At 39.4% G+C, this 576,716-nt stretch overlaps 9 protein-coding genes and 2 long non-coding RNA genes across 13 annotated transcripts in view; 6 read left to right on the top strand and 5 right to left on the bottom strand.

Moving 5' to 3' along the window:
• The window catches only part of mettl14 (methyltransferase 14, N6-adenosine-methyltransferase non-catalytic subunit), a 19,762-nt gene extending 18,174 nt beyond the window's left edge, over positions 1-1,588 (top strand). Inside the window, exons 9-11 of the mRNA XM_085409846.1 lie at positions 440-556; positions 699-909; positions 1,063-1,588. Coding sequence (XP_085265972.1) covers positions 440-556; positions 699-909; positions 1,063-1,370 — 636 coding nt within the window. The 3' untranslated portion in view covers positions 1,371-1,588. The remainder of the gene's footprint in view (positions 1-439; positions 557-698; positions 910-1,062) is intronic.
• Positions 1,589-10,940: 9,352 nt separating this feature from the next.
• Positions 10,941-22,888, top strand: LOC146668056 (uncharacterized). 2 transcript variants are annotated; one of them, XM_085409845.1, is made up of 20 exons: positions 10,942-11,070; positions 12,613-12,664; positions 12,890-12,928; positions 13,484-13,627; positions 13,896-14,219; positions 14,465-14,751; positions 15,046-15,110; positions 15,530-15,678; positions 15,824-15,892; positions 18,088-18,392; positions 18,671-18,735; positions 18,827-18,966; positions 19,075-19,175; positions 19,206-19,409; positions 19,688-19,752; positions 19,844-19,983; positions 20,092-20,426; positions 20,593-20,654; positions 20,750-20,883; positions 21,054-22,888. In XM_085409845.1, the coding sequence occupies exons 2-20, from the start codon at positions 12,631-12,633 to the stop codon at positions 21,140-21,142; spliced, it is 2,751 nt and encodes a 916-aa protein (XP_085265971.1). In that variant the 5' UTR covers positions 10,942-11,070; positions 12,613-12,630; the 3' UTR covers positions 21,143-22,888. The 2 variants fall into 2 exon arrangements, with proteins under 2 accessions (XP_085265970.1, XP_085265971.1); XM_085409844.1 differs by having other exon boundaries at positions 10,941-11,070; positions 19,075-19,409.
• A 12,688-nt stretch (positions 22,889-35,576) lies between these two features.
• Positions 35,577-36,660, top strand: LOC146668055 (5-hydroxytryptamine receptor 4). The gene has a single exon (XM_085408585.1). The coding sequence runs from the start codon at positions 35,584-35,586 to the stop codon at positions 36,658-36,660; it is 1,077 nt and encodes a 358-aa protein (XP_085264711.1). The 5' UTR covers positions 35,577-35,583.
• A 10,231-nt stretch (positions 36,661-46,891) lies between these two features.
• On the bottom strand, positions 46,892-56,275 carry LOC146668054 (uncharacterized). The gene is made up of 11 exons (XM_085409843.1): positions 55,698-56,275; positions 54,821-55,063; positions 52,830-53,072; positions 49,811-50,053; positions 49,542-49,676; positions 49,330-49,424; positions 49,141-49,188; positions 48,819-49,037; positions 48,535-48,715; positions 48,278-48,448; positions 46,892-48,188 (listed from the first exon to the last, which is right to left on the bottom strand). The coding sequence occupies exons 1-11, from the start codon at positions 55,756-55,758 to the stop codon at positions 48,097-48,099; spliced, it is 1,731 nt and encodes a 576-aa protein (XP_085265969.1). The 5' UTR covers positions 55,759-56,275; the 3' UTR covers positions 46,892-48,096.
• A 2,081-nt stretch (positions 56,276-58,356) lies between these two features.
• On the top strand, positions 58,357-67,495 carry LOC146668053 (uncharacterized). The gene is made up of 3 exons (XR_014912121.1): positions 58,357-58,972; positions 61,220-61,454; positions 62,647-67,495. It is a non-coding gene; the product is annotated as an uncharacterized LOC146668053 (long non-coding RNA).
• Positions 59,969-69,567, bottom strand: adra1d (adrenoceptor alpha 1D). The gene is made up of 2 exons (XM_085409842.1): positions 68,078-69,567; positions 59,969-61,423 (listed from the first exon to the last, which is right to left on the bottom strand). The coding sequence occupies exons 1-2, from the start codon at positions 69,030-69,032 to the stop codon at positions 60,873-60,875; spliced, it is 1,506 nt and encodes a 501-aa protein (XP_085265968.1). The 5' UTR covers positions 69,033-69,567; the 3' UTR covers positions 59,969-60,872.
• Positions 69,568-183,380: 113,813 nt separating this feature from the next.
• ctnna2 (catenin (cadherin-associated protein), alpha 2) lies at positions 183,381-523,864 on the top strand. Its single transcript, XM_085409840.1, has 18 exons — positions 183,381-183,706; positions 217,893-217,999; positions 248,145-248,340; positions 252,454-252,620; positions 253,443-253,562; positions 254,597-254,863; positions 284,296-284,499; positions 427,907-427,987; positions 450,737-450,889; positions 486,219-486,311; positions 488,113-488,269; positions 488,677-488,877; positions 498,573-498,724; positions 502,485-502,598; positions 509,229-509,410; positions 510,363-510,468; positions 518,351-518,485; positions 522,672-523,864. Exons 2-18 carry the CDS (start codon positions 217,898-217,900, stop codon positions 522,957-522,959), a joined length of 2,718 nt encoding a protein of 905 aa, XP_085265966.1. The 5' UTR covers positions 183,381-183,706; positions 217,893-217,897; the 3' UTR covers positions 522,960-523,864.
• On the bottom strand, positions 305,775-309,627 carry LOC146668051 (uncharacterized). Of its 2 annotated transcripts, none has more exons than XR_014912119.1 (5): positions 309,538-309,627; positions 308,772-308,837; positions 308,266-308,421; positions 307,584-307,676; positions 305,775-307,285 (listed from the first exon to the last, which is right to left on the bottom strand). It is a non-coding gene; the product is annotated as an uncharacterized LOC146668051 (long non-coding RNA). The 2 variants fall into 2 exon arrangements; XR_014912120.1 differs by lacking the exon at positions 309,538-309,627 and adding an exon at positions 309,382-309,524.
• On the bottom strand, positions 389,020-391,134 carry lrrtm1 (leucine rich repeat transmembrane neuronal 1). The gene has a single exon (XM_085409839.1). It carries the CDS (start codon positions 390,797-390,799, stop codon positions 389,246-389,248), a length of 1,554 nt encoding a protein of 517 aa, XP_085265965.1. The 5' UTR covers positions 390,800-391,134; the 3' UTR covers positions 389,020-389,245.
• Positions 523,865-560,036: 36,172 nt separating the features above from the next.
• LOC146668048 (uncharacterized) lies at positions 560,037-561,784 on the top strand. The gene is made up of 8 exons (XM_085408583.1): positions 560,037-560,397; positions 560,470-560,505; positions 560,583-560,762; positions 560,892-561,008; positions 561,169-561,231; positions 561,315-561,377; positions 561,466-561,573; positions 561,681-561,784. Exons 1-8 carry the CDS (start codon positions 560,319-560,321, stop codon positions 561,782-561,784), a joined length of 750 nt encoding a protein of 249 aa, XP_085264709.1. The 5' UTR covers positions 560,037-560,318.
• Positions 561,785-568,179: 6,395 nt separating this feature from the next.
• LOC146668047 (uncharacterized protein F54H12.2-like) lies at positions 568,180-569,487 on the bottom strand. The gene has a single exon (XM_085408818.1). The coding sequence runs from the start codon at positions 569,485-569,487 to the stop codon at positions 568,180-568,182; it is 1,308 nt and encodes a 435-aa protein (XP_085264944.1).
• Positions 569,488-576,716: the final 7,229 nt, after the last annotated feature.

Raw genomic sequence — 576,716 nt, 5'->3', positions numbered from 1 at the left:
ACAGTCTTGGTCGTTGTGTCCTTGGGCAAGACACTTCACCTACCGCCTACTGGTGTTGGCCAGAGGGGCCGATGGCGCGATATGGCAGCCTCGCTTCTGTCAGTCTGCCCCAGGGCAGCTGTGGCTACAACTGTGGTTTGCCTCCACCAGTCTGTGAATGAATAGTGGCATTGTAAAGTGCTTTGAGGGTCTTGAAAAGCGCTATATAAATGCAATCCATTATTATTAACTGAGCCTAACTTTAGGAAGTCCAGAAATATGCTTTCTTATATAGATAACGATTTGCAGTTGAAGTTACATTATATACGAGTTACCCATTGACCTAGCCTACAGTAAAGGTTATTTATTTTCAGTTAAACAGCTTTAAATGCAATGCTTGTTCAGTCTGTACAATACATTGGGATGTCATAATACCTACCGTTTATTTCTTCTTTTTCAGTGTTTGAGGAAGTGGGGCTTTAGGAGGTGTGAGGATATCTGCTGGATTAAGACCAACAAGAATAACCCAGGAAAAACCAAGGCACTGGATCCAAAAGCAGTATTCCAAAGGACCAAGGTATTTTGTACACACACACACACACACACACACACACACACACACACACACACACACACACACATTTGGTATATTATTGATGTAAATTGTGGGATTAATTGTATAGTATGATGCATGATGACAAACAACACAATCCTTCCAGGAACATTGCCTAATGGGAATCAAAGGAACAGTGCGTAGGAGTTCTGATGGAGACTTCATCCATGCCAATGTAGACATTGACTTGATCATCACTGAAGAGCCTGAGATGGGAAATGTAGAGAAGCCTGTGGAGATCTTCCACATCATTGAGCACTTCTGTTTGGGCCGCAGAAGGTTGCACCTGTTTGGAAGAGACTCTACCATCAGACCAGGTACGATGGATATGTGCTTTTCTTTGGAAAATATGTTGACTTAAAATTAGTTGACAACAACATTTTATTTACTTATTTTCAATTCAATTTCTCTGTCTTTCGTTCTTGTTTGTCATTACACATATTGTTTCGTTTTTTCCACTCTCATTCTAGGCTGGCTGACAGTGGGTCCTACTTTGACAAACACCAACTTTAACCCAGAAACCTACGCTGCACATTTTGGTTTACCTAACTGCCATCTGTCTGGCTGCACTGAAGAAATAGAGAGGCTCCGGCCCAAGTCTCCCCCTGTTAAACTTAAGTCGGACCGTGGTGGCGGACCACCCAGAGGGGGGCGTGGTGGGCCAAATGCTGGAAGAGGGGGAGACAGAGGTCGAGAAAGAAACCGACCAAATTTCCGTGGAGACAGGGGAGGGTTCAGGGGTAGGGGAGGGCCACATAGAGGCTTTCCACCTCGGTAGAGTAAAGAACTAATGCCATCCACACTATAGTGGGAACTTCCATTTGTTTTGTCTGAAGATTTATCCGTAACTCATTTTTGTATGTAAATGATTTAGATGGAAAAAGTTGAGAAGTTTGCCAGTGTGGTTACTTTTTTAATCATTTTAATTTCTTTATATTTTTCATGGATATACGTTAGATTGAATAGGAGTTTCCTGAATAAAATAGATTTTCACCACTTCTGTTTGCATATTGATTTTTGTATTTGGAGATGAATGTATATGTACTCATACAGATGATCAGGGTTTCATATTTAGACAGGTTATTGAAAGTAAGTGGGAATTAAAACAAACAGTTATTGTTGATGAAAGATAGGATAACAGTAAACTTCCTTATTATTATTATTATTATTATCATCATTATTATTATTATATGGGCCACGATAATCCAATTGTACACTTCTCAAAAAAATGTAAGACTCGGTCACAGTATATGAACTTCAAAGTCAAACTTCACAGATATCTATCTGTCACTTCCATTTTCATCAAAGCAGGTGAGAGTGAATAACAGCAGCTTATGCTTTGTAACTGGACTGATTCAGCTGATATCAGTTTAAATGACCCTGTTATATTGAGACGGTCGAGTTTTCCCTCAATTCTTTCAGCAGTATACTAAAAAAAAAAGCTGCTGCCTCACTGCAGCACTACAGCATACATTTTGTATGCTAATTTTAAATAATGGCTGCTACCAAACGGCTCTTTCATACAGTGAAAATTAGATCCGTGTCTCTATCAGGCTTCACAAGTACTTTATTTTTGGTTTAGCACAGCATGCATGTCCTGAGCACTTTAACTGATTTGCTTATCTGTTGCATTCACACTTCTACTGCTGTCGAGTATGTGGAAAGAATGTCAGCAAAGGAGTTCTAAGGAATTTGTTGCAACATGAGGAACATAATACACATTGTGAAACTTCACACTCAGTTGACCAATCCGGTTTGTGAGCACCGTTATAGGCAAGGCAAGGCAAGGCAAGTTTATTTGTATAGCACAATTCAACAACAAGGTGATTCAAAGTGCTTTACAGAGACATTAGAAACAACATTTATAGGGTAAATGTGTTTTGTAATTAGTTTTTAATCTGAGATATTTTAGTGCACTTTAACTACAGCTAGTTTCAACCATGAGTTTGTCCATTTCAGTTTAGTTTTCATTAGTTTCAGTGTCAGTTACAATCTTTTTAATTGTTATTATATGTGGGTTATTTACCAGGGTCAAGATTTATGAAGCAAAGACTGCATTACAGAACAATCACAACACTGTATTTAGGCGGCGTACTCACAGTCATGTAGACAACTCACCAAGCAGGCTGTGTTCACAAATGTAACCAAACTGACAAAGACTAAAATTATAGACTTTTATTTTTTTGCATTTTTGTTTCCAGTTTTTCTTTACTTAACTTTAGCAACTTTACTCTGGAGTTGATCAACAAATAGTTTAAAGTGATGTAATACTTTACTAATGACCACATCAGACAGGTGTCCCCCTGCCCCAAGCCCTAAAATTGTCGTAGCTCAATCCACCATTTGTGAAATGACAATAAATTATGTTACATTCAAATCCTTTTCAGAATGAATGAATTAGCTAATGTACGCACATAAAGCTAAAGTAAGACGGAAAACGAAACAAAAACCATCACAGAGTATCTGCTAAACCAGGGGTGGGCAACTCCAGGCCTCGAGGTCCGGTGTCCTGCAGGTTTTAGATGTCACCCTGGGTCAACGCGCCTGAATCAAATGACTAGTTCATTACCAGACCTCTGGAGAACTACAAAACATGTTGAGGAGGTAATTTAGCAATTTGAATCAGCTTTGTTGGATCAAGGACACATCTAAAACCCGCAGGACACTGGCCCTCGAGGCCTGGAGTTGCCATGAGCCAAACACTGGTCTGTTTGTGTGCACATTAGCAGGATTTATTTAACATCAACTTTCAAGCATGACTGTGATTGGGTAATCAGACAGAGCCAGCTGCTGAAGTGTCCAATCTTTATGGCTGTGAAAGGGGCAAGATTTCTTGTGTTTTCATTATATTTTCCTGTAAGAAGTATTGTGTTCCAAGTTGTTAAGAATGAACCACATGATTTATTTATTTATTTATTTAGGACAGTGCATGTTAATGAACATAAATGTAAAAAAATTACATGAATGTAAACATACCAGATTATAGCCAAGGGCTAATTTCACTCCATTATGAGAGTGATCTACCAAACTCTGCAGTTTATTTTAGCCACCGATCTTGGTCTTTACCAGTTTTGCTTCCTTCTTGCAAACAGAGACATTAGCAATAGCCTCACACACCAATGTGAAATGCTTAAGTTACTTTGTGCAACTGGAAAAGCAAATAAATATTTATGAATAATTTGAAATACTTTTGAAAACCTCAAGGTCAGATGTCATGTTTTCTGGAAATTTTGTGAATGTGATAACTCAAGAAGGAAGTCATCGAGGATTTTCAAATTACTAGGAGGCTGAGGGATTGCAGTGGCGGTCACCAGTGTTTTTTTGTTTTTGTGTTCACATGCAGACTACGTAAGGGTTAAACCACTCACCAGAGACAGACTTTTTTCTTATCAGACAAGCAAGTGTGTTATATTCTTTCCTAAATGGTTATCTATTGGGTGTGTGTTGTGACCTTCACTTGAGCTTGCCAGTAGAACTGAGTCATGATCTTGTCCTTTGTGTCAGAGTCTAATTATTGCTTCATAGCCTTTTTTTTATTTTAAATTCATTATATATAAAATTAAACATGCTAAGGCTCTTTTTGAAATTATTATTTTGATGGTTATGGCGTATAACTGATGAAAGCCAGAAATCCAGTTTGTCAGAGTATATCTTTAAATCAATCAAAAAAAGGTTTACTATATAGAAATAATTATGAAGGTGTGGTCAGTTATATTCTCAGTGATTGGTTGTCACAATTTACTGCATCAGTAGAAAGTAGCATGGATGTGATCAGCTTGTGGCACTGCTCAAATGTTACCAAAGCCTTGGTTGCTTTTATAGCAGCCTTGAATTTACCTGTATTGTTGGGTCCGACATTTCTCCTCTTCCTCTTGACAGCAGCTCAAAGATTTCCTGTGGGGCTCAGCCAAGGACTGGTTGGTTGGTCAATCAAGCTCATAAACATCATAGACAACAAACTATTTGATATTAATGTCGGTGTGTTGGGCTAGTTCTAATTCCTGCTGGAAAAGGGAATTGCCATCCCAATAAGTTTTATTATATCCTGACAGGCAAGTGTCTTCTTAAATGGTAATAGCAATTTATTACCAATTAATTACCAAAGTAAGAGCCAAGCAATCATCTTGTATCAACAGTGGTTATAACTGAGTTATATGGTAGTCAAATTCATAAACTGGGTAACAATGTGGGTGAGGATATTTAATACTATTATTGTCAACAAAGTGTTTTGTTTAAGCAAATTGTCAGAGACTCATAGTGAAGATCATTTTTAGCATGTTGACTCTTTCTGTTTGTGGTTGCAAATGCAAGTGCACTATTTGGCCCTAATACCAGCACTGTCACCTTGCTGTTTTGTTTTCAATACCACTATCTTAATATTTGGGGCCTGCTACATTTCATTTTATGTGGAATGCTGAAGCTACAAATAGATTAATGAAAAGAAAAAAAAAACACATTTTCAGGAAACAAGTTTTGCTTCAGCCAAGTCACAGATGAACTTGATGAGTGTATTTGATGGAAACATAGCTGTTGTCCTGTTGACTTGCTAGTATTTTTAACTTGCCCAAGGCCATTTGGCCAGAGGTTATGATAAACCCTGCAAAAGATGTCTAATGGGCATCTAATGAGTTTTGCTGATGTAAACAATATAAATGCAGAACATTAGCTTTCATGTGAAAATAACTCCCTAATATATAGGAACTTAGAAAAAACAATTTATAAGGAAGCTTATGCATAAGTTCAATAAGGGTGATCTGTACACACATCTGTCTGCTTCCCAGGTGTTCGGAAGTTTTACATTTTGTGTGTATAATTTTTTACAGTTTTTAGCAGTTAACAAACATCGAAACCTGCAGGTGTAATGTTGGAAAGTCCCTGAGGATTTAAACTTGTCTTGCTAGAATGTTGGAAAACCTGATTTAGTGGGATTACCCGTAAGTCGTAGTATACAGTATAATATTGTACGGTATGCATAGAAACAGGAAGTCTATATTGCATTTAAGATGTAATCAATCGTTAGCTGTGTTGTTTCCCTGAAATGATGCAGACAGAAATGTTACAAAAATCCTTGTTTAGTCTTTATTTGAATGAGTTTAATATTTACTTAACATTAACTCCTTCCTAAATCTCCCAAACATTTTCTTGCTTGATCTATCTCACTTTCAAAAAGGACATTCCTCTGCACAACATCTGATGTCTTGTTACCCCTTCGTCTTCACTCTTTTGCAGGAGAAAGCAAAGACTCAATCATAAAAGGTCAATATTATGAAAAGTAATGTCATTCAAAACAATAGCTTTGCTGTCTATTGACCGTACGTGGAGACTTTTTAAATGAGAATAAGAAAGAAAAGTATTTCTTTGTGCCCCCCTTTCCCTGTTAATGCCCTACCTGGTCCCCTGGCAAAGCTTTGCTAGAGCCGCCCCTGCATAGTTACCAGCTTTCAGCTAAATAGAAAAGGATCCTGGTGTTATTTGTCTCTCAGAAACAGTTCATAACTTCCCTTCAACTCATTCATGTCACCTCAAAGGTAAACCTGTTTTTCCATCACCTGTTCAGCTCTGATCATTCAGTAAGGACATCTCCTGGTTTCATCTTCATGTTTCCCTCTCATCACATATCCAAATCAATATCATGACCAGCAGCTTTTACAGCTGTGGCTCCAGAAAACATCAGCTGATACTAGAAAGTAATATTAAATAAGTTCTAACAACAGCTGACCAAGCTTAAACGTGCTGCTGTTGTTTAGCAAGGCATCTGCTGGTTTCCTGTTTCTTGCGCAAAGTGGGAGATAAACAAAACAAGAGAGACAGGACTTGTGACAGAAAAGCCGATCAGCTGATCATTGATCAGTTTCATGATTGAAGTAGCAACAGAAGAGGGAGGGGGAGAGAATGAGAGAAGAAGAGGCAGCTGTGCAGCGTAAAGACACAGAATAACTCCAGCTTTGTGTCTTTTTCCATTCTAGCTGAAGCACGGGACAAACTGTTCCTTTTCACCTCAATACAAAATGCGTAATAACTTCTCTGAATACGGGACGATTCCGTTTTTTACGGACAGTTGGCAACTCTACTAACTAACTTTATGAATAAAGTTCAACATCAGTAACATCATAGCACCCACCCAGCTGTAGAAACTCCATCATGCTAGCTAGTACGCAGTACGAGTTATTGTAACTGACTGTAAAAAGTCAGCATAACGAAAATAAACTACACCTAAACTTGGTTCATATCTGACCCAGATAGACTGCAGGTCATAACTTCTTACCTGAAGTTCAGTTCACCTGACACTTGGACAGGTGGCCGCCTCGGGTCTCTCCTCCTCCTGCCTCCCCTTTCTTTCATCCATTTGCTGGCCTCTGTGGAAGCTCCGCCACAACCACCACCAAACAACTGAGTTATTTTTACACATTGGCCAGCATCTGGCCAATCCACCACCTTTCATTGTTTATACCGTTACCAAAAAAATAAAACATCGGCCCATAAAAACGAAAAATCACCATCAGCCCATATACGGTCGGTACGAGGTAAATTTCTTTCCTCTGAAAGATGGACTTGCACTTTGGGATCTTTTAAACATCATTAGGCGCGTTGCTGCGCGCTGCCTGTCCTGTCTGTGAGTGCAGAACAAGCGCTCACAAAGCAGCAGTTTGGGGATGACGTCACACACATGGGTCCTCTGTCAGAATATAGGTCTTTGGAGCGTGATGTCACGGGGGTGGGCGTGGAAAGGATTTTGGCCTGATGCGCCATTTTCTGGGTCCAACCAAAGTGCAAGCGAAAAAGGAGCGAAGGCACACACAACAGCCATGGTTCGTTCTTGCTGTACGGTCCGCTGCAATGTTCGATCGCACGACCGGCAAGAGAATAAGCTTAAAAAGGGTTTGTCTTTTCATTCTTTCCCCACCTGGAAGCAACATGAGGGAGCTCATGTATCGGATGTTACCAAACGAAGGCGTCTAGCCTGGATAGCAGCTGTGAGACGAGCTGATATCCAGTTCTCTTCCATCTCCAAATATCTTTTGGTGTGCTCCAGACATTTTTAGTACAGTAAATGCAAATTATTTACATGGCAGTGCACTTCAGGCATAAATCTAGATAAAACATTATGGGTCATTCCCACAACCCACAGCTTTACTGTGTTCCAGCAAAGTATCCAATAGTGGTGCCAACTCCTCCACAGTAGTAGGTGGGATTTTTCTTTTTTGAGGACGGCTCCTTTTACCTTTCAGTACGGATGGTCTGTTTATGTTTTGATTGAGAGCCTTTTTTGGGGGGCAGCTGAAGAGGAGAAGTCTATCTTATGGCCAACCTCTGGCTGTATCTTGGTCATATTGCCAGGCAAAACCCAGTATGCAGGTTCATCTGTAACAGTCCTTGTGCCACGATCAACACTGTTGCTTCTACATTAAACAGAAGAGCAGTGACATGGCTGCAGGTCTCTGCGACTCCGGCCTTACAGGTGCAGTGGGCGGCTTCAACCTTTCCTGTGATGCTCACAGTGACCCATGGCTGCAATGCTGGGCTGGTTCATTCAGTCTTTGAGAGTGCAGTACCTGAAACACACACAGACAAGCATAAAGGGACAATTATGAATCACTTAATATGATAAGGAGATTCTGCAATGTATAAAATTAAAATAAAATGTATTTTTAGTGACACAGGATACAAACGTGGAAGCAAGATGTATAATTAGAATTATTTATAATAAATATGAATAAATTTCTTTAACCATAGAGAATGACTAAATCCTTCAGGACAATGTCACATCAATGCACTGAACTCACTATGTTATCCCTCTTACAGAGCCTCCACATGTTCTCACTGTAATTTCCCCCTCATGAATGAATTTATGCTGCACTAATTTGAATGTTCGGAGGGAAATCAAACGCATTTTACTCGCAGTACTTGAGCTGACTTACCTTTGTTTGATTGACGACTTGTACGCGCTGACTCCACAGACAAGGTACGAAAATACAGGGTGGGCCATTTATATGGATACACTGTAATAACATGGGAATGGTTGGTGATATTAAAGTCCTGTTTGTGGCACATTAGTATATGTGAGGGGGCAAACTCCTCAAGATGGGTGGTGACCGTGGTGGCCATTTAGAAGTCGGCCATCTTGGATACAACTTTTGTTTTTTCAATAGGAAGAGGGCCATGTGACACATCAAACTTATTGGTAATGTCACAAGAAAAACAATGGTGTGCTTGGTTTCAACATAACTTTATTCTTACGGTGTATCCATATAAATGGCCCACCCTGTATATCAGGCTACGTCAATAGCAGTTGGTCTTCAGGGTTTCTACTCCACGGCCGTATTTCATACAGGTCCACATTTCCAATGCACGCAATTTTCTGCAAGTGCCGCCGCTTCGCCTCTGGACGCAATCGGTCTCTATACCGTCCGTTTTCTTTTCAGCTGCTTTTAAGCATGTTTCTTGTTGTCGTCGTTCCAACACAGTGTGTTTGTTTTGATTTGTGGACCCGGAAAATGGCGCCGCGCTCCCACAACACATTGCGGCGTGACGTCAACTCCAAAGCCCTATAGGAAAACCTGGACATTTTTATCAATCTCGAAAATCCCCCCAGACGCCCCAGACAGACCGTGAAAAGAGGACATGTCTGGGGAAAGGAAGACGGTTGGTCGCCCTAGTTATTATCCTTTTCTGCATTGCATTTTGTTTTCTCTGCCTAGTCTGTGCAGTTTTTATAATTACTCTGCCGGAACAGTCAGAAATGTTCTTTTGTTTTTCTTTTTGCCTTTGCCAGTAACTGGGATTACAGTGTAATGTAGTCAAACTTGCTCTTAGTGTTAACACACACACCCAAAGTACCGACAACACATTCTAGAAAAATACCAAGACTAAATATTCCAGTAGAAATACTGTCAACATCCTGCTTCTAAGGTGTAAACTTGGCAATCAAAACTAGGACTGCAGTAAAAATCTTATCCAGCAGTTCTTATGCCTTTAAAAACCACATACTGTATTGTACATCTCAAGGAAAGACACTCAATTAACTAAAGAATACAAAATAGGGTTAACTGAGTATACATAATACACATGAAAGAGACAAACACTAAGATATAGACAAAAGTTACCAGATAATTGTTAGTGTATAGAGAACTAAAAGCAGTTCAGCCAGCTAAGTACAAATGTGCAGTGAAAGCCAGGCATCAGAACAACTGATATGACTCCGCACCAGACCAGCATAAAATGTATGCAAATAGGAAGGTTCCAAATGAGAACCTTATGAGAGACTTACTCAAATAAAAGGCAGTGATGAGTACTAAAATAATGGCCAATAATAAAGGGCAGAGGGCAGAATGGTAGACAAGATCCAAATGTTTACATATGGAGGCTTTACACTTTTATTTTAATTTATTTCACACACCTGAAATACACAGACCTAGGTGCGAGGCTTATGATGGATTCATAATTTATTTAGTTTTAAGATTTCAGATGAATCCGTGTGATCACACTTTCTGCATTTCAACTTTTTGTGTATGACTGATAAAACAAGGTCCAAGTGTGTATTAAGCTTCATTGTAAATGTAATCAAAATATCTCAAAATATAGACTTAAAATGTTCACTGTTACACATCTCTGAATTCAGACACCACAAAATATAACGGCAGTGCATTATTCCTAAGCTGTAACAAAAACAATAAACAGATGAAAAAAAGAAATTCACACTGTTAAGCAACCAGTTATATTTGCAAATACTTGTGTTTGTACCAATGATTGCAGAAAAGTTCTTTTCTACAATCATTGGTTTATACAGTGAATAATAATTTGGTTTATTGTAGATATCGGAAATTGCATATTGTTTGTAAGCTCAAAGAATGAAAGAAAGTAGTCTTTTTGACAGGTTTTTTTTTATTTTAACACAAATTTTATAAGTAAGATAGAAAAATAAAAGATAAAAGCTACTAAGTGTCATTGCTCAGAGAGAATACTAAAAGCACTAGTTTCACTGATCAGACTTTTTCTGAAAGTGACTTTAGGTTTTGCTGATATTTTATGTAAATGACACAGATTGAACTTTTAAAAAAAAATTTGACAGGTTGTTTAACCATAGTTTGTTTAAAGACAACTCAAACCCAGAGCAGTGTTTATTGCAAGTACTAATGATACAATTTAATCAGTAGTCCTTGCAGCACTACTCATGACAAGATTTTGAAATGTATGAAAGTGTGAAACTGAAAGAATGGGCTTGGCATTGTGATTGCACCTTAAGACTTTCAACATTCTCTTTGCTTAGAAAATGATGAACAAAACAAGTCCAGCTAGTTATGTCACACTTTGAAAAAGCAAGAATTTCTTGCTTCACTTACAAATAACCAAAGGCACAAGTCTTCAGTTACTTATTTGGACTCCAGCTGGTAAGGAGTCTGTTGCCTAGTTAGCCTACCATTCAGGGTGCGGTTAATACTGACTAAAAGAATACTGCTGCACAGTTAGACTCCCAAGAGGTAAGAGAAATTTTTATTTTTTTTTATTTTTTAAATTCCGATATTAACACAAGTAAATATTTAAAATTATAATTAATAAGGAATTAATTTACACCACCAACATCTAATTTCTTGTCAAGGTGTCATCATTCTGCACTGACAGCTCTGTATAACAAATACGAGAAAATGTTTTTGTACTTTTGCGTGTGTTTAATCCTTGTTTAAACAAAAACATATTTAACAAACACACATTTATATTTATTAAAGACTTAAATGATCATAATATGATCAAACCAATAATATACAAAACATTTAGACATTGCATGATATTATTATTAATAAATCAGATTAAGTCATTTTTTATGTTCTAGAGTAGCAGACAGCGTCTTAAATAATAAAGTACGTGGTCAAAGGAGCTTGCAAAGAAAAGCGTCTGGACTTCTTTAAGTTGCTTGAAGACGTTTCACCTCTCATCCGAGAAGCTTCTTCAGTTCTAAGGTCAAATGGTGGAGAGTCCCAGAAGGATGCCAATGTTCACATAAGCTTTGAGAAGTCTATTAATAAGCTGTAGATTCATACATTCTTAATTAAATTGGGAGTTTTCATCATCACATTTCTAAATTTGGATTACTGTTTTCTGAAAGTTTCTCACAATGTTAGTTTTTCCTGTTCACATTCAGGTATTTTTCTCAAATTAATCAAATGCATTTTTGAATGCCATTGTTCATTTCACATTAGACTGTTAAATAACAAGAAAATGCCGGCCAACAATGAATTGGTTCACTTTTAAAGCCAAAAAAGTTGTATGCTGAATGTGTAATTGAGTGGTTCTTTGTATTTTGAATAATAGATTGCCCTGCTTAGCTTGTCAAGGTGTGGCCACTCTGCACTGACAGCTGAATGTACAGTGAATATGAAAAAAAAGTTCTTGTACCTTTGCTCTTTGGAATTTCAAAGAATTCCAAGTAAAGAAAAAAGCTCAACTTAACAAATACATACTGATATTTATTAAATACTTAAATGGCTTCTAATTGCAAACAGTCTGATAGACTAGAAAGATGGAATTACATGATTATAAATTCATGATATATATAGTTTTAATGTCAGAAAATGACAAATAGTAAGAATTTTGATCACAGAACACACGAGAGAAGATTCATATTTTGTTATTATTTATTCAATTTCATTATACATGCTGTCACACCATATGCCTGAGACCACAGTTCTTAATTTGATTATTTCTTAGTAATATATAAGTATAAATATTTCAGATGAAAAGAAAAAGTATTTCTCAAACATGTCCTCTGTAATTTTAGTTTATTCATATTGTAGCAGTTTTGTAACTCTTTTCCACACCTGTTATGAGTGAATGAAAACTACTGCCAAACGGAGACATAGAATAGAAAACTGAACCAGAGTCAACAAGTAAAAAGTCATTTTGTTTTGTTCATACATTTTTGTAAGTGCAAATTTTACTTCTTTGGGAAAATTTAAACAACACAAAACAAACAAACAAACAAACAAAAAACTACAAATATATTTATGGAGGGTTGTGTTTTACAGGAACCAGGCAGAGGGAGGATGGAACCTCTTACATTCCTCCTCCTATTAGCAGGTATTTCTTGGGTTGTATCTTTCTGTCATTTCACTCTCTTGATACTTGTGGTTTCATGTGTTTGCACGTATGTGTGTGTGTGAGAGATTTTGAGACAGTGCAAATAGAGCGATGATGCTAATAGCAATTTATATTTAAAATATATGAAAGTATAGACTGAATTTGTATAATTTTGCTTTTTGCCTAAATTCAGATAAGAATAATAATCCAATTAATATTCTACAGGACTAGTGGGAGCAGCATCTACTGACAATTCAACAACAGGTAACAAAAACAGAAGCTGAAGGAGCCTAGAGCTGAATGGGCTAAAAGATTTCCCCACCCCTCACTCCCATTCCTCTGTTCGACATCCCTCCACCCCCCACCACAATTTGACGTAACTAAAGAAACTTTAGTGTAATGAAACTAATGTACATGCTTTTAAGACAGTGTTCTTTTTAATGCACAACTATGTCAGCATTTTACTGTATTCAATGAGTAAAATACTGAACAGCTGAGGTGGAGGAACATGTGGGCATGGGGGACTCCCATTCTATTAACCCAAACCCACTAACACTTCTATTTTCAGTTAGCACAAGCCCATCAGACATCAACATAACATCAGTACCAAGCAATGCAACCTCAAACGAAATCCTACCACCACTAAACTCATCTTTATAATCATCAAACACCACAAGCTCATCTACAGTTAATCATGCTTTTACTGCCTTATAACTTCTTTTTCATTTAACCTCACCACCAATCAACCCAGTCTCAATGGGAAATGCAACCTCACCAATGCCTTTTCTTTTTACAATAATTACCTTTTATTTAACACAGTCGCATCTCTGGTAAACATTACATCAGTACCAAGCAGTGCAACCTCACCACCAGAAGGTACAACTCCACCAACAGTTTTTGGAACCTCAGCACCAATAAACTCAAACATAACCTCATTACAACCCACCACAACATCATCTTCAGGTAATCTAATACAAATCGTGCGCATTCAATATATGAATGACAGTTAATTTATTATGTTCCATAATCCACTAAAAAGATTTTAAGTAGTGGACTTTAGAACAAAATCAAAATGAAAATGAACTGCAGTATATATTCCTTTGTCTAAAATGCTTTTATTCGTGTCTAAATTATGCCTCTGTATTCAGTGTCATTATTTTATTTTAAGCAAAGATCATGATGAGCAGATATTGTAAACACCGGAGTAATAAAAGTTGCTGTCCCTCAACAGAAAACATCACATCAGCACCACCCTCACCAACAGCAACAGTCAACACGAACATGGCCTCATTACCAGTTAACCCAACTTCATCGGGTAACGTGACGTCAGCAACACCCTCACAGACAACACCAGGCATCATGACCTCTCCGCCACTCAATGCAACTTCACCAAAAAACGTGACATCAGCACCACCCTTACCACCGTCTCTCAATGCAACCTCACCTCAAGTCAACATGACCACAATTCCACATACTTCACCGGGTATAGTGACATCAGCACCACCCACAAAACTAGTCAGCATGACCTCAGTGCATCTAAATGCAACCCTACCAGGTAACATCACCTCAGCACCACTCTCACCAACAACACCAGTCAGCATTACTTTATCACCACTCAACACAATTTAACAACAGATCAACTGTCCTCAATACCACTTAACCCAGTCTCGTCAAGATGACCTCTATGCGACTTAGCACTACCTCAATAACAATAAACACAACCTTGCCTGTGAACATGTTGTCAACATTAAACCATAGAACAAGTTGATATGACCTTAACATTACTTTACCCATCCACAGAACCAGTCAACATGACCGCAGCGTCACTCAGTACACCCAGCATGACCTCACCAACAGTCAAGCCATTATCTCCAGACCTAACTTCGCAAGGAACATCCATACTTTCAAATGTCACCTTTTTTAGCACTACAACTAAAGCTGCAGCTCCAACCACAACTACAACTGCCGCGCCAGCACAAGCACCTAAAATCAATTTAGGATTTAAGCTGCAGCAAAACTTTTCACCAGAACTTGCAAACAAAAGCTCACCAGCCTTTAAACAGTTAGAATCAAAAGTGACTGAACAGGTGAGTTCTTGGAACTTTTTTTAACCTTCCCAAAAAGTCTACTTATCTAAACGTTTTTGTTCTTTTGATCTGAATGTACTTAAACAATAGATATATAAAAATATGAATAAATACAATTCTAGCTGGTTACTCCAAATAACTAAGAATTTTATGATGAGCAAGGGAACGTATACATGAAACATAAAATGTATGAAATCTTTGTGATATGACTTATATGAACTTGATTTTAAAATATTTGAAATTTCATTTTTTATGATATGTATTTATATATCTTTCAAAACAATTTATTCCTAGCTCAACAACGTCTATAGTATAAAATTTGGATCTAGCTTTAATCGAACTGTCATCAATAGTTTCAGGTAAGAAACACAGCTTAAGATTACTTTCTAAAACTAAACATTTATTAGCTACTAACCATTTAATGATCAAGGAACTGACCTCACAGACCATTGTGAGGTAAGTTGACTAGTTTCAGTTGTTGTGCAAAGGTACTGTTTATATGGCTGCAGAAACCTGCAATCAACTGAGACTGAAGAATTCACTTGGAACAGTGACAAAACATTTCTCCCAATGAAAACTTATGTCCAGATGAAAAGATTCAACTTTTTTACTATACTGGATGATTGAGCATGCATCCAGACAACTAACCATTTACTTTTTATTTTTAACAATAGATTTAATAAGTTCATTATTGCCTTCTTGATGTAAGGCTAATCAGTGATAAAGAATTGACAAATAAAATGAAAGCATAGAAAATCACTACATTTTTCCTTTACAGTCAAGGATCCATTGTGGTTGATGCTGAGCTGATATTCAATAATGTCAGCACATTACCAAATATCAGCTCTGCAGTTGCAACTTTGACAGAAGCTGTTGCAAGCCCAACTTTTAACCTCTCAGTTAACACGTCATCTATTTCAGCAAAAGGTCGGTCCTCATGTAATTTGTTGTTTCATCCTTCCTGATCATTTATTGTCATAAATTGTGATTTTGGATGTCGATATCAAATATATGATAACTAGGAAATAGTCACAAGACTGTGCAATAACTTATTTAATATTGTGATTTCCAGCTGTGACAATAGCACCAACAGAACAAATCACAACATCATCTTCAACAATGAATCCAAGTACCACACCAGGTATTACCATGAAATAACTATGAATTTTTACATGTGATTATCACAAGCATGTAACACCATCATACAGCCTCACTCTTATAACCATTTTATCCAGCCTCACCACCACTCAACATCACCTCTGTGCTAACAACATTTAATGTGATATTGATTCCACTGAACTCAACTAGAGATGGCACGATACCACTTTTTTATGTCCAATACCGATACCGATATCATAAATTTGGATACCTGCTGATACCGATAGGAATCCAATATAGTTTATTTTTTAATCAATAAAACAGTTTTTTTAATATCTTGCTGCATTTTGTATAGGTTCATACTCATGTTTTAAAAACAAAACACTAAAGCTATTCTGTTATACCTGTATGTAAAAAACACACTGCACACAAAATATTTCATGGTTCAGCAATACTGAGCTAATAAACTTAAACCTACACCATCCTCCCTATTCTGGTATTTTAAAGAGTACTTAGCAGAAATATTAAACAACCTAACTGATAGGGTTGCAAACTCCCAGTAAAAAAAAAATAAAAATAGGGAACTACCCCCCATCCTCTGGCTCGTGATGCATAATCGACGTAATCAACCTTAATTTAATGCACATGTAAAAAAAAAATGCACAGAAATCAATTATTTTTCTACAATAATTAAATAGATTCAGCATCTTTTTTCAACAGAATTGCAGACTGCACAGATGGAAAAGGTACTATAGCTTACTAGGGTATGTATTAGACTTAATAGTTACTATATACAGTAATGACTTCTATACATTTTACCTCTGATTAAAACTTTGGTTGTAAGATTCAGATAATTGTTTATTAAAAGCTAGACATTTTAAATGAGAATAAAAAAGAAACATATTCTTTGGGCCCCCCTTTTCCCTGTTAATGCCCTATCGGCCCCCTTGGCTAAACTTTGCTAGATCCGCCCCTGCACAGTTACCAGCCGTCAACTACGTAGAAAAGGATCCTGGTGTAGAAAGTAATCTTAAATAAATTCTAAGAACAGCTTATCAAGCTTAAATGTGCTGCTGTTGTTCAGCCGCTGGTTTCCTCTTTCTGGTGCAAAGTTGGCGATAAATAAACAAGAGAAACGGGACTCGCAACAGAAAAGCCGATCAGCTGATCATTGATCAGTTTCATGATTGAAGTAGTAACAGGAGAGGGAGGGAGAGAGAAGAGGCAGTCGCTCCATATATCGGTTGTTAAGCTTAACGTGGGAATGCTTTACAAACATCCAGAGATGAACTTACACACTTGCTTTACTTCTCTCTGGGATCACTTTCTCGGAGATGAAATGCCGGTTTGGTAGCGAGGATCCAAATGCTGACCGCCAGCAAGTCTTGCACGCCACAGCCGCTCTATCACGTGACGCATACTGCTCCGACACGCTAAGGTTATGAGCTGAGTTACGCCATGTTGCAAGTTTTGTGAAGTGCTTTTGTGATATTTAATGGATCGGATTACATTTTTTATTTCTCTCCGATATCCGATCCAGTAATTTAGGTCAGTATCGGACCGATACCGTAATATCGGATCGGTCCATCTCTAAACTCAACCTCAGCCACACCAGATAACATGCCCTCAGCACCATCCAAATCAATAGCACCAGTCAGCACAAGCCCATTGGCACTCAGTACAACCTCACTACAAGTCAACATGACTTGAACAGCAGTTAACCCAGTTACACCAATTAAGGTGACCATAGTACCATTAGCACCAATGGCACCATTCAGCATGACCTTACCAGTAGCCTCTACAACCTCACCACAAGTCAACACACCTTTAACACCACTTAACCTGACCACACCAAATCACCTCACTATAATGCTCACCAACAGCACCAGTCAGCATGCTCTCACCCCACTCAGCACAACTTCACTACAGGTAAACATGACTTCAACACCACTTATCCCAAACTCATTTGCAGTCAGCATAAACTCATCAACACTCAGTCTAACCACACAAGTGAAGAGGAGCCTCACCTTTAACCTCTATCACCAGGAAAATCAGTGTCTGTTAAATCAATCCATGACTATGAGGAAACGTGTTTTCTTTAATAAAATACAGTATGTACCAGTTTATACTAAAAGTGAATGTCCTATCTGTGGCATGTTCATGAAATTCTTTAATTCTCCATTTGTAAAAATAATATATTGTAACTGACATTTGTTCCAACTATATCTATTGCCTCAGCTACTGCCAATGGCACAAATGCTTCCTCAAATGCAGCGACAACTTTGGGCTCTAATACAACTGCAGCCACAACAGTGGGTTCCAATACAACTGCAGCTACAACTGTGTCTCCAAATACAACAACCACTTCCACTACAGTGACAACATTACCCACAACAACTACCAGCACTGCATCAACAGATCCTCCTACTGCAAGTCAAGGAGCCCTTGGTCTGATATTCAGTCTCAGCCAAACTTTTACAGCAGACCTCGCAAACCCAAGTTCATCAGCTTTTCAGGCTTTAGCTCAAAAAGTGACCAATGAGGTAAGACGGCAACAGTGCTGATATTCTGTTGGCCTACATAAAACTCACTGTAAATTGGCAATGGTTAAAATACTGAAATGCCTCTTTCCCTGGTCTTCTTCTTCTTCTTCTTTACATTCATTTATTCATATTTAGTTTGGTTATTAAATCTTCTAAGTCCTGTTTAGTTTTGTAAATCCATTTGATTTGCAAGATGATATTTATGAAAGCCTCAGATTCATACAGGCAATGGCATGTGCATCTGCTGTAAAAGTATAAAACTACATTTTATCTTTCAGGTAAATGCTGCATGTAAACGTGTCTATGGATCATCCTTCCTTCGTTCCTTTGTTAAATCATTCCGGTAAGGCCAAAATTTGATAATGTAGTTTTTCCAGATATTTACTAGTCACTTCCTGCCATAAAAGTATTTCTTTCTCTCTTTACCAATAAAGGTCAGGATCAGTGGTTACCGATATGACTCTTGTATTCCAAGACAAAGCCTCAGTTCCTACAGTAAACAATTTAACCTCAGAACTCGCTGCAAATATTAACTCTTCTTCCCTGAACATTATACCAGGCAGTCTTAATGCAAGTAAGTATTTAACCAAACGTATTTAATTCTTTATCTAAAATAAATTAGTAATTCTTTATTGATAAATCACTGGTACAGTTACAGTTTCCACTTTCTTTGCTTCCGCAGCTGTGCTCAATATTACAACAACTCCAACCACTGCTTCTAACATTACTACAGCTGCAACAACTGCAGCTACAGCAGTGGTTTCCAATACAACTGCAGCTACAGCAGTGGTTTCCAATACAACTGCAGCTACAACTGTGTCTCCAAATACAACAACCACTTCCACTACAGTGACAACATTACCCACAACAACTACCAGCACTGCATCAACAGATCCTCCTACTGCAAGTCAAGGAGCCCTTGGTCTGATATTCAGTCTCAGCCAAACTTTTACAGCAGACCTCGCAAACCCAAGTTCATCAGCTTTTCAGGCTTTAGCTCAAAAAGTGACCAATGAGGTAAGACGGCAACAGTGCTGATATTCTGTTGGCCTACATAAAACTCACTGAAAATTGGCAATGGTTAAAATACTGAAATGCCTCTTTCCCTGGTCTTCTTCTTCTTCTTCTTTACATTCATTTATTCATATTTAGTTTGGTTATTAAATCTTCTAAGTCCTGTTTAGTTTTGTAAATCCATTTGATTTGCAAGATGATATTTATGAAAGCCTCAGATTCATACAGGCAATGGCATGTGCATCTGCTGTAAAAGTATAAAACTACATTTTATCTTTCAGGTAAATGCTGCATGTAAACGTGTCTATAGATCATCCTTCCTTCGTTCCTTTGTTAAATCATTCCGGTAAGGCCAAAATTTGATAATGTAGTTTTTCCAGATATTTACTAGTCACTTCCTGCCATAAAAGTATTTCTTTCTCTCTTTACCAATAAAGGTCAGGATCAGTGGTTACCGATATGACTCTTGTATTCCAAGACAAAGCCTCAGTTCCTACAGTAAACAATTTAACCACAGAACTCGCTGCAAATATTAACTCTTCTTCCCTGAACATTATACCAGGCAGTCTTAATGCAAGTAAGTATTTAACCAAACTTATTTAATTCTTTATCTAAAATAAATTAGTAATTCTTTATTGATAAATCACCGGTACAGTTACAGTTTCCACTTTCTTTGCTTCCACAGCTGAGCTCAATATTACAACAACCCCAACCACTGCTTCTAACATTACTACAGCTGCAACAACTGCAGCTACAGCAGTGGTTTCCAATACAACTGCAGCTACAGCAGTGGTTTCCAATACAACTGCAGCTACAACTGTGTCTCCAAATACAACAACCACTTCCACTACAGTGACAACATTACCCACAACAACTACCAGCACTGCATCAACAGATCCTCCTACTGCAAGTCAAGGAGCCCTTGGTCTGATATTCAGTCTCAGCCAAACTTTTACAGCAGACCTCGCAAACTCAAGTTCATCAGCTTTTCAGGCTTTAGCTCAAAAAGTGACCAATGAGGTAAGACACCAATACTATGTGCTAACAAACAAACCTAAATGTCGGCTAGCATAATAATGTAAAATGTATATATTCTTGGAACTATATATGATTTAAGAGACTTTCATTTCTTCCTTTAACCTTCATTAAACACTTGTAAACACTTCACAATAATGTTCTCTTTCAGATAAACAGACTGGTTAAAAATGTCTTTGGATCATTCCTACGCTCCAGGGTTAACAGCTTTAAGTAAGGCTAAATTTCTGTCCATGACTTATGTTTTTCTTAGATATCTGTCCTTCAACTGCTTTTAAGAAGTATTGCTTCTGTCTTTGTCATTCTAGGAATGGATCAGTAGTTGTCAACATGACTCTTGTGTTCCAAAATCAAAGCTTGGTTCCATCACTAACTAATGCAACTACAGCGCTGACACAAGCACTCCAAAATACCACACTGGGCATCATAGAAGGCAGTATAAGTAAGTTTCTGGCCACATATTCTGCAGTTTGAATTTATTAATGTAAACTACCCTATATAATGTTGTATAATTGTGCTGTCAGTGTTACACATAAAAGCAAGATGAGAACTCAAGTTTATAAGTCCAGAGAATTTTATGGAGGTACCTTTTTTTTTTTTTCAATATTCCAGGAGTGTCATCATCAACCAGTCTTCAGTCTACAATTGGCATATGGGCGCTAACACTGTTGACTGTGGCACAAATCATGATCAACATGTAGGCACCACTCAAGTTCACTCCAGTGACTTCACCAAATGTTTTTACTGTGCTATAAAACTGGGTGTGCCGACCAAAGGAAAAACAAAAGATATAAGAAGCTAGCATTATGAAATTTACCAAGATGAAGTAATTTGGTGCTCAGATGTGTGCTGAGTGTAAAAGATTAATATATATATCTTATAGTATTTTCCAGACACAAATTTATGGTGCAAAATATCTAATACTTTTTGGCAACGTATTGGCAGTTACTTGTGAGTAACACATTAGCTTGTTAGTGCACTTGTTTTCGTTGCTATTGTGGCATTAAAAAAAACTATAAAAAACATACATATTAATTTACAATATGCATTGCAAGATGCGAATTAATATCCAAACATATTATTGAGTTAAATGGTGAAAGAGAAGATGTGCATATTTAATGATGTGAGTTGAACTGAAATGATCTTGATGCAGCAGACAAGTGATTGATTCTGTCATAATCATACAGTATCAGGTGAATAGTTTGGAAGGTGGACTTTAAATGAGAAACAGCATACTAGTCTAGCAAAATATTTACATACTACTGTCTTAATAAAAATAAGTTGTTTTTCTTCTTTTCATTGATTAATTAGTGCATTGATTAAAAGATCTGTATGCCTCTATAATGAAATTAATAAAACCATTATTTATTCAACCAAGTACTAGAATCTTAGGCTTAATATGCTTCTTGTGATTTGTAAATGCCATCTCTTTTACTCTGCATTTTTTCCTTTTAATATCAGAAGAAGGAAAAACTACTGCAAATAATAATTATTAGTGGTGTGGTGAATGTGATTTGTAGATTTGTGAACTTTATATTTATCAAAATAAAGATTATGACAATTACCAGGTTTGTGTACTACAAAACAATTAATGCGTTAAGGAGCTATTTTGAGATTAAAGTCAGAGTGTTCTGTGTCAAGCAAGAGCCTAAATCACCATGTGAACTTTAAACACGTGAACATTGATATAGCACAAGGTTCAGTTGGCTCTGCATAAAAATAGGTGGTCGAAATTGTCTTCAAGAAGCTACTTTTATGTAGTAATGTTGTCACTGTAGTGGAAGTAGTGTGAAGTATATTTCACAACCTGTACTTTTTTACTTTTACTTGAGTAAAGGAGTTGAATCAGTACTTCAACTTTTATTGCAGCATTCTTTAACACTGGTATCTGTACTTCTACTAAAGTACAAACTGTCTCTACTTTTGACACCTCAATGAACAGGTATGAAATCTTTAACTGGGGCTTAGGTTTTGTCAAGCCAACTAACACAAACAAAGGGTTGCTGTATTGAACTTCTTTATCAAAGATGTGTCATCTTATTACTAGACCTATTATTTTCAGAGCCGATATCCAAGGATAGTAGATTATAGATCAAACTGGGATTGTTAAGACTGGCTGTTAGCCATAGTCATGAATGTATCCCTAGCTACTACCAGAATCCAGGAAAAAACAACAGGAGCTACCAAGAAACAAGTACAAATGTGTTTCCCTTGCAAACTACTGTTTACAAACTACTCTACTACAGGTAGAGGACCACAGGCTTTGATGTACTTTCAAATGAAGGAGCAAAGTAGCAGACAACAATCCATTTACACAATATTGTTTTTTAATTCTCTGTGTATCACACCTGCAGCTCAACCTCAATGGATATACCTGCTCTCACTCTACTGTAATGTAGCATTTATTTTATTGTTCTAAATGTCCAAATAAATTCAATAGTTGTAAATGGGCTCTTCTTGTGGAAGTGTAACTCTCAGACTCTGCTTGTGTTTAGGATGGAGACTTCATGTTGATCACACTAATGGTCACTCATTAGCTGTATCCATGATTTCCAAAGCAAACTTGAACTCTTATAGGTCTGATGGTGAGAGAGGTAGAAGTACATGAAAAGCTGTGAAATCTCTGGTTTATTAGGGAATATATATCTTTTCTAGTGCTTATTTTCTGTGTATTTTGTTTTATGTATTTTATAATAAAGGCCTGTATAAAGGAAGGCCAGCTTTGACTCACAAACCAATTGCTCAGCCAGACTGGAACTGTGCAGGACAGGAAGTCTTGTGCAGAGCTGCAGAGGCAGTATATTAAGAACAGAAAACACATGTACAGACAGAAAAGCGGAACTAAGCAACACACACACACACACACACACACACACACACACACACACACACACACACACACACACACACACACACACACACACACACACACACACACACACACACACACATCAAGTAAGGGCAGAGGTAAAGAAGAAGTAAAGAATCATAAAATGATTATAAATACTTTGAGTCTGCGTCTTCTCTGTCCAGTAGAAGAATAAAAAGAACTGGGTTCAATAGGTTGTGTACAAAATTGTTTTTATTTACAAGTCACACTACACACCAAGCTCCACAACTTACAGTCTTATCTGTTCTGGAAAATGGGTCATATCCATACACTCCTTTTCTTAAACTCCAACAGTCAACACAAAACTAAAAAGATGTTGTAAAAAAGTATTTTTACAGGACATTATCCTGAGCTTTTACTTTATGTATGTCATATAAAATACTGGTGACTGCAAGTGCTTCCCCTTAGCCTTCTAGTAGATGCACTTGGTTAGAGATGGAGAATTGATAGGATTTTAGCAATTCTGACATTACAAAAGTCAAAAGACATTAAATTTGTGCAAATTAATTGCATGCTGTTTTGTGAAATGTTTGTGCATGTTGGAGATCGGTGTTCCTCAAAGAACAAAAGAAAATATTATTATTATTTTTGTACAAAACACTTCTCATAAAAGTAATGCAATACGTTACTTTTTAACTACTTCAAAGAGAAAGTTATTTATTATAGTACTTGTTACATTACTTTCGTATTGCTCTGTAAAACAGCTGAAACACACACACACACACACACACACACACAAAACATATTAAGGATTGTACATTAACATGAAACTGTTGTACACACACACACGTGAAGAGAGAGAGAGTATGCATAGTATGCAAACGGCTACCAAACAGCCATCATAATTCGTCATACAATGAGAACAGGACAAATCAACAGTCTGTTACTGTTGCTATTTTTACCATGTCTTCTTGGAGCAACTGTAATGCACATAATTTCCTTAGGGATTAATAAAGTATTCTGATTCTGATTGTTTCAGGATGACCTGCCATTATCCAATGACACATCTGCTTACCTGTATCTGTTGCTCGTTTCTCCTCCTCTTCTTTTCTCTTTTTTCTAAACTGAGCACCTGATGGCTTTGAACTTTTCTTGTCCATCTTCCATTGGTTTTAATTTTGCACTCCAGTATGACCACCCATCCATCAACTCAAGGATCACCACAACATGACCTAATAGACCTACACCTTAGTTCACAGATTCACTTTGTCTAGGGTTTATTTCTGGGATTTCACACAACCCAGGATTCAAATCATGAATACATAATGGGCTTGGATTTACAACATTATAAATGAAATGTGCTCTATTTGGAAGCAGCGGGTCTCCCTCCCCTTTCGACGGGTTGTGTGTGAGACTTTAAATCATCAAACTGAAAATTATAAATTTTAAATTGTTATTGATCCCTTTACCCCTGGTCCTAAAGTGTATATTTATTTTCTTACTCTTCTTATATATATTGTTTGTTTACTTGCACTGCTGTAACTGGAGCCTCGTTGTCTCGTCTCTCTATATGCTGGACTGTATGTAGTGGAGATGACAATAAAGTTTACTTTGACTTCAGCAGCAAGCAGGCGCACCGAAGGCTCTCGCGCTCATTTTTTGTGTACAGAATTACGAAAAAACATCGGTGCAAATTATAAGTCTGTATCATAATGTCTGGTGTTTTCGTGTTTGTTGGTTTGTTTTTATTTTGTTTTATTTTGCGAGTTGATTATTATTAGATGCTGCTCCAGCCAGCCAGAGAATTTTTTTTTTTTTTGCCGATGCCCGTGATGCTGCCCCCCACCACGATGCCGCCCCGGGCAACCGCCTGTGTATCTAAAACCGCTACTGCTAACGAGCAAAAATGCATTTTGAATGCTGAAAATTTGAAGATTTTGCCAAAAATGCTTAAAAATATTTCAAATGTCAAAAGCTTATTATCTTTCTTTTAGTATTTAGGTATGACCACAAAGCTGACAGCACCAAGCAAAGATGAAGACCAGCAGAAAGAGACTTCAAAGCAATCATCACATTGATCCTACTGTAGAAACATAAACAGAAATAGAAATGGTTGCTGATCATTAGCTTGTTACTTGTTGAAATTCAGGGTCTGGCTGCTGGGCAGGGGCTTAGCTTAGTGTTAGCATGCTGTCTGTGCCAAACTTGTGTTGGTAGCATAATGTAACTGTTTCTCTCCTGCATGCAGTTTGCCTTTCATCATTGTGCTCTCCTCCTTTTTTGCCAAAAAATAAAAGTAATATTCATATTCACGCTCTACACCACTACTTTCCTCCTCTGCCACAGCAACTGAAATCAGCAGATCAAAGCTCAAGTGCAAATGGAAAGCATAAGCAGTGATCAGACTAAATATTCCAAAGGATTGGTTCTCTATAAAAATCAGTTCTCGATTCCCATCCCTACCCATGGTGTAAATCTGAAAACCATAGGTGATTTTCAGAAAAGTACATTTCTGATCTTGAGTTTGGGATTTTTAGTAGATACACCTTTGGAATCAGTTTCAAAATCCTATATCATTTACTTCGTGAGATGTTGCATTCAAAAGATTATCAGAAAACTTGACCTTTGACCTTGTTGTTAAGGTCAACAAAATTCTTACTTATCCAAGATTTTTAGTAGATGCACCTATGGTATGAATTTAACAAATGAAATTGACAAGCTTGGCTGTCCATGTCACTGCCCACCCTTTTCAATAATAAGTTCAGTAAAGGACATCTGTATTCACTGATCAGCCCATTTTCCCAGGTTTTTGGCTGCTAGTCTTTTCTTTCACATCACTTTCCCCCACTGTAAAACAAATGCCAACATCATCACTGTAGTCCAATCATCTTGCTGCCTGCTTTCTTCAATTCAGTCAGCCTCCACTCTGCGTACTTTAATCGCCCTGCTCATCTTTCATTCGCTCTTGCAGTCTCCTTCATGCAAACCACTTCCTTCCCATCACTGTCTCACACAAGACACTCCACCCAAGCCTCCATCTTGTCTTTACCACCACCACCACCATCTAAACTCTGGGGGGTCACCCCTGGGATTTCATTCTTCTGTGATGGGCCATCAGAGTCTAATTGCCAAATAGCATAATTGAATTTTGTATATTTATAAATCATGTTCAGTTCCTTCTAATGAACTCTCTCCTTATTGAACGCTCACTTTTTAGTCATTGAGTATCAATATGAAAAAATGTTATAAAGCATCAAAACAAGCAGGCTTCTAACACTAGCAGTCTTTTCTTAGATTTAACAGGTAAGCTTCTGGGATACACATGTTTTTAGTAGTGCAATTAGCAAATTGTTACATGTGAATTTGTCTTGCCTTACCATTTGTGCAATATAAGAAATTAGGCTATTTCTCCACAGAAAATGGCCTTAATCTTAGAGGAGATTTGAGAGAACAGTTGATGAAAACATTAAACTGTTTCTAAGGACATTTTAAAACAAGAAACTTTTATAATGTTGCCATTTAAAGTTTGATTAGGATTGAGAGAAACTAGTAATACTACTACTACTAATAATAATAACGATTAATAATTTAGGATTGTAAATCCTTTTATCACTAATGAAAATAAATATGCTTACATTTATCTGAAGGAACTGCTTTAAAAAAACCAGACAAATAAGCTACATGCATAAATGTGTTGTATGTTCCTCAGCAACTGTTGATTGCAGACCGTGGGAGGAATCCACTCACCAATTTACTGTTTGGGAAAAATATATAGTTTATTTAAACAGTAATGACTTTGTTGTTTGTGCATACATAATGCGTATAACAATAATAATGTATAATTTAATGATTGTTGCATTTGATTTATGTTCTCATTGTCTATATGTAATGAGAATGGCATGCCAGAAGAGGGCTGCATTAACCCAAGAATTAGTCCCTGAAATTCAAGAGTTTTGGGGCTCTGTAAGACAAGGTTAAACTGCCCTTATATCAACAGGCAGTGACCACAAGTTGAAAAGATTTTATAGAAAACAAAAATCAAATTATGTATACAGAGGAGTGCAGCATTTCTCACAATTCTGAAATGTAATTTAATTACTTAAGAGTACCACTTTTTCAAAACCAGCAGTGGTCTGTGTGACCCATAACTATTTGGTAAATAACTTTTCATTTGGGGAAGATGGTGGAGCATGTCATCTACCAATCTAATCGTTGGCTCTTCCTGCCCATGAGTCAAAGTATTTGTGAGCAAAATACTGACCCTCCAGTTGTCCCCAAACCATCCATCGTGTGTGTATGAATGTTACTCAAAGTTCCAAGGTATAGATAAAAGCACTGTATGAATGTGTGTGTGAATGCCTTAAGTTGAAAGCACCTTGGGAAGGTGCTATGTAAGTGCAAGTCCATTCCACATCCACATTTAAACGATATCAACCAACTCAAGTCAAATTCTGGCCAGTATTTCACCCACACTCTTCCGCTGTCATGTTTCTCACGATAAGAACACACAAAAGGACTAACAGTGATGCTGGAACCCATTGTCGGATGAGAACGTGTTGCATTGTCAGCTGTGGAGCACTGAGGCTGGTGAAATACAGGATGACAACAGGGGGTTTAAGGAAATGTTAACTTGACTTTCCCTGCCAAATGTAAATATGCTGACATCTTTTCTCTTCGCATTCAAAAATACATTTTGAGATTGTTTTAGTTTTGAACCCAGCCACTGATGAAGAAGTTCTTGCCTCTGTGCAGTTCTCTTCATGGCATAGCCTGGGACGGTGAAATATGGTAAGGGTGAAGAAAAGCAAACATTTCTGTTAATCCTCCTCCACATTCTTTAGATGAAATGGAAGGATGGATTAGGACAATATGCAAGGTGAGCATATTCACCTTAAATGTACCAAGCAGTGGGGCGAAAACAGTGGATTCTCTCATAACACTTTGCCAACAGGAAAAAAGGAGAGGGAGAGACAGTCACACCAAGACACTCTCAAGAACTATTCCCTTAATAGACACACTACCTCGACCACCAATACCGCCGCACACATGGATGCAGCTGCAGCAAAACTTAGTCAGCTATTCTTTTAGATTTTAAAAGTTTTCCATTTACCACAAAATTGCTCAGAAAGAAAAATACCAAAACTATGAACACCAAACCTGCTTACTAATCTCCGTCATCTTTTGGGCAGTCCACTAGCAATAATCCTACAATGTATGCTCTTAAATCACCAGCTGTCATCATTGTCAGCATTGTCATGCTGAAAAGCAGATGAAAATGAAAATCAGAAAATTGCCAATCAGATGCTTTTCTGAAGGTTTTGCATGGTGAATCTTAATTCTAACAAGAACATCTCCAATGTAATGTAACCCTAATGCATGACAGAACCTCCACTATGTTTTACAGATGGCTATAGACACTGAGTGTCCCGCTTTCCTGATCCCCTGTGTTTCATACTGATGATGATTTGAATGAGAAATTTCAGATTTGACTTCATGTCTCCCTAGGATCTGTTGCATCTGATTATCAGTCCAGTTGTTGCATAATTTGGCATAGTTCGACCCCTTCTCCCTGTTTTCCTTCCTTAACAATGTTTCCTTGACAACCAATCTGATGAAGACCATTTGTGATAAAGGTTTCTGATAAAGTAGCTGTATCATTCACAAAAAAGAAAAGAGAGCTGACTCAAGAAAAAAAATCTCTTTAAATATATTCACTATGGAAGAAGATAAACACACTTTTCAATTACTTGAAGACATTTCACCTCTCATCCGAGAAGCTTCTTCAGTTCTAAGGTCAAATGGTGGAGAGTCCCAGATATAAACCTAGTGGGAGTATCCCCCCACAGAGGGACAAAAGGACCCCCTGATGATCCTCTAATCGCCTGGGCCAAGGTGTGAAACTGGGTGTGGGTCCCAATCAGCCAGAGTTTCGGGTGAGCTCATTGTGAAACCTGGCCCCACCTTATCATGCGAATTCCTGAGATCAGATGGCCCAGGATGTGAGTGGGCGTTAAGGCGTCTGGGAAGGGATCTCAAAGCTGGATTATAGATGGCAGAGAGTTGGTGTCATAAACCCCCGCCTCTGTTCAAAGATGGTCGCTCACAGTGGACATAGATGGCTTCTTTCACTCTTCTCTGTCCTCTCTGTCCAAAATGTGAACATTGGCATCCTTGAAGGAGTGTCCTTTATCCTTAAGATGCAGATGGACTGCTGAGTCTTGTCCTGTGGAGGTTGCTCTTCTATGTTGTGCCATGCGCTTGTGAAGTGGCTGTTTGGTCTCTCCAATGTAGAGATCTATGCATTCCTCGCTGCACTGTACAGCATACACCACATTGTTAAGTCTGTGTTTTGGAGTTTTGTCTTTCGGGTGAACCAGTTTTTGTCTGAGCGTGTTGCTGGGTCTGAAATGCACTGGGATGTCATGCTTGGAGACTCCTGAGTTTTTCTGATACACCGGCTACATAGGGGATGACAATGTTGTTGCGTCTGTCTTTCTTATCCTCCCTCGCTGGTGTCTGGTCTTCTTTTCTGTGCCTCTTTGCTGACTTTAAGAACGCCCATTTAGGATAACCGCATGTTTTGAGTGCTTCCTTTACATGTGTGTGTTCCTTCTTTTTTCCTTCAGGCTTAGAGGGAACATGTTCTGCCCGGTGCTCTAGGGTCCTAATTACTCCAAGTTTGTGTTCCAGAGGGTGATGGGAGTCAAAGCGGAGGTACTGGTCCGTGTGTGTGGGCTTCCGGTAAACCTCGATGTTGAGGTTGCCGTTCTCCTCAATGTGCACAGCGCAGTCCAGGAAAGGCAAACAGTCATCCTTTGTGTCTTCCCTGGTGAACTTGATGTTTTTATCCACAGCGTTGATGTGCGCAGTGAAGGATTCCACTTCTTGTGTCTTGATTTTGACCCAGGTGTCGTCTACATATCTGTACCAGTGGCTGGGTACTCTTCCTTTGAAAGAGCCAAGAGCCTTCCTTTCCACTTCCTCCATGTAAAGGTTGGCTACAATAGGTGACACGGGGGAGCCCATGGCACAGCCATGTTTTTGTCTGTAAAAGCCTTCGTTGTATTTGAAATATGTAGTGGTGAGGCAGAGGTCTAACAGTGTGCAAATCTGATCGGGTGTGAAGTTGGTCCTGTCCTCCAAGGAGCTGTCTTCTTGTAGTCGTTTTCTGACAGTCTCCACGGCCTCCGTGGTGGGTATGCAAGTGAAGAGAGAGACTACATCAAAGGACACCATGGTTTCATCTGGATCCACGGTAAGTTTCTGGACCTTGTCGGTGAAGTCGGTGGAGTTCTTGATGTGGTGTGGGGTGTTCCCCACGTGAGGAGCAAGGATGGTAGCAAGGTGTTTAGCAATGTTATAAGTGGCTGAGTTTATGCTACTGACTATGGGTCTGAGTGGGACAGCTTCCTTGTGGATTTTAGGAAGTCCGTAAATGCAGGGTATGGCATCCCCTGGGTAAAGGCGGTGATATGTAAGGCGGTCAATAATTTTGTCCTTTTCAAAGTCTTGAAGGCAAGCTATAACTTTCTTTTTGTAGCTGCTTGTGGGGTCTTGCTTTAAGGCTTCGTAGGTATTGTTGTCACTGAGGAGAGTAGTGATCTTTGTATGGTAATCTGTAGTGTTTAGGACCACGGTGCATCTTCCCTTATCAGCTGGTAAAACAGTGATGTTGTGGTCTTTGCTCAGGGAAGCGACGGCCTTCTTTTCCTGTATTGTGAAGTTGGATGGAGGGACTTTGGCACTGGAGAGCGTGGCTGAGACTTTCATCCTGATTTGCTCTGCTTCTGTCTGTGATAATTTATTAATCCGTATGGCAGATTCTGTGGCTGTGATGAGGTCCACTATGGGCAACTGTTGTGGAGAAATGGCAAATCTGAGTCCTTTGGCTAATACTCTCTTTTCAGGTTCAGTGAGAATTCTGTCTGAAAAGTTCTTAACCCATTTCTCCTGACTGTCTTCAGGTGTGTTTTCTTCTCTGGGTTGTGTAGGTTCAGGATGAGGAGTGTGTGTTTTTGAAAGCAATGTGTGAAATTTCCTGCATTGTCTTTCTTTTCCTTTATAGTGTTGGGCCCGCTGAGCCTTGTCCACAAACTTGTAAACCTCTTCTAAGATTGGAGAGGGTAGAAGGATTTCCAGTTCCTGCAGGGTCTGGCTGATCTTGATCTGGAGGGCATCTATGGTGAAATGGACCTGTCTTATCCTTTCACTTAAAAGGTGATTTTGTGCTCTCTGCAGAATCAAGAAGACCAGACACCAGCGAGGGAGGATAAGAAGGACAGACGCAACAACATTGTCATCCCCTATGTAGCCGGTGTATCAGAAAAACTCAGGAGGGTTTTCTCCAAGCATGACATCCCGGTGCATTTCAGACCCAGCAACACGCTCAGACAAAAACTGGTTCACCCGAAAGACAAAACTCCAAAACACAGACTTAACAATGTGGTGTATGCTGTACAGTGCAGCGAGGAATGCTCAGACCTCTACGTTGGAGAGACCAAACAGCCACTTCACAAGCGCATGGCACAACACAGAAGAGCAACCTCCACAGGACAAGACTCAGCAATCCATCTGCATCTTAAGGATAAAGGACACTCCTTCGAGGATGCCAATGTTCACATTTTGGACAGAGAGGACAGATGGTTTGAAAGAGGAGTGGAAGAAGCCATCTATGTCCACTGTGAGCGACCATCTTTGAACAGAGGCGGGGGTTTACGACACAACTCTCTGCCATCTATAATCCAGTTTTGAGATCCCTTCCCAGACGCCTTAACGCCCACTCACATCCTGGGCCATCTGATCTCAGGAATTCGCATGATAAGGTGGGGCCAGGTTTCACAATGAGCTCACCCGAAACTCTGGCTGATTGGGACCCACACCCAGTTTCACACCTTGGCTCAGGCGATTAGAGGATCATCAGGGGGTCCTTTTGTCCCTCTGTGGGGGGATACTCCCACTAGGTTTATATCTGGGACTCTCCACCATTTGACCTTAGAACTGAAGAAGCTTCTCGGATGAGACGTGAAACGTCTTCAAGTAACTTAAAGAAGTCCAGACGCTTTTCTTTGCAAGCTCCTTTGACTACGATGACCTGGATGACTGAGAACCTTCACAGACACACTTTTCAATTCTTCGAATTTAAATTTGTACAATTTGAAATGGTGATTATATAAATTAGGACAAATTTAAATGATCAAATAATAAAAATATTGTCTCATTATTAAATATTACAGTATTGATAATGAAATGCGTAACCAAATAAGAAGGGTCATTTTATTTGCAGTCGAGTACAAGAAACAAAGCACTGGAATCACTGTCTCCTCACTTTACTCTCACAAACAAAAGAACAGATGTGTGGTAGTCTACCCCGCCTACAAAGAACACTTGCATTACACATATGAATGACTGGTAAAAAAAAACAAAACACTAATTATTGAGGCAATCTGCCTTTTATTGCACCCTTCATTAAAAATTCCCCCATGTTTAATTAGAACACGTCCGCCACACATGAAATACGCCTGTCATTGGCTGAGGCCCAAGGTATTCAAGCTCGGCAGGATTGGCTGTGGTCGACTGCGCGCTTAAACGCATGAAAGGGATGATGAGAGATGTTTGAAGGGTTTGTAGCAAATGGAGTTTCACAAATATGAAACTGATTTAAAGTATGAAATCAGATAATTGAATAAATCATTTGCTAATTATTTCATCAAATTGAATTTGTTTTGTTTTTTAATTATTATTTCACTGTTTCTAATAGCAAATTTGATTCTTAAAATTACTTTTATATTGTTTTGAATGATCCTAACTTGCTTTGAAAACTTGCTGACCTCGGTTTTTTCAGTTGCAGACTAGTCACCCCTGATAAAGTTACAGCAGTCTTTCCTGAAGCGAAAATAAATAAGTCCATTTAATAGTTTGGGTATTTTACAAAAATATCATTCACATATTTACCTCCTGTACTAGGAGCCAATGACTTCTAGATCTTTAAAATATGCTTTGACCTATCCATATGGAATTGCTTACTTTAAAAAAAGAGGTTTTTTTTATGTTTTACTGTATTACTTGGGTGTCAGATATGTTCTATTTTTTTTTTAATTGTTCTAAACCACATAATGTCTTTTGTGCCGCTGTGCACACATCAGAAAATCTTTTAAAAAAAATCTAAAACAAAAAAAAATGGTTTCCTTTTTTACATTCATTTGAATTGTGTTAGCAGGGGAGTTGGCAAGGCAAGGCATTTAATTAGTGTGGTTATTGTTGCATGTATTCATTACAGCCCGCTTCCTCTACTATCTCTCTCGTCGGTGTAAATCTAAGGCTGACAGAGCTGCAGTATGACACACACAAGAGCAGACGATCATTTTTCTTCATCACAGGTGAGTGTCATTTTTTTAACCTGTTTTTCTATGAGCGCCAGTGAAGGGAAATTGTTATAATAAACAAAACGGTTTATTTAGTGAGCGCTAACCCTGACTGAAATGTTTACAGCTTTAAATAAGCTTAGTTAAACTGTAACCAAGTTGTTCTTTGTTCTGATAGAATCCCTGTGATGTTGTGAGTTGAAGCATTTATATTCGAGATGAAAAATGGGGCTTCACCCCTATATAATTTGTAATTAAGATTGTGCAAAATAATGCAAGTGCTTTGTTTGATCATTATGACAGAAAGATGTGAAGATAAAAAATAAAAATACATAATCCTTCACCAGGAATAATATAAATCAACTGACAGATCATTTTTTGCTAGATAGGACTATTATCAGACCCAGATGCAAATATATAGCTGTTGCACAAATGATTATAGGCTGGAAGTACAATAAATAGAAAAATGAGAGAATGAAAAGATCAAATGATGCGTGCAGGGCCGTGAACATGACTCTTCCTACACATTTTAGCTGAATGCTGAACTGCCTTCTATTTCTTTGATGAGGTAGGTGCTACAGTAAAACTGCTTTTCCAGAATAAATGGTCAACAGTGCAAATAAACAGACTTTCTGATACAGCAAAAACCAGTATGGACATAAAGGTATATAAAATTGTACTATAAAAAGTTGAGAAGTGTTTTTTTTTAACCCACTAATTGCAGCAAGCAAAAGAAGACTTTAAAAAAAATCATTATCAAAATGGTCTAAGTAGTAGTAACTTACTACTGAAAGTTAAAGCAGCTGAGTTATGTGTGGTATCACTTGTTGTGTTAATCTGTACAGTAATGTGCATAAAGACCAGGAACTCCTCATTAAGATAAGCTCTGTGACCTCAGCACTTATTCAAGAACTGCGTCCCAACTGTCTGAAGAACAGCGCTTTCTAATTTTGTTTTGCACCTCTTAACTTTTTTGGTTCTGTCATAATTTAATAATAATTTAAATAATATATTTTCTAGTTGTGATTATATTCTTTTTTTAGTTATCATATTCTTTATCACAAATGCTAAAATACACAGTAAGTAACTTTTTCAGCAACTCAGGTTCAGATTTTCTCAATTTGTGACTAATTAGAGACTAATGTTCAAAGTTATCATCATTTCAACTGAAACGGGACACTAACTTTTTTTTTTCCTTAAGTGCTGATGATTTGTAATTTTATAATGCACAGTGGCCTTGTTCTATATAACAAGTAATTCAAGTTGCAGTATTTACAGTGTTGATGGGTGTAAAATGGTTTCAAAAAAGGTGTTTTGTTTAATTTTTAAAATGGGTTGGTCAAGAACCAGATAGAGGGGAGCATTGGAAATAAATATCAGTCCAAACAATGTCTTAATACCTCCTACCTCGACATGGATTACAAGACATGGTTGCACTGTAATACTGTAATTTTGCTTTTTTGTTTTCATAAAAGTGACTCTAAATCCACCTACTTTTGGAGAATTTGGAGAATTCACTTCCCTCTGAAGGTATTCAAACTATTGTCTGATGCATTAAGCCTTTTTTTTTTAAATGTCCAGTCGTGATTTTGTAAATAAAATGTAATATAACCTTTCAATCATTATAACAACATCTGTGTTGATTAGAAGACCACCCGGTATTGTTAGCCACAGCAAGCAAAGAGATTGTGTGTTAGATACGCCCCCTGCTCTGAGAACAAGCTTTTCAGGCCCATGGTCTCTTGTGATTTATATGGCAAACCAAAGTTCACTGTTCAAAGATTTACTGATAAAAAGTAGCCCCGGAGCTGCATTTCAGCCTGAAACAAACAGGATTCTGGGTGGTTTGTCCACTTTTTCATTGTTAATGTGCCATAGAGTGGTGCTATGAAATGCCTTGAAGTAATTATTTCCAATTCTCTCTGTATGTTTTGACAGGTTTGATTAGGCCATGGATAACAGCACCTTGGGATGGCTCGGAGATGATAACACATCTCTTCAACTTGAACTTCAATCGTGTACTTTATTGAGGCATCGGGTCTCTCGCATTTTCCTGTATGCTTTCCTGTCGGTTGGCATCATCTGCACAGTTGTGGGCAACTTCCTGGTGGTCTTGTCCATTGCTTACTTCAAGCAGCTGCAGTCCCCCACAAACTGCTTCGTCATGTCCCTGGCAGTGGCTGACTGCCTAGTTGGCCTTGTAGTGATGCCTTATAGTATGATTCGAACTGTGGAGGGGTGCTGGTACTTTGGTTCTCTTTTTTGTCGGATACACTCTAGCCTAGATGTTATGCTCTGCACTGCCTCCATATTTCATCTCAGCTGCATCGCCTTCGACCGTTACTATGCTGTCTGTAACCCTCTAGTTTACTCGTTAAAGATGAGCCACAGGCGGGTAGCTCTCCTCATTGCTGTATGTTGGCTTGTCCCCATACTCATTTCCTTTGGCCCCATTATGCTAGACCTTCATGTTGCTGGTGTAGACATGGTGATTCCTAAAGATTTATGTGTGTTCTTGGTCAGTCGCATTTATGCTGTCATGGCTTCTTTAGTAGCCTTTTACCTGCCCATGGCAATCATGCTAGTAGCCTACTGGAAGATCTTCAAAGCTGCCAAGCGGCAGGCCAGGCAGATCAGTGCCATGGAAAGCCAGATGGCTGCTGGAGTGGGTAAAGACTCAAGCAAGAAAAAAAGACACAGGAATGCCATGAAGAGGGAGAGAAAGGCAGCAAAAACTTTAGGTATCATCATGGGAGTTTTTCTCATCTTCTGGATGCCCTTCTTTACTGTCAACATCGTGGACCCGTTCATTGAATACAGCACAGAGGTGGTCCTCTGGGATCTCTTTCTGTGGTTAGGGTATATCAACTCATCCCTAAACCCTTTCCTGTATGGTTTGTTCAATCGCTCCTTTCGGAGGGCGTTCCTCATGTTTATGGGCTGCAGGGTATGCCTGCCCGGATCATCCCCAGGGATGGAATTATCACATACTCGAAAAGAGGCAAATGAATGTGCAGAGCAATCCTAAAATAGTATCTATAAATGTAGGTGTAGATATTTCAACAAACAGTGAGGGCTACTTTTTTTTAAATCAACAACATTACTCTCGGACTACTTCAGCCACAGTTTCTGTTAACAGCAAGGCAAAATATGCTTAAAACTGAAAGAATATCATTAACTGTGACCTGTCCACTAATGAGGGTGGGTTTAAAACTATGCCTTCAACCATTATGTAAGAATTTGTTCCCAGCCTATGGGTTCATTTTCATAAAAAATTACATTATTCATTTTTCTTGTTATTATTATTACATTTGTTTCAAAAGGATTTACAAGAGGAAAAATGAGCAGATCATAAAGTTAAGTAAGAGTGGGAACTGTGGGAAATAAGCAGTTAGACGTTTTGGCTAACTTATGTGAATTGCTCTGTCCTTAGAAGATCCTCTGTTGAGTGTAAGGAATGTGTAAATGCAGTAATGATGATGGTACAATTCCCAATGAGTAGGCAATGTGAAAGGTTAAAGTGTCAAAAGCTGCCTCTCCAGGGTTTGTGTTGAACTAAAACAAACTACATCCTAGGTGCTGACCATTCCCATATTTATTCTTAAAGTAATTTTTAAAGGTCTAAACAATAGGCCAAAGCTTTTAAATTTGTGGTAGTACTGTTTTTCATCTAATAAGAAAGAGAACCAAAAGATACCTAAATTAGAGGTTTTATGTAAGAGTAAACAATTCCCAAGATCTAAATGGGGGAAAGTTTGGAAGATTTGTGAAGCAAGACTTGGAGAAGCAAGTTGAAAGGAACAGATGAAACTTCACTTCAGCAACATGCAGATTTAAATCTCAGGTAAAGGTAAAGCTTTTTGATGTTTATAAATTTGCTCTTCTTTGCTCAAGAATTTGAAACTATAGTGATAAAATTCACTGACATTATAATAAACTCAAGATAAGACTGGGTAGCAAGAACTGACTGAACTGACTGGCAGAGAAGCAGGAATTCACACCAGTTTGAATGTAAGCGGAAGCAAAAATAATATGAAAAACAAAGAGCACAGCACAAATTTGGATGTGTCTTTTGTTCCACTTTTGCTGGTATTTGCAGTTTGTATAATTCTGCAGCACAATATTTACAATAGCTACTTACACTTACACCCTGAGAGTTTTGATATAAATACACATTACATGATTTTATAAATTTGATGTTTATTAGATGTTGTGCTTGACTTTTTCTCACTGTGTGGTCCCTGTAGGACAGCTACAATATTAAACCTTACCTGCTGATACAGCTCCAAGTGACACTTCAAGACATTTAGTCAGAAATATTGCTTCATAAAAAATGACTTTTTTATGATTAAAATAAATACTTTTACTTGCCTTGTTTACTTACCTCCATCACTGATACAGATGCAGTGAAATCTCAGTTTAAGATGGGACAGGAAGAGAAACAGATTTAAGGTAATTAAATACACTATGTGAAAAAAAACCCTACTGGGCCACACCTCCTAATTATTATCATTAATGACATGTTTTCCTATGTGATACAAATGCTTTTAAGGAACTAAGTCTGCGTGCCCTGTCCCAAATACTTTGATCTTCTGTTATTTACTGGATGTGTTCAGTAACCTCTGGTTAGCACATTTTGTGAGAGCTAGAAAATGACAATATGACTTATGACAAAGGAACATTTGTAGTAAACCTTTAGTGTCAATATGTTAATTTCTAATCCTGTCAGTGTTTTTATTTGTGTTGCTCAGAAAGTGAATTGAAAGCACTCTATCATATGGTTTCATCACTGTATAATATTGGATGTGATGATGTGCTATGGCTTATCATTACAGCTGTTAATATGTTGATGCAAATATTGGGGTGGCCTTTACAGTGTAACCCAGACCGATACATCAACCATGCAGTAAATCCTGCACATAAAAAGTGACTACAGTGTACAGAGTTCATTCTGTGTGTGCTGTGTTAGGTCAGCCTGTGGAAATATATTGGTCGGGTAAACTTGAGACTTCATGTTGCTCGAAGGTCAGTGTGATTGATTATCTGTGCCTTACGAGGGTATTATGAAGTGTATGCTCCCTCTCACCCACTGTATTTGGATAGGTTTTGGGACACTCCGTCCACAAAGACCTAAGCGGGGAGAGAAGATGAAAATGTAATAGTAACGACAGTGACAGTGAAAAATATGTAGAATGTAAAATAAGATTTGAACTGTAATGCACATTTTTCCCCAAGTTGTACACTTTTGCTTTTTCCAAAGTGAAGAAACAACTTCTCTTCTAAGCCATATTAAGATTAAGATTTATTATATTTATTATATTGAGAAACACTGGATTGTATAAATCAAACCAAGTTATCACATAATATACACATTTGTGAACACTTACTGTGACTGTGCTGCGGACCTGGCGGACGTCTTCACCTCTATATATAACACCTCGTTGTCCTGTTCACTGGTACCATCCTGTTTCAAAGCAGCAACCATCGTTCCCATCCCAAAACAGTCAAATGTCACATGTCTGAACGATTTCAGACCTGTGGCACTCACCCCCATTCCCGCCAAATGCCTGGAGAGACTGGTCATTAAACACATCAGAGCTGCTTTTCCACCATCCCTGGACTTGCACCAGTTTGCATACAGGGAGAACCGGTCAACCGAGGATGCGATCGCCACAGTGCTGCACACATTACTGAAGCACTTGGAACACAGGAACACCTATGCACGGCTCCTCTTTGTAGACTACAGCTCGGCTTTTAATACCATCCGGCCATACAAACTCCGTCCCAAACTCCACCAACTGGGACTTAACTCCTCTCTGTGCAACTGGATTGTGGACTTCCTCACTAACCGTAGACAGAGTGTCAGAGTGGGTAAGAACACCTCTTCCACCCTTGTGGTCAACACCGGTGCCCCTCAGGGGTGTGTTCTGAGCCCTCTGCTATACACTCTCTTCACCCATGACTGTATTTCCTCCTGCGCGTCCAATCTCATTGTTAAGTTTGCAGATGACACTACAGTGCTCGGACTTATATCCAACAATGATGAGACAAACTATAGGACAGAGGTGCAACAACTAGAGTCATGGTGCCACGACAATAACTTGGTCTTAAACACCAAAAAGACCAAGGAGATCATTGTAGATTTCCGGAAGAGGGGTCATAACAACCATCTGCCTCTCTTCATTGGCAGTGAGGCGGTGGAGAGGGTGAGCAGTTTTAAATTCTTGGGGGTAACTGTGACCGAGGACCTGTCCTGGGGCAACCATATCACCTCAGTTGTACGGAAGGCCCAACAGCGCCTCTACTACCTGAGGAGACTGCGGAGCGCACACATTCCCAGATCTCTGATGTTGAACTTCTACAACTGTGCCATCAGCAGCGTTCTGACGTATGGATTTCTAGTGTGGTTCCCCAGCTGCACCAAGGCCGATCAGCAAGCACTCCAGCGGGTGGTGAAAGAAGCTGGCAGAATTATTGGAACAAGTCTGCCAGAGATCAGTAATATCTTCCCCACTCGCTGTCTGAGGAGGGTGCACAGTATCCTGCGGGACCAACATCACCCTGCGCGCCACCTTTTCCATCTGCTGCCCTCAGGGAGAAGGTACGGGTCTATACAGGCCAGAACATCCAGACTGGCCAACAGCCTGTATCCACAGGCTGTGAGGCTCCTGAACTCTCTGCCCCCCTCTCACGGACAATAACCATATCCAACTTCTTAATAGCAATGAACTGGTCTGCATTGGTGCATCATATCTTTATTCTCTTCCCCCTCCTGCCCCCCCTCTTTCTTAAATAGATAACTATCATATCTGATATCATATCTCACAGTACAATAATATTGAATGGGTTGCATTGTTGTATTTTGTCATGTTTCTCAGGTCTTTGTCTGAATTTCTACGAACATTATTGCTAAGGATTGTCTTATTGCATTGGAGTCACACTGGGTTAAATATGTACACTTGGGTTTTAAGGGGTATTTATTATTTTCTTCTTTTTTTGGGGTTGTATGGAAGCCCCAAACGCAATTTCATTGTTCTTGACAATGACAATAAATAAATAAATACTAAATACTTACATGAAATTTATTTAGATGCATCATAAATTACAAGATTTTTTTTTACTTTCTAACGTTAACATTATGTGAACAAATGGCAGATAAATACATAAGTAAACCCATCCTTTAAAGTAATGATACACAACCTGTAGTAGCCTGTGAACTACAATATACACAGCAGACTTTTCACAGTGTGTATAATAACCTCTTCTTCTTCACCCACCTCCACAGGCTGATGCAGACACAGATGGTCTTGAAACACACAGAAGAGACCTCATTGGACCACGGACTCGATGCTCCACAATGCATCAGCAGTGCAAAGCAAAAAAGCTGTGTCCACTTGATCTCAGCTAAGGCAGCCGTTTTAAATGCTGGTTGTTTCTTTAGTTGTTATTCATTAGGAAACACAGTTTACTGCACCCATGTTTGATATTTGAAAATCCAAAGTTTAGCACATGAATTCCTATCTGATCGTAACATTATATTGTAGATAACAGGTGTTTAAACAGAGTCACCAAGTTTCCTGCAGTAAGTAAATGTACAAATTTCCATTAATAAAGAGTTAGCAGATTGTACCACATTCAGTATGTGTTTTGTGGTGGTAGATTTCTGAGGATTTGAATGGTGGTTTGTAATGAGCTCACAATGGAAACTAGAATTTTAATCTTAAGTGTGTATGCAATATTTTAATATACCCTAACTTTCCATTTATTATTACTTCCATGGATACAAGTGTAATGGAACCTAAACACGTTGTTTCCATTACCAAAAACTGCTTGCTGGGGTCTGGAGTCAATGTACATCTTAATTACTGTGTATGTTCTTGCAGACAGTTTACTCATTAAATATGTTAAACCTGTCATGTAAAAGGAAGCCTTCTTCATTTCTTTGCTACAACCAAGTTCCTATCATGTTTAATCTAACTTGCATCTGCACTGTTCGAATACATCCTCACAGCAAGCTGTTCTACAACTTACCAGCACCAGAAAGGTTTTGATAGATGACAGCAAATTCAAAAAACTTAATGAAGCACTTTTTTTTGGCCAATAATGTTATTTAATTCACTGCTAATGTTACAGTAGCACAATCATAGTGGGAACTCCTTTAAAACTCCTTTTATAATTTCGGATACCTCAGCCTTTTCTCCTTGTTTCCCTTCTGGAAGAATGGTTTATTGAGAGCCACGCTTACACTGACGTTGACATGGACCAAATGAAGGTCCAGATGTATCTCTCAGGTCCTGTGTCAGCAGTGGCGTGTGTGCCACCCCAAAGGCAAAACAATAAAATTCAATCAAATATCAAATGTCCGATTATGTTTTCACGGTGAAGCTGAGATATCCGAGTGTAAGTGAATGCAGCATCGGCTTCAGCGCTATGCGCATCACGTTAGCAAAGGTAGGAGAGCCAAGCACGAAAGACGGCACTGCAGGAAACAATTTTTCGGTGAAAGAAAATGAGGACAGAATAAATGTCCCGGTAAGTAATATTAAGTTTGCTGAGTTTAGTAAACTTCGGTGAAATTAGAATACCAAAGAAAAAATAACACTTAAAGAATTATTGCAGCCGTTGAATATTTCAGACAGTAGGCTACTGAGGGGAGCTAACATAAGAGTTATGCGTTATAAGATATAATCTAAGTCGTAACATTACTGTATTGAGCTGCAGATTTGGTTGCAGGTTAACATAGCTGGACTGGCCATCGGGCATACCGGGCATATGCCCGGTGACTTATTTTTTATTTTTTTTTGTAAGGGCATGAACAATGAGAGGTGGTGGATTGGCCAGATGCAGGTCGATGTGTAAAAATAACTCAGTTGTTTGGTGGTGGCTATGGCGGGGCTTCCACAGAGGCCAGCACGTGGATGAGGGAAGGGGAGGCAGGAGGAGAGCCCCAAGGCAGCCGCCAGTCTGAGTGTCAGGTGAACTGAACTTCAGGTAAGAAGTTATGACCGGGGCCCTATTTCAGGAAGCCGGTTTAGAGCAAAATCTGAGTAAGTATACCCTGAGTTAACGAAAACTCTGGGTTTTCGGTTTCACAAAGCGAGTTTAGATTAATTCTGAGCGAGTTACTATGACAACACACTCCGTGAAGCTAACCTGCCCCCTAGCAGGTTTACTTCAACTAACCCTGACTGTCCCCGCCTCTTTGTCGGAAACCTGACTGTAGGAAGTGTCAGACATGGCGTGCCCCTTCCTTGAAGAGCCAGTAGATGTTGAAGCCCAAATTCTCCGCAGAGCTCTCCGCCGGGAGAGAGTGATTAGAGCGCGTTTGGACATTTTATCATTTCCTGATGATTTCCTGTGTGAACGTTACCGTTTTTCAGCACAATCTATAATTTATTTGAATAACATCCTCAGGCCTAATATTGCTCATGTGACACATCACGGACATTCTCTCAGTTCTGTACATATTATTTGTATCGCACTTCGGTTTTTTGCAAACGGGAGCTTTCTGTATAATATTGGTTACGCTGAGCACGTTCCCAAGGCTACCGTCTGTCGGGCAGTCAGGAATGTTACAGTTGCACTGAAACGTCTCCTGTACTCGTTTGTGGTGTTCCCCGGTCATAGACCCACAAGATTTATCAAAGAGGGATTCCACAAAATTGCAGGTAGCAGGATGAACAAAACTTAATTCATGATGTGGTGATACTTGAACTACTACTTAAATTTTACATTTATTCTCACGGTTCCCAGGCGTGATTGGCTGTATAGATGGCACTCACATTCCAATCATTGCTCCTTCAGTAAATGAAGGAGACTATGTGAACAGGAAGTCTTTCCACAGCATTAATGTACAGGTACATGGTTCCCTGTAGCATTTCAAACTAACAAATTATTTCATTATAGTAATGGATGCTAATTTGTGTTCTCTGCACTGTGAAGATCATATGTGATGCTGCCAACATTATCACAAATGTGGAAGCCAAGTGGCCAGGCTCTGTGAGTGGTGGTGGTGGAGGACCCCCACCTGTTTTTCAGGCCTCCGTTTTTTTTCTAGTGGCCATAACGGGTCACATTTGAGCATACAGAGTAAGCAAATATGTACTTGTAATGTGCTCAGATAATTTCAATAAGTGCTTACAGAGGGGAAATTAATGTAGCCTCTAACTGCAATTGATTTACATCGGACAAACAGACCAAGCACTATGGCTCATAATACAATTACACCTTACCTGTTTGGACTATATTTTTATATTTCATTTTTACTTGCTGCCAGGAACGTTGGGGGCCTGTTGGGTTGCACCTGCGCTCAAATCACATCACAAAATAAACTGTATAAAACACAAAATAAAATATAATAAAATAACGTGTTAAATGGGTGGAAATCCCTAGATCAATGTTTAAATTAACACTCACGCATTGACTCTATGTTTTGCCATGCATGCTCCCTTTCTTTTGCAGCTGAGGCTGTGTTACTTTTTTTCTGCAAAATTTGCATGTTATCAGCATATGCTGCCATCAGAATTTCGGCCTCAAGCGCTGTAAAATACATTGACCGCGCCTTCTTTCCCTCCGTCTCCATGGTGACTCGCTTAATCTGTGCTCCACTGATCAGGGCTTTATGTATCCTCGTGCGCGCGCTTAACTTGGGGTTAAAGCAACTCCGCGTTGATTGAACTAATTGTTATCAGCCTTTCTGAAACCGAATATTCCGAGTTGGACAGTTCGGGGTTACTCAACCCTGAGTATCGTTTTTCACTCTGAGTTTTCTAAACCGGCTTCCTGAAATAGGGCCCTGCAGTCTATCTGGGTCAGATATAAACCAAGTTTAGGTGGAGTTTATTTTCGTTGTGCTGACTTTTTACCCTCAGTTGCAAAAACTCGTACTGCGTTCTAGCCAGCTTGACGGAGTTTATATACAGCTGGGTGGGTGCTATGATGTTACTGACAGTGAACTTTATTTTATTCATAAGGTTAGTAGAGTTGCCAACGGCTCCTTAAAAAAATGGAATGGTCCCTCATTCAGAGAAAATATTACACGTTTCGTATTGAGCTGAAAAGAGACGCAGTTTGTCCCGGACTTTCGCTATAATGAAAAAAAGACACAAAGCTGGAGTTATTCTGTCGTTACGCTGCACAGCTGCCTCTTCTTCTCTCATTCTCTCACCCTGCCTCTCCTGTTGCTACTTCAATCATGAAACTGATCAATGATCAGCTGATCAGCTTTTCTCTCTTGTTTGTTTATCGCCCACTTTGTGCCAGAAACAGGAAACCAGCGGATGTCGCGCTAAACAACAGCAGCACGTTTAAGCTTGATCAGCTGTTGTTAGAATTTATTTAATATTAATTTCTAGTATCAGCTGATGTTTGCTGGAGCCACAGCTGTAAAGCTGCTGGTCATGATGTCGGTTTGGATATGTGGTGAGAGGGAAACATGAGGATGAAACCAGGAGATGTCCTTACTGGATCATCAGAGCTGTGATGGAGAAACAGGTTTACCTTTTGGGTGACGTGAATGAGTTGAAGTTATGAGCTGTTTCTGAGAGACAAATAACACCAGGATCCTTTTCTAAGTAGCTGACAACTGGTAACTGTGCAGGGGCGGGTCTAGCAAAGTGTTTCCAGGGGGCCAGGTAGGGCATTAACAGGGAAAGGGGGGCACAAGGAAATACTTTTCTTTTTTATTCTCATTTAAAATATCTAGCTTTTATTAAATAATTATCTAAATCTTGCGAACAAAGTTTTTATCTGACGTAAAATGTATAGAAATCATACATATACCAAAAAGACTGTGTACATCACTGTCACAACAGCATTTGTTTTCATTCAAAGGCTTTATGGCTTTAATACCTGGTGGGCCGGTCTGTAGTGAAAATGCCTAATTTTTTGTCCCAGTCCAGCCCTGCAGGTTAATACTGGCAGTGTCACCATGCCAGCTGACTGTATTTCATCATCAGCCAGTGTTGTTCTTTATCAATATTACCAAAGTTTATCATAAGGCAGCATATAAAGTATTTACTTGCTTTCAGGTTTTATTCAAATGTTAGTCTTTTCATTTGTTTCCCCACTTTTTTCCTGTTTCAAAATCAAACACCAGTTTGTGAGAAGATTATCTTCTTTTTTTTTAACAGGCATTGGCTAATTTGCCAATTGTATGTTAAAAATGTTCGTATTTTAATATTCAAAAATGTTTTTGCCCAAAACATATGTGCACTACATGTCAGTAAAAATACTATGCAAATATTGATGTCCTTGAATGCTGAGTAAGCACTGACAAAGCACTGATTGTATCTCTTGTACTTTATCAACGCAGTATCTAAAAACTTTGCACCGTAGTGGTTAAAATCTCATTCTAATAAGAGTTAAAAGTGCATTCGGTTATTAGGTTTATAGGATTATTGAATTATGGTTAACGGTTGGTAGAATTGTTTTTAACATTATCTGCCAATTACATCTGCCACCCTTCTCCAAATCTGTGCCCCTACCTGGCCCCCCCAACAAAAATTTTCTCGACACGCCACTGGATGTGCTCCGCTGGCACGGCCATTAATTTTTTAATACACCTTCTCAGATTAATTCACTGGGTGTCGTGCCATCAGTTAACCCTTCGCGTGCCAGCTGTGTGGCAGGAGTGCCCAGGATTGCCGACTCCTGGTCTAACCCATGCGAAATACAGGGCTGCAAATTCCCCTCTTGTCATCTAAAACGATTGCCTATTATTGTCACAAGGGGGCGCTTTGATGCAGTCTTGCTGCGTTACGACCTTGTGTCTCGTGCGCAGGAAGCATTGGCTGTCTCTTCCTATGAGAGCTTCGCAATAATGGCGGTCAAGTGTTTTTTCAACAAAGTATGCAGTGCTGCAAACTAGATAATGAGACCAAATTGTTTTTTGTTTTTTTTTACATATCAATGCTAATAAGCTACTCTTTTATTAGGCCCCGAACTCTGACCACAAAGGGAATAACGTGTGTCGAGTTATTTGTGTTGGAGTTATTTGTCCCGGTGAGTCACTCGCTTTCGTTAGCTACCTGTTAAGTTTACACAATGTATTTTTCCCGCCGATTAAGCTCAGAAACATTTGAAAAAAACTAAACAAAACACCAATACAGTCGGGAACTGTGAGAATGTATTGTGTTGTTTTACTTATCTTGTTGTTCCTTACAGTAAGTACAATAAGTGTTTAATGTTCTAAGCTACAGATGGTACTTATCAGTACATATCTATATTTTTCTATCTATAAAAAGAAAGCTGACGCTTGCGAGACTTGGTCTGGGTTTTTATAGCAGATGACATTAAAAATATTGTGCAGTCAAAAACGAAGTGAAGCAGAGCAAAGTTACAGAGGTTTGATTAGAGACACAGCTAAGCGTACGTGCCGGCGGGTGAGAAAGCCACATCTCAGTGATTCTGATCCGTCGGGTCCGCGTTTTGTGTTTACATCTTTGTGCAGAATCCGTGTACCTGCTCTCATTTACTGTTTTAGCGGTTTGGTGGTTGTAGAAATTTTGTGAGGTTTAACCTGAGATTCTGGCGTTTCGGGCAAAATAAATTTCTATTTAAAAATCGATTCAGGTTTTAATGAATCGATATCACGTTATCCAAGCCAGAATCGATTTTAATCGATAAATCGATCATCAAAACCCACCCCTATTAAGAAATATAAAATTTTCACTACTGAATGGACATTAATGATTCAATTCAACCTTAACTATAGCAACAAGTCACATCTGTTGTCTAGAGGCACTTTACATTGGAAGGCAGAGACCCTATACTATTAGAAAATGAATCCCACCAATCAGAGAGCCCACTATGAGCAAACAATCAGCAACAGTGGGAAGGAAAAACTGTTGCAACCTCTGTTAGATCCAGGAAATCTGTTGAGACGCATTAGAGGTTAGGGCAACAGATGCAAGTCTTCAGAGCAGTGACAGTGTGACTTTCGTTGTGCATACTTTAACCTGATTGAGTTTTCAGTTTTCTTACTTGTCAAAATGCATCATGAGTAAAAAACAATCCTTGACATGGTAATGAAAGAGTATTCTCAGCAAAGTTGAGTTAAACAAGTTTTAATGGAAGTTTAAGTTAAATCTTTTGATTTTTACTAATTTTGATTACATCAACGTATTTTATTACATTAACCTAATCAAATAAGGCCAATTTTGATGAAGCTCCTGACCCAGCCCAAGCTCTCTATGAAGACGAGGAAAAACTCCCCGGGGGGCCAGAATGATGGGAAGAAACCTCGGGAAAGCCAATTCAAAGAGAGATCCCCTTTCCTGGGATGGCTGGGGGGGTTACAGGAATTTCAGGATAGCAAAATTTAGAATTGGCCAAAAAAAACCAAAAAACAACCTTTTCCTGTTAAAAAAAACCAAAAAAATGAAAGAAAGACAAAAATAGAAAGTTAGGTCACGTATCACACTTATATGATAATATATGAAATGTGTGTGTGTGAGAGATGGGTTTATCTGAGCCAGGGGTGACGCTGGAGGTCCCCCAGCGTTGGGCGCTTCTCCGGGACATCGGTTAAACACGCATCCAGGAAATTCCGGCAGTCTGGAAAGAAAGAAAGGAGAGAAAAGATGAAGATGATAGTTCCAGTGATCCAAGCCATCAGTGAATCTTGAAGTGTGATGTTTTCTTACGTGGGGACAGATGCTCGTTGAATTTCAGTTCGTTTTCAATGAACGTCATGATATTAAAGTCCCCCACATGAAGCGCTTCGTACAGCACCACTCCCATTTGCCACACCGTGGTGGGTCCAGGCCTGTATTTTTTGCCCCAGTAACATTCGGGAGGGCTGTGGATAGGTGTACCTAATAAACAGACACAATTACAATTTCTTCTAAAACAAAAGGCACAAATTGCTACATCTGTGAAGAGCAGGAGCTGAATATGTTACCATAGAAGAAGCAGAACTGCGATTGCTCCGTAGCAAAGCAGCTCAGGCCAAAGTCAATGATACGAACTCGAGGCACATCTGAGCCGGTCTCAATCAGAATGTTGTCACTCTTGATGTCCCGGTGAAAGATGTGTTTCTCTTCCAGGTCCTTTGCTGCATCAACCAGTTGCTTCAGAATGACCTGGAAAAGATGAAAAAGACAGTAATGAGTCAACAGGTTGATGCTTCTTTGATACTCTGTGCTTTCAGTGCTGTACAGTCTAAGGCTCTTCCAGTCAACTTACCTTGGCCTTTCCTTCTGGTAAACATCCTCCATTTTCTCTTATGTAGTCAAACAGGTCCACCGCGGGGACAGGTCTCTCCTGCACCAGGATCAGCTCTGTGCCAAAGTCAAACCAGTCCAACAGAGACACAGGAGCCGACGTTCCCACTGATCCATCTGCTTCAGCTGCAAGCTTCAGCAAAATGGCCACTTCCACTGAGACTTCCTTCCCGTTTTCATCCTGATATATTACAACAAAGTGGATGATGAGGAACAGATGTTTCACAGGTGAACGCTGCACTCAGTCCAGGAATGTAAAAACAGTTCAAGTGTTGCACACTTACCGTCACTTTGATGGGGATTCTGTTCTTGGGAACGTGTTTGATGGCTACCTAAAAGACACAGAGCATTGGTGAGCATTTCCTCAGTATGACATCATTAAAGGTGTAAAACGGCACCTTTAATGCTCAGCTGACGATATTATCCGTTATCTGCATTACTGCCTGTCTTACTCCCACCATCTGAACACTTACTGGGAAATGATCTGTTATCCTGTAGCCAGCAAACACTGCTCCACAGCCGCCATTTCCTAGATGGTGCTCCTGCACATATCTGGCTTGGTATTCCCCTGAAAAGACCCAAATGTTGTTTTACTACAGCTGTGACACAAATTACTCTCTGCTGTACCCTAAATGTTCATTTTGCTCTTCACCTGAGTATAAAAGCCAAGCTGCTTGCTACTTACGTTGCTGGTCGGCTGCTGGATTTTGGACGACGTTTTTGGTTTTGTCCTTTTTCTTTTTCTTGGGTGACTCTTTGCTGTCTCCCGCAGACTTGTTTCTGCCATTTTTTGTGCACCCCTTTGTGTTTTGACTGCAGTCTGCAGATGTGGAAAACAGCAAAAGCACATCAGCGTATTAGATCATACACACAAATATCTCCCAAACACTAATATCTTAAACCGAGCAACCAGCTGTGCACTTAATCTACCCCTCACTCAACTAATTAGCCTACCTTTACCAGTGTCCACGGAGGAAGACGCTTGCTCCCTGTCTCCACTCGTAGGCTCAGCAAGTTTAATCTTCTTCGGTGCACTGGTTGTGCCCGCTCCATCTTGCTGGGCCTTACGCTTCACTGCTTTGACCTGGTGTGTATCTGAGCTGGTGGAAGGAGCAGCCTGCTCAGTGACCCTCCCTCTTTTTACGGGGGTCTTCTTTTCAGGACTGGCCTTTCTTTTAGCCATCCTGCTCTTAGAGTCTATAAACAACAACAACAACAACAACAACACAGTAGTGAAAAAGAGTGCTCGACATCAGGACTGGAAGGATTTTGATGCCATTTTAGGAAGTATTGGTTAAATTATAATAACAAGTTTATCCTTTTGATAAAAAACAGAGCAACACGAGTCCATACTAGGTCTACTAAGACTTAGATCTTCATGACACTTGTTGATCTGTTTTTACTGCTGAGTCCAAGAATAAACTTGTCACATTATTTTACCAAAAGACAAAGTGCCCCATTAACCTTTCTTTGATTAGACGTGTTGTAATTATGTTGTTTTCAGTCAAACATACCCATATGGAAAAGAAATAGTACAAATTTATAAAAGACTTGCATAAGATGTGGCCTACTTCATGCAGTGAATCATATCAGGCTTATATGATTTACTCGTGAAAGTGGCCACTTTCTCATTACTTTCATATATTGTTTTAGTAAGTATCCAAAACATACAAGTTTCACACAAGACAGATACAAACTTTATAAGATTTATATATATCTTTTCCATATGGGTAGGATTCAAATGTTTCATTTTATACACAGACTGTCAACATTTTTAGAAAAGTAGATTCTGTTATTTGAGGGATTTTACCCAGATTTGATGTATTTGTTTACTTACTTTGATCTCCTGGATCTTTCTTATCTCCTGAATTTGTATTTTTTCTCGTTTCCTTTTTCATGTTAATTTTTGAGACCTTGTAAAATGGAAAATGTCACCGTGATGAGGGAATACTTCTTCAAATGTGTGCGCTTGTCTTTCCTAAGCTGTTTAAGCGAGTTCCGTAAGTGAGCTTTCAAAATAAACTCAGGAGTAGGGATGGGTATCGTTTCGGTTTTATCCGATACCGGTGCCAAACCGGTACTTTTGAAACGGTGCCGGTGCTCAAACCGGTGCTTAAAGAATGGAGAGCACAAAATTGGTCCAAAAACCTCTCATGTTCAGCTGTTTTTTGTAAAAAGATAACAATGTTAGCCTTTTCTGCAGCTATGGGGCATATATGGCATCACTCTTGGCTGGAAGCAGTGCTTAATCAATGGAAAAAACACAAACTTTGTCCTAAACCTCTCATGTTTAACTGTTTTCCACTTTTTCTTTGGTCTTTTTAGCCTTTTTGGCCAGGGTGAAGCGAGTATCTGCCATCAAACAAGAGGACAGCTGCATGTAGCTATGATGATGTTTGCTAGTTCACCTTACCTGCATTAATGTAATAACGTGGTTAGCCTACTCAACGTAAATTACACACGAACAACATTAAGCTACTCACGCAGAGAAGAACGGCTGCTGCTGCATCATCATCCGTCATCATTTCTGCTACACTGGCAGGGCTAGGGGCCAGGACTCTCCTCTTCGTGTTTTTGGGGGATGTTGCATAACAGGCAACCCACCCGCAGTAGATGTGCTCGGTGTGAGGTCTCGCAGCAAGCTATCAAATACGGCGCATTTCTCAGCTTTAAAAAAACGCTATGCGTCACTAGGTGTTTCGTCGGATTCGAGGTGTTACCTCCTTTGACAGTATCACAGTATCAGCTTAAAGCACTTGTTGCAGGCTGCTGAGTTTGCATATTTTGCTGTGAAGTACAGCCAGACTTTTGACCGCTTTGCCTTGGACATTTTTAATCTGTAGCTCTGCTCTAAAAGAACGCACGTACCTGGACCCGCCTACTATCCTCGGAAACGTAAAATGATTGGCTAGACGTGTATCACAGCTCAGGAAAAAAAAGCACCGAAATAAAGCACCGAAATGTGCGCTGCTTTTCGGTCTGGTTACTACCGTTTATGTCAGAACCGGTGCCATCATGGCACCGGACACCGGTACCCATCCCTACTCAGGAGACTATGGCATCAGAACCTTGCCTTTCAGTGACATCACCGACTGCCAGTAAAAGTGCTCCTAAGTAGTTTAAAGAAAAACACTATGGCAGACAAAGCCATAATAATTCATATAATTTAATGAGAAGTCGATATACCTACCTATAAATGTTGTTTTTTAAATTGTGCATTTATTTTTTTATATAGTGTAACTACTGGACCTTATTTCTCTTTTTAAATCTAGAGGCAACCACGTTTTTGAGGTTGTATCACCTTTCCCATAGCTATTCATTTGTGTGAATAGCTATGGGTTAACTAGCTATTGGTGTTAATTTACTGATTAACTTATAAAACACATGCTCAACTTACTGAAAAAGTCCCACAGTGGCTTCCATCCTTATGTTGGTTTGTCCAGTTTACGGCAGAACACATCAAACCTGGGGCCCATGTCAGCCCTACTTGCGGCCGTATATTTAAGTGAAGAAATATAAAGCAATTTGGCACTTGAAGAGCCTTTTTTGTTAGCGGGGGATTTATTTATTTTTGAGTCCAATGTTAAAATGCGTTCTTAAAAAAGTTTAAAAAAAAAATTAATATGAAGGTCTAACCCAGGAGTCAGCAACCTTTCTGATGATAAGTGCCATCTAAAATTTCCTTAGAAGTCAACGTGCCATATGATTGCATTAGCAATAAATTTAATAACGCTCTATATCAACAGTTACACACTATATAGACCAACTTTATAGAATTATATTTGTTCGCAGATGTTGGCATAGAGCAGATCAGCTATTTTGAAACAAAAAATACACTTTTTTTCATCAGTAACAAGAACTCCATAACAGCAAATGAACTGTACAACAGAAAAATATCTCCCAAACACTAATATCTTAAACCGAGCAACCAGCTGTGCACTTAATCTACCCCTCACTCAACTAATTAGCCTACCTTTACCAGTGTCCACGGAGGAAGACGCTTGCTCCCTGTCTTCACTCGTAGGCTCAGCAAGTTTAATTTTCTTCGGTGCACTGGTTGTGCCCGCTCCATCTTGCTGGGCCTTACGCTTCACTGCTTTGACCTGGTGTGTATCTGAGCTGGTGGAAGGAGCAGCCTGCTCAGTGACCCTCCCTCTTTTTACGGGGGTCTTCTTTTCAGGACTGGCCTTTCTTTTAGCCATCCTGCTCTTAGAGTCTATAAACAACAACAACAACAACACAGTAGTGAAAAAGAGTGCTCGACATCAGGACTGGAAGGATTTTGATGCCATTTTAGGAAGTATTGGTTAAATTATAATAACAAGTTTATCCTTTTGATAAAAAACAGAGCAACACGAGTCCATACTAGGTCTACTAAGACTTAGATCTTCATGACACTTGTTGATCTGTTTTTACTGCTGAGTCCAAGAATAAACTTGTCACATTATTTTACCAAAAGACAAAGTGCCCCATTAACCTTTCTTTGATTAGACGTGTTGTAATTATGTTATTTTCAGTCAAACATACCCATATGGAAAAGAAATAGTACAAATTTATAAAAGACTTGCATAAGATGTGGCCTACTTCATGCAGTGAATCATATCAGGCTTATATGATTTACTCGTGAAAGTGGCCACTTTCTCATTACTTTCATATATTGTTTTAGTAAGTATCCAAAACATACAAGTTTCACACAAGACAGATACAAACTTTATAAGATTTATATATATCTTTTCCATATGGGTAGGATTCAAATGTTTCAGTTTATACACAGACTGTCAACATTTTTAGAAAAGTAGATTCTGTTATTTGAGGGATTTTACCCAGATTTGATGTATTTGTTTACTTACTTTGATTTCCTGGATCTTTCTTTTCTCCTGAATTTGTATTTTTTCTCCTTTCCTTTTTCATGTTAATTTTTGAGACCGTTTAAAAGTGAAAATGTCACCGTGATGAGGGAATACTTCTTCAAATGTGTGCGCTTGTCTTTCCTAAGCTGTTTAAGCGAGTTCCGTAAGTGAGCTTTCAAAATAAACTCAGGAGACTATGGCAACAGAACCTTGCCTTTCAGTGACATCACCGACTGCCAGTAAAAGTGTTCCTAAGTAGTTTAAAGAAAAACACTATGGCAGACAAAGCCATAATAATTCATATAATTTAATGAGAAGTCGATATACCTACCTATAAATGTTGTTTTTTAAATTGTGCATTTATTTTTTTATATAGTGTAACTACTGGACCTTATTTCTCTTTTTAAATCTAGAGACAACCACGTTTTTGAGGTTGTATCACCTTTCCCATAGCTATTCATTTGTGTGAATAGCTATGGGTTAACTAGCTATTGGTGTTAATTTACTGATTAACTTATAAAACACATGCTCAACTTACTGAAAAAGTCCCACAGTGGCTTCCATCCTTATGTTGGTTTGTCCAGTTTACGGCAGAACACATCAAACCTGGGGCCCATGTCAGCCCTACTTGCGGCCGTATATTTAAGTGAAGAAATATAAAGCAATTTGGCACTTGAAGAGCCTTTTTTGTTAGCGGGGGATTTATTTATTTTTGAGTCCAATGTTAAAATGCGTTCTTAAAAAAGTTTTTTAAAAAAATTAATATGAAGGTCTAACCCAGGAGTCAGCAACCTTTCTGATGATAAGTGCCATCTAAAATTTCCTTAGAAGTCAACGTGCCATATGATTGCATTAGCAATAAATTTAATAACGCTCTATATCAACAGTTACACACTATATAGACCAACTTTATAGAATTATATTTGTTCGCAGATGTTGGCATAGAGCAGATCAGCTATTTTGAAACAAAAAATACACTTTTTTTCATCAGTAACAAGAACTCCATAACAGCAAATGAACTGTACAACAGAAAAATATCTCCCAAACACTAATATCTTAAACCGAGCAACCAGCTGTGCACTTAATCTACCCCTCACTCAACTAATTAGCCTACCTTTACCAGTGTCCACGGAGGAAGACGCTTGCTCCCTGTCTTCACTCGTAGGCTCAGCAAGTTTAATTTTCTTCGGTGCACTGGTTGTGCCCGCTCCATCTTGCTGGGCCTTACGCTTCACTGCTTTGACCTGGTGTGTATCTGAGCTGGTGGAAGGAGCAGCCTGCTCAGTGACCCTCCCTCTTTTTACGGGGGTCTTCTTTTCAGGACTGGCCTTTCTTTTAGCCATCCTGCTCTTAGAGTCTATAAACAACAACAACAACAACACAGTAGTGAAAAAGAGTGCTCGACATCAGGACTGGAAGGATTTTGATGCCATTTTAGGAAGTATTGGTTAAATTATAATAACAAGTTTATCCTTTTGATAAAAAACAGAGCAACACGAGTCCATACTAGGTCTACTAAGACTTAGATCTTCATGACACTTGTTGATCTGTTTTTACTGCTGAGTCCAAGAATAAACTTGTCACATTATTTTACCAAAAGACAAAGTGCCCCATTAACCTTTCTTTGATTAGACGTGTTGTAATTATGCTATTTTCAGTCAAACATACCCATATGGAAAAGAAATAGTACAAATTTATAAAAGACTTGCATAAGATGTGGCCTACTTCATGCAGTGAATCATATCAGGCTTATATGATTTACTCATGAAAGTGGCCACTTTCTCATTACTTTCATATATTGTTTTAGTAAGTATCCAAAACATACAAGTTTCACACAAGACAGATACAAACTTTATAAGATTTATATATATCTTTTCCATATGGGTAGGATTCAAATGTTTCAGTTTATACACAGACTGTCAACATTTTTAGAAAAGTAGATTCTGTTATTTGAGGGATTTTACCCAGATTTGATGTATTTGTTTACTTACTTTGATTTCCTGGACCTTTCTTTTCTCCTGAATTTGTATTTTTTCTCCTTTCCTTTTTCATGTTAATTTTTGAGACCGTTTAAAAGTGAAAATGTCACCGTGATGAGGGAATACTTCTTCAAATGTGTGCGCTTGTCTTTCCTAAGCTGTTTAAGCGAGTTCCGTAAGTGAGCTTTCAAAATAAACTCAGGAGACTATGGCAACAGAACCTTGCCTTTCAGTGACATCACCGACTGCCAGTAAAAGTGTTCCTAAGTAGTTTAAAGAAAAACACTATGGCAGACAAAGCCATAATAATTCATATAATTTAATGAGAAGTCGATATACCTACCTATAAATGTTGTTTTTTAAATTGTGCATTTATTTTTTTATATAGTGTAACTACTGGACCTTATTTCTCTTTTTAAATCTAGAGGCAACCACGTTTTTGAGGTTGTATCACCTTTCCATTTTCTATTAAAGTACATTAATTCATGTGTACTTTGTTTTCTAAAATAAAAACATCATAGTTACCCAATACCCCGTTGTTGTGTGAATAGCTATGGGTTAACTAGCTATTGGTGTTAACTAGCTGTAAAGCTGCTGGTCATGATATCGGTTTGGATGTGTGATGAGAGGGAAACATGAAGATGAAACCAGGAGATGTCCTTACAGAATCATCAGAGCTGAACAGGTGATGGAGAAACAGGTTTACCTTTTAGGTGACATGAATGAGTTGAAGGGAAGTTATGAACTGTTTCTGAGAAATAAATAACACCAGGATCCTTTTTCTACGTAGCTGACAGCTGGTAACTGTGCAGGGGCGGGTCTAGCAAAGTGTTGCCAGGGGGCCAGGTAGGGCATTAACAGGGAGAGGTGGGGCACAAAGAAATACTTTTCTTTCTTATTCTCATTTAAAATGTCTCGCTTTTATTAAATAATTATCTAAATCTTACAACCAAAGTTTTTATCTGACGTAAAATGTATAGAAATCATACATATACCAACAAGACTGTACATCACTGTCACAACAGCATTTGTTTTCATTCAAAGGCTTTATGGCTTTAATACCTGGTGGGCCGGTCTGTAGTCAAAATGCCCGATTTTCTGTCCCAGTCCAGCCCTGCATGTTAATACTGGCAGTGTCACCATGCCAGCTGACTGGATTTCATCATCAGCCAGTGTTGTTCTTTATCAATATTACCAAAGTTTACCATAAGGCAGCATATAAAGTATTTACTTGCTTTCAGGTTTTATTCAAATGTTAGTCTTTTCAGTTGTTTCCCCACTTTTTTCCTGTTTCAAAATCAAACACCAGTTTGTGAGAAGATTATCTTCTTTTTTTAATAGGCAGATAAAGTTTGACATTGGAACTGGCTAATTTGTCAATTGTTTGTTACAAATGTTCATATTTTAATATTCAAAAATGTTTTTGCCCAAAACATATGTGCACTACATGTCAGTAAAAATACTATGCAAATATTGATGTTCTTGAATGCTGAGTAAACATTGACAAAGCACTGATTGTATCTCTTGTACTTTAACAACGCAGTATCTAAAAACTTTGCACCGTAGTGGTTAAAATCTCATTCTAATAAGAGTTAAAAGTGCATTCAGTTATTAGGTTTATAGGGTTATTGAATTATGGTTAATGGTTGGTAGAATTTTTTTTTAAACATTATCTGCCAATTACATCTGCCACCCTTCTCCAAATCTGTGCCCCTACCTGGCCCCCCCAACAAAAATTTTCTCGACACGCCACTGTGTGTCAGGTCTTTGTTGGGTGGCTTTTTTTTTATCAAGGTCTTTTTTTATTGAACAAAAATTATATTTAACAAATATTGCAGCAGTATTAATAAACAGTTTTTCTTCTTTTCCCCCCATACCTATCCAAAACAATGCAACCAAGGCGCAGCCAGTTATGCTGGATGGGTTTTTTTTTTGTCTGCTTCTTAAGGACATGACTTTCAGATAAATTTCTTTTTTTATACACCATTTGTCCAGTTTCCTCACATTTCTTTTAAAAACACACTACACACCATGCTGACATGTGCGACGTTTTAGGCAAATAGCCCCACTGACTCACTTCATTGATGTAAAATATTATTTTATATCTGCCAAACTCTGTCATCGTTACTATTTTTTGTAAACTCACCTACAAAATTGGAAACAAAAGATATGTGTACCGCTGGTAATAAAGCACCTAAAGATATAATAAAATTATCTCTGGTTCTTTGCTAAATTGTCTTTTATGTGTAAACCCAACACTGGTTCATCCTGTGAATTAGGTGCCTTTTTGTACTTGAATGATTCATAGGTCATTGCAGAGTGATTTATAGCTGTCAGCCTGTGTTTGTTATCTTTGGCATTTTTTGTAGATTCAGCTAAAATGGGAATGGGAATACATGTTGTGTTGTTTTTGATAGGCTGCTATTAACAAAGTCAAGTCCAGTTTAAGAAATTGCAAGAAACGTTTATATGACCACATAAAACAGGGGTGTCCAAACTGCGGCCCGCGGTCCATTTTTAATTGGCCCGCAAGTAATTTTATGAATAGAATAGAATTTGGCCCGAACTTTTGGTTGAGTGTATTGCACTTCTTAGTTTTAACACCAGGGGGAGCTGTTGTTAATCAAGGCAGTTGCTCCACCAAAAAGGTCAATCACAGAAGAAATTTACCCCCAAGTTACTAAACATGGCAGAACCAAAGAAGCGAAAGGTAGAAAGTGAGTGCAGAAAATTTCAGACACGGTGGGAGAGTGAATATTTCTTCAAAGAATTCAAGGGGAAGTGTGTCTGTTTGAGCTGCACTGAAACTGCGGCAATTATGAAAGAGTATAATGTACGACGTCATTATGAAACCAAACATCAGGCCTATGCATCCTACACTGGTGCTGAGCGAGAGCAGAAATTAAAGCAAAGGGTAGCTCTCCTGCAAGGTCAGCAACAGTATTTTTTTCGTGCTCAAATTATCCAGGAAAAGGCTCCAATAGCCGGCTATGAGGTCGCCCAACTCATCGCAAGACATGTCAAGGCTTTTTCAGATGGAGACCTCATAAAACACGGCCTCGTTAAAGTCACCGAAATAATGTGCAGGACTTCACCAACGTCAGCGTGTCCAGAAATCCAGTTGTGCGACGCACTGAAGACTCGTCAGCCAACATTAAACTGCAACTGTCTGATAAAGCTGTGCTTTTGATTTTTACTCCATGGCATGAGATGAGAGCACCGATGCCACAGACACCGCACAGCTGCTAATTTTTTGCGGGGAGTGGACGAGAGCACGAGCGCTTTAGGTGAGTAAAAAATATATTCCACAGTACCCGTGGGTTAATAAGCATGCATGTGCAGGTACACATGCTTCAAATATCTATAATGCGCATCAATTCTGTCACTACCCTGCTTTTGCGCACCACTTTCTTTATATGCACAGCGCACGCACACGTAGTCAGCTGATCTCATCTGATGCAGATCTGCTCCTTGATCAAGTGACATTTGTCCGGATTTTTAGCACGAGTGGCGTCGGATCAGCACAGCAGCTGATTTACGGCCCGATTTACATACCCAGCGCAGCTGATACCAGAATAATTTACTAAAATTATATGGACTCCTGTTATTAAGTCCAGTTCAGTCTGTTAATGTTGATAATCGTTTCAAACGGACGTAGATGTTTTGCTAAGCCTAATAACTTAAATAACAAACTTGAAATGTACCCGTCCCATTTTCCCCTTTATTGTTTTTTTCTCTGTACTGCAAATCTTCTGTCTAAGAAGAAATCTGAGGCTGCTGTTCTGAGAATGAGCTACCAAAGCTTTTTCTGATTAAATCAATAAAGATTAATTTAGGGAAAGCTGTGATGAAGGCAGTTTTGTCTTTAATTATATTCAACAATATAACACATTTGACCACTTTTAAGTGATTTTTCTAACTTTAATACAGTAAAGTTAAGGTTATATACCTAATTTCTAGTAAGGCTTCTAACAGGAATCAACTGTGGTTTATTGGTCTTCATGGAGTTGTTCCCTTTCTCTCTATCAATGTGCACTGCCTCCAATTCCAGATTTATGAAAGTGTGTTTGTGCTTTCCTGAAATCTTTTTGTATTTCTTTTTCTTTTTGTAATTTGTACTTCTCAGTCAGTAGACATATTCTTACTGCTGTTCTGACCGCTTTCATTAAATGCAGGTGTTAATTTATTTCCAACAGATTCACTTCTACTAAAAACAAGTCATCCCAAAAGCATTTAGCTTTACTTAAAGATGAATAGGTGCACAAGGTAAAACAACCAAAGCAACAGTGACATCTTCTGGATGAAGGAGATATTTTTCTTTAATCATGAATCAAATAACGTAACGTAACTGGAAGGCATAAAACAATAAAGAAATTATTGTCTCCACATTTTTTCCTCTCCTACATTTTTTGCCTTTCATCTGATAAACATAAACCCCCCACCAAAAAAACACAACTTGACATTACTGTTCACTTGGCAACGTTGGCCACTCGTCTTTACAATGCCTTGTCAAAAAAAGAAACAGAGGCGCAGATTAATAATCATAATTCAATATGAAATTTTACATTTGATTAAACTGTGGCACCAACACAAAAATGCACTTGTGATTTTACTTTCGCGGAGATTGAAAACTTAGTTTCAGTACAGGTATTTGTTCTTTTGCTTCTTTGTCTTTTGTTAAATCACAAAACATGCCAACCAAACCATTTACTCTCAGTCTTTATCACACAGTGTGAGCTGGCTAACATTTAAAGACATAAAAACTGCCTGATACAAAACTGTAAGAAAAACATACAACAATACTAATTATCCAGCCTTATGTTAACTGTCTTTCCCAAAATATTACATTCTTAAAACTTGCCAGCTGTCAGCTGTAGGCTATGAAATCTTCACATCCAGTGCCTTCAAGCGAAAAAGTATTAAGTCCCAACTTACTGCTTATTTCGCACCCATGTCCCAAATGTGTCATTGAGCAGTTCGCTAGAAGTTTCATCCAAATAAACATGGTGGGACCCACGTGATTGGGATAAGGGTTTCTTTTTTTTGCCTGTTTGTGCAAGGATCAACCCATTATTCTCAGCTTTAATCGTGCCTTGATTCTTTGATATTATGCATTATCACAGTCTTTCTTACATGTCGGTCCAATATGGCCCTTTGAAAATAAATAAAAGCCTCTTTGGTGACCGTCTAAATGTCAGTCTCTTTCAGGCCATAGCATTCTGCCAGATCATAAAACTGATAGCTACTCTGCTCACAAGAGTTGTAAATCCCCATAGACACCGTGTCCACCGTTTCAATTCGACCAACAGCAGGTGTGTTGCATTTTCCCGTCCCTCCCTTAATTTTATTTGACAGATTATTTACTTTCTCTTTGAGCTGGAAGGAGGACTTTCGCAGTGGTGGAAACAGACTCCATCTCTTGAAACCTAGTGCATGTCCTTTTCTTGTGTGTAGCAAAGAGCTGCCGCAGGATTCGTGCACAGCGTAGCCAGGCTTATAATCGCCTCTCTGATCCCTTGTCATTCCCTTGACAGCAGTCCGCCATCTCTGGTCATAGAAGCGGCGAAGGACCCTACGTTTCTGGTAACACTGGCACTTGAGGAGCCTGGTGAAAGCCCGCTGGAACTCTTTACTGGAGCAGGGGTAGATAATGGGGTTGATGCAGCTGTTGAAGTATCCCAACCAAAAGATCACCTTGAACACAGTTTCAGACGGTTTTAGTGCCGGGAAGAAGGAACCTGAAAGGAGATGAAGCCATCAGGAAGATATGTGAGTTACCATAAAGTAAATGAACAATATAGAACAAATATTTTCGCAAATATCCTACAAAGAGCCGCTGAAGATAAACGTTAGTACTGTCAGAGAATTTGTACACATGCAAAATATATAAATTTAATAAATATGAATGATTTTTACAGTTTGATGCTGTATGTCATTTTGTCAGTCAGGTTGGATACTAAATAATAATAGGTAAGTAATAATAAAGCAAAATAATTATATGGAATAATCTTAATTTAACAAAGATATATATATATATACTGCAAGAAATGCACACGTCTATGCACAGCTGTGATGTACTATTATGTTATGTGTATATGTATTTGCACTCTGACGGCAGGATCTTTTTAATGATTTATTGTGCACCTGCAGGTTTTTTTTTTTTTTGCTTATGTTTGTTAATAGAAGCAAAGGAGGTTCTGACATTTTAAGGGCAGATATTTATAGAACATGCTTCACCCACAAGCCTGAGGGCACAGAACTTTTTTTCTTTTTGCTTGAATACCATGCACGATGAAGGCAGACTTTTCTGGTACTTACAGATTTCTTGAATGGATTTAACTGATGTTAACTGATTACATGAAATGTGCCAACACAATATTAGATGGGCTTTTTCCTGTGATGGAAACTCTCGCTAAAGGGGTCAGGTGAAACATACACATTGTTATCAAAAAATGTTTTTTCCATGCTCCAAGGACACACACCAGGCTTAGCACAATGATTCATAAAAGTTTTGAAATGTTCCATTTAATGCAAGCACATCATCTTTGTTTCTGCTGGTGTTTCTGTCTGTGTTTGTTATTGGTTTTGCCTGATGTGAAATACTGGAATGGATAACCTCTAAATATTCAATTTATCAACTCTATTTAGAATAATGGAAAATGAAGGGAATTTCTATTATTTCTTGTAGTGGGGATTATAGATATTTAAGAAATATGGAATATATGGAAGTTTTCTAGCTTTTGTGCATATGACATTACACACTGGTAATTTAACAAATGAGAACATTAGAGTTTTTCATAATGAAAATTGCTTTTTGCACAGATGACTAGCAGCACAAGGCATTTTGCTTTGCTCATATACTCCCAATGCTATTTTTAGTACAATAGTCCGATGACACCCTTATTTTTCAGAGGAAGCTGCTTTTCTCTCTTTCTTTACCGTTATTCTTCTTTCTCTCCAGGCCTGGGATTTAACATGGCATCGAGCCTGGACACAGAGGCAACATTTAACAATGCTATGATGTCAAGTCTGCACTGATATCCCAGAAATCCATTTTTTTTTCTGCTTAGTACTGCACAGAGGCTTGTGTGTAATGCTCAGAGTTCATGCTCTGACATTACTGACCACTAAACAGAAAGAATGCACTTATATTAAAAGAAGTGGATGATGAAACAAAGTTGAGACTTTCTTCATAGTCTCATTTTTCTTTCATCACTACCCACCCAAATTCACTCAGGATTAAAGACTAAGATTAATAAATTAATAAGAGGAAGGGATGTTCTTTTTTTGAATTATGTCCCTAAAATGACATCACCTTTAGAGGCAGGCAGCAAGTGATTCACTGCTCTGACGCACAGCCAAAACACCATGACAACAGGTATATTTTTTATGTATTTGTTTTATTGCTTCTGGGATGGCAATCTTTTTTAATTTGTGTATTTTGTATATTAGTGTGTTTTGTTTTACGCTTTTCTAAAGCTTAAACTCAACATAAGGCCACCAACAGCTAAGATATACAGACACTGAAAAACTTGAAACCTTAAAAGTGAGGGGATGGAGGCGCCCTGCTATGCTGTGTGGATGTTGGGCAAAGGCATTTTGTTGGCATAGTTGATTTTTGTCCACTTGTGCCCTCAGATTCATTGCAAAAAAACACAGCTGCTCATAATGATCAGCTTTATTTGTTCCAGTATGACCATTCCTCCATCAATAAAGTTTGTCTGAATGTTTTGACAAGAAAACAATGTGAATTGTATCTGTGCAAGCTCTCGGCCAGCCAGATCAAGATAGTCTTGGGAGCTTGAAAACGAAGGTAGCTGGATTTAATTAGGTTTGTGAAGATCTTGTCCAGTTCTAAAAACAAATGTTGGCAAGCCCCAGATATTTAACCTCCAGTGGGGGTTGTGGCCTTTGGAGATGGTGCTGAGGGTCATGAGGTCATTACTTGAGCTGAGGTGTGAAAAAAGGCGTGGGTCATTGCCATACTGGGGGTCAAGCGTGAAACTAATATGAGACCTTGCCCCACCCTGTGAGGTGATCTTCTGAGGTCAGCTGAAGCAAGGTGTGAATGGGGGTTGAAATGCCTGGGAGGGGATCTCAAGAATGCATTGGAGTTGGCTGACAGTGGGAGAGTATAGCCAAAGAAACTGAACACTTATGAGAGATTTTAAACAATTTATCACCACGGTCAAATGAAGGAATACCTGTTGTCAAAATTGTTTTTGTACTCAGGTATACTGCCAGTGGTCTGCAAAGTCTATTTCAAAGAGTGATATAGTTTTATTCTGGAAAAACATGGCCGCCCAACAACTTATTAAGACACTCAATAAGTTATATGGTTCAAGTATAACCACTGAAAAACTATTTGGCTACTTTACGCTCTGGTCAAATAAGATCTTCAGCTTCACTGACAGAAAAAACCAAAACCAAATAAAGACGACTGCATATGGACTCTAAGCCCCTGTCCACACATACTTGGATATTCTGGAAGACATAAATTTTCTTTGCATTTGTGACCTTTCCTCTACTTTTAAACAGCATTTTAGGCCACTGAAAATGGGCCTTTTGAAAACCTCTTCCAGCCTGAAGATTTTCAACAACGACGTTTCTGTATTAATATGTCAACAAGGAAAGCAAGGATGTTATCTTGGAACATCAAAGATGTGCGCCTGTATTTCAGTTTTTGATGTCAGACTGCTTGGTTTTGCTGTTTTTTCATGTGTTTTCACATTGATGGAGATTTTGAAAACAAAAGTGGAAAATCCCTGTATTAAAACGTACCTGTGTACAAATAGAGGATGCCCTCTGCACTTACTCACTTAGTTTCATCATAATATCTAAAACATTTTTCTGGACTTTGTTCTTTGGACTTCTGTCAGAATAATTGAGTGCTTCCCCTTTTTGTACACATTTCTAACTACTATGATTCATTTATGGTATGATATTAATGACCAAATGACATATTATCATAATACAAAACTGCAAATATTACAGACTGTAGCAATAGTAAATGTTTACTAGTAGTTAACATTAGTTGTAAAATTTTAGATTTTCTGATTGCTTGTCTCCCGTTACTTTCCTGCTTAATCAAATCTGCTTGTGAATCACGCCCGGAGTCCACAACTAATTTAAATATTTTAAAATGGGTCATCACTATCAAATGCCCCCCACAATAACGACTATCACAAGAGGGGCTAATAATAAGGTGTAGCTGAGTATTTACAGCAGCATGACTGTGTGTATGTGGTTAATACAATACTTTCATGATGATGAAGGGGCCAGTCACACAGCATAACAATGGGTTTTGTTAATGTGTTACTGAGGTGTTTTAACAGACTTTGGACAGTAGAGGTTTCTAGCTCAGATAATTTATTGGTCAGAATCGCAGACAATAAAAGTAGCTAATGTTGTGTCACGTTTTGAAGACCTGAGATGAGCATTTACCCCATCGCTATCTTGGTTGCAAAAAAAAATGTATGTGACTAAGATTGGTGGGTCTGACTGGTAAACCACATGCCTAATGACATGCAGTTTTTGTTGTTAGCCAATAAATATGTAGTCTCATACCACAAATTAGCTACAATTTTTAAAAATGGCATGACCAAGAATTATGAAACAATTACAAAATATTTTTTAATCCAAAATGAGTGACTGAGTCCATAAACTCAACAAGAAACTCTTTACAGACGTCAAATCAGAACAATGTCCTCACATGGTTTTCAGTAGGACCAGAAGTCCTTTTGCAACCACAACTATCGCCACCTGTTGGCCTTCAGAGAGACTGCAGATTTTTTGTGCACTTCCTCATTTACAACAACCAATTTCAGTCTATTAAACAATAGTGGGTGAACATAATTAAAATCAGTTGTGCATTTTTGAAAAACAAAAAAAAAGCATTTTCTGCTAAGCCTGAAAGAAGAACTAGTTAATTATACCACCTCAGTGGTCGTGGTTGGCTTTTACAGAGGGAAAGAAACGGCCTTAAACAGAAATCTGACAGGCCATTCCTCTTTATTTCCTCAGTTTCTGGCAATATAAAATGGGTCTGGTGTGCTAATATAGGTTGAAACGAGTCAGAGGATTCCATCTAGATTTGGATCATCACACAGAAAAGTCCTGATTGGTATAAGATGAGCTGAACGTACAGCTCTGCCTTTCGGCAAAAAGTTACCTATTAATGTCTGTCTCTGCGATGGACCAACATCACCGTGTCTGACTGACCGAGTGTAGGTTAGCAAGCGGTGCTAAGGCCCCACACTCATCTGTGAGTGGTTTGGGAAATAAAAGGCAGCCACCCATGGGGATAAATTGACAGTGTAGAACTTTATTGATCCCTGGTGGAACTTAATGTTTAAAAATACTTCCTTTGAGGAGGCCTGAGGTCATCTCTCAAAGGGTTTTTGCAAACCAGATGGCTTACAGCACGATGACTAGATTCTTAGAGTTCAGAGTTTTACTATGCTTTAAAAACCAAATTGCAGGTCATCCATTAATCTACAGCAGACGTTAGTTTAGATATTAGTGTTTTGATAGTCTGACTTCCTTTATCATGCAAATTAGAGACCTTTCTGACATTCACCAGGTATCATAAATAAAAAATAAAACAACTCAAGATAACACCAGACAAAATTAATGATCCCTTTTGGCTGAACTGCCTTTGAATGCAGATTTTTAGTGTCACCATTTTAGATTTAAGAGTCTGTATGACCTTTCCTAAAAGCAATAACGTGATCACAAAGTCAAATTATTACAATCATTACAGTAATGTTAATTAAAACTATTATTAGAGACTGCCTTGAGGTGCACAAATTGATTAATAATGTGTGTAATGAAATGTGTACTGACTTTTAACATTTTAAACCTTTAAATCTCATTCCTGTCATTTTTAATCACATGCTGAGGATGGAGTTTGTCTGATTTAGGCATACAAATAAACGTGCCCCTTTCTTTCCCATTAAGTGAATAAAATGATAAGTAGCACCAATTTCATTTCATGCACCCCGTGTGTCCCTGCGGGCTTTGCTCTAATAATTCCAGTCTGTAAAAGGAGAGGTGCAGCAAGAATCAGAGTGCTGTGTTAGTGCTTTGCCCAGTAAGATACTGGCCATTTGTTCTCAATGGCTCTCGCAATCAATTATGTGAAATATATGCAAAATGAAAATCTGTGGTGCCACCATTAACATGTGGCACCAGAGCTCTATTAGTCTAAGCGAATCTAGCCTGAATCCTGCTACGTAGGCACTCTTTATTTATTCAGTTTTGCATTTCAGTCATTCTTTTTGTTGCTAATACCCATATTGCCTCTGTTTGTGTTTTAAGGTGTGCCTTTATGTCCAGTTTTGTCTTTAAATTTAAAGCTATTTCCATTTGATTCCACTGTAAAATGTGCTCGTTCGGTTTGATTTATGTGTTGTCATAAAGACTGAATTGGTCACCCTCAGTGGAGGGCCTTTTCAACCATCTGCAGGGGAATAGAAGATCTCTTTGCCTGATTTGAATCTTACATCCCACTCTCTTAGTACCGTAGTCAACTTAATGAATATGCTCAACAATAAAACGTAAATGTTTATTCTTGAAAATCATGCCTGTCTGAGTTTTTACCAAGGTAAGTAGCCGCTGGAACTGGTCATCAGTGAAGAATGTCAGTCTGTTATGACTGCTCTTTGAAAAATGTGATATTAGCCATGTGAAGGAATAATTACAGTCATGAAAAAATTACAGGCATGAAAACAAACCACTTTAATGGTCATGTTGCAGAGCTGACCTTTCCTGACAAAAGAATTGGTTTTTGTAGCATTATAGCATCTTAATTTTGATCACTTCCTGGCATAGCTCCCAAAATAAGCTGCGCATGCAATCCAGAACACGCAATTTTCTTATTTTGTTAGGCCAAACGCCAATTTTACAGAGTTTATTAACAGTGTGAAAGGGTTTTCTTAAATTAAAATTCACGGAATTTCATACGTTTAGGTTTCCTTTGCGACCAGAATTTCGAGTCTTTTATAAGAGTCTGCGCAGCTGTCAAGAGGAGCCTCTTAGACGCAAACGTTTTCAATCACAGCGTCAATTTCTTATACTGAACACGACCCATTTATTCAGAACGCTTTATTTTGGACCGATGTGCATCTCACACATGATCAGTTCAGGAGTAAAATCATAAATCATAGCAGGCCCGAAACAGGCGTGTTTGTTGCTCTTAAAGATAGAAACTTTTTAAAAGCGCATTTAGGAGAGGAACATTTATAAGAAGTCATATTCTCCGTCTTTGGCAGGAGTCTGGTGGAAATGCAACAGACTGAATCCTATTTTACGCAGGACCCAGCTCATGACCCAGCATGAAATGCTGAGAAACGGTTATATAAAAATAAAAGAGATCGATAAATAAAACATACCCATTGGCAGAAAGAAGAAAAAGGGCAGCCAGCAGAGGATGAACATCCCCACCACTATGGCCAGGGTTTTCGCAGCCTTTTTCTCCCTGGAGAACTTCATCAGCCGCACGGAGAGCGAACTTCGAAACGGGTGGTTTTTGCTGCTTTTTGAGCTCGCCGGACGCGCGTCCTCCAGCACGCTGCGACAGTGTATCCGCAGGACCACTTCCATCGACTTATTTCTCTCGCGTTTGACTCCCGCTTCCAGGCTCCGAGTAGTCCTGCGGGCCACCACGTACACCCTAAAATACATGATGAGAATGACCATAAGCGGGAGGTAGAAAGAGAAAAGCGAGGAGAAGAGCGCGTATCCCGGCTCCTCTGTGATCCTGCAGATGCTTTCGTCCACAGGCGGCGGTTCCTTCCATCCCAGGAGCGGACCGACCGAGATCACAACAGATGATACCCACACTAGGACTAAAATAGCGACTGCCTTTCTCTCAGTCATAATACTTGGGTATTTAAGGCAGTATTTCACGCCGATATAACGGTCGATGGAGATCATACAGAGGCTGAGGATTGATGCCGTGCAGCAGAGCACATCCACCGCTGCCCAGATGTTACAGAAAACCCGGCCAAACACCCAGCATCCCAGCACCTCTAGAGATGCAGAGAAGGGCAGCACAATAATGCCCAACAGGAGGTCTGCTATGGCTAAGTTGACAATGAAGAAGTTGGTGACGGTCTGTAACTGTTTGTTGCACACCACAGACAGGATAACCAAAATATTCCCAACAATTGCCACCAAAATAAAAACGGAGAGAAAGATCCCAACTCCGACAACCTGTGAGTCCATTGTGAAGTTCCTGCATGTGGTAATGCTGTCATTTGGTAACATCTGGTCCGAAACAGATCCATTAAAAGAAGTGAAAAACAGCCCATGGTTGCTTTCGTTCCTCAAGTTAGAGTCTGTCATTTTGAAACGCCATAAAGAGAAGTAAGGGAGTAAGTTTTCTGAAGAAAGCAGTGTGACACGCGTCGTTCTCAGTCTCCTTTCATTCTGTCTTTCCAGTAAGGTTGCCAAGCAGCCGTTCACACTGTCAGTATTTATCACGGGTCAAGCGAAGGGGAAGTAAAAGGCAACAAAACTAAATAAAAATAAAAAATAAAACCGATGGGGAAAAAAGAAGCCCCTGCAAAAACTACATCCACAAAGACTGACTCGTGATTAGTGTTAAACTCACTTAAACGTGTATGTACACAATGTTTAATAAACTATAAAGTTTGGATGCCATTTTTAAAGATCATTAAAAAAAAAACAAATTAGGTAAATGTAAAAATATTTCTTCCATGCGGCGGGTTTCCACTGCTGGCATCCTTCATAACAAATCCCAGAGTCAGAGCTGGTACAGCAGGTCTGAACCTACTGCACAGCTCCACCCACACCGCAAAAAACATAACGATGGGCTCACAGTCTCCACCAGAGAGCGTATATGTGGTCACGAATTCTGCATGACCGCTGCATGTGTACAAGCCTTAAATGCTCCAGTGCTTTTTTATCACCAGGGTGATGATGATGCGCTTATGGGCAAATAAAGTTTGACCAAAGAAACAAACAAAACAAAGCAAAAGGACACGTGTTGGAGGTAGGGGGATAAAAGCTATGTTGTTTATTACTCACCGGTTATTACACACCAGAATAAGCCTCTCTTTCATGCCATAAGTGTAAAACAGTGGCACATCACTGAGATTATCCAAACTGCCACCAGGCACCGACAAACCATACTGACCCCGGTGTGAAAATCCGAGTGCCTTCAGGCAAAGCGGTAAAGCTTCCCAGTGGCACTGCAGCTGCTTTCTCCAGGCCTGGTGTGCATAGCTGAAGTAGAAAGATGGGCCTGCACAAACCACTAGGGAGCCCAGAGGAGAGGAAAGGTCAAGAGGCAGGGTCACAGAGAGGCCAAACAAACCCTGCATGGAAAACGATCAACCCCAAACTACCGGTCTGTTTAGTGTAGCAACAGAGCGTGTTGTGACACATAGTTAATACATGTCTCCAGGATGAATCTCAAACATGTCTTGGCGAAAAGTAATCAGCAACACCTAAACATACCACACCAGGATGTTGTGGTGTGTGGATTCACATGCATATTTATAGAAGACAGTATCTAGTTTTGCTGGTACTGGAATACTGCTCTCCTGCATGATGAAAGCTTCCTGCTGATAGTGGTATCTACATCATCTTAGATTGAAACAAATGATTGCCTATTTCCAAGTGCCCATCCTGCAGGTGCGTGCAAATTCAGTAGCACTTTCTTTCTTTCACATTTTGTAATAAGAAGTACTGAATCATGCATTGAATGAAAAGCAACTTAGGAGAAACTTCACTAGTTTTCATATCACACAAGGCAGCCGAGCACTCTCAGAGGCCCATAATTACAGCTGAGACCTCTTCAGATTGGTTGGTTTCCACCTCTTTCTTCTTATTAGTTTGAGTGCTCGCAATAGGGCTAAGAGTCCGTACCCATGCTGGAGAAAGGCCATGTGTGTCTGCGTAGCTCAAAAAGCATTAGAGCTTTACCCCCACACCCCCAAAAGACCCTAATGATGATTACACACCAGATAACAAAATTGCTGGATGGATGGATAAAAACTGAAGAGACAACTTTTCTATTCTTAGATCCTTTGTACTGCAAAAAAAGTGTCAAATTTACCTTAATAATAGAGCCAGTTAGTGAGTGTTGGTGAAAGTTCTCAATGCTTTTAAAATTTTTGCTTCTAAAATACATGTTCATAGAAAAAAAACACACACAAAAAAACAAGCTGTAAAATAGGTACGGCATGCTTCAGACATGACACATGCCCACCTGTCCCCTCATTTGAACCTACAACACTGAGGCACTGTACTTCCTGTTTTCATACTGAACAGTGGCTCTGGACCAAAATGTGAGGTATGCAGTGTCCAGTATGACGAGTTCAGTTCCATTCATTTCATTTTATGTATACAGCGCTAAATCACAACAACAGTCGCCTCAAGGCACTTTATATTATAAGGTAGACCCTACAATAACACAAATACAGAGGAAAACCCCAATAATTATTTGACCCTCTATGAGCGAGCACTTTGGCAACATTGGGAAGGAAAGGAAAGGACTAGTCAGAGTTTATAGCTGCTTCAAATTAGATTTCTTCTTTCTCAACGTCATCCCTGCACTCAGCTATAGTTTGAGCTAAGTAGCAGAAATGCTCACCAGAGTTAGTATCACCGTCACCATCAGAATTTATTTGAATTTGTTCACCATTTCCATGCTAAGGCATGAATGTGATCACAGAAAATATGGCGGTTGGCATTGAGCAGTGAGACTGACTGTCCATCAAACCAAGTAGCTGAGCAGTTTAGATAAAAAGCCCCAAAGCTATATTAGCAACTTGGGTCTAATATCGACTCAGGAGTCTGGCTACGGGCAGCAGCATTTCTGTTTCTAGTCACGGTGAGTCTGCTCAGCTGTCAGAGCACATCCTTTATTATTAAATTTATAAAAAAGAAAAGCTACAATCTCATCCAGCCCACCTGCTCCTCCTTATAAGAGAGCTAAATCCGCAGTCATGCAGAACCGACTTTAGACTGCACTAACGCAGGAGATATTTGGACGAGCCTGTTAGAGAATGTTTGAGGTAATGATACATGGGATGAACTGGAGGTCACTAAAAGTAATGTCCTTACCAACCCGCTCAAGATTTCCACTCAGAAAGTTGAAATAAGAGAATTTCACATCCACATTTGGACAAGTGGGTAAGATTTATAGTCCCTACTTTATGGAGTGAACCCACTATAGACAAATTTTTTATTCCTCACTAAATTCTCAAAGTTTAAATATTGATTATTGTGTTTGAAAGTCAGTATAGTGCATAAGTGCAGCTCTATTGATCTGATGTCATTGTTCGACCAACAAATTGGAGAATAAAGCCAACAGTCAAACCTCAGAGTCAGAGTTTTGTTTCATATTCAGTGTACAAACTGAAAAATTTACTTTGATTTTTTTTCACCCTTTTTTTTGTTCAGACTACAAAGGAATATATTTTACTGTCTGATACACAGTGCCAAAAGGTTTTGTTCACTTACAGTTGTAGTGGGAATTTTGCATTATGTGGCAAAAAACAAACAAATGTACTGCACGCAGAATGAGAGTTTGCTGTTTTTGTGTTTTCCTATTCAGTTTTATGTCATTTGAATTTTGTTTTTACTTATATAATGACATTTATTTTGTAAAGTGCCTCCAGACATTTAATATTGTAAGGCAGGGGTGTCAAACTCAAATACACAGTGGGCCAAAATTCAAAATTAGAACAAGGTCGCGGGCTAACATTAATATTTATTGAAAAATATCTTCCTCCAGATTTAAGAATGAATCTCTTCTTATGGACTCAAACAAGTTTTGCTGAAAAACTGAATGTGGAACAAGCAAAGCTTAATACTAAACAATGTATATATTAGCTGTATAATACCAGTAGGCCAGCTCTAATAGTAATTTGGTATGGCTTCGCGGGCCAAATGTAATTAGGCTGCGGGCCAAATTTGGCCCGCGGGCCAGAGTTTGACACCTATGTTGTAAGGCAAAGACGCTACACTATTTCAGAAAAAACTTTAACCATCACCAACCTGATTTCCTGTGAGTAAGCACTCGGCGACAGTGGGGAGGAAAAACCTCCCTTTAACAGGAACATTTAATGACACGCAGTAGTGGCTTCTAAAGACACAGCGCTTGCTGTGAGGGATAATCCTAATGTTTCCTGCTTCTCATTTTTTATGTGTATGTGATGATGCTTGATCTCTATAAATGTACTGTGAGTTATTGTGTGCGTTTCTGTGTTGTTCTCTCTACCCTGACTCAGGTACCGCCCTGCTTCCCGTGGAGCCAGTGGTTTGCGCTCATATCTCAGGAACGCAACTGATGATCAAAGTCAATTTTTCACAACCTCTGCCCTGCTCCACTCACCCTCAGAGGCTTTTGACCTCTATCAAAATTCCTGGTATTTCCTGTGATATCGTACTGTATGTTTCCAGTGAGAAAAATGCCATTGTAGCCTTTACAGCCTAAATCATTTCTTAAGCAGTCCGCCATCGACGTGTTAAAAGTAAAACATCACTTGTGTGATTTATCTATTTGTCTCTGCGTTGTACTGAATGTTTGAAATGATGTTTCAAGCTGTCAGAGACTGGAAGGACGAGTAATCTGTTGCCTGCTCATATCTTCGTTCCATTTGTTATGATGCTAACCCAGATTTTTGTACATTTAGACATTACACACACACACAGACACACAAACACATTCCTCTTTCCTCTCAATATGGCAATCTGCACTAGACTTTGAATGTGTGCCATCTTATCAGTTCTCAGCAGAGTGCTTGGACTCAGTCGGCCACAAGTCATGCTTTGATTTCAGCTCATATACAACTGTTCAAAAGCTAAAATGTTTTAATAGGTCAAACGGTCAGAGGTTTGTTATGCTGCTTCTCGAATTGCAAGTGTTTTATTAAAAAAAAAAAAACATCATCAAAGACAATGCAGACTTTACATATTTTTAAGAATTAGTTAAAGAAAATAAAGAAAAATCTGTGGACTTCCTAATACGGCTTTCAAAAGCATATTTGCTGTAAATCAAGGCTATTTTGCATCAGAGTCAAAGAGCTGCTCTTTTCACCCAGGCTTCACTGTAAATCCAGCAGCAACAACAACATATGGCTCTCTGCTTGTATTCAAAAGTGTTGATTTACACCTTGGAAATGTTCCTCAAAGAGCTCTGTGAGCAGATGGGAAAATTTGTTGCCTGTTTTCATTTAACAGGATCTAAATTGGAGCATTTTTCACACTTTTCCAATGCTTAATTAGTGCCATTACAAAAAGAACACATAGCTGCAAGTGGAAATGGGTGAACAGAGAAGCAGTGTCATTATGTTTTCACCATTTATCATGTCCATTCTGCCTTTGACGATGCAGATAGTTCTCCATTTTACCCTTAACCCTCCAGGCAAGATGTATTTATAGAAATATATTTTTTAATCTATTTAACTTATATTTTGAATGTCTAGATATATAGATTTTTATCCAATATCTAAAATTATATCATTATGCGACTCAAAATTTAGACTTTTTAAATGTATTCTTATTTCATTTTTCCCCGTATTTATGTATGTCTAATTCTGGATCCAATCAGTGACATCATAATACTTTTAATTCATAAAGACAGGGCAGGCCAGCTAAAGGATAAGCATGATTTTCTGAGACTAAGTTCTTAAATTAAGATGTTTGAAACCAGTCTCAAATATGGACTGCTATTATGGCAGCTGTGGAATGCAAATCATATTGTGATTGTCAGTTTGGATTGGCATGTTATGAGATTATTCTGTTTGTATAAAAGTTATAGGGGCCATGGCACAGGACCTGAAACAGACCAGAGTACCAGCATGCACGGAGGGGAGAATCTGAATCACTGGGAATGATATGCTCTAAGAATTAGAAATGAGCTGTTTCAGATTCTCTCACGAAGAAAGTCTCAGGACAGATGTGATCTTTTTCAGGCCTAATTTGGGGCACTGAGCATACTATGGTATGAGAAACACTGAGATTACTGGAAACAGGAAAAAAATATTTTTGGTTACATTTTCATTAGTGGTAGCTCTTTTTTTCATGTTCGAGAAACTGATTTCAGATGATCGGAGCTTTTTAGCATATTATCCTGCTTGATGAAGCCATCAGCAGATGGGTGCAGATGTGGTCATAAAGGGATGGACACGGTCAGTATTCGGGTAGGCTGCTCAGTTGTTACTAAGGGGCCCAAAGTGTGCCAAGAAAATATCCTTTACAAAGGAGAATGGATCCGTGCTTTCATGTTGACTGCACCACAGTCTGATCCTACTATCCACATGTCACAATGTTATTTACTGTTATAGCCTCAGTTACCTGCTCTTAGCTCATAGGAGTTGCACCCAGTGTGGTCTCCTGCTGCTGTAGTCCACCTGCTTTCACATGTTGTGCATTCAGAGATGCTCTTCTGCATACCTTGGTTGTGACTTGTGGTTATTTAAGTTACTGTTGCCTTCCTATCAGATCAAAGTAGCCTGGCCATTTTTCTGTAACCCCTGACCTCAGCAAGGCATTTTCTCCCAGAGAACCAACGCTCACTGGATATCTCCAGTTCCTTCTCTGTGAACCCCAGAGACAGAGATGGGTGTGTGGGGAAAATCCCAGCAGTTTTTGAGACTGTTCTCAGATCAGCACCAACAAGCACAAAGTAACTTAAATCACCTTTCTTCCCCATTCTGATGCTCTGTTTGAACTTCAGCAGCTCATCTTGACCACGTCTGCATGCTTACGGTCATTGAGTTGCTGCCATGTAACTGGCTGATTAGCTTTACTTTAACAAGTAGTTGAAAATGCGTACCTAATAAATTGACCAAACAATGCAAACTTCCGTTTGTACATCTGTTGTTTCACATAACATCCCAGGGCTGATTGCACTCTTCTTCACATGTGGCCACTGAATGTGTGCTCACAAACTGAGCATTTGTACTATAATAAAGAACAGTAAATTAATGAGACAAGTCCAAATGACAAAGCATCTGTTCTGTAGTCCCCTGCTGTTAGGCCATATTTGTAGGCCGCCCATTGTTCCACAGTCAGAGGATAGATGAAACTGCATTTAGTCAATACCTGGTAGCAGTCTACCCTTCATCAAGGCTTAATTGTGGGGTTACCAAGCTGCTTCCTCAGAACCTGAGTGGCTTAAAAGTAGGTTTTGTAGTGACAAATAGAAAAAGAAGGGCCATTCAACATCTTTCGCTCCCAACTCTTGATGTACTGATGCTTGGTCAGCACACTTTCTCATTATATTTTATCACACGTAGCACATGTATACATAAGGAGCATGTTTGGACACTGGGTAGCATAATGACAGGACCTCCAATAAGAAAGATGTTTGAGTCTCATCTAGGACTGCTGTCTTCACACGTCCAATTTACTCTTGTTGTTGACCTCTTTTTAAAGAAATGCACCAGCACTAAGTTGCTACATTTAGAAAAGGTCATTTGGGCCAAAAAATAAATAAATCTCCAACCTGCAACAACTTTTTTTCACTATTCCCACTCTGACCTGGACATAAACTGCCTGTTTATATATCCTTGAGCCATGTGTGAAAAAGTAATTGCCTTCTAAACCTGATAACTGGTTGTGCCACCAAGAATCAAGCAATCAAGTGCGTGGAATAGCTGGAAATGAGTTTTTCACTTTGCTGTGGAAGAACTTTGGCCCGCTCATCTTTGCAAAATTGCTGAAATTCAGATTTATTGGAAAGTTTTCGAGCATTAATGGCCTGTTTGAGATCATGATTCTTGATTCACTGATTTGAGTCCAGACTTTGAATATGTCACTCCATAACTTCAAAAGTCTTGGGGATAAACCAAGAGATATTTTGCCAAATGTGAGACAAGCCTTTGTATTCTTTCTGGTCAGTAGTACTTTTCTGTTTGAGACTCTTCCGTAGAGAGTCTGACCTCTCACTGACCTCAACTGGGACAAGTGAGGCCTAAAGATCTTCAGATTTTGTTCTGGGTTCTTTTGTGACCTCCTGGATGAGTTGCTAATGTATTCCCGGAGTAATTTTGGCAGGCTGCCCACTCCCGGGAAGGTTCACCACTGTTCCAGGTTCTCTCCATTTGTGGATAATGGCTCTCACTGTATACTGCAGTCCTAAAGCATTAGAAGGTTTTGTAATCCTTTCCACACTGACAGATGTCGATGAGTTTGTTTCTCAGCTGTTCTTGAGTTTCTTCAAATCGTCGGATTGTGTGTTGTTTATTGAGATCTTTCAGCCTACTTTGTCAGATAGGTTCTATTTAAGTGATTGCTTGATTCAACGGGTCTGAAGTAATCAGGCCTGGTGTGGTTAGTGGAATTAAATTCAGTTTTCCAAACAATGTGCTTAATCAGAGTTAATTAATGATTCAACAAGGAGGGGCAATTACTTTTTCACATAGAGCCACTTGCGTTTACATATATAAACACTGTTTAAAAACTGCATTTGTGTTTCCTCTGGTTAATTTAATCTAAAATTAAAGTTTGTTTGATGATCTGTTTAAGATCTATTTAATGATCTATTTAAGTGTGAGAAATGTACAAAAAAGTAAGATCAGGAAGGGAGCAAATACTTTTTCACAGCATTGCACACAAAAATACACACACACACACACACAAACACACACACACACACACACACTTCTACTACCATATACATTTTTTCTTTGGAGAGACATACATTCAGTTTCTGGGAATTGACCATTTTTAATTTCCTCTTCCAAAAATATAGAAAAAGCTAGTGGTGCTTACAAGAATAAAATACTAAAACAGCTTAACAAACTGTCTTTACTAGTTAATATGAATATTTTTGTTGTGTGGGTTTGAAGGCAGAAACAATTTCTGTAAAATTGTTGGCACACAGACATTTGAAATGTTTACTTTTTGTTCTGATTCTGGTATCTTGTTGACAGCATGACACACCTCCGGCAATATGAGATTGGTCTCTTTGCATTTTAATGTTTGTCTGAGGACTCTGATTGCTCCACAGTTTGCTAAAATAAATGCAATTTTCTTAAATTGCTGTAGTCAGTTCTTCTGCATGCCCGCGATTTTGAAGGCCGAGACATATTTGTTTGTATTTTCTCGGAGACAGAGCTGTTAATATGCACCCTGGAGTTGTGCAAATTGAGTATGAAAATTCAAAACAATTATATTTCGAGGTCAGGATTCAGCAGTGTTGTCCAAATAAACATAAATTCATGTTTCAATATCCCCAAGGTAAAGTGTCTGATGAGAAGCAGATATATACATACATATATATATACATACATGATCTACTTTGATCTTGCCCTCTAGCCTCCTTCTCCATGGAGGGTACTGCCCCTTGTGGCTGTTCAACTTGTAGCCAAGCATCTCACTGATCACTGCTGCCGTATTGTAGATCAGCTTGTTAGTGTCGGTAATCGTGGTTGTAGGTATCGTCCGTAGTGCTGCATTAACATCATCTAGCAGACCTTCTGAGGGTACTTCACGTAATCTTGGTAACCGGCTACGGGGGATCGAGGTTTCAAGCTTGGCCATGATCCTATTTTTCAGGTCAGTTCCTCTCGCACTCAACAATCCTTCTCCTATCGCACTTGGGGCTATGTACCCAATCTCGGGTGGGGGTGATGATATCGCCCCCCTGACCTGGCGTCCTGACTCCTCCTTGCCGTAGCATTTATGTTGTACCTCGTCAATCTCTAGCTGTGATAGCAGTCCCTTCTTTCGAATGTTGGAACACTGAGCTACTAGTTGTTTCGCCGTCATTGTGGATGTTGGGTATCGAAGATATACACACACATATACACACACACACACATATATATATATATATATATATATATATATATATATATATATATATATATATATATTCGTTTGAATTTGCGCTTGTTTTTTGCTTTCACTTTGCAATCGCGCGAACTGTGTATAGAGAGCGACAGCACTGATTGGTGAGTGACGATCATTTGCCCACCAATTCCTCTGACATCGTCTTATTAATCGTTAGCTTACTATGCAAACATGACAAGTGAAATCTCCGGCAGCTTAAACATGTGAGAGGTTGATCACGCAGAGAATCGCTGAGCATTATGTGAGTGCGTGTGTAAAAGCAGCAGGATATATATTTTAGTTCTGCTGAGCCAAATAAGACAGGTCAGGGTGAAGAAGTGACAGCCAAAGAAAAGCTTACCACAAAACGGAAAAGTTATGACAAATCACACTATAAGGCAAAAAGAAAGTGCAGCTTTATGGTTTCATGGACAAAAGAATTTCTGTGGCTGCAATATGACGAGCTAAATAACCAGGGCTGCACATAAGTGGTCCGCAGGTGCGCATTCGCTGTCAAAATAAAAAATGCGCACAAGATAAGAAGTTGCAACGCGTGTTTGCATACATAAGATTTTCTGGAGGTGGACAGACATTTGTTTAGAACTCTTAAAGATGTCAAAGAAGCTCCTTTAAGCAATTGCTTTGGTGTTCCTCCACCTCCAAAGAAATGTCAGAAGGAGTCCGAACCACAAAAGAAGCACGTATTCTCGGAAAAGTAGTTGCAGGAGGTGAGCTGGCTTCAAACAAATGATGAACGCACAGAGATGTGGTGCAGAATGTGCCGTGAAAATTTAATAAATGACAAATTTAAAAGGCATGAACATTTTTTTTTGTATCGAAAAAATATCGAACCGTGACACCAAAGTATCGAACCGAACCGAACCGTGAATTTTGTGTATCGTTGCACCCCTAATAAATAAATATATATATATATATATATATAATGACAATAAAGGATTCTTCTTCTTCTTCCTCCTCCTCCTCCTCCTCGAAAGGCTTCAATAAAATTATTTCACTGGACAAATACCATACAGTATATACATATATTAAACTAACAGGTCAATTGCATGCTATGTTTTAATTGTTTGAGTGCAGAAAGATGTCAAGTGAACACAAGCTGAACTTCTCTCCTTTTTTCCTGTTCTTACTTTTGTTAGTGTAAAGTAATAAAAAGGCCCATAAGGGGTTGAAGTCTCATGAGAACAAAGGACAACATCAAGTGGGATGTTGAACATGATCCCCGAGTTTAAACTAGAAACACTGGAAAAACAGAGAGACAACAGAGCAGAGGAGCAGAGGAAAGAGGCATTTGTGGTATGACAGTGGAGACAGGGCATGATTTTCTTTAGGCTCTCAACTTGAATTCTAATGTTAAACCAGACTGTTGTTTTTTTTTTTGCTCACAGAAAGATGCCACCAACAGTCATTGAAACAGTCATTGAATTTTGGATATTTGGAGACTCTGTAAATTACAGTTTGTGGAATGTGTAGGTGATTCAGTGCAGCGTGACACTAGCAAAATAGCTAGTGCCTGCTCCAAATAACTGTAACTGTGAGCTATAGAGTATATATATATATATATATATATATATATATATATATATATATATATATATATATATATATATAATGGGCCCTGCGACAGACTGGCGGCCTGTCCAGGGTGTACCCCGCCTCTCGCCCTATGACAGCTGGGATAGGCTCCAACACCCACGACCCTGAAAAGGATAAGCGGAAGCGAATGGATGGATGGATATATATAAATGACAAGGTGTTTTATTCTGACAAACATGGAATTCTTAAAAAAAAGTAACCCACACACACAATTTAAAACGCACAACATTTATACTCATTAAACAGAAAATACGCACACAAATACAAAAACTACTAACTTGTAGTGCATTGCTTTGGGCCCGCGGGTACAATACATTACAAATATGGTAAATGGTAAATGGCCTGTATTTGTATAGCGCTTTACAAATACCATAAATAAAAAGGAAAACCAATGGCCTTTATCCCTTTAGGCCTGCAGGGCCATTTGGCCATCAACTAAATCAATAAGCCTGCGGATATTGCACAAAGACTTTTAAATCATTGGTAAATACAATGCTGAATCATCCATCCATCCATTCTCTTCTGCTTCTCCATTGTAGGGTTGCAGGGGGACTGGAACCAATCCACATGAAACGTATACAATTACATCAACTTGAAGCTACACAGACGCATTTTTCATGGTATACCTAAACTGGCTTTATACTCAAAAGCCTCAGGTGTGCCCCTCGTCCTTGGCCCGATTCAGCAGAACAAAAGGACTTCCTGTTTCATGTCCATTCATTTGTGGTTTTTCCTCCCCCTTCAGTTGCTCCCTACTAAACCCACAGAAGATGCTGAGAACATGTCACCCCCCCACTAGTGGAAACAAAAATCATCTTACCCCATTTTTCCACCTGGTTTACAAAGCATCAAAACTCAAATGATGGAAAATACACTTGATAGATTTTTTTTAAATGTCTGGTGTTTTAAGACGCCACTCCTTGTGATCCTTGACAATATACACAATATGTGAACGTGTCCTCTTCTGTACCTGATTTAGGGTGGGGATGTGTTTAACTGAACAGGTAACAGCTCATTTCTCCCTAGTCTTCAGCAGCAGACACCTTGGTTAGCTTTCATTGACACTTCTAAGCAGGAGCACAGCTACACGGCTTGTGGTGGCTATGTCTTACCATTCCCTACTGTTAGTTTTCAATGATTTAATTCAATTTTCAGTAAAATAAATAAATAAAATAAAATCACATTTAAAATAGTTTGAAACATGGTTTTGTTAATATATATCTCCTATGTAAAGTCTCATATATCAGGATATAGTGTCTGAAGTAATGTAACCAAGTGGCCACACAGGAATTTACAAATAGTCTCTTGCCCATCCGGTGTAGTGATAAGACCTTCAAAAACCCAAGACAAGAAAGGCAAGCAAGTAAGGTCAAGGGGCTCGTGATAAGCAAGCAGATTCAAAGGCTGGACTGATAAAGCTATAACACATAGCCTTGGCATCTCATCTGGCATCTGTCATCTGGGAGCGTGAGTTCGTTTGGGAGCTACTATGGTATACACATATAACACCCATTTATTTCTTGACAGCTATTGATTGTATTTGGTGAGACATATTTGATGTTTTTATAAAGAATATTTATGCAAGTTAATGATAGGACTCTGAGGTAATTCTGGTCTCGACAGTCTTTGCTTCAGTAGTTTAGCAAATGTAAAAATGTAAAAAATAAAAAGTTTTTTAAAACAAACCTTATATGCAACCACTCAGACAGACTCACCAACTTCAGAATCCAAAAGTCACATATTGTGAAACGGAGACTGTCATATGGAGACTGTGAACGAAGGTTAATCGATTCAAAACTCAACAAAGAAAAATATGTTTTGAGGCAAGTCTTGCAGAACAAAGTCTGCTAATTAGACTATGGGTTCAGCACTGCTACAAACAAAAATCTTCCTTCTCCAGTTTAGACTGCCGAGACCTCGGGCTGACTGGCACTGCTCGTTAGCTGAGTCAGAGGGGGCCCAAACAAGATAATAAGATTAATACTGGGCTGTGATTATTGACACAGGATTGATTGACTTACTGAATCACAGCATTATCTTACCTGAGGACTAAAAAGATTGTGTTTCATATCGAATACTTAATATTCATACGTTTCGGTACGTGCTTTGTCCTTTCATCGTGCAGAAATACAAATTCATGAAAAGCTAAAACTAACATATCTTGAATATTGATAACAGTGCCATTGATTTCCGTGGTTGCTCCTTTCACTCCCACACACGTGAAGAAACACCGCGTGGAATGACATTTCACAGACGTACAGTACACGCACTGTAAACGCCAACACTCGCTGCTTTTTATCTACATGCTCATTCTGTCGGCCCCACTTTGACACCGTGTAAATCTCACTTAATTGTAAGCCGCTGACTGAGTTTACTGAGACAACTCTCCTGGGATCTGCTCTGTGTACTCTGAGTGTCCTCCAAAACGCGGGGACCCTGCAGTGCCTTTCTCACGCTACAAGCACTTTGTTGAGTGTGCGTGTGTGGAGATAGATGAAATCAGCGCTGATCCCAACAATAATACTGTTAACACACACTCATATTCAGCTTGTGAGCTGCTTGCTGACAGATAGAGCAGTGCAATGATTCACATTCTTTTCATAACTGTCTCTTATTTTATCTCTGCCTGACAATATAAAAACATAATTAGAATTCATGCTTGTCCTTAACGCTTCCTACCCCATTACAAACGCAGCTATATTGCTCTGGGTCTTCCCCTCCTCCCCCTTGAAATGAATGACTTTTTTTTCAATGTTTCAATCAGTTGACACTGCTTACTTAACATAAGCCTAGCACTGCCTCTCATGGCATTTAATTTTTGTATCACCCGTATGTTTCTGAGTTTTTTCCCTTCCTGTGTTTCTCCCATGTGGGTCTTCATGTTTGTCTGTGTGGGTTGTTCTTCTTGTTCCTCTCGTTTTACTTCCTCACATGGTTTTCTGTGCTTAAACGGCTGCCCTTTGCTCCTGTATTTAGTGTTGGTGTCATCAGCTCTGTCAAAGAAGTTTGCAGCAACTCTGATAATTGTCCAAAGAGTGATGTTGTCATTTTTATTAATCCCTCTGAGAGCATTGGTAAGATGTGGTTTGGGCATCTGACCTCGATGTCTCCTGGATGTTTCTTAGGTGAGGTGTTCAGGGCATGCCCAAATGGAAAGAGATCCCAGGGCAGACCCAGGATGAGCAGGAGAAGTTAACACTCTGAGCTAGTCTGACGTCCTCCCAGAGAAGCTACAGGCGGTCACTGAGGAGAGGGAGACCTGAGCTTCTCTGCTGCCCTCTGACCCCAGCCTACACAAGGGACAGAAATTGGATGGATGGCATTCTGTTCGAGCACCAGTAACTGAAAAAGTATTGCATGAAGTATAAAGTAGAAAATAAAGTGTCAAATAGTGATATTTAGGCAGCTCTTTACAACCCACGCTGGCAGGCAAATGTTTGTCTGGAAGAAAAAAAAAACCAGTTTGATAATTATTAAGTTGTATGTTTTAGTCCAAGCTGAATCTCCTGGACTGGAAAGAAAAAGACAAAACAGCTTTTTATACCCACGTCAGCTTGCACTGGATACTGTGAACTGCTTACTTTGTTGCAGTGTACTATCCCTCAGGGGGACAGCTACACAGGATTTGTTAAGATACTCCAGGGAACACAGGAGAGGATGTCAGCCGCAATGCAGAGGGTGAGAAACAAAAGAGCAAAGATATTTGTGCAAAGTTGACAGCTGCAACCATAATGCTTCAATAATTTCAGAGGATAAGAAAATATGCCGTCGCTCCCTCGAGAAAAGTGCTCCCATCACCTCTTCCCTGTGAGTCCCGTCAATTAGATTACACAATACTGGATAACACAATAAAACAACAAAGGTTGTAGGAATGTGCTGTGGTCCCTTTTCGCCCTCCACTCCTGTTCAGTTTTGAACATTACGTGTTACCTTATACAGAGTTCTTTATTTTCACACACTATCATTAGTCACTTCTTATCGACTTACATTCCAGCCAGGCTAGAAAACAACAGTGAGGACTCAGCGTCGAGCTGGACGGGAATAGTTGCACCCAGTGTCGGCCAGGTGCTAACACAGATTTCCATGTAACAGTGTTTTATAATCCCAGTTAGCTCGTCAGCAGCACAGATACAGCGGCGTGGCATTTTAGATCATTGTCTATAATTATGCTTTTTGTAGTAACATGTTGATCTTTATGATATTTTCTCTGGCCGGGACAGCCAAAGAACTGGCTGATTCCAAAATTTTCCTTTGAGGGAAACATCAGCAGATATACACTGAAACTGCATGTCTAGAGCAAAAAGCAACTGGACTGTAACAAAGACATTCATGTTGCATTATTACAGGACAAAGAGAACAAAGGTAAGAGAAAGAGAGTACAGAATCTATGTGTAGTATGTGAAAATATGAGAAAAAAAAACACATGTTCATGAAAGCAGGGAGACTGAGAAGGTAGGACAAGAAAGACAGTCACAAGAAACAGAGTACTGTGCAAAAATCTTCACCCTCTTATTTCTTTATATATTGTTATGACGAAATGGGAAATAGGTGCAGAAATTTCCTGAAGCATGTGTAAACATACACGGAAATACAGTATTAAAGGCAAACACAAAGTCTGTACAATTGTAATGAATTTGAAAGTCAGTATTTGGTATGGTCTCCAGAATCTGCTGATACTGAGTGGAATCCATGTGTCCCTCAACTCTGACAAGATTCCCAGTCCCTGCACTGGCCACACAGCCCCACAGCATGATGGAACCACCACCATATTTTACTGTAGGTAGCAGGTGTTTTTATTGGAATGCTGTGTTCTTTTTCCTCCATGCATAACGCCCCTTGTTATGCCCAAATAACTCAATTTTAGTTTCATCAGTCCACAGCACCTTATTCCAGAATGAAGCTGGCTTGTCCAAATGTGCTTTAGCATACCTCAAGCTGCATCACTCTCGCATACAGCATCTCCTTGTGTAAAGTGTGCCGAATGTTTGAACGATGCACAGTGACTCCATCTGCTGCAAGATGATGTTGTAGATCTTTGGTGCTGGTCTGTGGGTTGACTCTGACTGTTCTCACCATTCGTCGCTTCGGTCTATCCGAGATTTTTCTTGGTCTGCCACTTCGAGCCTTAATTTGAACTGAGCCTGTGTTCTTCCATTTTCTCAATATGTTCCTAACTGTGGAAACAGACAGCTTGAATCTCTGAGACAGCTTTCTGTATCCTTCCCCTAAACCATGATGGTGAACAATCTTTGTCTTCAGGTCATTTGAGAGTTGTTTTGAGACCCCCATGTTGCTACTCGTCAGAGAAAATTAAAAGAGGAGGGAAACTTACAATTGACCCCCTTAAATACTCTTTCTCATTATTGGATTCACCTGTATGTAGGTCAGGGGTCACTGAGCTTACCAAGCCAATTTGGGTTCCAATAATTAGTTTTGGAATCAATAAAATGACAACAGTGCCCAAATTTATGCACCTGCCTGATTTTGTTTAAACAATTATTGCAGACTTTCTGGAAATCCAATAAACTTCATTTCACTTCTCAAATATCACTGTGTGTCTCCTATATGATATATTTAACTGACATTTCTTATTGTAACAACCAACGATTTATACAGGGAAATAATGACTATTAACAAGGTTGTCCAAACTTTTGCATCCCACTGTATCTGCAAGTATACAGGTCATTAAGATCTTTTGCTCATTTACTAAATGCAGAATTTCTTCATCTAAGTTTGTTGTATCCACGAAAACATACTGGCAGCATTTAAGTTGATTCAGGATACACACCCTGACAAAAAGTGAAATTAAAGTTTAAAATACTTTTTACCCCTCAGTTTTGTGATGTAACCCATCACCCGTGTCAGTCATGTGTACATGTACTGTCACAGCCTAGAGATCTTTGGGAAATGCTAACGGCAAAACTCTCTGCATGTGTGCATTATACATTCAGTCTATGTTAAAATGCATAGACTCTTAAGCCAGATCACAGCCTGGAGTCACAAACAACTATATGGATGGGAAGCCTTTGTGTCAGCTTGTCAGTGAAGCTTATGGAAATTTAATCTGCAATGATTTTTTTTTTTTATAGCTCTAAACCTTTTACATCTTCCTATAGTTTAGATTATCTAACTCCTGTGAGAACAGCTGCAAAGCTAACTTACTTGTTTGGCATGTTGAATACAGTGTTTGAACAAGTCCTTGGCTGTCCTAGAGTGCACGCTAAAGCATAAACTTAAAGCCTAGAGAAGATCTGCAGCGACCGTTTTAGATGGTATTTCACAGATACTTCACAGAGCTTGAGAGGATGTGCCGATTCCAGGTGTGCAAAGATTGCAGAGACTTACCAAAGAGCTGTGATTCCTGCTAAACTACATACATATAATCCATCATTTATATAGTTAAATGCTATACTCCCCCATCAACAAATCATTAACTTCAGCAGCTAATATAAAAAATATAATATAATAATGGTCAGATGTATTTAAAGTGCCAGACACAAGAATCATGCCAACAGTGGCTGCTACTAATAACATAATGCTGTTTCCAAACTGCTGAGTGTCGAAGTGCTGCTGACAGAATAAAGGGTATTCAGTCAAAGCAAACTCACAAAGGCAAACATTTGTCCCTAACAGCAGGATGCACAGCACTGGTAGGACTAAAGACTTTGTTGAAATAATGCTTTGTTGTTTGTTTATGAAACAGGGCGGATGCTTTTTTCCCCCTTTATCTTTGCTATAAAAGAGGTGGGGGAAAAAACATACAGAACCATATAATAGGAAGGTCATGCTAAACTTAGAAATATGTCACTATAATGATATCTAATTATTTGGTAGAAAAGCAGGAGGTGTGGAACCATCCTTCAGCCCTCCTGATAGTCCCCTGATAAGTGACAGGGTTGTCTCATTATTCCTGAAGACCAGAAAGTGACTGGGGAGCTGAAATCTGAGCTCTGTAATCTGAAAACATTTATTTAACGCTGTAACTTTAATCGTAGATGTTTTCGGTACTTTTTAGAGCCTCCGGGTGGACAGGTGCATGGTCTCATGTTAATGATTAAAATCCTCCTTGACACTTGCTAACTGCCTGCTTGGTTCTGGCAATTTGCAGTAATTACTCAAATTTATTTTCACTCTCCCTCTCTCATAGTTGACTGGGGAAGAGTGACAGGTGCGAGAAGCCATGGCAGTTAAGTGATTTGAAGTGTATCCAGTAAACTATTAAACCTCTCCGTTTTGCTGTCAAGTTAGAACTCACGCATTTTCCCAAATGGCGCTCTGAAAGCAGATGTAAAAAAGCATCTGACGGGTTCAACAAGCATTACATCTTTTGTGAAATATCCAAATGAAATGCAATCGGTATTAATTGACTGATCATGCGTATCCCCCCCAAAAATACATAAATAAACGTCCGGGCTGTTTTATATGGGTATAAATTTGTTTAATTTAGACATTCACATTCAAGCACTATGCATGATGGCAAACCGGTGTGCTTTCAGGGTTTAGTTACACGGTTGATAATAGTTAAGAGGATCAGTTCATTGTTGGTTTTGGGCTTTTCACTGGATGTATTGACCATGAAAAATAAAGAATACCATCAGCCTAATCCGATAGCAAATATTATTTGTTATTTGATCTTGAACTGTTGGACCTGGACAGTTTAATATTGTTAGCGGCAGGTTTATTTGAAGAAACATGTTTGATATTGTTTCATTAACAGCACAGCTGTTGTGGATTGATCCACAGGGAGGCATTTCTTAGGAAATCACAGCTGGTTCTTCCAGGTTAGCTGTGACTCACAGATAAACGCTCCACTCACTGTATGGGAAATAATCGCTTTTCTCTTTTTTTTTGCCTTTCCCTAGTTTTTTTTTTTTTTTTTAGCTTTTATCTTCTGAGTAACATTTACAATAACAAACACACTAATTAGCCACTGTAACCTCAGCCTACAGAGGAAGACAGAAAGCCTCTGCGGTTGCTGATTCTTGGCCTCAGAGTATTCGCACAGGTCGGTTCACATAACCTCCACTTTGTACAGAGGAACTTGACAGCACTGTTTTTCTTCCTTTCATAGCCTCATGCGGCTGCTGAGCTGAGCAGTTATCTATGTTTGCATTTGTTTGGCACTTAGCAGCTTTAGAAATCTCAGCAAAGTGGATACAGCGATTCTTCACTGAGAGACGGCGCATAGATAACAAGGAGCCGTTGCCCTGTTAACATCTGCAGCAAATTTCACCTTCCCATTATAATACCCATACATCTTTTCACTGAGGAGAATTGCACAGAGGATGAAAGACGCATTTGTCTGCTTGCTTTGAGACACTAGTGTCCTCTGGCTTCAGTTAAATTCAGTTAGTAGCCCATAGTAGAGGAAGATTAAAGGGCTAATAAATACAAATCTGCAAGACAGGAGAAATGGGAGAGAAGGATTTCCTATCAGATTCTTTTATGTGCCATGTGACTAACTGACTCCAGCTACTTTACAAGTCTCGACAGATAAAAGACAATGCAGGATGATGCCTCATATCTGCAGATTAGTGGATGTGTGTGCCCGCTCGTGTGTGTGTGTGCTTTTATAATTCGTCAGTGTTATACTTAAGTGGTTAAGACAAATTGGACAAAGTGTAACTAAAAATAGCGCAGGATATTCATTGACATTCCACGCGGCACAGCTCCCCTCTTAATGGAAGCAAAATCTCTCCACCAAGACTCCATTTCATTTCTGCATCAGAAACTGTAATGAAGCAGCACTTTGTATAATCAGGTATCCCCAAAAGCCATACTGAAACAGTACACTTTCAATTTCCTCACTACTCCCGCTGAATAATGAGATGTTGTTTCTAAAAATAAATAAATCAGCATTTGGCAGCCTTGCGATTGCTGCTGAACAGCGACTGAATCTTTTATCAAAGAGCAAAAAACAGAATGTGTCAGTTTATTTGGAGTGAAGCAGACAAGAGTTTGCACAAAGTGATGGATTCTGAGGTAATAGACACATAAATGCAATTGGGTTTTTTTTGTTGTTGTTGTTGTTTTAAAGACTGCACAGAAGTCAGTTTAAATTCAAGGATTCGCTGACAAGATTAAAGAACACGACCACTCTGAGGAGGTGGAAAATAAATTTTGAGTGCGTGTCTAAAGGGAAGACAGAGATTGAAAGAAACGGAGGTGACATCAATTGGCAGTGACATATCTGTTTATTGTTCTGTTATTTCTTCCTTTCTCCCTTCATGACTTGGAAACAGGTTTAAGACTCAGTTGCTACTTCTCTGAATATATGTCTGCATTAAAAATATATAGCAGTAAAAACATTAAGAGTGGATACTTTCAGCAGAAAAGATGGTATTAATACTTGGACGCTGACACTAAAGCAAGAAAACATAGTTTTCAAACTGGACTGAGATGTGTGGGGAGACGGATGATCATCTGCAGGCAAATCACCCCATCCTTAGCTTGTCTCCGTTCCTGGTCGACATAAAGCGAGATTGAGACATGAGGATTTACTGCAGATTGACTAGACTCAAATGTATATTTCATGGAGAAGGGAATGTGCAGTTAGTTTCACTTGTTTGTTTTTTAAGTCAAACTCGATGCTGGAGATGCTGAAAACGGCACAAAACAGAAAAGAACGTCTGACTGATGAAACACCAGAATTTTTTGTTGATATACTTTTTTAATGATAAAAAAATATCCAGTTTTAGGGTTTTTCCTGGACAGACTTCTTTGGAAAAAATAAACCAAACAAAGATCTCCCTGTTGCCACCACAGTAAACCAACCCCAACCTCAAACCTAAGCCACGATAAACCCTGACAGAGGACTATTGAGATTTTACAGACTTGTGACCACTAACCACGTGATGTTATCCTGTCTGCCATTTTGGTTGTGTGACAATCATATCGACAATGCAGGATCAAGTGATAAGGCCCCAGTCACACAGGCTTAGACACTGGTCTGTGACCATCTGGCAACCACCATCATGACAGAAAATTTTTTTTTTTTAAATCCACAACTGGTTGTGAATGGTTTCTGGGGGTTGATGGCAGTCACTGGGAAAATCATTGGTAAATCCCCAGTCACGCAGGTCTGTAGACCAGAAAGTGACCCCGTGGCAACCACCTGTCACTAGGGATAAACATGTACTCCCAAACTGATCGGCAAAAACCTCCCTGTGATTGCTCTGGCTGCTGCTATACGTTGCAGAGGTCACCTGTAGTTTCCATGGAAGTGACTGACTTGTCTACAAACACAGTCTCGCCACTGTCAAAGCTGAAATGAAAAGTGCAATGTAAACTGGAAACTTTTACTTCAAATGAAAGCTGTGCCTCAGTACTGCAGGCAACATGTTTCAAAAGGCTCAGTTGTTTCAAGTTTTACTACCATTAGGCTATTACTTTTCTTGTATTTGCAGACAAACATGAGAAACTACAGGCAACTGTGGCTATCAGCTAGCAACCAAAGAAATCCCAAGGGGTTTTAGAGCAGGACCTTCTCTACAACTGATTTCACCCATTTGGAAACCTCCACTGCCAATCAGTGCCTTGAAGCAACTGTTGTTATGATTTGGCACTATATAAATAATACTGAACTGAATAAGTTGAGAAACAAAAAAATCTTTCCCCGAGCAACCGTAGTGATTCTATTAGGTCCAATACGCCAGACAACTCCTGAACTATGTGTCCATGACACCATGAGAGAAACCTTCCCAGTATCCAGATATTTTATTTCTCTGCATAGATAAGGTGGGTATTTGAGCCATCAGTGTTCAAAAGCAAATAAAACTGCTGTAAAACGAGGATGCCAAAGTCATTTTACATATACAGCCCACTTTGATCTTGAGTGGGCGAGACCAATAAAGACAACATGATAAATGGTAGTTCACTGCCCAGAATGACTTGTAATTGTAAACTTTAAAGTTTGTGTTAATTAAAAAAAAAGGTCATTTTTTTCTTTTACCTACTTAAAAAAAAAAAAAAAAAAAAAAAAAAAGATGGATGAAGACAAAAACTGACACTTAACTTTTTTAACTATTAGTGACTTACTTTGATGTAGTATGAACAGCAGTAGGTGGGGGTGGAAGTGGGGAAGAGGGTCCTTATCAATAGGAAAAGCTGCAAAACATGTGAAAAGAGTTAAAAATCTGAGAGTTCAAAACTGTCCAGTGGGCCAGATTGGGGTCTTGGGCAGGCCGATTCTGGCCCCAAAGCCTTATACTTGACACCCCTGCTTGTGCGTTTAACCGTGTTTAATTCAAGAATAACAAAACATTTATTTTATTTCACTTTTTTTATTCACCATTACGTGATTGATATTTAATATTTAATATATATTTAATATATCTGGTAGAATAACGTGTTTAGACTTCTAAAGAGGTGCATGACAGGAAAGATCCACTGTTTTAAGCACTTTGTTATGCTAAGCTGAGAACACAAACTTAACCTCGTACCATCTACGAGGTCACTGGAAAATCATTTTGGGTTACTGTTGTGGTTTAGACACACGCTAGTTTCAAAAACTAAAATCAAATCAAATCTTTTACAGGTATTTTTTCTTTTTCTTTCACGTGAGTTTGCCAGAGAGATGAAAATTCCACACAAAGGTGTAGAAGTGAACCTATGACTAACATTACAGCTGTTGCCCAGTGATTAGGTGGAAGTTAAGAGTTTAAACAGAGCATAAAAGACTGTGGGAAGCATGATCACAAATATGTATTAAAAATATTCCATCTAACTTCTTTTCCTCGCTTACCGGTATATTCTTTGAACATCGTATTGTTGATATTGTTGTTTGTGTGACCATACAGTCGTTCACTGTGCACCTGCTGCTGCTGCAGGTGAAGCTTAAATAAATGATGCGGAGGTATTGATTGATATTCTGTGAGCTGCTCTGCTCCAAGAGGAGAGAACACCTCGAGCTCTCATCCATTACAATGAAGAACACAATAAACTGGGCCTTTTAAAATTCGGTTTCTCTTCTCTGAAGCTGCTTGTTATATACCTCCGTCACATCAAAACACCCAAAGTGATGGTTTTATCCCATCTGAAGGCTTCTTCACATTATATTAGCTTCATGAGAAAATCTATTCTGTACACACAATGTTAAAAAAAAAGCTGCATAGTCCACAAAATTTCGAAGGCTTGAGAGAAATTTCACTCAAGGTCACAGAGAAAGTAACGGATTTCATTTTGCATTTTTAAACGTCAAAACGTAGAAAAGTGAAATCAGCACCGATTCACTGGGTTTCTTCTATGACCTGCTTTATTTATAATACAGATGTTTGTCACAGTTGCCTAGAAGCAACCTTGTGGCTGTTTTGGTTTCTCATTCGATATGTGTTTGTTCACATTATTATCAGTGCCTGGATTTTTAATAAGAGCCGCTACTATCTTGTAAAATGTTTATAAAGATCTATTGATTGTTTTCTCAGCTGCAGAAGTAAAAATTTAATAAAAAGTATAATTTGTGACAATAGTACCTGACTTGGCACGCTTAGTCAACAGGTTGAGGTTTGTGCGCTTTTGTACCTGAGTCTCTGCATTTTTTAAATTGAGTTCATTAACATTTGAAGGCATTTTATCATGGCCTTATCACGCTTAGCTCTATGCAGAGAAGATAAATTGTGTTATTACTGTGTCCCAGAAGCAATATCCCTATGGTGGTGAGCAAAGAACATTAAAATTCCTCTTTTTTTCATTAAAGTTTTAGTTTTTAATGTTCTGTTTTGTTATTTATACACCTCTAACCCCCCTCTTTCTCCTTCCTATTTGATTCCACTTTCTATATATGTTTCTATATAAATACTACAAATAATGACGTTTTCCAGAGGAAGTCTCTGTAACTTAGCATACTTAGTTTGGAGACACAAACCACTGCTGTACTATAAGAATATAAATGGTGTTTGGCTGACTTGTTTGGGGTTATCACTTGTATCACATTGGAATACATGCACTGTTATACTTGTATATCAGAAGAAAAAAAAAACACTGGTGTTTCACAGAGTGCACACTTACTGATATATTAGATGGGATGTAGTAATTTATTTTTTCATTTGTTTTAATGTCATACACTGACTTTCTGTAAATGTATTTTAGCGTTATAGCAAATTTAAAGAACTTGGCACAAACAACATGCTCTAAATAGTACATTAGTCATATGTGCAGACAATGTTCTCTTCATTCGAAAGGTCCACCTCAGAAAAGTGTGTGTGTGTGTGTCTGTGTGTGTGTTACTTTCATGTGAGTATTATGGTGTACAGCCAGCAGTGAGATTAGTGCTATGCAGAAGAGGATAGGGTTTGGATGGGGTCCACGGCAACGGGTGAGCAGCAGCTTGGAGCGGCTCTGCGAGAGTCGGTAGCTCTACAAAGGGAATAGCTTCATGTCGGTTTGCAGCATTAGATAAATGCTGTCGGAGAGCTCAGGCTAACCTTAGATTTGACTCTGTTAGCTCAAACTCTGGCAGTTAAAGGCTGTCAGTAAACAGAACAGTCATTTGTTTTCAAATAAATGCACTCCTCTTCAGATTCTAATGACTCTGAGGTGTTGGATGTCTCTCCAGGAAACAGGAGTCTGAGGGGAGAGTGTTTCCTGTGCTCAGTGGCTGTTCCAGGGACTGTGCCAGTGCATAATGTAAGGCTACCAGACGTGTCTGCAAGTTCTCACAGAACCATTTCATTTTAAAATGCTACAATGGTTCTAACAGAGCTGCAAATTGTTTTCACCCCAAAAATCTGTTTAAATTTCCCAGATGGTGATCAATTATTTCCTGAATAATCTACCCTTTGCAGTCTAAATGAATTGCCATCCTGCTTAGGGGCTCAGTCCCTAACATGTGACTATATGCCTCAGCCACATTGTACCAGGAGCTGCAACGAGAGCAAGAACATACACATAGCAAACCATAGAGCATATTATATATACAGTACACAGCAACAAAGAAAGCACTTAGACTGTTTTCATGTAGAGGCTGCACTCAGTTCAGCTCAACATCTGGTAGAGGGCTGAGCACACACGCTAAAGCAAGCCAAAGAGCTAATTCAGCTCATCCATCTGTAGTTTGCGTGAACATAAAAGCATGAAACAACGTCTCAGTGTGCTTTGTAAAACACTGCAGGAGCATGCTTTAAATGCATGTTTGGTTTCTGTTGCCCCTTTTTTCCTCTAAGCAAACAGGGTTAACAAGTGAAACATAAAGCCAAAAAGACTTTTTCCTCATCCTTCTACACAATCAAGGTAATCTAAGCCACAGCTCTTGCCAAGTCCTTGACAGACGGGTAGGCAGACACCAAGAAAAACATGTCTCAAAAAGATCAGCATGTCACCCTTTCCTCTAATGTGTTGTCCAGGAGCCAAATTTAAGTTTAAACATCAGACGTGTTATTATTAAGACCTCGTGTCTGGATACAGCCTGGCTTCGACCAGCTGAAAGTGAGGTAGAGACTAAGGGGAAAAGAATATTACATAAAAAGCTAATTTCTTGTTATTGATGTTAAATGGGATATAGTCAAAATGAAGTCAAAGATCATTTATTTTATGCGGTACTTAAGATACTATCTAGTCTGAACAGCATCACTGAAGCATGTCAGAATCCATAACCAAGTGTTTTTTAAACCTCTTGGAGAATTATTTTAGCTCTTTTTGTGCTTGAATAACATTTACAACAATTAACAGTGTGTGTGTGCCAGGAAGTGGAGGGTCTTTTTCCAACTCTATAAAATCTGAGACAATCCGCTTTTGTCCCCTCCTGCGGTGATCTTTTAGGTGAAGAGCTAAAAATCCTAAAAGAATGTGTTTTGCATACAACATACAACTCAGTACTTTCATGAACCAAAAAAACAAAAGGAGGGGAAATCACCAGTGACCTCTAGGACAGGGAGGTGGTAGCAGCGCTGAGACTGAGCATCATCCTGTTGCACTCCAAACATGTAAAAGCGATTAATCTCTTGGCTGCCCTCTTCTTCAGCTGTGGGAAAATTCCTGAGATGTCATTAGGGGAGGTTTCCTACTTCCGGTCATACACAGAAAGTGTAAGGAAACACAAGCATAATCCCCCAAGTTTTAGCCCCCGAGAGGCCGATTAAGGAAGTGTGGCAATTAAAACAAAACAAAACAAAACAAAACGGGGAAAAAACTGGCTGCATACATGTATGTTACAAAAAATAACCAATACCACTTAAATTTGAACATGCATTGTTTCATAGTGTACACATTTGTGATACATAATGTTTTTTCTGGCAGTTGTACTGTCTTTTCCTTTTTGCATCTTTCCGAATAAATTATTAAACATATAGTTTGAAGTATTTATTTGTAGTTCGCCATTGTCCTTCAAAAGAATCTGTGTAGCGGGCACTTTTATTTTAAGTGAGTGTCCCCATCAGCAGGACAGCATTTTTGTCAGTGCCATTATGTAAAAGAGGCCACAGTTAAATTAAAAGGACGTAATCCATATCCCTCCTTTTAGGCCGTATTTGTTGCACTCAAATCATAAAATTTAATACAAGCTTTTATAGATGTCACCTTGATGTTTGATTCTGTGACTGCAGTGTGCAAAAAATATACATAAGTCATAAACCGAGGTCGAGACGGCAGCAATTAGCTTTTCTTTTACAATACATTTACCTGACAGTTTATTAAGTACATCTTGCTAGTACCAGGTTGGACCACCCTTTGCTTTAATTCTTCATGGCATAGCTTCAACAAGGTGCCAGATGCTCTGACCTTTGTGACATGGTGGGTCACAGAAGTAGCCATCAGATGGTGGGCACACTGTGATCGTAAAGCAACTACATCGAGTGGTGTTGCAACAATGCTAAGAGGCCAAAAGGTGCCAAGAAACTATCCCCCACACCACCCAGCCTAAAACATTGAGACAAGGCAGGATGGGTCTGTGCTCTTATGGTGTTTACACCAAGTTCTGATCCTACCATCCACACCTCACAGCAAAAACAGACTCATCAGACCAGGCAATATTTTTCCAGTCATGTATTGCTCCACTTTGGTCAGTCTGTGTAAATTATAGCCTCAGTTTCGTGTTGGGATGTTGCTGGTGTGGTCTTCTGCTGCTGTATCGCATCTGCTTAAACAATAAAAAAAAAAAAAGTTTTGCAATGTTAGACATTACAGCAAAAAAACAGTATGTCAGTGAATTGTTTGTGCATATTGACACATTTCTGACTCACCATCTGGACTCAAATATATTTGCTGCTGCAAATATTCTTTTATTTATATATATATATATATATATATATATATATATATATATATATATATATATATATATATATATATATATATATATATAGTGGGGCAAAAAAGTATTTAGTCAGCCACCGATTGTGCAAGTTCCCCCACCTAAAATGATGACAGAGGTCAGTAATTTGCACCAGAGGTACACTTCAACTGTGAGAGACAGAATGTGAAAAAAAAAAATCCATGAATTCACATGGTAGGATTTGTAAAGAATTTATTCGTAAATTAGGGTGGAAAATAAGTATTTGGTCAATAACAAAAATACAACTCAATACTTTGTAACATAACCTTTGTTGCCAATAACAGAGGTCAAACGTTTACTATAGGTCTTTACCAGGTTTGCACACACAGTAGCTGGTATTTTGGCCCATTCCTCCATGCAGATCTTCTCGAGAGCAGTGATGTTTTGGGGCTGTCGCCGAGCAACACGGACTTTCAACTCCCACCACAGATTTTCTATGGGGTTGAGGTCTGGAGACTGGCTAGGCTACTCCAGGACTTTCAAATGCTTCTTACGGAGCCACTCCTTTGTGTGTGTGTTTTGGATCATTGTCATGTTGGAAGACCCAGCCTCATTTCATCTTCAAAGTTCTCACTGATGGAAGGAGGTTTTGGCTCAAAATCTCACGATACATGGCCCCATTCATTCTGTCCTTAACACGGATCAGTCGTCCTGTCCCCTTGGCAGAAAAACAGCCCCATAGCATGATGTTTCCACCCCCATGCTTCACAGTAGGTATGGTGTTCTTGGGATGCAACTCAGTATTCTTCTTCCTCCAAACACGACGAGTTGAGTTTATACCAAAAGGTTCTACTTTGGTTTCATCTGACCACATGACATTCTCCCAATCCTCTGCTGTATCATCCATGTGCTCTCTGGCAAACTTCAGACGGGCCTGGACATGCACTGGCTTCAGCAGCGGAACACGTCTGGCACTGCGGGATTTGATTCCCTGCCGTTGTAGTGTGTTACTGATGGTGACCTTTGTTACTTTGGTCCCAGCTCTCTGCAGGTCATTCACCAGGTCCCCCCGTGTGGTTCTGGGATCTTTGCTCACCGTTCTCATGATCATTTTGACCCCACGGGATGAGATCTTGCGTGGAGCCCCAGATCGAGGGAGATTATCAGTGGTCTTGTATGTCTTCCATTTTCTGATGATTGCTCCCACAGTTGATTTTTTTCACACCAAGCTGCTTGCCTATTGTAGATTCACTCTTCCCAGTCTGGTGCAGGTCTACAATACTTTTCCTGGTGTCCTTCGAAAGCTCTTTGGTCTTGGCCATGGCGGAGTTTGGAGTCTGACTGTTTGAGGCTGTGGACAGGTGTCTTTTATACAGATGATGAGTTCAAACAGGTGCCATTCATACAGGTAACGAGTGGGGGACAGAAAAGCTTCTTACAGAAGACGTTACAGGTCTGTGAGAGCCAGAGATTTTCCTTGTTTGAGGTGACCAAATACTTATTTTCCACCCTAATTTACGAATAAATTCTTTACAAATCCTACCATGTGAATTCATGGATTTTTTTTTTCACATTCTGTCTCTCACAGTTGAACTGTACCTCTGGTGCAAATTACTGACCTCTGTCATCATTTTAAGTGGGGGAACTTGCACAATCGGTGGCTGACTAAATACTTTTTTGCCCCACTGTATAATATATATATATATATTAGGGGTGCAACGATATTCGTATCGATATTGAACCGTTCGATACAGTGCTTTCGGTTCGGTACGCATATGTATCGAACAATACAACATTTGTAATTTATTTTATCAACTTTCCTTCTGACGATGCTGTCTGTGTTGAGCGCTCAGTGAATCTGCGTTCGACTACTCCGCCTAGGCTGCACTGTCGAGCGCAGATCCACTGAGCACTCAACACAGACAGCATCGTCAGAAGGAAGAGCGCAGGGCAAGCTAGCAAGACAGAAGTTAAACTCTCCTTGCAACATGGACCTCCCCCACCCTCATTCAGATCTGGCGTTTGGAATTATTTTGGTTTTCATGTGACGTATGACCCTGAAGGTAAGCGAGTCATGGACTAAAGTAAAACAGTATGTTGGATGTGCCGTGCAATGCTCAATTACATGGGTGGGAGCTAGTGTGTTAGCGCAGTTAGCTCGTTAACGTGTTGGCCGTCTAGCCCCATGCACGGGGCGATCGGCGGTAGCTCGTTAACGGAGATTTGCCGTGTTGTGGCGTTAAGGTCATTTCAACGAGATTAACCTGAAATCACTAGTGGGAACACAACGAATATGACTGCACATTTACGCCGACATCATCCTAGTGCAAAGACAAAAACAACAAGCATGCTACTAACTTTAGCCAAGTCATTTAGACAGCTGTTAGCACATGATTCTCCTTATGCTGCTGAGAATATAGCCCAGAAGAAGCGGATAGTATAGCTTTTATTTTGGAAAGAGACATTTCTCTGTAATAAATTCTCTTTTCCAAAGATGAGTGATTCCTCAATCAGATACAGGGCTTGCAATATCGCTAGCCCGACGTCCTGGGGCTAGCGATTTTTTTCAGTCGGGCTACCAAAATCTATCTCTTCCCTGCCCGTCGGGCTATTGTAGGAAGGAAAAATATATGTCAATGCTTTTGCATTCTTTCAGAAATGTAGCTGGGTAATTATGTCATTGGCATCGATGAGCCACTGTCAATATGTGACATATTGAAATCGCGTTTGAATTTGCGCTTGTTTTTTTGCTTTCACTTTGCCATCGCGCGAACTGTGTATAGAGAGCGACAGCACTGATCTGTGAGTGATGATAATTTGCGCACCAATTCCTCTGACATCGTCTTATTAATCGTTAGCTTACTATGCAAACATGACAAGTGAAATCTCCGGCAGCTTAAACATGTGAGAGGTTGATCACGCAGAGAATCGCTGAGCTTATGTGAGTGCGTGTGTAAAAGCAGAAGGATATATATTTCATTTCTTCTGAGCCAAATAAGACAGGTCAGGGTGAAGAAGTGACAGCCAAAGAAAAGCTTACCACAAAACGGAGAAGTTATGACAAATCACACTATAAGGCAAAAAGAAAGTGCAGCTTTATGGTTTCATGGACAAAAGAATTTCTGTGACTGCAATATGACGAGCTAAATAACCAGGGCTGCACATAAGTGGTCCGTAGGTGCGCATTCGCTGTCAAAATAAAAAACGCGCACAAGGGTTAGGGTTAAATTTAAAAACTGTACTTTTGAGTTAAAATATATATTTATAATTTTAATAAATGACAAATTAAAAAGTGTGTATATATATGTGTGTGTATATATACACACACACACACACACACACACACACACACACACACACACACACACACACACACACACACACATATATATATATATATATATATATATATATATATATACACACACACACACACACACACACACACACACACACACACATACATACATACATACATACACACACACACACACACACACACACACACAGGGAGTGCAGAATTATTAGGCAAATGAGTATTTTGTCCACATCATCCTCTTCATGCATGTTGTCTTACTCCAAGCTGTATAGACTCGAAAGCCTACTACCAATTAAGCATATTAGGTGATTTGCATCTCTGTAATGAGAAGGGGTGTGGTCTAATGACATCAACACCCTATATCAGGTGTGCATAATTATTAGGCAACGTCCTTTCCTTTGGCAAAATGGGCCAAAAGAAGGACTTGACAGGCACAGAAAAGTCAAAAATAGTGAGATATCTTAAAGAGGGATGCAGCAGTCTCAAAATTGCAAAGCTTCATCGAACAATCAAGCGTTTCATTCAAAATAGTCAACAGGGTCGCAAGAAGCGTGTGGAAAAACCAAGGCGCAAAATAACTGTCCATGAACTGAGAAAAGTCAAGCGTGCAGCTGCCAAGATGCCACTTGCCACCAGTTTGGCCATATTTCAGAGCTTCAACATCACTGGAGTGCCCAAAAGCACAAGGTATGCAATACTCAGAGACATGGCCAAGGCTGAAAGACGACCACCACTGAACAAGACACACAAGCTGAAACGTCAAGACTGGGCCAAGAAATATCTCAAGACTGGTTTTTCTAAGGTTTTATGGACTGATGAAATGAGAGTGAGTCTTGATGGGCCAGATGGATGGGCCCGTGGCTGGATTGGTAAAGGGCAGAGAGCTCCAGTCCGACTCAGACACCAGCAAGGTGGAGGTGGAGTACTGGTTTGGGCTGGTATCATCAAAGATGAGCTTGTGGGGCCTTTTTGGGTTGAGGATGGAGTCAAGCTCAACTCCCAGTCCTACTGCCAGTTTCTGGAAGACACCTTCTTCAAGCAGTGGTACAGGAAGAAGTCTGCATCCTTCAAGAAAAACATGATTTTCATGCAGGACAATGCTCCATCACACGCGTCCAAGTACTCCACAGCGTGGCTGGCAAGAAAGGGTATAAAAGAAGAAAAACTAATGACATGGCCACCTTGTTCACCTGATCTGAACCCCATTGAGAACCTGTGGTCCATCATCAAATGTGAGATTTACAAGGAGGGAAAACAGTACACCTCTCTGAACAGTGTCTGGGAGGCTGTGGTTGCTGCTGCACGCAATGTTGATGGTGAACAGATCAAAACACTGACAGAATCCATGGATGGCAGGCTTTTGAGTGTCCTTGCAAAGAAAGGTGGCTATATTGGTCGCTGATTTGTTTTTGTTTTGTTTTTGAATGTCAGAAATGTATATTTGTGAATGTGGAGATGTTATATTGGTTTCACTGGTAAAAATAAATAATTGAAATGGGTATATATTTGTTTTTTGTTAAGTTGCCTAATAATTATGCACAGTAATAGTCACCTGCACACACAGATATCCCCCTAAAATAGCTAAAACTAAAAACAAACTAAAAACTACTTCCAAAAACATTCAGCGTTGATATTAATGAGTTTTCTGGGTTCATTGAGAACATGGTTGTTGTTCAATAATAAAATTATTCCTCAAAAATACAACTTGCCTAATAATTCTGCACTCCCTGTGTATGTGTGTGTGTGTATATATATATATATATATATATATATATATATATATATATATATATATATATATCTATATCTTTATCTGTGTGTGTGTGTGTGTGTGTGTGTGTGTGTGTGTGTGTGTGTGTGTGTGTGTGTGTGTGTGTGTGTGTGATTTTAAAACCAGGTTTACATTCACAATGTGTGAGCAAAAGAAAATCAAGCACAGCAGCTTACCACTTAGAATGAAAAACAGAAAAGTGAAGAATTCACCAGATTAAGTTATTACATAATAGCAGAACAGTAGGGTCCAAATCAGAAGTTGATATCAAATTTTCAGCTCAAACTTTACATCAGGAGAGTGCATCTAATCAGTTCCAAGCCATTTGTTTTTGCACCAGGCGCAAAGCTGTTATAGGACCACCCAGCCAGCTTTTCCACCAAATTAGAAACAACTAACATATTTTGAGATCATGTAACGTTCAGTCCATAGACTCAAGCGCTTTTTTCCTGGGGGGGGCGGGGGTGCTTTATGCTGCTAATGTCTGTGCTTGCACTATTGAATTCCCCTTGTGGTTGTGCAACACTAGAATTCACACCCCATTCATTTTAATAATGAGGGTGACAAGATGTATTTGCTTGCCACCTGCTTTGCCATCTATGAGGAATTTACACAAATTTGCGCAGAGTTAGTAAATCTAGTGTTAATCCCTAACCACTGTCCAGCCAACGTTCTTGTTTGTTTACAGCAACCACAGGATTAGAGATGACGAACAGCACAGCCAAAAAGATGCTTGCATCCAAAAGTATTGATGTATTAGCTCAGAAAGTTGGAACGTTTCAAGTCACATCTTTTTTTTATAAACCAGAGAGTACAAGTTTCAAAAGAACATATATGCTTACTACATCATACCGTGATGCTAAAAAAAAAAAAAAAAAAAAAATTGCCTGTACAGGAAAGCAGCTATTATAATCAACCACTGTAGAGGACCATTTATGAAAAGAAAGATTTGGGATGACCAAGGTCTAATATGCCAACTCCAAGGGAAACATTGCCATTTAAAAGGGAAATTCTGAAAGTAAATAATTGTACCCAAGAACAAACAGTTTACCTTTTTGCTTTTGGGTACTGGAAAAGACATGGATATGAAATATATCATTGCTTTGCGTTCCGAAGTTTTGCCTCTGTTTATTATACCTCCAGGTACAACCGAAGCAATTTCATTCCTTCACAAAAAAGCAATGATCAAGTTTTAACTCCAAATAAGGCCATAATTTCTGCCTTGTTTTCGTGGTCTCATTTCTCAGCTGCATAACTCAAAAATGCTTCAGCATATAATTTGCTCGAGTATAAGTTTTCATGGGAGACACCTCCTTTGCTATTTTTCGTGTCATTTCATGACATTTCTTTATGATTTCCATCCTATACAAATGTTTGGATCGGGCTCTGCTTTGTAAGGAAACTTTTATCCTAAAATTAGTTAATAATGAGTTAATGACACGGTGAAGATTGTTGTTGCATGCACGTACACTGAGCTGACACAGGAGTCAACACAGAGCGGACCATTAGCCCCTATCTGATTACGGCACTTCACCTAGGCAACCAAGTGCTGTTGCGGTCTGATCCAAGACCCTCTGGGCTAAAGAGCGCAAACACACACAGCACTTGACTTGGCCAACCTTGAGAGGTTTCAGATGGCTATAATTTTCTCTAAAACAAGAGAAAAGTAGCAAAATGCGGTAAAACATGAGCCAGGATACACATGAGAAACTAAACTGCAATGTGACAGCAAACCCTCTGCTCAGGGGATTTTTTAATTGCTAGAAAATGATCTTTGAGTTTATTTCTGGAAGCAGTGCATCTGAAGAAAAACAGTGAAAAACTGAAAAAAAAAAATGCTACGGGCAAAATGAAAGAAGATCATCTTTTTTTAATTTTTTTTTTTAGGTGAGTTGTAATGAATTTTTATTTTATGTCTCCTAAATCAAGATAATTACCTTCTCTCTTCTACACTGGCTAAAAATGTGTTCTGTTAACAAATGAATTCCCATTTATTTTACTTGCAGGATCAGTATCTACACCGTCGATGCTGTGCAAGCAAATGACTTCTGTTCATTCTGACTCTGTTAAATGTTCTGCTTAGTGTTTAGTTAACATACGTCAAATGTATCCCATAAAATGTATAAATGTAGCCAACAATATATGGCACAAAATCAAATATTAGCATACATGAGCTAAGTCCAATTAAAATAATCATGCGAGCATCTAGACATGATTTAAATTAGAAATCAGGAGTTTATGGATGCTTTTTTTTTTTTTTTTTTTTTTTTTAAACCAGAGGTTGCTGTTGCACTTGTTGCAGTGCAACAGACTATAAGTGGCCATTACTGCCCCACCTAACAGGGAATCTGCAAAACAAGTTAATCCCATGTACAAATTCTATTTTGATAATTCTGTGGCAATAACCATGTTCCATCCTGTCCTCATTGTAGACCACATGCAGGACACTCATGATTTCTCCTGCAGGACTCATGGTAATGTTCTCCCCTTTCGAGCCCTCTGCATTCAGAAAATGCAATAACTGTGAAATTAAACTATTCTTTATTTGCTGTGAAGCCCCTGAGACCCTGTCTGGGGCTCGCACTTGACAGTCTGCAATATGAGAATCTTGGTGGGCAGTCAAATTCCCAGACTGCATACAGAAGGAACTCTTTGGGACAGATCCTGTTCCATGAGATATTAACCTATATTTCTTTTTTTTTTTCATTTCTCTGTACACTTCTAAAGCACATATTTGTACATACGTACATATGTGCACTGCATGTATAATTTAGTCTTGAATCTCTCTGTGACATAAGGAAACCGCATACATCTGTTTTTTTAACAACAAGACCGAAACACCCTAAAGCACCACAATACCACTCCTCACTTAGAGTTTAGCTCTTCATATCTTATGTAAATATTACACAGTCTACAGAACTTATGACAACATCATCAACTTGCCAGAAGTGATGCAGTTTGCCAAGTGCACTACTTTTTGATTGCTCCGGCTGTGCCAATTAATTTTATTTTCATAAATTAAATGTCAGCCATGGCTGGAGAAATAGCAATAAGTAGTTGTGCAGATTGTGTACATCTGTTTTAAAGTATTTCTTTAGGGCCATGGATTTCCATATTGATATGAGATGCAAACAACACCTAACTGCTCAGATACGTTTAATTAAATCATCACAGAGTGGGTCTAAATGCAGCAGCAGATGAAGGTGAAATCCAAACTTTTTCACTGTAAATGAAGTCAAAATTAGGCTGATCAAGAAAAACGTTTTTTTTAAAAAGCTAAGACTTAAAGCAGTCATTCGGATTATGCTGACTGATTATGATGCATGAGCTACAAAATGTCATTAATTATCCGAAAAGATAAAAAATGACTGAAAAAACTTTTTGGAGCAAACACCACAGTATTTGCTGAGAACATGGATTCTGACTGAGTGGTCTCTGTGGGTTGATTATTTAAGATAAAGTTTGTCTTTTTTTAACATTAACTGTACTCAGGGAGTTTAATTTATCACTTTATCATGTTTCAGTCCCCTTAGTCTCTACAGACTTTGCAGTGTAAAACAGCTGTTGATAAGATATATATTATTAAATGCTTTGCTTGCAATTTCTGGCGTTTTGCAAGGTTATAGTACACTTTATGGTTATCTCGCAATAAATACAGGACTAAAATCTGTAAGTTAACAATGTTCAGTTTCAATTATCCGTGAGGGTACGCTCATCTAGTATCTGCTAATTTTATTATTCATTTTTATTAATCAACTTATTACAATTACAATTAACAGCAATTAGCAACATTTGTTATGATTTTTTTGGGTTTTTTTTTTTTTTGGTTTTTTTTTTTTTTAAATGAACCAGTAACACAAACCGAACTTGAATTGTTTTAGGTGATGTCTGACAAATTGCTAGTAGGCTGCTGGCTTTCAAATTATGTCAAATATTTAACTCTAATCCAATTTAAACATGTGTAAATGAAAAAAACAATAAGTGAATTAAGAAATACAACACTAGCATAGTTGTAAAGAAGGTTAAAGTTCACTAAAGAGATCAGGCTGTTTTTTTGTTTTTGTTTTTTTACCATGCAGCAAACACTTTTTATTTCTTCTCTAGAGTTGGCACTTTTAACACGGATTCACTCTCCAAATTTGGATTCAACTCAAGTTGCCTTTCAAGGAACTGAAGCTTTGGCACTTGCGTGTTGGCTTGATTTCTTTTTTCCTTGGGAAATTATTCATTGTTGAGGATACGCAGGCATCATGCTGTGTGCTAAAAAGATATGCGTATAAATTAGTTTACTGACTCTGGGCAGGAAATATAGAAAGCCAAACTAAAACAGGCAAAATGAAATGGAAAACACACCCAAAAAAAGAGACCCTTTAAATCTAAAAACAAAGCAAAAAAAATAGCTGGTGCATTTTTTTACACTGTTAAGGATCCTCAACAAATTCTTATCTGGCCTCCTGTTTGACTTAAAAGCGACCAGTTGATCCTGTTGGAACTTGAGTTCAAACGGATGATACCTTAACTCGGGGCTGGTAGGGGTCAGACGAAAGCTGCTTTTCTCCATCAAACTAAACTGTTTTGCAAGACCACAGATAAATATGTTCTTGCCCATATGATGCGTAGTAATACAAATATATGGAGCTAATTTCAAGCATCTGGATGACATCAAATGGGATCATACCAAAACATTTACCGTTCAGCTTTTGATGAGTGGTTCTGTTCCCCGTGCATGAAATCAAATCAGTGATTATTGTGACACTGAAGACAAAGTGTGTGCTCTTAGCTATTGCACCTGGTTATAAATCAACAAAGATTATTTTCCAAATACCAAAGTGAAACAAAATATATTTTTCTTCTGTGATAAATGACACTTTGGTAACCCTGAAAAAAAAAAAAAAAAAAAAAAAACCCTCTATCTTACACACTGACAACTGGAATACATAAATGGAGCCTAATTAAGCTGGAGTCTATTTATTATATATTTTGTTGATTGATTGATTGATTTTCTTGCTAATGGATCAAAACGTCTTGGATTTGAGCTTTTTTTAAAACTATATTTCCACGACAATGTAACTGTAACTGTGATCGACAGTGATTTTAATAATTATGGATGTATGCTACAAATGTAACAGTGGTGCACACTGAACACTGAACACCTTTCCAGGCACTACTCCAGACAAACCAGACACTGGACAGCCATCTCAGTCATAACTGTCATTATTCCTATCACAGTCTGAAGCCCAGCTGCTGCACCGGGCAGCATTTCAATCAGGATTCCTCTGCTCTGTTCAGTAGCTACAGAAGTTATTTTGCCTTGTGAAAGATTTGTAGCCAGACAGTGGCAGATAGAGAGTGGCGTTTTCTGAGACACGAGTTATTTAAGACCGCGACCTGACTTTAAAGTGGGGCCATGCCTCATTGTGTATGTCATGGTGGAGGTCGGCATTCAAGGTGTCTACACCTTACAGATGATGGTGCCTGGGTGGCAGCTAGATGGACGTGGATGAAAGGAAGTTGGATGTGTCTTGAGAGAGAGAGGTTGTGAATAGGAGATAATAACAGCAGCTGCAGAGCTTTTCATCTTAGCTGAAACAGGGCCCTTCTTCTCAGTGTGCCATAGTGTGTTTATACCCTAAGAGAAAGCGAGTCCTGAGATTCAAAAAGGGACCTCAATGTATGACTCCAAGCAGACAGATGGGCAGAGAACTTACATTTGGAGAAAATCAGTAAAAGGGAAACACCCAAAAAGCCTACATTAGGAGAAACAAACACCTTGGGAATCAAAATGAATTAAAAAATCCCCTAAAGAACCTGGATTTGAGAAGAGACTGGCGAACAAATAGACTAACAGTGAGCAAATGGAAAGATGAGACTATGAATACACAGAAAGCTAATTCACTAACAAAACACAGGAGAGCCTGATCAATAGTAGCAAAGCAATTTTAAACATGGAGGAAACATGAAGATGACTGGAAGCCAAACAGCAGAATACCCACTAAAAAAGCAAAGGCAAAATAGAATAATAACTAAGAGACAAGCAAAGCAGACAAAGAAAGCAGAGAACACAGCGCTTTGGGGGGAGGCAGAAACACTACAAACGAATGAAAGCAATACTAGTGGTAACAGCAAACAGACCACATTCACTTTATCACTTAAATCACTGTATTCAAGTGACTTAAATAAAACATGATTGTTACGACCCGGCTCAAAAGCCGCAACATAAAAAAGGAGATGAATATCAGAGTGTTAGTGAGAAGAGGTTTTATCTTAAAATGGCATAGCAGGTTGGCTAAAATGGCCGGTACCACCAAGGCAAAGACTAGTGAGCTCTCTCGGACGCTTGGCTCAGGTATGCTTTTATCCACACCTGACCCGGTGTGGCCGATTAGCACCAGCTGAAAACACTGAGCAGATTAGAGGCTGCAGAGGGACGTAACATGATATACAAGATGATGCCTTGTTACAGTAAAATGCAATAGAAAGGGGTTCGAGTGATTCTACATTTACTTGCACAGTGAGGCTGTTTCACTTTTGAACAGGAACTCACAAGCCTCGTGTGGCCTGTCAAGCTTCAACCGTCACCTTCCACTGAAGAAAGAAGAACAGTCAAACTAAAACACATGCTATCATTGCTGAAATACTCATTCATACACAACATGGTAGGGATAATACAACATGCAAAAAATGTTTCCACAACAGACAGCACAAATTAACTTTTGTTCTACTACACTTTCACTTGGCGCCAGTACCAACCTGGACCCCTTTTTGCCTTCAGAACTGCTTTAATTCTTCATGGCACAGATTCAACAAGTTGCTAGATAAATTCTTTACACCCGAAGACGAGTACACTGTGCTCAGCACCAGTGTTGGGGCCATTACTTACTATATTACTCAAGTATGATCCAAATGCAGTATGTTACTTCATTACTTACACCTGCTCTGCCTTTACTTTGTAAAATGACCTAAAGCGCATTGCCATATAATTATCAGTTGCTAATATAATCCTGAAGCTACAGTCCTACACTCTGATACAGATCCCTGTGCTAATTTTTTTTAAAATATTCAAATATGGACCCAAAGCTAACTACACAAAGCAACAAAGTTGAAAATCATCACCATAATGATTCTGCTTTAGAAACGTAAACAGGTAGGAACGGAGGCTGTCAGCCTGACTGCTCATCACTGCCTTTGTTGCCTGTTGAAGTTCAGGGTCTGGCTGCTGGGCTGGGTTCAGCTCTCAGCTTCAACATCACTCTTGGTTCTTGGCTACCTTTGTGTTAGCATCCTGTCTATGTAGATGTCTGTGCAGAGTTAAACCTGTGTTGGCAGTATTGTGCAGTTGTTTCTGTCCTGTACACGGTGTGCACTTGTCATTTCATGCAATAAAAATGAAAGTATTGTCCATATCTCTGCTGTAGATCACCATTTTCCATCTTCTTTCAATACACAAACTGAAATCAGCTCAGTTTAGGGCAAGTGTGCAGGAACAAAAACAAACCAAAAAAAACGTGTTTGTTTGATGTTTTCAGTGTGCAGATAACACAAACCTTTGTAGCACGCTACACATTACACCCCAAACTGGTTAGCAGCAATACTGAGGAAGGCTGTGAAATATAAACAAATCTCAGCTGGTAAGAAAATATCCCCCACACCGTTACTCCAGCAGCAGCTTGAAATGTTTTTATACAGAAGGATTGAGCCATGCTTTCGTGTTGTTTATGCCAAATTCTAATTTTGGTGAGCTTCTGTGAATCAGTCTCTTGATCTTAGTTTACACAACTGGCATCTGGTAAAGTCTTCTGCTTTAATGTGTTGTGCAACAAACAAAAAAATAGAATAGAACAGAAAAAAATAGAGGTAACTTTCTCAGCCAATCATATTATTATTATATATTGCATTACATAATGGTTTATCATAGCAGAGGTCTTGGCCAACACTGAGGCTACTATTAGATTAATCCACAAAGCAGATCACTGTTAAGGACTGCGGATAAAGCTGGGTGAGTAATTAGTGAAAAAAGGAATTCACTGAGAAATCTCTTTTTCCATTACTGTGTATATAATATGTACTATCTTCTTATTACTGGTATTTTACATTAATCTAAATGTGGAGTTTTATGTTGCAATGTTTATTCTCTTGTTAAGGATTAAGATCAGTTAATGTTCAGGTTAATATATTACACGGAGTCTAAAATATGCCCAAATATGTTTCAAAGGCTACAATTGAGAAGTAGTTTCATCTACAGAGAATATTATAACACCTACTGCGGGTCCTATTTTGTGTTGTAGTGCCTATTACTCTAATGCATTACCACTTCTTTGCAAGATACAATCTTTTTTCTTTAGCTTTCTCTATGGTGTTAAGCCAATGCAGTGTCACACCAGCCAAATTTTAATTGTGTAAGAAACACAGCTCCATGATTAACCCCACACTATCTCGTGCACTATTATGGCGCCTATTACTGTATTTCAGATAATTTCTTTCCTCGTTAACAGTTTTGTGTGAGCTGCCGGGACCTCAGTGGAGGTAGAAGCTGTCCTTGCTGGTGTCTCCTGGCGCTCTTCTCAATGTAGCCACGAATTGCTTTCAGCTCCGCTTAGCATTACAGCCTAATGTGTGTAATTGTGTAATAGATCGGTAAATGTTTTGTGGAAAATGGGGGCAATTTTAGTTGTCAAATAACCTGTTCTTTCTGCAGTTGATGTGACTGGGAAAGATGGCCTGGTTAAATAGTTCATTAAAGCAGCGCTTTTTTGTTTTTTTCACATATTCCCTCCCGTAGGGTTTCTTATCTTGTCTCCAATATCTGCAAACTATTTGAAGTGCTGTAGTCTGAAAACACTTACCAACAAGAGCTCGTACAATGTATTACGCCACTGATTCTTTTATTCAACTACTTTTAGATGTTTGGCAGGTCAGACCACAATTAAGTGCAGCAAAATGGCAAAATCAAACAGCATCTCCTGACCTGTACAAACAGTCCAAACTAAATGCTTTGCAATGTACTGACGTAAAAGTTTAAAGCTTAATCAATCCCCACTCAATGACTGTCAAGTGCCAGTTGACTCCTACCATATGTTTTTCTGAACCAATGAATTGATGTAAACTGTTTGGAGTCAAAGTGAATAATACTTTGCAACTAAAGGCAACATAATAACTTTTTAATGGTGGGATACAAATTCCCTGGTCATCGGATTATGTCCTTGGAATCATCCATTTAATAGAGCTATAGATGCTCCTGACATTCCTTGAATTTAGAGTGGTAGGAGAGAGTGGCGTAGAAGAAGCGACTGTTAGCATAATTCAACTTATAGCTAAGAAATGTGAAATGGAATTAAAATTAATGCATACATCTTATTGGATTATTTGCTGATGATGTCATTGTTTCCTTACGAAATCCTGACAAGTGCTTTCCAACTTTGATGCAACTATTCCATACCTTTGAACACCTGTCGGGCTACAAAATTAATGTATCCAAAACACAAATTTTATCATTCAATTATACACCTTCTCAAAAGATTAGAGATGAATATAAACTAAATTGGCACTTGAATACCATGAAATACTTGGGCATAACCTTGACCAAATCATTATCTGATATGTTTGACACAAACTACAATCAGGTGAAGGGCAATATAAAAAAAAAGACCTAGAACGGTGGTCAACAATACCTAGAAATTTTTATTCTAGAATTCAAATAATAAAGATGAGCGTTCTCCCAAGATTGCTATACATGTTTCAATCACTCCCACTTCCTATACTTCAAAGAAAAGGTAAAATATGTCAGGGTTCTGTGTGCGGGCAGGCGGAGAGGAGGATCCAAGCGCAGGACTCGAACACAGAATTGTAAATTAAAACCTCAGCTTCATTGCTGACATGAAAACCAAACCATGTAGTCTGGAAGAAGAGTGGATGGTGGGGTGGGTGCAGTTTTCTCTGTGGTGGGGTTGGGTGGACTGTCCTGGGCTCTGTGGGGCCGGGAGGCGCTGCTGCGCTGGGCCCCGGTCTGGATGGGCCTGGGCCCCCTTTCCCTGGTGGGTCGCGGAGTATGGGGGTGCCTACTGGGGTCAGCGGGGGAGCTGGCCCCAGGGAGGGGTCACTTGCCCCTCCCTTCCTTCCCTCCCCATCTCCAGCTGCCTCCCTCTTCCCGCTCCATCACAACCACCCACACATGCAGGACCTTGGAGTAGGGGTATGTCACCAGGGTGCAGAGGAGGCCACCCCCTCCCCCCCCCTGTCCCCTTCTGGCTGCCCCTGCCTCAATTTTATCCCACAACTTAGACATTCACATTACTCACACTCTCATTACACATACATATAGGATCTTGGGGGTGGGCACGATACATGGAATCCAAAGTACCATCAGGGTGTACACCCCACCCCTGGCGTCGTTGCCCACCTCTCAAAGTTAAATACACGTAGACATTGAGGGCCAGCAGGAGGGACAATGCGCTTACCTGCTGCTCTCTGGCAGGTAGCTCCATGCCCTCCTGGGTTTTAAATGCACCTTAGAACACACATGCATCAACACTACAATGAGCGGGTGGAGGGAGGTTTGGAGTCTTCTCTCACCCCCATTCTCTGCGACCTGCTGGAGCGGGGGGGCTAGGAGGAGGAGTTGGCCGTCCGACTGCGGTCTGGAGTGTGGGGCCTCCCTGCTGCTGCGGAGTCGGGGCGGTCTGCCTCCCCCCACCGCAGGGAAAAGGGTAACACCACCTGGGTCTGGGTGCAGTTCCCCCCCCTCCAGGGGCAAGGGTACCTAGACCCGGGGCTTAGAGTACGCTTGGGGAGTGTGATCGTGTGTACAGCGTCTCTTTATGTCTGTCTCCACGTTGGTTGAGTGTGGAGTAAGTGTATATGAGAGCATGAGGGTGGGAATGGATGTTTGTATATGTGTGTGCCTGTATTTCTGTGTCTATATGTCAGGTTGGGTGTCAGGCGCCACCTCTCTGGGGACATCTTAGGCCCTCCAAGGTATGGAGGCCTATCTCCCCCTACCACCACTTCCCCTGCCAGTGGCGGACTCCCTCAGACGTCGGTGCGTTGGTGGTTCTTTGTGTCCGGGGATGGGCGTCCAGGTACACACCGGCTCACTCCTTGGCGGCCGCTTATCGGGGCCTGGAGCCTGGGGCTCGCTCGGGCCCCTTCGGAGGTGGGGTGCCCCCGGCCTCTCGGCCTGGGGCTCGGTCACTCAGGCACAGCTGGGGGCCGGCGGAGCTCATGGGCGCGTCACTGCAACTCCCCCTGGCTTCTGCTCCGCGGCTGCTGAGTGAACCCTCATCTGGGACTCTCCTCAGCTCTTACTGGAACAGTGGCACGGCTGCCCCTCTGTTGGTCTTCCATGGTCTCTTGTGTTCTGGGGGCCTCTGGATGTCTGGAGTTTTGATCTCCTCCATACCTGCTTCACACCCTGGAGGACGGGGCTGTGGCTCCCCACACTCCCTAGCAGATCGTTACATGGAGAATCCTTTGGAATACAAGCGCGCTGATCCACACAGGTATGCACACGGGTGTTCACTGCTCGTAGACCCAAATTACACCCTTCTTGGCTGCTACTTCGAAGCACATCTGTCCTGCGTGCTGCACGACAACATTGAATATTTAGTATTTACTGCTGTTTACACTTAGCTAGATTAATGCGATGGTGTTGTGTTTAGTATGTTGCTTTGTTTTTTGTTTTGTCTTTTTTGCTTGTTTTCTATTCTTCTCTCAACAGGTGATCCAGGAGATTTTTTTTTTCTCCCCCCCTTGCTCACTGTCCCTCTCCCCTTCTGTTTTTCCTTTCCTTCCTCTTTCTTTCTCCCTTTCCTATCCCTCACTCATGTCTGTCCCGTCTGTAACATCTGAAAATAAAATATAATAAATAATAAAAACAAAGATCGACCAAATGGACCAATACGGCAATGCCACGATGATCCATTTGGCAAAGTAAATCCATTGGGTATCCTTGTTGGTCTTCAGACAACAATTCTGATGGCTAAAGAACCAAATGGGACAGGCAGAAAAAAAAAAAAAAAAAGCAGAATGAACCCAATTGTGAAATTTACACTAGACATATGGCACACAGTAATAGAAAAACATCAGTTAAAAGAACAATTATTTTTGCTGAGATGGTTTAGACATGATAAAAAATTTAAGACAGGACAATTGGACCATACATTCAAAAGGTGGGAGTTAAAAGGCAGTACAACAGTTTGTACTGTAATGAAAAATGGAACACTAATGAGTTTCCAACAACTAAAAAATAAATACAAATTGGAAAATAGTGATTTTTTTCGATGTCTGCAAGTAAGGGATTATTACATAAAGCAAATAAAATCTGACTGGCTCGAAAAACCATTGGGTGTTATCGGAATAATAAAAAATTGCTAGGAACATAAACAATTCAAAGCAATTTCTACTTTCTATAGATCATTAGAAGAGGATAGACAGGACACAACCTTTTACCTCTAAAAGAAATGGGAAGCTGAACTAGCCATAACTATAACAGAGAATGAATGGGTCAGTATGTGTGAAATACAACACAGCACAACAAATTCGCCGTTGTGGAGGGAATTTTGCCGGAAAAATTTTGACACGTTTTTTCATTACACCCAAGATTAAAAGTAAACAGATCTCAAGTCCACAGGAATGTTGGAGACTGTTAGGTAAACGGACACGGATGGATTACGTGGTAGAAACACACACGGACACCAAATAGTTTGTGATGCAAGTTTATATACACGAGTAGGGAATATTTACAAGGGAAGGGGCTATATACAGTGATAGATAAAAATGTGCCAGGAGATTAACACCGAGGAGATGAGACGGAGCCGAGGTATGCAGGTAGGCAGATGACACACCGGAGCTACCTGACAACAAGGAACAAAACACATTTACGGCGTACCATTGAGTGGACGGAGAGAGTTGGAGAGCTTACTTGACACACAAACCACAGCTTCTGCAGTGACCGCAGCCTGATGGAACGTAGCACTCCGTCGCGGATCCACAATAGCCAACACAAAATCCTAGGTAGGCAGGCAGGCAATGGAACAGGCTAAGACACAAGAGAAGCAGTCAAAACGTGGATCCTTAAAACATACAGCTCCACAGCGTAGAATCAACAGATTCAGCCTGTGCTAACTCGTTACCACTTGTGACAGCGACAATACTCCGACACCAGACGTCCGTGACTCTGCTCCCTAAAAGCGCTCACTGATGACGTCCGATGCGTCGCAGGTGTGTCGGAATGCCATCAAGCCCCGCCTCGCCTACCTATAACAAAAAGGAAAACAAAACCCAAACAACAACAATACACCTACCCACCACCTCCTAACAGTATCCCCCCCTCAAGGAACGCCACCCGGCCGTCCTCCAGGCTTGTCAGGATGCCTCCTGTAAAAATCCACAATAAGCGCCGGGTCCACAATAAAGGCCCTAGAGACCCAGGAGCGCTCCTCCGGGCCATACCCCTCCCAGTCCACCAGAAACTGGAAACCACGGCCACGACGGCGCACATCCAGCAGCCGCCGGACCGAATAGACAGGACCGCCGTCCACCACCCGGGCAGGCGGAGGAGGTTCCACGGGTAGGCACAGCGGGCTGCGAGAGACTGGCTGCAGTTGAGAAACGTGGAACGTAGGATGAACCCTCATGGAGGCCGGTAGTTGCAGCCTCACGGAAACAGGATTGATGATGCGTTGGATGGTGAAAGGACCCAGGAAGCGAGGGGCAAGCTTCCTGGACACGCACTTCAAAGGAACATTTACAGAGGACAGCCAAACATGTTGGCCCACGGTGTATTGAGGCGCAAGCGTTCTCCTCCGATCAGCAGCCCGGCGAGTCTGAGACACAGTCCGGAGCAGCGCTGCCTTAGTCCGGCGCCAAATCCTCCGACTGCGACGTAAATGATCCTGCACGGCCGGAACCGCAATCTCCGCCTCCTGAGAAGGAAACAACGGCGGCTGATATCCCAGACAGACCTCAAACGGAGAAAAACCAGTAGCTGCCGAGGTGAGAGAGTTATAAGCATACTCAATCCAAGCAAGATGACCACTCCAGGAAGCGGGGTCCGAGGAGGCCACACAGCGCAAGGCGGACTCCAGCTGCTGATTGGCCCTTTCAGTCTGTCCATTAGACTGTGGGCGATAGCCCGAGGAAAGGCTCACCCCCACCCCCAACGCAGTACAAAAAGCCTTCCACACCCGAGAAACAAACTGAGGCCCCCTGTCAGACACAATGTCCAAAGGAATCCCATATAACCGAAAAACGTGATCCACGAGCAAGTGAGCAGTTTCCAGGGCAGAAGGGAGCTTAGACAAAGGGACAAAATGCGCCGCCTTGGAGAACCTGTCCACAATGGTGAGGATCACCGAGTGACCAGCGGAACGCGGCAACCCGGTAACAAAGTCAACTGCAATATGCGACCAAGGTCGACCAGGGACAGGCAGGGGATGCAGCAGCCCGGGAGGGGCCAGATGACGGCTCTTATTGCGCGCACAGGTGTCACAGGCCAGCACATACTCGCGGGCATCACTCGCCAAAGCGGGCCACCAAAAGAAGCGCCATAACAGGGAAACCGTACGACGCACGCCAGGATGACAAGCAAAACGAGACGCGTGCACCCAGTGCAAGACGCGCGCGCGCACGGCCGCCGGAACAAACAGTTTACCCGGCGGGCCCGAACCCGGGTCCGGATCCTGCCGCTGCGCCTGGCGCACCAGGCTCTCGATCTCCCATGTCACGGCCCCCACCACGCAAGACGAGGGGATGATCGGAACCACCCCCGTAGACTCAGACGCGGGGGGAAATTGACGGGACAAGGCGTCCGGCTTAACATTGCGAGAACGAAACGAGATAGTAAAACGAGATAGTAAAATGAAACCGGCTAAAAAACAGTTGCCACCTGGCCTGCCTGGAGTTAAGCCGCTTCACACTCCGAATGTAAGAGAGATTCTTATGGTCCGTCCAAACCACAAACAGCCGTTCCGCCCCCTCCAACCAGTGACGCCACTCTTCCAAAGCCAGCTTAACCGCCAGCAGCTCACGATTACCCACGTCATAGTTCCGCTCAGCCGGAGAAAACCGCCGCGAAAAAAACGTGCACGGATGGAGACGGCCATCATCGGGCGAGCGCTGCGACAACACCGCCCCCGCACCCACATCAGAAGCATCCACCTCCACAACAAACTGTCTGGCACCATCTGGGTGGGCGAGAATGGGCGCGGAACAAAACAACTCCTTCAACCGAGCAAATGCCTGCTCGGCCTCAGGAGACCAACTGAAAACTCGAGCCGGGGACGTAAGCCGGGTGAGCGGAAGGGTGATCTGACTGAAGTTCTTAATAAATCGGCGATAAAAATTAGCAAACCCCAAAAACCTCTGCAGGTGTTTGCGCGAGGAAGGAGTCGGCCAATCCGCGATCGCTCTGATTTTACCAGGATCGGGCCCCACCCGCCCCTTAGCAAGGACATAGCCCAGGAACGACACAGAACGAGCATGAAACTCACACTTCTCCGCTTTCATGAAAAGTTTGTTTTCCAGAAGCCGCTGCAAAACGCTGCGCACCTGCTGAACATGGTCCTCAAAAGACTGCGAAAAAACAAGGATGTCATCCAAATAAACAAACACACACCGATTCAAAAAGTCCCGAAGCACATCATTAATCCATGCTTGAAACACCGCCGGCGCATTCGTCAGCCCAAAAGGCATTACCAGATATTCGTAATGTCCACGGTGAGTGTTAAAGGCCGTTTTCCACTCATCTCCCTGGCGCATGCCCACCAGATGGTACGCATTGCGAAGGTCCAGCTTCGTAAAAATGACCGCGTCCTGTAAAGGTTCAAAAGCAGAAGAGATCAGGGGAAGAGGGTATTTGTTCTTCACAGTAATGTCATTAAGACCCCGAAAATCAATGCAGGGTCGGAGAGATCCATCTTTCTTATCCACAAAGAATAAACCCGCCGCCAACGGCGAAGACAACGGATGAATCAAGCCCGCCTCCAGTGACTCCGTGATATACCTCTCCATGGCCGCCTTCTCCGGACCAGAGAGGTTATACAGCCGGCTGGTGGGCAAAGGAGCTCCCGGTAACAGTTCAATGCCACAATCATAAGGACGATGGGGGGGAAGCGAGAGCGCACAGCGTTTACTGAAAACCGCCCCCAGATCATGATATTGTTCAGGTACAGACTAGAGATGGCACGATACCACTTTTTTATGTCCGATACCGATACCGATATCATAAATTTGGATATCTGCCGATACCGATATGAATCCGATATAGTGTTTTTTAATCAACAAAACTGTTTTTTAAATATCTTGCTGCATTTTGTATAAGTTCATACTCAAGTTTAAAACAACAACTACACTAAAGCTATTCTGTTATACCTGTATGCAAAAAAAAAATTTCATAGTTCAGCAATACTGATCAATCTAATAAACTTAAACCTACACCATCCTCCCTATTCTGGTATTTTAAAGAGTACTTAGCATAAATATTAAGCAACCTAACTAATAGGGTTCCAACTCCCAGCAACAACAAAAATAAATAAATAAAAAATAGGGAACCACCCCTCACGCTCCACCTCATGATGCTTAATCGACGTAATCAACCTTAATTTGATGCAGTGTGAAAAAAAAATGCACAGAAATCAATTATTTTTCAAGAAATATTAAATAGATTCAACATCTTTCTTCAACAAAATTGCAGACTGCACAGATGGTACCTTCCCAAAGGAAAAAGTACTATAGCTTACTAGGGTATATATATATATATATTAGACTTAATAGTTACTATATACAGTAATTGACTTCTATTCATTTTACATCAAATTAAAACTTTGGGTGTCAGATAATTATTTATTAAAAGCTAGACATTTTAAATGAGAATAAGAAAGAAAAGTATGTCTTTGTGCCCCCTTTTCCCTGTTAATGCCCTATCAGCCCCCCTGGGTAAACTTTGCTAGATCCGCCCCTGCACAGTTACCAGCCGTCAGCTACGTAGAAAAGATCCTCGAGTAGAAAGTAATATTATTAAATAAATTCTAACAACAGCTGATCAAGCTTAAACGTGCTGCTGTTGTTCAGCCGCTGGTTTCCTCTTTCTGGTGCAAAATGGGCCAAAAGCAAACTAGAGACACGGACTCGCGACAGAAAAGCCGATCAGCTGATCGTTAAGCAGTTTCATGATTGAAGTAGCAGCAGGAGAGGCAGTCGTTTGTTAAGCTTAACGCAGGAATGCTTTACAAACTTTCAGAGATGGACTTACACACTTGCTTTACTTCTCTCGGGATAACTTTGTCGGAGATGAAATGCCGGGTTGCTAGCGAAGCTCCAAATGCTATCCAGACCACCAACAGGTCCCGCATGCCACAGCCGCTCTATCACGTGATGCATACTGCTCCGACTGCTAACGTTCTGAGGTGAGTTACGGCGTGTTGCAAGTTTTGTGAGGTGCTTTCGTGATATTTAATGGATCGGATTACATTTTTTATTTTTCTCCGATATCCGATCCAGTAATTTAGGTCAGTATCGGACCGATACCGATACGTAATATCGGATCGGTCCATCTCTAGTACAGACGAAAGATCCACCTCCTCGGGCGCCAGCTTAGACGAGCAGACAGGCGAAGGCGGAAGAGCAGACTGTAAACAGTGAGACAAGCAGTGGCTACTCCAACTCTCAATGCGACGGGAGGACCAATTGATATGCGGATTATGACGCTCGAACCACGGGTAACCTAAAACGATGGGAGACTCCGGGGAGGAAAAAACAAAGAAACGAAGAAGCTCACGATGATTACCAGAAAGAATCAACGAAACCGGTTCAGTCTCGTGAGTGACGGAGGGCAGTAACTGACCGGTGAGAGCCACAACGGAGACGGGAACCTGCAGGGGTTTCGTCTCAATACCGAGACGCCGCGTGAGACCGCTGTCAATAAAATTCTGCTCAGCGCCAGAATCCAAAAGTGCGTTAGTGGAGAAAGTGCCAGAAGCGGCGTTCACGATAGCAGGAATCTGCATGTGGGGAACTTGGGAAAGAGAGGAAGTGCCACCCACCAGTACCCCCACAGTTACTGGTGGGCACCGCCTTTTGACCGCAATGGGCAGGTGGACACAAAATGGCCCGACTGGCCACAATACAAACACAACCGTCCCTCAAACCGCCTCCGACGCTCCTCCAGCGTCAGCCGCGTACTACCCAACTGCATAGGCTCCTCAGCGGCGGCCGCCGGAGGAGACCGTGCATGGGCCGGACCGGGAGGAGGGGGACGGGATACTGCGCGCACAGCGGTGCGCTCTCCACTCCCAGCACAGAACCGGCCACCCCTCTCGCTCTCACGCTCGCGAAGGCGATTATCGATACGAATAGCCAGATTAACTAGAGCCTCGAAACTCTCCGGTTCGTCACGAGTGGCGAGCTCATCTTTCATACGATCGTTCAACCCGATGACGAAAGCCCCGCGCAACGCGTCATCACCCCACCCCGTCTCCGCGGCCTTAACCCGGAAATCAATAGAAAACTCCGCCACCGACTGGCCCCCTTGGCGGAGCCCGAGCAGTTGCCGCGCGGCCTCATCCGAGCGCAGGGGGTGATGAAAAACAGCCTTAAAATCCCGAACAAACTGCTCATACGTGACAGTCTCCAAGGGATGCAGAGCGAGATAAGACTCGGCCCAGTCCAAAGCACGATCACGAAGGGCACCGATAACATGAGAAATCTTAGAAGCATCATCGGAAAACGCTTGGGGAAACCGCTGAAAAAGCAGGGAAACCTGAATCAAAAAACCCCCGCAACGGCCCAACTCTCCCGTAAAAGGCACCAGAGCCGGGGGAGCGGGGTCACGAACAGAGCCCGAACCCCGTGAGGCAGACGGTACGGGCGGAGGGGCAGAAACAGCAGGAACAGTAGGAGGAACTAACCGAGCCAAAGTCTCTTGAATGGCTGACAGGGTCTCATTAACCCGGCCCGCCCATTGCTCGGACGCCGCCAACTGCCGAGACAAGCTTGACAAAGACTCCTCGTGTTTCTGGAGTAAATCGCCGGAAGCGGAACCTGTGTGTTCTGCCGAATCCATCAAAGTGGTCGGAGTATTCTGTTAGGTAAACGGACACGGATGGATTACGTGGCAGAAACACACACGGACACCAAATAGTTTGTGATGCAAGTTTATATACACGAGTAGGGAATATTTACAAGGGAAGGGGCTATATACAGTGATAGATAAAAATGTGCCAGGAGATTAACACCGAGGAGATGAGACGGAGCCGAGGTATGCAGGTAGGCAGATGACACACCGGAGCTACCTGACAACAAGGAACAAAACAGAGTTTACGGCGTACCGTTGATAGCCGAACGTTAAACACAAGTGGACGGAGAGAGTTGGAGAGCTTACTTGACACACAAACCACAGCTTCTGCAGTGACCGCAGCCTGATGGAACGTAGCACTCCGTTGCGGCTCCACAATAGCCAACACAAAATCCTAGGTAGGTAGGCAGGCAGGCAATGGAACAGGCTAAGACACAAGAGAACCACTTGTGACAGCAACAATACTCCGACACCAGACGTCCGTGACTCTGCTCCCTAAAAGCGCTCACTGATGACGTCCGATGCGTCGCAGGTGTGTCGGAATGCCATCAAGCCCCGCCTCGCCTACCTATAACAAAAAGGAAAACAAAACCCAAACAACAACAATACACCTACCCACCACCTCCTAACAGAGACTGTGTGGAGAAACAGACCATTCACATGTATTCTGGAAGTGCATAAAAATTAAAAAGTATTGGGAAGACCTTAAAATGACCATGGATAATATTCTGGTATATGCACTCCCAAACACCTGCCAAGTGATGTATCTTGGAAACATAAAGGAACAGATACAAAAGGAGGACTTATATTTAGTAAAAATTATTCTAGCCACAACTAAAAAAGCAATTACAAAGAAGTGGTTACATCCAGACCCTCCCACTCAACAAGATTGGATTAGTATTGTAGAGGGTATCTCAGAGATGGAAAAAATAACATTCAATATCAGACTGATGGGATGTAAATAGGAAGTGGAAAGCATTCCGAAGTGGCACCAAGAAAACAACACAACAAAAAATGTGCATGGAATCGATGGAAAAGAAATGTAAACTCCAGCCTGTTTGTATGTTTGTTGGTTTGTAATTTTCTTTACTGTGTTTTTTTTTCTTTTAATGTTAACTAAAACTAATTTAAAAAAATTAAAGTTGAAAAAAAAATTAATGCATACAACATGAACATTTCAGAACACTTGTTATCAGTTTAAATCATATTAATTTTCCTAAATAAAACATACTTAATTGTCTTTTTTAGTTAGAGAGACCCTAAATTGTCTTGGACCATCTTGTCATATTTTAGACTACATTTTTTAGGGGTTTTGGGTTCCTTTTTGAAAAATTTTGATAAATTAGAAACTATCTCAGTATGATGCTGAAAATCAAGTTCATGCAATCATTACTTCTGTGTGGGTCTCACGTTATGCTAACACATTAGAGTTCTTCTTCTAGACCGGTGTCTTTTTGAACACCGAAACTGTAATAGCTGAGATAAAGAGCATTTGCGTTGCCAAGAAAAGCTTTGACATTCAAAACAAAAGTTTTGGTGAAAAATCTATTATCTGCTTCATCTGTGAAGTTTTTACCTCCACGGCAAATGCCAACTGAATTTAGGATCAAGCGACAAAAATGTGTATAGATACAGGTGGTCGAAAGACTTACCCAGTGACTCCTCTTAAACCACTATGGGCTAAACTACACAAGATTTGCCATCTTCAGCACGCTCACGTGACTTTTGGGTGTTCAGAAGTAATATAACAGTTGTTATAACACTAAAATGATAAAATAATGAGAATACAGACAAGGTCATGTAAAAAAAGCATACCACCCCACTTTTAGAGACATAAGCCTTAAGATGCAAAGTGTTACACTTTCCATGTCTGTGAAAATGTGAACGCTCATCCGGGTCAGAGTGATTTAAATTCTGCCGTCACGCCATGAGCTCAAGTCTCTGTGTGGATGTCTGCATATTGCAGCATAGAGATAGTAAGCTACAGTACACAAACTCTGCTTGTGTCCACCAGGCAAACTTCAAGCAAACATAAAAAAAAGGTTTACAGGGAATGACAATCCATGTCCGCAACACAAACCAAAGAAAAACAGCCATGTTATTTATAGTTATTTTCTTTTCCAGCTGACTGTCTTGCTATTTGTTTGTCACATACTGGTTTAGCACATATTTTGACTCTTTACGTGTTTTTACCCAACTCTTTGCTTCATTCTGAGTTTGTTGTTATGTCACACCTCCTGTGGTTAATGAGCATCTCATGTTAGTCACTAAACACTTTGTGGCATTGGGCCTGTGGCTTGCAGGCTTGCTCACTAAATCATCTCAGAGCATATTTTTTTTACTCAAATAATAGATATTCCAACATAAAAGTAGACATTTATCTGTGGTTTTTAAAAACGTTCTTTCATAGTGACACAAATCGGAAACCTATATTCTTAAAGCTGAGTTACTTTACATCCATTCGTGCATTTTTAATGATCACTAATTTAAATTGCTGACTTGGTTTAAAGAAGAGATTATAGCCTTTGTGGTGTCTCACTGCCATACCTAGAAGTATTCTTTCTTCATTCAGAGTGAAAAGAGAGTCAAATTCATATTAATAAAGCTATTACAAACCTGTACACGCACCAGATGCAAGGATACATTAGTATATATATAATACATGTTATCAAATTTGTTTCAATTTTGCATATGATTGAGTTGCAGACTTAAAATTTTCAGATGACTGAATCTCTCAGACAATCTTAAACTGCAACCAGTTTATATGCAAAAAACTATCCGGTTGTTCAGTCTGACGTCACTAGCCGTGTCTGGACCTAAACTCCGCTGCAGGTCCATATATCAAACGATCACTGTGGCATTACTGAGAGTTAAAACACTGTCTTTAGTCTTTCATCTTTAATAAAATGATCAACTCTCTTTTCCCTGGTTCTGCTCTACCAGGTGTAACAATTGAGTTTAACATCCAGGCATCCATGAAAACGGAATTTATGACATTTAACGGAGTTAGAAGTTAGCAGGGAGTTAGCTCGCTAGCTTCTATCTAAATACAATATAGCATGTCCTGACTGCGGGGTTTTGGAAACAAATTAAAACCTACAGCTCTGCTATCACTTCCAGCATAAATGAAGACGGAAAACTAAACAGCAGTGACGTTTGTAGGGTTACTGAAGTTTGGCTAGCTGGTATATAATGATGTGCTACGTGACCACTAGCGACACAGCTATGTTAGCATAATATAAACAAGCTAACTTTTTTCCCACTCGATAAAACTTAACGTGAGTGTTCTCGGTGGTCAGGAACAAATGTAATCGCATGGCAGGATGCTGTAAAAGGACCAAACTTCAGCCAGGAGAACAACTGAGATAATCCATCCATAATACGAGGTTAGTCATTCATATACTGCTGCATGGGCTGGGCTGTAGTTACATCCTAAGGTTTTAAAAACTGAGCTTAAATAAATGATTAGTGGTAATCAAAGCCGAGGGAGGTCAACAGTGATCACTGACTGTTTTAGGAGCTTTTTGAGATCAAATAGAAGAAAATACATAACATTAAACATGTTAACAACACAAAAGCCATATTAAACGCAGACTACTTTAGACCCGGAAGTAGGATTCGTCGCGTCATCACTGAACAACCGGATAGCTATAGATTTCCATGTATATAATTTAATTAAAAAGGTCACGGTTAAGTTTATTTATATGGCACATTTCCTTTTTTTTTTTTTTTTTTCTCCGCCTGTCCCATTTGGTTCTTTAGCCATCAGAATTGTTGTCTGAAGACCAACAAGGATACCCAATGGATTTACTTTGCCAAATGGATCATCGTGGCATTGCCGTATTGGTCCATTTGGTCGATCTTTGTTTTTATTATTTATTATATTTTATTTTCAGATGTTACAGACGGGACAGACATGAGTGAGAGATAGGAAAGGGAGAAAGAAAGAGGAAGGAAAGGAAAAACAGAAGGGGAGAGGGACAGTGAGAAAGGGGGGGGAGAAAAAAAATAAAAATCTCCTGGATCACCTGTTGAGAGAAGAATAGAAAACAAGCAAAAAAAGACAAAAAAAACAAAAAACAAAGCAACATACTAAACACAACACCATCGCATTAATCTAGCTAAGTGTAAACAGCAGTAAATACTAAATATTCAATGTTGTCGTGCAGCACGCAGGACAGATGTGCTTCGAAGTAGCAGCCAAGAAAGGTGTAATTTGGGTCTACGAGCAGTGAACACCCGTGTGCATACCTGTGTGGATCAGCGCGCTTGTATTCCAAAGGTTTCTCCATGTAACGATCTGCTAGGGAGTGTGGGGGGGCCACAGCCCCGTCCTCCAGGGTGTGAAGCAGGTATGGAGGAGATCAAAACTCCAGACATCCAGAGGCCCCCAGAACACAAGAAACCATGGAAGACCAACAGAGGGGCAGCCGCGCCACTGTTCCAGTAAGAGCTGAGGAGAGTCCCAGATGAGGGTTCACTCAGCAGCCGCGGAGCAGAAGCCAGGGGGAGTTGCAGTGACGCGCCCGTGAGCTCCGCCGGCCGCCAGCTGTGCCTGAGTGACCGAGCCCCAGGCCGAGAGGCCGGGGGCACCCCACCCCCGAAGGGGCCCGAGCGAGCCCCAGGCTCCAGGCCCCGATAAGCGGCCGCCAAGGAGTGAGCCGGTGTGTACCCGGACGCCCACCCCCAGACACAAAGAACCACCAACGCACCGACACCTGAGGGAGTCCGCCACCGGCAGGGGAAGTGGTGGTAGGTGGAGATAGGCCTCCAAACCTTGGAGGGCCTGAGGTGTCCCCAGAGAGGTGGCGTCTGATACCCAACCTGACATATAGACACAGATATACAGGCACACACAGACACAAACATCCATTCCCCCCCTCATGCTCTCATATGCACTCACTCCACACTCAACCAACGTGGAGACAGACATAAAGAGACACTGTACACACGATCACACTCCCCAAGCGTACTCTACAAACCGGGTCTAGGTACCCTTGCTCCTGGAGGGGGGAACTGCACCCAGACCCAGGTGGTGTTACCCTTTTCCCTGCGGTGGGGAGAGGCAGACCACCCCGACTCCGTAGCAGCAGGGAGGCCCCACACTCCAGACCGCAGTCGGACGGCCAACTCCACCTAGCTCTCCCGCTCCAGCAGGCCGCAGAGAATGGGGGTGGGAGAAGACTCCAAACCTCCCTCCACCCGCTCATTGTAGTGTTGATGCATGTGTGTTCTAAGGTGCAATTAAAACCCAGGAGGGCATGGAGCTACCTGCCAAGGAGCAGCAGGTAAGCGCATAGTCCCTCCTGATAGCCCTCAATGTCTAAGTGTATTTAAAATTGAGAGGTGGGCAACGACGCCAGGGGTGAGGTGTACACCCTGATGGTAATTTGGACTCCGTGTATCGTGCCCACCCCCAAGATCCTATATGTATGTGTAATGAGAGTGTGAATAATGTGAATGTCTAAGTTGTGGGATAAAATTGAGGCAGAGGCAGCCAGAAGGGGACAGAGGGGGGGGTAGCCTCCTCTGCACCCTGGTGACATACCCCTACTCCAAGGCCCTGCATGTGTGGGTGGTTGTGGTGGAGCGGGAAGAGAGAGGCAGCTGGAGATGGGGAGGGAAGGAAGGGAGGGGCAGGTAACCCCTCCCTGGGGCCAGCTCCCCCGCTGACCCCAGTAGGCACTCCCACACTCCGCGACCCGCCAGGGAAAGGGGGCCCAGGCCCATCCAGACCGGGGCCCAGTGCAGCAGCGCCTCCCGGCCCCACAGAGCCCGGGACAGTCCACCCGACCCCACCACAGAGAAAACTGCACCCACCCCACCATCCGCTCATCTTCCAGACTACATAAGACAGTAAACGCCCAGGCTGAGATCTTCCTCCACCTCTCCTGTATCTCCCCCTCCTGCAGAGAGAGTTCCTGAAGAGAGGAAAGCTCCTGCAAGATGTGACCATCTCCCCCACCAGTTGAAGAGCCCCCCAGGCGGTTCGACGCAGCGGCGGCACCCTGCTCCAGGGCCGGGCCCCCATGCACCCACCCGCCCACAACCCCGGCAACACACCAACCAGGATCCAAGCCCCCAAGGCCCGGCCAGGGCCCCAGCCCAGAGACGGAGCGCCCCCAGAACCTCACGCCCATCCCGGACCCACCCAGGGCCAGCCAGGCTACCAGGTCAGTAACCCACGTCCGTCAGCACAGACCCTCCCCTAGCCCCGCTGCACGCAGCCGCGAGGAAACAGTCACCTGAGAGCCAACAGAGCCCCCAACCGGACATGACCGCTACCCCGGGTTGAGCCCCCCAAGGAAGATGCCTCCGGGGAACCCCCCGACGCCCTAAGCCTGTCCCTACCCCCACACCAATCACAACAGTGAAGGTGGGACCAAATTATGACCCCCCACCCCCACTAGGTGATGGAGCTGATAAAAGGAGTCCAGAGCAATTGATCTGATGTGGTGGCAGAGGCTGTATCAAGACTAATGTAATCTAATAGATAATTTCTATATTGGTTAGAATTAAGATTATTTTTATTTTTCCAGTTCATGAGGACTGTTTTCTTGGCTATGCATAGGGCAGTGAAAATCATATGGGCTATATTCTTTTCTGAAGTGACATTATCTAAGCTGCCCAGTAAACACACTAAGGGGGAGGTTGGAATGTTACATTTCAGACACTTTGATAAGTCTTCACATATCTCGCGCCAAAACTTTTGCACTGGTGGACAGAACCAAAGAGCGTGGATGTAATTGTCTGGTGTATTGCCTTGACAGTGTGAGCAGTTGTTGGAAGATGTAAAGCCCATCTTGAACATCCGATGACCTGTATAGTGCACTCTATATGGCACATTTCCAACAGCTCATGCTGTTGGCTCGTGCTTTACAAAAATGCAACTAAAATAAGTAAAGTGCAAAAGAACAACGCCAGCTGATAGGTGCCAGCATGTTCCAGTACTATAAGCACGTAACGTCTAATTTTGTTCCTTTCTAATGCTTTTAAACCACAACCTGTCCTGTGTGCCCGACAGCAACAAGACACCAAAACAGGAGACCAAAAATATGCAAAAATAGCACACTCTGTGTTGATGGCTATGACATATGCAGTTGAAATTGTTGGTGCTCCACACATTTGACAGAAAAATAACAGCCATCCATTTTCTTCTGCTTATTCAATTCAGGGTCATGAGGGGACTGGAGCCTATCCCAGCTGTCATGGTGCGAGAGGCTGCCAACCCCCTGTATGTCTGTGGACTGTGGGAAGAAGCTGGAGTATGTAGAGAGAACCCACGGAGACGCTGGGAGAAGATGCACACTCCACATAGTAAGGGCCCAGCCTGGATTTAAACCCACAACCTTGCTTTGGGTGGGCGACACAGTTAACTGCCACAGCACTGTGCCGACACCAAGCAAACACAAACATTATGGTAATGAAGCGTATCCAGAATTTCAAAAAATAAGCTCTATAGTCACACAACTTTGCTTCCCAGGTGTTTGCTCCTAATCTAAGCTTTACGTCACATCCACTTGACAGCGATTCTGATGAATTATCTTTCATCGTAAAGCTGATTGGACTAGACCAAGAGGTGAGTCGCATGTCTTCATGCAACCAATTACCTCAAACTGAATTCTGTACATCAACATAGCATGTTTAATTCCTTCTAATGAACGTGTGATGTGTTTACAGTATTATTTATATGGGACGCTCTGTTCAGTATGGAGTTCTTTACTATAACTTCGGTACCCATGAGCACAATGACTGACTACAAATATAGTATTGAAGAGGACTGCTCATTTGCTATGTGCTTTCCATACAGTCCTATCTAGGTTAAAGTGGATATTTTGTCTATATATTTGCTTAAGCGCCACACAAAGCAGCAGGTGTTAGTGGACAAACTATTTTAATGAGTCTTTAGATTAGCCTAGAGCTTGCATAATACTGCTATGGAAGATCTGGTTACTTGGAAAGCAACAGAGGAAGCAGATGGCACAACCACCCTCTGTCCACTAAAGGCGGGAATAATGAATTCCTATTTCCAGTTAGGGCAGCGTGTCGGGGCAGTGGTTGGTACCGTCACCTCACAGGAAGAAGGTTTCAGGTTTGAATCTGCTGTGCCTGTGTGGGCTTCCTTCCACAGTCCAAAGACATGAATGTACAGTTGGCTGCTGGTGGGAATGTGAGCATGAATGACAGATGTCTGTTTGTTACAGTTGTGATCCACTGGTGAATTGTCCAGGTAGTACCTCACTCAAAACATTATATAGAATTTATTTGCTCATTTGTTATGATTTTAGTTCATCCTGCCACATTTAGTATGCCTACAAATATGCAAATTACTCTCTACCCTTCACCCCTGTAGACATCCCTACTCTTGCAAGACTCATTTCATTCATAAATTCTCTCACTACTTCTAACATGAAGTGTGTGTTCTGTTAAGTAGGAAAGTAAAAGTCAATACTTTTTCAGAGCCAAAAGACAAAAACAGGTCTGACAATTTTTAAATTTGTGCAGCTAACCTGATGGAAAACATAGCTTCTTATTTGTGCTGAAGCAGTGAACTTATAAAACACAGCAATATAATTCCATCCCATAATGTATAAATGTGCGTCCATCGCGATGAATGTGTTTTTATTTTCTGCCAACAGCAAAGGCTCCAGCTTTCATGTCTCTTGCCCACAAGAGCTTCCTCCATTAGCAGCTTGTCAGAGCTCAATGTCCACTTCTGTGAATGATGCTGATCAGCAATTAGAAGCAATGCAGAGGCGAGCCACTTTCTCGATCAGTGATGACCTTCTCATTTTCACAAACATACACGCAAACTACAAACAGACAGACAGCTTTGATCCAGGGAGGAAGAGAGCTAAGAGGCGAGGAGGCTTAAGAAACAAAGTGGATAGGAAATGAAATCACCGATGAAACGAGATGAGGAGGAACACATTCAAAGCAGAGGATATGAAAAGGGAAAGGCATTTGAACTGTAGACATTAATTAAAAAGACGAGTTTAAAATTCAGAATTAAGGAACTATACAATATCATCTTGAAAAGAGCTCAGTGTAGAAATACAGATGGACTTTTATTTGTGACGGTGCTGAGCGGAGACTCAAATAAATTAATTCTAAGGTGTAACACCAGTTTTGAGCAGGAAAACATTAATGTCTGTGTTTTCCTCCTTTTTGTAACTATGTTTTTCACCTTTGGTGACCATTAGTATTTCTCATTATCTTATTATTTAAGGCAAATGCTTCTGGTCGCTTGCGCTGGCTTTTGTTTAATTTCACCTCACATTACTGATGTATTCTGTGGGGATATCAGGGTAGAAGGGAAAACTCTTGGAGAAAAAAAAAACCCATTAGGCTGAAATGTGTCACTGCACAGTCAGGCAAGAGCTGTGAGTGGAGTGTGAGGGAGGGGTGTATATCTGAGGGTGATGACTCATACCTAGTGATTACATGCTGCTGCTATGTAATGATGGAGAGCATGAAGGTGCGTGTGCGCCTGTGTGAGTAAAGAGGGAGAACGAGAAAAAGAAAGAAGGAGCTAGAAGAAGGAGCTGATGCCAACAATTCACAAAAAAGAGCCACAGCTCATCGCTCTCAGCCTGTTACAAATCTGGATTTCTGATCTGTCTTTTTGCTGTGCAGTTTTGACAAATACAGTAATCAGATCTGAGATCAGTGCTGACCTGTGTCACTGTCACTCAAATCGTCATGGGACAAAAATGTGCTACCTCCATTTATTTAAGTTTTATTTAGGATATGCAAATGGATTTATTGCTTTATGTACACTTTTGCACGTTTTGCATCTTTTTTAGCATTGCAATGAAATTCAGTGGCTCCAGCTTCTTGCTTTTCAGCAGAGCTATAACAGTGGAGAGATATGGCACTCAAGCTCCAAAGATGGTGGTTGTCCAATCCCTTCCCCCAAAGAGCCAACCATCTGCTTCATAAACAGTCAACCAGGGAGTGCATAAGCCAATTGTGATGTTGCAGTGACTCGTGTACAGCTGATGTTCGCACATACAGTTTTAACTGTATATTTTACTGATGAGTCCCTACGTGTCTTTTGTTATGTCCCAGCGACCATTAAGTTTAAAATTGTTCTCTCCATCCATTTAACTAAGAACACGCTCTTGATAGTGCAAGAAGATGCTCAGAGGCATGAAATGGATTTTAAGTGTAAGATTTGCTTCTAGATTTGGCAGATAATTGTTGAAGGGAAAAGAGAGTTGCTTAGTTAGCTGAGGGGCTGACAGAAGAGACTGACCTTTTCCCACACCTTCAGAAAAGCATTTGTGGACTTATAAATGGCATTAAATTACATTTTTTTTTCTCCATCAAACACAGTGGGAAGTTGTTAATTCTCCAGAAATTCTGTGTTATTGCACCTCTCACTTTGCTTAGGAGAGGCAATAATCTGTAGCAGAAAACTTTTCCTTACTGCTTGACACACCTCAGGAAAAATCCCCGACATGGTGCTAGATCCCCTATACCTATAACTGGAGCTACCCTACTTTTACTCAGAGTCCCTTTGGCTAAAAAGTGTAATGTCACTGGCAGCCTGTGTGTTTTTCTGTGTTTGATGTGAGTGTTTCTATGTAGCAGACCAATGCCTATGTAATTTCAGTCTGAATGGAATAGCCTGCAGTGTGTCCTCATTCAAAGACTGCAGAGCAAGTGGACGTGGGAACCATGAATGGGTTTTAAGGATAGCAAAGATGTCTGCATATTTTCTCCTCTGTTCCTCGACAGCATCAGAGGATCAAGGACAACATGTTGAGATTGTGTTCCGATATGAAGACAAATTGGGACACCTTGTAGTCACATCATTAAAACCAATGACAGGAGAAGTGAAGATTGTTAATCGTGTTATCACAATTCAGCATTCTGCTGGGCATCCTTGGCTCCTGGCATTCATGTGCATGTTACCTGACATTTATCACACACTTAAACATTGTTATTGCTAATCAATGCATTTTCCTATAGTTCTGGCACTGCATCCAATTAGATATTATTTGTTGTGACTATTAAGTTGTTTCACAAAGTTTACACAGGGTGTATTAAAAAGACTCACCTGATATCAAAAGGCTATATTCTTTAAAGTAACAGGCATACATGGCTAAATATAAGGTTTTACATACAAAACTAACGATGTTTAGAAGTTGCCCTCCAGTCAAGAGCATACGTCCATATGACATTTAAAGTCGTCCTGTACTTTTATGAATATGTCTAGAGTCACTGCAGCGACCGCTGTTGTTGAGCTACCTACCGGCAACCATGCTTGAATTGTTACCGGTGAACACATGAGGAATTAAAGTACCTTGATGATTCTTTTTGATACACACTGTACTTCAACTCTGCTGTTCTTTAACCCCTTAATGCCCAGCATATCATATATGATACATACAGTTTTTGTGCGATTTTAAGACTTCTACACAACATCATTTTGTTTTGTTAACCAAAATAAACTGCACAATACATTTTTAAGCAACAGACTGCAAAAAAAGCCAAATTTAGCAAAAATGATACAAATGGAAACAAAATAAAATGTGCAAATTAATATAGATTTCTTTGGTTATAATTTGTCAGAAGTTTAAATAAACACCCTATTTTCAAAAAATTGTAATTTTCGTGCAATTATTGCATTGTTTAGATTTAAAAGGGTTACCTGTTCTGCTGAAATCTTTTATTTTTATTATTATTTCTTTCTTATTTTTTACTCGTTTATCTTCTTCCTCCTGTTTTATGCAGGTGAGGGAGTTATAAGTATAACCCATACATTCTCTCCTGCTCCATGTCTTGTGTAACTTAATTGAGTCAGAAGGATGTGATCTGATTCCCTCTTGTAACAATACTCAACCCACGTATTCAGGTTAATTAGAAAACAAGTCAGACCTTTGTGGTTGCAGTGCCTCATGAAAAGGAGAGAAGCAGGGCAACCCAGGCCAAGACTTCAAATATCAGAGAACGTGCACAGACGTAATAAATAGCTTTATTATCAGTTTCATTTTGCAGGGACAATATGAAGTCACGTTGAAGTTCCTCGTGTTGGAGCTCTCCGAGTGAAACTGATGCATAGCATTTGTAAAAGTTGAAGTCTACGCCACAGATCAAGCCCATTATGACAGAACACTTCTGTAAAGACTGATGTCACTGCACCCATTCGAAAGGTAATGTATAATTCATATTCCTATCACACAGAAGGGATAGCAGCAGTGTGTCACGTGCAGGGATGAATTGTTAAGTGTAAGTGCATGAACCTAAAAGTAGTTTCTGCTGAAGAACATACAGCTGAGGCACATGAGAGCTCTCTTCACCCTATATATTTTTATTAAAAAAAATACATTGAAAAGAAAATTTAATCCAGTTTAATGCAAACCACACTTTCTGTTAATCTGATTCTGTTTCGTGTCCAAATCTGAGGCATATGTGTCGGGTGAGTAAGATTAAGCAGCAAATGGTGTCGGAAATTTGATAAATGAAAAGGCTTTTGCGCAGTGGATTTATGGAAGTGTGATTCATGGTAATCTTTCAAAGTTGAAGACCCGCCAAAGCACCCTCATACCCTCCCCCTCCAATGACCTTCATCAGTTCATCTTCAACTGGTCATAATCTACAGCTCTCAGTAATCCAGGGAGATCATATTTCTCTTTTGGTCAAAACGTTGACATGAATGGATGAGAAACATACAGTGGTCGTGTTGTGTTTTCAGCAAAAATCATTTCTCACCAGATTATGTTCACTTGTTGCATGCCCATCAAAAAACTCACCGTGTCTGTGTATTTTCTTTTTTCGTCTGCCTGCTAATTTGCATGTCTTCCCCTCTCAGTGCCTTGTTTACCGTCTCAGCCCCAATCACACAGAAACCCCTCGGGAGCCACTAAGTTCGGAGGGTAAGTCAAAGCTTATGGGAACTAATCTTCACCAGTGCGCTCTCTTCCTCTCACATCAGCATGCACTGGGGTCATCTCGAGTATCCTGAGCTGACATGTGATGTTTATGAGGAATGCAGCCCAAAGCACTGCTGAATGATGATACCCATGTTGACAGGAAAAGTAAATAAAATGCCACTTGGCTGTGTGAAATAGTTCAGTGATAGTTGTGTAGACTAAATGGAAGTTATTCAATGAAATCTAAATATTATTGTATTAAATACATATATATTTAAACACATACCTCAAGCTTATTTTAAATGAGCCTAGAAATAAGTTTGTTGTTTTATCATTGCTATTCTCAAAGTAAATCCCCTCTGACTTCCTCTGACCCTTTTTTTCTTCCAACAATACTCAATCTGGGCATGCCACCACCATAAACTTGACCTTTGTGTAATTCATGGCCAAAGTGGAGCCATTACTCAGTGTCCACATGGGGACAGCAGACTCACAATGGCCATGGCTACACATGGCAAACAATTATGCTTTCTTAGCTCAGATTTGATTACAAAATTAAATTGACACCCTGTACTTTCCCATTAAAATGTGAGTATTTTACTTCAAGTAAAGACTTGTTTCACTGAAATCAACTGAATGATATTTTTTGGTGGCTTTTTCTTTTTTGAAGCCAGTATTTCCACATTAGTTTTTAGGCTGACTTTTAAAATGAAAAAGAGGAAGCTCATCCTTCTAGTTCATCTTTGTTAAAACTATTTTTTACTCACTAATGCTATCTTTCACCATTTTGGTGACTTCAACATTAGATGTTGTGTGTGTTTCCATTAAGTTTGCTTCTTGTAACTATTTGAAAATGTAAAAAAAAAATATATATATATATATATATATTTAAATTCCATGAGATGACAGTCATATGGAACGCCAGGACTGCCATAATGAATTAATTAAATACACCATTAAATAATTAATTAAATGTGTCAATAATTAATTAAAATTGGAATTAATTAATTAAATAAATAGTTATGACACATGTAATTAATTAATTATTGACACATTTAATTAATTATTTATGTATTTCACATTTTAATTAATTATTGACACATTTAATTAATTAATTATTGACACATTTAATTAATTATTTATGTATTTCACATTTTAATTAATTATTGACACATTTAATTAATTATTGACACATTTAATTAATTATTTAATGATATATTTATTTATTTCATTTTGGCAGTCCTGACGCCTGGCTCTCGTCATGAAATAATTTTATCTGTCAGCCTCACCCATCAAACTCAGGGGGCGGGGTTAACGCTGCCCATGCAGCTTCTCTAACATTTGATTGGTTGCCGTGCAAAGTAAGTCAAAACAGGTCGATCCTAGATAATCGATTGCTTGTGTAGACTTGGGGCAGCCAGTTATCCCAGAATGCAGATCAAATCACAAGCAGCAATGGTGGTGGTGTAGTTTTAAAATACCCCGTTTTTCTGTCACCAGCTACACTTTTAACAGTGTTTTAGCCGCGAATGTCGCGACGTATGTCTGGTCAGGTTGTCAACATAGAACATGTTTGCAAAAGTGCTCAGATGTTTTCAGAGATTTCACTAGCTCTGCTAACAGTTAGCATGCAGAGCGCACCGAGGGGGTACATTAACCGGTTTGTTTACATATTCCACTCTCCGTGTTCCACATGTTGCATTCGCAGATTCTCATTTTCACCGAACGATCGTCTCTTTCCGCCTGGTCTTGTGTCTCTGTGCTTCTGTAACATAAAGAACGAGCTGACATTTTTCTCACGAAACCAGCGATCAGCTCAGCAGACCCTCAGTTTACCTGCATGCATCCTCCTCCTCATCTGTCAGCTGTTTAACACCTGCTGCTAATTCAAGAAACACGCCTAGTTACCTGGTGATAGTCACAGTTTAACTGGGCAGCCGGTGCTCGATATAACGCAATGTCAGCGCATTTTTCTGCACAAGATAAGTAAATATAGTGTTTTCCCCGAGCGCAGAGCTGCTGGAGCTTGTTTCCTTACAGAGCACTTTATAGGCGAACAGCTTTATCAGCGGCTGATGTCCAATCACCGGCACACAGCTTTCAAACCTCAGCTGAGTTTTAGCTCTCAGTGGTTAAACGCTGGACTTCATTCACTCAGGTTCTGTCTGTCGGGTCACGTTTACTTCGCTGTTTTATTTACAACTGAGCAAATCGGTTTGGCTGAGGTTAAAGTTACGTTTCATAACTGCATAGTTTCACAGACGTTTAATGGTTCACTGGCACATGTGTTAGACTGAACTATCATCTAAATATCATCTGTTTTTTAATAGTTATTCAACTGTATTCTAAGCACCAGCTGTCTGTTAGAATGTGATTTTTTTTCTCTCTGTTGGCAGACGTATAAAAATGCGCAGGAAAATCTGACATGCATGGCGAACTTCACCGACGATATTTAGGGAGGAATAAACACACATCAAACATAAATGAACCATTTGTCTGTCTCCATAATTGAGAGAATTTTCTCTTCTTATGTCAACTCTCTCTCTTTTTTTTTTCTTTTTTTTTGCTTTTTCGGTCATGTTATGTTTACCTGTCAAAGGCTTGTTACAAACTATGAAACACATCGTGCAGACTTCTGGATGTTAGAAGAAAACTAATACTGCTCATGAATGAGACTAAAGGCAGGAAGGTGTCCTTTAAAACTAAACATGTTAATAGGACCTCCCTGTTTATATCATAGTTTATGATATAGCACGTGTATTTCAGTAATAGCCTGCTGAGGCCACTATACGTGCTGGCCTCATATCAAATGTGAAGGCAGACTGAGTCTATGTTTGACGTTTGTTTATATCTAATCTTCCTTTTCAAACATTTAAACAGCAGCGAGTCTGCAGCTGAGGGAATACAAACTCAAATTGTCGGAACAGGTTTGCTCGTTTCTTGGATTCATTTGGTGATTTATTAAATGTATAACTGTTATTCTAATCTGCTGCTGAGTCTCTTACACTTTTCTTTATGCTGTATATTTTCACGTCTCTGGAATAGTTGGCAGTTAGATAGTCAGCTGGGAAACTTTGTGTTAACTCATGGAGCTGAGGATATCGTGGATATGCTGACCTCGCTGCGTGGTGTACAGAGCGAGGTCAGCATGATTAATATTCACAATAAAAATATTAGCCGAACATCATGAAGTCTGTATGTGTTTCATAGTGTCGAACAACCTTTGTACAGTTAAAGCCAGCAGTTACTACATGACGGAAACACCAACGTTATCTCTTTTATGTGTTTATACACAGGTCACGCTGATTACTGAACAAAAACCCAAAGATCAGATGTTAAACAGATTTATTTGCTCTCTCTCCTCCTTAAACATGTTTTTAATGTTAGTTATAATTCAGAATTGGCGACTGAAACACGTAGGACACATAAGAACATCAGGAAATAAAACACCGATAAATATAACCTCAGTAAAAGAAGTCAGCGGGGGTTACTACAGCTGTGTACCGGGGCCTGCGCTTTGTCGGTGGGATTGCTTGCGAGGCGAGCGGGTCTATCCCACGCTTTGCCGTGAGACTGGGCAGACATCTCCGAAATCATCGAAACACTTTTGCAAAGAGGCTGTATCTTGACAAACCGACCAGACACATGAAGATTAAACCACTACATTCTCGGCTAAAAAAATATTAAAACGGTATTTGGTAACACACAAACAGGGTTTTTCAAAGCTCAGTTCTGTTAGCTTCCACATGCCGGTTGTTGTGTGCTAGAAACAATGGCCACCAGGCCAAAGCAATGGTTTTGACTCGATCAGCGTTAACCCCGCCCCCTGAGTTTGATGGGTGAGGCTGACAGATAAAATTATTTCATGATGAGAGCCAGGCGCCAAGACTGCCAAAATGAAATAAATAAATATATCATTAAATAATTAATTAAATGTGTCAATAATTAATTAAATGTGTCAATAATTAATTAAAACGTGAAATAAATAAATAATTAATTAAATGTGTCAATAATTAATTAATTACATATATCATAACTATTTATTTAATTAATTAATTCCAATTTTAATTAATTATTGCCACATTTAATTAATTATTTAATGGTGTATTTAATTAATTCATTATGGCAGTCCTGGCGTTCCATACAGTCAGGCTCAGATCTGACAGTTATCTTAAAGTGCACAATGGAAGGGATTATAAGAGGATTGTTTTTGTAGGCTCAGTGTAAATCCAGAGTATCACTTACATATGTTGAAGCCATTCCTCGGTTAGGTCATATGATGATCCGCTTGGATATAGTGTAAGCAGATCTGTTTGTATCAGCAGTTATTGTTTTTATTTTTTTCAGTCACTATCTTGTGCTAACGTCTTGACTCTGTGGATCCATAATAAACCCGTTTGCAGTGTTTAAATGTTTAAAGAGATCAGGCTCTTTAAGGGTTGGGTGTTCAGTCCATCGTCTCTTAAGTAGTTGAGGCAAACCATATTTACCATGTTCAGATATCGCAGAGGGCTTCTGTGTAAGTAGAAGGCGTTTTAATTTATACCCACCTCACAGGGCTAAAACGCTGTATCTGAGTCATCTTTTTGCAGGGCCATTTATCTTCTGAAAAAGCTCATCAAACATCCTTGCAATCAGAGCTCTTCATTTTTTTGTACTTATTTTGCACTTTTACCTTTGATTAATATTTGGTGATCTCATATTAATGTGCAGTTCAGTTGTGAACAGTGAATCAACTTGCGTCTGAAGTTAAGTGTTATATGGCCGCCTTACAAACTTCATGTCCAATATGTTCCAACCAAATATGGTGTTAAAACACACTGACTAGATTCATAAGAAAAGAGTTACAGCCACTAGAAAGTTGTAACAGCTAACATATTAGCATTACACTTCTAACAGTCTTAGATTGATAGAGCCAGTTAGCACATTATTCTCCCTTTAGCTCCAGTTTCAACTAAACTAATAAAACAAAACAAGACGTAATTTAACAATTTAGCAATGATTCATCTGTCTGGGGTTTTATCTTAACAATCCATTTGAGTCAATAGTATCCTCCATTGTCTGCCATATAGCATTGTTTTAATGTGACAAACACCGTGGCAACCTGTCAACGGAGTACCCCGCCTCTCGCCCTATCGTAGCTGGGATAAGCAGGGGGGAATGGATGGATGGAGTTCACTTATTGAGATTTCTCACGTGAATTCATGTGCACATTTCTTTAGAGTTGTTTGCCATATTGACATATAACCACTGGTTGCTAGGAGAAAATATTTATTAAATATGGCAGTAGGTCCTGGCTGTCACTGGGTAAAATTGGTCACAAAAAGGAGGAGCGGCGCCAATGATATCTTTGGTTGCTACAAGGCTGTAGATTGACCATTTTTCTCCAAGGTTGTTTTTAATTACGCTGCTGTTCCTGTCCTATGATCTTTTGTTAGGCTTCACCTTTGTTTAAACTATCTTCACCAATTTTAGTCAAAAAATAAGGATACAACGATTGTTAAAGTATATACAGGAACAAAAGTACCCAGTATCCAAACCCCATGTATCAAATAAATATAATTTTTGTTTCCCCTTCATCATATCTGTACTTATTCAGGGCAAGCCGTGAAAGTGAATGAGCTTTAGATCACTTTGAAATATTATCATTGTGATGCATCAGGGGGAAAATGGCATTTAAATGTCTTCTTATCTTTAGCTTGGAACAATTTGTTGTACTTATCTAAATGAGCTTTTAAAACACAACACATGCTGACTATTTGACCAACAGTCTCAACCGTGGGCAAAAGATGACAACTAGTAAATTTATAAAATACAGTTTCTTAGTCAAATCACTGAGATCACTGGGAACGATCTCAGGAAACAATCATCGCATAAAGATTAGGGACTAAAACAGTCCAGTGTCCCACTTGCAAAATGGATGAAACACAGAGTCCAAGGACAATGTCATCTATGCTGCAAATCAGCTACACTCCACATGCTGTCAGCGTTCACAGGGAACAATGGTTTTCATACCAGACTCACCACTCTGTGTGTAGTACACAAACAACCACCTGCACCTGGCCTGCACAGAAAGACAGAAAATATCTCTGATGCTCAACTGCAACTTAATTATACATTTCACAGAACAACAGAAAAATGTCCACTAGAAACATTTTTAATCTAAACATTCTTGAGTCTGGGCCGCATAACACACCCACACAGAGAGGCAGATAACATAGCAGTGTGAAATCTAAGGTGATTAGACTATGAGTGCAGTCAAATAGACTCCAATTAACCCAACCCAATCACAACCATAGACTCAGCAATTGTGATACATAGAAAACCATTCTCAAATGAGTGAGCCTTTTCCACAGCAAATATGCAGGTGAGTTAATGTGCAGGTGATATCAGTCTGCTGTGTTACACACTTGTGCTAAAAGGCCCCTTTTTTCAGTATGCAGCTTTGATCATTAGAGAGGTTTACAAAAAAAAGTCTTTATGACTAACTAGGCAATCAAACATGAGTTTTTCAGCAGTAAATGCAAGGCACGATTTTTAGATTGGAGCAGCAATTATTAATTTATGATATCACAAGTGGAAAGCACGAGCATAGCCTAAAAATGCTCAGGTACATATATTTTTTTCCCTTCAAAGTAGAGCTATGACTGTTTCTTAAAGTCTTTATTCATTCGGTGAATCACTGAACACATAGCAAAACTGTTTATAAATGTCATCAGTCTGGAATGAAGAGAATTGGTTAGACAGCTTAGTGTAGTGAGCGAAAAATCTATTTTGAGCCCAAAAACTTTCATAATATTAAACAAAGAGAAAAATCCGGTTTCAATAAAGCAATAAGCTGAAAAAAATTCTCCACTAAAATAAACGGTGATGATATGTAGTGATACTAAGCGATGTTGTGGGAGTGTATATAAATCTCATGCCACTTTAGGAGCTCCTGTCATGTATAAATAGTGCAAGCATCTCATTTAACACTAGAATGACATGTGAATAGGATATTTGAGTTGTCTTGATGCATGTCGTTCACTTTTTTCAATCTCACTTTCATCTCACTTAGAATATGTGTTGTCCTCTTGCTGTTCATGTGTCTCTGTGCTGCTTTTTCCTGCCTTTCTTCTGATCCACCAGCCTTTTGCAGCTGATGGCTGCCCCTCCCTGAGTTTTGTTGAAGTGCCCGACAAAGCCAGGAGGTTCCTGCCCCTGTTGCTAAATGTGTGCACATAGATGATCTACTGATCCTATTTGATCTTGCATAGTATCCTTTATAGGAGTCACCTTTACTGCTCGTGGTGTAAGAGACATTTTTAAGCTTTCTTACTTTCTCGACTGAGATCCAAGTAAAAAGTTTAGAAATGTGTTTAAAACAGAACAAAATTGTGTCTTCTACACAATTTCAATTAATTCTGTGTCCTGTTTTTATATAATACAGTCTTCCTAAAAACCTTTTAAAGAACCTTTGCATTTTCAGTTCTCAGTTTTGCTAAATAAGGTTTCTAGCAACACCTTGCACTTGATTAAATGTTGTTTGTGAGATTATGTCACCTGTCATGCTGGATGGATTGGCCATTAAAAAAAGTGTAGACATCAATATGATGTAACAGATGGTGGTGCAGAGCACTTTGAGGGCATACTGTTAATTTCAACATTAAGCTATAATTGCACAGGCAACCCAACTAAAATTATCATAGCAGAATGAAGAGAGTTAATTTTAGTCAATTTCCAAGACAGATTTGTAGCAATACTTTATCTGGTATCACTCCTGTGGGAAATAAAACTGCAGTTCTATCCCCTCTGAAAGACAGCCTCTCCTCCAATATTTTTGGTCATTCAGTGTATTTCACCATATCCCATAAAGGTTTTTTTTTTTTTTTCATTTCATATGTACAGAAAGTATTACATAAAAAATAGTGCCACAACTGCTACATTGCAGGTAACTATGTCGACTCCAGACTGCTAATTAACACAAAACATTCATATCAACAAATTTGCTGCAAAGACTAGTCAAGCAGTCTTGGCATCCGGGGGTCAGTCCGCCAGGGCCTCCGCTCCTGGCCGCCACCCGGCACACAATGCACCCGACTCCTATGGCGCCTCCTGCGGGTGGTGGGCCTGCAGGAGGATGGGCCCATGTCTCCTCTTCGGGCTGTGTGAAGCTCTCAATTTACCGGTCGATCTACGTCTCTACCCTCACCTATGGCCACGAGCTGTGGGTAGTGACCGAAAGAACGAGATCGCGGATACAAGCGGCAGAAATGAGCTTCCTCCGAAGGGTGGCTGGCCTCTCCCTTAGAGATAGGGTGAGAAGTTTGGCCATCCGGGAGGGGCTCAGAGTAGAGCAGCTGCTGCTCCACATCAAAAGGAGCCAGCTGAGGTGGTTCGGGCATCTGACAAGGATGCCCCCTGGGCGCCTCCTGGGTGGGGTGTTCCAGGCATGTCCCACCGGGAGGAGGCCCCGGGGCAGACCCAGGACACGCTGGAGAGATTATATCTCTCGGCTGGCCTAGGAACGCCTTGGTGTTCCCCCGGATAAGCTGGAGGAGGTGGCTGGGGAGAGGGAGGTCTGGGCCTCTTTGCTTAGGCTGCTGCCCCCGCGACCCGGCCTCGGATAAAGCGGATGAAGATGGATGGATGGATGGACTAGTCAAGCAGATTTGGATGTTTTCCACTGGCATAAATATTTTTTCAAATATTCAACTTCATTCCATGTCATTATCCCTCCAACATCTGCATTATGTAAGAAAACTGTATGTTTGTAATAGTAATTGCCCAGTAGCTGTAGCATATCTGAAAAGCCCCTGTTTATATGTGTTGTGACGGCAAGAGAAATACGAAAGCAAATATAAGATTTTTGGAGAATTATGCTTCAAAAGTAAACCAAACAAAGGATACAGTTGTGTCATAATGTTCTGAGTTTATCCCAACATGCCTCTGCCATGGTCGCCATGGTTGTTTCTTTTCTTTTCTCTCTCTCTCTTTCACTTGGCATGTTTGTGTGAGTATGTTGTCGGTTAGCACTCTTGTGGGAACTCTAGAAGTATGGTGCTCAATCTATGTTGCATAGCAATCTATGTTGGATGACACACACCTGCTGCCCATTTCCCTCATCACCTGCTGGTGTTTTTAAAGTCCAGTTCTTCGTCTCCATCTTTGCCAGATCATATAGCTTTACTCACAGTAGCATTATTCTCATCTAGCTCTATGTTTCGTACTTCCTGGTGCTTACCATTTGCTCTTCTCTCCTCTTCCCCGAAATCTTCAGTGTGTCATCCAGTTGCTCGTGGCAGTTTTGGAAACTCTGTGGCTTGGTGAAACTAATTGGATTGTGATACAGACTGGGAATACTAACCTGCCTGCCTACTCACTCACCAGCTGTCTAGCCTCTTCTTGTGCTAGGAAAGCTCAATAAAATTATTATTATTGCAGATCTCAGCTGCTGTAAATAAACCTATTGAACTGTTAGTGAGGTCTGTGCTTGGTTCCATCTGGTCAATTACAGAATATCAGGCATATATGAAACATAGACGTGGCTTCCAGATTAGAGAAATTAAGACACTGCAAAAGTGCCTGCATTCTATCTGAAGGCCACCAGATGGCAATAGCTGTAGTTGCAAATTGATATACAGGTGTTTATGGGAAAACAGCTTTGTGCCTTGACCTCTGTGAACACTTTCTTGTTGAGTTTATGTGCTCAGTCACTCATTTGTGGCCATACTGAATATAATAATTAAGTCTAGTTTGTAAATGTTGAGCATCCTAAATTTCTAAATGGACACAGGTCTGTAACAAAAAAAAACTCCATAGGATTTTTTGACTGTCTTATAAATTTTTACCCACTGAAACCAGGAAAAATATTTTAAAAATCCCGTCTCATCAGGTTTTTTTTGCAAAACTTGTGTTTTTAGTTTAATTAAGCGAACAAGTTTCCTTTTTGAACTGAAATCTGGTATCCTATACTTGAGTCAAAAAACATATCCAATAATGATTTCTTGCATTAATTTAATATTTCTAAGAGCGAGACTCAAAAGAAATACAGAAATATAGTTAATTGTAATAAAATATTGATTTTTTTCATCGCATTCCTCATGTTTTGAAAAAAAACTGCATGTGATGGAGGAAAATGGAGATCATTTTTGGATTCAGCACCCTAAAATCTTCATCAAATCTACCAAAAACATCCCATGCAGTTGAAAAAAAAAATGTTTTTGCAGACGTGTGTTATGTGTTGTATGAAAACAAATATTAGTTAATGACTTTTCATTTACTGTATAATGTTGTCCACCTTTAATACTGTCTAGTGTAACCATAATAGCAATCTTCTATAACCATAGTACTTTAGTTCTACTATGTAGAAACAATTTCAGTGTGATATCAGTTCAGTATCAGTTCAATGTCTGCCAGAAAGTATAAAACTACAGAATCCTTTCACATGAAATGACCCGAAGGTAATAATAGGATGAATTAACAGTTAATTTAACTTTTGCATTCATTGACATATAAATAGCAAACACTGACACTCATAGTCTAAAGAAATGTGCACAATAATTGACCGTTGGGATGGTGTTTTATGCTCTCATAATTTCATGAGCCACCACTTAAGCATCATTTTTCAAAAACACCTCGCTGATAAGCAACTATAAATCTGACAAAATTCCACATACCTTTCTTTTTCAGTCCCACTTTGGTTCCAACAGTGAAAATTTGGCCACAGTCTCATGGCATGTATTTAGATGTTGAGGGAATTCTTTTTTAAAGCTTTTCAGACTGTGCTGCTCATGGATAAATGATGGTTCTCCTTTTCTTAAAATGTGATGGCAAGGACTCCTGACTGATACATGACAGGTCAGGTCGCTGTATGATTGCAGCATAATACCAAAAACGGTATAAGCTGTGTCACCTTCAAACAGCAGGTCTATCAAAAGAGCGGTCCAGATGTCAATCATTCACAGTATGCACACACCCACACAGGTTTGAGAATAGGACCAATCAGACAAAATAAGCAGAAACACATGTGTGGGTGGGCCATGGATAATAAGAAGCTTTAATTCTGTTCCAGAGTACATTCACTGTGATTCAGTGCTTCACAACACACCCCTGCAATATATGACAGCCTAAATTTTGGATTACAACTATAAACTTTTGGTTCATTTTGTCAAATTATAGGTTTTCAGTATTGTGTAGTAACACAGAACGTACAACCAGAAGCAATCCATTGTGAGGCATTACTTGATTCTTTTGTTACATCATTGCTGCGCAGCGCTGCTAGTCAACTGCTGTCTGTTTGCTCTCCATTTTATTTCTTTTCCACCTACTTTGTTTGAATAGATCCATAATTTCTACTTGTCTTGTCTCTGGTTTTATGTTTTGTGGATTCCACCTTCGGTTTCTATCTACACAGTAAAAAAACGTTTCCAGTGAAAGTCCTGAACAGTCTGCCTCAGAGCCTGCAAGACTTCTGGCTCTTCTAAGACACAGACTCTAATAACTGTAATTAGAAATGTCAGTAATTAGAAATGTTAAAACAAGCTTATAGCCTGTTGTTTCCCAGAAGTCACTGTCCAAGATGTAAAAAAGCTGCTAAATTAGTTGGAAAGTGCCCAAGCTCTACAGAAGTCATTGTACTTGCAGAAGTAAAAGCATCCACAAAGAGCAATCTGAACTACTCAAAAAAGGCTCTGAACACCTGTTCTGCTCACTAAAGAGATGCGGGGCATTTTCATGTCTGGTCCCATCCCTGTCTGTGGTCATGGGGTTGGATGGTTCAGTAGGTTACTGTCACTGCACACTTGGCTTTCATCAGCCTGCGCTCCCCACAATATCTTCTTCATTGCCGATTTTAATCTCCTCTGGGAACTTAATCGGTTATTCAAATATGATGGCATGCATCATAATGGACTTGGAACAGAAGTTCTTTCTTTAGATATTTCACATGGTGCTATAGAGTCAGATCCTTCTGTTTCAGCTGGCAAAATCAATTAATCATGGTCTACTTACTCTGACCAGTCCCGCTACTACTGACATCGTCTGGGTCTAATACCAGCCCTAATCAATCCCCATTTATTCCACTGGACTAGACATGACCCTGTGTTAACTTTATAAATTTCCATACTGGGAGCTCTTCCTCATATAACACGAAGCCAAGTATCTCTGATCCTTTGAACTCCTCACAGTCTACAGTTACCAGCATTTCACTCCATGGTAACTTTCTCCAGCCAGCAAGCAGATCTCAAAGACCCACTGCTCTTGTACACATTAAACCCCACTGCTGTCTTTGATTATTATAGAATAGAATAGAATAGAATAGAATTCAACTTTATTGTCATTGCACATGCACAGGTACAGGGCAACGAAATGCAGTTTGCATCCATCCAGAAGTGCTTTAGTGATATAGATATATTACAATATATATTAGCAATAATATAGATATGTGAGTATATTACAGAAATGGGTCTATATTATTATTATATTATATTATTGTATACTTTCTGACTTTTACTGTTTATCTGTTAAACATATACCAGCCCTTTTATAACGAAGTTTTATATCCAGCCATCACGGTTGAAACATTCAATGGCGAATTTTCAGAATACATGTTAACAGTACTGTCGTTGTGAGATGAAATAATAGACAATTTCTGTGCAATTTCTTAAATTATTGATAATGTTGCTCCTGTCAGAACTGCTAATTGACATAAATCTGCCACCAAAGCACACTTGTGAAACAGCATAAAAGATTTTTTTTTTTAAAAGAGAGAAAAAAATAAACTACCAAATAATGTTCAAATTATAAAAATGTACTTTATTGCTAAAACAATGAAATAAGGACAATCCTAGTCAGTCTAATTCAGTTTTTTTTTATTATGCTTGTTTGTTTTTTACTATTAACTACTTGGTCCTTTCAAAACAGGGTTAATTGGATTTCTTTCAACAAATAGGTGTGACTAATTGGAGGTAATACAAGCACAAATGTTAACATTCTCACCTTTAAACTGCAAAGATCTGAAAAAAATGATTCATCAGCTGAAGTTTTGCATCCTCACCAAACTCAAATCTCATTTACAGATTTTTACAGATTATTTAGTAAATATTATCAGTATGCCTTTACAGGGAATTTTCCCTGTTTGTCTTAAATGTGCTTTAATCACACAGCTACTCAAGAAAAATAATTTACACCCATTGGTAATTAATAATTATAGACTCATTTCTAATCTCACATTTCTCTGCAAAATATTTGAAAAGAAAACTTACTAACAACTGAATTAGTACCTTTAAGGTGTTATTTATCATGAGTAAGTATCAATCACAACCAGTTTGGCTAAAGTCATCAATGGCCCGGAGTGTTTCAGCTTTAGTGCTGCTTGATCTCACTGCTGTTTTTGATCATGACATTAATTCAAAGGCTTCATGATTCAGTTGATTTAACAAGGTAGGTTCTTGATTGGTTCTCGTATGAAGGGCAGGTGGCTTTTATGTTTCAATTAGCAGTTTTAGATCTGCACAAATAAAAATTCAATCAGGAGTTCATCAATGGTCAGCCATGGTCCATTACTATTTAACCTTTACATGCTTGGTACTATAATAAGGAATCACGATATATACTACCATTCTTGGGCAGATAATACACTGCTGCGCTTATTGTTTTCCTCTGATGGACTAACCTCTGTTCACACAATAATGAGCTGCATTGAAAACATTAACTGCCGAATATTTTGAACATTTTTTAGAACTGAACAGAGACAAGACAGAAATATTTTTTCTACATCCATTAAGTCAGAGACAGAAAACAGTGTGCAAGCCAGGAACATTTTGAACAGATCTCATTTGCAAATCATATCAGTGAGGTTTCCAGAACTATTCAATTCAGTTTAATTTTATTTATGTAGCGCCAAATCACAACAACAGTCGCCTCAACAGAACTGTTTTCAATCACTTAAAAATATATCAAAACTCTATACTTTCATATCAAGCAGGTTAGATTATTGCAATGCTCTATCTGCTCTCCAAATCATCAATGGGACCACTTCAGCGTATTCAAACTGCAGCAGCCAGAGCCCTCACAGGTAAGCAGAAAATTTGACCATATCACCCAAGTAACTGAAATCACTCCATTGGCTCCCAGTGCATCAAAGAATTACCTTTAAAATCCTTTTATTAGTTCAAAAAGCTCTCAATGGTTCAGCTCCTGAGTACATCTCTGACTCGCTCCATCACTCTATAATCTAATCAGACCTCTCAGGTCATCAGGTAGAGATCCTTTAAATGTTCCCAGAATCAGATCCAAGTATTCTAATGGTGCTTTCATCTCTTGGTGTGTGTGTGTGTGTGTGTGTGTGTGTGTGTGTGTGTGTGTGTGTGTGTGTGTGTGTGTGTGTGTGTGTGTGTGTGTGTGTGTGTGTGTACCAGTATTTTTTTGTTTTTAACTTCTGTGTTAAGCACCAACACAACCTGAGAGGTCTTCACCAAAAAATAGCAAATTCCGAGCCAATGACTTCCAAGTAGGGAGTGTGTTTATGACTAACAGGGTTTTACTTTTTCAATTTCCAGCAACAACACCTGCAAGAAATTATTGAATCCAGACTAGGTCGTTACATAATGTATTAAAAAAAAAACCTTGAATTAATCAAGATTAATCTTCACTATGGCCCACCCAGTTTATGTTCATAAATAACTGACAAATATCCACAAAAAAGCCCTTTATTGAATAGTATCTGAACAAAAACCAAATAGCAAAGCATTTCTTTATCCATTTACATTTTATATTACTGTAGCACTGTCTGAAGCGTCACCTCAATGGGGAGAAATGAGCTAAATTTAGTCAAATAAAAGAACTTAAACAAGGTTCCTGAAAGACCGTGATCATAAAAACAGTGCTGAATGGTGCAGGAAGTGGAAAACAAACCACAAACCAAAATCTGCAACATCAATCCTTTGGAGTCAGCTGTCTCAGCATCATGCTGTCACTTCAGCATTTGAGAGTATAACAAATATCTTTCCAAAGCAAAGTGAACACATTGCAAATGTTAGGCTTGTTAAATTAAAGAAGCAAGGGGCAGCATATTTGGAAAAATAAAAAAAAATGTTTGGCACTATGCATATATAAAGAGAAATGAGCAACCGTTAAATCTGTCAAGTCTCATATGCTAAAAGATAAATAAGAGCTGAGGCCATTTATCAAAGCAATATATTGCATTTGAAGACACTTCATTTCCTTTTACGCATCAGTTTGATTCTACAGGCCACTTAAACTTACTGCAGCTTTTAGACAAAAAATAGCTTTTTCTTCACTACAGTGTTGCCAAGATCAGTTTCTGCAATTTACTGCATCAGCTGAAACACAGCACTTTTATGATGGTCCACCAGACCATCATAAAAGGCATTGCATGCACTCCAACCTTCTTTTTTTGTTTTCCAGCCACCAAAGCACCTTCTTCCTATTCTTCTCCTTTCCCTTTCTTCTCTTTGCACCCTGTCCTCTTGAAGGCCCCCCATTAGTTTTAGTTACTGTTGCTCTCTCTGTGTCTCAGATGGCGAATCAATACAAAATTGCCACTGGCATCACAGGATCCTCTTAGTCTCTGTGCTGATCATCTCCTCTTTTTATGGGCATCTGTATTAATTAGAGTAAGCTATGCTTACAGCCTCGATTGCATAATGAAGAATGGTGCAGACATGTAATGATTTATAATGGAAAAACACTGGCTGGTTTGTGCTTTCAATGAGCAAAAAAGTATTTGTACTCATTTCCAGTCAAGTATGTGATTGGTGTGTTTATTTAGTTAGACATTCATTTAATCTTTTTCACTGTGAAAGCTAGCTCTTTGCTGGAGTCAATTAACTACAAAATCTTTCTAAAATCCCAGAAGCCAGAAGAGATTAAGTCCTTGATTTTTGTTTCACTTTGAGTTATACTCAACATACAGGATTGGAGCTACACATCTGGATTACATCCACCAAAGATGAATACATCAAAAATAACTTATTTTCTTTCTATTTTGGGCATCTGCGAGTCATCCTGAAAAATGTGTTTATTTATCTATTACGATTACTAATGTACTCATTAAAATGCTATTTTAAATTTGACTAAACTGAATGGTTTGAGAACTGCCATGCTCTCATCATTTTGATCCAAAGTCAAATTTGTGTCCCTTAAATCTATAATAATTAACTTAGAGGGTTTACGGCACTAAATTCAGTAACTACAATAGTTACAATCATGTCGTTACAAAGGTAATAAGGTAATTCAATTATCTGCACACACGGCTGATGAAGTGAAAAAGAAAATTTAAAAAAGCTTTAAAAAACTGTAAAAAAAAAAAAATACTTCTCTTAAGCAACAACCCCAACACTTGGTGTTATTGAATGATGTCATAACAGAGGTAAGCTTATGTTTTACCTAGAAAGAAAAAAATAAATATAATGTTACAGTATGAAAAAAATGCATTAAACTTTTCTATGATTTTCACTGGTCTCAATTGTTTTTTCTTAAAACATTCTCAGATCATCAAAAGTCTCTATGCGGGAATCACATATGAGTGCGCTATTAGAGGCTCTGCGTATTTGGGGAATGTGAGTACTTTGGCACAAGTAATTGGAAAGAAGAGACATGCATAATTCATTGTTTCTGTGTCCACAAATGCATGTGCTTGTGTTATTATTATTCAAGACACCAGAAACGTATTAAGTTGCTGTGAAATTGTATACTTTAAAGCCAAATACAAATTCGATGTTGATGTACGTTGCTAAAAGTTCACTTCCACACCCGTTTGTCAGTCAGAATCTGATCTGACTGCAAATCAGTACAAAATAAATGGACATACAGCAGGGTGGCATAGAATTTCACATCTGCATATGCATAATCAAGTCAAGAACCTTTTTAGTAACAGCTGTGTTTTTTACGTGGGATTCAGATCACGCAGGCACTGTGGATCCTTTCTGAAGTGAAGGTTGATCTCCTCCTCCGTGTACTCCCTTGCCTAACTGGGCCATTAATGGCAGCATTAAAATGGCAAGGGTCAGGTTTTTATTTGTTGCACGATGTAGCAGCTGTAGAACAACAAAATTTGATTCATTACCAATGAGCTTCACTTGGACTATGCAATTCTGTCTGCCACTGGGTATGAAATCTCCCAGGAAAATGAAGGCTTGATTGCATGACCAAAAAAGGGCAAGGATACTGATTTTGTTTCCCTCAGCTAGCTGAAATAGCAGATGGTGGAAAAATTTGAGTAGTTTTAAAACAAAAACAAGGAAAAGAAGGACAAAGATAAAATCTTCAAGTAATACAAGATTAAAGTCTTAGATGGAAGACTAATGTGGCTTTTCTTATGTATCAGTAAGTAACAAGACCTGCATAATTATTAATCTAATAGAGCTGGGTGTTTGGTATGGTAAAAGAGAGAGGAATCTGAAGCTGTGATTGCCACTTTAACAGAAAAAAAATCTATTTAGAATTATGTCTCATTTGGTATTTTTTGTTGTGAGATTAAAAATGTATAATAAAAATGTATCAACAGTTAACTTTGTTACTTTGTAGTATTGTATTAGGTTGGAGTTACCTTGCAGGCATGAAGCAGAAAATAATTTGCGCTATAATCAACTTTTCACATTTGCTGCAACTAACTTAAAAGAAGTAGTAACCAATGTGCATTTCAAAAGAAAATGGTCTTGGTGGTTCATATCTCATATCTTAGGTGTTCCTTAATTGTACCCTGTAGCAACACTCCCACACTTAACAGTGTTTTCTTTTTTTACAGAAGACAATACCTACGTTTAGGCAGTCAAATCAGCATGCCACAGGCTATTTACATTGGCTCCGTTTTCTTTAAAACTTGTGTGCCCTTGTTTTGTTTATAAAGTTTAAAAAAATGCATCCATCTTCTTCCTCTTATCCGTTTCAATGTCAAGAGTGTCCTGGAGCTGATCCCATCTGTTATAGAGCAATCCTGTACAGGTCACCAGTGTATTGCAGGGCTAAAATAAAAAGACAACCCCTCCCTCCTACAGCCAACCTAGAATTGTTATTTAACCTAACCTCATGTGGACATGGGAGGAAGTCAGAGTTACCCAAAGAGACCTTTGCTTCACAAGGATAGCCCTCAGCCTGATGATTGGTTTGGACCGAGGACCTTTTTGCCAACAAAGAGCAAAGTTGGCTTGGTTAAACTGAAAATTTTGAGTATCAGCTGTTATACACTGAATTCAATCTCCAGACATTAGGTCCATCATTGAAGAGGCTCAGTAAGAAATGCCATGAATATTTGAATAATTAAGTTTATTACTCAATAATAAAAAAAAAAAAAAGCAAGACCAAATTATCCTGTGAATATTTTTGTCTTGTGTCAGACTTCTGACTTGGAGAGTAACGGTACACTTGGCTAAATGCCTGCCCCTGTCTGACACACTCTCTCCCTGCAGCTGTAATCTTCACCAAGACAAACGGCCTCCACAGATGCATGCTTCCAGTGACAGCAGTAGAAGCATTTCACACTTATTTCAGCGAACAGAAACTCACTCTGAAAGTCTGCGGCTTGAAATACTGTGATGACTTTTCATGTGCTGCCAAATTTAAGTGGTGTTTTGACACAAAACTTTCCCCCTAGGCCTCTCATACAAACTCAAACTGGTAGCAGGGCGCCGTGCTAGTGAGTGACTTGGACCTTTCTTGTGTTGTGTTGTTTGTTCTGCTTCCCAGTCACTGAAAAGCAGGTATCTAAAGCCAGTATACTCAACACAAGGCTTACACCAGTCAGCCGACAAGAGGAAGATACATTTTATAATACCACTTGGAAAAATAATGAAAACGTCAGAGCTTTCATTTTTCTAATTAAACAGAGGAAATTGTGAAAGACTTTACCGGCCCTTTGTTCTCTTTTGCCAAACACAGAAACACACTGTACTCATACCCACTGTTTATACAGAAAACATCCACCTGCATTTAGTTTTCAGTTTAATTGTTAATTTGTTCTTCTGCTGATCAAACTTTCATTTTAGTGTAGTCCACAAACACGACACATAAAGCTAATAGCTCAGAAAGCTATGATTGCTTCAGCTTTTAACAAGGATGCAATGTTCTGTGTACCTCAGTTCAGTCAACAGCAGCATTCTCAGTCACGATTTAGGGCGAATGCCATGCTGCAAGCCTCTGATTTGGTCTGTGATAAATATGGAGGCACAGTACATCTTTGCACGGGTAGTGAGCAGCTCAAGAATGAATCTGGAGTAGTTATCATCTGATACGTCCATACAATGTTTTCTTGATTATACTGATTATCCTTAATGTTAGTAATGATTCAGGTGAGAAAGAGAAAGGCTTTCTATAGTTATCATGCAATATCAATTCTGACAAGAACGTCTGAACTATAATGACGTAACTATGGATTAATTGTGGATTTAATCATTGCCAGACCACTTGGGATATAGTGTTTGACAAAGCTTTCAGCAGCACTGAAAGCTTTGTTAGGTACACCTGTTCAACTATTTGTTCACACAAATATCTAATCATGGCATCGGCTCAGTGCGTTCAGCCATGTAGACACAGCTAAGACAACCTCAAATTCAAATTCAAATTTTATTTGTCACGTACACAGTCATACACAGTACGATATGCAGTGAAATGCTTGGACCTGCTGAAGTGGCAGAGTGGCAGAGTGGGGAAGAGCGGTGATTTAAGTAACTCTGAACATGGTATGGTTGTTGATGCTAGTTGGGCTGGTCTGAGTATTTCATAAACTGCTGATCTGCTGGGATTTTCCTATACAAGCATCTCTAGGGTTTAAAGAGACAGACTCCAAAAGACAGAAAATATCCAGTGAGTAGTGGTTCTCTGGGACAAAATACCTAGTTGATGCCAGTCATAGGAGAATAGGCAATAGGAAGGCCACAGTAACACAAATAACCATTTGTTACAACTAAGAAAGCAGAACAGCTCGGAAAAAAAAAAAGATTACAACCAACATGAAAACAGGCTGGTGGTGCAAACTGATCTAAAAGCCTGAGTGTCACTGCAGACCTTGTCCATCCCTTTATGACTCAAGTGAGTCAAACCTCTGATGGCTGCTTCAGCAAAAAAAGTATGATGTCATAATCTCAGACTGCTTCCCTGAACATGAGTTTAATCACATGACCACCACAGCCACCAGATCTCAATCCAGTAGAGCACCTTTGGGATGTGGTGCAACTAGATATTCACATCATGGTTGTGCAGCCAACACATCTGCAACAACTGTGTGATGTTGGCATTTTAACATGGAGCAAAAACTCTTTCAGTCTGTGTTATGAAGATTTAAAGCACTTCTGTCCAACCAACTACTAGCGAGCTCTGTCTAATACAGCAGCCAGTGAGTGTTCATTTTCACCATAGAAAGGACATTATTACGTCATGCCATTTTTGTACTTTTATTATATAACAAGTAGCTTTCTGACTGTTTTAGCAATGGTTGTTTTTGTATCCTCGTTATTTTCTTGCTTTCTTCCTGTTAGTCGCTGGGGAAAAACATCCAGTTCAATTTGAAGGAAAATACAATTTTTTTCCTGATTCTTCCACCTGGTGATGACTTGATTTTCTTACTGCTTTTCAGTCACAGAATTGACAATGCAAACTGTTTTACCCTCAGATAAGAGTCTTGCTTTCTATTACCTGTGAAATCTAGTTTCCAAATTCGTAACCACACTGTCCTGGAAACACAGGTCGGTCATGACAGATGGAACAAACAGGGATTTTTTTTGTCCGATGCAGCAGCTGAATTTTGAGGATGTTACACTGATTCTGCATTCTCGCCCTCGAAGGGCAGGGCTTGACTGGATGAAGGATGATTTGAAGGACGTCAACTGTAAAGGATTTCCCTCAGGGATTTGATTACATTATTACAAAATGAAGTAACACCTGTGAATATCTAATCCTATATCGACCTCCAGCACTGTGATCAAGCACCATTCACACAGTATATAACATGATTTATGCTGACTGGGGACATTTATTGCCAGAACAGAAAGCAGAATGACTTTAATATACTTTGGTTTGGGGTGTTGGATGAATTTCCAAAGGTGCATCAATTTAATGTTTGTGTGCATCAGAGGTAATATTTCACTCAACCACAGTTTTTATAATGGTAACCAAGAGGCTTTATGTGCCAAAGGAGCCATTTTGTTTCAGTAACTATGATGCCGGAACGAAATAAAATGGAAATAGTTTGTGTAATTTTATATCTTCACAACAATAAGCTTTGATTTATTGGTTCATGGCAAGTGTGTATGACATTTGAAGGGGTGTTTTAGCTGGCTTGGTCATCATGGACACACCGGCCAATTAGCATTAGCAACTGTGATCACAAAAAAATTGCTATAATAATCATCTTGTAGTTTATTATTAACGTCACATGACTGCATGCATGAGCATGTTTGATTTGTGATTTGACTGTCTGTGCTGTCGCATTTCATGAATGTGGTTTGATTGGGTGGCTAAGCTTAACTTTTATCAGCTAACATTTTGTTTGGCAGCACATAATCCCAACTTGTTCAATGTCAGATGGTTCGATGTTAAGACCTGAACCACGTATGTCCAAGATCCTGCCTGGAGGCTGCAGCTGTGTGGCATGTGAAGGCAGAATTGAGTATAAATGTCCTTTAAATTGAGTTATAAATAAACATTTTAGTGTGGTAACATTATTTTTTGAATCTATGATTGAGTTTTAGCTGGCTGAAAACAAAGGAATTAATCAAATTTAGATTATTTTTACTCTGCATAAAAAAAAGTCAGCAGATCATCACCAGATTTGATGGGACGCTATTATCACACAATCAAAAAATATCTGCAGAACATTCCGTTTGAATCCCATCTGTAGATCTGGACGCGAAGGTAAATTTGACATGTTTGCTTTGGATAGATTTGATGTGTGTCTGCGTTTCTTTGGCCCCCAACTCATTCTTGTGCAACCAAATTTGGCTCACAGGTATGTCGCAGGCTGCTTAAGGTTATCATCTTTTACTGTGACATCATCATACTTCACAACTTTCTAGCTCCAGGCTAAATATACCCTTTTCAGCATTTATGCACTTATAACCACTTAAAAAAAAAAGCATCATACCATTTTGATTTCAGCACAGTAACATCTAATTGATATCTGCAAAACATCGGTTATAGATGATGATATTATCACGTCATCATGTTGCCTGGCAACATAGGAACGGATGAAAATGACCTGTTTTCTTGTTTTGCACTTACAGTAGAACATAAAAGCATCTTATCAGTTTCATTTAATAAAAATAAATTCTCATTTATAGCCACAAAAGCTTAATTATACATGACATATTATAACGTCATCATATTGCTAAGCAACTACCTAGAATAGGGCTGAAATTACCCATTTTTTGCATCCATGCACCTACCACGCTTCATTAAAGTTTCATGTCTAACAGCATGTACAGGAGCATCAGGGTGGATTAGTTTGTACATTAAAAAAAGTTTGAGGTTGAGGTTTAAATTTTTCATGTTCTTTCGTTATCATTTCAACATTTTCTAGATTAAAATGTTTCCATTGAAATAGTTGCATGAGCACTAAAAAGATTAATGCAGGCTCAGTCAATGTTCATGTACTGATTTCTTTTTATTTCATGTATCATACGTGACAAGTTGGATACCATACATATTAAGAGTGTGTGGGAACATTTGGCAAAAAAAAACCCCATTCTTTAATGAAAGGTAGCAGCCTACTTTAACCCCAGTCTAAAATTTTAGTGGGACACTTCATAAAAGTCATGTCTTACAATAAATATAATGAGATTGCAAATGATCAGGGAGCTGTAGAGCTGCTTCTCTCTTGAACTTACTATAAAAGGCAAAGCAATCACTTTAAATAACTGCCAGGAATTACTTAAGAAAGATTTAATCTGCATATGACCAAATGCCACAGCTAGAACTTCTTATTACAATTCTTGGTGGCAAAAAATACTGAAAGTGACTAAAACTTCAACTTTGATTAAATGCAAAATGGCAATATGAAGGCAATTATGTTCCTCTTATTTTACCTTCTCTACATTTATATTGAATCTTTCGCAGGCAGCAACGCAAGAGTAATATGGCTGTCACTGTTTTTGTCATACTTCTGTTCATGTTGTGTGACAGCAAGAAATAACGAGGTGAATGGCAGTGACTCCAGTTTATGGTAAAAAACCTTCCCCTGATTTGTCATTGAGTACTGTTCTTGGAAAAGCTTTCCTTCCTTTTGCTGTAAGACAATATAATATGATGCAATAATAGGTAAGTAGGGTTTTCTTAAATGAGCTGAACAGATTTTATCATGTAGCATCACTGACTCAATTCAGGGAAATGAAGTGGGTGGTTAAAATTACCCTCAGATGATGAACGTTGGAGTAGTTTGTTATTGCACTCTACCACCTAGTGGCAAGATTTTATACCTGCACAGCAGGTTACAGTTTTGATAGAGAAGCTTCTAATTGAGTTCTTATTGTTACACATTACCCCAAAGTGCAGAAAAACATGACCAGGCTCGTTTTAATGTATTTATATACATATATATATATATATATATATATATATATATATATATATATATATATATATATATATATATATATAAAATTTGGACATATCAATGTTGTGATAAAAGATCATTTCTTTGCACAAAGATGCTAATTTTTGAGAAGACTGAAGGACTATAGCACTATACCATTTACATACAATAAGAAAAGTAAAAGTATAGTGAAAAACTGCCAGAAAGCATGTGAGGTGCAGTTTGTATATCGAAAAGAACAATAACTCATAATTCCACTGACTGATTTGCCTCCAGCTGATGTGTAAATCTATCATAATAGTACCTCCTCTTTCTTTCATTAAATAATACAGAAAATTATGTGGTGAAAATGAGACAAGGGGGCCTATAATCTCATTTCAGAAGACAAAGAGCTTAAACCTTAAGGGGACCCCAGGGACATGACAGTTATTAGTGTGACACTAATTATCATAACAATAGTAACGCTGAGCTGGGAAGTGATCAACAGTTCACCCTCAGAGCTGTTGCATACTTGGATTTATAAAATGATTACAAAGGAAAAGAACCACATACTGCAAATGCAAAAGCTCAACACCTTAATCCATAACTTGGGCAGAAGAGGGCGTCTGAAACTGTTCTCTTGGCCACCAGTGAGCACGTGGTGCAGTGCAACTGAATTTACTGCAGGTGGACTTCAAGTTGTAGAAACAGAACTCACCTGAGCTCAATTTAGAGTGTCATGGCAAAGGCCGTGAATATTAATGAATTTCAAGCAAACTTTTTGCACTTTATCATTTTGGGGTGTGGTGTGTAGAACTTTTGGGTGAAAATGATTTTAATCCATTTTGAAATAAGGCTGCAACATGACAAAATGTGGAACAAGTAAAGAGCTGTGGATATTTTCCAGTTGCACTGTATCCCTTAAAAAGCAAAAAAATATCATATCCCACATTGTACTTAATTTAAGTCAATTAAGTCAATTTTAGGTTATTTTCTCAGCATTTCAAGTGAGTAAGTGTCAGACCACCCTTAAACCTAATCCTAACCCTAAATAAGTAACCTGAAATTTGAGCTATCTAGCTCGCAATTTTGAGATAATAACCCAAAATGTGGACTTTCAGAAAAAAAAGAAATATTTCAGTGGAGAAAATAAGCGCCTAAAAGAAACACATCCAAAATGCACTAATATATGTGTTACACCTTTTGAAATATGATTTATGAATGTTCTGATTACACACATTTCTCTATTTTTGTTTCTTTGTTTTTCTGTGATTGTTTTTGTAGATGTATGACATTCATCACAATGAAAGGGGTTTCTGATGTTGTGAGAAATAACATTTAAATAGGTCTTTCAAGCTATAGATTAGATTTGTTGTCTTCAGACAGTGAAAAAGCTGAAAAGTTGACATTGCAGAATATTGAAGAATGACCTTAGCACTACTGTGATATACTTACACCAACACCATGGTCAAGCCTTTTGGAATCTATCAGTTTTGCTCAAGTTGTACTATCACTGACAGTTGTAGTGAACATATACTGTTGACCTGTACATGTAGGTTTGAATGTTTCTCCAATCCGTATCTTTACACTGTAAGGTTAAGAAGGTAACATGAGTAAAACATCCTCTGTCGAATTTTAGGTGCAGAGGTTTAGCCTAACTAAGCATTTGTTTTACTTTATTTACTCATCGTGACAGAAGTACAACAACAAGAACCGTTGGACATGATGCATGTCAGAGGTGTTGAAGGGGCGTATACAACATGCGAGTTTCCCGCAGGACTAAACAAATAACTTGGAGTGAAATGATTGCTTACCAAACGCATTACTGAAATCAAGGTTGTGTTTTCTTTCCAAATAAACACAGTTCAGCCAGGCCTGAAGCAAATTGCAGGATCCAGATCTGAATTCCTCTACATCTGTCATCAACTACCAAAGTTCTTACATGTTAGTAATTACAAGATCTTTCTGGGATATCCAAGGAGAAAGTTACAGCCAACTAAAATATTCCGATAAAACATTGCTGAAAAATATAATGAATGTGTTTGCAATGCCTTACTTACATTCCCGTTGCTATCCTTGAAGTTGCGAGGAAATAATTATTTACACAAATGTAAGGAAAACTTTCCTGAAAGTCTTTCATTCTCAACACTGGTTTCATTTTGATAATAACTTGGTGACCTGTAATTTCCCTGAGAAAGCAATCTAAAATACTGGACAAACAAAATTACATGATGTAAGAATGAACTTGACTGAAGACAACATTTGTTATATTTTTTCTTTTCATATCTCATAAATATACAAGCTCAGATATATTTGTTTGTTGAAGGAACCGGTGACACCGACATACGTCTTCTGATGACAATTTCTGTTTGTCCAAGTGAGGGAAACCATCCGTGTTCGTGCGTGTAAAGCAGATACAATTGTCTCCCACAAGGCTGTGCCTGGTCACTGCTGTTTTTCACTGATATGCATCTGTTTCTCTGATTATATTCCACATCCCTGTCCATACGCATATCCCAGGATAACATTCCAAATTTCAAATATGTTTTTTTATTATACAGAAGTGGTTTGTTTGTGGCATGTCTTCTGAATTTGAACCACAGAGATTTAGCATTTTTTCTGTTTTATTAAACTCACTTTGAGGAGATGAACTCTAATGAGCTTTAGTGAAAAGTGAAATGAGTGAACACATGGAGGAATATAAGTCGGTGCCTCAGCAGCACTGATTTCATTGGTCTATGCTTACAGACAACAGCTCTTGGAGGGGTTAATACATCACTTAGGATGCATAAAATGATACCAGGATCACTGAACCTTATTCAAACAATTAATGAATTAAGGAGATTAGCAAATAGGTTTGTGCTAATGGTGGAGTCATTTAACTCTTAGACAGTTAAAAAACTGTGTTGGTGGATTTTCCCAGCTTGTGAACTGTATATTGTATTATATGTATACTGAACTAATGATCCAAACACTGAAATTATTTTTAATCACACACTCCACAACAACACTGTTTCCTCTGACAAATTCCCTCATGTTATTAAGAGTAATGAATTTTTATTTTACTAACAGCACAGCATACTCATACAGTATATGCCTCTGCCACATCATAAAAAAATCATGTAAAATATTCATTTATTTAAAATGTATTAAACTAAAGAAGGCAGAATACATTGAATACAGTGCTGTGAAAAATGTATTTGCTCCCTTCTTGATTTCTTAGTTTTTGCGTATTTGTCATGTTTCATCAAACGAATTTAATATTAGACAAAGATAAGATGAGTAAATAAAAAATACAGTTTTCATTCATTTATTAAGGGAAATAATTTATTCAAACCTAACTGGCCCTGTGAGTAATTGCCCCTAAACCTAATAACTGGTTATGCCACTGCTGCAGTCAAACATTTGTAATAACTTGCAATGAGTCTTTCACATGGAGAAATTTTGATCCACTCTTCTTTATAGATTTGTTTTAATTCAGTTATTTGTTTTTGACTTAGCCGCTGCAAACCCTTCATTTTGTTTCTTTAGCCATTCAGAGGTGGATTTATCCTGGTGTGTTCCAGATCCCACAGCCTTACGAATAGCTTTGTAACCCTTTCCAGACTGATACTTGTCAAGGATGGCTGGGCCTTTTTTTGTGGTGTACTTGAATGTTCTCCCCGAGTCAGTGTGGGTTCTCTCGAGGTACTTCGACTTCCTCCCACGGTCCAAAGACATGCACATTAGTGGGATTAGGTTAATTGGTGTTCCTAAATTGGCTTTCAGTGTTAATATATGTGTGAATGGCTGTCTGCCTCTCTGTGTTAGCCCTGTCACAGACACAATCCAGGGTGTACCCCACCTCTCGTCGGCACTCCTGCAACCCTGAATTGGAAGGATAGATGGATGGATGGAAAAGTAGGAGTTTGTTTCTCTGCTGTTCTTGAGTGTTGCTTTTTGAGATCTTTTAACGTACTTCACTTTGTCAGACAGGCTCTCATTAAGTGATTTCTTTTTGTAAAATTTGAAAAAAAATTGTAGCAATGCACGTCATATCACATAGGTGATTACTAAATGATGCATAATGACAATTCAGTTAATATACATGAATATAGTAAGTGTGGTAATAAAATTTTCATCGTCTCTTGCCACTATGACCAGTACATTTTTAAAAGGCGCAACAGGATTGCCCATTTAACTGAATTTTAATCTCGATCACGATTTTGGCTTCCCACAATTGAATGAGCATGATCAAGGGACATTTAAAATGAGTGGGGGCCAATTAAATGAGAAGAAAAGCAAATCAAGCACTCCCTAAATCAAAGGTCTGACTATGCCGCATCTTTTCTGGACTTGTGTGGAAGAGTAACATGTCATTCAAAGACAAATACACAGCAAAAATCAAACGTCTGGCACAGAGAAGGCGAAGAGCTTGTCCCTCGAAGCGGATCGTCATCTGTTGTTTCGAAATGGAGTTGTGTTTGCACCCCACAGTAACACAGCTAACTTATGAACCACCTGAAAACACGCCACAAACAAACTGCAGTGCAATTAAAGCACAAAGGTCAAGAAAAACAATGCGATTAGCAACAGGAATCACCCGAGATCAGCTCAGACGTCCATAAAAGGGAGCCTGTTTACACATGTGTATCCATCCTCGTCACATCCCTGAACTCATCAGCAAGTCGCATTCCATTCAACCAAAGTCAAGTAAACATGGTGAGTAACAAAGGCAACAATGTGAATGTGTATTTCTTCCAAGAGTTGCACTGAACTTTTGGTAAATGGTAAATGGCCTGTATTTGTATAGGGCTTCACTTAGTCCCTAATGACCCCAAAGCGCTTTACACTACATTCAGTCATTCACCCATTCACACACACATTCACACACGATCAAGGGACTGACAGAGGTGCGCCCCAGGTGACTAAGGGCGATCCATTGTACGATTGTATTTTGATAGAAAGATTTGTACAGATGTGAATATGTGACCACAGTGTTCTGTTTACACATCAGTGCAATAAAAACATTTTATGTCCTTAAAATCAATGAATATTGGTGCCAAATAATGGTGATGTCAACACCATAATGTCTCTTTAGTCATAGCTGTACTATAGAGTTCCTAAAAAACAGCTGTATGTCACTAAACACCATTACAATTTGCTACTTATTTCCTTTTATGTTTAAATTTGTGATCATATGTTGTTGACTTTCACTGTATTTTAGCATATTCTCTCATTTATATGGAAATGCATAAAACACTCACACTCAAACTATTCCACAAAAGCCCACCTTAGCACTGACATTTTGGTTTCCACAGTGACCTGTCTTGAAGCATTAATTAGAAAAAACCCCATCCCTGTGGCTGCGCACATCTCCTGCTAGCATACAGGGTGACAACATCACCATGACAACAGGACAAGATGGCACTCAATAAGCTCTGAAAAATGCTGTGGACACTGATTTTTTCCCCCTCAGCTGCTAACATTTTTTCTCTGCAAATTAGCAGAACAGTGTTAAAATGCTATTTAAACAGTGTTTCATTGTTACGGTAAACCTAGGGTGCGAAGAACAATCATTATTTTTTATTTGTCTTTTTTCAACTTCTCTTGATGCCCAGCAATGTAAAGGTGTTAAATATGGAGCTTCTGCTGTGTTTTGTCTGAAACAGACACAGGAAGGGAGACAAAACTCCCCGGGGGCCTGGTGATGAGCCAACAGTTACAAGATGCAAACTGCAGTAAACTAAATGATTCCAAACCACTAAAGCAATATTTTTTCAAATAACATCACTTTCACTTGTCAACATTTCTTTGAGCAAGGGTTTGTTTGTGTGTTTTTTCTTTTTTCAACCATTTTTTATGTCAGCTTTTATTTTAGTGTCTTTGGATCTCTCGTAAGTTGCTTGCTTTTCTCTTTTAAGAGGCAGCAGGGATGGTTTTTGCACGTTTTAGACGCCTTAGTTTGGACAAAATGAAGATAACATATGGCAGCGACCAAGAATATAGGTGGATTTCTAACAAACCCCACATACATATGCACCATGCAAGCTCTCTGTCACCTGCTTTTCTTTCCACTGTGTATTTATTTTATATGCTCACAGGAATATTCTGGCATGACTTAGGGAAGATGTAAATAATTGATTAGTTGAATGGATTTTCTTTCTGGGCTGTTGACAGGCATCTCAACAACGTAGAACATTCTCTGCATAACTTAGAGGAGTTTTTTTTTCTTTTTTCATTCATACGATGCATTTGCTCCATGGACTGCATTGATCACAGTTTTAGATTGTGATTGTTAATCATGGGGCAATTTAAAATAACCTTAATTAAGAATGAAGTGAATGAAATGCACAATCCTGTCTGTTTAAATATCATGATTTTACTATGAATTTAACAATCTCAAACACATTTAGTTTTTTTGTCCCAACACAAATAAAGAACATGTATTAAATAAAAAGAGTATTATAAGTATAATAAAGTATGCAACAGAATGAGCTAAATAGCTGTCTGGAGCCAAAACTGTGTTAAACTAAGGAAAGGGTCGATGCACTGTGCCCATCAGTGAATGTGAAGGACTTCTGATGCCAACAAGCATGTGTGATATTTTCATACAGGAATTTAGATCTTGAAAATTATCACAACAGGATTTTTTTTTTATCTTTTATCTTAGGAATGTGTGCTTGCATTTGTAAAGAGTCTTGACTGATGGCAGGATGAGTTTGTTGAAATGAGTCAGGAGGAGGCTGCTTTTGTTCCACACAGGCTGAATACTGGGCTTTACTTCTTAACACTATAACCACACCACCCCTGCCTCCCCTTTTTCACCATCTTATGTAGTTAGGTTGCATCTTTTGTTTTCTGCCTAGTCAGTAGTGGTATAAGAAACTGTAATGGGCACCACAGATTACACATTAAATCTACTTCACTCTTAGCCAGTGTGATGAGTAGCAGGTAAATAAAAGGGGGAAAAAAGAGAAGGAAGTTAAGAGAAATTCAATTAACTGGATGGGTGGCTACAAGGAAGACTAATGTTGAGCGGCATGACAAACTTACTGTACGGTACTTCCTGACTTATGGACACTCGCAGCTGTAGTGCTAGTTCTAATGCTTGGACATAATCTACAGAAGCAAAGTCCATGGCACATTGCAAATGTAGACCCCAGCTAATGATCAGCTCACTATTGTCTGTTCTCTTAGCAAAAGGACTTTAGTGACATTACTGTGTGTGTGTTGCTGCATTTTCCACACTGCCTTATTCTTTCAAAATACATGTCAGATGCTTCTAATTAATATTGTATTTTGTAGTACTAACATTTTTACATTAAGAGAGGTTCTTACTATTTCTTCCTCTGCTGGACTAAATAAACCCTTCCGCTTTATAAGCGTTACCCAATTTAGGTCAAATACAGTGTACCCTCTGTTTTTTTTTCCCTCTCTTTGTTCAGTGGGTCTGCTGGTGGTGCATAATTTTATAGCTCATTTGTTGCATCTTCAATAAACTAACAATTCAGGCATGTGGGTGGATGAGCTGTCAAAGCTAATTAGTTTTTACATTGTTTAATATGAAACTCAGGTCTTTCATTTTTACGGAAATGAATCGAATGAGCTGGCCTTCCACTCTTTTAGTGTTATTTATTATTGAACACAATCATCCAAACCATACCCCACCCAAACCTCCACACAACAAATGTGCTCTTTACTCAGAGGGGACCAGCAGGAGAACGAATATCTCAAGATTTCTGTCAAGTATCATCTTAGTGAAAGTTTACTTGGAAAGTTTATTTACAGCGTAGGCCAAACTTTCACTAGAACTCAATTTTAATGTGTGCACAAAAGTAATTCACAGGAACATCGGCTTTTCTGCCACATCTCACCGTTTGGTCAAAGACAGACTGCAAACAATTCTCTCCCGTGTCAAAGTCACTGCTTTTGATTCATCCTGAGAGGTTTTACAGTGCTATAAAAACTTTGTGAAACCTCTGCCTTTGTTTGCCAAGAAAATGTAAACATCAGTGTCAGAGGTCAGTAACCAGCCAGTGCAGCTGTTTTTCTGCTGAGGACAGAGTGTGCTATGTTATGCTTAGTCAGACACATTTACAGACAGATCTCAGTGCTTTAGGTTTAGGTTTATGTGGAGAAGAAATGCCAGTTTATATTCCATTCACTTTGATTTATATAGCACAAAAATCCAATGAACCCCTGCGAGCGACAATGGGGAGGAAAAACTCCCTTTCAACAGAAAGAATTCTCCATCACAACCAAGCCTATTAAGGAGCACAGAGAAAAGAAAATTGAGTGGATAGGCAGATGGGATAAAACACACACTATGAAAACGAGAGGTAAGATTTTAATGATATGCAGCAGTTGTATCTAAATACCTGAGGAATGAGTAGAGAAGAAATGCTCAGTGTAGGAAGCTCTGCAGCAGCCTGAGACTATAGCAGAATAGCTGATCCATTCCTCACTACAAGCTTTATCAAAAGAAAAGTTTTAAGTTTAATCTTAAAAGTAGAGAGGGCATCTGTCTCCCGAATCCAAACTGGAAGCTTGTTTCACAGGAAAGGTGCTACATTTCACTTGTAGAAACTTTTGGAACCACCAAGTAAACCAGCAGTCTGAGAGTCAACTGCTCTGTTAGGGTGATATGGTTCTATAAGGTCTTTAATGATGATGAGGCCCGCTCATTAAAGACCTTGTATGCGAGTAGAAGGAATTTAAATTCAATTCTGGATTTAACAGGGAGCCAATGAAGACAAACCAGGGTACGGGAAATATGGCGGCTCTTTCTTTCAATCCAGCATTCTGAATCAACTAAAGATTCAGGGAGCTTTTAGAGCAGCAATACGTTTGATTTGTGATATCTGGCTTAATGGATAACTATAACTGGATATCATCTGCTTAACAATGAAAATGTATACCATGTTTTCTAGTAATATTATTTCCAGTAACATTACTTAAGGGAAGTATGTACATTTTGTCTCAGCACAGTGTAAAGAAGACTCAGCATTTACATAAGCAAATCTACTGGACAGATATTATTCACTGAATCCCAATACTGCTGTCAGAGGCCATGAGATCTTTTTTATGTTATAGTGCTGTTTATGTATGTAATGTATGTAATATATGTATTATGTAATGAATTTGTACTCATACTATAAATAACTGGTGAGCCATGAGTTATGAATTTACTAACATATTGTTGTATGAGAAAAGGGTGAATAGAGCCACTTTATTATTCAATCTCTTACACCCTTGTCTACTTTGTTTCATATGAACAGACTAACAAATTCATCCTATAATGGGAATAAAAAATTCTTACAGGTGGCACGTTTTTAGATTTGAGATATTTGTAGGCTTTTTGATTCCTCTTGTACTGCACAAACACAAACAACCCCCTCACACACAACTAACCTGCTTTTCTGCAATCCTAGGTCAGTTCAGGTTGCTTCCATTATTCTTTGTCAGTGAGGAACAATAGTTTGCCTTTGATTTACAGGATTAGGTGTCCTGATAGCATTAAAATACAACAGATTTGTCTGTGGGAGACAATTAAGGCCAGTGTTTTACCAACAGTGAACTAACTTTGTATTAAAATGACTGAAGGAGCACAAGCTCATTTCTTTTTGCTCACCTGTGGCTGTATTGTGCTCGAAATCTCCAGAAGCCTGTGCTTGGATGTGTGACAGGTGTTGCATACGACTGTTATTTCTTTATTTTGTGACTGGGATTGTCTGTTTAATGTTGTTAATTATCATCATGAGTCATGGGTCTGTCCATTTCTGCACACTGTTCATCACTGTCTTCTTTGCAGTTTAGCCTGAGAGTTCACTAGCATGAAACGCTATGCTTGCACATAGTTATACAACAGATTATGAGGTTAAGTGACAAGCCATATTGTTTCAGCTCAGTATGCTATAGATGTACTCCTATTATTAGATGCATCTGCAATGCATTATGCCAACAGGTAGAGTGTTCATATATATATATATATATATATATATATATATATATATATATATATATATATATATATATATATATATATATATATATATATATATAGAAATGCAGATAATCAGGGTAAAGTGGAGGAAGAGCTGTTGGCTGTGTTAGTTTAAATTGTTGTCACAGATAATGTCTATGTTACTGTTTATGTTGCTTGTATTGTTTTCTCCTCTTTGTTACTCTTTATTAAAGCAGATTTCCATTTCTGCAAGCCTTTATGAGCCTTTGCCCACATGCACAGTATCATGCTATGATCTTACCATATGCAAAATATTCTGACTTTGAGCATTATGTAGGAATTCTCAGAGCTCTCTTATGTCAGTATTTATTTATTTATTTTTATTTATTTATTTTCAGGCTTAGCTTTGTTTCCAGCTATAGCTTGAAACCAGATTCCTGGAGTATCTGGGCATACTCAGGAAGAAATCTGCGCTTTCTAATTTGGTGAGTAGCTTTAAGACTGGCTCCCAAGATTTACTCACGAACGTGATTCCATTCACAAAAGATGTGATATGCTCTTCACTGGCTCTTCTCACAGGGGCTCTGTGTAATATTTGTTTGATTATTGTTCTCCATCAGTGTGTCTCCCTGCCTTCCTTCCTAGCTTATTTGCAGAAAATGGAATAACTAAACAGGTTTTCTTGGTATATTTCAGTGAACAGGAAATGCATTTGTCACTTGCTGTTTTTGCAGTAATATATCTAAGATTTTCTTCCTCACAACACAGTGATCAAGAGTTCTGCCATTCAGTGTTGCTGCAGAACAATCTGTCTGCATTTGTGTTGTTGACTAGAGAGAGAAAGAGACATTAAGGTGGGAAATTTGTCTTTCTGAATAATTTCCTTCTGGTTTTATATTGATGGCAGCAGGAAAGAACATAAAGCTTTAACTTGCTCCCACTGGTGCTATCGCAGAGAGGTACTGTTTGTCATTTTTGAGCCTTTCCATATAAGAACATCAAAAATGAGGGATCCAAGGGGTTTTTCAATTTTGCTTCCATTCTGTTCTCATTAACGGAAGCCATTTCACAATCTCATGGAAAGAAATGGATCTTCCTCTAAAGACATTTATGTTCTCGTATAGTAACGGTGCCGCAGTATTCCTTTGCAATGGCAGCCCAGTGAGCCCCTGGTTAGCAGTTAAAATGTCTACAGGTTCAATATAAACCAGCAAGGCTGCATTCTGGGACAAGCATTCGCTTTGAAACCTCCCGCGAGATCTGTTTATAAATGGATGTGAGTCATTGAACAGGACTTTGTAGCACTGTATATTTCAGATCCTTTGGCAGTACACACACCATAAAACAGCAAGTATTCAAGGATGTGTGGCCTCCAAATAACATGGCTCTCTGCTTGCAAAGTCTTTGCCCTTCTAGTTTTATTAGCCCTTGGCTTTATTTTGCAGTGTAGCAAAAACGTAAGCATAAAAATCATGAAAACGTGACATTTATTCAGTTTTAAATGGTTTTTGTGGCATGTGTAATGAATATATGGAAGACTAATTGAATGGACATCTTATTTTATCTTCTGCTCATGTCTTTGTATTTGTAATTTCATCAAACACAGACTTAGCTGAAACACTAATGGTAATGCTTCTTTGCAGACCACATTAAAGCAAATGAGATTAGTAAAAAACAAAAACAAAAATGCCATTACACACTGAAAGTTTGTAATGGATGAATGATGTTATACGAAAGTGTTTTAAAGGGTTATTTCAAAGGTTAATTGCTTCTCTGTGAACTAAACTCCATGTAAGCCAGTCAAGGTCTTTCAGGAAAAGATAACAACACAGAGAAACAAACAAATTATTCAACAACATTTTAAAGCTTTTTACAAAGTTAGTAAATGGTACTCCATCTTAGCTTATTTTAAATTAATTAATATGGCTGTGATTCATATTGTAAGCCAAGTGACTTCTATAAATCAAGAATATGAAGTCAGAACACTACACTGGCCCTATTGTTGAAGATACTATGGCAAAGACAAATGATGAACAGTAAAGCATCATTAGTTGAGGTGAGCGGTATCCGCAGGCATCCTTGTCTGGAACTATTGTGACAGCGGCAAGCTGGCAACACCTGCAGAATGCATTTGCCCCTGATTATTTCACTCATCCACTGGGAAGAGAGTAGAGGCCACTGTGATTTATGCTTACAGGGACTGTCACTTAAAGCTCTGATTACCACTTCATGTTTGGAATTATCGTCGTGGGCACTGATAGGAGGGTATGAAAATATAATGACAGGGTGGTGATGAATCTGTTTTCCACAGCTTGAAGTGCTCTGAGTACTGCACCAAGTGCTGACCCTTCTGTTGATGACCCAGATAATGAGATAATATATTTCTTGAGTGACACTCTGTGGATTGAATCAGTGCAATCACGCAATGATAAAATTTGAATAAGTAGCTATTTCTTTCAACTTTATCCCCATTAAATATGTACCTACTATATGCTATTAGATGCATTAAAAGGTTAAACAGCCTCAAGTTTGTTAATGACAACTGCTACTAGGAAATAAAATGTTAAATTAGATGGATCTTCCCTAAGAGACCCATATTTCATAATAACTTCCGAGCACAGAGGAAGCTGATGGTGTATTTCTCAAATCCTCTATTCATTTTAAAAGTAAACCAATAATTGTGATTACATAATCTTTTCCTTGGCCCTCCTGCAGTGCAGGGAATGCTACACATGCAGTGTAATTATTTAATACAATCATCCTCTCAGCAGGAGGGCTTTTCATCTTCTGATGCGTGTTATTCTTGTGCACACAGCTGTATGCTGTGAGTCCACCCTACTGCAGAAAAAAAATGCATATATAAATACAGCGGGGCAAAAAAGTATTTAGTCAGCCACCGATTGTGCAAGTTCCCCCACTTAAAATGATGACAGACGTCAGTAATTTGCACCAGAGGTACAGTTCAACTGTGAGAGACAAAATGTGAAAAAAAAATCCATGAATCCACATGGTAGGATTTGTAAAGAATTTATTCGTAAATCAGGGTGGAAAATAAGTATTTGGTCACCTCAAACAAGGAAAATCTCTGGCTCTCACAGACCTGTAACGTCTTCTGTAAGAAGCTTTTCTGTCCCCCACTCGTTACCTGTATGAATGGCACCTGTTTGAACTCATCATCTGTATGAAAGACACCTGTCCACAGCCTCAAACAGTCAGACTCCAAACTCCGCCATGGCCAAGACCAAAGAGCTTTCGAAGGACACCAGGAAAAGTATTGTAGACCTGCACCAGACTGGGAAGAGTGAATCTACAATAAGCAAGCAGCTTGGTGTGAAAAAATCAACTGTGGGAGCAATCATCAGAAAATGGAAGACATACAAGACCACTGATAATCTCCCTCGATCTGGGGCTCCACGCAAGATCTCATCCCGTGGGGTCAAAATGATCATGAGAACGGTGAGCAAAGATCCCAGAACCACACGGGGGGATCTGGTGAATGACCTGCAGAGAGCTGGGACCAAAGTAACAAAGGTCACCATCAGTAACACACTACAACGGCAGGGAATCAAATCCCGCAGTGCCAGACGTGTTCCGCTGCTGAAGCCAGTGCATGTCCAGGCCCGTCTGAAATTTGCCAGAGAGCACATGGATGATACAGCAGAGGATTGGGAGAATGTCATGTGGTCAGATGAAACCAAAGTAGAACCTTTTGGTATAAACTCAACTCGTCGTGTTTGGAGGAAGAAGAATACTGAGTTGCATCCCAAGAACACCATACCTACTGTGAAGCATGGGGGTGGAAACATCATGCTATGGGGCTGTTTTTCTGCCAAGGGGACAGGACGACTGATCCGTGTTAAGGACAGAATGAATGGGGCCATGTATCGTGAGATTTTGAGCCAAAACCTCCTTCCATCAGTGAGAACTTTGAAGATGAAACGAGGCTGGGTCTTCCAACATGACAATGATCCAAAACACACCGCCCGGGCAACAAAGGAGTGGCTCCGTAAGAAGCATTTGAAAGTCCTGGAGTGGCCTAGCCAGTCTCCAGACCTCAACCCCATAGAAAATCTGTGGCGGGAGTTGAAAGTCCGTGTTGCTCGGCGACAGCCCCAAAACATCACTGCTCTCGAGAAGATCTGCATGGAGGAATGGACCAAAATACCAGCTTCTGTGTGTGCAAACCTGGTAAAGACCTATAGTAAACGTTTGACCTCTGTTATTGCCAACAAAGGTTATGTTACAAAGTATTGAGTTGTATTTTTGTTATTGACCAAATACTTATTTTACACCCTGATTTACGAATAAATTCTTTACAAATCCTACCATGTGGATTCATGGATTTCTTTTTCACATTCTGTCTCTCACAGTTGAAGTGTACCTCTGGTGCAAATTACTGACCTCTGTCATCATTTTAAGTGGGGGAACTTGCACAATCGGTGGCTGACTAAATACTTTTTTGCCCCACTGTAAATACTTTTTTGCCCCACTGTATTTATATATATATATTTATATATATATTTATATTAGGGGTGCAACGATACACAAAATTCACGGTTCGGTTCAGTACTTTGGTGTCACGGTTCGATATTTTTTCGATACAAAAAAATGTTCATGCCTTTTTAATTCGTCATTTATTAAAATTATAAATATATATTTTAACTCAAAAGTACAGTTTTTTAATTTAACCCTAACCCTTGTGCGTGTTTTTTATTTTGACAGCGAATGCGCACCTGCGGACCACTTATGTGCAGCCCTGGTTATTTAGCTCGTCATATTGCAGCCACAGAAATTCTTTTGTCCATGAAACCATAAAGCTGCACTTTCTTTTTGCCTTATAGTCTGATTTGTCATAACTTCTCCGTTTTGTGGTAAGCTTTTCTTTGGCTGTCACTTCTTCACCCTGACCTGTCTTATTTGGCTCAGCAGAACTAAAATATATATCCTCCTGCTTTTACACACGCACTCACATAATGCTTAGCGATTCTCTGCACGATCAACCTCTCACATGTTTAAGCTGCGGGAGATTTCACTTGTCATGTTTGCATAGTAAGCTAACGATTGATAAGACGATGTCAGAGGAATTGGTGCACAAATTATCATCACTCACCAATCAGTACTGTCGCTCTCTATACACAGTTCGCACGATTGCAAAGTGAAAGCAAAAAACAAGCGCAAATTCAAACGCGACTTCAATATGTCACATATTGACAGTGGCTAACCGATGCCAATGATATAATTACCCAGCTACATTTCCGAAAGAATGCAAAAGCATTGACATATATTTTTCCTTCCTACGATAGCCCGACGGGCAGGGCAGAGATAGATTTTGGTAGCCCGACTGAAAAAAATCGCTAGCCCCAGGACGTCGGGCTAGCGATTTTGCGAGCCCTGTATCTGATTGAGGAATCACTCATCTTTGGAAAAGAGAGTTTATTACAGAGAAATGGCTCTTTCCAAAATAAAAGCTATACTATACGCTTCTTCTGGGCTATATTCTCAGCAGCATATTAAACATATCAGGTCCCCATAAGGAGAATCATGTGCTAACGGCTGTCTAAATGACTCGGGTAAAGTTAGTAGCATGCTTGTTGTTTTTGTCTGCTTCCACTTGTCTTTGCACTAGGATGATGTCGGAGTAAATGTGCAGTCATATTCGTTGTGTTCCCACTAGTGCTTTCAGGTTAATCTCGTTGAAATGACGTTAACACCACAACACGGCAAATCTCCGTTAACGAGCTACCCCTGATCGCCCCGTGCATGGGGCTAGACGGCCAACACGTTAACGAGCTAACTGCGCTAACACACTAGTTCCCACCCATGTAACTGAGCATTGCGTGGCACATCCAACATACTGTTTTACTTTAGTCCATGACGCGCTTACCTTCAGGGTCATACGTCACATGAAAACCAAAATAATTCCAAATGCCAGATCTGAATGAGGGTGGGGGAGGTTCAATTTGCCATGTTGCAAGGAGAGCTTAACTTCTGTCTCGCTAGCTTGCCCTGCGCTCTTCCTTCTGACAATGCTGTCTGTGTTGAGCGCTCAGTGGATCTGCGCTCGACAGTGCAGCCTAGGCGGAGTAGTCGAACACAGATTCACTGAGCGCTCAACACAGACAGCATCGTCAGAAGGAAAGTTGATAAAATAAATTACAAATGTTGTATTGTTCGATACATATGCGTACCGAACCGAAAGCACTGTATCGAACGGTTCAATATCGATACGAATATCGTTGCACCCCTAATATATATATATATATATATATATATATATATATATATATATATATATATATATATATATATATATATATATATATATATATATGACCAGCAGAGAAGCTGAGTGTACTGGGCACTACTTACTATAACATGTAAAAACCCAGTGTGAAACCCTTTCTATGGATGTATGCCACTTGGTAGATGGGCTCATTGCTTTCCTCAATTACATACATTCCTCAGGTTTGAGCTTCTCCTAGAAAAGTTGTACCGAACAAGATTTTTGTTAAATGGTGCACATTCCCGATGCTGAGCATCTCATATGTGTTTAAGTAATTGTAAGAGAAAAAAAGAGGAAAAAGAATTTAGCGATAAATGAACAATTATATTTGTTATTGAATAAAATTGTACCAAATTATATAAACTGCAAGAACTAATGAGAATATTTTGTAAAAGGTCACAATTCTTCTTCTGGCTATGCTGAATAATAACAATAACTATAACTCAAATATTGAATATCATTATTATTTAAGGATTAATTCATTCCTCAGATTCAACAAATGTTTGTTTTGTTTGTTTTTATTTTATTTAAAAATGTGACACTTCAGGTGGTACTGCTTGTTTCTGAGCACTCAACTAACCGATCAACCATTATCAAGAAGAGGTGTTGCCATCCAATAAAAACCCTATGTTTTATTTCGCTGCTGAAAGCTCCTCCGGGAGTTTCCAGCATAACATCCTTAAGAATGGAAGAGCAAGACTGAATAAGGCAGGGAGCAGAACTTAAGAGAATGGAAATCACACTGTGTCTCTGGAGGGAAATGAATAAATTTCATATGTAATATTAACCGATTATGTTACTTGGGCTAACTTGGAATAGGTCAAGCCCTTTAAGTGGGAAGTTACTTTGACAAGCTGGGGACAGGGGGTTAAACAGATCTGGCTATTTAGTTTGCAGAGAGGCTTTTCTGAAAGTCGCAATGGATTTCCATTATGGTTTTTGTAAGACTCATTATTTTTGCAGCTCAAATTGGGCAAACTAAATTAGGTAGTAAGGGTAACAGTATGTCTGCTGCTTTGATTTTCTAATAATTTGTTTGTTTGTTACTTAAGTACCCCTTTTGCAGAAATTTATAGACAAGTTGGGATATTTTTTTACCATCACTTACCCAGATTCAACATGAAGCCATACTTATAGTGTTACGGAAACAACAATGTTTTAAGTCAGTTTTAGGTTTTAGTTTAAATTTACTCTAAATACTAAACTATCCTAGTCCTTTGAAGAGGGAAAATATATCCAAGAAGAGGCTAGGTGATGTAATAACACTGTAATAATAACAGTGGGCACGATAAAAACAAAACAAAAAGCAAAGGAAGGCAAAACTACCAGTAAGTCAAACTTGTATTAGGTTAACTTAATGAGATGACTAAGCTGCTATCCTAGCATAAAAAAACAGAGGGAAAGACGAGAGCAAATTTTGTGCGTTAATTAAATATGGATGAATTTAAAGCTCGCCTTTGAGCAGTAGAAGGAAGAGATCAATACGCCACACCTGCACAACAAAGCATTATATCTACAGGACATTTCACACTAAATTTTATTTTTCTCACAGACTATCTGCATCGCTGAACTGTGCTATGTTCAGTTGTTAAAATGAATGGTTGAGAAAACCTGCACAGAAGGTGGTTTGTGATTGATAGTGTGCACTGGTGAGCCAAAAGATTTGCTGTTAATGAACTTGCGTAGTTTCCATGAAGGTGTGTGGCATCGCTGATGAGGTCAGCGACATGCCAATGAAAGCAATTTGACATATAACACTGCGCAAGAGGTTTAAGGTGCTTGTGAAGGTCGTAAAGGCGCTTATGTAAATTCATCTCATTGTTAGTTCATGTCATTTAAAGAGCGACCTTCCTTTTAATTGAAAACCAATCAATGTTTGGTACACTTGTACCTTTTTCAAGGTAAGGTCACAATTTGAATATGCTGCTTCTGTCTCTTAATTGATGATGTTAACATCGGGGCCATATCTGTTGCAGGGTACTTTATTCTTGCCATTAAAACATATAATTTGTCACAAAGATATAGATTTCAGTAATATGTGACTATCTAATAAAATACAGAGTTAAAAAACATATTTACAGTCATGCTGTATGAGGACTCTAGTACCATGTTTTATAGTATTATTTGGGGGTTGGTGGTATTAAAGCAAGTCATATTTGTACACCCTGATTTTCTTATATAAATGACACAAGTGTGTGCTTGTGTACTGTGGTGTATTATTAAAATAGTCAGAGACAATACTGGCTTTCCTCCTATTTTAGGGCTTCCACAAGCATAATTAGCTGCCTTTCCTGGACAAAAGCCAGAAAACTAATTACAACACACCCCCAAGGCCTTGTTGGTACATTTACTTGCAGTATTGTAGAGTGAATTTTGTGACTGAGAAGAAAAGATCTCTCTGGAATTAAACCTCTGCTTAAAAAAACAAACAAATGAACAAAAAAAACCCCTAACATTTGTTATGGCTTTTTTCTGGTTTGACTATGCTATTACTTCCTCAGAGAAGTAATAGCATAGCATAGAGAAGTATGAAAATGAAACCTATTTTTGCCCACCTTCTCTCCCTCATTCACTATGCTCTGCAGGTAGTTGTGAAGACCCAAGGTAGCATGAGGCTAACATTGTTCTTGCATCATGAAAACCCATAACTTCCAGCACAAATTGCAGCATTTCCCCTGACAGGGATGCTCAGTTTTTTGGAGAGATATTCTGCCAGTAAAAGATAACATATGAAATCAGCTTTGCAGCTTTTTAAGGAGCTGGGGAAACGGCAAAATAGGAATGAGTCATACCGTAAGAGGGGTGTGTGCGAGGGTGGATTGGCAGCGCCATAAACATTTGCATGTGTAGGTGATGTGGTGATGACGCAGGGAATACTTACACTGAAGATGATGGTGAGACTTGAGTTTACAGTAGTTTGATAGTAAATGTAAAGAGCCATTTTACAACAGCTCAAAGCTTTATTTTCTAGAGGAATTCATCCATCTACTAAGCAGGCTGGGTTGGGTGGGTAAATGGTGCTGAGAAAGTGCTTGTTGACCAGTGTAATTGTTACTTCAGTCAATAAACTAATTGTTATACACAAAAAGGGCAGAAAAGGACTACTGCTGACATCATGCTGAATCAATCTGTTCTCGCTATTATATTATTGTATTATGCCTCAAGTATTCAAAAACAATTCTTCAGTAAACTTCTTATTATGATTTAATAAAGGTTATGTTGTTATATATTCCATTGCATATTACTTTTATTTTGTATTACCAGCCCGTTCTTTCATTCAAAAGAGCTTGGAGCCTCTCCTGAGGGCTGTGTACCGGTATGGAGCTTACAAAGGAATCGTGCAAGTGCTGTGGTGCCACAAATTGACCTTTCTTCAGCACATTTGGCCCGAAGATATGAAAAGCTTTAATAGGGTGGTTGCTTTCAGATGAAAAAGTTAGACTTTGCAGGTCTCATTAAATGCTTCGGTTTGCAGTTCCTGTCTGCAAAATCATTTTCTCAAGAGCCACCTGAACGATCTGTTTAAAAAAAAAAAATCTGAATATAGTCTTGTATGAAAACCTAACAGATGGCACCACTCAGTTCTCAAAAGGATTGTGTTTGGGATGGAAGTCTGAGATTCACAAACACGCAGACAGAGAAAATGACAGGCAGATGTTGTTTCATTCTCACTCTAAATCCCATTGTAAGGCGTGCATCTCTGGGAGATGCCCCACAAGCTTATCTAGTCAGCACACTCCCAACAACTTCAGAGGCTCACAAAGCAAGCAGCTGGGTAATGTAGAAAGGGCAGCTTGATCACAAATATGCCACCTCCCCTCTGAGTGTGTAATAATCTACAGCACATTTCACAAACATAACTGCTTTTTTTTTACTGGAGTAGAAACAGTCCCTTTCCACGGCTTTATTGGATCGCTCGAGATGGTCAGTAAAGCAAGCAAGATAAAAAGCTCTGACATTATTTAATGCTTTAGTCTTGGCCCTTCTAGGGATGAATATGTGCACATTTACAAGCTATACAACCATCCTGCCTTTGATCATACTTGACCTGCAGTAAATGGATATTACAAAACTAGCATGAGTGGGGAAAATGCATTACATAGATACATTGCTTTCTGGTGCAGTCCATTTGGCATTGTCAGCAGGCAAGCGAGGATTCAGTAATGTCAGTGGCAAAAGAAAATAATGGCGTTTTGCTACAGTCAAGATTTCTCTCACGCATGATCCAAAGAGCTCAGTCATTTCCACATTTACTGTGAAATGACTTCACACACTTGCTAAAGGATGCAAGGTAGCCTTTAGATCATATCCAATAATAAATCATGTCTGACAGTAACTTAAAAGATTCATTTCATCTCATCTATTAAATCATGAACGATATTTAATTCATGGTTAAGAATGCCACATGAGCTAACAGCAAAAACAAAACAAAACAGAGCATTTAGCAATAAAAAGGTGTTAAAAAACTTAAGGGTTTTTTAAAAAAAATAAATGCACAATGAAGAATACGTTCAGATCACAGATCTGATCACAGATTAGGCCCATCCTCCATTTACCAAGCCAAAAAAAGACTTTTTCTTTTTTTCTAGTAAGATACTTAATCAAAAAGAATCAATCTATTTTTAGCATCCTCAACTGGAACCGCAGGGATAATTGTGGTCATATTTGCACTGAAATTATGCCCATTTAAATGCAATCTTTCTCACGCTCTCCCTTTGAAAGGCAATCTCAACACAACACTGCAAAGGCCCTTTTAGAAATCTGATTGCCACATTGCATAAGATTTGAATCTGTAAAATCTATTTAAATTGATGTTGAATGGCTTTAACAATACTTCCGACCAAGTGATTCGTGATACACAGTGAAAAGTAGAAGGATGGAGACAGTGGAGTCAGACATTATATGGTGATTGCTGCTGTGATCATATTTCACTGGATGTAAAGATGTAAAGTGCAGTACAGTACAATGGGCGCCCTGTCTCGAATGGTAATGATTCACTGACAATAAACTATTGTGACAGAATTCACATTGTTTTGGCAAAGTACTCGTATGCCTTTTTCCTTGTTCCTGAAATGTATTTAATGGAATTTGATCTAAAATAAAGCGCTTTCTTAAGAGATTAATGCTTTGCAACAAATGTAAGTATTTATAACAAAGCTGAAAAGTGAGAGCTGCTGATGTGCAACTGCATGTTGTTACATGTAATTAAGCTTTGTTTGCAATATCATATATCATGTAAGACTTGTGCTATACGTTTTTTCATGTCGTCTATCTTTCTATGTGCAAAAGCTACATACGTTATTTTACTGCAAGAGAGAAATACCATTCAGATCGATTATGCATTATGTTGTTCCAACATCAATAAGGTGTATTGCATTCCTCATATTCATTCTTCTTTGTGGTTCTTCCTAAACACAAAGCACTGATTACATAGCTTCAACAATACCCACAACCATCTGATACATTTGTGTTCAAGTGAGGACAATGATAACCAGAAGGGTGGAAACAATGGAGTCGATAGTGCCTATTCTTGACTCTGGCAATCAAAAATGAAACAGCTATTGTATTCTGTGATATGAATAACCCTTAAATAACAATGTAGAAAAGCCAAAAGTAAGCCAAAGCCAATGTCCTCATGGGATATTAACCTCCACTGTTGTTTTTTAGAAACTGCAGTCCCAATCACGCTTCCCTGTCCTAAATTCTTTCTCTTTGACTCACAGGATAAAGCAAGGGATTTTGTGAGCTAGGGGACTTCAAAACTTTAATATTCAGCCCCAAAGTACAACGTGTTGTGTGTAGTGATGACCTCATTATGTGGAGAGAGCAATAGAAGCCAGACATTACAGACAGTTTGACAATCCCCGGAGCTCCTGGCCTCTGGGTACAGAGGAGTGTGCAGCTGGACACTGTGGAAAATATGAATATGAGTTCTGAACAGATGGGGTTATATAAACCAAGCCAATGGTTTGCACTTGCTATTTTACATACACATGTATACACACATGCTACACGAATGATTGCAGATTGCAGCACTCACTGACTAGACAGCAATTTGCTGAAATCAGAGGAAATCTCAGCATGAAGCTGTGTAGCTTTACAAGAATAAAATAGCTTAACATCTTGAACTGCTCTAGTCTACCTGCCTTTAGCTAAATATAATAAAGTAGTTAGCAACTATTCAAACTCAGAGATTTATTCCCAGTGTAGTGTGGTACCAGGTGGTTCAAGCCAGTGAGGCAGATAGTGAAAGGCTTGGAGACAACCTGAGACAACTATACAGAAACCCTATAGTCACGCACCTCGATCTGACAAATGAGGAATAGCTTGCTAACATGTTGTGCTGGATTACTGCCATGCACTAAAAACACAAGCAGATGGGAGACAATGGACTGCTATTCCTGCTCTTTTCTTCTCCCACGACAAAGAAATAGGGAGACTGAAAAAGAATACTGGAGCTTAAAACAATGCACACAACTGGCTATAACCATTTGTCCCCCAAAATAAATGTTTTTGTTTTTCATTACCTTTACTGATTATCATTTTCACGGCAATCTTAATTCACTCTTTGTTTTTTCAAACAAACCCTAGTTTTAGAAAAATTCTCTTTCTAGCATCACTCTTGAGTTGACGATAACATGGTCATTTCCCTAAAAGACTGTTGATGCTCGGCAGCGAGATTTTGTCTTCCACAGCTGCACAGCATCAAAGGTCTATCTAATTCAGTAGTGTCTTACTCACCTAATATATTGGCTGGAGCTCTGTGTAATCCAATTTCCTTGGGAGACATAACTTCTCTGAGGCTTTCAGTGATTACCTGCTCATTTCAGACTCTGTAATTGTCCTCAAGTTCAACGGACTAAGCTTGAATGTAACTTTGTGACTCTCTCCTCTGAGACTGTCTTGTGCGCTGACATAGTGATAAATGACTAATTAATGTAGCCTATTTCTGAAGTAGTTTGGTGGTTTGTAATGGATGACTAGATAGTTGAGTGAAATAAGAACAGAGGGACCATTTGTCATGAGTTCTGGGGATATTTTTTTTAATTAATTTCTGTGTATTTTCCATCTCTGTTCTTTATGGTATATGAAAAGTCTGTATGATGCATTACTGTTACAACATAGCAGGCTTATAATACATAGTTAAACACTGTACACATGATATGTAGAGGACAGTCAACCATCTCAATCAAGCTTGAGCTGAAACCTAATCACAAAGCTTCTTTGAAACTACTTAGAGATAAATGGTTATCATTTGAATCCATCCATCCATCCTTTTTCTTTTGCTTATCCAGGGCCAGGTCGTAGGGTCAGTAGCGAAAGCAGAGAAGCCCAGACCTCCCTCTCCACATAGACCTCCTTCAGTTTATCCAAAATTACACCGATGTAATCTCACCAGCATATCTTGGGTCTACCCCGGGCCTCCTCCCAGTAGGACATATCCAGAATACCTCACCCAGGAGGCATCCTGAACCACCTCAACTGACTCATTTTAATGTGGAGGAGTGACAAATGACTGTTCTCTTCACCCTATCTCTAAGAGAGAGGCCGGCCAGCCTTCAGAGAAAGCGCATTTCTGCTGCTTGATCTGCATTCCTATGACTGGGAAGGCTGAATTCAGGTAGAGTAGCTGGGTTTATGAGTGAAGCTAAGAAGGATCTGGAGACTGTGAAGTGGACAGATAACACACCTGTGGTAATCCAGGTTCTGTTTTGGGGTATCAGTGTGGTAGGGGAGTTTAGCCCAAAAGCAAAGCTCACAATTAAACCCATTATTCTGTGTTCCAAATATCACAAATGGTCATGAGCTATGGGCAGTGGATGAAATGAGTTTCCTTTACAGTGCATTTGGGCTCACCCTAAGGGACAGTGTGCGCAGCACAGATAACCAGAAATAGCTCCTCCATTCTGTTACATGGAAAAGGACCCAGATGAGGGTGTTGCAACGTCTCGCCACTATTGTCAAGTGATACTGGATTTCTCTGTGCGATGTTGACAAATCTTTACCTTGCAATGTAAAGTGGCACAAGATGAATTGACAAATAAAGCTCAGTTGTCTTCTGCTGATTTACCATACATAGAATCTAAAAGCATCCCATGAGGTTGTTCCCGCCGTAAAGTCAAAGATCACCTACCAAAAACCTATAGCTGGTAGTGCAGGTTTATGCCTTATCAATAATTTGTTGGACAGTGACACCATTTTTGTAGTTTTATTTCTGTACACCACCATAGTGGAAAAATCAATAAAAATCAAACAATCCAAATGTGCTGGGGGTGCTGGTTAAGTTCACATGTTGTGCAGACAACCATATGCCCCAAGGCAAATGCCTCCAACCCAGGGCCCTTTGATGGATGACTGCCCTCACACCTTTTCTCCCTGCTTTATTATTTCTTCTTTATCTGCTATCTATTCAAGGAAAAGAAGATCCAAGAAATCAAAACAAAAGTGACTGAAGTGCAGACTTTCAACTTTCATTTAACATTTAACTATGATTCAGAAATTTGACAACCATTTAAGTATTACAGTCATTTTTTATAGAAAGTCTCCCATTTTCAGAGGCTCAAAAGTAATTGTACAAACTATCAAAATTTTAAATACATGTGAAGGTATGCAAATACTTTCAGGTCAAGAGTGATGGTAAATGTATTTGTATAGCGCTTTACTTTGTGCCCCAAAGCGCTTTACACTACATTCAGTCATCCACCCATTCACACACTGATGATGGCAAGCTACATTGTAGCCACAGCTGCCCTGGGGCTCACTGACAGAGGCGAGGACCACCACCAGAAGGCAATGGGTGAAGTGTCTTGCCCAAAGACACAACGACCGGGACTGTCCAAGCAGGGGCTCGAACCAGCAACCTTCCAATTACGAGACGAACTGACAACTCTTGAGCCACGATCACCACAGATAACCAGGGGACTGGGAAAAGAATGCATATAAAAAAGTTCCAGTAAGGTACATATGACAGTATGTTACAGGGTTTTGGACTGGGTGAGATAAGGTCCGTGTTCCGTATAGAAAAGATTAATAAACCTTTTATTATTAGAATATTCTTAATGTGTAATAATGTGTTAGTCCCCATAGGGAAATTGCTCCTCTGCATTTAACCCATTCACCCAGTGAAGCAGTGGGCAGCCACCAATGCAGCGCCCGGGGAGCAGTGTGTAGGGATGGTACCTTGCTCAGGGGTACCTCAGGGTAGCCATTCAGTGGAGTCGAACCCCCAACCTTCTGATCATGGGGCCACCACTCTATCTACTGAGCTATCCCTACCCCCAGTTGATTTTGTTGATTTCTTGATTTAAATTACAATTTTACTACAATAAACAAAGGACTTCAGTCAATAAATGATATAAATGTGAACAGGAGGAGTGGGAGCCCTTGTAGATTTTTTATTTTCATCTCTTCAGTATTTCTTAGAAAGCAAAGGCACAGCAGTAAAAGTAATGTAAATAATACAATTACTGTTTCAGCTTCAGGGTCCTTCTGCGCATAATGGGTCCTTGTCACACTTTTCCTAACTTCCTGGAAAACGAATTCCTGAAGATTAGCTGTGAAAAAGAAACTGTAGCTGTAGTTAATAGAGGTGAAAAGAAAAAATTAACTTGGTAGCTTGCTAAGAAAAACAAGGAAAGTCTCAACTTTGGCTTTGGTGCATATTGATTTGATGAGGATATTTACATTACTGTAAATGATAAAAGTGTTTGCTTTTTTTGTAAAAGGAAATTGCAACCTATTCCTAATAATGTTTTTTTCAACTATTAATAATAAACTAAAACAGGCAAATTCAATCCAGAAAGATCCAGAAAGAACAAAATGTGATTTTGAAACAAAAATAAAGGGAAGTAAATAATTTTTTAAAAAAAATCTAGTGAATCATGCAAAACTATTATAACTGCCAGGCACACATTAATTCTTTATGTATCACGCACAGCGCTGGCTCTCAAGCTGGTGTCACACTATCAAAATATCGAGTGTCTATCCTGTCTAAGATAATCAGTCATAACTTTCTGCAAATCACACCTAGTGTTATCCACACAGCTAATTTAGTAGGCTTGTTATTTATTATTATATTATTATATTTATTTCTTCAATTTTGATGATGTCATAAACACAAATACAGTATATTTTTGCTTAATATTACCAACAGCTCCATCCCGCTCTCAGAGTCCCAGATTTCCTACACCCCGTAGAAGCGCTCGCACACAGGAAGCACGCATGCGTCAACGACGGAGACTCTCCTGATTTGACAGCCCTGGAATCTACCACACACACAGTCCACTATGTTGCAAGGCTTTCCGTTAGTAGCGCACCATCATCTGCACCTGCCTACTCCGTTGTTGTGGTTGGAGCGCTGGGAGGGGTCATTATTTCGCAGGGAGCTGTAGGAGGAGGAGGCACTTCCGAGACACCGACAGAAGCGTGTAGCTTTTAGATTCAGCACCACAAGACTGAGGAAAGCGTCCGGATTGAGTCTATTTGCACGTTTTGCTGTGGCTTTACTGAATAGGAGGCCCCCCCACCCCCTTCGTTTTCTGTTTGGGAAATACTCAGTGAGAACAGGCGCCGTGAGTAGTTTGTGGACCTACAAGAGGTGTCATCTCCAACGGTTAAAGGTATGTAGTTAGTTGTCAGCTGAGAGATTTTTGCTGCTAGCACATTGGTAGCATTACACTTGCTGCACTGACTGACCCGCCGTGCTGCTAACATTAGCTTAGGCGAGGTCCGGCTTTTCATTCATCATTGTGCTTTAGCCAGTTTGGCGGGGCACTTGACTACAACCCCTCGTCGAAATACTTTACGCTTCATTATTACCATAGCAGAATCAAGAGACTTTTATATACTGAGCTGGAAATTTCTCGTTAGCTAAAAATCTCAGTGTCGCCCACTCTGCTAACGTTATCTAAACCGCACTCCCGAGCGCTGCTATCCAGTGAACCCAGTGCTGAAAGCCTGTCTGTGGGGCAGAGCCATGCTAGGCTGCTAGGCTAGTATAGTAGCTAAAGCTAAAAGACACCGGGGTACTTTATTGCCAGTAAAATAACGGACCCACACCTGCATTGGAAGCTGCTTAATTATTCAGGGGCTGCTTAGAACACCTCCCGTTTCTTGTTTTACGCTGAGACAGTGAAGCATGCACCCGCCGTGTTGTTAACAGCACTGTTGCATTTCTTAGATAATTTTAATCCTCTTTGTTTAGCCGAGACTGTTACTTTGTTACTTGTGAGCTCATCACTCTTTTTCTGCGGCAGCCGAAGACTTATTATTAGCTCGCAGCTGATTTTGATTCCGTTATTATAACACCGTCTTCGTCCGAGTCGAGGATGTGAAGTGAAGTGGCAAAGTGACGCTACACAGCTTTGCTTTGTCTCAACGCTGCAAGTGCAAACCCTACTTTTAACGCCAAGTCCGTTTCTTTTTAAATGAGGAATAGCTGTTTTAGTAGCCTCTTTATTTAGCCCACCCGAGTTCACTTACGCATAGACTTTTCATGCCCTTAAATCGCCCTATTGTCACATTATGGCACAGTGGAATAAACTAAAGCGCTCTATTCAGCGGAAGCACTCATACATAGGAATAACATACAGTCGAGTGAGGGTTTGGCATATTATACATTTTTGAGTTTCTGGTTATTTATTTATTTATTTTTTTTTTTGTAAAATTCTAAGTTTGTGTGTGTAGTGTTTGCGTTCATTTATTACTCTGCTTGGTGACCCAGTGTAGTTTGCCTCATTCCTTTCCTGTAACTGGAGATCTGAGATCCCAGAAGCCTCTAGAGTTCACACAGTGTCTCGATTTAGAATCTGAACTTTTGATTGGCAAGGGGGCATGCTGAGCTGACACTGATGGGCTGTGCTGGTCTCTCCCTCCTATGTTTATCTTCACATTTTGTTTGCTAGAAAGGGGAAGCCTGGAACAAATGAGACAGTCGAAGTTCAAATCAAAGAGGAATCTTGTTTAGAGTGTTAATGATTTGGATTTTAAAAGAAGTCTTGAGGAAGAAAAAAAACTATATGTGTGTCCTCCAAAGGCATCAACAGATGTTATGTTTGCCAGCTGTCACAGTGATTACACCTATAGTGATTATTTATATGTTCAGGTAATTCATTAGTTATTTTCAAATACACAAATTAATCATTTAGTTTATACAGTTCCAGAAAACTAGTAAGCAATTTTATGTAAAATGTGCCTACATTTTAATTTAGTTTAACATTTAACAGTATTACACATATTGAGGATAAATTAAATAAGGCAAAATGTGGAAGATGAGGCAGTCTTGCCTGTAAAATAACCTGAATGATAGCGCAAGTATGAAAACTGTTGACAAAACTGTCACATTAGTTTCTGAAGAATAGTTATCAAATAATCAGCTAATGATTTCAGCACTCAATTAGATTCCCGTGCTTCGATTTGATGATCAAAGAGAAGACGTGTAGCTGCACTAATTTTGCTATGTAAAACTATAAGCACTAAATATGTCTTTTACACAATACTGACAAGAGACAGCCAAAGCAAGAGCTGTGATTCCACGCTGCCAAGAATGGACAGACTCTGCTCTGCCCTTTGGGAAATGCTGCATATGTGTGTCACTGTCTAACCATCTGCCTTAGACCTTATCTTTATGCAGGGCTTATTTGTTTAACCTTTGTGATTTATATATATTTAATTGTTGTCATTTTAACCAATGCTAAGTGTGCTTTAGTCAGTAGCATGACATTGTTTATTTACAGGGTTTTTAATCACATTGATCTTTTGGAAAAACCTAAAGGGGAAGCTCAGTTTCTTTGAAGTAGTTTTGTATGAGGTACTTACCCTTAATCACTGTATTACCTATAGCTTATGCTGGCACTCCCTAGTTTGGAGAAGCAGTTTGTAGTATGGGGACAGAAACTATGCAGTGCAGTGCTGTAGATAAGGTATGTCTGCTGTGATTTTGCCAACAGGCATAAGTAAAATGATTAGCTGGAAGTGACGCAATGCTTTTGCTATTGTCTATTGCGAGCTTGGCCCTTTTCAGAAAAGGACAACAAAAAGGTCTGGTTAAAAAAGTTGCTAAATAGACAACAATGAGATCAGCTGGAGCATGGTGATAGATTCCTTGAGTGAGAGGATTGTCAGCACTCAAGCTGAGAGGGTCCATGTTTCCTTATAAACAAAGCAAACAAGAATATCCAAATTATGAAACCTAACATCAATCTAACAAGCAAATATCTGAAGAGTCTGATAATGTCTAATGATTGGCTAAGTGGTCTAGTGCAGTGGTCCCCAACCCCTGGGCCACGGACCAGTAACAGTCCGTGAGTCGTTTGGTACTGGACCACGAGAGTTGAGGCTCGGGTGTGAAATTTATGATTTTAAGGGGTTTTATCGGTTTTTAGCGTTATTTTTCTATAGTTTTTATTGTTAACTCGGTGGCCCTGGGTCTTTTCCCGTGTGTTATGAATAAATCCGATTTTTTTGGTACCGGTACTGGTTTTATTTTGTTGTATTTATCCGCGACACCTTAAAGGCCAGTCATTGAAAATATTATCAGACATAAACCGGTCCGTGGCGCAAAAAAGGTTGGGGACCGCTGGTCTAGTGGCTTTTAAGAGATTATAGAAGTATATAACGTTCTCTGTTTCCCGATGGAAAGAGCCGTCTGATGGCAGGATAAAGAGGTGAAATAATACAATTAACACTTTAAATGATATCGTTACATTTCTTTTTAGATAGACCTCTTTTTCGTTGGCTTAATTAGAGTTTGTTTGAGTCCACCAGCACGGCCTGCTGGATTTCAAACTAGAGTTGTTGCATGTGAGGAATACATTTGCTGCGGATAAGTACATCATACACCACTGCTTCGAAGAACTCAAACCTTTCAACAACAATTTGAAATCAAAGTCACACAATCACAATCAGAACATTGTCCATTGTTGAGCAAAATTAATTTGAACTAATTGTGAGACAATTAAACTCTTTTCTTATCCAAATAACAAAAATTGTAGTTTTTTCCAGCCACCTTTATGCAATCATGGAAATATTTTGGCTCATTTAGTGTATGTCATTTACAGTATAAAATCCCGTTTCTGTCACTGGGGGATAAGGAAAGGCCATAATTTATGGGTGTGACTGTGCAATCAATCGCAGCCAGGAGTGCATTGTGTTCTCTGTCTCCTGGGAGAGGAAGTGATATTGGCTGACTACCATGGAACCCCCTGTTGTTGTTATACCGAAGCAGAGCTTTGAGGTAGCCATGGTTCCCCGCTAAGTGGAACACGACTGCTTCTCCTCTTAAGCCCTCTTTCACTCCAGCTCTTGCACAAATATTTGATGGTGTTTAAGAGATGAGGGATGAGGCAATAGCAACAACAGCAAACAATCGATTCTTGTAGCACACTTGTCCACAGTGTCGATTTTAACTCTCCTAAAACTAGGGTTTATATTATCCTGCTGTGCCTTCATGTAGAATTGCACTGTCCAGACAGCAGGCATTTTCACTAAGCATTCATTGTCTTCTATTTTCAAGGCATAATACTGTGCTGCTGCGAAACAGTGTTATTGGTCTGTGTGTGTGGGGACAGATAACTCTTTTTCAGCCTACTCAATAGTATATGACATGGGCATATGTTGCATTGGTTAGATTAATCCTTAACTTTTTATAGAACATTATTCCACAATGGACTATAGAGGAAAAAATAGGACTGAGATCTTTATTTTTTCAAGGGGGACAATAAATTAGATGATCCAGCAGTACTTGAAAATATCGTGTCAGCAGCAGTTTGGCACAGCCACAAAGAACAGGGGTATTCTCTTAATTTACTTTTCATGTCTATTATTCTGCAAAAGACCACAACTGCAGCTACAATGCCGGGAAAAAGGGCCGTTTGAGTGAACATTTATAGTGTTCCAGCCAAGCTTGATTCTTTACAAGACTGTCATTACCAAAAAAGAGAAAAAAAAGAAAAAGAAAAATCAATAAACTCAATCTCAATTACTGAGGATGGTCTGTGAGTGGGTGTGGTCGAATAACATTTCCTCCCATAAAAAAATGCTCATGAAGTGTTGGAAGCCATCAGGAGACTCAAGAAGCTAATAAAATTTAAATAAATGAAAAGTGCAATGTATGTGCATCTCTTGTGTCATCACGAATTGACTTGTGTGGGAACAATTGTTAAATTTTAATGTTTTGAAACTTGGATCTTAAAACCAGGTTGCAGCTAAATTTTTAACAGCACTTTGGAATTATAGGAATCCTGCCCTTTTCAGCCACTGTAAGCTGCGAACAGATATTCACAGATTTTAAGGTGTGGGATGGCTTCAAAATCAGAGTGTGATAATATTTTAAAAAACAAAACAAAAAACATCCATATAACCATCCATCTATTTTCTTTTGTTTATTCGGTTCTGAGTTGCAGTGGGCCATGAAACTTATTCCAACTGCCAGAGGGTGAGAGGCAGGGTACACCAGGGACATATCACTAGTCCATCACAGGGCTAACACAGAGAGACAGATAACTATTCATGCTCATGTCCACATCAATGGCCAATTTGGCACTGTGCAAAGGGCTTGAGCCACCGCTCATGTCTTTATATTTTGCTTCCAAGGAGCAAAATATAAAGAAATGGTCCTGAGCAATAGTTCTTCAGATATTTTGAAGGTCTTTCATGGTTTTTCTTTGGACATTGGCTGCTTATTCACCCAATGACTATTTTCAGAGGAATGGTTTGTTTGTTTGTTTGTTAAGCCACTCAATACTGATCTATGAAACATTCAAGCGTACAAGAGACACCTAGTTCAAAGGATGAACTAATGTGCTTGAACATAACAGACAACTTTGCAAGAAGACTGTTTTAAATTGTATCTTTAGGCACCTTTTACTAGCACACTGTCACAAAATTATATAATTTATTCGCATTTCTTTAGTTCAAACTACAAAAAACAAAAGATAACAGGTTGACATTTAAGATAATGTTTTTTCGCCATTAAGGTGATTCGAAAGAGAACTTGGCATATCTCAGCAGGGTGTTTAATATCCTTAAGAAATAAAAGGTAAATGGACATGTGGAGGACAAACGAAGAATTGGCAGGCCTTGAAACAATGTACAACAGAGGAAAAAAGTATCTGGAAGAAATAGGAAAATATAGAGAAAGGATCTGACACAGGACCCGAGAAATGAGCTGACCCTTTAGTTGATCTGTTTAATGATCGCTGAAGCCATGTCAGAAATAATCACAGTGGAACGGTGGCTGTCACCACACAAGAAGTTAACATCAGTGGCATCAGGTGCATTAGTCTCTACAGCCATGCATGAAACATAGTGGTCGTGTTTGGAGCTGCATTTCAGTCAGTAGCATTAGAGATATTGTCAAGATTAATTGAATTATGAACATGAATAAGTGCGATTCTAGTTTAATCCATCAAGCAATGGAAAACGTGGAAGACTGCAGACTTTCGCACACTACTTTGCATTGTCCTACACACTGTATTTGCACAGTGGTTTAATAGAGTCTGCAGATAAACGGTGCATACAGCAGCAGTTTTAACAAAAGTGGATAACATTGAAAGCTTCAGTTTATATTATTGACAAGCTATTAGCAAGTTAGATAGACTGTTACATTCCCCCTGTTTTAAAGTCCCATTGCAATACAGTGAGGTAGAAGGTAAAATTAGATTTTGCACTTATTTTAAAATTCCATTCAGCACTCCATTAAAAATCAAAATATAACTTGAGATTTTATCCTCTTAGGCTGAAAGGTATCCAGGCAGCTGTCACTGCTTTCTGCCCGGTTTTTATAGACTCAAACAAATGATGAGGGTTTTTTTTTAATGATTGTAAGAATTTGAAGTAGTAAGACTGACTTATGGGAATTTTACTGGTAAATATTTCATCACTTTAGTGTTTAATGTCAAGTTAATGTCAGGATGTAATGTTCAGGACTTCACAGGGATGCTCCCTTTACACTGTGCTGATCTACTAAACTATGTACTTTGTTGTAGTCATACAGATACTGTGTTTACTGTGGCCAGCTGCCTGTAAGCATATAGCGCTTATAGATTCAGTAGCAGTAACAGCCCCTTGGGCTTTTTGCACAAGAGCTCTTTTTCAAACATGGTTTTAAGTTTCATGTCAAATTGGAGAAAATGAGAGAAACTTTTGGTGGCCATCTGGTAAACCAGGTTTTTCATAAGTATTCTGCTACAGCTAACCCAATTTTTTTAGCTCATTTAACTGATGTGAATTCATTCGGGAAGTCAGCATAAGGATGGGAAATCTGGAATGTTATATATAATATTTCTGCACAACTGGCCACAGAAAGTAGTGAAATCCATCATCTATATTTTTAAATGAGTCACTCTTCCAAAAGCAAACAAAGATGGCAATACTGTATTTTAAAGATGTTTTTTCATTGTATACCTTGTTGTTTAACTGATATCTGAGACATTTATATTCCTTCATTTAGGTAGTCACGCCCACACTCGTGCCAGCAGCTCTGCCACACAAGGTCATTGTAGTTGACTAAAAATAAACTAAAATTATATCTGGAAAAAACCCCAAAACAGTTATCTAGGATCTGCTGGAGCCACTCGTCCAGTTTGGGGGTCGATGCACCGAGTGCTTAGATTACCACTGGGACCACAGTTGCCTTCACCCTACACATCTTCTTGAGCTTTTCTCTCAGTCTTTGGTACTTATCGTGTTCCTTTTTCCCGATGTTGCTGTCATTGGGTATAGCTATATCTATCACTACGGTTGCCTTCGTCTGCTAATATGTCGAGATAGAGAGAGTTGGGTATGTGTGTGTGTGTGTGTGTGACTTTGGATATCTACAACACTGTGATCAACTGCTTTCAAAGGTTCTGTGTTTTTATTGTAATACTTGCACTAATTTCCATAAATCTTGTCTCAGACATATGCTCTCCATATAATAAAATGTAATAAAGACTTAAACTAACACTTAAATTAATAAAAACTCAACTGAAATGAGCAAACTCACCTTGGAAAAGCAAAAAGTGGAACAAAATAAAAATAAAAACTAATTAGACTCACAGAACTAACATAACTTTGCTGCCACACAGTATAAACTTACCGTGGATAGTGTGGCAGCAGCTGGGTCTAACACCAAATATAAGTTATGTCAAATGCAAGTTTTGTTTTTATACAATTCACTGATAAACCCAAAATTTTGTAATCGCGCGTTTTGTCAAGGGAACACTTGCATCTGGGGAAAATGCAGTCTGCTTATTTCACAGTGAGCTGCTAGTTAGATAATGGAAATCTTTTGAATCAGCAAAACATAAAGACCAAGGAGCTCCCTTTACAAAATTAAAGCTGTTCTTTGATAACAACTTTAATTAAGAAGTGGAAACAACCTCTAATGAAATTTTAGTCGTATCAGTGGAAAACAGAGTGGACAGTGGACAGAGTTCAGTTCTCCCGAGAGCTGTATATTTTTTCACAGCACAGACGGCACCTTTTCTCATAGAGGTTCTGAACTAGAGTGTTATGCCACGCTGCTGCCAAGTGTCACACTACTGTTGTAATGAGTCTCCCCCAGCCTCCCACAGATGTCACAGTCTCTTGGAAGCAGTTATTGATTCTGACAAAATTGAATTGTTAATAGCATTTTTCTTTTTGTCTGCTGGTGGCCCTATCGGTTTGAGCGTATAAAATAACAACAAAGCCTAAGTTATTTTCCAGAATTTGTCCAGGTGATTTGGATCTCTCTTTCACCTTCAGAGGAGTGCTTGAAAGAGTAAAAATGAAATGCATTCATGCAGATAATTCATGTGAGATGTTTTTATCGATTGCATCTGTTATGATATTGTTTTGGCATAATGTTGTATTTCAAAAAACAGAAAATTTTATGTCTATTCTTTGAAAAGATATTTGATAGTGACATGTGGAAATTGCCCAAAATTGTGATAACTTTTTCATCTGTTCAGAGATTAATGAACAACTAACAAGCACGTTAGTTTCAGTAGGACTCAACAGCAGGGAGGTATCGCTGTAGGAATCCGCTGTGTTTTGCAGATGTAGCATGTGCATCAATGAATGAGCACTAACAATGTTGTTTGGTGAACTGTATGTAATTTCAGAAATTCAGGGTCATCCTTACTTGCACATTTGTCATTTCTCTAGCCATGCAGTGCCATGTCAACACACTCAGGTTGCTAGAAGGTTCTTTCTCGCCTTCTGCTTTGTCCCTATCCTCTATCATGCGACCTTATTGTTTTGATCATCAATAACGACGCTGTGTGGAAAGTCTTGCTAGAGGGCTTTCAAGTCCCTCATCTTCTCAGTTGTTCTGTGCTTCTGGGGCCTCTCTTCTCTCTCTCTGATTCTTTTTACACCCCCACCTCAGGCTACATCTGGGACCAACATGGGCCCCAAGTATTTGCTAGCTCCTCCCCCACAGTGTGTGTGTGCGCTCTGTCTTGGTGAATTAACTTCTCTATTGTTAGGTGACTGCTTTTCTTCTCTTTTCTTACAGAAAATCTATATGCTGACCAGGAGCAATACATTCATAGCTTAGCCTAGAAGCTTGGAATGAGTGGCTGGGGAAATAATTCTCCCCCCCCTTCAAAAGTTGATTTCAAATGAACCTCAACCTCAGTCAAGATAAGATGGATCTTTTCTATAAATAAACCAAAAACTGGGGTGTTAAAGGCTTAGAATCTGCAGCTGCTTACCGATTTTCACAGAAATGCCCTACAGTGCAGTGGCTGAATGCAGCTTTCAGCGTCTTTCCCAATTTCTCAGAAATTATTCCCATACTTCAGTGTACTGTGCTTCCTGCTGTTCCTTTCTCTCTTGCCTACAGTCGTTCATAGTTACCCAGTATTAACTCACTGCTTTAAAACTTTACAAGAGCTAGTGATCCTGTGTGTGAGTTTTTAAACAAGAGGCTAGCTTTCTTTTACAGTAACTTCAGTGGACAGTTTCAGTTGACTTAGTTTCTATTCCTGTTGATTTAGTGCTGTCTTGGGTGTGGGTTTAGGGTGGTTGTCCTGTTAAAAGATGCATCTTTGGTCCAGTCAGTCAGGTGCTTTGAAACACTAAAAAAAATGTTTTCATGAGATTAAGAACATGTACATTCTTTGCTTTGGTCAACTTTAGTAACCTTGGCTAAACAACTTGTTTCTGGACATTGATCACGTTCGCCATTTTTCTCTGGTTTAAAATAAAACAAAAATGAAGCCAGTTTCTGTTGAGGTCTGTAAGAAAACGTTTATCCTCTTCACATGCTGTAATGAACTAAGTAGGCACTTTTTTAGTTAGTTGATCCTCCTAATTGCTTGTCTAATTGAACACAACATGATTCATTATGTAAGCTATAGTATGGTCCCTGGCCTAAGGAGCCCAGTCACAGCCATATGTCATGTTCCAGAATTTCCATCAATGTATTGCAAGACTGGTGGTCTGGATTGACCTCCAACCGGTTCTTTGGACTAAGGATTCTTTAAAAAAAATCTTTTGTAGACAAAAGTTACCCTATTTCAGTTACCTTACAGTTTCAGTTACCAATTTTTACTGGAGCCAATCCCAGCTGTTTTAGGGTGAGAGGTAGTGTACACCCAGTCTGTTACAGGGCTAACACAGAGACACTCACATTCATACCCGCATTCACACCTCACAAAATGTTTTAAAAGCATTTTAAAAAAATAAAAATTCAAAGAAGAGTACTCAACCATGAAAGATTTCAACGTATTACTGTTCAGCAAGATGGGGGCTTGAGGCTTTAAGACTAAGTTAAAGTTTAAGTTATGTAGCAGGGGACATGTACATTATGTGCATCATGAGAAGCCCACTTATATGTCTTTCAAGCTGACCTGATAATGACCATTATGTTGTTTTGCTACAACGTACAGGGCTATGGTAATAATATTAAATATTAGATGGCCATGGAAAACCTGACCCATGACCTGCACACATACATGTTCAGCATCCATGAAGAACATTTATTGCTTTCATTGTCCTGTTTGCTCTTTCCTCCCATCACTTTCTCATCTGGCCAATGAGTTTTGCTGTGCTCAAGTTCTACAGTATTTGAAATTAAACACAAATCAGGGAGCATTCCCCAAATAACATTTAAAAAATAAAATAAAAACAGTAATAAAAAACAAACAAACAGTGAAGTGGTTTTAGTTATCCACTAGATGGTTTGATTTTTTTTTTAGAAGTTGCAGATTGCATGCATCTTCATTCTTTTTAACTGTATTCCACTTCCAAAGGCAAACCTCATGTCTGATGTGGGATTATAAATCTTTATTTATATGTGACCTATTTATTCTAAACTGCTGTCATTAGTTAATCCCAGACAGTAAACCATAACTAAACTGTCATGGGCTGCCATACATCTAGTAATAATATCTATGATTTTAAGTATATAGCTCTGTATTTTAGTGTATGTGTATATGTACATATTTAACTTAACTGAAAACTCAATCGCTGGAAACAAGCTAGCCTTTGCCTGCCTTGTCTTATGTTTTATTACCTACAGGCTGGTCTGGTTGCTGCTGTGGTGGTCATTGATTTCATTCAGCTGTCTATCCAGTGAATCTGTAATCTTTCTTGTGTTCTGTACTTGCGTGCAGCATATCCAGTTCTCTTCATACTTGGAAGATCTGGTTGGCATAGCCTATAGATTGCAGCAAATCACTGGAAACAAATATTACTGTTGCCAGCTGCATTCTAGGACTGTGGATCTGAGCCTGTTTGTGCAGCAGACTCACCATAGAAAAGTGACAATGAGAGGAGTGTTAATAATGATAATCCTGACAGTTTTAAATGACGTGACTTCAGCTGACTGAATGTTTAGATATGGTGTGATGAAGGTCTGACAGATTTTAGACATTTGTTCTAATGAAAAAAATTTTTTTTGACATAATTTGGATTAAATGAAAACAGATTAAAAAAAAAAAAAGCCCATTTGGGGAATGGCAATGGTAAATGGCAAACCACTTTGGATATAAAACATGAATTGTTTTAGTTGAGTTTTCCAATGTTCAAGTTAATTTGGGTGCACTGAATAATGAGAAAAACAAATTCCTGTTTGTTAGGGAAGAGAATAACAAATTGATTAATGAGTAAAAGCCAATTAGTCTAGGATTTGTTTTTTTTGTTTCTTTTAAGTATTGATGGACTTCACCCTGTGTGATGTATTGTTTTAGTTGCAGTAGAAGGGAGAAATGCCAGTAACCCTTTAAAGGAACATTTGAATGATAATTGCACAACCAGTGCCTAGTCATCCTTTTAAGAATTAGGTATTAGTTGAAAGCTACTGAAGTATTCAGCTCTACGAAGTACATAATGCATTCTACAAGGTATACACACTCATTGGTTTTTTTTCTATGATACTCATCTTCTTTTGTGTTTTCATGATAAAAAAACAAAACTTTTACATTCACCAGCTGTCCTGCACCTTATACTAAAGCTTCTTTTCTTTTACTATATTTCTAGGGTTGCCACTCAAACAGATCCTGATGAGTGGGGTAAAATGCGATATACTCAAGATTACAATTTCCCTTTCTACTAACACCGACTATATCCAAAGGACAAAATGTGACTTTTTGGAAAAGTGTTTCATTTGATTGAGGGATCACTTCCAGTCAGTTGGGGGTAGGTTATCAGAAGACGTTGTAACTCAGCTTTTTGTTGCAGACATTATGTATTTAAAAAAGGGTTTTGAGTTCCTTAGAGAACATGACTGCTTTGAGAATTTCACAGGTTGTGCTCTACTTTGATCAGGCTTTTTTGGACACTCTGAAAACACGGCTCTGGAGAACAGCGATATGACAGTTTGAGCCTTCTGCATTTACAGATTCCCCTGCTGCTCCACGCATCTGTGTGCATGTATTTAACTCTGCTTTGAATCTGGGTCAGTGCAGTGTTGGCATATTAACTTTACATAATGGCAAATGACAGGGATTGTAGTCACAAAGTTGGTGTCAGAGGGTAAAAAAAGAGCTGATGCCCATTTTATGCATTGCAAGCAGTGTTTAAATGTTGTTTTCTACCTTTGAATAATATGCATGTTCTCAGGGAGAAAAATGTGCAATTTATGGTCCTTTATAACCATTCAGATATTTCATTTGAAATGCATTTTAAATGCCTCAGCCTTGTAAGCGCTAATACGTTTTTTGACTCGCCACTAACTTTCTTTGTTGGAGAGTTTAGCAGATGGTCTAGCAGTAAATAAGACTATAATTTTCCTTTTGAGTGTTAAAAGTATTGCAAGCTCAATTTCGAGGACCTTCCTCTTGTAGCATTATTTTTACCCGGCTTCTCGCCCATGCTTAAAATAGAAATTAGTCAGTACTGATAATATTATATATTACTGATATTAAAACTACTGTAAACATACTGAACAAGGGGCTGGGAAATAAATATGCTTTAGCATTTACCGTTTATGCATTTATATATTTTTATTGTTTTGCATTTTTGTTTGAATATAGTGTTGTAAATGTAAATATTATGAGTAATCCCCACTTGTTTTAGCACTTGAATTTGTCCTAATTTCTCTGCTCCTTAAATGCTTATCATGTATTAACCTCATTTGTTAATACATTCAGTGTAGTGACGTTAATCCATGTTTACACGCACATGAGGCAGGGTGGCATCTTGATTGTGATTCTGCCTTTAAGACCATCACAGGAGAAAATAGTCAAATCACACATAAGGACTGTAGTGAGCTTGAATATTCTTTTTCATCACTTTGAGATGCAATATGTGTAACTCATGAGACTTTAACATAAATGTCTTTTTAATTGTTTCTTTTTATGCACTGCACTTTGCCAGATTTACAGAATCTGTTAAGAGCTGAAGAGGCAATCCAAAAGAACAACTGAAAAAAGAACAGATTGGAAAAGGATCTATTCAATTTAGCAGTTTAAATGTTGCAGTTGTGGTAAGTGGGGAAGTGGTTCAAAGTTAGTTGTAGCTGGCAGTGAGGCTGGGAAATATAGGTTTGGACTGTTAACAGAGTGAGTTGAGGAGGGTGTCTGCTGGAATACAGATGGGAGAGGCAGGCTTGGTAGCTGGTGGAGTGAAGCTTGGCTGGTGTTGGCAAGAAGCAACTACACTACCTAAAGCACAGGAACAAACAAAAGTTTCTAGAAGGTCAAACAGTATTGGAAAAATGTTGCTGAACCTGAATTTAGTTTGTTGCATTTACACCATACTGGTGAACTTAATCCTCTCAGGGAGAGTGGAGTAGGGATAGCTCAGTAGGTAAAGTGGTCGCCCCGTGATCGGAAGGTCGGCGGTTCGAATCCACTTAACGGCTACCCTGAGGTACCCCTGAGCAAGGTACCGTCCCTACACACTGCTCCCCGGGCGCCTGCTTAGTGGGCTGCCCACTGCTTCACTGAGTGAATGGGTCAAATGCAGAGAAAAGCAAGTAATTTCCCCATGGGGATCAATAAAGTATCCATTATTATTATTATTATTATTATTATTATTAAATAGTTGGAGCAGATATAGGCCTACACTGCAAGAGCTTGATTTGTGGGTGAATCTTTGGTGTACAGCTGGATTCTAAATTCAAACATATTATCCAATATTAAATAATATTGTCAGGCGCAGTGGCCCGTGGACATGGGATGGACTCAAGTGCAGATTCAAAACCGGAGGCCAGGGGTGAGGTGTAACGAAAAGAGATTTTATTTTACAATGCTCAGAGGCTAACAGAAAGTGCAGACTAGAATCAATGAACATAAACTAGATGTCTGAGGCGAGAGAAAAATACTGTGATGATAACTAGATGGCAGGGATAACTGGGTGCAGGTACTGGGCAGGGGAAACTGTGGCGGGCCAGGGCACTGAAACAGAGGACAGAGCAGTCAGGGGAATCCCACAGAGGGTTGCGAGTGAATCTAAGGATAGTACACTGAGCTGTCTTACAAGCTTGCAGGTGGGGGTTGCGTGGAGGGGGGAGGCAGGAGAGGTCCAGGTGGGTGCTGCATTCAATGCAGGGAGGCAGGCAGGAGAGAATGGCAGCTCCAAAACGGAGAGGGATTACCGGCGGCAGCAAACTGGTATCCAGGAGAGCTTGGTAGGTGGGTTTCAGAGGCTGACGAGAAAAACAGAGATACGGTTAATACACACGATTAGTCACCAAGGAACGGACGTGAGGCCGAGAACTGACTAAAGTTGGCAGATAATCTGGCGAAGACCAGTTGAGTGCGCCGGTCATAAATACTGCTGGTACGATTGCCATCTGGTGAGGAACAACAAAGACTCCACCCAGTGGGGAGGAGCTGATGCTGTGGAAAACCACCCAGACCATGACAAATATATGTAATAACCTGCAGGCAGAATCTAGAGTCATCAGCATAGAGGAACATAACATTCCTTAACACCTTCAAGTTCCAGTGCACATGTTGGTGACAGCGGCCCAAACCGGCCTAATGGTGAAGAGCAGTCATGATAGGCCTACTGGCAGCTCTGAAGATTGTCTGGGTAGAGAGCCGTATGCTGTATTGTCCAGCAAACATGATTACAAATCTGTAGACTGTGTGCTGACAGACTGACGAAATGGTCTTTTTGTGGTGTTTCTCCCTGTGGGTGCCCACTTATTGGCCTGTCTTTGATGTTGCCTCTCATATGGCCTTCATTTTGGAGATGATTTCAAGGCTCATTCCAAATATTGGTGCAACTTGATTTTGCAAAAAGAACAGCTTGAAGTTGCCCTGTGGCACGGGTCCTACCCATATCAGTGAAATCTGGGATGCTTGGAGCAGACTCGAACTGTAGCAGGGTTCTTGCTCACAGGTGCTGCTAATTAAGCACCAGTCAGACACCTGATGAAATTCAAAACAAGAGTCAAAGCAGTACAAGCTGTTTAGCATTGACAGAGTTCTTTATGGGGACAACCCACATACTGAACTCTGCTGCTCAACCCATAAAGTGCATTTTCCATAAAAATCTGGCACCGTTTAAGGGGAAATAAACAGACTTTCCAAAGGTATAAGATTTACTGCCAAGGAGAATTGTAACAAAGAAATGATCAACTAAACTTCCTAACTTCCTTCATTTTTTTGTGCTAAGTTTATAAGGTTTGAGTTGATCATTAATTGCAAAAGAAAACATATATAGCACTGCCGATGGCTGTCTGTTGTCTAGGTGCTCAATTATGTGTTTCTTCCCCCCCCCTTTTTTTTTGTTTTGTTATATAGACAAAAAAATGTGATTTTTGGGCAGTTGAGACCTGTGTACAGGTGAACTGGCAGCAGTGCAGAAATAAAATGCCACAGTTGTAAACATAAACAAACCCAGAAAGGACAAACACGGAAACCAAAGAACACGAAGAAGAAAAATGCAGCAGAAACACTACGAATCAGGGAGATGCACAGCTGGGACCATGACAGAATTGGATTCTATTTGTGGCTATAGCTGACGGGTGCGTGTGGAACTGTTGCTTCTGCCCTTGCTTGCTCTCCCACAGCAGCATGTTGGCTGCTGTACTCCTCTCCTACATCACTCTCTTCATTAGCTACAGCTTTCTCTTCCTGAACCTCTCCTGCTGCTTCAGCTGCTGCTGGTTGGAGGCTGGAAATATTCAAAACAAATGAATTGGATAGATAATTGCATTGCTTAGACTTTTCATATGCTTGGCACTCTGTTTAGCTAATAACTCTGGTCCAGACTGTGTCTGTCTCTCCTTGGGGTGAGTTTTTTTTTTTATAAGTCTGTCAAAATAGCTATCAAAACATTCTGTGAGAGAAAGGATAAACTCTCATAACTCTTACCCAGTCCACTCTTTTCTCAGTCAATTTAAGCAGCTTTGTGTACAGCACTGTACTAGTCAGGACTGCTCTATTGTTAGTTAGCAAGTGTTTCTAGATAAGTTGGCATTTTATTCAGGTTGTTTTTATATCAAACTATTGGTGAAAGCCTCATTCTGCTAGCAACCAAAGGAACCACATGGATATTTTTGGTTGTACACCCTCTTTGTGACCAATTTCACACAACTTCCAGAAACCACTCACTAACCAGTTAGAGAATACACATTTTTCCCTTACAGGTTATCAGGCCATGGCCCACCAGTCTCTAGGCCTGACTGAGGCCACAGTAGCATGATATGAACATATGCTACCCTGCCAGCATCAGCTTGAATCCACTCTGTTTTGGATACATTTACAGTGGGGCAAAAAAGTATTTAGTCAGCCACCGATTGTGCAAGTTCCCCCACTTAAAATGATGACAGAGGTCAGTAATTTGCACCAGAGGTACACTTCAACTGTGAGAGACAGAATGTGAAAAAAAAAATCCATGAATTCACATGGTAGGATTTGTAAAGAATTTATACGTAAATCAGGGTGGAAAATAAGTATTTGGTCACCTCAAACAAGGAAAATCTCTGGCTCTCACAGACCTGTAACGTCTTCTGTAAGAAGCGTTTCTGTCCCCCACTCGTTACCTGTATGAATGGCACCTGTTTGAACTCATCATCTGTATAAAAGACACCTGTCCACAGCCTCAAACAGTCAGACTCCAAACTCCGCCATGGCCAAGACCAAAGAGCTTTCGAAGGACACCAGGAAAAGTATTGTAGACCTGCACCAGACTGGGAAGAGTGAATCTACAATAGGCAAGCAGCTTGGTGTGAAAAAATCAACTGTGGGAGCAATCATCAGAAAATGGAAGACATACAAGACCACTGATAATCTCCCTCGATCTGGGGCTCCACGCAAGATCTCATCCCGTGGGGTCAAAATGATCATGAGAACGGTGAGCAAAGATCCCAGAACCACACGGGGGGACCTGGTGAATGACCTGCAGAGAGCTGGGACCAAAGTAACAAAGGTCACCATCAGTAACACACTACAACGGCAGGGAATCAAATCCCGCAGTGCCAGACGTGTTCCGCTGCTGAAGCCAGTGCATGTCCAGGCCCGTCTGAAGTTTGCCAGAGAGCACATGGATGATACAGCAGAGGATTGGGAGAATGTCATGTGGTCAGATGAAACCAAAGTAGAACTTTTTGGTATAAACTCAACTCGTCGTGTTTGGAGGAAGAAGAATACTGAGTTGCATCCCAAGAACACCATACCTACTGTGAAGCATGGGGGTGGAAACATCATGCTATGGGGCTGTTTTTCTGCCAAGGGGACAGGACGACTGATCCGTGTTAAGGACAGAATGAATGGGGCCATGTATCGTGAGATTTTGAGCCAAAACCTCCTTCCATCAGTGAGAACTTTGAAGATGAAACGAGGCTGGGTCTTCCAACATGACAATGATCCAAAACACACCGCCCGGGCAACAAAGGAGTGGCTCCGTAAGAAGCATTTGAAAGTCCTGGAGTGGCCTAGCCAGTCTCCAGACCTCAACCCCATAGAAAATCTGTGGCGGGAGTTGAAAGTCCGTGTTGCTCGGCGACAGCCCCAAAACATCACTGCTCTCGAGAAGATCTGCATGGAGGAATGGGCCAAAATACCAGCTACTGTGTGTGCAAACCTGGTAAAGACCTATAGTAAACGTTTGACCTCTGTTATTGCCAACAAAGGTTATGTTACAAAGTATTGAGTTGTATTTTTGTTATTGACCAAATACTTATTTTCCACCCTGATTTACGAATAATTTCTTTACAAATCCTACCATGTGGATTCATGGATTTCTTTTTCACATTCTGTCTCTCACAGTTGAAGTGTACCTCTGGTGCAAATTACTGACCTCTGTCATCATTTTAGGTGGGGGAACTTGCACAATCGGTGGCTGACTAAATACTTTTTTGCCCCACTGTATATACAGGTTCATGACCATTTGGGATTGATTTTATTCAGGGATTCAGCCTCCTGTTTTCTTACAGGGGTAAAGCGAACAATAATCCTTTCTTCCATAAATGATCTTGTTTTGATTCAGTCTGCATAGAGACTGTTCACACAAACATACAAAAACAGAGGGTGGGGGAGAAAGAAAGAGGGAGCTGCTGACCAAAATCAATGCCCAGTGTAGAGCTCTTCACTGGGATTAAAAAGTCTTCAAAACAAAAACAAACAAAAAACTCTATATGGTGGCCTGTGATATTGGTACTGTCACCACAAAAACCATAAAATATGTAAAACACTAGCACTGGCATAGAAATATATATCATATAACTAGCAGTGGCGTTTAGCACTGTCACCTAACCGCAAGAAGGTCCTAGGTTCAAATCCCCCAGCTTTGTGTTCTCCTTGTGCCTGTGTGGGTTGTCTCTGGGTATTTCAGCTTCCTCCCACAGTGCAGAGACGTGCATGTTAGGTTAACTGGCAATTCTAAATTGGTTGTAAGTGTGAATGTGATCACCCCGTGACAGCTGGGATATTGCTCAAGCCACCATGACACTGCATTGCATAGTCAAAAGAAAAATGGATGAATGAGTAGCAGGCAAGTGTTTAACAACAAATGAAGAGGATTGTTCAGTGGCATCTAAATTCATAGCAATAATGATGGACATGTGGGACCTCCTAAACTATTAACCAGAGGGGGAGAGGCAGTGTAGAGTCCAAACAGGTCACCAGTCTGTCAGGGTTAAATCATGTGCCTTTTGTCTGTGTCAAGAAATACAACTGGATAAAAATTAAAAATGGACACTTTGATGACCTTTGACAGTGTGATTTCCTGTTTTTGTTTTTTTTAATTGTTTTATTTATTTATTTTTTACAGTTGAATCATTTGTTAGAGTGCACTTGAGTGTGTTTTGAGTATGTGGATTGTAACATTCATGCACCGTGGGGGATAGCGATATTGTTTTTAGACAAAAATGAAAATTCTAGCTTTATATGCATTTAGATAAAGATACTCTATTCAGCATTTGTGTTATCTGGTAGATGACAAAAATGTATGGGCACATTGTTCTGAAGATGTCTTGCCTCTCATCCAAAAATCCTCTTCAGTTCTAAAACAACTGATGATGAGTCCAAGGTATTAAACCCCTAGTGGGGGTTGTCCCCTTGGAGGTAGTCCACTATTAATCCTGTGAGTCATCACATGAGCCAGAAAAAAACCACATGGCCATTACCATCACAGAGGCCAAGGTGTGAATCCTCTGCAAAACACTCCTCCATCATGTGAGCTATTATCACAGCGCTAACATAGCAAGAGTGACAATCATTCAGAGTTACATCCATATGGGCAATTCAGACTCACTAATTAACCTAAACAATCATGTATTTGGACTGTGAAAAGTAAACAGCAGCACCCAGACAAAACCCATTTAGGCGAGAACACAAGATTAAAAAAAGAAAAGAAAAGAAAAAAACCCTAAAAAAACCCCCCAAATACCTATGCAAGTTCACAATGCTTGAGAAAAGAATACTTCATGCAACCTTGGTGTCTATTTTTATATATTTTATATAATAGATACATGAATCTTTCTCTATATATTTGTATAATATTTGAAATTCTGGCCTTAATACAGGAAGTAACCACAAACAGTATATCCGACAGATCCTGGGGTTTGCATGTCAGCAATACATTCGATGGTTGTATAATCTTGAGTTGAACTAAGACAACTTCTGTCATTAAGTGGGAAATTAACACAATTAACAATTAATTATCTTATTCCTTATTAGGGAAAATAAATGTTCATGACATTTAGACTTCTTGGATGCCATAATTTTTAAGGCAGGCAGACTTAAACCTAGCACCTTGATTACTAGCTCTGAAATGCTTCTTGTGGCCTTAAAAATCTCTTCACCATCTTCCCCCTGGAGATTTTGGATTTCTACTCAGTGGTAAGTTCACACAAGGGTGCAGCTCATACCAAGGGGAAAAAAAGCCTTGCTATCTCCTCGACTTTGTCTTGCTGCAGTCTAAAAGCACCACTTTTCATTTAGTGCTTGATTTCCTCCTTTGACAGAGTGCTCATTTTAGGTTAATGATAGGACCTTCCTGCTTGATCTTTTCGGCAATATGTTCTTCAGGTGTGAGAGGCATATCATTTGATTTGTCATTAATCAAAATGTCACTAATATGTAAATGAATCTTTCTCTGACAAGATTTAATTCAGGAGTCGTTGCAAGGGCTACTGGTGTTTACTGAGTCTGAAAGGACATCTTAATGAACTGTCACAGCCCTTGTCTGCATCTCTCGCTGCTACTTATTGTTAGTGCAGTTAAATTTATATTGGTCTACTTCTAAACAAGATCCTCAGGTCTAGAGATGTGCATAGTCTGTCACAACTAGGCATTCACAATGCAAGAAAGATCTGTGAAGTGTGATAACCGTATTCAATTTCGCGCTGACAGTGTGACTCGGCATGAATAAATACAGAAATGTCTGCTTTACTACAGTACTACACATATCTGTTTTGATAGGTACACTAGCCCAGTTATGTGCAGCAGAACTCAAGCCTGTGCTCACTGAATAAAGACATGGAGCAAATTATTTTGAACACACTTTATTAAAAAAGGTTTTATTTTTGAAATTTGTTTGTCTCACATTTTAAATATTGCTGTGACATTGAAAATGAAATGAACCAGACAAAACTAGATACGAGCATGAAAACGAGCTAAAAGGTCATACCTGATTAATGTTTATCAGCTTTTACCACACAACTTTAGCAATTTTGTTCATCTTCAGCAATTATTTATTGGTTACTTTGTTACATAGAATTCGTCAACAAAGGATTTGATGAATTGTCTGTTATAGTAGCTTTCTTATTACTATTATTACTATTAACTTTGTTATTATCAGCTTTTTGGGATTTCTTTACCTGGATGTTTGAGCGTGCATTGTTGAACATTGTTATTACTGGGATTTCTTCATTTTGGTTTTGCTCAAATAAAATTGAATTGGCTTTTGCACATCTCTCAGTTTTACGGGGTGCTTTTTTTTGGTAAAATATAAAATAGGATTCCTGTTGCTGGATTAACATTTAACTCAACAATTGCATTATTTTTCAATAGGCTAGCTAATTGCTTTTGGGTTGTTATTTTGCTGGTTAGTGATTGTATAGCTTAGGTCTTTGTGAGATACTGGTCGGAATCTCAGGGAATCGGCAGGGAATTCCTTGACCAGTATCAAGGGTGCTAGACCAAAACCCTTGTTGTCATCTCCTTGCTTGGCAGTAGAGCACCGCAATGGCGACTTGTCTGTAAAAACTCGCCAAGTATTGACCAAATAGTGAAACTAGTGAAAAAATGCAATGCAAACTGGAAACACAGAATGTTCTCTTTCAAAATAAAAAATGGGTCTTAATGCTGAAATCAACATGTTTCAAGAGGTACAACTTTTACTTTGAAAGTTAATGATCTCTTTTTCCAGTTTCATTTTTCACTATTTCACTAGCACTCAGTGAGCACTCGGCCAGTGTTTCCAGTGAAGTCGTCATATTCCACGCACACAGACAACTACAGCAACAGGCTAGTGACCAGCCAATGGTGTGGTTATTTTTCTTAAAGCACCAAATACTTTTTTTTGACCCATTACACTTAGTGATAGCCAGCAACTTTCAGCAACTACTCGCCGCCAGTTGGAGAATATCTATATTTTTCCCTAGCAACTGGTGGTTTCCAGAAGGTCAATTAATGGTTTTAGATGTGAGTGGTTCTGGCTTTAGCAATACTTTTTACAGACATCCAGCCACTACTCATTAGCTTGTTGAGTAAAACATTTTTACCAGCAGCCAGTGGTTGCTAGGGGGTCATCGATCAGTCTTTAGGCCTACAACACCTCTCTATCTTCTGGTATCATTAATATATATTAAGGTTAGGTATTCTGATCACACTAACTTATGAGGTGATTTGAAAAAGGCAGAAATATAAAGATTCAGGCACAACTGAGTGCACAGAAACCCACCTTTTAAACCCAGACAATACCCAGTTCACATCTGGCTGACTGAGGTAATTACTTTACATCCGTTTTCAGTTGTCTCTCTGCCATGTCATCAGCGTTATTTCAAAGAATAGCTGACACAAGCACAACCAGAGGTAATAATATTGTTTAATGGGCAATAAAAACAGACAGTATCAAGAACACCCTACATTAGGTGACAAATGAGCTGACTTGCAGAGAATGGCAGCATGTGGCGAACTTGCTACGGATGCCATTGTTGCCACTCCCGCATTGCTGCCATCTCTGCACACTAATAATAAAACATGTCATTCAAGCTGAGAGAGAGCACTAAATATCTGTCCTGGTGCTCTCTCCCTCTGTGTACATGACCCTCAGCTTCACAGTTGTTGCTCACTTTCACAATTTTCATTCTGGTCGGAAGATTTTGGCTAAAATTAGTTAAAAGGGGAGTTTTGAGGAAGCAGAAGTCAAAGTCACAAAAAAATGTTGGTGTTGTTCTGAATGCTTTTTAATAACACATTCGAAGTTGTAGGAGGTTTTACAATTTGTGGTTGACTTTGTTAATGTCTTGGTCGTCTTAGTTCTTGCTTCTGTGTTTTATTTGTGCTAAATTCATTACCATTCCTAGGTTAGATAGACAGAAGAGGCATGGAAGTTGGAAAATCAAAAAGAACAGTGTGAAGCCCCAAGATAATACACTGGAAATCATGTGTGTTTTGCCACTGCTACATAAAAAATTCTATGGTTAATTCAGTGTTTTAGACAATTTATGAGTTCCTGCATATGGCTTTCAAAGTGCATCTGAAATACTGTCAGTCTGCAGTTCATGCTTGTATTTTAATCCATCCGTTTCCGGATATTATTTTTAAGTAGTCTGGATTCGACCAGACCAACACTAAGAATCCTTTAGTTGAAATAGCTCACCATATATGCCTTTACAGGGCTCTAGAGTGCGACCAATTTGGTCGCAAATGCGACCAAATTTTTCAGTGGTGCGACTAAAAATAAATATTTGGTCGCACAGGTGCGACCAACTGTTCCGGTAACAAAAAAAAAATCTCTGTAACTCTCCGTGTGGTCAACAACAGACACACATTATGCCCCTATCGTGGACTAAACCAATCAGAGATAGTCAGGGGCGGGACCTCTCTGATTGGCCGTGGTCCAGTTGAAAGTGCAGGTGGAAGAGAGAGGTGAGTAGCTTGAATAAAGCGATATCAATTCATTAACGGATTCCACACAAAGACCTAAACACGGAGCGGACCCAACACATCAGAATCAGCTTCGTCTTTCTCGGCTTTCTCACCCGACGGCCTGAAACACGGACACGCTGTCGGAGCTTAGCGATTCTTCGGGTCCGCGCTGTGTTTACGTCTTTTTGCGCTGATTCTGAGCTGCAGGTTTTGCCTCTCTCCAACCAAAATTCACCGAGCCTGCAGCAAAAGAAGCAGCAAACTGCGCTTCACATTTGATCAATGTCGTCATGAATTCCCTCTGACTTTTGCTGTTTTGCTTCCACCACGATAAAAATCACACTTCCTGCACAGCTCTCTCTCTCTCTCTCTCTGTACTTCAGGAACAGTTTCCCGTCTCAAATCTGTTTTCTGCATTATTCATTCGCTTATTACCCACCAGTCTAGCGTTGTTTACAGCGCTTTTTCTTTTTTCACTTAAATGACCTCGGACAAGAAAGCCTAATTTCTGCTGTTCAATACTGAAGAAATTTAAATTTCTTAAAATTATGCAAAATTGCAGAATATTTTTAAGGTTATCTGCTATAAAAAGCCAGACCAGGAAAATCTCCTTCATGTTTTCCTGTGTTTTATTCTCAGTTACTTTCACACAAAGGCATCTGCTGTGATTTTCACAATTCTGATGAAGTCTCATGTGTATCAGTACTGATAAATGATCAGAATTATAATATTTCTGACTGTCTGAGGCTAAATTGAATCAAATCAGGACTTTGAGAACCGGAATTGAATGGATTATAGAAATCAGTGATGATACTCAGCCCTAGTGAGCAGCCTAGGCCTGAGAGAAGTGGATGTACTGTAGCTGTGGGTAATAAGAAAAGATGAAAAGAACTATTGATAACTTTTTTGTTAAGTTAAGGCCTGATCTGTCTGAAATTCATAGCCAGTGCTCTGACACGGTGCCATCAATATTTGAATGCTGAAAAAGCACAGTGTATCCAGGAAACACATTATATGCTGCAATAAATGCACTGCCCAAGTGTCCCCTCTCCCCACGGCCTTTCAGAAGCAGACAGCAGCAAACAGGTCGTCAGAGGAGGCCAAGATGATGATTAAGTTTTTAACATTTTCTACAATATTGACAAAGCACTTTAAGCACAAGTTTGTTAGTTAATAATTTAGAAATTAATATTGTCTGTATGGACTTCCCCCCCCCCAAAGAAAGTGCACATGTAAAACTGCGGTGTTAAGCGATGCGGTTGAAAAATTTGAGTGCGCCTAACTTTTGTGCCGGTACGCCTAAATTTTTAAAGTTAGGCGTACCGGTGCGCCCATGTCAAAAAGTTAGTCTAGAGCCCTGCTTTAGACTTAAGCGGAAACCACAGTACCTGAAGGAAATACGCTCTAATAAGGAAGAGTATGGAAATTCCACGTGAGCCTGCTGTCACCGCTAAGCATCTGTGCTGCCCATCTGTGTGAGTGTGTGTTTTAATCAGAAGGTGTTTCTAAGCAACATCACAGATGAGCAACACTTAACCTAATAAACATCTTGATTAAAGTTATGTATATATTTTAGTTGCTCCGGCCTACTGAAGGTTTTCTAATGAGTGCAATTATTGTATAGTACTTAACACTACGAAAATAAATATCTTATTTAATCCATTTTTTTATGTTTTTCAGGGCGAATCCATAATGCTGAAAAAACTGTGGTTCCACAGTAGTTTCTTCAACCGGTAAACAGAAACCTATATTAACGATCGGGCATTGAGTGGGCAGACATAATTAACGTACTAAGACAACTGAAGTATTATAAACACCAACACACAAAACAAGAAACCTAATTAACAACAAAGCTGCAATTTGGTGTGCACTCTTTGCCAAACTCGGAAGGCACAGTATCTGCAAGCTTGTGATTAATTGAGCAGTGAGGATGCTGCTTTCTGGCACTGAAATGAATTGCTGAATAGCAGCGCTTGATAAAACTAGCAGGAACTCCACTTGTGAAGTACTGAGTTAAGTTGGAGTTTGCAGTATATTATATTGGCTGTTTAACCTCTGGGTGGCTTTTTCTAAATTTAATTCAGAGGGGCTTCTTTTTACATACATAAGTTATTATTTACTGAATTACTTTGTGAACGTGTGTAACGTGTCAACTCACAATTTAAGCAGGGAGGCCTTCACCATAAAACTAACACATAAACATTTAACACATTACTTGATAAAAACTGCCCAGTAATTGAAATCAATAGGAAACACAATTATGCAGGAAGACCATGGATGACAAAAGGACTACAAAATGCCAGCAAAAAAAAGAATACCCTATATCGAGAATTCATAAAAAAGAGAACAATAGAAACTGAAATGAAGTATAAAACTTACAAAAATAAATTAACTAATATAATGAGATCCTGTAAAAGAGAGTATTACATTAAAAGGTTAGAACACAATAAAGATAACACAAGAGATATATGGAATGTATTAAACAGAATAATCAAAAATGAATCAAGGAATAATGATTACCCTGGGTACTTTATAGAAGGGACAAGAAGTATTAATAACATGGAAGAGATAGTAAATGGCTTTAATGAATTCTTCGTAAACATAGGGCCAAAACTGGCAGAAGAAATAAAGGTTGATGGAATAGAAAGGGACACTGGTGAAAATATTGAAAGGAATAGTAGCTCAATGTTTTTAAGAGCAGTGGAAGAGAAAGAGATTTATGACATAGTTAGAGGACTTAAGAACAAAACCAGTACAGACTGGAATAATATTGATATGGTAACGGTAAAGACAGTTATTGATGGTATCGTAAAACCATTAAAATATATATTCAACTTGTCGTTTCAAAAAGGAGTTTTTCCACAAAAAATGAAAGTTGCTAAAGTTATTCCCATTTACAAAACCGGTGAAAGACATCATTTTACAAACTATAGACCAGTGTCAATACTCTCCCAGTTCTCTAAGATACTGGAAAAACTCTTCATAAAAAGATTTGACAGTTTTGTGGAAAAATATGAATTAATGACAGATAGTCAGTATGGGTTCAGAAACAACAGATCAACAGCTTTGGCACTGATAGATTTAATGGAAAAGATAACGGAATGTATGGATAATAAGAGGTATGCGCTCGGAGTTTTCTTAGATCTAAAGAAGGCGTACTGTTAATACTGTTAATACTGTTAATCATGAAATTCTATTAAAAAAACTGGAAAAGTACGGGTTTAGGGGAGTGGTTTTGGAATGGTTAAAAAGCTATGTAGGGAATAGGCAACAATACAAATAAATGAATATAAATCTAATTTGATGGATATAGCTTGTGGAGTACCTCAAGGTTCAGTACTGGGTCTAAAAATGTTTATTATGTACTTAAATGATATCTGCAGAGTATCGGAGATTTTAAAGTTTGTAATATTTGCAGATGACACAAATATACTGTGTTCAGGTGTGGAGTTGCCACAGGTTTTGGAAATGATCACACAGGAATTAACGATATTAAAGAAGTGGTTTGATATAAATAAATTATCATTGAATCTAGATAAAACCAAATTTATGTTGTTTGGAAACCAAAAGAAAAACATCGAAGTAGAAATATGTGTTGACAATGTATATTTAGAAAGAGTAAATGAAATAAAATTTCTTGGGGTGATCATTGACCACAAGCTCTGTTGGAAGCCACACATTACTTATGTTCGGGGGAAATTGGCACGGGGCATTGCCGTCCTGGGGAAAGCAAAGCATATGTTGGATCAGAAAGCACTGCACATTTTATACTGTGCTTTACTACTGCCATATATGAGCTACTGTGTAGAGGTCTGGGGAAACACATACAAAAGTAACACACAAACAATAACTATAATACAGAAAAGGGCCATTAGATTAATAAATAATGTAGGGTACAGGGACCATACAAATGCACTCTTTGTCAAAATGCAAGCTATCAAATTCCAAGACTTGGTGAAGCTTAAAACAGCGCAGATAATGTATAAAGTAAGAAATAAACTGCTTCCCAAAGAAATCTGTAAATTGTTCATAGAAAGAGAAGGTGGGTATAACTTAAGAGGGAGATGGAATTTAAAAATACAAAGTGCTAGAACAACTTTAAGAACTATGTCTATCTCAATTGCAGGAGTTAAATTATGGAACAGTCTAACAGAAGAAATAAAAGACAGTCAAAACATAAAACAGTTTAAAGTAAAATATAAAAACCTAATTTTAAATAAGTATAAGAATGAAGAAAACGGGGTTAACCCAGGACGGTAATGTTGCTGGAAATGGTGTTGCGGTTCTTTTTTGTTTTTTTTGTTTTGTTTTGGTTTGTTGTTTTTCCATAACTTGTGTATCTGCAAATATACACATTCTGTATTTTTCATATGAAAGAAACTATACTGTGGTGGGGCTTGCTAATTTCTTGTTTTGATTTATGTATGTTATGTTTTGTTTTACTTCATATGTTTCATATGTTTCATATGTTGTTTGTTTAATTTAAGACAAAAAAAAATTTAATGAATGAGAGGTAAAACTTGAGGGGGTAGGGACAAATAAGTAAATACTTCAGCCTACTCCTTTTCAAACAAATAATGGAATGATATTTTGTAATGATTGTGAAGGCACATGTTTGAAATGTTTGAAATAAAAATGAACTGAACTGAACTGAACTGAACATGACATGGCATTATTTTATCATTTGGTAGAGAGCATTTCAAAACTGGAATTGATCAAGCACGTGCTTTGTTGATTATAATAATTTTTGTTTTGTAATTTTAATAACGTGGCTAATTAAGACCATAGAAACAAGTTTATAACGAGCCATGGTGCTGCTCATAAAACTTTTCTGTCCCTGATTCTAAAACTTTTTAAATTTCCATTGATAGCTGTTACTGTTCAGCCTAGAGGGTAGATTATTTATGCAAGTGTTGGTGCATCACAGATTTTTTTTTTTTTTTGAATAAATCTAAAAATTCTAGCACATGGCCCATTTTCCTTCTTTGAATTGTGCTACTCTAAACCTTCTGAAACCTAATTACTCTTCCCCAAAAGCCTGTCCTGAGGCAGGAGAAAACCGTTGTGTAATGGGAACGTGATGGTAAACAATTCTGCAAAAACTGGTACATCCCTAGATTGTGTCTGCACATGTGTCTGTGAAAAGACAAAAACACACAAATTTATAGCATGCTGAAAACAGTGTGTGACAAAACTGTAGATTTCTTGTGCGCTTTAAAAAACCTGAATGTGCTTTTTCTGTATTTGCTTTTTTTTTCTTACTCATGTGTTAAAGGCAGTCCCCAGAGCTTTAGAAACTTTTGTGACATCCTCCGTTCTGACTGTATCCCGCTCATCTCAGTGCAACAAATGACCCATTCTGGGTTACGCCCTGTGCTTTTCTTTTTCTTTTTCCTTTTCTTTCTTTTTCTTTTTTTTTTTTGAATAGATGTTGCTGTATATTTTGCATACCATTATGCATCTTAGTGATTCTCAGTGTCCAAACAGTTAAAGATAACACAAATCTTCTACATGTTACAAACTTTTTAAAGGTCACTGTGGACTTTCTATTTCTATTTATCAAATAACCTTAATTAAATGATTAACTCCACAGACAAAAAAATGTTAGATGGCTAACTCAAAGGACAATCAGTGTGGACTGAATTTATTTTTATTGCAGATTAACGTGCAGATTATTTTCATGATCAGAATGTTTGCTGTTTGCTCTATAAACTATCAGAATATGGTTAAAAAAACTGACTACCAGAAAATATTCAAATTCAAGAAATTGGAGTTAAGAGATTATCACAGTAGCTTCTGATTGATTCAGCAACCAATTCATCATTGTAGCTTTGGATCAAAACCCTTCATCATGTTTATAGGCAGGTAATTTCTTGCTTTTAATGTGGTTTTTCCAGTCAGTCGAAGACACTTGAGATGCTTTTGAGTAAAACATACTAATTAGACAAAATAGATCCACAAGAAAGAAAATCTGTGCCTTCACAGAGGACACTCTCCCTGGGGTGTTGTGGTACCCTGGAGTTTATTTAAAGTACAAAGCTATAATTGTAGCAAATGTAGTGCCACAATGACAAGTAGATAAACTATTGTCCCACTTCTGTAGCTATCTCTGGTAAATCTAGAAGCTGTTTGTGATGATACTCTTTTTGTGTCATGTTATCTCTTCTATTTTGAATGTGTGCACCTTTTCACAGTGTTGTTAGTTGAGAGCATGATGCCAAATCATGAAAACTGTGAAACAGAATGCAAGTCACTTAACAAACTAACACTTTATACTTGTTTCTTTAATCTCGGGACAGCACTGTTGAGATAAAAATGTGCAGTGAAATGAGAGTGGCTGCATAATATGCACTTGTGGTTCATTTTTATCAATATTTTTCAATGACCTCACATAATAGGCCCCAGTCTGGGGCATGGCAATTTATTCCATTGTCCATTACGTATTGTTTTTGCCTGTTTGGTTTGCCAAAGCGGTGGGTAGTTATAAATAAGGCTATATCCAAATATTCCTCTGTTCAGCTATTTGTTAGTTAAACGGGTATTCTTTTTTGGGACTGGGATCACCAGTCCCAAAAGAGTTGATCTCATTGTTTTTTAAACAACACCTTTTCATACACTTTTAGTGGGCTAACTAAACACATTTCAAAAGTATGTGGGGACATTATCATGGTGCTGTCCAATAGTGTCGCACTCTCAAGCCTAGAAATACTACTCTCTCGTTCTCTCTGCTGTATACATTGTGAAAGGAAGCAGCTAGGCTTCAGAGTGACAGCAGACATGCATGGTGAGAGGAAAAATTAAGGAAAACTAAGAGCTCCAGGGTTCTTTCTAACTTTATCCCTAATTGACCATTTTATGTATAAATATATCTGAAATCACAGCAAATTAGAGCTAACCTCATCTCACTCGCCTGGTGAAACTTATATTATTTGCTGTTGATAACTACCGATGCTTTAAACCCGCCCAAAATTGTATTTGAAATGGCCCTAATGAGATGCACCAATTGCCAGCTATTCAGTTTGTTAACTCATGCTGGTGACGTGTGTGTTATAACATTGCATGCAAATTGCACACTTCTCCTAACACCTGCTGTACATGCATAGTGGTTAAATGACCAAATCTTATCAGTAACCCAGGTTGTCAATTAAGGTTCTTTTGGATTAATGTCATATAACCTTTAAAATACATTACTGTGTCACTACTCCTCCAGAACTCTGACCACATTGACCCTGAAACTAATGACCAATTGATTAACATTAGCTACCTCTGTTTGCTAATTAGCACTCACCCTTGCTGTGACAGTGACGAATTTTGTGCCCTTCACCTGCTTAAAGGGAGCGTTATTGACCTATCCAGATTGAAAATCCTTACAACTGCCTGTACCTTTGTATGTTTTCACTGTGGAAGGATCCTCCGTAAGATATATGTAAACACAGACAAAGTCAAGCTCTGGCAGGGACTTCATTGTTTTCAGTGATTGAAATAATGGAGTTGGTAATTTGTTTTCTTCATTTGTGGTTTAAATGGTAGAAAATTAATGAGCTGGTGCTGCGGTACTATGAAGTGTCCAATGTTGACCAGTTCGTTCCGTCGTGTGGCTCTCAATACCAGCCACCTCATTGAAAACTATGAATATGTGACTCCATTCAGTCAGATGGCAGTACTGTATTACTGATAAACATGAGAGTCTGATTTTTTTCTTCAGAAATGCGTCCCCACATATCATTCTGTTTCATCATATTTGTTGTTACACTGTGCTTCTGAATGTGGTGAATAATGATGTTATAGATGACATCTCTTTGACAGATGGCAGTCGCTCAGCTGTTTATATTCTGGCTCTGTGAAAGATGTAATCTTGTCGAAACATCCTGACTGAATTTCTACTTTCTTTCCTGCTTCTGCTTTGCATCATCGGAAACCCTGCTTTGGACTATTTTTGAAACATTTTGATTTATTATTAACATAGGTGCATTACAGATACGTGGTAGATGACAGTGAACTTAATATTAATAAAAAACAACCCATAAACCATCTGAACATTCACCTTCACTGGCTATATTATAGTAATGTTATTCACTTGCACACGTTGATTGTGATTTATTGTTCATTTGTGGTGTTGCAGTGATGAGTAGTGTGTAGTCATTACTGTGGAAAGCATGCTTTCTTTACTTTTCTCCATAGCTTATACTAATTCAGTGTAAAAACAGGAAGGGCTATCATTATCGGCATGACTTAATTATTGCACTGCAATTTATTATGGTTCTGACTAACCAATTAATTTTCTTTCAAATGCTGCTTGCTGTTCAGACTCTGTTTTCATGGGGTTACCCTAGTAACCAAATGTTTGGTGTTTAAAATGTCATTAAAATGTCAGAGGAAGATGAAAAATGTTCATAACCAACATTAAACGAATCCTAGGCGACATATGAAATGTCATGTTTGGTATGAAGAGCAGTCCACAACTAAAAGATGTTTAGTTTATGATTACAAGGCTTGGTAGTATTTCTATAAATACAAATAACCTAGACAATATGTTGAATATCAAAGTAGCTGGCAGATCGACTACTCGGCCGATTCAGTCAAAATAGTTATTATAAACTTTATAAAGGCTATTTATTTTCAGCACTTTTACTTTAATGCAGTCACCACTGATTTTGACATTTTCCCTTCAGTTGTAACTACCATCTGTGACTTAAAACCAATAGCTCAATAGACACAGTCCCCTTCTTTTATGGCTTGGTTAGATAAGGTATCACAAATAATTTGCATCTTGGTGTTTGAGAAGTTACACTGACATACACCAGTGAACTGTTTATTACATTACAATAGGGCACTGGTATTTTTCACAGTGCTGCTGTTTTCCCGTCTATGGCGTGTTCTTCTGCCTCAAGCATTCACATCACTTCTGCTTATTCTTACTGTACATACAAAGCTCTGCCAGGAACATTTTAATATCATAAAAACTGTCTAACTAGTTTTGACAAGAGCAGCTGTCATTTGCATTATCTTGACTCTAAGTAGCAATCCATTACTATTATTAAGTGTTTTAAAATACTGTAGAAATGATGATGTTGTTCTAAATAGCAGACCGTATAGTTTCTTCCTTTACAAAGTCAACATAATGATGTTAAGAGTGAATTTACCAGAAAATGGCAAAAAACCCTTACTCATATTTCAACTAAGTACAGCGGATTAAACCTACTAGTAACACATGTTACGTCATCTAGTAAAATCAGCTATTACAATGAAAGCAAGCTTGCACTCATTTAAATACTGAATTATGGATCTTAAAAATATCTGCCTCATGTTCACTGCAGCAGTAGTTGCACAAATGTCTGTCTTTCAAGGAAGTAAGTGAGAATTCTGCCATTACAGCCAGCCCCCTACTCTTACCTGCTAATACAAGTTTGTTACATTTTGAAAATGTCAGAGCAGAGAAAGTACATTCATCATTCCCTTAGGTTTTGTCAAAGTGCTGTGCATGATAGATTGATGAGCTGACGCACAAGGTCTGATTCATTGTCCCTCACATTTCCTTGCAGGCGACAAAAATGTAATGACATGAGCATAAGTACAGGCCTGCAAACTTTTTAAAAATAAAGGTCCACCATTATCAGTAGTGCCAGGTTGCTACATTTCCTTCTGTCCATCTATCTTAACCTGCTGTGTGTAGTGTTGGGAGCCTGTGGCCCAGATCTGTCATTCCTATTCACATTATTTATTCCCCTCTGCCTCATTGACATTGGCAGTAGACTTGGCCAGTCCCAGTTGGCCCATTCTGAAATTGCTTACCGTAGAAACATCCCCACAGTACCAACAGACTGCTACCCCCCATACCAGCTGTTCAGTAGTCACATTCACCTAATGTAACCTACTGAGTCCCCCCCAAAAGAACCCTCCAAAAAACAAAAACCAACCTACCCTCAAAAAAATAGTTCTAGTTTAGTACAGATTGTCTGAAGAACTGCCCAGTTGAGACTCATATTGCAGAGCTTAATGTGACTTCTGGTTTTGCCCTTTTCTGCAGAGGAAGCTCTTGAGGAGGTGGTCGGATTAACTGAAGGAGCTGAACTTGGGGCTTATTTTGTTTCCAAGTTTTATCAAGCTTTCATCCCATTTCCCACTCCTTCTTCACTGTTTCTCTTCATTTGCATTCTCTCATTGTACAGTTGCACAATAATGCAGTGTTTGTACCTGAATACTTTGACGTAATCAAAATGCTGCTCAGATTCTTCTAAAGGAGTGTGGACAAATGTAGGCCAGAACTCTACAGAATGACAAATACCTTTAAAGTGATACACAATAGAGTTCTCTCTGAACTTATTACAGCTATACTCAGTAGATTACAGATTAGCAGACATATATTATACTGGTGGTGTTAATTATTAAAGTTAATTACAGTGTCTTAAGGTTAGAGAAGTGACCACTCTTTCATTGATGGTTTGATGGGATTGTTGACTGAGCTTTTTTTTATGTGCAGAGCCAGCATTTGCTGTTTCCAGACTCCACTGAAACTTTGCCTTCCATTGAAACGATCCACAACACAATGCGGCTGTAGAAAGGCTACCCCCCCATCAAAAGCCTGACCCACTCTGAAACCTATTGTGTTTGTGCACTTATCATCTGGCTGGCTTTACATACATACCTGCACGTTTTTAATTCTGCCCCCCTGTACCATTATCAGCAAAACATTGCTTTTTGAACACATTATATATGTAAATACCCCAGAATACCTTCAATAGCACATGGGGAAATTTACTTTGTGCAAATTGTAAGATTTTTTTTTCATGTCCAATACATTTTATGTTATGTTTCTAACTTTTAATTATTTTGTTTTTAACAGAGACCATGACGACCGCCACCTCCCCTATCCTATTGAAATGGGACCCAAAGAGTCTTGAAATTCGCACCTTGACTGTGGAGCGGCTTCTGGAGCCCCTGGTGACACAGGTAGATAAATCTATGACATAAACATAACAAACGGTTTTAAGTTACCAGCCATAGCCAGAGCAAAGTCATAACTTTTGGTAATCCACTCATTTGTTTGCAGTAAATAATGTTTGGAGAATTTCTGAAGTCTAATGGTGTCAATATTAATGAACAAGTAAACAAGCTATAATTGTTACAGTTCAGTATCAGAGCAGCAATTACTTTCTGGTTGCACCTTGGCTGGATCACTTGTTACAAGGTTGTTAAACTGTATTGGTTTACAGCCAGGGACTTTGGCTCATCGCAAATGACTTTGCCTTTTAAGCTGAACAGATGGCTGAAGCAGACTTTGATCACGTTGGCTTATTGTGACAGAGTTTCTGACTAGAATTGAATATTGTTTCTATTTAGTAGATTCACTTTCAGGTTCTTGTTTTGTCTATTATAGTATTATATTATATTATATACAGAGATCCCTCGCTATAACGCGGTTCACCTTTCGCGGCCTCGCTGTTTCACTGATATTTTTTTTTATTGTATTTTATTTTTTTTAACAGCGCATTGTGTTCTGCGTCTTGACTGGCTGTAGACCATTGTCAGTCAATCTCGTGCTGTGTCTCCTTTACAGTAAAGAATGCGTTCAGCTTGTCAAATTTACATAAATTTTCGATTGCTAGCAGTGTGACTCTGAAGTGCTGTACTGTATGTTTGTAAGTTTTCTTCTCAACAAACACAACTGTGTCGATAAAATGCGGTAGCACCCAAAGGCAGAGGAATATGCTAACCATCGCACAAAAAGTTGAACTTCTAGACATGCTAAAGGAAGGTAGAAATTACCGTATTTTTCAGAGCATATGGCACAACTGATTATAAGGCGCATTAAGCAAAACAAAACAGTCAGATAAGTCAAACTTTACTCAACTCATTCTTCTTGCTTGCTACTACCATTGATTCATTAATGTTGAATTCTCTCGCAGCTGCTCTATTCCCATGTTCTGGGCCCTGAATATGAACCCCTCAAAACAGGGTTTGATCTTTGGTTTCATTCTATAATACTGGACTTATTTTTCTACGAAGGTTTGAACTTTGAGAGTGTTTAAACAAGAGAGAAAAGTGTGAAAATGTTCCCCAAAAACTTCCGCAATAAACGAGGGACCACTGTATAGTAATGAGTTCATCACTGTCGAGTCTGTTAAAGGTAAAATGATTCAAAAGTGTGTCACCTTTCAATAACTGTAGTATTTCCAACAGTTTTCTCTGTTGAAGAAGCAAAAGAAAGACTTTGTAGAAACTATACTGAAATGATAAAAAAACAAAATATACAGTGGGGCAAAAAAGTATTTAGTCAGCCACCGATTGTGCAAGTTCCCCCACTTAAAATGATGACAGAGGTCAGTAATTTGCACCAGAGGTACACTTCAACTGTGAGAGACAGAATGTGAAAAAAAAATCCATGAATCCACATGGTAGGATTTGTAAAGAATTTATTCGTAAATCAGGGTGGAAAATAAGTATTTGGTCAATAACAAAAATACAACTCAATACTTTGTAACATAACCTTTGTTGGCAATAACAGAGGTCAAACGTTTACTATAGGTCTTTACCAGGTTTGCACACACAGTAGCTGGTATTTTGCCCCATTCCTCCATGCAGATCTTCTCAAGAGCAGTGATGTTTTGGGGCTGTCGCCGAGCAACACGGACTTTCAACTCCCGCCACAGATTTTCTATGGGGTTGAGGTCTGGAGACTGGCTAGGCCACTCCAGGACTTTCAAATGCTTCTTACGGAGCCACTCCTTTGTTGCCCGGGCGGTGTGTTTTGGATCATTGTCATGTTGGAAGACCCAGCCTCGTTTCATCTTCAAAGTTCTCACTGATGGAAGGAGGTTTTGGCTCAAAATCTCACGATACATGGCCCCATTCATTCTGTCCTTAACACGGATCAGTCGTCCTGTCCCCTTGGCAGAAAAACAGCCCCATAGCATGATGTTTCCACCCCCATGCTTCACAGTAGGTATGGTGTTCTTGGGATGCAACTCAGTATTCTTCTTCCTCCAAACACGACGAGTTGAGTTTATACCAAAAAGTTCTACTTTGGTTTCATCTGACCACATGACATTCTCCCAATCCTCTGCTGTATCATCCATGTGCTCTCTGGCAAACTTCAGACGGGCCTGGACATGCACTGGCTTCAGCAGCGGAACACGTCTGGCACTGCGGGATTTGATTCCCTGCCGTTGTAGTGTGTTACTGATGATGACCTTTGTTACTTTGGTCCCAGCTCTCTGCAGGTCATTCACCAGGTCCCCCCGTGTGGTTCTGGGATCTTTGCTCACCGTTCTCATGATCATTTTGATCCCACAGGATGAGATCTTGCGTGGAGCGCCAGATCGAGGGAGATTATCAGTGGTCTTGTATGGCCTGGCCTGTATTTATATAGCGCTTTACTAGTCCCTAAGGACCCCAAAGCGCTTTACATATCCAGTCATCCACCCATTCACGCACACATTCACACACTGGTGATGGCAAGCTACATTGTAGCCACAGCCACCCTGGGGCGCACTGACAGAGGCGAGGCTGCTGGACACTGGCGCCACCGGGCCCTCTGACCACCACCAGTAGGCAACGGGTGAAGTGTCTTGCCCAAGGACACAACGACCGAGACTGTCCAAGCCGGGGCTCGAACCGGCAACCTTCCGATTGCAAGGCGAACTCCCAACTCTTGAGCCACGATCGCCCAATTGTATGTCTTCCATTTTCTGATGATTGCTCCCACAGTTGATTTTTTCACACCAAGCTGCTTGCCTATTGTAGATTCACTCTTCCCAGTCTGGTGCAGGTCTACAATACTTTTCCTGGTGTCCTTCGAAAGCTCTTTGGTCTTGGCCATGGCGGAGTTTGGAGTCTGACTGTTTGAGGCTGTGGACAGGTGTCTTTTATACAGATGATGAGTTCAAACAGGTGCCATTCATACAGGTAACGAGTGGGGGACAGAAAAGCTTCTTACAGAAGACGTTACAGGTCTGTGAGAGCCAGAGATTTTCCTTGTTTGAGGTGACCAAATACTTATTTTCCACCCCAATTTACGAATAAATTCTTTACAAATCCTACCATGTGAATTCATGGATTTTTTTTTCACATTCTGTCTCTCACAGTTGAAGTGTACCTCTGGTGCAAATTACTGACCTCTGTCATCATTTTAAGTGGGGGTACTTGCACAATTGGTGGCTGACTAAATACTTTTTTGCCCCACTGTAAACCATGTGCAACCACTGATACATAAGCAATAAATAATTATGAAAGCAATGAATATGAGAAACTCCACATGGAAAATATTTACCTGTACGAAATTGGAAAGGTTAGTGACCAGGGGAACATTAGTCAAAACATAGTTGTAGCTATGTTTAGCAGGTAAACAACAAGTCACAGTGCCACTAATTCTAACGTTCAGTTTAAGGAAGAGGAGCCAAATATAAACCAAAGAGCAGACAAGTTGGTTTAAAGAAAGAAAAGGAAAAAAAAAAAGATAGTATTTAAGTATTTGCCATAACTTGTTGAGCTAGTGTTCTGGCTGAAGAAAAGGGACTGTAACCATAGATCAGAAAGTTAAATCAGAAAATGAATACCACACACAATAGTGTGGAACAGGAACATGTACACAGACAGGTAACAAAAGAAAAGGAAAGAAAACAGTGGAATAGTGAGAAAAGATAAACAAGGTAATGATGCAAGGGGAACACATTTTGCACCAGAAAAAACAAACCAAAGTAAACAAACAAAAAGCCAAACTAAAGAAAAACTTTTTATGGTCTTTGGTACCCCCCCCCCCACACACATACACACAAACAAACAAACAAACAAACAAACAAACAAACAAACAAACAAACAAACAAACAAACAAACAAACAAACAGACAGACAAAAAAACCTTAGTTTCCTCTGCTAAAGAACAAGAAAATGAGTTGTATATTGGAATTATTTTCTATGGTCAGGTGACATGAAGATAAATCTCTCTGTATAAGATTTGATCCAGCACACTTACTGTGAACCTGGCCAGAACTGCCACATTGTTGCATAGTTCTGACAGTGAAGCATTGAGGTGAGAATGCAGCAGTACAAGGCTGCGTGAATGCCAAAAGCTTTTGTGGAGATAGCACTTTGAATTCCTATGGCTATACCGAAAATATGGGTAACAATGTCAGAAGCTCAACAGAACAGGAATATTTCAGCATAACAATCCCAAAACACTGTCAAAAGACTCACTACAGAAGAGGAAAAAAAACAAGTAAAAACCATGACCTCGCTATGTGTGTTGCCTGGAATAGAAGAACTTTTGGGTGTTTTAAAGAGGTAGAGCATCATAACCCCTCCAGCTACAAGCTGCTGAAGAAATCACATCTTTTTTTTCCAGAAAATGTATGCAACACTACAATCCTTCATGCTGAGGAGGATTCACTCCTCCTTAGTACAGAGGGTTTTATCAGAGACGTTTTGTCTGACTTCTAGCATGTGTTAAATATGGTTTAAAGGCTCAAACCTTGAACAATAAGCAAAACAAAATGTGTATGTGTTACAGTGATTAATGCTTTTTAAAGAATTGGTTCAAGCACATGAATCAGAATCAGAATCAGAATACTTTATTGATCCCTGGGGGAAATTATTTTTTGTTACAGTGCTCCATTTTAAACCAACATTAAGACAAGACAGACAATACACTAACTAAGAATAGTACAATATATACATATATATACATACATACATACATAAGTCACTCATAAATAAATAGTTGGAAAAGAAACATGTGTAGTTGTAGCAGTAAACAGTGTGTTAAGTGGATGCGTTGTACAGGGAGATGGCCACAGGCAGGAATGATTTCCTGTGTCGTTCAGTGGTGCTTTTCGGTAATCTCAGTCTCTCACTGAACGTGCTCCTGTGACTGACCAGCATGTCATGGAGTGGGTGGGAGCTGTTATCCAACATTGTCTTTATCTTGGACAGCATCCGCCTCTCCGACACCACCTTGAGGGAGTCCAGCTCCATCCCCACAACATTGCTGGCCTTACGGATTAGTTTATTAAGTCTGTTGGCATCTGCGACCCTCAGCCTGCTCCCCTAGCATGCAACAGCATAGAGGATCGCACTGGCCACAACAGACTCATAGAAAATCCTCAGCATTTTCTGGCAGATGTTGAAGGACCTCAGTCGCCTCAAAAAATAGAGACGACTCTGGCCCTTCCTGTAAAGTGCTGTGGTGTTTTTAGCCCAGTCCAGTTTATTGTCAATGTGTACTCCAAGGTATTTATAGTCCTCCACAATGTCAACACTGACCCCCTGAATTGAAACAGGGGTCAAGTGTTTCCTGGTCTTCCTGAAGTCAACGATCAGTTCCTTGGTCTTTGCCACGTTGAGCTGCAGATGATTCTGCTCACACCACGTGACAAAGGAGTCGACCACAGCCCGGTACTCTGTCTCATCATCCCTGCTGATGCATCCAACCACCGCAGAGTCATCAGAAAACTTCTGAAGATGGCATGTCTCTGTGCAGTGGCTGAAGTCTGTGGTGTAGAGGGTGAAGAGGAAGGGGGAGAGGACAGTCCCCTGTGGTGCCCCTGTGTTGCTGATCACCTTGTCAGACACACACTGTGGGAGACGTACATATTGTGGTCTTCCTGTCAGGTAATCAACAATCCAGGACACCAGAGAAGCATCCACCTGCATCGCTGCTAACTTATCACCCAGGAGGGTCGGCCTGATGGTGTTGAAAGCACTGGAAAAGTCAAAAAACATGACCCTCACAGTGCTCGCCGGCTGGTCCAGATGGGTGTAGACATGATTGAGCAGGTAGATGATGGCGTCCTCTGTTCCGAGACGAGGCTGATAAGCGAACTGAAGGGGATCCAGGTGTGGTCTTACTATGGGTCGCAGCTGGTCCAGGATGAGCCTTTCCAGGGTCTTCATGATGTGGGAGGTCAATGCCACGGGCCTGTAATCCTGGGGGCCAATGGGACGTGGCGTCTTTGGTACAGGGACGAGGCATGATGTCTTCCACATCACCGGGACCCTCTGCAGACTCAGACTCAGCATAAACAGTTTATGAAAGACTCCACACAGCTGGGGGGCACAGGTCTTGAGGACAAGGGGACTCACTCCGTCTGGTCCAGCAGACTTGCCTGAGTGAAGTCTCCTCATTTGCATCTCAACCTGGTATTGAGTGAAGGTGATGGGTGGGGGAGGGGTGTCAGGAATCTCACAGGAGGCAACAGCGCCATGTGAAGAGAGAGGCTGGCACAGAGGCTGGCACAGAATATGGCATGAACTGCTGTTTCATCCTTGGTGATTGTACTTGTGTGATCACCAATTGTAAAATACAAAATAGTAACACGTTCAACTCCAAATTTTAATCACTTGAACATTTCAAATAGATTACTGACTAATAAGAGTTTGTTAGAGACACACCAATTGCAATTTACTTGTCCAATTCCAATTTAAATTTAAGAACTATACCTGGAAGTATAAACAGAAACACTTTTCTTGAAGACAAATTATTATTTTCATAATAAAAGTAATTCATTATAGTCATTATAGCAATAAAGTGCTTTATAGCTTAAAGTGAAAATAAAGTGGTCTATTATTATTGGTACAAATATTTAACTGTAAATGAGTACAAATGTTGTACTTATTTAAATCTTTTTAAACAAAAGCGAATTTATATAACAATGCAAATGTGAGGTTTCTGCATCATTATTCAGTATGTTTATAAAGTTACCAAATAAGATGACATCAATCCTTTTCACTTTTTCACTTATCTCCATAATTTTCCTCACAACTGCTTTTATCTTTTGCTCATACCGAGGCTGCTGGCTTGCAACTGGCTCTGATGAGCTTTAGCTTTAGCCACTTTGCCTTTGTTAGCTTTATTAAAATATCCATGTTTAAGTCATTGAAGGTTATTTAAGTTTCTCATTAGGTTCCTTTGCACACATTGAAAAGTTCCATGCTAACAACATGTTAGCATATGGCTGTGAGTGTGCACAGATCTATTTGCATTGCTGTTTTGCTCATGCATGAAGCAGACTGGCTCATCATCAGACATGTTGGAGGCTGACCATCCGGTCACAGGTCCAGGCCTTATCATCTGATTTTGGTTCCTGGCCATTTAGTGCATCTCTAGAATTTGTATTATTTATTTCCACTCTGAGTGGTTATCAGTGCAATCAGCCCACTTGTGATTTAGGGAAGGTAATGGCTCATAGCCAAAACACATTTGTCTTGCCCAACAATAAATATTATAATTACAAATTCATTATCATCAAATGTTCCAGCAGCCTTGACCAAAGATCCAAGCTTCTTTGCTTGGCTGCACTGTAGGGCTGCACGATTTTGCATAAAATGAGAATCACAATTTTTTTTGCTTAGAATTGAGATCACGATTCTCTCACGATTTTCTTTTCCAATATAAATATTTATTGCACTTATTAACTGCACATCAACTTCGTAACAGTTGAGACTGAACACAAAAACAATAAATGTCTCACATTTTGTCGTTGCCGCAAAATGTTGTACTGTTTGTAATTCCGTCTCCACCGTTGCTCGACACTGCGTGTATAGAGCAGATAGTGCAACATTTTTAAAATAGTTGCGGGACAACACTGTGTAGCGTTTGTCTAGGGTGTTGATCATTTTCCAAAATCCCTCGTTTTCAACAGTGTTGATGGGAGCCATATCTTTGGTCAGGTGATAAGTGATAGCCTCTGTAATTTCTTTGTGCCTGCGGGAGTTCGATGGGTATGGGGAAGCGCTGTATAAGGTTCCCGTTAATGATGTTTGGGTGGTTGACCGGGATGGATTTTCTCCTGTCACTCTTGGCCTTTATCATCTCTCACGTGCTTTTTTCCCTGCCAGCTGACTTCTGTATCACGTGGTATAAAGCTCCGCCCTTGTCATTTATTGAGCAGGAAGAGTGAGCGCTTGTTTTCATGCAGCTTATGTCCCGGATCAAAATGCGGTACAATCGTCATCTTTTTTTTTTGTTTGTTTTTTTGTTGTTGGTATTTGTAAATAAATGTTCACCTAAAAGTGATGCCAGTTGTGCTTTTAATTGATTACTTTGTTCTAAATAATAAATATTTAGCTTGTAAAGGAGATGAGTATGTATATATTTTTATTACTCATTTGTTTTGCCATCTTATGATATAAAGTGATATAATGAACATAAAAGGAGTACTATAATGAATTAACATACATGTCTGTTTTTTCATGCATGAGTGAAGTGAACAAAGTCCTGTAGCCCTTGAAAGCAAAATCACCTATAGGGTGTTTTTTTGCTACTTAAAAAAATGCAGAGAACTACTCTGCAGTAAAATGAGTTTCTTCAGGGCTCTGATGTTCACATCAATGTCAAACCAAAAAAAGCCTTTGACAGGGTAGTAAAAGTATTGAATAGGATCAGTGCAACCATGCCTCCATTTTCTAATCCACTAAAATAACCTTGAAGATGACATGAAGTGCCACGTATTGAGTAAAAATTAATCTGTAGCCTATTCATCTGCAAATCCTGAACATCCTGCAGTCACATTGGTGCTGGGCATCATTGTTTTCTTTTTCCTGACACGGCTGACTTTGTGCCTTTCCTGCACCAAAAACTCCAAACTAAAAACAGAAGAAAAGGTAAATTCCAAATAGAATAATATGATTAGCATTAATAATGTTTTTGTATTGTTTCTTATGTTTCATGCAATGAAAGGGAGACGATAACTGTATATGCAGCATGAGTTCAGTCTTTTTAAGCCTGAGTTATTGCTGACCATCAAACTTTACCATCCTTCTGCTTTTCTCTGCCTATAAACTTTATGGGTTTTGGCTTTATTTGTTTTAAAAGGATTACATTAAAATTAATAATGTACCACCATCGCTGTTTACCTGGAAGAAAACCCAGACGTGCATTTTGAACTGGCAGAGTCTCTCTAGTTTTCTGGCATCAAATATCTGAACTTTCCAAATGACTGTGTAATTTCAAGTCGGCCTGAGGTTACAGTAAGTTGTCTGCAGGTAGGAAGTATTGAAAATTTGAATTGCTGGTTTCAATTTAGTGTTGCGTTTTGTGTATTATTATTTTTCCAACATCTGTCAGTCACATCCTATGCTTCTCTTATGCATGGTCATCTAAATGACAGCTAGGTAATTGCTTACTGTTACTAGGACAGAAAGCTGATGAGCTTAGAGTTTTGACATGAAGTGATCATTATTAAATCTTAAATGATGTGTCTTCTGACATAGTCATTTGTTTTTGCTGATTTATATTTAGCTGTTTTTGCTTCAGTGACAACCTAGGTTAATCTAAAAAGCTTCATTCTGATTGTGTGAATTTAGTAAGATGATAGTTATTAATTTAGCCAACATATGAAGTCAGTTGATGACTGTTTTCAGGTTTTCTGACATTTTCCTTTGACTTACTTAGAAAAATCATAGAAAAAAGAGCTTGTATCAGTGGGTGTGAATAGGTGAATGAGGCAAGATTTATAAAGTGCTTTGAGTGCTCAGGTAGAGTAGAAAAGCGCTATATATATAAAAACAAGTCCATTTACCTTTTTGAAATGATCGATATTACAGTTCACATTATTCATCATTTATTTATCTTGTGTGCAGCAACAGTAAAAAGATCATACTCTGGCAAAATCCATTCTCCACACAACCAGGGGAATAAGCACAATAGCTAACTATGGTAGTTCATCTTTTCTGCAATTGCACTGGAAGTGTGAAACATTTTGGGATACAAACCAGACACTGTGATTGTTTTTCTTGTCAATTTGGATGATTCAGTGTGTGATGGAATAAAAGGTTGCCTCAGGAGGATAGACAAACAGGCTCACACTGGCATTGCTGGAGATAGCAGCCTCATTTATCAAGACCAAGCCTCTCCCACCTCAGCAACAGTACTGGGCAAGTCCTAACTAATAAAACAGAAAGGCTTACTTTATCACTGTGTATGAAAGCAGCATTCCTCTGATATAGTAAACATTTTTTATGCTGCAAGCGATGGCATTGTTTTTTTTTTTCTTTAAAAAAAAAAGAAATATGCAAAATTGGCCTTGAGAAGCAGGTACAAGAAGTTAGGGTATTTTCATCTACTGCAATGCAAACTTTAAGCATCCTGGAAGGGGAATATGGGAGTCAAGAAGAGAAACCAGCCAGAATAGTAAATAGGCTGTGTAAAGTGGAAAGGCTTTAATATACCCAGAGAAAATGATAGAAACTGTGAATTTTTAAACTGTAACTTTACTTTGCTTTATTCACAGCCGGACTGTGAATATTTTCCTGAAGTGCTGTTAGCCCTCTTCCTCTGTACATATCAATGAGAACCCCAGATGTAGTAATGTCTTCAGTCAAGACATACAGTGGGGCAAAAAAGTATTTAGTCAGCCACCGATTGTGCAAGTTCCCCCACTTAAAATGATGACAGAGGTCAGTAATTTGCACCAGAGGTACACTTCAACTGTGAGAGACAGAATGTGAAAAAAAAAATCCATGAATTCACATGGTAGGATTTGTAAAGAATTTATTCGTAAATTAGGGTGGAAAATAAGTATTTGGTCACCTCAAACAAGGAAAATCTCTGGCTCTCACAGACCTGTAACGTCTTCTGTAAGAAGCTTTCCTGTCCCCCACTCGTTACCTGTATGAATGGCACCTGTTTGAACTCATCATCTGTATAAAAGACACCTGTCCACAGCCTCAAACAGTCAGACTCCAAACCCCGCCATGGCCAAGACCAAAGAGCTTTCGAAGGACACCAGGAAAAGTATTGTAGACCTGCACCAGACTGGGAAGAGTGAATCTACAATAGGCAAGCAGCTTGGTGTGAAAAAATCAACTGTGGGAGCAATCATCAGAAAATGGAAGACATACAAGACCACTGATAATCTCCCTCGATCTGGGGCTCCACGCAAGATCTCATCCCGTGGGGTCAAAATGATCATGAGAACGGTGAGCAAAGATCCCAGAACCACACGGGGGGACCTGGTGAATGACCTGCAGAGAGCTGGGACCAAAGTAACAAAGGTCACCATCAGTAACACACTACAATGGCAGGGAATCAAATCCCGCAGTGCCAGACATGTTCCGCTGCTGAAGCCAGTGCATGTCCAGGCCCGTCTGAAGTTTGCCAGAGAGCACATGGATGATACAGCAGAGGATTGGGAGAATGTCATGTGGTCAGATGAAACCAAAGTAGAACTTTTTGGTATAAACTCAACTCGTCGTGTTTGGAGGAAGAAGAATACTGAGTTGCATCCCAAGAACACCATACCTACTGTGAAGCATGGGGGTGGAAACATCATGCTATGGGGCTGTTTTTCTGCCAAGGGGACAGGACAACTGATCCGTGTTAAGGACAGAATGAATGGGGCCATGTATCGTGAGATTTTGAGCCAAAACCTCCTTCCATCAGTGAGAACTTTGAAGATGAAACGAGGCTGGGTCTTCCAACATGACAATGATCCAAAATACACTGCCCGGGCAACAAAGGAGTGGCTCCGTAAGAAGCATTTGAAAGTCCTGGAGTGGCCTAGCCAGTCTCCAGACCTCAACCCCATAGAAAATCTGTGGCGGGAGTTGAAAGTCCGTGTTGATCGGCGACAGCCCCAAAACATCACTGCTCTCGAGAAGATCTGCATGGAGGAATGGGCCAAAATACCAGCTACTGTGTGTGCAAACCTGGTAAAGACCTATAGTAAACGTTTGACCTCTGTTATTGCCAACAAAGGTTATGTTACAAAGTATTGAGTTGTATTTTTGTTATTGACCAAATACTTATTTTCCACCCTGATTTACGAATAAATTCTTTACAAATCCTACCATGTGGATTCATGGATTTTTTTTTTCACATTCTGTCTCTCACAGTTGAAGTGTACCTCTGGTGCAAATTACTGACCTCTGTCATCATTTTAAGTGGGGGGAACTTGCACAATCGGTGGCTGACTAAATACTTTTTTGCCCCACTGTAGTTGTTGATTCTTGAGGAACGAAGGACTAATAGCCATTGATTATGCAGATACATTTACTTGGTCATAAAAAGATTAGAAATTATTTGTGTGTCTCTGCTTGCTTTTAACTGTAAGGGAGCCCATGTTCATGAAAGGAAAGTACATTTCCTGTTCTTCGTCTTCATTATGAAGTAACTCATACTGATCAGAACTGAATGGAGCATAAGACGTCTGGAATGACGTTAGTTGGTGCATTAAAAAAGTGTATTTAAAATGGCTGATACTATTCATAACTGCTCTTGCATAATAATGTTTTTCTCATTTGATGAGGTGAATAAGTAAAAAATAAATTCAGCGGTTTGTAGGAGATCTTCTGTGCTAGGCAGTAAATTTTGGGGGCTATAAAGAGTAGTATTGACTCCCTGTCAGTGAGAGTGTCCTTGCTGTGCAGTATATCTTGCTTCTTGTATTGCAGAGAAAGTAGACTTATACTTTAATATATGTTTGCTGAGTCCAGGGTTGTAATTGTTTTGCAGCAGGAACCACTAATGAGATTAAAACTCTCCAACTCAAATACTGAGGTTACAAGTTGTTGTCTGTCAAATAATATATCATCAGAGAAAATACTGTTCTTCTCTTTGTCACAAACACACAACACATTGTACTCAATTTTTACTCACTTACATAAGTAAGTAATGCTTTTTTTGTTTGTTATGAGTTCATAAACCACTGACAGGACATCAAGGTATCTAATTTTTGAACAAAAAAGAGATGGACATATTTGGACTGTATTTTTTAAGTTTGTATTGCTTTCAGTCATCTACAGTAGTATATTCATGGAGATGTTTGGCTTGCTTTGGTAATGATCAAAATGTAACATTATATGTAACGTTTTGTTATTACTCTTTAGGTGGCCAGCTGAAAACTGCATTCAGCTAATTTTGCCTTTTTGTTCTAATATAGATTTTTTATTTCTGTCCTCAGCTGGATGTAAAACCACAAGAACACTTTTACCTCTTTAGAAGTGTAGTTTTCCTTCCTTCAGATTGTTTTTTTTCCTCATTCAAGATGAAACTGTCGTCTAAAGGGGTTTTGTACTTCGTTTTATGTTTAATTATAATTCAGTTAGATGCATTAGCTTTGAAGGTCTTTTGCACAGTTCAGTGCGTTCAGCCCGATTCTTGTTATTGTGATGTACATGCCAAATTTAATAAAAAATATTCAGCTGATCTAAACTCAGACAAAGCAGTTTAAACTTTGGGTGTAGATTTTGTGCGTTCCTCTGTTGTTAAGCTTAACATAATAATGACGTGAGTACCATTTGTACATGACAAAAGTGGATTTACTACCTGGTGTCGCCTCCCTAATTCCATCTTTTAGATGGATTTTCCATTATTGGCATATATGATCACTGATGTGACATTCTGCCTTAATGTGGTGTATTGGAGAGCCTCTCTGCTGTGCGGTCTGTCCAGTTTGCCAGATCACAGAGAGCTACTTAGCCAGCTCCTGGTTATGGTTTCTTCCTTTAGTGGTCTCTGACTCCCTAGTTTATTTTTGTTACTCTAATATGGATCAAATCATGGTGAGTAATCATGCTTGGGTTACACAGGAAAAAAATGCAAATAAGTGTTGATTGCTTTTGGTGTTCTTATGGTGTTATTAAGTTGAAAGATCCTTTTCCTTGGCATATTAACTCCACAGCCTGGTAATAGGCTAAGGAAGAGCCTTAATGGCTGTCAGCAGTTGATGCTTTAATCACCTTTGTTTTTGTATGTCATCCAAGCTAACATTTGGCTGCAAGTTACGGTTGGCACCTGACACACTTAGACACACTCTCTAGTCAAGGGGCTTAACATAAAGGGAGGGGAGACGACGACGGCGAAGGGATTAAGGCTTCATGCTGCATCACTGTCATAATCCATTAAGCTAGCGGAAAAGGAGGAAGCCTGGACCTCAAACAGACAATATTCAGAGGCAAGAAGGGATGCTTTGCTTCTCCTCAGAGTTTTAGAGTGAAAACACAGAACAGTCACTCTCAAAGTTGGGTAATTTGATCTAAGTTTGGAGAGTAGTCCTAACAGCAGTGTGGTAGGAAGTTGTAACACCTTACTTTTTCTGGCGGTAGAAACTTATTTATTTATTTTGTTTAGGAAAAAAAGAAAATCACTTTAAGAGGTGACTTTTTTGTATTATCCTAGAAACAAGTTTGATGTAGTCTTCTAAGTATTTGCTATTGGAAGACATCCACTTTAATTACCTGAGAAATACACATCTGTCAGATTACACACAAGCCATAGTCATGTGATATTACTCGTCTGAGTATTGCTGCTAAAATAGCTCTAGCGCAACACTTTTGCATCATTTGTGAAAGCTTGGACTTAAGAAAGGAAGAAAAAGTTCTCCTCATTTGAGGCTGAGAAGTCATCCATTCTCTGTACTCTTTTTTTTAGATTTTTATTTTATTTATTTATTTTTTAATTCGTTGTTTGAATTTGGATGACAGTATTTCGAAGAGGCTTTGAACACTGTAAGTGATGTTCAAAAGCCAGTCTGGATCCCCTGCTTCTTGGCATACTGCTCACTGAACTCCTGCCATGTTAGAGGAAGGAATCATTAAATTCTTTTGGTGGGGGGATAGAAAGGACATCTGGATTATCAGTGACATCTTGTAAAGGCCAAAGTATGGTTTAACAATGGCTTGACAGAAACATGTGAATAATAAGATTGTTGACAGTTCAGATTTGGTGTGGTATAGTAATGACCTAAACATGTTTTCAATAGACTAGTATTATAGATGTTAAAGTTAAAGGTTCTTTGTGTAATATTTACCAAATCTTTGTTATTTACGAGACCGGTTAACTGAACTGTAATAGACAGGGACACATGTACAAGTATTCTGGGCAAGGCTTGTTGTGATCAACTCAAATCTATAATATTGATCAATCCTATTATTGCCATCTTAATAAAGGATCTAATTCTAAAAAAACTGTATTATTAAAACATGTTAGAAACTATATTTGTCTCTTCAGCACTGACATGCAATTAATAGAAGATGCTGTACAAAAAAAAAATTAAAAATCTCAAAACATTAGACTATTTTGCTTCCAATTACTCTTCCGATATCTTGTAGTCTTGTTCAGCACATGCAACCACAATCTTAGCAAAGACCACTGACATGGCACTTTCCAGATGGTGATCCTTCCTAGGATGGTTGTTCACAGAGTGCTGTAAGAAAGCACATTAATGGAAAGTTGACTTGATGTAAAAGTGTGGCATGAAAAGATATACAAGTAACAAGCTTGTAGAATGACTGGCAAGAACTTAGGAAAGCTTTTCAAGGAATACGCTGAGGCTGGTGTCTGGAGATGAAGAGCAACCACATGCACATGTCTTCAGGAAAGGGACTTCAGTTGTCACATTCCTAATATCAAGCCACTGCTTCTGTCGAGATAATGACAGAAACATCGTATCTGGGCTAAGGAGAAAAATAACTGGTCAGTTTCTTAGTACTCTAAAGTCCTCTTTTCAGATGAAAGTAATTTTTTGAATTTCTTGTGGAACTCGGTCTGGAGGAAGAGTGGAAAGGCTCATAATTCAAGGTGTTTGAAGTCCAGTGTGAAGTTTCTGCAGTCTGTGATGACTTGGGGTACCATGTTTCTGCTGCTGTGTTGGTGGTGTTTTATCAAGTCCACAGTTAGGACACGATTTAAGAGCACTTTGACTTTCCATCTGGTGACAGAGTTTACAGAGATGCCAATTTTCTTCACCATCAGGACTCGTTACCTGCTCACAAAGTCAAAACTCCTAGATTGTTTGCTGACCATGTTATTACAGTTCTTGATTGGCCTGCCAACTTGCCTGAACCCCACAAAGAATCAATGAGGTATTGTAAGAGGAAGATGAGAAATACCCGACCCAAAAATACAGACGAGCTGAAGGCTGTTGTCAGAGTGTTACAAGACCATCACTTCTATGTCACGCTGTAATTTGTAGTCGGGGGTTTCCAACCAAATGCTGCTGTGTACAAATGAACATACTTTGAAGAGTTTTAAATGTAATTTATGAGCTATAAGCCATAATCAAAATAATAATAAAGGCTTGAAATATTTGACTTTACGTGTATTGAATAGAGCCCTTATATGAAAGTGTGTACATTTCATATAAACAAGGGCAATTTCTCAAGTAGAAAATAGGACCATTGAAAACTGTACACATTATGTTCTGTGAATGTCATTTTTCAGCAAAGACATTGTGTCTCGACAGAGATGTTGCAGTTTTCTAAAAACTGGATTTTCCTCCCCTGTTGGGGTGAAATTTTAGAGCAACATTTCCAATTAAATCTATCTAAAGCAAGGACCTAGTAAAATTGTTTTATTAAAACTGTCACTGTTAGCTTTGCTACTTTTATTATTTGGAAAACTGCAGGTGGTCAGTACATTAAGATATTTGCTAGCCAGGCAGTGAACTCACAACAGTTTTAGTGTAGTGTTTGCATTCTGATGAAAAATCAAACCACTGGTGTTTCCTTCATATGTGGCTGTCAGACTCAAACACTTCTTCACCTGCCCGTGAGACAAAAATACACATGTGCGAAGGCATAGCACATTTTTAGCTGATGCCTTGACAAAGGTGGTAATAGTAAGTAATGCTTCACCTGTATGATAAGAATGACAGCTGTGTCGTTATGCAGATCGCCTCCTGTTAGCGTACGTCTTCTCATTACTTCTGCCATTGCCTGGGGGTCATTGCTGGATCTTGTGAAACAACACACTCATCTGTCTTTGGGCAGTATCTTCTGACACTTTACTATGTCAGCATATGGCTTGCCCCAGGGTTCTGAACAGCAGTTCTGCACAGATGCTGGTTGCCTCGTTGCCTCTCTGCTACTCTACCAGAGAAAATGCATCACATCAAAAGAGATTGCCTCAGAAACACAGCCCTTCTAGTTTAACTGTTGTTTTTACTGTTCTCTTACCACTATGCCCTCCAGTCAAGAGAAATCTCGGCTTTATTATTCTAAATATAGTGCCATATAGAGGTTTGAAAAATTATTTCTCAAAAATAAGAGGTCTGTGTGATAAATACATACATTTTCATATCTGATAGAAATGATAAGTGGACGACAGGGATCTTTTTCGTATCTAATAGATGTCACAGAAATTAAGCTATACATGCAGCAACAATATAGATGACTGATATTTGACACAAACTTGTTTGCGATGTAGATTAAATAAATCTCACTAAGCAATATGATTAATTATGGCTCGATCCAATTTAAGGAGTGCTATGATATATGAGTTTGGCCATCAAGGAAGCTGAAACTGAAACAGCTAAAGGGAATTCAGCCATTATTTATCTTATTACCTATATTTATGCTTTTCTTACTTTGACGTGTGAGAAAGTCTTTATTAAAATCACATTTCATTGAAAACTCTGCATTGCAGGGTGTTATTAGGTACATTTACTTATAGGTAGGTAAAAAAATCACTACAGTCACACATTTTGTATTTTTGTCCTCATGGTTGTCCATTGGAGTGTGAGTAAATTTTACTGAGAAGCACAGCTCTGCATGTTTTATGAGAAGAGCCTTTGGTGGTTGAAGAAAAGCTTGTTGCTAGTTATATAAGGCTGTCTCTTAAAATACTTATCTTTTTCTCCAAAGTAAAATCGGCAGGTCTGGGCCATCTATGCAAATGAGACTGCATGATTGCAAAAGTGTTTTACTTTCCACAGCTCACAATCTATCTCTGTCTACATTATGGTTAAGCACAACTTATCTCCGTGAAGCATTTTTCTTAGAAAAAAAAAAGGTTGACGGTTTTTAAACATCCACTTAACCATAAGATTAACCAAACATCCCCAATGACTTTTTTTTTTTTTTTTAGCTAAATTTCATTCAGCTTCAGCAGCCACAAAGTATTGATGCTGGTTCACTCTGCCTAGAGTTCATGTGATCTGTTTTTTGTGTCAAAGCTGTAATTTTCCTGATACTTATAGATATACTTTTCCATGTCAGAAGTGTTTATTCATTCTATGTGACAAAACTGTAGAAGTATGTGGGTGCAACAGCGGAAAGCCCAAGGTCAGTATGTCTTGTTTATGTTTGATAATTTGTGAATCAATTTGCTGCTAAATACACTCATGGTGTATCAATATAGTTCTGGAAAATCAGATGTTTTGTGAACCAACACAAACATGATTTTGCTTGTCTGGTACAGAGCCTGGACTGAATAGAGAATGGCAATATGCCAGCCTATGTTGTTTGCGTCTGTGATAATGAGCCCACAGGGGTCAATAATCCGAGATTCTGGCTGGTAGTGGAGTTTGCACAGATGTGGCAGAAATGGGTGTCTGCTTTTTTGGGGGTGATATTTCCTCAATAAGAAAGTATGCTTTTTACAATTTGTTTGTCTTTTATTTCTTGCAGGCAGCCATCCTCTTCCCTTATGACCTATAAACCTGGTTTACCTTGATAAAAAAAGGGTCTTATTATCGTAAGAAACAGACACCAAATAAGCCAATTTTCATGAATAACTGCTGAACAACTTTGGCCTCTACATTTTCTGTTATAAATATTCTTTCAGCGTTAGTTGGTGTTACACTGCTTGAAGGTGGAGTTAGTAGTCGATATAGGTTATTACCTGCACAGGAGTGAACCTAGTAATTATAGGTATTATTTTTCCACATATTGTACAGAGAACTGAATCATTAGATGTTGCCCTCAAACTATATTAGTGTAGCTGTATGTGATTTTGTGCTCACCATCTGGCCAGTAAAAAAGGCCTGAGCCAGTGTGGTAATGGTCTACATTCTTTTTCCATCATCGTAATCTTCACTTTAAACACCTAAATATTATAGTGGACAATAAATAATTCCCTAAATAGCAGACAGAGAGTAATTCATCTACACAGTTGTTGCGTGTCTGATCTGTGTCTTTAAATTCTCGGTTCTCTCTCTTGATGACAAACTTGGGGCACCTGTGGGCATATTTAAGTGGCCTCTATAGCGCCCTCTCTCTTGCTTTTTACCCCTTTCACTTTCCTCATCCTTCACACAGGGTCCCTTTGTTACACTTTTATTTTATTTTATTTTATTTTATCAATAAACTTAATTAGAATCTTAACCTGTCTCTTGTCCTAAATGTTTTGGCCCTTTGAGCTTTTTGTAGCAAATCTAAATAAGTTGACGGCTAATCTATTTTTCTGTGATCATAGTTTTCTTAGAGTCTGATTACTATATTTATCCAATGCATTTAGTTTCTACCTTGAGGAAACCTATAGTCTGTTGATTGAGCCAGTGGGAACACTAGTTAGATTTGTAGGACTTTCTGTGTAGCAAGCATACAGCCAGGCCAATTTGTGACTCATGACAGCACTGTTCACATAGTGTGTCCAGTTTTCATTCTTCTTGCATTCTTGTCATGATAACATGTTCACCTGAACTGTTTTTCTTAATAAAATTGCTTTTCATTAAACTTACTACGTTGCAATCTGTAGGTTTATTGACACTTTACATAGTATAAGATACAGTAACCCCAAGAAACATGAAAATCAAACCCGACCTTCAGTGTATTGATCCTTTAAGCCCATGTTATATTCATTTAGTACACTGTAGAAATGACTCAATTATTTAGCAGCTTCTAAAATTGAAGCGGCAGCCCTTTATAATATCAGCAGGCTTAATAAAATATGGAACTGCGGTGACAACACTAAGCCTAGTTTAGGTTTTTACTTTTTTGGACAGGGATCCTATTAATAGCTTCATGTTCACAGGGCTTTAAATAGCGGGTAATGAGCATGCTATGCTGCTAAAATGGGTAAATACATGTAGATTACTTGCAATAAGAAAAAAATAAGATCTGTTTGTGAAGTTTCATCATTAGATTAGTGCATGCTGCAGAGCAGTCATATGCAGTCGTTCTAAATCCTCTGATTATTTGTTTGAGTCTGCTGTGAAGAAGGCACAGATACTGTCGATTCAGATGACTTCTGTTGTTAATCATCTCAACATGATATAAAATCCAAACTTTGTTGTACTGTAGTGATATTATTTTCACACACTCCTCGAAGCCCCCTTTTTTTCCCCTGAGGATTGCTGCACTGATTCCTTTGACACTGATCCTTGTGACCGTACCCATACCATTTCAGAATGAGATTTAAGAAAGCTTTTATGTGGTTTGTCTTTGAAGTGAGCATCATTTTGGGTGGCACATATTTTGGCATTTGTTATGAAGATTATGCGCCTCAAGGGGTGTCATGCAAAGAAATGAACCCGAGTCAAATGGGGACTCACTGACATTTTCACTAAAGAATAGGTAAATCTACTAAACTTTCTTTCTTTTTTCCTATAGAGGTAGTTGAGAGTTTGACAGTTAAAATGAATGCGCTGTTGCTGAAATGTTCTAATTGGCCAGCCTTGCACACAGATTTAAAACCCACTCTCTCCCACTCTTTGTTTTCCTTAGATTAGTTCCCAAAGGCCTAATCATGGGCTGTTTTGCACACTAGTTGAAATAATATGTTGATATAGCTCTTTTCATCCAAGCATTTTCTTAGGCTTGCTAATAATTTTCAGTGCGCTACACTCAGAGTATGTACATGTAAGCTTTGACTCCTTTTAGACCTGAATGCAAATGTGTTAACACATCAAATGCTCCACCTGAAAACTGCTTCTACCATTTACTGCCCCACTCAGTTTTGTTCTGTCAGCTACACATCACATTGTCCTGTCATTCCTCAGAGTGAAGAAACAGCACTGATACAAAGATATCTGCAGTGAGAATGATAATGAAGGAGTAGGAGGATCAAACAGGGATTTGAGCTAAGGGGTTACTAATGAGGAAATATTATGGGGAGACTGAAAGCCTATTGCTCTCAAAGCAGAATGAATGAATGCTGTTCTTAGAGGTTCACCTTGGGGAATTAAATGTGCGAATCATTATCGCAGAAAATGCTTTTAATTCATTGGCTCTGCTGTTCTACTGAATCATGTTTTCCTGCACTTATTTGTTCAGTTCTGTGAGTGTTCACGCCTGCAAGTTAGAACCACCAAATATGTTCTTGGAGTATAAAGATTTGGTGCAAATATCACATATCAAGAGCAAACACTTGAAAGAATTCAAATTCAAACCTGGCAGTTTTTAGGTGCATGGATATCTTTATTTGTCAGAAAATAAACCAGGAAGTAGAAAAATATTTGACAGCAATGCCATTTTTTATTTTTTAAATTCATACATTTTTTCCCTTCTTATTCATTGTTATATGACACAGTTTCTCTCCAGCATTTGCGTTTAAGTAAGCTGCCAAGAGACTTTTAGAGGATATAGCTGCAAGAGCACATGTTGGGGTTAAGAATGTCAGAGCTTGACACCATTGCAGTGTGACACTTCCTGCTAACATTCTTCCTCTTTGCCACCCGAAAACCTATTCAGGTACATTAATGCTGGCTAATCCTTCTCGCCTTGCACTTCAGGACTTGTTAACTTCAAAATATATTTTAAATAACACAGTATAACACCAGCTAAGCAAAGTCCTCGGGGACAAGGTATTCAGCCTTGCTGAATTTTAGAGCTGTAAAGCCGCTTCTCTGCCTATTCATTCGGTTTGACTCTGTAGTTTGTGTATGAATGGATGTTCAGCTTCCTGGTGATTAAGCGATCAGTAGTGTGTATTGTTCCTGCAGCCAAACACTTGGTGGTCAGCTAGTGTGTAATATGTGGCTTTAGGTCGTCACAGCAGCTACACACGTTTTAGTACAGTCACAGCGAGGCGACTAAGTTGTAGAAGGCCCCATCCTGCTTTCGTCCCCTGGGCTTTTGGACACATTATGCTCTTTACACATGTCTATAAATGGTCTTGTAAAAAAAGAACCTTGAGCACTGTATATCAGTTACTATATAACATGATAAAGGTTAAAATAATCTCTCTGGATATGTGTACAGGATCTTACATGTGTAGTTGGCTATTACGCACGCACACATGCACACGCCCTTCTGTAGTGTTCAGTGGTTAAATCATCACTCATCCTTTGGATGCGAGTCTTAGAGGTTGAAGGCGGAAAATTGAATGGCTACGCAGAGTCAAGGGGATTTACTACTGACGGACGAGTCCACTGGTCAGTCTCTGCAGAGGAGTGGCCACATGGCATTTAAAACTATTGATCAGCAATAAAACTGGAACAAAAGACACAGCAACTCTTTATAACTAAAAGGAGGCATAAACCTCAGGACTTCTGCAGCATAACTATGATTATAAGTCGTTTTTTTTCCTTTTGGATATTTAAAGGATAAATTATTTCTGTTACTTTGGAGTTAAAATTGTTAAAGTTTGATGAAAAAGCATGGGTAAAAACTGAGGTTTTTTTGTGTCTACTTGGGTATGGCCAGGAAATTTTGTTTTGGTTTTGTTCTAAGCTTGTTTCTTTCTTGCTCAGTGTCCGGGTCTTGATGTTATCACCCCTGTGCTCATCTCTCTTTTTTCCCTAATCACTTTTTAGTTCCATCTTATTACTGGCAAAACAATTACATGAGCGCCTGCGTTTTATGAAATGTATGTTCAGCTGAAATTTGTTGAAGATGACTCAATCCTTGTTGATCTTCTCGTGGTATCACAGATAAAGCTGTGTATCCATACAGCTCAGGTATACACAGATCCATCGCTAGTTTACTGGCTGTTTCCAGGGTTGTGTTCTTGTGGGTTAGCAATAACTATAAATCAGACACATTTTTAATTCAATTAAATTCAAGTCAAGTCAGATGACTCCTATAAGCAAGCACTTGGCAACAGTGGGAAGAAAAAAATCCCTTTTAACAGGGAGAATCCTCTAGCAGAACCAGGCTGGCATGACCAGTTGGGGGTGAGGGAAGGGAGACAAGACAAAAAACACACTGTGGAAGCGAGCCAGAGATTAATAATAACTAATGCTTAAATGCAAAGTGGTGAATAAACACAGAAAGCGTGAAAGAAACCCTCATGGACACCAATGTCTATGAGGGTCTCGCAAAAGTACCACAGTTTAAGAAAACCTCGACCTTTTATACTTCACATTTTTCATTTCTTATATTGTGCTCAGCTCGCACTAGACATTTGTTGTAAGCAGAAGAACTTTATTTTATACATGCCAGTAAATAAATGGGATCTGACATATTGTGTTTACATCTGGCTGCTGGAGAACCACATAATGTAAAATAGCATGTTGCAGAATCACCATCTGTGTGGAGGGCCCCTGTGGTTCAGCACATAACAACATAATGAACCAAAGCGCTCAGTGTGTCTCTCTTCACCCTCAGGAAGTGTTCAGACAGAGATTTTAATTCTTTCCTCATTCGGAAGCACTAAACCAAATGAGAGTCTCCCTGCTTAGTTGGTTAAGAATAAATATTTTACATTGGTGCATCATCTGTGCAGAATGACTATGCCCCTTTTTTTTAATTTTTCTTTTTTTTTTTTACATACCACCAATGATGCCATAATTTCTGATCATTTAATTCTAAATCTACTGATTAGACATCTATATTTAGGCTTTCATGCGATTACTAATGTTATGCTGGTTAATACTTTTATGCGCTTAGCGAAAGCCAATTTTAAAATTGGCTTAAGTAAAACTGACAAGTCGGTTCACTGACACGTGCACCTCCTGTCGTTTTAACAATGTATATCATTTCACACATGACCTCAGAGTTGATGCGTAATCTTAAAGAATTAAATACCCTACTAAATATCTTGAAAGAAATACTCACTATTTCTAAGCTTAATGAGACAGATCTATATGGGTGTGCTTTACAGGTTGCATAGAGGATTATAGTCTTGCAAAGGCTGACTGTGTCTCAGCGTTGTGCGTTAAGGCTGAGAGGAGGACATAACTTGTGGTTGTTTGGAATGAACCTCGGTGTGGTCTTGCATAAAGTCCAAACAGTGCTGCTAATATGCACGATAAATGGGCTTACCAAGGGCCAATTACCAGCTGCCAGAAAGGGCAAGGCTGCCTTGCGTAGACAGTGAATTTATTTTGTTTTGTGTCAGAGCATATTTGGATGCACTAGGGAGACATTATTGTGGCTCACTTCATTTTTTCATTTTGCAAACTACTTGTTTCTAACTCTTTCCTTGGGGCATGCATTCGATTATTCAGTGAGCACAGTTCTTATTTTGTGCTTGCAAGTGATAATGTATCATTCAGACTTTCTTGTGTTAAAGTCATGATGTTCGGAAAATATCTTTAAGCCAATGAGCTGAGTTATGAGTTGGTGTCACAGTGCTACAGCAGGTACTATACCTCTCTATGATGTGTACCTTTATTACATACTTTTCCCCCCGCTAACAGCTTTAGATGAGCAGCAAGTACCGGGTTATGTTTAATGTGACACACGCTGCATTTAAAGATGGAAACAGCACATAATTTACATTCATTACAAGTCTTAGAGAGTGGCTTTAAGGTCAGCACCATCTCTCCTGGTTGGAGCCAGAACCCTCCAAATATTTTTCCCTGTTTCTTGATTGGCTGAGAATGGCAATGGCTTTTTGTAGTGCACCATATCAGCGTGAAAGTGACCGTGATTGAATTTAAATGACTCAGCCACAGTAAAAATCTTAAGTATCTAAGGACATCAAATCGCTATGTCATTCAGCCTCATGCAAAAGCACTGAAATACCCCCTGCAATGCTTTTTGCTCCCAGTAATGTTTGTTTGTTAAGTCTGATGCAAATTCTTCGCCTAATTAGCATTATCCCCACTGGCCGTTCATGTAGGTCCTTAAAATTAATTATTTGTTTGTGCTTCTTGGAGTAAATAGCCTGTGTAATACATGGGTAACAGTTTTTAACTGTTATTGAAGTTAAAGTTATTTAATATGAACTGAAAATGGTATAATTTTTGCTTCTCTAGAGCTCATTCTTGGGATATTCAGCTAAGCATATGAATGCATGGACAGTTAGGCAAAAGCAATACAGCTAAGTCTGTGTGAAGGTAATGGAGTTGATTCCAGCTCGGTGCCTGCTGTGAGGTTATCACAGATATAATTAAATATACATAATTTTTTAAGCTACTGCTGCAGAACAAAACATCACCTAGGTTTGACTTTAGTGATTCTCTCCCTGTGGAAAGCAGCTTGGCTGATACAGTAGTGATCGCTGTGTGTATTTGACAGGCCAACCCTGTGTTTATGAATGGATGAGGGTTTGAAGAGCAGATAAACCACACAGATTCATAACTCAGTATGTTGTTCTCTTCCATGGAAGAGTTACATAAGACATTATATCAACACTCAAGTTCAAAAAGGGCTGATCAACTTTTAATGCAGGCAAGATAAGAAGGCAACTCTACAAACTTGGCCTCTAATAACTAGTAAGAGAAACGAACAGCAGCTGCTTGCATTTTAGGATAAACTTAATTTTTGCTTATTGGTATGTGGACTGGTTCTGACATAGCTCTTTCTACCCTAGCGGAGCATTCAAAGAGCTTTATAATGACTGTATATGACATGTAACTCTCATAAATCAGAAATGTGTTGAATGTGTATGCATATAAGAGACACTTGACTCTTAACATCAGTTAAATAAAAAAGGACTGTGGGATTGTTTCATTACCGTATCCATACTCTGCAAAAACTTAAAGACTGCTTGGAGTGTAGGTATAATAATATGGCACCGTTAATGGGTTAATAAAATTAGTAATACCTTATTCACAGGACTGGAGCAGAAGTTATTTTAATGTAAGCTTGCAAACTGACATTGGACATATGTTACTATGTGATGGACGACAAAGGGTGAGCTGGCCTCTTCTTTTTCAAATGCTGCAGTAACATGGTGAACTGTCATCTGCATTGTGTGTGCATGCATGCACACAAGCCATTGACGCTATGCTAATGACTAATCGGCAACAATAGAGCTGGCTAAGCTTAGCTGTTGTGTAACTTTATCTGTAGTCATGTAATTGTAATATAACTGCATTAATTAACTTACAGTTGTTTTTTGGGGTTCTTATCTTTGTCAACAATCAAAAAAACGTGTTGGTGATCTGCTTGAAAAAACCAGATAGTTATTTTTTGATTGTGTTCCTGTGTTAATGAATGGTTTTATTTGAGTGTCACTTAAGGCTGCACGATTTTGCATAAAATGAGAATCACGATTTTTTGGCTTAGAATTGAGATCACGATTCTCTCACGATTTTCTTTTCCAGTATAAATATTTATTGCGCTTATTAACTGCACATCAACTTCGCAACAGTTGAAACTGAACATAAAAACAATAAATGTCTCACGTTTTGTGGTTGCCGCAAAATGTTGTACTGCTTGAAATTCCGTCTCCACCGTTGCTCGACACTGCGTGTATAGAGCAGGTAGTGCAACAATAGAAAAATAGTTGCAGGATGGCACTGTGTAGCGTTTGTCTAGGGTGTTGATCATTTTCCTAAATCCCTCGTTTTGCACAGTGTTGATGGGAGCCATATCTTTGGTCATGTGATAAGTGATAGCCTCCGTAATTTCTTTGTGCCTGCGGGAGTTCGACGGGTATAGGGAAGCGCTGTATAAGGTTCCCGTTATTGATGTTTGGGTGGTTGACCGGGACGGATTTTCTCCTGTCACTTTCTCGTCATCCCTGACGTGCTCTCCGTTGTTTTTTCCCTGCTAATTTTAACATCACACGGCACAGCTTCTGTATCACGTGGTATAAGGCTCCGCCCTTGTCATTTGTTGAGCAGGAAGAGTGAGCGCTTGTTTTCATGCAGATTACGTCCCGGATCAAAATGCGGTACAATCGTCGTCTTTTTTTTTTTTTTTTTTTTTTTTAAATCGTTGTCATTTGTAAATGAGATCGCACATAAGTATGAATCGAGATCGCGGTTTTCTGTTTTCGTGCAGCCCTAGTGTCACTAACTCTGAGTGTTTCCTTATCTCTGAGGTGAAGGGAGTTTTTGGTATTATAGACGAGTGTGAGTTTGTGCGTCTGTGTGTGTGTTTCTGTCCATTCATGTGTAAATATAATGATGAGTTATTGATTTATAACAACCAGGATTGAAATAAACACATCATTGCACTTCATATTGAGCACTAATTCCACTGTGCCAAGTGGTGCTGAACAGATGACCTGATGGTTAAGATGTATCAGAGTTTCTAAATCCTAAAATAATGCTATTGAATCATGAATTCGTTTCTAGACAAATACACGATGACCTAAAAGTTTAACTTGGTCTTTTATCAGCTTTACTATTCCTGGATCCATCATGAGTGAAGCCATACATCATTAACGCTTATATTGCAGGCTAGAAGCCCTGAAGTAATGCCGCCTTGACAGGACATAACTTTGCTCTTAGGGGCTTTTCAGAGTGAAAGCTTCTGATATATTCCTCAAACTAATCATATCACTCTATTGTGCAAGTTCAGCTGCCGTCAGACAGATAGTCCAAAGGCAGTCTCTGACTGGAGTGTGGAATGAGCAATTCTGCCCATGTACGTTCTCCCTGGCTTCAGATGGGAGTGTATAATTATGTACAGCAAATGTGTCACCAAGATATAAGCAGCCAAATGTTTCTAGTCCCTACTTGCCTGTACAAGCAGCAATGATTGGTTATGCTCTTGCCCTCTAAGCTGAGTGACTTTAATGTATTCTTTGTTTCATTATTTTGTCTTAATTATGCTAAAAGTAGGATGTTATTCTTTTAGAGGTGATCATTTTGTTTCTATGATGATATCACTTTTGATACAGTGCAGTGTTTGGTACTTTACACTGATAGCTAAATGGTTTTTTAATGTTGTGAAAGAATCCATAACTACAGTGCTGTGCAAAAGTCTTAATATATACCCTCAGATGTACTCGTAATTGTTTTAAAGGTTTTTAAGGTCTTTGAAAGTTTTTCTTTGTGCATTGGCTGCTTTTTTAGTCTTGTCTTTTTACCTGAAAATCTTCAGAATTGTTACTTTTGCTAGTTAAGGAAGCTAACTCAAGGGATGAACCCGTGTTGTGTCTACACAAAGATGGAAACAGCACATACACAAAATAATCAACAGCAGAGATCTTGTTTTAATAATTTATATTTATATTTGTTGTCAATTTTTCCTTTGCATCTATTATTAAAAAAATACCAGAGAGAACATCTTTTGACAAACATGAAGCAGTAATCTGTGCACCAAGGTGATTCACAAAGAGCTATTTACTAAAAAGTTGGCACATCTCTGCGCGATGTATACTGTGTCCTAAAAAATGTGCAACTGGACAAGTGGAGGACAAAAGAAGACTTGGCAGGCCTGCAGACTATCTGCAACAGGTGAACAGTATCTGAAAGTCATGGATCTAAAAAAATCCAGCAATCAAACCTGACACAGGACCTGAAAAATACATTTGATCCTTGGGCAAATGTACCTATCTACTGTTCACCAAAACCTAATCAGAAATGCACTCAGTGTAAGGGTGGCTCTCAGAAAGCCATTCATAACGATGGGAAAGAAGAAGATAAAGACTGGTCTAAATCAGTGGCAAAAGGTCTTATGATAGCCATCTGTAACACACAATGAAAACTGTAATGGTTTGTGGTTGAATTTCAGCCAGTGATGTTGGGAATTTTGTCAAAATCCACGGAGTTATTAACATAGAAAATTGCTGTCAGATTTTGATCCACATGCAGTACTATCTGGAAAGTGTCTGATTGGCAAAAGCTTCATTTTTCAGTGTGACAAGGATCCCAAACACACTGCCAATACATTAAAAGCCTACCTGGATAGAAAAACAGAGAAAGGAACACTATCAGTCATTGACAATCCTCCCCAGACCAAGGACCTCAACAAAAACAACATAATCCTGTAAAACACTGAAGTTTTACTAATACAGTTAGATGGACTAACAGTATTAGTAAAATATATCTGTGTTTGTGCGTTCCTGCAACATTCCTGCAAAAGCACTGATGGATATTGTCAGTGGTTGCAGCCCAAGACAGGTACTTGACTGATGCTGCACACAGTTTAGCAGTAATAGAATCTAGAATGAATAACCTCATTATTGTTGTGAAGGTCCAAATTATGAACGAAGCTTGGACTATTTGTCATCTTGTTTTCGTTCAACTTTTTTCCTTTGTGCAAAACCAGCACAAGTCATACTCCCTGCATTATTATGGAATGTACAGAAACATTATTATTCAGAAAAGAACCAAAGAAAGAAGATTAGTGTAATTACATTTTTATAGGATTGGGAAAATTGCCCATATTGTGTTTCAGTATTACACTGGGTACCATTTGTAAAGTGTTTAGATAACAGTATGTTTACAGAGCTAATAATACAGTTTTTGACAAGATCTTCTTTTTATGCATAGGAAGTCCCGTATCTCTCTCCCCCCCCCCCCCCCCCCCCCTTTGTGATCCTGATTTGCAAAGTGTTGAGATCAGAATATTATAAATCACAGTAATATAATGCTCCCCTATATAATCCCATACTCAAACCACTATCATCTCAGTGGCACTGATCACCATGCCCAGAACAACTGAACATCTCTGCCATCAAGCCTTGAGTAATAATTATATTACTGACTTATTATACACTATATGAACTTGAACCCAGTAATTACTCATGACCTCGTTACTGTTTACATAAGAACATTATCAACATTTCAGCCAGATTGGTGCTGAATAACACAGTAGGGTTTTCACTACTATTATTTCATAGTCATTTCCAAGGACCAAATGAATAGAAATAAAAATATGTATAAAGTGGGTAAAATGAACTGAAATGTTACTTAATGGTAATAAGTATTTTATATAAAAGAGAGGGTTTAGATGCATTATTATGCTACCATATCAGTGGCATAATGTCATTAAAATTACATAATTACTACTAATTATCACATAATAGCTATCAAAAATATCCTCTGATGGTTGGCAGTATGGCTGTGAGGGGGTTTCTTGGACTGTATTTGGTTTTGGAGGCTTACATAATACAGTGGCTTATGAATGTATAAAGATTATAATCAGCAAGCCCTGTAACAGATACTAGGTTGTAGCAGTTTTTAATGTTTTAGAATAATAATAAAATAATACATACTGGATCTTCCTATTATTTTTGGTGTTCTCATTATCTTTAATTGCTGGGATGTGCAGGTTATGTGCCGTAACCTCAGAAACAACGATGACCATACACCATAGCAACAAGCAGCAAATCAGTGTGTTCAGTAAGTTTTCTATTTTCCTCTCCTGTTATGAAGGTGACTACTCTGGTGAACACCAGCAACAAAGGGCCATCCAGTAAGAAGAAGGGACGCTCTAAGAAGGCCCATGTCCTGGCAGTGTCTGTTGAGCAGGCTACCCAGAACTTTCTCGAAAAGGGAGAGCAGATTGCCAAAGACAGCCAGGACCTCAAGGAGGAGCTTATTGCTGCTGTGGAGGATGTTCGTAAGCAAGGTAACTGTTTGTGCTTTCATTTTTGTTTTTAAATTGTGACTGGTCAGATAACAAGATTGTTAGTGTGTGTAATTCCTTATGCTTATTCACTGTTAGACATCTAGTAAATTTTTCTAGATCATCAATTTCTAGAACATCAGTTATTGTCTTTAACCTCCTAGGACCTGGCATCCACATATGTGGACATAACACTTTGGGTTATTTAGACCAAAATATTCAATTTTGCTCTACAAGGGCCTGATATCCACTTATGAGGACATTATACTGCTACTGTTCTATCAAAATTTTAAATGAATATCCTCATATGTGGCTCTTATTTTTCCTAAAAATAAAAGTAAGGTAAAAAAAAATTGGTAATTCTTTGTTTTTACAATCATTGGGCAGAATGATGAAAATGATGAATGATGAAGAGAAATTTAAAATGCATGCAGTGGAAGAGTTCGGGTCTTAGGAGGTTAAAATATTTTTTCTTCAAAACACTTTAAAAGACATAAAAAATGTTCCTTTATTTCCAAGCATCTAGTTTGGATATATTTACAATGGACTGGGTTGTTAACCTGTTTATTCTCTGTAACATATGAAATCAAAATCTCTGTCATTCATTCTGCTTGAAGTACTTTCATTTACATATGTTTAACTGAGCATCCGTACAGACCACATCTCTCCAGGTTGCAGTTACACATGACACTACTACAGATGAACAGTGAGGAAGTGTGAGATGCATGTGGAATTCAGAGTGTAGTCACATTAATGTTACTGATATGTAGTTGACAAAATCATTCCAATAATCAAAAGTAGTTCTGTATGGGTTATTTAAGGTCTCACTCACACAGGACTATAGACTGGTTGGCAACCACCTGGCAACCTTTAGTTGGTGGGGAAAAATGTGTATTACTCGACTGAATGATTAATGGAGGTTGCTTCCTGCTGCTGGGTGAAATCAGTTGCAAGAATGGTGCTACACCCCAAACCTACTTACGATTACTTTGCCTACTAGCAGGAAATCACAAGATTGAGAAACCAAATGCAGAAATGAAATGAAGGAAGACTCAATAAACAGTCTAGTAATGAAATCCATAAACAAAATAACATAAATGCAGAGGCAGGAGTAACACGAGGAACCACACTGGGAGTTTAAACACACAATGTGACAAAGAGAAGACAGCACTATTTAAGGCAAATGAGAAACACTTGGATAGCAAGACAACGAGACAGCAGAAGTCAAACTAGACATGACATGCTCAAGACTATCTGCTATCTAAATAAAACAGGAAATCACAGACTAGCATACTCAAACTTGAGCTAGAAAGACACATCGGGGAAGGCTAGAAAAATAACAGAAAACAACAAAATCACAGATCATCGTAGTATCTGGTATAACCATTAAGTCACCACAAAAATGGTGTTGGGAAATGGCTTATGCTAAGACACTGTATTAATTTACAACACCCATGTTCACTACTATTATGACTGAAATAAGGACCCCTACTGACTTCTCTTGCTGTGTAAGTATTAGTATTCTAGATGAATAGGGAGCGTAATTGACATAAATGTAATGTTTTGGGAAAGTATTAAGTGTTTTGAATGTCATAGCAAGTCAGCTGTCTGCTCAACTTTAGATGAATGGAGAGTTAAAAGTGGCAAGCCAAATCCATTAAATATAGCAGATTAGTACCCATTAGATTTAGGCTTCACTTGCAGTGCATGCAGCCTCACGAATGTAATGAGTCTAGTTCTGGAGTTGTTTACCCTAAAGTCATGCATCGTTAAAGCTTCGACTGTCTGTAATGTTGAGGGACCTTGCTGAATTTAAGGGTATTATAGATGCCCATTCTCATTAACGATTTGAAACTTAGTCGCTGAAACTTCTGCATGGATGCAGCGCCTCACTCGAACAACAAATCATACTCTACTTTCTGGCGGCTTACACAGATGGAGCAATGTCACAGTACTTTGTAGTTCTCCGAAGTTTATTTTCTGTGCGGAGTGCAAGTCAGTGAGCCTTTATGTGAATCAAATGTTTGTCCCCAGAATGGAATTGGATTCCCTGTTCAGAAACCACATCAGCAGAAAGAGCAAATGGAGCTCAGCATATGTTGTGTTGTAGCCGTATTCCTCATCCTGCTCTGTCAGCGCGTACTTGGCTGCTGGTACTGTTGAATATTGACTTGACTGCTTTGGCACACCGCTCTTCTGAGGTGTGAAATAGACTGTTACCATACAGGTCATCACCACAGCTGACATCAGAAGGTTCAAGATTAATCTTCTCGCTTGTTAGGCATGCAAAGTGAAGTGACAAGGTGTGTTAAAAAATATTCTTGGACATTTAAAAAATGTAGGACATGCTTTCAACTAACACTGCAGCATTTTTGTGTGCAAATGGCCATATTTATACTGAAGCAAATTTACAGTCCTTTCTGACTCTTAGAAAATATGTCCCTGAAAAGAATATTAGACTAAAATACTTACTTCCTGACTTTAAGAAAATAATAGGACGTCAGTACTAATACCCCACATATTTGGTAGGTTGTATATAAGTACTGTACATACCAGGTCATCAGGGAGAACAGTTCATATTAATAATGTTAAACTTATGAGCATGAGGATATGCTATGTTGTCTGTATCCCACAGACTAAAAAATAATATCGCAGTTTAAGTGACCTTTAGCAGCTGCTGGAAGCGCGCCCCTTTGAAAGGAATTGTCTGCCTAGTTAAAGTCATTGTGAATTATAAAATGGTTTTAAATCTGTCATCGCCTCATCAGGCTCCTCTCAATGTGACCTCAGGGTCCCAGTCCCCTTCATCTTGTCATAAATTAAATTAGAGATGCTGATTTCAGACCATGGAGGGGTTCAGTAATACGCTTTTCTCTGTCACTCTTCACTGGGCTAGACAGACGTATGGCACTACCAGTATCATCATGAGTTCATTTGCAGTTCTGTGTGTGTGTCCCTGTGTGTGTGTTTAGTTGAACACATGCTGTGCATGTTTGTGTTTAACATGCTGAGTTCTGTTTATCTGATTATGAGGTTTTCACTCTGGCATAACATAAACAACTTTGTTTACTCACTAATTCTTATTTATGTTAAGAGAAGTGGTTTGCCAGTTTTTGCCTGTTGCCAGGTTTCTCCTGATCCAGGTGGAACATGTCTAATTATTTAGAGTACCAATGTTTGCATGCATGTGCGTATTCAGATTCATTAATGTTGGAGATGTGGGGGATGGGTTTTGCTCAGAAATATGAGCCATATACATACTAGTATATTGTCTGTACTACCCGGCCTAAGCTGAAATGTCTAAGGCTTACTGTGGTTGCCATGCTAGCAAACTACTTGTTAAGTAGCAGTAAAACTTTGGAAATTTCAATGTAAACTGCAGAAGGAGAACATTTGTCTTCAAACTAAAAGCTGGGTCTTTTGAAATGGAAACTGTGGGTGACTGCAGCAATCAGTTAGCAACCAAAGCAATCCAAAGGTGGTTTTTGGTGCAGCACCCTTTTTCTGATTGATTTAACCAGCAAGCAACTTCTCTCGTGACTGGTTGGGGAATACATATATTTGCCTAGCAACTGGAGGTTGTCAGCAGGTTGCAAACTGGTTGCTAGGACAAGCTGTTTTAATAGAGCGATCGTGGCTCAAGAGTTGGGAGTTCGCCTTGTAATCGGAAGGTTGCCGGTTCGAGCCCCGGCTTGGACAGTCTCGGTCGTTGTGTCCTTGGGCAAGACACTTCACCCGTTGCCTACTGGTGGTGGTCAGAGGGCCCGGTGGCGCCAGTGTCCGGCAGCCTCGCCTCTGTCAGTGCGCCCCAGGGTGGCTGTGGCTACAATGTAGCTTGCCATCACCAGTGTGTGAATGTGTGTGTGAATGGGTGGATGACTGGATATGTAAAGCGCTTTGGGGTCCTTAGGGACTAGTAAAGCGCTATATAAATACAGGCCATTTACCATGTAGTTTTTCTGACAAACTGCTTCATGACCTCTGAGCTTTATGAGAAGAAGCGTAATTACACTTAATCTCCAGTCAGTTTTAACAATATGGGTGATGAGAGTCTGCACACACAGATAATATCTTACTCTCTGCTCCACTTACTGTTTTCTTTTATCCATTTTGCAGGAGAAACCATGCGTATTGCCTCGTCGGAGTTTGCCGATGACCCGTGCTCCTCTGTGAAGCGTGGCACCATGGTGAGGGCTGCCCGCGCCCTGCTGTCTGCTGTCACTCGCTTGCTCATCCTTGCTGACATGGCTGATGTCATGAGGCTGCTGGCCCACCTTAAAATTGTAAGTGCAGTTAACACCCAACCAAGTATACTTCTTGGTTACGTTGTGATGGAGCTGTACTTAGAACTGCAACACTTTAAATATATATATATGTGTAAAAAATACCCACTCTCCAAATCTGTACGTGGTTTTAAGTTTGCTTAAAGAAGGTCAGTAAACGAAAAAGACTTCCTGTTGGTGTACAGTCCGTGTAGTCAGTGCAGACTTTTATAACAACCTCTGCACACATTTGCATTTAGATAAGGGAATAGAGGAGCATCCTGGAAACGGACATTATAGCATAGTGTGATGAACTACTCTCAGTGTAGTCATGTGAAGAACGTGAGCTGTTCATTCACTTAGACAGTAGCTCTGGGCTTTATAACTCGAGTTAATACAGTGTGCCAGAAAGAATGATATGTATTTGGTATAATCTGACTCAAACTCATGCCTGCATCCATCTGCAGTCACTCATTTTGTCCCTGTCTCACAAATGCACAAACACTAAAAATCCTTTTTTCCAGTCTCATTCTTCAGGCCCACATAGGGACTTATCTCAAGCCTGTATAAGCCCCACCATCAAAGGCCACTTAACATTATCTCTGTCTCTTCTCCCGTTTTCATTACATCTTCCGCAGCATTTTTAACAGGGATAAACAGTTTATAGTTAGGATATATCAGAAAGATGGATTGACACTTACTGAAATTACACAACTACTAAAAACACATTAGAAATTACAATTACAGAAAATAAATGCTTTAACTAATATTGATTATTTAAGACGTTGTCTACTGGTTTGTGCACAAAGTTTTTGAAAGACTGTGTGCGTATGTGTGTATCAGGTGGAAGAGGCCCTGGAAGGAGTAAAGAATGCTACCAATGAGCAGGATCTGGCCAACCGGTTCAAAGAGTTTGGGAAAGAGATGGTGAAGCTTAACTATGTGGCAGCCCGGAGACAGCAGGTACCTGGAATTCCAATGTCTCATGCTCTTTCAGAAAAATAACGTGTCTCTCTTGGATAAAAGGTCCTCCAAGTGTCCGCCGTTCTTCTTCTGTCTTGATAAACGAGGGAATGTCACAGTTGAAGCCTCAGCCTGTAAAATATTAGAAACTCGAACTCAATTCAAAGCTTTAATCAATCAGATTGCAAGCGTTGTGCAAACAAATGTTGCTATAATCTGACATCACTCTCTAGCAGATGTTAAGTGTTTGTTTCAGACAGCAACCAGTTTAATCTGTTTTGCATTAAGGACATTTGTCTCATTAGAGCCAGCTTTAATACATCCAAATTCTTCGTGCCATGGAGTAAAATTGAAAGATTGCATAGGATAGGATAAAAAAATTACAATAGCCAACACACATTGTTTAAAAATGTATTGTAAAATTCATCATTTTAAAGTCAGAAATATTATACACATTTCTTTTAGATTTTTGGTCATTAACATTTAACACTAGAATTCACAGCTGTTGTAGATTTGTAGCCACATTTGTGTAGTCTCCTTTGTAATGTTTTGGCAAATTATAAATGGTGCGGATTATTAGTGTGTAGGATTTGTTTTAGCTGGGATGTAGAGTAAGCAAAATCTCTGCACCAGCGCTTATTTGATCCTGGAGAATTACACATCAAAGTGATTTTTAATATGGCCCCCAGTGTGACAAAAAGCTTATAGAGGATTTTTTCCTGCATGTGTCATGTTGGCAAGCGCCCATGCTGCCGAGCTGAACCAGAGCAAAACACTGAGGCTAATTCTGCCCAGCTCTATCGTTGCTGATCTGCTGACGCTGCCTTAACTTTGTGAAGTTGAAACAATACCAGTTCATCAGATTCAATTCATCAAATGGGACATGAACTTGTTTTTTAACAATATAGTTCTCCAACTGTGACCTGTTCCTCACACTGTTTTCAATTTCTCAAGCAATACTCCAGGGTTTTGCAAGTTACATTGTTATTATCGCTTGTCTGAAAATAAAAAAAAAACCTTTGCTATCTTCTCAGGAGCTGAAAGACCCCCAGTGCCGAGATGAGATGGCAGCTGCGCGTGGGGCCCTTAAGAAAAATGCCACTATGCTGTATACGGCTTCTCAGGCCTTTCTGCGCCATCCAGACGTGGCAGCCACACGGGCCAATCGAGACTATGTGTTTAAACAGGTCCAGGAGGCCATAGGAGGCATCTCAAGTGCTGCACAGGCCACCTCACCCACTGACGAGAAGCATGGCCATGCTGGCATTGGAGAACTTGCTGCTGCCCTTAATGAATTTGATGTAAGTCAACAAGCATTTTTGTACTGCTTTAAAAATACAAGACTAAACCATACATATATATATCACGTCTCTAGTACAGGACAAGGCTTCTGCATGATATGTTGATACAAAGAGTACTGCGTGATATAAAAGGTTGGGTGTTTATGTGGGCAACTTCTTACAGGTTATCACTGATGCTATGACTACATGGACAATAGTTATTATGTATTTTACCTTTCATTTTGACTATATTTTGACAAAAAACTCACTAGAATATTCTTTCTTTCAACATATAACTCAAAATAATAATAATCACGCACAGCGATGGTTAATCATCTTTATTCAGATTATACACAATCATAGGCCCAATTATGGCCAGAAACCTCCATGAAAAGCATCATCTGCTGCCATCTAGTGGCCAGATGTTAACAGTGCTGTATTGCTGGATGGGCTTTTTGCATCATGTCCTTCAGATGTTGAAAACTATCAGTCCTCTTTTTTTAAATTCCCTGAAACATGTTCTGACAAAAAATATTAACTGGGCTTGAAATCCAGGAATAGTGAGTCACTAAGCCACTAAGGAATAGGTTTAAGGACCCTTATTTAAGGATAAAAGTATTATTCAAGCTTGTGCCATCACGATCAGGATCACACTGTCTTCACATGTAGATTTACTGAAAGGTATATTGCGGTACACGGTATTTAACACATAGCTTTAAGACATGAAATGTTGCAGTGTGTAACAAATTTATTAGCAAAGCCACCCAATGTAAGGTTTATGACACAGCTGCCTTAACTTAACAGTACTGGTAATTACCAAAATAATATTAAAATAATATTCTTAATATTTTTTTGTATTGCTGAAGTCGAGTCCAGTGTTTTGACTCAAATTTGGATACAAACAAACATGAATTCAGTTTATTCTTTGCCATTAAACCAGCTTTGGACAGATTTCTGCATCAACATATGGTGAATTTAATATTTTTCAGTTTTCACTCACAGCTACAACAGTCAGAGTAGAAAAGCGCAATGTTCCACTTACTGTGTACATACAGTTATGTTAATTAGACATAAATAAATCCTATTTAAAAATTCCTTTCATATCAATGAATGGGTTTTATTGCTGTCTGCATAAAATGTTTTATCATTGATTTAAGTAACTATAATCCTTGACAGTATGAGTCCCAAAAGCTGAAAGAATTAACTAACAAAATCTCTCTCAAATCTCTCAAATCTCACTTAATCTGCTTATCAAAAAACCCATACAACCATTAAAAATCCCTGCAGTCTATTACCTATCACCCAGTACACTAATGATAAACCATTATACCTGATAATGTACGATTCTGCTCGACTGTATTTCTCTGTTTGGTGTTACTGAGCTGACACAACAAGTTAGTTACCTGACAGAAAATCATTTTTTCATGATGAAAGAATATTTAGCTTTGGATTTGTTTTTAATATATTTATAGAAGAAACAAACTGTTAAACTTTACAGCTTCACCCTTTAGGGGCCTAAGATATGCAACCTTATGTGTAATATTATTTAAATACAATTTAGACTTTAAGGATGACAATTTGGTTTGACCCTTCAGAACGGGAAGTGCAATAAACAATGGCCTTTTTAGATCCCACAATGTTGTTTAAAAAATTTACATTAGAAAACTCTCTGCGTAAACTGTCTCCTTAAATGTGAGGAGATAAATCACAATAGACCCTGTGGAATAAAAATTGACTATAATTATGCATTCTCTAATCTCGTTAGCCCCACTTTCATATATATTGTTTGATGTATTTTCAGGGAGATTGTGTTCCATGTAGGGCTTTGAGTAATCAACATTTAACTCGGAGGAAGTGATCTACTCTAGCTTATGTCTTTAAACCCACACTTACATGTTGGATCTTTCTCTTCCAATTTGATTTATATTTCCAGCTCTTCTTTATCTCTTTGGCAGCTCAGGTTTCCACCCCTTCAAACAAACTGTGTGTGTGTGTGTGTGTGTGTGTGTGTGTGTGTGTGTGTGTGTGTGTGTGTGTGTGTGTGTTTCCACAGTAAATGAAATATAGTCCCCCAAGTGCCATTTTCAGTACTTTCTTTTGGCCCCAAATATTGCTGGTTTGCATTGTGTTAGTGACACCTTGTGGTAACAGTTGGGAATTAAAAATGCAATGCAGCAGCTTTGAAGAGAACTGAGGGTGAAACACAGGCAGCTGAATATTAGAAAATAAAAGCTGTCTTGTGCTGAGGGATTAGACAGAGACCTATATTTTAGTTTCTTCTGAACTTCCTATCCTATTATTTTGCACAGGGCCATGGCCTAAAGTAATCACATTGACTGTGTTTTTATGTAAAACAGTAGGACTTTTTAGAACAGCAAAAGACGTGCATAATTCGATTCTATTCGGCAGGCAGACAGCCAGCAGTTAAATGAGACAAATTGCCCTTTGCTAGGCCCTCTGTGCTGCCCGAAGCTGGTGCATGTTTAATTCCTAACTTACAACAGAGACACAGACTATGGTAAGGTCCTCTCAGAATAGTAATGAACTGATATACTAAGCTATGAGGCGAGATGCTTAAAGGGTTTTGCGTATGCACATGCAGCACATGTTTAGTGCGAATATATTTAATAACGGCTTGTTCTGAGCGGTAAAACACATGCACGCATACCCACAATACTGTATAGAATATTCAGTTTATATATTCTTCCAATGCAAAAATAGCTGCACATCTTTTTTTTTATACAGTGATTAACATTCATTCCTGTCGGTGCGCATGTGTTTTCGTGTTTCCTGATTTTATCTGTTTTGGAGAGATAGTCCCCGTCTTGACTCGCCATTGATCGGCTTCTAATCCTTTGACTCTTGTGCATTGGTTTGACACATGGATGGAAGAGCAGACTGTAGCACTGACTGCTGTGACAGATATACGGTAAAATGTCTCTTTCCAGTGGGTGGGTTTTTGGAGGAAGGGCTGCAGTATAATGGTACTCATTTCGTTTCACTAATGGATATGAGTGACTACATATAGACAAGTTGTTCCCTCTACCAGAGAGATCATAATTTTGCCTAGACTATCAGCTTTGACTCATTGATTCTGTACTCAGTTACCGCAGTTTCCCACAGTCTCCTTTTAGACACTGACATTATGAAATAAAGGTAATTTGGTCGCACAAAAATGTAGATATATGACTAAAGGGTACAGTGATTTATATCAGTCTCACACTGACTTTTGTGTGGTCTCTATAACATTGACTTTCATTTTGGTTAGAATGAAAGTAGAGTACCCTTCATCTCTGCCATCTTAATTTCAAGAATATGTAATTACCTATAAAAGAGGTGAGAGCATGGAGTACCTGCTGTGTGGGTAGTTATTCGAAAAAAAAGAAAAGAAAAACAACTTGAAGACTCTATACATTTGTGGCTAAAGAAAAACTAGCAAGGATGCCTCAACAAACCCTCAATATCTTTTGACACTAAAGGTTAGCTGAGATTTTTAAATGCTGGGCACAGAGATAGGTCTATAGCTGGAGTGAAAAGGCGGCTTAGGAATAAGACAGGAAAGAAGGAATGACCTCATTTGTTCCTAGACACCTGGAATTACTGACACCTGGAATTAGTTTGAAATAAGTCAACATAGGACACAGACATATAAGATCTATTTAGAGAGAAAAGGGAGGTCAGCGTTAGTTCACATTTACTCAGTTTCAGCATCTTTTGGCATACAACAAAGAGGTTGTATGCTCCCTGTCACCCTTTTACCTTTAAGAGCTCGCCATCAAGGACTTCCTCTAGAGCGTCTTTTGAAATACACTGAATGTCTTGGGAAGAGGTTTAATTTAAAGTACGCAAGTATGAATATAGCTTTCATGTTAGTGACATTGAGTGTTAACACCAGTTTTTGGTTTAGTATAGAAAATTAATATGCTGTGGAAATTCCTGTTGCTTCTAATGATAAATGTGTGATCCGGGATTTTTCCAGGCTCACAATGATGGCAAAGAACTGATTGAACATTAGTGAAGTTAATTAAATTTAATGAAGGCTGCTAAAGAGATGTGCGTGTTTGTACTGGATTGACTATGACAGAGATAAACACAGTTAAGTTTAAGTGGAGCTGCTATCAACAATCTTCAAACGATAAATATCAAAGAGTATTTACCGATTACCTCGTACATCATATAAATGCCATCCAGCATGGACGATAACTCACGCCGAGCCTTGAAGTAAGTCAGCTAACATTAGCAAGATTGACAACGCGTTCTGTTGTGATTTACGGCTAAAATACAGACGGGACTCTCTCTTTTAAATCATGTGACCTCATTTTTACTAATAATACGAGTTATGTTCTTAATTAGCCATCTGCTACCTCGGTCCATTATCTCTTCAATTTTCCACCGGCCCCAGCTGATTCCTTTTCTGCAATAATAGTCGACAGTGACAGATTTAACACCCTTAAAATAGGGGGTTTTTTTTTATATTGCAGACATGGTCAGGCTTTGGGAAAGGCAGCACAGCGTTTAAGAGTGGCTACCTTTAAATTCGCTATGCAGGAAAAACCCTGTCATGTTGGAATGAAAGTCTTTATTCTGAGGATCTGAACTCAGCGGGAGGACAGATGGCGTTGAGGCCCTACGGGGAATGTGGGTAAAGACACACTGTAGCACACACATGCTTTGATTTTTAGGTCACAAACCACATACACAATGTAGCGATTCTATTAGACCTCAATATATGCCAAGGCAGTGTAGGTATGAATTCATTTTAGAAGATGTTCAGACTTGCTATGGCTTTTTATTCATGCTTCATGTAAGCTGTTATAGCACATGCACACATAGAAATGACTTCCTCTGTGGGGAGAGAACGGTCACTCGCTACGAGGATTTATGCACAGGGAGGAAACAGACTGTTGCACTCACCCAGTGTAAATTTTAATAAGCAATCTCTTATTGTCTCGCTGCCTTTCTCCTACTCTGAGCCTCCTTATCTCTGTACAGTCAAACGCGAGAAGGATCTGATGCAGCCTTTTAAAATGGTGACACTGTCGGTCTTTCGTGCTCTCTCACACTCATTTGAAGTGTCACATAAAAGCAGCAGCAGCAGCAGCAGCGAATAGCAGTAAAGTAAGTACTTCTCGCAGAGACCTTCTAAGTATGAAAAAACACAAGATACACTATGACTCGGGTAATGTAACTGAGCTAGGAAGAGCCTGCCAACACAAGTATGAGTTATAGATGGTCTTCCTTTTATTCCTCTGCGGCTGCTGCTGCGGCTGCTGCCGCCTTCGATTAGATGAGCCAAGTGGAGTGGGGAAAAAAATGAGGTTGGTGTCTTTTAACATAATTGTGATTGCATCAAAATGATTGCCTCGTCCTCAGCTTTCATTCTTTCCTCTCAACCAGCAAATTAAATTTGCTTCCTTCTGAGCAGGGATACACGATAGCATTGTTTGAATTTGAACGTTTTTTTTTCTCCTCCTTAATATTATGTCAGATTTGGTCCAGTGCTGTGTCCTTTGTGTGCCACATCTGCTTTGTGTGGATCAGTGCAAACAGGTGGTCAAATGTGCAGCTGTTCAAACATATTACCCTCAGCCTAAAAGCTTATGGTAAGTTCACGCAGTGACCAGCAGGTGGCAGTGTTTAATTACATTTAATACTTGCCCGGTCTCTGTTTTCCTGTTCCCCACCCTCTCTATATCTTTTTCCATTTTTATCCCCTTTTCCTTAGAAACAGAGATTGTAGACTTGCTTAGAGCAAGAGCCTGCATTGCCTTGTATGTTCTTTTTTCTTTTTTTTGCACCGTTAATGAGACTGAAGCTATTTTTTGATTCGGAGACGTTTTGATGCATGTAGATGCCTTGAATTGAGCTCCATCAAAGAGAATTCACTATTAGATTACCACATAGAGCCTTTTCAATATGGCCCCACAAATGCTGCCCTCTTCTCATCCACATTTCTACAAAGAAAGGGGCAACACAGTTAGAAAACCTCAGCTATACCCTTCTTTCACCCCTACTCCTGTTATGTCCTCGCAACAGCCCCTGACCCGAGTGCACTGTGAATGGTGCTTAGTGCCTGCATGTGTACTGTACGCGCATGCAGACAGAAACATATTCCATTCACACACATTGCAGACACACGGGCAGAGGAGAGCTCTGAGCCTGCGGCAGAGATCCAAGTCGCACTGGATCACTTTACCATGGTTTATTTTTCCATCTGCTTGTCCTCTTTCCTCATGTTTTTTTTTTAAGGGGGTTATTTACACGGCATCTTTTTCACTCTCTCACACCTCTGTCTCCTTTTCTATTTCTCTTTTTTCACTCTTTTTGTTTTCATTGTCTGATGTTTTCATTGTCTGATCTGTTTTGAACCAATAGAGGTGTTTGAAATGCTAGCTTGCTTACATGCGTGCTCTGAGCCTATTTGATAGCACCATTGTATTTTTATGCAAAACCCTTCTCCATATATTGCTGGGCCTCTAGTCACACTGCACAAGCACATGCCTGCATACATTAGGGGCTAACTCTAACCGGATTTACTTGCTAGCTCAAAGAAAGTATGCATGAAAGCCATTCTTTGAATGTCACTGTGGCAAGCATTGGCTCCTAGTGTAAGTCACTTTTCAGTGCTGCACGTCCGTCTTTGTAGCGACAGGTAATTGGACACCTTTCTGTTTATAGGATGACGCACTGAGAATCTTTGAATTACAGCTAATATAGGAATTCAAGTAAACATCACAGACATCACAACAGTGAGGGGAAAATGCTCTTCCCCTTTCTGTCCGTCTGTCTGCCCGTCTGTGTGAAATATGTGCATGTGATGAAGATTTTCACATGTTCTTTTTGACATTTTGATTTCATTCTTTCCTCGTCGTTCCTGTGGATCTCTTCGTCTTGTGGTATGAGCAAAATGGAGAATAGACAGGGTCTTCATTGTTAGTGTATACACAGGGACTGCACACTGATGACCTTTCCGCATACTGCGTTTGTGGATGAGATACTCTTGGACCAGACACAGAGATGGTGGCAGGGAGAAACGCGGCTCTAATGTATGTAGATGTATTCTTAACTGAGGGATAGCTTTCTTGGTAATTGCTATATCAATCTGGGCTCTCCTATCCGTACTATCTCATTTCAGGCTCGCTCTTATTTTTCTCTCTCTTTTCTCTCTCTCTCGTTCTCTCTCTCTCACACACACACACACACTTTCTCTTTCTGCATTGTCTCTCTCTCCTGCTTTTGATTATGTGGGTGATCAACAAGTTTTAAAGCTACCCGTGAGCAGCTGGCAGATAAGAAAGAGTATATCCCGATCATCTCAGCGGCACTTTGCTGGGGAAGGTCAGACATAAATATGCCCAATCATGTACAGATGCTCACAGACCTTAAGCATTGTTAACAGTATCGAACATAGTGCCAAGTGGCTTTGCTATTGACAGGAGCCCTGGCGTGTTCAATAAACTCCACTCCCACCGTCTTTTTCACCTTGGCTGAGCCACATGTTAGCCCAGAGGTACACCTCTTAATTACAACATCCTCTGCCTGCCGATTACAACCCTGCCTTATTCTCTATGGACAGATGCACCTGTCAAGAGAAATATGAATAGGGGGACTAAACTGAAGTAATGGGACATGGGAGATAGAGAAGTATTGGTTTGTTTGTTGCTGTACAGTAATTAGCCACTGCCTGTCTTGTCTTGATGGGAATAAGGTATGAGCGAACTGTGAGGGAAGCAGACGGAGAGTGGGAGGGGTCATTGGTAAACAGGATCCATACTCGTTACAGTCGGAGCTTACAGTCTAAGGTCCATTGTTTCTCTCCACCTACTCTTCCCATAAAGCTCGGTTTGCAGCTTTCAGGAATTACTCAGCCCTACTTGTTTATTTCCTCTCATAGTTTAAGTCCTGTTAGATTAGACTGACTGATGTTCTGCCAAGGCACTTTGGCAGTTTGAATTCACATGATGCACACAAAACAATGAAAATACATTATATTGTAATACATCAGATGCTTCGGAAAAACACAGACTCCCATATTCACAGACTTTTAAAAATATCTTTATTTATTTATTCGTTTCATTTCTTGGTTCATATTTAGTAAAAAGAGAGACAGTTTTTTCCTGACCATGTTCTCGGTTAGAATGAAGGAAATGATTAAACAAGCAGTTTGAGTCTCTCCTTAGCACTCTCTTCATATACAGACACTCAGTCTAAGCAACTGAAGTGAAATACTGCATCTTCAGACCTTTCTCCGCATAAAACTCATGGGACCTGATGTCTGAGTGGGTGCAGCAAATTACTTTCTTTTTCTTTTTTTCCTTTTTTTTAAGGTGTCTCACCTTTTAGTCAAGGTCTTCTCTATCAGTGTCTCACATGCCAGGTTGCCCACTCAGCTCTGTTCAGTCTCATGGATGCGGGGGCGTGCTAGCTCTTGCTCATGCAATACATGTATACTGTATGCACACATAAACACACACTCACACCAAGCACTTGAACAGCTAAATGCAAAAGATAAGACCAACTAGGAGAGCCTCTTGGCTCAAGGTCAGTCTCACTGTCCTCCAGAGTCTCACAAAGCAGCATTTGTTTGGGAAACATTTTGATGACTCTGAAAGTGCGACACACTCGCACTTGTAAAGGAATGTTTGTAACGGAATACATCTGGCAGGAAGGAAGTCCTGGTTCCTCATATAAACGCACACGTGACTGTATAGAAGGAAGTCGGAATACATTTACAAAGATTTCGGCAGTCAAAGGTCTATACAATATTAAATAAAGACTCTTTTATCAAGTGCTGGTCACAATAGACAAAATGCCTACATCACGTCAACTTGAGGATTTCCATTATTTGGACATTTTTAGTGAATAACGATGTTCAACAAAATGCTTCCAAGAGAACATTATGCAGCATTTCTTGAAGAAATTCAGGGAGATAAAATTACACTCCAGGTACAAGCGGAGGCACGCGGTACGGGCACTCGTTCAGCATCTCAGAGAGAGAATTTTCCATCTATATTTTGTGAAAGTCTCTATATTCCACATGTTGGGGCTTTCCTTCTTCCTGTTCAAACGTAATTCATACATTCAGGTTAATGTGTTGCTATGTTTCCTTCCATATATTAGATTTTATTCTGTGTAGTCGGAGTTTTCAGCTACCACCTTAAGCTTTTGCTTACTGTAGATAAGTCAGTAGTTGCACAAGAACTCCTTTCACGCTGTTGCCTCTGATTTGAAGTGTCTGACATCAAAACTATAAAAATGTATGTCAAAGTATACAAGGACAGTTCCTGACTGGATTAATACAAGGATGATCCACATGCATGGGTAGATAGTGTTTCTGTTTTATAATAAATGCCAAAAAAAGCCTTATTTGGGTCACAGGGGAAGCTGAATTTGAAGCAGTCAAAAGAAGTACTTTAACACACCATCAATTCTGTGCTGCCTTCTTTGTCAGGGCTTTGTTCCCCGGATGTACCGGGCTTAGTTTTTTCCCCCCTCTTCATCTATAGGCAGTTATAAAAATACTTAAGGTGCCCGACTGGGATTTTGACAAGCGAGGGGAACCAACCAATAGTCGAGCATGCTTACTTAAATAGTGCTGCACTCAGAAACTCTCTAATTTCCCCCTGTGGCATCCAGAATGGAAGCGATGCCCCATATCCTTCATCTATGTTTGGAAGATGCACTAATGCACCAGTGAAGTTGCTAAGATGAATGCAGCTTTGTTGACGGGCCAATTTAGCTGTCATTTTGAGATAATGGAGAGTTCTGTGGCAGTAAGTACATCCACATACAGCAATCATCCAGAGCTCAGCTCCTTCAAATCCTGGAGATCCTGGTCTTCTTTCACAGCAAAACAAAAATCATTTTCCATGTCTATAGAATAACCACTATGGAACTGAAGACTGCAAGCTGGTCCTAAATGTATAAAAAATAAAAATAAATGCAATTTACTTAAATTAAAGACATTAAATACAGTGAAGGACAAAGAGTATTTTCCATTCCCAACAAGTCAAGTGTTCGTTCTCATTAAATTCATGTTTTACATCTCAGAAGTTGAAAGGGAAACACTCCTTGAATGACAACTTAGCAATGAGCCAGATGATGCATCTCCTCTCATCAGCATAGCTTTCAGGACTTCTTTTGCTGCAGTGAAATTGACTGTTCTCTTTCATACTCTTGCTTTCCCAGCATTATGCCTTCATCTTGTTAGTTCCACATCTTTTCCCTTTATCCCCTTTCCAGTCTTTTAAATCTTGTAATGGTGCCTACTAAAGCATCCACTGTGTGTACATTCCCACTGTGTGCAGTTGTTTTCTCACTTTCAGCCTCAATGGCGTCCAATTGCAAATCTGTCTTGGCTGAAGGTTATGAGTTCTTCTGAACACCGTCTTGCAAAAGCTGCAGCAGTTAAATTAGAAACTTGAGAAAATGATCCTTCCCTCCTTGCCAAACCCACTGGCTGGCTGTACCACAGCTCCACTGCCTTTCCTCACAGAGGTAAATACCCAGTTGCGTATTTCCTAGAGGATATTCTGATGATGTATCCTCAATCCTTGTCTCAATCAACAAACTTTGTGAAATACTTTAACATTAAGCAAATAATTTTCCAGTAAAGCTGAATAAAGACAGCAATATTATCTGCCTTTTTGAGGACAGGAAGTAGCTTTTTATGCCTTGCAAAGTAGGCTAGCCATGTCCGTGCCTCAGCCATGAATTCTCCTATTCTGGTGTCCTGTCACTTTGCTAATATGAATTATCTTCCATCACTGTAAGCTCTTCTTAAAGCAAGCGTGCTATGACCACATGTAATGATCTTTCTGATGCGTCAGTGTTGTATTCAGTGACGTCTGTTAGATTGATGATTCACCCCCAGCCTTATCATAGGCACTTACTGTTGACTCATGGATCTCCTTTTATGTTTCTTGACAAATGCTCATCTGACCTACTTCACACTCAACACTTGATTGCCTTAGGTCACCGGCAATTCACCCGCAGAGTGTGAAGCAGATCAGATGAACAATTTAGAAGAACACAGAGACACAGATAAATTTCTTACTTAAATGCAGATGGAATGAGGGAATACTTTATGCCAATGAATAATGGGATTGCATTTTTATCACTCATGGTGTTACATGACCTAACTCATGCTCCAAAGAGTTTTTTGTTAATCAGTATATTTAAATGTTTGTAGAGATGAAATGTTCAGTTTAAAAACAAACCATCTCTTTTTCCGTTGTGCATCACAATTTTCAGTTTCATTATCACTAGTAGTGAGTAGTTTGACTCTTTGCATCTTCCATGCAAACTACTGGCAACCATAGAAATCTGCTAGCAACCAAATCAACTACAAAGAGTTTTCTGGTGCAGAAAGATGTACTTTTTCTTTGCAAGTAAGTGCATACTAGTGATTGCCAGCAACATCTAATAACCTCTTGCAATCAGTTGGGGAATACACATTTTCTTTGCTCTACTGATTGAAAGTTGTCAGATGGTTGCCATCCAGTCTCTGGGTTTGTGTGACAGGAGAGTCAGACAGAAAATTTAGAATTGTAAAATGAGACCATTTTACCACTCAGCCGTAAACGACTGATGGGAAAGACACGTGTAAGTTTGGTACGTTTGTTTGTGAATTTCATGACTCAAGAACAAATAAGACGTAGGAGCCTCAAATTGATACCATACGAGTTTCTACTACGAGGCTGTGGGGTAAAACTGGTAATTTTACCCAAGCCAGTATTTTTAATTTGTAGATTCAGGTTCTTATAGATTCCCTGTGGACCTTCAGGAGTGGAGGGCAGTCATGTGTTAAACTATTCTACTGTTTAACAAAGGGAGGTGACACACAAAATATGCTGTACAATTACAACTAAGACAGGGAAGGAGATCACACGGAGCTAGCAAGCATGGATGTAAACAAGGTTCAATTTAAAATACCTCAGTTCTCGAATCATCACCTCTGGAAATGTTCTGCTCAAGAGACTCCGTCAACAAAATAGCAACGATGCCAGTTGATACACTGAGAGAGACACATTTTACACCACTTTCATGAGTGGGACAAAATATGATATATATTTTTCAAATAGGCATAAACACATCAGTAAAACCCATATTTTCTTTTATAATTTAGACCTACATTTTACTGAATAAACAACGAACAACATATGATAGTGTTTAAACATATATTACAAACCCACAGACATTTAGCTCCTGTAAGTTCATCCTAAAGATATAAGCAAGAAAGACAGATTATGATCGTGATTGTTGTCCTAGTAACACATAATTTGTGTTTTTAAATGTTGGATTAAGGTTGTATTTGTCTAGTGAGTATTTCTACACAATATCTTTAATCTACAGGAATGTTACACATAAAGTATACCCTCTACCACATTGACTAACATCATCTTGGAGATGTATTCACTCTGCATTTTGCTTTTGTTTTTCTTTCCTATATGTAGTAGAAGCTTTATCTTCTCTTTAAAGAAGGCATGCTTTTGTGAGATTCCTCAAGCCATTGTATGGAGAGCTGATTTGTGCACAGCTGATTTGAAATGGAAAAAAAAAGTGAAGAGGGTTGGGTTATTGGGAGGGACAGAGGCAGTGTCTAGCAAAATGATTTCTATTGAAGGGGTTGGCAGTGAGTGAGGTTTGGGGTTATCGTTTTGCTAGGCAGAATTTGAAAAGGCAGAAAATAAAAAGAAAAGGGTATTCATATTCAAATTGAGACAAGTCCCTGTGTGCCTGTGCGGATTTCAATTATGGGAGATATGTATATTTATGTCCACTCCAAAGGAAACTGGACAGGCCTCAAAATCCTTTTCTGAGGCTCGGCATCACAATCCAGGTGTGTTATTCTCCCACCAGTTTGAAACCTGTATTTTTGTGTTTTTGCCAGTCGTCACAAAACAGAAATTATTTTTCTGTTTTTTCTTGTGAAACTGTGCAACCCCTTTAACCTGCAACCTGGTGTGTATCGTTATCATTATTTGGTTCATTTATGTCACAAGAAATGAAACATTAAAAAACAAGAAATCAAATGACAAACCAAAAGGGTCCTGGCTGAAGATACAAACATGTAAATCACCACTTTTAATGGATTTAAAAGAAAGTATGTAATGCATAAACATGTATTTGACTTTTGAGGGCAGACTGAGTTTACTACAGCTGTAATGGTGCTCCAGATAGAACGACCAAAGTCAGTATTTAAAAATAATTTGCTGAACTTTACGACTGCTGTTAAATATTTCTGTGTGTTTCTGATAAGCTTCTGGTGGACTTCTGGTGGATTTTAAGCCGAAACAGTTAAATGGCTATAGTAAATGTTATTCTTTGATTTCAGTGCTTTCAATAAATCCCACCCAAGTTTTTCAGTGGCGTTCAAACCGGCAAAAAAATACCTCTCAAATGTATTTCAGGAACAACAAAAGATTTGTTTGGCTTGGTATCACTTTCTTGCTGGAAAGTGTAATGATTACCAAACTATAATTTACACACTGATGACTTGTTCCTCAAAATGGACTGGTACAGTGGGGCAAAAAAGTATTTAGTCAGCCACCGATTGTGCAAATTCCCCCACTTAAAATGATGACAGAGGTCAGTAATTTGCACCAGAGGTACACTTCAACTGTGAGAGACAGAATGTGAAAAAAAAATCCATGAATCCACATGGTAGGATTTGTAAAGAATTTATTCGTAAATCAGGGTGGAAAATAAGTATTTGGTCAATAACAAAAATACAACTCAATACTTTGTAACATAACCTTTGTTGGCAATAACAGAGGTCAAACGTTTACTATAGGTCTTTACCAGGTTTGCACACACAGTAGCTGGTATTTTGGCCCATTCCTCCATGCAGATCTTCTCGAGAGCAGTGATGTTTTGGGGCTGTCGCCGAGCAACACGGACTTTCAACTCCCGCCACAGATTTTCTATGGGGTTGAGGTCTGGAGACTGGCTAGGCCACTCCAGGACTTTCAAATGCTTCTTACGGAGCCACTCCTTTGTTGCCCGGGCGGTGTGTTTTGGATCATTGTCATGTTGGAAGACCCAGCCTCGTTTCATCTTCAAAGTTCTCACTGATGGAAGGAGTTTTTGGCTCAAAATCTCACGATACATGGCCCCATTCATTCTGTCCTTAACACGGATCAGTCGTCCTGTCCCCTTGGCAGAAAAACAGCCCCATAGCATGATGTTTCCACCCCCATGCTTCACAGTAGGTATGGTGTTCTTGGGATGCAACTCAGTATTCTTCTTCCTCCAAACACGACGAGTTGAGTTTATACCAAAAGGTTCTACTTTGGTTTCATCTGACCACATGACATTCTCCCAATCTTCTGCTGTATCATCCATGTGCTCTCTGGCAAACTTCAGACGGGCCTGGACATGCACTGGCTTCAGCAGCGGAACATGTCTGGCACTGCGGGATTTGATTCCCTGCCATTGTAGTGTGTTACTGATGGTGACCTTTGTTACTTTGGTCCCAGCTCTCTGCAGGTCATTCACCAGGTCCCCCCGTGTGGTTCTGGGATCTTTGCTCACCGTTCTCATGATCATTTTGACCCCACGGGATGAGATCTTGCGTGGAGCCCCAGATCGAGGGAGATTATCAGTGGTCTTGTATGTCTTCCATTTTCTGATGATTGCTCCTACAGTTGATTTTTTCACACCAAGCTGCTTGCCTATTGTAGATTCACTCTTCCCAGTCTGGTGCAGGTCTACAAGACTTTTCCTGGTGTCCTTCGAAAGCTCTTTGGTCTTGGCCATGGCGGAGTTTGGCGTCTGACTGTTTGAGGCTGTGGACAGGTGTCTTTTATACAGATGATGAGTTCAAACAGGTGCCATTCATACAGGTAACGAGTGGGGGACAGAAAAGCTTCTTACAGAAGACGTTACAGGTCTGTGAGAGCCAGAGATTTTCCTTGTTTGAGGTGACCAAATACTTATTTTCCACCCTGATTTACGAATAAATTCTTTACAAATCCTACCATGTGAATTCATGGATTTTTTTTTCACATTCTGTCTCTCACAGTTGAAGTGTACCTCTGGTGCAAATTACTGACCTCTGTCATCATTTTAAGTGGGGGAACTTGCACAATTGGTGGCTGACTAAATACTTTTTTGCCCCACTGTATTTCAAAATATTCAAGACGTCGGGCAAGTTTACGTTTATCTCCAGCAGTAAATGACCTCTCAGCAGCACAGACTTACTTCCTTTTTCATCTGCTTGGATAGTGCTCTAGGCTTTCTTTCACAAAACGCACTGCTGATCATTTCAAAAAGTCCTTTTTCAGTATTTACTTTGTAGTTTTATAGAACATATGCAAGCCAACTTTACTCTCATGCACAAGGGTTTATGGTATGGTTGCTTGTTTTGTGCTCTTCTCATGTTTTTTGCCTGCTTTTATCAGGTCATCCTACAGGTGACTGCTTGTATGATTCTCTTTTGACACGTAGGAAAGCTGTTACTCGTGTGCCATTAGTTTTAACTTTTCCTACCCTGGAGGTCCCCGTGACAGGACTGGGCTGTCACTGATAAAACACAACATCAGATTTGGTAAAATCAGGACCCATGATGTGATACATACCAGTACGATAAATAATCAAAGCAGTAAATTTGATTTAACTCTCTTTGTTGCTCCTTCTCTCACTGCCACCTCACAGGTGAAGCAACCCACTGGGAGAAGTCCTAGTGCTCCAGATTGCCAGCCTGCTGCAGGGTCTGCTAGTAAATACCTTGAGTCTGAATTCTTAAGCATTACCATGTCTGGTATCTCTCTGTCTCTTTCTCTTCCTCTCTTGTCCTACTTCCTCAGTCTGTGCACAGCCGTTTATGTGCTTCTTTCACAAGCAAAATAAACCAGACAAAGAAGCACAGGTAGGAACAGTAGTGCAAGCCAAGGCACCGACTCTACAAGACAAACTGACAACCAGATTCCAAAAACAGTTAAAGAAACAAAACCTTTATTCTGCTATTCTCCTCTGCTCTCTGTTTCCCTGTGCACAGACATATTTGGTAACATAAATAACTTTAAACTAAAAAACAAAAATGGTTCACTTGACTGATTGTTTGAATGTTCCAGACTTTGGTCTGCCATCCTGCTTTCACTTTCATGCTCGCACTTTATGGGATGGCCAGACATGGCAGCAGGGCTGGCTAATGGCTTCTAAGAGAAAAACTCAAATGCACATGGAACATTTACCAAAACACTGAAGACAGAAACTTGGATTAGAGCACATCCATGACTAGGAAATCATTACTCCACTATTATCTCTTTACATAAATAGCTGCCTGCTGGTGCAATACATATTAATGCTTCTCACTCATAGAACCTTTGAAAAAAAAAAAGAAACGGTGGAAACAGCAACCTCGAAAGACCTCACTTGGCAGAAATCTGCCATGGGCACACTAAGATTAACACGAATGAATGGTAATAAATGAATCTGTAAATAAGTAGTAAATAAAACAGTTTCTTGATCCTTGATTCTTTGATCCTTCAGCTGCTCATCAGTGTAATTACGCTATACAGTTGTACAGTGAAATCTATATTGACTTTAAATGCCCTTGCTACTCTTTGACTACAGGTTTTATGGTATATAAAGAGTCATATAATGCCGTGGCAACAGCGCTGGATACAAACACATTGTGGGCCAGATTTTCTAACAGTCTGTGCTAGCCCACAACCCTCTTTTAGCGTTAAAAAAGCCAGTGCTGGTATTAAGTAAATAATTCTGTAACTGGAAAAGTGCAGACACAGGTATGTTTGTGTGAGAGTTTAGCTTTTAAAGTGCGAAATGGTGCTATGAGAGTATGTAAATGAATCAAATGTGATTCACTGAGGTTTGCAGAACCGATTTACTGCAAATTGCTCTGAATTTAACGGCCAAAAAAATTGCATGTTCTGTTTTGCCCCCGACGTGGTTGCTGTTGCTGTAGTTGCTGCGAGGAGTGTTCATTTATTTGGAACAAGAGGGGGAGAAGTTATCAGAACTAGTGCATAATTGGCGTGGGTGGATGGCTCAAAGCTGTGCCTAAGCTCTGGCTGTGTCCCGTAGCTCTTCACTAAGCCCTCACCCTGCTTGTTTAGAGCCCAGCCACACATATTTCTGCTCCTCAGTAATACTGGTATTTTGATTGACTTGATTTGACTTAAATGAATTGAACTGAGTGTCGGAGAGAGGGCCAGAATCCTAATACGAGACGCATATGAGAGTGTGTCTTGCTTTAAAGGCCAAATCACTTTTTACAGTGGGCTGATGGGTTTTCAGAGCATTTCAGGCTTTTAGTCACATTTCTACACAGAGATGGGTCCACAATAAAAACGTCTTGTGTGTTCTGGTGTCGGATCTATTACAAACCAGATTGAAACATAGATCAAAATGCAGCACTTAATGCGGGTTGGACAGATCTGATGTGTGTTACAGTTTACCTTTAGATATTAACCTAATGCATGTGATGCTGGACAGTGCAGCTCCACACTACCTGCTGGGAAGAAAAGTGGATTTGGATACCTGACAAAGTGACAGTACCTTCATTAACACAGAGATGGATGAGGATCTGATGGCAAATAATGCTTTGTCTTCTTCTACATATGGATTCTTCTTCAGCTGCCTCTCATTGGTCTTAATTGCCACACTGTTTTCAGAGAGGAAGACGTCCATAAAACCTGCTCTTACACTTTTTTTTGATTATTAGCCTACACTTACTTTCACCAGACTGCTTGTTTTTGAGCTTGCTAATTTGCCCTGCTCTTTATAGGATGCTGGTCATTATTGCAAAGCCGTGTTTTTTGTTTATAAATCAGTGTATTATTAGTCGATCACCCGCAGAATTCTCCACTCTCATCAATGGGGATGGGAATTGATGATAATGTAATGATTCCGATTCCATTATCGATATCACTTATCGATCCTCATTGGCTCTGTTTTGAGAGCCACTGCCATTGCTAAGCAGGAATAAAGAAATTATTATGCTGTGGTTGAAATGTTTGTGCATGTTTGTTGTGATTAGTGTTAGAGTCATTTCTCAAAAATGTAATTATGAAACATATTGCATAAAGTACTTTTCTTAAAAGTTATGCAGTATGGTACTTAATTACTCCTGGGAAAAAGTAATTCGCTATACTACTGGTTACATTACTTTGATGCAATGACATGAGAACTGGAATCAGCTGATTGCAGCGCGAGTGCAAGAACCAGCAAGCGGGCTCGATCGGCAGGCAGACTAAAAATCCTGAGGAATTGGACTACTGGGAACCAGTTTTCTGCATGAACCGGTTCTCAATTCCCATCCCTACTCATCAACACATTTTTGCCATTCCGACCTCCCATTAATTTACCAGTCCTAGTAAATCTGGCCTTGTGTGTCTGCAGCATGTAAGGTAATTTCCTCTGTTTGCAATGAAAATTTGGAGACCTCGCTGGATCTTAAAACTCATTAAAACACAGCGCACTCAGTCTGACACACTGCATATGAAAGGGCCTACTCAAGATCCTGCTGATAACTAAGATAGTCCTCTTTTTCAGTGTGACCCTTTCTGACCTAAACGAGCAGAGAGCAAAACAAAGTATACGGACTCAAAAGTTTTAGGGTTAAATATCTGCAATTTAGCAATACCTCAGTTATTATGATACTAGAAGTAAAGTGGTTAATGAATAAGGATTAAGTAAGCTACGATGAACATAATTAGCTCCCGGAACCTCTGTGGCATATTTCTTTTATGTTTTGTTAGTTGGTGCATGTTGCTAACACTGGCAAAGTCAGGGGAGCTAATTTGTAGTCTTTGAAAATTGGATCTGCTTGAGTTTTCCTGACATGTACCAATACCTTTCTTATTACTGTTCGCAGCTGCAACAGCTCCACAGGGTCTCATGGCCAAAGCCACGAAACAGGTGTCTCGTCATCCACCATCTCTGCATTCCAAGTGTTCTATAGTGCCTGTACCGTATGTGTGCATCATCAGTGCACTAGAACTCTGTTTGTTTCATGTGCTGTGCACAGTTAGTGGTTGGGAACATTATACCCCATGTCCTCCTACACCCACGATCATGCAATCTCCTTCAATGCTCCCCTCATTATGGAGCAGACAGTCAGAGGCTAGAGTTAATACCAGCATACAGAAGCCCCCTGGCTGAGGGGGTAATGTCATCCAAATAACACACAGACCCCATGTGTGTAACATAAAGGTCTTGTATATGAAACGATAGCTGTGGAAACAGGCAACTTTATACATAACAGTTATACTGTTAACAGTTAATGTGTGAAGAGCACTCAGGTGTGCTTTCACAGGTGGGTATGAACCCCTGAAGAAAAGGTTTGCCACACCTGATGATGAGATAACAGAAAATGCAGTGCTACATTGTTATTTTCTATTCCCACTGTTCTTTCAGTGAACAGAAAGGCCTGGCTGCCAGTCATGGCACTGTCTGCGCTTTCCCTTACTATCATCTTGGCCACGGCGAAACTGTGAAGGCCACTGTCACAGGTATTTAGAAATTGCTCCTGAGCTGGACGGGGAGATCTCTGTAACAAGATATTATGGGTAACACAGACTCGCTAAGACTGGGCTAGAGGTCAGTTAATCGTCTCTGCTCCTCAAGCACTATTGTAGCCTCTGCGAATCGCAGCAGGCTGATTGATGTGCAGTTGTTGTCCCTGTACTTTATTGGTATTTGTTTTGTTTGCTTTTGTTAGAAAGCAGACATAATCACTACTTTCAACAATAAGACTCTCTAAGGGACGTGAAACCTGAAGACTGGTATCAATGTCAACTGAATAGCCGTTATCATGGTTTTTTTTTTGCGAGGCTTCTGTTATTTACCTGCTCTGGTAATGCATTTAGTAGACATGGTCAAGATGACCTGCTGACATTCAAACTGAGCATGGAATGGAGACATAAGGTGATTTAAGAGACTTTGAACGTTGCATGGTTGTTGGTACCAAACGGGCTGATCTGAGTATTTCATGGCCTCGATTTCTGCTGCGGCATTCAGATTGTAGTGTCAGAATTTGGTGTAAATCACATGAATTCATCCTTCATTGAATAAACAGGTCAGGCTGCTGGTGGTGTGATGGTGTTGGCGATAATTTCCAGGAACACTTTTGGCCCTTTAGTGCCAACTATGCACTAAAGCACAGGAAGTATTTTTGCTGACCATTTCTGTCTGTTTATGACCAGTGTACTCACTGACAGGTCTAAAGTGTACTGTACAATATAAAGCACCTTGAGGCGACTGTTGTTGTGATTTGGCGCTATATAAACAAAATTGAATTGAATTGAATATCTGCTCCCAGCAGGATATTTGACATGTCACAAAGCTTACATAATCTGAAACGAGCTTCACTGTGCTCAAAAGGCTCTCACAGTCAACAAATCTCAATCTTGTAGAGCGCCTTTGTGATGTGGTGGTACAGGAGATTCACATCGTGGACCTGCAGTAGCTAAATATGGACCAAAATATCTGAGGAATGTTTCCAGCACCATGCTGAATCTGTGCCATAAATAATTAAAGCAATTCTGAAGGGAGGGGGGGTTGAACATATGACAGCATATGATATAACTACTAACACGTATATGTTCAACAAAAAGCTCATACGAATGTTTTTTTGGAAATAAAAAAATTTGCCCTGTAAGATAAAAAGTAATAAAGTTAAATATATAGTGTGTGTAAATGCATACAAAGCCATTAATCAATTAAAATGAATGGTTTCCTTTTATGATAATAAAGTGCAGTGAATTTCTCCTGCTAGCCAGGATCAGCAAATCGAAGACACCCCTTTGCATGCTGAATTAGTTAAAAGGTAATTTTAAGTAATTCAGAGTTTATGGATTATCCAATTAGCTTTTAACTTTGCAGGAAAAGAAATCACACCATCATTAATCATGCATGAACTGTTTCCACATATTAATATCAGTTTTGAGAGCAGTTCCATTTCTTTCTTTCTTTTTTTTAAAAAAAAATCTTTCTTTTTATATCTTTGGAACAAAAATGGTTGTCTGTAACCTACCAAGATCTAATTATGTCCTTATTTACTGGACTTCCAGCATAATGGGGACAAAAATGACTTCCAGAAACATTGATTCCACATATCTCCTAAACACATCAAGTGAGATTAGAGGGGAAGATGGCAGGTGTGCCTTTGCTGATGACCCCCTGGGATTCGTCCTCTTTTAAATAACCACTCACTTCTGTCAAATAACCATTTGTCAGACCTGCTCTTGCTTGTTTGGCAACTTGGAAGTATGACAGTGATTTTAAAAAAAAGAAGAAGAAAAAGTAAAAGTAGAAAGGATTATAAGGTCGTCATAGATTATAAGATTATAAGGTAACACTACAAATGAAACAGGTAGTAAGTTAGTTCACAGTAAGAGTATTAACTCAATATGTGTTAATATGCAACCTGTGGATGAAATCTGTTTGTCTAAGTGCAGCCTTGTGAATTTAAGCTGTTCCAGACATAACTCTGGGGCGCTACAGTTTGGTTTTTGACACATGTGGCTGTGCGGTGGGCATGCATTTAAGTGACAGCAAAGAGATGCAACAGGTTAGGTAGTTAAATACCCTTCAGCCAGGATGATCACTGTTTGACAGACAGCCTTATTAACATAACCTAGTGAGTTCTTTGGATAATAACTGAGAGGCAGAGACCTGGGGTGATTAGGAAATTAGAACGATAATTGTCTGACTGCTTGAGCTTCCTCTAAAAGCTTCATTTGACATGTCGTTTGCTCACTGGCCTTAATGACTTTAACACTTAAAAGGGTAATGGTTAATTAAATTAAACAATATGTATTTTTTGAGACGAATGACCCTCCTCTGGCAGAAAAAGTATGATGTACAAATTAGGTTTTTTTTCTAAAGTTTTTTAGATCACAAGGTCAAAGGAGAACCGTTCAATATTCCCGAGCATCACAGATAAATTGAAGTATTAGAAACTGTCAGCTTCCCCCCACAGCTTACTGTAGTTCCACAATCACAGGCCACTTCAAGAGAGCCTTGGCACTGCTCCAGCTACCATCGCCCAGCCAGGGGAGCATCCTCGTTGGCTTTCTTATGTTACCTTACTGTATGATTTATGACTCTGTCTGTGTGCATCTGCTACTTTAATAAACATTCAGACACACACTTACAATTTAACTGAGTTTTGAATACATGCTGTACCCAGAGCCCAAGAATCAAGAGCGCCACAGCCGAAGATCATAATAGAGGACAACGCTTTAGTGTTTGTATTTTTTATTTTATTTTTATTTTTGGACCTGTTAAGCGACTCATATGGGTTTTTGTTTGTCCAAAGACCTTCAGTCGATACTTGAATGTGCCTGAAAAAAGAAAAGAAAAAAGCTTTAGTCATACTGTTTTATGATGCGGTGTTTCGGAGGTTGTCATAGTAACGTTACCTTGATGCTAACAATGGATGGAGTTACTTTTGTACTTCTGTCTCCAGACATGCCATGGCAGATATGTGCAAGCCAGGAATAGCAGACTGGAACTGCGGTGAATTGAGGCATCACTTTTTTATGCGAATCTGTGAAGGCACCAAACAGAAAACCAATGAGATATCAAGTAGTGCAAACCCGGGGGAACAAATTACACTTGCAATGAGTCAGGCGTAGAGTTACCAAAGATGGAAAGTTGACAGCTTGAATGATATAAACATTCAGAAAACATGCATTTGAATATGAGTTTCAGGCATATTTTAAGGGCGGATTGCCCACAGAGAAATAAATTTGTTAATATTATGTAAAAATGTTGATCATACTGAAAGTTATTTCTTTTCCCTAATCAAGTTGATTATATGCAGAACCTTGATATTCCCCCTCAGGTGTAGCTGGTAATATTCAAACTTACTTGACACAATTAAACCAGCGGTATGCGCGTACAATCATTAATCAAGATGTCTTGACCACAGAGAAATAGCTTGCGTCTAAATGTGTGTGGGAAAGTAGTAAATTTTACTTCCTCTTTCCCTGAATCATTTTTGCCTTCTTTCATTGTATTTCCAAGTAAACATCATGGCTCAGAATATTCATGTATTCAAGACAAATGGAGAATAGATTCAGATTGTTGTCTGAATATTCTGAATTTCTACCATTTTGCACTAGTTTTTGTTGTAGTTTTGAGCAGTGTTTACAGTAATTCCAGTCTTGTCCAAGCTTTAACAAACACGTGCATGTGCTCCATACAGGTTTCATTGTGAAAATCTAACCAGAATGGACAAAGCAAGCTTAATGGTTCATACAAACACTGTTCCTTTAACAGCAATTTAAATGGTTTTCTTTGTCACTACACTGTTTTTACTTTGATTGTCATACCTTGGTTATTAAAAGATGCTTTAATATTTTATTTTTAAGGTCTATTAAGTTGCATATTTCCCCTTTAGAGTAAATTAGGCTACGTTATGATCCAAAGCAAAGTGTGATTGCACCGAAAAGGAAAAATTCCACTCAGCTTAACAACATATTGTACCCAAGGATCATGGGGAGACGCATCCTCTCAAAAAGTGAAATATTTTTAGTATGCACTATGTGATATGAATGAATCTTTGTAAAAAAGAAACAAAAATCAGAGGTTTACTAATTGCTAAGTCCAATAACGCTTCAAGTAATTTGTACTTAAGTGGCCATATCATAGCAAAATGGTTAAAATACTCACTCTATGACAATTTCATGAAAAATAGTTGAATATACTGTATGTTTCTGTGTACCACGTTAATACGGGGAACCAATACAGCTACTTTTTGGCTCTGTAAATATGTATTTAGCTTTTCAAAATGTTTTAATAATACTTTACAAGACAAAAAAGTACCCACAACTTGTGATTTTAGTTATAATGAAAGAGTTGCCTCCAACAGAATGAGCACTATTTGGTGATTCAGTTGGCTGCAGTTGTGCGCCGCAGTGTTTGATTAAATTTCAGTTAGAACTGATCATTTTTGATTGAACATAATTACACACAGATGCATGTTCCAAATTATTCTTTTTTTACTGTGTTTTGATCTGATTACCTGCATGATAATTATGCATAAGAATTTATTTTTCACATTATGAGTTTAAAAGGCAGTTTTATAAAAGTGAGTTGTTTGATGAGAAAATACTGGTTGAATTTAAATAAGTGACTTTCAGGTAGTTGAGCTTTCAAATCTGGAATCAATCTTCTATAAAATACCAAAGCTGCGGTTTTATCTTGTCGTTATTTGATTAATGCTTTTCACATTTTAATCAAAAAATGACTTTGTCCAGATTGACTGCTAAAACAAAAAATGTTAATCCTCTCGGTTATACAACTCTGTAGCCGTTCCTCTATCAACTGCGATGAAATGCTTTAACTTGGATTTGCATTTTCTTCTCTCTCGTATCTTCAAGCTATATGATACTTTTCCTCAGATGTTTTTCCATCGTCTCTTTGCACAACAGTACAGCAGATGCATCTTGTTAGACATTTTAACTCTACTAAGGTCTATTTTCTTTTCTTTTTTTAAAAGATTCAGCACTATAAAGTTTAGCTTACTAAAGAATATCAAATCATGTTGAAATAATATTCAGCCAAATACACATGATCAGGGTTCAACTTTTTTTTGCCTCTTTACTCATGTCAGAACTGTCTGTTTGCACGGTCATAGGCTGTGAACTAATTAGTGTGCTTCTGTGCCTTCTTTCTTTTCTAAATACACTGTGTACTTAAATTTGAACAGGTATAGAAGTGTTGTCTTAAACTGAACAAAATGTGTTTAATATTTTCTGACAATATAACTAAAGCAATAAACGTTTAGCTTTGATTGTGTGCTTGCTGGCAAAGCAAGCATGAGTATTTATAAACTGTGAAATCTGTAATCTAACACATATACAGTGCTTAAAAAATTATTAGACTACCTCAGTCAGTGCGCCCCAGGGTGGCTGTGGCTACAATGTAGCTTACCATCACCACTGTGTGAATGTGTGTGTGAATGGGTGGATGACTGGATGTGTAAAGCGCTTTGGGGTCCTTAGGGACTAGTAAAGCGCAATACAAATACAGGCCGTTTACCATTATGACATTTACCTGTCATAAAAACAAGAAAATACAAATACCTCAAAAATCTGTGAAGAACCTGGTCAAATTTAGAACTTATATTCTTAGTTATTGGGCTAATAAAATACTGAATTCACATATTTTTATATCCTAATTTAAGCCGGTACATTGGAATTTTTTCAGAAGGCAGGAGATAATCAAGCATAAAATTCAACCACTAAAGCAATTTTTCTATTCAGTAGTGTAAGTGAATAACTGTAATTTATCACCTTAATCAAAACTAATAACCTACGTTACCATATTTTTCTGCTTTTTTTCATAAAACTGTAAATCTGAATATTCATGGATAACAACGTAATTATATTTAAGCATTAAACATATCATTTTGATTAAAGACTGCACATAGTGGTAGATTAACCATTACAGAAACAATAAAAAAGCATTTTGGTATATTAACCATTATTATTTAGCTGTTTGTGCAGCTGCGACTCAACCCTCATATTCAGTAATGGTGTAATGATTTTGTTGTGGACTGCATATATTACTAAATTTGCTAGCTAACTTCCAGTGACAACATGAAATCATATTTCTGGTACTTAACCAAGATGGCAATCAAACAATGTAATATGTATGTAAGGCCACAGGCAGTGAGGCTGGTTGGCGACCTCCTGGTAACCACCAGTCCCTCGTCTAGGAAAAAAAAAGAAAAAGAGGTTATAAGTTGTTGTTGGAAGTTGCCCCAGTCACTCAGACTTGGAGATCATTCAAGATAACACATAGGGGTGACACTTGCTGACATAATTGCTTTTATTGCTAGCAGATATCAGAAGTCTGCAAACACTCCCTGGCTATTCACTAACTGGTACTGAAACTGTTAAGAGTTTAATGCAAACTCAAAATTGCAACCATTCACCTTCAAAGTAAAAGCGCTGCCTTTTGAATTAAATTAGTTTCAGATTTAAGGAACAGCTTTTACTTTGATTGCAAACATTCCCCTTTCTGGTTTGTGTCAGATTTTCTCAAGTTTCCTTAGTACTCATTCTTTGTATATATGTTGGTGTCTTCCATGCAAATTATAGGCAATTGTGACAATATGCTAATAACCAAAGCAATCACGAGGAGGGTTTTCCAGATTTTACCCAGCGACAGCTAACAAACACTTGCAAGGTGGGCAGGGAATACACCTGTTTCCCTAGCGCTTTGGGATCCTTAGGGACTAGTAAAGCGCTATACAAATACAGGCCATTTACCATTTAGTGACCAGATGTTACAGTGGTCTCTTGGCCTTTCTAATGGAAACCTAAAGTATTTCCACTTAACATGCCACGCATGTACATGAACCTGAAGTGTAAACATAGGAAATTTGACAAAAAGTGTATGAACATTGTGCAACTGTCTTTCAAATGAAGGTGTCAAAAGTCTGTTGGACTACATCATGCAGAAGCTACACGACTGACGAAATGTTATTGGATACCTATTGAACTAGCCAAGAAATCAAGAGTTTCCATATTGGAATGTAGAATTTCTTAAACAGATGGGGACGGTGAAAAAGTATTGCTGTATGGGTATAATATGGAAATTCCTTCACATTCATGTACTAATTTTTGTAGTAGCTGACAATTTGTAGCGTTACTGTAAGTGTGCCAGCGACTGTTACATATCACAGTCTTTATCAAGCTGTTTTAGTTGGCATCCACTGTGGGACAATATAAGGAACTTTTTCTGAGTCAGACACACTTCATTAGGGTAATCGATCACAGAGTGGGTTATGACTAATGTCCCTCATGGGCCACTGTGGGTAGAGCTTTGTCAAACACCATAATAATCAACTACACAACCCTTGAACTATAATGTGGCATCTAGAGGCATTTCAGTGGTATCTTCAGGACTTTGTTGAACTTCTATCTCTGAAAAAGCAGTTGCCATCAAATACTGGAAAGTTCTGGAAGGCACACTTGACAAAGGCTGATGTGGCATGTGCCCTGTCTCTGGTTCATGCCCTAAAGTGGGGTCAAACCGATAGCCTCGCTGTGAGTGAGGCAAATATAAGGTTCCCTCCGGTCTTGATATACTGTCAAATGCAATGGTACATTCACATAGAATTACAGACTTTAAGAGACTGGTGTATAATTAACTAAAGAAAAAAAGAACTCTTCTTTTATAAAACTTGCAGTAAGGACTCTCTGACTGCTCTGTATAAAAATGCTGCTGTATTATCCTCTATATCTTTCCAGACCTTTTAGAAACCAGAAGGCATTAGGAGCCAACACTTGTCAGCAGTGTTATAGGAGTTTAACATAACTACATCATAAGAGGAATTAAAGGAAACATTTTACCAAGCATGATGCCAAGATTCTTCTTCAAGGAAGTGTGAAACTTTTAAAGATTTTGACATATCACTCTGATCCTGAATGCAGTACCAGAAAGACACCAAATCTCCTCTGTGTTCTGGTAGCTTTTTGAATTTCCTGATGAAACAAATACTGTATCTGGATGATTTTAAGTTTGCAGTTTTTGATTGTGTTCTAATACTTTTTAATTAATATTTATTTATAATTGTGCGCACTTGTCTAAAGATTTTTCACTTACACGATGGTTTTGGGCTTTGAAGCAAAGCAGTACAACAGAGTAAGTGATTATTAGGTAAAAGGGGGGAAGAAAAGTGTAACACTGAAACTCACTAAGGGACTAGGGACTATCAGTCACATTTGTGAGTTTCTGGAAGATGACTTTAGCCATTGCCAATTACCTTGAAATCCTCCCAGCCTTTGTCAGCCCAGCATTTGTTGCTATTTCTGCTCTGCCTATTCCCAACTCCCAGTGATAATTGCAACCTGACACCATGTGTGGAATAACAATTCACTGGAGTCCTCGGGGAATGTTCTCAATTTCCATTCATGTTATTTTCTTCTTTGCATCTTTTCATGTTGAGACCTTCACTGTATAGGGCTTTGTTGCATTGCTTGCCTGTCATTTTACAGCTCTAATATATGATATGAATGTCAGCATAATAACCACTGCACAAGTGAGATGAAGGAATATGGGGTGTTTTTCCTGTATAAAGTTGATTAACTTAATCTGAAGTACCAGATGTAGCAGCAACCTTTGATAATAGTGAAATTTTCAAAGATATAATGGCGACATTGTCAGACAAATAGTTCTGTGTGCCATACATGGTTTATTTTTTCCAAATAAATGAACACATCTCCCCTCGAGAAATGAGACTTAGATTCAAGTGTTTTTGTTTATGTTTCACTCAGAGTCAGATGGCATTTAAAAAAGAATTTGACTATGCTTCCAATCCAGATATAGATCGGGATATCACAAAACGCTGATGTAGTTAGCTTTGTAAACAACACCTCAAAAACTAAATAAAAAGTAAAGAAGCAGAGAGAAACTAAGAATAGAACCATCCAGATATCAATGAAATACAGGAAGCTCGTCCGTAACTCAGCATTCCCTATCAGTTTTCCACTTGACATGTCACTCTATCCCAGTGTCAAACTGGTTTGGAGTGACTGAAAAGTGCATCTTTGCTCTTTGCTGTAACTCAACACTGGTCATTTATACCACAGAGTCACATTTAATTACATCAGAGCTATTTAAAGCTTAGATGATGAATAAAAGCAATTCTGAGTTTTATGCAGACCCAAAGCACCTTAGGATCAAAAGACTAAACAATACTTAAACAATACAAGATAAGGCATCGCTAAAATAAATGACTTTATTGCTCCATTATTCACATTGTAGCCAACACTGTAAAGCTGGGCTCTATTTCTGTAGTGATCATAATAAAAGCGAGGATAAAGTCTAAGATTTTGAAATGCTAAGGTTTTGACGTTCAGGTCACTAATTTTTCTTTCTCCTCGTTACCTCCTCGGTAGCCTCAGCAAGTCTTATGCTCAGAGAAATGTGGGTGGGGTATTGTTTTAAATTTATGAACTCGAGCTACCCTGTGTTAGATATTCTTTATGCATTCTTGGTTTTGCCTGACTTAGTCATGGTGGCTGATTGTTGCTGGAATGATGGCAGCCCATCCAGAATTTGAGGCTTTTTGAGGGGATACTTCCCTTTCATGAGAGAAATGCAGCTTCATTTTATTTGTGCTCTCAATATTTGAAAAACCTTTTATGAACAAAGGCCTAAATTTGTTGTAAACTTTCATGAAATTTGATGCTGTGCTTGAGGTAAAACATTTCCTTTGTATTTAGATAAACACGATTTAATCAGAACAGTGGCTGGTCAGTGTGGTGCTCTTTGTCTTCTTCTTTTCAACTTACTCCATCCCGATCTTGTGCCCCAGGGTCTGTGTCAAAGACACTAGTCTGTGATTAAAAGCTGAACTGCCATTTGTCATTGGGTACAGTTTCTGGAACCGGTCATCCAGTGGTGAGTCATTTATCCGTTTTGCCTGGATTACTGTCCTGACCTTCTACATTTCTGACCTACAGAACAAGATCATCCTGGACCCTCTGACATTCAGTGAGGCTCGTTTCCGTCCGTCTCTGGAGGAGCGCTTAGAGAGCATCATCAGTGGCGCTGCATTAATGGCTGACTCTTCATGCACACGCGATGACCGTCGTGAACGGATCGTGGCTGAATGCAACGCCGTTCGACAGGCCCTTCAAGACTTGTTGAGCGAGTACATGAACAATGTGAGTTTTTCTCTTATTGCTTTATTTTCACAACTGAATTGCAACTGCGTTCATTAGTGTGTGCGCACCTGTTTCACATACATCAGTGAAAACTTCTGTGCTAATAAAAACAGGCCTTGTTATTAATCTTTGGCTTTTCTTGGTAAAGCTGACATTTTATTTAGAAGTAAACACTTCTCTCTATTTCTGGAGATATTTCTTGCATAAATCTCTCTGTCCTAAAGGAGGGATGCATTGTTTGTTGCTATTGCATTTTTCTCTGTTTGAAGAGGTTTAATAGACTTTTTCCTTGTTTGATTTGAGGTCCTAGGGATAGAGGTCTTGCAAGGTGTACACCTTGTAAAGCCCCCTTATAGCTGTACACCTTATATAGCCCAAAGCCCCCTTTGGGCTATAAAAATAAAATTGAAGTGCCTTGATGGTAAATGAAGGCAACAGCCTGTATATCTCTATATTTCAGGGCAGTCCAAAGACTGCTGCAAGCTACGTTAACAGTATGTTGGCAATATTCTTACCTTCAATTGCTCTTTGCCCATCCCTCATGCCTTTGGTGCTTTCATTCCCAGAGCATTGCAAGTAGACTCAAAGGTGAGAGGAGATGAGACTATGCGAGGCGAGGTGTGGGTGAAAGTCTGCTCTTTGACGTGCTGAGAATAGATGACTTGAGGATCAGGTCTATTTTCAGCACATATCACTCTTTTGATAACTTTGCATTTCCATCAGGTAATGGAAAGTGACTAAATGACAGAAATGCACAACTGCATGTTTACGAGTGATGAAACTATCATCGCTTTGAGGATTTGTACCTAAATATAGTTAAAAGTAATGAAAATCATGGCTCAGTCGCCCTAGAGTAAAAATAGGACTGCGACCTCCTTACAATTGGAATAAATCAGTGGTTGCCAGGTGATTGCATTGAAGTTTTCACATTTGGTGACCGATTGCAACCTGTTGAACCAGCAATCATGTCACCCAAAGGTTGAGCATTCAATACCCTGAAAGAGCGACAACTAAGAAAAGACTCCCAAAGGTTTGTTAATGATTGCTTTCTCATTTATATACATATAAAAAAGCAATCACTCTGTGGCAGTCTACACCAACGAGAGCAACTCAGCTGTGATGGGTCTCTTTGCTGTAGGGGACTCAACTGATTGTCAGATAGTTGTATTCTATATATGTCTATACAGAAATAAGGCTGTGAGTGTGAATGTTATTTGGCAACTTCCAGCAAGCATGTCACTATTTGTGGAGGAGTTTCAGGATTTTTGTTGCTGTTGAGGTTCTGGCTAGAGCCTGAAAACAGGCGGTGAATGTTAATTCCTGTTTAATGTGATTCTTTTTTTCTATCTGTGGAAGGCAACAGATTTTGCGGTGTATCATAATTAATCACTCATGCTATCACAAACAGATAGCATGTAATAGGCAACTTGAACCCATTCAATTTCAGGCTGACTCTGTCTTACTGCCCTTTTATTTCATACTTCTTGATTTACCAAAGTCACTTTGAAAATGATGACTAAATGTAATGATCACACATCATGTCGCTGTCTTTCAAGGAACCATTGAGACTGTGAGACTGCAAGCTCGTTGCACATGATCACAGTCATAGTTTTCCCTAGTGTGACTGCAGCATTAAGAAAACAAGCTGGGTGTACAAAAGTACTGTATTTTGGGACATATTGTATGGTGGTTGGAAAGCATATGCCCTACATCAGAGTACTAACTGAACATATAATAATGGTCATGTATCCAACAATGTGAGGCCAAAAAAGTAAGGTTTTCACAAATGTTTGCCTTTACAGCTTAAAACTAAGGGTTATGTTATCAATCTCTGAATATTTACTGTATACTGAGTGTGTAAGTCATCGGTCTGCACACTGTGGCTCTAAACCCTGAGGTTAACAGTAGTATTTTCATCCTTGGAGAAGCTCATCTGGAATTTTTCTCTCCATTTAGTGAGCCATTTCTCATGCAACACTGTGACTGGCACAACTGTTTAAAGGTTATGAGGCTGACCAAGACAATGATTAATCATCACACATATCCGATTTATATTCTTCTTCAGCCCACCCTTTTGTGCACAGTGAGCCATGTGAGCTGTGTCTACATAAGGGAAATAGTAGGTGCCCTTGGATACTCTGTCATTGACCTTGCACACATGAATAAGTTCTTGGAAGACTTTGCCATTAAATGGCAGCCCATAAGATTTTTGAAACTTTCAATGTCAAATCTATTAAATGTCTGATCTCTTTTTATCATGTTAAATCCAAGTGTGTTTTACACAGTCGAGTTATTCCTGAATCTGTCTGCAGAGCTGCATTCAGACATTCATTGTTTTTTTTTCTCTCCCCCCTCCACTTTGCATTTACACTGTGCTAATTCCTGATCTGCACTCTAGCACATTCACTTTAAAATAAATGATTAAATTAAGCAACTATATTAAAGGAGCATTAGTCTCACATTTAATTTAAGGTTTGCATTAATGTGGAAAAACTTGTATGGGTGGTGTATAGGGCTGCCACAAACGCTTATTTTGATAGTCGACTAGTCACCGATTATTTTTGCGATTAGTCGACTAATCAGATCATGCATCCATTGGGCGTAAAACGTATGCTGAGCAGATGCATAATAATAATGCATCTGCTCTTTTATAACTATCATTAGCTTAAAGCTTTAAGTGTTTAAGGTATGTGCTAACTAAAAATAAAGACAAGATGATAGTTTATTAAATTTTTATTGAAATTTGCAGATTGTTTCGGTGAAGTTTAATAAACTCCTTGCTATCTAAAATATAATGGGACACCGGAGTATATTCTCGAGCATCTCACACTTCTAATCAGTTGTCTGCTTGACGTTTATTCAGCTGTGTAAAAACTATAACTTTAATCTCAGCCAAACCGATTTACTCAGGAACAAATAAAATACTGAAAAAAAGCCAAACAATAACATTTTTAAGTTATCTAAGTGACTTATATATCATCTTTAACCTGAGTAGCGAAAGACGGCGGTGCGTTTGAAAACGATTTGCCGGGAGTGCGGTGTTCTCAAATTCAAATTCAAATCAAATTCAAATTTTATTTGTCACGTACACAGTCATACACAGTACGATATGTAGTGAAATGCTTGGACAACTGCTCGTGACCTAAAGAAAACAAAAAAGGAAAAGGCTATGAATAAGATAGGAAATAAATATGAAAAATTAAAAAGGGTAAATTTAACTAGGAAGGAATAAAATATAAATTAAGGTTAAAAATGAAATAACTGTACAACACAAATTAGAATGAAGGGTAAATTTAACTGGGAGAATAAGATAAAATATATAAATTAAAGTTGAAAATAAAATAACTGTACAACAAAATACACAATATAGAACTATATAAGAATGTATGAAGAAATATAAATAAATATATACACAATAACAGCAGCATATACACAATAACAGCAGCGTGATTTAAGTAATGAAGTGAAACAATGTCCAGAAAGTCCAGTGTGTGTAAGAACTGTATGTGTGGGTCAGTACTGTGTGGTGGTGTGATTGAGAGACCGTATCGCCTGCGGGAAGAAGCTCCTCCTCAGTCTCTCTGTGTTGGTCTTCAGGGAGCGGAATCGCTTTCCTGACCTCAACAGAGAGAACAGTCTGTTGTTGGGATGGCTGAGGTCCTTCACGATCTTCCTGGCCTTGGTCCAGCACCGCCTGCTGTAGATTGAGTGCAGGTCAGGGAGCTCGGAGCGGATGGTGCGCTCAGCTGACCGCACAACCCTCTGTAGAGCTCACGGGCTCTAGCCTTGCCCCCGGCTAGCTATCGAGCTAGTGGGTAACAGACGTCTCCGAAAACGTCGGAAAGCTTTTGAAAATATGTGGTCTTGATAAACTGAGCAGATATTTGAGGTTTACACAGCTACATTCTCGCCTGAAAATATGTTAAACGTTTATTTTGTGAACCAGAAAGAATAATAAGAGTAATATTAAAACTAACTAGCTGCCGCCATTGTTGGAAACTGAGCTGGGCCGCGCTATGAATCCTGAGACAGAGCTACCTCTTCTTCGGGGTTTAACGGCAGCTGGCATCCTTGTACATGCAGTGCTGCCATCTTCTGTTTCAGTCCGTTATTACACTCTTAAATCCTGCTACTTATTCCTGTGTCTTTTGGGATCTTACAAAGCTTCAAACGACGCGTCGACTATTAAATCAGTCGTCGACGATTTTGATAGTCGACTAATCGTGGCAGCCCTAGTGATGTAGCTTTTCTTAACATATAGTAGTGAATGTGAAATCAAACCAAATTATATTTTAGAAATATTTGCAAACCAGTTTCCAGTCAATGATGGTTGAACGTCACTAACCCATGGCATCGCAGTATCCTATCTTTGTTGGTGACTTGCTCTGCAGTCGCAAAGAGGTCTTTCTTCAGAATGCAAAGGATTTTACTGTCACTCACAAGACTTTTTCTGCGTTTCAGTGTCAGGCTTTAATCTGTTTCTTCGTCTGTATGGTCACATTATTGCTACCAACTCAACAGTCAAAAAATTAAGAGCGGAACTGAAAGAAATTAAAACGTTGTCATTCATTCTTTTTAAAAGAAGCTAATGACAGTGTAATATTGGTATTGAGATCTAATGAACTTGGCAGTCTTTGTCATAAATCATAGAGACCATATATTTGTAATTGGGACATTTACTAGGCCAGCATGACTTTTTAGATAATCCCTAGTTTGCCGAGACTGCTTGTGAGTTATTGCTGTGTTAGAAATGATGGCATTATACCCATGTGACCTACTAAAAATGGCTCTTAGAGTCAACATCGGTCATTATAGCCTACAGTCATATAACCATCTGTGAAAAAAGGCAGCTTGGGGGTTACCATTACCTAGTTATACTGCTAGTACTTAATATGATACAAGGAACAATACTCTGCCCTTTCTTTTCAGTTATTCAGAGGTAGTTTTGTGAAGCATTAGTTTCTTTTCAAATGAAAGCTGCAGGATTTCAAAAATGAGGTTGTAATTTAAAGTAAACGATCGTACTGCTCCTGGGAACAAGACTGTGTGAAGTACTGGGATTCACCAAAAAAGGACTGAGAGGCTGAACATCCCATTCACTACTCTAACAATCTAGGCCAGGCTGTGATCAGTTCTCAAGGCTGTCTCCTTAAAGAAAGTGAGGAATATTTACCGTATGGAAAAACAACCAAAAATCTGCATTATTATTTAGTGTAGTTGTATTCACAGATCAGAATGCCATGTCAGTGACAATTGAGTGACTTTCATGTGTGTGTTACCTGCTCAGACTGGTGCCAGTGTTTGAATCATTGTGCCCTTTGTGACCAATGAGCAGCCTGCAAGTGTCTATTGATCCAAACAGTATCGCCTTTCCTACTGTGCAGCTAATATAATATGTTTGTTGTGGCATTCGTGGTCATTGTCTAAAAACAATGGGGATCTAATAATGGTCGTTATTACATCAGAGTTCCTCTGTGGTTTTCAGAATCAGAATCAGAATCAGAATACTTTATTGATCCCTGGGGGAAATTATTTTTTGTTACAGTGCTCCATTTTAAACCAACATTAAGACAAGACAGACAATACGCTAACTAAGAATAGTACAATATATACATATATATACATACATACATACATAAGTCACTTATAAATAAATATTTGGAAAAGAAACATGTGTAGTTGTAGCAGCAAACAGTGTGTTAAGTGGATGCGTTGTACAGGGAGATAGCCACAGGCAGGAATGATTTCCTGTGTCGTTCAGTGGTGCTTTTCGGTAATCTCAGTCTCTCACTGAACGAGCTCCTGTGACTGACCAACATGTCATGGAGTGGGTGGGAGGTGTTATCCAACATTGTCTTTATCTTGGACAGCATCCGCCTCTCCGACACCACCTTGAGGGAGTCCAGCTCCATCCCCACAACATTGCTGGCCTTACGGATCAGTTTATTAAGTCTGTTGGCATCTGCGACCCTCAGCCTGCTCTCCCAGCATGCAACAGCATAGAGGATCGCACTGGCCACAACAGACTCATAGAAAATCCTCAGCATTTTCTGGCAGATGTTGAAGGACCTCAGTCGCCTCAAAAAATAGAGACGACTCTGGCCCTTCCTGTAAAGTGCTGTGGTGTTTTTAGCCCAGTCCAGTTTATTGTCAATGTGTACTCCAAGGTATTTATAGTCCTCCACAATGTCAACACTGACCCCCTGAATTGAAACAGGGGTCAAGTGTTTCCTGGTCTTCCTGAAGTCCACGATCAGTTCCTTGGTCTTTGCCACGTTGAGCTGCAGATGATTCTGCTCACACCACGTGACAAAGGAGTCGACCACAGCCCGGTACTCTGTCTCATCATCCCTGCTGATGCATCCAACCACCGCAGAGTCATCAGAAAACTTCTGAAGATGGCAGGTCTCTGTGCAGTGGCTGAAGTCTGTGGTGTAGAGGGTGAAGAGGAAGGGGGAGAGGACAGTCCCCTGTGGTGCCCCTGTGTTGCTAATCACCTTGTCAGACACACACTGTGGGAGACGTACATATTGTGGTCTTCCTGTCAGGTAATCAACAATCCAGGACACCAGAGAAGCATCCACCTGCATCGCTGCTAACTTATCACCCAGGAGGGTCGGCCTGATGGTGTTGAAAGCACTGGAAAAGTCAAAAAACATGACCCTCACAGTGCTCGCCGGCTGGTCCAGATGGGTGTAGACACGATTGAGCAGGTAGATGATGGCGTCCTCTGTTCCGAGACGAGGCTGATAAGCGAACTGAAGGGGATCCAGATGTGGTCTTACTATGGGTCGCAGCTGGTCCAGGATGAGCCTTTCCAGGGTCTTCATGATGTGGGAGGTCAGTGCCACGGGCCTGTAATCCTGGGGGCCACTGGGACGAGGCGTCTTTGGTACAGGGACGAGGCATGATGTCTTCCACATCACCGGGACCCTCTGCAGACTCAGACTCAGCATAAACAGTTTATGAAAGACTCCACACAGCTGGGGGGCACAGGTCTTGAGGACAAGGGGACTCACTCCGTCTGGTCCAGCAGACTTGCCTGAGTGAAGTCTCCTCATTTGCATCTCAACCTGGTATTGAGTGAAGGTGATGGGTGGGGGAGGGGTGTCAGGAATCTCACAGGAGGCAACATGTGAAGAGAGAGGCTGGCACAGTGGTGTGGCTCTGGATTCCAGGCTGACTGCAGGTGAGGTTGTGGGGGTGGGAGCAGACACTGTGGTGTCGAATCTATTGAAAAACAGATTCAACTCGTCGGCTCTATTCTCACCTCCCTCAGCGCCCCTGCTGTTGGTTGGCCTGAATCCAGTGATGGTCTTCATGCCCCTCCACACCTCTCTCATGCTGTTCTGCTGGAGTTTCCACTCCAGCTTCCTCCTGTAATTGTCCTTAGCCTCTCTGATCTTGTCCTTTAGTAACACCTGGACCTTCCTCACCTCCTCTTTGTTGCCCCCTCTGAAAGCCCTCTTCTTGTTGTTGAGGAGGGCTTTGATGTCCTTAGTCACCCACGGCTTGTTATTTGGGTAACAATGAACAGTCTGAGCTGGAACAATGGAGTCGGTGCAGAAAGTTATGTAGCCTGTGATACACTCAGTAAGCCCATTGATGTCCTCGGCGTGAGGCTCACAGAGTGTTTCCCAGTCGGTCACCTCGAAACAGCCCTGTAGTTCCGCTATTGCCTCCTCTGACCACCTCCTAACAGTCCTGGTGGTCACAGGTTCCCTCCTCACAATTGGCACATAGCGGGGGGTGAGGTGAATCAGGTTATGATCTGACCTACCAAGTGGGGGGAGGGAGGAGGAGCTGTATGCATCCTTGACGTTAGCATACAGTAAGTCTAAAGTTTTCTCTCCCCTGGTGGGACAGTCCACATATTGTTTGAATGTTGGTAGTGTATTGTCCAGTGATACATGGTTGAAGTCACCCGAGATCACAATAAAGGCACTCGGGTGCTGAGTCTGTAGCCGAGCTATGGCAGAGTGGATAGTGTCACATGCAGCTGTGGGGTTAGCAGAGGGGGGTACATAAACAGCCACCAAGATGACGTGAGAGAATTCCCTGGGTAAATAATACGGCCTGAGTCCAACAGCACACAGTTCAGTGTCCGGGCAACAAATCCTTTCTTTGATTGTTATGTTGGCAGGGTTACACCACCGGTTGTTAACTAAAACAGCAAGCCCACCTCCTTTACGCTTACCGCTAGCGATGCTGTCCCTGTCCGCCCGAACAGTGTGGAAGCCTTCCACGGAAGCATTCTCATCGGGAATGTCCTGGTGCAGCCATGATTCGGTGAAACACATCAGGCTACACTCTCGGTATTCCCTCTGACTCCGTACCAGTGCTGAGAGCTCGTCGATTTTAATTGCCAACGATCGCACATTTCCCATCACGATAGACGGCAGACACGGTTTAAACCTCCTCCTCGCTTCGAGCCTCCGCTGTCTCACCGTCACCTTTTTTCTTCTCTTCTGTCCTTGACCTCTGCATCCCCGATGTGTTTTCCTCCAAATTTCAGCTGGTACTTCTGCGGGCACTTCTGCGGGCCTGGCCAGCGAGCCGGCCGGCATCAGGGCGATCAGCTGATCTCTGGAGTAAACAGTCCGTGCGTGTAGGAGATGTGCCGCGGTCCCGTTCCATGATAAAAGTAACAGTTCCACGGCCACCAGAAGAACAAAAACTCTCTCAATCCACATGATTGAGTAAGAGATAGAAAACGGAGGAAAATACAAGTCAGAAAAAAAAAGAATACGTAAGAAAAAAGAGCTAAACTAAGAGAAAAGCAGGAGCGACTGTAACAGGCTGCACGCTGGTTGGCGCATGCGCACTGATCATGTCATTAATAGGATAATTGCAGTACAGTATGTGTCTCCTGGGTAAAATGTCCTTGAATTGATGTCGAAGCCAAAACTGTTATGTTTTTTTAGTTGTGTTTAACTATTGCCTTTGACTTCTTAAAAAAATTTGTAGTAAGGTTTGAAGAAAATTGAAGTAGCGGTGTGTCTCTGTTAATATCTCTGTATATGAGATATTTAGACCACTTTAAGCATGATGTGTTAATTAAACATAATGTTGTTTCCATATTGAATGAGACAGTAAATAAATCAGTAAGAAACAGATCTATTAGCCATAAAACTGTCAACTTTAATTCTATTTACACAGGTAGGTTTGGAAGCTGTGTGGATGGATTGCAGGGACCAGGTTAGTTTGGATTCTGGAGGCCAGACAAAGATTGCAGTGGTCTTTGCTAGACTAAAAAAAAGCAAATCCTAGCTGTCTGACTCCTCTGTCTATCCCTTCCAAGTGTTTCCACCATTGTTACATATTCTATTTCATCCACTAAATGACTTCTTCAACATGATTGACAAGTGGTCAAAATCACAGGCTGTATAAAAGATAAATGCGCTCTCTAGACAGCTCTACTGTATCTTCCTTTCATGTTAGACTGATGGAAGATTAGACACTACAGTAACTCACTATTGCCCCTTAAGTGACAAAGTCATCGCCTTCTGCATCTACTGTGTATCTGTGCTCAGTGAACGGCAGAGCATTTAGCTGACCACAGGGCAGCTGACATGGACATAAATGAAAAAGAAAAGTACTGAAATCACAGCACATTTTAATCTGTAAAATAAGTATTTTAACAGTGCAGATCAAAAAACACCCTAAATTTAGAAGTGGCCACTGATCAACAAGCAGGCTTAATAAACCTTCAATCCTCCACATGTGAATATGATCAGGGGCTACTAGAAGCATCATACGTGGATCAAACTATTACATATATATATATATAATATACACACTGTGGTATGCCATTTAACAGTAGCGTGTACTTAAAGTTATTGTTGTCATAGTGTTGGTAGTGTTACTAGAGGCCTGGGAGCTTGAGGGTCCTGCGCAGTATTTTACCTGTTCCTAGGACTCCGCTCTTCTGGACAGAGATCAGAGCTACTCGCCTAGCTTGGGCCTGCACCAAGTCCTCAGATTACTACTGGGACCACTGTTACCTTCAGCCTCCACATCTTCTCCAGCTCGTCTCTGAGCCCTTGGTGCTTCTCAATCTTCTCGTGTTCCTACTTCCTGATGTTACTGTCATTCAGTATCACAACGTCTAGTCCCACAGGATCTTAGCTCGGTCATTCTCGACCACCCTAGGTGGCGTCTCCCATTTTGACCACTGGACTTCCAGGCCATACTTGGCACAGATGTGACCAGGAACCTGGGGTCTTGCCTGATGTGATAGACCCCAGTCTCTATGGATCTTGTACTCAGAGCTTGTTCCTGTTCTGCTCTGATTAGTGCCTCTATGCAGTCTTTAAGTCCAGCTTTGTCCAGCCACTGGTAGGATTTATAATAATAATAATAATAATAATAACAACAACAACAACAACAACAACAACAACAACAACAACAACAATAATAATAATAATAATAATAATTATTATTATTATTATTATTATTATATTATTATTATTATCATCAGTGCTTTTGTTTCTCACAATGTATTGTTATACCCACAGTGATTGTCTTGTTTTATTTACACTTGAAGAAACTATAATCAAGTGAGTGTTTATGAACACTCAAGATGCCCTCTCCCCCTCTTAAGGCAAAGCAGCTTTTTGCTAAAGTAATTGTGCCTTGGTTCATTAGCCCCATGAGTTGTGTTTTAGAGGGTACAGCTGGGAGATTGTTGACAGCCCCTGGCTGTCCTAGCACGAGCACAGAGTAAATCATAGAGACGCAAAGAACAAAATGCCTCCACTTCTCTGCTCAGCATCCACAATGAGGTTAAATCAACAGCTGAGCTAAGACTGAACATTGATGACGATGTTATTTTAGCTCTGCTTATAAAGTGCATTATTTAATAAAGATTGGGGCTCTTAAAAAGGTGCAAATTTGTCAAATGAATTAAATTAAAAGTGAAGCTTTGCTAAGACTTATATTAAATTTAGATTTTGATGTATTTGATTACAAAAAGCAAAAGAGTTCTCTCTAAGGAATTAACTTTCATTCCCTTGAGTAAGAAATCATCACCCGAGGCCCTTTAAAGCTCATCAACAGCCTGTTCTAGGGAAGCCATTCAGTAGTCTTTCATGCATGGCATTAGACTCAGAATTTAAGCACATGACCGAGCAACACTGATCAAACAGTTGAAATGTTTGAAGGTATTTGTAAAAGGCAGAGGCAGGTATGTGAATCTGCCACATTTAACCTATATAGACCGTAAATATCAAACACTATTATATTTATGTTATACTGTAAGATTTGTAAGATTTACAAAGTTGTGATTTACTAAATAAAATTGTTCTTATTTTTCTCGTGTAAAATAATTAAGTGTTAGGAATTAAGTGTAAATGAAAAAGCGTTATTTGTTTCAGAGCCGTATTAAAACAGGCCACTTTTCATGACTGATTATATGAACCTATACCATAAGGCAGTAACATTCATTGCTTGGAATGGAAAAATCTTTTTTTTCCTTTTTCAGATGGCATGTCAGATGGCAGGTAGAGATCAGCAACAGGCAGGGTCCAAAAAGATGCAGGAGGCCACAAATGGCATTCAAGGTTACAGAGCTACAAGAAACAGTTGGTGCAGGCCAAGGGAAAATGGCGATCCATGTAGGTGTGGGAAATCAGGTGACCTGGAAAGGCAGGAAGGCTCAGGGTTACCACAGGGCAGATGGAAGTGCCTGAATATGACAAGACAGTCAGTGGAAATGGCAGAGGGCAGGGAGGGGAAAAGAAACAAGTAACTGAATGCAAACCTGAACTGCAGCTTTAGGTTCGATTTGCCTTACACGTTCGCTAAGTTGAGTCAAACATATATAAATAAAAACAGCTTTTAGTGGCAGCTGGCAGCACTTGGACACCATAGGATCTGTGAGTCATCACATTAAAGCAGCTTCACATATAACAGATTCAGTTTTAAGGTGAAGTCAGAAGTCTGTGGATAAGTTTGGTTTGTAGGTGACCACACTTTTTATTGTGTGTGTGTGTGTGTGTGTGTGTGTGTGTGTGTGTGTGTGTGTGTGTGTGTGTGTGTGTGTATACATATAAGCACTTGTACATCAAAAGTTTCTTGGTTCTCAAAGACTTTATTTTCATGATGAAACAAATTGCCTAATGGAACAAAAGCCACCCACCTGCTCCTGGCGGTGTAGTGTTTCCTTTTGTTCAAAGTTTGTTGAAGTAATGTAAACATCCAGTTGCCTTTATGTTTCCTCCTCCTTTTCATACAATCTCCCACGTATTGCCTCTGCCTCACAACACACAAATTTTTATTGGAAGCTTCAACCACAGCACAAGGTTAATCAATGTGGTAGCTGGCAATAAATTAGGTTCAAGTGACAGGAGAATGTCCATACCTGTCTCAGCTGCTGGTGATCTGTGATTGGTGACAGCAGGCCCGGCTCCCTTGCTGGTGCTGAATCATCAGGAGCAGCTGATTTAGTTACGGCAGCTCAGACAGGGCCAATCTATCAATTGATCTGGGGAGTAATGCATTGCCAGCCTGGGTCAAGGGAGCCTGGGCAGAATATAGCCATAGCTAGAAGCCATGGCAGGTGAACAGGGGGCAACTCGACAAAACGGTGAGCAGCAGAGAGAAGGATTTAGGGAGTGTGATAGCAAGCACACAAATGTCACAGTTAGCTGGATGTGGCACATAAAACTAAACGGGAGATGTGAGGTAGGACGATCATTAACGTGAGACTGATGGCCGTCTTGCTCATGCGGCTCCGCCGGGAGTTGCCATGTAGAATGCTCAGTCAACAATTGCGTAACCGATTACATACACACAGATAATATCCTTTCCTTCCTTTACCTGTCACTGTCTTAAAGTGAAGATGAGAGTGTGATAGCGTTAGAACAACGATTAAAATAAAGGGAAGACAATTTACAGATCAATGAGCGCACAAAGGTGTTTGGGGAAGGTGTGGTCACTGAGCCTCTGGGCTAAGAGAAAAAGAAAAAAGTGCATTTTGGAAAGTCCAAAAAAAATAAATCTTTTTTTCTATCTTTTTTCTGTTTTAGAGGGCACTGCCAAATACAAACTTTAACGCTTTCCTGTTTCTGCAACTGTCTATTTTCATGGATAAATGGTGCCAACAGTATTTTGCTACACTTTATCTACTGGTGATATATAAGACAGGTTTGGAAAAGAGAAAAACAAAACATTGCCGAACCCCCAAAATGGTTTCTAGTGTGATTTTGTACCCTGTGGCCTTGTAATACTGCAGTTTCGACCTCAGACCATTTTGTCTCAGATGAAAAGTGTCAGTCTGGCTAGATGCTCGGCCATCAGCGTTGGCAACTGATGGCTGAGTAGCTCAACACTCAGCCATCAGTCCACAAACTTCCTTACAAAAAAATATGTGCTTTTGCATGTTAAGCCTTCATTTGACAGTTGGTGTGAAGAGAGACAGGAAATGGGGCAAAGAGACCAGGGGAATAACATGCACCAAATGGCTGAGGCTGCCAGGATTTGAACCTGTTCAGGGCATAAGGATCCTGACCCGACCACAGGGTCACCATTTTTAAAGTTTGTTTTCTTACTTAATGAAATCACACAGTGTGATTATAATGAAATGTGTTTCAGCAAAGTTTGTTCTTTTGCTTCTCTGAGGTGCTCTTTTTTTTTTCTAAAATCTTCAGCTTGCTGTAAATACAGCTGCAACAAATGCAAGGGGAGTGAATTTAGCTCAGCACACTTTAAGTCTTAATAGTGTACCAGAATTTTCTGCTGGGGGACTAGGTCAGATTTTGGGGGTTTGTTGCTTGAATATTAACTTACACTTAGTTTTTGTAGACGCTGCTCTATGTACTCAACACAGCATTGACTGTGAATTAATAGCAAACCATCGGATCTATCACTATCACCGTAAACACAAAGTGTACATGCAGTGTAAATCGATATAATTCCTGTATGTTTTTCACAAAGTTATAGCACAAAAGGAGCTGGAAAAACATTGTTCATGATGAACCCTATAGGGAATTGCACCACATTTCTTTCTCTCTGTTTGCTTTTAATTTCATTAATCCTTATTTGGTCATAACACCACCAAGTCTCCCTTTTGATTTCCTCATTTTTAACAATTTAATGCCCATGTGTCTGATGACACTACTTTATCTTCAAAGACTGTTCGGTTTTAAGCTTCTACACAAAGTACAAGAACATTATTTTGTTTCTCTCATTCTTTTTTCCTGCTTAGTATTAGTGCCTTTTCTTGTTTTGATTCTGGTTTTCTATTTAATTTTTATGATGCTACAAACACTCTGTTGTTAAATGACAAAACAATAAAATTTGGAATCTTTTATTCAAATAACAAACTCTTATGCCACCATTTCTTTACATTTGGCTATTAAATTGGGAAATGCTGCAGCTAGGGATGGGTATTGATAAGATTTTCATGATTCCGATTCCATTTTCGATTCTGTTTAACGATTTTATTCTTCTCTTTGAACAAGATAGAAATTTAGGAGTAACATGGCCTTACAAACCCAACAGTGAGATCTTAAGAGATCCACAGCCTACGGCTCTTCAATGGGGTGTCACAGGGTCCCTAGGAAAAAAATTGTAAATGTAAAACAATAAAATAAATATTCGTCTGTAGCAATAACAAAGTATAACATAAATTATTCTGTAGCAATTACACAAGAATATCCAATAATGTCCCTGCCTACAATTAATCACATTCACTTAGCGAATCTGCTGTGGCAAATGGGTGCAAGCCTTTGACCACAAACAAATATGCAAATGCTTTTGCATATTCGTAGTGTTTCCTCTCTTAAATAAAATATCTACTTAGCAAGTATTGCAAGTTGCCCTTGTGTCATCCGTTCTCGTAAAGTATAATTAAAGTTTTGAGGCGACGTGTTTCCTGCCAGGTAAATGATGCTCTGCAATGTGGTGACGTCATTCGGGGCGACTGGAATCGATAAGGGAATCCTTTGCAAAAATGGCAAACAATTCCAAGGAATTGAAACAGTGGGAACCGGTTCTCAACAAGAACCGGTTTTCGATACCCATCCGTAGCTGCAGCTGATTGATTGAAAACATGTGCGGTCTATGTGAGGTCAATCCATGGCTGATAGTGTTCCACTGTGTGTGTTTCCTGTTACATTCTGTTTGGGGTTTTGTTGTTGTTTTTTTATACAACAAACATTCATCTGAAAGTGGTCAAGTGCAATGACTGACCACTTTCAGATGGTCAGTCAGTCATTAGGTCAAAATGACCTAATGTTTAAAGAAAACCTCTCCTCAGAAATCCTGAAGAACTATTTCTAAAGATCATAAAAAAAAGTTACATCAGGTTCTTTGGAAGAAAAATATTTAAAAAAATGAGGGGTGGCTTAAGACTTTTGCACGGTACTTTCTATTAAAAAAGTTTTTAACAGAATGTTTAAAAAAACCAACATATTTTCACAGCACTACTTCAGTCATGAGCACTTTAATCAGCATGAAATTTCTGTTTAATTTCTCCCTCTCCAAGACTAACAATTAAATAACTGGCTTTCCATTGTCTTAAGATCAGACGCACACCATAGCTTTTGACAATAATCAGCAGCACATAAATGTACAGTAATTACCACACCTCTGCTGGTGATAAAATAACTTAATCTGTTTCACACAGCACAGTGGGGTTTCATACAAAACCATCTGCATTCAGCACACCTGTAGAGATGTGTGCCATGAGGATCTGATTGTGCTGTGAAAGGACAGATTCATCTGATACACAGAGCTGTGCACACCCAGTACTTTAAGTTATATTATTGAGTTCATGAGTACTGTTGAAATGTTGACTTACTAGGTTGTGGACCTTTGATAAGCACCTGATTTCCTTGTTAAAACCTTGCCAGATTTTGCCATGACAGTAACTTCTCACCTATGTCCTCTTTTTACTTATTTCCTTTGTTTATTCCTTCCCTTTTTCCAATTGTCCTCTCATCATGGTCCCTTCAGACTCAGCACTTACACCACATTAGATGTCCTAGACCTAGCTATAAATCACTGGTTCCCTACAGTGTCCCATGCTCTGCCTCCCATCTGTCAACACCTAATGCGCCATCCACTGTGCTCCAACAAACCACTTACTTCGAGCAACTTAGCTTTCTCAGCTGTTGAAGCCTGGCTCGAAGATGTAGCCCCTGTAGGAGACTGGCCTGAACATCTAGGTAAAAACTGTTAGTTTATTTAAAGCCCTTAGGACACCTAGAGGACATGTTTGTTCCCACCCCTTCTTTCTGAGCTTGAGTTGGAGACAGCTGAAGCAGCTAACCCGCAGCGAATGTCGTCCATTGTGATAACAAGGCCACCTCCCTGCAGATGGACCAAATCTCTAAAAGAGTCCCTGCAGCAAGCAGCCCACGCAGTCTAAGAAGAAGGATCTCCATCAAAAAAATAACTGTAGCACTTTGCCAAACATACAACAGAGCTATAGTTGAAGATTTGCTATGTTAATTTGTTCTGCGCTTTATATACAAAAGACAAACAATTTTGCTGAAGCTATGAGCAGTCGCTCTTCAATCCTGTTGCACAACAAGTCATGCTTGGTTCCAGCATCATTTGTTTCACATGTTGTCTTTCTTTGCCCATTTTTGAAATTATACTATAGTGCAAAACAAACGCATGTATGTATAATAAAAATAAATAATCTTTGATGAAGAGGTGAGTCATGAAAAGGTTTTTTGCCTTCAAAGTGCTTTACATAAGGTATGCAATGCTTTCATTAAGGTCAGGTATATACAATGCTGACTCAGTGCAGTGCAGCTTCTGCTGATTTGGCCATGAATTTATGTTTACAACCTCCAGTCATTCCACAGACTCCCACAGGTGCTTTTTCCTTCAGCTTCAGACTGTGCTGGCCATCGAGGCAAACTTATATATACTTATAACTTATATTCCCTCCTGTGATGGTATTTGTTGAAATTGTGCAATTTTCTGGTTCGAGTTATTGTCCTTGGACTTAAAAGTCTTAGAAATAGTCTTTGAATTCACAGCTTTGTGTGTAAGAAATTTTTATATTAATATTTTCCAAAAGAGACAGATGTAGAATGATGAGGATGACGTGTGATCAATGATCACGCTGTAGGTTTTTAAACACTTACTGAGCAAAATGTGATCATGTAATTGTCATAGAATAGTGAATTCAGTACTTATCATGTCTGCAGTGGCCTTCCTGTTTTTATCTGACATGACGTGTCAGCCACCCTTGTGTGCAAGGAGACATTAGACATCCATATAATGAAACAATTAATACAGATATTTTAATGCAGTTAATGAAATGTGCTATTAAAATATAAAAAAATGCACAGAATGACCTTCATACATGGATAATCCTCCTTTCTAACATATAGAAAAGCCAACATTTTATTTAAATAAACATTTAAACAAAAAGTACCAGGTGTGTTTGTTTTTTTTCCAATATCACACAAAATGAGTGACTAACGCTTAAACTCCTCATGAAAGTGTTTATTGAGTTCAGGACAGAGAGCTGTTTTCCTACAGACTTCTGTACGACCTTTGCACAAGTATTGCCCCTTAGTTGCGATTAAAAGAATGCAGGTTTAAGACACTTCTATGTTGGCTTCACTTTTCAGACCTTGAAGCTATTTGCATCTTTTACATTATAACTGTAGAAGTGATAATGCTTCTTTTTCGTCCTGCTCTCTCTCTTACTCTGTCTCTCTTGCGTTCTCTTTTTCAGCTGGCTGATTTGTAGTTATCGCCACAGAGAGATTAGTCACATGGCATGGCGATGGTGATTGCCACACCTGAGCCAAACAGAAGACTCCTTAAATAACTCAGACTAATTAGGTTCTGGAATCAACTGACTTGAAGGGTTCCTGGGATGGACATGAAGGATATAAAGCTGAAGTCCACACTGGAAGCAATTTGCTGGTTGCTTTGAAGTTGATTGCCAGTTGATCGTGACATTCTGGACGCCGGTTGCCTCAATATCCCTATAATGTATTTACTACAAGATCACACTGAATGTCAATTAACAGTATCCTGTGCTCTCATTGGCAGCCACTTTTAATTGGATGCCTCAAAGCTGAAAATTTTTATATCTGGAGATCTGTTGTCAGCATTTTTTTAACGCCAGCATTTTGTCGAATGTCATTCACTTTCATGACGTTTAGTTGCTACGTATGCTGCAAATTGCATCATGTGTGGACACAGCTTAAGGGTAACCTCAACAGCTGAGGTGATCTCCTTGTATTTCTGCATCTCACCAAAATATACATCTATTTCTCTTTAGGCACTGACATACTTTTTAAGCAAAGAGTTGATGGCAGCAGAAAACAAAGATCACAAGGGTGTCTAACCCCTCATGCCAAACTCCTTTTGAAAGATAAAAGATTGGCCCTTTGACTCTCCAGTCACCTGGCATGTGGTTAAATAAATAAATAAATAAAGTTTTCCACTGATTGATCAGAGCAATTGCACATCACAGCACAATGGTGCAATAGTTAGCACTCTTGCCTCACAGACAGAAGTGTCTTGTGCTCTCCTGATTGCCTGGACCTTCCTGTGTGGAGTTTGTATGTACACTTTCCATCTGATACTGTGACTTACTTTCACAGTCCAAAGAGGTGCATGTTAGGTTAATGGGTGATTGCAAGTAGGCTGTAGGTGTGGAACTGAGCGCAAATGGTTGCCTGTCTCTCTGTGTTAGCCCTGTGATAGAATTGCCTGTCCTGGGTGTTATCCACCTCATGGCCAGCGCTGTCTTGGATGGGCTTCAGCTCCCCTGTGACCTTGGATTGGATAAGCGGTTAAGAAAATAGATTGATGGATTCTGCAGTGTTTGTAAAAAGCTTGCCAAGTACAGCAATGATTGTCAAAATCTGCAAGAAAAATCTCACTGATGTAAAAGTCAATCCGACTGAATCATTAAGTCTAATGATGTCTCACTTGCGTCAGCTTCTATTCTCACACTGTTAAATAGTTTATTATATCTCCTAAAATCTTTGAAGTAATATGCATAACACCTCCTTGTGCATCTGATAACAGCAAGTCCCATGATGAGACTCTTGTTCCATGTGCTTACCAATTGTGCCAATTGTAGCTATAATAGAAGCTGCATGCCGTACTCGCCATTCTAACTTCTTTGGTCTGGGGACGGAGACGAAACAGAATCCTCTGTGGGCGGTAGCGAGCAACCAGCACATGGCTGTCTGAACGCCCTCACATCACCGTCTCCGATTGAGGTGATCGGATAAATTAGACTTTAATTGGGTTTTTAGGCTAAGTCATATTAGGAGATGAGATAGAATTATCCAGGAACATATTAATGTAATAAAAAGCTCTCAGTTCTGGCAGGTCTATTGCATTAGAAAGCTGCCAGCCATTCTCTCTTCCCCGTCCCTCCAGTGCCATTTCCCCTGAAGGGCTTGGTGCTTTGAGCAGTGCTAACATGATTGACATTGATAGCTGGATCAAACTATAGAATCAACCATAATATCATTAAGTGAGCAGACATGGAAGCAAAGACCTAAGTTCTAACTGTATTAGCTGATACATATGTTAGGGTTATGGATTCAGTCAGCTAATTGCATTAGGAATTCATGCTTGCAAGTCACAATTTGCATTAAAAAGTATACCTGCCTGTGTGTGTGTGTGTGTGTGTGTGTGTGTGTGTGTGTGTGTATAATTTGTGCTGCCGCTGGTGTGTGTACAAAGCTGTGTGCAGGTGTAAATGTGAAATGATGTGTGCAAAATAGATTGTGTTGGTATTTGCTTGCTTTTTATATTAATCAGGTGTTATTGTCAATCCTAATGTCCTTTTAGAGAACAGACAATCCCTTATTTTATGTAAATAGACTGAGACCTCGACTAGTCTCACTATCTGTCAACAGCTGTTTCTGAGGAAAACAGGATTAGCCATCAAGGGGTATCTACATGTAGCACCGAGCAGTAATGTATTCTATTTCAATAACTGGGATGTTATTCCCACTAACACTGCCAAATACTTTGGTATTAGTGAACACAATTGATGAAATCCCCCACTTGCTTCATCATACATCCTGCTATTAGTTCCAGGAAACTGATTTATTGTGTCCATGGTGACCCTTTTACTGCCAAGCTCATGTGCTTACTCTAAGTATATCCCATCCATAATCCAAAGAGCTTCTTTGTGATACTGTACAACCTCTAAACAGATGCCATCAACCTTTTCAGCATGTTTTGTAACCTTTTTATAATGTATATACAAGTTTTCAGGTGCCTCCAAATTCCACGATGATAATTGTTTTTTTTCCCGAACTTGCTTCTTTGTGAATCAACGAAGGAATTATTGGAGGTTAGAATGACATGAATGAGCGAAATACGAGATAGGAGGCAACATGAGTGAAATGTTTTATAGGTAAGGAACCTTCATATGAGATACATGGGTTAAAAAGAAACCCCAAACTTTTGGCTTTTCCCTAGAGGTCACCACACCACAGCAGGTAGCTCCGCATGTTTGATTTAGCAGATTTTATTTTTTATTTTTTTAAATGCCGGAAGCCCTTCCTGATGAAATATGTGGCAAAATAAATTCCGCATGAGCGAGATCAGCAGCGTGCACTGAGTATAAATTAAGCTCTGCACTTGAAACTTTACTCTTGAAATACTAACAAATACTCTTTGTTATTACTCATGGCGGTTAATGGAACTGGAGTCTTCATTATGCTGCTTGCATTTGTGCACAGTTATACTGAGGTAATGTCTGCAAGCTAGTATTGATCAAAAAAAGTCACAAGGCATAGTGTCATATACTACTTTATTATGTTGCACTCTTACATGTACTGTCATGTTTTTTGCACAACAGCTGGGAGACCAGTGTATTCCTGTTACCAGTGTATGAGTATAATGATAACAGCTAATGTCAGTTACCTTTACGTGATTAACTGATGGCTATCAGTACACTCAAAAAAAAATGAAACGTTGACTTTAATTAAAATTATTTTGTCAACAGGTTCCACGAAATTGAATTATGTTAGTTTAAAGCAAAAATCTTTAGTTCATCTAATTTAAAAAAACTACTTAAGATTAACAAGACATATTTAAGACTAACTAAATCAAGTTATGTTGTATGAACATAGATGATATATTTTCAGGTTAGATAGTTTAGATTAGTTACTTCAACACATTTCTTATTTGTGGCAGTAAAATGTTAAATTTAAGTTAGATTAATTCAAATATTATATTTTCAGCCACCTTGTGCTTTATTAATTAGTTTTACATAAATCTATTTTGTCAACAGGTTCCACACAAATGAATTAAGTACATCCAACTTATTTTTTAAAATTTATTTTATTGCCAACACATTCAGTGAGCATTTGTGTAAACCCAGTCCAAAATAAAACACAACAGCTCATTAGGGTTAGTAATTAACAGTATGTAGACAGATGCAACATCAAGACTTTAAATTAAATGTCTGTATCTACCAGAAATAGAAGAAAAAAAAAAACGCATTGAAGATCACATAACACATTGATAAGATGACACTTGAGTTATGCACATGTGATGCTAGTAAGGTCTGTGAGTGTTTTTTTTCTTTTAGTGTCTAAAATGGATAGCAAAGTTGCTATTTGCAATGATTGCTTAGGGTCAGTCCAGTAACACAATGCCAATGAAGTGCTTTCCTTTAACAATGCAAAGTGAAGTGTCCACCTCAACAGCCACAATTAAAAAAAAAAAATAATTATGTAACAACAACAACAACAACAACAACAATAATAATAATAATAATAATAATAAATAGTCCACTGATATTAGCAATCAAAGAAAATTACATCACCATCCCAAATAAAACTTTAACAAAACATGCCAACATTATGGTCTAACAATAAAACAGCTTGTCAGCGTTCAGTTTTTTTGCAACAGCACAGCAGTAACCATTTAACACTCGCCACTGTCAACATTTATTTTACCAGTGTTTGGGCAAAAAACTTCAGATGGAAACATTTTAACATGGAAACAATTGTTCGTCTTTAAAAGTCCACAAAATATACATTCATCCTGCATTCCCAACTTGGATGATCTGATATCCTCGTGTTGGTGTTGTTCCCAGACCATCATGAAAATGTTGTTCCAGGTTCAACATTGCAAGTGACCAATCACATTGTTGTGACGTTATTCTATTCCAAGCCATTCGTGCATTTATGAAATTCCAATGTTGCAAGGACAATATCAATTCTGCTTACTGTTTATTAAAGGGTTACGGTTAGGGTTAGGGTCAGTTGATCGGCGGACAGAGGCGGTTTCACGCAGCTTAAGTACAGTTTTTTGTTTTACGCCGGTTTTTCCCGAAGTCGCAAAAGTATGACGTCACAACATTCTGATTGGTCACTTGCAATGTTGATCCTGGAACAACATTTAGTATGATGATCTGGGATCAACCTCCTAACTTACCCTTATTTTTAGTATGTATTGCAATTACCTTTACAATGCACACAATGTAACACAAACTGAATATGAACATATTTCCACCTCATAACAATATGCCTTGAACGCTAATATACACACCACCCTTCAACATTTCTGGTGCAGTATCATCTCTCAATTAAATCCTTTAAATCTCAATACTTTTGATTGCCTCTTAGCTTTCAGTCTTGAGGTTAACTGAGATTCAGTGCATATATCCCACCCATTAAGAGTGCACATGCAGAGGCCAGGTCTTCCAGGTCATGCAGGACACACTAGATGGTTATACCCACATCGGCTGGAGGAGTGCTGGCATCAGCTCTTTCGATGGTAAAGATAGCAAGGGTAATTTGTTCCAGCTCCCTCTGAACAGCTGTAGCTTAGACGCAAAAACATAGAAAAATGGCATCCAGTTTTAAAAAAAAGAAAGAAAAAGGGCCAAAGCTACCCTTTAATGACGTAAACACAATATTAGGAACATGCACCCCAGTGCGCCACTATTTCAGACTACAGATTCAACGATAAATATAAATAGTTTGGGTATACAAGAAGATTTCCCAAAACATTTAAACAGGTTCCATGCAAATTACAACAACAACAACATTACAACATGCAACAACATTAGTTATTCAAAATTTGGTTTAATACAGATAAAAAACTAAACTAAAATTACCAACCAATTATTCTTTGAAGAGGATGCTTGGGTCTTCATTCAGGTAAAAAGGTAGTGCCCTGAGGACACACTCCCTCCCCTTTTCAATGGTTTCCTTCTGTAGAGAGTGGCAGAGATACAGGAAGAGAAAACAGATATACTTTAGGATGACAGAAACTCACATTATACGCAAAATGAATGACATAACCACTGCACAGATAGACATGTACACAAGACCAACTAATCATCACATGGACATGAATAGTTAACCTGTTGGGCAGGGTTTCCACCACATTATATATAATAATAATAATAATAATAATAATAATGGATACTTTATTGATCCCCATGGGGAAATTACTTGTTTTTCTCTGCATTTGACCCATTCACTCAGTGAAGCAGTGGGCAGCCCACTAAGCAGGCGCCCGGGGAGCAGTGTGTCCATAATGGAGGTAAAGACAAACTAATACATCATCTTTTTTGCATTCAAAACATAACATAAAAACATTCACTTCTGGTTTAACCTAAATCAAGGGATCAGATTTTACATATGTTTAGGTAATTTAAATTTTCCAACGTTTTGAGTACCAAACTTTGTCTTGCTTAATATAAATGTAAGTGCACTGTGCGGCTACCATACACTAGCTGTTTAAATTTGAAAATGATCTTATTAGCCATAATATTTTGCTACCAACAGAATAACGCACCTGTGTGGCTGGGGCCAAAGTTTGTCTAATTTTCTTCCCTGCAACGCCTCCTTTTTTCTTGAAGACTTTTATGAGCTGGTCAGTGTATTGGTCAAGTTGTGTAAAAAGCCTTGGAACATGTGCAGCAGTAGTAATCCTCACATATTCTGCTTCCACCTGAAAATATGTCAACAAACACAACATACTGTACTGTAAATATACATACTATATGTACACATATACAAACTAAAACTAATGTAGTAAGACCTCATTAAAGCTATAATTTTAACACAAACATTTACACAAAATGCTAATGGAGCCATTACAGCTTTTATTGTTATTTATCAAGTTCCAAAAAATATTGATCACAGCTGATCTGAAAAGAATTTCATGCCTCAGGCCCTTGAACTGCAACCTTTACCATGGTTCAGATGTGGAGACGAAATAACAGGGACATGGGATGGGTCACAAAAGAAAACTTAACTTATAAAACAGTTTTGTTTTTAAAAGTATAACAGTTCACATACCACATACAAGCTCAGCAATACCACATACACCACATCAGTATAGGAGGGAGCAGGTAAAGGCAGGATCTGAGATTTATAAAGTAAAACAAGAAATTCATTACTTAATTTCAAGAAGCAAATTATTGTTTGAATTACAACTAAATAAAATACTACTCAGAAGAAAAGCAAGAGATTGACACTGCCATGTGCTAACTTTCTATAGAAGCAATTATCACCAGGTCTGTCGACCTCCATTGTCTGTCCACTCATATGTCTTGAATAATTTTATTAAAAAAAATTAAGTGTGTACTTTCACAAACTGTAATTTATAACTACATTGATATGTATAACTCCGCTAGGAAACATGCTGTATTTACAGACCATTTTTACATAATACAGATTACTGATAGAGCAGAACAATGGTGTCACAGTGGCTTTCGCCCTTGACTTTTTGGATTTTAAATGTCACTTTATGCTATCCTTGCTATCCTATTCGATATTTCCGACTCTCGGATTACAGAAAAGGAATCCCAAGAAAGCAAATGGAAAAATAACCCCTTGAAAGAATAACCCCATGAACCCCTGTAGCTAATCCCTTAATAAAACAAAAAACAATAAAAATGTTTCTTACACAGTCCACAAAATAAGCATGTCCAGGACCCAGTAAAACTAATGTAAAACAAGCACACGCAAACGATATAACATGTCTTGTAAGACAAACGCAAAATATAACCATGCTGGACATATAGATACTACACAACATAGTCAAAGAAAAAAGTGGTCTTACCTCTCAAAGAAACAGCAGCTTGGCGCCAAAACAGCCTTTTTCAGTTAAATTTGAAGTCTTGCGCATGAGCAGGCACAAGCCGTGAAACCTTCTTGTTCTGCGCGGTTTCATTACAACTGTTTTTGCATTACTGCCACCTTGTGGATATACAAGGTATATCGATCCTCATTGACTTAACTTAAATGTTATGCGATCAAGTAACACATTAGTATTATGTACGTTGAATAATAGACACAATTACGTAGACTTGATTAGAAAAACATATGTTAACTTAACAAAAACATATATTTTAAGTAAAATGAAAATAAATAATTAATATACACTGAACAATCCACCTCATTCATTTTTTTTGAGTGTAAGTTTAGTAATCAATACAATTTCACATCATACATAAACTAATATAATAGATCATGCCAGCTCATGGAGGAATATGACAAGTAGCCAACTAGGATATACACTCTCATGTGATTATACAGGTATCATTTTGTTAGTCTGCTTGCTGAAACTTACCTAAACTTAAGTAAACCAAACTTAACTATGCTGCTTGTTTCTGTAAGTACTTTAAAAGTAGTCAGAAGAGGCGGAAATGTGGATGAATTAGCCGACCTTATCCATTTAAGACAGCAGTATATTATATTTTAATGCTGTGTTCTGCTTTAATGCCTTGGCTCCTGGTCATTTGGATTTTAGTTTTATGGATAGCACCAAGGCAGAATACCCAAACCACCCTCTGTGTAAAGCAATGATCCCTGCCACACTTAATCCATTGAGGGTCCTAAAATCCAGGACCCAAAGGATCTGCTGCCAGCATCAATGTTTCAGACATCACGGGACACTCTCAGAGGTCCCTTGCTCCGGTGGGTCAGAGCTGTTTTGGTAGGGCCACACAACAGCCACACAATATTAAGGAGGTGGTTTTAATATTGTGACTGATCGCTGTATATCATATTGATTCTTGGTCAACTTCTCCTTTTTATTTCATCGTTACTCAGCAGCAGAGTCAAATTTCATTACACCCTCTGGATCCATATAACAGCACAAACTCATCTTTGTGTCACTAATAAAGCGATTACTTAGATCGAGAAAGGTCTAAAATGCTTTTTCATGGCTTCTGGGTGATAATTCCCTAAAATATTGGAAAAATATGAGTGGCTATAGTGTCAGGGAAGAATGAGAGGGAGTTGTGCAGTTGGGCGAGGCTTTATAGCTTACTGACCTTTAAAGAAATAGATTGTTGTTCTGTTAGATCATGTACTTTATAGACACCCATTTCTCCCCTGTTCTTTGATAATGCATTATTGATTTTTGTTAGCTTTATTACTGTATTTAAATGCCAGAAAAGCATTTCTATATAGAGCTGTGTGTCTGTTACATCAAACCTGTAGGATTTACTATGCATTTGGAAGTTCATTTACAGGAATCAATGCAGGTTGGTTGAAAAACCTGCACTATATTAGAATGTTTTGATTGATTTAATGGTCTTTGTGGCTAGCTGAATTGGTCAATATTTATTTATTTGTGTTTGCCTATTTTCCCTTAAGAACCAGGTTTATTGCATACTTCCTTTTTAAACAGATGGTCTAGTTTTACAGCTTTGTTGCAGTTTTCTCATTTAATCGATGCTTCTTATTTCATTACACAAAAATATGAACCCCTATGCTTGATATTGTTTTAAAGATATTTTATGTATATCAGTCTTTTCAAGAGTACAGAGTCCTAACACACATTATTTAAAGACCGCCACACACACTAGGGCTTGAAGAATATGATTTTCATTATTTAACTTTTGATTTCAATAAATGTTTTGGCTTCTAACAATTACAACAATTTTCTATCACTAGTATGCATAGGTAAACTATGGATTTTTATTGGTTTTCTGTAGATTTTCCTTTCCCTTGTCTACTTTTCATGGTGCTCAACACCTGGTTGTCTAATTTGTCCTTTATAAGCATCCTGTACATTCAAGTAAGTAAGTAACATTATAGATTGAACACTCGCAGCTTGTTGCTTAATGAAGCAAATTGTTATTACGCTGACGTGCATAGTGTTGCAAGCTTCATCAACATTCATATGTGTTATTGTTCTGGTATAATCTATATCTGGTAAGGAGCTGCATGTCTAAGAGTGAAGTGTTAGATGAGGCGTTCTGGTAAAAGTCGTTGTGCCAAGAATAGACATTCAAGTAACAGCGGCCTCATTTTTCAGAGCATGCACGTTCTAAATCTGTGCATAGGAACTGCCTGTATGCACAAGAAAGTTGGTTAATCATATTATATTTAAGACATGCACACCTGTATGAAGTGAACAGTGATAAATCCTGCATGTTGTACAACCATCTGCTTGGGCAGAAGCAGGCTCATTTAGGAAAGAAATACCCTCGATTTGACAACGAGGCGAACAAAAATACTTTTAAGAATATCTAGAAACCTTAATGTAGGACAGTTTGAAAGAAATAGGGGGAAAAAAAGAGTAGGCGGCCGTGGTGCGGTGTTGAATCAAGTGGTGACTGTCCACCAGATTAATAAAATCCTGTTCATGTAAACTAAAACAAAAATTAAATACACTGTCAAAAAAATTAGCACAGTGGCTACAAATGGATTCATACCAGAGTGTTTTAGTTTTGTATTTTGTAATTAGGTTTTATTTTTATTTTGACTTTCAGTTTTTAATACAGTTTAGATTTTTTTTAGTTTCTAGTGTATTTAGTTTTTTTGTTTGAAAATGTTTAGGAGTTCTTATCAGTGTGCTGAAATGAACTTTTCATTATCCAAACCTCGTTTGCAATTTTGAAAGATACATGATCTATTTTTTCATAAGGCATTTGCTTTGAATATAGCCCAGCTTAATGGCAGGCCTATTCTCGCCATCTGTCACAGCTTTTAAGTGTAGGTATACTGCAGTGGCGGGGCTCATTTTGGACAGCTACACAGGCCAGGACTTGGACTCAAATTTTTATGGCAAGACATCAGAAGTTATCAGACATATTTATTGATTGATCTTATTCTCAAATTAATGATAAGAAATTCAGACAGTCAAACCATCAAAATAAACAGTGGCCTTGTGACTTTTCTGTATATGAAGACTGTGTCATCACCCCCAAGTGGATGGTGGCAGCACGTGCTTCAGTCCTTCAGGCTAGAATTTGGCGCTGTGTTCTGGCATTTAAAGAAAAAAGAAAAATGCAGTTATTGGCCTGATTAGGTCTGGTAGTCACCAGAGTGTGAAGCCATTACTGCTTCACCTTAGGTCTAGTTTTAATTAAATTTAATGTCTGTGTGTAAATCGTGGGGAGTGTGTGTGTGTGTGTGTGTGTGTGTGTGTGTGTGTGTGTGTTGGGGGCGGGGGGTGGAGGTTCATTTTTCAAAACGGAAAGGGTGCAAAGTCCAAAGTAGCTTTGATGATTTTTTTTTTTGGGATTTTTTTTTGTTCCCCAGAAGTTTTGTGTATCTCATTTTAGGCACAAGTCCTTGTTCATTGCTTATCAACCACCTGATGCTGTCATCTTACTACATTTATATATATTAACTTCAAGTACTGAAGTGTTCCTGACTCGGTCAGAGGGAATTTATATGTAATTTGTTTCTCAGTCATTCACATGGACGTTAGTGAAAAAAATGACATCCCAGAGCAAACTCATACAGGGCTCTTTTTGGATTAATATCAAACAAAACTGGTTACTATTAACAACCCTTCAGTTCAATCAATGAGACACCTCTGCAGCCCAAGCTTCAAGTACAGGAGAGTCAAAGATTTAGAAGGAGAAATCCCACAGAGACATGTGAAGAACACTAATGCAATGCACACGCAGAGACCATTAAGTCTTTTACAGTATATTTAGATATTCACTCTTTCGCCCACCTACATCTCTTTTTCTTTCCCAGCTCTCCTCCTTCTGAACAATCTCCTTACACTTTGCGCTCAGCAACGGAGGCACCAATAACCAAGCTTAATCATGCATGATCAATCTAAATGGAGCATATGAGAATACACACTACTAAGTATGTGAAAATCAGCCCGAGGATGTGTGTTGTTTGCCGTGAAACTGGAGCTGTCAGATAGTTTAACCTTACAACAGCCTTGGCTTGCAGCACAGTGAAACTCAAGAAACAGTCTGAGGCATGGCTCAGAAACACAGTGAGCTCGTCCTTAAGTAGGACAAGAGAAATCTCCAGGCGGATGTTGAAATTGAAACAATCCCTCCAGGAATTTTCAGATTTGCAGCCATATGATTTTTTTTTTCCATTCCACACTTCATCACAAATATTGCAGGGATTAGCAGTTTTTGTATATCAACACGGTTACATTATTTAGTAGGTTTCGATTTTCACAAACCATCGCACTTTCAGCTCAATCAATACTGCACTCGGAGGTCTGTTGTTAAAGACGGAATCTTTTTGGTTGTTATTCATTAGCTTTATCCACGTCTATTCAAGAAAACTTTCAACAAAATCTTAAAGATAAATGTAAGGATTCTGTTACTGCTGCGAAGCCTTGGGATGGCTGACTGTGCAACAGTCATTCATCAGACATTCATCAGACATTCTTCTATTAAATGTTAATTTCTTTAATTCACATCTAAGACTATATGTGCTTCCTAAGCCTTTCCTCAGATCTCACTGCCTATTTGTAGATTTTCCTTTTCCTGGACTTGCATGGCTTAAAAAGAGAGCTGCCACTCCTTTCTTAACTGAATTTACCCAAAAGTGTCCACTTTGATTATCAATAGCCTAAAAAGACACTTTAGGCTCGTCTAATGAATGAATGAAATGAAGGTAGGAGTCAATGGACTGCATTTGATAGTTGATCAAAAGGGGACAGTTTTTAAATTTGGATGTCCTTATGGATCTCTCGCCTGTCACATGAATTAGTTTTTGACCCATTAGGTTCCGAAAACATTTGCACAACAAATAAATATATACTATCATTATTTCTATTGATGACAAAAAAAACAATAAGAAGACACATAACAATTATTTTTTTTACCCCAGAACACCGAAGAACTGCTATATACATATGACTGAAATGAGGCTGAGTCAAATACATTTCGTTACATCCCCATTAAAAGCTTAAATCAGAATGCAGGGTTCTATTTTCACCCGTAATTTCACCCATATTTAACCAAGTTACACCAATGTGGTTTTCACATTGTCCTTGTGCTCGTCTCAGAAACTCTGCTTGATAGTGCAACTTGCAGGTTGTTTAAAAGCAAGATTATTCTGCCCCCAAGGTGCTGAATTGGTGATAGCTCATTTTGGAGTGAAGGCCTTTTTAATGGATATTTTTGGTCATTTTCTCTCTGTCATGATATATTCCCCTCACACTGTGAACTCTCTCGCACTTGTTCAGCAGCGGTTGCACTCCTACTCCCACAGAACAAAACTCTGCTTCGGGCAGAAGTCGGTTTTTCACATTTTATCTGTTCCTTCTGCAGACTTGACTGACGTGTATCAGTAAAACATTGTTTAATTTAGTTTGTATAGTTTTCATGCATACACAGCCCCACTTCCTGACATTGTTTGGAAATGTTATATTTGTATTTTAGAAGAATCACAGCTTTAAAAAAAGAAATCCTGGCACTGCACTGATAGGTGTCACTCCACTGTACAGTATGAAGTTTAGAATCTCTTTCACTAAACTCATCATAGATATTCTTAACTCAGCCAGCAAATGTGGAAAGTTTTATTGTTCATGAACAATGAAAGAAACTTCATGATATTTATATTCTTCATGAACAATACAGAAAGCTTTTCAGTTGAGAATGCCTATTCAGAAAGCAACAGTAATGGAAAAATGAAGCTGTTATTATCAGTAAAGAGGAAAAACACAAGAGTATAGAGATGATATGTTTTTTTCTTTAATTCACTGTGGAAGGTCATCAGTAATGTTTGTTTCATGGATAGCAATGATATTAATAACCAAGACAGCCTTTTTGAGCTTGTTCACATCAGATGATGCAAAGAAAAAAACAAAAAGGAAAGACTTTTCCACCTCTTGTCTGGTGTCCCTCTCAGCATTCAGGTGGCACAGTCAAAAGTTGGCATGAACAACATGGAAGCATGGCTCCATCCTGCTTTGTATGGGTCAATGGTTTAGGCTGGTTGTGCTGGTGTGGCATATTTTGGACTCTTTAGTACCAACTGAGCATTTTATTAAACACCACAGCTTACCGGAGTATTATTTTCCACCATGTCGATCTCTTTATGGCCACAGTGTATCCATCTTCACACTATGTCACGAAGCTCAAATCATCATCCGCAGTGAACATGACAGTGAGTTTCTCTGTACCCGAATGGCCTCCGCAGTCAACACATCTCAATCCAATAGAATAGCTTTGGGATGTGGGACCTAATATGTCCATTGTACCTATTAAAGTGGCCAGTGAGTGTAGTTATTTTACATATTTTCCATTGTAATGGACGGGGACTTGTATAGAGCAGACACCCCCACCAAATAGTCACTTTCAGAAGAATGTATAACCTTCACTGGAATAATTTGAGGTAAATTTTTTCACACTGGGATCATCAGCTCTAGTAACTGTTTGGAAGTCGGAATCATTTCTGATTCAAGCTTTTGAGATCATTGCTTTAAAATAAATGTTTTGATGGAGTATTGATTTGTGAAGCATTTTTCTTGACAAACAAACCAAAAAAAAGTATATATGCTTAAAAAAATAGATGAACGCAAGAGCAAATTGATTAGACTGCACAAAGACCTCATAAGACAGTGCAGTCATGTGAAACAGTAGTAACAGGCCTATACACACTGACAAACAAATAAGTTACACAGCGCATATAAATAAATCAATAAAAGATCAGAGTAAATAAAACAATGCAGCGATTGAGTTTCTCGCTTTAAAGTCTTTCCTTCATCTGGAGGATGCACACTGTAGGTGTCTACTTTGCATAAATTGAAATATGTGTCAATAAACACATATAGCGACCCAACAAATGCTGTGATCTGGTGTCATCCTTAGAGCTTTGAATTCAACTAAGCATGTTATTTACCTTGGCAGGAAAGTCTTACAAATAAAAACACAGGTGTGAAGGTGCCTGTTGGATTCCAGTGTTGACATGCAGCCTTTTCATCACAGCAGTGTTCAGTCAGCGCGAAAAACCCTTCAAGGCATCTACTGGTTTAAGGGCAGAGTCAGCAGCATGGAAACATGGTGTGTTTCCTTAATAACTGATTTTATAATAGCTTTCTTGATTTCCACTATAAATTTAATGTGACAGCCACGTCTGGAGTATGTATATGCAGAACATGGCTTTATATAAACTTAAAATGTTCTTCAATAAGGTTTGTGTTAATGCACATTATGAGACACGGTAGACCGAATGGCTCCCAGCACATCCTTTAGTAGCGCTTTTCAGTAGCCTCACTGAATAGTTTAATTTGTGCCTTGCAAATGGAGTCCACATTATATGTGCCTTTTCTTCAGAACACAGCAATAACAGAATCACAAATTGCTTTTGGTTGATATTACATATATGTTCAGTTTCTGTCACGATCCTGGGTCTTATGACCCAGTGTTTTGAGTTTTAGTTCATTTTGATGTTTTAGTTTATGTAAGCCCTTCAGGTTCCTAAGTTCATTTGTTATCATGCTTAAGTGTTTCTAGTTCTTATTATTTCCCCCTCGTGTTTCCAACTATGGTAAATCTCCCCTGCTTTTCATGTGTTCATGTCTGTGTCTTACATTGTGAAGTTTGGGTTGTCATGTCTACGTCTCATTATGTTTCCTGTTTTATTGTGAAGAGGTCTGGTGTTTCTGTGTTCATCGTGTTCAGTTTTACTCTTCCCCTGTGGCGTTGTTATGTTCATGTTGATCTACTGTTCCTTTCTGTTCCATGTTTCAGATCCCTATGTTCTGTCTCCCCCAGTCTGTTAAGTTCACGTCTTGAGTTCCGTCAGTGTGTTTCCTGTTTTACTTTCACAGTCTGTTCTATGTTAATGTTTCTAGTTTTGCTTCCCTTGCCTCGTCCTGCTTAATTACTCTCAGCTGTGCTCTCCTCCTGTGGCTCATTCCCCCTCGTTATCCCTCAGTGTATTTAAGCCCCATGTTTCTCTTTGTCAGTGTTGCGTCCTCCATCATAGCTGTGTGATTTTTCCCTGTGGCTCTTTGTGCTTTAGTTTTCCCAGTTTAGTTTATTTTGTATTGTTTTTCGTGTCCCACTTCACGCCAGCAATAAAGCTGTGTTTTTTGAGTTTACCTTTTGTCTCTGTGAATTTGCGTTTGGGTCCTACTCTTGCCTGCACACGGCCGTATTGTGACAGTTTCCTTGTTAATTACTGTTATCATGGTTTTTTATTTTCCCTTTCCCTTTCTGTACCTGAGAAACACGCTGTTCAAGCCATGCAACTGCTTGGCAGATACAGTGGGACATAAATTATTCTTCCCGGTGGGCATGCGGCTCTGAGTTACAGTGCATATGGAGTAGATGGGAATAAGTGAACCGTATAAGGGGACAAGGTTTCTTTGTACGTTTATTTACATTTGATCATTCTAGATTTTACATATGAACCTATGAAAAAACATGAAAAAAAGACGAGGAAATCAAATAAAAGAAAGCTCACAGGCCTTTTTTTACTGTATGTTTTATATTAAAATTACATTTTGTAATAGAAGAAGTAAGGGAAGGAAGAAGTATCTGATGCTACCTGTATATGAAACAAGTCTACATTTCAGATATATGGCAACGTTACTGGGGAGTCACGATCACATGTTAGCACTGTTTGTAGATCACTGTTGCTCGATGTTCAGAAGTTCAGAGATTCTGAGAAAAATTAAGGAGAGAGGATCAAAACAGATTTAACCATATATGCTTTATGTTACCATACTAACAAGTCCCCCCTAAACTAGCCATTATTATTTTTAGTTGCTTAAATATTTTTAGTTTTATTTCTGGAACCTCTCAGATACTATAGAAACACAGATTTAAGAAAACAGTGAAAAGGGTGAAGCAAAAAAAAAAAAAATACTGCAGGAAGCACAGATGTTGCATATTAAGTTTATCCATGCATACTTACAATAAAATTTTATCATTTGAAACAATGATTTTTTTTCATTTATATACTCACATGTGTAAAGTAAAAACCAACACATCAGTCATTAAATAAATGCTTATGTTAATATATGTTTATAGTTTAATTTATGTTGTATTTTTCCAACCTGTGTTCAATACACAAATTTTCTGGCTTCAATTCTTATTCACTAAAATGTTCTTATAATCAAGGTTCATACAGGCGTATTTTTGTAACCTGGACAGTCTTTTTTTAAATTATTATTATTATTATTATTATTATTATTATTTGATGCGTGAGCATGTGCGCCTCGAGCTTACTGCTCTTTTTTGCTGTAATAGCCACAAGGACTTGTCACTGAGAATAGAGCTGCAACTCTTGGGCAACCCAGATAGCCTACAGCCAAAAAAGACCCATGGATAAACAAGCAAAGGAGAGGAGAGATAGGAGGCCAGTGAAGCAAGGAAGGCAGAAGGGGCAAAAGGGTGACGCAAAGACAAAGGGTTAGGGGGAGGCTGCAGTTCTGGTGTCCTACCTTGAGGTAAGTGCAGTGAGAGATGAGGCTTAATTAATAGCTTTAAGAAGGCCATTCTCATAGAATATCCCTGGAGGTGATTACTCACCTCAAGGCTGTCGCCTTCTGAGAGATAGCTTGTGTCCACACGGGCCTTAGACACACACATGCAAGCCTCATCAAAAGTCTCTTTTCCTTATCTCATTAATTAGAAATATGAGGCATCAAATGCAAGCAATTGTGAAATGAAGCATTTTTGCTATTTCTTAAATTAAAGTTGTGGTTATTCGCTCTGGGGTGGAATGAATAAGTCTCACCCTCTTAATTATGGCAAGCATGCACAGTTAAACAATATTCTGTCAATAAGTATGGCACTCATTAAAGCAGAATCCGGAGGCCTCCCCCAGGGATTAGGAAATAAATATATTTATTCTTTATTTGTTAAAAGAGATGTGCGATGTGTTGTAAATGCTCATAAGTAAACAGATCTGAACAATGGGGAGAATCCATAACTTTAGCTCTCTTACACTTTTTTTTGCCTATCTACTCCTTACGGAGTTTAATATCTACTTGACAGTTTCTGGAGTAGAGATTAAACACAAATGACAACTGAACATATCCCCTCTTGGCAAATTGTAGACCCAAGGGAATTTGTTAGGCGGTGCTTTGTTTCACAGACGAGCCTGATTTATTGTGTGAAATGCATCTATGAAAATTTCAGCTCTCATTTCAAACCTTAGTATGAATGGCAAATCAGCAAGAGAGGAGAAAAAGCAAGCTGAGACATTTAGGTTTGTAAAAGTAGAAAGTTTAAAAATTAGTGATATATACAGAGGGTAGATAAGAGAGCAGAGGGAACATGCTGAAATAACAAATCAATCATGTTGTAATTACTGGTGCATGCAAGTAGGCAAACAGAATTGCAGGCTCTTTCACATCAACTGGCAGGAGATAAACCACCACAGGCTCCTTGGGTCTGTCAACTGTTCAAATGGTTCACACAGCGGAAATGTCTTTGGAAAAATGATAAAGCCTTTATGAAATACTAAAAAACTTTATTTTCTTAGTACAAATTGGCTCACTGCTTCTCACACTTGTGGTGTGTACATAGCAGGGGTGGGCACTTAAGACAAAAACACTATTTGAAAGTCAACGGGAACTAAGTGGAAGATCGCTCCCAAATCAAACTGCTCTCAAATGAATGTGCATAGCTGTGGCAGGTTTGTGACATGCTAGCTTAACTAACGCTGGATGCCATTTTTGTTCGTTTCCACACAAAACATTCTGGTGGCTCTAGTGGTCATCAGCCTTGTATGCTTCTCCTGCTTTTACAGTGTCATGTAATCTGAGAATGTGATACACGCTTCATTGGCACCAGTAGAAATTGTAATAGCATTACATCCTACCAGGCACTGCTAAAAAAAACATTTTTTAAAACAACAACAACAACATTTTGAATAACTTAATGATTGTTCAAATATTGAATTGCATATTATCCCAAATATATTCCCATACTTAACATTTTAACTTGGTTGGCCACTTGTTTAGAGCACTTGACATCAACCAACTTTAGTTAAAAACTGTTACAATGTCACCTAAATAACAGCTAACCTAGCTGACTTTCATAGTGCTAAAAAGGCACAGTTACAATTAAGTTAATTGTTAAGTTAATTAAGTTATATACGCTTGGATGTTGGCATTTTGTTGAAACACTTAACGTCTTTGCCGTACACAGTACGATTGGGCTTCTTGAAATTATTATATATCAGAAATGAGGAGAGTCCAGAGGTGTATAAGCAGGCTTAGCCACTTCCCCTTCATTTAATGAGACATACTTGAAGCCCTTACTTACAAGGCTAACTCAGCATGTTTAATTTGACAGTCTGTTTTCACCCTGGATGACCCTCCTGATGTAACCCCAAAGGGATTTGTGTAAACCACTGCACTGTACAACCACTCTTTTTATTTAACGGAAAATAAAAACATTGTTTTTGCATCTTTCCAATCAAATATTTACCTGAATGACCTTTTTAACCTCGTGCCCCATGACAATTAGCATATGAAAACATATGCTCACCCCATAGCTAACTAAAGTTCGATACAGTGTTGAGACAGTCCCTCCTCCTTCTAATCCTCCTAGTGTCTCAGTATTGCTTTACATTCACTGGGCAGTTGCACATTAGTTAACTTTTACTAGGTCTCTGCTGCAGCATTATGAACCCCTGATTCTGCATTTTATTGTCATGGACTACTTATTGCTGGAAATCTGCTCGTTCATAGTCTCGTCCTACATTCCCTACTTTTATAGCCAGGAGGATAATTTTCCTCTTAATTTAGCTGATTCTTTAATTACCTTTTAATATTAATAACAATAAATTTAAACGTGATTTATGTGCATATGTATTGGCATGTGTGTTGCTCATTGCTGCGTCACAATTCTTGGTTTTATAATCGGCGTAATCTTTGACAGCAGGCAGCTTTATGCAATGCAAAACACTGAGGGAAATGGTGTAGAAATCTGAGTTTGGTATTGCTTGGTTAGGCCTCAGTGCCTTTTCAGTTTTACTGCTTTTGACTCATGTAGTCTTCCGCTTTTAATCTTTGTAAAGCCTATGGCATAGTCTACGAAATTGGCCAACACTGTGACCAATATTTGTGCTTTTAGTTTTTAGTCGTTTCATAATGTTTTGTATGTGATTTCAGCCATGATACAAATGGGAAAATGCTCTTTTTTCCTCTCCTGGATCCCCACTCTTTGTTTTGGCGAGTTTTAATTTCTTTAGAGGCAAACCTATTTGAGTTTTTCCACTTTTTACATTCCTGAAAGTCCAATTTGATAGTTTTGATAGTCCCTTCCCAGGAATTTACTCACATCTGGAGTCCTTGTATTGAGGTAATGATTGTTTTTCTATTCCTGATAAATTCAAAAACTGCTGCAAAAAGTAGCTGGAAATGCACAGGAGGAACTGATGGTACTGAACGGGCCAATCACCATACTTGCGGGCTGCGATGAAGCCATGCATTTCTGGAGAGATGCACATCAGTTAAGGTTGTAGGATCTGTGGTTGCAATATACCTGCAATGTAGACTTAATGAAGAAGGATAAATCCCTGTTATGTAGACCAGTGGCTGTGGCAGTTACCATAACACATGGCAAAATGACTCTTTAAAAAAAAAAAAAAGACACTTTAGGCATTTCAATATAAGACCTTAACTGGCGAAAAATTGCATATGACAGTTTTGGTTGCAGTCTAGAGGCTATATTTGTCTGCCCAGCTAAGTAAAGTGGCTTTTAAACTGGTATGAGATCTAGTGGTAGACATGCAAGCACAAGTGCAATTGCATGTCCCAAAAGGCCACTCTGCTATCAAAGCTTTATAAGTACACGACAAACTTCACCACTTAACATCATTCAGGTGTCTGATTTAAGAACATTGAGAGAATGTGAGCACCGCCTGTAACACAGGCTGTTTTTTTTTCAGCCGTGAGTTAGTTTAGCTAGTTTTATAAGGCTAACTGATACTTAAATCCATATGTATATAATCCAACTGAGTAGGGGGAAAACAGAAGGGATGAGAGCTGTTGAAATTATCTGCAAGAGATTTTTTTTTTTGGTGATAAACTGAAAAACAAAAACAGCTGGATTGTGATCTGTCTGCAGGTCAGACTTAAACCCCCACACAGCAAGGGAGACACTGGTGCAGTTAATGTAAATCTCTTTCTGTGTGTGTGTGTGTGTGTGTGTGTGTGTGTGTGTGTGTGTGTGTGTGTGTGTGTGTGTGTGTGTGTGTGTTAAACCAGTTAATGATATAATCTTTTTAAAACAACTTTATTACTAAGTAAAAAACCTGCTGCTTCAAGACTATCATGCATTGACTAGTGGCTCTACCCATTTGATGACTTCTGAAGCTGTGTAGTGCTGTGTAGTGCCGCACTTCCTTCATTCTGTTTTTCAGTCACGTATGCATATATTCCCTGCCAACTTCTTGGAAGCTGCTGGTTTTGGGACCACAGAAGGATTTTCTGAAGACTCTTTTGGGGTTAAACTCCTCTAGTAGTGTGTTTCATGTCTGGATCTGCAAAAATATGTTTTCCAATAATTAAAAAGTGGGAAGACATTTTTTTTTTTGTTACATACTGTCTTTTTGCCTTTTTTATAAAGTGAAAGGTACAACCTTATGTACGCAAAAGCTGCACCTAACAAAACCTAACAACCTTGTAACCATATAGCCATTTCTAAGGCAAAATGTACATTCTCAGAATAAAGTACATTGAAATTGAATTTCGGATCTTTATATTTTCCAAAGGGGTCTTTGGGTTTTTTCCTAATACTGGCAATGTTGTTCCAGTCCAGTTCTTAATTCCTCTGTGGAAACAATTATATAACAGCTACAAACATAAACGCACTATTTAGGTGACGGGCTTACTCTGTAATATAAGGGCTTGACTTGTTCCATTCAACCTGTTGTAAATAGCTACATACCTAATGAATAGAGAACAACCCTTTTGTTTCTCATTATTGTTTAGATTACAAAGAGACACTATCTATCTATCATTCTGACATGAAACAACCTTTGTAGTGTCAGAGCTACTACTGTGCATTCTCCTTTCAATTTAGGCCTATTTGATGTCTATACTACTTCCAATTATCCATATGCTGTTTCCATCTCTAGGGACAAAAACGGTTCATAAAGAATGAATCAATGCAAATTATAACACTGACTTTGTTATGGAGAATTACACAATACTGCAGTCATCTAATCACTGTTTTTTTATCTCTTTGAAAGATGTTTAACTGTAGAATGGTGAACTAAAAGAGACTCAATGTAGTCTGTCGGTGTTGATCTGAGGTCACGCCAAGTTATTAACCCCTCTGCTTGAATCACTCTGTCATGGGTAAACAGTCAGGGGACAATAATCGCACTCTGCTTGCCTCCTTCTCACCTCTGACTATTTGACATCTGCTAGGACAAACTTCCAGCTGCCTTTTTTCTCTTAACATCACACAAAGGTATTCTTCTAGAATAGTACACAGTCATGGGATTGTACCGTGGGTTGTTTTTTAACAGAATGTGCATCCACCATTTATCTTTTCCATTATTGTAGCTGCCCATGACATCTCTTACATCCCAATCAAGATTTCTTAAGAAATGTGTTCAGGCAGTGATTTGACATGACAGTTAAAACAATAATTCAACAATACATTGTGTGTTAGTTAATATTTCCAGAATAAGATGAGTGGCTGATGTCATTATGTAACTAAACATAAAAAAACCAAAAACAGAATTGAATTGAAATTGAATTAAGTCATCATTTTCATACTGGGAATACTGGTATTTGTATTAACATCAAATATGTTTATTAGGACGCTTGTCTATTCTTTAAAATAGCTTTTAAAACACAAGATACAAAACATCAGGACACGACTAAAGACTGAAACCATGAATGTTGGCCAACTTTTGTCTGGGTGTGTTGTTTGTTTGTTCCTTTGTCCTTGAACTCCTCTTAGACAATCAGGAGCTTTGTAACCAAACTTGGCTCACAGGTAGCCTACTGAAATTTAAATGACCTTTTTTTTTCAGCATTAATGCACCTGTGACACTTCATAAAAGCATAATTTCAAATTCATGACAATAACTTCTAATTTAGATCCTGAAAAGTGGAATTATATGACGCCATCAGCAGTCACCTGGCATTGAGGTGAAATAACTCAGTTTTAGCATGTAAACAGTATCTACCCTTTAGTATTTATTTATATATTCTATATTTGATCATCAGTTTCCAAATACAACGAGTAGGCATATAAAGAAAAAAAAAACAGATTTTGGAGTGGTACGTTTTGTTGTTGTTTTTGCTTCCTAATTTCCTTCCAGCTGTTTGTCACCTACGTACTGAATCTTACAGTGTGTTGTTGTGTGGCATGTGAGCAACAAGCTAAAACATCAAGTGCAGCAAGGGTAGAGTAGCGGTAGAATTACCATAGACTTCATAATGTCAGTTTTCTGGCTGTCATGTCCTTGTCTTAGTGGCAGAACTGTCATCTCAGCCAAGCAGACGAGCGCCGACTCTGGATACAAACGTCGCTTTGTGTCTTTTTTTTACGACTATACAGATTGACGCAGACACATGCACATATACTAATAATGGTTTTGATTCCTTTTCAGTTAAGAATGTATAGTTTTTTTAGAGAAATAAGAACTTCAGACCAATAAATCCAATAACGGAAGCAAGATAAATGTGTGAGTCACACAACACAACTTTGTATTAGTTGTTTGTTTTTTAAAGAGAACATCAATTTACCATTTTGACCATAAAGCATTGCTCAAGTGATGGATTTTTGACAGCAAAATATGAATGTAAGGGGGAAAAAGAATGGTGGAGAAAAAGGGTGTATTGATAATATTCGAATGTTTTCTTTCTAAGATTTTCCAGAGCCTTATTTCATTTGAATTCATCGAACTAAATCTAACGCTGACAGGAGAGAGCGAGAAAAGAAGCGAGAGAGGGGGGTGGGCGGTGCTGCGATTCTGTCGTGCTAATGCAATGCAGGAGCAATATAACTGATAAACAGAGCCATCTCAATTGTGCTCACTGAAGCAGTGCAATGATAACTGGATCATGACCAGATGATCTGGCGCCGTTTCAAATGATGCACCCTCATTTGGAGCTACAAAGGCCTGGCCAAAATGCCTCTTTAGCCTTAGAACAGTAGCTCACATCTTTCTTCTTTCCTTCCAATTAATATGTTAATTGATGCACAGACAGTTTAATACTCCTGAAATGCTTTGGAAACACTCATGCACAGTGTTCTTAGGTAAGAATAACACTTGCATTAGAATCAGGCAATCTGTTCTCTGTGTGCCCAGAGAGCCAGCCGTTATTATTTCATTGTATTCATTTTTTTGGTTAATACCTGGGTGGTTTGAAACCTCTATGATTTTAATCCATAGATTAGCAAGCTTAGTTCAGGCAGTAAGAGTTAAGTGTGTAACCTGGCTATCACTAAAGCAGTCAGTTTCCAGTTTTTACATTTTCTTTGTTCATTATGAACACTATCTATGCTTATTGTATTATCTTTTAAAGAAGTCAAGTGGAAATCCCTTTGTTTTGAAGGTTTTGAAAAGTTATGTCTTGTCATCATAATAGATCATAGACCATTACTATCTGCATATCAATGGCAGTGTTTTCATAGACAGCCTGAAAAAATCATGGAATTTATACATTGCATTTTCCAGCCCTGAAAAAGTAATAAAGGAAAGAACAAATAAACCAGTTTTTATCCAAAAGGAACGGAGATTAATTAGCATATACTTGTGTAACAGAATTTTTGATTTAGTTAAAGTTGTGTGCTTCATTTTTATATTTTGTAATTTCTTTGTGTTCTTTGTAGTAAATGCTCTGGCATTTTTCAAAATGAGAGTGCTAGCTAGCTGCGCTAAAGGAGAATCAGGTTGCTGCTGTGTGAAAATGAGCTCCGTGGATCTAATCACCCACTCTTTCAATATGTTGACCAGCACTGACAAATGCAATGAGCTGCAGTGTTTCCTTCTCATCCACAGCAAACAAAGGACCATTTTGGGTGTTGTATACAGAAGCACAGCTTTCCTGTGGGCGCTACAGGAGCCACCTTTAATAAACCAGCTGTTATTTTGTAGCTGTTATTGTTTTCACTTCACTTAAGTGCGTGCATGTGTATCATGAAGGCAAACATCTAGTGCTACATTAACTACCACAAAGGTAGCTTTGAATAGTTTCACATGGGTTTCTCAGGTGTTTGTATGTCTGCATGTGAATTTTGGTAACGATTTAGCATGAGCATAATGCAAGATGTAGTAACACATCTGTGGAGGTCAAACAGCATCTGGAAGGGTGATGCAGTCTCCATGTCTCTTACTTTTTTGTTAAAATACTGGGGAGAGTTTTCAAATGATATACAAGTGTTTGTCCATCTTAATATTTATCATTGTGATGTAATTTTGCTTACACGATGGTTACAGTTTAGTTGTTCTTACAGTAACAAAAAATAGGTGTTGTGAAGGAATAGGAAGACACGTGTCTTAGCCTTGGCTGTACATTTTGACATTTTTGATTACACTCATTTTCCTTTTCCAGGTCAGGTCATTGCTTTTAAAATTTGTACTTTTATTCAACTGTCAAAAAGTGTTAATATCATAGAAAGGAAACTTTTCAAAGTCTGCCTGACAAATCATGGCATATTTCTCAATCAGCACCCTGCAGCTGCTTTTTTCAAACGAGTCTTTGGAACAATCTCTAACAATGGATTGATTCATGAAAAGATGCATTGTGCTGTTGATTGATTAGACAGTTTTGTAGAATAAGGCATTATTTTATTTAATAATTCAGTTACATATTCCACAAAATATGCCACAGGACACAGGACTCCTAATAGTATTTATACTAAAACAGTAACAGTTGTTGGGCCACTTTTCTCTTGATAGAACTCTGAAGGTAAGGACTATTGAAATGTGACCCTCTTCCCCACTAATGTCTGAGCATGATTAGAAAATGTTGCTGTTATAACAACAGCACTGTTTTTATTGATGTCAGCAGCTCAGAGATCATGTGACCCAGATTGGTTTCCAGTTTTGAAATGAGGACTGTGTGAGAATGGAGAGAACACCTTGTTTGGAATTTTGTGGAGACTGTTTTAACAACACAGTGACATTTATATATGTCATCAGCAATCACAAGCAGCATTGCATTAAAGATGTATGAGAACTCCATTATCTGTAGGAAAAGGTTATGTTTTGCTCTGTTTTTCCTTTTCTGGGATTATCATGCGCTTTCCCAAACATGAGACTGAATTTCAAGACTCATTGTGTGTAACGGTTCACAGCACCTTCAAATATATTTTCAGTTGATAAGTGGAGTTGTGTTGTCCCATTTAGTTATATCAAGCTTTGATTTTGAATGACTGGCAGTGGAATGCCTTTATACTCTTGTGCTATGTAATTTCACATTGAGTCACTGCTTTCTTTGCTAATAACACTAGAACAGTCCAATACAGGGGGGATATGCAGTCATGTGAGATTTTGGTAACAGAATCAGATTTTCACTAAGTCAAGTCTTACGGGGTAAGACTTTAATACACTAATCTCGTCTTGGTTTCTCCTTCTCCATCAGTGAAGTCCTCTTGCGTGTGTTATGCACATACATGTTGTGTTTTTAGATCAAGTCTTCTCTTTACAATTCGTGCCCTCTTGATTTGTATTATTAGGGCAGCAAAGGAATCTGCCTCCATTCATTTCTCCCGAACGTATAAGATGCAACCATTTTGATCTTTTCTAATCAATCTAGGCTTATATCAACTTATAACATTTGCCTGACTAATTAAAATGCCAGTAATTAAAGAAGACTATAAAGGGTTTGTTATTCAAACTCTGGTAATGGATTTCATGAAGTTTTTTGCTATTAAGAGAAATGTACACTGTAATTAAAATTTCAGTCACCAAAGGAAACAGCACATGGCTCCCACAGCCCACACCTTGGCTGGAGGCAGTCATAATTTTGACCGCCTACCTTTGGATTATATTGTTTAATGGGGAGAGTGCTGATGCAATTTGCAAAATTACTTATGTTTTTCTTCTGTTTCTTTTTCTGCATGCACTTTTAAATATGCACTCTGTAATTACACTCAAAGGTAAATGTCTGTTCTAGTCATTTATCTTTTTTCCCCATCAGTCCATTCATTTTAATCTCCGTTTATAGAGACATGGTGCAAATGAATGATTCAGATATCATTTAGGAAACTGGTTTTGTGTCAAAAACAGAGAGACTAGTAGCTCTGTTATTGTTGACATTTTTATAGAAATGATTCAGTCGTTTTTATATAAAAAGGGTAATTCCTGAAGGCCTGTTTCAAGTATGCACAGTCACTGTATGATGTTTGTTAAGCATCATTATAAACAGACTCTCACGGCATTAAACAAAAATGTTTGCAAAGTAGATTACACAACTTCTTCGGTCTAAATTATTCTCTCTAATAACACGGAGCTGGAAGCAACACAAATACTTTGCCAATTTCCGCCGGGATCGTCTCATTTATTGAAATATGCAGGGATCTCATGATATCTCTGCACATGGGAGATATTGATATCAACTGGAGGCTGTTAAGTTGTTGTGGCAGGAAGCCTTCAGGTTGTTTTTGTGTGTTTTGTTTCTTTGTTTTTTAAGAATTATTACGGGAGATATGAGACCTCTTTAGTGACCTCTACATTTAAAAGTCCCCAAGAATCCAAGACTCATTTCTTGAGTAAAAGTTGGTGGTTCTGCCCTACAGCTCATCGTCTTTGGGTAATCCTGTGTCAGACAAAAAAATAAGTTTTGCTCTGTTTTTCCTTTTAAACATTCCCTGTTGTTTTTTGGGGTGGAGGGTGGCTTGATTTGTGAATACACCAAGAAAATAATAGTGTCTGTTTTTGTTGGTTTGCAAAGTATTAAAAAAAACAGATGGTCAGATAGACTCAGAATACAAAATTACATATTTATTAATGCCACCTACTTTTAAATTCAAACTCATGCAAATTGTGATTGCATGGGGAAATGATGGCCCCACTCCCCTCAGATGTTTTGAACAGAGCTAAGGGAAAATCACCACCTATTTGTTTTTCTGGAGGTTCCATTTGCCCAAACAAAACAGACATTTCTGTTTGTCAGATGGTTAGAAAAAAGGACATCATAAAGCATTTGGAAGCATGTTTTGGTGGTACAGTTTTAAGCACTTCTATTTATTCTTATTATAAATAGGAAAATATGATGAGGTAGTGCAAATGACTAAACACCATTTAGCTTGCTAAGAAATATGTTTTGTAAAAATGTAACAGTTTTTTAAAAAATTTAATTTTTTCTTAAGATGTTAGATGTTAGCAGATGTTAACTTTCAGATTGGTGTAATAAAGATTGGGTTTCTATAAAAATTTCATATGAAAGTTTTTTTTGGTTTGTTTTTTCCCCTCCAGGGTTACTTATACAGTCTTAGATGGAAAATATTCTATGGCACGTGTTAGATCACTTTCCTTTGAAGCATAAGCTTTAGAAGACTGGCTGGTTTATAACAAGTGAACAGATTAAATATTGTCAGTTGCATGTTGTAATGCTAGTGGAATCATTTAATAGTCTGCTCAGTGCTGCGAATTGGCCAAAACTGTGACACTATCATCAATCCCACTTGGCTACTTATTGTTTAGATTCTTCGTCTTAATCCTTACATGGATTTTGAGTCGCCTTTTGTTCCTCTTTTGTATTCAGCTGATCTTCCTGGCCAAGTCTCAAGTAAAAAAAAAGAAAAAAAAGAAGAAAAAATAGAACCTGCCTTAATGTATCAGACTAAAACTTCAACAGAAGTTGAAGGCCCTGAATAGTATCCCTGCTGATTTGAAGCAGCTATTCCTTTTTTAGTGTGTAAGAGGTCCCACATGAGCGATGTATATTGGGTTAGTTTTGAAAGTGATGCTTCCATCAGATGGGAATCAGTCATCTGGTTCAGTGCTGACACTGACAGAATGCCTGATTTAGTGTCACTTTGTAACCAAGTGTGTGGAACGCTGCAGTATTTAATAAAGCATTTTAAACCTCAAATGATCCAAAACCACATATTATATGAACACCTGTATTTTACATGGCGCGAGATACAATGATCACTTTTCACATTTAAAAAAATATCTATATTGTTAGACCTATCACGGAAGCTATAGTTGTTTTTTATGTTGCATATGAAGTGTTTCTAACAAATATTTACACTTAAATGTGGTGTGCCTTAATGCATGTTCTTTAATCCCCTGAGCATAACTAACATCTCATCTCCACTAGTCTGTGCTGTCCAAAGGGATAAAGCATAACCAGGGTTCCAGCTGTCTGTCCCTCTTTGATATAATAATCAGGGCGCATGATTTGGTGTTTAAGCCAGGGAATAAACACATTAATAAACATTGTGCCATAATAACAAATCCAAAGGTGCTTATTGCTTTGAGTCAGTCTCAAATTAAAATCCCTTTTTTGTCAGTGTTTTGCATCCATTATTTTAAATTTCTGACCTTTTTTCCTACCGACAGCCAGCCACTCTCCTGATTTGTGCTCTGAAATTATGCATTATAAAAACAGATTAAGCTCTGTGTTTTTGATTTGCATTGCATATATAATAGATTAGCAAATCTGAATAATGTCTTTATGGTCTCTCATGAGCCATCTGATCAATCTGGCCATTCAAGCAGACCCCTTTCTTTGCAAAGTTAGTCCAGTCCAAATTGGTATTTTATGCTAAGTATAAGCTTGTTTAGCACAGTCCTTGTAACTTCAATGGCTTTTACACAACCCAGAATAACTGGCTTATGGAAATCATGCCGTCACATTTACAAAAGATTGTGAATGAATTAGCAATTTATTATTACAGACACAAACAAGGGAATGTTTTAATGAAATATTACACCAAATGAAGACCCACACACTGATGAAGTACAGAATGTGAACATACTTTATAGCTTTGTGACCATGTCAGCTATGACTCACAGTCAAGGTCTGCACCACATATCATAAGAGCTACTGTATTTCTTCAGCCTCCTTTCTTAATTCTTCTTAAAAAGGAAGCACTGTAAATTTGCCACATTTTGAGTCAGCACAATAGCAAAGCTATGAAACAAAAATGTGCACACTGCTTGTCATATTGTAGCCTTTTTGCACAATCACCAAGATGCCTAAAGATTCATCTTCTATCACATCTGTAACATTATTGCAAAAAGGTGGGGGAAATTACATAAACGGATAATGAACTTGTCTTAATTGTAGGCAGTGAAATATATACCATAAAGCATACTACGAGTTGTTTTAAAACAATGCACTGTTAGTCTTAGTGACTGCCTGTCCAAGAATATACCGTAGTGTTTTAAAACATTTCTGATAAACCGATTATTTACATAGGTCATCCATCCATCCATCCATCCATCCATCCATCCATTCGCTTCCACTTGTCCTTTTCAGGGTCGCGTGGGGCGCTGGAGCCTATATCCCAGCTGTCATAGGGCGAGAGGCAGGGTACACCCTGGACAGGTCGCCAGTCTGTCGCAGGGCTAACACGCAGAGACAGACAAGCATTCATGCTCACATTCACTCCCACATTCACACCTATGGACAATTTGGATTAATCAATTAACCTAACCCCATAAATACGGGGATAGGTTAATTACATAGGTCAGTTTTAGTTTAATGTTATTCACATGGACAGTTGTATACTGGGCTTGCCTGTCTGTATATACAACTGTGTCCAGTTGAGACTTACATATAAAATATAATACAATAGAAACTCTCACAGAGGTGTCCAGGCTGCACTATTCTGGACATGTCTGATCAGGTTTTTTGGTTCTTTCTTCACTGACCTTGTTTGGTGCAGTTCACTTCTAAAACTCACCTTCGGGGATCATTCTGAAAAACATCATATGTAAAAGTAATCACAACAACAACAGCAACTTATTGTGATAGCTAATAGGGTGAAAAAAAGAGAAATGTGCATAAAACACTACAGGTAACCTGACATTAAAAACATCCTATAAATGTGTAATGGATCTAACAGAAAGATCCTTTTCATGTGAAATTTACTGAACGAACAGTTGTTTCTATGCACAACTGAATTCAGTATCCATGCCTCACCCATTTGGCTACTCTCATCTCTCTGATGAGAATAAGCATCTATGCAATGAGTCTATCCATCCATCTATTCATATATCCATCCTCTACCCATTTTCTTCCACTTACCCAATTCAGGGTCGCCAAGGGCTGGAGCCTCTCCCATTTTTCTTTTGCTGTTGAGTTACAGAATATTTGTATTGGCAGCTGTCCTTTGCAGTCATGGAATTATTATTTTTCAAGGAACTGCAATGCAAATAAGAATGTTTAGAATAGATAGAAATCACTTTATTCTGATACTGTGACGACCTTGTTGTCCAATCTATAATTAAACCTAAACTTAAAAGCCAAGTGCTTTGCAAATGACTTGAGGGTGAAGCTGACTTTTTGTTGCACTTTAAGTGGGCATTTATTACTACATGTCTGTGTTTTCACAGTCTTCAAAACAGATTTTCATAAAAGACTTAAGGCACACTTTCCCCTAAAAGGCTCAGAGATAAAGAAAGCCATCATGCGTATTGCATGAGAGGCACTTCTTGTTTAATTAGGGGACTTTGCTTTATTTATTTAGTAGGTGTTCAAGGGCGAAATTTTCACAGTAGAGAATTTCCTGTGGAAGTGATTTGTAATTAAAAAATATGTATGATACCTCTTAGTGTAAAATTATTAAGATAAGTTGTGGTGCTAGAAGTTTGGCCTTCTCTCCTCCAAATGTGTGCTTGGGGGATCTGTGACAGTGAGGATAGAGGTAGAGCTTAAAGTTTTTACTGCACCTCATCTGCTTTACTCTTCAGGACATTTCAATTGTCAAACTGTCTTGAAGTACTTTCTTTTCCTTCTAGGGGCTTGCTTGCCTTTTGCTCACCTTAAAATAAGATAAGCTTTAAAAAGGTTAAACTGATGAATGCCAGCATCAAAATGTAAGTAAGGTGAGAAGCTCAGTGTATCTGATAAATGTTAAAGGTTGACTTCACTCCAGCTGTCTTTTTTAGTAATATTAAAATTCAATGTACTGAAGCCTGTCTAAAATGAATAAATAAAGAAAAGAATATTACTTGGTAGGCTGCAAAATTTTGGTGTTTTTTGTTTGTTTGTTTTAGATGGGTAGACATGTTGAAAACCTCCATCAAAAGAACTATCCTGTTTAGATGTTAGAAGCAACATTTTGAATGAAACTGGTCCAGCATTTTCACCATGGAACGGCAATGTTCAAACCTAAAAGGCACAGATTTGATTTGTTTTTATTTTCAGTTCAAGTAATTAAGTAACATACTGTTAGCTAATTTTGTGAAGCAGAACATACATGCTTTTTTGTAACTTTTAATCTTTGAAGTTGTTTTTATAAAAAGAATAGCAGAATAGCCACAACTTTGAATGAGGGTTCATGTTCCGGTTGTCTACATACAACAGGAACAAGAATGTATTAAATGCCTATGTTTCCAGATGTTGCAAGGGTCATAACTGATGAGCAGATGTGTACCGTAAATGTCGGGCTATAAGCCGCTACTTTTTGCACAAGCTTTGAACCCTGCGGCTTTTAGTCAGGTGCGGCTTTTCTATGGATTGTCCGTGATTTTTGTCATATCGTAAGACGATTTGTTTTGTGTGTTCCGCTGTTGTACGGCACTAAGTTGCCTGGCGGAAGGATCGGGGTTCAAGAGTGGTATGTTAGTCACATGTCCGTCCGCCAGGCAACGTAGTGCCGTACGAAGTAGCGCGAAAAACAAACTTCAAAGTAGCGCTACGCGTTCAGCGGGAGTCGTGGATGATGAGCGGCGATAAACTTGCAAGTTATGCCCAAAAAGCAAGTTATGCCCAACTCCACCGGTGGATTCTGACAGCGTGGAAAAGTGTGAAAACATCCACGATCACCAACGGATTTTGAAGGGCTGGACTGCTGCATGATGGAGAGGAGGACACCGCCACGGCCCTTCTGAGGGTGTTCGACTCTGACACTGACAATGAGGATTTCTTTGGTTTTGAAAGTGACAACGAAGGAGAGAAGAAGAGTGGATGACGAAGCCATCCTGAGCCTGTTTGTATCCGACACTGGAGAAGAGGACTTTGGTGGTTTTAGTGCGTAGGAAGAAGAGAAAGATGGTGGTGAATGACTGACTTTTCTTCTTGTTAAAGCCGTGTCACTGCACCTGAGCCTAAAAGGTAGTCCGAATCTATTTTTCTGGTGTGCTGTAGGTTATTGTTATGTACTACATGTGCAAATATGTACCCATAACTTGTTTTTCAAAATATTAATAAAAGTGATGTCTCCAAACAGCCATCTCTTTCCTGACAATTCCCTTTGTGCATATTCTCTTACATATGATAAGTCAACATTGAAACACCTGCGGCTTTTGGTCAGGTGTGGCTAATGTATGTACAAAACAGGATTTTCCCCTGATTTTAGCTTGTGCGGCTAATATTTAGGTGCGCTTTGTAGTCCGGGAAATACGGTACTTTAGTGTGAAATATTGGAACATCTATATATATATATATATATATATATATATATATATATATATATATATACACACACACACATATATACACAAAAAAAGTAGACACAGTAGGCACACCTATGTTATGAATTTCCAAATACTTCAATGCTTCGTTGCCTCATCCTATAGTTATCACATTCACAAAGTTGGGTGTCCGTCTGATGTAGTGACAGCAATACCCCCATCACCCTTTTATGGCTAAGGGTTAAAAAAAAGAAGAAAAAGGGGGATTTTAATTCTCAGTTCACCAACATATAAAGCGCAAAGTTAATCAAACGTTTGCGTCACTAAATAGGCTTATAATCAGTTTGATCATTTCAGAGTACCAATAACTTTGATCAAAAGGAACAGATGTTGAACTGCATACTATCTGCAGTCACAGGCTGGGTGCTGCAGGTCTGCAGGCCTCATGCTGTAGCAACTTTTCAGTCTTTACAGAGTCAGAGCAGGTTCTGATGGGCGGAGCCCTGTAAATCTGAGCTTGTGAGGCAAACAAGTTGGCAGAAAAAAAAGATGATGTTTTTACTAGATTTGTTGTAACTGATTCTTTAAATTTTTAAAAATCAAATATATGGAACAACCTTATCCACAAATTCAGCAATGTTAAAGTGAAACTGATAAATTAAGACACTGTTAATTAACCCAAATTAACAAAACTTGGATAGGGTATATTCAGAGCACAAAGCGTGACATTTTTGAAGACAATCAAAACAAGCAAAAAATAATTACGGGTCATGATGTAAGAAACAGACACCGCATTAATCACTTCATAGATTTTTGGACATTTTGTTTTCATGGGCAAATAAAAAAGGCAAATATGCTTTGTCCACTATGCACACGGATTCAAGGTGGAAACACAATGAGATGCCACCAAAGCTTCCCACAGGTGTGTGTGTACCTGTGTCATTATGATGTTTTGTTTTTGTCATGCTCCCATCTTCTCTGATCTTCTCAGTTCTTAGATCAGGTCTTGCAATTAAAACAGAGTGTCATTGTTCACCCTTATAACTGTGGGAGTTCTGGAGTCCTCCCAGATCCTGTCATTTTTCACATTAACACTTAGATGGCAAACTGAGAAGAAAGAAATTCTCGCAGATTCTCATGGGGATGGCTCATGTGCGTTTTGTCACTTTTATATTTAACACTTGGGTCTCTCTATTATGTTGTTGTGGTAGAATGGCAGTTTGTGAAGCTGTTTTAGTTTTTAATATTTCCTGGTTCCAGTGTCTAATTCAGACCTATGCATGCTTCAGTTATTTAAAATTTCATATATTAAATACATTTTACTAAATGTCACACAAACAGATTACCGGCAGTGAGATAAGTGGGGCTTTTTGTCTCGTGCTAATTGTTTTCATTCTGTGGCACGTGAAGAAGAGACTTTTAATTGCCTAAATAATACAGCAGAGATGCCACGACTTGACTTTAAAGGCCAAATTAGAATTTCTGATGAGCCTTGTTAACTATTGCAACAATAACTTTAAAGACCCTTTTCAGGCCTTTAATGTCACTGGCCATTCAACAGTAAAACATGCTTTTTGGTATGAGGATGAAGGCTTTAATATGTCTTCTTGTGTCTTTTTAATGTTTATTGCCCTTTATTTTACACAGTACAGTACTAAGTGGTATATGTGCGACCAAAGGTATTCAAGGCAAAGGTGTTCATCTGAGACCGGTATGTGTTCTTGTAAGACCTCATTAATCAACAATGTCCGGTCTAGACAGTGTCGCAAGTCTTGTTTATTCTTAATCTAACAGCCATTATTTTATATTTCAGGATAAACTGTCATTTCACGTCCGTATGGGAAAGTATAATTTTGACATATAATGGGATTTTGCTGTTTTTTCTGTCTGTCTCATTTTAAATCCCAGATTGAAATTACTTTCAGCCGGTTGGTTCATATCCAGCTAGAGTCACAGACAGGTGTAGACAGGTGCTTTTGCTGCTTCTATTAGTTCTGCCTAATAACAAAAGATGCTGCAAACAACACTGAATGGCATTTCATTAACAAGTGGATTTTCACAGAAGGACAAGAGACATTATCAGGAGCAAATTATACAGTATGTATGTGGAGGTGGGGGGTATTTCATGTCAGCATACCCTGTCATTGGTGATGATTATTAATAGGAATTTAGGTTCAACAAACTGAATCGGAGCATCACGAGTGACTAATGAGAGAACTTGATGATGATAATAATAATAATAATCATAATAACAAATAAAAATAATTATGTTTGTCATTCTTAAAATAATCTTAGTACCAATTCTGCCATGCGGTTTAAGGAATAGGCCTACAAATTACTTGATAACTGTTACTTCTAGTAGATTAGAGAAAATGTAATATCTTGATGGATTATGTCATCATTTTGCATTTTATTAAGCAAGAAACTTTTGAGCATTTCTTACATTGTGTGTTCAGTGATTCAACAATTTCTTGATTCCAGAAATCCCATCTTTACTATAACTCCATGTTTCATTCTTAATGAAACACAAAGGGCTCAGTTACTGTCCCCAGTCTGAGTAATACATCATAGTAACTGGGGAGTGAAGGAAGAGTAATGGTTATGCCTGTTGCTGCCACAAATCTGAGGATTCATCAGTACAAGCCAAGATGAATACTTTGGCCCACCTGACTTCAAATTTCTTTGAGATGGAAATACTTTTATCCACTGGCCCCTTTTATGATAGTTGCTGTTTTGTGTTTTTAACTCGTGCCTGCAGTCCGAGTATAAATTAACGGCAGCGGTGAGCTGATGTGCATGACATGGATTCGGATTAGGTGTTCATACCCCGTGGTAATCTTTTGTCTGGGCGGGGGTTATTTAGCTTTGCACTGGGGGATTAAAGTTTTTCATGTGTTTTAGCATGTGTAAGGGTACTTACTGATTGTGCTTACACATTCGACAAGTCAATTTTAAAGGCGTCTTGAACAGTCAGGATCCATAATCTATTTTGTATTATGTTCTTTTAAATACCTTTTCATCGGACTTGTGTTCTGTTATCCATAGGGATGGGTATCGTTTAGGTTTTATCCAATACCGGTGCCAAACTGGTACTTTTGAAACGGTAACTATGGCGGTGTTTACTAGTTCATCTTACATGCATTAATTTAATAACATGGTTAGCCTACTCAACGTAAATTACACACAAACAACATTAAGCTATTCACACAGAGAAGAACGGCTGCTGCTGCATCATCATCCGTCATCATTTCTGCTACACTGGCAGGGCTAGGGGCCGGGACTCTCCTCTTCGGGTTTTTGTGGGATGTTGCTAACTCCTGGTCCGATAACAGGCACCACACCCGCAGTAGATGTGATCCGTGTGAGGTCTCGCAGCAAGCTATCAAGTACGGTGCATTTCTCGGCTTTAAAAAACCCCGCTATGCGTCGCCAGGTGTTTCATCAGATTCGGGGTGTTACCTCCTTTGCACAGTATCACCTTCAAGCACTTGTTGCAGGCTGCTGCGCCTTGGGCATTTTTAATCTGAATCTGTAGCTCTGCTCTAAAAGAACTTACGTACCTGGGCCCGCCTACTATCCTTGGAAAGGTAAAATGATTGGCTAGAATCCAAAGTGTCTGACATCTCAGGGGGAAAAAAGCACTGAAATAAAGCACTGAAATGTGCGCTGCTTTTCGGTCTGGTTACTACCGTTTATGTCAGAACTGGTGCCATAATGGCACCGGATACCGGTACCCATCCCTAGTTATCTATGGTTTTATTATGAAAGTTTGAGTAAAATTGAAGTCTTTATGAAATTAAAGACAAATTAGAAAACAGATGCTAGTTGAATTAAACTGTAGTTAAGAAGATCAGGTAAACCAAATATTATTTTTGTCCAAGCCTAAATGTTATATTGACACAGCTTTTGCCTTGTTATGGTGACACATTTTCCAGAAATCCCATTTACATGTTTATTTGTTGAAAATCAAAACATCTGTCAGCCTTATTTTGCCCTCTCCTTGGCTTCACTCTTGTGTTCATTGCAATTAAGACAAGAGCACTCAGGCATATAGATGTAGGGGGACTAAATATTTAATTACAGAGATGGTGCACATATACAATTTTGATGCTGATGAGTTTATTTAGTAGAGAAATCTTTTTATTTTTGAGAGTCTCCCATTTAGATTGCAATTACCAACGACAAGACATGGCAAGCAAAAAAGCCCTACAAACAATATAATCAAAACAAATCATAGAGGCTTGTCTCCCATTTGCATCTATTAAATATATTTAAATGTGAAAACAAATATATTTTAAAGACATACATTTTATTTTAGGCAATGCTTTCTCATGGTAGGATTACTGGATGTCACCATCATCTCTCTCTCCACATCCAGTGAAGTCGTCATCATCATCATGTGATGGACTCAATAAAGAAACTCATGATATCTCAAAGATGTTTTTTTCTAGCACAAATAAAAGTAGGAGAAAGTCATTTTGACATACAAAAAGAAGCAGCAGTACTTGTGAAGCACAGAAAAGTCAAATTGGGGCTTTGTTTTTATGTAGCATCACTAAATGTTGTGTTTTTTATTTCTTTGTTTGTGTGTGGGTTTTTTTTCCGTTGTTTTCAACCATGAAGGAGGGATTGCAGTGCTTTACTGTTTTACCTGCTGTGACACCAGGATTTGCTCATGGACAGCAATCAATGTGGAGTGTTCCAGAGCTGAAAACCCTGCAGATAAACACAATAAGACAGGCTGATGCACACTGATGGGATTACTCTGTTGTCACCATGGTGAACATGGCCTTGTTATATGTGACCTTCTCTTGGGCCAGAACAAAGTCCTTCAGAGATTTTAAGACAATGCTGTTTGCTACTTATTTTTTTAAGGATGTCACTCTATTTTAAAGAATTTGCCTATTAGCCAAGACATCACCCAGATGGAATCATATTCTTTTGTCAGGTAGCACTTGCGGTGTTTGTACTGCTGCCCTCCTTGTGTGGATGATTTCTGAAACAAAGCTACCCTTGTGTGCGCCAGTATCTAGTCAGGTTGTGCACTGAAACAGAATTTTGTTGCTGTTGTAGAGGCAATCATGTCAAGATTAATAATTACAAGCCAGAAGAAAATATATTTTGAATTACAAGACCACTCACTCAACATTATTATTACTTTTTTTTAAATCCGTAATCATGTCTGACTATTCTGCCCTATTTACATTGTTATACATATCTTTTCTGCTATTTGTAAATGTTTACCAATCTATGAATTACAAGCCTAAATAGCTTAATTACTACTAAATTATTACTAATTATGATTTTGAAACCTAAACGTACATGTTTACGCTATCACTAGAAGAGAGAAGCATGTGGCTTTTAATATTTTGCTACAGGTCAAACACATTAACTCTTGCATTATATCAGTAATAGGGAGTTTTAAGTGTAAATTTAGATGAACTTAAAAGGCAAAGCAATATTTTACCACAAACGAGTAAAGACTAAAAATGCTGTTCAAAGCGACTGCGTGTAGCCTTTTGTGTCGATCATGGTCCTCTGGATGTAGCATTCAAACATGCGGAAAGAGTCCCCTCTTTCTGCCATCTGTTGTGGTTGTTTCGCCCTCAGTCAGTGGTCTGAAATGTGAAAGGCATGGCACATAGACAATAGTTATTAAAACGTAAGCCCTCAGGTGACAATTCAAATGTACATGTAACGTCCGGACGTGTAAACGTTACATTTGATTTACTTGAAAAACAGTTATTTAGAAGCAGTTTGAGAATAGATATAGAGACATAAATACACTACAATTAAAATATATTATGGTAATCATGAAGATGAGTATGATAAGAATAGTTATTTATTGGTTGATCGTTGTTGGGCTTTTGCGTTTTGAGCTGCATAATTTCAGCCTTTTTGAAACTCTGCATTCAGCTTCTCAAGTCATAATTATTAAACACACCAGAGATGGTCAAAAGAGTGTATCGAAGGACACTTGCAGTGAAAAATATTCACTTTTCAGTTTCTAATTGATTGCTTTATTTCTTTATTATGATTTTTATCACAAAGTTATCTGAAATAATTGTCATACAGATTTGTCTCTATAAACTGTGAGTCCTGCGCTCTCATCTTGGCATTGTTTACATGTAAAATGATCACTAACAGATGGAGTTTAAAAAAACAACAGATTTTTTTGTCTTATTTATTTATATTCCCATCACACTGCCTTACAAAAATTGTCATTCAGATTTGTCTTTAACAGATGTAAATAATGTGTTCACATTTTGGCATTATTTACAGGTAAATTGATCAGAAATAGTTCAAGTTAAAAACAGACTTTTTGCTTTCCTATCATACCTATCAAGACCGCTTTGAATGTGCAAATAACCCATCCATCCTTTAATGCTCTAATGTTCACTGAATGTTGTTGATCCAGTAAAAGCTCTTTCTACAGTAGCTGGACAACAATACTGTAACATAACTAAATGCGCAAAAAGTGTTGTGAATATTTTCTGGATGGACTCTTAAGGAAACTGCAAACAGTTTTATAGCAAAAGTAAATCTTGCATCTGGTATGAAACCATACAGATTATTAATCTGCAAAAATAGCAGTATAAATGTAATCTACGTCAGTCTGTCAGTTTACGTCAACCTACATCACTCAGACAGATTAGCAGTTTTTCACACTTTCTTGCAAAAATTGTATGAACAGCCATTCATACCACTTCACACAGGTGTGAAAACAACTGAGCTTTAACTATTTGTGTTGGTTTTGCTGTATCATGGGGTCACTGAATGTGCGGGGTTGGTAAATACTAACCTGTTTCCCATTGCAGTGCTGTATTTCCACATGACCACATGACCACATGACGTTACTTTTCATTTGAACTGTACCATTTGAAAAGGTTAAATTATTTTATTTAAATTTTGTTCAAAATTTTTGCAAATTATTTTCAACGGTTTAGAAGAGGTCCATTTAAGCATATCAAATGAAAGCATTAAAAAAAAGATGTAATGCTCTGACATGCTTGGCATTTCAGGTTTACACAAATGTTCCTTTCAAATAAATGTTTGTCGTTAGTATTTTGAAATGTTTAAAATTTTAATCATTTCTGCTTTATCAGTCTTTTTCTGGTCAACATAATTCATTTTCTAATACATTTTCTTTTCCTTCTCCCCATTCTCAAAATAAGACAAATGAAAAGGTTGAGGAAGCAACGTTCAAAAACATTTCTGCATTAGGAACGCAATACAACTGCTTGCATAAATAATAGTTATAATAATAATGATAATAAGTGATTCACAACTGTAACATAAATAACCAGGTAAACCAGCAAAATGTTCCAAATATATAACAGATTACACTTGAACAGTTATTCGTTTCTTTTGTGCGTGCTGGCCTGTACTGTGGGCACTTGCTCTGGATCAGTACTTTATAAAACCTGAGTTCAAAGAAACGGAACTAGCAAACTGAAAGCAATTTATTAAGTAAAATGGTTATTATTCAAACATCAGAGAACAACGAAAAATGAATTCCTCAAAATTGCAGGTCTTTCTTTCTCTTTTCTTTCTTTCTTCCTTTCTTTCACTCTGCACTGGGGTCAAACAGAAGATTGTATCAGTAGCAGGAAGGCACAGAGGATTTGGACACTGTTTGATTCAGGAGACTGCTAGGATCAATTTCAACCTGGCTGGCTCACTGCTTGGGTAGCTTCTGTGGCTGCCAGTTCAGGGCTCTGACCTGGATTACAATGCTCAATCAATGGGACTCGGGAATTTTACCCAAAGTAAGCAAGAGATAGAAACTCGGTCTTCCAGCATAAATACGGACGCTTACTTGGATTCACATCTGACTTACTTGACTTTCTTTTTATTTCCATGTTTTAAATTTAAAATATTTACTGCTACATGTGCATTTGTAGAATGTCCTTTTAAACTGTGATGTAAACATTTAACACTATGCACGATTGCAGAAGAATCCTAAATTGTTCTTTTATAATTGGGACTTAGACTGCATGGTTTCTATCTGTCTGTCTGTGTCATGTTCAGCCATACTGAAAGTAAGTGTCTTTTAAAATAGCATGGATTAGAGTAGACTGACTGAGCTGTTCTGAAATCCATACAGCTGAAGAAAATGATTCAAGGAAGCCACTAATATGACAGTAATGTTGTTTGTTTGGCTTTGATAGTCAACCTGGTGATTGATTTTATGTTAGTTCTGCAGTTCATTGAATTTAAAAGCTACACTCAACAGCGCAAAACACAGTGATTTTTACAATTAGGGCTGTAAAACTTTCAGATGCCCCTGCTTTTCTGGGTGTACCGTTAGGGCGGGACTCATCACAAGCGAAATGGAAGATGGAGCTGTCTAACGCGTGCTTATTGTTGTGAAAGAGTCTATATAAAACCTAACCAAGCAATGTTTCTGCCTAATACAACCCAAATATTGACTGAAAACAAAAATAATGAAACAAATAATGAAAGTCTTAAAGTGCTACAACACAAAATCTTAAAAAGACAACACAAAAAAAAGATGAATAAATAAAATGTATAGTTAGGATGCTATGCAGGAGACAACCTTCAGTCTTTTGGGGCATTCTTGCCATAACTACCAACTCAGATTAGACCGTAGAAGTATATAATGTTCAAATCTACATTTGGGTATGGTGTTAGTGCTACCAGGTGACACTTGAAGTAAATTTACAGGGAAGTGAAATGAAAACCTGTTTAACATATTGGAATCAGAGGATGATCATCAAACAGTATCATTTGCAAAAAGTAAACAAAGAAAAAAACAAAAAGCATACCTGTGTGTGCTTGCTTTTAAAATAACGAATTTAAATCCTGCATAAAAACCTCGTCTCGATCAGAAGTATCAGTTGTATGTTGTTGTGAAACTAGACACCGCATCATGTACCACATGTTAACATGCAGAGAGTCAAAAGTGTATGACTGCATTTGTGTGTGCTGTATTATCCACTGTTGACACACTATCACTGGTAACCCTGCTACTCACACACTGGGTCTCTGAATAAGATCAGAGAGTTCAGGTAGTGTTGAGTGCCTGTGGATGGATGGGTGCTTTGAGGCAGACAGCCGTGCTTTATGGCTCCTTGGTTTTGGAGTGGCAGTGTCAGAGTGAAGTGTGTCGACACAACAGCGATCAGTCAGAGCTGCTGATGCAGTCCTCGACAGCAGACCCGCTTGCTTCTTTTGCACATGTATGTGCACAACAAACACAATAAACACCTCTTTGTCAATCCCCAACTAACAGCAGGTACCTGAAGTTACATGAGAATAATGCACCCGTGGATCCTGAATTGTTTCGTGTGTATGTGTAGTATTTGTGCTCAGAGTGTTGCAGGTGGTTTCTCATACTGTTAAACTTTCCCATCACATATCCATTTTCTTTAAATAGGACAGAGGAAAGAGAAAGTAACACAAGGAGAGAGAGGTTCAAGGACAGAAAGGGGAAATGTGATTGATCTAAAGGGAGATGTGTCTGGCCAGGCTCTCAGCTATACCCCCCTCCACCAGCCCCGTTGCAGCCCATAGATCCAGCCGTCCTACCTAAGTCAGGGTGATGGAGGAGCTTGTCTGCTTCTGTGCTGCAATGAGAAAAGAGATGGGGAGAGCACGGTTGTACAAGCAGTTCTGGACAAGTCTGAAAGTTGGCCGACATAGACGGTAGCCGGGGTTTTATGGCCGAGTCTAAAAATGTAATTTTTTAACTTCATATTAGGACATTTTTCATAAGTTTGTGCTGTAAATGCAACTCTATCTGAAGTTAAGGATTTAATAGATTTTATAAGAAATTAATAGATCTCTGTAAAAGATATTGTTTTTGGTACTACATCAAATATGTAATTCTTTAAAAGATTTTGTGACACCAAACCTTCACTGAATCCACATGCACATGTCTGAAATCAAGTTCTAAGTATCTTACTATATATTACATGTACTGTACATAGGCTATGAATTTATGTTACAATTTTTCCTAACAACAGTAAGACTTCACATAAAAATATTACATTTCAGGGTTGCATATGCACTGAGATGACTGTCCACCATTTATTTATTGATCTGTTTGTGGCTTTACTCATATTTTAGATATGGTCCACATACAAGCCACACATGCTAACAAAATCATTTCGTGCTAGAGGAGTGACAAATGTGCCTACTGCACCAGTGACAGGCAGGGAAGGTGTGTGTTTTTCAGCTCATTTAGTTCCCTTCTAAAAATGAATATGTGCATTTTGCTGTTGTGTTGTCCAGGACACCCCAAACACACACACACACACACACAGCCCAAGTGACTTTGTGAGTGCAGTGCTTTAGTGTTTAGTGATTAGCTGGAGAAGGTGTTCTGAGATTTAATGGCTGCCAGCTGAAACAAAAGGGACAGAAGGGTTGACCAAAATAAATCACTTTGCTGGCAGGGAAGCAATATTTGGGATGCAAGGGACATGAATGAATGAGTTAAATTTTCTCATTTGAGAAAATAAACAAGGGCCATTGCTGGTGGACGATAGCTGCTAGAGGAAGAGAAGGGCACCTCCTTATTGGAGTGAAGACGGGGTTTGGTCTGGTGCTGGATCTACTCCAGTATGCCTTCTGGCCCTCCCCGAGGGAAGAGCATACTCTGAAAGCTCCTGGCCAGCCTGTGGACAACCTTGGCATCACTAATGAGCCTAGTGGGCCTGAACCTCTGCAGAAGACTGTAACCCAGGCAACAGGCTAGCCACCACATGCTCCCTGAGATTGTTTACAAATGACAAGTAGCTGAGGTGGGAGTCTGCTCAGATGTGTTAGCCTCAGCTAACCTGGCAGGGCCTATATAACATGCAGGTGCTGCAATTATTTGTCACCCCTTCATACTTTAAACTTTTTTTTATTTTTTCTAAGCAAAGCATTCATAAATCATGCCCACTGAAGTTCAAGACCTTGTGTTTCTTCCATTGCTCCCCTTCCCGTCTTATATCCTAAAACGATTCATTATTGCAAGACTGCAAGTCCTTGAGTAATCAAATTTGATATTTTTTTTGTTTGTATTCATCTACTGCAAGGTCTGCAGAGGACACAAATTCAAAAATGTTTTTTTTTCTTTTTCTTTTTTTTTTTTTTTGCTGTGCGTGCTAAAGTTTGACAGATAAAAAAATAATCTACTTGATGAGAGTAACAAATAACCATTTATTATACTTTACCTGAGCACGGTATTACTCCACAGTTGTCAGCTTTGCTTCGTACAGCTCTAAGCTAACAACTGTGTGTTGTTCCTGGATTACTGAGTATTGCTGTTTCTAGCTATTTCAGCTTGTCATAGTTATGTACATTGTTTTAATATTTCAACATATAAACATTGAAATGTGCTACTGGGAGAACTGGTGTGGCAGGCTTCTTAAAGTGGCAGTACAGACTGGCATCCATCTTGATGTGTTTCTGGATTGAAAAGAAGGACCCGGGTACATATTCAGTTACTGCTCTAAAATTGTGAATTTCCCTCTGGAAGAGAAGGCTTGTTGTTTTTCATGTCATTGCTGCCACATGTTAGCTTGGCAGCTAATTGCCACTTGAGATCACATTAACAAATATAAACACATGCACACTAATTAGCTCTCTTCTTCATTAATGAAAAAGAGAAAAAAGTTACAGTGACTATAAGGGAAAAATAAAAAACTATATTAAGTGAACTACAGAAAAAAATAAAGAAAAAAACAAAAGTAAATATGTTTCTGTTTATATGTTTATATTTCTGTTTACCTGATAAGCAAATCCTGATATTCTATCAAAGTGCAATGCATTTGGTTAATTAGTAATAGAGAACATGTCAGTGACAGATACAAAATACTTATTTTGTATATTTTAAAGAAGTTTGTGTTTTTTGGGGACAATGATGGACTGGTGAGGTACATTTTGAGCCCTGCTTGTCATGGCTTTTACAAATTTGATCCCACGGCATTAAAAACAAAAACAGGTAGAATGAATAACACTGATAATCTTGTTACAATGCAATGTTCTGGTGGGAAACCTTAGACCTGGCATTTAGCAAGTAGCCACTCCTCCATGGCAACTGATAGCTGTGGCCTGCCACAGTAGGAAAATGGCCTTATAAGCAGCAAAAGCTGCTCAGAAAAGACTGGTGAAACATCGCAAATTGTCAAAGGTATTGACCTGGTCTTCATACTCTCCTGATTCTGTTCAGATGCTCATATCCACCCATATCTCGCAACACACAGGACCTAAAGTCTCAGCAGTAGAAGTAAGCAACAATATGTCAGAATGTAAAGGAGTCTTGACCAGCAGTCAATCAGCATGTGTTGCAGATAAGATATGCCCTGTCTTACTAAGAGAACCATACCACATGATGAAAAACAACAGCCCCTTAGTCATGTTTGAGCATGACTGTGGAGTATGGTGTGAAATTGGTGTGCACTCAACTGTTTAAGGGTGGGATGAACTCTGTACAGCAGTGCAAAAGTTTATATACCTTTTCAAGTCTGGACTGATTTATTATTTCAGTACTAAAAGACATCCAAAAAAGTTAGGGTGCCATGCAAAATGAAAATAAATCTAGAATGCATAATAAACTGAAGAAGTGCCATTTTAAGAAAGAAAAAGGTCATTTTGAATTTGATGGCAGCACAACTCTGAAAAATTGGGACAGGGCCATGTTTACCACTCTATAGCATCCCCTCTTATTTTAACAACCGTCTGTGAACGTGGAAAGGGAACCATCTGGGAACAAGCTGCTGGACTTTCTGCAGAGGAATGCTGCAGTCGTGGGTTTTCTGCCATATTTTACGTTCCATGAAGCACCAAATGTTTTCAGTTGGTGAACGGTCTGGACTGCAGGCAGGCCAGTTCAGCACCTGGGCTCTTCTACTACGAAGCCATTCTGTGATAACAGATGCAGCATCCATAGGCACTCGTACACCCCCATATCATCAGCGATGCAGGCTCTTGAACTGATTACTGATAACAAGCCTTACGGTCCCTCTCCTCTTTAGTCTGGAGGATGCAGTGTGCATGTTTTCCATAAAAGAATTTAAAATTTTAATTTGTCTGACCGCAGAACAGTTTTTCTGCTTTGCCTCAGTCCATTTTAAATAAGCTTTGACCCAGAGAAGAAAGCGCTGTTTTTGGATCATGGTCATATATTTCCTCTTCATTTCTTTAACCTGCATTTGTGGATGGGACCATGAGGCTGTAATTTCTGGAAGTGTTTCCATTACAGAATCATGCCTGTTTTTAATGCAGTACCCCCTAAGAGACTAAATATCACAGAGATTTCTCAAGTTTCTTTATATGACATTGTGCACTGTAGATAATAGGATATTCAGAGTCTTTATTTTATGCTAAGGAGCATTATTCTGAAATTGTTCTATAATTTGTAGACACAGTTTTTAGCAGCTCTGAGAAACTGCCTCTCTAAGATTTACACCCAGTGATGTTACTGACGTCCTGCCAATGAAGATAATTAGTTAGTAAAATGTTCCTCCAGCTGTGTTTTTTCACTTTAAATATTTGATCAGTTTTCAATAAATGATAGACTTATGTGATTTGCATAGACATTGTCCCAAGTTGTTTTTATGAATTGGGGTTGAATCAATTAACAGGTTTCATCTGTTCATTCATAACTACTGAGTTGTGTAAGAACACAATTATATTAACGGTCCCTGTAGGAAACACTTTCAAAAAACCAAATCAAGTTGCTCTACAAATTATTATTGGTTGTTTTTTCAATAACTCTCTTAAGTGTAACAAATTGCCTTGTATAACAAATATCCAACCTTGTCAATGTTGATTAGATTGTCCCAGGAAACTCAAACTAAATCATACTATCTGACCTCAGCTTTTATATGTGTACCTTTTTTCTTCCCTATTTATTACTATGATGTATAATTTTGGATGCAGTAGAGCATCATTTTTTCACTACCACCTGATGTATTTTTCCAAATGGAAAAGCAAATGGGTCCAAAGAGCAATCTGGATGGGCAGATTGTGTAGCAGGGATGGTTCAAATTGGCATGGCAACCCATCCCATCCCACCACCCCCCACGTCATCGCCAAATTCTCCCTTCAAGCTTCTCAGGCTCACTGAAATAAAGCTTTGAGGCTGTGCTGCAAACCCTGATTTACTAGGCTTTGTCTATGTAATGCACCCATGAATATGAATATCATTATCTGCTGACATCAGGACACAAGGCAGATTAAAACACGATTATCTGGCTTGTTGTTGTTGTTTCAGGCAAGAGATTTAAACAAAAATTTGAAGATGAGGGAGCTAAAATAATTTACATCCAGCTGTGCTTACATGTCTTGGGGTATCATGGGCCTAGTTAGAGTTTATGTACATGAGCTGTTTTGGAATCTCAGTAATTGCCATCTTCCGCCTCTGTGTTTATAACTGCAGTATTAAAAAAATTCAGAATGGTCCTGTGAATTTGTAACAATGAAGCTAGACACTTATGTTTAAGTCCTTGAGACGTAACTCTGTTGGAGACGTTAAATTATGTAACACCGATGACCTTGGTGGTCTGATACTACAAAGCGGTGTAATATAATCAGACAGTCTATTCTCAAAGACTGTAGAAACACATGTCAATGTGTAATAGTGGAGTACAACAAACCTAGAATATGTGATTGTGATTAAAACCCTTAATGGATAACCTGTACCACGGGCTTGTAGGGGGTGTTTAAATTATGTAACTCGTATGGCCTTGGCAGTCAGATACCACATCGCACGCTGATTTAATCATATAATTTATAGTGAATGGATTAGATTTGAATCACTCGGATACAGCTCCTACTTTTTCCCCTCTCTCATTGTTATGAATGGGTCAAAGCTATCAGTTTTCTCTCTCACTTTGCCTCTTTGCTACCATTTCGATTCTCAACTTTGTCATGCACATCATCGGGTCTGTCACAGACAGGCAGATGACAAAGGTAATCTTGGAGCCTTTGACAGGGTGTCAGTAGCATGCGCAAAGCCCTTTAAACATTCCCCATCTAAGTTAATGGCACTCTCTGAAGGGAGAAAATGGATAGCCTCAAAGAAAGAGAGGTGTGTTGACAGCCTAAAGGGCACACTATGAGTCATCATGTGTTTCTGACTTGGGTTGTTCTGACATGGGGCACAGTAGGTGTTTCAGAGATTACTCCCCTGACAGCTGCAGAAACAAAGACTTTCATTCTCATTTCCTAAAACCAAAGGAAAAAGAAAAGTGATGATTACTGTTAGTTCAACAGTACAGCCACAAATCTATGGGACACTATACTGATGTTTCAACAGATCAATCATGGCTGTCCAACTGGAACAACTGTGAAATATGCACTGTGCATTTGTCAAAATACGATATCTTTTAGTTACATGAAACCATATCCTTTACGGGGGAAGAATCAGATTGTTGAAATTCCAAGCGCATCTGTTTTTACAAACAGCTATGATTCCCCATATCCATACCAATTTTTATACCTCTTTCCTCAGTTTGAAGCACTAGGTGCAAAGAAGTGTGGCTCTGCCCCTCAGGTATTCTATTTATTATTTGTTTATTTGTCTACATTCATTTCTCTTGTCCCTGGCAGGGGTTGGGGAGGGTAATTACTGGTGTGGAACAGCAGGAGAAGAAGCCAAATTAGCGTGGGCCCCAGTGAGGTGTGAGGCCGGCCCCGAGAGGCTGTGGTTCCTCACCTGTTCTATTTAGGCCTAGAAGAAGAGAGTGGCTACTGGAGCTCACCACAGTATGGGATTAGACACAGAATTTGGACACACACACACACTCTATCTCTGGCACTACTTCTCAAAATCAATAAATAATAACACGGGGACAAAAAATGTTCCATCCAACAATACTTTTGAGTGACTGATGCATTTCATGCTGTTCCAAAAAGAAAGCAAATAGCAAAAAGAAATTTATTTTCTTATCTTATAACCAGGAAATTTAAATGATTAAACCCTAAGAATGCAAGAAAAAATAATTGAATTCTATTTAAAATGCAGATGGTTACTTTTTTTCTTTGCAAGGTCAGTCGTAGCAGCACAAAAGCACAAAGAAAGGGAACGAAATATTCCTTTAAGATGAAATGTTTGCGCTGTAAGACTTACAGCCAACAGCTGTGTAAATATGTCTTTTGCACATCATTAATACAATTAATGATATATGTTAAGAATTGGAAACGTTATCCAGTGTCATATGAAAAAAAACAAAAAACATTTTGAGACAGAAAAAAACACAAGTAACGCTACTTTGAAATAACATTTTAGTCTTAATTGATCATTTGATTGAAACTGATATCACCAAAAATGATTCCTGTTTCAGCTCTTTACTCATAAACAGTTTCACAAACATCCATAATCTGCCAAATCTGGGATATGATCTATTCCATTAAGGATTATTTAGGTAATTATCTTTAAGTACACCCATCATAACTCCTATATACAGTGGGGCAAAAAAGTATTTAGTCAGCCACCGATTGTGCAAGTTCCCCCACTTAAAATGATGACAGACGTCAGTAATTTGCACCAGAGGTACACTTCAACTGTGAGAGACAGAATGTGAAAAAAAAAAATCCATGAATTCACATGGTAGGATTTGTAAAGAATTTATTTGTAAATCAGGGTGGAAAATAAGTATTTGGTCACCTCAAACAAGGAAAATCTCTGGCTCTCACAGACCTGTAACGTCTTCTGTAAGAAGCTTTTCTGTCCCCCACTCGTTACCTGTATGAATGGCACCTGTTTGAAACTAAACTGTATAAAAGACACCTGTCCACAGCCTCAAACAGTCAGACTCCAAACTCTGCCATGGCCAAGACCAAAGAGCTTTCGAAGGACACCAGGAAAAGTCTTGTAGACCTGCACCAGACTGGGAAGAGTGAATCTACAATAGGCAAGCAGCTTGGTGTGAAAAAATCAACTGTGGGAGCAATCATCAGAAAATGGAAGACATACAAGACCACTGATAATGTCCCTCGATCTGGGGCTCCACGCAAGATCTCATCCCGTGGGGTCAAAATGATCATGAGAACGGTGAGCAAAGATCCCAGAACCACACGGGGGGACCTGGTGAATGACCTGCAGAGAGCTGGGACCAAAGTAACAAAGGTCACCATCAGTAACACACTACAACGGCAGGGAATCAAATCCCGCAGTGCCAGACGTGTTCCGCTGCTGAAGCCAGTGCATGTCCAGGCCCGTCTGAAGTTTGCCAGAGAGCACATGGATGATACAGCAGAGGATTGGGAGAATGTCATGTGGTCAGATGAAACCAAAGTAGAACTTTTTGGTATAAACTCAACTCGTCGTGTTTGGAGGAAGAAGAATACTGAGTTGCATCCCAAGAACACCATACCTACTGTGAAGCATGGGGGTGGAAACATCGAGCTATGGGGCTGTTTTTCTGCCAAGGGGACAGGACGACTGATCCGTGTTAAGGACAGAATGAATGGGGCCATGTATCGTGAGATTTTGAGCCAAAACCTCCTTCCATCAGTGAGAACTTTGAAGATGAAACGAGGCTGGGTCTTCCAACATGACAATGATCCAAAACACACCGCCCGGGCAACAAAGGAGTGGCTCCGTAAGAAGCATTTGAAAGTCCTGGAGTGGCCTCGCCAGTCTCCAGACCTCAACCCCATAGAAAATCTGTGGCGGGAGTTGAAAGTCCGTGTTGCTCGGCGACAGCCCCAAAACATCACTGCTCTCGAGAAGATCTGCATGGAGGAATGGGCCAAAATACCAGCTACTGTGTGTGCAAACCTGGTAAAGACCTATAGTAAACGTTTGACCTCTGTTATTGCCAACAAAGGTTATGTTACAAAGTATTGAGTTGTATTTTTGTTATTGACCAAATACTTATTTTCCACCCTGATTTACGAATAAATTCTTTACAAATCCTACCATGTGGATTCATGGATTTTTTTTTTTCACATTCTGTCTCTCACAGTTGAAGTGTACCTCTGGTGCAAATTACTGACCTCTGTCATCATTTTAAGTGGGGGAACTTGCACAATCGGTGGCTGACTAAATACTTTTTTGCCCCACTGTATTTATGTTAAAGAGTACTTGACCTGAGAAGGCCAACATGTTGGACTTTTACTTTTTGTTGTTTTTACAAGAAATACAGATTTATTTTAAGTAGCATCAGTATCATTGTATTAATTGAAATCCCCCGACATTATTTTAGGACAATAAATGTTACATCCTTGCAATGTACAAAAAATGTATAGATGCGTACTTGCAATAATGGAAAACATGCCGAAACTCAAAATATAAAATGTTCAAATATAGATCCAGTTGGTAGAATTGTTAAATTAGGTGAGTATGCTTCTGCAATTTTGCAGTTGATATTAAAAAAATTATAATGGTAAATTAATAAAAAAAAAAAAAAAGAATAGTAGAAATATTAAAAAATGAAAAAAGTAAAAGCTGATGTGAAGAGAAACATGCTTTCTTTGTTCCCATTGTGACCAGAACATGATTTATGTCCCTGTTACTTTATATATACTGAACATACAGTTCATAACACTACTCTCCCTCCCACCACCACCTCCCTGTCTGTCTGTGTGTGTGTGTGTGTCTGTCTGTTTTGCACACACACACAGACCTTGGGAAGGCGAGCAGTCAAATGGCCATTGAACCCATAAGCTGGTCTATGCAGCCAGCCAAATTACATTTTCTCTTTCTTTTTTCCCCCCTTTTTCTTTTATTACACCTCAGCGTGGATGACACTAGTAACAGTACCGTCCAAGGTCCGCTGAGTGCTGACTAAGCTAACCACCGTTGTTTATACCTCATCTCCACAGTACTTGTCTAAGGTCAGTTTTATTTCCTGTATATAATAGTGGCCTGAGGCCCCATGCCATTGAACACTATCTTCTCTATCTGAAGCTGGAAGAATTAACAGCTCTGACAGGGGCACCTATAGAAAAATAGTCTATGGGCTATGGGTAACGCCAGTATTCATTAATAACTCTTACATGAGCCGTTTCACATCCTTACACCTGTTACACATGCCAGACTGGCCTGTGGAGCTTAGACCCCCATCTTGATTGAAATTGACGTCTGTTCTTTCCCTGACTATACCAATACTTCTGCTTTAATTGCAGTAATATATTGGTGTGTCATGGTAATTGCATTACATTTGACTACCAAATGGCCGTCTGCACTCATCCATATTCTCTGATACCCAAAACGTAACATTAATCAGTGGGTTGCTTCATATTCAACCATGGCCTCATTCGTCTCTGTCGTCTGTCTCTCTAAAATCTTTATCTTTTATTTTTCTTTCTCATTTTTCCCCCTTTGACTAATCTTTTGCCATTCTTTATCATTTGTCTGTATTTGTATTGGTGTTTGATTCGGGGTCCTGTTTTTGTTTTTTGTTTTTTTTACAGTTGTTGACTCCTTTCAGGCTTATGATGCTGCGCTATACTAGATCCACGTAGCCTGCTCTTTCCTTTTCTGCTTTTTCTGTTTTTTTGCTTTAGAGATGATGGGATCGATTGCCGGGTTTTTCTTATCATTTCTATAGACTCGTTTCAAAATGTTGGAGTTGCTGTTTTGGAGTAAATTGATTTACTTTATTTTTAATTTTTTTGTTTTTGTTTTTTTGCACTTCCTAGCTGTCTCTGATAATCAGCCATGGCAGAGTTTGTTTTCTGCAGCCACTTTGGATTTAATTAGATTCCTGTCACTGTCTCCTTCCCCATGGCTAATTACACACAACATGCCAGACTAAAAGTTTTTAAATTATGCACTGCCTTCATGTGAATATTGGTAACAAACCATCGTAAAGACAGTCCCGTACTTCTGTGCAGAAATGCTACCGTAGAGACAAATACTGGATGGACTCATATGGCACATTCAGATTTCACCCCAGACTAAATCTCATTTGACATTTTGTCTGATATGTTATTTCAACTAATCTGCTCTGAACATCATTCATTTCTATCACTAGAGTTCAAGTTTTTTCTTCAACTATTCCTCTTCAACTAATTCTAAACATAATTATGATCTGAAATAAGTCAAACAGCTCAATAAGACGTGGTTTTTATGTTGAACACATACTGTCATGCGGATAAAACGAATAAGGTGAAAGACTTTGCACTTAAGTCACGTGAATAAACATTTGTTTGCAAAGATGTTTTAATCGACAGGACTGCACCACAGTGTACAAATATTATTTGTTATTTCTATTTTTTAAATGAAGTTTTTATGATTAACTGATGCCTCTGAATTGAAGCGAATGAGCAGGACCAGTTTTGTACATTAGCAGGAATCAGTGTTCTGATTGCATAGCAGTGCCACTAAATTCAATGACATATAATTGTGATCGCAATGTTGATCAAAGATAATCGTAATTATCATCATATGATCATATTATCATTTTGGCCATAATCTCGCAGCCCTACTTGTCTCATTTAAATTCCTCCTCTAAGACTCTACAACAGTATAACAACTTAAGTTGTGCAGTATCCACTGCCACAGGCATTCATGTGGAGATTATTGAAAATAAGTTTATCTTCTAAAAAAAGCCCAAGCTAGCAAGACAAATTCATGCTGTCCTTTTATTGCAGCATTGTTTATATTATTGTTGATATTAATATAGCTATATGAGTATTTCATGTTGCTGCAAGCAAAAATCTACCATTCGTAACTGTCTTGTACTGTCTGTTGAACCATACAAATTGACTTAATTTGTTTTGTTGCTGTGTATGCATCACTGTTACTAAAGTATACATATAAATTATTGGCATGTTTTGTAGGTGTACACAGTACATAATAGAACAAATCTTATATTGTCTAGGGACTCTGTGATGGGTCTCATAAGGCCAGTTTAGAGATAGCACTCTCCTATTTCCTGTTTCACAATGTCAAGTTGGAAGAAGGCAAGTTACACACTCATGCATTAAATGTTTTGGAGTAATCATGCTTCTGACCAAAAGTAAAAAATCTTGAAGGAAGGAAATGGGTAGAAAGAAAAAGAATGGATAGAAAAGGGATGAAATAAAGACATTAACAACAAAAAAAGGTGTAAATGAGTGCGTATGTGTGGTTTGCTGGGGCGCTGAACTGCCAGTTGGTGGATCTCTCTCTCTCTCTCCCTTCCTCCCTCTTTAATCATTTCTTTCTGTGGAACTGGCCTTGGATCTTGCTCACCTTTATTCAAACAGGTCAGTCAGACAGACAGCCTATTACTGATGAAAGCAAAACTCAAGGAATCAGTAAAAGACAGCAAGATCAGCATTCACGGCACATCAAAAAAGGGGGAAAGGGTAAAACAGTAAAGGGAGTGAAAAACATTATTTTCTGACCTGTCATCTTGCGATCATTGAAAGACATGCTAATGAAGTTGTGTTTCTTTAGCCGATTGTGTCACTTCCAATATTTTTCTAGTCAATGCGAAAGTGCCTTTTATGGTATTTGTTACATTTATTTGGATGAGAATAGCATCCAGCATGTGTTTTGATTGCTTTTCTATGCTCCATTTCACGGTTACAAACACATGTTTGAAGCTGCCACAATGATTTTAGGCAGTGTCACCCTGCCTTTTTTTTTTCTTTGACACTTCACTTGACACATAAGCCTTTATGTTTCAAATTGGTCTTCACAAAATTGCAAGGAAGGAAAAGGAAGAATTGCTCAGACGCACTGTCAGCTGGAATTCAACAAAAACCTGAATTATGAGTGGGAGTGAGTGTAGAGTTGGGATGTAAAAAGCCCTACTTAAAAGGGATGATAGAAGACAAGTCTTAGAATTGTGAAGTTGTGAGAAATGGGGGGGGGAGGGATACATTTCTCTCAACTGTAATGCTCTTTGTTTATCTTTTTGTGACATCAAAATGTTTTACACTTTACATGTCTTCTCGAGGGAGTAAAATAACAAGAAGATTCACCAAAAAAGTCAGCAGTTCCCAATCTTGCAGCAGGTTACACACTAATCAAAGCAAGCTAGCAGAAAGTCCTATGTGGACTGAACCCATAAATGAAGCAATGAGAGAAAGTCTGTCTGCAAGAGCTTATAAACCAGCTGTGTAGGATCCAATGAGCTAGTGTACATGTGCTCTTGGCAGGAAACCTGATGTTCATTTCCTGATGAGCTATTTGATCATAAGTATCATTTCTAAGTAATTTTCTCCATGCTGGGGATGTGTTTCCCTGCTAAACATTAAACATACTTTACTAACTGAGGCCCACATGTTGCCTTCATTTAGAGGCTAATTTACTAGGACTTCGATTTATGTCATGTCAAAGTCAGTTAGCTAATTGGAACAGCGGGGGGGGTCTTCACTGAAGTGGTGGGATGGGAATGCTAGAGAAATACAGAAAAGATGTAATTTCACATATATAGTTTTAATTACATAGTTTTAGTCTTTGTACGATATACCTGAACTACTTCATGTGCAGTGTGTTTGCTTTGGTTTCTTTGCTTTATGTTTTATATTATTTTTTTATTATTCTATATGCTGTATCCTTATCATACATATTCCAATAATTAAAATGAAAATTAAACAAAGCAAATAGACTGTTAGGGGATCAACAAGCGGATAAAGAATAAAAGGAATAAATATTCTTGAGGCTAAAATTCATTATCCCACTGCTCTTTCACTGCTGACTGATTTTTAACATCAATCCTTTACCATGTTCCAATACATTTTACATAAAAAAGCCAAGATTGTTAATTTTATTTTGCCTTTTCCTATCAAATAATCAGGAAACACATGCAAATCTAAGATAAGATAACCTTTATTAGTCCCACACGTGGGAAATTTGCTTTGTCACAGCAGAAAGTGGACAGTGCAGAGTTATATAGCAAAAATTAGAGAACACTGGAATACAATAGGAATAATATACTGTACACAACTGTACAGAATACAATAGAATAAAATAAAATACTATATACAGTAGAATAAAATAGAATAAAATAAAATATACAATAGGATAAAAATAGAATACAAATGCTATATACAACTGAGTAAAAATACAACTTTGTCAGAAAAGAGTATTGCACTTAGTCTTATTGCACGTGTGTGTTTGTGTGTGTTTGATCAGCTGCAAACAAATATGTAGCAATATTTGCTGTCATATTTAGCTAAACTAAATCTAGCGAGAGTGGAAAAACAAAAAATACTTTATATTTGGGACACATCCATTTATCTAACACTGACGTGTTTGTGTTTAGGTTAAGGGTAAACTGTTTAAGGCGGATTAAAGCAAAATCCGAACTGAACTGAGAGGTTGTGTGTGTGTGTGTGTGTGTGTGTGTCTTTCTGTGTGTGATGTAGTATTGAGTGCAGGAAAATGTAAATCATTGCATACATGTCAGTGCAGTGTGTTGTTTTGATAGTTTAATTAGCACATTATATTTGCAGCAGGTACATGGGTAATGTTTTTATTCACTGCTGTGTTTGAACCCTTGTTCTGGACCAGGTTCAGGAACTCTTATTTATTTATTTATTTATTTAATAGTGTGTAGTGCACATATTAAATTTAAAATAAACCTTGACTGACACTGAGACTCATCACTCTAATTCCAGCAATATTTAAATGTCTGCATCACCCTTAAATTAGATATTTAACTATTCAGTTAGCAAATTGTGAGTGTAACAAATGTTTTATGCCAGCCTGCGTGTCAGTGAAGAGGACTGTGTGAAGAATTTTGAAGAGCTAAACTCAATATAGAGAAGTGTGGTTTACAAAGAAAAAAGTTGCAGGAGACAGTGACGTATTAACTGTGATATGAAAAGGTAGCAACGGAGTCTTCAAGACTGTGATATCTGTGTCATTCAAAGTCTAAAAGCCCTTCTGTTTTTGCAGATATTTCACCTTCAACCTTAATTTACCGTAACATCTGATCAGTAGTAGAATCGGTGTGAGTGAGTGTAGGCGGCCCAGGGTTTACAGTGAAGCTTATAAAAGTAGTTTTCAACTTCATTCACTCCTGTTTCGCTGTTGCAGTATACATTCTTTTTAATCAAATGCCATGGTACGCTCCACATATAGCTGGCAATACTTGGGACAGCTCATATTAATAATTGCATAGTTACCCCATGCGATTCAGAGATAAAGGGTGTCTAATCATTTTTCGCATTATGCTAATACCATGCAGCATATTATGGGAGAGTGATAAAATTCCTGGTAAGCCTTGCTAATCCACCCTAGTGCTAAAATAATGATTGCTTTTTGCTGTTGAGAAAGCAGTCCAAACCATGTGGGTCATACACCGCCTAAAAAATCTGTATCTCCATGCTTCATTTTAATATATTCTCTCTCCATCTCTGCATCTTGGTACTCTATTTGCCTCTACAAGTGAGCCTTGGGCATTTCTATTAACAAACGTCGTATGGGCAGATGTGTGCACGTGTACACACAAACACAAGGAATTTTCTTCTTTCTCACAGATGCATCCCCCCTAACCGCTCGCTGTTCAACACAGTTGTTAAGTTTTTCCTGAAAAATCTGCAGGAGCATAAAAAGAGCATGCAGGAGATCCGATTTAACAGTTTTCACACGGTTATTTGTTTGACTGCCAGTAGACAGAATACTGCAGCAAGTAATAAAACTTGACAGGGACTCAGGGGTTTGTGTCCTGCTGCAAACCCACCAACACTTCCATGACTGTTGTTGTTGGCATGATTGTGTTACACAAAGAAGCTCTGCTGGAGTTTTGGTCATGTGTGATTAAACATGATACAGCATACCATGCATTCGGTATATATTTCTTTTGTTAGCTTGAAATGTGGTTGAATCGCATTCCAAAAAAAAGCCTATAAACTTTACAGTAAAGTCTGGGGCTACGTTACTGTACAAAAGCCTCAATCACCCATCATTTCTTTGTAGTTTGCTTTTTAAAGTTCCCTTGAACGATATTTCATCATTCTTTCTGAAGTCTTTTTCTTGTTTTTCCTTTGACATCTGCTGCTTTTTACTCATTTTCAATCCAGACTTTGTACCTGACCAGGTACAAGCAAATGATTTACATTGTTAAGCCACTTTACACTGACCTATGAATCATTCGAGGATGAAAAGCACCTAACTCAAGAGATGACCCAGTGTTGTGTCCACAAATAACAGATGAGGAAACTGGACAAGTGGCAGATGTGGCAGTCTCCACTGGTCTCAGTGGAAGTGTGGCACCCACAAAGCCATTCTTAAAGAAAGACTGAAGTATGCCAAATTGCAAAAGAAAACCCTGTTTTTGCCATATGGCTCATTTCTGTAGGCAAACATTTTTATAAGCTCATATTACTGTGATGTAGTTTTAATGTACACAGTGGTTGTTTTTCCTTTGATCATATTAAGTAACATTCCCAAAGTGGTCTATGTTATTAGGATTGTTCAACTACATATTTGCAGTAGAGTAATGGTGACATGAGTGTCCGCAGTTACAAAAGCCATAAAAGATCAGCATAATCAGTGATCTGTACTGATACATAGCATCAAAGTCTTGTTGTTTTGGAAATAAATTAGAGTTTATGACCTTAATGTAAAATGCCCCCTAAGATCAAAGCATTGCTATTTCAAAGAAATGATGAGGATGCGATCTCAATGTGAATTAGCTCCTGTATACAAATCTGTTCTTCTGTTGGAGAATAGTAAATGCGTTTTGACTGGTCATTATACTTTCCCTTCATAAGGCCGGCCCGCATTATGCATTCCCTACTCCAACTAAATGCATAATTAAAAATAAGCATCTCTCTGCATTTCAAACAATCTCTCTCCTTCTCTCATTTCCACAACCAGGCAAAGGGAGCTGGCTCTGTGTACGTTAGCTACTGCAGTGTTGTGCAGCAGCTTGTGCACATGCTGGTGTTTGTTGCTCTGATAAACCCCAGACCACACACACTATCGATTGCTCTTTACTCTGATTTGATGTGTATGATGGCTGAGCTGTATCTAGCTGTGAGGAGGCTGCGCCATCGGTTGAGACCACAGATATCAGCAGAAATGGAGCCTTCTGGGAAAGCAAGGGGGAAGACTGTTTAACTAGAGAATGGAAGGGGGGGGACCCCATGAATCTCTCTTATCTTTAAATGCTGTTGGATTTTTATAAATGGATGGATAACAATTATTAGATAAGACACAGAAAGATTTACAGTACAGTGATGATCAGTGGCTAAGTGGAAATGGGGAAACAACCAAGACAGACATCAGGGACTGAAGAAAGAAGAGCAGCGTTGCCTAAGCTGCTGGTCATCTGCCATCAATCAGCTCCCTGCCAGCTGCTTGGTTGGCATGCTCTGGGGGCAAGAGGCAGAAATATGTGCGTGTCAGGTGGAGGAGGGTGTTGTCATCACTGGTCATTGCTGCCTTTCTAACAACAGACATCAATAAAATTTCTGATGGCGTGTAAGCCAGTAAGAAGGAAGCCCACAGCTTGAAATTGGCTATGTGTCTGCTGTCCCTTTGTAATTAAGTGGGCTTTTGTGATAGTTTTTGCTCGCCCCTGACGACAGATTACTTTACTTTTAATCATAGTTGCTCCGGGAGGACACCTCAGAAAGCTCTGGAGATGGCAATGTAGAGTACCATTAGAGTGAGGAGCTAAATTAGAGGTTTCAGTGGGCCTGAAAATTCAAGCATTTGCTTAACTGTCCCATGTGAACAGAAGCCGGGCCTTAATTATCCTTAACATGGAGTTACATGAAGAAACCCAATTGCAAAAAAAAAGAAAAGAATGAAAGTGTGCATATTTTCTTCATCTCCCCTGCACCTGAGACCACAGGATTGAAGGCAAGCTTGCAGCACTATAAGGTAATAACAAATCCTAACTAAATCAATAGAAATATATTTACCTTCCACTTTCATTGTAGTTTACCGGAATTAATTGCTGATTGATTTTATGAAAAAACATATTAATCAGAGCATATTTTGCTCCTTAAATAACTGTGTATTACACAGAGATTGGATTAGTTTTATTGATGCCTGCCAGTTCCCCAATTCCTGTCCACTGCCCAGTGAATACATGCTGAAAATACTGATCCAAAAGGTTCTATTTAAAGACACCCAACAGCGTTATTGTAACTATCATTCTGGAAAACCCTTAGACTTGGAGTTAAGTAAGGCAGACTCAACCATGGTGAGTGGAAAACAGCCTGCCAGCTCAATTTCAGGCTAGTAAATGCCACGCACATTTATGCAAATTGCACATACAGTAATGCAAACCTGATACAGTCCAATCTCCCAGAGGGTCGTGTCAGGTCCCAAAGAATTTAGACTTGAATACAAAGTCAGAACTAACTGGAGCCTTCAAGTATCTTCTGCTTAAAATGGAGGTATTCAGGAAGATATAAGTCTGGCTTGTAAAAACTCTGTCATGGTACTCTGCCTTCAGTGGGGATTTTTTTTTCTCTTTATGTATATTGCTGTCAAAATCGTCACAAGAAACTTTTCCAGGTTGTCAGAGAGATAAATGGGTTTCTGAGCTGACATCACAGTGCTTCACCTCAAAGAAATGTCAATTAAAGAGTTATTTCTGTTCTTGAACTTTCACAGCTGTGTCATCCGTATCCATTCTCAATGCGTATTCCTGCAGCTGCTTTTCATGAATGGTAGCTACCTGTAAAGGAAGATGACATTCTCGTTCGTAAGCTGGCACGCACATATATAAGTCGCTGAAACGTGTGGCTAAAGCACTTTCTACACAAAAGGTAGTTTCAGCGACGGCTTACAAATCTGGATTTTTACCCGTTTGGAATTACGTGTTTCTGCCACAACAGATACAACGTGTTTTTAAATGGTAAATGGACTGGTTCTTATACAGCACTTTTCTACTCTGTCTGAGCACTCAAAGCGCTTTATACAACTAATTTATTAACCCAATCACACCCATTCACACAAGCACTTCTTCTAAGTTTAAGTGCTGAGTATCTAACATTCATATACAGTACATTCACACTCTGATGGATGCATCGGAGAGCAACATGGGGTTAGTATCTTGCCCAAGGATATTTGGCATGCAGACAAGGAGCAGCCTGGGATCAAACCACCGACCTTCTGGTTAGTGGCTGAGCTACAGCCACCCTCCTTCTACTGAACTGTTTTTAATCAGTTCAGTAGAAGCTTTAGGTCTTTCTTCTAGCATTTCCCACATGTAACTAAATTTATCATGTGCAGTACTCTAAGCACTTTAAAATTGAGAGTTCTCTGAAGCTCATTTCCAACTCTGAATGGCTCCTATATCCCTGGCTACATACATACAGAGCGCTAGAGCTGCTGCTGCTCTGCTGCTGTGTTAGTTTTGGTAGGCACAGTTTCCTCCCCGCACTGGTGTTAGAATAAAAAGGAAAAGAAAGTAGAAAAGAATATCCAACGTTTAACGAACCATCATCATATGCCCTCATAGGCTTTAACAGATATACATCAGTAAATTGGTTATTAAAAAAAGAGTCACCGGTTTATACTTAAGAATGATACGTAAACATGTTTATGGTGTTAATATTTGGCTGTAGTAACCTTTAGTCTGCATTTATTGTCTACAGGCATCTGCAGCTCCAGGAATCCTGGCTACCTTATTTATGGCTTGGACTTGTGTTGTTTTAGTTCCTGTCAGTGCATTTGAGCTGAGTTGTCAGTCCATTTGATCTTTCCTTTGGCATTATTTTCCTGTGATTCAATCTTGACTTTGGGCAAAGGAATAGAGCAGCTGATAGGATGAGACACTTTTCGTTCCACTTGTCCCCCTCCCTGCTTCCTGGACAAATACTCAGAGAGGATAAAAATCACAAACCGGACAGCAAGGGATCAAGAAAGGCAAAAAAACATAATTAGGAGAACAATTTGTCTCATTCTATTTTGTGTCTTCCTTCCGTCTCTTCCTCTCGCTCATCATCTAATAACTCTCAAATCAAATTGCATTACACTCCACTTTACTGGTCATTTGGTACCTTCAGGATTGCCTTTTCTACTGGCCAAAAGAGAAGAAGCCTAATGACCCATGATGTATTAATTCAATCATTCCTCTTTGGCCAAATCATTCTGACAATGTGACTACTAAATTCCATAATTGCTCACAATGGCAGCCTGAATTCTTGTGAGTGTCACTGGTGTTTTTGGTGGCTGGGTAAGTTCAGAGGCAAAGTTTTGTAATGCCTTCTATTGCACTTGGTGTATATAAATAATAGTGATGATAATAACACTAATGAGCCCATTAGTAGCATGTTTTGATTGCCAGAGGTGCATATTACATATAACAGTTAATGAAGATTTTTATTTATTTCTTTTTTAATCTTTTATAGATTGCATGCATAGTCTGACAGCATGAGATCATCTGAAATGAAAACATTATGGTCTGATAAGCAGGGTTTTCCAAATCCCCTTCTCCCTAGCAGCACCTTTCCAGTTACTCCTCGGGTATCCCGAGAGGTTCCAAGGTCAGATGAGATATAAAATCTATCCAGCAGATTCGGGGTCTACCCCAGGGTCTCCTTCAATTTGGGGTTGCCTGGAACAGTTCCACAGGGTGGTATCCACAAAGCATCCTAACTAGATGCTCAGACCTCCTCTGGCTGATCTGGTGCCTTTTGAAACAGTAATGTGGCATCTCTACTTTGATCTAGTAATAGCCATTCAGAGACAGAAAGGAGCTTTAGAGCAGTCTCATTGTCAGAGTGCTCAGAGCGTTATACATGATAACTGTTTTTGCTTGTGGAAAATGCTAGAGGAAAGACTCAAAGCTTTTTCTGAACTGATTAAAACATGGCGTATCTGTTATCTGCACGTGATTCTGATCATGTAAAAATCCAGATTTGAATATTGCAGCTGAAACTGACTTCTGTGCTTTAGCCACATGGACATAAGTCTGAATATCTATCTCTCAGGATAAGCTGGTCACCCTACAGACTCCTCTGTGAGGCAAGAGTAAGATCACATTTGCAATCATATTATTCGGTTATTACCCGACTTGCATGATGATAGGTTAAAGTTGCAATCAGGTACAGTCCCCTCCGGGGAACAGTTTGCTGTGGGAATACCCTACAAGGCGCTGTTGCCCTAGACAACGCAGTTTCACGGATCACAGAGACAGGCAAACAAACCCTGTACCTTGATGAGGTGGCAGTAACTTGAAGTAAGCAGCAATGTGATTAGAAGGCGTTTGTGGGATATTCACACTAGTTTCCTGATTTCTGATAGGAGAGTTCTTCAAACCATTGTTTAGTGTTGAAATTAGCTGCAGTTGTTTCAGGTTGCTGCTCTTCTTTTCTGTTTGTTTTAGATGAGGAATTGCATGCTTTATCCCTTCTATTTGACACAATATAATGCACATACCTGTGTCTTTCTACTGTATGTGTGCTCACTGCATTCGTGCCTCATCTACTGAGGTGTGCAGTCCCTCAGAGTTTCTGATGCTTATCTCTATAGGGGTGTGAGTGGGTGTCTGTTAGCCTTTTGGTGAACTGATGACAAACAATTTCTTCTCTCATAGGCACATACAGCATGAGCTGAAGTAGTTGGATATCAATGCCTATATAACCTTGTGTCGGTCTTCTGTTTATATCAGTTTGTCTTTATTTTTCTCCTGTACGTTGATGCGCATTTGATGTGGGTTTAAAAGCTTAACACAAGGCCTGGCAGACTTGGCGTTTGTTTATATGTTAAGTTAGAAGTTTAGAGGCTTCAGTATCACTTGTGTTAGAGATGTGCGCTGGGGACATGTTGGGAGCAGGCCAGTGAACTGCCTATCTTTTGTCAGCCACAAAAGGCTGTAAGCCATAAATCACTATCAGAGACAGAAGTGAATGATGTATTCACTCCACACACGCAAATCATCCATTTGCTTCAGGGCTCAAATGTAAACAAGTATGATTCTGTATTCAAGCCAGTGGATGCAAATGACAGGCTGCAAAAGAAGGACAAAGATATGGTACTTTGAATAAATATTCCAATGTGCCACAAACTTCAATAATAAACCTAATATGAATGTAGCGAGAGTAGACAGCACTCACGGTGCATATTTCCTCCAAGCCTGCACAATCATCTTAATTGGTTGCTTAATGAGTGAAAAATATTTACAAATGTTTAGCCCACATTTGGCTTTGAATTTCCATTCAGGAGCGGCTGATGGTGGCCATAATTTTGGGTATTCATATTGCATCTTCGTCTTTTCCATTGTGTTCACACATGGCGTTGGTGTTGGTGGTGGCTGGGTTTCAGGAAGATGGCAATAATGTGATTGGTTGCTTTTCATTGCAGTTATATCAATGTTCAGCCTGATTCAAGGCTTTAATCCTACAACATATTTAACGCTTCTTCAATAATGTAAAAATAAGCCTACCAATGGCATCAAAAGGTCATTTTCCTTCATTTTAATAAGGTTTGCCACAGCAGTAAACATGTCACACAGCTTATTTTTACAAGATGAATTGGACTGAGTCCCTTGTATGTAAAATCAGTGAAGGTTACAATACAATTTGTACATCAACTGACTGTAAAGTTACAAGTTGAATGACAAAATGTGATTACAGCAAGCTGCAAGTATATGTGTGTCTGTTGATATCTCGAAGGAAGGAAAAGGAAGCCTATACACTCATTTGCATGCAGTTAAAACTTAATTGGTTGCGTTAATGTCTAAGAGGCTCGAGTAAACTAAACCAACTAGAAAAATAAGAGGTCATCACGGGGTGGGGGGTTTGAGATATGAGACCAAGTATGTGTAATTGAACATGCTGTCTTGTCATAAGACATGTTTTATATTCTTAGTTCATTTATTTTTGAACAAGGTTGGATTTCACTTAGTAATGAAACACATCCACCCTGACAATTAATGGCTGGGGGATGCAATGGGTGGCAGCTAATAAAAGTTTATGGACTTGTACATGTTGCAGAGACTGGTTAGTGACTCTTGTAGGAAACGGGCCCCATATAGTTTAACGAGCTCATTATAACACAGGCGTTAGGCATTAGCTTGTGTTATATCTTGTCTCTCATAGACATGGGTGTGAGAAGGTGTAGACACGTTGGTGTCAACAGCCCCACAGGTCACTCAAAGATCACTGCTATTTTATTAATGCAGGCAGAGGGAGAAGCTGAAGTTATGTCTGTGCAGTGGAATATGATGAGGTGCACTAATTGGATATCCAGAACACGTCTGTTGTGGATTACTGGATCATTTCTGTGTGAGCCATTGTGTTCGATATGATGACACACACATAAATGGAGATATTAACAACTGAACTTTTGTTTTGTTACTTAGTGATCTTTAAAAAATGATGTTAAATTGATTTGATATCTTTGGGCAGATCCAGGCAAGTGGTTAATTTCCACATGAGGCTAAGATCAGTATCAGTATGCTCATCTCAGCACATTCCCCCAAATATCAAACAACACCTTTACTTTACTCTGTTTAGCCTGTAATGGTGTAGCACAGCATCATTATGTCCATAATTATAGAGATATCTTTTCTTCCAAATTAGAAAAAATAGATGATTGTTAACTACTGTAGATGCAGCTAATTTGCTATGAATCGATTTTTATTTAGTTTAATCTTTCTGTTTAATGGTGGCCTTAACAAAAGCCCCACAAAAGGAATACAGCCGTTCATAGATGGTGAGGGACAATATGTTTACAAGGTGTTTACAGCTCTCTTGGAGCACAACATAGTTTAATGCCTTAGACTTGAGATAGCATACAGCTCAAGCTAAATATGGCTGTGCAAATCATCCCTGTGCAACACAGGATGATGGTTTTGCATGCTCTCCCTTTGTGTCTGCCTTTTCCCTTCCTCTTTCTCATTTATTCTTTCCCTCCTTCTCAGAAACACACACACATGAATGTCACATCTGAGTGAATAAGAGAAAGATGTAAGATTTGCGGGCTGACTTTACTGTAAGTACAGCATTGTGTTTAGAGTCAAAGCTGCCCATGAATGGCAGTCCCCATCTGTATTCATTTATGCACTTGTTTAGGCTCTAATTAGTCAACTAGAGAGCACTGCCAAGCCCTCAACCCCCAGGCAGTGAGGCAAAAAAACTTGATCAACTGTAATATTGTAAAATCTTGTGGGTGTCTAATGGATGAGTCCTTTCATAATGGAAAAGCCATAATATGGCAGATAAGAGACGTCTGTTGTAATGCCTTTTTAGAAGGGGGTACATTTGTGTTGTGGCCTGCAGAGGCTACAGGTTTGAGTTTTGGTTCTTTTCTCCTCTAATTCTTCAACTCATCTTTAAATACTACAGTTGTTTTAATAGTTCTGGGGCCAGCTATATAAATGATGTTTTCACACAAAAGGCATGCGTATGCCTTTTCCAACACACAAACTGTTATTTTTTACAGAAGGTACGTGTGGTAAGAAATGTGTGAATCTCACACATACTTCAGACTATGGACAGACTTATTTGGAGTCAAATCTGACTTGTAAAAAAAGAAATTTCTTTTGCATGCCAGATGTGAAACCCACACAGCACACATCCATGTTTCCTGTTCTCCAATTTTTTCAGAGGGGCAAATTGCACTTCTGCTTAGAGTTTGTCTTAATTGTCACATCCAGTGACATTCATTCATGGTTAAAAATGAGGCTCATGCATGTGTAAAATTTCATCATGACTAAGATTTATATGTAAGGACCATCACTTTGTAAACCGGATGAAAAGAATTTGTATGCACTTTTCTACCTTTGTGCCTGGACACAGTTTTACATGTAAATTTCCACCCCGATGTCTGTGGACGTGTTTTGTGACAAAGTGAATTTGTGACATTTTTTTTCCCAGTGATAGACAAACAGACGCTAACACTAACATCACAGCCCATTCCCATAAAAATACACGTGGTTTGATTGATGGCCTCTTTGGTTTTTGGGTTTCCTTAGATGGGTTTCCATCTGCCTCAGGATTCTCAGTGCTTACACAGTGATCCTCGAAGGATGGTGATACAACAATTATCACTTGTTAATGTCACTTTTTAAAGATTATTCAAGCTTGTTTCCTATTTTTCTGTTGCCTATTTTTTTTTAACATTAATGTTTTCTAATTTATATGTTGATGTGATGTTGGTTAAGCTGTTGCCAGTCATTCATTCTCTTTGTTTTTTTCTCTCTATCATTGACCCGGTGCAGTGTCTCACTGCTTAACTTGAGCCCATTTTTTGTTGCACATAAATAGCATCAGTGAGCTCTGTGCATTTGTATGATTTGTCATTACAAAGGCAGCTCTAGCCAGCCTGTCCATCAGTCAAAGTAAGCGGTGCACTATTGCCCCCTTTTCTGTAAAAGCATTTTCTGCGTATTGACTTTCTAGAATATGATACTATAATTTAACAAATCCTGACTTTGCGTCCATGCAAATATACCCTAAATGAAGAAAGTGAAGAAAAAAGCTTAGTTAGTTTTTGCATTTTTAAAAAAAGATACAATAAAAATCAGTTTTACTTTGCAGAAATTACAGATAAATGTTTCTGATATTCACTGTTGTTTATCAGTACCCAACAGGCAGGCCTTTTCAGTCCATTTCCTTACTGTAGCTAACACCATTAAGATCTGTCTGTCTGGCACGGATCACCAGTTGCTTCCTGTCGTTCTGCACTTTTGCAGAAACACCCTTGAAAAGCGACTACTTTGCCTCAGTAATACCCATTTAGCAATCTTTTTTTTTAATTCAACATGTTAACGCTAAATATCCAACGCGTGCACTCATTAAAATAACATTATTTCCTAGAACCATGTGATGAAATTCGAGGTGGCTCTCCCTGCAACTCGAGCAACGTTAATCATCAGAAAATCAAACAATGCTATTTAAATCTTCATTACAAACTGTCAAACCACATTGATATTGCAGTTGTAAATGCTTCTTTCCTAACAACTGCATTTGTTTCTCATCTAATTGCCCCATGCAGAGATCAATAAGTATATAATGTTTTGATATGAGCCTGAAATACCAGTATTTAACTAGCATCCCTGCGTCAGACAGCACTCACTAGGCCCACCACTCAAGTCACCGTATCTCCCTCTGTATACAACATTACATAATGCATGTAAAATTTATTCCAGCTGTAACACTTTAATGGCCCATTGAATTTAAAGTGCATTATTTGCTGTGTGCTCTTAAATGTCCAGCATCACGTATGCACTGTGCCTTTCTGAATGGACACCCAGACTTTAGAAAAAAGAAGGAATAAAAGGAAGTGGGGCCTGCATTGTGTCCCATCTTAAACAGCTCTATAATTTATGAAAGATGCATTTATATATACAGGCTTATTGAATATTCTCCAGCTCGAAGTAGATACCATTCCACTACACTGCAGACAGTCTAACTGTTGCCATGGTTTTGAAGAATCAGTTTCTCGGTTCCAATTTTTTTTGTTTGCTCTTTTTGAATTTCTAAACCTATTCAAACCTCCTCCTACAGCCTGAATACTGCAGGTGACTTTGTAAACACAGCAAGAAAGTCTTCTGGCTTCACTTTTGCCCTTTTTTCGGTAGGTCCTCAAGGCCCAATGTGTGGGTGGAACTGTCAGCAGCTGTTACCTTTTCCCTGAAATTATGCCTGTAAAAGTTTGATGGCATTTCATATGGAATAAATCCTTTTGGTCAGCTTCTCTACTGCCACCTTGCTACGCTGGAGAGATTCATGTGCGGTTGCATATTTTTATGTGTGCTGGTGACATGCCACAAATTTTCTTTGCCAGTTTAATCCTGTTAATGTTGACAGTGGACTGTATCCCAGTCCATCAGCAACAGACAGTGTTAAATGTGTTAGATGTGCTGTTAAACTCCAGGACAATGTAAATTCTCTAATGAACTTCTTTTGCATAACTTCAGAAACTGCTACGACCACTTTGAAGACAAGGATAATGTTCATGTAGGAACATGTATATTAAAAACGAAGGGTCCGCGGCCAGATGCTGCGAGGTGAAGGCGTTAATGAGATTCTACTTTTGTAGGTTATTATGAGCATGCAATTGTTCTGATTGATGGCGGCTTTACAAAAACAAGACGTGGATTCAGATATGTGTGAAAAATGATTCAGGTCGTTTTTCCATTTGTACATTTTTGCACTGACATAAGATACAGCCATTGCAGAAGACACAGTTTTACAGCTTCTACTTCCAAGTAGAAATGTGCAGAAAAAAGAAAAGCAATAAAGCCAGAATTAAATGAACTCTTCCTGTGCCAGTGGTAATGTGCAGATATGACAAGTATTTTGATGTTTAGTTTTTTGCAAGTACGTGCATTTCAGATGGCCATTATACTGGAACGCCATCAAGAGCACCCATGACCTGGATGATGAATCGTTCTTGTTAACTGTGGCCGCTGTCACCCGGTTTCATCAAACAATAGCTCAGTGTTGCAGAGAGACTGGGATGCTGACTACATGATGGCTAGTGATGTATTATATATTGGAAAGCAGTAGGGAACATGGTGTTTTCACCAGTTCTCTGTGACATCTATGCAGAGGTCAAGAGCATGAGAACTTGCTTTTAGAATAAAGCCTGCAGCGACAGACTGCAGTTGACCCAGTGGGTCAGCAATTCCCTCTGTTGTGAATAGATGCATTTACACTCTATGTTCCAAACTATTGCTGGTTTTGTTCCAAAGGCAGGCATGATATACACACACATCATTTGGGCAGTTCACAACAGTGATAGAATTTATGCCTACTCTGGGTAAACAGTTCAGTTACTGTTCCCTTCCAGTCCTGTTTCAGTGAATTTCTCTACATGAGTATAAAAGTGCTTTTAAGTTTAACTTAATCTTAGATGTTGTTGATGTCAATCGTTTTTTATTTGTATTTTCTCCACAACTTTATCAAGTGATGTGAAGAAACACACCACACCTCTTAGTCTTTGAATTCATGTGTTTTCAGTCCCATTTCCACAGTATAACATAAAGCCATGCTTTACAATCACTTTTAAACAAATGGGTCATTTTTAGTATGACACATTTTTCCAGTTGTTGTTTTTGCAAATCACATAAAAATGGAATAGAAATGTGTGGATTACTAAGCAATCTAATTCTGAATTTACTCAATGAACTCAGAGATGACTTTGGACCTCTAACCAAGAGCACTCCCACAAAACCAGTGGCAACACTACTTCTTCCATCTCTGCAGTTTCCAGGTTCTTTTTCAATATACTATGGCTTCTGTGGCAGGAATTACACAGCCTGTGCAGGGGTTCAAAGTGAATGGCTTAAGAATGGAGCGATGGCATGCTGACTTAAGGCCCTGTCATTGAAAATAATCAGGCCTCCGATGGACGTCAGGCACAGGAATTCTTATTTATTTGATAGTTTACATTGATAAACTTTAAAAAAAGATATTTTTCCCTTGATAAAAATGTAATTACAGTTTTACTTTAAACTGTTATATTTTTGGACCACAGACAGCGTGGTTTTCATGATGATCTCAAAAGCTGTACTCAAATGCATGGAAATAAGAGCGCTATAGAACGCACTTGAAATCTGCTAAGTACTGGGTTTTTTTGTTGTTTTTTTCCAGGGTGGGGGGATTGTTAAACAAATGCTCTGTGGAAAAGCTTCTGTGTTTATAGAATTAAAAACCCTTTCTGATCAGGCATTTTATTTCTTAAATAATCGTATCCCTAGAAAACTGCACAACTTTGTAAATCAACCACAAACCAACCACAACTATCATTGCTAGGCATTAACATCTGCATAAAAGCTGTTCACAAGGAGCTTCACGGCATGCATTTCCATTGTCGAGTAGGTCCTCTACGTGTAAGTGGCACAGTGCTATTGTAAAGACTAGTGGCAAAAAAAGCATTTTTGGTATGCATACAGATCTATTCAATCTACACATTAAACACTATTTTCAGTGAGCATTACCACTCCTATGCTCTACCTTACATGCTAAATTAGAGCAGTGTATTTTGCCACAGGCGTTCATGTTATCAACAACATCTCTGCTTGACATTAAATGGCAAATATGCGTTGGTACCAAACCAAGGCCATGCTCGTGTGCAGCCAGGCTTTCTCATCCTTTCTCCCTGGCCTGTGTTTTTCATTACAACAAAAGAGGACAGGATATTAGTCTCCCTCAAGGGCCAAGGAGTGACCTGTTAGTCACAGAGCACAGTACTGTTAGCTACGGGGCAATAATATGGAGAAAGAATGCCCTGTAGTTTAGGGTGGGGTTGGGGGATTGGGGTGAGCTATGGTCTGGTCTGAGCGTTACTTGGATACTGAATAGACAGTTTAATGATGTCATGTTGAATCAGCACTGTGCTGCAAAGTGAATCTAAAAAAATTTATAGCCTTTTCTTATTTTTTCTTTTCTTTCAGTCTAGTCATGGCTGAATAAGGAGTAAAAACATATTGTTCAAACTACAGGCTGTTGCATGGATATATAAAGATATGTTTGAACCACTTTTATAGATTTCTCAGAATCTCCGGTTCATCAAAGAAAAAAAGAAGACATAAGAAAACAGATAAGATAAGAAAACAGTAATTTCTTATTTACTGTAGTGCAAATCATTTTAGAGGCACACATGCCATCAATACATAAAGTAACCTGATATCTGTATAAAGAAATTGTAAGTCATTATAAGTCTTAGTGAGGGCCGCTACTTCATGAAAATGCAAATTTTGCACTACAGGTTAAACATGTAGTGACAAAAACAAAATACATTTTACTGCTGCGTGAGAGAATTTGTGCTTTGTGTGAAGCATTTGTTTCTGAGAAATTGCTGTTTAGTGTATATGCTTAAATGCGTTTCATGGCATCTGTATGCCTGTTTATCTTCTTGTCTCATTGCATGTGGGATTTTGTGTGCATGTGCTCTGTGGGGGGATGGTGGACAACCTAAAAACCGAAAGCCGCCAGGGTGACCTAAATCAAGAGAGGTGATAACTCAGACGGATAGCTGGAGATTACCCAGGGATCAAGAGGCTCAGTGGCCTCTCAAACAACAATGACTGGAGAGCATATCCCTTCTCACCGCCCCCTACAGAGATCCTTATGGCTGTTATGGACCAAAAACTTGCATGCCAGTATTTTCCATAAAGCTTATCTGTCACATGGCTCTCTAGTTGTTTCCTTGTTTAATGAACAAAGAAGCATCATGCTTTAAAAGGCTCCCAAAACCCCAAAAATACTTTAAGCTCATTTTGTGACTCTAAGATGATTTTGTTGTTTCGGTTTAATGTCCAGACATCGTACTTATCAGTCTTTTTATGCTACATAGTGTAGAATAATAGGATTTGTAGCACACCATATTAGTTTTTTTCAGCAACCATTTAGTAAACGATTATAGCTATTGAATTACAACTGGGTTTAATGAAATTGCTTTTGTGATTTGATTCTGTGTCATGTGTGTCTGTAAGCTGTATCTGCACGGGTGCGTGACTGCAGGAGTGCGTGGCCTAGCCATTAATTCATGATTGATTGATTGAGTCTCCTATACTGTGGCCAATAACAAGCCTATATTCTCTTCTCAGTATATCTGTGAGTGTGGGATGTGTTGGTGCGTGGGCTCGTGAAAGAGGGGCAAGAGAGGTTGCTCACTGATTACTTTGTGCTTTGCTTCGTCCAAGGAAATAAAAACCATTTGTTCAGGATAGTTAGATATGTCTTTTCCTTTCTCAGCATCCTCACCTTTCACTCTAAAAGGTGCTGCAAAGACAGGCTTTTTCAGAGATGGAGACTGAGTGGATGCATAAATGCTTAAAGAAAGAGAGGAGAAAAAAACAATTAAAGCAACAAGATTTTATCTAAAAGAACAGCTCAATGTGCATCCCTTTTATCTAAAAAAGAAATAATAGAAGAATGGCACAGTATCTGTTGCTATGAAATATATTCTTTTTTTTTTACCTACATATTGAGATAAATCAGCATAAACAGTTTTTCAAAACCGACTGTGGTATCTTACTGTCATTCTTAAAAAAATATTTAAAGCATGGAGTATGTGGATGTAGGCCCATGCTTGAATATACAGTAAATTGTGATGGGGGAGGTAGCTTGCTCTAGGCGATGCTTGTTCCAGGGACCATCTGGTTGCATTGGATTTTGGCATTGTTCACACTGTGTTCTCCAAACCTTTAACCCGCTTTCAGTCTCTGTTGTTCCTTTCATCAGATGTCAAGGTTACAATTAAACTATTTCACAATCTATTTGATTTCATTGCCTTCTAGTTTACAAGAAAAAACAATTTAATATCTGATTCAGTAATATTTTATTTAAAGAGTTCTGTCTATTTTTTTCAGCTTTTCTTTTTGCTTACAAATTGTAATGTGATAGCAAATTACTTTACTTGCTAATCCGTCTCTCTCCTCACACTGCCAAATCTGCAGTTTTAATGAAACAGCAACAGTAACAAGGTGAAATATACTATAAACTACTTACTGAATAGTATGTCAGTTTTATAAGAATTTTAGATGAAAGTAAGGAGACGATTAAGTCGGTAGGATGAAAGCATTTCATTAAGCACTGACAAAAGGCATCAAATTAAGTAACATAAGTTAAAATGCATAAATGACACACTTATACGAGGACAGGAGTAACACAGCAGAATATCTCCGTTGGTCTCTTTGTGAGAAAGATATATTGAGGGGTTACAAACAAATTCTGCAGTTTTATACCCGTACCCCAACGTGGGGAAAACAAATCTAAAATTGTGCTGCAGTGGGTGCACCCCTTTTCAGACATCAGCATGCAAGATGCACAGTATAGTGTTGAACATCCAGTCTCTTCCCTTTATAAATACCTAAGAGCTGCAAAAGTGTCCTTGTACCAGGAAAGCTGGGATTTAAGAAATTGCTGCTTAAAAGGGGGTTATTTGGTGTTTCCAGGCTGTGTACTTTAACCTTTAGAGAGCTAAGCTTTAGCTGCTTGACATATACATTTAAGGAAATCAAATGATTTTGAGAGGCTACAAATATCATGTGGAATAAGGTCACAAGATAATGAGTTATACAGTTGGGAATAATGCCAGTATGTGATATGGCTGTTTATGGTCGTATGGTTTTTGCTGCCACAGATGAATTTGAATATAAAACATTTTTGTTGTTTGTTTGCTATTTGTGTGTGTGCTAAAATTATACTAAATAGCTGAAATAGTTGCTTAAACAATGCCAAAAAAAAATAATTGTACATTAATTTCTGTTCCCTTTATTGCATCTGCAGATTTTGTAGCTCAGCTGAAAATTCAGCCACAGCAATGTTTTCTTTTACCCGGTTATTTTCTGGTTGGGTTCAACTTTGCATATCGGTTTGCACATTTGGATTCAACGTTAAAGCATAACTCGTGACATTTTTAGCTCTAGTGGAATTTTATATTACCCATTTTAATGTTACGCAAGTGCAGTCTCTGAAAGGACTTTTCATGGTTCATCTTTGAATAAATTGCTAACATTTCTGGAATTTCCCCTGAATATGCTGTGAGTATACAGTATTTCATTTTCAGAGTTTGTGTATTAGGTTTGTTCTGCTTAGCTGTTGTTAAATGTCTGCTTGAAGGCTCTTTTTCAGTTTAAAAAACAACAACAATTGCAATATATTCATTTTTATTTGCAGGCATGAGACTTAAAAAAAAAAAAGCCATATGGGTGGTTTAAACAGATTTTGTCGCAAAACTCTTTTTCATTGTTGTTGTTATTTATTTATTTTTATTTACTCGCGCTCGCTCCTTTGTGCACATATGGACGCACAGGCAACACCACACACAGAGTACAGACCGGACCAAATACTTTCTCATCAAACATCCTCCCATTGTCATCTCAGGCCCATGGGTTTCATTAGTGCCAGCTTTAAAACAACAACTCTCATTCCCACTCCCACACACTAGTCCCAAATGTTTTCAGTGAAGAAGGATACAACACTCGCCTGAAGGGTAGGTGCATGTAAAATTTCACAAAATAGCGAGAATTGGGAAATGCATTCTCTCCTCTCGTTTGACCGACTCAGAAGAATAACATGCCATCCACACTAACGCCGGTTTACCTTTTTAAATTCATGATCCCAACAAATGCGGTCGAGTAACTGTAGTTTGTGTTTACTGGAGAGATTCCAAATTTGAATTGCATCCAAAGTGAGCACCAAGCGTGTTTATTAATATAAAGCTTTAATTAGAGGCTTTCTGCTCTCTGCTATGAGCAGAGCGGACGATCACTATGGACGTCTTTTTGGCAGCGATTCTTTCCTTTTGTATTTGTTTTCACTGGATCTGAAGGATTTAATATGCCTCTTATGCTCCTAGGGCATCTCACTTTTATCCCTCATCTCACTGACTGTTTTCTAGAAATGCCCTTGAGCACCCCAAGTTGACAAGTTTTCCAGGGTGTACTGAGATAATCTTCTGTGTCACCAAAGCGTGTTCTCTGCATCCTAAACAAATTAGTGCAGAGAAGGTTTTTTTTTTTTTCTGTTTTCTTGTGCAGCGCTGCCAGTGGTTTAAATGGGAAGAGTAACAGCGTCTGATTTGTAGCGTCGTGACTTCTTTCCCCCACTTCAGTTGCAACAACTTTAACTAAACAGCAAAGTAGTGGACAGCAGCTGACTTTGAGGTTGCCTAGCAACAAAGTCAAGATGCTTCGAGGGCCTTCATCTGCAGCTTCATAATAAAAGAAGATCAGAGCATCTAATGTTTCACTGTAAAGGATATTTAGCTGTGTAGTATTTCTCACGAACATAAAACATCTCCCATCAGGTTTTTGATTACTGTGTAGGTGATTTTGTTTTTACCTGTAACACACATACACCGTGTGTAACTTGCGCTTCACTCTTTTTGTTGCCTGTCTGAAGTTTTCAGAAGGCCTGTGGGGACTGCATATCTAGAGCGATCAGACATTTTACCATAGGGCAGGGGACGATGAGCCGGATTCAGGAATCCCAGCCCAGAAGGCTGCCTTATTCAGTATTCTGCCAGTGTGTGATCCTGACCTTACTGTAGCATGTCCTTGGTGCATGCGGAGCGCAGCAAATGCCTTTTTGGGGGATTGCATGCTCCAGCCCATTTTAATGTGTCGTTTCATTCTCAGCACACTATCACTAAGCCGTGCAGCAGGGGGCTCGGAGCAACCATTTTGATGATGAGTCTGATTGAATTAATACTGTTGAAGCTGACACTTAATGGTTTATGATTAGTTAGAATCATTAAAAGATGAGGCAGATCTGTGTAAAAGACACCCTAAAACCCCTGTGTTTGCCATACAATGAGGGAATAGGTTTTAAACTATGACCTTAAGCTAATCCATGAAGTCTCACCTATTGAAAATCACACATTTTGTACACACACAACAAGCATTACAGGTGGCACGAGGTGCTGGACATAACACAACGAAAGCAAACTTCTCTGGGTAATTTAAAGTTGTTGTTTTAGAGTCGCTTGGGGAGGAATATTGATGCAAACAAGATCTTGCACTTCTACACGGGATCACCACAGCAGGTAGCTCCACATATTTGAGTTTGCCATTTTGAATTTTTTATGCCAGATGACCTTACTGACCCGGGCCCACAGGGATTTGTCTTCTCCTGGGATTCAACTGGTGATCTTTTGCTTGTAAATTCGTAAAACACACCACCGTGGAGCTAATTGACTTGGAGGGAATGTATTCAAATTCATTATAGAGCAAATATTGTTAAGCAACAACTTTTCTTATTGTATTTTAAAACACTTTCTCCTCCACTGTTTTTGTTTACAGGGAAACTATAATCATCGATCTAAATGTGCATGATAACTGCTTTCTCATAATTATTGGCAAAACTGCAGTATATTTTATTTGCCTTTTTTTCAACGCAATTTCCTTTTACCTGTTGTCTTTGTTAATAGACTCTGTTTTTTGTCTGTTTCTCTGTGTTTTCAGCACCTATTTCCTCTCTTTCTCCACACTCCCACAGTTCGTCTGGCCATCTGGGCTTTCTCATGTTGAAACAACAAAAAAAGCACTTTTCTGTTTGACTCATACCTACTTCCTGTTTAATGATGCAGTGTGAATTATTTTCAGTTTTCTTTAACATACTTGCTGTCGAAACTAGAGTCAGATGGAATTTGCAATGCCGTAACGAAAACTAATAAATTTGTCACTAAACATTAGCTGTAGCGTTCTGATCGTAAACACAAGTTGTTCAAAAGTGGATCAAAGAACTTTGCAAAAGTTCTTTGATCCACTTTTCAAACAGATTGCTTTCCTCTATAAAACAACTGAAGTACCAGAGTAACAACTGCACTCCTTTCCAGCATAGGTAGACTGATAATCGCTGTATTTTTCACTTTATTCATTCTTCAGATGTCCTCTAAGTGGCAAAATTATTAGATGTAAACTCATAAATGAAATTTCTTTGATTCCCTAAGCATTTTACCAACAAAGGAAAACAAGCTGATAAATGCAGGCTTGTAGTCATTTTAGCTCTTAAAAGAACATCCTGGGTACAGTAAATGCAACACTGTACAGTTTGTTTGAAATTAAATGATTGAGATGAACATAGATCACAGAATTTATACATTTATACACAGTATGAAAAAACCCCACTTTAAATAAAAACATGGCCTGTCACACGTTTGTATTCTTAGAACTGTATTGCCTGTGTATTAAACTAGCGCGCAACATCACTGTGTAGTTTACACATTCAAAGATGATTGACACTGTGGGCAGACTCCTAGAATATCTCATGACTGGTAATTCAGAAACAGTTTTCAGTGTCACACTTTATTTTAAGATATACGTCGCATAGATATTCGAAAGCTCATTTAGCTCCTGGCAGCCTCACGTTTGTTTGTTTTTCTTTTTACTGTGCAAAGTTGTAGCAGTGGTAGAGGTGTTCAGCTGAAATGCTTTTTTGAAGTGACGGAGGGGGTTGATGTCACATTGCATCATCGTTTTTTGTAAAAGAGCAAATAATATTAATACTGTTCTTTATCTGTATATATTTATCAACCAAATCAACTATTACAGGTTCAGTCAGCCAGTGCTCATCTGTGCCCCCCCACAAGAAACACACACACACACACACACACACACACACACACACACACACACACACACACACACACACACACACCTTTTACCCCACCCAGTTGAAACAAATGGCTCCAACCCTCATCCCCCCACCCACCCCCATAACCCTACTTTTCTGTAGTATTGTTGTGACATTATGAAGTAAAGTGTCCTGATATGATTTTTGTTGTGATTTGACACTATCTATATCAAAGGTAATGATTTTAAATAAGTAGATTTAAATATTTAAAAAACTGTAGGATTAAAAAAATGAAATTAAAGAAGTTATATTCAAGCATTTAGGCAGGTATGCTTCCTTTCCGGCCATACAACAATATAAATATACCTCCCGGAAACAGCTGAACACACTGAGGCACCTAAAAGAGGTGGTTTCTCAAGGATGTGCCATATGTGTCATGCTAATCATTAAGAAAAAAACCTTCAAACATACTTCTAGTGGCAGGTAACAGTGCTAACAAGCCTACCCAGTGGCACTTTTGTGGTCAAGCCCAGCCATCGGTTTTTAAGGCAGTTAGGCTGCACAGAAACATGCACAGATTTGTAGTGGGGCACTGCTTGGTTGGCAGAATGTGATCCCAGCGTCGCTGCTGGCCATCAGAGTCGATAGTCAGCAAAGTCCAATAAAAGCTTGTCTTTCTGTTCCTCCTCTTCTTGCTGTCAGGTACAATGGTTTTCACAAGTTAGACATTAAACGCACCATCAGTTTAACTGTGGTACTGCAGTAATGCAAACATGCTGTTTCACTCTGCCATAGGCTGTCTGATCCCACTACCGAGTGTTGCACTCTTATGGTGACTGTCTTGAAAGAAGTGAAGCTTCAGTGTGCTGAGCGCATTTTTACCTTTAAGTGTGTAAGGATGTTGCATCTGACCCTTTCAGAGTTTGCAATGCAGACGTAAATATTTTAACGTTGTTCTCTCTGTCTCTTTCTCTCTCTTTCATGGCTTCCTTTTTGGATCCACTTGTCTTCTGCCCTGCATTTAATATGACAGGTAAGTCCATCTCTTGTATTTCTACCGACGCCTCTGGGCTGGATCTCACTTGTATGCATCGAGTGTCACACTGAGAATGTTTACCAAAATTGCATCTTAAGTACTGGGGATGCATCTTTAGTCCAATGGTTTTGTAAACAGTGAGCACATTCCCTTTTTCTCAGCTGACACTTGGAGAATGGGGCAATTCCATTTATGCAGCCAATCTCATTGGCTACTGGAGAGATGCCAATCTCCCTCGAAGATAGGGAAAAGAGAGGGAGCAAAGGGAGTAGGAGAAAAGCATTTATTCAACCTGACACAGATCAGATAAATGGGAAATGATAAATGCTGTCTATTTTTACTTCCCCTAACCGGTGTTAACTTTATATTCAAAGGGAAGCTCTTACGAGCTTACTATGCCTCTGAAAAACCTGATCAAAGTTTTGTTAGGGATTTACTTTTATTTTTCGTGATCTGCCTATAAATTATGAAAGATGTAATTATTGTGATTAATAATTTAGCATAAAGAGTGAATATGCTGAGCTAATGATATACTGCTTGGAGAGGAGGGAACAAAAAGTATGTGGTTATAAATTAAGAAAACAAAAAAAGGGCCTTGCTTTAAAGTCAGTTCCCATTATGCATTTAACTATTGCTAATGTTTTCTCATTTGAATTCTTTCGATATCTGATTCCGCCCACATCTAACATGGTAAATTTAAACATTTACCCAGGCAGCTTCATTTGTAGCTGTTGAAAAGGCCAGGGACCTTTTTAAAATGACAGCCAGGGTGACATTTACATTTAAGACAATCTGCACATTTTAAGACTTTAAATTTAAGTCCAGATAAACAGAATACCATTCTGTATTCGAGGAGCGTAACAGACGCTGTGGCTTGAATCAAATTCAAACCTGTGCCTTTTTTAATATTTTAATTTGTTCTCTAGCTATTTAAATTTAAAGGTTACAACTCCAATTTAGCAGTCATTATAAAAGAGCAATTTATTGTTTTTGTTTGTTTCACTTGTTTAGACACACAAATCCTTGATCGCCTTGGCAAAATTACTAAATGATGACATATGTATAGTCTTAAAAAACAAAGAGAAAACATCAAATTGACATTTTGTAGTTATAAGTAAGTGAAGATTGAAGCAGTTTTCATTCCTTTGGATACATAAAGTTTGAATCTGGGGCTCCAGATTAGGAGCCACTGATAGGAGACACCTCAAGGCATGAACGTTTGTTTTATTCCAGGGTCTGGTGGTCCCCTTTGCTTTTGAAATGTACACTGTCCTCTTGTCGAGATCACGGAAGCTCTCAAAGGCCTTCAAGAAATAAAGACCAAATAGCAGAGAAAAATGACATTTTGAATCAATAGAAGGCTTCGAGAATAACCTTGTCTCCTAATAATTACACACAGTTTCAACTAAACTACAACTTTTGAGTTAGCACAAGTGTGGCTTTCTATGGTAGTTATGTGTGATACAGTATAGAGACAGGCCTTGTTCCTTATTGACATTGTCCCCTCGTTTTATTTCTAATTTAGTCTTTCCAGTTTTGTTGCTGTTAGCTTTAACAAAGCTAAAATATGCTGGCCTTAAAAGCTTCACCACAATTTCCTGGATTCAGGCTGCTGGAAGTGAAGGAATAAGTGGCAAAAATATTGAAGGTGTGCTAGTAGACGGTGTTTTAAACATTTAAATAAAACTACAGGTCTCCTTTAATAATATGTCCCCAAAGCAGCACTTTGGGAATACCACATGCTAGTGGAAGAAGTGTTTGCCGTGTGCTGTCTTGTCTGTGCGCAATATTGGTAGACTACTGTACACTAAACATTACCTACATATTCTTTGTAAAGGCGATACATATTCAAACACAAACATTTTTTGTTATTTGTTGAATTTCTGATCGGTCCCTCCAAAGATGTTTCAGAACCTCGTAGGATCAGTCAGGAAAAAAGGCATTAAAAAAAAAACTAACATCACAAAAGTAAGAATTTTTCTTCCTGCTTCCTATCTGTTTGTTTTTTATTTTGGTTTTTATAACGTTCAGCTTTGGAATTGGGAAATTTTGACAAGTATATAACAAATTCATGACTAGTGCGTTACAGGAAAACTAGCTCGCTGCACTATTTAGACACTCTGTGTTTCCGTCTCATACTTCCATTGTTACTGATGTCACAGTCGCCCTGGCAAGTGATGCAACAAATATGTCCTCCATGGCAAGTATTTGTAATAGAAGGTATTTGTTGCTATAACCTTCAAATGTATCCCTTAAATATGATTTCATCCGCAGATTTTTTTTTCTTTTTACACTGAATCAGACTATGCTTTGTTATTAATTTCTACTTTAAGATAAGTGTTAGATATATCTCCAAACATCTAATTTAATAGGACAATGCCCATATCCACTAACATGGAAACAGGAAAATCATTATGTTTAAAATTGCATACCAGACAATGCATGATAGACAACGTGAGGTGTGAGCATTATATCCTATATTGGATTTGTTTAATATCTCATCATCTGAACTATCTGTAAAGGTATAAATAACTATGATAAAAGAACAGGAAATCCTGCTTTCAGTCCTGGATAAAGCTTTGTCGTTCAGCCACCGTAATACTCTGAATATTAGGCACTGACCCACATCTGCCATCATGCAGGTTACATAGAGCCCCAGATGCAGGCCCAGCTGTTGCCATGTATTATCACACTGACTGACCCTGATGTTTTAAGTTAAATGCAAGACAAAACATTAGCATACGCTAATCCAACCATACCATGGCATGTAAGTTAACGTTAAAACAATGCACTATTAATAACAACAACAACAACAACAACAACAACAACAACAACAACAACAACAACAACAATAATAATAATAATAGTAATAATAATAATAATAATACTAAGCCTCTCCCACCCCCTAAGTCAGAGTAATGTCAACCTTGCCCCCATTCTCTAACTAGTTTTACCTTCAGAGTACCACAGCTCTTCCATATGTAGGTAAGAATAATGACTCCAGTCATTATTATTAATTCAGTGTTGCTACAGTGTGGTGTATGTAAATGAAGCAGTGGGCAGAGAGAGCTATAGGCTGCCTGGAGAGTTAGCCTGAGTAATGAATGTAATTATTGTGCCCGTGTCTGTTTTAGCAAAGTTATTATTTTGACAGTTTGCGCCACATTCATAAGGAAAGGTCTGGAATTAAATTATAAGCTTCCTTTACTTTTGCATCTAAATGTATTATTTGTCAGAGTAATCTCTCTGTATAATTTATGTGTATGTCTGTGTGTGTGTGTGTGTGTGTGTGTGTGTGTGTGTGTGTGTGTGTGTGTGTGTGTGTGTGTGTGTGTGTGTGTGTGTGTGTTAAATTCCCCTCTTACTGTCCTCTTTCAATTAATCCCCAGCTTGTACACGCAGGTTATATAAACACTGGGGTTTTGATAGTGGCTATCAGTGAATTTAGTGCTGTAGAATCGCACTTACACCAGTCACATGCGGCATTGGGACTAAAAAGGAGGGAGAGAAGGGGATGTACAATGAGAGAGAAAATGGCGTGTCAGAGGATTTGGATTCTAAGATAATGTTGATGATTATTAGAATATTGATCCTGATAACCCACCTGTTATAAAAGAATCAGTGCAAAGCCACCCACACATTGTCATTAGTCATCAGCAGCTCCTTACAGCCCACTGCAGTACATGCTGCCACCCATGATTTAGCTCTGCATCCAGTTATGAGGGGGTGTTTAGCATTTATTATGCAGCACAGTCCCAGTCCCAGTGAGATGGCAGAATGCTGCCCGATCAATACCCCTCACAGGAACCTAGGTTAATTTATTCATTTTAGAATGTTCTCGTGCCTCTATGGCCCTCTGTGGTCTTGCCTAACACGGTAGGAGTGTTTAGTTACTGACACTCACACCATTGCACAGGCCCTACGTGCTGAAACTCTGACATCATTATGCAAACGCCATATTGGTACGTGTTATTAAGCTGTCGTTTTTTGTGATACCAAAAGTCGGGCTGCCCTTTTAATAATACTGAAGCATGTTTCTGAATGCTCGCTGTATAGTCTGGCTAGAATGTGTAGAATTTGAGTCCGCAGGGTCTCTGTATTGTTAGTATTTGACCTTTAGTTCTTACCCTGGCCTTATGCACCTAGTGTCCCACTTTTTGCAAACCATGTCAGAATTTCCTTTTTCATTGTTTTGACCTTTGCTCTTCATCCCTTTGTGGCTTTCTGTCCAAGCACCAGTCGTGTTGTTGGTCTACAACATATCCCTAGACACCCAAATAGTTTCCAAGTCTGTTATGCAGGCAGCATATGCTTGAATTTGCACACACGAGCTACAAGACAATAGCTTCAGACCTATTAGCTTGTGATCTGGACAGGCAGCTACCATATATCCTCTAGCTGCCAAACAGCAGCAGCGGCAGCTCTGCAATCTTATGCTCTCCTCCCCGGCTGCTCTTAAGTAAAACAACAATCTCACCCTTTTCCTCTGACTGAACAGTGATCTGATTATGGATTATTGCAGTTATGGATTTCCATGTAAATAAACCATATCATCTCTAACCATCAGTTTACGCCTCAAAATGTGAGGACGAGATGAATACATTTGTTATCACTGTGATCATTTTGGTTACCACTCATCTGTATTGATTTTTACCGAGCATCATCAATCAAGGCACTCATAATGGATGCTGTCTGAGAGCACATATCTCCCTTCAGAGAATTATCACCTCAGGCTTGGGTCAAGCAGAGATTTGATCTCTTGTCAGTTAGATGAATTGATGTCTTACAGACACAACAGAGAGAGGTAGGGAGAGGATTAAGGTAAAGGTGAGGAGGAATAAAAAGAAGTCTAAAGTAGTTAAACTTCAGTCCTGAGGACTCAAAGGTATAGAAATAATCATATCCATTCTCCATCACCATTTGCCCTGGTTGCTTGGTTAAAAAAGTAGTTAAATGAAATCAATAGTGGTGCTAGTACTGGCCTCCATGCCAAGCATCATCCAATATTTATATAAATGAAGCTTCACAACCTCAATTTACCCTGCAGTTGCCTGTTTAAGGGGCTGTGAAGTACCTGAAGGTAAGGGGAATTCTGGACAGGATATGAAGATGAAGAGAATAAAATAAATTTCTGTCCCTATCAAGATGTCCTTACATAGTCATTTGCATTCATGTCATTTGACAGGTCATGATTTCCAGCTGTACCGAGTTTTGAATCAGGGTGCGCTTGCTACAATAAAAAGGAACCAGATCGTAAATTTCGCATGGCAACTTTAAGCCATTGCCAGTCCCTAAAACACATTTTCAGAACTGCTAAATTACTAAGTTGTTCCCAAGGCTTGAACTTCAAGCGTCATGGCTACACTTTGGTTTTTTCTTTTACTGGATCAACTACATAAAAGTGAAATAAATCCAGTACTGAATCTGTGCTCTGCTGAAATTCCATGCCACGCTATCAATAGTCAAAAATAAAAACATAATTTCTATTTATATCATTTTATTCATCTCCCAGAATACTCGCATAAAAACTTTAATTGTAGCCTGAGGCCTCTGGTAACAAGTACAGGTATTTGTTTTCCTTTCACTGACAGCTGGAGAGACCCTCTGGGATTTAAGTTGAACACTGAGGGCCGCTGTGGTTGTTGCATTTCATTATGACCACACCATTTCACTTTTGCCAAGTGCTCAGACTAAATTATTATTTTTCACCCACTGCGAGACATTTCCTCAGACACTGGTTTGATGTTAATGATTCATACAGTGTTTATTGAGATAACTTTAAGATTTAAACTAATCTTAATTTTGGGACGTATATATCTGAAGAGAACAAAAAGGGTCTAGTTTGAAAACCGATTAATGACCAAGTTATACAATTTTATGTTTATGTATGTTTACTGCTGCTTGCATTATGTATAGAATGGGACAGTTCATTCATTTTAGAAAAAAATCACTGAATTCCCACCTTGTCCTTCATAATAATTAGAATGATTTCTATGTGATGGGATTTCTTTGGGCCTGGGAGAAATCCTATGAGCTGTGGGAGGAAACGAAGGAGCTTCGGTATTACATATTCTGTGGCTCACTGGCATTCTGGCTAGCATTTTGGGGATCTCGAGTTTGTAAGAATTAACACAATTAAATAGATCGATGAAATGTTTCAATATAACAATATAGTTTCTAATTTTCTTTTTTAGCCACTCGAATTTTCCCTTCAAAATATTTCATTTAGACCCAGTAAATAGTGGCACACTTCAATTAAATTTAATCCTTACTCTCTGCAAAAATCCCCTCCCCCCTCTCTGTTTTTTCCAGACACTTTATTGCTTAAGGGACCTTAAATCCTCTATACTTCTTCTCAGGCTGGGTTTACTCCCAGGCCTTTATCAACCTCAACAAGTTATAACAATTTAAAATACACCAAAGCATCTCATTTTGTACCACTTATTGCAAATGATTAAAAAGAAGAACAGCCAAACACCATCTCACAATGTTATCGAATTAAAGATTTAAAGAATGTAAACTTATTGTGTAATGATTGTCAGTGAGTTCTTAAAACATTTTTATTCCTGATGACTTACAAGTTGTAAACATTATCTTATTTATCGCAAAATAACACAAAAAATAATGCAAATTGATCTTTTTGTCTTCTTCTCTTTTTTTTTTCTCAGAAAAAGCTGCTGTAAAATCAGTATATTGATGTTGCCCCCGTTGTGAAATTTTTCAGAACATGGTGCACAATTGGTATAATGCTGCCACGGTATGAGAATGTGCACACTAGAGAGCAGTCTGTTCCCTCTTTCTGCAGTCGTTGTGATCCTCCATCTCTCTCTCACATAACATACTGTTCATGTCAAAGGACCCAGGAAACACAACATCTGTCAGTGCGCTAATGTACACAATAAACACCAAAGGGAGAAGGATATATACACGCACCTGGAAATGGCCTTGTATTCAACACACATTTTACATCACATGAAAAGAAAAACAAAAAAAAACAAAACAAAGTGACCAATATGTGCAAATCTTCTTGAAGCTGGTGAATAATTCCTTCGGTGGTTTGGATATTATTTGAACAGTATTTTTGATTTTACTATGGATGGTCTGAATGATTGTTGGCTTTGGTGTGCTTGATTCAGTAAGAGGACGCAACGCTCCTCTGCGACAGCCAAAAGGTGAGAAGCAACGAGAGGCATAGCTTTAGCTCTTTTATACTCTGCTTTCTTCACTTGGATGGAGCACAAATATTATGATATCACTAAATGAAAATATGATTACTGATAAAGGATGAAATAGATCGTTTTTAATCTATTCACAGACAGGCAATGGGAAAGAAACTACACTGATAGAAAGTCAACACAATGAATGCAAAACAAAATGTGATTCAATCCGAGAAGAGGTCTAAAACTCAGATGGTGGGTTTTACACTGGAGATGAGATGCAGATATCCCTCTTCCCCTTTTCTTCTTTTTTGTTTTTCGCCTTATTTTTTTTAGGGGGGGGGGGCTGTTTGATGCACTGCAGAGTCATGGCTCTACAGTCCACGAGCGCAAAGACTGCGTCTGTCGTCATTCATCCTCTCTGACAGGCTTCTCATATACAAATGAGTTTCTGTGAATAGCAATTCATTTATTTAAACACTTTTTTGTAGTTTACAAAAGAAATAGATTATCTTTTTTTTGTCCACACTTGCACGTCTTCTTCTTTAACATATTTTACACAGTTTTATTTTTACATTTTTAATTAAACTTAAATGTGTTTTTAATATTTTAAATGCTCAAATATTGTGTGTACCATAATACAAATGGTTTCTTTTTTTCCTCTCCTGTGTCCCCAGTTTATTTTTAAACAATAATTAAATGTCCTGAAATAGAAAGACACATTAAAGCTCAAATATCCATCCTCGAGAGAAAAGCCTCAGCACTGTATTCCTCTCTCTTTTTCGATAGAACACGAACAGGTCCAAGAGTCCCATGACCATTATGTGACTTCAGATCAGCAGCAGATAGCAGTAGCAGTAAATCCACCACAAAATAGTCAGCCACATGAAGCACACTTCTTCCACATCACAGTGAAATGCTTTGTAAAAAAAAAAGTGTCCAGAAGATTGAATAATTCCTTCTGTCCCCCTCCCCGGTGTATCCAAAAAGGAATTTACTGTATATCCAGATAATCACAGGTAAAGACTTACTCAAAAGCAGGGTCACACTTCACATTCCCGAGAAGCTTGTTGTTGGCAAGTGCAAGAGCCATATTCATTGATGATTACCAAAGCTCCCTCAATATGGTTAGGTTTATAGTCAACATAGTACTCTGGTGTAGAAATTGCAGCCATCTGCTGCATGCTTTGCTTTTGCTTCTGCTTACGGCGCTGACTGCTGAAGCACTGCCTCAGTTGCCTTATTCCAGCTGGAAAGCACTTCCATGCCACGTATAGCATGAGCACTATGATGAGAAAGGAGAAGATGAGTGCCATGGTGCCTGTTACCACCTTGTGGATCTGCATGGTGCTCTCTAGGTCATCATGGCCCACTGTGACAGTGAAAGAATTTGTGACCACTTCACTACCCTCGCCCTCATAGGGGTTGGGAGTAATGGGGCCCAGATCCCTCGTGGAGGCGTACAGGCCTGCTGTGGTCACCTCTACTGGGGGATCCTCACATAGCTGAAAAGCATAGACGGCATCCAACACATCCTCACCCTGTGCTGTGTCAGGGCTTGAACACAGCAGGGAATTGTCATGCTGGCCTCGGAAGGCACTCAGCCAAGAGGCCAAGGCACACACATTGCGGCTGCACTCCCAGTCATTCCCTGCCAGGGTAATGCTGTCCAGAGATGACCACGAATCCAGAATGCGCTGGTCCACAGAGGTCAAACGATTAGAGTCTAGCATCAGTACCTTGAGGTTTGGTGTACTCTCAAAAACATGTGGCTCGATGTACTCGATTTCGTTTGCTGACAGGTCAATCTTCTCTAAAAAGTGCCATGTCCAGTCTAGTGTGTTTACAACAATAGTGGCACGATTGTTGTGCATGTACAGAGTGCGTAAAGAGATGAGGCGTGGGAAGTGGGCTAGGTTGACTTTAACTAGCTCATTGTGCTCAAGATGCAGCTCAGTCAACTTAAAGAGGCCAGCGAAGGAGTTTCGTGCCAGGCTCTGCAGTTGGTTGTATCCCAAGTCCAGAAACTGCATGCTCCTGCAGTCCTGAAAAATCCGCACTGGCACAAATTTGAGAGCATTGTAGCGCAAATGCAAATTGGTGAGCTTTCTAAGGCCGTGGAACAGGTCAGGCTCTAGTACCTGCAGCCTGTTGTATGAGAGGTCCAAGATACGGAGGTTTGGGAGGGGCCTAAAGGTGCCATTTGGCAGACTCTCAATCCGGTTGTTGCTCAGGTCTAACTCCTTGACTCGTCTCAGCTTGTCAAATGCACCCTCCTCTACAACGTCAATGCTGTTGTGATCTAAATAGAGCCAGGTGAGCTGTGACAGACCAGCCAGTTGGCCTTCACGCAGCTCCGTTAAGTTGTTCTCTCTCATGGACAGGCCCATGGCACTGCTCAGATTGCGGGGAATGTCTGTGAGGTTGAGCCCCTCGCAGTACAGCAGCTTGCTGTCGCAGCGGCACAACCTTGGACAAACCCCCTCTACCAAGGGAACTGTTCTTAGAAAAATGCCCAATGAACACAGTATCAACCCAGGGGGCTTCTTCAGTGGCCACTTTAAGTACAGTCCAATTAGAAGGAAATCCATTAGCATAAATATCCAGGGATGTCAGGGAGAAAATGTCCATTGAACCACTCTGGATATCGGTTTTGCTCGTATCAGATCATATTTATCGCATCATATCTATCTCGTTCAACAAGCTGTCTCATTCTATGTATGTCAGCTGAAGACAGTGATAGTATTTTTGTTATCAAGTCCCAAAAAATGCCAAAAAAATAAAGTCTCTTTCCTTACGTTATATATCAAGCAGTGGGTGGAGAGTAGAGGGGATGGAAAATCAAACTGTCCTCACTGATCAATCTTATTCGAAAAAATTCCTACTCACCCCTATTCAAAAGCTGACAATCTCCATTCAGCATCTCGCTTTGTGCCCCAACACTAATTATGTGCGAATCTAAAAAAGACCCCACTGTGGTACAAATTCTCCCCCCCTCCCTTCTCTCTTTTCAGTGGACACCAGATCCTTGGCAGGCTTACAATGTCTTAGTTCTCTTCAAGTGAAAGAGCCAGAAAGAGAAGGAATCCAAGTAGCTTTCAGCGAGATGGTAGGAAGTGCAAGTACCCCTGTCTGCATGAGCTCTGTCTCTCCTGCTCCTCCGCAGTCCTCTGCTGCAACGATCAGAGGGAAGAAGAGACAACCAGCGAAAGAAAAAAATAAGCAAGAATCTTTTTTTTTCTTTTTTAAAATAATCGGTCTTCAGCTCTTTCCTCCTTTCCCTCCCGCTTAAGTTTCAAAAGATCTGTCAAAATGTGTTATCGTCCATCGCTTGAAGAAATCACTGACTTGTAAGGTTTAGATCCATTCAAGCACTTAATCATGATTTCAGTGACGGACGCAAGGGAAAAACAAAAAAACAAAACAGGATATAAAGAGATGAACCCTGTTCACTGTTTTCTTGTGTAACAGTATTCCTCGTCATCTGAGTGGCTCATATTGGTTCGGTAGCCGCTCGCATCCCCCGTGGCTCGCAGGTTTCGTTTACTCCCTTGCTCTCTGGGTGTCTTCTCAGCCAGCTGGAAGAGGCTGCTGAAGGCTGGTGCTGGTAGGCAGGCAGGGGCGGTAAATGTGGGAAGCAAAGGAGCGCGCAATCCCTTGCAGCAGACCAGTACACTGACAGCGCATGCAGAAGCACCTTCTGTTCACTGAGTGTCGTAAGCCACTCACAATTCAGAGTGCTCGCTCCCTTTCCCTCACTCTCTTGCTCTCTTTCCCTTGATCGCTCTCTCACTTGTTCATGCTGCTCCCCTCCTCCTCTTCGCTCTCACATCTTCCCTCACTGCTTTTTTCTTGCTGTGTTTTTCTCTGTGCCTCAGACATTTACATATCCAGAATGGGCTGGGCTTAAACCAGGGGCTTTAATGAACCCCCTCCACCCCCCATATCTCTAGCGCTCTCTCTCTCTCTCTCTCTCTCTCTCTCTCTCTCTCTCTCTCTCTCTCACTGTCTCTCTCTCTCCCACACATACAAACACTCCTTCCCTCCCTCAATGACTGCAATGAAATCGGGCTCTTGACGTTGTCTGATTTCAGGCTTGCAATGATGAAAATGGGATCTTATATTATTTCTTTTCTTAAACAGATGTTTGCTTATATATCTGTGCTATATAGATGGAGAGGGAGGAAAAGAAAAGATATATAATTTCATCAAAGAATTTCTAAATATCTTCAATGAGACTTAAATGCACTAGTCACCATGTATGTCCTTCATTATATCATAGATGCCACAGGAGCATACGTGTATATATGGTATACTTGTTGCTTGCTTGCCAGCAACAAAGGTCGGCCTGTGAGTCAAGATGATTATGGCGTTCTTCATGTGCTCAAACCACCAGAAATTCTTTGTCGCTGACAGTTATTGCTGTCTGTGTCCATTGTGAATGCAGATGCAATTGTTTCCCACATAATATTAGCATTAAGCTAACATAGATATTCCCTCTGAAGGCTCACTTGTCTTCCTTTGCACTTCTCTGGAATTGCTTCTAGCCGTGTCATTGTTCTGCCCTAAAAGTTCAAAGACAATGAGCTGTGACTGTGTCTTATAGGCTTCACACGAGCCAAGTTTTAAACTTCTGACTCACCTCCTTCCTTTTCTGAGTTAATTGCACATTGGCTAACGGAACTTTCTTGTTCACTTATTCAGAAAACAATGAATTTAAGATGAACAAAAAAGAGTCTGAACAAAAAGATAAAGAGTGTTTTTTAATTTTTAATTATGCCCGCTTGACAATCCAGGCTGAGGATATAGAGCCAAGTATACAGTGTGAGAACGAGACGAGAAAGGATGGGAAAGGGTTTACATCGGCGTACGACCTCAGCATTCCTAGCCAAACTAGCAGTTTCCACAAGTTTCTCGAATTTATTGCCTAATTCAAAGTATAGACAGAAACAATTGAGAGGATTATTTCAAAATGTAGGATAGATAGAAAACAGACAAATGTATATTAGCAACAAGTGCGGAAAAAGCAGAAGCCAGAATGATATGGGTAAAAATGAAAATTTGACAAAGCACAACTTATTTTCTTCTTTAAAGTTTTACAGCCTCTGGCAACCGGGGAATTGCATTACTGCCATCTTCTAGAAATAATTGCGATTTGCTAAATAATTCTGTAGAGCAGATCACGAGTCGATCAATAGATCTTTTTCTATGCAATGTTTCTGCTAGTATTTATCTCTGCATTTCATTGTTGCAGGTGATAAGCATACAGAGCCAAGAGGCAGGTGCAAGCATTGATTGGTTAATTGGGAACAGGTGAGGTGGGTGTGATTGTCATGTGGTCATAACCAGGAAGACAGACTGAGGACATCTGGTGGATGTTTGAGGGGTGACATGAAGCAATGTGGAGCACAAATGTGGATTTCTTTCCCCTGCATTTTATAAATTTAAAAACAAAAAGAATGTCATTTACACATCATAAGCCTTTACATTTTTTAATCCCTTTTATTTTTCTTTAAATTTTTCAGTTTTTCTCACCACTGTGTTGTATCATTATATATACAGTGGGGCAAAAAAGTATTTAGTCAGCCACCGATTGTGCAAGTTCCCCCACTTAAAATGATGACAGAGGTCAGTAATTTGCACCAGAGGTACACTTCAACTGTGAGAGACAGAATGTGAAAAAAAAATCCATGAATCCACATGGTAGGATTTGTAAAGAATTTATTCGTAAATCAGGGTGGAAAATAAGTATTTGGTCAATAACAAAAATACAACTCAATACTTTGTAACATAACCTTTGTTGGCAATAACAGAGGTCAAACGTCTACTATAGGTCTTTACCAGGTTTGCACACACAGTAGCTGGTATTTTGGCCCATTCCTCCATGCAGATCTGCTCGAGAGCAGTGATGTTTTGGGGCTGTCGCCGAGCAACACGGACTTTCAACTCCCGCCACAGATTTTCTATGGGGTTGAGGTCTGGAGACTGGCGAGGCCACTCCAGGACTTTCAAATGCTTCTTACGGAGCCACTCCTTTGTTGCCCGGGCGGTGTGTTTTGGATCATTGTCATGTTGGAAGACCCAGCCTCGTTTCATCTTCAAAGTTCTCACTGATGGAAGGAGGTTTTGGCTCAAAATCTCACGATACATGGCCCCATTCATTCTGTCCTTAACACGGATCAGTCGTCCTGTCCCCTTGGCAGAAAAACAGCCCCATAGCATGATGTTTCCACCCCCATGCTTCACAGTAGGTATGGTGTTCTTGGGATGCAACTCAGTATTCTTCTTCCTCCAAACACGACGAGTTGAGTTTATACCAAAAAGTTCTACTTTGGTTTCATCTGACCACATGACATTCTCCCAATCCTCTGCTGTATCATCCATGTGCTCTCTGGCAAACTTCAGACGGGCCTGGACATGCACTGGCTTCAGCAGCGGAACACGTCTGGCACTGCGGGATTTGATTCCCTGCCGTTGTAGTGTGTTACTGATGGTGACCTTTGTTACTTTGGTCCCAGCTCTCTGCAGGTCATTCACCAGGTCCCCCCGTGTGGTTCTGGGATCTTTGCTCACCGTTCTCATGATCATTTTGACCCCACGGGATGAGATCTTGCGTGGAGCCCCAGATCGAGGGAGATTATCAGTGGTCTTGTATGTCTTCCATTTTCTGATGATTGCTCCCACAGTTGATTTTTTCACACCAAGCTGCTTGCCTATTGTAGATTCACTCTTCCCAGTCTGGTGCAGGTCTACAATACTTTTCCTGGTGTCCTTCGAAAGCTCTTTGGTCTTGGCCATGGCAGAGTTTGGAGTCTGACTGTTTGAGGCTGTGGACAGGTGTCTTTTATACAGTTTAGTTTCAAACAGGTGCCATTCATACAGGTAACGAGTGGGGGACAGAAAAGCTTCTTACAGAAGACGTTACAGGTCTGTGAGAGCCAGAGATTTTCCTTGTTTGAGGGGACCAAATACTTATTTTCCACCCTAATTTACGAATAAATTCTTTACAAATCCTACCATGTGGATTCATGGATTTTTTTTTCACATTCTGTCTCTCACAGTTGAAGTGTACCTCTGGTGCAAATTACTGACCTCTATCATCATTTTAAGTGGGGGAACTTGCACAATCGGTGGCTGACTAAATACTTTTTTGCCCCACTGTATATCTCTGTCACATTGTCATGAGCCTGGTGTGTTTTAAACATCAGGAGTGAGTTTCTTTAAATTTGGAACAAACATTTGGCTTGATTCAAGGGTGATCAAAGGTCAAAAGGTCACTGTGATTTTTTTTTTTTTTTGGTCCTAACGCAACCCATGAAGAGTCTTTTTGAGAAGTGGCTTAAATATTTATTTTTTTAGTATTTGATATTCATTATTTATTTGTTTAATAGCAAGTATTTGTGCTTATGCTTGGAGTTAAGAGATTGAATTAGTTTAAATTAGGTTAGTAATCAAGATTAGATCTTATAGTGTAAAGCTCAAGGTCACTTTGACTTCACCTCACTCCATTCTCATAAATGTGATATCCTACAGTTTCCAGGATGGAATTTCATTACAACTGGAGCAAATGCTTCACTTAGACTCGAGGATGAACTGATTAAAATTTGATGGTCAACATTTAAGATCACAGTGCCGTCGCAAATCACATTTGCAGCCATATCTCAGGATTCTGTGTGATAATTTTTCACTTAGTGTCAGACGTAAAAGTGAACTGTGGACCGAGGATCACGCAGATATGTGGAAAACTCTTTGAAGTGTGGATATTCCTTTTCCCACTTTTTTCCTCAGCGTGCAGTTAGCAGTCATACCAGAGGACAGTGATGGCATGCTCTAACAAAGAAGCTGTCTTGATGTGTGTCTGTGTACTTTTTTTTTTACCTGGTTGACAATATTTTTAAATCTTGCGTCATGAGTGTTTTTCATATTGTCAATAAGAAAATCTATTAAAAAAATGTTATATAAGAATCAGACTTTCTAGCTATCAGTGATGCTCATACATAATATAATATAATATATGGTATATATGGTAATAATATACACATAATATCATTATTTATTTTGTAATTCATAAATAGCTTTTAATAACGAAGTGGTTATCAGTTATGGTGTATCGTCAGCAGACTGAACTTGATTTGAGGGCTCAAATATGTCTCAAAATTAGAAGCATCTTTGATTGCAGGCCCATTATTAAAATCATTTATTGAATCAGATGACGTCCCACTGTTTGAGTCCGAGAAAACAAGGCAGATGATAACTAATTGGCCTGCCGCAGCGATAATGTTGATGGGCATCTCGGAAAGCATTGAGATAGGGGTTGGCGGAAACACTTACACCCCAGAGTGGAAACAGCAAGACATGATTTCACGTCCACAATGGACCGGGAATTCTAGCAGATGGAGGTTGTCTCAGTTTGAAAGGGTCACAAGCGGACATGGAGTTTATTAATTTAAATTTTCGTATTTGTTGTGTCTCTTCCTTAGTATTTTAATATCCACAGTAATGATCTGAGGAACAGAGGAAATGTCCTGTTTCCTTCACACTTAAACCCGTAATGACAGTAGCCTCGTGAAGGGTTGTGCAGTCTGAGTTTACTCCACAGTATCAAGAAAAGATCCACTTTGTTCAAACAATGATTTTAAAGGAGCTTGTACTAACTGCAGCTTGGGTAAACAAAAAGGGGAGCGTCATCATGTTCAGTGGGGCATGTGACAAGAGGACCGTGGGTGTCACACTAGGTTATAGCTCCTTGAAGTATGCTTTTGTATGATGCAAAGTTTATTTGTGTAAATATTCTGAATTATTAGCATGACTTGTCCATGTTTTTTAGCTTTAGGGCTGATTGTTTGGTTGGAGGGATGATTTACTCAGCAGAATGGATGAACTTAGAAAACTCTTTGTATTTCTCCATATAATATGATGGAGGTACAATAGCTCAAGGCATTAAGAACACAAGCCTGCCATTACATATTAAAATCTTTAATTCCACGTTGCTAACCCCATTTATATAAATGCATGTAACTTTCAAGTCTGAGACAGCTTGCTCTTTCTCTGCTTATTTTTTGTTGTTGCTTGAAACAGCCAAGCTTGTTATTGTTGGCTGGATAGAAGACATTGCCAATGATTGGCCTTAATGGCTGCTTTTTCCATATTGCATATCGTTGAACTGTCCAAAGTTCATTGTACTTTCAGTATCTGGCATGTTTTGAACCACACGGGCACTTTAGTTTAAGCGTTGGATGTATTTTTGTAAACCACAGAGACTTTCATAATTCCCTCAGCCAGACTCTTTTTAATTTCGGTGGTCTTCTCTGCAGATGCATTTTGCTTTAATGACTAGAGTTTTAATTCAGAATTTGATGATTTGCTTTTAGTTTCACCCCACACTCTTTTGACTTATCTAGTCTTTTGAACATGCTAAACACGCACAACATTTTGAACTTTGAAAGAGTGCAAACATAGAACTTTGAACTTCTTATTTTGATTATGTTGTATATACCTTTTTTTTCTGTAAACACAGGATATTGATGAAGTATTCCAGGTGGGTAGCTATATCAGAGATGAAACCTCTATGTGGCACTGGCAGTTCTTCCCTTTTAGATGGCATGGCTCTTAACTCTGTCCTCAGTGAAATACAATTATGTAAAGAACTGGACTAACTGCATTGACTAGCATGTTACTTCCCTAAAGTCTAATGAGTATAAATTTGTATGTGTATATAAAATCTAAGTTCACTGAACTTTAGCATCCTTTTATGTTAACAAAATGTGTCAAAAAGCAAACAAATAACAAAAAAGTCACTAAGTCAGACTGCACTCATAAACTAAAGAGTTATACACAACAGTCAGATAGATGATAAACATCAAATGCACTTGGTTGTCAGAGTAGGCTCCGACAAAGATGTATAAACTAAAGAACAAGAAAGAAATGCAGTGCATTTTTGTAAGGCACATTTGAAGAGAGAAAATATGCTGCTGTGAGAAGATCTCAAAAAGTAACGCATCATGCCTCTAAAGAAACAACTGACAAAGAAAGTCACTGATATCTATCAGTCTAGAAAGGGTTATAAAGTCATTTCTAAGGCTTTGAGGCTCCAACAAACTATGGTGAGAGCCATTATTAACAAATGGAGAAAACTTGGAACTGTGGTGAACTTTCCCAGGCGAGGTCAGTCTACCAAAATTACTCAAAGAGTGCATCGGTGATTCATCCAGGAAGTCACAAAAGACCCCCGAACAACAACTGAAGCAAAACTGGCATCAATAGCAGAGTCTCAAGGTGAAAACTACTGCAGAACAAAAAGAACACAACACGTCTTGATGGTCACCAAGACTTTTGGTGAAATCGTTTGTGGACTGATGAGACGCAAGTTGTACTTTTTGGAAGGTTAGCATGTCATTAAATCTGTCAAATTAACACAGTATTTCATAAAAAGTACATTATACCAACAGTGAAACATGGTGGTGGTAGTGTGCTTCAGGAATTGGATGACTTGCTATAGTTGATGGAACCATGAGTTCTGCTCACTACCAGAAAATTCTGAAGGAAGATGTCCAGCCATCAGTTCATGACCTGAAGCACTTGGGTTATGCAGAGGGCAATGATCTGATCATAACACATCAGATGTACATATCTATCTATCTATATAAGTAGTGGTACCTAGGCCTCTGGGACCCTGAAGCTCCCATCTCAGGTGCTGTTCCCAGATCTGCTGGAGCCACTCGCCTAGCTTGGTCGTCAATGCACCAAGCGATCCGATTACCACGGGGACCACTGTTACCTTCACCCTCCACATCTTCTCTAGTTCTTCTCTGAGCCCTTGATATTTATCCAGCTTCTTGTGCGCCTTGACCCTGATGTTGCTGTCATTCAGTATCGCTACGTTTATCACTACAGTCTTTCTCTGCTTGTCTACCACCATTATGTCCGGTTGGTTAGCCACCACCATTTGTCCGTCTCTATCTGGAAGTCCCACACGATCTTAGCTAGGTCATTTTCAACCACCCTTGGGGGCGTCTCTCATTTTGACCTCGGGACTTCCAGGCCATACTCGGCACAAATGTTCCTGTATACTATGCTGGCCACTTGGTTATGGCGTACCATGTATGCCCTGCCAACTAGCATCTTGCACCCTGCTGTTATGTGCTAAATTGTCTCAGGGGCGTCTTTACACAGTCTGCACCTGGGGTCTTGCCTGGACCCCAGCCTCTATGGATCTTTCTTGGATTTCTCTTTCCTGAGGTATTCACTAAGCTGATGTACTCGTGGATGTTCGTTGTGTCATCCCGGATAGCAGTTCTGACACTCCCTAGTCCTCAGCCTATGAGAGAGAGAGAGAGATGTACTGCTTCACCAAGCAGTTGAACAGGTGTATTTTTTTGTTGAAATGCATCTGTGTGTATTTGTTGCTCTGACAGAGTGAGAATTAATATGGTTCTAAATTGCTTCCGGCCATGTCCAAAGCAACACGTTCCCAGTTGAGAAAGAGAGAGAGAAAACAACACAGTTTTCCCATGTCACAACACAGTGCAGTCACACACTTCTTGCTTTTACGCTGAAACGAGATCAAAATTCTTCACCCTCCACCACATGCGCACACATTTACAACAACCTGACACAGCCAGTTTTTCACCCACCTTCAGTGGGTTGGTGTGTGGTTTTTCCATATGCAGTATTTCATTCAATTACTTGTTTTAGCTTTGCTACTTAGTCTGTTTCTTTATGCAATTGTGTTCTGGCTCTAATGTTTTTGGATTCAGAGACTACATCAAACAGTGGCTTGTAACTGGGCTCTGTCTGCCAAAGGAACTTTGTTCAGCTGTCAGATGATGCAGAAATCCCACTGAGCACCACCAAGCCCATTTTCAAAACCCAGCTCTCTGAGGCAGCACCCCCCTCCACTTTTGATAGTCCTGACTACTCTGGCCTATTGCCTCATCCAGAGCCAAACAAGCCTGTACATCCTTTATGTGTCCACTAACCTCTCTCATGTTTGGATGAATCGGAGCAGAATGCAGTGACAGAGGAGTCTCTGATGCAAAAGGCTGAAACACTTGTAAATTTAGACAGAAAATTACTTGTCCCTTTATTCCGTGTCCCTGCTTCAAGGTAAAGTTAGAACACTAACCGAGAGTTTTGTATAAACTTTCATTGAAGGTCTTTGTGTATATGAAGTCCTAACCCTTGGACCGTGAATTGAAATTTAAATCAGCAATGACTCAAGCGAAGGAAAGTAAAACGATTTATTTGACATGGGGCACACAATAAGGAAATGTAGGAACGTATTTAAGGAGGGGAAAAGCGCTTCTCCAAAAATATCCCAGCATTGGTGGTATGGTGGTGGTGCAGGAGTAATGATTTAGATCTCAATGAATGTGATGTGGAGAAGAACTGCTAATGAGCAGAGTCAAAGAACTCACGAGGACTGGAGGATAAATAGTAAGGAGGAGAACAGCATCAATGTGAAACTGAAATGAGAGCTGAAACCAGCAGAAAAAGGTAATCTTTTAAAAAATACAACAGTGGCATGACAGAGATTTCTCATTGGTTTAACAGAAGGTTGAAGACAATCAGTTAGGTGAATAGACTGTACCAAAAGTGCTTATTCTAAGCATGAGATAGAAAAAGTAGATAGATTCTGTTACTCATAAATTAAAACTCCACTGGTTAGCAATGTACTTGCAAAAATTCGGAACAAGACACTGTTTCTTTGTAAAAATCTGATTGTGCTTGAAATTATGTGCACAGTGCTGCATCCTTCTTTTGATCAGCCATAATTACCATGTTAAATGGCTATCAGATTTTCCTCGACTTCATCTAAATGTCCCTGTCATTTATTTGTGTGTGTGTGTGTGTGTGTGTGTGTGTGTGTGTGTGTGTGTGTGTGTGTGTGTGTGTGTGTGTGTGTGTGTGTGTGTGTGTGTGTGTGTGGAGAAAAACAAATAATCGCAATCCAAAAAACTACAGGGTATTAGCAACGTTTAATGGTTTTTATCTTAACGGATTGTTTAAAAAAAAGAAAGAAAGAAAAGAAAAACAACACAAAAAGAGAAGAACTGATGCCAAGAACCTCCCGGCTGTTCATTCACAGTGACAGTGCCACAGGTGGTGATGTACATGCAGTCCGCTTTCTCCTTTACTGATGACTGACCTTGACAGTAATTAGCTACACGATGACTGAAAAACAGGATGACAATGTTATTCATCGCAGGCACAGCTGGGGGTGACCCGGGTTTCCTAAAAATGTCTTATAACTGAAGCCAACTTTATATTCATCATGTGATACTTTAAATGACCTTAAAACAAAAAACACACACAAACACATGCATACACACTGCAGTTTAACAAGATAATTACCATCTTTAATGAGCTAGTATCATATCTCACTGGTTTTACCAAACAAATGGTAGATGCTGACGCTTATCTCATATGACTGTATTATCTCATACTTAATCCTCTGGGTTATTATAAGGACATCTGAATTGTGAATTGGTAATTACTGTAAAATGCATTTCTAAATAACAAATGAATCATAATGAATTCATGTTCATATTTGATAAAATAATACATGATCACTTCATCATCTTGTACTTCCTTTTATTTCCTCCTTGTTCTGATGAATTAGACGTCATGGAGTAATGAAGATGAAATGAATACTATACCTGTGCCAGCATCACATCTGTACAGCACAAAATGCACACAGTGGCATATATTATCAAGCCTACCAACACAAGTCAGTGTTGCTTTAGGTCACCTGACTGACCAAGTGACCCATATGCCAAATGACACTGCAGAGACCTTGGTTGAAATCCACTCGAGACGATTTCCTGTGTGTCATTCCCCCCCATTTCTGCTCTCCTGTACAATCTCTGTACTCCATTGCCTAATAAAGGCTGAAAATACCAAAAATTTCCTCATGTGTATATATATATATGTATATATATATATATATTAGGGGTGCAACGATATTCGTATCGATATTGAACCATTCGATACAGTGCTTTCGGTTCGGTACGCATATGTATCGAACAATACAACATTTGTAATTTATTTTATCAACTTTCCTTCTGACGATGCTGTCTGTGTTGAGCGCTCAGTGAATCTGCGTTTGACTACTCCGCCTAGGCTGCACTGTCGAGCACAGATCCACTGAGCGCTCAACACAGACAGCATAGTCAGAAGGAAGAGCGCAGGGCAAGCTAGCAAGACAGAAGTTAAGCTCTACTTGCAACATGGACCTCCCCCACCCTCATTCAGATCTGGCGTTTGGAATAATTTTGGTTTTCATGTGACGTATGACCCTGAAGGTAAGCGAGTCATGGACTAAAGTAAAACAGTATGTTGGATGTGCCACGCAATGCTCAATTACATGGGTGTGAACTAGTGTGTTAGCGCAGTTAGCTCGTTAACGTGTTGGCCGTCTAGCCCCATGCACGGGGCGATCGGCGGTAGCTCGTTAATGGAGATTTGCCGTGTTGTGGCGTTAAGGTCATTTCAACGAGATTAACCTGAAAGCACTAGTGGGAACACAACGAATATGACTGCACATTTACGCCGACATCATCCTAGTGCAAAGACAAAAACAACAAGCATGCTACTAACTTTAGCCGAGTCATTTAGACAGCTGTTAGCACATGATTCTCCTTATGCTGCTGAGAATATAGCCCAGAAGAAGCGGATAGTATAGCTTTTATTTTGGAAAGAGACATTTCTCTGTAATAAACTCTCTTTTCCAAAGATGAGTGATTCCTCAATCAGATACAGGGCTTGCAATATCGCTAGCCTGACGTCCTGGGGCTAGCGATTTTTCCAGTCGGGCTACCAAAATCTATCTCTTCCCTGCCCGTCGGGCTATTGTAGGAAGGAAAAATATATGTCAATGCTTTTGCATTCTTTCAGAAATGTAGCTGGGTAATTATGTCATTGGCATCGGTGAGCCACTGTCAATATGTGACATATTGAAATCGCGTTTGAATTTGCGCTTGTTTTTTTGCTTTCACTTTGCAATCGTGCGAACTGTGTATAGAGAGCGACAGCACTGATCTGTGAGTGATGATAATTTGTGCACCAATTCCTCTGACATTGTCTTATTAATCGTTAGCTTACTATGCAAACATGACAAGTGAAATCTCCCGCAGCTTAAACATGTGAGAGGTTGATCGCGCAGAGAATCGCTGAGCTTATGTGAGTGCGTGTGTAAAAGCAGCAGGATATATATTTTAGTTCTGCTGAGCCAAATAAGACAGGTCAGGGTGAAGAAGTGACAGCCAAAGAAAAGCTTACCACAAAACGGAGAAGTTATGACAAATCACACTATAAGGCAAAAAGAAAGTGCAGCTTTATGGTTTCATGGACAAAATAATTTCTGTGGCTGCAATATGATGAGCTAAATAACCAGGGCTGCACATAAGTGGTCCGCAGGTGCGCATTCGCTGTCAAAATAAAAAACACGCACAAGGGTTAGGGTTAAATTTAAAAACTGTACTTTTGAGTTAAAATATATATTTATAATTTTAATAAATGACAAATTAAAAAGGCATGAACATTTTTTTTGTATCGAAAAAATATCGAACTGTGACACCAAAGTATCGAACCGAACCGAACCGTGAATTTTGTGTATCGTTGCACCCCTAATATATATATATATATATATATACATACATATATATATATATATATATATATATATATATATATATATACCCGAGGGTGCCCGAGGGCGAGCGTCTGGTGGCCGGGCCTTAGTCCATAGGCCCATCCTCCCGCAGGAGGCGCCATAGGGGTCGGGTGCATTGTGTGCCGGGTGGCGGCCAGGAGCGGAGGCCCTAGCGGACTGACTCCCGGCTGCCAAGACTGGCAATAGGGACATGGAATGTCACCTCTCTGGTGGGGAAGGAGCCTGACTTAGTGCGTGAGGTTGAGAGGTACCGGCTAGCTATAGTCGGGCTCACCTCTACGCATAGCTTGGGCTCTGGAACCAGTCTCCTGGAGAGGGGCTGGACTCTGTCTCACTCTGGAGTTGCCCCTGGTGAGAGGCGGCGGGCTGGGGTGGGTATTCTAATATTCCCTCAGCTTGCTGCCAGTACGTTGGGGTTTTTCCCGGTGGATGAGAGGGTTTGTTCCCTGCGCCTTAGGGTCGGGGAACGGGTCCTGACTGTCATCTGCGCTTATGCGCCGAGTGACAGTTCGCTGGAAGGTGCTCCACCTGGAGACTCTGTTGTCCTGCTGGGAGACTTCAATGCTCACGTGGGTAACGACAGCAAGAACTGGAGGGGCGTGATTGGGAGGAACGGCCTCCCTGATCTGAACCCGATCGGTGCTTTGTTATTGGACTTCTGTGCTAATCACAGTTTGGCCATAACGAACACCCTGTTCAAACATAAGAGTGTCCAGAAGTGCACGTGGCACCAGGACGCTCTAGGCCGTAGGTCGATGATCGATTTTATAATCGTATCACCAGACCTGCGACCATATGTTCTGGACACTCAGGTAAAGAGAGGGGCTGAGCTGTCAACTGATCACCACCTGGTGGTGAGTTGGGTCAGGTGGCGGGGGAGGACGCTGGACAGACCTCGTGCACCTAAACGCGTAGTGAGGGTGTGCTGGGAACGTCTAGCAGAGGCCCCAGTCCGCGAGATCTTCAACGCACACCTCCGGCAGAGCTTCAACAGCATTCCGAGGGAGACTGGGGTCATTGAGTCCGAATGGACCATGTTCAGCGTCTCCATTGACGAAGCTGCTGCATTGAGCTGCGGCCGCAAGGTGGTTGGTGCCTGCCGTGGTGGTAATCCCCGAACCAAATGGTGGACACCAGAGGTGAAGGGAGCCACCAGGCTGAAGAAGGAGTCCTATCGGGGTTGGTTAGCCTGTGGGACTCCGGAGGCAGCCGACAGGTATCGACAGGCCAAGCGGAATGCGGCTCGGGCAGTGGCTGAAGCAAAAACTCGGGTGTGGGAGGAGTTCGGAGAGGCCATGGAAAAAGACTTTCGGACTGCCTCAAAGAGATTCTGGCAAACCATCAGGCATCTCAGGAAGGGAAAGCGGTGCTCTACCTGCACTGTGTATAGTGCTGGCGGAGCGCTGCTTACGTCGACTGAGAAAATTGTCAGGCGGTGGAAGGAATACTTCGAGGACCTCCTTAATCCCACTGACACGTCTTCCGAGGAGGAAGCAGAGTCTGGGGATGAGGGGAATGGCCCGTCAATTTCCGGGGGCGAGGTCACTGAGGCAGTTAAACAACTCCTTGGTGGCAGAGCCCCTGGTGTTGATGAGGTCCGCCCCGAGTTCCTGAAGGCTCTGGACGTTGTAGGGCTGTCCTGGCTGACACGCCTCTGCAATGTTGTGTGGAGATCAGGGGCAGTACCCGTGGACTGGCAGACCGGGGTGGTGATCCCCATCTTTAAGAAGGGGGACCGGAGGGTGTGTTCCAACTACAGGGGGATCACACTCTTCAGCCTCCCTGGGAAAGTCTATGCAGGAGGAACAATGCGGTTTTCGTCCTGGTCGCGGAACACTGGACCAGCTCTTTATCCTCTCGAGGATACTTGAGGGTGCATGGGAGTTTGCCCAACCAGTCTACATGTGTTTTGTGGACTTGGAGAAGGCATTCGACCGTGTCCCTCGGGGTGTCCTGTGGGAGGTGTTGCGGGAGTATGGGGTGTCTGGCCCATTGCTACGGGCCATTCGATCCCTATACAACCGTTGCAAGAGCTTGGTTCGCATTGCCGGCAATAAATCGGAGTCGTTCCCGGTGGGTGATGGGCTCTGCCAGAGCTGCCCTTTGTCTCCGGTTCTGTTCATCATTTTTATGGACAGGATTTCTAGGCGCAGCCAAGTGGCGGAGGGCTTTTGCTTTGGTGGCCTCAGAATCTCATCTCTGATTTTTGCGGATGATGTGGTTCTGTTGGCTTCATCGGGTGAGGGCCTCCAGCTCGCACTGGAACGGTTCGCAGCCGAGTGTGAAGCAGCAGGAATGAGGATCAGCACCTCCAAATCTGAGGCCATGGTTCTCAGCCGGAAAAGGGTGGAGTGTCCACTCCGGGTCGGGGATGAGTTCCTGCCCCAAGTGGAGGAGTTCAAGTATCTCGGGGTCTTGTTCGCGAGTGATGGGAGAAGGGAGCCGGAGATCGACAGACGGGTTGGGGCTGCAGCTGCAGTAATGCGGACGCTGCACCGGTCCGTCGTAGTGAAGAGGGAGCTGAGTGTAAAAGCGAAGCTCTCAATTTACCGGTCGATCTACGTCCCTACCCTCACCTACGGCCACGAGCTGTGGGTAGTGACCGAAAAAACGAGATCGCGGATACAAGCGGCAGAAATGAGCTTCCTCCGAAGGGTGGCTGGCCTCTCCCTTAGAGATAGGGTGAGAAGTTCGGCCATCCGGGAGGGGCTCAGAGTAGAGCCGCTGCTGCTCCACATCGAAAGGAGCCAGCTGAGGTGGTTCGGGCATCTGACAAGGATGCCCCCTGGGCGCCTCCTGGGTGAGGTGTTCCAGGCATATCCCACCGGGAGGAGGCCCCGGGGCAGACCCAGGACACGCTGGAGAGATTATATCTCTCGGCTGGCCTGGGAACGCCTTGGTGTTCCCCCGGATAAGCTGGAGGAGGTGGCTGGGGAGAGGGAGGTCTGGGCCTCTTTTCTTAGGCTGCTGCCCTCCGCGACCCGGCCTCGGATAAAGCGGATGAAGATGGATGGATGGATGGATATATATATATATATATATATATATATATATATATATATATATATTAGGGATGGACCGATCCGATATTACGTATTGGTATTGGTCTGATACTGACCTAAATTACTGGATTGGATATTGGAGAGAAATTAAAAAATGTAATCCGATCCATTAATATCACAAGAGCACCTCACAAAACTTGCGGCATTGCGTATTTCAGCTCGTAACCTTAACACGTCGGAGCAGCATGCGTCACGTGACAGAGCGGCTGTGGCGTGCGAGACCCGTCGGAGGTCTGGTTGAGCATTTGGAGCCTCGCTACCAAACCGGCATTTCATCTCCCAGAAAGTTATCCCAGAGAGAAGTAAAGCAAGTGTGTAATTTCACCTCTACACGTTTTTAAAGCATTCCCACACTAAGCTTAACAACCGATATGTGGTTGTTAAAAGCTTTAGTGTTTTTTTTGTTTTTTAAACTTGAGTATGAGCTTATACAAAATGCAGCAAAAAAACAGTTTTATTGTTTAAAAAATACACTATATCGGATTTATATCGGTATCGGCAGATATCCAAATTAATGATATCGGTATCGGGCATAAAAAAGTGGTATCGTGCCATCTCTAATATAGACTAAAAATGAAATGATACACTCTAATATACATACAAAAATCACTATCAACATTATTTAAAGAAAAAAATGTATAGGACTTGCCCCTTGCAGGTGCAGGGACGATAATAAAAAATATTTCATTATTATTACCATACCAAATTTCTAAAGAGCCAGTGTAATTTGGTTGATATTCCAGGAATATCTTTGAGCACATTTGAAAATAAATGTTTTTCAAAAGCACAGCTTCACAGTTTCACTTACAAACTTCTAACAAAAGGCAAAGCAATATGAAATCCCAAAATGATGATTTTTGGCTCAGATTCCTTAAGGCAATATTTTTGTTGTTGTCCGCATTTATGAAATGAAAAGATCTAACAAATGCATGTACGGCTGATATGTATTACCTCAATTTCTTTGAGCCCTTTTCCACTAGTACCTGCTCGGCTTGACACATGTCGTTTTTTTAGGGTTTTCCATTAGCTAGTACTACCTGGTAGCAGGTACTTTTTTGGCACTTGCTCAGCCAGTGAGCTGAGTTGATCTTAAAATGTGACATCAACATACTGCATGCCACTGATTGGCCAGTCAGTGACCAATCAGTTGTGTGCGTTCATGAATCAATGAGTCATGAAAGCGGTTACTTCAAAAAAATCAAACATCATCTTGATGTCATCTGTTTTTTTTGTGTTGCATGCAAATCGTGTCACAGGACTTTCAGGTATAAGAAACCACGCGCATTAGTAGATACTCAGTTCTAATGGAAAACAACCCAACAAAATAAAGGAGAGTCGAGATGAACCTTCTAAGTACTAGTGGAAAAGAGCCTTTTGTGCATTGATATTATCACTTTCAGTGTGATATGGAATTGAAATAACCGTTTTCCCCATTACCTTTTCATATTTCCTATAGCATGCTGTCATCCTGATAACTTTGCAACCTTAGTATTAATAACCTTTTTGCCAGTGTAGTCTGAAGGCCAGTTTAAGATGAATGTGTTATTTTAGTTATATTAAATGCATTAGTGGAGGGATTTAGGAAATCCACACAATATCCATTCCATAAGTCAGACTCACCAGCAGCATTCAAATAACTAAAAGCCTGCGACCGCAGAGAGCACGCCACAGTAGAGATGGTATAATTGGTTGAATTCTCATATTAATGAAACCGAGATCTAATTTTGAACTGTGACACATTCCTAAACTTCTTTCACTTTCATTCTGAAATCAGTAAAAATGTATTCATAATGCATGATGCAACAGCAATAAGATCAGTGTAAGTGCTGCAGTGAAATCATCCTGTCCCATCATACACCAGTTTCATACAGGAGAGTTTGTAATTTTGGCTGTTTTAGTTTCATGTCTGAGTACTGTGTGTGCTGGCTTACAGTGACATTGTCATGGATTACTGGAATACAGAGCAGAGCCACCAAAGCTTTAGTGGTGACATCTCTGCTTTTTCAGTTCAAAATAAAAAAAGGCCTACTGTATCCGCTTTCCAACATTGTAACATTTATCTAGGCTGCAAAAAAGTTGCCTTGAATTTTCACACAGAAGGGGGATTTGTAACAGGGACGGATAGCAATGTGTGATCAGAGTAAAATATTTCTCTGTGTCTATCAGAAGTTTGTAAAAGTGGATTTTGTTCATGAAGAATTGATAGAAAATTCCATCATGTTTTCTTTATCAGACGTCTGCACAAGGGTTATCATAATAATGTTACCTTGGCATTTGTGAATCTTTACTTTGGCATTGTACACAGCATTAACACAAATAAGGTCTTCTTACAAATATTGCAAGAAACTACTGAATGCAACCTCTTCTCTTCATACAGAGAGTGCAGAATTATTAGGCAAATGAGTATTTTGTCCACATCATCCTCTTCATGCATGTTGTCTTACTCCAAGCTGTATAGGCTCGAAAGCCTACTACCAATTAAGCATATTAGGTGATGTGCATCTCTGTAATGAGAAGGGGTGTGGTCTAATGACATCAACACCCTATATCAGGTGTGCATAATTATTAGGCAACGTCCTTTCCTTTGGCAAAATGGGTGAAAAGAAGGACTTGACAGGCTCAGAAAAGTCAAAAATAGTGAGATATCTTGCAGAGGGATGCAGCAGTCTCAAAATTGCAAAGCTTCTGAAGCGTGATCATCGAACAATCAAGCGTTTCATTCAAAATAGTCAACAGGGTCGCAAGAAGCGTGTGGAAAAATAACTGCCCATGAACTGAGAAAAGTCAAGCGTGCAGCTGCCAAGATGCCACTTGCCACCAGTTTGGCCATATTTCAGAGCTGCAACATCACTGGAGTGCCCAAAAGCACAAGGTGTGCAATACTCAGAGACATGGCCAAGGTAAGAAAGGCTGAAAAACGACCACCACTGAACAAGACACACAAGCTGAAACGTCAAGACTGGGCCAAGAAATATCTGAAGACTGATTTTTCTAAGGTTTTATGGACTGATGAAATGAGAGTGAGTCTTGATGGGCCAGATGGATGGGCCCGTGGCTGGATTGGTAAAGGGCAGAGAGCTCCAGTCCGACTCAGACGCCAGCAAGGTGGAGGTGGAGTACTGGTTTGGGCTGGTATCATCAAAGATGAGCTTGTGGGGCCTTTTCGGGTTGAGGATGGAGTCAAGCTCAACTCCCAGTCCTACTGCCAGTTTCTGGAAGACACCTTCTTCAAGCAGTGGTACAGGAAGAAGTCTGCATCCTTCAAGAAAAACATGATTTTCATGCAGGACAATGCTCCATCACACGCGTCCAAGTACTCCACAGCGTGGCTGGCAAGAAAGGGTATAAAAGAAGAAAAACTAATGACATGGCCACCTTGTTCACCTGATCTGAACCCCATTGAGAACCTGTGGTCCATCATCAAATGTGAGATTTACAAGGAGGGAAAACAGTACACCTCTCTGAACAGTGTCTGGGAGGCTGTGGTTGCTGCTGCACGCAATGTTGATGGTGAACAGATCAAAACACTGACAGAATCCATGGATGGCAGGCTTTTGAGTGTCCTTGCAAAGAAAGGTGGCTATATTGGTCGCTGATTTGTTTTTGAATGTCAGAAATGTATATTTGTGAATGTGGAGATGTTATATTGGTGTCACTGGTAAAAATAAATAATTGAAATGGGTATATATTTGTTTTTTGTTAAGTTGCCTAATAATTATGCACAGTAATAGTCACCTGCACACACAAATATCCCCCTAAAATAGCTAAAACTAAAAACAAACTAAAAACTACTTCCAAAAACATTCAGCTTTGATATTAATGAGTGTTTTGGGTTCATTGAGAACATGGTTGTTGTTCAATAATAAAATTATTCCTCAAAAATACAACTTGCCTAATAATTCTGCACTCCCTGTACATTTATTGAAAAAACATCCCCAGAGATTTTTATTGTGAAGACTAAAGGTTTGTACTAGTAGGCCGTTATTTCTAACTGATTTTCAAACCAGCAAAACGGTGTTAACATAAAATCGTGTGCTCCGAGTGTGATCCCTGCCCAACAAAGAGCAGCTCCACGATTAAAAATGCAGTCAGAGTTGTTTCAGTGCAAACTACACTTGCTCTGTTGATTACAGTGAAAGAACATGTCACCAAACAACAGTGTCAGTTACAGAGTGGCTCTTTCATGTGTTTTTAATGTTTTTTTTTTTTCTTTCTTCAAAGACTGAAGATCTGAAGATAATGTCATCTTAAGCCTTTACTGCCACTCATTGCTTAGTCACAGGCAGCACAGGACAGAGTCAGGGTCACATTGGGCTAAGTTAGGTGATCTTCTACAGCACTTGATAAAATTACACTGACATCAGCTTAGTAGTTAAACACTGTAATCTTGCACTCAAGTATTTGAGTGTGCTTGTGCTTGTGTGGCTGCGCGCACGAGCTGGTGTGTGTACTGTTTTCATGTTATGTCAGGGTGATAACTTTATTTATCTACCACTCAAATTTCTTTTCCAATATAAAATAACATTTTAGGCTATATTAAACACCAGGCTTGTTAAGTGCGTCTTTACTGGAAAGTCTTTACTAATCATTTTGCACAGTTTTACTTGATTTGCTAAATCTTGTTCTTGAAATATTTTAGGTGGAAATGTAATTTATTGTAGGCGGCAAGAACCAATAAAAGGTGTCTGTTTAGAAAGGGATTCTTTTCCTTTCTTAGTATGGGCGATGATGACTAATGAAAATTGTAATTTATGAATTTCCAACGTTCGAGTTTATAAACAATACTCTGGTCAAGGCAAATAAAAGGTTGACTATACAAACTGCATTAGTGGCTCTAAAGTGTAGTTGTTCACACATTTATCTGTCCAGTGAAAGATCCCTTGTTCGATCCCTGGAGGAGACACAAATCCATTGGGGGTCATTCCAAACAAACGGAGCCATTCGCTGTGTCGACCTCTTGTGAAGTCAAAATTAGCTTATACAAACCACAACGGGGGAATGTTTGATAGATAACCCCTTTGTTTCAAACAGCAGTTGTCATAATTGTATCAAGGTATAGATCTATTTCACTGGTAGGTGTAAATTGACGTTGGATTTTATATCACAGTGATTTTATTTCAGGGGTCAGAGTGTAACAGTTGTTGACATGTGGAGCAAATGACACCATTGCTGTTGTGCACGTTTGTATGAGTGTATGGATGTGTGGGGATATTTATCTCGTTGTCTCTCTGGTTATTTATTTATTTTTTTTCTCATATGTTTTACATAGTATATATCAGTCATAAATCAAGTTACCACAGTCAATGGAAATGTGTGCAGAATCCACTTCACTCAGTATATCTGTACCTGCAGGGAAGCAAACATTAGTAAGCCACACTCTGGAGACATCAGACTGGTGTCAAAACTCAGACAGCAGGAGCAGAGAAATTAGTGCGCTCTATCTATGCTGCAACTGATTATTAATGTGGATAACAGCGCTTTAGATGTAGCCTCTAGCACTCACAATCCATAGGTGAATCGAATTGCCTCTATGCTCTTAATGTGCACTGTCTTGTAAGCAGTGCAAGTATTTTATTATTCTCCTCAGCTGTGTTGCACCTGAAGTTATAAAGCTATCATTTATCCAGGGGGAGAAAAAATGTGATTACAATTTGAAAACAATTATTGTAGCCTTGTTACAAAGCCCTAATTGACGTGAATCTTTTTAGATGAAAACAGCTACTGGTTTAACATGGATAATATTTATAAAGTAGACAACAACTGGGACGATAAATTCTTTGACCATATTGATCTTAGATCTCTGCCTTTATTGTGATGTCAGGTTAAATATGCTGAATGAATTTACACAATTGGAGCTCTGTTGAGGTGACTAAATTTGTCCACTTGCAGATAGACAGACAGGTACAGCTGCCAAACTGACATTTTGCACACCATAAAAACACATACACACGCATAAAAAAACCCCACAGTCGCCAACAATTGCAACTGTTAAGAAAATGGCTCAGATTATGTCTGTATTAGGCCATCTACCATTAAACATTGTTTTCATAGTGAAACTACCTGTGTCTAGTCTGCTAATTGGTCATTTATTTAGTGAACTATGTCCAGAGTGATGTGCCAAAACAACATGAAAATGGCTAAATCTGCCATTATTATTTTCTCTCTTTGAAGTTGGCCGACAACAAAACAGTCCAAAAAAAGCAGCAAAACATAGCCTAAAGCTTGGATTAGATGGAAGAACATCTACCTCTTGCTGATAATATCTGTCCACAGACAGACAGGTAAACATACTGTAAACACTTGCCAAGTATCCCAGAATGCTGTGTGTGATGGTTCCCGCTAAAGTAGGTACTTCCAAGACTGTATGCATCTCCGTGATGATGTACACACAGGCAGACTCACCACGTGAAAGCAAGACTGGAAGTTAATTCTTTGATTTTTGTCTGGTTTACGAGTTTTATTCATTTTAGTTTCAATACAAGTGTTTTTTAACATACTTATTCAGCTGTTTTAGCCTTAAAACACCATAAAAATTGTTTGTTTTTTTAATGTTGCATTATGTCACTCACCTCACCCCTTGACCTTATTTTCCTCTTATGTACACTTGATAACACACATTTAGATAAAAGGACTTTCGAAACGTTGCAAGCGAATACTGCAATCTCACGTATCTTGCCTGACTAAAACTATTAAATTCAGCAGTAATGATTTGTATTGTGCACTATCAAAATGTTAGTTCTGTCCTGTTAATGTGCTTTGTGTCAAATTTATTGCACCACTCAACCCTTAGAAGCCAACATAATTTCTCATCTTCCAGCAATCATGACATGATGTATACCAACCACAAGCACAATGTACAGATAACTAGGGAGTATGGCAGATCTGTGCAATGTGACATTACATGCTGACACCCCCCCCCCCCAAGCCCCACTCAATAGAAGGAAAAAATACAATAGTTATCACATCATAAGACCAGTGGATTCAAAACTGCACCCTTGATTAATATGCAGAGTGCTGTCTCTGGCAGCAGACAATGGCAGCTAAATCCTCTGACAAGAAGAAAAATTCACAGCCTCGCTTCCTCTCCGCCGTCTCTGTGCTCGCGTGCATTTATTCGTGTCTTGTGCACACTGTCTAACTGCTTAAAAATGTTTTGCATGATTGACTTTCTCCCGCTCAGTAATGTCAACCCTAGATGTCTGTAAGAGAATCAAAATCACCATTTATTTACAAAGCCATGTACCCGTTGACAACCCACTAAAGATTAAATGAATTCAAAGTTAAAGACCTTCGGTTTTAGGGAGTCATTTTAATATGCAAACACCTATATGCGAGCACGCTGACCTTTACGAAACACTAGCCCAGCATCATCAACCACTCGAACCAAGCCGTCTCGGTATCGGCGTGATTCATCGAGTCGTTCTTCTATCAATTCCAGGCTCTCGCAGCTGCCCACCTGCACCAGAGCCTTGTCTACCAGACGGGCCATGCATAATTAAGATGATAACCCACAACAGAGACCTGACCCTGTCACAGCATTGAAAATAAGTCTGACCAGCCCAGGGGCACACTTCACCCTCTATGTTATGCTCAGAAAGTTCCTATTTGGCCTCTCCCAAGCTACCACAACTTATTGCTTGACAGTTTGCTGAACTGTTTTAATACAATTTTAGAATAAATAAATAAATAAATAACCTGCACACCTATCCTTATTGTCTGTTTAAATATGTGAAAGGTCTCTACTTTACAGACTTCTTAAATATAATGAAATCAATATTGTGACTTTGACCAGAAACTGTACTTAACAAAAAAAAAGTTAATTAGGTTTCACAGAGATTATAAGCCTCTTGTTGCATATATTAAGTATAATTTAGGTGGTATTGGGTTTGGAATACCAAACCCAATATGCAGCATTGTCTGAAATATGCAGCATTGTCCAAAAATGACATTCTACACTGAAAGCGTAATCAAACCTATGGAGATATGGACCATGGGCTCCATTCACACCATTTGCTATGACGTTTTCTTTCTTTAACCATGGAGGAAGTGATGTCTTTGCTGCACAAAACCAATGTTTTTATAGACAAAGAGTTGCCAAGCTCACATAAATAAAGGTCCATCATATGTAAATAAAAGACTGGTGCAGAATGCCCTTGTTTCCACAGCTGAATCAATTTATCAGTCTGTGATCACATCAGTGCTCATTTAGATGTTGTGCGACAGTTTAATAAATCAACTCTAGAGAGGTTCATATGTCTCTCCAAGTGTTTGAATCTGTGCCATTTCCAAGACGCTTTGATAAATGACGGCCAATATTTTCAAGGGTGATGTCTACATATCATTTCCTGAAAATAGTGGTTGGGCTCCAACAACTGTAACCATTGTAGGAATACATTTTATAAGTCAGCTTAAGGAAGAGAATGGATGTCCTCTGAAAAGACATCAATCTCTAAACACCCACCATGACAGTAAGTCCTTTCCCCCAATCCATCCTCACACAGTGCAGTTATATCATGTCTGGATATTCTGTGGCTTTACTGTTTTTATTTTTATTTTTTTATCTTCTTTTTTTATTTCTTGCAGCTAATAGCAACAACTCTGTTAGTGGCTTGCTCTGGTGCCTGGCTAGACTCACAAAGCCTACATTAAAGGACAGTGGGAGAGATAATCATTCCACCAGTGCAGCCAGCTTTTGCGATCTTTGAAGTTGTTGCTTGCTCAATCATTACAGCAAGGAAACACCCTGTTGTCTTGCTCTATACAGTGTATCGGTTTATATTTACACAGTTACTGTCTCAACAGCAGACTCAGATACAATAGCAGTTGGTATGTCTGTATTATCACACTATCATTAGCTAGTTTGTATTTGATCTGCTGTCAGACCTGAGGCCGTTCTTTCTTTTTCTTTTTTTCCTTTTCTTCCCCCTGTTTTTCCAAACTGTCCTAATCCCTGATTAGTGCCACCTACGGTGCTGCAGTGCACCCACAGGAGCAGTTTGAGTCATCATTAGCCTGGTTCACAAAAATGTGCATATCACTCTGTGTCCCTTGCTAACCACCAATTTTACACTGAAGGCAAAGAGCAGCTGGCTCTGGAGAATTGTTGTTGTGTAACCTGAGTGTTTTTCTTTGGCTGCTGTGTCACCTGAATTACCCAGCACCACTCACCGACGCACCCGCCTCTCTTACCTAACAGCGGAGGGGAATAATTACTTGATCCCCTGCTGAAATTGTAAGTTTGATCACTTACAAAGAAATGATTAGAATATCAATCAAAAACCCAGAATGAAACACACATTACATAAAAGTAAGGATGTTTCTTGTAGTCGGTCACCAGGTTTGCACACATCTCAGGAGGGATTTTGGCCCACTCCTCTTTGCAGAAACTCAGAAACCATGTCACCGCTGTGCTTGCCAGGATGGCTTTCTCTACCAAGTACCAAGTCATGCATTGCTGGAAGATCAAATGCTTATTTCGCTAAATGACATGCAAATCAATTTATAACTTTTGTGTGATTTTTGGATTTTTGGTTGATATTCTGTCTCTTTCTATTAAAATTAAACTCTGATTAAAATTGGAGACTGCAGGGGATCCAAGTAATTATTTCCCCAACTGTACCTTCACTTTACCTATGCGGCTCATTTGTTTGAGCAAACGTGTGAGTGATGGAATGGAAACCAAACACATCTGCGTTTGAAAAAACTTGTTTTCACGTCAGTCACTTCAGGTTTCTGGAGCTACCTCTTCGACTTGTCGTCCTGTACTCGACACTGTATATTTAAAAGGTCACAGAATGGTGGGTTTGACAGTTGGGAACGGTGAGCGGAACGAGGCCATCAGCAAGTGTGACGGTGGACAATGTCTAGACACAACAATCTGCTTCCTTATTTCTCTGCCATTGCACTTTTTTCCATTGACTTGGTACCTATACCCTGCATTTCCAGTATACAGTCTTATACTAATCTCTGTTTTGTAGTATCATATATTCTCAGAACTCTTATGTTAAAAGTAGCTGTAACTGGAATATGTCTGTATTACATGATAGCCATAGGCAAACCTAGTAGTAGTGGGATTTTGACAGAGACTAGAGCCTGATTTGCAATTTAATTCACCATTGTTTGGTCTGATTTACTATGGAGGAGTGAAGAATGGAATGATGCAATGCAGGAAAGGAAATTTATGATGAAACTGGGTTATGTATTGAGGTATTAATAACAGGTCCTTGAACCGGACCGACCTATAGCGCTGTGTTGTGGGTGTTCTAGCTGCTCTGTAGTATTGGTTTTACGTTGGAAGCTTAAAACTAAAAAAAAAACAACAGTAAAAAAAACAAACCCACGTACTTCCAGACAGCCGCATCACGGTTGTGTATGCATGTATAGGCAAGTGTGCGTGTGTGTGTGATAAATTGACTTTTTCAGCTCTGCAGTGAAACAAAAGTACATCAATGATACTCAAACCTTCTTCTCACCCCATTGACTCGCTTTTTTTCTCTTTACCACAGCCTTGCTCTCAGAGATATCGCACCGCTCTCTTATTTTCTCACCCTCTCTAACCTATTCTCAGCCTCTCCCTCCCTTCCTTCTCTTCTCTCCTGCTGCCCTTCCTTCAGTCCCTCCCTCGCAAAACTACTTGCTATTCAGTTCAGGGAGGCTGCAGGCAGCATTGCTCTAGCTCCCCATACTGCTGCTGCAGGACTAGACTTTTTTATTCCCTACTCTCTCTCTTTCTGTCTGATAACCAGACATTTCCCCTCACTCCTTTTCTTATTCTCCTGAAACTATGCACCTAAAACCTTGGCTTACGGCCCAACGCACTTAATATTTAACCCTCAACGTTCCGCTGCTTCTACTTGTTTCCTTTTTTCCTTTTTTGGGGCGGTTGTGTTTTGAAGAGTGCATTTCACACTGTACATAGACATACGTGTCTTTTCAAATAGACAAACCTTTTTGGAAACAACACAAGAGTCCAATATCTTCCCATGCTGGGTAGATCTTGCCAGGATGTCATAAGTATTTTATTCACTTCAGAGCCCTCAACAACCCCTGTTATAATTTGACATCACCTTTCCTGTTACCAGCTCAGCCGCTGACTGACTTTTTTTGGGAAAATGGACAGTGATAGTTCAGAGCTTCACAGTGTCGTTGGACTGCATCTGACTAAATGGAAATGGATAATAAAATCTTAATGGCATCTGTAGACTATGGCTGTAAAGGCCACATAAGGTCTGAATTTTCTAGAACAAGCTTATGACTATCAGTTTATTAGCTTGGTTGAGCTTGTAATAGATTCATTCAATCATACATACCCCTAATGTGTGTTCCTTAAAACCAAATCAGTTTATGTGTTTACACTCTTTATTTTAATGTGCTTTGTTCACATCTGGCTGTCGAACAAAGTGCACAGCGAGGTAATAAACTTGCAACCAGATATCCTTTCTTTCCTGCCTCTGCGTGTTTGTTTTTGTTTTTTTAATGGCACCACCTCTGTCTTTGTTGTGTTTTTGCTTCCCTGACCCCAAATTTTCATTTACATCAAGTTACAATGTTATTTGTGTACCTTAAAAAGCTAGGCTGTGCAGTGTTAAACTGAGGATTGTCCTCATGCCCCGAGTGGTTTAAGATGCACACCAGCTTGTGCCCTTTGCTGCATGTCATCCTCATTTCTCTGTGTCAGTGTGTATTTTTAGTGTGTCTTTTCAAAGGAATAACAATGCAGCAATCATTTATGGAGACAAGCCTGGGAGCTCTAGTGAATTTAGCTTTAAAAAAAAACTTTGTTGAGCTCTGTAGTTCTTCATGAAGTCTCTGAATTTAGTGTTTGTGTAGCATCCATCAAACAATTAACATTTAGCCTTTCACACAGGGCGTTAATACTTCCTTCTGTGTTTGCTCCATCCCAGACAAACTGTTCATTTCATACTTACGATGCACTTGATGATAAGCCAGATGCTTCCTCTCATGCACAGCCTGCTTGACCACAGATGCTAATAGCCAGTGACAGGCCCACAGTCTAAACATGAGCCAGTGTAATGAGAGGAGTAAGCAAACGGCATCAACCATTAAACATAAGAGGGCTTGCGCCAGAAGGCACTCCAGCTCCTCCTCAGGCAGTGCCCTCCTAGGCTGCATTAACTGTAACTGACAAGAGACTGCCAAGATAAAACAGCACAGTTATAGATACTATGGTTAACCATGTGAGAGGAGAAGAGACTTGAAGCTCTCATATAAGGACTGCATGACAGGTTGGGAGTCTCGTACTGTCTGCCCAAAGGGTTAGAATGAGAACTTTACTCACTGCTTCATTCTCCCAAAGCAAATGGTTTACGAAGTGTGTGTGTGTGTGTTTACTGTTTAGTATTGTACTGAATTTGATCATTGACCATTTATCTGACATGCTCATCAAGAGCGTGACAAAAAACCCTTTGTTTAATCATAAGTAATTGGTTAAGCAACTGTATGATCCAGATTTTTTGTTAATCTAAAATAAAATTAATTATAGATGAGACAGTAATTTACCTAAGCATTGTGTAGACCCTCCTCAAAATGATAACTGATGTGTATAATTAGTGAAACATAACAGATAATGGGTAACATGAAGCCGACAGGGATTCAAGGACTAAGAGCCGCTGCCTTGGGTCATTATTGAATTCATTAAGCCTCATTTATTAAAAAAGAAAAAAAAGACAGGTTAGTGTTTGAACCTATGCGCTTGTCTTTACAGACATCACTTAGTGTGCAGCTCATCTATTAATCAGAGCTTCCAGCAAGTCTTTCTTTTCCTTTTTTATTTCAATTTGGTATCATTTCAGCATCAGTTAGTGTAGAAAAAAAAAAACTTACCTGAGACTGTCACAAGAATAGCTGAAGCATGTAAAATTTCTGCAAGACAGGGAGTAAATAAAATGTGTCCAGTCAGTATCATTGAAATTATGTATGTTGTGCAATGCAGCTCACCAACCTGCAGTGGTGGGAACACAAACAGCCACTTTCCTTCTGAGTGAACTGTGGGGGCAGACTTCTACTACTACCTACTTTGCATAGGATAAACTTTTATTGACTATCCATATTTTCAGTTTTTTCTTTGTCCAATTTTTTTTCCTGTCTGTCTTTTTTGTGTACTGAACTTTCTTCATTATGTTGTTTATTTAGTCAGAGCTTTTCTAGGACATAATTTGAAATGTACAACTTGTAATTTTTTTTTAAAAAAAGAAAACATTCAAATGGAAAAAAACTGACAAAGAAATAACAATATGACTCATCCTTCATCTGAATTAATGCATCAGAAATTCTAAAACATTTTCTTTTTTTGTTGTTGTTTTTTTTCCCACATGACAACAATTTGCTTGCATATTAGAATTTCAGGAACATTTTATATAAAGACCTTTGTCCACATTATATGCCTGAATGAGATAAAAACCTTTAATGCGCATTTTTTCAATGGGCCAACAACAAAACTGCATAATAGAAAAAAACTAGACTACAGTTTAATGACAAGAGCTGTGTCTTTTCATATGCATAAGAAGCATGATTGCAGACAATGTTTCCCTCATTTTCTAAAGAAAAGCGGCTGAATTATTCACTCCAATTTACCTGTGGTGTCAATATGCGAACGGTCGCCTGTCTGTCTGTCTCTATGCGTTAGCCTTGTGATAAACTTGGATAGGTTCCACGGTCTGCATGATAAGCAGCAGGTGATGGATGAACGGTATAACAAAAGGGCATACCACCTTCACATATGCTCCTAACTTTTTTGGTTGACCTTTAACCCCCCCGGAACAATTTTCAGGTAACTGACCTGTTTGAGTCTGTGTGCAGAGACATTTGAAAATATATGGTCACATGCAGACTGTTAATATTTACTGATGTGCTTCAGGACTGAATTTTGCCTGTATTATGTACCTAGTAGTTTAATGCGAGTTTAGAGGCTTTAATGAGATTATGATATGAGATCTTTTTCTGCACAGCATAGCTCTATCATCTTATTTAAAACGAGTAAAAAGAAAATTCTAATCGGAACGACTGATCTCGAAGTATCCTTTTTTAGCTGTCGGCATTGTAGTGTGTTTTCTTTTTGGGTATCCTGTAATCAAACTATCTGATAGCTGCCGCTGCACCTCTTTAAGATGTACTTAGTGAGAACAAGTCAAATTGGCCCATCTGTGGCACTACGGCTGAGGGAGCACAACTTATCTTAATGAGGATCGAGCTACCCATTATATGCTGGTAACCCGACCAACATGTTACCACTATTATCATCCCCCACCCCTGGCTCTCGCAGACACAAAACATTTTCTCACCCCCTCATTATCAGCTCGCCTCCCCCTTTAAGCCTGCTGCAGACAGTGTAACCACATTGGACAGTAATTGTACCTCTCGCTCCTGCCTAATTGAATTGACAAGGAGCCGGAATTGATATCATTTAACACATTGATCTTGGGAGACAATGAGACACAATGCCTAATGCCCCCACCCCTTCCACCTGACTTCTATTTTCTTCCCTCTGATTCATCTTCCCATTCCTTTGATTTGCCATGTTATTGCCTATGAATTACCATATTCAATCCTCATCTCTTTCACCAGCCATCGAGTTTGGGATTCTTTTTCCATTGTCATTTTAGTTTTTTTTATTGCATTTGTTTGAAGGGAGGAGCAGAGAACAAACAAGAAAAACTATGTAGTTCATTTAATACGTGAATGCAGTCACCCTGTCTTTTTGAATGGCTTTGGAAACTATTGACCACCTGCATTTTCTTTATGTCTGCTCATTTCTTTGTTTCCTAGAATAAAAGCTTTGGTCATTTATTCAGTTATTGCTCAAAAAATGTCATAAAATAAACATACACAACAGTTTGGCCTCAGGAAATCAAAGACCAACAACATAAAATGTATTTTCCCTCAATTCTGCCAAAAACATTAACTTACAAATGCAGGCAGTAGACCTCTGTATGTGATATAAATACATACAGTCAAATTTCAGCCTTGCATCTTTTTTTTAACATTTCAAAGTAACCATAAAAAAAAGGAAAGTCTGTCACATCCTTTCGTGCGTTATTCGGGTTATATGAGACTATTACAGCTGTGATCTCACCCTTATCTTAGACATTAGTATAGCCAAAGGTTCCCTGATTAGACATATAATGCACATGAAACTTCTTCTATGTCTCAGTTGCATAACAAATAGAGTCCAGGTGTTGACCAGGTGTTAGCCTCAGTGCTAACATCTTCTACGTAGAGTCTTGGATTTAAGGATATCAGATTGGAATTATGAGTCCTTATAAATAAACTTTAGCAATGCATGTACTTTCAATGTCTGTCTTTGCTCTGAAAATTGGATTGGTTTGTGTGAGTCATGTCTCAATCGCTGTAACTTTCAAGGGATTTTAGAAGAGGCATTATCAGGTGTGTGAAAGTGCAAAAGTTTGCAAAAGCAGCCTGTCTGTGGTGAGACAAATTGTCTTATTGTGTCTCATCATGAACTGAAGAACATTAATGAGACAAATTGTCTCATCAGAGAGTGGGCATCATACAAAGCCCACACCAGTAGCACGCTTTAGAGTCAAATAGAAGACACCAATAGAAACATCTACAACTTCCTAAAAAAGGCAACAATTGGGAAAAAATGAGGATAAAAACATTATACGAACACGATGCATGGTTTAGAGACAATTTACTTTTTTAATCGCCTGACGAGGGGGTGTTCAATCAATCCATGTCAGAAATGTGAATGAGGTTTATAGTGAAAGAGGAAAACTGTGGTGAAAGGACGTGCTATGAGTTTCTAATCCAGTGTGTTTAATAAAGGCATTAGAGCACAGCGGTGTGTGTGTGTTATGATGTTTAGTAACACTGTGCTTGACTGGGTATGATCAGTCCACATTTTATAAGAATTCAGCGGAGATTAGAAAAAAAGCTTTTTCTTGCTACCATATATGTCTTATTCCTTTGTAACAGCGTTGAAGGTCAGGCAGTGCTCTGAAACATTTGTGGTGCACTGCACTACTCAATTACACACTTACTGTGAAAAAGCCAGCAAGAGTGAACATGCTTGCAGCTCTCAGCCTTTCCACCAGAACACATAACCATAGTCTTCTGGAGCTGGAAAGAATAACTCCACTTGCTCTGCCTCCACTACCCCACATACACTAGATGCTTATTTCTGTCCTCCTCTCACCAACAGAGAATGAATGAGTGCACACCAGGGGGTGCAGAATAATGGATGGGGGACAGTTGGGAACATTGTTGCCAAAGCACCATGGGGAATTGTGTTTACCAGAAAACCAAACATGCACATTTCATTATGTGGCGGTCAAAAACTAAGCAATCAATGTTGCTATATTGGCGACAATTCAATCAACATCCAAATGTGTTGTCAAGCTTTTAATGGTCGTGAATGTGCACTGTTGCCTACACTACAGGGCACACCTGGACGAGAATGGAGGAAAGTCAAATAGATTTTCAGATAAACACAGTAGATACATAAATCCCATATTGTGACTCAGGCGGTTTTAACCACTCGTATGCACGCACATAGCAAAGGTCGCAGTTTTGACTGAGCTGAGCTGAGTATGAGCCCGACACATCGGCTAACCTATGATTCATCATCGTGGGACCGCCTTGTATATAAAGTTTGTGATGAGGAATTCATGCGTAGTCTTTTTAATTGGGTGTTTTATGTTTTTCAGAAAACATGAGCAATAAATTTTTCATCTCAAGTTGAGGAAGCTTTGACATATTAAAGCGGAAGAGTAATTAAAGGATAAGGGACGCATATTTTCAGTAATGGTCTTTTTCACTTATTGTAGTTGTCAAAAGTGTCGTTGCTGCATCCGTCTTGAAGATTCAAGATCACACAAAACGCTGTAGGAGCCTTAAGAAAATACTCTGCTGCTGCTTAGCTGTCAGTAAGAGCTCAAATATGCGCGTTTAGATTTTCGTAACTTTACCTGACATCACTGTTCTGTTTTAATCTTCTTTACTAAGATTAAACAGTTCAGAGATCTGAGCAATAAAACATCTGAGATTTCCAGTTCTAGTAAATAACATGGTTTGGTTTATCAGTGTGCCTGTTCATCAGATGACTGTTTAGCGAGGGCGTTTACAGTATTTGCACCATGATGATGTTTCTCTTTCACTTCAGTTTGTCTGTTAATGTATTATAATACAAATATTTTTGAAGTGTCCTTAGAAAGGCTCCAGTTAAACGCCTTTTTATTTTTGATGGTGTGCGTTTATAATCCTGCACGTCCCTCTGGAGCCTTAATGACACATTAGGCTCTTCAGGCAAAACAATGACTAATGCTGTCGTGTCCTCTTCTCTGTACATTAACATGAAAACGTGAGGGCACGTGTAAGGGTCTAGTAATAGAAGGAAACTCTGCTGTCTTCATTTCCTCCCCTCCCCTTATATCAATCAGAAAACTGGTTAAAAGCCATTTTCAGAGCAATATTTGCAAATATAATAAAACTGCAAGCACGTCAGATAGCCAGGTTAGGGCCAGATAGAATCTCAAACATGATGTTAAAATTATATGTGCCAGTTTGCTTCTTGTCAGTTTCAGATATTGCACTGCAAAACTCCAGAATGCAGCATTGTGTGATTGCTGTTTGATAAGAAAGAGACTAACTATAGTCTAAGCTTGGACATAAATTACTCTTTTTTTTTTTTTAAGCTTAACATCTATATGAGCAAAAACCTTTGGCTAAGAGCAGGTGATAGATTAGACAGAAAATCACGCTGGGAATTATGTTTGTTTGGCTATAAACACATCAGTTGGCTCACAGATATGTGAACTCTCCATAGCAGCGGTCCCCAACCTTTAAGGTGTCGCGGATAAATACAACAAAATAAAACTATACCAGTACCGAAAAAAAGAAAATTTATTCATAACACACGTGAAAAGACCCAGGAAAACTGAGTTAACGATAAAAACGATAACAAAATAACGCTGAAAACCGATAAAAACCCTGAAAAGCATACATTTCACACCTGAGCCTCAACTCTCGCGGCCCGGTACAAAACGACTCACGGACCGGTACCCGTCCGAGGCCCGGGGGTTGGGGACCGCTGCTCAATAGCACGTGTCCACAACAAAAATACATGTTGAACTTTGAGTCTGACAAATCCCAAAAAGAAAACACTACATGATCATGGTTGTTTGTCTTCAAGTTGGTATATTTCTGAATGTCAAGTCTTCTGTGAGGCCTGGAGAAAAGAATTTGAGTCGCACAAGTTGCTTTTAACTTCCAGCGCATGGTGCCTGCTCACTACAAATGTAACATAACTACACTAAAATAGCTACCAGAGCTCATGTACTGCCCCGTTGTGCTTCCAGTGCATAGGTTCATAATATCAGTCTTTTTTCGGTTCCTCTGTTGTTCAGCAAAGGAGGCCGTGTTGTAACTAAACTATAATTTTATAACCCGATAGCCACTGAAAGTAAGAATCAGTGTTTACCTTGAGAGCAGTTTATCGTGGGGTGAGTGTCTGATGTGAGCTTTTTTACTTCCCTGGATATAAACGCTGAGTTGACACAGTAAAGAGAATACTAAAGTCAAGTTATCTTTGTAAGTGTCTGAGCTACTGTTAGCCACCCGAACAGCTTCAGTGCTGTTTGCATTGATTCTATAAGCCTCTTAAACTAAAGTCTCTCTAGAAAAATAGATTCTATATATGTAGATTTAGAATTTATAGACATGGGACAGGACCAATTGTACCAGAGGTTTGCAGTTTTTTAAAATATGTAACGAGAATGAGACAACATAGGATTTTAAAAATCAAACCATAGATGCATCTACTTACAGTCTCAGTTTGAATTTCAGTGACCTTGACCTCAGTATACCAAGTGTTCCTCTATTAGGAGACTAAGGACCTGAGCACTGGTGGCCACCAGTATTTTTCAAATTTATCTGTCTTTAAACTATAAACCAGCAGGTAGAAACTAAAATCTTGGCTTAGAAATCTGCTGCCTACACCTGAAGTGCTGGAAAGCTTTCTGTTGCCTTTAAGAGGCCTTTAAGTTGACAGACTTGAGACTTGCACAATTGGTTGCACATTCATTCGCACGTTGCGCATTCCCTTGAAGTTGGTTGCTTGTCGATATTCCACAAACCAGTTGCCTAGATGCTTAAAGTCTGAGTGTCATTCACTGTCTGTGGTGGTCTCTGGTCACCACATTGATGCAAATAGCTTCCAGTTAACTGATACTTTGTTTCAAAATTGAGTTGCACTCTGGTGATTTTAAAGCCTACAATTCACATCAAACCATTATGTGACCACCTCTCTACCCCAGCCCCAGTGCCCTATGGAAGAGGCATTGTCATCCTTAAAGACACCACTCCCATCCAAATCAAACTGTTTCATCATAAAATAAAGGACTCAGACTGAGGAAATACCCTCCACAGCATAATAGAACCACTGGGTCCCCTCACTGCAAGATCCAAGGGTTCAGGTTTTCCTTTAATTCATTACATGTTTGTTTGTCGATGGGTGGCATTATGCTCCACTTCGTTATCAAAAGGGCAAAAAAAGCAACGCTGAGATAAGGAGGCAGTCTCGTGGAGCAGTACAATCAAAGTAGCCCTTTTTTATTTGACTCATTTTGTACTGGAGTGGTCAGTGTTTTTCCCCCAAAATCCTCTTATGAAGCAGACATAAATGAATTGAACTTCATGTGATCACATGTACGTTTTCCTTCAAGGATAATTTGGGCCTTGATGCTGGCAGAACTGTCAGATGGTTGCCTGGCAACAATACAAATAATATTTTACGCTGGTGTTGCTTTGACAGAAGATGACTATGTCTTACAATCTGTTGATCATCCTGCTAACCCCTCTTTTTTTTTTTAATAACTTGACAAAAAAATGTGAATAAAAGGAGCCGTGTGAAGGATTTCTACAAACAAATTTGGCTTTGTTTTGTTTTTCTCCTGTTAACTTGTTTGCATACAGCATGAATCACACCATTCAGTAAACAACAGGACAGGTTTCAAACGCGAGACACATTTTTTTCTCATTTGTCAGTTGTCAAAATAAAGGGGCCTAGTAATTACCAAGAATGAATATTTGTTCTTTTAGTTTAAAGAGTGATGGCTTTTGACTCCACATAATAGCTGATTGAAAGGTATTAAAAACATGAAATTCTTCACTTTTAAGGAACATTTATGTTTTTCTTCATTTCCCAATTGTTACTTGGAATAAGTTTGTTTCTTATTCTTTTAGTGACACCTGTTGAGTGCATATTTTTAATAAAGCAATAACCTTTATTTATTTTAATCATAATAACTTCCAAACCAAGCTGCCATTGAGAATCGGAGAGAAAAACTGGACATTCGCTGTATGCATTTACCTAAAAATGCCTTTCTAAGCAAAAACGGTTAATGCTTTAAATGAACAAGCAGTGACATGTAACTGAAGGTGGAGCGGCTTGCTTAACCACGTTTTTCGATGAACACAGTTGGCATATTGAGTCATAGTAGCTTAGCAACTTTAACTAGTTGATTGGTATGCTGTTACTGGAAAGCATGGAAGTCTAAAACAGCAAGAAGCTCTGCACTGCTTGTTCAGTGAAACTCCCCACAGTCAGGTGAAATGAAGCAGCTTGTGACTCTGCGTGTATCAGGTGAAGTCTACACCCTCCTAAAGCCAGCAGTAGGAGTTGGCACTGACAGGAAGTGCAGCGCACAGGGGCACTGGCAACAACTAAAGTAACACATGCCAGATAGGCTAGTTGCTGGTGACATTACACACATTTTCTGATCTGTTTTCACTGACTCTGCTCAGATTAATGACCTCTTGTAATGTTGGCAAATGATTTTGTGGGGAAGCGTGTTTTCAGTATTTACAATCTGCACTGAATATACCAAAAAAGTGAGAAAGAACTGAAAAACTCACAAGAACTGTAAGATGTATTATATTGTGCGCTGGAACTCCACTAACCTGTTTCTACTTTTTTGTTTTTGTTTTTACAGACTGGCAGAAAAGAGAAAGGTGACCCCCTGAACTCAGCCATTGACAAAATGACCAAAAAGACCAGGGACCTGCGAAGACAGGTGAGTCCTTGCCCGCAACGTCTCAGATCTACTGCTGATGAAAACTGTTTTTTTTCATTAATACACCTCTAACAATAACCTTCACTATTTTTTTTTACTGCCACTATAAAAAGAGAAATACCAGCAATATTCCAGTCCATCTCAGTGCTATTTCAAAAGATCAGGTCACAGTTATGTATTTTTCTAAGTTACATATTTGGCAAATGTTTCTCAAAGAGCATCACATAGTGTATTTATTAGAGAATTTATTTATTGAAGTTGACTTCATACTTTCATGATTGTTTATAGCAGGCATATACTAAATATGGAATTGAGCTAATTAAGCTTATAAGTATGGCACATAGGAACAATATTCCTTTGATGGTTTTTCGTTGGCTTTGTGTAGAAATGAAGACAAATGCCAAACAGTTATGTATGTATATATACAGCACTTAACTTTATGAGACCACTTGTCACAAAAACTGACAAAAATGTATTTAAACTTCAAATTGTTTTAATTTGTCAGGCAAAAAAAACCCAAATTCACATTTTAATACCCAAATTTAAGCTTCTCTGAGAAGTCAGAAATTAATAACATTCAACCACTGAAACCAATGTTTGTGTTCAGGAATGCAAGTAAATAACTCAATAATTTGGCATCTTGGTCAAAAAATAATGCTGTGATTTACTATTTTTTCTGCTTTTCTTTTTTTTGTTATAGAACTGTAAATCTGAAAATTAATAGATAACAACAATAATTATATTTCAGCATTAAAAATACAATTGTAAATAAATAACTTACTGATGGATTAACCTTTACACAAACAAAGAAAAAAAAAGATTTTGGCAATTAGCAATGCAGCTAATATAGGCCAGCTGTAGCATATATCTCTTTGCAGATGCAGGGTTGTAAACACTGGATGGACCGGCAATATGCATATAATAGTATATCATATCATTGCATCTGTAACAAACAGGACCAATAATTGTTATTGACCGAGCCCCTCTGCCACCTAATCGTGATAAGCAGCATCAGTGGTCGTGGGGATTCATTTGAGATGGTGCTTTATCTGACCCTAGACAGGTCACTTCTAATAGGGAAACAACAGAAAAGTGTTCATGTAGCTTTAGAGCAGACAGAACCACCTTTAAGACTCAGACCAAGCAATACCTGCCATCTGCTGACCCTATGTGCCGCAATCTTTGATAGCTAATGATACCTTTAGTCTGGGGCACTCCAGCTCTGCCAGCATCATTCACTTTTCTGCCAGTGGTTTTGTTTTCAAACTGCTTTGAGATTTCCTCTTATTTGGGTTGGCTGCACATCATGAACTAACAACTGACAAGAATTGTAATGAATAAAATTAATATCAGGCCACATATATAGCATTCAATTCTAATATTGTATCATGAATCTGGATTAAAAAACCAAAAAAGATTTCTGAAGCTACCTTCTGGTGGTGAATAAGTACACGATTCCTGCTGTGATACAAAGTGTCAGAACTCAGAAGCAATGCTGGTTCCTTTCTCATCTTCACTACAGACAAGATTAATCTGGCTTTCCACTGCTGGATCTTACGCAGAGGAAAAAAACAGCCAAGACACGACAACACTTAATGAGTGCGCACAGGTGTCTGTTGATGTAATACTGTGACTGCAGTGTGCTTTAGAGCTACTCTTTCAGTCCTAATCAATTATACTGAAGTGCAGACTTGAGTGCAGTTGAACCATCTTCTTGCCCCCCCCCAAAAAAAAAAAAAAAAAAAAAAAAAATCAGAACATCAGTTGTGTTCAATATTCCGTTTTTCCACCGTCACATCTGGCACTTCTTGGAAATCGACTGTAGCAGCTTCCTGCACAAACGAGCTATGGCTTTGTCTTTCCTGACCTCTGAAGACCCAGAGGATCATTCCAGATGGGAGGCTATAACTCTCCCTCCCATTGGGCTTTTGGTGGGGCTGCCTGACAGGCTGGCAGGCGGTATTCACTCTGACAGGATGTTCTATTGACTCAGGGGTTGGCTTGACAGAATGGGCGGTGTGTTTGAGCTTTGAGTTAAGATGGGAGGGCAAACTTGCAGCACACTTGCAGGCATTACATAGTGCTGTGATACTGTAATTATGTCAACAAAACACATGTTGAGTTTAGCAAGTCAGTGGCACCGTGTAGAGACACAAGACCTTCCTGAGGGGAGGAGCACGGTTTTGCATTTGAGCATCCAAGTTTGCGACATCTCCATTGTGTAAAGGAGGGATCAAATAGCAGAGCAGACAAGCACAGATGACAGACAGCATTTCTAAAAGTGGAGCAGGTAAGACCAAACATGCTGTGCAACAACACCACCAGAGACATGCGACATTGTTTTCTCTTTCATGCTGTTGTGTACACATAGATAGCAATCATAAGCTGTTTCTTATCCGTGGACAATTCAGCTGATATCTTTTCCGCCCTGATTTTGTTTTCTTGGAAAGAATAAACTCTTGCGATGCTTTCTAGTCTGGTAGAGGAAATGCAGTGCGGCTTAACCTCACAGCATTAAACAAATGTTAACAAAATGTTCAATTGCCAACATTTTATATATATTTTTTGCTTTTCATTCAAAAAGGGAAACTGAGAAATGCACCAACAAACATAGAGCTGGCCTTTATGACTCAAAATTGCAGCCTGGTTCCCTGTTATTCCATTCCCAATGATTACACAGTTGGTCTTTATTCACAGAGTTTCAGTTTTTTGTATCTTCTTATGAGAGACCTTCAGTGAAGTGTACAGTCAAGTTATTGTTATTGTAACGCCTCAGTATGAATGATGCCCGTAGTTGGTAGAAGATTGCAGCATCTCTTCAGGGAATATTTTTCAGTCATGTCACAAACACTTGTACTTAGCGACGAACCGAAAAAACTTTGGTGGTCAGGGTCAGTGTGACCTTCATCCTATTCTCTTAAACACAATATTGCTTGACAAGTTAAAAGAATTTCTTCAAATTCTGCAGAAATACACATTTGTACGCAAGAGATGAGTAGTCGGTGGTGAGCAACAGCTCAATTAATCGACTGCAATAAATATGGTATGCTCTTTAATTTACATAAATTAATAGAATTATATAATTGTATAAGTAGTTTGAGGAGCTAATGTACTCCTTTTTCACCACAAGCCTATGCTGTAGGCACTTTTGAGGCTCGTCTGTGGCCCTCAGCAGAGTAGAGTACTGTATTAACCCATATGGAAGAGATATATATAAATCTTATAAAGTTTGTATCTGTCTTGTGTGAAAACAGATATAAGATCCCTTGAAAATTTATATAAATGAAATTTGTATGTTCTGGATACTTACTAAAACAATATATGAAAGTAATGAGAAAGTGGCCACTTTCATGAGTAAATAATATAAGCCTTATATGATTCATTATATGAAGTAAGCTACATCTTATGCAAGTCTTTTATAAGTTTTTTCTATTTCTTTTCCATATGGGAAAATTTGCAGTCACCAACACCCCTTAAAAAAGGCAAACATGTAGGCAGTCTGACTAAGAAAACCACCTGTGCACACACTTTTATTTCTTGACAAAATCAGATCACAAGTTGTTGTTTAGAAGGCAACTTTACATAAAACTGCTTCCTCATAAAAAGTCAGTACCTTACCTAACAAAGAGCAGATGACGCACAGCTGCAATATTGCAATGAACACTGTTTATTGAGAGTAATGCTTACTGTAATTTAAGACACAATTTGCTGGTTAACAAATTAATTGCATCCACGGTAAACTAATATATAATATGTTAAGAAAGGTCCTTGTAAGGTTTTGCTCGGCACATCAAGTAATCTTATTTGTGCTGTGGTTTTCACTTTGCTCCAATACAGAGTAAATCCTTATGTTCTCGTAGAACCAGCCTTATTGTTCTTATTCACTGTTTTAATCAAAGTACACTTGGTATAATTAAGAAGCCACTGCTGCTATGTCTTGTTTGTATTTTTTTCCATAAGTGTGAAACAAATTGCTTTACTACTCACTTATGATGCTCATGCAAAAGAGAAAGTAAATGGAACTCCATTAGAACATTTAAATGCAATTAAAATGTAACATAAAACTAACTGAGCTTTGACCTTGAGGCTTCTTAACAGATTAGAAAAATAAAATGTCAAGGCCGGGCTAATGAGTGATTCGAGTATTCTGAAGCACAATAATTAGCCCATCAACTCAAGCTTGAAAATTAGCAATCCAAACTGGCATTTGTTTAGGAGAGTGGTCATTTCTAAAGTTCAGCTTATTCATAAACAAGCCATCATTTCTTTATAATATTAAATGCACGTTTTAAAGCACTCACTTGACTTTTTCATGACAAAAACACTGTAATTATTTGTTCTGTGCCACTACTGTTCAGAGCTGGAGGTAAACAGCATGTCACTTTAAGGCTTGGCCACTTTCAGACATATATGGGGAAATATTTTGTGAAATAGGGGGGAAATGTTAGATTATAATAAATGTATAAAGATTTGCAGCAAACCCAAAAGCTCTTAAATCATTGGGTCTTTTATAATGCCCCTAGTTTTGAGTTTACCAAGTCAGCCTGCATTTGTGTTCAGCACGAATGCACAAAAAGTAAGTTGTTGCATTTAAATTAAAGGCCTGTTTGCCTCAGTGCACAAGTAAACGGTTTCTTATTACAGAAATATCAATCTTATTTCGTCTGTGATCGTTTGACTATCTTTAAAAAACTAAGGTTGGGGTAGGTGCACAGGAAGCAAACTGAGGACCCTGGGAGAAAGTAGTCATTTGGCCTCTTGAACAGAGAAGAGTGTGGAGTGCTTTATTCACTTCAGAATATGTGTGAAATGTGCACCTACTCCACAGATGTAAAACACATTTCCACAAAGAACTTAGTTCAAGCACATCAGTTGCCATCCAATAGTTATAGGTAAACTCCCCCCTTTTCCTTTCTGTGTGTTTCACACTGAGCGAGTTGATGGAGACATTGTTTTCTCCGTACCTGTAATCAACGAAGCAAGCAAAACAATTGAAAAGACATGTTTTGCTTGAAATAGGAGGGTGAGTGGACTTTATATAAGGCAGGCATGAAGAAGCGTGTATGTAAAAAATATAAATAACAACACTCATCAACCCTTTAAACTATAGTATAATTCTGAGTTGGTTTTTTTCTCTCTCTTTATTAACATTCACTTGATAGCCAGACCAAAAAAGCCATTGGAAATGAGCCATGTGTTGAACCTCCTGTCGTCTTGTCTGTAATGGATGCATCTGTCAAGTCATCTCTCTGGGCCATTTTTTGACTGATGGCTGATTCCAGGATTCCCTATAGCACAACTGCCTCGCATATTTTGCCTCACAAATTTAGTTTTTTTTCACTCCGTCCCCCTCCTCTCTGTCTGCTTTGGGTTGTTGAAATCATTTCCATTTTTGCTATTAGATTGTTGATTGGTGCAGCTGTTTTTTAATTGTTTAGGGTTTTCATGTTAAGGAGAAACAGCTGGCACGAATCTTGTCAGCTGTAACTCTTTGTTTAGACTAACAATTTCCAAATTATTTTTGAATCCCTTTGATCCGTTTTTTTTTTTTTTTTTTTGCAAAGTGTTCAAGTATTCAAGTTTCATTAGCTATGGTAGTGAAGATTCCTCTTGGGGGGCTGCAAAACACATATTTTTCGGATTCGTTTATACAATTGTATATGGTCACCAGCCACTTTATTAGGTTAAACTTGCTAGTATCAGGGTGTACTACCATGTTCAGAGTTGCTTTAATTCTTTGTAGCCTGGATTCAGATGCTCTATTGGATAGAGATCCGTGACTGTGGAGGCCATTTGAGTACAGGGAACTCATTGTCATGTTCAAGAAACTAGTTTGAGATGGTTTGATGTTTGTGACATGGCATGTTATCCTAATGGAAGCAACCATCAGTAATGAATGTGGTCAACAGTACTCAGGTACGCTGTAGCATGTAAAAGATGCTAAGTTAGATCATACTGAGATAAGATAATATCCCTGACACTAGAGCAGGGCAATATGACCAAAAATATTTATCACGATATACATTTGAAAACTTGCGATAACGATATAACTGATGATATAATTGACACTAGACAAAATACTTTACAACTCCACAACTTTATTAGTGCAATAAACCCCATCAATGTATTTTCACTTAAACAAGCAGCTGTTTTTTATGTGCATTAAAGTTATATAAAAATTTAACAGTGCAAATGCAAAATCCTTGCTGACAGTTGAACCAAAAGGCATTTCCAGTGGAAATTGGCCGACATGTCCTCAGCATAACCATGTATAATATCCACAAAACTTAAAAAGAGGTTATACACACACAACACAATAATATTATGTTGAAGCGCAGTACGTATCACTCCGCGAGGCTCCTGCCTACGATAGCCGTAATGCTCCGACAATCCATCAAGCGGTGCGGGTTCGTAGCTTAGCAAAGTCGTACTAAAACATTTGACAGATTTTCGTGTACGACATAAAATCGTTTCGAGGTCAGTAAACACAACCAGAATTCATACATAAGGCACATTTTCAGAAAAATCAAAGGATTGATTTTAAGTGTGCCGTATTTTCCAAACAACACGGTAATAACGACGGCCCGCTAGCATACTCTACCAAAAGTAGTGCTTTGTTGTGTATCTGACGGACGAAAGCTAAACCAGTTCCACACCACTGAAGTTGCAGCATTTTTACAAACCAATTCTGGTTCATCCGTTTCATTTAACGATCCGCTTTCGCTCTTCTCATTCTGCGTCTCCGCCAGGTGCGTATGGAAACATAGGCACTGCGCATGCGCGTTTTACCCATATTCTATCGCGATATTTCATTTTCCTATCGTTGCCCAAAATTACACCGGTATTACTGTGAACGGTATGATATAGCCCAGCCCTACCTGACACCATCATGCCACCACCAGCAGCCTAAATTGTTCATATAAGACAGAATGGATTCATGATATTTATGCCAAAGTCTGAACCTACAATATGAATGTCACAGCAAAACTTAAGACTCATTGGATAAGGCCGTTTTTGTTGTTTGTTTATTTTTGGTGGGCCTATGTGAATTGTAGCTTTTGTAGCTGACAGAAGTGGCACCTAGTGTGGTTTTCTGCTACTGTAGGCCATTGAAGTTTAGAAATGCTCTTTTGCATATCTGGTCAGCTCAAAGCATTTAGGCCATTCTCCTATGACCTCTGGCATCAATAAAGCATTTTGGTCCAGAGAACTGCCGCTCACCTTTTCAGAACATTCTCTATAAAACCAAGAGATAACTGTGTGAATAAACCTCTGTAGTTCAGCAGTTTCTGAGATTCTTAGAGAAGCTCATCTGGCCCCATCAACCATGTCATGTTTAAGGTCAATAAAATGACCTTTCTTCTCCTTTCTGATGCTGGGTTTGAACTTCAGTAGGTTGTCTTGGTCATGTCTACATGCATACATGCAAGAAATAATAAGCAGCTTTACTTAATCAGTCAGTGAATGATTGTACATCAAGTTGTGTTTTTACACATCAACATAATCCTAAATCCATGTTGTATGAATGTCCCTGCTTTGATTACATTTGAGTACAATGCAGAAAATGTCCAAGTACATAAATAGAAAGATAAAAAAATCTAGACATCAATATCCTGTTTTCTATTTTAAGAACTATAAGATGCTTTTTGGGTGGCCCAAAAATCTATGTGTGAAAAACTTCCACTTTAGGACCTTCAGGGCTATTTTCAGGGCAAAAGGAACCTACCCTGAGAAAGTCTTTGGTAGGGCTAGAGGCTGATTGGTTTTACTTGAAGACAGATAAAAGTGACATATTTAAAACTCCTGCAACTGAGTGCAGGCACAAGAAAGAAAAAAGAATGGGGGGAAAAAAAGAAAATATAAAAATATAGGTCAGAAATACATCAAAGAGGCGTTGCATGTTTTTTCTTTCTTTATTACACCAGTGATGAAGTCCAGAGAGATTTCATGTCAGAGAAAGCTAAAGGCAGTGAAACAGACAGAGAATGTGAGCAGGAGAAGTAAAAAGGGAAAGAAGAGAACCAGTAGCGTTAATGAAAACAAAGCAGTGAATGGGAGAAATAAAATATAAGTGTCTGATTGTTTAATATTGACGACATTCTATAGCACTAAAATTACGTGTCTACACATTTGCACAACGCTGCAGGAAGGTGCCGCATTGCTGGGTTTTTGCAACTGAAGACTAGTCTTCATTCTGTCCACTGTTGCTGCTTTGTGTGCGTGCACACAGACCTGCAGGTACAGAACAGAAAGAGATGGATATAGTCGAGAGCAGAAAAGAGAGTCGGAGACAGACAAGAAAATAGTCCGTATGTGTTGGAAACACGGCAACAGTAGTTCGAAGGAGCCTTTTAGCAACCTAAAAAGGTTCCTGAGAGCACAACCTCCGGACTGATTGGAAAATGAACCTTTTCTTCTTTTTTCCCCCCCCATAGTCAAAACACATGTATGCTAGGTTAACTGGAGAATTTAAATTGGCCATATGTGTGGATTAAAGGTAAAATGCCGTAAAATGTCACTTGTTGAGTGCTTTGCACAGTTAAAGCTAGAAGAGCCCAATAAAACTGCCAGTCCGTTCTATTTGAATCCTTACTTCTGCTGCATTTTATCTTGTTTTAGAACCCTATAAGTTTGTTTATAGTGGTTACTCCACTAACTCCAATGACTAATGAGTCTTGATCATGCCCCAGTGAAACATGGCTAAAGCAGACCCTGTTTGTAGCAAATCATCACAACTTTGTAATCAGACTGCAGCCTGCCTTTTTTCCTACTTTTCCATCTCCAACTGTGGCCCCACTCTTCTCATTACACTTGCTAATAATGTACATTTTCAGTGTGTGACATTAATGATTGAAATGCTACTAATCAATGTAGCAAACTAGGTTAGTTAGCCACTGCATATGTTGTAGAATTTTGGATGAGACACACAGTAGATAAGCTTTACGATATTAAGTAAAAACGAAACAGCTCAATAAAGGTTCATAATGGATAATGTGTAACCAAAACTATGTATTTAGGGTTGCAGCACAGTTACCATTCACCATGCACCACTTCTGCTTGCCTCCTCATTGAGTAACTAGAGGTAATTAAGCTGGGCTTAGAAGAATAAAAAGATGCCAATCAGAATTCATCTGCTCAGGTTTTAGGACAGACTAGCGATGTGGCGCTGTAACACACTGCGGAGCACAGGAAAACCTGACTTCACACAGAGCACAAATGCTTAGAGCAAGACAAGCACCATTTTTCATGTTGGATACTTCTGTTAGTACACTTCCTTGTAGTACACTGTCTACATAGTGGCTTTGAGCACCCCTGGTTAAAGTTTCGGTTGCTATCAATAAATAAGTGAGTAAAAGATGACCTGATTTCCAAAAGGCATAAAGCAGCCTTCTTATAGCCTTCTCCTGTTTTGCGGTTATCAATTATTAAAATTTTCAGAGTGCTATGCAGTTGCTTAGAGAAGCCCATGGATGCAGATTGCTTAGACAAGGTTTCAGGAGTCTGAGTATTTAAAATGCTTTGAAATTTACATCACTTGGCCTTTTCAAACGATGATTGTGAACTTGCTAATTAAGGTCTGAGACCTTAGTAAAAGTTATCTCAAAGCTCAGATCTCTTGGGGTGCCCCAACTTTTGAGTAGGACTCCTTTCCTTTTATTCATTCTAAAACTGTACAAAGCAAAACCCATTGCTTAAATGTTGAAAAAAATGTTGTATTGTGTTTAACTGTATGCCTTTTGGAGATCAGTTCATACCACCCCACCTCCCTTTCTTTTATTCTGCTCGGCTTAGACCCTGCACCCACCCTGGTTCGGTTCCCCAGCCCCACTCCCCCCTAAACTGCTACTTTGGTGTCTGTTTTTTGTTTGCCCTTAAAAAATAATAATATCCCGGTTTTATTGTTAGAACTGGGATATTTATAGTCTCTCCCACTTTTTCCTTCCTCTAGTCTCTTAAGAACAGATCGCACTCAACTTTTTGACCATTGTGGGTACACCATCTGGATACTCATAATGCACTGCGTGTTGTAATAATTGTCAGCGTGAGCGTGCTTATGCACTCATACTTGCAATTGTAAGTAGGATTCGAGACATGGCAAAGTACTGTGTGAGTGTTTTCTGTTATTGCAAGCAAAGTAGGGAAGGACAGTGAGGATAGAAATGAGTAAAACTGGAATAAAGGATCATAGTGCACCTACACAGTGTGTGTGGATAGAAAGAAAGAAGTATGTTGTGCTTAAAATTGGCTTTATAGATTTCAGCTGTAGGCTGAAAATGCATTTTACAATGATTCCTCAGGTCTTTGAAATCAGCCTGTAAAAATATAAATGTAAATACCAATATCATATATTGATATGATAAAAACCTCTTTTTTCCTCACAGTCACTTCCTATGCTGATCAACTGCTGACATACATAGATTCAAGGCAAACATTCTTGCGTGCGCCAGTCATTATCTGTTGCAAAGAAATGAGTTAACATAACATCATGGCTTTGTGACCCTGAACAGACCAGAGCTTAGAATGAGTCAGTCTCTCTCTGATTTGAGCACACTGGCTTCTTTCCTCATCTCTAACACATTCGTTCCTCTGTACTAAAGTTTCAGATCACTAGTTTCACAAATGATAGTAGTAACTACCTTAAATAGTACATTTCTCTATACCTAAATATTGTAATCACTTTAATGAAAATAATTTTTATATATTATTTTATGAAAATAATATTTAGGCTCTAACATGCTCTATATGAAGAGTCCTGAGGTCCATAAAGATCATCATACCCTAATTGAATTTGACTGATTTCACCACCAAGTTCCTCATCTTGACTCTTTTTGTCATTGCTGACATTTTTAAAAGTGGAAGTTGTGTTATCAATCCGGCCAGATGGGCAGCTTTGGAAAATGTGAAGGACAGGATACATTTTTGACTTTAAACTATATTTTCATAGATTCCTCGAGCTTATTTTTACTATACCAAAGTAATAAAGTAATAGATAAACAATTAAATGACAGAAAGATTCCAGGTTTTATACATTTTTGTTGTTGTTGTTGTTTTTTAAATAGATCCTTACTGGAAAAAATGGGACATCTTCTGTGACTTAACAAAAACTTTCAGTATTATAATTACAGGACAGTCTGGGCAATGAGCTACCAGAACCTTTTCTATAATTTGTATAATAAAATTTAATTCGAAAGAGTTGTGCTCACAGATTTCTTTCATTTACTACAGCAGCTTTTCTTTATCATATAGAAAAACTGAGACACTCTTTTTTCTTATTTTACGATATCTCGGGGAATAAATGAGCAGTTAAACTTCTTGACACCGACAGGAAGGAGAATTTCACAGATGAAAATGGGCCTGAATGTGAATTTTTTTCGCTGAGTTTCCTCTCTGAGTCCTCAGGACATTACAACAGAACTCACTCCAGCGGTTACACGTTTACGGTGCACAACCTGATAAATACTGAATAAAACTGACGAGCAAGCTCATGGTCTAGCTCCCCACCTGACACTTTGCCCTTGGGGTTTAGAAAATGTGGACTCTTAAACTGCTGACAACTGCTTGGTCATAGCTGGAGTCCAGGCTTTCAGCACCTGCCTCAATCCTTGAGATTCACAGGGAGCAGAGTGCAAATGGTCATTAATCTAACAATAATAGCTGAATTGGAAGCTGTCTGGACATGCCCAGGAAGATGACTTTGAACATGATCAAATTTTAATCTGTTTATATTTTTTATAATTTATTGGTAAGAAAAAAAAGCATTTGAGCGGACATCTTGAACAACGTAGGAGCTTTGTTCATACACAACAGAAATAGCAAAAACAATATTAGATAACAAATAATTACTGGCATTACCAGAAACCAGAAACTTCCTCACTCAGCATTAATCATGAAGCATCTCCACAAGTACGTTTCATCTTCTGCAAACACAATAAGACAATCAGTATCACTCAGTGAACTGCGTGTTGAGACTATACATCCACTAATGCAGACCTTCCTAAAGTGTGGGGCCCGCCCCCTAGGGGGGGCGCAGAGCCATTGCAGGGGGGGCGCGGTATGAAAATGGGGGGAAAAAAATGCTTGGACACTGCTAGCATGGGGCGCCCACACAAACGCAAAGCAGGAGATGAGATGAGATAGCCTTTATTTGTCAGTTGCAGGTCTTTTGCCCACAACCGAGATGACAGACCTTGCCGACCGTACATACAATACACAAACATCACATTGGGGAGACAGGTCAGGCTAGGTAGCGAGGAAAAAAAACATCGAAATGTGTAACACAAAAGGATAATACAGGAATGCACAGATATCAACACACCATAGCACAATAAACACAGACAAGCAACATGGGAAAGTGTTCCAGTGTGTACATCTGATCTGGGACCGCTGCAATCTTCGACTGTGCCTCCAGCTGACCCGATGTCCACATCATGGGGGAGGTAAGCGTTGGAGGTGGCGTTGGATCCGGGGTAGGGAATGTGATGCGTCAGTGAGTGCATATGCATGTGTGTGCGTGTCCATAGTTCAGCTGAGACAGTGTCCTTCATCCTGCCAGGCTAGGTAAACAGTCTTCCAGCCAACCCAGGTGGCCTTGCATGGAATGGGAAGGAACAGACTCAACACAGTCGTTATCAGGGTGTTTTGTTCGGCTCCAGCCTTGAGCCCACAGCTGGCGCCGAAGGGGTAGCCGGATTATGATGGTAATTGTTCTTTTGCAACAACTCATGAGAATTTCAAAGCTGTTCTTTAACACTCCGACACTGGTCTCTCAATCTCAAGATGAAGCATCGCTGAATATGTTTCCAAACCAACTTCATTCTAAGCCAAAGACTAGAAAATATGGTGAAGCATATCTGCCCTTTGGTTTCACCTGCACAAGTGCCAAGGTAGGTCTCCCCTGCAGAATTGGTTTTCTGGGCTGTTCAAATCACGGACAAACATAGGTGCAAAAAATTTTCTTGTAAAACAAAAGGGGGCCTAGCAAAAAAAAGCTTGGGAACCACTGCACTAATGTAACTGAAACATGTAACATGTACACACAGCGACAATGACGTTGGAACAGTTCCACTGAATCTAATCAAATTTATTTTCTGTCACTCTGGGCTCAACTGTCGTCATGCTGCAGGCTGATCATCGCGTCTGGTCGCACAGTAGATGTTACAGGCAGATGGAAGACATTTGTTTTAAATAAAAGCAGGAATAGTCTCAAAGAATCTAATATATATAGAGAGAAAGAGTGAATCATGTGACAAAGAAAGTACACCCTCTGTCAATTCTAAATTGTAATGCGTGAAGACATGATGAATCATGTGGCACTTAGCAGGTCTCAAACTTAGGTAAAGATGGCCTCAAATTAACAACAACACATGTCATACTAAACATGTCATTATTTCTTTTTAGCAAAACTTAGGCCAAAATGCAGAAACACTGTGTGAAAAATTAAGCACACCCTTACTTCTTCCATAGGAATTAAGAAGGTAAGTAGCAGCCAGGAGCTACTAATAAAATTTATTTGATTAATGAATCATCAGCAAGTGTGACCGCCTCTATAAAAGCAGACGTTTTGGAAGTTTGCAGCCCTGGAGCATCGAGGTGTGTGTTAACACCGTGCCAAGGAGGAAAGACATCATCAGTGATTGTAGGAGAAGCAATTGTTGCTGCCCATCAATTTGGGAAAGATTGTCAGGCCATTTCCAAACAATTTGAAGTCCGCCATTCTATAGTGAGCACAATTATTAACAACTAGACACCATAGACCACTTTCAGTCTACCCAGGAGTGGACATCCTGGCAAATTTACTCCAAGGTCAGACTGTGCAATCCTCAAACACACAAAAACATGCTAAACTCAGGAGCTTTTTTTAGACTCTGCTGTCCTTAGTGTGTTAAATGCTTATGTTCATGACAGTATTATTAAAAAAAAAGATTTAACTTTTAACTAGACTTCTTTTGGATAGATGAGAGCAAAAATGTTTAGCAATGGTGGATGAAAAACAAATAGCATATCATCACGAGTGCCTCATACCAACTGTCAGTCATGATGGTGGAGAGGTGACAAATTAGGCTTGGTGATCATGAACGTCACTGTATCCGGTCTTTAAGTCTGAAGTCATTAGCCATGTCTGGGCCCAAACTTCGCTGCAGGTCCCTAAGTCAAATGATCAGTGCAGCATTACTGAGAGTTGAAAAACTGTCTAAATTCTTTTATCTGTAATAAAATAATCATTGTGGCTGCTCTACCAGTTGTAGCAATTAAGTTTAACATCCAGGCATCCATGAAAATGGAATTTATGACATTTATTAACAGAGTTAGAAGTTAGCAGGGAGTTAGCTCGCTAGCTTCCATCTATATATAATATACCATGTTCTGACTGAGGGATTTATGAAACAAATTAAAACATACAGCTCTGCTATCACTTCCAACATAAATGAAGACAGGAAAGTAAACAGCAGTGAAGTTTGTAGGGTTACTGAAGTTGAGCTAGCTGGTATATAATGATGTGATACGTGATCGCTAGCGAAACAGCTATGTTAGCATAATATAAACAGTAAAGCTGGAGGATAAACGCTAACGAACGGAGGACTTTTTTCCACTCGATAAAAGTTAATGTGAGGGTTCCCAATGGTTAGGGGCAAATGCAATCGCATGGCAGGATGCTGTAAACGGACCAAACGTCAGTCAGGAGAACTACCGAGATAATCTATCCACAGTATGAGGTTAGTCATTAATATACTGCTGCATGGGCTGGCCTGTAGATACATCGTAAGGGTTAAAAACTGAGCTTTAAAATGATTAGCGGTAATAAAAACCGAGAGAAGCAGACAGTGATCACTGACTGTTCAGATTAAACAGAACAAGATGCAAAGCATTAAAACATAAACATATTAAAAACACAACAGCCTTATAAATGCAGACTACTTTGGGCCCGGACGCAGGATTCATCACGTCATCACTTAAAGACCGGATACCAAAGAATTCTAGAGTCAAATGTGAGGTTAGACAGCTAAAAAAGTTATCCGAAATTGTGACATGAAACAGGATAATGATCCCAAACACAGCAGCAAATCTATAACAAGATGGCTGGAAAAAAAGAACTGAGGTGTTGAAGTGACGCAGTCCAGACTTCAATCCCACTGAAATGAAGCGGCAGGACCTTAAGAGAGCTGTGCATAAATGAATGCCCATAAATGTCAATGACCTGAAGTAGTGTTGTAAAGAAGGCTGATCCACAATTCACAAGTCATATCGAAAACAATTATTTCATTGCTGCTAAAGGAGGTTCTAGAGCAGCGGTCCCCAATCTTTTTTGCGCCATGGACCGGTTTATGCCTGACAATATTTTCACGGACCGGCTTTTAAGGAGTCGCGGATAAATACAACAAAATAAAACTAGTACCGGTACAGAAAAAAATAAGATTTATTCATAACACACGTGAGAAGACCCAGGAAAACTGAGTTAACGATAAAAACGATAACAAAATAACGCTAAAAACCAATAAAACCCCTGAAAACCATACATTTCACACCCGAGCCTCAACTCTCGCGGCCCGGTACCAAACGACTCACGGACCAGTACCGGTGTCCGTGAGACCGCTGTTCTAGAGGATAATGAATCATAGAGTGTACTTAGTTTTTTCAAATTTTGGCATTTGTGTTTGTTAAATATATAATAGTCTTAATATGTCCTGTGTCATTGTTCATCTCAAATGGCATTTACCTAATCATGAGACCTGCTAAGTACCTCATGCTTTTGCTTTTTTGCTTTTGTTGTTATTTTTTTTTAATGTCCAGATATATAAAACCTTAGTCTACTTATTTACCATTTTACTGTGTATATTATTATTTACACCATGCAGATGCAGTCCTAGCTGCAGGTTAAATGTAACCTTTTTTTGTCGCTAAAATGAAGTTTGTTTATATAGAAGTCTGCGGGAAAACAGCTTGCTTCTTGATCCATGATCTCAATAAACAGTGGTCATAAACGTAGGCTAAAGGCATGTTAAATACAAGATGCTCACCTTTAAATTATGGTCCCCAATAGAATCAAAAAAGAGGAAAAAGCATGGTACTTTCAAATGGACCTATCTAGTGTATGGTTGTGCAATGTCCCTCCCCCTTTTTTCCTTTGCTCTTCAAAACACTACTATGGTAATAGTTCATGTTTAACATCAAGACTTTGACCAGTAATCTCAGTGCATTAAGCCCATCCCTTATACACAGTATATGGATTTAGTAGAAATTCTAGATTTAAAAAGCCGCTGTTTTGAACATGGAGCCAGTGCACTTCCCTCCAGCACCATCCAGCAGAAAGACAAACTTAGCAGTTAGCTAGCTGTTAAACATTTAGCACCCAGAAATATGTCTTAATATTATTAAAGAAAAGGTTTGGAGCTTAAAAGAAAGCATGTAATGGGGTTGTTCCTCCAGTTAACCAGAAGCTTCAGTCCACATAAATGCCAGTTTTCTTCCTATTTAACTGTTTACAAGAAAGTGCTTCATAACAATTTATTACCTCAGTAGTGTTCAGGAATTGTCAGACCCCCAAAGTTATTAAAAAACATGCTGCTTATTTCTGGCGATCAGCAGCCACTATATTGAGAGTAAATGCTGAGCACACAATGGGCTTGGAAATTTGGGGAGCGCTACAATGACAAATCAGTGTTTATTCTGAGGTTCCTTGTTTTCAACACTGGATTCCCTGGACGAGTGTTTTATTTTGCAAGATATACTAAGACTCTGGGATTAGGTATCATATGTGTTTGTCTACAGGCTATTGACGCCCTCTCAGTCACTCTCTCACCGTTTCATCTCCGCACTCTCCTCTCACTCATCATCTTTCAATGCTGCCTGATAGGTATCATATATGAGGGCTATTATTTAATTTTTGATTTGCTCGGGCTGTTTTCCCTCAGCCATTACTCTAGCCGCTTAAGCTGTGATTGCTCTTGACATTTTAATAAGAAACTTTCCTGTGCTGACTCTAAGGTACCCACCACTATGTGTTCCGAATCACAAGTGAAATGTAACAGAAACTAAAGTGCAAAAGTAAACATTCAAAAATCCACCACGGTGTTCTCTTCCAGATTCAAACCCATATGGAAAAGATATATATAAATCTTATAAAGTTTGTATCTGTCTTGTGTGAAACTTGTATGAAAAGCATATAAGAGTGAAAACAGATATAAGATCCCTTGAAAAATTACATAATGAAACTTGTATGTTTTGGATACTTACTAAAACAATGTATGAAAGTAATGAGAAAGTGGCCACTTTCATGAGTAAATCATGTAAGCCTTATATGATTTACTCATGAAAGTGGCCACTTTCATGAGTAATCACATATAAGTTTTTACTATTTCTTTTCCATATGGGAATCCACGATTTCCACTGTAAACAAGTCAAGTTACTAGAGTCTCTCATGCATGTGTGTGCAATCCTTTGTTTTCCAGTGATACACTGATGATAGTGAATGTTTGCAAAAATTTCCCTCAGGATCAGTTTGTTTTTTTTTTTTGTGACAGAACAGATGCCTAATCCCACAAACTGCAGATTCCTCACAACAGAGCAGATGCAACAAATGATTGCTCATCTTATTTTTGAGGATCACCCTCTTATCATTGAACAAAGTTATGACAAGATTTATTAATCATTTAAATGTTTGTTCTTTTTTATTCTTTATGTTAACCACTTCATTGTCAGTTGGGATTTGAATGTATCTTTGGATTAAACGACTGTGCTGAATAAGTAGCATGGTGCAGGAATAATGTAACAATAATTAAAAACCACTGACAGGTGAAGTGAATACCATTGATCATCCTCATGTTATAGGTCCACAAAAAAACAGAAAAAAACATATTAAAATCCAGTTGTAATCACATTTTATTACAGCTAGATGATTTTTTCATTAATGACATTGATGATTTTTCAAATGCCTCTTCAGTTCTGCTCGACAACCAATGTAACAGTGACATTGGGTCATCTATCTACATTTGTTGGTGTGCTAGTTTTAAAAAAAACATGCTTTGCATACATATGACCATTAATGGTAATCTTTATGTATCTCTATCTAACTTTTGGAATGTATTTATTTATTTAACCTTTTAAAAATGGTTTTAAAAATAGTTACGTTGTGATATTTTTGTTATATTTAAGGTGTTTTTTGTGCATAGTGGCTTTTTTTTTTTTATTACCCTTAAGCTAAAAAAAGGGTGATGGGTGTTTGTCATGACCCGGCTGGGCTGACAGCCAACATGGACACCTAAGTTTGTGAATGTGATAACTCAAGAACGACGTGACGTAGCAGCTTCAAATTGATACCATAGGTATATCTACTAGGAGGCTGAGAGGTATCACTGGAGGCCTCCAGTATTTTTATATCTGGTTATGCTGAGTTATTAGTTTACTTTACTGTTCCTGAACCTTTCAACATGTGGAGTTTGTTTGATCATGAAAAAGATGGCCCTACATTAAATCTAATGCTGCACGGTTACTAGCTAGTTCCCCAACAGTCAATGTTCGTTTACATGTTCATTTAAAAGCCAGTATTACATTTAGCTATTAGTATGATAGTTTATAAAAGCATATAAAAAGCTTAGTAAACTAGTTAGAAAGATAAAACTAACAGAAACAGAGTTGCTACAGTTGTTTGCATGCTTGTTGGAGTAAACATACAATCCCAATTGCAAATGCCATTTGATCAGCCTCCACTTGTCTTGGTAGGCTCATTACAAGATTTTGGTATTTGAGTGCAAGAATGTTCTCCTGTTGAGGATCAGAAGTATTTGTGAGGTCAGATACTGTGGCAGTAAAGCCAGAATCACCATTGAATTTGTAATTCATCCCAGAGCTGTGCAGTCAGGCTGTATCTCTCTGTGTGCTGTCTGCTTTTTCACTCATTTTCAGTCAGTGCAATACCATTTTCAAGGGAATGTTTGTCTTGTTGGGGTTTTTTTTGGATTTTTGGTTTTGTTTTTTTTCCTTAAGCCACTTAACACTGATCTATGGATCATTCAAGCATATAAATGGCACCGAACACAATGGATGAACCAGTGTTGTATCATAACACACAACTTAGCAAAGAAACTATTTTAAATTGTTTTTTAGGCACTTTGTTTATATGTGCTGATGCAAAAACACAGAACATGTTCTGCTTTTTTTTAATGAATGTATGATGAATATAACACAGTTTGACAGGCATAAAATAGTGTTTCTCCCAAAGATCTATTACCAGAAACCAAACCTCACAATTATATCACGATATTTAAAGGAACTCTTCGGGAACTTTACAGCCATGCTGTCACATGATAAAATAGGTTGTTGCAACTTTTGTCAAGCTTTTTAAACAGCTGCTTAAAGCACTCCTTTTCCACCATGTAACCATCCACTGCTTGCTCTTGCTGTCCTCACAAATGCTCACAAAAACCTGATATTTTTTATTTTAAATTTACATATATTTCCTTGTTTTAGCAATTAATAGGATACATGAATGTTTTTCTACTGCCTGTAGGTGGCAGTACTGCATTTAGAAGTGGTTAACCTATCTCCATTAAACAAACAAAAAACCTGTTAACAGCTGCCAGTGTGTCTGAACAGTGACATTTACTTTTTACTACACAAACAAAAGAAGAAACTTAAAGACTAAAAGGTTACAACAACTGTTAAGTGGTTCTGAAAAATTCAATGAAATCTCTGCCAGAAATAGCTAGCATGTAATTTGGGAGTGCAGCGCAATGGACAGCCTTTAAAAAAACAAAAAAGGCTGAACATCCCACCACACAGGTTAGTTTTATAAGAAATGAACTATTAGCATTAAAAATGAGCCCAAATCAATTACCTTTAACTTTTCCGTATACTTCTTTGTCTTTGACATGACAGCAGTCTCACAACCTTTTCATTTTTCTGAGCAGTCTACATTCTTACAGCCAGCAGCACAGCGCTCTATAAAAATAAATAAATAAATAAATGCATAGCTATGAATGGTACTCAGAATTTAATACTCATCTCACTTCTCAGGAAATACAAATACTTTCATAGCTAGAACTGCACTGCTTGATAGGTGAGACAAATGGCTCCCCCACTAACTTGTAATGGGCAAAGCCTCTTTTTTTTAGCTTTTGAAATTCTAGATCTATTTTCTTTAAGTGTAAGTGAAATACAGACAGGCTGTTAGAGGAGAGACAGTGGGGGTGGAGTATGGAGGGAGGTGAGATCTGAAAAATTGAAGATGGATTTCAGAGGGAGTGGTGTGTGGGCATCAGAATGCTGATGGTGCAGGAGAGCGTGCAACTTGGGAAATCTCTAGTCTGTATCGTTTCTCCACTTAAACATTAGGATTAGTTTCACTGTTAGGCTTTCATGAGTGTCCTAATGCCTCACGCACTTTTAGGTTCATGCATGTCATGCATGTGTATTTATACAATTAACTAATGATTGATCATCATCAACAACAAACTACTCATAACAACTGCGAAGACATTTTACTATGCAGTTGCATTTCAGTAAATGACATCATCTCTAAGATTATTGTTATAACCTTCACATTTAAAATGAAAAGGGTCTGTTTTTTTTTTTAAATTTATTTGTTTTGTTTTAATATAGAATTCAAATTAAACTGTGTTTGGCAAACAAAAGAGAATACCATAAGGAGGTTTCTGTTAACAATAATGCTCAACAGAAATCATTTCACTGAGCAATACCAAGATAATTGAACACAGAGAGAATTATTTTACATTGCTGGCTTTAATGCACAAGTGACATTCATCAGAACGGAAATGACTGAAAGCACATAATTGATGGGAAATGCTTTTCTTTTTCTTTATACTGTTTTGCACTTACAACTCATTTTAATCTTAAGAATTTATAACACAGTCTAAGTCTTATCTGTCTCAAGAAGATAAAAAGTAGATCCAATCACTTTTTTGTTTTTTGGGTTTTTTGTAAGCATATTTGCCTCTGTAAGGCATCTTTCCCAATGGCTTATGGTATTACATTGTGCTGTTATCTGCTCTGGAGTCTGTTCTAATTGTTCAAAATTTTATTTAGCTAATCTAAATGAAATAAATATGATGGAGATACAACACATATGAAAACATACATGTTATATGAACATGCTGCATTCAAAACCTGTATGATCAGTATGGACTTATAGCACAGTGGTTGTAAGGTAATTATTTTTCCACATGCAAAATGCAGGTCACCTTTTATATCCTGAAGTAAGAAGTAAGATAAGACCTCCAGACAACTCTGATCTTTGCATGTATCCACCACGACTTTCCCCTGTGCTGTACCATCACTAGGACAGTGTGAAGATGGTTCTGGCAGTGCAAGATTTGTATCTGGACTGTTTCCTCACCTTTGCACGAGGTGACAGGATAGCAAGGTTACAGAATAGCACTGATGCCGGTCTCATCTCTACAGGAAGAATAAGATGCAATATTCCCCATTCAGAAATGGCAAAGTTTATCAGCCTTTGAGAAAAGCATCATGTTATGGTATTGTGTTGCATCTCAGATGCATTGCTTCACATCAGTGAGCTGCAAGTATATAGTTCTGGAGGAAAAAACAGTGAGAGCACTCCTTTATCCAGAAACCTTTACATGCTTACAGTGAGTGTGGGCTTCAGGGCAGTTACAGACCTGTCCTCACCACTAAACTGTCCAAATCTAATGTGTTACTGAAGGTAGTGGTGATGGATTATCTGCCCTCCAGAATTCTCAATTATTCTCCTCCCCTCTGTGGACTGGCAATTAAGTTTGTTATTGCCGCAGGTGATTTAAGTGCGACTGACAGACTAACATATGATTTTTTTTTTTTTTTTTTTTTGTAGGCTAAATGATTTTTTCTTGTCACTCTGTGCTGTTAGTCTTCTCTTCCCTTCTATGTAGTAGTCAACATTTGTTATTTAGGAATATATAAATGACCTAAAAACCAGTTTCATCTTAAAGTTGTTATAATACAATCAGAAATACGAAACAGTACATTATTATTTTAATTTATATAAACTTTAACTATGTTTGATACCATTTTTAATTTCTCATGCCACTGTTTTCTCCTCTTCTGTCCTTCTAATTCGTTTTTGTGAAAACACATCACAACGGTGGTAATTCAACCCACTGGAATTTTAAAGTTGCATTACATATAAGCAGTATTTATTAAAGGTAAATAATTAGAGCATTAGTGTAGTAATTAATTAGTAACAGAGGCTTTGCAAATGAAAGGAGCCTGAAAACAAATATTTGCACGTCCGGGAATCTACTTTCTTTTCCTCTGATGTCGTTCTTGTCTGTCTTTGCTTTGGCCTCATGTGGATATCTCCCTCTTTGTGTAAGATAAAGGACCTGTCTATAGTGGTTTCTATACTGTTTCCTCTGGCATCTCATCAGATATCACAGTGAGCAGGATCAGGATCCATTTACTGTCTTATAAAACAACCGGTCCCTTGCCAGTTTGGTACAAAATGATTCCATAAACAAAGTCACAATGTCTGCCCCAGTAAAAGGCCTTATGGGAGCAATGACACCTTATGAGCAATTTACGCTCCTGGCCTGGAGTTTTTTTGGGGTTTTTTTTAGCTCCACTCTTCTTGTTTTCTCCTCCCTCTGTCCTTTCATCTAATTATGTTACTACATTATATTCATTACAATTCTAAGTGATATGTAATCACTGCCAAATGTAATAGAGTGAAGTCATCTGTAATATTATTAATAATATGACCTCTTTTCTGTGTCTTGTCTCTCTCCCTCTGCAATCTAGTTGAGGAAGGCAGTGATGGACCACATCTCAGACTCTTTCCTAGAAACCAACGTCCCTCTGCTGGTGCTTATTGAAGCAGCTAAGAGTGGAAACGAGAAGGAGGTCAAGGAGTACGCCCAGGTGTTCCGTGAGCACGCCAACAAGCTGGTGGAGGTCAGTCATGAATTAAACACGGGGGCACAATCACACACGTACACATGCTCACTGATTCTCTTACTTTATATTAAATAACGCGTAGCAAGAAAAAAATATAGAAAGTTTATAACTTTACATTTTACATTTAAATGAAAGAGTGAGCAGGCAAACTGCAACTGAACATGTAATAATTAAAAAAATGTAGAGGTGGGGTTTTTTTTACCTTTTCATTTCCCTAGAAATAAACTGCTGGACTGAAAAGAATATTCTGTGTATTAAATGCACTAACAGAAGCAAGTGTGCATGTTCATGTGCACTTGACAATTAGCCATTGTCTCTTTGGCTTTGTTGGCCGAGTAGTCTTAGCTGCATGGAGACGGTATGAAGAGGTTTGACTCTTGCTTAAAGAAGTATTAGGTTAAAAAAATCCTTTTTACTGCCTGACTGCATCCTAATTTGAGGCGTTCAATTATGCTAAGTCATAGACAGTGAATGGCATGCTGACCATAGGTCTTCACAGTGGCCTGTCTGAACTGCTACCAAAATTTTAAGGCTGCATTGAGGAAGTTATAGTCCATCTCTCTTTCTCTTCTACTGACTAAGTCTCCAAGGCCAATCAAAACCTCAAAAACCAGATTACTGTGAACTGCTTCTAACCTTTTGGGGAATAAGTCCAAGTAGTTTAGTCATATGCATCTGATTCCTTTTACTGCTGAACAGCCATTTGCCTCCCTTCATCTCTACATAGAAAGCATAGTGGAAGCAACACACTCACACACATTCTAAACCCAATACACTGTCGCCATGCATGTAGCCTAACAAAATATGCTTGAAGTTGAAGCTATATGCCAATAGCACATATGGTACACGAGCCATTATGGCAGTGATAAAGACAGTGTTACTGACAAACATTTAAGGATAACATCATGTCAGACATGCTTCTGTGTAGTTTCTGTAACGTAATAAAGCCAAGCTGCATCTTGTGCCTTATCCATGTGAATGAATGGATGCTCTCCTTTGAGGGTGCCTAAAGTTCCTGGTTTAAAAAAACCCCAACCTGTGACCTGGGAACTCGGTATGGGGTATGTTTTTTGGTGTAATTTTGGTGGTCTCGCCATACGGAGGTTATTTGTGGGGGTCTTGAGGGGGTAAAAGTGTTCCAATAGCTAGGAATCTGGTATTGGGGGTTTCATGGGCAGGCGTTTTGGATGACGAGGTGCCCTATAGGGATCTATTCCAGTCCATTTTAAACGGACTGTCCAAATACTAGGCAGCACGGTGGCATGGTGGAGCACTGTTGCTGCACAGCAAGAAGGTCCTGAGTTCATTCCACCATCAGGCCGGGGTCTTTCTGTGTGGAGTTTGCATGTTCTCCCCGTGTTTGCATGGGTTCCCTCCGGGTACTCCGGCTTCCTCCCACCGTCCAAAGACATGCAATTAGTGAGGATAGTTTAATTGATTAATCCAAATTGCCCATAGGTGTGAATGTGGGAATGAATGTGAGCGTGAATGGTTGTCTGTCTCTGTGTGTTGGCCCTGCGACAGACTGGCGACCTGTCCAGGGTGTACCCTGCCTCTCGCCCTATGACAGCTGGGATATGCTCCAGAGCCCCCCGCGACCCTGAAAAGGACAAGTGGAAGCGAATGGATGGACGGATGGATGGATATCCAAATACTAATTCATCAGTAATTTCCCAGGATCACTGTAAAGACGAATGGAATATCACAAAATATCCATGAGAAATAGTGAGAAAGCTTAAAAATGTGGAAGAATATGTGTTGTGTTTCACTTGAAGTTGGTTTTAGGACATTCCATATTGCTTTTATGAGGTTTTCGTTTATTGCCCATCCACTCAACGGCAGGAAGATAGCGGATGGAGTCCTGTGATAAATGTCTGTGCCCTTTGATGGGAGTTGCCTTTTGTTCTCATGGTCCATTCAGGGGAGCCTTTAGAACCTTTAGAGCCTTTATGTGGGCCTCTCGTAAAATACTGTCACTTAAAACAGCACTCTAGCTTTCGTTGACTTCAGCTGAGCGAGTGAGTGATTTGTGTGCCCTTTTGGTTTCCCCCAGCTGTTTGTTGATGAGAGGAGTCCTGACTGATGCTACACTCAAAATCTGTGCTTTGCATACAGCAATCTTAAAGCTTTCTGTAGCCCTGGGACATTTCAGGCAGATGAATTCTGTTCTCCTTATAAAGGAAAAAGGAAGAAACGTTGCCTTGTGTTTATATGCAGTTGTTTGTATGCATTGAGTTGGCTGTAAACTGCAGTCAAACCTGAGGGTAGTTTATCAGCTGTACATTGGTTTGTTGCAAGTTGTTTGTGGCTTGTTGCAAGTGGTTGTTAGCAGGTACAAAACCCAGATCAGCTGTGTGTGCAAATTATGTTATCGATCAAAATGAAAAATATTTATGACAAAGTTGTTTCTAGCTGCGAACACATAATGTCCACATTGTAATGGTCTTGGACGTTAAAATTGTATAACAGTATCCTGACTGTTGCTGTCTGGTTGTTTCAGGTCACTTATTCTCTTTTAACGGTTTCACAATATGCTTCTAATGGAGCTAGTTCTACACAAACTTTTTTTTGGTATAAAGATGATATTTTCCAATGAAGACTGATTGAGAAAAGATATTTTCATGCCCCAGAGCTCTGTAGGGTTAAATTGGTTCATCAAATGCAACCTGCAGCGCAGCACAAGCATCTAAATTTCCGTTCATGAGATAATGAGGTGCTATGTCAATTAAGTTCTCTTACAGTGCTCAAGCCATGATTGTATGCCTACATTTATGGTTTCCTTTGAGTGATTGGAATTAGTTATTATTGTGGCAGAACACTGACTCGGCTGTCACGCAGTTAAGTTTTTTAAGCAAACTTATTAAAGGAGCTTATAGAATAGTGATCAGCTCATTTGAGCATTTTTCCTTCATCAGATTTAATACTAAGGAAGCATTAAATTTGATGTTTGAATGATAAATTGATTTGATTCTTAGATAAGTGTCATGCTGCAGTTAGAGAAACATTATTTTAAGTATTCCAATTAAAACTTCAAAACATAATGTACAACACATATTAGCAGCTTTGTAAGTGCATGTTTCATCTGAGAAAAGTGAACCACTATGTAGCTCATATGGAAAAGTAATGTACTCACGTGTATCTCACTGACCACTCAAAGTTGTTTAGACTACAAGTCACATTTAATCATGCATGTGCATTCATCCAGCTTTGTATTCTACAAGTTTTAAGCACTTTATCTACATCAATCCAAGCCTAATTTTTTTCGAATCACTATTTTACTTAACATGCATGTCTTTGGTATGTGTTAAGAACCCAGAAACCTTGCTGTAAGGCAGCAATTTTAAACCAATACACCAACCTGAAAAGTATTTCCTGTTTTATCGTTCTTTTCTCTTTGTTCTTCCTTTTTCTCTTCACTTCGTCCTCACCCTAACTAGTGTAGGCAGATGGCCACCTTTCTGCAGCCTGACTCTGCGAGAGGTTTCTCCTTATTAAAAGTCGACATTTTCTTTCTCCACATTGTGACCAATTGCTTTTTTTCCTTTGTTTTCTTCTTCTTAGTATTGTCAGGTCTTTACTTTGCAGGATAAAGTACCCTATAAGTACTGTTAAAGACTGTTTGTTGCAAAGAAAAGGTAATATCATATCACAAATCCCAATACATACCAAATTAAAAAGTGCCATATGGATATTACAAGTTTAGAGTGTGCAATGAGCAGCTCTGCGCCTTTGTCAGGGTAAGCATGTAAATTACTTGTCCATACTAGCTAATACACTCACGGCTGTCCTATATAGCAGGCAATATCATTGTCTTTCCTGTCATCATCATTATTCGTGCTATCGTAGACATAGTCATCATAGCCACCATTGCAATCCTCTAATATATTATGGTAATTAACATTCTGATGAATGTCACTGCAGTCATCTCCCTGATGTCAGGGAGGAGCTGTCTTAAGCCATTAGAACAGAGTTTAGACACGATCAGAATCAAAGTAAAGTCAAATCAAAGTGCCTCTTTTCATGTCTGCTTGGTTTCCATTTAATTCTGCCCCATTTGGCTCCACAGTATACAATGTGTGTCTTTTCTTTCACCATTGTTCTTTTGTCACTTCGGTGATGAGCAAAGTTTACCCTGAGGACTCCCTTAATCACATCATATTCATTACACCAGCTTGACCACTAACAGGAAGTAAATAAACTTTAAGCTGAGGATGTGATTGCCTTAAAGGACTGTAATGACAATGGACCTGCCATAGCCAAGCAAAGATTGTCTGTAACTTCCAGAATTGATACTCTCAGTTGTATCAATTTGGTCACGTTTCCTTTTCCTGTTTTTTGTATGGGATACATGCACAGAGAAATACAGCGATAGCTCCTTTTCAAGTCAGAGAGATAAATTTCTGGGTATCTGTGTATCACTATTCTATTAGCACAGATTGTGCTAATTAATTCCCATGACTATCCTTAATGAGGACCTAATACTAACCCATCATCAGTCCAAACAGATGCATCAGGGGTAACAGAATAACAAACTTTGACTCCACTTACACAGAAGCTTCTAAGATAAAAGAAATGAAATGTGCAAAAGAAAAAAATATTGTACTATAATATGTCCACTCTCAGGATTTCATGCATACATGCATTACATAAACATTCAGTATATCCTTATATATATTTAAGGCATAACTTTTACATAACCTGTTGTTGAATCACAAATTTACTGTAGTGCAACTATAGTCTAGATATTTTTCCAAGTTGCTTGTTCAGTTCTGGCTGTTATCATTGGAGCTATTTAAATGTTTAGATAGCAATAAACTATTTCAACATGGGGGGGGGGGTGGTTAAATATAAATTCATGCAAAAAAAGCCTTTCAGTATGAACGATAGATCTCTTTTGATCTTTACTTCTAACCGCTCTTTCCTGACTAACTGTATTTGTCTTGCTGTAATTGTTTGTTTTCTACTTTCTACTAAGTACATATGTACAGTTTCATTTGGACCTTTTCTATTACATCTGCAGACCGAGCTCACCACTGCCCACATGGATGTGCTCTTGTTAATTTAAACACAAGATGAATATCCAATCTTTTAAAGTTACCGTAGTTCCTTTTTATTACCACTGCAGTGAGATTCTATACGTGCCAGCAATTCTTGGACATCTAAAGGACGTTACGCTCCATCACTATTCTAATGTCAGAATCAGATTTTCCTCTGACCTTGACTCCATCTTGGAGCAGTTCTGTTCAGCAGCTGTGGCATTATGAAGGACACTTCTACATATGCTTTATCTCTGAAATACCTCTGCAGTGCTTTCAGAACCATGCTTGGTAAACACACAAATCCACATGATGTCTGATGCATGATTAGGTTGCTTGGCTACTATCAACCTCTTTGCGAGCTTTATAGATTTTTGTCTTTTTAAATGTTGTTTGATGAGATTTAAAAAGTCTATTTATTTGTCACAGATTGTGCAACAGCTTAATCCCTTGAGTTAAATATGCAATAATTACTCACAGCAAATGTAATATTTCCTGTTTAAGAATTTGGTGTGTTGTTGTCTGCGAGCTGTGGAGCTTTCTCCATACGTGGCTGCAACTTTTGCTGGTCAGTTAATCTTCATCAGTTCATTAGCTTTTCTTACTTTTGATTTACAGCAGCAACCTTACTTTGGACATGGAGTGAATAAAGGGGATAGTCATACCCTCTGTGATTACGCATAATCAATACAAAATTGAATGTAACAAATACTGAACTGGCCTTCGGGGCTCAACGACATGAGACAGACTGCAGCACTAAACATTCTTCTGAGGTCGCCGCATTAAGCACTTTACTGGACGGTTAACTGGGAAGTGGATGGATCACTGTTGGAACAAGTCTATTTGTGATGACCTGAACCTGTAGGCCAACATTAATCCTCTCTTTGCATTCAAAGTTTTTAGCCCCCCAAAGAAATCGCCCTTTGAAAGATTGGGAGTGCATTAAAAGGTTCATCACATGCTACCTAATCCACCTCATGTTGTTCCCTTTTGGAGTTATTTTGATAGCAGGTGTGTTGATAGCAAGAAAATTCCATAAACAAATGCAGATACACAAGCACAGTCTCATTCGAAGTGATTTCTTTTATCATTTGGATTCTCCCAATAAATCATGTGATTGGATGCAAATTCATACTGCTGCTTTTAAAATCCACACTTTATGCTTGTGTTCATTTTGAATTCTTTACCATATTCAATATGTGATACACAAATGCATCCGCTATAAACTTGATCAACAACAGCAGCCTTTACATGAGTGAAAGTACATGCAGCTATTTGAAATTAAGCACTTATTATGTGAAGCTAGTTTTTCCACTGGGTGGAGTTTCTCTGATCTAAAGACGCCGTCTTTTTTGTGGTCACCTTTGACTGCAAGTTTAAATCCGCTTAAAGTTTGAAAGGGAAGTTCTTCTCCTCAGTTTTACTTTTCACGAAATGACCACGAGATGAGATGGGAGTTAAGGTTAAAGTTTAGCACAAGGGAAGTAGAGGAAGTACTTTCATTTTCTCAGCAAAGCAGGTAAAACTGTTGAGCGCACATTGAGTGCATGCTGAACATCCCTGGAACTGTGGGTGTATTTTTTATAGTCAAAACTATTGTACTTTTGTATTTCCCTGTGGTACTGTAGCAAACTATAGTCGTGATACAAAGCCAGCTGGCACAAGATCACTGCCCAGCACCTATAAGAGTCTTTGAGGCGGGTGTTTTGTTTTTTGTGTGGTGCTTAGTCCTCAGGCCTCTTGGTGCTTTTCTACCCATCAAAGATATCTAATGGGCAGCCAAGGTTTTTACACATTGCAGGGCATGTCAGACCTGAAAGTGTACCGTCAGTTCAGTCCATTAGAATTCAAAGACAGAACTGAGGAGAGGTATACCTCTGAGGGAAGTACAAAGGGGATTTTGAAAGAGTGTGGTTTGAAAGAAAAAAAAACAGTTGGCTGCATCATTAGGAAGTAATACTAACTATAATAGACCCAGTAGTGATTGAAATAAACTAGACAAGAGTTTCCCTGGTAATAAAAACGAGTCTGTAATATACTGACAATATCTGATGTCTCCAGAGAGCAAATGTCAATCCCAGTTCAGTGAAGTCTGTAAAAATGTAGTCTGTAAAAGATCAGATCAAAGTTTATTCAAATAAATAAATATAAGATAAGATTATAAGAATAAACCTATTTCTGTTGGTAACTGACATGTTCAGTGGTCTTAATTTCACTTAAAAATTATTAATTTTTTTATTTTATAAATTGCAGTTTTAATGATGCAATATATTAAATTTAATAAATGATTAAAGTGGATCCATTAAATTAATTCAGCTGTTTAGCTGTGGCTCCCATGAAGAGTCTTTAATTAACTCAATCTTATAGACTTTAAATTCGCTTCCTAATGACTTCTTGGAAACAGTCTTTAAAAAAGAGTGGCGCAATCTGCACAACAGAGGTCACACAACACTGTACTGACACTATTAAGCCAAAGAAAGTGTGTGAGGGACATGCTTTTAAAGTCATGAATTTAGATTTGTGAACATATGTAAAGAAACAAATTGTCTACATTTAAAAAGCAGAAATAACGCTATTTTTAAGTTGATTTGATTAAACTAGAACTGTAAAGAAAACATTTTAATTTCCACGTTTAAAATGATGCAAGTGAGGCTACCAGACCCACCAGACCAGTGGCTGCCACTCTACCAGACTGACCTTGGTCACAAATAACAAAGCACTTTTTTTGTCCTTTTTGTCACGCCTTGCACACACCTATGGGCATCCTCTGACTTATTAATTACATTTAATATTTAATTAAATTACAGAATTATATTAAAACTCTCCCTACATGTCCATAAACACTAATATTTACTGTTTTCTAAAAATGAAAATATTCTGAATTTGATATATAAATACATATTTCGTTTCGGACATGTTTTGAAATGTAGCCTTTTTCAATAAGACAAGGCCACAGACCAGTAATATGGTTTTTTTCTTCTTTTTGTTTGTTTTTTTTAGCACATAAGAAATACGAGGCTCGATTAAGGCTTTTTCTTCCGATTCCCAACCCACGGCCTTTTTCCTTTCTATAGTTAACTGTGTACTGCGTGTACTGCTCACAAAACTGCAAACCAAAATGAAAACCCCACACTTTCAAAAGAGGGCTGTTAATGGTTTGGGGGATTTTTGCCATGATTTTTTCTTTCGTTTTATTTATGTGCAAAATATCACGGCAGACTTTCAGCTATTTCATATTTTACATCAATTGAAGCGTGTGCTAATGTATAAATATTCAAGTTAACAGGCTAAAGGCTAAGGCTTTTGTTATTCTAAGAACATTACATTGGATAATCAGGTCAAAACAAAATTTGCTGCAGATTTGGGAAAACAAAGAAAACTGGCAGCTAAAGGGAGACCCAGTCCCTGCGCTTAGCAGTCATTTCTTACAATTTAGTATTGAGGGTGGTCTTAGGGGGATCAAACCTAAAGTAAAGTAATCTGATCAGTACTGCTACAGGCCACAAACAGTAAGTCTCAGCCTTGAGAGGTTCTCACTGAAAGAGAGTCACTGCTAAAGCTGGAGTCATTGATTTCTCTCAACTGTACTGTTCCACGTTACAGTGGTGCTATGGCCTGATATTTTAGCACTACCATCATTATCACATATTATTCTTGTCTGCTCAGTATTAACATCAGACTTATGGAAATAGTATGACAGGAGATGAGGTTAAACTATTTGCACTGATCATAAGCTTTAAAGGTAAGATGTGTATAATAAAAATAGTAATTCTTTCTCCACAGTGGCAGATGCTGAGCAGACATTGCCAAACATACATATATATATATATAAATATATATACTGTACACATAATGTAGAATTTGGATTCTAATAATAACGCGGCATCTTTGGCAGCTTTTCCTCTTGGGCTCTTTGTTAATTTCTCTCTGACTCATTCCATGTTTCTGAGAGGGAATTTGTCATCATCCCTTTTTCTGATGAAATACCGCTGCGCCCTAGGATGGAATCAAGCAATCTTTTAATCTGAGGCTGACATTTATATTATTTGTGTTACATCTCCACTGTCCCTAAAAGAGGGAAAAGAGAGATAAACAAATGGAAATTACACTGGCATCAAGCATGTATTCACAAAAGAGTGCCCCTAACCTTCCCCTGCAGGCCTAAGGGAGTCAACTCAAGGGTCCGTTATCTCTCAGAGAATACAAGACTTGGTGGCAGTGTTTGTGTGGCAGACTTCGCCAAACCTTGCCCGAGCAAGTTGCCGTGGAGATAAGCTTAGTTCTGAGAAAACAACGTCAGCATTCCCGCTAAGAGCTGGGATAGCTTCTCTAAAGGTGCTACATGACAAGGACTAGAGGAATTCCTGTCATGTTTTTCAGATATGACACTAAGTGGATTACACAAGATTAAGTCTGACAAAAACAAAAGAGGAATAAGGCTTGACATAGTACCATGGTTCCATGCTTTGAACAACTATCCTTCCTATGGTAATATGAAATATAGCCCAGCATAAATCCTTAATTATATCGTGTACCTGTGGGGCTTTAGTCATATCACTTGAGATGTCACATAATGCCTGTTTCCCTCAGATTCATGTACCATTTATCCAGGATACGAAGAGAGTTTTTTAGCGTGCAAGGCATCCGGACATACGCCTTCTGTCTGTAATGCAGAGCTACATAAAAAGGAATTCTCCTCATTACTCATGCAATGAATAATGTATAGTATGTACTCCTGGGACAACATTTTTCTAAATATCTGGTAAGGAAATGAGTAGATGATGACCTTGAATCGCAGTGTCATATTAGTTGTCCGACCACTGAAGACTAATAAGTAAGGAGCACTAACCTACAGCTGAGCTAGTCCTTTTGTGGTTTTATAGTGAAAAGCATGGAATATGTGTGCTGTGTTTTGAAGAATAGTGCATTAGAGAAAAAAAATATTTTCTTATTCACACCAATGGAATATGAACCTCAATTAGTCATTGATTGTGTAAAGGGCATATACTTTGAGCAGGGCAACAATTCAATATGTGTAATTAGCTGCACAGTGATGTTATATCGCACACAATAGTCTGTCTGTGTGAAATAATTTGAGTTTTACAGCCAACTTAATATCACAGTAATGCAAAACAATGGATTTGGATTTTTATGGTGGCTGTGAAGATTCACGGCTCTGATGTGAAGAGTTTCTACATGTTCAGTAGTGTGGGAGATAATAGATGTCTCTTATATTAGGAAAGAAGTTTAGCATGCATAGCGTTAAAACAAAGGGTCAGAGGTGAAGATGTTTAGACTACACAGCTCACACACCTATCGTATGTAAGCTGTGAAGACAACTCGCATTGTAGAAAACCACTCAGTTCAATCTGTTTTTGAGAGGATACACCTGAAACTTATTCATGCCACCTATGTCTTGACTACACGAGCCACAATTGGCTAAGAGAGAGGTCTATTGCTATGAATAGAGTCAGCATGTAACTTGCAGTACCACTGAAGGCCTGGACACATTCATGCACAGAACAGTCCATAATTTTCAATTTTTCTCTTCTCCTTTTCATTGATGGAAAGACCTCCACTAGTCATCTTTTGTCTATTAAAATTTATCATCCATAGAGGTACTGTAATGGATGGTGAAGAGACCACGTAGAACTCTCTGGCAGCTTATTTCAAAGTGAAAATTGACTCTTTGTACCTGCTGATGGGTATTTTTAAAGCGAGATCTTAAACTCAACTCTGTGAATGCTGAGTGCAAAGAAAGATAAATGAAAGAGCTGACTGACAAAATAAAATGTTTTGCAAAACTGGAAGTCATTTGGCCTACTTCACCGAACATACCTACATTCTCGGTAACAGCTTTAGCTAAAAACAAATATGAGACGGGAATTTAAAGGATTTCATTTTCAAATTGAACCTTGCCTCCATAAGTGCTTAGATCTGTACTATTATTGTCAAGGATTTGACCACAAGTATCATGGCGATTCTCTGAATGCTTAGATTGATTGGGACTATTGACTGCTCATCCAATTCCTCACTCAACCTGATCACCATCAACCGTGCTAATACACCAAACCAGGGGTATAACTCTTTTCCTTTGGCTCATCAATTAAACGACCTCTTTATAAAAGGGTAAATTAAACCTCGTCCCACAGCCATTTTACCTCACCGACAGCAGGTTAATGGCTCATCGAGAGTCTGTTCTCTCTCCTCAAACTGATCTCCTCCATCTCACTCCTGCTCGCCATTATATACATGTCTGTTTATGACATTGTGCACATATAGATGTACAGGACAATCTTTTACACATGTGTGGCTTTACTACAGTAAAAGCTGATGTTGATTTTCATGTTGAGTAAGGGACAAGCTAAAATTCAAGGTTTTGGTGTGTAGTTAAAGTCACAGAAGGACAAAAGAAAGGGAGACTCTAAGTATTCTTGTGTAGTGTCACAAGCAAATGAGCCCAGATTTCTGTCTCCATCCTTAGTGAACTGTCTGGGCTGTGGGAGGTGTGGGATTATTAAAGGTTTGTACAGAAGAAACAGAGGACAACTCCCAGTAGACATAAGCTGCCCACAGGAACTTGACAGATCAGAGGAATCAGTTCATACTTTTAGGTGAAACAGGAAAAAAAGACAAATGATCACTGCTTTCTGCAAAAGCACAGCCAAGACTGTATTGTGTTTTTTAGATCACTGAACAAGGCTTCAGATACCTTTCAGTTTTTGTATTTTACAGAAAATAAACTGAACTGTAAAGAAACACATGCCACAGATAAGACGAAGCAGATTTTCTACTCAGAATATCTAATATTCACCCTTTATTAACATTACAGTACTGTGCAAAGGTTGTAAGCGGCCAATGATCTCTTTATATTTTTCATCTAAGGGGTTAAACTTTCTTGTATTTTCAAGTAGTCCTCAGCAGTAGTACTCCAGGCTTTCTGAAGGTCTTTCCAAGTTGGTGTTGTTGTTTTTGTTTTTTTGCAGTCCTTGTACTTGACCATTTTGTTTTCATGATTTTTTGTGTGATTGATTGTTTGTTTGTTAAGCCACTTTACACTCATCTGCGAATCATTCAAGCATAAAACAGACACATAACTCAAGGGATGGACCAGTGTGTGTGTGTATATATATATATATATATATATATATATATGTATATATATATATATATATATATATATATATATATATTATAAGATAACATACTTTGAGCCACATCCCTAAGAAAAGAAAAAAAATCAGGCAAAGACCTCAGCCCCTTAGATGTAGCTGCACCTTCAGTTTCAGTTCAATTGTTCATTGATGCCTAATCAGAAATGGTCTGAGTGGAAGGGTGGCGGTCAAGTGTACACTCTACAGGACTAAGTCCTGCCCCCACACCATTTATACATTACATATACATATGTACATATTAATTAAACTTATGTTTACATGCTTTTTATCAGTATTTATTATAATTAACTTTGTTTTTATCAATATTCATTTATACTTTTAATCCCGTTTTTAACACTGGGTTACACAAGACACTGTTCTTAAGGAGGGAAACAGGGAAAAAAAAGGCTGAGGTAATTTACAGAAGAAGTGGACTGAAAATCGGTGGCCACATGTCTTATTTTTACACCGCTGAGGCTCTTTCATTGCACTCAGTGATGTTAGGGATCTTATCAAAACTGCAATCTCATTTTTTTGGTCACTACCCAGAACTTGTGTCTATAGGCGAGGGTAAGGGTATAGAGTCACTGGTAAATCATCAGATTTGTTTTCCATTGTCAGGTTTTTCTTCACCACAACACCCCACTGTAGAGTCTGATGTGATGCAGATTCTGTTCATCCCCCGTTTTCCGTCCTCATTCACTTGTAAACAAGATCCTGATATACTTAAACTTCATCAGCAACATGTCCCTTACGCGGACAAGCAACCATTCACCATGGCTTCAGAACTGGAGGTGCTAACCCTAACCCTTCTTCACCACCTGATAAAGCCAACAGAAATAAATCATCCACAAAAAAGCAGAGATGAGAGTCCTCTAAAGTGGCAGCCTTTCACCACTTGAGTTCACCTAGAAATCCTGTCCATACAAGTCATGAATAAAATCAAAGAAAAGGCAATCCTGGCAAAGTCCACCACTCACTGGAATGAGTCAAACTTATTGCCATAAGTGCAAACCAAACACTTACTGGCTGTAAAGAGATTGAATGGATTCATAGCAATGGACCAGATAACCAGCATCCACCATAGGAGCCCATCCTCCACTCAGCCGTCTTAATTGTCTTAAAAATAGGAACCACTCCAAATCACCATGACACATTCACCAAGACATCCCCCCAACAGTTAGAGCTTCAAGTATCTCAGGGGGAATCTGATCCAACCCAGGGGGCCTGCTACCAAGGAGCTGTTTAACTGCCCTATTGACCTCATCCCCAGTGATGGGGGAGTCATCCCAATTTGTCTCCAGATTCTGCTGCTGATATAGAAGGTGGGTCTGCCTGAAGACTTCTTAAAGAAATTACGAGAAAGCTTGCCTCAGGGAGTTTAAGTTATGCTGAAGAATAAAGGTGGTCATACCAAATATTAATTTTTAAGCTGGTTACAATTGTCAAAACTCTGTTTTTGCCTTACATACTATAATTCCATGTATGTGTGTACACGTTTCACAGCAAAATGTAAAGAAATGAGGGGTGAGGCTATTGCACATTACTGCATTATTTTAGAAAAGACGTGTATGTAAATCACTGCAAGGAGTGTATACAGTTGATACAGACAAACTAAAAGGGTTTGACTTGCTTCACCAGTGTCTTGATGTCAAATAGCCTCTTGCACCTAACTGTTCACCTGATTCCAAACACCAACTTCAGCTAGCCTTTCTCAGCTATTGGGAAATAGTCCTCATCAAACTTTCCCAGTGTCCGCATTGATGTGATATCAGCCAAGTGCATCAGAGTGAGTACAGTTGTCGATCCCTGTTTAGAAATAACTACACGAGAAACTGTGTGCAGTGATCCCTTAAACTTCCCTGTAGACATATCTTTGATTTTTAAGAACACGCTTCTATAACTGGTTTCCTGTATCATTAATTAAAGCTTAAAAGGAAAGCTACAAAAAAGATGAATGGCCACTATTATAAAAAACAAAACAAAAGGAAAAATGAAGCATCATTTTATAGCCCTAGTATATTTAACTTTCACTACATTTACATTTTGTCACTGTGCTGGTATTTGAAACTAGAACCATCCTATTCTGTAATATGAATGTTAAAAAATGTACCGCTCGACTCCTACCAAGCTAGATTGCTAATGCGGAAGTAAAATCTCGAAGGAGCTGCTCCACAGCCCCGTCTTGCCTTCCCTGAGGTAGAAAGCCCTAGTTTGAGTGTTCACTTACATCATCAAAGGGCCCTTCTGTCTCATGTAATATTAACATGTGCTAAATCAGTGGCAAACAGCAGCAGCAATGTTTACACAGCATTAGCACAGGCTTGCAAAGTCTCATAGACAGGGTCTCTCTTTGTGTTCAAAGATTAGGAGGCTCTGACACCCACATGAAGTGACAGGATTATTGTATATATGGGTTCAGTGTTTTACAAGGTGGTTAATTTAGACTCATTGCATTTGTCCCCTACATGAGCCTTTTTGAGCAGGGGGGGGGACATTCCTGTGTAAACTGTCTGACATTTTGACACTGGCTCAAATCTAATAATCAGAAAGCATTTCGAGGTGAAGTAGGCTGTCACCGTGAATTCAGATTTGCTGGAAATTAAGTCCATTAATCACATAGTGTTTCATTTAGTCCTTTCCTATATACAGCTCTGAAGTGTGCCTAGGTGAGAGAATAGGAGAGACCGGTGCCTTCAGTTGGAAATACTGAGAGAAAGAGAGAAAATGCTTGGTAGTGCAGAAGAAAAGCCATCAATTCTCATTATGAACAATAGATCATCGCTCCTAATTAGTACTACAGCTTTTTACCATAGTACAAATGCCAAATAACGCAAGCTAGCGATTGCCGGCACCTCCCATTACTGATTAATGAGATACACGAATAATACCTATAAGGGGCTCGAGTTTTTGCCCCAGATAGCTTATTAAAGATAAGATGTGATATACTGCGGGTCAGGTCCTATTGGAAAATATATGCGGAAATATATCCATTCACAGAACCGTTAAACTCTGCTTAGTCTGAAGCACGTCTTGTTGTTTAAAGCAAAGGCTGTAACTTTTCTTTGGATTAACAACTCGATCTGAAGATTTCTGAAGGTTTCAAGTTACACTCACTGGCATTTGTTCAGTAATCATGAAACAATAGAATAGATGGGGTGACTGGGATTTGTCCCTTGTCAAATTTAGAGTGATGGGTGTGGAGAGGAGAGGAATTTTGGCACCAACAAGAGAGTATTGGTCGAGCAAGGGCCACTATAGATAATTGGGATCTTCCTTTTTAGATGATTAAGATGGTGTTACAAATCTAAAAAAAAAGAAAAGGAGACAGGGAGGGGCTTCATTAAGGTAACAAACTTTTATACTTGTCCTTACTTTGAAATATTCAAAGTACAAGAAGTTAATTTAAAAGCTAGTCTTTTAAAGGCTACTTGTGTAACACATATGCTGTAGTATATAGTACATAAGTGCTGATGCCGTACAGTTTTGATTCATTGACTGTATAGCACACATCTTCTCATCTGTCACATTTGTCCCAGTTTTGCAGATAACAGCCCAACTGGGTCCAAAGACACGGTGCCTTCTGTCTTTTCTACATGGCTATTCACATGCCAGTTTTTTGACCATGTTCACTCTTTAATATTTCTGCTTATGGAAAGCATGCCGACATAGCCACATGTTTGCTTCTGCAGTTCTCGGAATGAAATAAGTAAAGCAGGACTCTAAATCCAGCCAGGCACAAACAGGACATATACCTAATTTCATTTCCTTTCTCTTCTAACCCAGTGTAGTCTTATCTCTCTCCTCAGCACTTTTTGTGCTTTGTTTGTTTATTTCCTCGTCTCCATTTCCTAGTTTCTTTTAAGACTATAAGCGAGATAAGTTGCAGTTTGTTTAGAAAAGGTCGCAGATGGAGAGAGTATCCTGGAAAGGTGAAAACACTGAGCAGTGCAACTCGAGTCTAAATGGACTCATAATGCAAGTAGAACATTTTCTTGTGCATATTCATTAGGCAGGTACTGCTCATCACACTATCTTTGATCCGTTTCAATTAGAGTATGCAAATGCAAACACAGAAGCACACAAGGCATTTCTAGACCTCCTGCTGCCCTCTCATATCATCAGACAACATCATCCAGAGTTATCCACAGCTGCTCTTCTCCAGAATTTACATTACAAACACAGTTCACTAGACTGTCTATTTTAAGTTTTACTAAAGATTCGTCATGTGTTTGAATACAATACTACTATTTAACAATGTAGCTCCAGCTGTTTTTCACAGATGGCTATGGGTGGGTGTACAAAGACATCTCAACTTCTTACACAAACCCTGGTGAAAACGTGCACATATGTGTGTCGCGCACACAACTGCATACACATCAGCTAAGTTTTTCACCATTTTAATTTGACAGTGACCTGAAAAGCATGCCAGTAAAAACACAATATCTTCACAAAGTCAAAGCAAACATGTCCTCTGTACGAAAAAAAAAGTCACTACCAATATTACTGTAAAGACACTTTTTATGATTGTATTTGCTTCCCTAATGACAGAGCAGAAAGAAACATTTGCAGGTTCAAGGTTGTCTTGTGTTTTATTGTGTAAGGTTAAAAATAGAACTTGAAAATAATACTTTTTTTTCTATGCACTGACTGTTGCCCCTTAGGACATCATCAGTTCAGAAATTGCCATAAAGTGGAATGCTTCTGGAGCTGTTCTTTCTTTGTGTGTGTGTGTATACACATACATACATATTAGGGGTGCAACGATACACAAAATTCACGGTTCGGTTCGGTTCGATACTTTGGTGTCACGGTTCGATATTTTTTCGATACAAAATAAAATGTTCATGCCTTTTTAATTAAGTGCATCACTGACTACAAAACCAGGGATGCACAATGCCCCAGGGACCCTTCTCTTACTTGTCATTTCTGTTTGTTAAAAAAACAAAAAACAAAACAACAACAAAAAACGACTATTTATTATAATTTTAAGAAACAATTTTGGTTTCTTCATTATTTTGTTTCTTTTCACTCTGGATCGTGTGTACTCAATTTCGTTCCACCTCATGTTAACATGCGATGCGAATGACAAATAAAGCTCCTTGAATCCTTGAATATATAGATATATTCATATATATATATAGACATATAGATATAGATATATATACATGTATATATTTATATATATATGCATGCCATGTGACATCAATTCACTGATCCACACCATTAGGATCTACAGCAATGAAATGTCATTTGGACTGGGCACAAGTCCTAACACAAGTCCTGAGGAGTCAGCTGAATGGTAAGAACAAGATCTTGGCTGTCAACACATAACCCATGCCCATGATCAGGCACCCTTCTGGGATAATAAGCTGGTCAAAGGATGAGATGGAAGCTACTGACATCAAGACCAGGAACCTCCTGACCATGCATGGAGGGTTTCACTCCTAGTCCACCACCCTGAGACTGTATGCTAAACAAAAGGAGGGAGGGCAAGGACTACTGATTGCCAGAGCCACTGTCCAGGATGACACAACAAACAACAAACATCCACGAGTACATCAGGAAGATGGCCACTACTGACCATGTGCTTAGTGAATACCTCAGGCAGCAGAAACCCGAGGAAGCCCAAGATCCATAGAGGCTGGGGTCCATCACACCAGGCAAGACCCCAGGTGCAGGCTGTGTAAAGATGCCCCTGAGACAATCCAGCACATAACAGCAGGGTGCAGATGCTAACAGGCAGGGCATACATAGAACGCCATAACCAAGTGACCAGCATACTATCTATATACTACTACTAGTGACTAGCATACAAACATCTGTGCCGAGTATGGCCTGGAAGTCCCGAGGACAAAATGGCAGATTCCCCCAAGGGTGGTGGAGAATGACCTAGCTAAGATCCTGTGGGACTTCCAGATACAGACGGACAAAATGGTGGTGGACAAGCAGAGGAAGACAGCCGTAGTGATAGATGTAGCGATACCGAATGACAGCAATATCAGGAAGAAGGAACACAAGTACCAAGACCTCAGAGAAAATTTGGAGGCTGAAGGTAACAGTGGTCCCGGTGGTAATCGGAGCGCTAGATGCAGAGACTCCCAAGCTAGGCGAGTGGCTCCAGCAGATCCCAGGAAAAAATCGGAGATCTCTGTCCAGAAGAGCACAGTCCTAGGAACAGCTAAGATACTGTGTAGGACCCTGAAGCTCCCAGGCCTCTGGTACAGGACCCGAGCTTGAAGGATAGACCACCCACAGGGGCGAGAGGGGATTTTTTTTATAAGAATTTTCAGTTCTTCATTGCAATGTAAGATTTTTAGTAATGCCAAAAAAAGGTTTCAGACCAGATATATCTCTATCAAACATTTCATGTGTTCTACCAATCTAGCTTTGTTAAACTCTTGACACAGTGCCCTCTAGCATTTTAATTGGATACAAGTGACATGAATGTATATTACAATTTATAGCCCCAGCACACAATCTACTCATCATTTCCGAAAATTGCTGACATGTACTAAGTAAACAATTGCAAGAAAACTGTGACAGATTGTAATGGTTTTTGCAGCACATAATTACTGTACCTGCAGTAACAGGCAAATGACACAGCAATGTAAAAACTTTTAATCCTTGCCTGCCTGCCTTTCAGAATGGCAAATTATGTTTCATTTTTCTCTTTGTTCAGTCAGTAATGAAATACTGTATTAGCTCCCTGCTTTCTCTATCACCATGGCAACAAACATTCTTCTTGGTAATAAAGCAGAAGAACACTCAATCATGCCTGAGTCACTGAGGTGAGAACATTTTTACCCCCAAACAACATGGAAATAGGAGCCGCGCTCTTATGGCTAAAGCACTTAACGTGAGATTTCACTGTATAATCAGCTTTATACTTGAAACACGGCTTCATCGATTGACTTTGAGTCAAAATATTTGATTGAATGCCATTTAACTGGGGGATGGCTTTAGATAAATACAGAAAGGGTTTCCTTTCTTTGTGTATCTAACGTGGAACCTTTAAAGACCTGTGCGTTCATGAATAAACAGTTGCAGTCTTTTAATTAAAAAATTTAAATCAGATTATGTTATTTATTCTCATCATAAACAAAATCTAGTGTTATGTCAGCTTTTCAGCCATTCTTTTTTCAAGAACGCTGGTTTTGACCATTTTTTCTAGCTATTTCTTTCAGATAATTATAATTTCCATTATATGTTAATGCCTCATAATGTGAGCCAATACCAAGTGAGCAACACGGGGTTTGCTCTGTTCCATTAACTCTTAATGTGAGTTAGAATGTTTGGCACTTAACTTTACTAGAGTGTCACACATGTAGTTAAGAAGCCTTGTCTGCTCTTGTTGTGTGGGAGGCCTATTTTTCTACACTGACCCTGTGCTATTCTGGGCCAACAGCTCTGCTATTTGACAGCCAACTTCTGGTTGCTATTTCCCCAGAGGTTTGGCTGAAGCGGACATCTCTCCTATGAGACGCTAGACTAACATAGACACAGTCTGTGCTCCTTGAGGACATCAGCAAGCAAAACATACACCACAGAGCGCTGACGTTCCCAGAGGTGTCAGATGGAAGGGGATGTTTCTACTACCTTCTACACAGAACTGAACTAAAAGTGCATCAACGTATTCTAAAGCATAAATTACAGTTGAGGCAGTGCTACAGCTATGCTGTAGGTGCAGTGTGACTAGCTAGTGACTCGTCGCTCTGTGTAGACTGCACCCGTTGACTGTTCACTGCGGCACATTAGATCGCAGTTTTGCGCATTCATGCTGTCAGAAAAGTTGTAATTATGTAAATACTCTCAAATACACTGCATGAATTTACTGAGTTGTTACAGTAGCAACAAAGAAGTGGTTTGAATCGGAATCATTGTCATTGCAGTATGACAAAAAGCTGTTTTGTTTAGCGTCACTGAGAAAAGACAAGATTTTGACCCATTAAATGCTGTCGAGCAGTGCAAGCCGACTAATGACAGTGCTCGTGACATCTGGGTAGCCTGCATGGCTTCATGACTGACGAGGTGAACAATGGCCCTGCAGACTCCAGAAATCCTGTCAGTTTTTGGGAGCTATTTATTTATCTTTTCATTCATCCATCCTTAAATCCATTACAGAATTATTAGTTGATAGGAATGTTTTCTACTTCTCATGAGGCCATGTATAATTCCACTATATTGATAATTATAGATGTGATTTAGGGAAATAAATAACCGGACTTCTCTTAACTTTGTTTTGACAGTTTTCCAGTTTCTACAGTTCATCAAACCCTTTATCAGTGCTGCTATGTGACATCCCTTGGTAACCATGGACACCAGTGCAATATAATCTGGCCATTGTTTGTCTCTACTCTGTCTCTCTTTATTTTCTTTCTCCTCCTCTTTTGCTGTCATTGCCCCCGTTGCATTCATGCATAGATGGCATGCTAAGTGAAAGAGGAGCCAATGGGGATGAGCAATGCCTGCTAAGCTGGTCTTAGTCACGGGGCATTGTCATTAGATTAATGGAGCAGAAGGAGCCATCCCTTCTCTCTCCAGAGGGGAGTTTTACTTTTGGTGGGGTAGGGTGAGGAGAAAGTGAAGGGGAGTATGTGCCTCAAACAGAGGATGATGATGGCAGTTAGCACTGTCCCCCTTCTGCTCACGCCTCCTGCTGATCTCATATATCTACAGTGATGTTTTTGGTATGGTTTCTTGTGATCCTAATGGGCTTCTAGTATTCTCAGAGTGGGCTTCAGCGGACATTAAAAGAAATATACATTTTTAATCTATGTTTTACTTTCTCTGAAAGTGCTTAGAAATTTTAGAAAAAAACAAAAGTAAGATAAATATTTCGTTCTAGCAGAACATCCCTTCACTTTGTTTAATTATACTTTACATTTTATATTAATATGTTTAAAATAAACAGACAAAACAAAGTGACAAATCCATTTTACTGTAATTACATCATGTCTTTTGTACAGTCATTAACACCTAATTACACATTAAGCTGTCTGTAATTACTGTTGTCTTTAATGAGGCTCTGCCCAAATTCTCTAAAAGAGCAACTTTACAGCTTTGCCCGTAGCATGTAAATTTATATCAACACACTTCATGCAGTGTGGAATTAGGATTTTGTTCTATTGAATTAATTCTGGCAAGAGGAAAAGCAATAAAGTGGAAACCTGAGGAGACTAAAGTTGCACAACAGTGTTAGCTGAGAGGAGAAAGAAGAAAACTGTTACTATGGCAAATAATTCAGAACTTCTTTGCTTTACCATTTTCAGCCAATTACCTGGAGACGAGTGTGTCATCTAGGTGGCAAAGGTTTTCAGCTATAAATTTACTTGTATCCAGGATGAATAATTGAGCAGATGCTACATCTGAAGATCTTAAATTTGAGTTGTTGCTATGGCTTCTTTTTTCTTCTACCTCGAGTTGTAGATGCACATCTAAAACTTACTGGACTATTTACTTGTTTTCCTAAAATCATTCAACCATAGTTATGTGGGATGATCCTATGTCTGATTGTTTAATGATAGAAAACCAGGACAGGATATTGCTCATAATTTCTTAAGTGACTCCATTTGAAATGTGAACAATTTGACAGCAATTTGTAGGCTGTAGGGTTACGGACTAGCATCGTCAATTATAGTTTAGCATGAATGAATATATTGCTATAACTGAAATGACTGTTTACATGTTTTCTTATCCTTTACACTGTAAAACAGGGAGTAAGGTTATTCTGTGGCAAGCACGTGAGGGTTTGGACAGCACTGAGTCATCATCTTACCGTCATCATTCATAGCGCTCAGTTGCATTTTTGGCATTTAAATAAATCAAGTTACTGCAATTTTCTTCATAATATTTTAAAATGTTAATACTTTTCTAAGTATTTGAAAATACCATACAAAGCTGAAGTTAAGACACACTCGCTATTTGGGTTAGTTTTTGTTGTTGAATTTTGTCTTTATTCCCCCTTGCAGTCAGCGAGAAAACTGAACAAATTCCAGTTTTTTTTGTTCTTTTATTGGAATGATGATTGTTTATCAAAAGTTCCTTAGTCCCCCTTAGTTAGACTCTTGCATGTTCATCTTGTCTCTGTGGGGTGCTGTAGACGTCATTCTAAATATTGTAGTGATTGGACTGGCAGACGAAGAACTCTAAAGAGAGCTGTGGTGTTAAAATTGAAACAAGCTGCATCCCACTGAGACCAACAGCAATTAAGGCGCATTCAAAGATAATGCTGCTTAATGCTATTCTTGTCTCTTCGTTTTCTCACAAAGGAAATAAGAAGCAAAAATTGATGGAAATTAATTATTCATCTTATCAGGGGTAAACAGCGTTTCTATCTGTCTGTCTATCGGTCGCTTCTTTAATATGGTGTCAATATATTGAATTGACCAGTAGTGCTTTGACAATTGAGTCATAGCCAGAAGGGTCATCTGAGCTTGATCTGAGCTGTGAGAGAAAAAGTCAAGTAAGTGAAGACATCGGCTCATCAAATAACTTTTAATAATGAACAAAGATAACCCAAATAAATTCGAAAGACAGTTTTTAAATAATTATTTCATTTTTTAAGGGAAAAAGTTTATCCTAATGTACCTGGCCCCTAAACTTAATAACACTTTGTGCCACCTTAACTCCAAAAACCGCTCAGGCAGTGACAGTAACTCACAATGTGTTTTTTACGTCACTGTGGAGGAATTCTGGTCCACTTTTATCTAGAATTAATTTAGTTTGATTTTTCGCATATTAACAGGTAGATTTGGATCTGATTTCCTGAAATCGTCATTTACAAACTCCGTGTATATACTCAGGTTATCTTTGTCTAGTAGAAAACATTGTTCTGTAACATGTAAGTATGACAAATATACAAAACGTGAGTGGCAAACACATTACATGTGACATAAATTTATAACACATTGCTTCACAATTAAACCAGAAATAAAATATAATTTCACAGGAATATAAAACTTTAAAAACAAAAAACAACATTACTAGTTCACATGTTAATACTATTCCCTTGTAGTAAAGTTTCTACTGTGGCTCTTCTGCAAAGCCAAACGGACGCATGATTTTTAATTCAAATGTCCAATCACATTGTGACGCGGCAACAGTGAGATTATGCCCTTTTAGGTGACTCTCTCTTACTGCTGTTTGTTATACACTGGCTAAAAAATGCAGTGCAATGTTACTGGATGGACCCCGGCTGATCATAAGGCACCAATTTCTGAAAGGTAGTTGATGACAGCAGCATGCTATAATGAGTTCTTTATATGAAATAGCATTTTCAAGGTTGAAAGAATAGTGGGCGAGCAATATTTAATGTGCTAATGTCTAGACGCTACTCTCCAAGGAGCAATAGGTGCAGCGGTGTTCAAGTCCCACAGCTTAATTAAACCAATCCTAAACGAATTGGACTTACAATTTATAGTTTGCCATTGCTATGTAAGAAAAGTACCTGTAACACATTTGGTTGCAGGGTTCACATTAATTGGCAATCCAGGGCAAAAGTTATGCTTGCTCCTTAATTAAGTAATTAGATAAAGTCATTGCATCAGTGGGTTGTGCTGATTGCATATTTGGCTTTGTCTGGCCACTCGTCCTCAGACCTGAGATTCATTTATTATTTTGGTGAACATCCTCTCTTCGAATATTTGCTGATATCACAGTTTAAAATTTAAAACCGCTAAGACATTAAACGTAAATCAAACATAGATATGCAGTTCCTCTAACACTCCTCTTTCCAAAAACTTCTTTTCATTAGGGAATAAAATGAAAAATGAATGTTGACATTGTGATATTTTTCCCCCCCGAAAATGTGACCAGAATATTTAAGGGCCAGGAAATTACCCGAAGACAAAATGGCTTCTAGAAAAAGAAAACTCCCAGAGGTTGTTTTTTATCAGTTTCTGATTTACCCTCTGTCGTCATGACAGGTCTTTATCACTGCTAAAAAAAAATACAGTGTACTGTGAAATAGAAACTATTTATAAAACTATTCAAATATCACCAGCCTCAGTGCACACTGCATTCTACACTATGTGTTATTTATTAAAACCCTGAAAGGTTAAGGAAGACTAATGGCCATCTTTATGTAGACTATTTAATTGTGCTCTTAATTCCCTTTACAGCCAGTGCCATCATGGCCTTTCACGTCTTCACACTTCTTTGTTCTCACCTGAGAGAAAATTACACAAGCATAAATTTAAAAGCACAGGAATAAGTGTGACATTTCCACTGGCACATTTAGACTGCCTAACACACCACATACTGTAGCTCAAATCAAGTCTGACTGATGCATCTCTTTTTTTCTCCCCGTCTGTCTGTGTGTATATATATATATATATATATATATATATATATATATATATATATATATATATATACACACACACATATATGGAATAGGAGCAATTAATATTATTATATATTTTTATAGTTTTTTCTGCCCCATGCGCTGTGATATTTACATTTCCCTGCCATGCTTTACATGCACATGATATAGAATGAGTAATTATTGTCACCAAGTCATGTCCTCACTGCTCATGTTTTTTGTATTTCATCTCTCTTTGCCCATCCCCCAGTTTAAAGGTTGAGGCATTAAGGACTGACAACCGCTGACCTTTCCCTCTGCGTGCATCTATTATCCAACAGGACTAATCATGTTTTTCTTGTGCCTTAGATAGATGTGAGAAGGCAGAGGGGTGTGATATGGAGAAATGTCAAGGTCTTGCTGTCTGAGATTGGAATATGTTGTTATAGATCCATTGGATCAACTGATAATCTAGTTCTGTATGAAATAGGATGCTATTCTCTGATCTATTAAAGGCCTTTGACCAAGGTTATGTAGATTACACACAAACTTCTCAAATATCACAAACACGGGCTTTAGCTAAAGTTTCAGGTAATAAAAATGACAACATCTATGATGTTTAATCTAGTAACCAAATCTGATCCTGATACTGAAACCGATGACTCATGACACTGATGTTTTGGGCAAGAAAACCATTTACAGACTGCAGCTACTGTAGTCAGCAGGCATGCTACGTCAATGTCTAGAGAATGAGCCTGAATTTGGAGATGTCACTCACTTGCAGGTTGTGGAAAGAGCAGCAGTTACTGTCTACATCAAGGAATTTTGTCATAGCTGTGTCACAGAAACTATCAAGCAATACAATCTCACGTTGATTTGGTAGTTAGACATCTGTGAGTACAGTATACGTACCTTTTGTTTCTTTCTAATTTTGGCTAAATGTTACAATGCAGCTGTTACACCTGATTTAGACAGCGACCAGTGTTGTGCTACGAGTAAGTTTACTGTTCTTTACAGTGAAGTGGGTTAAACATTTCAATTCCCCTGAAACAGTTTTAAATGGCTTCTGTTGCAGAGGGACTGTGGAATGTACAGACAGATTAAAACAACCCAGAGGTCCATTTTCATAATTATGTTTTTGGTGCCAAACCCAACTGCTTGGCCAGCACTCCCAGAAAGGGAGGGTGGGAGAGAGAGGGAAAGCAAAGAGAAATCAATAGTTCAGTTGAAACAGCCCTGGCTGTGTATTTTTTGGGCGGGAGGGGAGACGGATGGAGAGGACCTGTGTGAGAGAGGCAGTCTGACCCCTGTGGCTACAGTACCAGCTGGAGCAAAAGGCAGAAGATTTTGTAAGATGAACAAACTACTGTACTACCTGGGAGACACAAGCTTTTTGACTATATAGGTGGCACCGACCACCCAAAAACCCATCACTGGATGCTCAAAGCAAAATCGAGAGCTATCGGTCTACCCAGCCTTTACTCCCCCTGACTTAAGCACAGGAAATCAGCAAGACACCTTTGCCAGCAAGAAGTGTGAGTAGTTGCCCCCTGCCGAGGGCAAAGTGAGCCAGCCATTTGTTCTCCTCTCCCTTCCTTCTTTAATGCTGTGTCACTCACAGTAATGTGAACAAGATAATCCAATATCCAGGACTGAAGCTATACAGTAAGGCACTCATCTACAGCATGTGCAGACACATGATTTGATTTGTTTATATTGCTTTCAATTACCTCTCTGTGTCCCTTGTTGAGCTCAATAAAATTTTATATTGTGGATATTTATCTCTGGGTGCCCATTCTCTCGTCTTATGGCCTTCTTCATTTAGGCATTACAATTTCCATGTAAATAAATCATGTTTTGAAGCCTCTGTATTTGGTCACTGAGGAAGCCAGTCGTCCTTGGCATTTTATAAAGGATCAAACAAGCAGCGTACAGAGTGCTTCAAACAGACTGTTAGCATCTTCTTGTGTGTTGCATCAGATGCCTGTTTTCTGTTTTCCACTAGTCTGAGTGTGTACACACATAGCCATGTGCGTGTGTCTGTGCTTACTGTGTTGTCATCCACCCCTGCTGTTGTCTCATGTCAGTTCTAACCTCACCCTGCTAGCAGTGCTGGTTCACATCCCCAGGAGCCTGCAGCAAATTATCATATTTATCGAGAAGCGAGCCATAGCATTAGCAGGAATACACAAGCCCCGGCTGTGGCTCCGGAGAAACGACCACTGTAAATCACACTGTCAGCCTTTCATGCAAGCTCAGTCACGGTTGTCAAGGAGACTGTGATGTGATTCTGAAGGCTACTCTGTTTCCTGGAGGATTCAAGGATATAGATTATAACTAACATTTGATTTTGCTTCTTCATAAGTTCAGGTCAAAATCAGGCACTTGGGAGTTGCATATTGGGGCATTTTCATACTCAACTTCTAACGTTAAGTCAACAAAAACTTTGATTTATGTTAAACACAGACTTCTGAGAGTTCTAAAAACATTTCAGAATCACAGAAATGCTTAAAAAATCCATGATAAATAGGATTTCTAACATTTAGCCACATTTTATAAAAGATAAAAATATAAATACGGTTTGCAAGTCTGACTATATGAAAGTCGCAGTGAGAGCTGGTATTGCTTCAGTGCGGCTGGGAGCTTATTCACAAAGAAGACTGAATGATTATTCAACACAAATGTCATCTGGTTTTAGACGTGTTATATATATATATATATATATGTATATATATATATATATATATATATATATATGTATGTATATGTATGTATATATATATGTATGTATATATATATATATATATATATGTATGTATATATATATATATATATATACATACATACATACATACATACATACATATGTATGTATGTATGTATGTATGTATGTATGTATGTATATATATATATATATATATATATATATATATATATATATATATTATCATTAGATCTAAGACTTTTAGATGGCACACCATACAAATCCACTTAAAAAAAAAAAAAAAGATTAAGAGATACATTAACATTTATTTGTTCCGTTTACTCCACAGAGACTAACAAAGCCTTTGAGATTTAGAGCTGAAACGTGAACGACACACTGGGAGAACATATGAGCTTTTCATAAAATTGTTAAAAGCCATACTTTATTGGATGGTTTTATTTTTGCCTTATTTTCGGGAAGTATTGAGGTTTTTGAACCTTCCTATTAAAGAATTTTGTTTCAGCAAACTTGTGGTTTCTTAGCATTGTAAAGAACAGGCCTGAGGTAAGATTAAAGAGAATTTTTAAATGTTTGTTTTTCTTATAAAACCCTTATGAGCACTTGATCTATACAGACTGCAGGCGGTGTTGACCATGAAATGGGAATACCAAAACATTAATGCAAGGTCTTTTACTCCAAATGCTCGTCTCGATAAATGCAAACAGAGGACGGAAACTGAACACTGCAGGACTCAATTAAAATTAGTGCTGTCAAAAGACGAGCTTAATCACTTAACACACCGCGGAGCCGCATTAAACACATTACAGGGTAATTAATGTGGAAGCCTTTTTTTCAGTCAAAGAAAGTCATAGTATATTAGTATAATCAGTGTACTACAAGCCTCGTGACTTCCGCTGTAGCCCCAGTGTACGTCTCCACTTCAGTCTGACTCGCATACACGTGTTCATGTTGTAAAGGTTGGCTCAAAGGAGATGTGTACAATTGCTAGAGCTGACCCAGTAGCAGATTTGTTAAGGATTCATTGACCGCACAGAACAAGGTCACTGAACTTCTATGTTCCTATCAAGGCATCATTTTGGATGCCTTAACCTTGGTTAGTTACAGTTTAGGAGCACAGAACATGAGCCAACTAGGGGCAGTTCTTGCAGCAATACATAGAAATTAGACCATTTTTTAAAAAGAAATTAATTTTATTTTAATATAAAATGTATCTAGTTTTTTACTTTTTATATCGATCATTTGATTGTAATGTTTGCGTTACAGAAAGGCATCTTTATATTTCTTTATATTGTTTTCATGTGATTTATCAGCATTGTAATCTTGCATGCTCAGTATAAATCTCCCATCCTTAAGCCTAGGGTCATTCCCGATGGCTCTCGAGTGAGTGAAGCCTACAGTTAAGGAGAACTTCTATAACAAAAAATTTAACAAGAGATACTCATGCGCTCATGTGCTGTCGTGTGTGTCTGCATCTTTGCCGGCTGGCTACATTGGTATGTTGAATAAAGGGTGCGTAGAGAGACTGTGGAGCAGACTGTATCCCAGTCAGCCACATATTAGTGGAACCGTCTTGGTAAACACTGACTTAGACTCATTTCCATTCTGAGTTAGGAAGTGTATAGAGAACTCCTAAGTGCATTAGAGTCACTCGCAATTTAGGTCCACTTTTTCTTTCAGTCGAGGGTGAATGGGGAGTTGGGGAAATAAGGTAACAGAGGTAGAAATTTAACAGCGGCCTGTAATCAAAGTCCTGCAAAGATGATGCTGCATTCTCTTCATACAGACTAGCAAATGTCATTGCCAGTCTTTTGCTGTTTTTTTTTTTTTTTAAATATACGTTTTAAATATTAAGTATGTATTGTTATTTTTATTTGCTTCCTTATTAGGAACTAATTACTTTTGCAGGAGATGTCCGCCAATCGAGAAACAGCTCCATTGGAACGAGATCCAAGCATTAAACAGACATCAAAGTCATTATGATGCCGAACTTGCTGGAAAAAAAAATCTATTCCTTTTGTTCTTGTTATTTCACACTTTTCTTGTTTAATATTCCACAAGTTCTGGCTTTCGTTTTGATGTTGCTGCGAGCCCGGTGGGCATTCTTCCGGAGGCAATATGCACTTCACTCTTTAATAGGGATTGATTTTCAGAGGCGTGGTTTGTAGTCATTCACAGCAGGTCGTAAACTCCTGCTGCTTTATGTCCCCCGTAGACTTGAACCTCACGCAACCTTGACAGCTTGTGTTATCTAGGGTCATGCACCTTAACCCGTTTATGTCACCTCTGGTCCATACACAGTATGTAAAATCTTTACTATTGGGAGTTGGCAGCTCCTGACTATAGCAAATAGAATTGCTCCTGTGAGAGCTGGCCTGTAATTGTTTCACACTGCAGTTTGTATTCCCCTGTTGCATGTTCTATTCCATCTATGTTGACAGACTGATTTATTTACTGTGTATGAGTGTATGTCGGTGTTTATGTGTCTGCATAAGTATCAAAGAGGCAGTAAAAGGCAGTGGTTTTGTGAAAGGGATGTAACAGAACTAATAGACCCCCACTTTAAAAAAAATAATACCATCCCTGCAACTAGTTAACAGCTAGATAGTTGACTGTAACAGAAAAAAAAAAAGTATTTCTTACATCATATACAGTGACTGAAAGACATTTTTCTCTTTTCTAAGCTGCCTTCCTGCTTTGACTCAAGGCAAAGCTGTTTTGCCTTGGCAGCTCAGCTAGTTGTTCTTGAGAGTAGAAGTAACTATAAGTGTTATTTGTGTAGTGTAACTGCTTTGGGGCTCTTTAACTTTTCTCCTTCTATCTACTCTACCAAGAAATTTTAAAGATTTTGTTTTAAAGGGGAATAAAAAAAGGTATTGATTCAAAGGTACATTATATAAAGAGGTACAACAGAGGATATTCATGAGATTACTCAAAGACTGACTGATTATGTGCACTGTATGCAGTCAGTGCGGTAATAAAGAGAGACTGCTGAGATGTTATTTATTGTATTACCCTCATCACTTTGTGGCGATAGATTTGAAGTCCACCGCCACAAGCTCATGTTTTAAAAAAACTTGAAAAAAAATTAACACTATCAGAGCTATTTCCAGTTACTGAGCTCCATTTAGGTGATTTAGATAGCATACATGAGAATGCCCATCTCTCCAAGTGCCATGGAAACCTTCATCAAATTAGAATTGAAGTGATTATCCAGGGCAGGGCAAAAGGACAAAATCGATAGTTCTTTGTTCGAGGCTAAAATGAAGAATGGGCATTCAGCGGGGATCTCTCCCTCTCTATTTCTCCCTTTCTCTCTCCTACACACACACATGCACACACACACACACAGGCATGTGCACTCCCACACGAGCCTCTTTGAATTGCCTATTCTGTTCCAACATCCTTGACCGTATCAGCATTAGGCTTGCATGGTGTAGTCTCAAACCTTCTGTCTTGATTTTTCCCTCCTTGATAGGGAAAAAAAATCCTCAAAGAAGAAGTGCTTCCCTAGATAATTGCAATTAGCAGTTTTGGCTGGATTTTGTAGCTTTGGCCCTGACCTGGCTCTCTGTGTTAGGTAAGAGGGAGTGGGAGTGGGCTTGTTAGGCATGTTTCCAGCCTCTAGAAAGCCCTCTGCCCCTTTGCCACACACAGGGCCAACGCTGCACTCAGAAAGCTGGGTAGAAGAAGAGATAAGAAACTATGTAAGCAAATAAAGACAGAGAGCAGAGTCTTGCTTTCTGCTGGTTAGGTGCTGCATTTATACTATAATTGCAAAAAGCTCTGAATGGGAAAGGTGCTGCACTGTGGTTTTATATCTTGAGAACTTGTTACTTAGCAGAGACAAAGCAAATGACATGTCAACACTTTGCCAGCAAAAATGTTGCTGTTTCCAGAAAGGCTGTGTAAAATACACTGCCATATCTTAACTTTATAAGTTTAATCCCCATTTGGAATTTGTTGTTCATTTTGAATTTAGAAGAGTGGCAATAAAAGACAAGAAATTGTTAATTGCCACAAAAGGAAACAGACAGGTGGAACATTTCACAACAAATTGTGTTAATTAGTAACATGAGTATGAAAAGAGGATACCAGAGAGGCTGAGTCTTTCAGAAGTGCAGGTGGGGAGAGGTTCACCACTCTGTGGATGAAAGTGTGGGTAAATATTTTAAGTACTTAAGAAAATTCGTTTTCTGATGCAAAATTGTAAAGAATTTAGGAATCATCTGCAAAAATATTATGTCATTAAAAGAGAAAATGCCTGTTTGGAGGAGATAACCAGTGCTGAATAGCTGTGATCTTTGGGCCCGCAGACAGCACTGCATTAAAAACAGACACAATTTTGTAGTGGAAATCACAGCATGGCCTCAAGAACACTTTTGAAAACAATTGTCAGCAAACGCAGCGTTCCCTGCTTCCACAAATACCAGTTAGAACTCCATCCAAAGATAAATCAAACATATATGTACGAAATTAAGTAAAACCTTTTCTGCATTGCTGAGTTATTGAGTTTGGCGACTGATCGCAAGAAGTTGCAATGATGAGCTGATCGCCCGAGACTGAGCCTGCAATGCTGTCAACCAATAAAATTCTGGAATTAAGTAATAATGCAAAATAGGTACCAGTGATAATGCTAAACCACATTCTGCAAGTGTCACAGCAGCATGATCAGTTTACGCTACTTCAGTAAAATATAGTTTTAATCAAGTATTAAAGTCCTTGCATTCTGTTTTACAAATTCCCATTCCCATGTATTTTTAAGTTAACTGGATAAACAAGTTAAGCACTAAGAAGTACGACTGTACAGCTAAAAATATCCTGTGACAGAGAGGAATAGGTCCATTTACTCCAATTTCATTTTTCATATTAATGTGTTTAATGAGAGAAATTATTTTAATTGCCAACACAATAGCAAGTGTTTATTTTTCAGTTAGGAACTGGGAATAGCTTTAGTCCACTGCAGTAAAATGAAACTCTTAAGGGCGTTTTAACATCAGTTGAAGTATTTTTATAAGCTTGTACATTTCAAAGGTGCTTTGCAAACAGAAAAAGATTTTTCAAAAATATTATAATATTATAAGAAATATAGAAAGGTTATGCAAATTTAGCTAGAGCTGTAACTCAGGTAACTTAATTTGTGATTTGTGTAGCTCTCAAATATGCAAACCGTCTTTCACGTTTATGTGAAGTGAAGGCTCTCACTCACCCCCCCCCCCGACACACACACACCGCTTTAAACACACACACACTGATTCGCATAAAGGCCTATAATCCATCAATGTGCTCATTGCTGTCATGAGTAAAGAGACAGAGCTCTAAGCAAGAGTCCTCTAACACAAATTTGATTTACCTCAATTTGCCTCAAACAGTGACGTGTGAGTACTAGAAGTGCTAATGCAGACTGGCACCTTTTACTGCCAACCGGCATGTGTCTGTTTAGCTCAGTTTCAAAGCCTGGGCTCATGCCGAAATGTGATTTGTTTAGAGATGGTGTTGGGTTTTAAACAGTTTAAAGTTATGAAAATTAACAGTGAGAGACAGTGATATTGTGGATGACTTCACATGGGACTAGCACAAACTGTGCCCCTGTTCCTCATAGCCATAAAGACAAAAAATTGCTGTGGTGGTTTCAGATATTTTATAGGAATACTGCACGCAAACACTAAAATATAAAATCTTGAAATGTTGTCAAGCTCTTATAATTAGTTTAAAAACTAGAGAGGCATGGGATTTTCTAATTTAGTTTTTAAAGTGAAGCTTTTTAACAACAAAGTCTTTAAAAGTTAACTTGGATAAGCGACTCTGTGTGTCTCCCATAAAGGATTCGAGCTGAAAGCATGTGATCAAGAAACTGTGCCTTGATATAAAGAAAGACATAAATCAACCTAAGGGTGTGTCATACATAAAAACCATCTGGCAACATAATTATATAATAAAACACCTCTCTCCACCACCACCAGGCCCCGTGATTATTTAGGCATGCCAGTCATGCTTTATACCTGAAATCCTAATTGCATATACATATTTGATAAGCTTGGCCATTCGGATCTGAATTAATATTATTATCTACGTTCAGCCGGTGCAGCAGTACTCTACTCTCTCTCAGACCTACCTGATGTGCATGCCCTAAATAGTTATGTTACTGCAATACTTTAGACGTCTGTGCCATTATTTTCCATAAGAAAATGTCCACACACAAAAACATCTGCTTTATGTCACCTGCTGCTCATTTACAAATCTATGTGCACCGCCTGTCTAATGAAAAATGAAAATGAAAGCCCTGTAATCTAATCTGATACCAGCTAATTACTGCAGTTAAAAATAAGACGGGTAATGCTACTCTGTTGTGCCTGCCTTTTGCCACTTTTTGCCTTCAGATGTGTCTTAATTTTTCATGGCAGAGATTCAGACATTTTGGTCCATATTGATGTGATAGCGTCACACATCTGCTGCAGATGTTACGGGTGTTCATACATGAGAATCTCCTGTTCCACCACATCCCAGAAGATGCTCTGTTGCATTGAGATCTGGTGACTGCCATTTAAGTGCAGTGGACTCATTGTCACATTCAGGAAACCAGTTTGAAATGATTTGATATTTGTGACAGGGCACATTTATGCTGCTAGAAGCAGCCATCGGGAGAGTGGGTACACAGCGGTCATAAAGGGATGGACATGGTCAGCAACAATACTCTAGTAGGCTGTGGCATTTAAATGATGCTTATTTGGTACTAAGAGGCACAAGGTGTTCCCAGAAAATATCACTCAGACCATTACTCCTCCAGTAGCCTTGAACCATTGATACATAGGAGGACATATCCATGCACTCATATTGTTTACACCAAATTCTGACCCTGTCATCCAAATGCTGCAGCAGAAATCGAGACTTGTCAGTCCAGTCAACATTTTTCCAATCTTCTATGAGCCTGTGGAAACTAAAGTCTCAGTGTCCTCGTCTTTGCTTACAGGAATGGCACTCGGTGTGGTTTTCAGCAGCTGTAGCCCATCTGCTTCAAGGTTTGACCTGTGGTGCATTGAGCAATGCTTTTTTGAATACCTTGGGTTATTTGAGTCACCGGTGGCTTCCTATGAGCTCAAAACAGTCTGGCCATCCTCCAAACTGCCGCTCACTGGATATTTTCTCTTTTTTGGATCATTTTCTGTAAACCCTAGAGATGGTCGTGCGGGAAAATCCCAGCAGAGGATCTCAGCAGTTTCTGAAATACTCAGACAAGCCTGTCTGGCAGTAACAACCATGCCATGTTCAAAGTCAACTAAATCACCTTTCTTCTCAATTCAGATGCTCGGTTTGAACTTCAGTAGGTCCAGCCTGCAGGTTGTCTTCACCGTGTCGAAATGACTAAACACATTGAGCTCCTGGGACAGGACTTATTAGAGATTGGTATTTACAAGCAGCTTAACAGGCATACCTAAGAAATGAATGTACAGTACAAACACAAATGTTTCAGTTGGACAAATAATGATACAAAGATAACCCAGATTTGCATATTAAATGATAGATAAACACTCATGTTCATATGGACAATGAAACACAAACCCTTACTTTTCATTTGCAGATAATAGAGAATAAAATCTTCTGTCCTCTTGTTGTTCAAAATTGCTTTCTAACTTTACAACACACCAAGTGTGAGTCACAATTACACCAATCAAGTGGGATTTTATCACAGTTACAGTATTTTTAATACAAAATCCCCCCTCGTTTCTCACTGATGCCTTGCTGTGCTGTGGAGAGAATACACAGGCAGGGAGTTTTGTACACAAAGAATAGACTGTACTGGCCTGTACTGGAGTATAATTTTGGAACTTGGTTGCTTTAATTCAGACTGTTGAATTCTACCTTCAACTACACAATAAAATGTTTTGCCACTTGTGGCCCTCAAACTTAAATTGAAACTGGTTTAGACAGGAATTTATGGCCAGCATGCAGAAATATTTGCTGCAGCAAAAGTCTTGAAAAAGATGAAGATATCCTTTTTGGAGCATGACCGCTTGATAGAGGCACAACATTTTTTCTTTTTGTTTTCCTCAATGCTAACAGTTTCAAGATTAAAACAGCTAGGTCTCTTTTTTGTGTTTGTTTTATTCAGGTGGCCAACTTGGCATGCTCCATCTCCAACAATGAAGAGGGCGTGAAGTTGGTACGAATGGCCGCCACCCAGATCGACAGCCTGTGTCCACAGGTGAGGATTTTAAAACACCTACATCACATAAAATTAGTGCTGTCAGCGTTAATTTCGTTAAAACGACATTAACCCCATAACCGAATCAACATTGCAAATCTCAGTTAGCAAGTTAGCGCAGATTGCGTGGGGCTGCACGGTGCTAACGCGTTAACGAGCTAACCGTGCTAATGCGTCGACGCCGTGCAGCCCCACGTACGGGGCGTTCCGCGCTAACTCGCTAACGGAGATTTGCCGCTTTAAAGCCATTATGCCGTTAACGTCATTTTAACGAGATTAACGCTGACAGCACTACATAAAATACAAATTCTTAACATAAGATCAAATCAAAATGTTCTTTTAAGGAACTTTTCTATATTTAATTACTGATTTATGAAAGTGTAATATTTAGGAATATTAAAGGAAAGAGGTTGTAGTTGTCGGATTTGGAGGAAAAGCTATGAATAATGTGTAGGAGGACATTGTAGTCCTGTTTCGCAGGAAGAAACAAAGGAGGATGTTGAAATCCATCAGTTGTTTCCAAGGTTAACAGTAAGCCTTATCCACACAGGACCAAACATTGTAACGAGAATGAGAAATGGAGAAGGGAGGTTGATTTTAAGATTCATGATCTAATGTGCAGTCTCCTCTACCCGTACCTACCGAGACCAACTAACTTATAAAACTTGGAGAGGCGCTGTCCCCTGACACTGCTTGGCACAGCTGAACACAGGCAGATTAAAAAACATAATAGACATAGGCTTTGTGACTGGAGTAGAGGGAACAAAGAGGAGGTGCAACAAAGAGAGGTATTTCCATCTGTTCCAAGTAGAGTTAAACCAGACTGGTTATTCTTTACACGTGCAAATGCACGCAGTCGTGCACACACACACTGCCTCAGTGACTGCCATGTTCAGATCATAATCTAGATCAGATTCATTTCACTAAAAGTAAATCTAAAAAGCACAAAGTGAGAAAGCAAAAAAAGCACAAAAAAAAAAATAAACTGGTCCTTGTTGTTAAAGTGGCAGTACCCAAGTTATTTGCTTTAACTTTTCATTATGCAGTAAGTGTTTATTGAACAATTTATTGGTGGTACTAACTCTGCTAACTGCCTCCGGGTATGAAATCCCCCGGGAAAGTGAGGGTTTGACTGTGGAACAAAAGCAGGAGGAGGAGAGCACTTTCATTTTCCAAAGGAGCTATTGCTACTTCCCTTGGGTAGCTAAAATATTGTCTATTGGTATTTCAAAGTACACGATAAGGCCGGTATTATTTTTATCATCCCTATATCCCTGTGAAGTATTTATCTTATTTTTTTCTTTGTCCTAAAGCTGAAGGGTTTACCTTGCACATATCAAGGTCTTGTGCTTTCTTTAAGCCTTGCTTTTTTAAGCTGTAAAAGATTCTGCATCATTTATTACATTTGTGCAATTAACAATATATTTCAAGCATATCTTTTTTTTATCTCACAGCAAATGTGGCAAACGTTTGGTTCCTAAATCCTTTTAGTCTGTAGCTGTAGCTGCTACTAGCAGGCCACAGCATAGACTGCAAACCTTAATGACTACGAGAAAGAGCATAGCACTCAGCTACTGTGCCACTGCTGCCACACTGTTCACCTCACAGTGTCAGAGTCTTGACATGATAGCCAGACTTTGTTTCACCGTGCTGTATGTTCTTATATATCTTATATATAAACTAGTACAGATGTCTTTTCTCCTGAAATGACTCACAGATGTGCAGAAATGTCTTTAAGACTTCATTTTAAAAGCACACATGTACACCTACGCTACTGCAAACGTTTCTTGTCCCATATCAGGTCATCAATGCTGCACTCACTCTGGCTGCCCGCCCCCAAAGCAAGGTGGCCCAGGACAACATGGATGTTTTCAAAGATCAGTGGGAGAAACAAGTGCGCATCTTGACTGAGGCTGTGGATGACATCACTTCTGTGGATGATTTCCTTTCTGTGTCAGGTATGAGCCAGCACAAATTCCTCACAGACTGACTGATTGAAGCAAATGTTCCACATGCTCCTGATTTTCGCTTGAAGCGAGTGAGTTATTGAGTGTTGTTGCTTGTGTTCTCTGGTACCAAATTTTCACAAAAAATCTCTATGGAGGCTTGATGTGAAAAACAAAATTACTATTTAGTTAATAAAAAATAAGAAATCACAGCATTTGAAGCAAAATACAGTGAACTAGAAAAAAACCATCAAAAGGCAGAAGAAATTTTTTTTTTTTTTTGGACGGGGGTGGGATGGTGTCCAAAAAAAGCAACAGGTATTAAATTTTATCCATAATCAACATGTTTCTTGGAGAAATAAACTCACCAGTATATCCACACTCACACTGTCATCTTTTCTCTCTCTCTCACTCTCAAGAGAACCACATCCTTGAGGATGTCAACAAATGTGTAATAGCTCTCCAAGAGGGCGATGTGGACACTCTTGACCGAACTGCTGGAGCTATCCGGGGCCGAGCTGCTCGCGTGGTCCACATCATTAACGCTGAGATGGAAAACTATGAGCCCGGGGTCTACACCGAGCGTGTGCTGGAGTCCATCAAGCTCCTGTCTGAGACTGGTTAGTGCGCTGTACACAGAGCCTGTGTAGCTGCAGAAGATCCACAATGAGCCATAGCTTAATGTATTACTAGTACGATGCATACACTGTGCTTCACCCTGTGTCAAAATATTTTGCTGCAAGCTTTTTGGCAAGCCAAGCTACTTTTAGGAATAGCCTAACATATAGAAACACATACGTATATGCACCCACACACACACACACGCGCACACATGTAGAAGCTACATTAGTTCACCAGTCTGGTCTCACAGATACGACTTGACTGCTTCTGTGTCCAGTGTCTAAAGTTTTGATTAGTTTCCTGGCTCTAACAGAAAGTCTTATCCGCTCTCACTCTTTTATTTATTCATTTACAGCCTCTGTCCAATGTCATCTTCCAGGAAAGTTGCATTTGTCTCAGTGCCAGGCCGATCAAACAATGAACACATTTCCAAATCCTTGTTTAGGAGACAACTTTGAATTCTTATATTGTCTCAGTAGTTTTTACCTCTGAACATACTGGGGGAATTCAATCAGCAGCACAAGGGTCAAAAAGAAAAGCAGATTGTAGATATATATTACAAAAATTTAATAATAATAGTAAAAAAACAAGGTACAACAGAAAAATGCTTTTAATATGGTGCTGGAATACCCGTTGTTGCTATAACAACTTCAACTCCTCTGAGAGGGCTTTCCACAAGGTTTGGGAGTGTGTTCATGGGAATTTTTAATTTTTAATTAAAATTTAATTTTAATTATTCCAGAAGGTCAGACACTGATGTTGGACAAGAAGGCCTGTGTTGCAGTCTCTGCTCTAGTTATCCCAATGGTGTTTTGTTCATCCATGTTTTTATGGACAGCTAACAGCTGACTGTGGAATATTTAGTAGCGACGAAGCTTCACAACTGGACTTGATGCACAGGTGGCATCCTATCACAATGCCACGCTGGAATTCACTGAGCTCCAGAGAGCGACCCATTCTTTCAAAAGTGTTTGTAGAAGCAGTCTGTATGCCTACCTGCTTAATTTTATACACTGTCGCCATTAAAGTAGTCGAAACACCTGAATTCAGTGGTTTGGATGGGTGAGGGAATACTTTAGACATTGCAGTGTAGTATATTGTAGATCTGAGTCTACTTCCTGACTGTGGTTACAGGAAACAGTGTAACATATACAGAAAGCATCTGTGAAAGTGAGTATGTACAGGAGGTGGTAACATCAGCAGGGCTGAGTACACAGTTAGTACAGCCGGCAAGCCCAGAGGAGGAAAACATGTATCACTCAGTCACCACCTACACCACTTAAAGCTAAACTTTGACATTGCTTCAGCGCGTTTGCAACGTTTCCACTTTCAGCGCAGGTGTTGAGCTGCAGCCTAGTATTATTTGCGAGTTGGAAGAAGGTGAAAGCTTTTGCAGAGTTCTTGACGATATGTGCACCGGTGAAGACGTGCCACATGAAAAATGCAGAGAAGTCTCAGTAGAAACAATTTGTTCATTTTTGCCAGGGCCGTTCACGTGACAACTCCAAATGTTACAGCGATTGTTCATACAAAAACATTCCTGCAATACTCAGAGAAGCAGACTGGTGACAGTTTCTGTTTTTAATGTGATTTTGTGTTACTTTGTCTTGTTTACAAAGTTTCTAGACACAAGCAAGGAAGATAGAAAATGTGCAGCGTTTGCTATGAAATACTGTCTTAGCCAATCCCTTAAAAATATACCATAATACGCCTTTAAAATGTGGCATCATGAAAGAAGGCCAAACCCTCCCCCCCCCCAAAAAAAAATGCAGGATGAAAGGAGAGAAGTAATTTAGCAATTAGCTGTCCACGAGAATAAAATCTGACCACAATCCCTTTTCACATCAGCACAGCAGCAACTCCCCTCCTTGTTATATTTTCTCCATTCTCACCCATCCTTCCGACTCGGCTTTCTATCTCTCCCATTAGAGCCCATTTAGCGAGGTGGTATATCTATTGTTTCGCTCGTTACTTTCATCTGCCGGGATAATTGAGAGACACAATCAGCTCCCCTCCCTGCTAGCTGATAAGTCGCAAACAGCATTAGGTGTGCCACGTGTGTTCACACCGCCATCTGTCTGAGACCCTCTTCTGGCGCTGAACCCCACCATAACAGTCTACTTACAGTATTAGTTATATGGTACTTTAAACACATTCTGTTCACTTATTGCATGATTCAGTTTAATTGATTGGGGTAATTAATTGATAGAGTTCAGCGGTGATTATCTTACAGACACTTGAGGTCAATTTTGTATGACTCTAACCTCGTCACATGCTTTTATTAATCCTCCATGGAGCAAGAGTCAGCACTATGAAGAAGCATTATGTCAGTGTTACTAACACCAACAAATCGAGAGCTGTTGATGGGGTGACGTCACTTACACAGTTTCCTACTTCACGCAGGCTGTATTTTGCAGCGTTTTTGATAGATGCAGGGCGGTAATTTCTCCTGTAAATTTAGCACTGTAGGCAATGAAAGGAAATGATTGTTAACTTATGTAACACTTCCCATTTTGCAGATGAGGATTATGTGTGCGCGCAAACTTTACACTGTTGTTCGTGACAGCCTCAGATTTCAGGGGAAAGAAAAAAGTAAATCTAAAGGAAATACATTTTCACACCTTGATCTAGTTTTTGGTTTAGATTTAGTCAACTGTGGTGACCTTGCACTTTGCTATACCCACAGATAAACAGACTTGTTTAAAACACAGGTTCAAGGCGACTTCACATTAAGGTCAGGGCTGAGGTGATTTCTTCTTCACAGAAAGAATATGCACCAAACAAATTTTTGTTGCGTTTGGGAGGGCTTCTGTCTTTAATTTTAACAAGGTCTCCTCATGATTTGGGCGCTAATTGAGACGTTAAGGTGGGGAATTAGCAACCGTGTTAGACGAATGTTTCATTGGCTCCATATTTCTCTTTGATGAAGAGCTGTTGTGTTTCCCCTTCCAGTTTCCGTCTTAGCAGTAGTTGGGGGGTTTTAAGGGCTACCATGCACATCTGATCTGGACCATAAAGCACTTATTGATCCTTGTGAACTTTTGCCTCCCTCTCCCCTCCGTCCTCACAGACCTGATGTCTATGGATTTGAACACAGTCAAGGAGAAATCTATAGCAAGGGGGAAAGATGATTAAGTGTAGCTGAACAAAGGGAAGGGATATAGGACCACACAGTTTTTAGAGGGTACTGAGCCCAATTAACTAGACTCCACCAAAAAATCAATAGCTGTCACCAAGGATTTCACTAAGCGATTTGCGCAAGGATTTTAGTGGAATTCATTGATGTGTTCTCTTTTTCTTAACTTTCCTCCAGTGGTGAGCATGTGTAAAACATTTATCCCTTTACTCTGTCTCTGCAAGTGTGTGTGGGTGTAAGTGTGCGTATGTGGGTAGTTGTGTGTTTTGCGTTGGCTATTTGTGTTTTTATTGGACTGCTCCTGTGTTTATGCCCACAGCCACTCATGCCAATCACAGCCACTTGCCTTTCTTTCTGACAGCTGGCACACAGCGCTCATCACAGCTACCTACCCTTTGACCTTGTCTCAATTTGCCCATCCCTCTTTCTCATTTCGAGTGTGGCCAGATTTATGCCGAGGCCAAAACACAAGCAGCCAAGGCTCACAACTCATCAGTGCAAAGCTTAGCTATAGATTCCTGACAGACAGTCTACACATGGGCCCGGGACTGAAGCGTGTCCTTGAGAGAGAGAAAAATCAATAGCCTAATGGGAAAGTGGTTATGGCTTCCCTCTCTTTCCTCCTCTCCCTCCTTCCTTACTGATACACTATTCTGCCCACTAACTGCCTTGGTTTAGACTAATCTTCTCCTCAAAAGAAGGGACAAATTTTTAAGTTGGTCATTAATGTGGTGCCTGGAGAGGGTAGATTAAAAAACTGATATATTGCCTAAGTCAGAGTGCCATTTAGGTAGCAGGGTGATGTTGCTCCTTGTTATTACATCAGGGCACAGTAAATAGGATTTAGCCAGGGTTTTGCAGTGAGTGCAGTGAGTAATAACACACACGGACACACTGCCACCCACATGTCATGCCTGTAAATCAGTGGATCAAGAGCACTAAAAGGAAGTGCATCAGACACTAAGGCTCGGCTCATACCTGGCGCATTAACATGCGCCTTCAGTGATCTGATCTCAAGTAGAGTGCTCAAGCTACCACTTCCTCGCTTTATATGCAGAAAAGGAAAAAGGAAGCCTGCAATTGTTTCTGTTTGGAAGGCTAAATGTCAGTCCAGACCACCGGAGTCCTTAACTGCCAAAGTTTCCAAGTGTAGGACACATTCACAGAGATGCACGTGCTAATGGAATGGGTCCATATGCAGGAACAATCTGCTTTTAATGACTCATCAGTGTGTTGGGCACATTCACACATGTACCCAAAGAAGCCAGTTGTTAATGCCAAGTGGAGGGTCTAATGAAGAAAACTAAAGACCTTTCATTGACTGTGTCTCTAAAAAATAACTGTTAAGGGGAAATGTGGAAGTGAATCAGTGGTTTTTATCATTTTTTTTAACACTGAAAATGGCGTTTTTTATATGGCCCATAAGTGTACAACACGGTTGTTGAGATAAATGAGTTATAATTTTTGAATCTGTGTCTATTGTTTTAATGATAGGAAAAGAGTCTTTAACCAGAATGTGAAGCAGATGGCAAACTAAGCTTGCAAGGAGAGGAGGTGGGGCCTTTCAATCAGTGCGTAAAGAGAGGCAGAAGTTGGGAGAGAGTACTGATGAGGAAATTGCTATGAGAATAGCAGTGCAGTAGGAAGAGGTAGGTGGAACAATTTAACCAAGGTTAGAGTGAAGGAGAGGAGACCAGTAAGCAGGAGGAGCATCATATACAGCACATTCTCTTTGTGGTTCGACCGCCGATCATCAAAGCTGTTAAGTTCAACGTTTTCAAAATTAGGAAGTGGCTATGCAAGCTGTGTGGATATCTTAAAGCGCATTTAGTGATTTTGCTTTATGTAAGTGCAGTAGCATTAGATTTTAAAGGCCTTGCTGAGTGTTACGTAGTGCATGCCAGAAATTAGCCTTTTCCCATTCATCACCTGCACTAAATTGAGAAAACACAGTTTTAACTCTAGAGAATGATCTGATTGAACAGATAAATTGCAACGCTCTTGAATATCTAGCCAATATGAGAGAGGAAGTGGATCTGACCTCTCATTTGGAAAACACTGATTGTTTCTTTTTGGTCACATTTTTGTGCCTACCTGTGCAGGGAATTAATACAAGCAGCAGATAAGGGGCGATGCTGCTTGGCCGTAGTGCGTGTAGGACAGGGATGAAGGTTAATGACAGTAATATGTTTTATAAAAGCTTCTATAATTTTCAATTTCGTGGGCTGCTGTTATTAAGCCCCTAGCTATTCTTGACGCACCATGTTTTGCAACCCTTCCCACCCTGTTTCCTCTCCCATTCTGCTTTTGTAAATTACACCAGGCGAATTATGGTCCGACTAAAGAATTAAGGTTTAGTCACATGGTATTTCGTGTTTTCAAACATTTGCCCTTTTCTCAAATTCTCATTCGGTCACACGTTCCCTGTTTGAATAGGTGGATGTGCTCATTTAGCAGACACCAGTGTACTGTACTAGGAGGTTAGTATTTACGCTTGTTTTTATCTCTAGATTGTGAGTGTTAATCGCATTACCAGAAAACAAAACTGTACCACTGGTCTCATTGTCTATATGAATCACATCTCTGGCCTCACTGGCTTTGAAATAACTGTGCCAATTACAGTGACGCATGACAATTACAGCTCACCAAATGGGCTGAGGCTTCTTGAGGAAAACATTTTATTCTATCATAGTGAGTGAACACAACACCATCCACAGCCAGAGGCAGATGGCAGGGTTTTTTTCTTTTTTGTTGCTTTTTTTTATATAACTTGTGCAGGGATGATGGAAATAATATTAAAACAATGCGCATGAAATTGTTCATGTGACCATCATTAATTCAGCACTGTTCCAATTTCTCCCTCTGTATCCCATCAATAGTTGTCAAAAAACTATACATTTGAATACTGATAAGGTTTAAAGCCTTACCAGTATGAGAGTTGCTGGCTAGGCCTTATCCCTACCAGTGTAAGTGTAGTAGTTTAGTAGATGCGTTTGGTTTATGAATGCAGATTCCTAACCAAACTTGCAACCCTTGATAACGTTGTGGCAAGATCTGACAACTGCTGTTCACAAACGCTGTCCATCTAATCTGACTGAGCTGGAGCTGTTTTGCAAAGAAGAATGGGCAAGAATTGCAGTCGCTAGATGTGCAAAGCTGGTAGAGACATACCCTAAAAGACTGGCAGCTGTAATTGCAGCAAAAGGTGGTTCTACAAAGTATTGACTCAGGGGGCTGAATAATTACACACACCCCACTTTACAGTTATTTGTAAAAAAAAATGTTTGGAATCATGTATGATTTTCGTTCCACTTCTCACCTGTACACCACTTTGTGTTGGTCTTTCACGTGGAATTCCAATAAAATTGATTCATGTTTGTGGCTGTAATGTGACAAAATGTGGAAAAGTTCAAGGGGACCAAATACTTTTGCAAGCCACTGTATTTGAAGTTTACACAGCATCATGTGACCCAGAAAGAGTAATATTTCAAACTCTGCCACTCTGCGTTCCTGTTGCTGACACAGGTAACATTGTGGAGTAAAACTTAATATATATTACTTTGTGAATTAATAGTCACACTTTTGGTTTGCACGTTATGTAGCAGCTTTAAATGTCATGTAATAACGTGATAAAGTAAATACCATGTAATTAAATAATAAGCAGTACCCAAGTAATAGCTTAGTATTAACGATGTGTCTGTGTTATATTGTCTTAGAATGTAAGTAACAGGGCAATAAAGAAAATGAAAACAATAAGTAAATGGGTGGATAATTGTAAGAGTGGTAAACAATGGCATTATATTTTTCCTGTTCTTTGTAGAGTTCTATCACCTGTCCCTCTAATGTCTCATGTCTCTTCGGAGAGTCTAAAGTTAACAAAGAAAGTAGAAAACCCCTGTCGAGATAACCATTATCTTTTAATATTTAGAATTTATCAAGTCAGCTAACAGAAAGTAAGGCAGCTCTGTCAAACCTGCTTCATACTACAGCATTGCTTGGGAGTGCTTTTATTTTTTGTTGTTGTTTTTTCTGTTTTCTTTTGAAACAGACTGTGTTGGGGAATTGTGGAAAGAATTGATCTGAAACTGGATAAAATGCAACTTTGTTGCTGTGATATATGATATCTTACTTTAATATCCAAAGTCTCTGTCTGTCTGTGTGTTTATTTTTTGCTTTGGTCGTCAGGAGTTGAGCAAACCACCTAGCAACAGGCTAAAATGATCCGTTTTTGTTATTTATGCATCACTAACGCTTTATAAAAGCCTCACATCATTTACATTTCACAACACTATGATCTAATTTATATCAGCAGAAGTTGAAATATCGATTGTATGTTATGGCACCATCACACCGCCTAGCAACCACTTAGCAAAGGGTTCAAATCTACCACCCCTTGTTTTTTTACTTCTCTCACTATGATTAAATTGCAGTTTGCTATCATCATCAGTAGGCCAAACAATGTTGTAACATGCAGGTGTAGTAGTGTCACACAATATAAATAATTGTGTTCAATATGCACATGCTTATTTTTTTTTTATTTGTTTGTTTTGATTTTTTTTTGCCACAAAAGTGCAGAAAAAGTACCACAGATTTGGAAACCTTGTTCACAAACTTGTACTTGTTAAAATTTTCCGTCCGAGTGGGCCAACGTCATCGATTTGGAGATATTTTTGTGTTCACCTGTTGAATGTAAGTGCGTGCTTCTGTGCAGTTTTGCTGTGTGTTTGATTGTCTAAATGTAGCCGTCTTAATTTGAATCTTGTGGCTTAGAAATCAGGAACTGTGCAGATTGTGCTGTTTAAATCTTGTTAAACATGGCACAGGTGCGCACCGTGTTAGCTTTGAGGTTTGAGGCATTCATTGTACTTACATAACTTCTCACTTAAAGTATGCTTAAGCTTAGAGGGTGAAAAAAATCCATCCCTACATGGTCACATTTAATTCCCTTCATCATTTTTCAACTGGAATGAGTGAAATTGCTCCTTACCATCAGCAACTTTGCTCATTAAGAGCACAGAGAACATTTAAATATTTCTATTTAAAACGCCTTCCCAGCAATTCCCAAAAGCCTATTTTACGCTTCTCCAGTAAGTGGATTAAACTGAATTAAAAATGAAAAGAAAAGGGGAGAGACTTTTTTGTAGTGCCTTTTATGTTTGATGAAATATACCGTATGTTTTATATCAGACAAATAAGCACACTGCAGATTCATACACCTTTAGTGCAAGCTAGTTAATTGATTTAGTTCACTCTTCATGTCAGAATGAGGCGAGAGTGTGGAAGATGCTAATAAAATCACAAACATGGCTCTCTGGCCAAACTGCAATACCTCATTTGTCTTTTCCACAGTTTTTCTTATCTCTCTGTGCTCATTAGAGCTGTCTTCTCCTCTAATGATGTTGTCTTAAACTATTCATAGTATCAGCACTTCAAAAATCCACTCCATTGATACACATTTGTTGCTTATTACTTCTAAAGCAGCTGAATGTTTTTTTCCCTAAAACACATAAAACAGTATGTCCTTCTCTTTGTCTCACCCAGTCCTTCTGTACATAAAGTCATTTTCTAATATCTATTCCGGATTCAAAGAAAATACTTTTCTATTTGTGCTACTGTAATGAAATCAAATGTGATGGTGGGTTTTTAGGCTTTTGTAGTGTTTGAAAAGAGACCCACAAATCTACAGTAAATGGACACCTTTTTCTAGCTGGCAACTGGCTTTCTAGGTAAGCCTTTGCTTTTGTTATGATAATTTGCTACAGCACAAAGTCCATAAGAAGAAAAAAAAGTACATTATCATAGCTGGAATTCAATTATTGTGACACAACAGGAGATTACTTGGAAAGGTGGCCTGCTAAATATTTAAAACCTTCAGTCTGTATTTTTGGATATTAAACAATGTCTATTCATATTCAGCACAATTCATTTGAAGACACAAAAACATAAAGCTCTTCCATCAGGTCTAGCCAATGGGTACCGACAACAAAACCAACCATTTTTTATGGTCAGTAGGGACGTTTCTTTTGTTGCTTGGCTTTTGTCTGCCTCGAAAAGACTTTGATGAAATTGTTTCCCTTCGTCGGCATTGTGAATTGACAGGCTGAGCTCGCGTCCTTGCGCTGTAACACTGAAGCACACAGACATCTCTGAGCGAGCTCCCAGGTTACGCACACATACATACACTTCCCCGTGCCACATGGCAGCAAACACACAAACCGATCTGGGAGAGACAGGTCAGTCTCCGTGCCGGGTAAGCCGATGTGGAGTAGCTAATTGATGTGCAGTGTGTGAATGGCATATTGTTGTTTATAAAGAGGTTTAGGGTGACATTCCAGAAGTGAACACAGACTGATGAAGAATGTGCTGCGAGACATTTTGAAGACAGTGGTAGCCATGTCCTTGGATAGAGAAACAGCACAGTCATAGCTGTGTTTTCTTATATATTTTCCTTTACTTAATCATAATCCTTCACCTATCATAGAAAAAAGTGATAAACCCATACCTCCTGTCTCTCTTTTGTTCTCTATCTCTACTTCCATTACCTCTTTCTTCCTGCAGTAATGCCCCGATTTGCTGAACAAGTGGAAGTAGCTATCGAGGCACTGAGTATGAACCCCCCACAGCCCTTTGAGGAGAACGAGTTCATTGATGCATCCCGTTTGGTCTACGATGGCGTCCGCGACGTCAGGAAAGCCGTCCTCATGATAAGGGTACGTCCATTATGTTCTGCAAGAGAGCAAAAGGGAAAGACTAGCTGAGATACTTTGAAATGCTTCTAGAGCTCAGCGATAGTGTCAAAGTGTTTTGAATTGCCCGTCAGAAAAAAAAAGCAAATTGCACCAATTTCCCATCTTCTTCTGTGTATTCAAAATATTTGATTGGGTTTTTTATTTTAAACATCTGAACAGTTTGCTCATTTCCTAATGTTGAGCTTATTTAGTTTGAATATATGCTTTTTTGCAGCTTCACTACCATTAGCATATTTTAAATTTGGTTTAAATATCTGTCTTGTTGAGGTAATAACCTGTGTTTTGTGGGGGGTTTCTATCATAAAACCTGTTACATTAAAAACTTCCTGAATCTACTGGTGAACATGACAAATTTGTGCTTTTTTGCTATTCATCACAGGGACCTTATTCCCACTGAAAACTGTGCTGCTGTCTGTCTTGGGTGATAGTGGAAGTTTTGTGACAAAAATACATCCGCCCTAAGGATGAAGAAGCGCATAATTGAAATCTTCAATTCTCATTTGGAGTGTCACCACTGTCACATGATCTGTTTTATGACTCTGGCAGAACCCTTGACAGCGTGTCACGATAAAACGGCTCCATAACAACAAGATACCAGCTCTGCTGTTTCACGTACCAAATCTGATGTTACAGTATCTGCACCCCCACCCCCCCCACCCCAACTGTCCCTCCTCTTTCACCACGTAATTCATTTATTCAACTTTATGCAGGCTGGAAAGTTTCCCAGTTCAGCTTCGGAAAGAAAAAAATCTAATTATGGAAAATAATTTGATGTTAGTAAATAATGTAAAACAGGCAGCTTTGAACTGCCCGGGACCAGCTGGCTTTATAATCCTATCCAAGTACAATTACTTTCTGGGGAAACAACTTGGAAGATCCTTGCTTTCTCTGTCGTCTGACTTCATTGTATAAATAGCAAATGTTGGTGCCACGTGTAATTTTTATTTTATTTTTTTTAAGTGTACTTTTTTAAATTTTTCCCCCACTTAGACCGAGTAATAGCTCCTTTAGAATTTTTACAGCACAGATCTCATGAGCAGTCAGCGGATTAAGAAACCAATTCTCCACAGTGTTTAAAAATTGAGGCTGAACTTGAGTAGAGTGGAAAGTTATTATGAAAGTTCTTGGAAACATAGTTTTTGTCCAGGCCTTTATGTACCCGCAGACACATGCACGCAGGATTGCAGGGGGGGAAAGTAGTAAGTATTGCACAGAATGGAAGAGATATGAAACTGAACAATGGGTGGAGACTGCAATATAACCAATATTTACGCAGTGTCCCAGTCTCAGGAAACTGACCTACAGCCTTTCTCACCTAGAAAGTTCAAACTTACCAGACATTCAGATTAAAAATGAAATCAATGAAAGGAGCTGCTGTGATCTGATGGGGTTAAGTTGTTTCATGGCCTGTGTAAATGCTAAAATGTAATCGTAATAGCAGGCCTCTTTTATTGAAAGATCCTTAGGATTGTTAAAATCATTACAAGGTAAATAGCAGAAACCTATACACATAGCAACACAATCTCCAAGGTAACGCAACCTCTGAGTTGGCACCCCCACGCAATGACCTGATTGAAATCAATGAGGGGGCTGCTTTTGTTTTGTTTTTTATTACAGTCTTAATGTCTGTGTGATCACAGCTCTAATCAGACTTTTTTTTTTATTGACGAAAAGCAAAACCGATCATCTTCGCTGCTGCACATTCACACAGCTGGCTCTTTTCTTTTTTTTTAAAATTGGCTATCATGAATAACCTGTCTCACAAAGATAGTCAGCAACTGGTTCCCTTATCCTGGATATTTTACCCGAGACTTAAACAGCTGCACCAGCAATACACTGCATTTAATTTGTGACAGGATAACACTGTCATATCTATAAAATGAAAGTAAAGAAACAAGATCCTATAATTTAGTGAAGCTACCAACAAAAGAAATGATTAAAAAATGATTTTATGTTCAATAAAACAGTAAAATAAATGAATTGTATGCTAGCTAAATTGTAGGTGTTTGCAGTAGAATGAGTTGATAAAACATTTGCTTTTATAAAACCTATTACAAATGGATATGCACGAAATGGGCTATTATGAAACTATAAAGAAATTGTATTCCCACTATTGTGAGCAAACAAACTGACTTGAATTAAAGAATGGATAATGAAGCTCCATATGGCCTGAGATTTGTGTGAATAAATTATAAGTAGCAAATTTCCAGTGTGTAAATGCTCTTCCCTTTTGCCTTTTATTTCCTTAGTTCAACGATGCAATTAGGGCAGAATGGGCACATTTTTTATTTTTATTTAGAGAATAATCATATCACTGATTGAGTTGAAAGAAAATCATTCGCATTGTACTAAAATTAAGAAGGAAATTTAGCACAGTTAAATGTAGGCCTTCTAGCAACCTGTGGTACTTTTGTGGTCCTGTTTTATACTGTAAGTGCTCCTTTTGAGAAAAACTAAACTACTGTTAGTTTATTATAATACCGATATAAATAACCAGGCAACACTATGCACTTCACAAGCATAGCTGTGACAGAACTGTGAATACAGGCTGTCACCATGTAAGAATAATTTTACACAGATACATGTCTATATTTGATCCTCTGCTCCACAGAACCTAAGCCGCCCAGCTGTGTTATCATTGTGATGCTGTTAAAATTAATCCATCTGCGTTAGATCAACTACTTGCTTTGAAGTTACCTGGCAAACTAACAGCCTTTGTCATTGGGACGTCACTTAAAAGACAGCAGAGAGGAATAACGATGCTTATTAATGATTGAGTCACTCGCCTCGTACAGAAAACACATACAAAGTTATAAACAAACTGAAGCAGATATTCTCTCATTTCTTCTTCTTGCTAATTCCTCTGAATTCTTTATTTGATGAAACACACAGGGATTTTTCCCCAGCTTTGAAACTATTTTAGCTTTGAATTACATTAAGAACTTACAATCACTGCACAGCAGTTTTTAAATCTTATGCCAAAAAAAAAAAAGCAGTCAGGATTCAAACAGTAACTTAAGAGTTTGGCTAAAGACTTTAAGTCAAAATGTTTCAAAGAAAATTAATAATAACACTGATTATAATATTTAAGCGATTGAAACATATTGGTAGCATCTCTGTTATGCTCATTTGTAAAGAGTTTTGACTTTGAGCTTTTCTGTTTCACAAATACTCTGCTGCACCATCGCTTTCCGCCCCAAGCTGCTTCCTCCCCTTAACTGACTAAAACTTGGCAGCCCTTTTTGGCTTCCTTTTTAACATCATTCTGTATAAACTGCAGTTACAATCAATGATCTTGTGGAAATGGGTCCAGATATTTACCTGTGAATAATGCACAAATGCAAGTTGTTCACAGATTTATTCTCCTGCAGTTAAACAACATGCTTTGGGACATGTTACAGTAAATGTATTCGCAGATGACTTTCTCTTTCCTCCCAGTTATCTTTTTAGCACTCAGTAAATAATGCATAAATCATTATGGTTGTGAATTTGATTTGGAAATACCTATTGGATATGGTTTTTAATATGACGGAAGACCTTACATAGGAAAATGGCAGAGACAATTAACTTTTCAGGGATCTTTAAGCCATTCTCTACGCATCAGAAGGACATGATTTCAGCACATTGGGGCTTGAAAGCAGAAAAAAATGCCCTTTTCAGCTGTCTATTTCAGTTTGTTCCCTGATCTCTGACTTTATCTCTGTCTTTGTGTTTGCTGCAGACACCAGAGGAGCTGGAAGATGATTCTGACTTTGAACAGGAGGACTATGATACTCGCAGCAGGACTAGTGTCCAGACTGAAGATGACCAGCTTATTGCTGGACAGAGTGCCCGGGTGAGTGGATGTTCACATCCCTTCTGTGCTGCAACTGCTCAAATGCACATCAACATCAAAGCTGACATAAAAAATAACATATATTTGTTTTGGGTAAAGAGTAGCAGAAATACCAAAGTGACTATAGTGTTGCTGCTTTGTATACATTCGTCCCCATTCCCTGTCTACTCATAAATTGATTCATCCAACTGTGTCCATTTACATAGCATATAAGTCCATTTAAATGGTCCTAACAAGCTGTATTATTTTAAATAAACACCGTTCCGGGATGGCAGGTGTAAAATTGCAATCACAAACACAAAAGTAATTACCAAATTCCCTTCAGACACTAGCCACAACACAAAATACAGTGCAGTGCTGAGCCAAGGCTTCAGTCGTGATCGCCATGGTCTGGGCTTTGTTTCACATTAGTGATTTTTCACTTGGGCCCAGCTTAAAGGACATTAAGAGGGTATCAGTGCTTGCTCCCCTCCAGCAACACACACAGAGACTAGCGGTGTGTTGCATGTTGAATGGATTGTGGATGGCAGGAGTGCGACTTGGCCCGACACCTCTCTCTGTGGCAGAGACCTGCATTATCCCGCCCGTGTCTCTCCACAGTGTGCACGCATGGGGCTAATGCATAAAAAGGGAGAAATAAAACACATCAAAACAGCAGCTTGTTATAACTGAATGTGCTACATGTGACATGTGGTGTCTGCTGACAGGTAAAACAAAACAGCTAACTCATGACTACTGAACCCTGTGCTGGACAGTAGCCTGTGTGACAGGAACTGACTCAGTTAGACATTTAGTCGCAGTAGTCTACTGGTCATGGCTTCAAAGTAAGGCCGTTATCTGGTTTTTTGTTTGTTTGTTTCTTATTTTTTCTGGGGTGGGTCATCTACTTATCAGAAGTTCAGTGGTTCGATCCTTGGCTCATCCAACCTGCACATCTCTGAACCCCGAGTTGACCCCAATGCATTCATTGTGTGCTTTAACATTAGGGCAAAAGTGCTTCAAACTACATAGAAAAAATGAATGTAAAAGTAGGTGAATGAGGATTGTAGTAGGAACGTGCTTTGAGTGCTCAAATTGAGTAGAAAAGCACTCTATAAGCACCAACTCATTTACCATTATTGCATTTTAGAAACTAACCCATAAGTGGAAGTTTTCTATGAGAACATGTTGTATAACTTTTCAATATCATCACATGATTCCTGCCAACAAACCCTTGAAAACAGAACCGAAAAAATCTTCTTCTTTTTTTTTTTATCATTGCCTTGGGTTAGCTAAAGATTATTTTCATAGTTTAAAGAGAGAAATGCAGAAGGAAACAAATAGGCTCCTGTGGGCAAAGCTGCATATCATGTTGAACCATCCACCCACCCCAACCTCTTCCCTCCCACATTACGACTCTATGACACCATCTTGCTACTTCTGCCTTTGCACCTAAAAGATGGAAGTCACAATCAATACTGGAAGTGCTTGTGAGTGAAATTTAATTACAGCTCATATCAGGCATCTGATCGAACACCTGACACTGTTTTATTTCTTAATAAAGCACCCAGAACATCAAGAACTAGCAGCACGTAGAAGAAAATGTTTAAATGACTCAGAGAAATTCAAATGATATATTTTCCATCCTTAAAAACAGACCAATAATGTACACTTTATATACAAGCATGGAAGAATATTTTAGATTTGATTTCTGTCAAGAGAACAAATGTCAGTCAGTTCAAATGAAGAGTAAGAATTTATTCTAATTATGAGGATTAAGAACAGGCGCAGGCTTTTGGGTGCACAATAGCCGATCCAGCACTGTAGGGGTCCTGGGTGCGAAGTACTTTAAGTTTGCTGTATGTATACTCCCACTAAGGCACCCGCAGTGTAACGTTGCGTGGCCATCTGAGCTTAGATGCACCAGCCTTTGCACACAAAGGAGCTCCACAGCACCAAACTGTTAACTAGTTTTCCTGGCATTCAGCTGTGATTTGAGTGGGCAGCTCTTCTTGGAAACAGTCTGAAGTCACAACATGTCCCTTTGTCATAACTTATTACTGCGATATAAGGATATAAGGTGGTTTAAATCAAAAAGCCATATATCACAGCGGGTTATCAAATGTGATTACTCGTATTTGTACGTTGAGTTTGCATCGTCATGTGCCTTCTTAGTATCTGGCGTGCTGACAAAGCCTCTCACATAGTTAATTGATATTGCCTGTTTTACTCATGGTTACTGTTATGCCCTCAGAGCTTAAACATGCATGAGGCAAGTGCATTCATAAAAGATGTTTTTGCTGTGAACCGCTGGTGATCTGCCCAGTCTGCCTCATCCAGTTGTGTCAGGATAGAGCTTGCTATCCTCTCACGGTCATGCCAAGTCCATGCTAGCGAGCTGTGTTTCTATTCAAAGAGACAAGAGAAAGCGTAATCTGGTTTTGCCATAGGAGTTGACACGAGCATATTGGGGTTTACAGTCACGATCCCTCCAAGGCCCTTCAGTATGTCGTATCACACACAGGACACAGGCATGATATCTTCAGTAAGTTCCTCAATCTCTTTCTTTCTCCAAAGAGAGGGGGCGAAAATCAAATTAAGTCTAGGGCAGTCCCAGGAGCCTTTGTTCCCCAGGCTTGTGTGGTGCTCTGCTTTTCACTTGTATTATACTTTTGCATAAAGCCAAGTTATTAAAGCAAACATGTATAATGAGGGGGCAGAAAAACACAGAGGCGAATTGGGTCTGTGTATAGTGTCTCTTTCTATCAGAACATGCCGAAGCAAACTCTGCTGCTATAACAAGCCACAGATAATGCACGGGGAGCCAAACATAAAGCACCCCAACACACGGCAAACATTTCTTAACACTGTGATTGGATAACAGCTGATAGGTCATCCATAAAATTGAACTCTGAGTGTCTGGGCAGTTTATTTCAAATGAAACAAATTAAAGTCATTTCAAGATGCCGCACTTGGTGAAGAAACCCGGAAAGCGCTCTAATCCCTGCAGACGTAGCCGAGCCGCAGAGTGTATTGGCACAGAACTCCCTCGGCCGGATTTGCCACTATGTTAAGCTCCAGAGGCCCGCTCCTTGTTGTTATCAGTAAAGTAGGGAAAGGGATTTGGGGATAAGTGAATTCTAGAGTGCAGGATAGAAGGAGGAGGAGGATACGACGGTGTGTGTGAGTGTGCGCGCGCTCATGTGTGTTTGGCAGGGGGGGGTGCTTCACCAGGGGCCCTTCCTGCTCCCCTGACGTCCCAATTGGCTCGTGTGTTTACCCCTGTGCTTGCAGCTCTCTTTTGTGTTCAGAACCTCTTTCTCTCTCTTTTCCTCCCTGACGCACTCTCTTTTGTCACGCCGTTTTCAGAGTGAATCGGTATACTAACCAAATCCCTCACTTTCTCTCCTCAACTTCCCCTGATCCCTAATTTTAGAGAAGGAATTTTCACTCTAAATTGTTGAGTTCAAGAGACTTTTTGCTCCCTTTAGTTGTTTAGGAGAGCAGTTTCACTTCGTTTTATGTAGTTTCTACAAGCAGAAGATGGGGAGAAGGAAAAAAAACAAACATTTTTGGTGCATCTAGAGGATCGCTGATTCTCAATTTACATTTTTATTTCCCTGCCTCATTGCAGTGGCATTTTGCAAAACCATACCATACCATACCATGTGTTTCTCCTAATGGCGTACTCAGCCTTTTTGACACTGGCAGCATACCATTCAGTATAATAATAGAAATAAGTGAATTATTGATGCCTCAACAGTTGGGTGCAGGAAAGATGTGAACAGCAAAGATGATAATGACCACCTTCGAGACCTGAGGTCAGAGAGCTCTGCCTGTCACAGCACAAGCACCAGTGTCCCTATTACTGAGGCAGCACTCACAGTGCATTATATTTTTGGCCACACTAAGATGTGAACATGTAATCAGCAAGTCATATCCAAGGGGGGGCTATTGAATCGTCAGACCCCACCTGCTGAGAGCACAAGCACCTTTAACGAATCTGGACTAAAATATCTTTTGTTGTTCTCAAGATTATATTTGTGAATACTTGAAGTATTATTCAGACTCATTTGAATTTAAGAACAGGTTGCAATTCAAATCAGCAACATAAATAAAACTTTCTTAGAGCTGAGAAACAGCAAGCGGTGTTACATAGAACAAAGCAAAAAAATCAGCCGAGAATTTCGAGAATATAAATGTAGAATGTGGCTAAGTGTTAATACTTGGCATTTAGACTTTGACCTTGTCATTTCCCACATGAACACACCTGAGGCTCAGCTCAGCAGGTTGTGACTTCCCCACCAGTGGACTGTGGGGTTTAAAAAGCTTTTGAAATGCTGTAAGAACAACTGTAACACCAGTGGCAGCGACATAGATTCAGGTCAGCGAGAAGGAAGCAGGTGTGCATGAAAAGAGTGAGCAGAGCAGTTCATGCAACATATTAGTGTGGCCACCATCCAAGAATTTTAAACTCGATACTGATGCCCACAGAAATACTTGATCCTTGACACCATTTTTGATATCATGGAGGGGGGGATGACATGTAATTATGAGGCTTTTTTTTAAAATTGTTTTAAAGATTAGAAGAAAACAGCAACATTTTTAAGTGGCTTACACAGTCCAAAAAATGTATATTAAAATAACTGTACGGTTATTTTAAGGCAATGTGTTAAGATGTGTTCAGATTAAGATTCTTAGGTAGTTTTGAAGAATAAATTGAAAATTAAAAACAGCTATATTTGAGGTTGTCTGAGGTGAGGCAGTGCCGTGCTGCTGGTGACTTGGCTCCATGTTTTCATTGCTGATAAAATAAAGTTGTTAAAGTAGGCTGTGACTGTTTCTGGGTGAGTTTCTTCCACGTCAAAAAAATGCCAAAATAATAAAGAAAAATAGACACAGTATCCTTGTTTAATTGGCATAAATTCGTCCCATTTTAATGTATTAACTTTTTTATCATGTAGCACAGTTTTTACAATTTCTGCAAATTGCCATCCATAAAAAAATCATCATTGGGATGCTATGCGACACAGACACCGCTTTAAGAACCACTCGTGACTCTAATAAAATAATACAAATCTCCTTGGTGAACTAACATTTGGACGTGTTTTTGATGTGTTGACGAGCGAGTGCAAAGTCGATGTTCAGCCAGTCAGCGGTGCCGAGGACCCAGAGCCCCTGAGCAACGCGCGCAGGCATACCTGCAGTGCGAATAGAAGTTTGCCCTGCTGGAATCACTTGTGTGATTTAAATGGTTTATTCCTCATTGTGCAGTCTGAATACATAGTAACTTGGTATTTGTTTTAAGTATGAGCAGTGTTTTCACCCCACATGCTGTTAAATGGGATTTGCTTCAGCTCTGTTGTTTGTGTGTCTTGGCACAAGCAGCAGAGGAAATCTACACTGGGCTTGAGGGGGCTGGTTTTGCTTGTTTGTTTATGCCGTATGGGCTTTTTTCTTTCTTTTCTTTTTTCAAGCTAACCGCCATCAAAGCTTTGCAGCACCCCGCTCACAAAGTGATCAGTAGGCCAAAGCTCATGGACGCATCTGCTGGCCTCTGATGAGAAAATTGTGCCTCCATGCTTCCCTATTTCTGTCTGTAATTTCAATTTTCTCTTTTTCATTGTTGGCCCTCTCCCCTATGCTTATTCGCTTTCAAAGAATTTCAAGAAGACAAGTCGTCTATGGTTTTTCCCCCCTCCCGTTTCCCTCCTCACGCATCTACCAGGGGCACTGAGCAAAGTGACGCACTCGCTCATCAAGCTCGCCCCAGACCCCCACACACCAGCTTTGCTGTGAGAGAGGGAATAAGGAAGAGGGAAAGGGAGGAGTAGGGTGATTATTTCATTAAGAGAATGGCAGTTCTTGGGGGGCAGTCAATAATAGATGAGGTTAAAAAACAATGGTGACTTTCCTTTTTTCACTGTACTCGTTTTCTCTCTCACCCTCTCGAGTCAATAGAATCGACCTAATGGAAACCAGGTTACTCTTCCTTCCATCTCACCTCCCTGACATAATGTTGAACAAATGCATTATTCATTCTCTGGTCTAAGAAGCAAGGTAATTATACATTTATCTCCCAAATAATACTGGGTCCTTACTGCTCCTGTGACCTTGCCACAAGATTTATGCCATTTTGGACCTGCCCCCAAAGGCCGCTGAGAGAGCAAATGTATTCTCTTGGAAGGAGAAAAAAAAATGAAGGCGAATAAAAAAAATGGATTTGCTTTTTATGGATATAAGATGTCAAGTGGTTTGAAAAGTTCCAGTCATTAAATATAAAGTTTAGAACTTTATTTTGAAGTGTTTCAGAGGAGCAAGTCATCAGACCCCAGATTTAATGTTTAACTTTTGTCCAAGTTTTTGTTGAGTGGATAAAAAAGTGTACCAGAAGGGAAAAAAATGAACAAATGGTGCAACAGCTCTTTTATAAATGCCCTCTATGCTGTTTCTCTTAGCATAATCCCCCTTTCTTTCTCATTTCCTTCTCATTCTCTCCTTCCCAACTTTAGCTCTCTCCTTTATTTTCTCCACTGTTTTTTCCCTCATGAGCCATCTTCCCAATTTATTCAGCTCAAATGTACCCTTTCATAATATCTTCCTCCTCCTCTAATGCTTTTTGCTTCCTTCATACTCCCGTGTTGCCTGCAGGCCATCATGGCACAGCTTCCCCAGGAGGAGAAGGCAAAGATTGCTGAGCAGGTGGAGAGCTTCAGACAGGAAAAGTGCAAGTTAGACGCAGAAGTTGCCAAGTGGGACGACAATGGCAACGACATCATTGTGCTCGCCAAGCAGATGTGCATGATCATGATGGAGATGACAGATTTCACCAGGTAAGAGTGACACACAGTGGACATTTTTATTTTAAATGTGAAAATTATGCAGATGGAGATTGTTTGAAAAGCAAACTATATTCTGTTTTGTTGAAGGCAAAAAAAGCACTTTGTTATGATCAGACTGTAATGGTTGTCATGGTTCAGAGACGGGCTATATGTTGACTCCTGCTTTTTTTTTAAAGCCATCCTTAATCTGAGCGTTCAGACAGTCACATTAACCCTGCCACAGTACTTAAGCCACCTGTAGTTCGTGATCCGTAGGTGTCCTCAGGACCACATTTTGCCACGATGACACTTACTCACGCGCACAAACACTCACAAGGTGAAAACAATACCGGTCACACCATTGCGGCTGGTGAAAATCAGAACCATGATTAGTCATGAATGTTTGTGACTGCGGTGCTGTGACTGCACCGTTATTACTTGGCAGTGACCCCGTTGACTCACGCTGGCATGAACAAACTGAATGGAAGTTTCAACTTCCAGTGACTAAAAATGAGACATCAGTGAGAGGCAGGCACAGTTCTCTTATCCACATTAACTCTCCCCTTTGTTGCAAAAAAGAAAGAAAAAAAACCCAAGTTAGATCACAAACGATCTGGTTTCCTCTCCTGTATTTTTTCCCTTTTACCGTAACTTCTCTGAAAATTCATGTTTTGCTTTTAAAGCATAAATTGTTTCCTTCTTGGAGGGTGCTTCAAAGCATGTCTCCAAGATGGATCATTAGGGATACAGGTAGACTGTATTTGTTTCATCCATTATCTGGGAATGTCTTTGTTATTGTATTGTGTCATATTTTTAATGCCACAAACAGCAAATTAGCTTCCCTACATGCCTGTGCAGCACTGGGGTGAGCGCAGTCTTTAAAGGGAAGCTCTGCATGCCTCCTGCCTCTGCAACTCCACCCACCATCCCTTTTTTCCCTTCTTCTCTCCTTGAATTTTCCCAGAGGCAAAGGCCCCCTGAAGAACTCCTCAGATGTGATCAACGCGGCTAAGAAAATTGCAGAGGCTGGTTCGAGGATGGACAAATTGGCCCGTGCTGTTGCAGATCAGGTAGCTTTGCAACTCAGTTTGTGTCTGCTTAGTTTAATTTTTTGCCATTATACACGTACTTTGTATCAGACTAAATGTGTCTCTGACTGTGTCACGGTTTCTGGCGGAGGAGCAAATTGTGAATAAGCCGGCATGGCCGATGGAAATCTTTACTGTGGGCATTGATGAGCCTTGCCGAAGCAGCAGGGTGTGTTTCTGCATGACTTTGTCTCCCAAAGGGACCAACACTGAGAGAGCAAGACAGCAGAACCAAGTTGTGTCTTTAATATAATTAGCTCCCAACCGAGGTGTTGCATTCATTATCAGATGAGTACCTCTCTAAAACACGCTGACAGACCATTTTCAATATCTAATCAATCAGCGCTGCGCCGGGGGAAGATGGAAGTGAAAAGCAATACGTGTGTATGTTGTGTATGTGTGTGTACAGCAAATGAAGTGGGAGGTATTTCAAAATGCTAGCAGCACTCCAGGTAATGCATAATGTTCTTCTTCATTTCATCTGTCTCTAATAAGAAGTGAGAATAAACTTAGGCTCAAGACTCACTGATTCATTAAGGCAGCCTGTTGTCATTGTAATTGCTGCTGCTGTTAGCTAGCAAACCTTTGGAATAATTATTGTTGGTTTCACTAACACACACTGGGCTTCCATCCATTGCTGCTTAGCTGAAGAAATGAAGCTAAATTTTAGAGTGAAATCTTTTTCTGAAGCCTCCATAAAGCGTCATGCATCATCACACACAGCCACGTTAGTGAAAAGCACAAGGTTTTTATAAGTATAATCTCTATACTTAAAGTTTATTTTATATGTTATATGCATAATAAGTGTGTACATCCATGAAAACTGACCAGATAACATTGCCACATACACTCACTAACCACTATATTATGTATTATTCAACTTTATTCACTTTGTTGTTCATTTTATTGTCCAGTTGCTTGTTAATGTCAATATCTGATCAGCTAGTCCCATGGTAGCAGCTCAGTATGTTTAGGCAAGGTCAAGACAAGCTTTGAAGTTGAAACGGAGCATCAGAGAGGGATTTGCAGAAGGTGATTTCAATGCCTTTAAATGTCGCATGGTTGTTGGTGTCAGGCGAGAGGGTCTGAGTATTTCAGAAACTGCTGATCTACTGGGATTTTCCCACACAACCGTCTCTAGGGTTTATAGGGAATGATCTATAAGATATTTACTGCTGCTCCCCCAGAAAATATCTAAGGAGCAGCAAGTCTCTGGGTGAAAATGTTTTGTTGATGCCAGAGGTTGGAGGAGAATAATCGGACTGCTCTGAGTTGATAGGAAGGCAAAAGTAACAAAATAACCAGTCACTACAACCAAGGTATTCAGAAGAGCATCTCTGAAATACACATTGAACCTTGAAAAGGATGTGCTACAGCAGCAGAAGGGCACACTGGCTGCCACTCCAGCTAAGAACAGTAAGTTGAGGCTACACACAGGCTCACCAAACTGGACAATGGAAGACTGGAAAAAAGTTGCCTCATCTGATGAGTCTTGATTTCTGCTGCAGCATTCAGATGATGAACGAGAGAGTCAGCAGCTCAGGCTGGTGATGCTGATGTAATGGTGTGGAGGTATTTTCTTTGCAGACTTTTAGTACCAAAGGTCTTTAAATGAGAAAACCCTTTTGTTGTGGCCTATGACCTAACCTTCTGGAAAATTAAAATATGCTGAAAAGCTATTTAGATGTCCGACATCTTAAAAAAGACCAAAAAAAGGAGAAAAGAAATAACCTTTGTAACATTTTTCCTTGGATGTGGATTCAACCAAAGAGGATTTTGACCAACTCTTTTAAATGTTCTTTATCTTGTGCCTTCTTGTGACAATATGTGATTTCACAACAATATATCAACAAGCCTTCTGCTCCTACCACAGCACAGAATGCCCACTAGTTTTTAAGGCTGCAGAGTATGTTAAGCTTTCAGCGGCCCAGAAGGAATCTTTAGTCAAAGCTGGCACTTTTCTGCTCGTGTCACACTATCCTGCTCTCCAGACCATATTGCACTACAGAACAAAGTTTCAGGCTCTTTTGCATGTTTCCATGTGTGAAAACATTTGCCTCTGTTTGGTGTCGCGTATGCTGTTGAGAGAAATATCTGGGACAGAGACTACAAAAGAAGCACGGATTTGTATTTGTGTGCCTTTGTATTCACTTCTTGGCTCGTAGACTGCCAAGTGATGATCAGTGTTTAACAGGGTTTAGGTAGGAGTGAATCTGTCACATGGCAAATCACTTCCAGAGCCTGTGTCTGAATCAACAGTTGCCGTAATGAAAAGAGCAGGTGGCTTGCCATTTTTAATTCTCACTTAAATGTTTCCTAGACCAGTGTTTATTGAATATTCAGAACCTTCTGCTACACTTCCAGGGACATCAGCACTGTGTACTGAAAATAAAGTGGGACTTGAGGACCTTTTCATTTCCAGCATGTATTTATTCTGAAGGTTCTCATGTTGGGCACTCGGTCCATTTGCTGCCATGCCATCTAGTAATCGGAGTGAGTTAATAAAAGTTAAAAGCTGAAAAGTTTGCTTATATCAAGCATCTTAATGGAATTACACAACAAATCAAATGACCTTTATTGTTGTGGATAAAGACAAGTGTTTTGCATTCGCACATTGTAGTCAGTAACCGGTGCTTGTCGAGAGCGCTGTGGCATGACAGTAAAAGTAAAGCCTTCTCCGCTGCATTCAGACAGGTCCCATAAGTAGCAAACCTTGTCACCATGACTCCACGTCAGCCCTATTGATGAGCACATGTGAGGCAGAAGGCAATTCAATATGGAAGTGGGGGACTTTCATAGTCGTTTGAGCACAGCACATGACATAGAAAAAAACCCTAGAGGCACTTCACCCCATTTCACTCCAGCAATGTCTTTTTTTCGACTCTATTTCTCCCTCTTCATTTTCTCATGGTGCTTGATTTGTTAACCCCTACATGCATACTAAAGATCTAATTCATCATTTCATTCAGTTTAAGCGTCCAACACCCCGATTTTCCTCAAACCGTGTCTCTAATCCAAATGTGCATTTTTTTCTCTCTTGAAGCATCTTTTTGCTTGTGTTATGTGTTTTTAACAGTACTCTGAATGCACATGTTGGCAAACAAAAACTGTGTATTTTCCAATATAGCACAGTGGTATTGTTGTCCCACTGTTGCACAACAATAAAGCTTATGTGAACACAGCCAGGAAAAATTCCCTTTTAACAGCAAGAAACCTTCGGCAGAACCAGGAACAGGGAAGGGCAGCCATCTGCCGCAACAGGTTGAGGATGAGGGGATGGAGAACAGACACGCTGTGTAAGACAGCCAGAGATTAATAATAACTAACGATTAAACACAGAGTGGTATATAAACACAGTGAGTGAATATGAAATATTCAAGCTCCCGGCAGCTTATTGCAGCGTAACTAAGAGAGGATTCAGGGTCACCTGATCTAACAATCATTATAAGCTTTATCAAAAAGGAAATTTTTAAATGTAATCTTAAAAGTAGAGAGTGTGTCTGTTTCCGCAAGGCATACCCATTTAAAGACAGGAAGTGAGCTTAGAAGACATAACTGAAAGTATTTTTAAGAAAACAGGAACCTGATGCACCTGATGAAAATATGAAACATTTATTTATAACAACAACAAACACAGACGCAACAATAACGCCACAAAGATGCTAATTACGCATGAATAATAAATGCAGTTGATGAATGAAAAGCATTAAACATGAATGTGCCGCAAATTAATAAATACCAAAAAGCAGTAGCCGTCACCTCAAACAGCAGCTGATAAATGGAGTTTGGAAATGCAGCAAAAGGTAATTTGAGGTTCTGAAAAGCGAGTAAAGTTGAGGGAAAACCGTGGGTGTGTCGTCATCTTGATGGAGACTGAGGACAGCATCAGAGATCCTTCCAGCTGTTGTTCCACACAGCTAGAAGATCAAAGTTATGGTGTCTTATATGTACAGTTCTGGAGGCAAATTCAAAGATGCATCTGACCGATCACAAATGTTTTTATCATTCGACAGAGGAGCGAGTGTTGACTGCCTTCTGTGGACATAAATGGGTCACAACATAGCAGCTTTTCAGGTGACTTTGAATGTCCCGGCAAAAGAAGTGAAACTGGGGTTTGAAGATCTCAGCGAGCACATCTTTGGACTCCTCACGCTGTTAGGATTCTTATGACACCAACCGCCACCAAGTTTATCTTTAGGAGTTTGTGTAGCGCAGAGCACAGCGTTATGAAAAACTGTGACATGTAGCAGTATGAATAACTTGGCTTGAGGCAGGCACACTTTGATTGCTGAGTCATTCTGTCAGCGCAGGTACTTGGTATCTGTGTTGACAGTTGTCGTAGGTGTCTTTACATTTCTGTGTAGCATGTCAAGTTGAGAAAATATGACCACACCTGAGATGGTAAGAACTTCAGGTTGGAGCTATTCTTAGAAAAGCATCATACAGAGTGTAAGTGTGATACAGTGCCCATATTCAGTGTAATATTAGACAAAGTAGATGTCTTTGAATGATTGTGGCTTGGAGAGTGCTCAGGTAGAGTAGAAAAGCACTCTATCAAAACCAGTCCACCTACCATCCCTGTCGCCGAGTGAAAGGCTGTGTGGAAGATCTTCCGTGTGCTTTGTTTGATCATTTGTTAAAATCCTTTTTTTACCTAAAATATTATGTGACCACATTGCAAGTGTGTGAAGTGAAGAGGATGTATCTGACATTATAAGTTTGTTTGTTTGTTTTTTTTTTTTGGGGGGGGGGGGGGGTCTGTAGTTCTTATAGGTAAGACACAACCTGAGCAGAAGATTCAGTTAATAATAATTTTAATTCTGGGCAGAAATTGCACATTTTAGATGTAAATCAATAGTCACATGTTTTAAAAAATCATGAATGGTACTCAAGGTCACTTGAATTATTTATTTTGTCGATGGTGGGAAATTGTAATTTATCTTTTAAGACTTTTCCTGTGCAACATGCCAGATAATGGAATAAATCATAAAAAGAAGATGCGGTGCATTAGGAATGCACTAAAATAGAATAAGTGATTTTAGTATGTATGAGAGCACAACAGTGCTCGGCCTTTGGTGGAGATGCAAAGACTGAATGAGCAAATAGAAAGATTACCAGCTATCTTGACGTAACTGACAAGTGACAGCTTACCATCAGAGAGACTGTAGCTGTCCAGTCAGCTAGAAGACATATTGTGTAACTGAGTGTAACATGCTCTATTTGAATCTGTCATCGTACCATCTTCAAGTCAGCCTTTTCAGATTTCATCCTTGTCTTCGTCTACTGTTATCCATTTAACGCACAACAAAACGCTACAATAAAGGCAAAACCACAACAGAGCTCAGGCTGCGAGCGAAACAGTTTTTAATTACTAATTACTACTTCTTACAAAGTGAATCATTTAGGAGAAAAAGTCCAAGCCTGCTTATAAATGCAGCATCAGCGTGAGGTGTGACTTGTGTTTTGACAGACTGCCACACTCTGATGGTGTTGCCCTCATCTTAGCAAGAGAGTTCACATCATCTTGCTAAATTATCCATTTGGAGCATGTTTTATTCATTTAGGGCCAAATTATGCAAAAACAAAAAAGAACTCTCTTTCTTGTTCCTCTGGACACTAATATAAAATGTTCATATAATAGTGAAAGAAGAGAGAAGGTCAGAGAGAGTTTGGCGAAGGCCGAAAAAGTCCAGTTGTCACTGCACGTTGTTTCCTGACTAGACAGTAATGAATCCTATTTCGCTATAAAGAGAGAGGGCTTCAATGAGCCAGGCAAAGTAATGGGCCATACAATTTATTTACATCAACAGGGAATCTGTGGAAGAACTGGGCTATTAGTCAACTGTACAATAGGGAACAATTGTGTCACGTCTGCATCAAAGTTGCCTCGGGCAATAGTGTGAAGTGCCAGCAGTGCGAAGTGCAGTTAGCAGTTATTCTAGCCAGGACTGGCGGTGCAGTGATAATGCCCAAAGAGACGCTTCACCCTCACTGGCTGCTTTATGAGCTAGCAGCTCGCCCTCAGTCTGCACTCAGTGAGAGGAAGATGGTGCTTTATTGTGCTGTTGAAAGTCCTGCTCTCGCCATAACTATGCCTTGAATTGCTTTTTGCAATTATATTTGTAGGTTGGAAAGGAGAAAAAAACTCCAAACATTTCACCAAAGACAAAAGACAGACTTTTGCTATCCATTTGTGAGCATCAGTGAAGGGCACTTTGGGCCGGTCGATGCAATTTTTCTTGGCCCAGGAGGCCTTGTCTCAGGTAGAAGGAGATGAAACAGGAAGCCAGGAAAGTTGTAAGTCCTGGAGGGGGTATATTCATGTCACAGCTCGATGTTTAACTTGCCATCCCCATATACCCGAGCCCAGAAGACAAGGAAATGAGCTGTGCATTTCCCCACACAGTGGTGCTGAATGTCCTAGTTAGGACCGTTTAATATTAATGGCTGGAAGAAAGGTGCTGCTACAAAATGATGCTCACAGTGTTTAAGCAGCTGATGCAGTGTTCTTAACCCACTGGGAGCTTAGTGGGCCATAGCTGACTCCTGGAAGACTTCCAGATGGAATAATAGGGGCAAACTGTGTGATAGTAGGATACCTGAGGAGGCTGTCCTCTTATTCCCTGTTGGTCCATTTGCTGCTCTGTATGATTGGTCTTTCTCCTGTTGAAGTAGCACAAAGGCCAGCAGGACCAGGTCAGAACTTCTGATTCAAAAAAATAATATAAAAGTGGGCCACAGGGGAAGAAAGGCTGCTGTGGAAGCAAGTCGTTCTGGGTTTTGAAATATTGTGTCCATTCATTGTGGATTGATCTGCTTTCTTCTTCTGCAACATGCTGTGACAAACTTGTTTCATGTGAAATGAATGTGTTTGACACCCTGCAGTGCAGCTCAACTCGCCTTTGAAACCCATGCCTGCAACAACTAACAATGGGGGAAAAAATATTGAGCAACAGCCTTCGTGCTTTGCGCAAAGATGTGTAATTAGCAACCAAAAACGCCGGAACCCCGCTGTTCCTATTTTTTTGTTTGGTTTGTTTAGGATTGTTTCTCTTGGTGTTATATTTTAAAACCGGCTCAACTTCAGACACCATGACTATTATAACAATCCAATTTGATGGAGGACTTGGATCTGAATTATTTTTTGGGGAAAACGTACCGCCTTTAAATCCAGATGGTAGTTCTGCGATAGGCATAGACTTAGATTTTGGCAATAATGTCTGAAACAAGTCCTAAGACCATTTTCCATGGCTTTGACTGGATCAAAATGTAAAAACATTTTCAGCCATGTATACAAATTTCACTTCATACAGTGGGAGAAATAGTTATTTGATCGCCTGCTGAATTTGTAAGTTTGCTCATTACAAAGAAATTAACAGGTGATAGTTTGATTTTAATGGAGAAAGAATATCAAACAAAATTCCAGAAAGAAACAAAAAAACAAAAGTTATAAATTGATTTTCCTCTCATTGAATAAACTATAAAATTAGACATTGTTCATTTCTTTATAAGTGAGCAAACTCACAGATTCAGCAGGGGATAAAATAATTATTTCCCCCACTGTAGATGCAATAATCACATTTGCATGTCACTACACATCATTGTGATGATGCAGGAAGATGTATGTAATTCTCTGTGCTTATATCCTTTGCATTGGAAACTATTTCATCAAAACAGTGTACATTTCAGGGCACATCCCTTTATTTGTATTGCAGAATTTCTGAATCATGATGCACAGCTGTCAGTGTGAGGAGGCTAAAGATGAAAAAGTAAAAACTGTTGGGTTTTGTTGCTGTTAATTTAAAGTCTAATTGCCATGATCATATATAGACTACATGTGTCTTTGCACCTCTTTTCCATTCAGTGCCCTGATTCAGCATGCAAGCAGGATCTGCTGGCTTACCTTCAGAGAATTGCCCTGTACTGTCATCAGCTCAACATCTGCAGCAAGGTGAAAGCTGAGGTCCAGAATCTGGGTGGAGAGCTCATCGTGTCTGGGGTAAGTGCTTCACTATCACTGATGTTGTAGACACGCTTTAAGCGTAGATTCACTAGACTTGATCCATTTAAGACCTTTTTTATGCTCCGTGCTGCGGATGGGCAAATCTTTTTTTTCAAGGTCATAATGAAGCTTGGAAGATGAGATAAAGGGTCATGTAGATTATGGCTGATGCAATTATTTCAAAACGATTGCCATCTAATAATACCTGAAATATGCACCACGGGCTTTTTTCCAGTTGTAGTGTTCATGCCTCATGAACTCCTAATAGTGCTCCAACCAAAATCAGACAATTATTCCATGTTGCTTGGATTTAATATTCATGAGGTTCTTAAACTTCTTATCCACCATGTTTTTCAGTGTATGGAAATATAGAAGTTAATACAAAAACTACAACAATGCACAATTTTATGAACCTTTCTAAACAGTATCATTTGTATAACTTATAAAATAGCTGGTATACGAGTCTCTTCTATCATCATTAGTGCAGCATGTGTGGACTTTAAACACATTTTAAACTATTAAAGTTGAGCCCTGCAGTTCTCCTTACTGACCAGTTTTTGTGAATTTAGATATTATCAGGGGGAAAAAAATAAAAGATCTGTTTCAATGGAGCCAACTAAAAACAAATTTGACTTTTATCTTTGCTTTGGATTTCCCCGCATCCTGCGTTGATACACTTCTTAATTTCTCAGGACTCTAATGTTTGTCTCACATGAGATATGCAAGCCCCGCTGAGATTTTAACCTTTTCATGGTGGCCAGCTGGAGTCCACACTCATTAAATCTAAACTGTTGACTCGTCTCAGTGTGATGTAGGAGGAGGCCCACTGGCCACGACCCTTAAATGTCAGCCAAACAAAACAGACGGAGACAGAGGTGCACCTGACCCCTGCCTCTGCTAATTAAGAACTGCTAAAATAAGATGTCATATAGTGAGAGCCGTGTTTTTATCCTCTCTAATTGCTGGTTGCGGCACAGACCTTCTAGGTGTTGTATCTACACTGCTGTCCAAAAGTCTTGAGTCACCCTTCATTTCTTCATATTGTGATTTTTGGTTTTAAACAATAGTTGTCCAGGCTTTGAAAGTTTTTCGCTGTTTTTTACTAACTTCTAGTCCAGTCCTTGTACCTTATCATTTTTAAAGAAGCATTTTTGTTGAACCACTTAACACTGAAGTATAAGTGGAAGTATAAAAAAGGCACTTAATTCAAGGGATGAAGCAGTGTTGTGTCTGAACGTAACAGACAACTTACAATTTAAAATTCATTCTTTGCTATCTTTAGTCACTTACTTGCAAAAACACATCATTTGTTCCCTGCTCTTTAGTTGAATCCATGAAAAATGCCAAAAATAACAGAGTTTGACAAGCACACGATACAAGTATTGCAACAACAACGTAATTCTTAGAGAGCTGTTAGCCAAAAACAAATTCCATTATGGTGTGCAGTGTGGCCTTAAAAAATCTGAGGAAACTGGACAAGTGGACAGTTTCTAAAAGACCCTGAAATCTAGAGCAGATGAACAGTATCTAAAAGTCATGTCCTTAAGAAATAGGAAGGAAGAAATGGAAACAGGAGAAAAGTCTGAGACACGCCAAATTATGTAAGAACTAGACTGAAATTTTGTGGTAACAGGTTATATTGTAGTGATGAATCCATTCATCATCATTTGAATCATTTGAAATTTGTGGTTCAAATTGGAGCCGCACTTCAGCCAGCAGTGTTCAGGATCGAAAATGATTGACTTATGAACACAAAAAGGTACCATCACAATTTGATCCACCGTGCAAAACCATCTGGAAAGCTTCTGATTAGCAACAGCTTCATTTTTCAGAATGATCCCAAACACACTGCTAATGCATTAAAATCATAGCTGTGTGGAAAAACACACAATGCAACATTATCATAGAAATAGAGAGATAGACCTTATGAATTACAGATATATTATAAAAATAAAATAGAAAAATAAATAGATTAGAAAAAAATTGGGTACCAAAAAAAAAAATATGCCCAGAGCCTGGATGTAGCCACAGCAAGAAGAGCTTTGAATGTCCTTCAAGAAACCTGGAGAACTATTCCTGAAGAAGACAAATTAACCAAAAGCCTGCCCAGGAGAGTTCAGGCAGTGTTTAAAGACAAGTGATCAGTGTTGGGTAAGTTACTTTAAATTAGTAACTTAGTTACATTACTAGTTACTTCTATCAAAAGTAACTCAGTTACTTCAAGTTACTCGTTCTTTCAGAGTAACTAGTTACTAGGGAAAGTAACTTTGGTTTTTCTCAGAATTCTCTTGTTAATGTGCTGCTTCCGTAACTGGATACCCAGCAAGATTGCCAGTCTTCTAGCTTGCTTACTTGCCACAAGTGCACTGTGCCACCTACCAATAGAAAGGAAAAAATAATGTGCACATTTCCACGAGAGAAATCCCACGCCTGATTCTATCCTAGCCTGCTTTTTACATCCAACACAAAAACTGCAGTCATGGTGCTTTCGATTGTACTCAGAACTCGGAAATTCTGCCTTCTGTATAGGAAGATGTAGGCAACACCAGACTGCAGATGAGCTGCATACAGAGCTGGACTGGGACAAAAAATCGGCCCGGGCATTTTGACTATAACCACCATTATAGGAAAAATGACAAAGCCTTTGAATGAAAACAAACACTGTTGTGACAGTGATGTACACTGTTCTGATGGTATATATGTATCAATCTATCAATCGTTTGTTGTAAGACTCAGATAATTATTTTTTTAAAAGTGAGACATTTTAAATGAGAATAAGAAAGTATTTCCTTGTGCCCCCCTTTCCCTTTTAATGCCCTACATGGACCCCTGGCAACACTTTGCTAGACCCGCCCCTGCACAGTTACCAGCTGTCAGCTACCTAAAAAAGGATCTTGGTGTTATTTGTCTCTCAGAAACAGTTGATAACTTCCCTTCAACTCATTCATGTCACCTAAAAGGTAAACCTGTTTCTCCATCACAGCTCTGATGATTCAGTAAGGACATCTCCTGGTTTCATCTTCATGTTTCCCTCTCACCACATAACCAAACCATATCATGACCAGCAGCTTTTACGGCTGTGGCTCCAGCCAACATCAGCTGATACTAGAAATTAATATTAAATAAATTCTAACAACAGCTGATCAAGCTTAAAAGTGCTGCTGTTGTTTACCGCGACATCCACTGGTTTCCTCTTTCTGGCGCAAAGTGGGCGATAAATAAACAAGAGAGCCGATCAGCTGATCATTGATCAGTTTCATGATTGAAGTAGAAACAGGAGAGGGAGGGTAAGAGGATGAGAGAAGAAGAGGCAGCTGTGCAGCGTAAACACAGAATAACTCCAGCTTTGTGTCTTTTTCATTGTAGCTGAAGTCCGGGACAAACTGTTCCTTTTCACCTCAATACGAAACCCGCAATATTTTCTCTGAATACCAGACGATTCAGTTTTTTTACGGGACGGTTGGCAACTCTAATAATTAAACTTATGAACAAAATAAAGTTCAACATCAGTAACATAGCACCCACACAGCTGTATAGAAACTCCGTCATGCTAGCTAGCACGCAGTACGAAAAAGTCAGCACAACGAAAATAAACTCCACCTAAACTTGGTTCATATCTGACCCAGGTGGACTGCAGGTTATAACTTCTTACCTGAAGTTCAGTTCACCTGACACTCTCGGACCAGCGGCCGCTTCGGGTCTCTCCCCTTGCCCCCCTTTTCCTTCATCCACCTGCTGGCCTCCACCACTTGCTAATGTTATTGAATCTGTGGAAGCTCCGCGATAGCCACCACACGAAGTAACGAATAACGAGCCTATCTAAATCCCAGTAACGAGTAACGCGTTCCTGATTTTGGCATAATAACTAGTTACCGTGCTCGTTACCACAATAATAACGTAGTTACTGTAACGCGTTACTTAATAACGCGTTAGTCCCAACACTGCAAGTGATCATACCAGTGTTACTTTTTCTAGCTCAACAGAACTGTACACACTCTGCTGTAGATAGAAATGAGAATGAGGAAAGAAATGAGGGTGGCTCAACACTTTTGCACAATACTGTAACTGATATGTTTCAATGTTGTTTAAGGCAAGAAAATTAGTGTCCTTTTCATTCTAAGACAAACCGACTTTTGATGTAATATTTTTCTCTTTCCCCTCCAACTCATCGTACCCTCTTCAGCTGGACAGCGCCACCTCCCTGATCCAAGCGGCCAAGAACCTAATGAATGCAGTGGTGCTGACTGTAAAGGCATCTTATGTAGCTTCCACCAAGTACCAGAAGGTGTACGGAACAGCGGCTGTTAACTCGCCCGTTGTGTCTTGGCGCATGAAGGCCCCCGAGAAGAAGCCTCTGGTAAAAAGGGAGAAGCCCGAGGAATGCCAGACTCGTGTACGACGAGGCTCCCAGAAGAAACACATCTCCCCCGTCCAGGCCCTCAGCGAATTCAAGGCCATGGACTCCTTCTAAGAAGAAAGAGAAAAACGAAAAAAGAAGTCATGCTTAAGAAAAACAACTCAACATGATGGCGAGAAGTTGATGAAAAAGTTCCCTTTTTACATTGTGTTAACCCAGCTCTGTTTGCCCTGTGTGTGCTTGGTGACACCTCAGGAGGACTACAGTATATATTAAAACTGCCACACTGTGGCTCCTGTTAACACTGTGGTCCTCATGGCTCACAGACAGCCAGCACACAATCCAACAGTATTTATCGATCTTATTGTAGCTTAATATGTGAGAGCCAAAATGTGACAAAGACAGAACGACATTTTGAAAATATGGAAGTTAAAAAACAAAAAAAAGGGGAAAGAAACATATCAGAGGAGGAAGTGAGGCATTTAAAAAAATAATAAAATTAATTGTGGCAGTTGATATTCTAGCTGTATCATTAATGTGCTACTGACTGGCTGCTTGTATACACACTTAAACAGTCTCAATGGAAATCTTACATGGTTCAGTAAAGGAGTTGCTCTAAGCGGAGGATATCAGTGGTGGTATGATCCTTGATGACTTTGTTTTTTTTTTTTTCAACTTGAATGTTAACCTGTAGTGCTAGGAATAACCTATGTTTAAAATACCTGGAAGTGTCAGCATCCGAGTAGTTCCCCCATTCCCGATGATTATAATAATAATAATATTAATAATAATCCATATGGTGTTGTTTTTTTTTTTACCAAAGCACACTTATGGTCTATTGTATTGCCTTTTTAAACCCCTTTTCTTGAATGGTAACGTCACTAACTATGATGACCTTGTTTGGAAGTCGTGTAGCGTATAATATAGACAGAGAGGTTTGACTAGTTGTGGTTTGCTCAGAGAATAGAACCCCTGCATACGATACCTTTATATCCACCCTTCTCTAATAAATCCCCCTACTTGACACCTCAAGTTTCCTGTGTCTTTATTACTTTCATATAAGCAGCAGCTACAATATCAATCAGAGTGTTACAGCCCGTCATTAGTCAGAAGGATCTGACAACTGCTCGAGATTCACGTGCAAGATGAAGGAGGAGAAAATATCCATTAGTGCCGCAAGCTTACAAGAATAGGTGTATTGATTTGGGGTCACAGGTCAACTCTGCGCTGTGACTGGAGATAATTGGTCTTGGCTCAGCACGGTTAGTGCTGTCGTTGTGATATTTCCACACATTCTCCACACAAGCAGTCCTAACGTATGTGATCGCTTTAGCCTTGAAGATCTCAACACATCTGAAATGGATCCCCATGATTTTTACTGACATTCATGTTCAGCAGGTGTCATGTAACCTTTGTAACAGCGCAGCGTCTGCCACTAAAGTTGTATGTTTGTCCTCAGACATCATCATCATATCCTACCTCCTTGGAGAGTGTGGGGGAAGTGCCCTGACCTTTCTGCTAATGCCTCCGCGAGACTGATGCTTAACCGAAATGTCTTGACCACGATTGTATGGATTGATATTGAGCGTAGCGCCGACATTCGAGTCCCGCCTTCAGGCTTTGATGGTTCCTAAACGTTTCCCAGAGCACCATTATCGACCCAAAAACGAACACTTAAATAAATGGACAAATTCCGCCGTCACTCGTGGTGAAGCCAAAACATGGCAAACATAAACACCAGCTCACCATCACCACGTAAGCGAGCGCTGTTCCCACTTCGCTCAAATCTTAGTGGTATTGTATTCTCTTAGAATACACTTTGCCTATTAAATTGACATTCATGTGATGGGTGTGATGTGCTGCCAAAGCTGTATCAATTCCTCATTGTCTCAAAGTTAACTGCTGACTCCATGTCAGGTGTATAAGTCGGTATTGATTACTGAAGTCCTTATCAATCTCTCTTAAATCTGCTGAGCTGTCAGAGAAGGAAGGAAAGGATTGGTTATGAAAGAGGCGCAGCTGTTGGGGAGGCAAGACGAGAAGCCCCACAGTTCTCTGAATGAGGAAGTCGAGCTCTCTTAAAGAAAGAGATCAAAGATCAGCGTGAATACTACCACTATAAACTTTATACAGGAGCAAGACCTGATTACGACCTCCTGTTTTGTTTAATTCCAAGAAATTAGCTCAGTTTTAGAGACAGCGCAATACATTCATTATTTATATATATATATTTTAAAAAGTCCCCAGAGGCATTTGCACACTGTGGCATTACAACACCGGAGAGCAAATCAACCAACTGCTTAACACGACCTCGATCTCTTACGAATCAAATCAAAAGCATCGACATGCATAATTGTCCCAATAATGGCTCATGCAACATTAGTTTGAATAATTCTGCAGTTCGGTCCCTGATAATGAATAAGGTTCTTTATGTATCCACATTGTGCTGCTAATGACCATTAAACACAACATGCATCAGGCATCCGTGCATCACCAGGCCACCCTCTGTTTAGGAAACAGGGCCACAGGGGAGAAGTAGTAACACAATCCAGTTAATGGAGGGATTAATTCCTGGCTGTTGTGCTGTCTTAACTAAAATTATCCCTGTGTGTATCCATCCCTCCTATCCAAATAAAGCGGGCCGCGATGGCTGACAGCTTGTTCTCTTCGAAAATTAAAAATAATTAAAAAGAAATAACGACGGTGGCGGAAATGCCAGTGCAGTGTAGGGTTTTAGCACTTTGATTTGAGATGGGATTCGCTGCATTAAAAGGATTAAAATAGAGTTCTAATCTAGTTAAGCAAACCTCCCTCAAACCAACTATAAAAATAGACGGAGAGGAAAATGACTGTCAAAGTCCCAGAGGGAGAATGGTGATGAACAGCACACAAGCAGCTGCCGCAATATGCTTTTTTGGCTTCTGGTCTATGGTGTCACAATCCTTCTGACACCAAGCACTTTGCCATCTGCACACGCGCGGACATCAGCGCTGTAAAGGGACCTCTTTATGGCCGTTGTTGTAACGTCGAGATTAAATCTGGGAAACCGTCTTAGTGTGACCTGATGACACTGTTGAGTCTCTCTCTCATTTTTTTTCATCCATTCGCTAAGACAAGAAAGGTTATCAGCGAAATGCATTTTCTGAAACGTCCTTAGCTCCACATTAGGTAGGCAGGAGGTGGTTGTTTTCTTCTTCTGGACAAAAACATCACTAATGCAGCGCACAAATATTTACCACCTGATGAATAATTCCGGTCTGAACCCACCGACACATTACTGCTGCAAATTAATTGCGGGCGGTTTTGGGGAGATATGAAATGAAACCTCAGGCTTTGTCTTCTTTATTTATTTATACCTTTAGCTCTTTGGATGTACTTCCACAAAAGGGTTAAACCTATTTCTAATTCTAATTTTCTCAAGAAAGCCACGAGGTATAGAGAGTCTAGACAATTCATAATTTCTTCAGAATGCTGGCCTATGCTTTTAAAAGAGCCTGAGTAACACAAACACTTCAAGTCCTCTGCCACTGGTTCATACCTCTTTCAGGTTCAGCTCAGCTTCTCGAACACGCCTGGAGGTCAAGCAGGTGTGGCTTCCCAGAAGGTGCATTTTTGCACTTTTGCATATTGATATTTCAGTTTTAATCACATTTGAAATTTACCCAAAACACAATAAAACTGATACCACAGGACTGTATTGCTATTTAGTCCCAAAATACCGGGACTAAATCATAAATTTTTAAATCATAAATTTATGATTTAAATCATAAATTTAAATCATTACATTTATGATTTAATATCATAAATATTAAAGAAAATCATTATCTCTATAAATATTCAATATTCTTCCTTTAAAGTTCCCTTAAATAGCTCTTTGTTTAAGGCGATTGCCAGCTGAGGAAGTGCAGGTTTCAGTACTGACTCGTCTACAAAGGAATGCACATTTTGAAAATTCTTGTAGATTTTTATGCCCTGGTTAAGATAAGACTACTAAAAAAATGGGTTAAGATTTATTTATTTAAAACAATTTTTTCTGTAACTGTTGCATTGAGACAGGATGCAAGCTGCAGTCTCCTGCATCAAACTGCATATGCTACACCCCCCCCTACTGCTTCCTGTGCTCCATAAAGGGCACACTATTTCCAGCATTTGCTTTGAGTATTTGCGCTGGACATAAATCATGCAAAGAACAAACATCCAAATATGAGTGTAATACACAGGCTTTCTGGACTGGATATATAGTTAAAGGATTATTCCTTCGGAAATAAATCTTAAGGTCATTCATCTTACCAACAGTGTGGAGCACTGTTGTGTGACCCACCTTATAAGGACTGCCACACATTCTCATTTTCCTGCTGTACGTCTCAACTGGCTCAGTAATGCAGGAGATTTCATTCTTAGAAGTTACTGTGGCTCTGAGCTTTTATGTGTAAGAAAGGGATGAAAACATTTCCCTGGTTGTGCAACACAACTAAGAAGTAGTTTTAACGAGTTGAATCGAAAAAAGAAAAACTTTTTTTTGCTTTATGTGTTGCTTTGCGTTGTCTTTTCTGGAGGCACCGGCATTCATGATGTCAGAAGGTATGTTGAACAGATGCCGTCAAACCACCTCTGGCTGTCTGGTACATCTTCTGTGCACTCTAAATGCTGTCAGAGGCCACTGCTCTGCTCCGACAGAATCTCCTCAATTACCTTCTCACCTGGATGGCAGTGATGGACAGCTGGTGGGAGGGGGCAGGACCTGGAGCGTTGTCTCCAGGTGTGTCTTCCTCTCTCACGCACGCACTCACACACATGTGGATTTGCTGCTTGGAGAGACAGCACTCAATTTTTATCCAATAATCAAACACATTTAGTATTTATAAAATGCATTTAGTAATTCTGTTTTTTCATCCACATTTTAATCACTTGAAAGCCCGCTTCCTCTAATTTTCACCGATTTGTTATGTTCTTCATTTAGGCTGTTTGTCATTGATGGCTCACAGCCAATGAGCTCATTTTTAGCCTAATTGCATCTCTCTGTTATTTCAAATAGCAAACGGCCATAAGCTAATACTAAAGGTAGGACCAGTGGTCCATCTTTTCATCTTTGTGCTTTATCCACGTACTGTGATACATACAATCATAGTTATGCCAAATATGAAAGTCAGTTTTGGCAATTCAGAGGAGTTTGATTATGGATTTACAGATTTCTCTATCTAGAGTTCTTTAATTAAAACAAAAAAGCCCTTTAGTTGCTGTAGTTTGAAAAGCCATCAGATCAGCATCAGTTACTGTTGTTTTACGTGCTTGTAATGGAACTGGATGTGGAAAGTTTTCACTTTAGAAGATTTTCTACACTACATGGCGTCACCAAAACAACCTTTGGCTATATCCTGCATTTTGAAGCAGCAGAGTTTCTCACAAAATCTCTCATTATAAGAACAGCTTGACATCTTGGGAAAACAACCTTTTTTTGCTTTTTTGCCAAAAAGTTCTAAGCGATCAATACCACTGTGGCCACTCTGTCCATTAGATATAAAGTTACTGCAGCAAAGAAAAAAAGAATAACATGACATGAAATAGTGAGATGTAAATATGCTGAGAGCTGGATTTAATTTTTAGTCATTTAATCAATTTTTAAGTAGTGTTTTTGCATTTGTGTTTTTTTTTATGATTTTCATGCAGTTCATCGCTGATACTGTACATTTTATGTCTACTTCTATAGTACTATAGTCACTCATCTGCCTTCACAGGAATATAAACATGAGTGTTATTTGTAATCCATAGGGTTTAATATGATATCAGCCCACCCTTTGCAGGTATAACAGGTTTAACTCCACAGGATGTAGGAGTGTGTTTATGTGAACCATTGGAAGCCTTCTTCAGAGGTGCAAGGTCAGACACTGTTGGAGAGAACCTGGCTCACAGTCTCTCAGGTTGAGGTCAAGACTCTGCAGGCCAGTCAAGTTCTTCCACATCAAACTCGCTCATCCATGTCTTTATGGACCTTGCTGGTCCTCACTGGACCACCTCACTGGTGTGCAGTCATATTAGAACAGGAAATTTTCATCCCCAAACTGTTCCCACAAAGTTGGATGCATGAAATTATCCAAAATTTCTTGGTATAGTGAAGCATTAAGAGTTCCGTGATTTTACGCTATTTATGATTTCATGGCCTTTCGTTCCCAATCGCTTCCACTAACAGCTGACTGGAATATTTAGGAGTGAGGAGGTGTCATGCCTGGACTTGTTGCACTGGTGGCACTATGATGTTTGTAGAAGCAGTCTGCATGCCTAGGTGTTTAATTTTATACACCTGTGGCCATGAAAGTAACTGCAACACCTGAATTCAATCATTTGGATGGGTGAATGAACACGTTTGGCAGTATAGTGTATATCCTTTATACATTCTTACTTCTGTATACTCTCTTTGTGCAGATCACAACATTATTTTCTGCAAACCTAACTGAGAACACCGCATACATTTCCCTCTTCACGCGCGCTAACACGTGAGGCGCTTTACAGCTGAGCTGCCCCATGGCCCATCACACAATAATCAGGACAAACTTTGCCTTCGCCCTCATAACAACTTTTAATCTATCTGGAACATTGTTGAAAATAATGTTAACAGCTTAGAGAGGGGATTATTAGAGCCCACTGGAGGTCTGCACTCCACTGTTTTCTTCTTTTACAGTGCATTTCACCAGATGGTACCTTAATGAGCCGGAGCTGTCAATGTTTAAATTACAGAGAGGGAGGGATAGAGTGGCAAGCAGTAAAACGACCTTTGCGAATTTGAACAAGGTCATAGTAAAGTGGTCAGCAGACGCTCAAAATAGCTGTAGAAACCGTGTGATTAATGTTTTTGGAAATTAAATGAGGAAAGAGAGTGACCTCTTCTTGACCAATCAAATGGAAAGCTATCACACACGAATGATGTGGATCGCCTTTTTTTCCCTCTTTCTATCACCAACTATTATCATCCCTTCAACTATTAAATATATACTATTAGCTTTAAAAGAGAGCAGACATAAGAGCAGCTCTTCGGCTGGAGTCCATATTTACCCATCAGAGGGGATGTGCTTTCTCATAGAGGCTGAAAAGTGTTTGACTGATAAAACTTTAAACACTTCTCTGCTTGGTCAGCAGCTTTTTATGGGTTATTCGGCTCAAACAGTAAAACACAGATAACTACTGATATAAATCAAACTATGGTATAAAACCATTTGTTTTAATGTTTCATCAAATTATGGTCTTTTATGCCCAGGCTAGGATTCATATGCTGAAAGCTATTAGTGCCACATGGGGCTGGAGTGGATGGATGCCCCTCGAAAAATAATTCAACACTACAGTGAAAAATAGGCACATAAGCACACTGTAACAGGACTAACATAGGCCCTGTGCTCTGGTAAGTGGCCTCGGAAACCTCCGTTTAATGCTCCTGAAATGCCCCCACCGCGTACAATTTTAAAAAGCCCATTATTTCTCATGATATTCGTCCCTCTGAGTTTATGGTTCTGTGACGGCACATGACTCAGTGTGTTGAGCTTACGTGTCTCATTTATCTAGAAACAGGAAATAACATTTCAAATGTCTGTGAATAAAGTGTTTCATAGTCTTTCTGTAACCCATTCCTGCTAATTACCCATTCTTTTTCTAAGCATCTATGTTGCATACAGTATCTTTAGTTCATTATATTGTATTTCAAGTTTTTCCTTAGAGGAGGTATTACTCTTGTTATTTCGGATTTCAACATCTATTTTTTTTATTTTCCAAGTTGTACAAGTCCACAAGTGACGTTTTACTTTGCATTGCCTTATATGCAACAGAGAATCTTCACCAGCTAATAGCACTAGCTGGAGCGAGGTCTTCTCCTAGGGAAGCTACCGAGGAAACATACTAGTGCTGTTGCTCTTCCAGTGATCATCACAGGGAATGTGACATATACATGTGCTTTATGTAAGATTCTGCTGCACTCCCACGTGCCAGATCACACAGTGACTGTACCTGGCTTCAGGACTTTCCAGGTTAGCTTCATAAAACTTGCTTCTACATGCACACCACCAACCCCCCCCAGCAGGGCCTCTTGCCAACTGATAAGGTGTGATATCACATGAAAATTCATTACCCAATTTCCAAAAGTCAAAAAACAGAAGCAATGTAATAAGTTTAGAGGTTTTAGAGTATTCTCATATGTATTCCCCCAAACTTCGTAACTAAAGTATGGAAAAAACAATGAAAAAAATAAAATGCGCATTGTTTTGTGGTCTAATAAATCTCTTACATTTCCCAAAATATAAATGTTTTTAACCATCTTCTTTCTAATATACTCAGTATGTGATTTCCACGTCAAATTTTTCATCTACTATTACACCCAAAAAGCGAAATTTAGTAACTCTTTCAATTAATTCTCCATTAATGGACACAATGACTTCTTCCTCCTTTGCACAATTGCCAAATATCATGAATTTTGTTTTTGTCAGATTCAAAGATAATTTATTTACATCAAACCATTTTTTAAATCTTAACATCTCAGAAATCATAATTTCAACCAAATCTTTCAAATTCTCTCCAGAGCAATAAAAATTTGTGTCATCTGCAAATAAAATAAAATTTAACCTTTTTGATTCGTCACAGATATCATTAATATATAAATTAAAAAGTTTAGGTCCCAAAATAGAACCTTGAGGAACGTCACATACAATCTTCAATCTTTCAATGTGGATTTGCTGCTTGGAGAGACAGCACTCAATTTTTATCCAATAATCAAACACATTTAGTATTTATAAAATGCATTTAGTAATTCTGTTTTTTCATCCACATTTTAATCACTTGAAAGCCCGCTTCCTCTAATTTTCACCGATTTGTTATGTTCTTCATTTAGGCTGTTTGTCATTGATGGCTCACAGCCAATGAGCTCATTTTTAGCCTAATTGCATCTCTCTGTTATTTCAAATAGCAAACGGCCATAAGCTAATACTAAAGGTAGGACCAGTGGTCCATCTTTTCATCTTTGTGCTTTATCCACGTACTGTGATACATACAATCATAGTTATGCCAAATATGAAAGTCAGTTTTGGCAATTCAGAGGAGTTTGATTATGGATTTACAGATTTCTCTATCTAGAGTTCTTTAATTAAGGCAAGGCAAGGCAAGGCAAGTTTATTTGTATAGCACAATTCAACAACAAGGTGATTCAAAGTGCTTTACAGAGACATTAGAAACAAGAACAAATAAAAAGCATGATTTAAAATTGATTAAAACAAGCAAATAAACTAACTAACTAATTAACAAACAAACAAACAAACAAACAAACAAACAAACAAACAAACAAACAAACAAACAACAGTATATAAAATCAAAACAGATAAAATCAGAACAGTAGATAAAATCAGTAGTTAAATGTAAGTTTTGAAATTTAAGCTTAAAGTGTGGATTTGGTGCTTTATTCAAATGCAGCTGAGAACAGGTGAGTCTTCAACCTGGATTTAAATAAACTGAGTGTTTCAGCTGATCTGAGGCTTTCTGGGAGTTTGTTCCAGATATAAGGAGCATAAAAGCTGAATGCAGCTTCTCCGTGTCTGGTTCTGACTCTGGGAACTGATAAAAGACCGGATCCAGATGACCTGAGGGATCTGGATGGTTCATACTGGGTCAGGAGGTCATTGATGTATTTTGGTCCTAAACCATTCAGAGCTTTATAGGCCAGCATCAGAACTTTAAAGTCTATCCTCTGACGGACAGGCAGCCAGTGTAAGGACCTCAGAGCTGGACTGATGTGGTCCACTTTTTTGGTCTTAGTGAGGACTCGAGCAGCAGAGTTCTGAATGAGCTGTAGTTGTCTGACTGATTTTTTAGGTAGACCTGTAAAGATGCTGTTACAGTAATCAAGCCTACTAAAGATGAATGCATGGACTAGTTTTTCCAGGTCCTGTTGAGACATCAGATCTTTTATCCTTGATATATTCTTGAGGTGATAGTAAGCTGACTTTGTTATTGTCTTAATGTGTTTTTCTAAGTTTAGGTCTGCATCCATCACTACACCCAAATTTCTCGCCTGGTTTGTGGTTTTTAGATGTATAGATTGAAGTTCTCTGGTGACCTGTAATCGTTTTTCTTTGGCGCCAAAGACTATTACCTCAGTTTTGTTTTTGTTTAGCTGGAGAAAATTGTGGCACAACCAGTCATTGATTTCCTCAATGCATTTACCAAGAGCCTGTACAGGGCCTCGGTCTCCTGGTGACATTGTGATATATATTTGTGTGTCATCTGCATAGCTGTGATAGTTTATTTTGTTGTTGTTTATAATCTGTGCCAGTGGGAGCATGTAGATGTTAAACAGAAGGGGTCCCAAGATGGAACCTTGGGGAACTCCACATGTGATACTTGTCTGCTCAGATGTGAAGTTACCTATTGATACAAAGTATTTCCTGTTTTCTACGTATGTTTTGAACCAGTTTAGTACAGTTCCTGAAAGACCTGTCCAGTTCTCCAGTCGTTTGAGTAATATGTTGTGGTCAACTGTATCAAATGCTGCACTGAGATCCAGTAAAACTAGGACTGACATTTTTCCACTGTCTGTATTCAGACATATGTCATTAAACACTTTGGTCAGAGCGGTTTCAGTGCTGTGGTTCTGTCTAAAACCTGACTGGAAGGCATCGTAGCAATTATTCTGTTTTAAGAAGTAACTGAGCTGTTGAGAAACTGCTTTTTCAATGATCTTACTTAAAAACGGGAGATTTGAGATCGGCCTGTAGTTGTTCATTTGTGTCTTGTCAAGATTGTCCTTTTTCAGTATAGGTTTGATTACAGCAGTTTTTAGTGATTCTGGAAACACACCTGATAATAAAGAAAAGTTGACGATCTGTAACAGGTCTGACTCTAAAGTCTTTGAGACCTTTTTGAAAAAACTTGTTGGCAGGACATCTAAACAGCAGGAGGAGGAGTTCAGTTGACCTAAGATGTCCTCCAGGTCTTTGCTGTTAATAGGTTGAAACTGTTTCATGGTGTTTAAACAGTTTTTTGGTGGACACAGTACATATCCTGGATCTGCTGTTGATGTACCAATTGCTTGTCTAATTTTTTGGATTTTTTCAGTGAAGAATTTGGCAAAGTCATTGCAGGCCATGGTCGAATGAAGTTCAGCTGCCACTGACACAGGGGGGTTTGTTAGCCTGTCAACTGTAGAAAATAAGACCCGAGCATTATGGCTGTTTTTAGTGATGATGTCAGAGAAGTAGGACCTCCTTGCATTCCTCAGTTGTAAATTATAATTGTGAAGTTTCTCTTTATAAATGTCATAATGAACCTGGAGGTTTGTTTTTCTCCATCTGCGCTCAGCTTTCCTACAATCTCTTTTTTCATTTTTCACCAGTGTGGAGTTTCTCCATGGAGACTTTTTCCTTCCAGAGATAACCTTCACCTTAATGGGAGCAATAGTGTCCATTACATTTAACATGTTAGCATTGAAGCTATTGACGAGCTCATTGACTGACCCTCTGGGCAGGTCAGGTGTTAATGGGAAGACCTGGTTAAAAATTGCACTACTGTGTTCAGTTATACACCGTTTTGTGATCACTGTTGTTGATATATTTGTGTGGGCTGAGATTTTACTTTCAAAGAAAACACAGTAATGATCAGACAGGCCCACATCAGACACAGTAACCTTTGAAATGCTCAGGCCTTTGGAGATCAGTAGGTCAAGAGTGTGTCCTCTATTATGTGTGGCCTCTGTTACATGCTGAGTCAGCCTAAAGTTGCCCAGAGTGTTACTCAGGTCTTTAGTCCCTTTGTCCTGAGGGTTGTCCACATGAATGTTAAAATCCCCAGCAATAATTACACAGTCAAAATCAACACAGATCACAGACAGCAGTTCACTGAGGTCATTAAAAAAGTCTGTGCAGTATTTGGGAGGCCTGTAAACATTAAGAAACACAACTTTGGATGGGGCCTTCAGCTGTAAAGCCACATATTCAAAAGACTGAAAACTTCCAGGAGATAGCTGCTTACATTGAAATGATTCATTAAATAAGACAGCAACCCCTCCTCCTCTCCTGCTCGCCCTGGCCTCACTGATAAAACTGTAGTTAGGAGGGGTCGTCTCGATGAGAACAGCTCCACTGTTACTTTGGTCCAACCAAGTTTCAGTTAAAAACATAAAATCAAGGCTGTGCTCAGTGATTAAATCATTAATTAAAAATGTTTTCCCAGCTAGAGATCTAATGTTTAATAAAGCCAACTTAAGTGTTTTAGAGGTATTACTTGTCCCCTCGTGTTTGGGAGCAGTCTGTGGCACACAAGGTATGTTTACTATGTTTAAAGATCTTTTAGAGTGCAGCTCTCTCTGTTTTGACCAGGCCACATGTCTCCTGTCACCTAAAAGTACAGAAATTTTAAAACCTTCTAGTAAACAGGGTCCCAGCTTCTCCTGGGAAAAGTCATCACTGCCATAATCCTCACAGCCCGGACCCTTCACACATCACGCATCAGACTGCGGAGACAGGGCATGAAGAGGAACTAAGGGGGGCGAGGCTGGGCAATGTGACTTCGATTGCTCTGTTGAGGGTGGGGCTCGATGGCGAACCTTTGGCCGCTCTGGTGGGGGGTTTATGGGGGACAAAAAGGGATTGGGACGGGGGGTAGATCTGAGCCCAGCATTGACCCGCTCCATCATCTCCTCAGTGAAAATTAAAACAAAAAAGCCCTTTAGTTGCTGTAGTTTGAAAAGCCATCAGATCAGCATCAGTTACTGTTGTTTTACGTGCTTGTAATGGAACTGGATGTGGAAAGTTTTCACTTTAGAAGATTTTCTACACTACATGGCGTCACCAAAACAACCTTTGGCTATATCCTGCATTTTGAAGCAGCAGAGTTTCTCACAAAATCTCTCATTATAAGAACAGCTTGACATCTTGGGAAAACAACCTTTTTTTGCTTTTTTGCCAAAAAGTTCTAAGCGATCGATACCACTGTGGCCACTCCAATCTTCAATCTTTCAGAGGTATTGCTGAGATAATGTACATATTGCAACCTATTTTCTAAATAACTCCTTAACCAATTCAATGCCACTCCTCTCACACCATAATTATACAATTTAGAGTTAAAAGCTTTTTTTTAAATCAATGAATACCCAACGGTGTATTTATTATTATGGGTTGCAGATGAAATATCATCAATGAGTCAACAATGCTAATGCCGTTGATCTATTTTTACAAAATCCAAATTGATTTTCATTTATTAGTTGATTTTTTTTCAATAAAACTATCAAGTCTTTGCGCAAAAAGTTTTTCAAGCACTTTTGAAAACTGTGACAAAAGAGACACTGGCTTATAGTTGTTAAAACTATGCTTATCTCCTGATTTATATAAGGGTATCACTTTTGCCACTTTCCTTCGATCAGGAAATACTCCTGATTGTAACGAGAGATTAAAAATATAGCAAAGAGGAATACTTATACAGTCTAAAGTCTTTTTAATTATATACCATCACAGTCAGTAGATTTTGTATTTCTAAAATTTTCTACATTTGCTACTATTTCTTTTATGGTAATATCAGCTAAGAATATAGAATTAACCACTCTACTTTCTCCTATCCAAACTTCATATTCTGGGTCATCATTTTTTCTAATTAAATTTGCTAAAGTAGGTCCAACATTTACAAAAAAGGAATTAAATTCGTTTGCTACTTCAGTCTTATTATCGACAACTTGATTATTCCTAATAAAATAAATAGGCCGATCTGAGGGTGTGTTCTTGTTACCCAATACTTCTTTAAAAATATTCCAAATGCCCTTAATATTATTCTTGTTTTCCTGAAAAAGTTTATTATAATAGTCTTTCTTGGCTTTCCTCAATATTAATACCAACTTATTTTTATAAACTTTATATTTCATTTCCGCATTCTTAGTTCTCTGTGCTATATAGTCCCTATATAAATTATTCTTCTTTTTACACGCATTTTCAAGACCCTTAGTTATCCAAGGTTTCAAATTCTTATTCTTTTTCCTATACTTAAATGATACCAATATAATAATCATAATCATATAATAATAATTTTCATTTCGCAACTTTTCTCGGTCATTTTAGTGCAACTTTCACATCACTGCTGTTAATGCATTTCCCCACTGGTATTAGACTGATGTAGCACATTAGTACTACTGAATCTCACAACCCATTGCACTTTTGTCAGTCAGAACTCTAGATCTCTCACTTTCCCGAATACTCAAGCATTGCATCATTGTTTTCAATCAAATTACTTCAAACTTTTTGTGCCAGTAACACACCATGAGTGGTAGTGAAATCCCCCTTAATTCAAAGCAAATATAAACATGTGTGCGCAGAAGAATTTGGGGTTCAGCTAATAGAAATACATACTCTTGTGTCACAGGTGTCATGTTGCTAGTACCAGCTTGGACACCCTTTCGTCTATGAACTGGAGAATGGCCAGACTACTTTGAAATGATAGAAGGGCTATGGTGACTCAATCAACCACTCATTACAAACAAGGCATGCACCAGAATATCTATCAATGCACAACACTGGATCTTGATGCAGAGGGGTTCCAACAGCAGAAGACCACACAAGATGCCATTCCTGTCAGCTACTACAAGGTGTTGAGGTTGCATTTCACATGGACTCACCAGAGCACCTTTGAGATGTCCGAAAGTATGTAAAAAAATGTTTCCACGCCATTACACCATGAGCCTTGATTCTGTACTTCAATGTTGTTTACACCAAATTGTGACCCCACCATCCAGAAGTTGCAACAGAAAGGGAGACTCCTCAGACCAGGCAACATTTTCCAGTCTTCTGTTCTTTCATCTTAAACTTGATTTGGACAACTGGAAATCTACGTCTTAACTGATGTTGTAACTGGAAACTCCTACACCACAAACTTGCAGGTAATTCAAGTTGTTGCGACTTGACATGTGATTACATTTCTCATAAATGTAAAAGGTGCAGAAGCTTGTGGCGTTGCATTAAAATGGGGTTCCAGTTAAGTTAAGACGCATAAGTATAGTTCATGTATTAGTGAGCCCATGTGAATTGAAACCTCAGTTTCCTGTTCTTAGCTAATCAGAGTGGCACTTTGTGGCGTCATCTGCTGCTGTAGCCCATCTAAACCCATAACATGTCAAACCTTCATCCAGAAATGCTCTTCTGCGTACACCGATTGTAAGAAGTGGTTGTTTGCATTTTTTGCTGTCTGTATTGACCGAGAACTTTGCACAGAGAGCTGCCGCACACTGGAGAGTTTCTGTTCTTCTGACCCTTCTCTGTAAACCCTGGAGATGGCTGTGTGGGAAAATCTCAGTAGATCAGCAGTTTCTGAAATCCTCAATGAAACTATGAAAGGTCATTTAAATCACCTTTCTTCCTTATTCTCATGCTTACTTTGAACTTCAGTAGATCATTTTGACCATGAGTTGCTGATATGTGATTAGCTGATTAGATATTTGCATTAATTACAAATTAACTACCGTTCCTAATGAAGTGATCAGTTTGTGTATATTCATATTGTCATAACTACATTCTGCAAAATAAATTCTTGTTTCTTGACCTTGTTTTTTTCCACTTTGTAGTTAAGTGTAGTGCTGAGAATAATTATTCAAATGTCATTTTTACCAAAGCCAAGCACTTAATAACCCACACTGAGGCCAGGTTGGATGATGCATGTTGACCTACTGCAAATGACAACCAACATATGTTTAAGTTGTGCGCTGTGTTTTGAAAGTATAACGACATTTGTCCTGACCTAACACTGCATTAACCTCGCTGCTTATTAGAGCAGCAGGCATGCCCTTTTTTCCTACAGAGAAATGCAGATGTGGCTTTATATATCATCACATAAACACCGTCCTGTTGTGATGGATTCCATTGGTGTTCCGTTAAAATTAACCTTGCCAAGTCTAGAATCTAATGTGGAGCCTGTTTTCACAGCACGCTACTGTCACGTTAGCCAGTGCCTAATTCTATCTAATTGAGTAATGACAACAACTCTGCAGAGTGACACCTCCACTGCAAGGTCAGTCCATAGCATTGCCAGCTTCACACAGAGAAACTGAGTCAAACCCACTTGTACCACAGAGCACATAGCAGGAGACACCTCCGAATCCAATAAATCTAACCACAGGTATCAAACACACACATACAAAGACACATGCGTGCAGGAATGCACACGCAGTCAGATACCAAGCAAGTGTCAGTACAAGCCAGATTCTGCAAGGGGGTTTTCACGACTCCATGGTTGGCGTTGTATCATCACAGCAAGATGGATCTGAGTTGATTCAGACTTTTTTATGTGTGTGTGTGTGGTTTTTGCATCAGCTCTTGTTTCTGCCATCATTGTCTTGGTACACTGAATTCATCTTTGGGCATAACCATGAAGTGGAACGTCTTCCTTCCTTTGTTGATCCCATTGATCTAACCATTCAGGGAGCCAGATTAATCAAAATCGCATATTTTTATGACAAAGCCTATGCAAACCCACAGAAGTGTTCACGAAAATTATTTTGTAAGATTTAGCTGAGTACATGCATTTTTTATGACTCTTGAATTAAACCGGTGCTCCATTCATAGCTTAGTCATCATTATTTAAGATTAGAAACCTGATCAAGGATTTAGCTTGTAGCGTTCAGGTCAAATCGCATTCGCAGAAAAGCAAAAACTCATTTGTTGTGTAAATGTGTGTTGTTACATTTAGATAACCTGATCCCCTAAAAGAAAGAGCCTTCAAATGTGCAAAATATGGTAAAAAGGTAACCTTAGAAGTATTTTGGGTGCATGAATCTATTCTGCTGTGACTGAAAACTGAAGAAAAAGTGAATTGTTAAAACAGGCTGGTAAAAATGGAAGAACTGGTTTGTGGTTCAGACATTAGAAACAACTGACCAATATTTTATATGAAGGAAATGTTGAATAAATTGCAGTTTGTCTATATCTCTTAAAGGAGTTAAATAAGAAGCAGAAGAAAATGGATGAATGGACTGAAAAAATGAACCATATATCCAAAGGCTTGATGCTCCATATGTCAGATTTGGCCCTGCTGGTGTATGTTTGCTGAGGAATAATGAAAAACATATGCTGTCCAGATTGTAAAGTCCTCTGAGGTAAATTAGGGACGTTGGATATAAATTAAATTTCATCGACTGACACACATGAGAACTGGTGGTGTACTTCAAGAATAAACGCAGGAGGACAAGAGGACAGTCGCACCATGCCACTGTTTGTCCACTGATATTCTCCGGGGTAAGGATTCAGACGACTAATTTCCTTTAAACCTTGTTCATTACTTTATAATTCCATTCTTGTTGCACTTAATAACAACAAGCGCTTAGAGAAGGCCACCAAGGTGCTCCTCTAGCCATTAAAATGTTCCACCGCCCATTAAATGCATCTATACCTTTTTGTAAGTAGCTCCATCCATCAATATTATGACGGGTGAATTTTCATTCACATGGCACTGGAGAGACCATCAACACTCAGCTTAGGCTGAACACAGAAAATATTGTCTACTTAAAGCCATGTTTAAGAAAGGAAAAAAGGAAAGATGGAGGAAAAATAGGGGCTGGTACTGAGCACGAGACCAACCCCCAGCTGAAAGCCCCGGTCGTGAGCAAGCAAATAGAGCTCTGGTGAAGCTGTGTAGGGTAATTCTTCATGTGGTGGATGAAGCTGGATTATAAAATTATTGATTAACATCAATGTTGAAGTATTAAGGATGCAATAAATCATCAAAATGATTCCCCCAGAGACAAAAATGACTAGAGCTGATTAATAAAGCCAAATATATGGTCACAATACAGCATTATTGTTTCATATTCTTTGATATTGGTAATAATCACAATATAAAATACAAAACAAATGCAATAATGGGATAGCATTATCAAGAAAGTTCTGGGTTCAAGCCTTCCTGGGGCCTTTCTGTGCGGAGTCCGTTATGCCTGGTAGGTTTTGGTCCCCGGGTCCAAACGTGCTAGTGTTGTGCTGTGTTACCCTGCGATGGGCTGGGTGTACCCGGCTCAGTGTCAGCTGGGATGGGCTCCAGCTAAATAGTTTGCTAAGCAGTTTCAGAATATGGTTCCAGGAATGGACATTTAATACTATTAATGAGGGGAAAGACATTTTCAATACATCAGTTCGATGATAGGGATTTACAAGAATCTCTTTCTTTTTGCTATTATTTCATTTTGTTGCAAATTTGAGAGCTCTGTCATTTTACCTTTGACATAGAAAAGCTATTTTTTAGTTACACTATCACAGTGTGTTTTTACAACAAAAAACACATTTATTTTGTATCCAACTTTACTAGAGACAACTCATTGACGGTCAAGGTGGTCACAGTCTATCCTCCTGTGCTCATCAGCAGCAGCTGTGCTTCTAATCCTCACCACAGTCACCAGTTTCAGGCGGGGTGTTTAACCAGCATGATTATAGGAGAACAGGCTTTTCCCCCCTCACAGCACAGGAAAAGCAGCTATCCCAGTTAACCTGATTTATATATAAAATCTATGTTTAAGTTATACAGTGGGCAATGCATATGTCGAGGGATCAGTTAACCATAAGCCCATAATAATATGTCAGTGAAACAACATGCACAATACTCCACAGAAGTTAAAAGAAGCCAACAACGGTTTTATAAACTGCTCAGCTTGTCCTGCAACATGGTGATTTTAGTAGGCACTGTAAGTTTGGCTGTTTAATGTAGACTTTCCTCAGCAGTATGGTATTTCTTGTCATGTCTTCTGTTATTGATAGTTGATTAGTCAAATGTAGTCATGCACCGAACACGTCTTGATAACATCCCACATAACCACGCTGAGAAAACACCTGCTGTTATTTCAGTCTGTCAAATGCATATGTAGTCTTAAGGTCTGACTTGGTATGAGAGATATGAATATTGCTATGAATTATAATAGGGTGTTTTGGTAATGAAAAATTGTTGCTCAAGAACAGCATGTACTGTAAAAGAAGCCAGGCTTTTAAGGGCTTTTGTTTTTGCTTAAAAAAAAGCATAATGATGATTTTTTTTATAAAGTAGGTTCGTTAGGTAAAAATATTTGGGTTTTTCTTGCATGGCATCAAAGAAAAAAAGAAAAAAAGAAAGCGTATCAGAACCATTAATTGTACTAGATAATGACTTTCCCCCTCAAATAGGTTGCCACATTTTCCATTTGATCTCTGACTGTGGTTATAAAAGCCTTCTGCAGAGAGCTAACTAAATTCTTTTTTCTGCATACAGCCCCCCCCCCCCCCCCATCACCATTGTTCCTGGCGCCAGATGTGAAGTAATACCTCTTCATCTCTTTGACAGGCACTTGGTAGAAATGAGGCTTTTAACTTTAAAAAATGACTTAATGGAAAGCTAAAAGAATACTAAAATTAAAAAAAACCCATTACATCTAAACTGAAGCATTTTCTTCATCAAGCCAGCCCCAGGTGCATCACTTTACTTGGCTATGCATATGAAATTGCACCCCCCCACACCCCAATCTATATTAACTTCACAGCTGTAGCGGTGTCAGCTTGGGCTAAGCTGATGTGTCCATTTCAAACAGCATTTCATTGCTATTCAGAGCCCCTTTATTTCATCATCTCTGTGCTTACCTCCAGTCCCTCTGGCTTCGAAGTAAACTGCAACATATTATGGACAATAACATGCTCAGAAATGTCCTATCATCAGACAATGGCCTATTCATGTGATAAAAGGTTCTGGATGGCAGGCGAGGTGCTGCCCAGTGTTTCTGACAGGAGGAGGAATACAGGGCAGCCGGCTGAGCACACCAGCACTAACGACTTCAAAATGCAATCTTTCATCTCACCAGCAGTCACGGAGACATATCATTCAAGCATCAAACGCAGCAGACGCTCTGATGTAGCAGAAAAAAGGCCCGAGGTATTTAAAATCTGATGGCCCTTTTGCAGTTACCCTCTCTGATTAACAGTCTTAAAGAATACACATCTGTTGTCATATACCGCAAAGATTAATGAATCGCTGTATTATCTAATATCTGACAAATCCTGCATCTGATCGTGTCTCTAGCGATGACCACCGTCCAGAGCAAGCAACAGTCGAGGTCATAGATTTGCTAAAATGCATAGGCAACACAAACAACAAAAATAGCACATGTCAATATACACAATGCGACATAACTCATAAATTACAAGGTCAGCATAGTTTTTGCTTCTGAAAAGGTCAGAACTAGAATCTTAAATAAGTTACCACAGAAATACTTGGAGGTCTTTTTTTAAAGAGAAAGTTTAAAAGAAAAAGTTGCAAAGTAGGTCTTTGTCACTTCAAAAAAAATGGAGCGTGTATTGTCCAAGCTCAGTTGCAAACTGTAAAATAGTCTACAAAAGTCCAGTTTGCAGTATGGAAGGTGATTTATTCTGCAAGCATAACAGCAAAAGTTTGCTTTAAGTGCCTCCTTCGATACGTCCTCACTTCGGCAGACTGTTGATCATAACTGTTTCAGGGGAAGGAGGCAATAAAATATGAGCCCAAGACACCATATGTCTCTTTGCACACATGCGTATGCCTTAATTATCACACGCACGCCAACACAAAGCGAGCGCACGCGCGCACATACAACGCAGCAGCAACTCCTAATTTTGATAAAATAAAACGCTACCATCCCCTGTGCAATTCAATACTGGGCTTCCTCTGAGAACAACAAGCTAAATGTTGGCAGTGGGGCCTCTTTGATTTCCAATTTGGAGTCAATTTGGAAAACATTGAAATTGCCATTGTTGCACAACTTGCTTGATTACATTTTTCATTTGTGTGTTGTATTTTCTACTCAACAGGGAACAATACTTGATGTCTACATTTGCATGGTGTACATTTTGCAGAATGTTCTCCCTTTAAACGAACACTGCAAGCATCAGCTTTGTTTGTGCTGAATGATTTTTGCATGAAATGAGCCAATGTTTTCCCCGAGTTATCAGAAACACAGAAATGGGTTCCAAACACGACAATATCTGATCGCATACGTCAAGTGAAGTCGCCATGTACTTTCTTAATATAATAAAGTAATCAGTTTAACAGGTATGCAGTGCTGCTGCGGTTATTGCAGAGGAAGACAATTCTTCCCTGATAGTTATTAGCTCTCATCAAATTACAACAAAAACCACAGATTAAAAACTCTACTACAGATCTGCGGTGCAAATAATGATCGTGATTAAAGCACGAGCACGGATTCTGCAATCCCATTAGGTTGGAAAATCAGCCATGTGAAGATAAATTGAAAAATCTGCTCAGTGTAATTCTCAAGGATAAAGCAACAGTATACTAAAAGGCTATAGAGGAGCCTTTGAAATACAGCTTCTTTAATCTCTCTACTAGCATTGTGCTCCTTTTCCTGTTGTACTGCAGCACACCCCCATCCTTCCTTCATTTCTCTAGCCTTGGGAACCTGGATGTCTCCAGAGACCTCCACTTCAGTACAAAAACGGCATTAATGAACTCTTTAGACTGCACAATTGCTTTCAGGAAAAGAAAAAAAATACTTCTATTTCTTTGTTTTTTCTCTTGATTTTCTCAAACGATCAGAGATATTCGTGAGCCACTAATTTCTGGCAGTGATAGGAACAGTTTGGCTGTTTCATCCCCACAGAGTTGGGGAAATAGTGAGAGGGAGGCATAGAGAGCAAGATCATTCTGCTTTGACTGTCAGATAGGGAGAATGGCAGGACTTGAATGAGCCTGGGGGCCTGCACTCTGGATTCTCTTTATAGCTCTGCCATCCCATGCAAAAAGGAATTTTGAATGTAGCTCCTACATATTTAATAAACAACTTGTTTCACAGATGTTTCTCCAGACATTTTCTGCCTCATAAAACAGGTTATATTATTTTTTAATAAGCCAACATCTCCTGTTGTTATGAGGATAGTTTATGAAGCCCATCAGCGTTGCTTTGATGTGAATGTTGACAGATATATGCACAAGCTGAAATGACAGGGCAAAAGATGCACGCAATGCTTACAAGCAACTTTGTGAGCAGTAATGGCTGATGTAGATCTTAAAATAATAATAGTAATAAAAAACAATCATGCAACATATCATGAGAACTGAACTGAATACTTAATTTACTCTCATTTTACAATGAAAGGTATCATCAAGAACATCGTAGAAAGCTGTAATTACTGGAGAACATCAAGAGAACGTGATTTATCAACGGTGGTGGTAAATCCAACTTACAGGTAAGAACAGCAAACAAACAAAAGAAAGCCCCACATGAAGTGTGACATTTAACATTTCAGTTGGATGACTGGCCAACTGAAATTCATGGAGGTCAGCAAGGACAACCAAGGGATGTATTTTACCTTTAGACAAAGATGGCTCACTTGGTCACGCCTTTTCCTTCCGTAAAGTGATGGCTACATACAAAACAAGTGGTTACTTTTTTTTGGCTACTTAAAATGCACCACAGCAGGTCTTTGCAATTTTTAAGTATGAGACCACTTGCTCAGCAGCACTGCCCTCATTAGAAATCTGGCACTGCAGTGGCAAAGGAGGGGCCGAATTATCTTTCCTTTTGAAAAATTAATTAGTAGTTTGTCCTACTGTCACCAAAGGTCCAAGAGAGATCAAGAGAAGGATATTTAGGGGCCGGACAAAAACCGATAACATCAACTCGACGTGTTAAAAAAAACCAAAACAAAAAGAAAGACATTTTTGGCTGTTAAGCTGGATATGTACATAAAAGATGAATGTTGCTTTGGTCTGCAAAGTGACACCAGTGTGTATGTGACCTGAAAATGAATTCTTTCTAATCACCAGAAACATTTCAATAGCTAAATTTCAATAAAATAAGTGGACAGGCCTACAGCTAACATGATCTGAAGGGTTTATGGTCTCAGTCACTATTTTTATCAAATACAACATAAAGGTAATTAAAAATTTTTTTTACTGGCCCCTAATGTGGTCTAAAAGGACGGCAGCATGCTTTAGGGCAGACTTACTTTGTTATTCACAAGTCAGTAAGAAGTTGTCAGACGTTCCAGCTCACAAAGGTCTATACACTGCATTTGGTGTCAGTACATGAAACATGATTTAGTGCTTCGAGTCTGTAGACTTTCGAGTTCTGTTAATTATCGATATTTTCAGTTTTATTCTTTGTTTCCTTGTCGTCTACACTTTCTTCTTCTTGTACTTCCTTAGTGGAATTTAGTTATTCACTTCAGCTCAATTCAGTTTTATTTATCTAGCACCGAATCACAAAAATGTAATGTGTCTTAAGGCACGTTACATTGTAAAGTTAAGACGCTACAATAATAGAAAGAATACAACAATCAGATGACCCTCTATGAGCAAACAGAGAGTGGGAAGGAAAAACTCTCTTTTAACAGGAAACAGCCATCTGTCGTGACCAGAGAGAGACAGGGCCAAGGGGCACTGTGGAAGAGAGACAGAAATTAATAATGAATGATTCACACAGTGGGTGAAAAACATGGGTGAAGAAGAAAAACTTTGTGCATCATGGGAAGAACCCAACAGCAAAACTAAGCAAGGATACAGGGTCACCTTATCCAGCCTTAACCATATGCTTTGTCATAGAGCACATGTACACAAAGTACAAAAACAGCATTTATCAGAAATAGAGAAGCTGTCACTTCTGTATTTTAGAGTTTAGTTTCCCTCAAGTTTCCCTATGCTAAATTCACTCACGTGTGTGTATTTCCCCCTTTAGTTTTTACAGCAACGATATACAGTTCAGATTAGTACCGACTTGTATATCATGTAAAAACTTCAGGTGGGAGCAAGAGTTGGTGTACATGTATTACATGTGATATGTTAACCTCTTACCAAGGTCACCTAAAAAAATCTGCATTATTTCTACTGGGAGTGCTGAAGATTCCTGAATGTATGAGATCAGATTACATTCAGGAAGCTTGAGTCACTAAAATTATCATCCAACATAAATTTACCAACATTCAGTTTAATTACACATAACACACGAACATGAATAAATAAGTTTTTTTTTTAAATCTTTTTTTAAAAAAGGTGCCAAGAAGGGAGCAAATGCAGACAGGTAAACAATGAAAAACTGTCTTCACCTCCTCTAAGGTGTATTCATACTTTAGTTTCTGGGTCTTAGATTTACTATTCTATGAATTTAATTCTTGCAGTAAATCCCATTATAGTGGCTGAAAGACTGGCTGCTTTCAATGAATAGACCTACAATGTACTTTTCTGGTTTTGCACAGTGGCCAGTTTTCACTAGGTGGCTATTCCTTTCACCCCGCTTGGAGAAGCTTTTGAAAGTGTTGGACGTTTATTATGAGCCTTTTAGCAGAGTGGATTCATGCTGAGCTGTGAAAGTGCTGGAAGAGACCATACCAGGTCCTTCTTTACTGCAGCATCTAGGGCTCAGGAATAGGTTAGGTTTCTCTGAGACGGTAAAACACTTTATTTTCCTATGTATTTTCAGTGAAAGAGTCTGCGTGTATAGAGATAGACCAGACAACACTACAGTGTTTTTTTCTGCATCTTTCCTTAAGAGCAGTTTAATGGTCGTAACAGAACCACAGAAAGTGGAGGGTTCATTTGGAAAATGTTCCTTGTTAACATGGTGAACTATGCACGCAACTGATTAATCTACAATCATTAAAAATTAATTACACCAGTATGCCACCTTTATATTTATATATATATTTATTCTAAACCTGTTTTCCATAGCTCATGCTACACCAGAGTCAAAGTCTAAAAATCCATCTAAACCTCTTCTCCTCTCTTTCATTAATTAAATTACTCGATAAATCTGGAGAAATGAAGACTCTTACCTTCAACAGCTGATCCAGTCAATGTATTTAAGGAAAAGGCAGTAAATCCCAATACAGAATATAATAAGAGTGAATATGACCGTAGAAGATGGAAAGTTGTCATTAGTAAGGATGGGAAGTGAAGATAAGTGGGTGAATTGGACCAGTCTTAAAATCTTAAAATGGGGATGTTTCAGTTGTAATATGCTGACCTTGAGTATGGAAACAGATTTTTAACATTTCAAATGTGGTCACATTTGAAGTTGTGAAGAAAGTACCCCCTCTGTCAACTTGAAAGTTTTACATATCAGGACATAATAAACCAGGTCTTAAATTTATATAGATGACTCCTCAGATGAAAAACAATGCACAGTGTATTACACCGCTTCTTTAACTATTTAACAAAAATTAACAAAATTCAGAAGTAATTCAATTCAATTCAATTTTACTTATACAGAGCCAAATCACAACAACAGTTGCCATAAGGCACTTTTTTTGTAAGGTAGACCCTACAATAAAATATACAGAGACAAACCCAGCAATCATATGGTCCCCTATGAGCAAGGACTTTGGCGACAGTGGGAAGGAAAAACAGGAAGAAACCTCCAGCAGAACCAGGCTCAGGGAGGGGCGGCCATCTGCCACGACCGGTTGGGGTAAAGTGCACCTCATGATTCAGTAGCTTGTAGAACCATCACCTTCATTGTCATCATGAGTTCATCAGTCTGTCACATTGTTGTGGAGGAATCTTTGCCCACTCTTCTTTAAAATGTTGCTTTGGGTTGTTGAGATTTGTGGGCATTCATTTATACACAGCTGTCTAAAGGTCAAACCACATATTTCAGGTAGCTGAGGTCTGGAAGACTTTATTCTTTTCTTTTTAATTCATTCTGCTGGAGATTTGCTGCTGTGCTTGGGCTCTAGTCATCAGACAAACTTGCATTTTGCTTCAGAAGTTTTTGGTGTACAGAACATATCCTGGCTGACTTAGTGACTGCAAGATGCCCAGGTCCCGCGGGTTGTAAAACAAACCCAAATCATTGCCCCTCCACCACTGTACTTGACAGTATGAGGTATGAGGATTTTGTGCCAAAATGCTGTGTTTGGTTTTCTCCAAATGTGGTGCTGTGCATTAAGGTCAAACACTCTCTACTTTGTCTTGTCTGTTCAAAGGGCATTGTTCCTAAAGTCTTGAGGTTTGTTCAGATGCAATTTTGCAACCCTAAGCTGCCATGGTTTATTGTGTGTTTTTCCAATAAAAAAAGTCTTTCTCCAAATAAAACCTCGCTCTTCAGCCTAAACCTCACATGTAATTAAATTTAACATTTCATCTGCTAACTGTGGCCTTTAGATTCTGATGATGCTGTTGGGTTTTTGCTGTTTCTGAGCATTGTGTGGTCCAACCTTGGGGTCAATTTGCAGGAATGTCCAGTGGCAACTGTAAATGGTTTAGAAATGGCTTTATCCAAGACTGATGGGCAGCAACAACTGCTTCTGAGGTCGATGCTGATAACTTTCCTCTTTGGCACCGTGTTAATGCAAACCTGAATGCTCCAGCACAGCAATCTGCCAAAATGCAATGAAACTGCTCACGGTTGCTGATGATCAGTGAATGTAATACATCTGATTAGCAGTACCTGCCTGCTACTTACCCTCTTAATTCCTATGGATGCAGCAAGGATGTGCTTATTATGACACATCTAACATGCAATTTTCATAGTTGAGCTGAAGTTGTATTTACCTAATTATAAAAACTGTATCAAGTAGCAGGTGTGCTCTTACTTTTTACAACAAAAACAGTATATGATGGCTAACCTGGCAAAACCATATGTGAATGGAAATACTAGACCGAACCCTTTTATCATTGACAGTCCCAACAAAATCATAAAAAATGCAGACATTAGTTTTTAAAATATTAATTGTGATAGAAGGCTGAGTTTATTTACTAAAAACTACTATGATATGCCTCTCTACCAACTAAAAGTGCAGATATCTCTTAAAACTGTGTGCTAATTCACTGCATTACAGATGCATTGTGAAACAAACTCAGTGCCAAGAAATTGTCTGCTCATGGTGTTTTACTGGTCACGGCACACAAAGAGATGAGACTCGAGTGGCTCTCGTATCATGGCATGGTCTCTCCTCTGAAGCTAACCAGAAGGGATGAATAATATTTGCCATGTGGATTCATGTAGCAGCGATGCTATAAGCACGGACACATCCTCATCATTATCTGCATAATATGCTGACAGCATTGGTCTAGATTTTGCTAAATCCAATTGGAGTTGCTCTACTGTCCTTCACTTACTGCTGAATTAAGTCAGGGCGCTCCTCTGACAAACTGTCATGCTAATAAACTTGTCACTTAGAAGTATTTCACTGTAATTAGCTTTACTTTTTTTCTAAAAAGACACAGCATGGTAGCTTTAAGTGTTTCATCTCTGGCATTGAGCCACAACATGAGAATAAGCAGAGCTCTGCTGGCTGTCAAGGGGGTTTGGACTTTCTGATGAATTATCTACAGCTGCAGAGCCTTCTGGCAAGTAAGACTGGACAAGGTGCCCTGCTACAGTGCTTAGCATGACTGAAACATATAGTTCAATCAGAGTGCTCAGAGGGAGTCTTCTTTTAGTCATTCACTCTGCAAAAAGATATAACTTAAGACATAAAGACATTCTTTAGGACATAACTGGCCAGAGAGCAGAGTTGAAACGGCAGCATGCTGTTAACTGTTAGCAGTTTGAACAGCAGTGTGATCATAGAAATCATACAAATGCTACATTAGAAACGAGAAAACTAAATTACTTTGATTTTTGCTTTTCATCGTTAATTAGTTAAACCAACAAAACATCTTTGACAGGTTTTCAAGTATTTTGCAACAGTGTTTTTTGAAAACCTGGAATTGAAATGCACTTACCTGAAGAGCACTTTGGATCAGCTTCTGTTGTTTTAAATGTGCTATATAAATAAAAAATAACTCGGCTTGACAGTTAACACAAAAGGATTATTATATCCAGGCATTTTCATACTTCATATGTGAGTTGTACTTTTTCATTGAAACTAAAATAATTCACTTAACATAATTCAGTGGGATGAGTATATTGTTTGAATGTCTGAACATAGTCCCCAACTAATGAGCCTGTTGAGGTAACAACTATGATGACCAGCAGATTTACAGTCTGTTAATGATAATTGCACTACCATTAGCACGAATTCTACTCTGCATAGTTCTATTCTTTTTTTTTTTTTTTTTTTTTAGATTACTTTTTTTTTTTCTATCACTTTTGGATATAAAACTTTTCACTATTTCACTCTCTCAGTCAGATAGAAAATTCAACAGGAGCTGTGAATGAAACATCACTTTTAGTAGTTGTAATATCTGGATATTTGTTGTCTTTCTGAAAGCTTCTGCTGGTGGTCTGCCTGAGATTTTGTTTCTTCTCTGTTTCTTTTCTTCCTTGTTCCAGGAAAAAAAACATGTTTTCACAAGTTTATATAAATTGGTGCTGTTGTGCCATATGTAGAAGTTCCAGTTCAGTTTTTTAATTTACAGCTATAAACTTTTTCCACCCAATGCTCTTCTTTTCTTTCTGCTGACATGACACAACAGAGCATGGGGGGACGAGTTGTGTGATGAAAGGTGAGCAATGTAATGAACTTAATGGAGAGAAACAAACTAAAGCACTAATTTTATCATTATTGATTTGATGCCAATACATTGGTATCGCTCCTATCACTAGTTGGATCATCCTCAATTCACAGCATCAACCTACAAATTAGATGTGTGAGGTAGTGATTAAACTCTTACAACTAAAGTGTGAAGTGCTACAAAATTGTAATCTATTTTTTTTTTTTTTTTGTTAAATTGCAGGCAGTTAAATGGTGCTAAAATACTGTTTCTCAGACTTTTTGAGTTACCCAGGAAGCTTATTGGAATAAAAAAGAAATTCTTGGAGGGAGGTCGAAAATTACATAATAATTTGTAGATGTGCAGCTTTGAAAAGTAGATAATTCTATGAAAAGCAAACAAATGAAAAAGTTTCAGTATTTTTTTTGCCAGTTATTTATTTCTTATTTTTTTAGGATAAGGTGAAAAATTCAGCCCCTAAAAAAAGTTCAGTAATTCAAACAAACTTGTATTTGTCACGGGGTGCCGAGGCAGGCCGTGTGGATTAATAACGGACCCAAGATGCAGACTGCTTAAGTGGAGGGTGAGCTTTATTAACAACAGGTGAAGTACAACAAAAAAGGGTGGCGAGAAACAGAACGGTAAAAACTCTAGTTTTAGTTTTCCCAGTTTAAACACAAAGCCAGAACACGAACGAGGGTGCCTTGCAGGGAGAATGACCAGGAAGCCGGAGGAATAAACACAGAATGACGGAGGGGAATAACGCAGACGAACCAGCAACTAACAGAGGCAGACACGAGGTTAAAATACACAGAAGGATAACGAGGGGATGAGACACAAAAGGAGGGCACAGCTGGGAGTAATCCGACCTGACGAGACAGGGGAAAAGTAAATTGAACACACTGAGAACAGACACGGACCTTCAAAGTAAAACAGGAAACACATACATGTAATGACATAACACACCAACTTAACACAGACTGGGGGAGACAGAACATAGGAACATGAACCATGAAACAGAAGAGTACAAACACTCAAGGTAAGCAAAACCACAGAATAATAATAAACTAAACATAAACACGGAGTCACAGACTCCGGACCATGACAGTATTTGCTTATGTCTGAACAATCACCATGAATACATGGGCACAACTAGTGATGATTTCACATCAGAGATTGAACTTGTAGAAACCATTTTTGGACACATGATTTTAAGTTAAAGAGTTGTAGCCAAAAAGAGCAAATAAACAGGAGAAGAGATCCAGAGAACTCTGAAACTCACAAAGCAGTGCATCATTGAAGCTTGCAATGTAACAAGTTCAACACAGATAAGGTTTCAATAAAAGAAAATCAAGCATTTCCTATTCTAGTAATTAAATGCCCCTGGAAATGCAAAGCAGCATGCAGTTTGTAACTGCACAGCTTCTTTTGGTAGAATAAAAAAAACCATACAGTTCTAAATCAAACGTATAGAGGTCCGACCTCTTACTGACCTTTAAATGTTTGAGAATTCATGTCAGAAAGAGGGAGACATATGCTCCTCTTCATTACCCCCAGGATTATCCTCTCCAGAGTGCAGCGCAAGCATGTACAGTGATTGTGTGTGAGATGCTTTGAAAGCTGACCCGCTGCTATCTCGCTGGCAACCTCCGTGGCCTGCTTGCACTGTGTGCCTTTTATGAGATCTACTGAGAATACATGGAAACACACTACTGTATGACCTTGTGTTGCCCTACTAATATCCTATAATATATTCTAACTACTAAAATGACTCATAAACCATCTTCCAGAAGCTTTAAAATCATATTTGCGCCCGATATTCTTTGACATGGCATTTCATCTTGAACATCGGTCCTTGAGCAGTACAAGTTTGGACATCTTAAAAGCAAATAGAAAACACCTGCAACAACTTCATGTTTTATTTGTGCACTTTTTTGAGCATATGCTATGGTTATGAGAGAACAACGTTAGAATATACATCAATTATGCAAATAACACAGCACTTGTTGTGGGTAATGTTTTTTCTGTGTATTGAATCAGCAGGACAACAGATGTATACATCATCATCTTTTTGAGTAAGAGGGGAAGTGTGTGGGTTGTAAGAGTAGTTTCTTTACTTTAAAAGTGCATTAGGAGCATCATTTCTTTCGTGTTTGATGTACTGCATGCAACTGTTAGATGCATATGCTCCCTGTTTTATTCATACACCTCTAGATAGTATGCTAATGCAATTTCTAAAATGATGAAATACATAAAAACAGTTTATTGCAGGTAGTGAAATTCAAATATCTGCTTGCCCTCTTCATTTACTCCATTCTCTTTTAATCACACTCCTTTCTTTTTCTCTCTTCTTGGTATTTCTGCAGGTCGTGAGGTGTGATTTGAAGCTGTTCATGTTCAATATAACCCTTATTGACATGTGCGCAGAGGCTACTTCCATCACATCTGTAGTAACTGTTGTAGTGCTTTGAGTTTTATTTATTATGTTGTAGAGCCAGAGGTTGCTGAATCTACCAGCTTCTTGCTGTATTATTAAATTCCTTGTTGAAATTGTTCCAGAAAACTCAACCAATCACTCCAGATCAATTCAACACTAAGTGAATGAAAGTATAAACTTCTAGGGAAACCGAATTTAAGATTTACCCTTAATTCTCCTGACAGAACCATTTTTTAATGCTCAAATAAAGTTTCTCAGTTACCTATTACCTGTTATGCGTGGCTCATTCAGGGGAGCAATAATGTTAAACTGTTACATTTTACACTTATTAAAACTAAGTGAACCCAAATGGAACAGATGAATTTGTGGCTTAAACAAAGAATAACTGCGACACAATCAAACCAAAGAAAACTAGTCTGGGTGCCTGAAAAGCACAAGTCTTCCAGATTTGCATGCAACAGTCATCAGTGAGGGAAACCATTCCTCCCACTATAACCCTTTGCTAACACGAGAATCACGAGTAATTTTGACTATAGTAATCTAGATGGATTTCCATGACATTTTGTACCTTATACTCATATGGATTTTAATTCTTCAGATTCCTGGGTTTATTATGTAGTTCCCAGAACTAATTGCTAATTGCTAAGGGTATCATATCCCAATCCCATGTCGGATGCATCATCTGTGTATGTATTTGCCTATTTGTTATGCGTAGACCTATAACTGTCAAGAAACCATAATGTTACTTATTAATTGATGAACGTGGCTAGGCGTTTACATGCAACTGTCAAGATTAAAGCATGTGAGACATGAATCACATCTATGGAAGGCTATATGAGGTATGCTGACATGTCAGAAATAATAACAGCAACAGTAAAAAGAATTCACAGCGTGCACGACATCTTTAGTGCCAGCCTGCAGAGACAGGTCAAGTCAGATTAGTAGACACGATGTTAGATTAAGGTCATGTTTGTTGTCACACAGCTAAATATCACAGCATTAATTAAAAAGGACACTGTGGCAATTTATGCAGAAAAAAACATAAATGAAATGCATAATTGAGAAATTAATTTAAATTAACAGATTTATTTTTAAACCTTGAATCAGATAAGACAAGGACAGTGAATTATTTCCAAGATGTAAAGTAAGCACTGGATGATTTGCAGTGTCGGTCGTAAAGGAAAAGCTTATATATATTTATACATATAGAGCCCAGCTTTTGCAGTGTTAGGGATACTGTATGTTGTTTTCAAGCTTCTCTTTTGTTTCTGTGTAATGGAGATTTAGACATAAAATGTGCTAACACGTCAACATTTAGACAAAATACCTGCATTCTGTAAGTTCCATTTCCTAACAGGGCTTTAGGCTGTGCGCATTGGTCAAGCTCGAATGCTTGGCTCTGGCAGAGTCAGCAGACAACGAGCTGACAAGGGAATTCTCCAGGTCTGTCTCCCTGGAGAGCACCTATGGCTAAGGAGGTTGTTATTGATCTAAGTAGGGGGAGGAAAGAGAGATGCGGGGCAAGCAGGGAAGAACCTCTGCCCTATTCTGCACTCTAGTGTCCCACTAGACAGGGCAGTAAGTCTTTATCAACTCCACAAACTGCCCATGTGAAAAAAAAAAAACCAACCCTGGAAAAGGAGGCCTGTGATATCCACAAGAACAAAGTTCAAGAAAATAGATAAATATTAAAAATGAAGCAACCATTTCTCGCCAATATTTTTTCCTAAGCATGCTGATCATTTGAATATTTTTGCAATGCTGAAACAAATTTCAATAAATAAAAGAGACACAATTAAAAACATGTTGAACATTTGCATCAACAAAAATTTGCATAAAAAGACATTGCTTACTTCATACACTGAAAAAAGAACATTTACTTAATGGATTTACTTAATTCAGTTGACATTGGTTGCACACAACTGTTTTGCTTTGGCAGAAACTTAAACAACTGAATTAAATCACCACAACTTATTCATATTCAATAAACCTGTGCATTTTGTGTTGCTAAAACATGATTGAAACATGTTTAGATGAAGTAAGTTGAGCTCATAGAATATTTTAATCCCTCACAATTTCGTCATTTTATTCCAGCACTATTCAATAACTTTTACCCCAATACTACTTGGTTACTTAAATACTACATGTTGTCTTCATATTACATAATGTTTAACAAAGTCTAGAGTCTGGTTAACATAAAAAATCCAATGAATTTAGAACGACTTCCATCCTCCTAGCTTTATTTGGGTTGCAGGGGGGCTGGGGGATAACCCCAAACTGATAGGTTAAGAGGCAGGGTACACCCTGGATAGCTTACAAGCTTATCACATAGAGACAAACAACCATTTGCACTCATATTCATGGGTAATTTAAAATCACCAATTAACATAACTCTAATAACTGCAGGAGGAAACCAGAGTTCCCAAAGAGAACCCACTGCAAACTAGCCGGATTGTCGATTTGAACCAGCAACCTTCTTGTTGGGAGGTAAGCGCACAAACCACCACACCATCAAACCCGGCTTGGACAGATTAAACCTCAATAAATAGCGATAGCATACACGTGGTGTGTGTTAGTTGTCTGCCTCTTATAACTCCAGTAATTTTCCTGGAGTTTGAGATCTCATGTGATCTTGTGCATTTCAGCAACTAACCACTCTTACTATCATGTCCTCTCAACAAGAACAAATTAAGTTGTTGAATTTCATACAGATCCTACATGATTTAATTACGTTCACCATAGAAACATAAAATTATTTGTTTCAAATTACAAGTTAGACTTTTGTAAATGTAACAACCACAGAGTTTACTTTTTCAGTATATACCGCAAAAAGTAGAGGTGGCTGCTTGACGTGACTGAGATGGATGCCTTCCTCAAACTATGATCCAAAGCGCGCGAAATGAAATCTTGATGCGGTGTCGTGAGATTTAACATTGCTATATTATTGACTTACTTCACTCGAACATGATAGGAAAAATTTAATATGCCCTCTCTGCATATCATGTAGTTTCTACACTATATAGTTACACTTAATTTTAAAGCATGAGGCAACTGTGTTAAATACACACAAGATGCTTACATAAATCCAATAGATGGCCAATTCCTTTTTTTCAGTGTAGTCTCATGATGGATTACAATGCAGTATTTAACTAAAAATATGTTTAAAAGACAGTGTTATTTATTTATGTGTATTCTTTCAGGCCTGTTGGTTTTCATCAGTCTGAAACAATAAAGAACCAGAATAAAACCAGATGTAGGCTTAGTCTACGGGCATGGCGATATGAGATCAGCAAGTACAAATAGGTTTCCTGCATTGGGATCGATCATATATTAATCTTTATAGAACAACAACAAAAAAAGACCTTAGACTCTATTAACAAACAAAGGCCTCCTACTGACTTGCCCATGGAAGTTCAGGAGTCTTCGAGGAATGGTGACGAATTGACAAATCGGTGGCAGATGATTTCATCTGAAGGTAACTGTCGGCTCACAGCAAGTGAACCCAAGTTACCATGATGGTATTCCTCAGTAAGAATGGAAACCACCTTCATAGTACAGAAAATCGAGACTTAACGCTGAAGTTACCTGAATAAGTTCAAAGCCTACTTTGTAATACAGAGGGAAATACTATGAAGGAACTTCAACAAAGCTAGCTTCTCTTTGCATTGTCTGTTTTGACCAAACCTAAAACCTCATTTGGAAATGACGTATATGATGACAGTGGTTATTAACTTGCTCTGGCTGCTACCTGGCTCTGGGTTAGGTGACTCTTCCTCACCACCTGTGAGTGCCACTTTGTCATCATCTGATAACGTCAACAATCAGAGACATTATCAGGTGATGATGATAAAATGGTGATTAAATATAAAGGACTCAAAAAATAAAAAATAAAATGCAACACTGCCAAAAATAGGATGAGATAAATGCTGCAGAAAATCTTTAATCTTGGGATTATGCATAAAATAAACATTTTAGTTCCAATTAATTGTTTAACACTCATCCCACCGAGTGGGGTCCGTGCAGACATATTTTTGATATATCCTACAGGTCATTTTTAAACATTCAATTCTTTATGACTTCAATCAATTTGTTCTTAATAAGTTTATATTATTACTTTCTTTTCTGGTTTGATTAGTGTTTAGTTAAATGCACCATTTCTTCCTAAACAGTTTTAATAAATTATAATATTGATTTGCTTAATGCTTGCCCTGAATCCTAAATTTAAGATTTTAAATAAGAAAGACTTAGACATCAAGGCTGTCTTAATCATCCGGATGCAGAACTTCCCAGATTGGAAGTTGGCAGAATGTGGGCAACACATCCAGACCTACAGTACCTAAGAGCACTGGGATGTGCCCTGGTCATGCCTCATATGAAAAGGGCAGCTGATGCTGCTAAGAGAGATAATACCATACAGCTTATGACAAAATTTGATCCGAAGTGATTGATGGCCCTAATCACGACCTTTTGACCTCCCGCCCCTCCCCCCCCCCGGAAGCGTGTAATGAGCGTGACGAATCGCATCCGGAGAAGGGGGGTGGGAAACCCCCCGCGTGACGAATCGTATCCTGAGAAAGGGGGGTGAACCCCGGAAGCGCGCCATCTGTTGCTAACCGTGTCGAATCGCATCCTGAGAAGGGGGGGGGGGTGAACCCCGGAAGCGCGTCATCTGTTGTTGGGGAAAAAAAAAGTTTTTAGAGGGAGGGGGGAAACCTCCGGAAGCGCGTCATCTGTTGTTGGGAAAAAAGTTTTTAGAGGGAGGGGGAAACCTCCGGAAGCGCGCCATCTGTTGGAGGGGAATAAAAAAGCAGAGAGAGGAGTCCGTCACAATTTCTAAGGCACAGACACAAGATGGATTTCCTTCTGCAGCGTTCCTGTGTCCGATGAGATCTGCTCTCCCAAAGAAGAAGGCTTTGAATATGACATATTCAATCTCGATCCGGACCTTATGACCCTACCGGAAATACTCCGGAAGTGTCTAGTCATTTTCAGACCTGTTGCGTCATGTTCCCTAAGCACAGCGGTGATGCAGCAGCTGATTCTGTGATGTATAGAGAGACAGAGCGGATGTAATTTTACTTTCTTAAGTTGCACCGGCGTTTGTAATGGAAATAAAGAGTGACTTCCTGTAGAGATTTCAATAGTATTTTATTTTCCTATAATACAGACGCTGTAAAAAACCTTTAAGATACACCATAGCTTATGATGAAAAGAAGAACTTTCTATCCGCTTGTAACCTACAGGCTGCCTATGTGTAAAAAACGAATAAATATCCCTTAGTGAATACTACTTTTCCTTTTGAGAGACTGAAAAACAAACCATAATTGCAGCGACAGGCGATCTTGTTTCACACACACACACACACACACACACACACACACACACACACACACACACACACACACACACACACACACCCCCACCCCGCGGGCCAAGGAGGAGTTTTTTTCTTCAATACTTTAACAATAAGTTTTCTCAATAGATAGAAAATGATGACGCTGAGGAGTCAACATCCGATATTATCATTGCTTGTAACCCGGTAAATAATTTCGTACATCTCCCCATAAAACAAGTCTTAGCGGGGAAAAAAGCTCATATTCGAATAAGTTTATTAAAGCACCCCCCTCTGTGGGAAAGAGTCAACCATGAGGCGAGTTTTGTCAACAGCAATTGTCCATTTGGTAAAAACAAATATCCGTCTCAAAGTCATATTTTACCGTTGCAGAATGCGGAAAACAGACGGCGTTCGCAAGAAGGCACACACACACACTCACACTCACACACACACACACACACACACACACACACCGCGGGTACTTTTACAATGGGTTTTCTCAATAGATAGAAAATGTTGATCCGCTGAGGAGTCAACATCCGATATTATCATTGCTTGTAACCCGGTTTCTTACATCTCCCCATAAAACAAGTCTTAGCGTGGAAAAAAGCTCATATTCGAATAAGTTTATTAAAGCACCCCCCTCTGTGGGAAAGAGTCAACCATGAGGAGAGTTTTGTCAACAGCAATTGTCCATTTGGTAAAACAAATATCCGTCTCAAAGTCGTATTTTACCGTTGCAGAATGCGGAAAAACAGACGGCGTTCGCAAGAAGGCACACACACACACACACACACACACACACCCCGCGGGCCAAGGAGGAGTTTTTTTCTTCAATACTTTAACAATAAGTTTTCTCAATAGATAGAAAATGATGACGCTGAGGAGTCAACATCCGATATTATCATTGCTTGTAACCCGGTTTCTTACATCTCCCCATAAAACTAGTCTTAGTGGAAAAAAGCTCATATTCGAATAAGTTTATTAAAGCACCCCCCTCTGTGGGAAAGAGTCAACCATGAGGCGAGTTTTGTCAACAGCAAGAACAAGGTCAGACAGCAATTGTCCATTTGGTAAAACAAATACCCGTCTCAAAGTCATATTTTACCGTTGCAGAATGTGGAAAACAGACGGCGTTCGCAAGAAGGCAATCAAAAAACAAACAAACAACCCTCTCTAACTATCGGTATTGTCAAGAGAAAGATGCGAAAAACAGATGCTTCGCTAGACTAGGATAAAATGAGAGAAGAAACGGGAGGGGAGTCGCTATCTGCTCAGCCCCTACTGTGACAGTTCTACCAATCGCGAGGAAGAATCCGTGAATATTATGTCAGCATTCCGTTCAAACAACGCCGCCGATCAGAGCGCCAGAGCCATCTCGCCAGAACTGTTCATACCTCACCCCGGTAAGTTTTTTTCTTTACGACTTTAAATTATATATCAACAGAGATGTCAATAATTTGATTACTTTCTTTTAGATTTCTACATCAATGATTTCACGCAAGTGGACTACGGTACGTTTAAATAAGTATATACCATTTTTTAAATAAGTTTAGATAGACTTGATTTAACCATGCTCTGATACTTACAGAAACAATCGATAATGCAGTGAGTAACAGCAGAAATCTGGCCGTTTTCCGCGGCGAATTAGAAGCCATATCCCCCACAGAACCTCCGCTACCGCCGCGTCGAAGAGAAGAACGAGAAGACGGCACTATTTTCGTCTCCGCATACCGGGAGAACCGCGGAGAAAAAAGTTTTAAAATCGAAGGTAAACAATATGATGCATTATCCGCCATTTTGTTGAATAACAGGATGTGACGGAGTAATCCGAGTGTGCTATACCGCCCCTCCCGACCCGGAGCAGATTTTTAAAAAGTTTTGCTTTATTTCTCGACAGAGGTAATCGAGAATATACAGACCCCGCCGCAGCGAAAAGAAGAAGAAGAAGACGACGACGTTATTTTCGTCAACGCATACCGGGAGAACTGCAGGAAAATACCTTTTAAACCAAAAGGTAAACAATATGATGCAATATCCGTCATTTCGATAAATATCAGGATGTGGCGGAGTAATCCGAGTGTGCTATACCGCCCCTCCCGACTTGGAGTGGTATAAAGCGTGCTAGAAAGTTTTTATTTATTAAATCTTTCTCTTTTTGTTTTATTTCTCAGCAGCCGAGATTGCAGATATATCTATACAAACCCCCGCCGCTACAGACAATCGCGCGGAGGAGCGAGGTAAATAAAAAGTTTTTTCATTCTCGAAAAATAGGAAGGAGGAGGTTGTTTTCTTAAATCTCTTCTGTTTTATTTCTCGGCAGCCGAGATTGCAGATATATCTATACAAACCCCCGCCGCTACAGACAATCGCGCGGAGGAGCGAGGTAAATAAAACGTTTTTTCATTCTCAAAAGATAGGAAGGAGGAGATTGTTTTCTTAAATCTCTTCTGTTTTATTCCCCCCCCCGACAGAGACCGATACAGAAAATCAGGCGGAAGAAAATCAGGCTGAGGAGGAGGAGGAACCGTCCAGATCTCCTCCTCTTAGGAGACTGAGAGCTCCTCTCAGGAGACCGAGAGGTAATTGACGGGGGGATGAATCGATCCTATTAAACTTCTCTGCTCTATAAAAATAAAAATAAAAAATGTAAGGTTTAAAAATACATTCTGTCCGTCTTTTCTTACAGCTCGACGGATGCTTCATAAGAAGAGAATCCTTGAAAACCTCGCTTTCATGTACGCCATAACAGTTCGCACATATGCATCGATATACAGACACAAGGACCTGTAAAGTAAAAGCATGTAAAAGTCTGTGAATTAAGAAATAAAGAAAATCATGTCGGAAGAACACAGCATTCCTGAGGCTTTGTTGGAAGCCGTGGCAGAATTAAACAGAAACGATGAACATTTAGCCCCACCTTTAGAAAACAATATAGCCCCACCACCAAACGACCCACTACAACCTTTAGAAAACGCATTGCAGGTCCTCCTTCAAAACATTGAAAACGAACGGCTTGCCGGTCTACTGAACTTTGACCCTCTGCAGCCGATAGAAAATGCTCTTCAGCTCTACGACCAGCAGCAGGGGGAGCAGCAGGTGCAGCAGCATCATCATCAGCAGCCCAGGGAGGAGGAGGACCGGCCTGCGGAGCATCAACAAGGAGGAGGAGGATCTCGGGTACAGAACGATGCGGTGACTCGCCGCGAACATTTTAATAATTTCGAAATAAGGCGAGTATTTAACATTCCCTCTCCGGATGAAGCGAGCGACCTCGCTCAATTTTACCTCGACGTCAGGGATAATTTTGTAGATCTAGCGGATAGGGTCAGACCGGAAGTTAGTCGTAACGACCGGGTTCAACTGGAGATCATCAGCGAGCACGCGCGAAATCACTCTGTTTTTAACGTCGATGACGAAAGCGCTGAAAACATTGTACCGGTTTTTGAGGACCTGCTAGCCAGGCTGATACAATCAAACGGAGCGATCGTCGCAGGCTCTCCCCTAGAAATTGTTGTGCAAGTAATTAGAAATCCTAGAGGCGGTGGCAGTAATGACCCGCGTAAAAAAATTCACAAAATGTTAGATGATGAAATTCTAGTCAAAAAGCGTCGCTGTCTGTACGTGGTAAAAAACAAAAACGATAATCTGTGTTTTGCCATCAACCTGATTCACCTCACTCAACCTCATTTCACAGATAAACAGGCCCTGGAACGCGGCAGAGAGCTGCAGCGTTTAGCGGGGTTGAGCGATCGCACTCAGGTAACTCTCACCGACATAGGTAAATTCGAACAAATACTAAAACGTAAAATCGTCGTGTTTTACCGCCCGCCCGAGGACAGAACTCTTTCATTAATCGAAACAGACTACCCGAACACGCCTCACCCGCTGTACTTATTCTTATTCCACCATCACTATTACGGAATAAAAAATCTAAAAACATTTTTAGGAATTCAGTACATTTGTGAAGAATGTCACCGCGGGTATTATAAAAGAGAGGAACACTTTTGTCAAAACCGCTGCAACCTCTGTTTTGACCCCGCATGCCCCTCTCACTTTCTGGACTCTGTAATCTGTACGGATTGTAACAGATCATGTCGCACACGCGCGTGTTATTTAAAGCACAAACAACCTAGAATTCACTCCGGTTCAGACCTCAGCGTTTGTCAACGATTGTATAAATGTCCGGACTGCAAGTTCCTCTCCCGTCGCGGAAAGCACAGGTGCACAGCCGCCAGATGTAAAATCTGTCGCGCGGAGCTTCCTCCCGACAACGATCAACACCTGTGTTACATCCAACCTTTGAAACATGAAAACTCTGATAACGCTTCCATAATCTTTTATGACTTTGAAACCTTCCCAGACAGGGAGGGGGCGCACGTCCCTTACCTAGTGTGCACAAAATCTCTAGAAGGAGAAGAGTGGCACGCTTACGGTGTAGACTGTGTTGAAAAGTTTCTCCAAAGATACAGAAGGAAAAGATATAGAGAGACCACGTTCGTTGCGCACAACGCGAAAGGGTTTGACAGCTATTTAATTCTAAGTCACCTGGTGGGGGGTGGGATGACACCCTCTCTCATCATGCAAGGCAGTAAAATTATATGTTTCACAGAATCCGATTTCCTTCTCAAATTCATAGACTCGCTTTCTTTTCTCACCATGCGTCTCAGCGCTATGCCCAAAGCTTTAGGCTTCGAGGACAAATCCAAGGGATTTTTTCCTCACAAATTCAGCTCGCGGGACCGATTAAAATACTCGGGTCCGTATCCTCCTCCTTCAGATTACGGGGTGGAGCGCATGTCACTCCCCGAACGGGCTGAGTTTTTGCGTTGGCACTGCGAGGCCTCCCGGGGAGTGTTTAACTTTGAAAAAGAGTCCCTGTATTACTGCCGAAACGACGTTAATATCCTGAGAGAGGCGTGCGTAAAGTTCAGAGACGGGTTTATAGGCGAAACTAAAGTAGACCCTTTCAGCTGCATCACTATAGCTTCAGCCTGCATGAAAGTGTTTCTCACCAATTTCCTACCCGAAAACAGTCTGGCCATTCCCTCGCCCGACAACTACGGGCGTAGGTTCAGAGCCTATTCGCACGCGTCCATTCAGTGGCTGGAGTGGGTAGCTCACTCTCAGAAAATTCCCGTTCAACACGCTCTCACAACCGGTGGGGAGAAAAAAATAGGCCCGTACTTTGTCGACGGATACGCGCTGATTAACGGGGAAAAGTGGGTGTGGGAATTTCTGGGATGCTTTTATCACGGCTGTCCAAAATGCTACAGGCCTGAGGAAATCTGCCCTTTGACCCGCGCTCCTTACGGGGACCTACACGCCTCAGCTGAGGCGAGGCTCCGGGAGCTGAGAAACGTTTACAGAGTCCGCACGGTCACTCTGTGGGAGCACGAATGGAACAAGATGAAAAAATCGAACGAGGAGGTTATAAATTTTATGCGGAGCTACGAAGTCCCGGAACCTCTGTCTCCTCGCTCGGGACTTTACGGAGGCCGCACTTCGGCCTTGAGGCTGCGTTACAGCGCCTCACCAGGAGAAAATGTGTATTACGTAGACGTCACATCCCTGTACCCTTACGTCAACGCCAAGCGCGCTTACCCTCTGCATCACCCCCAAATCATCAGAGAGAATTTTGCAGACCCTCGCAGTTATTTCGGGCTGATCAGAGCCACCCGCCGCGCGGGCTCTATTTCCCCGTTGTACCGTACAAAACCCCCGGAGGTAAATTAATATTCTCCCTCTGTCGCACCTGCGCCGAGACTAATCAACAAAGCGATCCGTGCCTTCACGACGACGAGGCCAGAGCTCTCACCGGGGTCTGGGTCACCGTCGAGTTTAACAAAGCCTTAGAATTAGGTTACAGAGTGGCTAGAATCACAGAGGTCTGGCACTTTGATAATCGCAGTAGCGATATTTTCGCCGGTTATATTAACACTTTTCTCAAAGGCAAACAGGAAGCCTCCGGTTATCCTCCGGAAGCTCGCGACGAGGTGAGAGGAACAAATACGTGGAAGAGTACCACAGGCATCAGGGCATACGTTTAGACCCGTCAAAAATAGAGGTGAATCCGGCCAAAAGACAAGTTTCGAAATTGTGTCTCAACAGTTTCTGGGGAAAGTTTGCTCAGAGAACCAACCTGACTCAGACCACTCTGGTCAGAAAGCCGAGTCAGTTTTTTAACTACGTCTTTTCAGGACAGTACGTCTTTAAACACGTCTCTTTTTTAAAGACCAAAAAACAGGAAGTGGCTTTAATTCAGTGGAGCTATAACGAGCGGTGCGTGATACCTCCCGGCGCTACCAATAATGTTTTCATAGCCGCTTTCACCACAGCCTACGCCCGTCTAAAACTCTACGAGTATTTAGAAAAATTGCAGCGCAGCGTTCTGTACACCGACACCGACTCTCTGATCTACGTAGTGAAAGATGGGGAGGAACCTTTAGAGCTGGGCAACTATCTAGGGGATCTCACGGACGAATTAGACGGGGACACCATCCAGGAATTTGTCTCCGCGGGTCCAAAGAGTTACGCCTACCGGACCAGAAACAAAAAGAAACTGGTGGTAAAAATGAAAGGAATAACGCAGACGAGAGAATGTTGCGAACGTGTCAATTTCGACAGTATGAGCGGGTTGGTGGAAAGTTACCTTTCTGGTATGAAAGAGGCGGAGCTCGAGACCCCTCAGAACGGTATTCAGAGGGATAAGAGAGGCTTTGTGCTCAAAAACAGAACATTTCAGAAAAAGTTTCGCGTGGTTTACGACAAGAGACGTCTCTTTCCAGACGGCACAACTCTGCCTTTCGGGTACTAGTGTTTTTGTTTTAGTTTTCTTCTAAAAAAAAAAAAAAAAATGGAGGAAACTGATTTTGATCACAGACTGAAAGTGCCTTTTTCCTGTCTAGTTGTGGGTCCTAGCGGGTGTGGGAAAACTCATTTTGTAAAGTGTGTTTTGGAAAACTGTGAACGCGTCATGGATACTGTGCCCGCGAATATTGTGTGGATTTATACTTCTTTTCAACCCATGTACGAGGAGCTTTCAAAGACCAATAAAAACATTAAATTTGTCGAGGGGTTGCCTGATTCTTTTGAAGATTTCCGAGACGTTCTGGTGGTGCTGGATGACGTCATCTTTCAGGCCTCGGATCACCAGGAAGTGGTTAAAATTTTCACTCAATACCGCCACCATAAAAACGTCTCGGTCATGATGCTGACCCAGAATGTTTTCCATCAGGGTAAATACAGCCGCACCATCAGCTTAAACTCCAATTATATGGTGTTGTTTAAAAACCCCAGAGACAAGCTGCAGATTGAGATTTTGGCCCGTCAGATTTTCCCTTCGCAAAAAACATTTTTCTCAGACAGTTTCAAAGACGCCACCGAGGAGCCCCACGGGTATTTAATCCTCGATCTCACTCCCTCGTGCCCAGAACGCTACAGAGTGCGTGCCGGTCTGCTTCCGGGGCAGTACCCCGTCATTTACCTGCCTAAACCTAAGTAGCCATGTCTCAGCGTATAAAAAGAAACGCAGTCTTACTGCAAGCTCTGTACCACGCGTCGCCGCAGAAACGCAAAGACATTCTCACTCACAGCTCCCCGGATTTCCTCCAGGCGCTGTGCGAGATAGCTTTAAATCTTTTAAGGGGAAACATACCTCTTTCCGCTCCTCAATACCAAAAACTGAAACGCCAGAAAAAGATCATCAGGCTGCTGGCCGACAAGAAAACGAGTTTAAACCGTAAGCGTCAAGTTTTAAAGAAACAAACGGGCGGGTTTCTTTTCCCTCTGTTGTCCGCAGCCGTACCCATTCTGGGGAACCTGCTGGGAGGAATATTTCAAAAACGCTGAGATGTTTAAAAAAATGATTCTCGTTCCCTCTCACGAGTTGAAAAAACTGACCCGACCCACCGAGCCTACCGTCAGAGAAACTGCCAAAGACGATTTGGACGAAAAGATGAAAGCCATACTGGAGGATCCGCGGCTAAATTCGTACGAAAAAATCAAAAGATACGAGTCTCTGCTGCGGAGATATCTCACACTCTCTAAACAGGACCGGGACGAGGAGAGTAGGGTGACTTTCCACCTCCCGCCAGAGGAGGCGCAGCAGCAGGTGCAGCAGCAGGTGCATCAGCAGGTGCAGCAACAAGTGCAGCGGCCCAGAGAGGAGGATGATGAAATGATGGAATAAGTATTAAAATCCTTACCCCCTCGAGATCGCAAAAACGCCCGCTACATTATGCAGAAATTACCTGAGGGTGGAGGAGGATGGACAAAGAGGGGTGAATTTGTTTACAAGGGGGATGCGGTGCGGGGTTCGCACATGATCGATCTATTTAAAAACCTCTCCCTCTCTTTTAAAAGTAAAAACCAAACGCGACCGAAAGGATGGAACGCATTTTTAACTACTTTGGTCGAAACAAACATACCCTCATCCTCAATACATAACCGTAGAGCTCGCGACCAGTATGCGCGTCTTAAATCTGTGGAGGAGGAGGAGGGAGGACAGACACCTGCGCGAAGGGGGAGAAAACCTTCTCGAGTCAAAATAACGCTTTCCCCGACCTGGACCTCTATGTAAAATCAAATGTTTTTTGTTTACAAATGAAATAAAAAACGCTGCAACAAACTTTTTTTTGTTTACGTTTCTTTATTCGATACACACATCTTTAAACTTTTGTAAGGAGCACGCCCCGTGATGACCTCTGCGAGAGCGAGCGGGGCAGCGTCCTTTCAGAAAGTCAGACACCATATCATCATTTTTAAACACATCGTTATAGTACAGAGAAAGTATTTTACCGACGGATAACCCCTGAGCCTTGTGACATAGATAAAAAATGCAATGTTGCCCGCAAACGACAGACATAGGGTGCTGAAGTTGACGATCGTGATAGAGTATTTTGTCAGAGCGGCCTTCCAGAAACTCTGAGATGACCGAGGGATAGTGAGCAAAGTCGGGAGGGAATCCGTAAGAGTCAAAAAAAGTGGAGGAGCCGTCCTTTTCCAGAGTCAGCCAGTGTTCTCCCCTCAAGTGCGAGGGGTGAGTGTTTACTATAAAGTAGGCGGGGGGTTTAAAGTCGCGCCTCAAAAAGGCCAGCTGGTCCGAGGCCCAAACCCCGCAGAAAGCGTCTCCTAAGGCGCGATGTAGAATGTGCTCCAGCTGAAGGTTATCCATGTATATATTTTTTTTAGTAATAATCCACCAGCACCTGTCTTTTAGAGTCAATCTCCAAAATTGAGTCGTAGCAGGCGTACACTATGAGAGTTGTGGTCTGAGGCAGAGGAACTCTGAATCTCATCTCCAGCCTCAAATTCCCGTTGGAGACGGGAGACAGGGCGTCAGCATCCTCGCTGGGTTCCAGATTAAAGGCAAAAAGGGCGTACCCTTCATTAAATTCCCGGCGGTCGATGCTCAGAGGTAAATCTTTGAGGTGTCTCCCCGTGGCGGAAAACATGTGATAAAACTCCCTGACCGAATTTCCGCGGTCAAACTGTGGCTGGAAAGCTTTGGCGGGCACCTGCCTGCCGTCCTGACACAACGCCAGATACTCCACATCGTTGTGTCTAAAGTTGAAAGGCGACAGATCCCTCCTCCCGGTGAAGGCGTCGTGATGAACCATGCCCAGGACCACGTATTTGGGCATGGCTCCCAGAAAGAGATTCTCTTGGTTGCAGATCCTGGAATTTTCAGGGATGGAGTAGGTTTTCACAGAAACGCGCGAAAGAGGATAGAGGGCGTTTCCTTTCATCAGGGCCGCGGCGTGCCCCAGCCTGACGGCCGGCGAGACCGTGACCTTTTTAACAAACAGAGAGGCCGAAGTTATTTTCAGAGCAAACTGCGAATCCCGAGTTCCCATCAGACTGAAGGCATCGCTGTTGCGTATCAATTTAATTCTCAAATCCACAGAGTTCAGCAGGAGCCTCTCGCAGAAGAAAATATCTGCGTGGAGGGGACCCAGCAGGTCCACTTCTCGCGACTCGGCCGTGAAAACGGCTCTCTGTTTTATCCCTTTGTTCGGCCCGTTGCTTATAACTATAGAATCCATGTCTCCGGCAGTGTCTTTGTAAAACAGACCGGCGCTGAATTGACTCTTTAGAGTGTCTTCTGAAAAGTTGAGCAGCGTCTCGATCATGGCCCTGTAAGGGTGGGTGGCGCTGGACTGCGAAATCAATCGATCCCCCAGAATAACGTCGCACTGACTGAAAATTGTGTTGAGAGGATAATTGATGAGGGCTACCCCTGCATCGGGTGGGATGTTGCTCCCGTCCTTTTCCGTAATTTTCACTCTCAGATGGAGCATGGTGTCGTTCAGATCGAGATACTTTTCCCCGTCTCCGGGGATGAAAAATTCAATGGGTGAGTTGTCGTTCAAAGCAGAGAGGGGCTGACATTCTTGATATTTTTTATCCTCTATGGATAGCTGGGTCATGGGAGCCGAAAATAGATCCAGTTCGGCAAGGGTGCATTCGGCAGATTTCTTGTGTAAGAGAGACATTTTTTTATTTATTTATTTTCTTCTAAAATATGTCCGAGCTCCTCTGGGGCTTCCTTCTCTTCCCACTGCCAGCCTTAACTGATTTACTTTTTACTCCGACGCTTTTATTTTTAATCCGCTCGCCCGGAGGGCGTTTCCTCTTCCTGCGGGAGAGGACCATCATACCCCCCGCCCCCTCCTGGCGAGGCTCTGTCAGCTTACCCATCACTCTTTTCACAGCGTCTGTAGCGATATTGGTTGCGGCCGTTTTCAGGTGAGGTTTAGCTACGGCGAACCCGGATTTGAAGAGAGGAGACACGAAACGAAACAGTCTGGAGAAGATGGATCCTATCCCTCTGCCGTACATCACGGGCGCTCCGTAAAAACCCGGAAGGGAACCTCCCACCTGCCCCTCATAATACCTCACAAAACGGTGGGGGTCCTGCGGGAGACGCGCCGCCATTCTCAAGCCGGTTTAAAGTGCAGCTTGACTATCGTTTTCCCGTAAACAAAATCCACGAATCTGTCGCGGTCCGTTTTAATTTCTACGCGTATGGTTTTAATGTATTTTTTAGATACGCGCAAGTAATGGACCGTATTATGTCTGATGCTGATCACGTCTCCGTAATCGCCTTTCACGTTAAGGACGCTGAGCAACGGTGAGTAACTGTCACCGACCGGCTGGTACTGAACGATGTCGGTGTAGAGAAACAGGTTATATACGCCCGCGTTCATATCGCACGGATACGGAGTAGAGCGCTTCGACAGAGTCCACCACTCGTTCGTTTTCAATCCCAGCATGTAAGCCAGAGGAGGGAAGACCTTTATTTTATGGCTCCCGACTCCTTTGACATCCAGACGTTTGGTGATGTTGTTGAATGAAGCCTCGAAGGACGGGTCGTACTTTTGGATCGCCGGCACCAGGTGATCCAATAGATCTTTAACGCGTCCGTAATGACCTCCCCTGCCGAATTTTAAAATCACCAGGGGTTGATCTTCCTCCGTCGTCCGCATCAGCTCCAAGTAGGAGGCGTCCGGCGGTAGATTGTACCATGTGCGCGGATAAATGAATTCGCATAAGCCCACGCTCCATTCTCCGGTCAGCTCGAGGGGTTTGGCCAGATCCACCGTGTAGCAGCCGCTGGCGTTATCTTTAAATAAACCCTTGCTGGCGTTGGAAGGCAGGGTCACGTAAAACCCTTCGGACTCCATGATGAATTTTAAAAAATGAGCCGAATGATGCGAGGGGTCTCTTTTTTTATACGCCTACCACTTCCGAGGCTTTCACCCAGCTGTTGAATTTATCCGGCCAGTTTTTCCACTTGACAAAAACCTGTTTTTCCCCTCTGACTGTGCGCCGCTTTAAAATCTTCTCCACATGAAACGCTTTGTCCTCGGTCAGTTTCACTTTCTGCAGCTCGGGCTCATAAAACGACCCTTCAATAGGGTCCCCGTCATAATCTTGTAGCTTATAGACGGGGGGCGATCGGTGAAGGACCCGGATCACAGTAAAGATTTCGTCCGTGAAACTCTGTTCGTATTTTTTATCAAATACTCCTCTCAATTTGGATATCCTCACCAGATCAGCCCTCTTAAATTTCAACTTTATTTTAGGACGGGCGGGTGTCTTTCCATACAAGTTGCGAAACACCTGATCCGCGTTCTCGGGGCGCACCTCGGCAGGTGCCATTTTAATGCTGCTGTGATAACTGCGGTTATATCCTTCTAACAGGTCGGGCAACACCTCCAGATAGCGTCTGGTATTGTGCGCGGTGAAATATCTCCACATCCTCGTTTTCAGGGTGCGGTTAAATCTCTCCACCACCGAGGCCTTTAGGTCGCTGGCGGTAGCAAAATGGGAGATGCTGTGATTTTTCATCAGAGCTTGAAAACTCTTGTTGAAAAACTCTTTTCCCGCATCGGTCTGTAAATTTTCCGGTATTTCACTCTCTCTCAACACAGATTCGAAAGCTTCAGTCACTTCCGAACCCGTCTTCTTTTTCAGGGGGCGGGCGTAAGCCTTTTTTGAAAATACGTCTATGACGGTTAATAAATAATTGAATCCGTCGTTGTATTCAGACAGCTGTCTCATGTCGCACAGGTCGGCCTGAAGCTGCTTCAGGGGTTTGGTCACAAACACTCTATTTCTCTTAAATCTTACTCGCGCCGGCTTGTGCAGAGTATAGGCGTCCTGCTCGGATAAAAAATTCTGCACCTTGCGGATATCAACTTTTTTACCAGTTTCATCTTCTAAAGCACGTCGGAGTCTATTTACTCCTCTGAAACTACCTGGGTGATGCGGGTCGTAATACACTTTTTTCATCTCACTTTTCTCGGCCATCTCGTCTTCTGATAAAAAGCTCGGCTGCGTTATAACGTCGCAGGAGTCGGCTTTTATTATTTTATTCAAAAACCAGAGATGAATGTTTTTTATTATTATTTTTTTTTCGAAACCAGAGGGCTTAATGTGCAGAAAACAGGAATACATTATTCAAAAACCAGAGATGAATGCTTTTTAAATATTTTTTATTCAAAACCAGAGGGTTTAACATGCAAAAAACAGGAATACATTTTTATTCAAAAACCCTGAGATAAAACACACTTATAGAATACAAACAGGAATACAAGTAAGTTACAAAAAAAAACAGGAATACACTTTTATTCAAAACCCTGAGATAAAACACAGTTATAGAATACAAAAACTCTTTCTTTTTTTAAAAACATGAGGTAAACATGTTAAAAGGTTACAAACAAACAGGATACTTTTTTTTTTAAAGCATACACGATTAAAAAATGAGGTAGGATTTTAAAAAACAGAATACATGATTAAAAAACGAGGTAGTTTTTTTTTTTTTTTTAAAAGAAACAGAATACATGATTAAAATAAAGCAGAATTAAAAAACGAGGTAGTTTTTTGTTTTTTAAAAAGAAACAGAATACACTTTTATTCAAAACCCTGAGATAAAACACAGTTATAGAGTCAAACGGTTACAAAAACTCTTTTTTTCTTTTTTTTAAAAACATGAGGTAAACATGTTAAAAGGTTACAAACAAACAGGATACTTTTTTTTAAAGCATACACGATTAAAAAATGAGGTAGGATTTTAAAAAACAGAATACATGATTAAAAATGAGGTAGGATTTTGTTTTTTTGTTTTTTTTTTTAAAAAGAAACAGAATACATGATTTAAAAAACAAGGTTAAATATAGGAAGCATGCAGGATAAGAATCAGCAACCTTTGTAAAACTCCGTAACCAAACGGAGTTCCCCGATTTTGACCACGTCTTGCCCCACCAAATTGTCATAAGCGTCTGTGATGGCGTCAAAGACTTTCCTCACCGATTTCAGCTCATGAAGCAGAGTCTCCGCAACCATCCCAACTTTAACGTCCTCAGTCTTGATGTTGCGGGCAATCAGCAGACGTTGAATGGAAGGGACAAAGCGAGGAGTGAGCAGTTTCTTTCTGATGTTATAATAGTTGTCGGAATAAAAATCATCCTCCAGAATTTGCAGGCACTCGTGTTGTCTCTGGCTGGGATGGTCTATCTTACAGCCATTACATTCGTCGGTGCGGTGCTTGTTTATCACCAAGTTGACCAGATGATACACAGCCGTTTTCACAGTGTCGATGAATAAAGAAGACGCCCAGCCGTCCATCTCGTCGGTATGCTGCTGCCGCTGCCGCCTCTGGCGCTTCAGAGGCCCGTAGTAACCGGGAGTGTTGGGTACCAGCTCGCCCTCGTCAGAAAAACAATCGGTGGAGCTGGTCTCCTCATCGCGAAGCAGGGGTGCAGAGTCCATCTCTCTCTCTGAGCTAAAAAAGGCTTTTTGATCGGACTTTTAAAACAGAAGGAAGGGGGGCGTGGTCCGGGAGGGGCGGGGATTTTCAGAAGCTGAGACATTTCCTTACTCCTACAGCATCCCTCCAGCAGCGGCAAGTTTGAAAAAGAATTGTAATATCCTTCCTCACTTGCAGCATTCTTACGACCCACTCTTTGGCTGGTATAACCATCATGCTGCGAAATAATCCGCAGTCGGGGTTGAATTTCTCCATGACAAAAATGTCAGGCGCATCAGATTCATCCGTCGAACGCAGGCTGGCTCTCATTCTCCATCTCCCCGTGGCTGTGGTTCCTGAAGACCAGACGGTTGACAAGATTGTTTTAGTCTTGATCAGTTGCTCATCATTGAAGCGTATGCCTCCGTTCCGCGGCGGGGGAGGGGGAATAGCTTCTATTTCTTCTTCCGTAGCTTTTTCTGGAGCCGGGGGAATGTTTTCTTTATTCTCAGCGGCTGCTTTCTCCTCTTTTATTTCTGGAGCCGGGGGAATGTTTTCTTTATTCTCAGCGGCTGCTTTCTCCTCTTTTATTTCTGGAGCTGGGGGAATGTTTTCTTTATTCTCAGGAGCTGCTTTCTCCTCTTTTATTTCTGGAGCTGGGGGCTCATCTTCTTCTTCTTCTTCTTCTTCTGTAACTGTGTAGAGAGGATGATCATCATCATCATCATCATCAGCTGATTCAACAGCTGATTCATCAGGGGAGGAAACATCCTCTACAGAGGGGGTCTTTTCTTTATCCTCATCATTCTCAACAGCAGGGTCAGTATCCTCTTTTTCATCAGAGGAGACAGAAGGAGGGGAAGGAGGATCTTTTTCATCATTCTCATCATCAGCAGCATCATGCTCTTCTTCATCACCGAAGCCAGAAGGAGGAGGAGGGGGAGGAGAATCTACCTCTCTCCGGGGTCTTTTAGCGGCAACATCTTCCTCTTCAGGAATGGGAAAATCCTCATTTGCCTCTCCGATAGCCATCGCAACCAGCAGCTTCAGCACGGCCCAGTCATTGGGAGTCAGCTTCACAATGCTGCTCGATTCCGTCAAGCTTTCTCCTTCGTTCAACTGATAAAACCAGAGCTCCCCTGATTCATATTTGAATATGTAGCCCCACTTTCCACAACCCTCAGCAGGCAGAGTCCATTCTCCTCGCAAGTTTCTCGGTGCTGGAATTTGGCTGCGGAACATGAAGACGCTCTTACTTCTTCCTTCTTTCCGCGGAGTGGCGGTTGCTTCGGGTCTGGTACTGTAGACAGAGACCGGCGTATCGCTGATAATCGACGAGGCCCACTCGCTGCTGCTGCCGCCCATGCTCGAGGGTTCTGCGGGAGAGCAGATTTCTTCACCGTCCAAGTAAACAGGACCGCTGGAGGGCTGCAGAAGGAAAGAATCCATCTTGTGTCTGTGTGACTTAGAAATTGTGACGGACTCCTCCTCTCTGGTTTTTATTCTCCTCCCTCGCTGCAGTCCCTCCCACTAAAAACTTTTTTTTTCCCAACAACAGATGGCGCTCTTCCGGGGGTTCACCCCTCCTTTCTCAGGATGCGATTCGACACGGTTAGCAACAGATGGCGCGCTTCCGGGGTTCACCCCCCTTTCTCAGGATACGATTCGTCACGCGGGGGGTTTCCCACCCCCCTTCTCCGGATGCGATTCGTCACGCTCATTACACGCTTCCGGGGGGGGAGGGGCGGGAGGTCAAAAGGTCGTGATTAGGGCCATCAATCACTTCGGATCAAATTTTGTCATAAGCTGTATGGTATTATCTCTCTCTGCTACATTACAAGCCACAACCTGAGCAGTGATGACCCTCCCAGGAGTGAGGAAAACATCACCTGCTAATGTGACTGTTCAACTCTCTGCTGGAAGATCTGCTGGGAAAAGGTGTTACCGTTGCTGCTGAATCACAACAGGAAAGTATCAACAGTTTCCTCCTGCTGTCACATGCTAGCACAGCATGAGGTAAATTGTGTGCTACAAACTGCCTCTTGTGTCTGATTAGCTTTAGCTGTTTTTGGTTGTTTCTGGTCTCTGTACAACCACAGGAAGAGCTTGGTTCATGTTGCGGTAAATCAGACTGGGCAGACAGAGCAGACCAATTTTTATCACAGTTTTCTTTTTGCAGATGATGTGGTTCTGTTGATTTCATCAAGCCATGACCTCTGAGTCGCACTTGGGTGATTTGAAGTTGAGGGTGAAGTAGCTGGGATGCAATTTAGCAGCTCCAAGTCTGAGGCCATGGTTCTCAGTTTAACAAAGGTAGCGTGCCCACTCCAGATCAGCAATGAGTTGCTGCTCTTGGAGTTTTGTTCAAAAGTGAAGGGGAAGTGCAGCAAATGATCGATGAACAGGCTGGTGTGGACGCTGAATCTACAGATGCTGTCTCCCATTTATGGTCACAAGCTGTGGCAAGGGACCAAAGGAACAATATTGCCAATGCAAACAGCAGAAATGAGCTCTCTCTGAAGGGTGCCTGGTCTTGGCCTTAGGATGAGGAGTTTAGACATTTGGGACTAAAGTCCCTATGCCTTCACTCGATATGAGCTGGCTGGGGTGGTGCCAGCCTATGACCTCCTGGGTACCTCCAAGGTCAGGTGTTTTGGAAATGTGACGGAGGCCCCGGGGCAGACCCAGGGCAGTTATTTTGTTTTGGGGCTAAATTACCCCAAATGGTTTCATCATATACAGTGGCTTGCAAAAGTATTCGGCCCCCTTGAACTTTCCCACATTTTGTCACATTACAGCCACAAACATAAATCAATTTTATTGGAATTCCACGTGAAAGACCAACACAAAGTGGTGTACACGTGAGAAGTGGAACAAAAATCATACATGATTCCAAACATTTTTTATAAATAAATAACTGCAAAGTGGGGTGTGCGTAATTATTCAGCCCCCTTTGGTCTGAGTGCAGTCAGTTGCCCATACACATTGCCTGATGAGTGCTAATGACTAAATAGAGTGCACCTGTGTGTAATTTAATGTCAGTACAAATACAGCTGCTCTGTGACGGCCTCAGAGGTTGTCTAAGAGAATATTGGGAGCAACAACACCATGAAGTCCAAAGAACACACCAGACAGGTCAGGGATAAAGTTATTGAGAAATTTAAAGCAGGCTTAGGCTACAAAAAGATTTCCCAAGCCTTGAACATCCCACGGAGCACTGTTCAAGCGATCATTCAGAAATGGAAGGAGTATGGCACAACTGTAAACCTACCAAGACAAGGCCGTCCACCTAAACTCACAGGCCGAACAAGGAGAGCGCTGATCAGAAATGCAGCCAAGAGGCTCATGGTGACTCTGGACGAGCTGCAGAGATCTACAGCTCAGGTTGGGGAATCTGTCCACAGGACAACTATTAGTCGTGCACTGCACAAAGTTGGCCTTTATGGAAGAGTGGCAAGAAGAAAGCCATTG

Source organism: Rhamphochromis longiceps, linkage group LG6 (assembly GCF_057381845.1).
Source record: "Rhamphochromis longiceps isolate RC_006_pf linkage group LG6, R_longiceps_female_GT1.1, whole genome shotgun sequence".
Classification (NCBI taxonomy): Eukaryota; Metazoa; Chordata; class Actinopteri; order Cichliformes; family Cichlidae; genus Rhamphochromis; species Rhamphochromis longiceps.
This window is presented reverse-complemented; position numbering and strand designations above follow the sequence as displayed.

Bases quoted from the DNA above. Each gene is read 5' to 3' on its own strand.
- LOC146668047 (XM_085408818.1), bottom strand. From the start codon at position 569,487: ATGTCTCTCTTACACAAGAAATCTGCCGAATGCACCCTTGCCGAACTG.
- LOC146668048 (XM_085408583.1), top strand. From the start codon at position 560,319: ATGTCAGCATTCCGTTCAAACAACGCCGCCGATCAGAGCGCCAGAGCC. The intron at 560,506-560,582 runs GTACGTTTAAAT...TGATACTTACAG, and splicing joins TTTCACGCAAGTGGACTACG to AAACAATCGATAATGCAGTG. The intron at 561,232-561,314 runs GTAAATAAAAAG...ATTTCTCGGCAG, and splicing joins CAATCGCGCGGAGGAGCGAG to CCGAGATTGCAGATATATCT.
- lrrtm1 (XM_085409839.1), bottom strand. From the start codon at position 390,799: ATGCTAATGGATTTCCTTCTAATTGGACTGTACTTAAAGTGGCCACTG.
- adra1d (XM_085409842.1), bottom strand. From the start codon at position 69,032: ATGACAGACTCTAACTTGAGGAACGAAAGCAACCATGGGCTGTTTTTC. The intron at 61,424-68,077 runs GTATGTTTTATT...ATCTCCTTTCAG, and splicing joins TTTCTTCTTTCTGCCAATGG to GTTCCTTCTTCCCGGCACTA.
- LOC146668054 (XM_085409843.1), bottom strand. From the start codon at position 55,758: ATGAAAAAGGAAAGGAGAAAAAATACAAATTCAGGAGAAAAGAAAGGT. The intron at 48,449-48,534 runs GTAACATATTCA...TCTGTTTATTAG, and splicing joins GCAGTTCTGCTTCTTCTATG to GTACACCTATCCACAGCCCT. The intron at 48,189-48,277 runs GTAAGAAAACAT...CTTTCTTTCCAG, and splicing joins CAACGAGCATCTGTCCCCAC to ACTGCCGGAATTTCCTGGAT.
- ctnna2 (XM_085409840.1), top strand. From the start codon at position 217,898: ATGACGACCGCCACCTCCCCTATCCTATTGAAATGGGACCCAAAGAGT. The intron at 218,000-248,144 runs GTAGATAAATCT...CCTGTTATGAAG, and splicing joins TGGAGCCCCTGGTGACACAG to GTGACTACTCTGGTGAACAC. The intron at 498,725-502,484 runs GTACGTCCATTA...TGTTTGCTGCAG, and splicing joins AAGCCGTCCTCATGATAAGG to ACACCAGAGGAGCTGGAAGA.
- LOC146668056 (XM_085409844.1), top strand. From the start codon at position 12,631: ATGGAACCTCTTACATTCCTCCTCCTATTAGCAG. The intron at 12,929-13,483 runs GTAACAAAAACA...TATTTAACACAG, and splicing joins TACTGACAATTCAACAACAG to TCGCATCTCTGGTAAACATT. The intron at 13,628-13,895 runs GTAATCTAATAC...GTCCCTCAACAG, and splicing joins CACCACAACATCATCTTCAG to AAAACATCACATCAGCACCA.
- LOC146668055 (XM_085408585.1), top strand. From the start codon at position 35,584: ATGGATAACAGCACCTTGGGATGGCTCGGAGATGATAACACATCTCTT.